The following is a 450,659-nucleotide window of genomic DNA, read 5'->3' on the forward strand; positions in this document are numbered from 1 at the left end:
CGTGTCTTTTGAGATACAATCCTAACAATACCTTTTTTTATATTTTGGTCTTAATCTTAACTTTTACAGCAAATCGAGATTAATATATATTTATAGAAAAGCTTTGTTTATTTATTTTGAAATATTCTTTTAGTCAACATGTCACATTCAATAAGAGTTAGATATGTACACAATAAAATGATCAAGTAATAAAGGAATATATAAAAGTAATAGGATGTCTGTGTGTGTTAGAAAAGATCTCACTAATGGTTTTCCTTTAGCATAAACCTACTTAAGGAGGAAATTATTTACCCTCTCAAGAGATCGCCCCTAGAAAGATATAACCCCCTTAAAATGACTTTTTATTCGGCTACTAAATCTGAACGAAATTATAGATTTTAAGTATTAAAAATAATGACAATAAAAAAGGAGAAATTACTTTTATTTTTAATAAGAATTAAACGCTTAAGTCTAGGCAAGCCTAGAGTTTTACTAAACACTATACGAATGATACAAAGTGAGTGAACCGAAGCATTTTAAAAACGCCAAATTTATTTTATTTTCCAGGGTACGACAACATTTGCTCTTTAGACTTTTTTAAAACTTGATAAACTCTACTGTTCTCCCTATGGGCATGTGATTGTTCAGGGAATAAATTTCCATCCATATCCGGCCAGCAAAAACGAACAAGATTTAAAATTCCAAAATTCTAAACTTTAAAATTCAATATTTATTTATCGCATCGCATTATAGTCAGCTTTCCACGGATATCAAAATGAAAAATTTTTACACCAATATCTAAAATAACTTGTGTTAATTTCATAACTTTTATTTCATTATTCGTGGGAAAAACGATGCTATACATGATTTTTCAGTATGGCTGAGAACTTGTTCTAATCCAGCGGATATTGATCAGCTTCGATGCCATACTGGAAAAAATTATTTTATCTTTTGTGTGTAGCAGTCTTGTTATCCATCATTTATTTGTTGTGTATACAATACAATAAGAAAATATTTTTAAACAAATATTTTTACCCATGCTCAAACTTGTCTATTAGTTAGATGCTTAAATTGATGATTGTGTATTTTGGGAGTAAATATCAAATTCTCTTTGTTATTAAATACTAGAGGCGGCGTTCAAAAATTATCCCACTATTGACTAGATTGAATATTAATCTTTTTCTTACATTGACCTATCCCTGAATATCAATCTTTTTCTTCCATTGTCCTATCCCTGAATATTAATCTTTTTCTTCCATTGTCCAATCCCTGAATATCAACCCAACTACAGAAAAGGTTACTACACATAAAGATTACTACGACTTTAGTTTCGTTTTTTCATAATTTTTTAAAGATTAAATGTCTCTCTCTCTCACTTCCCTTTCCCTAAGTCTTTTTAAAATTTCATTATTTTTATTTAAAGCAGAATTTATAATTTTGTCTTGCTTTCCTTAATTTTTTTTAAGATGCTAGTATTTTTTGTTTCATATTATTGTCCTGAAAGGGTTAAAATGTTTAGTTAAATGTTAAATTTTAGTTTAATATCTGAACACATTATGGACACGTCGCTAGTATCAAGTTATTTTAAAAGTAAGTTTTCTTTGATTTACTCTTTTATGAATTTAAATTCTTTATTTTATGAATAGAAATTTAATACTTTAATATAATTCAAATAGCAATATGAAATAAAAAAATGAATAAGAATTTATTCTTCATAGAGTAAAATAATTGGTCTTGTCGTTCTGGTCAATGAGAGTTTATTATGGATTATTGGAGCACTATGAGTATTAAACACTCTACTATTGGAAGACTTGAGCTCTTTTATAGACGTTTATTTCCTATATAGATCTGTCATGGATCTTGATGTAATAAAGCAAGCCGTTTTATAAAAAATCTGTCGAAAATAATTCATAAGGTAAAAAACAGGAAAGGTAGTCGCTCATATAGGTATAGAATGATTATTATTAGATAGTTTTGTTCTTCGAGAAATACACTTTTTTTTTAATGATATCCTAAAGTACATAATTTATGATTACAGATGAATATGAGAAAATAAAAATTAACTGTCCCATATCACAAACATCAATTCATGTGCCTAACTGTCTCTGGTATTTTTAAAAGTATTTACTAACGTCATCTTTTACTACACTTTTCTATTGATTCAATATTTTTTCCTTAAAAGGCGGAGTATTATGTTTCTTACATTCCACTTGAATTTGAGGCACGCCTCTTTTGTAGACATAACTGTTTTGTTAGTATATTTATCAATCTATAATACAAAGTAGAATAATGTCTGTCCGTCTGTCTGTCTGTCCTAACACCCCTTCCAAAAAAAAAAATCCCCTTGAATTTTTTTCTTTTAATCAGTTCGAAATTAGTGGTTGCACTTAAAAATTTTTTTTTTTTTTTAATTACCTCTTGGTTCAAAGCCCCTAGAGGCTAGGGGCGAAGCCGCTAGTAGATATAAAAAGTATAGATGTATAAAACAGAATGCTAACTGGCCCCTTTCTTGGGGACCTATTTCGTCTGCAAGCAAGTTGCTTTCTGCTCTTTTGTAGCGATATGGCTGTGTTGATATTTAAGACGGTATTGGTTGATATTCAAAGACCCACTTGAAAGTCAGCACAGGGTCTACAGGATAGGAACATACAGTTATTTAACCCCTTCCCCTCTACTATTTTCTTATTTACTCATTTATATAATCCTTATGTCTATCATATATATTTGCATAACTTCGGAACTAGTTAAGTCTGTAAGTATCTTGCTAAGCAGATGCCTAAAAACTATTGAGAATAAAAATAGATATGATTATAACACTGATATTTGTGAATGAGTTCTATGGGAGGAAAAAAGTATCCAGGAATTCAGATCCTCTCTCATAAAGAAAGGAAATTTGTATATTTTCTCTGTTGGGCCATTCACTAAAATAGTTCATTAACCAATTGAGCACTCCATATAAAAGAAGCTTCACATATGTACTGAGATGGTTTAAGGCTATTTCACTTGAAAATATAAGTCAGTTAAAAGTTTTAGGGTATTTTTCAGCCTCCAAAGATGCAATATAAGAAGCAACTAGTTTATAAGCCAAAGTAGAGCGATGTCTGTCCGTCCGTTTATTTTTAGAATATTGCTTTAAACACTTTTATATATTTGTAGATTATAATCAAGCCCTACATCTCTGCACAAATTTGCAATACAGTTTTTGCACTGATGCGCCTCCGCTTATGTCAAGTTTTAGTTGTAAAAAAGTGTCGGTAATATTCTTTAGAAATACAGTGGCAACTCACCTCTCCCCCTCCCCCTATTAAGATATTTTTTTAAAATTTATATTCTTTAAACATTGTTGACTTTAGCTTTTTAACAACAATTTATTATGTGATATAATTATCCTTTTTGTCTGATTTTTGGAATACTGATTCCTATTACAACATAAATAATATTATAAGCGAGGCTTATATAAAATCATGTCCTAAAAATGTAATTATGACCTTAAACAGTACTCTGTATTTAAGAAATATAGAAGAAAAAAATTGCAATTACAATTTTGTTTAAACTTATACAGAAAATTGTGCTTATTCAGTTCTACCACTCTGCGTGTGATAATGTTCGTTTGTCCTACCGTTTTCAGATCTTCGCTTTTATGAATGTTGTCATCCTTGTTAAAATAAAGTGAAATTGTTGATTATGGTTGATTCAAAGGGAAAATACGTAAATCCACTTAAATGTAAGGGCAGGTTTCATTTTACAAAATTAGCACCTTTGAACTTGGCTTTACTTTTTAATTCAAAAACATCAATTCACTCGTTTTACAGTGATTTAGCTATGCACAGAATTAAAGCTGCTAAAAAAATATGCTTTCAAAAATAAGTTTCGTATCGAGATCCCAATAGACAAGTAAAGAAAATTATTCTTGTTATTGAGGAAAAAAATGTCTGTTATATTACCTTTCTTATTCTATAATAAAAGAATGTTAAGTATATTTTAAAATACGTAGTTTATTTTTGTAGTAATTTTCCTACAAATATTTGGCTTTTTTGACTGATTGTATTTACTTTGTTTTAACATATTTGAAAGATATTCAAAACATACAAAAACTGTCCTGGGTTTCTTTTAATATAAATTCTTTATAATTAAGTTGTATCCTTTATAAAATTACCAGGATGTCTGTTTACGTCTGTAGCTGCATCTCGCCAACCGCTTGACCGATATGGTTCTTCTTTGCATTGAAGTTTCTTATAGGTTTGTAAATATATTGGGAAAGGGTATCTCCACCCTCCAAAGAGAAATCGAGCCTGAAAAAAATGTACCTCACAAAAAAGTTTACTTTTTTCTTTTTAAAACTAAAATTGATAGTGGGCTGCCCTAATCTACCTCTATAAGAGTAACCGCTAATGTATATAGTGTTCTTCAAGTAAAATTTGAACCATGATACATGGGATGAATTTAAGCTATTTATTAAGTGTTAAAATGAATAAATGTTTTGATTTCCTACACTATTATCCCTGGTGACCTTGGAAAATTGTCATATACATATTATACATTTGTACTAACTTTATTTCGATATATTGTGAATGGAAATAGTTGTCTACACTTCACTCTTAGAAAAATATATCCACATATATTCACATTTTATGAAATTTAGGTTTCAACAAGGATGATAACATCCATAAAAGCAAAGATAGCGGTCCAAAACACGCATTAACGTAAGCAACGGTTGTATGATGGACGTTAAATCAGATTATTTATTTGAAGTACATTTGAAATAATCAATAACTTTAAAAATTGCTAATAATAGTTTATCGCATCGTATTTTAGGCAGCTTTCCACGGATAATAAAATGAAATATTATAAGATTAAAAACAGTTTGTTAGTCCTGAGAGGCCAAAGGCCCGGGTTAAGAAAATCGGCATTAATTTTTTAATTTGATTTTTATTATTTTTCAGTATGACTGAGAACCGGTTCTAATCCAACGAATATTAATCAGTTTCGCAGCCATAATGGAAGCCACACTGCTTTTCAGAAGCTGCAACCGATTTGAAGAAAAAAAACACAATTGCAGTCGCAAAAAATCGCGCTTTATTCTGAAATAAATTTTAGAGTGCTTGCTAGTAAATACTGTAAGTGAATAAGAAATCTAGAAACTATGCATTTAACATTCTTTGTTACTGACATATAGTACCAAATATCATGGAGGGAGTGGACAATGGGTTGTTTTTTACACTAGAACCCAAATTTTTATATTAACGCTTTCTTATCCGTTGGCTTTACAACCTTGGAGACTTTTATTGAATTTTGAGTGGTTAGTTCACTAATTTGGGTGTCCAAACGTTTCAACTACTAATTGTAATTTACAAAAGGGGTAATTTAGTGTGTGTCATCAATTGTATTGTACATCAATTTATCGGCCATTGTCTTATCACTTTAGATCCCTGACCAAATATAATTCTTAGAAGCAGCTGGTCATAGATACACAGTAGTTTCAAAATATACAATCTATAATACAAAGTAGGACGATGTCTTACTGTCTGTCTGTCTGAAGCTTAAGATCTCAGTAACCACTGAACCGATTGGACTCTACTCTTCAGGGAATATACCTACTGGTCCAGTGATGGTTTTAAGCTATTTTCTTGGGGGGTGAGACACCCCCAACCCCCATAAAAAATGAAAAATACCTCCCCCCCCCCCCCAACCCAAATAAAAATTTCCTTTTAAAACTAAAATTTTAAAAAGGGGGTCGACTACCCCCCCCCCCATTTTTTTTATTTTTCTTTTTTAAAATTAGATAAAACAAAAATAGGTTGATCAAACCTCTTGAGGCTAACTCCGCTTTGTACCTTTTAGTATTCAATGCATTTTAAAATATTCATCAAACTAGAGAAAACCCTAAAAAATATGTACTTACAAAATCAAACCCTTCATTAGACTACCCCCCCCCCCCCCTCCACCCTATTCAATTGATTTTTTATAGAATTGTTATCTTACTTTAGAAGTCCTATATCTTATTTTTCTTTTTTTATAGAAAAGTTTACTTATCCTTTTTTGTGAGAAATTCTTATTGCTATTTGTTATTTGTTGTACCCTGTAACATGATTCATGAATTACTGATCGACCGACCCTAAACAATGGTGTGTCATCGACCCATTCAGAGTTTGTATGACTTATGACACTTAGAAATATTTAGTAACTATGTGCAATATTTAACAGACAAATTCGGGGCTTGGCAGCCGCAGCCATTCTCTTACCTAAACTGATGCCTTTCGTCAAAATTTGAATATACCGGGATCTAAAGGGATAAGACACTGACGATAAATGAATGTACATCATAAATCATATAAAAAAATCAATTATTGGTGGGAAAGAATGGACAATGTGAACTTTATACTTAGCAAACAAATATACTATCCCTTCCTTTGATAAACGATAGATACTTTCATCTGCTATATAATTAAAATCAGCAAATAATGATGAAAACAGAAGCCAGACACAATACCTGGTCGCTGTAATCCCTATTCTTAAAATTAAAACGACGTTGAGCATAGACGTCCAAGAGTAGAAGGAATGATTACCTCCCACAAACTTTAAAACTTTCATTTTACCTCCCTTAAAAAAAGTTTAAATCACATTAGATTACCCATCTCAATACTTTGAAACCCTTCTGACGCTGGGACTTTTACTTTACTAAATTTAAGTTTTGAAGCAGCTGTTTTGATTGTGTTCAAAACACAAGTTAGTTACGTAATACGCAGCCTGTACCATGCCGCCCGAATTTCAATATTTCATATAAGCCGCAATAAAAATTTGGCGTCTGCAGACACCTTTAGATATTCTTTGAAACTAATTTCACTATGCAGTGTTCAAATGTATGCATAACAATCGAAAAGCAAATGAACAAAGCAACATCTGTTTTAAGTAGCGAAGAATTTACGTTAATTGATACAAGGCTTCACTGTATGTTAAAATTTACAAATTGTCAAAGATTATTTAACTTTTGTCGCTGCCGCTAGCTGTCTTTGAAATGTTCGCAGTTAAACCTTCTTTCAAAAGCAGCCGCACTTTGCAAAAATCAGCATTGATTATAAACAGCTTAAAAATTAAAATAATGGGGTATAGTCCTTTCCACGACATCCCTCCATAAGGAGCGATTCTTCGTATTTTTCACAGTAGCTTTTCTCCTATTTCTAGCCCCTGCGGGGGGCTCTAACCCTGCGGGGCCAATTACCTAACCCTGTGGGGCAATCACCTAACACAATATAACCTAACCTAACCTAAAATAACCTATAAAAAGCCATTTTAAAAATACAAAGAATCGCTCCTTATGGAGGGATGTCGTGAAAAGGACTATACCCATTTTTTGAAATGTATAGTGTCGGAATTATTTGCAAAAATTAAAGCTGTTACATTAGAGTAAAACACTAGAGAGGAAAGGGGTTAAATGAGAGTATATCCCCGTCCCAATGACCTAGTGCCGACTCTCAATTGGGTCTTTGAAAATCAACCAATGGTGTCGAAAATATTAACACAGCCAAGCGTCAAAAAACAATTTTCTAGCATACGAAAAAGGTCATTGGAAAAGGGAGGGAGGTAGTTGTCTGTATATACATTTATACTGTAGATTTGTTGCTGTTACTATACTACAAAGAATATAATTGTGCTTGTTTACAATATTGGGATATATTTAGATACATTTTGAATTGTGTCTATGAAGCTTTTGTCAAATATGAAATGAAGAGGTGAAATGAAAACTCATAATTAATATAATTGCCTTTTTAAATTTTGATTCTTTTTAACATTGTAGTATCTCAGTAAGTCCATCAAGTAAACTTATACATTCAAGACTCTAGATGCATATTTTAGAAAAATAGAGTTTGATAAAATCGTTAGAATATTATTGAATGACAAAACTGGTTTGCCACAAAGTTAAAAAAAATGTTAAAAGCTTTTTAACAATTTAAGGTTGGTACGATAAGAACGGATAGCTCCTGTAGTTAATATTGTTGTACTTTACCATATCAGAAATCAAAATATAATATAACTGTTATATTTCCTTGATTTTTGGAAGCTTGAATTCTAGGACGATAAGGTACAATGGTGAATATATATCAGATTAATCGGTACTCTTTATTTGTGAATGTTCGTAAGTTTGACCATCTGGTTTGATAAGCCCCGCTTTTATGGATGTTCTCATCTTTATATTTAATGATCATGTATTTTGTTACTCGCCTATTGAAAGATTAATGAACAGAGATAATATAAAAATATAACAATAGTGTTTTTGTTCTTTCAAACTAAGAGTGTTCTTACCAAAAATAAAAAAATTATTTTAGACGATTTATAGAAGCGAAGCTACTCTATAATTAATGTCTGTTTGTAGATCATACTATTTAAGCTCTAACTGCGTTGATAGGAATATTTAAATAAATTTTCTTTCAAATTAAAAGTGCTTTTATTGAAGACTGATTTTAGAGGATATATAAGACCGCAGCTACTCTATAATTATATAAAGATTTACTCTTATGATTTAAAAATCAGGGATCTAAAGGGATAAGACAATGGCCGATAAGTTTAGTTACATCCCCAATTGTAATACACAAAATACCCCTTCCAAAGATTACAATTGGTGGTTAAAACGTTTGGACACTCAACTTAATGAACAAACCAACCAAAATTTGATAAAAAAAGTTGTAGAGCGAACAAATAAGAAAACGCTAATTAAATTTTGGGGACTAGAGTGGTAGACTACCCAATGTCCCCTTCCTCCCTCCTGTTTAAAAAAACAAATTTAATAAAAGTGAATCTTAATTATTTAATCGACAATACCTACCAAATATAACCTTTTTTATCCTGATATACTTTTTTGCATACTTGGGTAAAATCGTATACACACTTTTCTTTCATGAATAAGTCTAAAATAACAAATTTGATAAGAGCGCGCGTAAAACTGAACTTGACCGCTAAAAAAAAAGTTATAGAATTAAGAGGGACAAAGCTACAAATATGCCCAATGACCCAATTGAAAGTCAGCACAGGGTTCACAGTGTGGGGACATTTAGTTATTCAACTCCTCCCCCTCTATTGGTTTAATCTAATATTCTAATATGTCTTTCTTCGTTATTGGAAAGAATTCGAATCATGGTCAGACATCATGTCATAACTAACGACGCTAAAAATGGTGATTACCAATTTTGTCAGGTGCATGTCATACATAGTTAGAGTAAGGGAAATACCTTGGCACAATACAGAATCAACTCATTACCATGCATAGATAGGACATTCAGACAAAGGTCATTCAAATAACAGTTTGTTTGTCTGAAAGGTGTTTGACTATTTTATGCACTATTTCAGCAAGATTTTGTTAAGATATACACAAAAAAATTCTAGGAGTTATTTGTCATCTATACGATATCCAGGTTAATTTAAATGAAGTAAAGTATGCTGAGATTGCATATTGTTTTCCTAGGTTAAATAATCATTTGATAAAAGATAATAAAATTACTTTTATAGAAAAAGACCATTAATAGCCATAACAAGCAAAAATTATTTACAGATTAAATACAGAAATAAACATATAATTAACAAGGATGACAACATCCAAAAAAGCGAAGCTCTGAAACGGTATGACAGACAAACATTAACTTTTGTAGAGTGTTAGAACTGTATATACAAAATATAAGTTTTGATAAATAATACTTTAATTTGTTGCAAAACTCTTGAAAATCATAATACTGTTTAAGGACATACTAACATTTTTAGGACTTGATAATAGTGATGCTTCGCTTATAATATGGTACCTTATCGTAATAGGAATCAGTACACCAAAAAACAGATCAATCGGATGATTATATATACTGGTAACGATTATAGAGTTGTTACGCTTACAGGAATTATCATGCAAAGTTTGAAATCGATATCTGTTATTTACGGACGTACGGATTGACGCTAATTATAGAGAAGCTTCGTTTTTAACAACAAATTATTTCTATATCTATTCTCATATGTCTATAACGCCAAACAACACAAAATCTTTCCACAAGCTCTTTGTTTTACTATACAGTCTACCTTAACCCCCTTGAGATGAACCCAACCCCTTTAACCCCTATTCTCCTAACATTCCTTACAATTTTCCTTTCAAATCAATGCTTTCAAAAATATCTTTTACTATGAGACAAAGGCTGTAAAGGTAGAAAATACAATTCAAATATTTAAAACGACTTGCACTAAGTTTAAAAATAGACTTTCATTTGAGTTGATCATATTTTTACATCTAAACTCTTTTATGTATTTTTACTTATTAGTATCCTATATTATAAAATAGTAAGTTTTTTTGTCTGAAGCTTAAGATTCCTGGTCCGAATGCATTACAATTTTCAAAGAAGCTTGAGAAACATTTGGTTTTATGCTATTTTCCTTTTTATCTGCCCTCTACTAGATACTAGGTCAATACAACTGGTTTATAATAAAATTGTTACCAAAGTATTAGGAGGTCCATAGTTGTTTTAAGAGGGGAATTAAGAAGTTTGCATTGCGAAAATTGATACCAAAAATTAAGACGTATAATTATTTAATTAAAATGTGTTTGTTATGTGAGAAAATACAGGGAATACGACAGTGTTCTACCAATTAATTTACATACTCTCTTCCCCCAACGTTTCATCAACTTCCAAAGATATATTATAATAAAAAGATAGGGAGATTTTAATTTATTTTGCATTGTCCTATCCTTGTATGCTAGGCGAAGACAAGATTATTGCATCACACAACTGAGTTGCATTCTTGTTACTATGGATATACAGGGACATAAAGGGATAACACAATGGCCGATAAATTGATTACATCCCATATGATTATTAACAAAACGAATCCTTCTGTAGATTACAATTAGTGGTTGAAATTTTTGGACACTCAACCAAATAAATAAATTCAATAGAAGTGTCCAAAGTTGTTAATAAAACGACTTAGGAAACGTTATTATAAAACTTTAGGGACTAGTGTAATAAACAGCCCAACGTCCCCTCCCTCCATGATGGATAAATATATCAGGGATAAGGATACCCAATTAGAAAAAAAATATTCAAGGAACATCATTTATTTTAAAGTAAGTGGGAAGTATGTTCAGTAAGATTTATAAAACAGCTGAAAAGGTATGGCTGAAGAAAAATAAGTATTGCAAACATTATAGTAAAGTATGCATCTTTACATAGACGTCCAAGGGGGGGGGGATAATGGGGCGATTACCCCCCCAAACGATTTTGGGGGTACCCCCAAAAATTTTTTTATTTTACCCCCCCCCCCCCACATTTAAAATTTACCCCTACCCTGGGGTAAAAAATCTCTGATAAAAAAAATTTTTGCGCGCTAAACTAAATTTACCTCCCCCCCCCCCCCCAACAGACTTCAGGGGGGGTAATTACCCCCCCCCCCAATCAAATTTTACCCCCGGGGTTAAAATTTTGGGGGGGGGTGAAAAAAATTTCGGCGCGCTTCGCGGGCCATTTAACCCCCCTCCCAAATAAGAATTACCCCCCCCCCCCTTAAATTTCTTTACCCCCCCCAAAAAAAAGCTTGGACGTCTATGCATCTTTATCCGTTCAAAAACTAATACTTTTAGTATTTTTAACATTACAAATAATGTATATGCCACTCTACCTGGTCGATGTCTATTACGATCGAAAATATCGAAGCAGGACAAATGATTCCAATAAAAAATCTGTCTCGCTTTGATTAAATATAGTATTTTGTAAAATATCTTTCAGCAATTTTTATCAAATCTTTTAAAATGTAAATACAAAATCAATTTCGACAGACAGATCCATGTGTTAAAATAGCTTTGTCACTCATAACAACAAACAAACAAAACCAGGCACAATTAGGACTTCAAGACAAAGTTTTGCAATCAAAGGGGTTGTTACTTAACCTAATACTCTTGGATGTTAGAGTACCGCAGCCCATTACACGCGGTTGATGCTCTGGCTTTTCTAGATGATCATTTAAATTCAAAGGAGAATCCTGCCCTAACAGGGTTTTTACCTAGGTAAATAAACCATTAATTAAATGCTATGTATAAGTCAAGCTGTATAAAATTGCATTTCCTTAATTACATCATTATCCTGTATATAAGGAAAATTCTTCTTAAAAAATAAAACTTAATGCCTAAGCGTAGCTTTTCTACATTTAGGATGTCTCCGTTAAAGTCCGTAAATTAAAATTATAACTGTGCAGTAAAATTCGTAACACAACATTCAAGGACGTCCAAGCTTTTCATATGGGTTGGTGGTAAATTGATGGGTTTCGAAGGTTTTTAATAGTGGGGGGTGGGTTGAATCTTATGTGCAACCATATTTTTGTGGGGTCTAAACACCCCTTTACAACCCCTTACTTCTCTTTGAAGTCCCTGACAAAGCTAACATTGTATATACTTAATACTTTTGCATTGTTGGACACTAAATTTTGGCTTGATTTGTAATAAGTAGATCCTGGGACGACTAGGTATACTTGTATGTATCGGCAAACCATTTCTTTAATAGCGTATCAAAATATTTGTAATTTCGTTTTTGCTGTCACCCTTGTTTTTCTCTTCTAAAATTTCCCTATGGAAACATGAAAAAAGAATGTAATGGCTTTATTATAAAGCTTTTACACATAAGTGCACAACAATTACAATATAAATTAGATAAATTTCCCCTTTGTTTTCAGCTTATGTTTAAAGTGTAGCTGTATTTAGTGCCCTATGAAAATGGAGATAGATGTCATCACTTTTGGTCTACCTACTCTAATGACGGCATAGAAGAGGGAAAAAATGGAAGGGGGAAAGAAACCACCTAGAAAAGGGATGGGGTATGAGGTATTTCCTAACGTCAAAAGAATAGGTAGGCAAAAATCAGTGACATCTATCCCCTTTTTGCAAGGGCACTATAGACAGCTACAAAGTTCCTTTAAAACATTGTAATTGCTATCATAATGATAATATTTGCAAGTATGTCTATTAAAGTTAATTTTGCACTAAAGCTTTTTAGCTTATATGAAAGCTTAATATTAACCAGTAATTATAATTATAATTATTTGTTGGAATGATTGCGTCTTGCGAGAGATGTTAACTGCCGTTAGGTATGGCGCGTGGTACTAATTGTAGAGTTGAACTAATTACTTTTTTACGACTTACAGACAAAGATACTGCTATTAAGGCGTTAACTGTCATTTGAGTGTAATTAATATCTAATATTGATAATTCCCTAGGTTGATACTTATGTAATTTTAACTGTGATTATTTAAATTTTTAAATCAAAACTAAAAAAAAAATTTTGATTCTGCTTGAATGTTTATTAAAAGAAAAACTATTCTTTTTTGTATTTTCAAGCAGTAATTAACGTCAACATCATCCCATAATTTTGTATTATGTTCAAATTAAATCTCAATGTATTTATGACAAAATGTTTCAAGAAAAAAAAACCTAAAAATTGTTGCCACACGAATCTGTAAACACGCAGTTAACATTTTTATCATTTTTATCTGTACTTAAATTGAAAATCTTGATTTTCAACAATTACAAAAATGTTGGAATTTTTTACTTCCGTTTTCATAGTAGCATAACTTGTAAATAATCTATAATACAAAGTAGAAGGATGCCTGTCTGTACCTTCCGTTTGTTCGTCTGTAATTCTAACTTTTCATGAAATATTCCACCTTCTAACCACACCAAGTTTTTGGGCTCTCCCGAAAAACAGGCCTTAAACCTTCCACACTCCATAAAATGCGGAATTGCTCTCGTTAAAAATTAGAATTTTCATATTGCAATTTTAGAAATATTTAAGAATAAGCCACTCGTAGCAAGGGACGAAGCAAAGGAACGTTTTTACAGAAAAAAAACCTCTAAAATAAGCCTCATTATTTTCATTTTAGCACATAAAAAATAACTTTTTAAAATTCTATCAACATAAAATTATTCAGGAAATTGTTTTTTGTGCCGTTTTAGACATTTTAATCCTGCTTGGATTAGTTTAAATTGTCATGTAACAAGTAAATATCATCAAGCTTAACTCCTTCACGTTCAGGGATTAAGGGAAAGGTAACTTATATGTTGTTAAGACTTTAACAATGTTAATTTTACTTTAATACATTCATTGTTATTGCCATATAAAATACCCTACAGCTGGGCCCATATCATCTAGGAGAGGGATAGTAGTATACTAGCATCAAACCATCAAAGCCCTTAAATTTAAAAATAAAATAGCCTAAAACCATCCAATGCAGTGTCTAAACAGTTCAAACCCCGAGGTTGAAATTTTTTGTTTGTTATCATCATTGGGGATGTAAATCAATTTTTCGTCCACTGCACTGCTTATCCAATAAAAATCCCTACCCAAATAATTTTAATGGCTTTCTGAAATTTCTGTCTTTTTACCTATTTCTTGATCTTTAGCTGACATTGCAGTAAGAAACTGCATTGATGTTGCGTAAGGATGCATTATTGAAAACATTAAACCCTGCTAAACTATTGTGCGACCATTGACTTAAGACATAAGCCGTAATAACATTATCACAGAAAATCGTTATGGTTTATTCAGGAAGAGAGAAGACAATGGGATATTTATTACTCTAGTCCCCAAAGTCTTAAATTAAAGTTTTCTTATTCGTTTGCCTAAAACTTTGGGGACATTAATTTAATCTTGATTGGTTGGTTAATTAAGTTGAGTGTTCAAACGTTTCAACCACTAATAGTAATTTACAAACGGGGTAATTTGTGTATCATCATAGGGGACTTACATCAATTTAACGGCCATTGTCTTATCCCTTTAGATCACTGAGTATATTATGCAATGGCTTCTAACCATAATAAGGTAAAATAAGTCTATGTAAATTCCAAATTAGATTTTATAGTGGTATGTGTTTTTTCTTTCATACCAAAATAACGACATAAAAAATGTGTATCAACACAGTGACTACAGTTCAACAGGGATGATTCTATCTTACATTATTTTTCATTCTTTCCGCATTAACATTTTATCATACTCATAATAACACAACATGTAATAATTTATAGTGAAAGGTGTATTTTTCCTCTAATTTTAGTTATGATCTTTGCACAGTAGTGGTTTGAAAGTACTTTTCCAGTATGGCTTCAAAACTGATTAATGTCCGCTGGATTAGAACCGGTTCTCAGCCATACTAAAAAATCATGTATAGCATCGTATAACAGACAATTTTCCACGAATATTAAATTAAAAATTACAATATTAATAGCAGTTTTGTTAGGCAGGGCCTTCGACCCCTCGGGAAAATGCTTTACATCTAATAATTTTTCACTTAAATATCCGCGGAAAGCTGGCTTTAATACGATGCGATAAATAATCATTATTGTTGAATCTTGGTATTTAACTGCCACGGGAGTGAGGGCTTTTAAACTAATTCCCATCAAAGGTTTAGTTTTAAAAAGAAAAAGATTTTATTTTGAGGTGTTTATAATTTGTCAAATGTGAATTTTCTAGGTGGAATTGAGTACCACTCGACTTGTAAATTTAAAACTTTCGTGGGACCTATAAGATACTTCACTGTAAAGGAAGCAACTTTTGCAAGCATCTTTTTATACAAATATATGTACAAACATATATATGTATATATATGTACAAATTGCTTTTCAGTAAAGCTTTCTATTTAGAGCAAAATGAATATCAAACATTCTAAGAAATAAAACAAAATTTATAAATTAAGCCAATAAGTAATTTCTAAAACAATCGTTGCACAAAAATTTCAAACTTTTACTTTTTTCAAATTTGTTTTTGATCATCTAGCGCATTTTTTGTCAAACACAATTTTCGCATGTCTCAAATTCTTTGCAAAAACAGACACAAATTATATAATTTTAAAAGTTAAACAAGGATAACAAAATCCATTAGAAGTGAAGATTAAAAATTCAAACGGGCAAAGTGTTATACATAAGATGTTCAATGGTCATAAAAAAGAGAGAATATGTGATTCTCTGACAATAGAAAATCACTAAACTTTTCAAAAAGAATTACATACGTTCGACAGACCGACGGACAAATCAGGTTGTGTGCTGGATGCTCTTTTATAAAAAATATCCTCACACACACAAAAATCAGCAATCAACCTTAAATAGCTGCTGAGAAAATCTCATTTCCTCCATAGCATAACGAACTTACGGACTGACGACTAAAAGTAAATTATAGAGTAGCCCCTACTATAGATTTTAACCAGATTTAAAATCACTTAACGTTTTTTAGGAACTTGTAGTATTATTTGAATAATGAAAACATACAATTTTACAAGCTTAAAACGATTTTTGGCATTTTATGCATATGGTCTTGGCTGATATAGTATCGACATGCCTCTAAATAGCAACTAAAATATAATTACCATTAAATGCTTTTGTTTTAATTCAATCCCATTTTCTAAAGAAGGGAGTGTTTTTTGTCTGAAACTTAAGATCTCAATAGCTACTGAACTGATTTGATTCTCTATTTTGAATAGGTTCCGTGATGGATTTAGGCTATTTAATTTTTAGATTTAAGTCTTGGGTTGTGTTTAAGCTATTTTTCTAGCCTCTCTCTGTTCATTAAATAGTTTGAAATAAAATCATAAAAAAATGTTCTCAACATGTAGTTTATTTAAATCAATAATATAATTATGAAACAAAAACATGTGAACAGCTATTGTGCAAAAAAAATCCGCCAACTGCGTTGCAAAATATGCAGTTTTTTGCAGTCTTTGCGCTGATGCATACAAACAACTTACATACTTTGAGAAAATTTTCTCTTAATTGTACACTTACAGGGAGTAAGAGGGCATAGACGTCCAAGCTTTTTTTTTGGGGGGGGGTAAAAAATTTGAAGTGGGGGAAGGTAAAATGGCGCGCGAAGCTCGCGAAAATTTTTTGATTGGGGGGGTAATTACCCCCTCTGAAATCTGTTGGCAGGGGGTAAATTTAGTTTATCCCCCCAAAATTTACCCACAGGGTAAAATTTTTTTGGGGGGTAATTCAAATTTTATTAAATATTTAGTATTAAAAATGCGCGCGAAGCGCGCAAAAAACGTTTGGGGGGGGGGTAATCGCCCCATTACCCCCCCCCCCCCCTTGGACGTCTATGTAAGAGGGCATGCATTTAATCTACAAACTTTAAAATAGTATTTACAAGCTACAAAATGCAAGCTTTCGCCTATAAAAGAAGATGAAAATATTGACTTTTCGTCTATTGTCTTATCCCTTCATTCAAGACACTTAAAGTCTGCACTATTACGCAAAATTTCACTTTCCTTACATTTTATAGAAAAAGAAAGTTTTAGCAAAACATCACGTTTTTTAGGGAGCTTAGCACTTTCTAAGAATTGACAAAATAGCTACATCACAAGGAATAAGAAATTTGTTATATGTTTTCTTGCTAAACATTAAGATCTTAAAAAACATTATTATGCTACCTATGATCTTATTTTTGTTTGATTATTTTTTTCAGTATGTCCAAAAATGAGGGGTAAATCTGTAGATATGGTTTTCTTGTTCTTGCTGTTCTTCCTGGAGGCTAGCACAGCTGCACCTCAGCACAGAAGTGGCACAGGTAGTTTTAGTGTTCCAGTGTTCTTCCTGGAGGCTAGCACAGTTGCACTTCAGTACAGAAGTAGCACAGGTAGTTTTCATGTTCCAGATGTTATTCCTGGAGGCCAGCACAGCTGCACCTCAGCATAGAAATGACAAAGATAGTTTTAAGTTCTAGATGTTATTCCAGTAGGCTAGCACATCTTCACAGAAGTGGCACAGGTAATTTTCGTGTTCCAGATCTTCTTCCTAGAGGCTAGCACAACTGAACTTCAGCACAGTAGTGGCAGAGGTAGTTTTTTACCTTCTAGATGTTCTTCAAAGAGGCCAGCACAGCTGCACCTCAGCACAGAAGTCGCACAGGTAGTTTTCATGTTCAAAATGTTCTTCCTGGAGGCTAGGACAGCTGCACCTCAGCACAGAGGTGGCACATGAAGTTTTCTTGTTCTTGCTATTCTTCCTGGCGGCTAGCACAGCTGCACCTCAGCACAAAAGTTGCACAGGTAGTTTTCTTTTTATTGCTGTTCTTCCTGGAGGCTAGCACAGCTACACCTTAGCACAGAAGTGGCACAGGTAGTTTTCATATTCCAGTGTTTTTCCTGGCGGCTAGCACAGTTGCACCTTAGCACAGAAGTGGCAAAGGTAGTTTTCATGTTTCAGTGTTCTTCCTGGAGGCTAGCACAGCTGCACCTCAGCATAGAAATGGTAAAGGTGTTTTCATGTTTTAGATGTTCTTCCTGGAGACTATCACAGCTGCACAGAAGTGGCACAGGTAGTTTCAAGTTCTTCCTGGAGGCTGCACCTCAACACAGAAGTGACACAGGTAGTTTTCATGTTCCAGTGTTCTTTCTGGAGGCTAGCACAGCTTCACCTCAGCACAGAAGTGGCACAGGTATTTTCAATGTTCCAGGCGTTCTTCCTGGAGGCTAGCACAGCTGCACCTCAGTACAGAAGAAGCACAGGTAGTTTTCATGTTCCAGATGTTCTTCCTGGAGGCCAGCACAACTGGCTGCACCTCAGCACAGATGTGGCACAGGTAGTTTTCAGGTTTCAGTGTTCTCCTGGAGGCTAGCACAGCTGCACCTCAGCACAGAAGTGGCACACATGTTGTTTTCATGTTCCAGCTGTTTTTCATAAAATACATAACAGCTGTGGTTAGCACTACAGTTTTTATAAGGCTGATGATTGTTGTAAGGTATAAACATATGTGCACACTTTTTCATATCTAAATATGCCTATCTTGACAATTTTTAGAAGATTATTAGATTTATAAATGGAAGATACTGCGTGTTTATTTCAAAGCAAATATTGTATATACACAATTTTATTTAAACTCTGTGTGCATTTTAAAAAATACACCAATTATCTTAGAGCTTCTCTTCAACTTATAAACCTTATTTTATAGTATAGGTAAGGTAGATGTTTTAAAATGGTTTCCTATGGTGCATAAGCAAAAACATTATTATATAAAATCAAAGGAACAATAGTCAAAAAATTGTCTAAACCTCATAGAAGATCCGTGTTTATGGTGTCTTTTGAATTTCTTATTTTCCACAAGAATAAATGAATCACATTCAACCTCGCCAAAATATGTATATCCAATACTATGTTCGCATTTTGAACAGAAGACATGTGATTGGTTCATTTTAGCGGCGAACTCAGCTATTTAAAATTTTTGTATGTACATATTATGTAACCATACTGAATGAACATCCTTGTTAAATAGATTAGTACAAAGACAATTCTTTTAATGTAAGGATATTGTTGAATATAATAGCCATATTTGGCAAGCATTGTTTAGAAAGAATTTAATTGTTTACTGTCAATCTTTGTTTACAAAATCCGGATAGTGATTATGTAAATAGAATAATAGATGAAATTTCATAACAATTTATATTTTTATGAAAAAGAATGAAAATAATTTAAAAAATCAATGCCCTTATTGAGAAGAAAAATTATTTGTACTTTTTTGTCAGTATTTTTTTAGAAGGATCAATAAAAATAATGTATTTTTTATGTATATGTGAAATAAGATTAAATAAAATAATTTGAAAAGCTCTTTTATCATCATTTACAGCAAGTTCATATTCTCTATATATCAACTAATACACTTAAACATAATCCCAAATCAATTATAAGAAGTGTTGATCTTTTCAATCTAGGATGCATGACCCTCTAAAAAGTCTACAATTAAATAAGAATTAGATATATACTATTATAAATGAAAACCTAACATTTTACAAGTTTAAAGATTGTTGCTGATAACCTGTTTTATGGATAAATTTAATTTTAATGTAGGAAGAAATTATTTGATGAACACAGAGACAACCACTGCCCAGGGTACCTTCAAGGGTTATGCTGTTCCCCAGGTATATTTCTAGTAGCATAGTTACACTGTAATTAGTTTCTGTATGTATGGACTTCACTGCCCAGGGTATGCTGTTCCCAAGGTATTACATGTCTAGCTACTCTATAATTAGTGTCTGTATGTATTTACACAACTACCCAGGTAACTTTCAAGGGTTATGCTATCCCCAGGTATACTTATTGCTACTCTATAATTAATGTCTGTATTTACGTACACCACTGCCAGGGAACCATTAATGGGTTTGCTGTTCCCAGGTATAATTAGCTTAGCTACTCTATAATTAGTGTATGTATGTATGTACACAACTACACAGGTAACCTTCAAGGGGTACGCTGTTCCATCTTGTAACTACTCTATAAATAGTGTTTGTATGTTTGTTCACATCTTTACAAGGAGTATGTTTTTACCCAGTACACTTCAAGTGGCATAACTAATACTCTACAATTAGTGGCTGTCTACAAATTTTCAAGAACCCATTTGTGTAGCCTTTCTGTCAACATGTTTCCTATGGCAAACTATTACAGATTCAGAACCTTTCTTAAGGAATCCTTTGTGCATAGTGAAGGATTAAGTGGACCTGTTAATTAATAAAAACATTTGAATAATAATAGATTTATGATTATTCAGAGCACCACTCCACCTCCTCCTCCGACACCACCTCCTTGTCCTGGATATGATATTGGACCAGGTACAGTTTAAAGGAACAGCAAACTTAAAACAGAGGTGCCAGAATTTGTATATATATATTGTATTTGTAACATATTTTTTACAGTAAATGGCTAAATTTTTTCGGTGTAAAGCCTATTTTCGTCCTTTTTTATTATATCAGAGTTGTAGTCGAAGAAAATTGAAGTAAAGAAACGGGATTAATGCAATATAGTTTTCCTTCAGTTGTAATATCCCTAAAGGAATATCTTAATTAGTGATAGTTTAGGTGCATTAAGTGCCCCACCCGGAATGGCCACTCCACCTCCCCATCAGAAGGGATACCAACCTCCCAGGTAATTAATTAGTATAAACACAAACTTAACTTTTTTAAATTTCTTACTTAGGTTAGGTTAGGTTGAGTAAGATACCAAATATGAAAAGGGAAAAAATATGTTTTTCACAAATTTAAAATTCGGGAAAATGATTTTTTTTCAAACAGATAGACAGAAACTAAACTATTTATTTAAAATGTTTCTCATTTAACAATTTATCTATTATCACAGTTCCAAGTAAAGATAATCATTATTTTTAATTTGCTCTTTAAAAAGATTAAAAACTAAGAAAATCAAAATCTATATTATTTAGAATTTGATTATGTAATTGTTCATAAATTTCTTTTAATGATGCACTATTGGAGACAATTTAGATAACAATTACATAACATATTTTATATAATAAGGATATGATTAGCCATCCTATTTCTTCTTTAGTTAGATGTTGAAAAAAAATATTTTTTACATTACTTGACGAATTAGTCCTTTTAACTTTAAATTGAATAAATAAGCCTAGAAATAAAACATGTTTGATTTTTCGTATTTACTGAATATTTGTAAAATTGTGTGTTATGGATGTTTCAAGTCTTAGTGATATTTGTTAAAACTTAAAACTACAATGTCAGGTGTCCTCCTCCCCCAACCACAACTACAACTACTACCACAACTACAACAACAACCACTACAACTACAACACCAAGACCACCACCCTGCAGGATTGACAAAACTCTTTCTTCTTTCTTAGATTTTTATTGATCCATTTTAACAGAAAAAACTAACTTTTTATATTCTATGTGATTCTGCTCGTTTTAAATATGCAACTTATTCCCCCTCCCCTCTTGAAAGCTCCATATTAAAGAAGTAGCAGGAGTAGTTTACTTTAATTTGTTTAAATATGTTTTAAATGAATAGTTTTGTTATTTATAGTTTTTTGCCCTGCATGTTCTGCTGGAACAATTTATATTTTGTATTGTAACCAGATTTTAAACAAATAGAGGAACTGACAAAAGAAAAAAACAATTGACAACATGTAAAAAAAAATTATATTACTTTCTTCTTGTATTTGAGTTTTAAAAATATTGATCAGACCCTTAACAACGACCCTGCCCCCTTGTCCCACAACTCCCCGACCCCCCTGCCCTCATACAACAACAACCCCTCCGCCTTGCATGCCAACAACATTACCTCCATGCCCCTTGCAGACAACCACCACAGAAGCTCCTATCAAAGGTAAAGCATTAAACTAAGGTATAAACAAACAAGGATCTAAAGAGATAAGACAATGGCCAATAAATTAATGTAAATCCACAATGATACGTAAAATTTCCTCTTCTGTAGATTACAATTATTGATTGAAACGTTGTTACACTCAACCTTATATTTCATCAATCAAAATTCATTTAAAGTCCCCATAGTTGTTATGCCAACGATTAAGAAAACGTTATTAATACTTTGGGGTCTAGTGTAATAAACAGCCCATTGTCCCATTCCTTCCTGATAAACAAATATGTCAATTGATATTTTAGTAATATAGAAAGTCTTTTTTGATAACACTCATTAGGCTGCATGCAGTCGCGGGTTGCTTATAAGAATGGTTATTTATCCCATTGTATTATAGACAGCTTTCCGCGAATAGTAAAATGAAAATTATAAGACTAACAAAAGTCATATCAATATTTTAATATTTATTGAAAATTGTCTGTAGTACAATGTTATACACAATTATTGAGGATCGGTTCTAATCCAGCGGATATTAATCGGTTTCGAGGTTATATTAGAATAAACATTTTCTTTGTTTTAATACAAAATTAATGATAGGATATCAGAGACCTGTTAGCGTCCAGAGACAAGCCAGGGACAGGTAACTTTAAAAAGTTTATTTAGAAAAAATACCCCATACAATATTTCTTTTATTCAAAGTAGGAAAAATACTCAATAACAAGATTTTTTAAGTATGTATTTAGATCTTTTGAAGTACATTGGCTGGTATAGCCTGGTCATAAAAACTGTCTAAATTGCTGAAAACCGGTTTTAATCCGTACCACGGATATAAATCGGGTTTGGATCCGCACAGGAATGGTTTTTAGTAAAATAAAAAATATTAATTCAAGTTCTCTTCTTACTTTTCAGTGGGGAAGATGGACCAGTTCCACCCCCTTCCTACGCCAATGGATACCAAGGGGATGCTCCCCATAATGGTAAGAATTATTATTAAGCAACAAAGATTGAAATTGATCACGTGATTTTCAGCTGTCGTTGGGGAGCAACACATAGTAGAATTGCCGACCTTTCCATCTACCAAGCTTCCAAAGACTAATGTAAATCTTCCCTTTAACTTGTGTAATAATCCATTGAGTCGTTGCTTGATCTTAGTTGACACACAAACATAAAAACTTCCTATTACCTTTATAAAACAGTTAGAATTAAAATGATTTTGTAAAAAGTTGAATTATAGAGAGGCTTCCCATTAAAAATTAAACCAAATTTAATATTAAAATAATTTAGATTTGTTGAATATAAATTCTGACGTCCATGGACCATCTCTAGGAAAATATTCATTAATACTTAACCCGGAATAAAATTAAGATTATTTAATATGAGATATAAGTTTTCCGGAATTGTAATGTAGGGAGTAGATTTGAAATCTGCATCAAATTTTAAGGATTTTTTATAAAATTCGTTTTTTGTATAATTCTTAATCTAAAAGCGGAAATACAAATTAAGTTAATTAATTTTGGCATCTGTGATTGGTGGATTTAAAAAATCTGCGCTCAGATTGGATGTCGTACATCATTCAACCAATTAGAGCGCAGGTAGTTTAAAATCCACCTATCCTATTGGTCAAAATTAATTAACTTAAAATGTATTTTCGCTTTTAGATAAAGAATTTTACAAAAAACGAATTTTATAAAAAATCCTTAAAATTTGATGCAGAATTCAAATCTACTCCCTACATTAAAATTCCGGAAAACTTATATCTCTTATTATTTAATACAACATAATAAGAAGATATTCCAGTATGGCTACGAAACCAAGTAATATCCGGTAGATTAGACCGGTTTTCAGCAATACTGAAAACTCATGTATAGTCTCGTTTTCCACGAATATTAAAATAAAAATTATAAAAATAGTATCAGTTTTGTTAGCCCTGACCTTAGGCCTTTCGGGATTTACAAATCTTAAAATTTGTCATTTTAATATCCACAGAAAGCTGTCAATAATATAATGCGATAAAATAAATAACTATTCGCAAATTTAACACCAAAGGAGTAAAATATTTAGTTAATAAATAAAGTATATTAAACTGGTTTCGAAAATTCTGAAAACTCGTTCATTGATTCGCTGGCTTTCTCACAGTACATTATTGAGCGCTGATGACTTACCCCCCCCCCTTTTCGAAATTTGAAAATAATTGGGCTGTAGTTTTTCTTTAGGTTGTTTATTACTTTAGGTCAGATTAGGTTTTGGGTACTGAGCACCCTGGCAGTTTTTTGGCACCAACAGTACAGGCTCCAAAAGGTTAATGTCCCTTGAGGGGGTAAGGCATACAGAAAAACTACCCCCCCCCCCTTTGGGGCACTTTGGGAATAAGCAACATATTTAACGTAAATTACCCTTTCCCTGCATCCCTAAGTTGACAAACCAATTTTTCTTTAAAACTTTAATTTAACTTCTTTGATGAATATGAAAATTAGAAGCTATTAATCGCCTCAGGTAAATATTAAAAAGCGAAGCTACTCTATATACAATAAGCTGGGTTGTCTGTTGGTCTGTAAAGCAAATTCTGAGAGTTTGTTTACTTGATATTTTTAAATCTTCTGTTATCTTATTTTTCAATATAACTCTATAAAATTTTTGCCTAACTTTTTAAATTGATCAAATTTAGCTCTCTAAGCTTTAGACCAATAAGACTAAAAAGGACTAATTAAACAAACAAAAAACTTCGCTATCATTAAAGTTAATCTGCCTTGTAATAAATACTTAATTAAATATTATTTTTAGACAAAAAATCTAGAATTGTTTTCATTGATCATAAGAGAAGGAAAATACTTTTATTTTTATCAAAAATATTTCAGAATAAAAAGCGATTTTTCTATTTTTCTTTTATTCTGGCATAGGAAAAATTTAGTTTTATGCATTCTTTTAAAAATGTACAATTATAAACCAAATTTATTGTAATTCAATTTTCGGTTTGAAAATTGAATTATCCAGACATTAATATTTTCTGACTTAATTGTTTAAAACTTTTGACAAGATCCCATAATTCGCAAGGGGCTATTAATACAACCCCCTTCCCCTTAAAACACATATTAGTAATACTTTTTTAGGTAATTTTAAAGAGAACCCTTCAGCTATAGCCCCTCACCTTTTGACAGAGTAATAAACAAGAACAAAACTATGAGAAAGTCTATTGATGTTTGTCCGCTGGGGATATAAGTGACCCTACCATCTTGTAATATATTAATTTTGTCCTATATATCCTGAGAACAAAGGTTTTAATTATAATTCTTAATAATAAATTGTTTTAAACAGTTTAAGTAGAATCAGTTTTATAAGCCGTGGACATACCCCTCCCTCCACCCCTTAATCTTTTTAACACTAGCTGCGACGCCCTTTGCATCTAAAGGCTCTGTACTTTATGGGACAAAGAGTGACTAAAAGATAGCTTAAAACCATCCCAAGATTTAAATATGTAAATAAAAAAGGCTAAGGCCATCACAGGACCTGTGTGAAGCATACATAAAATAGAAAACTCAATCGGTTTAGTAGTATCTGAGATCTTAAGCTTTAGACAAAAAAAACTTACTACTTTATAGAACAGTATATTTCTACCCTAGGAATGGAACACAGTAGGTATCCTAAAAAATATATTAGCCTAAAAGGAGTAACACAATAAAAACCCTTTCAAACTTTAATAAAGGTAATTGTGTTTATTGGTTTAGACTCAACAATTGATATTTCCAGGCGCGAAAAGAGTAGTCATTTTGCGAGAGATTTGGACAGGGATATGAAGATAGGTTTATAGAAGCTGCACTATTAAAAACTTTGCTGGAGAGGGGAGTTATTATTATTCCAGTAGTAATATGAAATAATCTATTTCCAAACATTTTAGATCCAACCGACGAAATTCTTTATCCTTGTATAATTCTCTGCAACGAGGTAAGATTTTTATCCGGGATCTAGAGAGATAAGACAATGAATGATAGATTTATGTACACCCGTATGCAGAGGTAAATCATCTGTATACCAAGCTTATTATCATTTTTTTCAACCCGCGACCGTGCCTCAACACGTAGTGCATCCGCTCGTCGTCGGGAAGGTGATAGGTTCGAATCTCGGTCCGACACCGCGTCATAACTAAAGACGTTAAAAATGGTTGCCACTGCTACTATGTCAGATGCGCAACGTAAATAGTTAGAGTGGGGGGAATGCCTTGGCCCAAAACAGGCGCAGCTCGTTACCATGCACAGTTTGGACTTCTCAGACAAAGGTCGTGGATCTCAGAGAGTTGGTTGTCTGGTGGGTGAATGGACGCTTTACACTGCAATCATAAGCGGAGTGTGTTTCAAGGTGCGTGGAGAAGAGATCTAGTACACGAAGCGACATCTAGCCCCCTAGAGTCTTATCTTAATCTTATACCAAGCTCATCGGTGGAAAAGTCTAGACACTACTATTTTTACAAACCAAGCAATATTTAATGAAAGTACCAAAAGTTAACGTGTTTATAAAATTTTGGGGACACGTGTAATTTACAATTCAATATACGTTTTTGTACGATACTATACTGTAAATGTAATTTAAAAAAAATAAGTAATTTTGGCATCAGACAAACTTTAAACCATTTATATTGGTGGACACAAAAAATTAAATTTAACCCTTAATGATAAAGATAAATATTTATTATTATCATTATATATTTAAATCATTGAATTTAATAATAAAATTTTATAATAGATTTTTATAAAACTAGAACAAAAAGATAATTGCATTTTACATGAATAGTCTATAAAACGCTAATAATTTATAATTAATTTCTTCCGTAAATCTGTCTTTTAGATTTATAATATTTATAATAACTTTCTTTTTTATTGTCAGATATAAAAAATTCTAAAATGCTCAAATTATAATTTACATTTTAACAAGTAGAATTACAATATTTTTAAAATAGCACTGCGATTGATGGTACTTGCTTACATGTGGTAGACTGGAGCACCGAAACCCCCCCCCCCCCCCCCGCTTAGTTTTGACAAAAATCAAAAATAAGTGGGGGGTAGTTTTTTAATGTCTGGAAAACGGCAAGGAGGAAAAGTGCTCAGCAAGGCAAAGACTTAACCCCCCCCCCCCTTAATTTTGAAGAAAATCAAAAATAAGGGGGGGGTAGTTTTTTCACTTTACAACACGCCAGAAAGTTGAGTGAGGTAAATCAAGAAAATCCGGTATACCAGAGGGGAAACCTTATTACAGGGATATTCATGTTTTGGGGCATAATTTCCTTATTTATTGACTTTGGCCAGTAAAAGGTTTTAATTTTGCGCAAAACTAAGCGGGGGGGGGGGGTTTCGGTGCTCCGGTCTTCACATGTAAGCAAGCACCCGATTGATTGCTATAAATCTGGTTTTCACGATATTTTAGCTAGAAGTCATTGTCTCTCCAATTCATATATCCATAGGTGGTTAGTGACAAATCGTTAATAAAATATTTGTCCTTGTTTTAAAAATTCATAAAATTTACTTAACCGCCAATTTTATAATTGTTTCTTCCAAAATCATTAATTTATAAATTGAATATAATCAATTATAATAATTTGAATTGATAAGATCCATTCAATTAAAATAGATCACTAATAATAAGCTTTTTAGCAAAATTATATCCTTTTCCAATTTAATTTATTATTTAATTATATAAAGACTGAAATCAGGAGGAATATTTCACATGAATAAAACATTTTATCTTCAATTTTTCAGCCAGTTTAACTAATCTAAAATTTTCGAGGAGGAGTGATAATAGTTGCCCAACTAAGATCAGGATACAGTCTACGGTCTACAACAAGCAGATTTGACACAGCACAGAGCATACGATGCCCAGATTGTAAACTTAATGCTCACACAACTGAGCATCTTTTTAATTGCACAGCTAAGATCACTACACTCACCCCCTCTGACCTCTGGACGCAGCCCAAAAAGTGCTCAGAATTCCTTGGGATATGAAGTGACAACATCTGACCTCCAGATGGTTAACAACAACAACAATAGTGTTCGGACCACCTAGCATGAAACTAAAGACGTTGAAAATTGCTCATAATATGCTTTGAAAGTCGCGTGACGTCAGTAATCAAACATTTTTCTAATTATTTTTCTAGGGGATTTGCCGTCAGACAATTTGAACAGTTATTCTGAACAAGAGCCAACATCAAGGTAAAAATTTGAGAGGCCAAAAAAATCGAAAACCGCATTTTTTAAATCACCCTGTTAGTTGGTACAATTTAGGAAAAATATAAACCTCTGTTTATTGGGATTTCATTGGAATTAATTATCAGATTTAACCGAAGATCGCCCAATCACGTGGCAGCAGCTGCAGCCAATGAAAACCCCCAATTTGCCCCACTGGATCAAAACCAACCAATCAGAAACCAGAACAGACGATTGGATGCAAGAAGGCTAGAAGGACACCATATTTCCAGGTAATTATAACTGTAATATTTGCATCTGATAAAAAGTATCAAAATTTTTTTGCTATGTTTATGTTTTTGATAAATCTATAAATGTTTATTTTAATGAAAATAATATCAATATCATCCCAGGAATAAACATCTATATAAGTAATTCTATCAATTTCATAACCCATTTGTTTACAGGAATTTTCATGCAGGCATAGGACAATTCTATTTAACATATTCAAATTATCATTTGAGCTATCTAACCATCAAAGACTGACACAAAGACTAATTGAGTTAACGTATTGATTGGCTATTTGTGTTTTAGACAAGGTGCTCCAGGACCAAGATATGCACAGAATCGCCATCAACAAACAGGTAAAAATAATATTTTTATCAAAAAGATTTTTATCTAAGTAAAAACTTGTAAAACTTTAGAAGATACAAAAAGTATATTGTTCAAAATATCTATGTAAATTAAATAATGACAAAAATAGTTTTGATCAAAATTTTATCTTATAATGTTACATCAGCTGCCGCGCCCCTGGCATCAATGGGTTCAATATGCATAGGGAAATGGGTGGGGTTTGTGTTCTTCCTTAAATGATTCATCTCCACCCAGTTGTAACCAACAACTGAATTATTTCTAAACAATATTTGGTAATTTCAGCAGATTTCTTCATCATTTTGGAGGGCAACGTTTTTGTAGTAAAAACGACCTTTTTATCTGCCCCCGAAATAATAATTTAGATTTATTTTACTTTAATAAATGTGACTGATTTTGTTTCTTATAATTCAGGGAAGATTAGTTCATTGCCAATGTCCTGTCTCTGTTATGATTCATTTTTTTCATTAAGGAGTAAACAAGAGAATGTTGACACTAGCCCTGGACCAAATGTTGGGTGTTTCTTCTCATGGTGGTAATAATGATAGGCATATACAATTCACAGTTCAGGATTCAAATCAAGATAGACACCATAACAGGAACAGAAAATTGAAATGAAAGAATTGGCAATCAAAATATTAAGAATGGCTGTATTAGAAGGCATTTTGTAGATTTTCAATTTTATTGGTTTATGTAGACTATATATTATTTCACAAAAGTGACTTTTTGTTAATATTCTGTTTAACCAGACATGGAATGAATGGGGCTGCGACCGCAGATGAAAACTCGCATACAAGGTAAGTTAATTCAAATTTAACCTAACAAATATTTTTCATTCTCAAAACAAATAATATTAGAAGCTACTCTATAATTTACTTTATCTATACGTTTACCCGTCCTCCAGGACTAAGGGAAAATGTGTCTTGTTGTTTGGTATTTCAGATAGACTGCTGATTTCTTAAAAGATAACTCTTACCAAAGGGCATTCAGTAAACAACTTATTATTTCTTGTTAAAAGCAGTAGCGTGCACAGGGTTTTGCAAGAGGGGCGCGCAAAACGTAACCATAATGGTTGACAAACCCTTACGTTTTGGAGTCAATTGGTAAATCTTCAAAGTAACATTAAAAATTCTAGATATTCTGAGATACAAAATGATTCTCCTGTCCCCTCGTATCAGCCAGAGGAGGTGGTTCTAGGTGGCAGGTAAAATTTTCATTTTCAATTATTTTATAAAATCATCTAAAGGTTGATAACCCTACTTTTTTGGTCAGGTGGGGTATGGGATGTTGAAAAAAAGTATCTGATTTTTATATTCCATTCTGCCATTTTTCAAACTCGCATCATCACTTATTCTTTAACAATATTTTTGAAATTAGGGGGGCAGGATAATTTGCAGCAAACGCCCTAGCAAACCTGAGAGTATTTTTGTGGTTTGTTAACCAACATGACAAAAACTTAGAGTATAATATTACCATATTTTTCATATTTTTTTCAGGCCGTCCTACAGTGGAGCTGCTTAAGAAATATCAATCAGCTAAAAATATTAAAATTTATTTTGTAAAAAAAAAATTGCATTTTAAATTTTTTCAGTGAAAATTTGTATTCTACTCTTCATGTTTTTATTATTCTCCCTGATATTATCGAAATATTTTACTTAATATAAAATCATATTAATAACAATCAATATATATTAAAAATAATCATTTCTGCCATAATTTTGTTGTACATACATAAATAAATGTTTTATTTTCTTTTTTTTTGCTTTGTAAAGTTTTCATAAGTAGATTTAAACAAAATTACAACTTATTATCATTTTTAGAGTTTATTGAAATCTTTCTGAATATTCTATTGGACGAAAAATTTTAATGGATTTGTGCTTTCTTGTTATAAGAGAGCATTTTTGTGTGTAATTATGTAGGGTTAGAAAAAATTCAGTAATTTCTGAAGAATTTTCTACTAGGTAGTTATGGGATCATTAGCATTCAGGGAAAAATATTTGAATAAAAGTAACCGGATGTACTCAGAGTTCTTTTCAATCGATGAACCAATAAGGTTCTCCTTTACAGTGAAGCAAGGAATGTTTATAACCATTTTGAGGTAGGTTACCATTATCCTTTCATGGTAAATGACCCATTAAAAAAATAACCCCCCAATCTATTTCTTTTTTTAATCTTTTATTTTTTTGTAAGAAAATATTTTCCCTTACTTTTTTACTAAAAAGTATTTTTTTGTATAGATAGTATATACTGTCTAGTATGATTATGTTAGGATGTCAATCAGTGACCTGTCCATACTTTAGGAATTTCATTGTAACTCCGCCTTTTTAAACATTTTTAAAGCCAAGCTTTCCTATAATTAGGGTCTATCGGTCCGTACGTCCGTCCGTCCGTCCGTAACGAATATTTTTTTTCGTTAATTTAGGCATGTTAAAATTTCCCTATCAATTTCAAACTTTGCATGGTGATTCCTTTAGTAGTTAGGTACGATTTAGAAAGCGTAGCAACTCTATAATCATTACCAAAATGTCCGTACGTCCATTTTTTTACTTTTTCAACAACAAATTTTCATGTGATCTAATCATCCGATTGATCTGATTTTTGGTATATTGATTCCTGGGACAACAAAGTATAATGTTATAAGCGAAGCAACTCAATAATCAAGTCCTAGAAATATAAGTATGTCCATAAACATTATCCTGTATCAAGCAGTTTTTCAACAAATTTACTTACAATTTTGCTTTGACTCTAATACATTTAATTTATATTCTGATTATTCAGTTCTGACACTATACAAGTGTTAATGTCCGTTTATCCTACCATTTCAGTGCTTTGCTTTTATGGATGTTGTCATCCTTGTTTATTCTACTCTTTCCAGATAGGTAGCTTTTATATTCCATGGTACGTCTGTGCTTCACTAAATGTTCGTCAAAAAGTACTTATGAATTTACATAATATTTATTTAGAGAATTTTGTATATTTTATTTTACTTCGTTTAACTTTGTTTTTGACAATATTTTCTAATATACCAACAGATTTTCTATTTTTTTATTTTTGTGAAGTAATAAGTTTTTCTTTTGTATATAGCTTGTTAATATTAGTTATTGCAGAGCTACAAATGGACATTAATGTCCTATTTGTGTGTATGTTTAGAACATACGTCATACACTTAAATATAATAGTTTATTCTTTTTAATTAAGATTTATTTGCAGGATTAAACAATTAAATATCAATAAATATCATAATAAATATATAAAAACAATAATGGGAAGAAATGAATAAATTTAATTATTATTAAAAGGTACTTTAGCTATTAAGTATTTTTTAGTATTTTTATTTGCAGCTTATTCAATTTCATTTTATTTTCTTACTTTTACCTACATTCAGATTTTTTTTTAAATTAACAGTTCATTTTTATCCAATACTTGGAGACTCATAGAAGGTATTTTTTTCGATATTTCTTAATCACAATGCTAATTTTGATAATACGAATAATACTAAAATGACTATTTAATATTTATTGAACCAGACATGGGATGAATGGGGCTGCGGCCGCAGAAGAAAACTCGCAAACAAGGTGAGTTAATTTAAATTTGTTTAATGCTAATAACAAACAAATAATATTAGAATCGTAGCTACTCTATAATTTACTATATCTATACGTTTACCCGTCCTCCAGGACTATGGGAAAATGTGTCTTGTTGTTTGCTATTTCAGATAGACTGCTGATTTCTTAAAAGAAACTCTTACCAAAGGGCATTCAGTAAACAACTTATCATTTCTTGTTTAAAGCAGTAGCGTGCACAGGGTTTTGCAAGAGGGGTGAGCATAATTGTTGACAACCCCTTACTTTTTGGAGTCAATTGGTAAATCTTCAAAGTTATATTAAAAGTCCTAGATATTCTGAGATACAAAATGATTCTCCTGTCCCCTTGTATCAGCCAGAGGAGGTGGTTCTTGGTGGCAGGTAAAATTTTCATTTTAAATAATTTTATAACATCATCTACAGTTTGATAACCCTACTAATTTTGGTCATGTGGGGTATGGGAGGTTGAAAAAAAGTATCAGATTTTTATATTCCCTCCTGTCATTATTCAAACTCAGCTCCTGTCCTCTTATTCTTTAAAAATATTTTTGAAATTTTGGTGGAAGAATGATTTGCAGCAAACGCCCTTGCAAACCTGATAGTTTTAGAGTTTAAACATAAAAAAATATTTTTGTGGTTTATTGTCCATCATATTATAGAGTATAATATTATCATATTTTTCATATTTTTTCAGACCGTCCTACAGTAGAGCTAAAAATATAAAAAAATTTTTTGTAAAAAAAAAAATTGCATTTTAAATTTTTTCAGTGAAAATTTGTATTCTACTCTTCACATATTTATTATTCTGCCAGATACTATCAAAATATTTAACTTAATATAAAATAATACTAATAACAATCAATATATATTAAAAGTAATCATTTCTGCCATAAAGCCACATGACTTTTTATTGTTTGTACTTAAATAAATGTTTTATTTTCTTTTTTTTGCTTTGTAAAGTTTTCATAAATAGATTTAAACAAAATTACAAATTATTTTAATTTTTAGAGTATATTGAAATCTTTCTGAATATTCTATTGGACGAAAAATTTTAATGGATTTGTGCTTTCTTGTAATAAGAGAGCATTTTTGTGTGTAATTATGTAGGGTTAGAAAAAATTCAGTAATTTCTGAAGAATTTTCTACTAGGTAGTTATGGGATCATTAGCATTCAGGGATAAATATTTGAATAAAAGTAACAGGATGTACTCAGAGTTCTCTTTAATCGATGAACCAATAAGGTTCTCCTTTACAGTGAAGCTTCCCATAGGACCAAGGAATGTTTATAACCATTTTAAGGTAGGTTACCATTATCCTTTCATGGTAAATGGCCCATTAAAAAAATAACCCCACACTCTATTTCTTTTTTTAATCTTTTATTTTTTAAGAAAATATTTTCCCTTACTTTTTTACTAAAAAGTATTTTTTTTGTATAGATAGTATATACTGTATAGTATGATTATGTTAGGATGTCAATCAGTGACCTGTCCATACTGTAGGAATACATTGTAACTCCGCCTTTTTAAACATTTTTAAAGCCAAGCTTTCCTATAATTAGGGTCGGTCGGTCCGTACGTCCGTCCGTCCGTAACGAATATTTTTTTTCGTTAATTTAGGCATGTTAGAATTTCCCTATCAATTTCAAACTTTGCATGGTGATTCCTTTAGTAGTTAGATACGATTTAGAAAGCGTAGCAACTCTATAATCATTACCAAAATGTCCGTACGTCCATTTTTTTACTTTTTCAACAACAAATTTTCATGTGATCTAATCATCCGATTGATCTGATTTTTGGTATATTGATTCCTGGGACAACAAAGTATAATGTTATAAGCGAAGCAACTCAATAATCAAGTCCTAGAAATATAAGTATGTCCATAAACATTATCAAGCAGTTTTTCAACAAATTTACTTACAATTTTGCTTTGACTCTAATACAAATTTATTATTAATAATTAATTCATATTCTGCTTTTTCAGTTCTGACACTATACAAGTGTTAATGTCCGTTTATCCTACCATTTCAGTGCTTTGCTTTTATGGATGTTGTCATCCTTGTTTATTCTACTCTTTCCAGATAGGCAGCTGTTATAATACCATGGTACGTCTGTGCTTCACTAAATGTTCGTCAACAATTACTTATGAATTTACATAATATTTATTAAGAGAATTTTGTATATTTTATTTTACTTTGTTTTTGACAATATTTTCTAATAAACCAACAGATTTTCTATTTTTTTATTTTGTGGAGTAATAAGTTTTTCTTTTGTTTATAGCTTGTTATTAGTTATTACAGAGCTACAAATGGACATTAATGTCCTATCTGTGTCTATGTTTACGTCATACACTTAAATATAATAGTTTATTTTTTTTAATTAAGATTTATTTGCAGAATTAAACAATTAAATATCAATAAATATCATCATAATAAATATATAAATAACAATAATGAGAAGAAATGAATAAATTTACTTATTATTAAAAGGTACTTTAGCTATTAAGCATTTTTTAGTATTTTTGCAGCTTATTCAATTCCATTTTATTTTTTTACTTTTACCTACATGCTGATTTTTTTTTAACAGTTCATTTTTATCCAATACTTGGAGACTCAATTGTTAATTTTGAAAATGGTAACAATTTCTTTCTTATATTTTCATCAGATACATATGACAAGTAAAAATAGACAGTAAGTAATGGATCAAATGCCACAAAATTAATTAGAATTAAGATTTTTTAATCATTTTTAATTTTCTGTAATGTCTTCAGGAAAAATTATGCTGTTGATACTTTGTTGTGACGTGGGTCAATATCCAAAATCTCATCGTTTCCTCTAAAATAAGAGTAAACATATTGAACATTTTTAGAAACTAAACTAATCTGTATATACCTTTCTTTGTCCGTCCGCCTGTCCGTCAGTCTGTAATGTAATATTTTCTCTGCTACTAATCAAGATAGATGGCTGGTTGTTTTTTGTGAAGATTCCTTATAACAATTCAGTATGTAATTTACGTGATCCATTGAACTGTCGGTCAAGCAACAAAAATATAGATATTCATACATATGTAAAAGGTTCCGTGATTTTCAAATAAATCTAGAAATGTATTTTTGAGTTTAGCAAAGCGTTTAACAAACTATTTATTTCAACGTTATTAATAATTATTTTTTTCTAAAATATGTAAAAAAATAATTTTTTTAATATCAGTCATGAATTATATTTGATTTAACATGTTTGTAATATAAAAAAATATTATTACCCAATATTTTCAATTCTGCGGGTGTTATCAATGCATCTTATCCTAACAAAAATATAAAGAAAAATTGTTATGTTTTATAATGTTCAACAATTAAATGGTCCATCTTTATATAAAAGTAAGATGATTTATTGTATGTGCCTGTCTGAAGCAAAATATCGTGTCAATCGCTGAACTGATATAGTTTTCCATTATAATGAATTTTTTACAAGTTAAGGAACTCTACCCTCCCAAGATAAATCTCCCTAGAATAAAGGTGGGGACAGGCTAAGTAACCCAGGGAGAGGGGCAGGGTTAAAAATATAGTTAAATCATTAAATTGTACCTGAGTCTGCTAGGTGTGGCATCCACCCATTCGTTGATACACTTGGCATAATAACGATAATTAACAGCTCTCTAAATAGTTAATAATTTGTTGATACACTTGGCATAATAACGATAATTAACAGCTCTCTAAATAATCATTATAGTTAATAATTTGTTGATACACTTGGCATAATAACGATAATTTATAGCTCTCTAAATAGTTAATATAGTTAATAATTCTTTGATACACTTGGCATAATAACGATAATTAACAGCTCTCTAAATAATTATTATAGTTAATAATTCGTTGATACACTTGGCATTATAACTATAATTTATAGCTCTCTAAATAGTTAATATAGTTAATAATTCTTTGATACACTTGGCATAATAACGATAATTAACAGCCCTCTAAATGATTATTACAGTTAATAATTCGTTGATACACTTGGCATAATAACGATAATTTATAGCTCTCTAAATAGTTAATATAGTTAATAATTCTTTGATGCACTTGGCATAATAACGATAATTTATAGCTCTCTAAATAATTATTATAGTTAATAATTTGTTGATACACTTGGCATAATAACGATAATTAACAGCTCTCTAAATAATTATTACAGTTAATAATTCGTGGAAACAGTATACAATACACTTACACATACTTCATAAACTAAAGACGTCCATTTACTTGTTATGTCAGGTAGGCTACATTGATAGTCAGAGTAGGGGGGGGGGGATGCCTTAGCCCATTGCCATGCACCGTTAGGATTTCCAGACAAAGGTCGTGCAATTAAAAGTTTGGTTGACTACAATGTTAGGGCCTTAGGACCTACGTTGTTATCAACCTTCCCCAGAGGTATCAATCAGGTATTAGTAGATAATGCTAAAAAAAAAGTATTGTTCTGTTAAAATAAAATCCTTGCATTAAATAAACTATTACAGACAGACATTCCTAGATTATAATTTTACTACACTATTAACAATAAACTTAACATAGAAATGATTTTTTAATTTTAGAAATCACAAAACCTTTTTTTCTACATATATGTAAGTATTTAATTTGGGTAAATACAATTTAAAGATGTTTACCTTCATTAAATTTATATATTTATAATATTGTTTAAATTATCAAATGTATGTTGTTTAAATGACCAAAGTTTTATATTCCTGATTTATAGCTTTTCAAAACCCGAAAGCGTAATTTTATTAATAAAAATATAGAGAATTTTCGATCCTATTATTATTATTTAATAAATAAGTTCTTCATATTTTTTTAGTATTGTTACTCTTTAGCCAGGGTGTTTTAAATGGACACCAGTTCATCCGACTGTTCTACTGTAACTCAAAGATAATTAGAAAAACAAAACACACATACAAAGAGAAAAACATTAGAATCTGTCAAAGCTATTACAATTTGCCACAGCTAAGAATATAATTGATTTACCTCAACACAAATGACATCATTCGGAGTTGAAATAAATCCTGTGCACTCCCCAGCGTTTTCCTTGTGTCCTATGTGCCAGAAAGAACCTAAAGATAAAGGTTGTGTCATTAAATACAATTCTATATTGGACATTTTTTTGTATGTCGTTCATGTTGGTATGGACATCTATATCTTTCTATCATAATATACAAATTGCAATTTTAAAGACAATGGATGCCAAATCAATAAACATTCCAAATGATGATCAACAAATTTACCCCTTCTTCAGATTAGAATGATCAAAAAGTTTGGATACCACTAGGTTTGAACCAACTAATCAAGATTCAATATAAGTACAAAAAGTTTATCATGATTATAAATCTTTGGGTACTAGTGTAATTTACAGTCCAATGTCCACTCCTTTCCAGTAAAAAATACTCAAATACTTACCACACCAAGTAATAACAAGATCTGTATTTTGAATGCTGACCCATGTGTTGCGTCCTCCCACTAATGTGTTCGTTATTGTGTACACCCCGAGCTAAAATTAAATTATCTGTTATTGAAAGTTGCGTTATCCCACTAATGTATTCGTTAGTGTGTACACACAAGGCTGAGATTAAAGTATCTAATATTTAAAGTTGCGTCCTCCCACTAATGTGTTTGTTATTGTGTACATTCCAAGCTAAACTTGAATTATTTATTATTGAAAGTTGCGCCTTCCAATAAGCTGTATTTATTCCCTTAATGCAGTGGAATTTAGTACACTTTTGATAAAAGTTGCACCATTTTTTTTTATTATTTATTATTTTATCATTTTATGTAGTCCTTAAATATTTCGTATTATACTTCTCATTAAAACAAAAATGTATTTCATTTTAGTTGATTGATAGTGTGTGATAATTTCTTAAGAATTACTAGTTTTATCAGTATGAATTTTATTTAATTTTGAAGAAAATATTTAGATTTACAGTAACGAAAGTACTATATATAACGTGCATAGGTAGCATAAAAGCAACTATCTATAATACAAAGTAGCTTGATGTCTCTCTGTCCGTCTGTCCCTTAAGATCTTGGTAACCACTGATTCGATCGGATTCTACTCTTCAGTATATATAACTATTGGTCCTGTGGTGGTTTTAAGCTATTTTCTTGGGGGGTGGGACACACCCAACCCTTCCAAAAATGAAATCCCACCCCCCAAAAAAAAAAATTTTGGGGAAACTACTTCAAAATAAATGGCAGCACCAGAAATACTTTATTTTTTATTTTTTTTTTAATTACCTCTTGGGGCAAAGCCCCTAGATGCTAGGGGCGAAGCCGCTAGTTCAAACCTTAGAATGTCTGTCTGTCTATATATAGTTTAGGATCTCGCTAACCGCTGAAAACATTTTTGTGTGTTGGATGATTGAGTTAATTTAAAGAAAAACTATTGTAAAATATGTTTAGAATTAAGAAATATATGATTGCTGACAGAGAAACGTATGCAAGATGCCTAAGTATAGAGTTCTTCGCAACTAGAAGTTAACCTTATCATAATGAACATATCTGACTCCATGTTTGATTTCCATAGCTTCAACAATTATTCTGTGGCAGCATGGACTACCTAATTAATCATAGAGTTATGAAGCCGCGGCATTGGCGTTATTTGTAACATGTCAGCTTGTTGCCGGAGAGGTACTTAGTGCGAGTCTGGACCACACCATATCATGATAGAGACGTTAAAAATGATATCTTATATTATTATTTCTGTCTTGAGATCATGCACAGTTAGGACTTCCAGGAAAAGGTCGTGAATTTTCTATGACTTGGAGAATGATTTAAGAGATGACAAGAACCCAATGCGACAACTTAACATTTTTAGAATCATAATCAGTTATAAATATACTATTCAGTCAGTTCACATGCATACATGTTTAACTTTCTCTTTCAAAGCTCCTCTTTATACTATCCTTTATTTTGTTCCTTAGCTACACTTTTGTTTCTTTTTTAGACTGCTTTGCTACTTTTAAATTCAATCATCCTTATTTTCTATTGTAAAGTAATATTTACCTCTTCCTTTGGCAGAGTTTATATCTCTTCCACTATAAAACATTAATAGTTATTTCTCGCATCGTATTATAAACGGCTTTCCGCGGATATAGAATGTACAATTATAAGATTAAAACTGGTTTTAATCTTATGATTGTACATTTTTATATTCGTAGAAAGCTGGATATAAAATGATGCTAGACATAATTTTTTCGTATGGATGAGAACCGGTACCTATCCACCGGATTCGGATGAATACGAGAAATAAATATGATCCAATTAAGTTGTTCTTTTTCATGGATCCTTTGAACAAGTTTTGCGTTTAATATGCTTTAATAAAAATTTTAAGTATCTTATCAACTGCATTTCTAAAAACTACAATTCTTCAGAAAAATATTTTTAATCTAATATAAATACAACCTTAGTAGATTATCTTCCAAATTTTCAAAAATGCTCCAATCATAATCATCTACAAAATAATAGATTTGCATAAGTCTAAACATGTTGGTTATTGTGTAATTTATGTCTATTAAAAAAAAAAATTTGATAGAGTAAATATATTTTTTAAATATAAAATTGGGTGCTTTCTCTAAAGTAACTAGCAAGCTCAGAACACCTCCCCTCTAATAAAGATATAAATTAAAAATGTGAGTGGGAGAGTAGTTGATAACCCTTGTCCTTAACTCCTATTTTGTCCAATAAGGTGGGGAGTTCTCTACTCGACTTGACACTTTCTGGGAAATCGCCGAGACAATTTTACCTGAAGTTTGATTTGACCAAGGACCTGGAGCAGTTTCGTTTTCATGTGGAAGATCAAAGTCAAGGGAAAATCTTTCAACATCCTGGAGAATAGTTTCATCCTGGTTATTGTGGGTAAACACACGAGTAAAGTCGTCATCAGTGGCGGTGGTGTCATTCTTTACTTCAGCAAGATCATCATTGAGAGAGATGGATTCACCGATTTGGGCATCGTATTCAGTTTCCTGAAAATATTATCCTTATATAACAGTAACATGATGTCTGTCTGTCTGTCTGTGTTGCTATAATCGCTAGACCGATATGGTTCTCCTTTAATTTAGCTTCTTATAGGTTCTCGAAAGATTTACAACTATTATGGGGGAGGGTATTGATGCCCTAAGGAAAAAAATTTTCACCTCCAAAAAAATTTTATTAAAATTATTTTTTTCTTTTTCTTTATAAAAATAAATCTGATAATAGATGGGTCGGCTTTCCCCCACCCCACCCCACTTAAAGTGCACCTAGAGGCCTCTAGAGATGTAGCCTCTAGTATTAATCATTTCATTAAAAACTAGAGGGCGACTATATTCTAGAATGCCTCTAGACGCACTTTAGGTAAGGGTAAGGGGTAAGTCGACCTTTTACGTTCAATTTGAGTTATAAAAATAAAATAAAAATTTTTTGGGGTTGGGAGTTATTTTTTTCCAGGAACGATTTCTCGTGGGAGATTGAAGGTACCAAAAATGTTATAAAACTTCATGGACCTAAAAGAAGCTTGGCTAAACATCGTTACCAGTTACCAAGATCTTAAGTTTTAGACAAACAGATAGACATCTTGTTACTTTAATATAAGGATTATGTTGGCATATTGGTTGGATGATTAAAAGGATATAAATAGATATGATCTTTAGATATTTAATCTGACATAACTAGAAAAATAATAGAAAAATGAAAATAATTATTATTTTTAAGTAGCTTGGCATGACGCACGAACGTTCATTGTTAATGGTTATAGCTTCGATACTAAACATTTTACCTCAACAGTAAAGCTAGTCCTTAATTCGCTCTGTCTGTCCGTCCCGTCAGTCGATAAGTCAGTTTGTATATGCTATGCAGAAAATGTGCATACAGCAACGCAACTTAAAAAGTCTGTCAGTCCGCAGGTCATTAAACAAAAATGTCGATTTATAAAGGTTTCGTGATTTTCTATCCTTCTAATATCTTCTGTTTTTATGTCCTTCTTTCTTTGTATCTTTACATGACCGCTGAATAAGATTTTTTGCTTCGCTTCTCTTTTGGATATTGTCATCCTTTTTTTTACATGTGACTTGAAATATTTAACTTTCGATTTAAGTATCAAATTTTGATAATTTTACCTGTAAATCCAAGGGACTGCCAAATACACCAAGAAAAAGACAAACCAAAGGAAGACAAAGCTTCATTTTAGTTTATTTAGATATGTTTACAGTGACGTGGGTATATTTTTACTAAATTAAATTGAAGTGACCTCTAAATATTTATAGATAATTAAGTGTTGTAAAACAAGGAGAATTACGCGCAACACTAACGAAGTTACATAGAACTTTAATGTTTTTAAATTAGGAAAGGGAACAAAGATAAACTCTCTTAGGTTAATGGATGTAGAATATATGTAGATATTATGACAATAGAAAATATTTCGTCATTTCAGCCTGCTATCCTCCTTGTTGTTTATAAGTCAGTTCGTTTTCAAGTACGGGGGGGGATCAGGGAGATCGTCATTTTAGCCATTTAGAAGGTTCACTTTATTAGAGAACATGAAAGATTGAAGTAATAATAAATCCATCTTTAGGTTTAACTTTTTTTTATTTTCATAAATAATAATCATTCAATTGTTAAGTATACTGACGTCCAAATTAAAAAAAAAACATTCTCTAATTCTTAAGCTTAAAAACTTTAAGTTGATGGGTACATAAAAAGTAACATTGTTCAAACTTTTCCACAATTCTTACAAAAGTGGTAATTTTTGTATTCATAATTTGGTGCCCTTTAATTATTGTCCATAGTCCTATTTCTTAAGATCTAAGTAAAAAATACAGGACAAACCTACCAAAACGTTGTATGTATAAAGTAGCTTTGCTGATAATAAAAAAAAAGGCGGAAGGGTGGATTTTTCACTGCTTTATTCGACTATCAGAAATAGAAGGTATTTTGGATTTAGTTAAAAATTTGTTACGTTAAAAACGTAATTATGTAATGTTTGATATAAATTTGATTTCTTTCTGAGGTGTGATTATAGGCTATCTTATTTCATGCCCTCCCCCCCCCCCTCCTCTCCCAATAATGACCTGCAGAAAAATTATAATATTTGTTTAATGCGATACTAATTTTTTCGTTTATTGATAATCCCTTTTCTTTCAGACAAATAATTAAATTGGAATTTTTCCTAAAAGTGCATTGTAGATCAAAGAAACCCCCTTCTCCTGTTTTTGAAATAATTTAAAAATATTAAGGGTAGTTTTTCGTTCGTTTGTTTATTACTTTAGGTCAAGAATAGGCCCCACAGGGGTTAGACATAGAGAAAAATTACTCACCCCTTTGTTTTCAAATTATTTAAAATATAAGGGGAAGGAGTTCAGTGTTTGAAAAGCGCTTGTGGGAAGATACCATTAAATTTATGTATTTTATCTATAAATGTATTAAAATGTATACATGATAATAAAATAAAATTATATACAAAATGGTTTAGAATCACTAATAAGATAAAGTTTATTATTTTGCATTTCATTTTAAATCTAATTTAAGATATATCTTAAAATTATATTTTTTCCTAGAAATTAGATGATAGAAATTAAAGTAATGTTTTCCCCTAAAAAAGTAGCTCCAAATAATTATAAGGATGACTATTTTAAAATTTTCAATATAGAAACCTGAATTATTTCTTATAAATGATGCATACAAACAAAACAAAAAAGTAAATCTACCTACAAGTTAGGAATAACTTAAATATCAATCTTTTATAGTAGGAATTGTTGTACATGTACAATGTACATATAGGTATACTAACATTTATTCCACCTAGTATTTGTCATCGTAGGAAATATTTGTATCTCCATACAGGGAGGAAGGGAACAGTGGGCTGTTTCTAACACTAGTCCCCAAGGTGTTATAAAAATGTTTTATTATTCGTTGGTTAAACAACTTTATGCACTTTTGATTGGTTAGTTCTTTAGGTTGAGTGTCCAAACATTTCAACCACTAATTGTAATTCAGATGGGGTAATTTTTTTGTATAATCATTGGGGATGTGCATCAACTTATCTGACATTGTCTTTATAGTGCTAACCGTTATCACAGAATGACCTATTGTAGTAGTTCCATATGTAGAAAAGCGATGAATTTTCAAATATAAAATAGCGGAAAGATTACTTTAACGGAAATGTATTTAAAAGACCTTGATAGAAATAGATAGAAATATAACTTCTAGATGAACAATTCCTTTATTTGACCAATAGTATTAGAGTGTAAAAACAATCTGACACCATTATATGGTTTAGTTGTTGACACGCTTTTAAAACTGATTTTAATCTTATTTCTTTTTAATATCCACGGAAATCTGGCTATAATACGATACGATAAACAACTATTAGCATTTCATCGTTATGATAAGTCAGCTACTTACAAATAAATTTCTTATGATAAAGCTTTGCCGAAGAGATATTCTATCGTTCGAGAATTGCGTCGCTCGTATTATTTGATCATCTGTGACTAAATATAAATAAAAATCTTTGTCTGCTAAAAATTCCTTTTTTAGTTTGACGGATTGTAATGTCTAATTGTCTATCTAGAGTAATAAATTTAAATATTTTCCGGATTTATGTGTTTTACAAGGTATCATAAACGATTAACACAATTTTGAAATGCTAATAATTTAAATATATCAGCACATATATACACAGGGAGTAATAACCCCCCCCCCCCAAAAAAAAAAAAAGGGGTGGTCGAAAACACTTTTAGTTTGTATGAGTATGCACGAATCAAAAAGAAAAAAAGTCATTAACTATTTTAGTTATTAGCTCTACAAAAGAGAGAGCGCGTTTAGAGGGCTTTAATTAATACTTTACATAGATAGATGTAGATAATCTTTAGGGTATTTTTTAACTAAGATTTTACATATGGATGGATGTATATAAATTAAATCCACACAAGGCAATATGTATGCAAATATTAGCAGAACAGATCATGGATTACATACCATAATATTAATAAACTAGGATGATTACATGAAAGATTCACGGATAAGGGATAGGAAACCTGGCCATAAATTAGGTCCCGGCCTAGTTTCTAAAGGGATATTGCACCTTTTACTATTTCCTAATTAAATGACGCCACTGGAGGCAGCTCCTAATAGGCTATCGCTCTATACCAATAAGGATCGGCTTGTTTTGTATCAACAAATAGACAACTGGAGGCAGCCGATATAAAAACCGCGGCATGTAAACTTGAAGAAAATATTTGAAATGGTCTGTTAAGGGATTATCTTTTGGAAAGTGGGTAGCTACGAAATTTTCATTTGGTAGTTTGTAAATGAAATGTTGTATTTTAAATTTTAAAATTTTATACGGAATTGATTGAAACCCCTCAATGTACTATTATACGCTATAAAGTACAAAAAAACATTATTCTATTAACATGGAACAAGAAAAATTGTTATAATGTTACCCAAGTACTTATATAATTGTACTAAATTTATTTATTATGAAATTTATTAAGCAATGATAAAATAAAATTCTCAAATAAAATTTTTACTCATTACTAAAAATGCAAAAAGGCAAACCCAATGATAGCTTTCAAAAAAATTCAATTTACTATATAGAGTAAAAGATAAAATTTGCTTTGGGAGACATCATAAAAAACATCATAACGTGAGTTTAACAAAAGTTATTAATATATTTGTTTTAATAAGTTCTATTTTTACTTTAGACTAGCTATCTGAATTTTATTCTATACTTCATATTCTTAACGCTTATTTAGCTATTTCATTAGAGATAAACGAACTACTGCACCATCCCATAACTGTTTTTTAGGCCTAGGCTTGAAATGGGTTTGAAATAATATTATCTTACGTTTCCCATTCCTTATCCCTGGAAAGATTATGCAAGCTTTAATCTTCGAAGAGATATCTATAATTTAAAAAGGAAGGGTCAAGATATGACAACTCCCTAAAAGATTATCTCCAGTTTTGTTGGCTCTAAGGGGACAAAGGCCCGGGCTAACAAATTATTTATATTTAATTATTCGTGAATACTGTCTACAACATGATACAATACATGATTTTTCAGTTTAGCTCAGTTAACAGGTTTTAATCCAGCAGATATCAATCGGTTTGAAAGACATATAGGAAAACCTGGTGGATTAATTTAAATCAATCTTTGTCAAATTATCAACTCTCTTTAATCCTAAAACTCTACATTTCTGAAATTAATATTTATTTTATATTATCTTTTTAACCTTTAAGTAAAAATCTTTGGGAGAGATAAAGCATGATGGCGGAAAAAGGAAAAATGGAAAAGAATAAACTCTCAAAGGATCGAGATTCTAAAATATATTTGGTTCTACTATAAGAAGAAAGGGGACATAAAATTAGTACTTAAAATTGCATTGGGTTTTCAAGACCTACAGTGTTGAAACTTTTCCACCGACCGAAGGGGTAATTTTGTTTTTCCTAATCAAGGGTTTACATTAATTTATCTTTGACTATCTTATCTTTTATGTTCCCTATTTCTATAGTAGATTTAAAAAGTTCCTAAAACTGATCATTAAACAAATTCATTAAATTTATTGGAATTTTAAGTTGCATGATATGTTGCATTATATAAGCTGATTTTGCTTTTATATAAAAGTTTTTGAATACTTTCATGTCAGTCAAAACCAATGAACACTTTTGCCATTAATCTCTAATGTCTATTACCGGGATTTGAGTAATTAAACCCCACCAAAACAAGCGTATGGACTGGATCGCACCATGATTCAAGGGTGTAATTTAAATATGTGATTTTTAGGGGGGTGAGGGGTAAATATTTTAAAAATTAAATTAATACAAAAAAAAGGGAGACCTTGTCTCGATTTTGTAGTGGGTCTTTGGAATCAGCTAATAGCGTCGGAAATATAAACACAGCCGAGTCCCTACAAAGAACAAATAGTAAATCACTAGCAGACGAAAAGAATCTTCACCACTTGGGGTAGGTAGCTTTCTTAATTATACATATACATATATACGTATACATTTATTTTTAAAATAAAGGGAGTTTTTATATCCTTATAATAAAGTAACAGGATGTTTGTGTGTTTGTGTGTTTGTGTGTTTGTCTGTACCGAAGGATCTCGCTAACCGCTGAACCGATCGGGTTCTCCTTAACAGGGTAGCTTCTCATAGGTCCCGGGAAGGTTTATAACTATTTTGGGGGAGGGTACCACCACCCTCCCCCCTAGAGAAATTAAATTTTTTTTAAATTTCTCAATTTTAGAAAGAGAGTTCAACGAAAAACAAACATCAAACGTAAATTTTTTTACTTTTTCTTTTAAAATCTAAAATAAGAAATTGAATTATTAAATTCGACTCTCTCCTCCTCAAGTGCCCCTAGAGGCCTCTAGGGGCGTAGCCGCTAGTCTTTTTAGAAACCAACAATTGATGTTTAGAATATTAATCTGTGTCTCTGAGCTGATGTGAAAACAAAAGGCAGCCTTGATGTTTTAAATTGAATATTAAAGCTGTCCTGTCTTTGCGAGATATAAAGATAAATCTAATATTTAAACAAGAAACAAAATATGCAAAATGTATGTACATAATTCTGTTACTTGTTTTATTGAGATTTGGCTGCGGAAGCATTCTCGTTTACATGGTGGTCTGAAATGTTTTTTTTTCTATATTTATGGTAGGTCTATCGTTTTAACGCTTTCAATCCTTTTGCTAGGAACCCTGTTTAGCGTAGCAACTATGTATTGCTATCATATAGTCTTACCTAGAAGCAGTTGATAGTGCCTAATAAAAAATTACGTCATACAATAAAAATGAAGGAGAGGCCGGAATACATTTTACAATTGGTCAATTACAACGTATACTGGCCTATCATTGGTCATTTGTAATGTCATATTTTATTAGGCACTATTGACTGCTTCAACGATTGGCATATTGACTAGATTTTTTAGATGGCGCAATATTAGGAGCTTAAACCCTATTTAATAACAATGAAAAAGCGATCTCCACCAAATAAAAGGTTAACAAGGAGCTTTTGTCATATGCATTTTAAGAATCAAACTTAATTAAATTTTTTAAATAATGGCTTAAATGCAACCGCTAGAATTTACATATTATTAAAAAAAAGCGAATCTTTTCTATAATTAGAGTAGGTCCGAACGTCATAGTTAGCTCTTTTCGTTGATTTAAAAAGGTTAGAATTGTCCTATCGATTCCAAACTTTGCATGGTGGTTCCCATAATAGTTAGGTACGAATTAGAAAGCGTAGCAACTCTATAATCGTTACCAGAATATCCGTATGTCTTTTTTAAGCTTGTTGATTTTTAACTTTTATAACAACAATTTTTTAAGTGATATAATTATTCGATTAATCTAATTTTTTGAATACTGATTCCTAGGACAACAAAGTACAATTTTATAAGCGAATCATCTCTATAATCAAGACCTAAAAATGTAAGTATGTCCTTAAACAATATCCTGCATTTACGCAGTTTTTCAACAAATTTACTTACAATTTTGTTTCTACTTACATACATTTATATTTCGATTATTCAGTTCTGACACTTTACAAGTGTTAATGTTCGTTTGTTCTACCGTTTCAGAGCTTCGCTTTTATGGATGTTGTCATCCTTGTTTTATCAAGATTAGTTTATCAAAGCTGAACAGAACAATATTCTGACATTCTTACTGTAATAACCTGCAACCGTCTGACATAAAATAAAGAGAAGCGTGGCTAAGAATAAAAATAAGTAAATATCAATTAAGATTTATAAGTATGATTAATATAAAGCTTCCATGAAATTCACATACATATTAGTTCGATAACTTTCAGATTAACACGCTTGCTTTAAATATATAGTATGTATATACATACTTTTGCTAGAAATAAGAAGCAATGCAAAATAAATAGGAAATTGGGGTAGATGAAAGGTCGTCATTAGTTCTAAGACAAACCTGAAGAAAAAAAACAGCGAAAATCAAGAAGTATTTACATTTTTATAGTACACATTTTATTTTAATCCACCAAACATTTTTTCTGGATTTTTCAAATAGTGTAAAAAAGTGTAATAATAGGGCAATAAAAATGTAATGTTTATTCATGAAAAATAAATTGAAAATCTGTAAATATGAAAATTGGTTTGTTTTCAAATGCATAACAACCCATTTCCTTTAAATCGCATATGCATTATAAGTAGTTTATTAAGGGTCTAATTTTGTACAGTATATTATTGAATATATGAGTTTTCTCGAATTTCTAATAAAAAATATAAAGGTTTGATAGCAAAATGTATTTATACTTTTTAAACTTGAGTTTATTTTCGTTCTACTGATTAATTTTCAGATAATGAAAGTATTGTTTTAGTTAACGTAAATTCCCAAATTTTAGCGAAAAGCAGGTCTCGGTAGCCGCTCATCAGCCGCGACTAAACCTCAAATTCAAACTTTATTGGATGCTTTAAAATAGTTTTTTTAAAGGGTCTCGGTCAACGTTGAACCGATATGGTTCTCCTTAACAGTAAGCTTCTTATAAATCTTGAGATGGTTTTAAGATATTTTTTTTTATTAATATATGATGGTATGGTTTTAGGCTTTTTTTCTGACCTTCCATATTCCTTCGTATATAGACTCATAGAGCCCCTAGATGCTAGGGGCTTACCCGATAGTTTCTCATATCAAAAACACAGTTATTTTTTTCATTTATTTATTTTTAACATGAATTGATATAAGATATTGAAAAAATTGGACTAGCTAAATTATGTAAAAGAAGTTAAAGATTTTAATTATATATATTACATATAAGAACTATTTTATGGCATTATATATATAATTGTTGTTTTTTTTAAGCTGAACAATTTTTGTTAGCTTGAAATTACTATTAAAATAATTATAAATAAGAACAGACGCGGACATTTCATAAATTGGAAGCAATACCCCCTCTCCCCTCAAAAAAAAACACAAGAAGAGATTTATCCCATCTTAAACAGTTAAGGGAGTTGAATCCATTTTTATAGAAGCAGAAATATAATCTATGATTATGGTTTGGACCCTCTAAAACTGTATTCTAACCTTCCACTTTCCCCTCTCTTGGTGAAGATATCTTCAACGCCGATACGATTTTTGAAATATAAGATTCCACTTTTGTCTCTCTTGTTGAAGATATCTTCACCAAGAGAGGCAAAAGTGGAATCTTAAATTTCAAAAATCGTATCGGCGTTGAAGATATCTTCACCAAGAGAGGGGAAAGTGGAATCTTACATTTCAAAAATCGTATCGGCGTTGAAGATATCTTCACCAAGAGAAGGGAACGTAAAATCTTACATTTCAAAAATCGTATCGGCGTTGAAGATATCTTCACCAAGAGAGGGGAAAGTGGAAAGGTAGATTACAGTTTTAGAGGGTCCAAACCATAATCATAGATTATATTTCTGCTTCTATAAAAATGGATTCAACTCCCTAACTGTTAAACACTAACAAACAACTGAATTAATTTAGCTGGATTTACCAATATCTCATATTATGTAAATTTTATCCCGAGGACAAAATTTTGAATGGAAGAAAAGTAGAAATCTAGTGATATTAAACCAACAAAACGACGTGACAGTCTTGTATTGAAGCTTTGCTTTTACATAGAGGTAAGATAATAAAACAAATAAAAACAGTTTAAAAGATTAATTTCTCCAGAAAGTTATCATGGAAAAAAAGTTGAATGAAAAATTTCCCATAAATTACTTTTTGAATCAAATTTATGTTTCTTACTTGTAGGAAAACGTAATGAAATTTGTTTCCTTAAACTTTTTAATTTTTCTAGTTTTTCTGTAAAATTAAACATTTCCTTAAATCAAAATGAAAATAAATATAAAAGTTAACATGAAAAAAAATGTTTAAATTGAATTTGATTTTTTAAAACAAATTATATAAATCATAATTTTAAGAAAAGTTTAAGGATGTAAAATTTGATTATGAAGTGATTTCTTTCTATTCTGTATAATTTTCAAGATTTTATTAGGTGGTTTATTTATAAATTCATTCTGATAAGTAGGACTTCAAATTGAAGAACATTTACTTAAACTAAAATTATATGCGGATTACATTTAAAAGAATTAAAGCTAATAAAGATCAAAGGTTGAAGATAAAGGCGATTAACAGTTTTAATTTTATAACTAGCAGCTTTGCTCCTAACTAAACCAATTTAAACCAGAAATCTAAATTTAAATAAAATAAGAAAAACTTATGATCAGGTTTTGTTGGAAGTGGTTAAATTCGACCAGTCCACTTGTAAAACTTACCAAGGACCAGTGCAGAGCTTCATGGAAAATAATATCTCAATAGATTCTTTAGTTTGTGAGATATTTTGGCACAGACATACAGACATCCTACCACTTTGATATAAGGACATATGTACACAATTATAAGAATAAAAGTTACAATAATTACATTGAATTATGAAGGATATGATAGTTATTATTTTACATTGATATGGTAACTTTTCTCAGTGGCTTTGTACAGTATAATTCATTTTTACATCACACTATGGTCTTCTGGTTAAAAGAAAGTTAAAGTTTCCCCAACACAGGGTTAAAACCACATAGGACGTATTGAATTTTGGTTCAAAATCTTAACTGCTCCTTATTGCAAGGTATTTTTTTAACTTAATACCTACATTTTTAAAATAATTTACGTTCTTATCAGTACTGCTTTGTTGATTTTTGAAAAATATATTCATGAAATCAAAATATATGGATAAAAAACTTTATTTAGATAAAAGAATTCAGTTAGAATTTTTAGTAATTAATTCATTGCAAGAAGGAGCAGATAGGATTTTTGTTTCAGCAGATTATGATTTTCTTTTTACCAAAAATACAGTAGGAGTGTGGCTATTTCTCAAATGTGGCTACATTTAACTTTCTTCTTTATGGGCTCCATGCTGATTAGGTTATGTTTTTTAGTTCATATTTTTTTGTTGTTTAGCTTCCTTATCACTTTAACTTTTAATATTTTTCTTCATACATATTTGCTTCAGATTTGTCATTATTTTAAAAATATTTTTCCATATGACATACAATAACACTTTTCATTGGTTTCACTTTAAATGATAATTTAAATCTTTAAAAACAAAACAATACTGTTTAATCAATTACATAATTATATGGATAAGTTTAAGGCATTTCAATATTTATATTTAATTACATTTAAATTGTTATTAAAATAACACATACATTCTTTAAATTGAACTAAATTAGTTAAATTAGGATAGGTTTAGTGTTATTACATAGTAATGCATAAATAACAAATGAAGTGGTTGCTACTTTTTTACATTTTTAGGTTTTTTACATCTATTATCATAAATAACTTGTTTTAAAATTTGAATTTAAAAGATTCCAAACATGGTTTGTTTTCATCCAAGCTGGATTGATTTTTTAAATATTTGATATGGGTGTGTGTTTCATTTTTAAGGCCTGTGTTCATTTGATTTAAGGTTTAGCTACCTTCATCTATATACATACTTCGTATTATAGAGTAACTATTTCTATAATAGCAGTATTTTAGGTCTAATTTCCAAAAATGGATAAGTCATTAATGTTATGTTGCCAAAATATAACCATTATGGCATAAAATTGATGTTAAGTAGTGGAGCTACTCTATAACTATTTTACATATTGACCGCCAGAAGTTTGTTGTCCTGTGTTGGCATCAGTTCCATCTGTTCACATTCATCCTGTGGATCCACTGCTGGCTTTCTGAAAATAAGAAGACAGTTTTCCGTGGCTATAAAATGAAAAAACTATAAGATTAAAACCAATTTTGTTAGCCCTGAGGGGCCAAAAGCCCGGGCTAGCAAAACTGGTATTTATCTTTATTTTAATTTTAATATTATTGGAAAATTGTCTGGAATTCGATGCTTTATATATTAAATTGGAAATTGGGAAAGAAATTAACTCTTTTGAAAGGAGGCTGGGGAAATAAATTCAGCTTGCATACAAATATACACCTCCTCTGGTATATTGAAAATTATTTTTGCAAACAAAAGTATGATCTTGCCTTTGTGGACAGCTGAAGATTTTAAAATCAGATCCAAATAATTCTCCTTCCTCCAGAGTGTTGGGTAGATGTGTCCAGAGTGTCTCAGGTAGAAATAGAGCGGCCACGCCTCCAGCACAGCTAGTGCTACCCATGATTACCAGTGGTAAGATTCTGCTTATATAACCCTAAACAATGCATTGATAAAAGCAACATTTAAAAAAAATTTCATTCATATTTCTCTTTTAATTTATGATCATTAGCAGCTGTGCCCCTAACATCTAGGGGCTCTGTATTCAAAGATTGAAAAATTGTCTGAAACCTTTAAAAGACCCGAATATAATACTAAAACCATCCCAGTACCCATGGTAAGCGTCCCAAAATAAAGAACGTAATCAGTTCAGTATATATCGAAATCTTCAGACAAAAAACCTTACTACTTTAGAAGGATGGATTAAGATTGAAAAGAAACAGACCTCAATAGATTCAAGTTAGAATTTTTTTACTTCCAAAAACAATTCTTTCTAAGACAGTCCTTTGAAAAACAAATAATAAAAACCAAAGTACTTACCAAGCTGTTTATGTAAGGAAAGATAAGAAGTCCGATTCCAGCCACAAAAGATGAGATTCCCATTGCCTAGGTAGATAGATAGATAGATAGATAGATAGACAGATAAATAGATAGATAGATAGATGGATTGATAGACGGATAGACAGATAGATAGATAGATAGATAGATAGATAGATAGATAGATAGATAGATAGAAAGATAGAAAGATAGACAGATAGATAGATAGATAGATAGATAGATAGATAGATAGATAGATAGATAGATAGATAGATAGATAGATAGATAGATAGATAGATAGATAGATAGATAGATAGATAGATAGATAGATAGATAGATGGATAGATAGATAGATAGATAGATAGATAGATAGATAGATAGATAGATAGATAGATAGATAGATAGATAGATAGATAGATAGATAGATAGATAGATAGATAGATAGATAGATAGATAGATAGATAGATTGATAGATAGATAGATAGATAGATAGATAGATAGATAGATAGATAGATAGATAGATAGATAGATAGATAGATATAACTACCTGTGACCTAACGACTGTAGGCATAAGTTCGCCCGCGTAAACATAGATGACCGCAAAGCTAGCCGCAATCTGGAACTTTCCAACCATGGCCAGGGAAACGGTCCACCAGGGATCAGCATCTGTACAAATAGGTATAGATTATTTTGTTTATCAACACAAGCATACATGCAATGACATTATTAACACATATCTAAATAATTTTATGCATGGTTTGGTAGTTTCACCAGGTATAAGCTGAAAATACAAATTCATGAAAAACATATAGAACATGAAATGGGAAATTCATCTACAGCCTCAATTATGGTAAACAAAATTCTGTAGATCAAAATTATTAGTAGAAAAGTTACTAACAGAGCTATATAATACACATGTTATATAAACCTTTGATCCTACTAGGTATATAAAATATATGAAAAAAAAACAGTTTTTTTTCTGTCTATTAAGATCTTGCTAACCACTTAGCCGAATGAGTTCCTTGTTTTGAATACAGATCTTCAAGATGCTAGAACCGGAGCCATAAGTTTCTAATTCAAGTGAATAAGGAAAATGTTACATTAATAAGAATAGAGTACATACCCTAACAAATATATCTTTTTAAGAGGCACTTACTAAGTAATAAACTGACCATGTATTATTATTGTTGTATCAAATATGAATATACGTGTATATTATAACAGGGGAAAAATTGTCGCCAATTTAGGTTGCAAGCGTGGAACTTATTTATTTTTCAGTTCCTTCGTCCAGTAAGAGGGGAGAGGATGGGGTAAAGAGGTATAGTTATTTAGCCCGTTGCGAGTTTCACTTTATAGAGAACTTATAAATCTGTTATAACATCCAAGTAATAATAAATCCATTCGTATAATTTATATAAGTTGCATCAAGATAAGTATATTTAATAGATTATAAAATAAGGGAAAGTATAAAGGAAAATCTAACCCTGTTAAAGAATGATGTCGTTATTATGTCCACATATAATCTAACTAGACTCTCGATATTAAGTCAGTAATAACCACTTTTTTTAAAGCCATGCCGTCATTATTCAACCTAAATATGCCTTGGACAGAAAAATTTGAAAGCAAGTTGTAATATCAACTTATGTTTTGAGTTGACATTACACTTTTTATACGTATCATTTGAACTTTGTAAAACATATACTTAAAAATACTGGCAAATTCACAAAACCTCACTAAAAAAGACTTCTATTGAAATGAGATGCATGATAAAAAAGGATCAATTCTCAGCTATATATCGACTGCTTTCCCCAAACTCATTATCATGCAAAGTTTTGATTTACAGACAAAGATCAATTAATCAAGGACTTATTTTCGTTCCAAAAAATGATACAAGATAGTCTTCCAATCAGCATTGTTTAAAAAAAAAATAATAATACCAATATGAAAAAAAAACTTCTAAATATAACTATGATTAGCCTGTCCCAAAAATCAAACTTACCAAGAGGAACAAAAATACATGAGATACAAGATAGTCCTCCAATTAGCATGGTCTCAAAGACTAATTTTATCATTAGAATCAAGAAAACTAATTATTTCTAGGATTAGCCTGTCCCAAAAATCTAACTTACCAAGAGGAACAAAAATACATGAGATACAAGATAGTCCTCCAATTAGCATGGTTCCAAAAACCTAATATTATCAAAAGGAACAAAACTACTATATATAACTAAGATTAGCCTGTCCCAAAAATCTAACTTACCAAGAGGAACAAAAATACATGAGATACAAGATAGTCCTCCAATTAGCATGGTCTCAAAGACTAATTTTATCATTAGAATCAAGAAAACTAATTATTTCTAGGATTAGCCTGTCCCAAAAATCTAACTTACCAAGAGGAACAAAAATACATGAGATACAAGATAGTCCTCCAATTAGCATGGTTCCAAAAACCTAATATTATCAAAAGGAACAAAACTACTATATATAACTAAGATTAGCCTGTCCCAAAAATCTAACTTACCAAGAGGAACAAAAATACATGAGATACAAGATAGTCCTCCAATTAGCATGGTTCCAAAAACCTAATCTTATCAAAAGGAACAAAACTACTATATATAACTATGATTAGCCTGTCCCAAAAGTCAAACTTACCAAGAGGAACAAAAATACATGAGATACAAGATAGTCCTCCAATTAGCATGGTCTCAAACAGCACCCATCTTCTTCCCAGTCTATCCAAATACATTACTATTGATTAAGTGTCAGGCAGATTATCGTTTAAAAGTTTTTACACCAAATCAGATTCAATTCAAGTATTTCAAAGGCACATTTTACATATTTACATTTACATCCTAAAACAAAATAACCAGTATTACCCCATCTGTAGATTAAATTATTAGTCAAATGTTTGAAAACAAAAAAATTAAGATTCAATAGGAGTACCAAAAGTTTTAAGCCAACCAAAAAGATAACGTGGTTATAAAACTTTGGAAAACAGTAAAAATACAGCCAAATGTCCCCTCTCTTCCTATTCTTTTTTATATATTATGTATTAAATTGTAACTGTATATGATAAAATTTTATCTACTTTTTTCGCTTTAAAAATACCCTTTAAACACCTCCCCATTTTCATATCAAGATGCAACTCCCCCCCCCCCCCCAAGCCCTTATACTTCTTGCTTAGTTAGTCTTTTTAAAGGATTCAAAATACAAAGACATGTATTTTTTTAACTCTTATTTTATACATCTTAAATGAAACTGATGATCGATATTTAATAGTGAAACCATGTCTTCCATTAATAAAATGTTTAAAAAATAACTTGTGTTTATATGTATACAAATAATAAAAAGTTTGTATAGTAGTGTATTCCTGTCCATGAGTAACCAGGATAAGAAGTATGATGGTACCTCCACAGCAGCACTAAAATAAAAAGTTTATATAGTAGTGTATTCCTGTCCATAAGTAACCAGGATAAAAAGTATTATGGAACTTCCACAGCAGCACTAAAATAAAAAGTTTGTATAGTAGTGTATTCCTGTCCATAAGTAACCAGGATAAAAAGTATGATGGCACCTCCACAGCAGCACTAAAAATAAATTTATTTTATAATTATTTTTCTCGTATTTATTCGAATCCGGTGGATAGGAACCGGTTCTCATCCATACGAAAAAACTATGTCTATCATCCTATTATATCCAGTTTTCTACGAATATAGAAATGTACAATCACAAGATTAAAACAAGTTTTTTTAGCCGGTGCCTTCGGCATCTCGGGGCTAAAAAAACTAGTTTTAATCTTATAATTGTACATTCTATATCCGCGGAAAGCCGTTTATAATACGATGAAAGAAATAACTATTCCAGTATGCCTTCCAAACAGATTAATATCCGCTGGATTAGAACTGGTTCTCAGACATATTGAAAACTTATGTTTAGCATCGTATTACACACCCTGCCTTAGCTAAATATAGGATAAATAAAGATTACCATAAAAACGGACAATGTAGAGTTCAAATAGGACCTATAGTCAAGAAGAATCAATTGAGGGTGATATCCCAGCTGCTCCTTCTTGGCAGATATTTCATTTTTAGGATTTAAGGTGAAAAAAACAAATTCACCTAATATACAATATACATACAAGTCAATTATTTATTTGGCTAAGGCAGGGTGTGATTACACACAATTTTTTACGAATATTTAAATGAAAATCATGAAAGTAATATCAGTTTTTTTAGCCCGGGACTTGTTTTAATCTTACAATATCATATTTTAATATCCATGAAAGCTGTCAATTAGCCTAGGATGCAATTTAGTCATAAATCAGGCGGCTTTTCACACTGGAACTGAAATTAGCCTTTTATACAGTTGCAAAGCTTATATATCTTGTATGTACATAAAACCTCACTGTGGGCTACAATTGAATCAAGACAAAAGTAAGTGCCGAGCCCTGGGACCTATGTAGGGTGAAAATATTTTAGCGGGGTCTTTTGGTTTTTTTTCAATTTAAAGTTCTGAAAAAAAATTGAAAAAAATATGAAAATCTTTAATAAAAAACAAACAAAAAATATTTTTTAATATTTTTTTTTACTAAAAGATACAAACAACTTATATAAATACTTTAAGCTTTAAAAAAAATCACAATTTTCAAATTTAGACTTTCAATATAAAGATTTGTAGAAAAAACCTAACTTCAAATTCTAACATATTTCTGATCAACATAGCAATAAAACGTCTTTTGCAAAATTTTTATCATCAAAAATAAATAGCACTTACTAAAGACTTTTTTTCATTTGAACTTATACTTTTCACATTATTTAACTTTAAAGATTGATTTTCTCTAAAAGAAAGGTTGCGTGATTTTTTTATTCATAATTAATTGCCTAATTTTGAGATTCAGATAAAAAACCTTACTGCTTTATATCATTGGATACTCTACTAGCAGCGGCTACGCCTCTAGAGGGAATATAGGGACCCTTAGGTTGGGGGGGAAGACGAACCCCCCCTTACAATTACAGTTTTTTTTAATGAAAAAGTTAAAAACATTTATTTTGGAGAGTTAATTCTCTTGGGATAGTGATGGTACCCTTACTACTAGTAAGGGCAGGAGGTACTTCTTGAAGTACTGGGGGATATTGATGTCCCTCCCCTTACCAGTCACCCATCCTTCCAGGGATATGGAAGGTTTGCGTAGGACTAACTATCCTACCTATAAAACCAAAAAGTTCAAGAAAACACCCACAGAACCTCAAACACTAATGGCTTTCACACAGCCAGAGGTGTGCATGAAACAAGAACTGTTGGAACTGATGCTCAGTTTACTGAGGATATGAAAGATGATGGTGAAATCCGAAAGGAAGCTATCAACTTGATGACAGGACCAATAAGTTCTAAGCAAAGCTGTAAGATAGGAACCTGGAAAGATAGAACAATGTATGAGTCAACTAAAACAGCCCAAGTAGTTAAAGAAATGACAAGTTACAATATTGGAATACTTGGGATTGCAGAATGTAGATGGACAGGACAAGGACAAACTACAACCAAAGATGGCCACCTAATACTTTATTCTGGTCATGAAAGCCAACATATGTATGGTGTTGCTATAATTATTCAAAAACGACATGTCAATTCACTAATAGACTGGAAACCTATATCAGACAGAATAATTAAGGCTAGATTCCAATCAAGGCACTGCAAGTTGACCATTATCCAATGCTATGCCCCAACAAATGACAAAGATGGAGAAGTAAAACAAGAGTTTTATGATCAACTGCAATCACTCAGAAACTCAGTACCCAAACATGACATGTGCCTAGTTCTTGGAGATATGAATGCTAAAGTAGGAACTGACAGGACTGGAGTGGAGAATGCAATGGGACACTTTGGCATAGGTACAAGAAATGAAAATGGAGAACTTTTACTTGAATTCTGTTTAAATAATGATATGGTTGTAGGAGGTACATTATTCCAACACAAAAACATTCACAAATATACCTGGACAATACCTGATGGACAAACAAGAAACATGATTGACCACATTATGATCAATAGAAAATGGGTCAAATCAATGCAAGACTGTAGGAGCTATAGAGGAGCCGACATATTTAGTGACCATGAAATAGTTGTCAGTAAGATTAAATTAAAGCTGAAGCGTACTGGCCATGATAAAAAGAGTGAGATTGGTAGACAATATGATTCTTCAAGATTAAAGGACCCTGTGATAAAGAATGAATTTGTCTTAAAACTCAGAAATAGATTTCAAGTCTTAGAGGACCTAAATGACGAGACTGAGATCACATGGACTTCAATTAAAGAAAACTTTCAATCTACTGCTAAGGAAATCCTAGGACACAAGAAACCAGAGAAAAAGGACTGGATCTCTGAAGAAACATGGATCAAAACAGAAGAGAGAAAGAAGCTCAAAAACAAAATCCATAATGCTTAACATTTGGCTGACATGAGCAATTTAAAAGCTGAATATACTGCTAAAGACAAAGAAGTCAAAAAGTGCACAAGGAAAGACAAGAGAGATTACATTGACAATCTGGCTGAAAAGGCCCAGAGAGCAGCTGACTTTGGTAACATGAAAACAGTATACAACATAACCAAGCAATTAAGTGGCAAATATAGCAAAAAGAGTGGTGAAACTATCAAGGCTAAAGATGGTAAATTACTCACTACAGAAAAAGAAATTGCTGAAAGGTGGAAATCACATTTTGAAGAAGTGTTGAACAGACCTGAACCAGAAATTACTGCTGAACCAGAACCAGGACATGAAATAGACATAGATATAAGACCACCAACTATTCAAGAAGTTAAAGCTGCTATACATAGCCTAAAGAATGACAAAGCACCAGGACCTGACTTGATAACTGCCGAAATGCTTAAGGCAGACATAGATCTTTCTGCTAGGACTCTAACTGATCTTTTTGATAAAATTTGGAGGCAAGAAAAGATACCAACGGACTGGTCTAAAGGTATAATCATAAAACTACCTAAGAAGGGAGATTTGAACAATTGTGATAATTGGAGAGGAATTATGCTGCTTTCTATCCCAAGCAAGGTCCTATGTAAAGTTATTTTAAACAGAATTGATGAGAAAATTGACAATAAACTAAGAGAAGAACAAGCTGGATTCCGTGCTGGAAGGGGCTGTGTTGACCAAATTTTCACCCTTAGGACAGTTATTGAACAATGTGTTGAATTTAACAAGCCACTTAACGTAAATTTTGTTGATTTCTCTAAGGCCTTTGACTCCATACACAGACAAACACTCTGGAAAATACTAAGAAATTATGGTATACCAGAAAAGATGATAATTATGATAACTAAATTTTATGACAACTTCCAAGCCTGTGTTTCAGTTGGAAACAATAAGACATCTGATTTCTTTAAAATAAGCACTGGAGTTAGACAGGGATGCATTTTATCACCTATTCTATTTATATTGGTCATTGACTGGGTGATGAAGAAAACCACAGAGGACAAAAAACGTGGTCTCCAGCTGGGCATACTAGGACACCTAGAAGATCTGGACTTTGCTGATGACCTGGCACTGATTTCAGAAACAATTAAACATCTACAAGCTAAGACAGATAGACTAGTCAAATATGCAGGACAAGTCAGGCTCTTTGTTAATGTCAAGAAGACTGAAATTATGAATATACCTACAAACCCTGATCAAACTATAACAATAAATGGTGAACAATTGAAACAAAGCAACAAATTCACCTATCTGGGGAGTGTTATCAGCAGTGAAAATGGCTCAAAAGCTGATATTAAAACCAGGATTGATAAGGCTAGGGTTGCTTTCAACAGTCTACACAACGTTTGGAATTCAAAGAAACTTGCTCTGAAAACAAAAGTCAGACTTTACAACAGTAATGTGAAATCAGTTCTTCTCTATGGAGCGGAATGCTGGAGAACTGTGAAAACTGAAACAAATCAACTTAATGCATTTCACAATAGCTGCTTAAGAAGAATTTGCAAAATATTCTGGCCAAACAAAATATCAAACCTTGAGCTGTATGCTAAGACCAAGTGCAATAGTATTGAAGCAGAAGTGAAATATAAAAGACTAAGGTGGCTAGGACAATAGGTTTCCAAAAAAGTGCTTAAAATGGAACCCCACCACTGGTAAACGTAATCGGGGACAACCAAAAATGACCTGGAGGCGGAGCACTGAAAAGGACCTCTTTAATTTGGAATTAACATGGGGAGAAGCTGAGAAACTTGCCAAAGACAGCAGGAATTCATGGAGGAACAAGGTGTCCGTATTCTCAGGCCTTCACAGTCAAAAAGAGAGATGCGTCTGATGATGATGAGTGATGGTACCCTTCCCCAAAATAGTTATAAACCTTACCAGGACATATAAGAAGCTACCATGTAAAGGAGAACCATATTGGTTCAGTGGTTAGTGAGATCCCTTGGTGCACAAAGACTCACATAGAACGTGTTACTTTATTATAAAGATACATATATACACAGAAACTCTACAATCAGAGTATGTCTGTTTGTTCATCTGGATGTATAAAAACATTACAGAATATATTTATTTGGTACTAGCGGCTACGCCCCTAGAGGCCTTTAGGGGCACTTGAGAGGGGAAGAAGTGGTTGAATTCTACAACTATATTTTTATTTTAGACTTAAAAAGAAAAAGTTATTTTTTGTGTGTGAAATGGGGTCCATTTTTTGGGGTTGATTTCTCATAGGACGGTGGAGGTACCCTCCCAAAATAAGTTATAAACCTTCCAAGAACCAATGAGAAGCTACATAGAAAAAAAAGAAACATTGATCATTTTTAATTACTATTCAGGGATCTAAAGAGATAAGACAATGACCGCTAAATTGATTTACATTCCCAAATATGATACATGGATAACCCTTCTGTATGTTTCAGTTAATGGTTGAAATGTTGGGCACTTAATTTAAAAATCCAACCAAACAAAAATCGCAAAAGGTCCCCTAAGTAGTTAAGCCAACGAATAACAAATTCCTATATTAAACTATGGGGACTAGTCTAATAAACAGCCCATTGTCCCATCTCACTCTGATTAATATATTTTTGTATCTGCATGTTACACTTGCTATTTTCTTTATTTGTATTCTTTTAAACTTAAGAGCTTCACTAATTATGGATGTTGTCTTTTTCCCTTGTTAAATCCAATTACCTAATTCTGGATATTCTTTGAGGTTGATAATTACAATTATATTTTATCAAATGGAAAAAGAACAATTTAATTATAATTCAAGATAAAAATTATTTTATCACTAACGGTTTTGCCCCTAGAGGCATCTAGGGGCCCTTGACAAGTGGGGGGAAGTTGACCCCTTCCCTACTTTCAGTATTAGTATGTAAAAGAAAAAGTTTTTTTTAAATGTTGGATAGGAACTAATTTTTTCTAAACTCAAAACTTCTCAGGACCATGAAAAACTTGAACCAAGAAGAACTATATCAGTTAAGCGGTTACAAAGAATCTTCGGTACCGACAGACACCCTCACACACACAAACACACAAACAGGCAGACACAGAAACTGTTACTTTTATATAAGGATTAATAGACACTAAACTACTCCTTAATATGTTGATCCTATTATCAGTCTAAAAGATAGGTCAATAAAGAAGAACCAAATTGGTCCAGCGGTTAGCAAGAACTTTAAGCACAGACAGAAAAAACACACGGACATCCTATCTTTTTTATACAGGGATATAACTTTTAAACCATAGGAAAATTTTTTTTTCCAGATGATATTTCTCCCTGCTTTAAAGCACTATTTATGATACAAAATAGATTGATGTCTGTTTGTCCATCTTTCTGATGCTTAAGAACTGATATGGTTCTTTTTTATTTTACTATGTAGCTTCTCATTGGTCCTTGGAAGGTTTATAACTTCTTTTGAGAAAGAGAAGAGAAATCGCCCCTTAAAAAAGGACCACAACACACAAAAATAAACTTTTTCTTTTTAAGCCTAAAAAAAATATAGTTGTTGAATTCAACCCCTTCTTCACCTCTTAAGTGCCCCTAAAGGCCTCTAAGGGCGTAGCCGCTATAGCAAAATAAATATGTTCTGTATTGTTTTTATACAGACGGATGAACAAACAGACATACACTGATTGTAGAGTTTCTGTGTATATATTGTAAGGGGGGTTCGACTTCCCCCCCAACCCAAGGGCCTCATATGCCTCTAGAGGCGTAGCCGCTGCTATAAGATTATCCAGTAATATAAAGAAGTAAAGTTTTTTATCTGAATCTCAAAATTAGGCAATTAATTATAAATAAAAAAATCACGCAACCTTTCTTTTAGAAAAAATCAATCTTTAAAGTTAAATAATGTGAAAAGTATAAGTTTAAATGAAAAAAAGTCTTTAGTAAGTGCTATTTATTTTTGATTATAAAGATTTTGCAAAAGACGTTTTATTGCTATGTTGATCAGAAATATGTTAGAACTTGTTGTTAGGTTTTTTCTACAAATCTTTATATTGAAAGTCTAAATTTGAAAATTGTGATTTTTTTAAAGCTTATAGTATTTATATAAGTTGTTTGTATCTTTTAGTAAAAAAAAATATTGAAAATTATTTTTTGTTTGTTTTTTATTAAAGATTTTCATATTTTTTCAATTTTTTTTCAGAACTTTAAATTGAAAAAAAAACAAAAGACCCCGCTAAAATATTTTGTCTCCACCTGGAATCATCAAGGACTTATGTCTATTTTCACCCTACATAGGTCCCAGGGCTCGGCACTTACTTTTGTCTTGATTTAATTGTAGCCCACAGTGACCTATTTGAAATCAGACATTCCAACAAATTAGGCTTTTATAATTATAATCACAAATCTTTTTATTGCCTATAAAATACGTTTTACTAACATATCCCAAATTACGTCATATTGGAATAAAGGACTATTCTATATGACGTAATTTTAACAGCCACTATAAAGAGCTTCATGCTTACCTGATAAAAAATCCCAAATTACGGCATATTAGAATAATGGACTATTCTAATATGACGTAATACTTACAGGCACTATAAAGAGCTTCATGCTTACCTGATAAAAAATCCCAAATTACGGCATATTAGAATAATGGACTGTTCTAATATGACGTAATACTTACAGGCACTATAAAGAGCTTCATTCTTACCTGATAAAAAATCCCAGATGAGAGGAGACATCCAGATTAGCAGAGTAGTAAGAGAGACCATTGTACACCAGAGCATTCGCCAACCAGTTGAAGGTTATCAACAAAAAGTTCCTGTCAAACATTAAAATTATAGGTTAACTTATTCTAGTATACCAGACTTCATTTAGATAAAAATCTAAGAAAAAAACCTTGACTTTTCATTCTTTGTTCATTTTTTTTGCTCTTTTTCAGTTAGAATAACACAACCATCATCCTATTTCCAAAGTAGTAAGGGTTTTTTTGTTTGTTGCTTAAGACTACTCAAACAATTGAGTACTCTGTTTAAAGGGACTGTGAACGTAAATTTTTCTCATCTTAATATTAAATCTTAACATTATCTCATTCATAATATCTCACAGATAGAGCAAAACGCGCTTTTGTTTGCTTAAAAAACGGCTTTTTCCGACGATTTTTATAAGGTACGGGGAAAGGAAGAAATTTTCCGTATTATATAAAATGAGCATTAAATTGCTTTTTTCTCCCATTATAGCTAAAATTAAACTTTTTCACATAGTTCTAGATTTTTCCTAACAGTTAAGCTGACTTTTAACATAATCCTTGCTTTAATCCAATGTATAGTTACTTAGAAATTGATAAAATAAGCAATATTTTTTATTGAAAACCAAATACAATAACAAAGCCAGAAACAGGTTTTTTATTAGTATCCAATTAACTTTAAATGGCCCATCTCTCGCCCACCTTTAATTACAAATTTGTAAATAATAAAGACGCAATATTTCTTTATAAACAGTCTGATAAAAGTGTAAACAAATTCTCCAAAGTGGGTTATTTATTGTTCAACACAATAAAAAAGGATATTATTATTTTATATAACCTATGAGATTCAACCCTTTGTAGACAGTGAGGTATTTTTTTGTCAATAATACGAATTTAAAATATGTCTTTATTACCTAATTACTACGTTATAAAAAAACGAATTTGCAATTTTATGGCATAAAATAAATCCTTAACAGTAAGTAAATTGTTTCAACTATATATGACAAGTTAAATATCCCTACAAACATTATAAGAAACAAAAACGTTCAGATTTTCCCTGTTTTTTCCTTTTTCCCTCTCAAAATACCATGAAATCAAGGCATTATTTCTGGATATTTTTGTGAATAGGACATTTTTGGTTGATCAGTGTAGTGAAATGTGCTTAGTAAATGTTAAGATTTGATAATCAGATGAGAAATTTTTACGTTCACACTCCCTTTAAGATGAACTTTTGACTTTCCTTGCCTCTTTAATGTAGAGCTTCGCTTCTTTTACTTTTGGGAATGCCCAAAAGACAAAAATTCCTCCCCCATCATTAAAAAACTAAATTTAAAGTAACGACACCTTTGGAACTACTTTTTTACCACAAAACAAACATTATTAAAATCCAAATACTCTCTCCTAACATAAAAATCTTATCAAATAGACAGGCATTCTTTTACTTTCTATAATAGAAATAAACACTGAATATATTTAAAAAGTATTAAAGATGATACCTGCGAACTACAGGGTATCCTCTAACAGCATCAATCATAGATTTTTGTTGTTGTTTGCCAACAGAAACTACATTTGTGCTTCCAGCGTTTCCATCCTCCTCAAATATTACCTACAAATTATCATAATTTAGACAAAATGTTGCTTTACCTTTACAAGGACATTAAATGTCTATAAGAAGAGCTGTTAGGACAAGCTTTTATTGGATGATAAACGTAGTAGAGTCTGTTCCTAATTAAATTCATTTAAGATGGCTCATTCATTTCAAATGTTTTTTAATCTTACCAAGATATAGATGCTCTTAGAACGGAAATACCTTGGTTATGGAGTATCTGTGTAATTAACTAATAATTTTATAAATTGGTAGAAAAAAAAACCTTATGCCTCCAACTTTTTGGTTGGTCAAAACTATTATTTCTCTATAAGAAAAAATATTAACCAACCTTTGTTTCTTGTTTTTCCGGAGCTACAGAACTTTGTCGCCTGCTGCGGGGTACCTTCTTAGCTGCCTGTGCTGCCTGAAGTAAAAATGATAGGTTAGGTTAAGTTAGGGCCATGAGGCTCTATCAAAGTTTGGGCCTAGTAGATAGTAGATAGTACCTATTCATTCATTATATCAAAATTTTAATAATTTATTGGGCACAAGGACAAGGGACTAGGATGCTGACAAACAATTCCCACAACACACTTCCTACTCCCCCCCCCCCCCACTTCTAATCCACTTCCCTTTAATTACAGCAATTAATTACAGCATAAAACAAGTTTATTACCCTGAATAGAAATAAGAATTTGGCCATTTCTTTAGAAAAAAACATGAAATACCTAATGGAAAAAACAACAAGAATTTTAGTTGTTGTAAAATAAATACAAAAAAAAAGATATTGAATCTATCTATAATTCAAAGTAGCTTGATGTCTGTCCGTCCGTCCCTTAAGATCTCGGTAACCACTGAACCGATCGGATTCTACTCTTCAAAGAATATACCTACTGGTCCTGTTGTGGTTTTAGGCTCTTTTCTTGGAGGGTGGAACACCACTAATCCCCCCCCCCCCAAAAAAAAAAAAAATCCCCCCCATTTTTTTAAAAAGAATTTTTACAAGTTTGGCGAATTCGCCATTTATTCGCGAAAATTTGCGATTCATTTGTATTTTTTCCGCTGGGTAGGTAATAGAAGATATAATACTATATGTCATAGAGGCTAGGGGGGAAGCCGCTAGTGTTATATAAAACAAATAGTCAATCACTTGTCTTAACTTCTCGTAACAATGAATGGCATAATAAGAAACAAAAACTAATAATAAAAGAAATAAAAAAAATATTTATCTAATTAAAGCAAATAAACTTCTTACAAATATAATAATAATAATATATTTTTAGATAATCACAATAGTTCATAGAAAGCAAACATGCATTATTATTTTTTTTCTAATATTCTAATTAGAAATAAAATAAGCATAATTATGGCTAATAGTAATATTTTTGTAAGTGAAGCTTTTCTATGATTAGGGTCATACCCGCATACTATTTTAAGCGGCAAAAAAAGGCCTACAAATAATCTGGAATAGCCAAGATCCAATGATGCACAGGGAAAGCTTCGCTGAAGAATAAACGCGTAAATAGGTCTTTTTCGCGCATTTCTCTGCACTGCGAGATAATTATGCATTATTGATTTATAGCTATTCCAGATTATTTGTAGGCCTTCTTATGCCGCTTAAAACAGTGTGAAGGCATGATCTGTACGTTCAGCAGTTTGGCAGCTAGCAGCCTTTAAAATTCATAGATTTTTGGAAATATTCGTTACCAGGAATATTTTACCGTGAACTGCAGTTGATCCCAGACTTTTTCTAACAAACTTGTTAGTTACTTACAAACTTGTTTAGATTTGTAAATCACATATTTTGTTTCTGAAGTTCTGACACTCTGACACAATGTTGATATTTGTTTTATAGCTTTGCTATTATGAAAGTTGTCATTCTTGTTAAGTATTATTAATAACATGAAAAAACATGACTAACAATTAGATTTAATTATTAAAACTTTTTTCTCGTATTCATTCGAATCCGGTGGATAGGAACCGGTTCTCATCCATACGAAAAAACTATGTCTAGCATCGTATTATATCCAGCTTTCTACGAATATAGAAATGTACAATCATAAGATTAAAACTAGTTTTTTTAGCCGGTGACTTCGTCACCTCGGGGCTAAAAAAAACTAGTTTTAATCTCATAATTGTACATTCTATATCCGCGGAAAGCCGTTTATAATACGATGCGAGAAATAACTATTACATTTTTTATAATTAGTGTAGTTACAATAGAGTTATTACCCCTAGATGGACTGTCAGACAGAATAATCCGTTAAAAATAAAATATCTTACTGAAAGTTAGATTTATCCTGAATATTTAAATATTTATAGCTTACTTAATATATATGAATAAGATGAAAATGTAACTGCTCTTTCGTAAATAAGTGTGTACACGTTTTAACCAATACTATGGCAGGATTGTTCCTAAACTTTCTTCTTATTGGTCAAATTACTTAGTCGCAATCTATATTTGATATATTTATTGTATTTACTTACAGAAAGAGAGGGGACAATGGACTGTTTATTGCACTAGTCCCCACTATTTTTAACTACAGAAGGGATAATTTTGTGTATCATCATTTGGGATGTACATCAACTTATCGGCTATTGTCTTATCCCTTTATATCCCTGATATACATACCAGCTGATGGACAAAGTTAGCAGGAATATCCTTCTTGTTCCACCTGGCAATCTTCTGAACAACTGCCTCCGCCTCGTCGATCTTCCCGGTGGACAGCAGCCACCTGGGAGACTCCGGCACTACCCACCTGGAATAATAATAAGGTTTACAGCAGCCACCTGGGAGACTCCGGCACTACCCACCTGGAATAATAATAAGGTTTACAGCAGCCACCTGGGAGACTCCGGCACTACCCACCTGGAATAATAATAAGGTTTACAGCAGCCACCTGGGAGACTCCGGCACTACCCACCTGGAATAATAATAAGGTTTACAGCAGCCACCTGGGAGACTCCGGCACTACCCACCTGGAATAATAATAAGGTTTACAGCAGCCACCTGGGAGACTCCGGCACTACCCACCTGGAATAATAATAAGGTTTACAGCAGCCACCTGGGAGACTCCGGCACTACCCACCTGGAATAATAATAAGGTTTACAGCAGCCACCTGGGAGACTCCGGCACTACCCACCTGGCATCATAACAAGGATGACAACATCAATAAGAGCGTAGCTTGATAGATTATTCATCGATATCTAGATATCAATATCTTTTACAATATTGTCTTAGGAATATTAATCAAGTGAATAGGATAATTATATCAAATATGATTGTATTCAATAAAACATGTTTAAGATAAACATAGGGAACTTAGGGGTATAGTCTCTTTCGTGGCAACGCCTCTTAAGGGGCGTTTCTTCGTATTTTCACAGTAGCTTTTCTGCTATACCCGAACTAAGTAACTAGGTAATGATTATAAGTTGCTACACTGGTAAGTTTGAAATCGATAGGACAATTTTTAAAGGCCTAAATTAACGAGAAGAGCTATCCGTTTCCTATGGACGTTTTGGTCATAATTATAGAGTAGCTACAATACTAAAAACTTATAAAAAACTTACCAATATGTAAAGAGTGAAAGAAATGGAACCGAGATAACCAGAGCTAGGTTGAACCAAGTATTGAAGATGTAAGCCAGACCTAAAAAAAAGTATTGGATCATGAGAAAAAAAAAGAAGTAGCGGGTTTAATAAGGGAATAATACCTAAAATTACCTATCTAAAGCTTCCTTTACAGTGAAGTTTCTTATATGTCAAAGTAAAGATTATAACTATTATAGGTGAGAGTATTGTCAAGATAAAATTGCCCCCCCCCCCTCTCCTTTTTTTCTTTTTTTAGCTAAAATGCAATGCAGGGGCTAACAAAACTGGAGTTAAACTTGTTTTTTTTTCATTTCACTACCAGCGGAAAGATGTCTATAATACGATGCGATAAATAATGGGGAGGGTCGATTTTGGACATTTTTAACATTAAACAATTCTCAATAAACCCTGAAAAATGACTGTTTTTCAGTCATTCCAATGGCTTGAAACGGGCAAAAGTTCCTGATTCTACTCCTCATGGCCTTTCCTGGGAGCACCATGAAGGCATATATCTGATGCAATTTTTTTTACTCCTATTTACAAATAGCTATACAATTGTATGTCTGGTCGTCAGCAGTTTTAAGACTTAAGATAAATTTTGAATCATCCAGAGGTGTATTATACCTATAAAAATAATTTGCAGATTCCCCCTTTTGTCTCAGATAAAAATTTCCAAAATCGACCCACCCAAATAAATAACTGTTCTAACATGGCAATTCAAGTATGATTTTTATAATCAACAAATACATATGTATTTTTAAAAATAATATTAGTACTATTAAATCATGAATGGCTTATATTCATTTAAGTTTAAAAATATTATTTTATTATTTTTACATGAAGAAAAAAAAAAAAGATTAACATTAATTAATTTATATAACTTTTCATATTTTTTCAATATAACCGACTCCTAAAAATGACGTTTAAGAAGAATTGTTATGAAAGTAGCTGTAATTCTAATTAAAATTAGCCTAATTAATGATAATAAAAATTAAAATAATATTGGTGTACTATTTGTAATGATAATAATGATAAAAAGATTTATTCATTTTGTAAAAAACGTTGATTCTGGAAATTTAAAGTTATATATCGCATCCTATTATAGACAATTTTTCTCGGTACATGGTTTTTCAGTATGGCCCAGTACCATTTCTAATCCAGCGAAATCAATCATAAATAAAGCCATGAGAGAAAAATCAAAAAAAAAATCAAAGCAAATACGAGACACAGGGTCATGCCAGCCAATATAGGGTAACTGTAATACTTAGTACCTGCTAAGATCATCAAAGTAACATCAAATATGAGACATATGGCCATGACCTAGTTATAGAGTTACTGCACCACTAAGTACCTGCTAATATCATCTAATCACCAGCAAATACGAGACATAGGGTCATACCAGTCATTATAGAGTAACTGCACCACTAAGTACCTGCTAATATCATCAAACCAACAGCAAATACGAGATATAGGGTCATACCAATCATTATAGAGTAACTGGACTACTAAGTACCTGCTAATATCATCAAAGCAACAGCAAATACGAGACATAGGGTCATACCAATCATTATAGAGTAACTGGACTACTAAGTACCTGCTAATATCATCAAAGCAACAGCAAATACGAGACACATGGTCATACCAGTCTTTAAAGAGTAACGTAACTGGACTACTAAGTACCTGCTAATATCACCAAAGCAACAGCAAATACGAGACATAGGGTCATACCAATCATTATAGAGTAACTGGACTACTAAGTACCTGCTAATATCATCAAAGCAACAGCAAATACGAGACACATGGTCATACCAGTCTTTAAAGAGTAACGTAACTGGACTACTAAGTACCTGCTAATATCACCAAAGCAACAGCAAATACGAGACATAGGGTCATACCAGTCACAATAGAGTAACTGGACTACTAAGTACCTGCTAATATCATCAAAGCAACAGCAAATACGAGACACATGGTCATACCAGTCTTTAAAGAGTAACGTAACTGGACTACTAAGTACCTGCTAATATCACCAAAGCAACAGCAAATACGAGACAAAGGGTCATACCAGTCACAATAGAGTAACTGGACTACTAAGTACCTGCTAATATCATCAAAGCAACAGCAAATACGAGACACATGGTCATACCAGTCTTTAAAGAGTAACGTAACTGGACTACTAAGTACCTGCTAATATCACCAAAGCAACAGCAAATACGAGACATAGGGTCATACCAATCATTATAGAGTAACTGGACTACTAAGTACCTGCTAATATCATCAAAGCAACAGCAAATACGAGACACATGGTCATACCAGTCTTTAAAGAGTAACGTAACTGGACTACTAAGTACCTGCTAATATCACCAAAGCAACAGCAAATACGAGACATAGGGTCATACCAGTCACAATAGAGTAACTGGACTACTAAGTACCTGCTAATATCATCAAAGCAACAGCAAATACGAGACACATGGTCATACCAGTCTTTAAAGAGTAACGTAACTGGACTACTAAGTACCTGCTAATATCACCAAAGCAACAGCAAATACGAGACAAAGGGTCATACCAGTCACAATAGAGTAACTGGACTACTAAGTACCTGCTAATATCATCAAAGCAACAGCAAATACGAGACACATGGTCATACCAGTCTTTAAAGAGTAACGTAACTGGACTACTAATTACCTGCTAATATCATCAAAGCAACAGCAAATACGAGACAAAGGGTCATGCCAGCCATTGTACGATAGGCGGGTCCAAGAATCTCTAAACCTAAAATCATATTATATCAGCCGGCCGTTAAAACCGTTACAGTACATTTTACTCTAATAAAGTGAAACTTGTAGCTGGCTAAAATATCCTTTAAATATGGGAAAATTTGGCGTAATTACGATCAAGTCTCTTTTTATAATTTATCATTTTTAATTTGTAAAGGATTAGATTACTAATTTCCTCCAAGTATACTTAAATATTTCTATAAATCATATGTGGTAAAAGCTTAAAATTGTTAAAAAATTAATCAGACGTAAAAATAGTTGTAAAGACTAGACCAACTACCACTGGATTCATATACCTGATTAATACCTCTGAGGACGGTAATAACAACGTAGGCTCAGACTTTATTGTAGACACTGAGGCAGTAACGTCCCATCTATTGCAGACAACCAACCCTTTCATTGAACATTGAACAATGCCCAACCTTTATATGAAAGTCCTAAGTGTGTATGGTAGGGTAGCCTGTGTTGGGCGAAGGTATACCCCCTATTATTACTGGTAATGTCGCGCATCCCAATTTTTTCTTGTTAATCTTATAGGGACAACTGTTGAATTCCTGTCGCGGTTTCAATAGGATTCGAACCTATCACCTCCCTAACAACGAGAGGGTTTCAATCAATAAATACTTAACCTTCAAGTATTAGTATAAAGAATACTTACATAAAATGAATGGAATTTGGAAGAGTGCTGGAAACGTCAATCCATTTATTGTCCTACAAAAAAAAATTATACATTTATACAATAAACATATAAAAAATAAAAAATATAATATCCGACCACATTATTGGATAAAAAGTGTACACATTTGTTACGAAATAACAGATATTTTTCTATTCCATAAATAACAGATGGGTTTAACATGACAGAAGCTACCAGAAGACCTGTAGGTATATTCCCAGAAGAGTAGAGCCCAATTTGTTCAAAAGTTACTGAGATTTTACAAAAAAAAAATATAAAAAAAATTTTGGGGGTAGTTTTTTTTATTTAAGATTAAAGTTACCTTATAACAGTGTAGGCAATATAATTTGGAGAAAATGCCATGGCAATGCTCAAGATTACCTAAATAATACAAATAGTATGATAACAGTTTTCCGCAGAAAGTAAAATAAAAAAGCAAATAAATGTAAAGAAATGTAAAGCCAGCCTTTTCAAATTTCATTCATTTTTAAAACCCGCATATTCAGTATAATTTTCGGACAATCTGAAGCAACTAATTTGTGAACGTTTTTAAGAATTAAGAACAGCCGAAGCCGCCAATCATGTCAGCTTTCTTCGGTTGAAATTTGTTCAGCTGCAGCTGCCAGCAGTTAGATTACAACCTGCAGTTGCAGACAAACTGAATTTTCTTTATTTTTTACAATAGAATATCATCCTGTAATTTACATAGGGATCTAAATGGATAAGGCAATGGCCGATAAATTGTTGTACATTCCCAATGATGATAAACAAAATTACCCTTTCTGTAGATTACAATTAGTGGTTGAAATGCCTGAACACTCAACTTAATTCAAATAGTCCCCAAAGTTGTTAAGCCAACGAATAAGAAAACGGTAATATAAAACTTTGGGAACTAGTGTAATAAATATCCCAATGTGCCCTGCCTCCCTGATATTACCTCAATAGTTAACATGATGAAGAAACAGGGTCTACGTCCATATTTATCAGCCACAGCTCCAAACATCACGTTTCCTAAACATTTCCTGTATTATCCACCAGCCCCTACGCCCCCTAGAGACCTCTTAGAGCAATTGAAGAAGTTGGGATGGGTTGTAAGTTTACCTTACACTTTAATTTTTTTATAATCAAAAAAAAAATGGGCGATCTAGATTATTTAAGGGGCAATTGCTCTTGCGATTGAGGTTGTACCCTTATCCCAAATGGTTTAAAACCTTCCCTACACCTGGATTCGAGCGGTAAGCGAGATCCTACGATACACAGAGACATTCAGATAGACATCCTGTTTCTTTTGCATTGGAATGAAAAATAATTTTAAGTTACTATTCTCTGCAAGTAAGGTGTATTTATCTCCCAATTAAAGATACATAGCTAACAAATAGGTCTAATTATCTTATATATTATTATTTCTATTGGTTAAATAGTTTTTAAGAAGCGAATATTTTCTAAAATATTGCAATTCTATATTTGTCAATGTTCGTTTGTATTCTGTTATCCTTGTTATCATAAACCCTGATAACAAATGCAGAACAATTTAACAATGAATATGAAACGGGTAGATAACAAAATTGATTACCTATTAAACTCCCAACATAGAACATAGAAGTAGAAGTAGATACCAGCCATTGTTTGTCGCAAACTAACTCCAACTAAAATATAAAAAAATAAACCTTTTTTTTTGTTTTTGTAAGCATAGGCGTTTGTTTGAAAAGCGCCTCCCTCCCTATTTCCTCTTTTAATTAATCAAATAAAAAACCGAGTATAGTGCCAAACAAAGCAAAATTTGATATAATAGCTCATGGAGTAGCTTGTATTGTATTAATTTAACCTAATTGTTTCAGGAATCATCATCAGGTTACAACAACATAGCGACTTAATTAGGGGATAATTTCAGTTTAAAACCTTGTTTAGGCTTCTGTGTTTTCAAAAGTATTAATTCTGTATAATTTTAAATTTTTGTTGAATTTTGATAACTTTGATACGTAAACTTACATTACGTGAAAAGCATTTCTACATTATAGGGATATCTCTTATTGTAATTTAGACTTTTAGTATCGTCCTATCGAATTCAAACTTTGCATTATAATTCCTGTACAAACTGTGAAATTTAACCACTCTATAATCATTACCAGAAAGTCCGTATTTCCATATTTCACACATTTTTTTTTATTTGTGATATTATTTTCAAATTCAATTTTTTTGGCATTTTTGATTCTTAAGACTATTTGGCACAATGTTATAAGTGATGTTGAGTATTACTCTTTATTTGTTAATGTTCCTTTACTTAAATGTTATCTTTACTTTTTGGGGTGTTATCATCCTTGATTTAATAATATATGAGGAAAACTCTTAAAAAGGTAATATTCCAAGATTCTGTGTTTCTAAATGTGTGACAATTAATCTTTAAGTAAAAGATTTATTTTACAAGGGTGATCATGTCCACAAGTTGTATGACCTAAATACTTTCATTTTTAAAACCATGACAATAAAGAAAATTAAATGGAAGATATAGATATTAGCGCATGATATAAAATTATAAGACTATTATGAGCGAAAGAGTCTTATTTATCAGCGATCTAAAGAGATAAGACAACAGTCGATAAATTGCTGTATGTTCCTAATGATGATAAACAAAATAACCCTCGTATGTAGAATAAAATTAGTAGTTGGAAAGTTTGAACACTCAACTAAATAAATTAAGATATCAAAGTCCCAAAAGTTGTTAATCCAAAGTTGTTAAATTAAATGGAAGATATAGATATTAGCGCATGATATAAAGTTATGAGCGAAAGAGTCTTATTTATCAGCTATTTAAAGAGATAAGACAATGTTTAATAAATGGGTGTATATACCTAATGATGATAAACAAAATTACCCCAGATGTAGAATAAAATTAGTGGTTGGAAAGTTTGAACACTCAACTAAATGAATTAGGATATGAAAGTCCCAAAAGTTAAAAAGCCAACAAATAAGAAAACATTATTATAAAACTTTGGGGACCAGTGTAATAATGAGCCCATTCCCTGAACTATTTATACTATACAGAAGCTTCTTTACCTAAAATTCTAATTTTAGTTTTTCCGTTAATTTTTTTCCAACATCTGAACTAGTAGAATTTTTAATTTTATTGAAGCAGCACACTTAAATTCTTGGATAGTTTTTGGGATATTTCATTTTTGGAAGAAAGTTTTTGATGAAAGATTCAGATTACAGAGCCTTTAGATGCTAGGGTCGAAGCACCTTTAGAATATAATTTTGATATTATAGGATTATTAATATTTTTTATCTTCTTATATTCATTCAATTTCTGTACTTACATACAGGGAGGGTGGGGACAATGGCCTATTTATTACACTAGTCCCCAAAGTTTTATAATAACGCTTCCTTAACAACTTTGGGGACTTTTATTGAATTTTGATTGGTTAATTCATTCGGTTGAGTGTACAAAGGTTGCAACATTTAATTACGCTACATTTCCCTGACTTACATTTAAATATAACAAAATATATATTTAAAATAATTGTTAAGCATAAATTTTCTAATTTCAAATGAGTTTTATCTGATGTGTGCTCCGCTTATGGACACAACAGTACTTGTTTTGCTTATACGCAGTAAGATTAAATCTTGATCATAGAAATTTTCACTGAAAAAAAGTCTTTTCAGTGCCTTTCTCTGTTGTTTTTCTATATGCGTTTTATTTACAAATAAAATAATTCTATTTTGAAGACAAAAAAAAACTAAAAAAGTACAAAATAATAGTTTTTACCAAGTTTGTTTTAAATAATTTTCCTTTGAAATTTAAAATAGTTATATATCGCATAGTATTGTAGACAGCTTTCCGCAGATATCAAAATTAAAAATCATAAGATTAAAACCACTTTTGTAATTTTAATTTCAATATATGTGGAAAATTGTCTGTAATGCGATATTATATATGATTTTTCAGCATGGCTTAGAACTGGTTCTAATCCAGAGGATATTGATCGGTTTTGAAGCCAACCTATGATAATGTGCATAAAATTTCGGGGAAAAGATAGTTCTAATGAAAGCCGCTTGATCGCTAGTTTACGTCCGCCCGTCTTTTTGTTCATAGTAACCCTTATACAGCAGACACACAGATTACGATAAGACGAACTAACAAAATATTTTATAGAAATTTTCCTGGTGAGGAAAAGTGTACTACAGTCCTGGGATGCAGGGATACGACAATTTTGGATAAAATTATTTTCCCCAATCGTAGTATGTAATAGTCTTCCACTGGTAGCCTTTATACATGTTGATAGAGAAATGTAGATAAATTATTATCCATTGCACTTTGCCTCCCTGACAGTAGCCAGTCTATCCGCAAGCAGAAAAGGGGTAATTTGGAGAGCCAGAGATGGTAGTTAGAGGGGCAGTGAGTAAAGCGGGTTGGCGTTTTGCAAATATCTCATGCAAGCGAAGCAATACGAGCCAGCCTTGCTTTAAAAGCAGATTCAAATCAGCTGTGATCAATACAAACACTTATAAATGTAACTCTTTTAAGTTTTTTACATTTATTTTATTGTGATATATAACCAAAATGATGAAATGGCTTTTTGTCGTTTCATTGCTGGTGCTAGTGATCTCGATTAATTTAAATCATGTAGAGGGAGGACGGGGCTGGGGGTCAAGTAGCAGCCGCAGTAGTAGCAGCAGCAGCAGTCGAAGTAGTAGCAGCAGCAGTAGTCGTGGCTGGGGTGCAAGTAGCAGCAGCGGATCCTATCCCAAACAATCATGGGGAAGTAGTAGTAGCTCTAGCAGTAGAAGCAGCAGTGGCTCCTATCCAAAACAGCAGTGGGGCTCAAGCAGCGGCAGCAGCAGTCATAGTAGCAGTAGTGGTAACTATCCCAAACAACAGTGGGGATCAAGTAGTGGTAGCAGTCATAGTAGCAGCAGTGGTAACTATCCCAAACAGCAGTGGACTTCAAGCAGCAACAGAGGCAGTTATAGCAGCAGTAGTGGAGGTTACAGCAGCAACAGCTATCCAAAGCAGTCCTTGGCAAGTGCATCTAAACCGCTTGGTGGAGGATACGTTAGTCCAAACACTTATGGAGGCTATGGGCATAGATCATCATGGGGTAGCAGTGTTAGGCATAGTTACAGAAAACCTCGCTACAGCTACAGATCTAATGGATATGGAACAAATTTTGGAACCAGATTCAATGGTGGTGTGGGTGCTTATGGAAGTAAGGGATTTTCCAAGAAATTGCTCGGCCTGGGTGTAGGTGCTGGCTTTCTAGAAGGCCCTCTCACTGGTGTGGCTATGATGGGTGTTTATCACAGGTTACTTTGAATTTATAGTTATCCTATCATATAAAGAAGAAAGGTTTTTGTGTCTGAAGCTTAAGATTTAAATAACTACTTCACAAAGGTCCTGGGATTGTTTTAGTATTTAGACTTAAATCCTCTATAAATATAGAGCATCTAGATGATAGGGGTGCAGCTGCTGGTAACTAAACTGCAAACCAAAAAAATAGGCAAATCTGAATTTGTAGCATAGCAGCTTAAATATTCATTTAGGATGATTTTACTGTAAATATAAAATGTAGATGCAGCTTTTGGTTACAAGTTTCCACTGTTAATTTTTCATTAATCAGCACCAATGAAGCACAAGATCTCAAAAACAGCATTTTGTTAAAAACTGGTGAACCAAAAAGATATGCAAATCCAAAACAAATCAATGGAAAAAATGATTTTTTTTGCACTTTTCTCTTGTTTTAAAGATTGATTCTGATAAATTACATAGGTTGATAGACAAGTTGTTGTAATGGGCATGACATTTGGCTCACCATCATCACCAATAGGAGCATCTGAAAGGTCATCATCCTCAAAATCAAGAATTTGAATTTTTTTTAACACATTAAAAAGCATTTTTGTATACTTTTCAGGTTATTTTTTATCTTTAACATGTATTAGGCTACATCCATTAAACTGGAGGCCAGCAGCTGACCTCTAAAGTGATAGGGGTGGAATTTCTTTTTTTGTAATATTTCTTTTTTTAAAAATTATTAATTTCTACCTTATACTATATTTCATAATAATTAATGCATAAACCCATTAAAAAATGTTAATTTATCAGAATCAATCTTTAAAACAGGAGAAAAGTGCAAAAAAATCGTTTATCCATTGATTTGTTTTGGATTTGCAAATCTTTTTGGTTCACCAGTTTTGAACCATAAGGCTGTTTTTTGAGATCTTGTGCTTCATTGGTGCTGATTACTAAAAAATTAACGATGGAGACTTGTAACCAAAAGCTGCATCTACATTTTATATTTACAGTAAAATCATCCTAAATGAATATTAAAGCTGCTATTCTGCAAATTCAGATTTGCCATTTTTTTGGATCGCAGTTTAATAATGGTTCCTTTTTTGAGTTCACAATAAATAATTTGCAGAACAATGGTTCTTTGAGAAAAGTATTTGTCCTTTAACATTTCTGCTTTAGCTAGTCTAATTATGATATTTTATATATTTTTAACAAATTATGTATTTGTGCAAAAAAAAATACTCATCTGACTAAAAGAAAGGTAGAAAAAAAATATTTCTTCATGCAAAATTTGTTTTGTTTAAGTTAAAAGTATATTTCATTATTTTTTTAGATATCAGATGTATAAGCACATGATGTTGTTAAATCAGTATGGAGCTGGATATAATGATGACTACTACAATAACTTCTACCTCAATGGCAAATGTTTCCAAGGATGTCCATTTAATTCCCATTGTGAATATGGCTTTTGTGAATGTAATGCTGGATTCACCAAGTTCTCAGGTGGCTGCTACAGATCAGAACAGGAAGTTGTATCAAGACCACAAAATTTCCTGGACAATCCGTTTATAGCCTGCACTGAAGCTGTCAATGAATGCCAGAAAATTAACATCAACATGGTGTGTAGTACCAATAAAACCCAAGGGGGAAAGTGTGATTGTAGAACTGACTTTAAATGGAATCTAGAAAAGAAGGAATGTGAATTCTATCTAGGCGTTGATTGTAGCCAAATTACATATGAGACACCAGTATCACAAATTGTGGATGTAGCAGCTAACATAACTTTATCAGAACTAGAAGATGAAAATATGAATGTTACAGAAACTGATACAAACAGCACAGCACCTGAGGATGTTATGAAGCGAAGCATGTTGATAAATATTGATCCGCTCAATGTTATGGTAAAGGATATCAGAGAGGCTTTCTGCAGAGATGTTGACAGCTTCAGCTGGGAATTTGGTGGCTATGAAGAAGAAGAAGATGATGATAAAGATAGTTTATGGGGATTGCTTGTTCTTATTCTATTCATAGCTGGAGTTATTTTCATTTATAAAGCCTACAAGAAAAGAAAGAAGCTTCGTAATAGTAACAACCCTAATAGCCATTCTAGCAGCAGTTCTGAAGAGAATAAACAGCCAATGAATGTGATGCCTATGACAAATCAGCCTCCAGGAGATTATGTACCAGTTCCAGGTTTCCAGCCCCAGCCAGGTTTCCAGCCTCAGCCAGGTTTCCAGCCTCAGCCAGGTTTCCAGCCTCAGCCAGGTTTCCAGCCACAGCCAGGTTTCCAGTCACAGCCAGGTTTCCAGCCACAGCCAGGTTTTCAGCCACTAGTGCAATATCCTCCAGGTCCTCAACCCTATCCTACATCTGGAGCCCCCCAACCCTATCCACCTTCTGCTGCTCCCCAACCCTACCCTCCAGTTGTTCCCACTCAACCTTATACTCCAGCTCAGCCTTATGCTCCTATTCGGCCCTACCCCTCTGGACCCGCTGGACCACCAATGGATCCTGTCTACAACCAACCTCCTTATAATCCGTCCACATAATGAAGTACAAAGAAGAAGCTTTACAAAGTGTCTCAAAAAATCAGCAGTGTGACGTTATAAAAATAAGGGAAGAGAGAAGAAGTTGGAAATAAAAACCCTAAATAATATATGGATAATCCCTCATTTTTATTACGTCACATGGCTGATGTTTTTAGAAACTTTGTAAAGCTTCGCAGAAAAAATCTTATACGCTTTTAAACTTAAATTTGCCTTAACTTGCTAACAACAAATTTTCTCAAATATCCAAACTAAAAATTTATTTTATAAAATAGTATTCATTGAAGTGCTTTCCAATGTGAATCAGGTATCAACCAACAGCTTTGACATTTTTTAAATCAAAGAAATTTGAATTTTTTAAAAACTTTATCAAACACTCAATTTATGTACAATTAAAAAGAACAATAATTAGATCACCAATAACAACTTTAAGATAAAACTACTAATTAGATTTTTAAGCAATATATCAAGAAACTTCAATTTAGATGCACCCTTTAGTTTAATCTATGACTTCTAAACTTATAAAATCTGTTCATAAACAAAGAATTTGTTGCTAAAGTCATGTTTATAGAGTAGCTGTGCTTAAAATAAAATGGATAAGTTTTATTTTATGTATGGAGTTTACCAAAGGACACGGTGAGAGAACATAGATGAGATATTGACATCTTTCATTTTGTTTGTGTAATTTAAAATGAAAAAATGAAAAATTTTATATGTATGTTCTGTGGTGCTTAAATTTTTTCAGAGTACCAAAAAAATATTACTATGTTATTTTTTTTGTATATTTTCCATCTCAAGAATATCATTTTTTTAAGGCCGCAAATAGGAACAAATTTTTAAGATTATCAATTATACTTTGTATAAAATACAATAAAAAGTAAGATTTTTCTCTCTCTAGCTTAAGAGCTACTAGACCTATTAAGTTCTCTTTTTTAAGGAAGTTCCCGGGATGGTTTAAAGCTATTTTAATTTTTGATTTAAGTTTTGGGATAGTTAAGCTTTTTGTAATCTTAGATTTCATACCCCCTAGATGCTAGGAGCGCAGCCTCTATCAATGTATGTTATCTCATACTCATTTAGTAATAAACATAATAATTAATTATTTCTAAATGTGTTTATCAATAAAATTGTAAAGTGTTTTTGTTTTTAAATCTTTAAACTGTTAAAAATACTCTTTAATTAATCCTAAGTATCTCTAAGATGCCTCCAAATACGCCAAATTTGTTATCCACGGATGATGGATCCTTATGTTAAATACAAGGATGTCACCATTAACAAGTAAAGTGGCCCCCAAAAAATTATATCAAGACTAACAGACAAATCGTCTTTTGTAGCGTGACAGACAGAGAGAGACAAATAACCTCGTAAAAGTGTCGAACTATGACGTCAGAAAAAAAAAATTAACCAATGAGAAGCCAGTATTCACTGTAATTGACCAATGGTAAAATATATAGCGGTTTCTCATTGGTTAATTGTTAATTTTTTCTGACGTCATAGTTCGACACTTTTACTGGGTTCGAGACAAAACAAATAAATGATTAACTTTGCTAAAAGGTAGCTTTACCAAAAAAGAAACCAAGAAATCACATTATTTTTCCTATAGCGTTACGTACGGACAGGCAGACTTATGAATTATAGAGTAGCTTCCAAACCTAAAACTGTGAATGTTTTTATAAAACATATGTATGTAATTTTATTTTCTTTGCTTCAATTGATTAACAGTACTAGCCTATTCTTATTTAATCATTTATTAAATCGAAGCTTTTCTTATACAATTAGGGTACGTCCGAAACGGTTAGCTCTTTTCGTTAATTTAGACGTTTTTAGACAAATGATGAATATAAATTAACCCTTCTGTAGAACAAATCTATTGGTTCATTAGAATTTACTCTGCTAGTTTGGATCAACCAATCAACATTTAATGAAAACACTCAACGAATAAAAGGGTATAATCATAAAACTTTGGGTACCACAGCAATTTACATTCCTCCCTGTATTCATAAAAGACAAACAATAGAATTATTCCATAATAAATCTTAAGACAAATTCTTTTTAAAAAATTTTTATTTTTGTAATTGATAATTGGAAGAACTATACGTTTATTTTGTGTTCAAATAGATTTATTTTATAATCAGAATTAGTCATAGTAATAGAATTAAATAAATGAAATATTTAAGCTTCTCTGTCAGGGAGGGAGGGGACATTTGGCTGTGTATTACACTAGTCCCCAAAGTTTTATAATAACGTTTTCTTATTCGTTGGCTTAACAACTTTGGGGACTTTTATTGAATTGTTAATTAAGTTAAATGTCCGAACGTTTCAACAACTTATTATAATTTCAGAATGGGTATTTTTGTGTAATATTATTGGGGATGTACATCAATTATCGACCATTGTCTTATCCCTTTAGATCCCTGCTTTTCCGTGCTATTCAAGTGTACAGTCGTAATAAATAAATTAAAATACAATACAATAAAACTTGAATATTTAGACAATTACATTTCAAATTAACCACTTCATTCATAGCAACTTTAAAAATATGTGTTTTATAAGTTCCTTAGTCAATGAGCCACTCTATTTTTCAAATAGATTGAAAATTTGGAGGCTGGGTTTGTATATGCTTAAACCCTGCGGGCTAACCAAAACCTATGCCATGGACTACTCAACCGTAAGTAACACAAATCAGGACCAATATAAGCCTTGTGAACCTGTATCCTGTTTTACCAGAGATCTTATTGGACATTTATGACAACTATCTAAATGTTAAAGAAAGCAGGGATCTAAAGTAAACCAACTTAATAAACCAACCAATCAAAATTCACTGAAGTCCCCAAAGTTGTTGAGCCAACAAATAGGAAAACGTTATTATAATACTTTGGGACTAAAGTAATAAACAGCCCAATGTCCCCTCTCTTTCTCTGAAAAGCAAGTCAGGATAAAATAATAGAATAAAATTGTAGACAAGGAAATTTGTGTTACAAAATAAAAAGAGACGGACGATAAGCAGCTTCAATTAGTTCTAGAGTCATCTTTTATAATGCAATCACATTTCAAATCAGCTTTATACTATGCTGTTATAATAGATTTAAAAAGTGTCTTTAGAAAATCCATAGACATCCTTTTATTCGGCGTCACCCATTATTTGACGAGTGGACAAACCATAATAAACCCTTATTTTCCTATCTTTCATATTGTATTTCAATAACATGCTTCTCTAGTCCCTTTAAGACCCTAACCCTTATCTATTAAAAAATAAGAAATAAGGGGGGGGGGGGGTAATGGTCTTACTAGCAATTATAGGCCTCATATTCTCTTAAATAACTCCTCCCTTTATCTAATTCCCATCCCCTTATTACAAAAGGAATTGAGGTCTTTGGGTGAAAAAGAAAGCCCTTCGGAAAGCCTCAGACACACACACACACGCACACACACATACCAACACACACACAGATATCAAGGATCAATAATATTTACATTCAACTAGTAGTGTATACTTTACCCTACGACTGCCGTGTGTGTGTGTGTGTCTGGGTGTGTATGTGTGTGTGTGTGTATGTGTGTGTGTGTGTGTGTGTGTGTGTGTGTGTGTCTTTGTATACTGTACAGACAGTTTCTGCCCTACCCTTCAAGAACACGCAATACAACTTATCAAACATAGGACAGAGCAGAAATTAATCAGCTGTATATAAAACAAACAAAATATTTACATAAAATGTTAAATTAACTGTTTATTTTAGTTATTGTGATTGTTTTAAATCACAAGTTATATAAAAAATGGCTAAATTAATGCCATTAGTGACTTTGACATTTTTAGTTTTGTTAATTAATTTTAATCATGTAGAATCAAGGGGGCGAGGTGGGGGTGGTGGCAGAGGCGGCGGCGGTCGTAGCAGCGGCGGCTGGGGTAGCAGAAGTAGCAGCTCAAGAGGTGGTAGTAGTTGGTTTGGTGGCTCTAAATCTAAAGGAAGCTCTGGTAGCAGTCGTTCTTCAGGATGGGGTGCTAGCAGTAGTAAGACTAGTTATCCTAAGCAGCAATGGGCAACCATGCCACAGAACCGAGCATCTTCAACAAGGCCTTTGGGTGGAGGAGGTTTTGTTAATCCTAGAACTTATGGAGGATATGGGTCTAGATCATCCAGCTTTGGAAGTTCCTACACTGCTGGAAACTCCCCATACAGCTACAGGTCTCCAGGTAAAGATTTTTCTTATATATTTTTGGTAGCTGAATATAAGCAAAATGGGGAAAGGTGTCACTGCTTTTGGCCTACCTATTCTATTGACGTCCGGAAATACCCTATACTCCTTCTCTTTTCTATGGGGCTTCTTTCCCCCTTCTCTTTCTTTTTCCAAATAGACGCTAATAGAATAGGCCAAAAGCGGTGACACCTATCCCTATTTTCCTTGGGCACTAAACACAGCTACATGCTTTTACATACAGTTGAAATATAGGTCTATTCCTTTTGTTTACTAAACCAAGTATTTCCAATTTCAGTCTAGTACCTATAAATCTACACTAACGCATTTTTTAAGGTTATGGAACCAACTTCGGCACAAGATTTCCTGGTGGTATCGGCGCCTACGGAGGGCCAGGTTTCTCACAGAAACGACTTGGACTGGGAGTGGGGGCTGGATTCCTGGGCGGGGCTATGACCGGCATGGCTATGATGAGCATATATCACAGGTATGGATTTGTTCACAGCACTGAAAGAAAAACTTAAATCAGCTCTCTGTTACTTTGAGAGAAGATGAATTTATTTTACACCTATTACACCTTTTGAAATGATCTAAACATATCCGTTATACTAAAGCAATAAGAAGTGTGGCTGTATGTAAACACAATTATTCTTGTTTTAGATACCAGACGTACAAGCACATGATGTATATGCACCAGTATGGCTATGGGCACCATGATCCATATTACAACAACCACTACAGACAAGGTCAATGTTACCAAGGCTGCCCCTACAATGCCCACTGTGAGTATGGCTTCTGCGAGTGTAACAACGGCTTCGTCAAGAATTCCGGTGGTTGCTATAGGCCAGAAGCCATTCCGCCTCCAAGAAACCTGGAAATGCCATTCATTGCCTGCGCAGAGGTTGCAGAATGCCAGAATATTGACATCAACATGGTGTGCCAGAATCAAACCACAGGTGGCAACAACTGTGCCTGCAGGACTGACTTCAAATGGAATCCTGAAAAGTCTGAATGTGAGTTCTACCTGAATGTTGACTGTAGCAATATCACTTATGAAACTCCAGTCTCGCCAGTGGTGGATACTGCTGCTAATGCTACACTGACTGAACTAGAACAGCCAGATAAAAAAATTCTTGTTCAGGACCTTGAAAAGAAAACCACCATTACTGCTGATGAAGCTCTGGAGACAAGCATGCTTTCTAACATAGATCCTCAAGTAGCTTCAGAGAATGATATCAAGGAAGCTTTCTGTAGAGATGTGGACAGCTTCAGCTGGGAGTTGGGAAAATATGAAGACGTTGAAGAAACAAGTTATGAATTTTATTATGTTTTAGCGTTTATTGCTGTAGTTGTGGGCGGTTATGCTTTCTACAAATATTATTATAAGAAACGCAGACAAAACAATAAGAGAGAGGACAACTCAGATAACATTGATGAAAATAATTTGAATAACGTGAATGCTATGCCTTTGGCTGATCAACCTGGCGGAATAACTCCTAATCCAGGTTTTCAACCGCATCCTACCCCAAGTTACCAGCCGCCGCCAGCTGCTGCTGCTAATCTACCCTACCCGGTATATCCTCCATCAATTGATCCTACTGCAGCGCCAGAACCCATCCCGCCCACCCAGCCAGGCTATACAAATGTCTACCCACCGCTCAGTGTAAATTTACCTGCAGAGGGCGCAGTCAATTCTTCTTTGCCGCCCTACACCCCTCCAGCATCTGGAGGTGCCTTACCATACCCAGTAGCACCTAATAATCCAACCTTCCCACCCTACCCGACACAAAATCAGCCTCCTTATAATCCGTCTGCTTAAACATAAATATTAAACATGTATTATTTTTAAAATACTCAATTGTCCCATCTTCTGGTCAAGTCTTTAAAAATTTTGTAGCCATCCAAATGAGGTGGTTTTTCCACGATAATCATCTAATACATTTACAAATAATTTAAGTAGATTTAAATTTGTTAGAAAAGATCCAAACCTTATTAAATTAATTGTAACAAAGTAGCTAAAATTAAATTTTTTGCTTTTAAATAAAAAAGGATTGTTTTGTGCTATCTCAAAATGTGTGTATGCGACAAGTAAATGGGACGATATATTACAATTACTCATCTATAAATATTCACCTCTATTCAAGAGCTTAAACAAAGTAGCTGGACAAAGTGTCTCAAAAATCAGCCATGTGACGTCATAAAAATGAGAAAGATAAGAGGAGAAGTGGGAAAGAAACCCCTAAAAAAGAGATGGATAATCCCTCATTTTTATGACGTCACAAGGCTAAATTTTTTAAATACTTTGTCCAGCTGCTTAAACAAATCTCGTATGCCTAACTTGAAAAATTATATATTAATATTCTTTTTTAAAGTTCATATTTTTATAACATGAACAAGTTTTTGCTTGAAATAATTCATCTAATAAATTGTTCAAATTCATGACAAAAAGTTTTAAAATTTAATTTTGTATTTTAAAGTTTCTAAAGTTTTTTACTTGAAAAGATAAGGTAAATTTTTATTACCTTTTCTAGTTTATTTTTATAATAGGTACCTCATAATGAAACTATCAAAATAAAGTAGAACATTTGGCTTTCTGATTAATAGAATCCCAAAACTAGTTTATAAAGCTTTTAGTTAGTAACACAATTTATTAAATCCTAATTGAACTTTGCATATTCAGATTTTCAATTTTATGATCATAATTTAGCTGGTGAACCAAATTTTTATTTCTTTAAGCTTATTCTATATCACTTTTCTAATAATCAAATTTATTGAAACTTTTTTAAAAAAATTACTGGACTCCTAATTTCATGTATGTTTTTTTAATAATTAAAGACTCATTTTCTTTTCTATTAAAGCATATTTTTAAAGTTTACGTTTTAAGAGGTCTATATTTTGTTAACTTAATTAAAGATGAATCTCAAAAAAATGTCCAATTTGATAAATCTTTTATAATATTTCCTCAAAAAGAACCAATAATTATAACTTTTTTTATATTTATTCGCATTCATAATATTTTTTAAGAACTAGAATAGATTTTGATACAAAATACTTTTATTTCAGAAAAAAATCTTTTTATGATAATCCATTATAAATTTTGAATATTTTTTTTACAAATTATTTGCTTGTCCAAATATATTTTATTATTTATAAAAATCATTGGTTTTACAATGATTACTACGCATTATTTTTATCACAATTGTAACAAATGCCTGATTTATTTGGTTAATTAACGAAAAAAATCATATTTGCCAAAATTAATCAAAAATATTTTATTACTCGATTTCTGGAGTTAAAAAAGTTCCCCTAAAGTGCCTAGACGAGCACAAAATCACTGACCCCCCCCCCCCCCCCCCAACAAGCACGTTATGGTACAAAAATTTGTTGGAGTTGACAATGTAGTCATCTTGATCTTCTAAAGGCAAAAATATGTCATTTATAGTTATTCATCGCATCGTATTATAGACAGCTTTCCGTTGATATTAGAATGAAAAATTAAAAGATTTAAAACAGTTTTGTTAGACACAAGGGGCCGAAGGCTTAAGCTAACAAAATTGGTATTGATTTTATGATTTTTATTTGAAGATTCTTGGTAAATTATCTGTAATTCAATGCTATACATGATTTTTCAGTATTGCAGGGAACCGGTTATAATTCACTGAATATTAATCGGCTTTGAAGCCATACTTGAAAATACTTGATCTTGCGGTGCCATAACCAAAATACTGTTATCAATTTCTTATGAGTTTATAACTTGAAAGGATAAAAAAAAATTTCATTTGAACAGGGCTTGAGTTTTCACTACACTCCAAAATAATACAAAAAAATTGTAGTGTCTTTTTGTATCACGCAATTCAACTTCAAGTACATGTAAGTGTTTGTGATAATTGGTCAGTGTTCATAAATGTTTATTTATAAAATATTTTAAAGATATTTTTATGCTTTTCAAATATATTAAGTGTTTTCTATTAGTGATGTATTATTAGTCGATTTAGAAAAGCTTTTCTATAATTAGGGTCGGTCCGTCCGTGCGTCACTGATAGCTCATTATTTAGGCATGTTTGAATTGTCTTATCGATTTTAAATATTTTGTAATGAATATCGTAAGATTAGAAAGCGCAGGAAATCTATAATTGTTACCAGAAAGTCCGTACGTTCATTTAAAACAGTATTTTTATGATGTAATTATCCCAGTTATCTAATTTTTGAAACAAAGATTCCTATGACAACAAGGTACAATGTCTAAAGCAAATCATTTGTAAAGTCCAAAAATGTTATAATGTTCTTAAACAGTATTCTGCAATTATGCCTTTAGCAACAAAATATTAAAATTATTACTTTAACAATATATTCTACCTTTTAAGTTTTAAGACTCTACAAGTATAAATGTTCGTTTGTTTAACCGTCGGAATTTAGAGCTTCGACATCTTTTAAGTTTTTAGATGTTGTCATAGCAAACCCACATCAGATTTTGGTTAATCTTCATCATATCTATAATACAAAGTAGAATGATCAGGCAGTTAATTATTTAAAATCAATGGTTGCAGCACCAGAAGTACTTAATTTTGTTTTTAATTACCTCTTAGGGCAAAGCCCCTAGAGGCTAGAGGCGAAGCCGCTAGTAACAGTAAAAGTAATAATATACATGTGTGTAGTAGAGGATCTAACCACTGGACCGATATGGTTCTACTTTACAGTAAAACTTCTTATGGTTTTCCTATCAAAATTATAATTTAAAGTAAACGAATTATCTTTCTCAAGAGATGGTCCTTTTATACTAATAATGAAGTAAATTTTTTTCTCTTATAATTATTATCTTATTGGATAGTTGTGTCCAACAATTAGAATTAAATATAATTGATAGAATGAATAAAAATATTTTTTAGATTAAAATTCACGGAACCTTCCATTCAACCACAAAAAAAATTCTTAAAGAAGGTGTCCTAACTTTTGGAATATTTTTTAAAAATAACTAGTGTTGTAGATGTAAAATGATCCATAGAATTTAGATATGCAATCAGTCTTTTTTGTAGACCTCTTATTTTTTAAGTAATTTCAGTTTTTTTTAAAATCAAGTTGGTTTTAAGGTAATAAAGCACAACAAAAAAGAAGAAAATTATGCCATTATGAACAAAAATAGTAAGATCTTTAATTTGACACCTTACTTTTTAAATTCTGTTAAGTAATTATTTGTTGAAAATCTATTTTGTTGAACCCCGTTTAATCTAAACTTTGAACTTTGGGAGCTCGTCACGAACGGGTTACAAAAATAACAAAAGTTAGGACACGTTCTTTCAAAATATTTTCTTTCCATAGCTGATTTTAATTTGTAATGTATATTTTTGTATTGATATTCCTTGGTATATAAGATCAAAAAACCAAGTTAGGGGTTTTCGTGATTTTTTGGGGGGGGATTGGACACCCCCAACCCCCCAAAAAATAAAAATTCCCCCCCACCCCTCCAAAAAATATTTCTGGGGAAACTACTTCACATAAATTGGCAGCACCAGAAAATTTTAATTTTTTTTAAATTACCTCAGCGGGCAAAGCCCCTAGAGGCTAGGGGCGAAGCCGCAAGTATACTTTATAGAGTGGCTGTGCCTCCCTTAAGATGTAATGGAATATACTTTGCATGTCTCTAAATCTTATTATATACTGTGAATCGCATTACTTCAGTCCAAAAGAAAATGGAATAAATATTTGTTTTCATTTCTTTCATATTTCAACATCAATATATAGATGACGCAACTTTTAATTTCTTATTTTTTATTTTCAACTGAGATGAGCAAATAACTTGACTCCTCTTACAATGAGAAAAGTGACTTTTGGCCATAAATTCAAAAATTCAAGGTTAAGGCATAAACTTTTTAAAATGTGACTTCGAAACCTATTAATATCCGCTGGATAAGAATTGGTTCTCAGCCATACTGAAAAATCATGTTTAGCATCGTATTTCAGACAATTTTCCACGAATATTAAAAGAAAAATCCTGGAATTAATACACGTTTTGGTAGCCTGGAAATTCAGCCAATAAGTGCTTTAAAAATCTTTTTTTTTTATTTTGATATCCGCGGAAATTTTTATGCAGGAATAATAATCTCAGTGGAATCGAAACATATTATTTCAAAATTAGATTTAATTAAAGTTTATACTTTTGTAATCGAATGCATGCACAGAAATCAAACAAAAGGGGAAAGGTTGGCTTACCCTTTTTGAACACCACCTACAAGCATGTTATCTAATGGCGAAGCGAAGAAGATGTTCGTCCGTGTGTAAGATTATGTACATGTTATCTAATGGCGAAGCTTCTAAGTTTAAAATGTTCGTCCGTGAGTAAGAAACGGAAGGACATTTCTTAGCTGATTTTTGTTGTGTAGATTCTCTCTCTTTAATAAGCATTTATAAAACTAGCGGCTTCGCCCCTAGCCTCTAGGGGCTTTGCCCCAAGAGGTTTAATCAAACCAATTTTTCGTATTTTAGATTTAAAAGAAAATTTTGTTAAAAATATTTTTGGGGGGGATTTTTTGGGGGAGGGGGGGGGAGTCGACCCCACTATTTTAATTTTAGTTTTAAAGAAAATAGTTATAAACCTTCCCGGGACCTATGAGAAGCTACCCTGTAAAGGAGAACCCGATCGGTTCAGCAGTTAGCGAGATCCTTCGCTACAAACAAACAGACAGACAAACAAACAGACAAACAAACATCGTTCTACTTTGTATTATAGATAAATCAATGGGACCGTCTATCTGTCGGTCGTGCTACAAAAGATTAAACTACATCAATTACCAGACTCTAATACATTCGACTACTTCTTATTATTATTGGAAACGAAGAAGGGACAGATAATAGTTATTCATAGTAACGTATATAGACAGCTTTCCATGGATACCAAAATAAAAATTAAAGATGATTTTTCAGTATGGCTAAGAATCGGTTCTAATCCAGCAGATATTAATCAGATTCCAACCCACACTTTAAAAGTTTATATAGTGGTTAATAGTGAAAGTGAAACTTCGGCGGGGATTCCTAATCCCCTATCTCTGAGGAAATCAGGGATATAAAAGGATAAGACAATAGCCGATAAATTGATGTACATCCCCAATGATGATACATAAAATTGCCTCGTCTGTAGATTACAATTAGTGGTTGAAACGTTTGGACAATCAACTAAATAATAAAGCAACAAATAAAAATTCAAGAAAAGTCCCCAAAGTTTTTAAGCCAACGAATAAGAAAACATTGTTATAAATCTTTGGTGACCAGTGTAATAAACAGCCCAATGTCTCCTCCCTCTCTGCTGATAAATACTCTTTCGCATCAATCAAAAGTTTTTTTAGAACATAGTTAATATGTCTCAAATAGTATTTTTGTTGAAACTTTTTTCTCCCTATTGTTGTTAATAGCCCTTGCACAATGATAATATATAAATGACAGTTGGGAACCTGAATCAATTATCAAAGGAATGGAATTATAAAACTTGTATAACAGTAACAGGATGTATGTGTTAGTGTGTATGTGTAGCGAACAGCTCGACCGATATGGCTCTCCACAATTCTGAAGCTTCTTACAGAACTTGGGAGGGTTTCACGTATTTTGGTGGGTATCCCCAAGCTCCCATAAGAAATAGCCCCTAGAATATAAAGGTTGCATTCTACATTGCGATTAGGGGCATCGCTCTAAAATAGAATGTATGCGCCCCTTTCCCCCATATTTATGCCATATTTATTTGGGTGTTGCATTATTCTTTGCAAAAAAAAAGTCCAAATTCTGCTTTTTATAAAATATTGGATATTTATGAAGTATGATTCAAGTCTCCAATTGTAATATATAAATAATGAGTCAATAAAAAGGCTCTTGCAACACAGGATACAACATTTAATAAAGGAACCCTTACGTAAATAAAGATGTTGATAATGTCCAAAAGTAGCGTAGAAACATCAAGCAAAAAATGTTATGATAATGTCAATTTGCACCAGATTATGAACAATACTAATATTCAATTCATCAATTCATAGAAGTCTCAAAAATCTGTGGTGCGCAAAATAACTAATATAGACTACTAATCACAGTAACTAGAGTATTTGTAAGTTTATCAATTCATAGAAGTCTCATAAATCATGCTGCATCAACTAATTAGTAAAAAACAATAAAAATTATAGTGACTAGAGTATAGCCAATAAATTTATAGTATAGATGTATAACCTGACAGCTACCTGGATCCCTATCGTCTGCTAGCAAATTGTTTTCTGCTACTTGGCTGTGTTAATATTCCCGAATCTATTAGTTGATATTGAGGGTCAGCACAAGGTAATTGGGATGGGAACATACACTTATTTAACCCCTTCCCCCTCTAGTGTTTTACTCTAGTGTATAGTTATTTTCAATATTAAGATTTATCAACTCATAACAGTTCTGACAATTCATGCGACGCAAACTAATCAATATAGGCAGTACTAACCTCAGTAACCAGAGTGTTGTCATATTCAGATTTATCAAAGACCCATCCGTGTCTGCAGGGAACAGTTTCCCATTTGGGATCCGGCTGGTCAGGCCAATTATTTCCATTACTCTGAAAGTAAATCAAATATATTAAAAAAGGGACTTTCACTTAAAACACTTCCTTCTCCCTTGCAGGTCACAATCACAGAAAATATGTAACAGATCAGATGTGAAATAAAAACTCTGTCTATCTCCAGGGATCTAAAGGGATAAGACCATGGCTAATAAATTGATGTACATCCTTAATGATAAAACACAAAAGTACCCCTTCTGTAGAGTAAAATTAGTGGTTGAAACGTTTGAACAATCAACTTATGAACAAACCAATCAAAATCCACTGAAGCCCCCAAAGTGGTTAAGCCAACAAATAGGAAAATGTTATTATAAAACTTTGGGAACTAGTGTAATAAACAGCCCATTGTCTCCTCGCTCTCCGGTCTATCTCAATGGATAACTTTGTCATCTTGCCATCTAGTTGCAAGTTTAAGATTATTGCAAATGTGACATAAATGAAAGTCAACCAGCTAAAAGTGTAAATTACCTACCTATTATTCAGGGACAAGGGAAGGCTATTCTGGCAAACAATGCTTTAGAGCTGATTTCATAGATTTCCAGTTTAAACTAGATGATGAGATTAAGCAACTTTTGGCAATATTTGACAAGAATCTAAAGCATTATTTTGTCAGTTATTGCTTAATTTACTATAAGCCATTCAAAAATGATTTTCAGAGATTAGTACTATGTTTATTTTTGAGATAAATGAACAGAGAGTAAGCTTTTTACATTATTTAGATATTTTATCTAAATCATAGACTACTCGTAAATTATAGGTTAAATAGTGAATATAATTTATTGAAAATCCAAACAGTGGATAGCTGTAATACTTTGAAACATATTTCAGATTGTTTAAACATTTATCCCATCTAAAAATTAAAAAGAAAAAAAGTTTTTGCGACACCTAGCAATAAAGTTTTGAACTATATAACTATGCTTTTCCAAATCAAACATTTTATAATTTTTGTTGTGGTTTAATTTTGTATTTCTCGACAACATCTTGCCCCTAATTGCGAAACAAGTTGGAAGGAAGTTTACAGAATTTAAAATATGGGTAATTTCTCCCAAAGTGCCTAGTGGAGCACAGAATCCTCCTTTCCCTACCATTAATTTTAAAACAAACTGTAAACGATCAAAGGGGCGGGAGTGCTTTAGGTATAGCATTAAGGAAACCAGCAGATATAATTTAAATATGGGGGGGGGGGGGGGGGAATCAGTGCTTCATAGGCAACTTTGTTGTAAGGCACCAATATATGTTTTTTTATGTTTATTTTAAATTAAGTTGATCGTCAAATAGATTTAGTATTGTATGATTTATGGTTATTATTTTTGAAAAGCAAAGCTTTTCCATGATTAGGGTCGGTCCGTGCGTCCATCTGTACGTCCATCCGTTACAGTTAGCTTTGTTTGTTAATTTAAAAAGGTTAGAATTGTCCTATCGATTTCAAGCTTTACATGCTAATTCCCATAGCAGTTAGGTACGATTTAGAAAGAGCAGCAACTCTATAATCGTTACTAGAAAGTCCGTATGTTCATTTAAAACAAGCTGATTTTTTTACTTTTTTTACAACAAATTTTTGTATGTTAAAATTATCCTAGTCATCTAATTTTTTGAATTCTGATTCGTATTACAACAAAAAATATAAGCAAAGCATCTCTAAAATCAAGTCCTAAAAACGTCAGTATGTTCTAAAACCGTAACATGTATTTAATCAGTTTTGCAACAAATTTACTTACAATTTTGTAAAGACATATGCATTAATATTCAGTTTATTCAGTTCTGACACTGTTAATGTCCATTTGTCTTTCCATTTCAGAGCTTCGCTTTTATGAATGTTGTCATCCTTGTTTTAATAAGAAATGAACAATGAATTTTATTTTTAACTTTAAAGTAAGATGTTTTTAGTTATTGAATCAATTTGAAACTTATGCCTAAACTTGCTCTAAGGGGTTAATTGTGGTGTTTAAAAATGAGTCGAAGTAAAAATTTGTCAAAATATTTTGTTTTTTGTCTTTAAACAGTTACAAATTTTATGGATAAGAAAAAAATTTAAAGATTTTAATTTTAGGAAATATTTAAAAATATTTTTTTAATCTCCCTACATCTGACTTGTTTAGTAAGATGTTTTTATGAATCCGTCTGCTATTTTATTATTTAATAGTGTACACTATTCTCATGAGGTTTAGTGAATTACCCTTATGAATACCCTTATGTATTATACTAAGAGCCCTTTTTTGTAATAGTTGCACCATTCATAACATTACATACTTGGTGAGGTTTCGTGATAAATTGGCATGAATTTAATAGAATTGTTTGTCAGACAGACATTCCCTTGTCCCTGATTATTAAGTATTTATGAAATTTAACTTACCATATAGATTTCAGTCCAATTTTCAACATTGTACATAAGACAAGAATCAAATCCAAGATTTATGGCATCTTGACTCTTTGGTGGTGATCCCAATCGTAATCTAAAATAAACAAGAATGACAACATCCATAAAGCGAAGCTTTGAAACAGTAAGACAAACAAACATAAACACTTGTAGAGTGTCTGAACTGAATAATCAAAATATAAATGTTAAAGTGTAGACAAAATTGTCAGTAAATTTGTTGAAAAGCTGATTAAATACAGGATACTGTTTAAGGACATATTTTTAGGACTTGGTTATAGAGATGCTTCGCTTATAACATTATGCTTTGTTGTCCTAGGAATCAATATTCCAAAAATCAAATCAATCAAATGATTATATCACATAAAAATTAGCTGATAAAAAAAGTTAAAAATTAACATGCTTAAAATGGACGTGAAGATTAAAGACTTGCTACACTTTCTAAATCGTACAATAATCACCATGCAAAGTTTTAAATCGATAGGACAATTCTAACATGCCTAAATTAACGAATTGAGCTAACCGTTAAATACGGACTGACAGACGGACCGACCCTAATTATAGAAAAGTGTCGTTTTTAATAAACTCATCAAATGAGAAAACCAAGGTGACAACATACATAGGAAGCAAAGCACACAACAAATCAGAGATGAAAATACGAACATGAATATTTAATAGCAGATGTTTAAATCAAGAATCGATTTATTGGGGGGAAAACCGTTTTTACATGTATTTTTATAATTCTAATTTTGTAGAATTAGACGAACACAGTAATAGTGTCTGACTGATTATGACGTAACAAAAAAAAATTAGCCAATGAGAGGCCGTTATTGACCAATGGTAAAATTTATAGTGGCCTCTCATTGGCTATTTTTTTTTGTTACGTCATAATCAGTCAGACACTATTACTGTGTTCGAATTAGACAGACAGGCGTGCATCACATAATTATGCCGTCTATCTGGAATAGCAGCCAAAAAAATCCCACTTACCCCATAGAATTACAGACTGTCGGAAGGACAGACATACAAAGTGAATCATAGAGTAGCTTTGCTGATAAAAATAGAACAAGGATTAAACTTGTATGTTGAAGCATATAAGTAAGAGGTATCAGAGAGACAGAAGGACAGACATGTGCTAAAAATAACAGTAGACTTTTATACAGTAACTGAGAGAGGATAACAGTTTACCTGTGGGTAATATTTAGAAGAGGGTCTGCCATATCTAATTAGGACAAGAGTTTACCTGTGGGTAATATTTAGAGGAGGGTCTGCCATATCTAATTAGGACAAGAGTTTACCTGTGGGTAATATTTAGAGGAGGGACTGCCATATCTAATTAGGACAAGAGTTTACCTGTGGGTAATATTTAGAGGAGGGTCTGCCATATCTAATTAGGACAAGAGTTTACCTGTGGGTAATATTTAGAGGAGGGACTGCCATATCTAATTAGGACAAGAGTTTACCTGTGGGTAATATTTAGAGGAGGGACTGCCATATCTAATTAGGACAAGAGTTTACCTGTGGGTAATATTTAGAGGAGGGTCTGCCATATCTAATTAGGACAAGAGTTTACCTGTGGGTAATATTTAGAGGAGGGACTGCCATATCTAATTAGGACAAGAGTTTACCTGTGGGTAATATTTAGAGGAGGGACTGCCATATCTAATTAGGACAAGAGTTTACCTGTGGGTAATATTTAGAGGAGGGTCTGCCATATCTAATTAGGACAAGAGTTTACCTGTGGGTAATATTTAGAGGAGGGACTGCCATATCTAATTAGGACAAGAGTTTACCTGTGGGTAATATTTAGAGGAGGGACTGCCATATCTAATTAGGACAAGAGTTTACCTGTGGGTAATATTTAGAGGAGGGACTGCCATATCTAATTAGGACAAGAGTTTACCTGTGGGTAATATTTAGAGGAGGGACTGCCATATCTAATTAGGACAAGAGTTTACCTGTGGGTAATATTTAGAGGAGGGACTGCCATATCTAATTAGGACAAGAGTTTACCTGTGGGTAATATTTAGAGGAGGGTCTGCCATATCTAATTAGGACAAGAGTTTACCTGTGGGTAATATTTAGAGGAGGGTCTGCCATATCTAATTAGGACAAGAGTTTACCTGTGGGTAATATTTAGAGGAGGGTCTGCCATATCTAGTTCAGGATGAGAGTTTACCTGTGGGTAATATTTAGAGGAGGGTCTGCCATATCTAATTAGGACAAGAGTTTACCTGTGGGTAATATTTAGAGGAGGGTCTGCCATATCTAATTCAGGATGAGCACACCAATGACTTGGCTCCGCAGATAAAAACACCTAAAATAAATAAGAATTGATTTACATGCCAAATGATGATACACAATTACCCCATCAGTAGATTACAATTAGTGGTTGAAACGTTTGGACATTCAACATAAAGAACCAACAAATCAAAATTCAGTAAAGGTCCCCAAAGTTGTTAAAAACCATTATTATAATACTTTGGGGACTAGTGTAAAAACATCCCATTATCCCCTCCCTCCCTGGTTTCTCTACACATACTTAATTTTTTTTTAATCTTATTGTCAAAACCACATGTTTTCATATAACAAAAAAAATATATATTTCCCTAATGGTAACTATAAAGGTTACAGGCATAGGGCAATGAACAAATAAAAATGTATTTGAAAAGAAATATTGCTTGACAAGCAGGAAGGAAGGGGACAATAGGCTGTTTATTACACTTGTCCCCAAGATTTTATGAAAACGTATTCTTATATGTTGGCTTAGCAACTTTGGTTACATCAGTTAAATTTTGTTTTATTGTTTCATTAAACGTTTCAAATGCTAATAGTAATCTACTGAAGGGGTAATTTTATGTCTTATCATTGGGGATGTACATCAATTTATCGGACATAGTCTCATCCCTTTAGATCCCTTTGCTGGACAAGAATTTAAATTGACCCAAAAAAAAGTTTCTGAAAAAATTAGGATTTTTCAGTATGTTACAACTTTTAAAAGAAACCAATTTACACACATTTTAATGGCATTAATTGCTTGAAACGAGTTTAAACAATAAAGACTTCCTTTCTGCGTTTTTTTTCCCCAATAGTTGATTTAGTTTTGAACAACTTCTTTATCTATGTAATCCTGGGGGTAACTAGATAAATCTAACTCAAAACAAGGATGACAACATCCATATGTAGCGAAGAATAAATAAATCATAGATTGATTGAAATATGGTCAAAGTGATTAAAAAAGCAGTGGTCATAAACTAAGATAAAACTATAGAAGTCACTAAACCTTTCATATTTGTTTTTATATGTTTATTTTTTTGTAGCATCAGTGACAGACCGACGGACCACATAAATTATATACTAAAGTGAATTACAGAGTAGCATCGCTACTAAAAAGTATGTAATTATCAGGGAGGGAGGGGATATTTCACTGTAAATCAACTTTTCAGGTACCCAAGGTTATATGAACACATTCTCCCATTCCAGTAGGAATCTGTATTATATCTTTGTTTTATAAATTAGCAGTGTCAACACTTTTCAACCAATAATCTTAACCTACAAATGGTAGTTTTGTTTAGCATCATTGAGGTTGCACCTCAAATGATATCCATTGTCTTATCCCTTAAGATCCCTGGAAGTTATAGATTGCTTTTTAAGGGGAAATATAATAATTTTTTTCTTTACTGTTACTTACCAATTATGTTACTAATGTTAATCTGTTTAAATCTGTACTATATTTGCATGGAATTCATTTAGGAAAACCAGCTTTTAATTGGAAAATAAATGTTTTCGGTTTTACATTATGTAACGATAAGGATATAACATTCACATTAACATATACGAGGGAAATTAATTAATTATTGTTCTAAATATATCTAAAAAAATCATAATTGGATTAGTTTTACCGTTAAAAAGGCTTTTTTAGTTTATAGACCTAGGAATATTATTAAACTTAGTAAAAAGATCACTGTTTATCGCCTGAATGATGACAAGAATTACTATGTATGTATAAACGTGATTAGATTCGCAACATTAAAACCAGGAAACTCAGCATCAAAAAGAAACCATATTTAAGGTTAGGTTAAATTTAAGAGAGATCCCAAGTGTGTTACCTAGTTTGGTTGTAGATAGACCGTTAAAAACACATTATCAAAAAAAATACTTATATATTTTAGTTTAGGCTCAGTTACTTTTACTGGGGATCCCCACAGGATTACCTGAGCTTGATCTTTAAATCGTTTATAGGTGATTTAAACCGGGGCGATTCATTCAGCGCACCATCAAATTATTAAATACTAATCTTTAAATCGAATTTGCATGGGCGATTTGGATCGGGCAGTTGCGCTTTACCGGTGCGCCAATGCCACTCACCGAGTGGCATTGCCGGTTCAAATCAGGGTGAATCATATGTAATAAATGGATATTTTTTTAATTACTTTAATATTTTATTGCACAACTATCGAGAAAACATTTTTATAGTTATTTTTAAAATAAATTATATATTAATGTTTTGTATCAAATACCATACGGACATGGCATTTTATTTTGACATGGCGCGGATCGATATTTTAGTGAGTGCGCAAGCGATCTAAAAACACCGCGCCAAAAATCTTTTAAAAATCAATGTTTTATAGGTGCGCTGTGGCTCACCACCAGCGCACCTACGGTTCACCTCTGAATCGCCCCGATTCAGCGCACCATAAAAACGATTTAAAGATCCAGCTCTGGATAAAAATAATCAAAAATGATACTATAGTTTAGGTTAGGTTAAGTTGGGTTCTTAAGAACGCCACTGGATTACCTGGCTAAAGGCAAGGAACGCTGCAGGTAGACATGCTGGGATACACAGCATGGAAAATAAGGTTATCTGATATATTCCAATCTCCCCTACATGAGGCAGAACCTAAAAATAAATTTTAGTAATTACAAAATCAAAAGTTTAAAAATGTCAAATATGCTCTAGAATAAATAGGTTACAAAATAATCAAATATTTAAATAGGTACATTCTAATTAAGACTTGTTAAGTTCAATTAGTATATACAAATTTTAGGTTTTTTTGAAGTGGTAGCTACATCTTGTGTAACTTTGTTAACCCTATTACGAAAGCTCTTTATTATTTCTATAAAAAATGACGTCATACAATACAAATGACCTACGATAGGCCAATACACAGACTAAAAACAGACTTAGGCACTATAAAAAGCTTCCTATTACGAGATGGATGGGGGGGGGGGGGGGGGAAGCGGAATTACAGTTCCAAATTTTCCGACTTTTCAACCAGCAGAAATACGCAACTTTTAGTAAAGAGAAAATGTGAACCTTTGTCCTGGAGGCCGCAGGGGCCACCCAAAATCCAGGTACATTTCTGGAGGCATCGAAAAGTATTAAACTCATAATCAAACACAAAATATATTAATGGTTAGATTTTTGAAGCCACTATTCAAATGCCGTATACATGTATATTATATTGTACCTCGAATCAAAAGTTGAGGTGTATATTAATTAATCGTCCATTGTCTTATCCTTCAAGATTTCTAGGCTTAGGTGCATAAATATAATAATGTAGGCAAGTACTTAGATCAACTATGTCCTTGTAGGATACAAATCTTAAATAATTAAACCATGGCTCGGCAGCCGCGCGTCATCCGCGCATAAATCTAAAATTTAAAACTGCTTGAGTACAAAAAAATATATATCCTAAAAGATTGATTGTCTGTTTAGACATCCAGCTGATTTTTAAAGTTATAATATGACGATTTCACCGTGGCTTAAACGCGGCTGACGCGCGGCTGCCGAGCCCTGAATTGAAATCTTACCTCATCAAAATCTAGAGTACTCATTCTCGTCTCTTCTTGTAAGTAGCGAAGCTACTCTATAATTACAAATGTCTTTTTTAAACTTTATTTTCACTGAGATGATAATATCCTCATTACAACAATAGTTTTCTTGTTGTTAGGCTTTCATCGAATCTAATTTGAAACAAAGTAATTTTAACCTTACAAACCTTGGAGAATAATTTAGAATTTATTTTTCCTATAAATTTTTCTCAGGTTATGAATATATGGCTGCCAAAAAGAGTTTTTACTTTTTGGGAAAGCTTAATATTCTTATTTTTTCTGCAAATTGCTAATAGTAATAAAAAACTAACTATATTAATGTCATCTTAAAAACATAACAATATTAAACGTATTTAAATATTAATAGTACAAAAACTTTATAATGCTAATTAAGTAAAATTGGTTCTATCACTGCCATTAGGCAATTTGTGTATTTCAGCTGTAAAAGAAAAAGCAAAAAAAATATTTTCTTGTGAGGGGTCATTTTTTCTATGGAAGATTTGTCTATGGAGGGCGTTGGTATCCTCCCCATAAGTAAATATTAACCTCCCCACTACCAATAAGAAGTTGAAAAGGAGAACCACATCGGTTCAGCGGTCAGACAGATAGACAGATAGACAGATAGACAGACAGACAGATAGACAGATAGACAGATAGACAGATAGACAGATAGACATATAGACAGATAGACAGATAGACAGATAGACAGTTAGACAGATAGACAGATAGATAGATAGACAGATTTACAGATAGACAGATAGACAGATTTACAGATAGACAGATAGACAGATATACAGATAGACAGATAGACAGACAGATAGATAGAGAAACCTCTTTTTAGTTTCATATAATGATTCATATTTTAAAGATGTCATATGCTCTATTTTTGATATTTTTAGTTTTTTTCTGGTACTCTCAATAAAAAATGAATTACTTCATCAGAAAGTATAAAAAAAAATAATAAGTAGAATTTATATCAAAAAGGAGGTCGGATGGGGAAATTGAAGTTAAATTTAAATCTAGTAGGTATACTTAATATTTCTAAGTTTAAGTTTAAAGGTAATATGTTTGACTGATACGACTATCTTTATCCTAATCCTTGATTATTTTAGATTAATATAAAATTGAAAATAAAATATATGCTTTTAATACTTCTTATGAGAATATAAAAATATATTTTGAATATATTGTCTTTGATACCCAAATTTTTAAAAACACGTTCTTTCATTCGATGGTAAGCCCATTGAATTATGGAAACTTGTAGCTGTCTATAGAGCCCCAGAAAAATGGGGATAGATGTCACTGCTTTTGACCTACCTATTCTATTGACGTCAGAAAATACTCTATTCCCCATATCTTTTCTAGGGGGTTTATTTCCCCCTTCCCTTTCTCTTTCCCTTTACTATGACGTTAATAGAACAGGTAGGCGAAAAGCGGTGACATCTATCCCCATTTTGCTAGGGCACTGAACAGTAAACACAGCTACTCAAAAATTGGATACTATATTAAAGGGATAAATATGTACAATTTGATATTTATGGTTAAAATTACTTTGGTAAATGATTTCCAAACATGTTTAACATTGAATTAATTCAAGTATTAGAATGACTGTCTGTTACATCTCTGGATTTTACATTTTCCCATTACATTTTGGATCACTCATTTCAAGTGTTTTTATCTGAAAAAAAATATGTTATTGCTTATTTATATTTTATTAGAATTGGATTTTCTTGAAATTGTTAAAATATTTTCTCATTTCATTCGAAACCGATTAATATCTATTGGATTAAAACCGGTTCTCATTTATGCAAAAAAATTATTTACATATCTAGTTTACTACGAATATAAAAATGTACAATGATAAAATTAAGACCAGGTTTTTTAGCCCAAGATGCCAAAGGCACGCGGAAAGCTGTTTATAATACGATGCGAGAAATATCTATTTTGACAGGTACAAAACATGCATTGTAAGCCAAGTCAATTAAGTGAAAATAATAAATATAACTTGAACTAAAAAATGAAAAGCCTGGATAAGTATAACTCATTAATTTTACTCTTAAGACTAGATTACAAGAAATAGTTTTAAATAACCTTAAAGTTACACTAACGTGCTGAAAAAAAAAATTTGATTTTATTTAATTCAAACACGACCAAGCTTTTTTGGAGATGGATTTAAATCTTAAGGTTGTGTTAATTCATCATCTCTAAATGAGGTAAAATGGCGAATAATGTGCTCAAAATTTTTATCAAATGGATAAAACATTATTTGTATAAACTGAAAAAAGTTAAACTAAATTTTGGAGTGGGGGATACAGGTTTTATTGGTAATCTTTTATCTGAAGGGAAGGAAATTATTTTTATAGAAATTATACAATAAACTCCCCCCCCCCCCCTCTACCCCCAAATGTACGTCCTTGTTCTCAATGATTATTATTTTTTTTTCGATAGAAATGTCCTACCAATTAAATACTGTTGTCAATTACATTAATAACGTAACAGGTTATTTTTTCATATGATAGTTATTTCTCGCATCATATTGTAAACAGCTTTACGCGGATAAAATATATATTCGTAGAAAACTGGATATAATACGATGCTAGACATAGTTTTTTTTCGTATGTATGAGAACAGGTTTTAATCTACCGGACTAGAAAAAATAATTCTCTATTTATTTGCTCATGCCAAAAAAATTATTTCCTAGAAATTCGCTAAATTTTAATATTATTCCCAGGGAGTTTATTACATTAGTCCCCAATGTTTTATAATAACTTTTTCTTATTAGGTGACTAAACAACTTTGGGGACTTTTATTGAATTTTGATATTTTGGTTCATTAAGTTTAGTGTCCAAACGTATCAACCACTAATTGTAACCTACAGAAAGAACAATATTGTGTATCATCATCAAGGATATTCATCAATTTATCGGCCATTGTCTTATCCATTTAGCTTATTCCGCAATTCTTGGGAAACATTTCTATTTTTGTATTTAAGTAAAATTGGATATTACCAATACAAAATATGTATAATAGGATCTAATAGGATCATGTTTATACCGTATGAGCGGTAAAATTTAAACAATTGTGTTTTTAGTAAATAAAGTTGGATTTTTAAAATCTTATGTGCCTACAACGTAGCTGGACAAAGTGTCTCCAAAAGTCAGCATTGTACATCATAAAAATTAAGGGATTATCCATCTCTTTTTTTAGGGGTTTTCTTTCCCACTTCTCCTCTCATCTCCCACATTTTTGTGACGTTACATGGCTGATTTTTCAGACACTTTGATCAGCTACGCCTGCAACTAGTGTCATGCACAGGGTTTTGCACCCCGAAAATATCGTCATCCCCTTAAACCAAAATCTTACACCCCCTTTCCAAACGCCTCTTCCTACAGCTTTTCGGTAGACAAAAGTAAATTATTTTATTGCAAAAAGATCCTGTTTAATTATATTTTACAGAGTTATCGATATCCTAATCTTAGTCTTTATTTTTATTGGCGGAAAAGGTTTAGGGAATTAAGATTTATTCAAGTGAAATATTCCATTCAGTACGTGGACTAATGGTCTGTAATGCAAATTATGTAAATTCGTCGCATTACATAATTCTATCTGACCCATGATTTCAAACATCACTTGATGATTCCTGTAACAGTTAGATACAATTTTTAAAAAGCAACTCAATGATCATTACCAGAGAGTCTTTGTGTCCATTTAAAATATGTTGTTTTTTTACAGTCAGCCTATTACCATGATATTTGGGAAATTAATTTGTAGGACTATTTGGCAACTTGAAACAAGCGCTCCTTCACTATGATAAGTCTTGAAACAAAAATACATTAATATTAATTATCCTTACCTATACTAAAGTAACAGGATGTTTGTGTGTCTGTGTATCTGTGTGTCTGTCTGTGTGTCTGTACCGAAGGATCTCGCAAACCGTTGAACCGATCGGGTTCTCTTTAACAGGGTAGCTTATCAAAGGTCCTGGGAAGGTTTATAACTATTTTCTTGGGGGGTGGGACACCACCAACCCCCTCAAAAATGAAAATACCCCCCCCCATGAAAATTTTTTTTAAAAAATGTTTTAACTTAAATTAAAAATAATGGGGTGATGGGTTACCCCCCCCCCCAAAAAAAAAAGAGGCCTCTAGGGGCGTAGCCGCTAGTTCTTAATATATCATTCAAGCAATTTTCTTCAAAATTAAGAGAAAATTTGTATTAGCTAAAGTCCTTCTTATTTGTTACCATGTTCTTGTTTCAATAAAGTGCTGGTTTTGGTGTCATGTATGGGGATTCACTGATAATATCTGCCATAAGTTTACTTATTTTTATCTGGTTTTTTTTCAGAGACAGCTTATAGTGCCTGTAAAAAAATGACGTCATTCATTACAAATTACCAATGATAGGCCTAAGCTGGATCTTTAAATCATTTCAATGGTGCGCCAAATCGGGGTGAGCCAACTTTCCACCAATGAGAGCATAGCATTTTACGAAATGCCGCGCTGTGATTGGCTGGAATTCGGCGCACCCCGATTTGGCGCACCATTGAAATGATTTAAAGATCCAGCTCAGTATACATTTTACCATTGGTGAATTAAAATGCATTCTGGCAAATCACAGGTCATTTGTATTAAATGACGTCATTTTTTATAGGCTGCTTCGTTTTTCATAAAATTGTTGGCGTATTACCGTTCAGTATCTTATGTTCATAATTTCCGTATATAATAACTTTCTGTGGTTGGATATTTAGTTATTAATATTTTTGACAACATTTTATAAAGAAATGTGTTTTCTTAAGGTTTTTCCGCATATATAAAATTAACCTATATAGTAATTACTATTATCATTTTATATAAAGTAGAAAACAGTAAAAGTGTCGAACTATGACGTCAGAAAAAATTAACAATTAACCAATGAGAGGCTAGAGGTTAGAGATTTTCTATTTTGGGAGGATTATTTACCCCCCCAAAATGGTTTGGGGGGGGTAAATACCCCCCCCCAAAATCGTTGGGGGTGCCTACGGCACCCCCAAGGTAGGGGTAATTTTTTTTTGGGGGGGGTATTGTTCACAAAATTTTGGGGGTGACTACGGCACCCCCAAAATCGTTTGGGGGTGCCAAATGGCCCATTCCCCCCCCCCCTTGGACGCCTATGAGTGATCAACACAGTTTAATTAAACATGTTATTTTTATTTGATAAGTCCAATACACAGTGTTTCATGTTAAAAAAAAACAATCTTCAGTTGGTTATAAATAAATTAAATTGGTCCTTGGGTAGTTGGTTTTGGCTATTTCACTACACCCCATTCCCTAGATGCTAGAGGCTAATTAAAATATATTTTTTCTATTTATGTAATGTTAGGTTAGGTAAGAGTGGAGGAGGCCTCGCTTGTTTTAATTAATCAAATTCTTTGTTTACATCAAAGTGTCATAAATAAAAAAAATTAAAGCCTCAAAACTATCAAATGGTAAAATAGATAAAATTACAGGAATTAATTTTCAATAGGTATTTATCGCATCGTATTATCGACATAATTCCACGGAAATTAAATTGAAAAAAAATCTTTGTTTTCTTATTGAAGGAAAAATGTAAACTAAAAATTGGCTTCTTGTAAAACACATAATGATTAGGCCAGCAGTTTTTCACCTTTTTACATGCATAAGATCAGACGAACACTAAATTAAATTATCGTTTTAAACTTAACAGGTTTTCTATTGTTTATGTCTGCAAAGGGGTAAGAAGGTGGGCAGAAAATAGCCTAAAACCAACCCGGGACCTATCTAAAGCTTCCCTGAAAAGGATAACTCAATCAGCTCTGTAGTTATCGATATCTTAAGCTTCAGACTAATAATAAGTAAGCAATATTACTAGAATCCTATTCCTATAATGCATTCTTACTACGAACGCTATTCTAATAATCAAAATTTGAATTAAAATGTTGATAAAATAACAGCACAAAAGGGTGACGGGGTTTTGTGTTTTCTTCTTGAGATGAAACTATGAACTGCAGATTATATCTCCGCTTATAAATGTTGGATATAGTCATTATATTATTTCTCTCTATACTTATTTACACTTTAGAGTAGGACGTCTTTCTCTCTCTCTCTCTCTCTCTCTCTCTCTCTCTCTCTCTCTCTCTCTCTCTCTCTCTCTCTCTCTCTCTCTCTCTCTCTCTCGCTCCCTCGCTCTCTCTCTCTTTCTCTCTCCCTGTCTCTCTCTCTCTCTCTCGCTCTCTCGCTCTCTCTCTCCCCATCCCTCTTTTAACGAGTTCTTCATTTCTTTCTTTCTCTGATATTCTGTCTCTCTCTCTCTCTCTTTTTTTATTTGTTAGTTACTCGCTCATTATCTTTTCTCCTTTCATTTCTTTCCCTATCATATTTTCTTTTATAAAATCTTTTGTTGCTATATTTCTGTCTATCTTTCATTCTCGCTCTCCCTTTCATACTTTATCTTAGAAGTATACCTGAATAACTTATGTTATACATTGCTAAAAAAACAAGGATGACAACAGCGAAGCACTGGAACGGTAGGACAAACGGACATTAACACTGTCAGAACTGAATAATTAGAATATAAATGTATAAGAGCCGAAGCAAAATTGTAAGTAAATTTGTTGAAAAACTGCTTGATACAGGATAATGTTTATGGACATGCTTACATTTTTAGGACCTGATTATAGAGTTGCTTCGCTTATAATGTTGTTCTTTGTTGTCCCAGGAATCAATACACCAAAAATCAGATCAAAAGGATAATTAGATCACATAAAAATTTGTTGTTAAAAAAGTAGAAAAATCAACATGTTTAAAATGGACATACGGACATTCTGATAATGATTATAGAGTTGCTACGCTTTCTAAATCGTACCTAACTACTACAGGAATCATCGTGCAAAGTTTGAAATCGATGAACAATTCTAACATGCCTAAATTAATTAATAAAAGCTATCTATCTCGGACGGACGGACGTATGGACGGACCGACCCTAATTATAGAAAAGCTTCGCTTTTAATAAAGACATATAGCTTTAACTTCTTTCACCAATTCTAAAATTTTTATTTTTTTTGTCATTTGTAAGTTGTCTCATATTTTCCTTATTTTCATTTGGATTGTAATTTTTTTGCCCAGAAACTTTCGAAAATTTTTTTTCAGAAATCCTAAGCAGTAAATCGATATGTCTCTGAAAAAGTAGTAGCGTGTTTGATTGTCTGTCTTTTTGTAAATTTCCACCATATATTTAATTCTATATGTCAGCACACAAATAGACAATAATTTTTTTTTAAAAAGGCACCAGTTTTTATTATGAAAATTAATCTTTTAAATTTCATATTTTTGTCTCCTAATAAAGTATTTTTCTCTATTCTAAAAACTAAATGGTTTTCAATAGAATCCTTAATTTGGATTATTTTTAATTCAAACTTCTTTTTGGTAGAAAACTGTGATTGAACATAAAGTTTAAGACTACATAGGTGGATTCTTAAAAAAAATTTGCCCCACTAATCGCTTAGTGGGGCAAAATTGTTTTCGTGAAAAATCCTCCAAAATCACATAAAAAATCTACAAAAAAATAAAATCTTATGTTAATAACCCCTCTATGATTTTATTAAATTTATGTAGATGTTTAATGTGATTTTGGTGGATTTTTCACGAAAACAATTTTGCCCCACTAAGCGATTAGTGGGACAATTTTTTTTAAGAATCCACCTCAGTTCTAAAAAAAATAACATCTTATTAGCAAATTTTTCTGTTATTCTTTCCCAGCATGGCTATTCTTGTCTCTTTCTAATTCTTTGTACTATTTCTAGTTTTTAGTTAGTTGTTTGTGAAAAAACGTGTAAGCTAATCTGACCACAATTTTTTTTAATAAATTCGGCCATTTTCATCACCTTAAGTAATTCTCCCCCCAACCCCTCAGTATAAATTCAGCTCTTGAATGTCCTTTCGAACTCCTAACTATTGTTAGATATGTTTTTTAACATTTCATTTCATTAGGCTTTTGTTACGGTCCACGGATATTGCATGTTAAAAGTCGAAAATCAAAAGGGCATAAAAGATTTGCCTTAAAACGAATAAATAGCTATACTTCTCAAACAACAAAATTAATATTTTATTGATCATTAAGTTGGTTTGATGTACAAAAAATATTATTTAAGCACGTTCAGGAAGTTTATTTTTTCTCTAATCACTTTAAATAATAGATTTCAATATTAAACTAATAATGAAATACAAAATTAAACCTTGAAAAAAACTGTAATCAAAAATGGCCACGCTTTCAAAATTCGCAACCTTATTTAAAACTCTGTAGCACAAATATACAATGTGGGAGGATTATTAGCTTCCTGTGTTTTAAAAGTAAAGAATATAGGGATAGGTTTGAGAACAAAAGTTTTGATGAATAATCATTTTTAAAAGCGAAGCTTTTCTATAATTATTAAAAGCGAAGCTTTTCTATAATTAGGGTCGGTCCGTCCGTCCGTACGTCCGTCCGTCCGAGATTGATAGCTTTTATTCGTTAATTTAGGCATGTTAGAATTGTCCTATCGATTTCAAACTTTGCATGATGATTCCTGTAGTAGTTAGGTACGATTTAGAAAGCGTACTAACTCTATAATCATTACCAGAATGTCCGTATGTCTATTTAAAACATGTTGATTTTTCTACTTTTTTAACAACGAATTTTTATGTGATCTAATTATCCGTTTGATCTGATTTTTGGTATATTGATTCCTGGAACAACAAAGAACAATATTATAAGCAAAGCAACTCTATAATCAAGTCCTAAAAATGTAAGTATGTCCATAAACATAATCCTGTATTAATTAAGCAGTTTTTCAACAAATTTACTTACAATTTTGCTTCGACTCTTATACTTTTATATTCTAATTATTCAGTTTAGACACGATACAAGTGTTAATGTCCGTTTGTCCTACCGTTTCAGTACTTCGCTTTTATGGATGTTGTCATCCTTGTTCCAGTATGTCTTCGAAACCGATAATGTCCAAGGGATAAGAACCGGTTATCGGTCATACTAGAAAAAATTATGTATAGCATCGTAATACAGACAATTTTTCGCGGAAAGTTGTCAATAATCATTTCAGTGACTTAAAATTGTGCAAAATTATGTCAATTCAATAGCGTTTAATAAAAGTGTATTTGACTGTCATATATTGACATAGACATCTAGCGGGGGGGGGGGAGGAGGAATATTAAAGTAGAATTTACCCCTTAAAAATTTGAAATCTCTCATCTTAACCCTCCTCTAAATTAAAAGCTTGGACATCCTTGCTTGTTGGTATGATTGCAGTATTGCTCTAGAATCATATAGTTAAAACAAAAATTAACCTATTTCATTATCCCTTTATTTCTGTTTAAAAACATGATAGTGAAGTGGCCTAATTTCAAAATAATGGCTAGTTGCATGATGTAAGGATAAAATAACAAAACACATACTGTCAACTTTCAAAATAATTAAAAATGCAAATTCATCTTTAACAAGGGCGACAACATCCATAATTTGCGAGGCCCATTAATTTCAAGCAATTTACTAACTGATAAGAACATTCCAACAAACTTGAGTTATATAGTAGGATGTCAGTGGTCAAGAAAATATTCATCTTTTATAGCAACAGGGAAAAACATATTTTCCTAGCAAAAAATGTTTCCAAGAGCATTAAAAACAGCTCGAAGTATAAAAAGGAATAGATTAAATACTTTGTAGTCAGCCGACTATTAATAAAACAAGGATGACAACATCCATAAAAGCGAAGCTCTGAAACGGTTGGACAAAGGGACATTAACACTTGTAAAGTGTCAGAACTGAATAATCAGATTATAAATGAATAAGAGACAAAGCAAAATTGTGAGTAAATTTGTTTAAAAACTTCTTGATACAGGATAATGTTTATGGATATACTTATATTTTAGGACTTGATTATAGAGTTTCTTTGCTTATAATATTGTACTTTGTTGTCCCAGGAATCAGTATACCAAAAATCAGAACAATCGGATAATTAGATCACATAAAAATTTGTTGTTAAAAAAGTAAAAAATCAACATGTTTAAAATGGTCGTACGGATATTCTGGTAATGATTATAGAGTTGCTACGCTCTCTAAATCGTACCTAACTACTACAGGAATCACCATGTAAAAAAAAACTTTACTTTAGAAAAAGTACTTTAGAAGCCAAAATTATCAACAGAATAATTGCTCATTGGTCAGGCGAATCTTAATGAAAGATAGCTGTGTATCTTCTATAGCAGCTAAATCTATAGATTTTGAAACATTTTTTAGTTTCATTTTTTGATGCTCTTGTTTTAACCTTTTATATACCAATTTTTAAAATTTTCTATATTTTTTTTCAATCCATAGATACTTAGATCAAATCTATCTAGCACTCCATAAAAATAAATTTATTGTTATCCATGATAGGGTTCCTTTGGAATTACATCCGTATGAGATTCCACCTTCTAGTACATCCACTTACCCTTGGGGGGGGGGGGGCAAAACCACTACAAAGGATTAGTAAAACTTTATGAAAAACACACTTTAATCCAACTTAACCTAACCTAACCTATTTATCAGCTTTTTTTGCTAAATTGGCGCAATTTTGTGTGTGTCCTATTCTTTGTTCTCCCCATATAATTGTATCTGTCATATATCTAGAACATTTTTTATAAATTATCTCCAGGAAAAATCAGGGATCTAAAGGGATAAGACAATGGCCGATAAAATTATGTACATCCCCAATGAATATACAAATAATTACCACTTATGTAGATTACAATTAATGGTTGAAACGTTTGGACATTCAACTAAATGAACCAAACAATCAAAAATCACCTATGTTATTTAAACAACAAATAAGAAAACGTCATCTTCCTCAAAGGAAAAAATATGTATTTTTTTCCTTTTAAAAAGGAACTTCCTTGTAATCAATAATTAAAGACGCAGATTTCAATCTTTTTATTGAGAAATTAATAAAATGTTAGAAAATGAAATTATCTAATTTTTACGTGAAATAAATTTTTTTTTATAAAGTTGTATTTTATGTTTAATCAAAATTAGACAAAATTCGTTAATATATTAATCTAATTTTATTCAGCATACTAAAGTAAAGGTTTTTGGCTATTAGAAGGGGCTAACGATACTCACGTTGGTTTAATGACCCTTGAGACTAGCTGCGAATGCACGATGCCTTGATGTTTTAGGCCAATTTTATGTGAGATGGTATCACCAACCTGTGTAAGTGTCTTCCCTTTTGATTAGAGGAACTAGAATTCTTATATATACAAGGTAAACCATGAAGGCTAGGGACACAGCTCGCTATTATATTAATAATTGATAGTACATAACACTTTAAGTATATGAACGAAGGCAACATTGCGGTGAAACATCACCACCGCATGAAGTTCTTTTTTTCATATTGTTAAAACTGTTAAAAAAGTTTTCAGTGCTGCTACTTTTTACTAAATGGTTTTCATAGCCTTACATAGATAAAAAGGAATATGCAAGACTTAAAAAATCCCAACTCCTTGCCTAGCCTATAAAATATTTTTAGGATTTGTCCCATTAATTTTTTAGCTATTCTGAAACTTTGGCGGAGGCTATCGTCAAACATCTTTGCACATAGCATTTTTTACAGGCTATTTAGAGTAAAGAAAACAAAATTGGATAGTTTCAAAGCAGCGACTTATATCCTTTTAACATTTATGTAGAGAGAAAAAAAAGAGTTTTTTGCAGAAGCCTGTAATTTTGATGTTTTTATAGAGTAGAAAAACAAGATTATACTAAAGTAACAGGATGGCTGTTTGTTTGTTTGTATGTTTGTATGTCTGTACTGAATGATCTCGCTAACCACTGAACGGATCGGGTTCTACTTAACAAGGTAGCTTTTCATAGGTCCCAGGAAGGTTTATAGCTATTTTGGGAGAGGGTACCACCACACTACCAATAGAAATCGAAAAAAAACATAACTAACCCCAGGCACCGAAAAAATATTTTTTGGTAAACAAATGCTCTTAATATTGTAGATTACAAAGAAAAATTTTACGGGCCCCTGATGGTCTCTAGGGGCGTTGCCGCTAGTAATATATATAGTTATAGTTGCAAGGTAGATACAGATGAACTATGAATCCTTATTTAAAAGCAACAGGATGTCTATCTGTCCGTGTAATTATACTACAAAATTTCTCTAACCGCTGGACTAACAGCTTCTTGTACATAGGTCTGAGAAAGATTTGGGGGACATTTTAGTGATGATTATAGAGTTGCTAAGCTTTCTAAATCGTACCTAACTATTAAAGGAATCACTATGCAAAATTTGAAATCGATAGGTCAATTCTAACATGCCTAAATTAACGAAAAAAAGCTATTCGTTACGGACGGAAAATTATAGAATTATAGAAAAGCTTCGCTTTTAAAAAGGGGTTGTCAACTTTTATTTACTTAACATAAGGTGCGAGCACAGGATTCAGCCAGGGGGATGTAAACCATTTTCATATATAGATGTTCTATTCACCAATATTTTCTTAAATGTCTGAAATTTTCTTTTTTTGTCTCTTGTAAAAAATACTCAGGGAGGGAGGAAAAATTGGACAGTAAATTACACTGGTGCCCAAAGTGTTACAACCAAGTTCTGATTCGTTGACGTCACCGAAACTGTCCCAATTTTGTATAACTTTTGCGGAACAAGTTCCAATTACGTCATATTTTTCTTTCCCGAAAAAGGGAGGGGGGGAAGAAAATCTCTTCAAAAGAGATGGGGAAAACCCCCTTTTCTCCCATATCTTTTTTCTTCCCCCCTTCCCTTTTTTTTCTTTCCCCCTTCTCTTTTTCGGGAAAGAAAAATATGACGTAATTGGAACTTGTTCCGCAAAAGTTATACAAAATTGGGACAGTTTCGGTGACGTCTGATTCGTTGGCTCAAAAACTTTGTATATACTGTCCAAACTTTTCAACCAATAATTACAATTTTAATTTATCATCACTGGGGATGTATATCAATTTATCGCCCATTGTCTAATCTCTTTAAATCCCGGAGAAAAAAGGTGTGGATATCTATAAATGCAATCAGTTAAAAAGAATTATTAGTTTATATATCAACTAGCGTCTGCGCCCCTAGCATCTAGGGGCTATATATTCGAAGGGATATAGAAGGGCAGAAAAAATAGCTTATAACAATACCCAGGCTTATTTATAAAAATAAAATAGCCTAAAACCATCTCAGGGCCTATAAGAAGATTCCCTCTAAAGGAGAACCATGTCATTTCAGTGGTGAGCGAGATCCTTCGCTACAAACATAAAAAGCTTAGTACTTTATATTATAGGAATAGCGGCTTCGCCTCTAGGTGCCTTCACCTCAAGAGCTCCTATGTAGAATCGTTCTATATTATCAAAAATGTCTCTTTATAAAATTACTCTTTGGCAAAATTAAACCCAGAATACTCAACTTCGAACTTAACAAAAAAAATTAATCGTGATTTTTTTTCAATGGAGTTTGGCCCCATTGTGCGGTGGGGGTTCTCTGAAGAGCAGAGCCCAAACGGTCCAGCGGTTACTGATATATTAAGCTTCAGACAGACAAATGGTCAGACATAAAGCTACTATGTATTATAGCTAGTTATATGAGCAAAGGATTGTAAATTATTGAGCAACTTCACAACCTAATAAAGTAATGGTTCTTAACACTTGTGCACAACTAACACACACACACACACACACACACACACATACACACACACACACACGTACATGATAAAAGCTTGAGGAAATGTGATAATTTTCCACGGAAATGGGCACTCTTGTAATAATTTATCAATAATAATATATATATTTAATCATCCAGTCTTGAGATGAGAAACCTCCTCTCACTCTCTTCAACCTAACCATATGATATTATATTTTTTAAAGCGAAGCTTTTCTATAATACGGTCAGTCAGTCCGTCTGGGACGATTAGCTCTTTTCATTAATTTAGACACGTTAGAATTGACCTATCGATTTCAAATAATGCATGGTGATTTCTTTAACAGTTAGGTACGATTTAGGAAGCACAGCAACTCTATCATCATAACGTCCTAACGTCCATTTAAAACATGCTGTTTTTTAGTAACACGTAGCAATTAATGTTGAAACAGGAAGCTTTGTAATACTTATAGCGACTAATAACAATAATGACATTCTAACCGCTGAATCGATATGGTTCTCCTATAGAGTGAAGCTTATGCTAGGCACAGGGAAGGTTTATAACAATTTTTGGGGAGAGTACCACCTCCCTCCCTAGAAAATAAATGTTTTATCTTTCTTTTTGAAAACAAAATCAAGTTTTTCAATTTATTTGAAAAATAAGGAGGGAAGGTTATTATATTCAGCCCAGGGGCGTCAAAGCTTTTTTATTTGGGGAGGGGGGGGGTAAAATTTTGAAAATAAAAAGCTCATTTTTTTGGGGGGGGGGGGTAATCCTTATTTTATAGAAGCATTTTTTTTTTATTTGGGGGGTTAAAAATTGAAAATCCAAAATTTAATTTGGGGGGGGGGTAATAACCTTCCCCCCCCCCCCCCTTGGACGTCTATGATTCAGTCTACGCTTTGTAGGAAAGCACCAAGTTACTTTTGAGGGAAGATTTTAAAAGTCCCAGGGCAGGTTTTTACCCTTTTTTCTGTCTAATATGTAGGATATCCCTCTAGGCCAGGAGCGCAACCAGAAGTATTTCCAAAAGCGGCTTAAAATCAATGATTAATCAAATTTAGAAATTATTATATGCTAAAAGAACATGTTTTTCTTACTTTAAGAGATCATTTTTTATATTATTAAGATAAGTTTTTAACAGACATTCCACTTTTCTGAATTTCTTTTTTTTTGCAGGAAAATTATTTACTTTTGTAGACTTAATAATAAAAGGATAAAAAGATTAATTGACCGCTTTAGTTGATATATTAGGAAAAAATACAACCAGAACAAATTTGTACATTATTAGAGTAGCATTAATAAGCCTACAATATTCTTAAAAGAACTACAATCCAGTTTAAATCTAAAACAAGGATGACAACATCCATGAGTAGCAAAAATACATTAAATGTGCCTCCTTTCCTACAAATAAACAAGATTTAGAACAACCAGATAAATCTTTTAAATCAGACAAAATCGGCTAAATATATGTGAAAAATTGAATTGAAATGACAAAGTGAGTCATAGAGCTATCTTGCGACTAAAAGTCGGACCTACGCTGTATTGTAAATACTAGCTACTTTTTTTGGAAGGGCGGGGGGGATTTTTATTGAGCTGTAAAGGAGAACCAGTTCAGCAATTAGCGAGATCCTTCGCTACAGACATAAAAGCTTAATACTTTATATAATAGGATAAATTAGATGAAGCAATGCTCATTTGGAAGAAGTTTTTAAAACTCTAGCTAAAGAGTAGCTGCGTTACTTAATCGGCATTGACTGATACCCATTAGTTCAAGAATGTGCACAAAGTAGTCGGGCAAATAACCACTTAAATACTCCTTTAATTGGTTTGAAAAATCTTTGTTCTGTATATTTCAGAAAACTAACTTTTGAAAAAAAAATATTTGAAAAACTTGAGAAACCCCATATATATACAGAATAATTGTACAAAATCGGACCCTGAATTTCCCTGTCAACTGCTCTGCTTTGTTAGAATAATTGATTGATTTTATAATAACAAAGAACTTGTAAAATTTCTTTCTTCCTTAATTAATTTTTACATGTGGATAATATAAGGGAGTGAGGGGATAATAGGCAATTTATTATATAAGTCCCCAAAGTTTTATAGTAAAGTTTTCTTATTCGCTGGCTTAATAACTTTGGAGACTTATATTAAATTTATATTGTTTGCATCATTAAGTTGAGAGCCCAAACGTTTCAACCACTAATTGTAAATGACAAAAGGTGTAATTTTGGGTATCATCACTGGGGATGTACAAAAATTTATTGGCCATTGTCTTATCCCTTTAGATCCCTAGGATAATATTAAATATTGTCAGGAAAAGGGAACACTTTATAAAATTGCTATAAAAAATCTTTTAATATTTTCAAAGATTTTTAAGTTTGTTTATGTGTCGTTTCAACAAATGCTTTTAAAGTTTTGTTAAAATGTTAAGAATATAATTAAAATAACAAAATTCCGAGTCTTTAAAAATGTTTCAACAACTAATGCTGTTTATTTAAGGCTTGAGATAAACATTTAACTTGCCTTTAATAAGTAGATTTTAAAATAGATAAATAACAGAATACTTTTTAAATGCGAAGCTTTTATTATAATTATGGTCGGTTCGTACGTACGTAACAGATAACTCTTATCGTTAATTTGGGCATGCTAGAATTATCTGATCTATTTCAAACTTTGCATTAAATATTTCTGTAATAGTTAGCCATGATTTATAAAGCGAAGCATTTTTATAATCGTTACCAGAAAGTATGTATGTCCAATTAAAACCTTCTGATATTTGACAAAATTTTTTTTTGTAAAATATGATTATCTTATTCATTTGATCTCTGAAATAATGATTCCTATGACAACAAGGTATAGTTTTTACACTCTACATGTGTTGATATTTGTTTGAACTGCAGTTTTATTTTAGAGCTTGGCTAATTTTTAGGATCTAACACCAAAATAACGTACTAGTTTATATATAACTAGTTGCTTAGCCCCTAGCCTCTAGGGAAATGTGGGGAAGATCAGAAAATGGCCTAATACCACACCAAGACCCTGAAAAGTACAACATTCGGACCAGTAATTTCTGAGATTTTTAAGACTATAATAGAGGATGGGTTTAATTTACAAATCCTTATACTAAAGTAACAGGATGTTTGTGTGTCTGTGTGTTTGTGTGTTTGTTTGTACTGAAGGATCTCGCTAACCGCTGAACCGATTGGGTCCCGGGAAGGTTTATAACTATTTTCTTGGGGGGTGGGACACCCCTATCCCCCTCCCCCCCCCAAAAAAAAAAAAAAATTTGGGTTCCCTTGGTATACATATAAGTGTACTTATTATACTAAATGCAGATTTTTGCACTTCACTCGGCATAAAAATAGAAATTGGCTACGCATAAATACATAAGGGTTTAATTAAGATGTTATTGGGTTTGATGAACGTTAAGAATTAAAACATGAATTCTTTAACTAATTTAATTTTTCTAAAACTATTTTATAAAGAACAGCACTAAATTGGTTCCTCAGAAGCTAATAAAATAATTTGCACTTTTCTGTTAGAATGTTAAAAACATAAGTAATTTATGTTCAATCCTCATCACTTCTAGTAGGATGTTCTCCTTGAAGCTGGGATTCGAACCCACGTCACTAGTTTTCACTATTCAGATATGTTGCAACTTGCAAGCCTATCACATAATTCTGAATTAATTATTTATTCAAATAACTTTTTTTACAGCACTAGCAATTTAACTTTACTTTGTGTGTGCGTGTGTGTATGTGTATGTGTTAAGTGACAAAACATTTGAATATTCACTCACTTCTATATTGAGCATTGTGTATTTATTTACACAGATCATTTACACACATATGTGTGTGTGTGTGTGTGTGTGTGTGTGTACATATGAATAACATATCTGAGTTTGTAAGTGCACATAATATATAATTCACACTTTGATCATTCAGCTTCAACTGCCTATAAGCCCCCTTATTCCACCCCACCCCCCCTTACACACAATATCATTGACTTAATCCCCTCCAACCCCCTCTACCCATATTTTAACAATAATACTCAATACAAAAAAAGGCAGTATCCTATATATTTATATGTGACAAATGCCCCCATCCCCATTCCCCAACAAAATAGCTTGAAACCACTGCAGGATCAGAATCTATGTTCCCCCTGAAGAGTAGAGCCAATGGTTTAGCAATTACCAAAATTATATTTGTATTATAGACTATTGGCTACGCTCCTAGCATCTAGGAGCTATGTATTCGAAGGAGTAAGAAAAGTAGAAAAATAGTCTAAAACTAAACTTTTAGAACTTATTTTTTATGGGAGGGTAATATTTTCAGGAATAACCTAAAGATTCTATTTTGTGGGAGTGTATATGAGTAAAATACAGGGATGTAAAGGGATAAGACAATGGCTGGTAAATTGGTGTAAATCACATAATGATGATACACAAAATTACCACTTACGTAGTTTGTAGTTGAAACTTTTAGACACTGAACTTAATAGAGCAACCAATCAAAATACAATAAAAATCCCAAAATTTGTTAAGCAAACAAATAAGAAAAAGCGGCGTTATCCTCTTAGATCTTTAGAGTTCATAGTTCGCTGTCGGGGGGGGGGGGGGAGGGGGTGGTACTCAAATTTTCAATATTGAAAAAAAAAATTCTAATTGGGAGCTAGTATAATAAATAGGCCATTGTCCCCTCCCTCCCTGGTAAAACTACAGATGTATATATTGTATATGGGGTAGGAAATGGAGATTTTTTCTTCCCCAATTTTTGAACAAATTAATCACACTATCTACAAATAAATAGACTTATTAATATCTAGAGTTTAAAAAAATTGGGAAAAATGAAAACTTTACAATTTAATAGTCTAGGGATACAAAATATACGAAAAAAGTAAATTTAGGAGGTACAATTATAAGCTTAAAGATTACTTTAAATTTTAAAACAAAATTTATCAATAAATGAATATATAAGAATATGTGAATGTTACTTTATAATCTAACTAATTTTTTTTGAACCTAGTAAAAGTGTCTGACTCTGATTATGACGTAAAAAATTAGCCAATGAGAGGCCACTATAAATTTTACAATTGGTCAATTACAGTGTATACTGGCCTCTCATTGGCTATTTTTTTACGTTATAATCAGAGTCAGACACTTTTACTGGGTTCCTATTTTTTTATATAGAATTTAAATACATAATAAACTGTGAATGTTACTCTATACTATAACTAACTCTATTGTTGATATAGAATTGAAATACATTAGAATCTGTGAATATAACTCTATATTATAACTACCTCTATTGTTGATATAGAATTGAAATACATAAGAATCTGTGAATGTACCTCTATACTATAACTAACTCTATTGTTGATATAGAATTGAAATATATAAGAATCTGTGAATATAACTCTATATTATAACTACCTCTATTGTTGATATAGAATTGAAATACATATGAATCTGTGAATGTACCTCTATACTATAACTAACTCTATTGTTGATATAGAATTGAAATATATAAGAATCTGTGACAAATCGCTTTTTTACATTTCGATGGCTCTACAGCCGCATTTCCTAAGTCCATTTTTAATATCGATTTAAAAAAAAACACTATAAATTTATTCTTCAAGATTAAGCTTTTCTTTAAAGTAGAACTAGACAGACAAACATCCTGTTACTTTTATTTAAGGAAATTTGATTTTGCATGCGATTTTTTCATAATCCTATATGGCAATATAGCAACTACATCTCCCTGATTTATCTTTAATCCCGCCTTCTTTTTCAGATGTGCTGAAAATGGATTGCCTTTTTCTTCCCTAATTTCCAAAGTTGTACAGCAGATAACCAAATTATTGCAAACGCTATTTTCAGTCAAAGGAAAAAGCGATATAATGTATAAACGATTTATACAATATACATTCAAAATTTTAATGTTTAAAATTTAGACTTTTTTGGAAGTTTGAAGCTTTTTTTTAGCTAGTAGTAAATATTGAGGTAGGACGCGGAAGCTAGGTGGTACAATTTTGGAAACTAAACCTCAGTACATCCTGTTTCAAGCTCGCGTTTTCTTTCTCTTACTCGCTTTCTATCTTTTCATCTGTGTTCTATTGTAATGGATATAAAAGTCAATGTTTGTTTAAGAATTGGAGGGGGGAGGGGATCCCTGGGTGGAAGGGGATAATCAACTAAGATTTATGGATTTATTTTTATATCCAAGCATTGCACTGTAAATTTTTTTTTGGTGTAAAAATGTGTAATGTTTTTGATTTTTTTTCAAGGGAGAGAGGGGACATTTTACTGAAAGTTATATTAGACCGCAGAGTTTTAGCAATACATAATTCTAAAAAACGTTAAAGGCTTTTGTTAAATTTTGATTGGTTAGTACACACTAGCAGTGTCCAAATTTTTAATCTGCAGAAGGGTTAATTTGGATAGCAAAATTAAAGGTGACGCATATATCGTTGTATTATTACAAAAGCAATCTGTAATTAGTAACATTAATGAATATAGAATATATGTAGATATTACAATATGGGAAAAAATGTCATCAATTTAGGTTGGTAACATGGACATCACTTATTGGTCGGTTCGTTCATCCAGTAGGATGGGATAAAGGGGGATCTTTGTTTTAGCCATCCACAAATTTCACACTGTATTTGAGTAATAATAATCTGGTGTAAAGTCCAAATAATAATAAATCCATCCATTGTAACATTAGGGACGCTTTTTAAAAGCGAAGCTTTTCTATAATTAGGGTCGGTCCGTCCGTGCGTCTGTCCGAGACAGATAGCTATTTTTCGTTAATTTAGTCATGTTAGAATTGTCCTATCGATTTCAAACTTTGCATGGTGATTCCTGTAGTAGTAAGGTAAGATTTAGAAAGCGTAGCAACTCTATAATCATTACCAGAATGTCCGTACGTCCATTTTAAACATGTTGATTTTTCTACTTTTTTAACAACAAATTTTTATGTGATCTAATTTTCCGTTTGATCTGATTTTTGGTATATTGATTCCTAGGACAATAAAGTACAATATTATAAGCGAAGCAACTCTATAATCAAGTCCTAAAAATGTAAGTATGCCCATAACATCCCGTATCAAGCAGTTTTTCAACAAATTTACTTACAATTTTGCTTCGACTCTTATACTTTTATATTCTGACACTATACAAGTATTAATGTCCGTTTCAGTGCTTCGCTTTTATGGGTGTTGTCATCCTTGTTTATTTACGTTATGAACTATTAAAAATTGTGAATGTAATTCCCAATTTTTTTTTTACAGTGTTATTTTTCTATGTCGTACTTTTACAAAGAAAGAAAAAAATGTTTAGAAATTATAATTTTTTAGAAAAACTATTGTGATTCTCATGATTGATTAACGTGATTTTGGTGCTTTCCCTTAAAGCTCTTATCGAGCACATCCACCTCATTTTGAAATAAATTGAAAATGATGTAAGGGGTAAGTTTTAGCCATGCATTACCCCTGCGGAGCTACGCAATATAAATAACTTAACCTTACCTAAAGATATTAACAAACAAACGAAATACGCGCTCATCTCTTTATTTTCAACTAGCGGCTACGCCCCTAGAGGCCTCTAGGGGCACTTGAGGAGGAGAGAGTCAAATCTAATAACCCAATTTCTTATTTTAAATTTTTAAAGAAAAAGTAAAAATAAAATTGGGGGAGGCTAAATTTTTTTTTGGGGGGGGGGATGCCCACCCCCCCCCATTTTTAATTTTAGTTAAAAAAATTTTAAAAAAAAATTTTGGGGGGGGGTTGGGGGCGTCCCACCCCCCAAAAAAATAGTTATGAACCTTCCCGGGACCTATGAGAAGCTACCCTGTTAAGGAGAACCCGATCGGTTCAGCGGTTAGCGAGATCCTTCGGTACAGACACACAGATACACAGACACACAGACATCCTGTTACTTTAGTATAAGGATTTATTTCAAGATTAGTGGGGGGTTCTGTGCTCGACTAGGAGTCTTAAAGGGAAACCACCAAAATTTCAGTCATCTTGAAATTCAATCCTAGTATAGAAAGTAGTAAACTTTTTTGTCTGTTGCGAAGGATCTACCTAACCGCTGAACCGATATGGTTCTCCTTTACAATGAAGCTTCTTTTACCTTCACGGAAGGTATTTAACTATTTTGAGAAAGGGTATCTCCCACATTAATAGCCCTTAGAGGCTTCTAGGGGCGTAGCCGCTAGTATTCTTTAAAGTAATATAGCTTTATTAGTTTTATGCATCTAGCCAGGGCTCTTTGTTTCTTATTCGGTTGTATGGGCGCTTTTGGGGGGTGGGGGGACATTAATCTATCTACCATTGCCCTATCCATGAATATTTAGCTAATTGTGGTAAAATGGATAATTCTGCTCTTCGGTGACATGACGAAGCATTAAAAGCTGCGTTGCGGAGCCGTTTGATTTTGGTGCGGCTCCGACCTAAAATCAAGAAAAACTCGACATATTTTTTCCCCACGTCTATTTTTAACTTTTTAAGTTTTTAAAAGTCCAATTTTTGATAAAAATGGACTTGAAAAACTTAAAAAGGGCATTTGCACATGACAAAACAGAGTTACCAAATTATAATTTATAATAAATCTCTTTATTTATCTAGTCCGGAGCCGTTTTTTAACGAAAATTACGGCTAAGGCTTCAGCAAAATATGGCGGCTCCCGGCTCCAGCACACTGATTAAAAGCCAACAATAGCTTAGATGAAAGTAGAATAGTAGACTATTTTTTAAAACTGCAATTTTAAAAAAATCATCCTTATATAAAAGTAACAGAATCTCTGTGTGTGTGAACCATTAGGGATTCCATTAACTGCTGAACCAATACGGTTCTCCTTTACAATGTAGCTTCTCATAGGTTCCTGGAAGTGTTAAAGCTATTTTTGGGGAGAAAAACATCACTCCACCAAAATTTTATTTGAAACTATAATAAAAAATGACGGGTTTGATTTCAACCCCCCGCCATCTAATATGTCCCTAGAGGCCTCTTCTTACACATTGTGACGGAGTGACACACTGATGGGCATATACTAATTATAGTGCAGCTGCAGCTTATAAAGTTACTTGTTCATCTGTGTTTTTAGGCTATCAGCTTCAGGTAAACATACAGAGTTGCCAGTTATCTCTGACGGTCCTAAAAATGGCGGCTGTCCAACCCAGACAAAAATAAAACTGCCACTATCTAGAAGCCTGACGATGCTTTTTAATAACACTGATGGCCCATACAAATATCAATATTAGTTATTTATCGCACCGTATTATAAACAGCTTTCCGCGGATATTAAATAAAAATTATAATTTTGTTAACACCGAGGGGCCGAAGGCTCGGGCTAACATTACTGCTATTAATTTTATAATTTTCATTTTAATATTCGTTGAAAATTTTGGGTATAGTCCTTTCCACGACATCCCTCCACAAGGATCGATTCTTCGTATTTTTAAAATGGCTTTTTATAGGTTATTTTAGGTTAGGTTATATTGTGTTAGGTGATTGCCCCACAGGGTTAGGTAATTGGCCCCGCAGGGTTAGAGCCCCCCGCAGGGGCTAGAAATAGGAGAAAAGCTACTGTGAAAAATACGAAGAATCGCTCCTTATGGAGGGATGTCGTGGAAAGGACTATACCCAAAATTTTCTGTAACATGATGCTATACATGATTTTTCAGCAATGAGTAGACACCGGTACTAATCCACTGGATATTAATCGGTTTCGAAGCCATACTGGAAATATTTAGACCCACATCTAGACAATTACAATTTAATATTTATAACCACGACCCCATCAAGTCATACAAGAGGCGTTAAACTCAGGGAGGGATGGGACATTGGGCTGTTTATTACACTAGTCCCCAAAGTCTTATAATAATATTTTCTTATTCGTTGGCTTTACAACCTTGGGGACTTTTATTGAATTTGATCAGGGATAATTTGATAGGTTGGTTTATTTAGCTAGTTCAGTGTCCTAACGTTTCAATCACTAATTTACGGAAGGGGAAATTTTGTTTATGATCATTGGGTATTTACATAAATTTCTCGGCCATTGTCTTATCCCTTAAGATCTCTGCGTTAAACTGGGTCTTGCTAGTCGCTACATTAAAAGTACTTGTAGATGCAACTCAGTACCAAACACTATCAGGACTTCCACAAAGGATTAGACGTCTTTGAACCAAATTAATGTACGCTTTTCAGAGTGTGATTCAAGGCTACCTAATCGGATTAGAACTCGAGGCGACTTCTCGCCCAAGAGCCGTAATTGTAGGCAAAGAGCACGCAGCTCTAAGTACTATTTAATATTGTTGTACAATATATCAACATACATATTATGTTCGCCTTCTGTATTTAAGGAAAATATAAATATTTGATTTATTGCTTTTGTCTCACTCGTTTCGGTGACATATTTCAATGATTTTCTATTTTGTATAATGAATATAAGACTGTTAAGTTGAACAACATTTTCTGTTAAACAAAAATGATCACATCCACAAAAGCGAAACTCTAAAATGGTAGGACAAACGAACAATAACATATAAATTGCTTTAACACCTTTCAGTTATTACTTTTTTTGTTACTAGCGGCTTCGCCCATAGCCTCATGAGGTGATCAAAAAATTCGTAAAAGGACCAGGGAAATCTTTAGCAAATAAAAGGATCAAGGAAATCTTCAGCAAAAAAAAAGCACAAAGGAAATCTTCGTCAAAAAAAATGGAGGGGGATTTTTTTGTTTTTTGGGGGGTTGGGAGTGTCCCACCCCAAAGAAAATAGCCTAAAACCATCACAGGACCATTAGGTATATTCCCTAAAGAGTAGAATCCGATCGGTTTAGTGGTTACCGATATCTTAAGGGACAGACAGACGGACAGACATCAAGCTACTTTGTATTATAGATAAAATTAAATTGGAAAATCCTTCTCTATCCCTCTCCCCTTTATGCCTCGCTTTAATTGCTTTGGACAAAAATTAAAACGATATGCCATTTTACCCTGAAGACACAAAAATAACAAAATATTAAAAAAGCATATAAATTTATTTTCCTTAAAAGAAGTTGTATCAACTTTTTTGCTTTTTATTTAAGATAGCTAGCCGGTCCTTTCAGTAAGTAGTAGATGTAAAATTTTTCATAGAATTCAGATATGCAATCGGTTTTTTAGACCTCTTATTTTTTAAGTAATTTAAGTTTTTAAAAAAAATAATTAAGTCGGTTTTAAGGTACTAAAACGCAACAAAATAAAAGAAGAAAATGGCCAGTATGAACAAAAATAGTAAGATCTTTAATTTGACACCTTACTTTTAAAATTCTGTTGAGTAATTATTGAAAAAATCTATTTTTTTAACCTCGGTTTAATAAAAACTTTAGACCTAAATATTTTCTCAAACAGACATAAAAAACATGGGTTCATATATACCTTTAGAATCAGAAAAATATTACGAATCTATTCTAAGCAAAATTGAAAAAGTTATATAAAACTATAATAAAACAAGGATGACAACATCCATAAGTAGCGAAGCATAAACAATTAAATAAGAATTTAGATATTAGTTGACAAAAGCATGTATATAAGGAAAAAAATCACGAAACCTTTTCAAAATTTGTTTTTAATTTCTTAATATTTATTTATATTTCATTACTATGACTAACACACTGATGGTCAAAGTAAATTACTTACTGGATGCGGAACAACGGGAAATTTAATTTTGATATTTTTAACTACAAAAATTTAAAAAAAAAACGGATCATAAACACCAAAGATATGAGGAAAAGTGTGAAAAATATAAAAATAGCCAAAAACCTGCAAAAAGGCAGTCTGACCGCCATTGATATGTTCTTGAAACGACAGGAAATTTAATTTTGATATCTATAACTGACAAACTTTGGAAATTTAGCCATAAACACCAAAGGTATGGAGAAAAATGTGAAAAATACAAAAATAGCCTAAAACCTGCTTAAAGGCAGTCTGACCGTCATAGTTGTTTTCTTGAAACGACAGGAAATTTAATTTTGATTCTATAACTGAAAAAATTTTGGAAATCGGGCCATAAACACCAAAGGTATGGAGAAAAATGTGAAAAATCAAAAATAGCCTAAAACCTGCTTAAAGGCAGTCTGACCGTCATAGTTATTTTCTTGAAACGACAGGAAATTTAATTTTGATTCTATAACTGAAAAAAGTTTGGAAATCGGACCATAAACACCAAAGATATGGAGAAAAATGTGAAAAATACAAAAATAGCCTAAAACCTGCTAAAAAGCGGTCCTATCGCCATTGATGTTTTATAGTTAATTGGGCTCCTTGATAATGGGAATGTTGTCAAAAAATTTCAGCCTTTTATCTTTTATAGGAGCCGAGAAAATCACGTTTCCCCCAAACTAAGACGGACAGACGGACATACGGACAGACGGACAGACGGACAGACGGACATTTCAAATTATAGAGTAGCTTCGCTACTAAAAAAATAAGTTTAATTTAAGAATCATAATTTTCGGCTTTAAAGGGTTAGCTTGAACCAAACCTGAACCAAACCTAAACAAAAGACAATGCAATTTAGCAGATATTTTTTAAACACAAGAAACAATAATGTATTTTTAACTGCATTGTTTTGAAGTTTATAAACAGACTGATGCATATTTGTTCATAATTTTTCATTCTTTACATGTTCTTTAATATCACTATATTTATTGTAGTATCTATTGTATATATTGTATGAACGTTCTCCTTTTTTTCTGGCAATTCTATAGGTTAATTTTATAGATTAAGCTTCCCGATTCGTCATTTTTTGCGATTTGTGATTGGCTAGTTTAGTAGTTACAATTCTTAAAATAACTTTTTTATTTTTTCTATTTTTTATTACAATTTTTTTAAACTTTTTCAATTTTGCTTACAATGGATTCATATTATTTTTCTCATTCTAATGGTATATATGAACCCATATTTTTATGTCTGTATGAGAAAATATTTAGGTTTAATGTTTTGATTAAACCGAGGTTACAAAAATAGATTTTTTCAACAATTACTCAACAGAATTTTAAAAGTAAGGTGTCAAATTAAAGATCTTACTATTTTTGTTTATACTGGCTATTTTCTTCTTTTATTTTGTTGCGTTTTAGTACCTTAAAACCGACTTAATTATTTTTTAAAAAAACTTAAATTACTTAAAAAATAAGAGGTCTACAAAAAAACCGATTGCATATCTGAATTCTATGAAAAATTTTACATCTACTACTTACTGAAAGGACCGGCTAGCTATCTTAAATAAAAAGCAAAAAAGTTGATACAACTTCTTTAAATTTATTACAATGATCAACAAAATATATTTTATTTTTTTATATCCAGCACCGGTTTAAATCTTTTTTTTTATAATTTGTGATTGTTTTCTATATATTCATCTAAATCTATTTATATATTATACAAATAACTAATATCAAGACAAAAATAGAAAGTCATTCTTATTTTTTTTACAACTTGGTAGGCAACTAGCAGCCAATAAATTGAAAAGAATTGAATAAACAAACAAGAATAGTTTTCATGAAAACTGATGCCTTTTTGAACTAATAAAAAGGTTTTTGTCTTTTTAAGCATGGCCGGCAGATAGATGGAAAAAATGTAAAAACAGAGGTGGATTCTTTAAAAAAAATTTGCCCCACTAATCGCTTAGTGGGGCAAAATTGTTTCCGTGAAAAATCCACCTCAGATGAGCATAAATAATAGATTTCTTGACTATAAATTGCAGTGTTACGAAAATTTTTTAATTGGTGGAAAAACCGAACACTAAATGCCTTTTGAAAAAGGAACGTACAATGGGTTAAAAAGTGCGAAAAATATTAATCAGGTGATTTTTTTTATTTGGCCAAGACACACTCATTGTGCACATCAGCTTTAGGCCGGTCAAAAGTTTAGATACCGGCCGTTCAGTTTCTAGTTTTTATCAGCTATAAGAAAATCTAATGACTTTGTTATTTAGTCTTGATCCATAACAATCTATTTATAACAATATATGTCATAAAATCTCTGATTATTAGGGACTTTTTTTTAGATAGTTATCTATTAATCAAAATTAATTGCATTATTTCTTTGGGCATATTAGGCTTGGGGTAAATAAAATTGATAAATTCCTCATTTCGCCAGTTGACGACCAATAATCCAACCATCTATCCATTTTACAAAGCTAAGGGTCTCCACTCCGCGGGACTTCCAATAACCTCACAGGAGTCGAAGTCTAAGAAAGATCTAATATACATTTACAAACAAAAAGTGGCAAAACAATGCATGGAAGATTTAGTATTCTAATGGCGAAATACAGGCTTATATCGTAACAATTAAAAAGAGTAGGTAATACTTTTGCAATGAAAAAAATATGTAATTTGAAAGTGGCAGTTAAGCTTACAAAAATAATAAAGATCTTTTTTATAAAAGTTTTAATTGTCTGTTTTTTAGCCTAAACATAAAATAAAGGGAGTCATTTTTTGCTTATTTTCCGTATAAGTTGATGTTTCAATATCAAAAACATGTCCCAACATGTACCCAAAATTGTCAGGTAAAAATATAGGTGAAATTTTCTATAAAAAAAAGGATGTCTCATATGATTCAAAATTGCCTAATTTAGCGCTAAAAAGCGGGAGAAAAAGTTCGGCGGCTTCGGCAGTTTTTTCCACATATTCACGTTATACCTTATTAAAGCAGCTGCCATGCCAAATTTTAGAGTTTTTATCCTATTTTAACGGCTTAAAACACCCACCTTTACGGAAAATATGCGAAAGAAAATGATCCACTTTTTAAATACTGATTATAAACATTTAATTGCAGATTTTTAAATGAATTTTTTTTAAATTTTCCCTTTATTTAAAAAGAAAGTTGAGCTTAAATTATAATTGAAAGAATCAAGTAGAAAACTAATAAATCTAGTTACTTAAATCTAATTATAAATCTAATGATAATGATAATAGAGAATATAATTACAATTCTTAGGCCTATTCTATTATTTTTATTTGGACTTGAAAAATTTAAACTTAATTTTTAATCATGAGATTTTACATAAAAACTTTGACATGTAGCGCCTAATCAAAACATTTTTTTTTAACTACTGAAAAATAACTTATCACACTTAAATTGGCAATAATTCGAAAGTATCACTTTAATTACTGGAAAAATAGGACAACAATTTTAAATTATCCAAAACAAGACAGCATTAAATTTTTTTTGTATTCCAAATGAGCAGGGCTCGGCAGCTGCTAATGGTTTTCTTATGCCAACCAACGGATTAACAATTGACGGGTATCGCGCCAACAACTAAATCATGACTAAAACAAGGACATTGATAAACAAAGTTATGGCAAATAGGAATTAATATAGAACTAGCACATTTAAATACAAATTTTTTGTTTTTACAAATTCCGAATTAACTAATATTTCTAGTACGGCTTTGAAACCGATTAAAATCCGATGGATAAGAACAGGTTTTGAACAATACTGAAAAACCATGTATAGCATCGTATTACAGACAATTTTCTACGAATATTAATAACAGTTTTGTTGACATAGACCTTCGGCCCATCGCGACATCAAAACTGGTATTAATAATACCTACAATATTTAATTTTACTTTCCGCGGAAAGCTTTCTATAAATACGATGCTAATAATATAACAATTATGTGTTAAGATTGTCTCTTTATTTTACTTTCTTGGGTGTTGTTGAGACTAAAAGTAAGGGATAGTTCAATGAAGAAAAAACTTTACCTATATTCTTAAGAATTTCTTTTTCTTGCCATTTATTAGAGAAACTTCATATTTTCTACCACGAAGTTTAAAGTTAAATGAACTGATAATTACAATTGTATTAAACGTCATAAAACTCATGAAATTCATAGAACTATCCCATGTGTAGCTATAATAAAAAGATTGTGAGTTAAAAATCTATGAAATGGCGTGAATATGCTTTATGTACCTAAGTATTTAATATTTTAATTGATTAATTTATAGATTGTCATTATTAAGACTAGTGGCATAACGTGAATAAGGGAAAGAAAATATGACACAATTTAATTAGTGGTTAAAATCTTTAGGCGTATTTGGTAGATTAATAGTTATGGATATACTTTGTATTAATATTTTATGCTCATGTTTTACCTCCCGAGTCCTCATGTTTTCGAGTTGTTTTTATTATTGATATATTTAAAACTATTGATATCAAGGACGTCCAAGATTTGTTGATGTGGGTAAAATTAAGGATTTTAAAGGTTTGAGGGGGGGGGGGGGAAGTAATCAAATGTATTTACTATTTATTGTATTTTTTAAATTTTCAAGGGGGTTAAAGGTTTTAGGGCGGAGTTGGGGTGGGGTAAATACCCTTTTACCCAAATCTTTTGGAAGTCTATGATTTTTATATAGCATTTAATCATGTAAAAAGTTAGTTTTAAAACCTTCAAAGATGTATTTAATGAAATCTGATAAAAAATTATATCAATTGACGATTATAACGTATTTGACGTCACTTTTCAAAAGAAAACAATTAAATAATTTTAAATTAATATTTTCCTTTTCAAAAATTGAAAATTGCCAAATTTCTTCGAATAAAAAAAAACGTTCCTTTGTTCTTACGTTAAATGATTAATAATATTTTATTCTTTCAGTAGTTTCTTTTCGTTATTAGCGCAGCTTCTCTATAAGTAAAATATGTTTAAACGTCCGACATTCACTTAACGTTTAGTACGATTAGTCATCTAGGCATTCAAGAATATAGACAGGGGTTTATATTCTGCACGGGATATCCTGCTAAAGGGGGGGATAAAAAATATTTGAAATGGGGAAAAAATAAAAAAAAATTAGGTAAAGAGCTCTGAAAACATTTATTTTGGGGAAAAAACTAGAAAAATAATTTGGGATGGGTGAAAAGTGATCAAAATAAGGAGTATGGGAAACATTTTTTCATTTCCCCCCCTTTTTCTAGGGAAAAAACTAGGGGAGGGGGGGAATAAAATAATTTGCAGCAGGGGAAAAAATGAATCTTGTGCAGAATATACACCCCTAATATAGAACTTTTATTATATTTCTTTCATTAAGAATCTAAAATATTACTAATAAGCTACTTATAGACAAAATTATCAGAGTTTTGTATAATTAATTATTAATCCATCCCTACTAGCCTGTATCGTATTCGTCATTAACAATTTTTTTTGTAAAAATAATATTTTTTTTATTTGTGTTATGGTTTGTGACTGGTTTAGTTGATATTTCTGATCCGCTTTCTCATTTTGAAAACAAAGATCTTGCTACTCTCTCAAGGGCTAAGTTTCTACCTAAAATAAAAAATAACATTAAAAGAAACAAAGTTCGGTTTCTGGAACTTAGAGCCATCCCATAAAAATTAAGACTAACACTTGTAATAAGACAATTAAGCTTTGAATTGATATAATTTGATGTTAATATTAGGCCATATCTAGGGACGATTTAAAGAAAGTTTTATGTTACTTCACTTGCCACAACCCCCTCTCTTCAGTGGAGGGGCTAATTCATTAAATGAGAGAGGGCACCCTCAAAAAGAAGGAAACTGAAGAAAGGAACTGTAATGCATATGTGTCATGTGGTCATACAAATATTAATTTCGTTTAGCATGACAAGTGAATAAAAGCGTTGCTTCAACTCTACCTCAAGTAAATTAAATACCCAAAAAATTGTATTGATTTCATTAGTACTATTAATAATTAGAGCATACTATTTCACTTTCATATTAGGCATATCTAAAAAGTAATTTTTCTTAACTGTCAGAAAATTAAAAGTACCTAAAATAGACTTAAATTATAAAATAATTACAAAAAGGCTAAAATGTATACATTGAAAGAAAAAAAACGCGGCACCATTTGTTACTTTACTGAATTCGGGGTATTTCTCAAACAACAGGGTGTTGAACGAAATAAATTGATCATTAAAAATATATAGGTATAAACTCACCAATAAACGGAGCAGTTTTACAGGTTGGACATGGAAGATCAGATTGGCTCAGACCGCTTTCTTTACGTACTCTTTCCTAGGGGGAATATCATAGAAAATCAGAAAATAGTTATTTATCGCATCGTATTAAAAACAGCTTACCGCGGATATAAAAATTGTTAAAAGACTAAAATCAGTTTTGTTAGCCCCGATATTCCGTTGCCGAAGGCACAAGCTAACAAAACTGAGGGTTGTTACTCCAGAGGGTTTTACGCCACGACAACCATCCGAGGAGACCATCACCGCGGACAACATCTGCTACACCAAGCTCCAGAAGGAGCAGATGAATCACTCAACAACAACAACAAAATTTGTTTTACTATTATGATTGTACATTTCTATATTCGTAGAAAACTGAAAATAATACGATACGATACATGATTTTTCAGGATAACTTAAAACCGGTTTAATCCAGAAGATATTTATCGGTTTCGAAGAAATACTGGAAAATTGTTTTGTTACCTATGATAAAGAAGTAGGCGAAAGTTAAACTTTTTATTTATAAATCATCACAAAGGAATTGATTCTTGATTGAGTTACGGCAGGGACGAATGGGATATGATTACAACCCCCCCCCCCCCCCATCCTCCCTAATAAAAAGCTTAGACGTCTTTGCTTTCCTATATATAAAAAATAAGTTTACCTTACAGGGTTCACAGATGACATGTCCCATCTTACACTGCCAAATCCTACTGGGCGGTGCCATCACCTTAAAAATGGTGCAAATTAATTGTTTTAATATAAAAGCAGACAAAAAATTCGTTCTTTTGAGTACATTACCAAAATTTAAAAAATGTTAATTACTATAATTTGACTTCTACGTAATTTAACATTTTGATAACATTTAATTTCTCATAATTGTATTAAAAATAAAACTATTTATAGCTATAACTGGCATAAAAGTTAATCTACAACTAAAGCTTTCAACAAATAATATACACGTGGATTATTGATATTAGATAACCTAAATTTTTACAGTATTTACAAAAAGCATCAACAAAATTGGGAAATTCTATATAGAAAAATTAGTCTTAATAAAAAAAACAATGCTTTTTTTAATTGCAAAAAAATATTTTCATTTCATGTATTTGTACAGACAAACAAACCCAATAAAACGTCTAGAAATTATTTTCTGAAACCTACAAGCTTAAAAAAAAACCTGAGAAAAAAGGTGAATATACAAACAAACTGAGGAGGAGGGGGGGGGGGAATATGGTGACTCGTAACATCCCAGCAATTCTATTTTGGGTGCTACACCCTCAGTTTTACAGATAATTGGGTAAAATCTTTTTGGTTGTGTCAAAAATTACCTCAAGTTTTGGTATCTTTCATAAATAAACGACGGCATTTCTCGCCGAATTACCTAGGCAATTTGGAATCATTTGAGACCAATTCATTTTTTTTCAAAATTTTTTCCCTTATAGCTAACCCTGCGGTTGGACACAAACATTTTGACAATCATACAAACTACCTACGAAATATTAAAACAAAAATCTTCTTGGAGTGCAAATGAATCTTACCTCCATACAGATAGGACACTCCAGTTCTTTACAAGTGCTGTTAATGATGCTCGGTAGCTCCTGATCTTTACTTGTTAAATAGCCTGCACCACATTCATACCAGTCAAGTTTACTGTCGAGCCCCCCCCCCCCCCCCACTTATTTCAGGGGTGTATATTTTGACCCTGCTAAATTGGGGGGAGGATGGAAATATGTGGTTGGGGGGAAAAATGTAAAAATTAAGAGAACTGAAAATATTTTTTCCCTTTTTTCCCCCTCATTGCATTGGTGAAAAAAATAAAAGAATATGTGGGAGGGGGGTTAATATCAATAAAATAAAGAGTTCTGATAAATTTTTTTTTCACTTTTTCCTCTTCCTTGCTGTAAAAAACTAGAAGGTGAACAAAAATTTGCAGAAGAAAAAAAAATGAATCTTGTGCAGAATATACCTACACTCCTGTCTTATTTTGAAGCAAATTGAAAATAAGGAAGGGGGATTTCCTTTGTCTAACCCCTGTAGGGTGCCCTAACCCGTCGGGACTACCCCAGGGATGCGGGGAAGTAAAATTCTTTCACCCCCAATGCATAATGTATCATTTGACAAATCGCTTCTCCTAATGAGACTGAGTAAGAGTAAGGACGGTGTAAAATCGGCAGAATCATGTACATTAACCCAGCTTTAAAGACAAGTGGGAGGGGGGAGGGTGGACATAGTTCTGAAACTTTTGTGTAGACATGGAGTATAGGCTATGTCTTAGGAGTGAGAGGATAAGTTGTTTGGAAAAAAAGTTTCGTTTTTGGGAAGTAGTTTCCCTATATTTCAAAAATATGGATTTGGCCTCCAGCAAAGCCTATACTCCCTGTTTACGCAAAAGTGTCAGAATTTCCCTTCCCCCTAAGTTTGGGAAGATAATCTTATTTGATAAAATAAAGCCTTATAATATGTTCATCCACTGCAAACATGCATTTAGGTAATCAATTAATAAAGTTACAGTGCTCATTAAATATGCATAAAGTTACAGCAACTAAGTGAAATCAAACTTGAGTTTTATTAAATATTTTAAAGCAAATATTTGGTAAAATCTCTAACTTCGCTAGTTAATCGTCAATAATCAACCCTTTCTTATTTTTTTCGTATTAAAAAACTTTTTTTGATTTTTTCGGGGCTAATAGTCATGAGCAAGGGCTGGTAATAATCAAATACTAACAAATTGATGGCGAGGGTATTTGTGATTTACTAGAGAAATAAAGATTTTACCACATTTTTTAAAAATTTAAAAAGCAAATTTAGTATTTGATTGGTATCCTTTAGCTGGTACCTGCCTTCATCTGGAGTTCGGGCACCAGTCTCCCAGGGAGAGCTGGATCCTGTTGTGGCAGGTTGTCCGTCGCTGCCAGCACCAGAGTGAGCGCTGGAAGAGCCCCTCAGGACGCTCTCAAGCCCGGAATTTGGGAGACCTATCGCAGAACCAAGTGCTCCACTTACTAAATATAAAACATGTAGTTTGTCTTGACCGATGAAAAATTTTTCTTACTGTTTTTAACTGAAGTTTTACTTACGTTTTATTTTCTAGTTTTTCTATTATGTTTTACTTTATTTCTAATTTCTAAATTTAAAATACCTAAAAGTTAGGCAATGAGTCTAAAAATCAGGTTAATGGAAGTTCATTCTTAAAATGTCAATTAGTTTTTTAATAGATGCTATCCTATCATTAAAAAGAAAGGAAAAAGGTAAAATATTCTAGAACCTTACCAAGACTGATATCTATAAATTATACAGCTAAGAACCTATATGAAGCTTGTCTTGCACTAGACAACTACAACGGTTTAATGGTTAGTGAGATCGTAATGGACATACAAAAGTATCTAAGTACTTAGTTTAATATGATTGATTAATACTGAATTTTGATAAAAAAAATACCTAATAGTTGATGTTGTATTAAACCAGCCTGTAGAGCATCTTCATTTGGTATTAAGCCTAAAAAAATATCACATATTGATTACAGCAATTTTGAATCAGTGTATCAGGGTGTACAATTTTATATCAGTGATCTGAAGCAGGAAGGTAGGGGACATTGGGCTGTTTATTGAACTAGTCCCCAAAGTTATATAATAACGTTTCTCGTATTCATTCGAATCCGGTGGATAGGAACCGGTTCTCATCCATACGAAAAAACTATGTCTAGCATCGTATTATATCCAGCTTTCTACGAATATAGAAATGTACAATAATAAGATTAAAACCAGTTTTTTTAGCCGGTGCCTACGGCACATCGGGGCTAAAAAAACTAGTTTTAATCTCATAATTGTACTTTCTATATCCGCGGAAAGCCGTTTATAATACGATGCGAGAAATAACTATTTCTTATCAATGGCTTAGCATCTGGAGACTTATTAAATTTTAATTGAGTACCTATCCAAACGGTTCAACCACTAATTGTAATCAACAGAAGGTTTTTTTTTGTGTATCATCATTGTGAATGTACATAAAGGGGGAGGTAGGTTGTGTTAAAAATCCGTAAAAGCATGAGTAAGCTTCCAGTCAAAAGCGATTAATAAGTCTAAATGTTCTTAATATTGACAAAACGCATATTTAATAACAGTTAGACTTAATATTCGCTTTAGATTAAAAGCTTACTCACACTTTTACGGATTTTTAACACAACCTGCCTCCCCTGGATTTGAAGTCTTCTAGGGACAAGACTTTAAAAGCACATTTGCTATCAAAAGAAAAAAGTAAAATGAGATCTAAATTATTGAAGAAAAGTTAAAATATAAAATATTCATCTTACGTCAAAATAGTTGGAAATTAATTGAGGAGGAAAATGATTAATTTAATTCCAATAGATTTCCAGGGAGGGAGAGGACATTGGGCTGTTAATTCCACTTAACTGTTTTATAATCACGTTATTTTATTCGTTGGCTCATAAACTTTGGATACTTTTTACTGAATTATGATTAGTTATTTCAAAACTAGTAGTATCCAAACGTTCAAACCAATAGTTTTAATCTACAGAAGGGGTAATATTAGTTATTCTCCTTTGGAATATAACTCAATTTATCGTCCACTGTCTTATCCCTGACTTCCTACTCTCTGTTATTCAGAGAGGGAGAAGGGACAATGGGCTGTATATTACACTAGTCCCCAAAGTCCTGTAATAATGTTTTCTTATTCGTTGCCTTAACAACTTTAGGGACCTGAGGTAATTTTGATTGGTCGATTCATTAAGTTGAGTGTTCAAACGTAGAACAGCCTCTAATTTTAATCTACAGAAGAGGTAATTTTGTGTCTAATCATTGGGGATGTACATCAATTTATCGGCCATTATCTTAGATCCCTGAATCTAACTACCTGGAAGTGACAGGTGACTGCCCCCGTCTTCTCTAGTACTGACACCGTCAGATTGACCGCTGCTGCTTGCTGCAAGGTTACCCATTATTAGCTGAACACCTGAAAGTTAATTATTTAAGGTTACGAAAATTTTTACCACACTGCATTATAGTGTATACCTATAAAAAGATTAACATCCAATAAAGCTAACCCCTACTTCTATAAACTTCTAGTATGGAGTGATGTAAAGTAATCTTTATAGGCAAAAATTTAGCTTAACATAAGTCTCATTATTTCAAAGATGGTTTAAATCTACTTGTTGTTTGAGGAAAACAAAAGTTGTTACCTAGATTTCCGCCAGGCTGACCGACAAGATCAACCACACTGCCACTACTGGACTGTGGAGGCTGACAAAGAATAGATCCACTGCCAGCGGCCTGTGGCAGCACACCTCCAATATTAGTGTAGCCAACATCCATGCCATCAGTACTGGCAGCTGATGCGTAGGAGGCAGCGAATATTGGCTGGTCAGACTCCAGTTGGCCTGGTGGCTGGGAGCTGCTGTAGGTTGTACCCTCGGATATTGCTGAGTTTATTGAGAGACTACTAAAAATTTATAACTGTCAAAGATAATTATAACCATGAATTGCACCAACACCAACGGATAGACCAAAAGACCGATTAATAAACTTGTTTAGCAGACGCAGGGACATTTCAATTTGATTACGGCAAACAATCTAACAGAAAGTATTTTTTTCAAATTTGTACATTATGCACAAGATTAATGATTCTAAGAATGGATTAACGAACTGATTTTCAAATATTACCCCATATCTTTGTAGTTTTTGGTCCGATTTCCAAAATTTTTCTGGAAAATAGTATCAGCTGATTATAGAGTAAACTTTATTTTTTCGTACCCCCCCCCCCCCCCCCCACTAACACCCCTATAGGTATATTCTTCATACCTTCCCCCTTAGCAGGGAATCGCATGCAGATTATACACCCCGTGTTTTTCCCCCATTCATACAATACATACAAACCAACCTGGAATGAAAGTGCTGTTGTGAGGTTGGAAGCCCTAGCTGAGATACTGGATTGCTGTTGCTGGTCAACTGATGTTGGAAGAAGACATTTTCAATTGTGTTGTTGTTGTTGACTGCATCACTGGTGTTTGATAGGCTGTGGATACTGCTCATGGACAATCTAAAAATAAAATTTCATTTTGCAATACCTACCTACTAAAAATAAAATCAGTCTTTATTAAGTAGTAAGTAGAGTATGTATATAATAGTCTGCTTGCAGCTACGCCTAGAGGAGGCCTCTTGGGGCAATTGAAGGAAAGAGATGAGGGGCAATAAGTAAGTGTACCCTCAAGCTTTAATTTTAGTTTTAAACAAGAAAAGAATTTTTTTTTTGGGGGGGGGAGTATCATTCATGGTTGATTTTTTCATTCTTCCTCCAAATAGTTATAAAACTTTCATCGACGTATATAAGAAGCTTTACTATAAATGAAAACCATATTGGTTCAGCGGTTATCAGGATCCTTTACTTCACACAGACAGACAAACACAATGTCATCCAATTACTATTAAAGGATTTAATTTTGAAAATGGGGATACATCCTTCCATAGGTACCTATTCGTATTTGTGGGACTGGCAGTAAGTGGATGTGTGAACTGATTAACCGGACTGCCAACCAGAACACTTTGAGTCTGTACAGGGCTGCTCGCCTGGGTTGGCGCAGGACTGCTACGATCACCTGTCTCTCCATCACTTTTCCTTTGAAAAAGAAAACTATAAATCTGTTGTTGATCAGGGAGGGATGGGACATAGGGCTGTTATTAAACTAGTCCCCAAAGTTTTATAATAAAGATTTCTTATTCGTTCCCTGGTCAACTCTGGGGAATTTTATTGAATTTTGATTTGTTGGTTCATTAAGTTTGATGTTCAAACGTTTCAATCACAAAGAAATTGTAATCTACAGAAGGGGTAATTTTGTGTATCATCATTGGTAATGTATATCAATCTATCGGCCATTGTCTTATCCCTTTAGATCGTTAGATTGTTTATGGTGATAAATATTGTCCTTTGGGTTTTTAATTTAAAATAAATCTAGGCAGCTATACTAATTTTAACTCTACTTACTTTTGTAAAAATTGAGTGGCCTCATCTTGTTTTTTCATCAGTCTTTCTATTTCAACTTTGTGCCTAGGATTAATTTTAATTCAGATAAAAAATTTTGTTAAGTTGATAATAGTGTTCAGATAATGTAAAATGGGAAAGATACCTCTATGGTAATAATTGATGAGAAATTCGTCATCAGATGCCCTACATTACCAAATTGTTACCAAACTATCGCCTTAATATGGCAGGTGTTTTACTTTGAACCAGTTTGTAGGAATTCGTTTAACTTATTTTTAGTTGGAAAGTGGTTTCGGGCCGAGATGTAAACCTTTCCGACAACTAGCGGATGAAAAAGTACAAAAAGGGGTAGTTGCACGAAGTGCATTTAAACTTGAATTTAGTGAACTGCATATTTTTTCAATAGGTTAAACTACATTTATAGGACATGTATTTGAAAGAATTTCAATTTATATAGCTGGTTCATTTTCACAAAAACAGCATGACGACTAATTTAGTGGTTTCTAATTCAAAATTATATATGTTTAATGGCATAATTGCAACTTATGCTTGAAATCATATTTGTTAAATACACTTCATGCAACTATCCCTTTGTAAGAAACGTATGGACCCACCTTGTGTCCATATCTTCTTTTTCCTTCAGAAGTCTGTCCATCAAATCATTTCTTTCCTACAACAAAAATATCATGATTGCGCAATTAGGTACTTATTGAAATATTATATTTAACGATTATAAAGATAAGATGATAAATAATAAAGATATCTATATAGATAATAAATATGAAAGGTATCATAAAAAAATCTGTAATTTATTGTTTCTTTTCCTAATATATATTGCGTATAAGCATTGAACGATAATATTGCATTGATATTTTTTTTTTTTAAAGCGAAGCTTTTCTATAATTAGGGTCGGTCCGTCCGTACGTCCGAGATAGTTAGCTTTTATTCGTTAATTTAGGAATGTTAGAATTGTCCTAATGATTTCAAACTTTGCATGGTGATTCCTGTAGTAGTTAGGTACGATTTAGAAAGCGTAGCAACTCTATAATCGTTACCAGAATGTCCGTACGTCCATTTTAAACATGTTGATTTTTTTACTTTTTTAAATTTTTTATGTGATAAAAACATCTAATTGATCTGTTTTTTGATTACTGATTCCTATTACAATAAGGTACAATATTATGAGCAAAGCATCTCTATAATCAAATATTAAAAATGTCAGTATGTCCTTAAACAGAATTCTGTATTTAAGAAGTTTTGCAACAAATCTACGTATAATTTTGTCAAACCTTATATTTTCTTATTTTGTATATTAAGTTCTGACACTCAACAAAAGTTGATGTTCGTCTGTCATATCGTTTCAGAGCTTCGCTTTTATGAATGTTATCATCCTTGTTTATGTGTATATATATTATAATATCATATTGTAAAATATGGGCGAGCATGTAGGGGGGGGGGGGGTATCTTGACATGCCCCAAAGAGGGTGGGGGACAGTTACAACCCTCTTCCACGAGAGTTAATTTAAAAAGGTAGGGACATTATTTTATACTATTTTTAACACCCTACTTCCACAACAGAAAAATGTTGTGCACGCCCAAGTTCTAGAATAATTGCATGATAGTTAATAAATCTGATTATTGTAATGGTATCTAAAGTCAGGACTGTATCATACAAAATAAACAAGAACAATTTCAAACTAAGAAGCGAAGCAAGCAAGTATAATCTTTGTAATATGTTTGTCTGTCAGTATGTCTGTGCCTGTAATTTTCTCTCATAAAATAAAACGCACCTGAAAAAAATATTTCCCAATAACATTTTCTTACTTTTTCTTTTTAAAAATAAGATGAACATTAAATGTTCGACTAACTCTCCTTTCCTATAGTGCCCGTAAGATGTCTCTAGGGACATATCCACTAGTGATTGATAAATATTCTCCATAATACCTGTTCTTGGTTGGCTAGTAGCTGGTTGATTTCGTAATTAGCTTGACTCTGCATTTGTCTACTTTCATCCTCCTGTCTTAACTCAATCTAACAATGAAAGAATTGTCTGAGCATTTTAAAAGCACAGATTAATAAATGTTACTATACAAGAGGTTAACATACAAAAAATATGAATTTAACATATCTATTAAGACATTACAAATTATTTCGAGCATGTTTGCTCTCTTCACTGTCAAAATAAATATAAAACATTTTTCACCACATTTTATGAAGTTTGAAATATGAATAATCTTTTAAATAAATATTGCCTAAAATATCGCTTCTTTATCTTAGATTTCTTTTAACCATGTTATAAAGAAAGTGGGAGGGCGGGTGTGACACTTTTTGAAACCAAAACTAAAAGTGAAAGAAACTCATCTAAAAAAAAAGAGTTACAGCTCTAAAATTTGGCATGGTGGTAGCTATTAAGAGGTACAATGTGGAACTGTGAAAAAACGGCGGCGAATCCGCCGCTCTCCCCAAAAACCGCCAAAACAGACAATTTTAAATCATCGCCGCCGTTTTTTCACAATTCCCAATTATACCTATTTAAAGCAACTGTATGAAAAATTTCAGTGCTCTAACTCTTTTTCAGTTGAATTACTTTGACTTTTAGTTTTGATTTCAAAAAGTGTCGCACCCGCCTCCCCCTTTGAATTGTTAAATTTTTTTACCTTTACTAACTCATTTTGTTGAAGCTCTTTAAGTTCCTCTAAAAGCTCTTTCAACTTGCCAAAAACTCGTGTTCTAAATATAATACAAGTAGTAGAAACTAGAAAGTGCGTGTTAATTAAGATCTCCAAAACATAATTTACATTAAATATGGTCAAAGGACAAACGCAGGAGTGACAAATCACGGAGTGGACACTTAAATTTACCGAACCTATTTTTAACCAACTGCAGAAGGCACCTTCATATCTTAACCAAACTTAACTTGTATAGAGGTACTTGATTAACTTATTATTTTGACACTCCTGAGGTAGATTCTTTAAAAAAATAGGGTCACTGCTCGCTGGTGAGGCAAAATTATTTTTGTGAAAAATCCTCAAAACTCGCATAAAAAAAAAAAAAAAAAAATCATAAAAGTGTTATTAACATAAGATTTTGTTTAATTTTTGTAAATTTTCTATGTGATTTTGGACGATTTTTTACAAAAACAATTTTGCCTCATCAACGACCCTAATTTTTTTTTTAGGAATCCACCTCTGCATTTGTCAACTTCCGACGACGTTTGTCACTCCTGCGTTTGTCCTGGAATATTTAACATTGACATACCTATGATTGCTATCAATAACAAGCCCCTCTTCCTCCAAACTTAATCTTCGCCCCTTGCCTTCCTGACGGAATTGTCTCTCCTCCTATAAACAAAATATAATACCTAATCAAATCGTTGTTTTGAGAATTGAATAATTTCGGGGAAATTTTGTTAAAAATCCACGACAAATAAATCAAAGTAATAACTGTTTCTTTTCAGTTGACATACATAGACAAATCAATGAGAAAATAATTGGGGACAGAAAGTGCTGAAAATTAACATATTTATTAGTAAATTAATTAGGTTATCAGAGGTACGTATGTATCACCTGCAAAATGCTTAGAATTTCTTGCTTATCCTCCTTGTGAACCTTGTTGACAGCCACACCAATAGCATCCTCCAGTCTGCGCTGGTTGTTGTCAAGGATATCAAGATCAACTCTCTAAAATTCAAGGTTAATTAATTATAATAGTAGTGTAAGAGAAGAAAGATGAGGGAAATACTCAAGTGAGAGGAGTTTTGAGAGGATAATTCTTAAGAACATACTTATATTTTTAGGAATTTATAATAGAGATGCTTCGCTTATAACATTGTACTTCGTTTTCCTAGGCATCAGTGTTCCAAAAATCAGATCAATAGGATAATTATATACCTAACATAAAGATTTGTTAAAAAGGAAAAAAAACACTTGTTTGAAATGGACGTACGGACATTCTGGTAACAATTATAGAGTTTCTACGTTTTCTGAATCATACCTCACTACTACAGAAATTACCATGCCAAGTTTAAAATCGATAAAACAATACTAACCTTGTCTCTAATTAATATTTGTACATTATGTTTACTTGTTTACTTGACTATACTAACCTTGTCTCTAATTAATATTTGTACAGCTTGTTTACTTGTATACTTGACTATACTAACCTTGTCTCTAATTAATATTTGTACAGCTTGTTTACTTGCATACTTGACTATACTAACCTTGTCTCTAATTAATATTTGTACAGCTTGTTTACTTGTATACTTGACTATACTAACCTTGTCTCTAATTAATATTTGTACAGCTTGTTTACTTGCATACTTGACTATACTAACCTTGTCTCTAATTAATATTTGTACAGCTTGTTTACTTGCATACTTGACTATACTAACCTTGTCTCTAATTAATATTTGTACAGCTTGTTTACTTGTATACTTGACTATACTAACCTTGTCTCTAATTAATATTTGTACAGCTGGTTTACTTGTATACTTGACTATACTAACCTTGTCTCTAATTAATATTTGTACAGCTTGTTTACTTGCATACTTGACTATACTAACCTTGTCTCTAATTAATATTTGTACAGCTTGTTTACTTGTATACTTGACTATACTAACCTTGTCTCTAATTAATATTTGTACAGCTTGTTTACTTGTATACTTGACTATACTAACCTTGTCTCTAATTAATATTTGTACAGCTTGTTTACTTGCATACTTGACTATACTAACCTTGTCTCTAATTAATATTTGTACAGCTTGTTTACTTGTATACTTGACTATACTAACCTTGTCTCTAATTAATATTTGTACAGCTTGTTTGCTTGCATACTTGACTATACTAACCTTGTCTCTAATTAATATTTGTACAGCTTGTTTACTTGTATACTTGACTATACTAACCTTGTCTCTAATTAATATTTGTACAGCTTGTTTACTTGTATACTTGACTATACTAACCTTGTCTCTAATTAATATTTGTACAGCTTGTTTGCTTGCATACTTGACCGCTACCATTATTGGGGTACTTCCTATAAAATTACATAAAATAATTTAGAAAGAAGAACAATTTTCAAGAAGCAAAATTAAGAAGAAATTAAACAGTAAACTGCTGTTAAACTGTATCATACCTGGAAAGTCTACAGATGCTTAGCAAATTTAAGTTGAAAATCCAATTTGTAAGGTATTAAAAATCTAATTTATCTACTACTGACCCTACCCTGAAAATATATTTACCTAAGACAGTCTGATCGTTGACAGCTATGCCAGGGTGTCTCAACAAATCTGATACAGCACTTCCAATGTTAAACCTTAAACAAGATTTTTATTAAGATCTCTGGAATGTTTAGATCACATGCATTTTTTTTTTATGAAAGCTATTAACAGTACAGGTATAGAGGTGGTCAATGTCATCTATTTCTTGAAAGCAAAGTTCAAAGTCCTAATAGGCTTACTTAGAGTCTTCGGATCATGAGAAGGAATTTAAGTAGCTAGTTCCGTCGTATTTTCACAGTAGCTTTCTCTTCTATTTTTCTCCTATTTCAGGCCAACGGGGGGCTCTACTAACCCTGCGAGCCAATCCTTAACATTTTAAAAGCTACTGTGAAAATACGACGAAACCCGCTACTTCGTTTTCTTTCCATGATCCAATTCATCTGCTGTATTAGACACGTGACTTCGCATATGCACTGTAATTTTTGTCCAGGAAAATACAGTGGTTGATTCTTAAAAAAAAAAAATATGGTCGATGCATCACGCCTCACCAAATTGTCTGTGTAAAAATATCCTAAAATATCACCAAAAAAATCTACAAAAATTAAATAAAATCATAGAAGGGTTACCTAGGTATTAACATAAGATTTTATTTTATTTTTGTAGATTTTTTGTGATTTTGGAAAATTTAAAAATAAAAACTATTTTGGTGAGGCAGCGAAGCAGCGACCCTAATTTTTTTTTTTTAAATCCACCTCAGTTGTAGGGGTTGTAATCTTGCAAAAACAAAATCGATAGGTAATTAAAATTTGGAAAGGAAATGATATAAATTATCTAGCATGCAGCTTACCTACAGGCTGTGTGTAGAGCACTTAATCCATACTGGTTACACAGATTTACATTTATACACCTACAATAAATATCTACTTTATTATATTTTTAATAAAGACATTTTTTTTAATTGACTGTAGTGTATAATAATATCTAAGATTTTATCCGGTGAAAACTAGATATTATTATTTATGTGCTCGTGTGTAGAAATCAAAATGGAAAAAATAGAAACTTGAACTGAAGATTATTGCAGTACCCAAAGTTTTTTGAACAAGCTCTCTTATTCGTTAGTTTCAAACAAGCAATGTCCCAACTATTCAACCAATAATTGCACAAAAAAGCAAGTAGAGAGAGGACAGTCAACTGTAATTTTTTTTTAGTACCCAAAGTTTTATAAAAACGCTCTGTCATTCGTTGGTATCTAACTAGCATTGTCTAAAATATTCAACCAATAATTAAAATCTACCGAAAGAGAATCTTTTAACAACAACATCGAGGATATACTGCAAATAATAATGTTTATTCTTCCCTAGTTACTTAATTGCCAAGATTCTTTGTTCTTATAATCAAACATAAATTTAATTAAATAAATGGATGGTTATGTATATACATTCGGAAATTTTTAATTGACATCCTTTTAAAATAACTTGCACGTTTAAACTCACATTCTACATTAATATTTTCCTCAAATAGTGTTAATTTGCAGGGAGGGAGGGGACATTGGGCTGCTTATTACATTAGTACCCAAAGTTTTACAATAACGTTTCTTATTCGTTGGCTTAACATTTGGAGACTTTATTGAATTTTAATTGTAATCTGGAGAAGGAGTGAATTTATATATCATCATTTGTTAATAATCATCATTTTATTGGCCATTATTTTAGTTTTTTTTTCACCAAGGAGGGGAGAAAAATGGAAAAAATATTATATTTCCCTAAATTTTTATTTTTTGTCCCCCCCCCCCCCTCCCTTAGCAGGGTCAATTTTGCAGAATATACACCCCTGCACTTTTGATTAAAAGGGGGGGGGGGGTTAATGCAACCATCTCGTAATCAGTGAGCAAATGGCACTTAGAATTCGAATTTTCATCTAAAATTTTGCATGAGTAATCCTTGGTAAGTCCATTTTCCCTAAATTGAACAAAAAGTTGGAAAAGTAACAGCTAACGGCTGGCGGCTCAGCCATTTTACTATTTTTTGGATACAGGGGCGTCCAAGCTTTTAATTTTGGGGGGGGTAAAAATTTTTTAGGGGGGGGGTAATTCGTGTTTGGGGGGGGGGGGTAATTTTTTTTACCCCCCCCCCCAAAATTTTTACCCCGGGGGTTAAAATTTGCTTTAGGGGGAGTAATTACCCCCCCTGAAATCTGTTGGCAGGGGTAAATTTAAATTTTTTTTTGGGGGGGGGGGTAATGTAAATTTTATTAAATATATAGTATTAAAAATGCGCGCGAAGCGCGCAAAATTTTTTTTTATTAGAGATTTTTTATTTTGGGGGGGGTATATACCCCCCCAAAATTGTTTGGGGGGGGTAAATACCCCCTCCTTTAAAAAGTTGATTCCTACGTAATTGATGATGGATTTACCCTGAAAATAGGCAAAAAGCGGCTAAACGGCTGAGCCGCCAGCCGTTACTTTACCAACTCTTTGTTCAATTTAGGGAAAATAGACCTACCAAGGATTACTCATACAAAAGTTCAGATCGAAATTCGAATTCTAAGTGCCATTTGCTTACTGATTACGAGATGGTTGCATTTAACCCCCCCCCCCCCCCCCCTTAGTTTGAAATTTCTTCCAAAATTGGTCTGAATTGTCTTAATTTCTTGAATAAAGTTAGAAAGGAGAAAAGAATTGTAATGATGTGTATAATTAATTAGATGGGTTACATTAAACTCCCTCTTTCATCTATAGAAATGAAGAAAGAATCTTTGCTAATTATATCCGTAGGCTTTGTTAGATCTATAAGGGGGGGGTTTTTTAATGCAACCATCTCGTAATCAGTGAGCAAATGGCACTTAGAATTCGAATTTCCATCTATAATTTTGCATGAGTAATCCTTGGTAGGTCTATTTTCCCTAAATCGAACAAAAACTTGGAAAAGTAACGGATAAGGGCTGGCGGCTCAGCTATTTTGCCATTTTTTTTGATATTTATACTGCAAATTAGTCACGAAACCTCTCTCAACATAATACTATTTTCTACTCCAAAACGCTATCAAACGGTTCTAGACGGTAGCTGTTGGTAATAGAAGTTTTAAAATTGGTTATTGCTATCATTTAACATGAATTAAACCAAAAATATGTTTTAAAAGTCGATTCCTAGGTAATTGATGATGGATTTACCCTGAAAATAGGCAAAAACCGGCTGAACGGCTGAGCTGCTAGCCGTTACTTTTCCAACTTTTTGTTCGATTTAGGGAAAATAGACCTACCAAGGATTACTCATGCAAAGTTCAGATCGAAATTCGAATTCTAAGTGTCATTTGCTCACTGATTACGAGATGGTTGCATTAAACCCCCCCCCCCCCCCTTTCCTTCGGGTAAAAGATTATAATCTGTGGCGTGGACAGCAATTTACCAGGAGGGGGTGTGAAACAATCAAGGGTGTTAAAAATGCATGCCGTCCAAATTTTAAAAGAGGGTTCTTGACACCCCCCTACTGCATGTATGCCACTATATATGAAGAGTATATGTATTATGTAAACAAAAATTAAAATACTAGTTGCTTTGCCCCTATCCTCTACAAATTAATAGTGAACTGTTTTTTTTGGTATCAAATGCTTTATTTATTTCAAAAAGACATGAAATCATACCTATTCCTTTTTTAAAAGTATTAAACTACCAACTAAATGAAAATTAACATAAAATTTCTTATTTCTTGTTCATTGTCTAATTAAGAACTGACGAATGAAGTTAGTATTAGATTCTAATTTAATTGATCAAGAAAATTTCACAAGAAACTTAAGAATTCCATCTTACACAGCACCCAAGCTAATTTCTGAAAGGCTAGCTCATAAACTGTCGGAAAAATATAAGAGAAAAAATACATTAGGTCGTAAATTATACTGGTACTCAAAATTTTAATATGGACTTTGTTGGCTAAAAAAAACTAGAATTTTCATCAAATCTTGATAGATTAGTACAAACTAGCATTGACTAAAATTTTCAATCAATAATTTTAATAAAAAGTTGGGATAATGTTGGGGTGTACACCAATTAATCTTTCAATGTTTTACCTGTGTAAGAGCAAGCTATCCCAAATCTGAGGGTGGTTGTATCTAATTGATCTTCTGAGCCCCCAGCCCTGACTGCAGTTAACATCAACACGTAGGCTAGTGGCCAACCGAACTAAAATATAATAATTTTAAGAATGACACACTTCCATATATGATCTAAATCAGTCCTAGTAAGGCTAATGGCATTGATTGGTTTTACAAAAATATTTGATCATGGAATAAAAACGAAGTAAAAGGTTTCGTCGTTTATTCACAGTAGCTTTTCTCCAATTTCTAGCTCCTGCGGGACCAATTTTCAATCAATTTTAACATTTACCTAACCTAACCTAAAATAACCTATCAAAAGCTACTTTTAAAATACGACGAAACCCGCTACTTCGTTTTCTTTCCATGATCCAAAACATTTTGTCAAACTAGGTTTTTTTCTTGTATCGCTGACTTATTAACCAATAGAGTTTTTCATTTTAGGAAAGCTTCACATAGGTCCTAAGAATGGTTTCGCTTGTTTTATATGTTTATTCAAGTTTTGGAATGGAATTAGTATTTTTCAGCCCCGTTTTTCAAAGCCCCCTAAATGCTAGCGACTTTGCCCCAAAAGGTTTAATCAACCTAATGTTTCGTATTTTAGAATAATTTTATTCTTATCAGATAAAAAGGGGGTGTCCTACCTCCCCCCAAAAAATAGCTTAAAACCATCACAGGACCAGTAGGTATATTCCCTGACGAGTAGAGCCCAATCAGATCAGTGGTTACTGAGATCTTAAGCTTCAGACAGACAGACATCAGTCTTGTATTATAGATAGCAGATACGCCCCTACCATCCAGGAAGAGCCCCTCAAAGGGACAGAAAGAGGTCAGAAAAATAGCTGAAAACCATCCCAAGACTCAAATCTAAAATAAAAAGGCCTAATACCATAACGGAACCTATGTGAAGCTTCCCTAAAAAGGAGATCTTAATCAGTTCAGTAGTAATTAAAATCTTAGGTAAGCTTCAGACAAAAAAAACCTTACTACTTTATAATCCTTGCCCGGGATCGATCTTACAACCTTGTTGTAACCAACAAGCTGATTATATTAAGTAAATAAGTTTTAAATATTCAGATCTTTTAAATAAAAAGCAGGATTGCGTAGTCTGGAGGAGTTATATATTCTTTCAGAGAGTCATCAACCAGCAATCAGCATTTTCATGTAATCTGATCCTTTGCATGGATTTGAGACGTCCTTCCTTGACAGGGAAGTGAAACTAAGTACCAGAGCTACTGGGCCTGCTAGTTATTAAACCAAAAATAAAATGTATGTGTTTCCAATTGTATATGACTCATTGCGCAAGACTGGATTTGCAATTTTCGTCATTATATGTATATAGTGGAATTTGAAGGTTGAGGGGTAAGTATTGGTTTACAATAGTGATTTTTGAGTTCAAGTCCTCGTATGTGGTCTTTAAATTAAATAATAATTCTTAAAAAAAAAACAATTTTAAATTAAGTAACTTTTCTCATGAGAAGGTGTGAAATATTAAAAAAAATCTTTTTACCCGCTAAACATTACAATTAAGGTAGTATACTAAAATAAACTTTAGTTTCTTAATCTTTAACGCGTAAACATATTTTTGTTTTCTTATTGTGATTTTCCTTTTAAATTGAAGTATAATGCAATACATATATTTTTATTTTGAATCATTAAAGGTTTTGTGATGATATTTTATGTGTAATAAATATTGCATTAAATATTAATGTGAAGAAAGTAGGTTCAAATATCACACCAAGCACAATAAATTAAATCATTTAACAATAGTTGCCTCGCCACGAGCATCCAGTGGCTCTATATTCGAAGGGGGGGGGGGGAGCAGGAAAAGAAAAATAGAAAAATATAGAAAGCTGTATAAAGATTACCTAGAATAGAGAATCTGATCGGTTTGGTAGTAAGCGAGATCTTACCGGACAGACAAAAATCTCTTATTATTATATATTAAAGGATTGTTAGTTTCCTATTGACAGTTCTCCTGGCTCAAGGGAATTAAAGTGAATAGCCCTTTCTTAGCGGAGTCTAATATAAAGCTTCTCTTAAAAGGACTTTTGGTCCTTAATAGACAAACAGACGTCTTAATTATTAGGAATAAATAGTTTTTAATCAATAAAAGAATTTAATATTAGTATGATTGTCCAGCATTTTACATAAACTAAAACTTTTTTGCCTTAAACTTTTCCTTAAAGTTTAAAAATACAAGCATTTTTAAAATTTTTAGAGCTATAAAAACATAATTTATGAGAAAAATACAAATAGTTGGAGGTAAAACAGGTTTGCGCAGCCTGGATAATGGTGTCATACCAATCCACAAATCTACATCAAGATTTATTTGTTTGGAGACTGAATTTAATCTGTAATTCGAAGTACCAGAGCTACATGGCCTGCTAATATATACTTCAAAATTAAGGCCTAGTAGTAATCAATAGGCATTAATACGCATGCGTAAATGGTAACATACACGTAAACTGACACACAAGTATGAATTTATGAGTCATTTTATATGAATTATTCATTAAATGTTAAGGTTTGGTGATAAGGTTAATTTAGGCTTGCAGTGTTCGGGTTCAAATCCACCTAAGAAAAAATTTTCCTTTAAAATTGAAAATTATTTAATCAAATTAACTTGGCACAATATGGATAAGGAGACAGTGTACGAATATTTTTACTTGATGGGCCCTAACTCACCAAAAAACAAAATTATAGATGAATTCCAAAGGTTTTGTGATTGGAAAAAGTGATCACGGAGGTTTCGTGACTCAATAATTAGCGATCACAGGAGTTGCGTGATTTTAAAGTTTGAGGTTTTGTCGCTAAATTCCAGGGAAAAAAGAAAAATCACTTGAACAATAGCTAAAGTTTAAAAAATACAAATTACAACTATTGAATTGGATTCAAAGCATATTAATTTAGCCCTAAATAATTGTAAAAGTATCTACTTTTTAATAACTAAGTAAATTTTCATAGCTTTAAGTTAAGTGCCTTTTAAAATGACCTTATTATTAAAAAAAAATTAAAATCTAATTTCATACTTCCTTATCTATGGAAAGAAAGAGAGTTATTAAGTAGCTGATAAAAAATAAAAAGCAAACAAAACAAAATTTGCGTCATTTAAAAGTAAATCTATTAATTTATTGTTACCTTTGTATTATAAATTTTTAAATAGAAATTTATTTACTAAAATAAATAGGTACTATAATACCTGACACTTTTTTTAAAGGGGGGGGGGGTTGAGGCGTCTCATAACACGATATACCAGCGATTTATTTTAGATGCTACTCCCTTATTTGAATTTAAAATTACCTTGTTTACTACCTAGTAAATATTTTAATATCAATGATTAGGAAACTAGAGGCCAATATTAATAAACCAATTTATCAACTCATGATAAAAAGGATGGTCATTCATCGTCATTGGTCCCCTCCTTGTATACAACATGGTAAAAACTACAATTCACCCACCTGTCTCAATATCTCCAGATTTGCAGGCGGTCAAGAGCATCGTCTCCAAGGAGAACGCCATGGTCAGGCCTTAAAACAAGCCTACCCAACTTCAGCTTAAAATACCTTCAAATGAGAAAAAACGTCGTTGAGATTACAATTTAAAAATTCTGAAATTAAATATCTTTAACCTTTATAACAATTAAATATTATATTATAATTATAAGATAATAAAGGCATTTTTCAGCCATACATGACTAGGGTACCATACACACTTTAATAGCAGATGCGCAATACCTTATTCTAGCAAAATTTTAATTAACAGAAATAATTTCAATACTTTTAAAATAAAAAAAGATCATGAAGCGCGACAGTCAATATATATTAGGGTTGGCAATCCATCTAATTTAATTTTTGGACCGGATTCTGATTCTTACAAGAATCCGTCCAAAAATTCCGGACTCTTATTAATATTTTTTGGACGGATTCCGGATTCTAGCAATATTTTAAAAGGCTTTTTAAAAAATAAATTAAGGGATTAAATTTTACACGTTACTGGGAAGTATCTAATGCTGCGTTTTTTTCCGAATCCGCTATTAAAAAACGGATTCCGGATTCGAATTACAAAATTGGCCAAAAATTGGACGGATTCCGGATTCAGATACGGATTGCCAACCCTAATAAATACATTAGAATTTAGCTTATTATTACTCTACACTTGCATTTAAATACATAAAAACTTACCTAACAAATGATTAGGTGATAGAAGCTTTCGTCATAATAAAGTCTGCAATAATAATCTCAATAACTATGAGCTAGGTATAACTAAAGAGTAAGGCTAAGTTAAACCTTCTTGTATAATTAACCAAAAATGATTTCATAAGCAGTTGGAAAACGGAATAGTTATTTAGTCCATCGTATTATAGACAGTTTACTGCAGACATTAAAATGAAAGTTATATGATTAAAAAACCATCATTTTTAGCCCCGAGAAAATTTTTTATTTGGCTGCGCTATTTGCAAATCGAGTAGACGCTTATTGGAACGGTCATTTCCTTTATACCTTCCAGAATTTGGTCTCCTTAATTAAATCTATTGATTTGACCCCCTTAGAAGATATGGGCTTATTTGTTTTTGAGAAGAGTCGAAAGAAATATAACCTAAACCCATCCCAAGACCAACTTGCACAAACAAGACATAGCAAGTCTGCTCTTAATATTGATTCAAAGTTAGAGAAGATTGTATGTAAACTAGGATAACAACATCATAAGTGGCGCAAAAACATCAAACATTATAGACAAACGGACGAATTAATGAGTTGTGTACTGCGCTCAGATGTTCAGTAGCAATTAATAAGATAATCAAGGCGAATGCAGTATAGGATGATAAAATACTGTTAATCATAAAATAATTATAAAATAGGTAGACTTTTTTAACATGAACGTCAGACTAAAAGACCAATTATAAAATATTTGTATACTAAATGCTCTTTGGTAAGAGATATCTTAACAACAAAAATAATCAGAAAGCTAGATATCTTAAATAGCAACCGAGAAAATAACATTTCCCCCATAGAGCTATGTTCAGATTGACAAAGTTAATTGTAGAGTAGCTTTACATCAAATAAAATGTAATATTTATTTAGCAAAACAAAAAAGTTGACATTTGCGCAAAATATAAGAGAATGCCGCGGATAATTTTCCAATATCAGCGTAGATCCAAATAAGGGATGCCGACTCCATAAAATTTTAATATTCAACAAAAAGAATTTTTGAATAAATCAATATAAAGGCGAGATAAGACGTTCACATAATAAAATAATTATGATAAGGTTTTTCATGCAGAGACCAAGGAAACGATAGTAAATAAAGATTTACTATCCTATTATACAAAGAGTTTTTCCGTCTGTATCCTAAAGATTTTGATAACTACAGAACCAATGGAGTTCTCCATTTTATGAAAGTCCCTAGAAGTTTTAAGGCTATTTAGTTTTTATATCTAAGTTTAGTTTTAACCCATTTTCCTATTTTGAAAACAAAGCCCCTAGATGCCAGTATCACAGCCGATATTATATAATAAAAATGAAACAAGGATGACAACATCCATAAGTAGCGAAGCACAAAAAATCATGGATGGGAATACGTACAAGTAGATTTAAAGTGTATTTATTAATATCAAGAATAGATTTATTGGAGAAAATAAATAAACCACATATTTTGTATGATGTGAAGGTCAAAGAAAATTACATAAAAGATGCTCATAACAATGGGAAAAAGTATTTTGATACTGATATCCCAAAAAAGTTTTAAAATTGGACCAAAAACACCAAAGATATAGGGAAATATGTAAAACATATAAAATAGCCAAAAACCTGCTAAAAGTCAGTTTGACTGCCATGGTTATTTTTTAAAATGACAGGAAATTAAATTTTTATATCCTTGACCTAAAAAATTTGGAAAATCGGACTATATACATCAGAGATATGGAAAAATAAGGAAAAATTTAAAAATAGTCAAACCTGCAAAAAGGCAGTCTGAACGTCATGGTTGTTTTCTTTAAATGACAGGAAATTTAATTTTGATATCATAACTGAAAAAATTTTGGAAATCGGACCATAAACACCAAAGGTATGGAGAAAAATGTGAAAAATACAAAAATAGCCTAAACCTTGCTTAAAGGCAGTCTGACCGTCATAGTTGTTTTCTTTAAACGACAGGAAATTTAATTTTGATATCTAAAACTAAAAAAAAATTTGGAAATCGGACCATAAACACCATAGATATGAAGAAAAATGTGAAAAATACAAAAATAGCCTGAAACCTGCTAAAAAGCGGTCCAACCGCCATTGATGTTTTATCGTCAATTGTGCTCCTTAATAATGGTAATGTTGTCAAAAAATTTCAGCCTTTTATCTTTTAAAGGAGCCGAGAAAATCACGTTTCCCCCAAACTAAGACAGACGGACATACGGACATTTAAAATTATAGAGTAGCTTCGCTACTAAAAAAAATCTTTGTTTTATTGTTTAATTTGTCTATTTAAACCATACATACTCAAAGCAACATGGTGCGTTTTTTCAATCTGTTTACATTAAATAATTTAACAAAAAGTTGTAGCAAAATTATATTTGTTTAAGTTATTAATTCATTATAATGTTATTCCAACACAAAAGACGACATTTGACTTTACATTTATGTACGCACACCACATTTTTCCATCAGCTGATCTTTGTTTACATTGACATACGTTCAATTGACATCTGAGTTCCAATGTGAAAGGTCTATAGCTGAATTGTAATGAATATAAATATGTTGTTCTTATTGTGATTAATAGTTTTACTTTGTGATTTTTATGCTTTTAAGGATTGTTTGATTTAATTATGACTGACTTTTAATATTTTCAGACACCTTAAAGCATTCTTTTAGAACAAAGTTTAATGTTGAATTAGCTAAAGTTAATGTTAACAATCTTAATATTCTATTATTGTCTAATTTAAACATATAAAACGTATCTATATAATCAAAATCGTGGTCTCTTTATTTTCTATTCTAAAGGTAAGAATCCTTTTTCAGTTCTAAAAGATTTTATTAGCGATTTTCATTAAAAAACGTATGCGTGTTTTTTACGTTAATTCAATTCTTTCTTTCAAAGGCAAGGCATTTAATTTCAACTTAATTTTTTCAACAAGTGAATTAAAATGTACTGCTAATTGGTGTTGTTATACAGTGCACATATGGTGAGTTCTTATGTTACTTGTTACATAACATATCAGGTTAGTGTTAATAGTACATATATCCATTGTTAATAAAACCACCAAACTTTCAAAGCTCTAATCCCTACTACAGTTATTATAGTGTAGTAACTTAGGGATTAAAATTCAAAGAAAAGGGTTAGTCTAAATCCATTTCTCCTCTTCCCCCTCCTTCTCAGGGTGGAAGTTAAGTTCTTTTGGAAAGGGGTTTTATTACAACCCATTCCTGCTCCCTTTCATCCCCTTTTTGTGTCATAGAAAAGGAATAATCTATTGAAAGGTTTTGTACACTTCAAATATGTACTATTCATCTTTGTAAATCCCTCTCCCATAAAGTGTAGAATACAACCCTCTTCCTTTTACTTCTCAAAAGGTAGACCATTTGTGATTTCACTGTATATTATGGTTGAGTATTTATCAGGGCTTTTGTGTCCTAATTTATGAAGCTTTTATCTTCATAGATAAAAATTCTTTCTAGGGTACAAATATAAAATAAGAATATATTTAAGGAAAACTACATTCCTATTATTAATATACCTATTCTTGTTTAATTGTACATTCACATATTACTGTATGTTTTCTTTGATTCTGATAATATTAAAGGAAACATTACACTCGTAATATTCTAAACTTCTAAGAAGTTATCATTCACAATTATTTAGACCTCTTCTCTTGTATGTTCCTCCCTGTTCAATTGTTGATAACAGGTTAACAAGGAAAAGGAATAAAGAATGTTGCTATCTGGTTCTGTGTGCCCATTTTGTTACATCGTTACATAGTAACATACTCAAAGGGGTTTACTACTCCTCCACTTTGTTAAAAAAAGGTATTTCATTAGAAAGGGTTTGTAACCCCTTTTCACATTTTCCTACCCTCATCATAGGTGGAGCTAATTGTGGTAACACACTTCTCTGAATTTCCCCTCCCCTTTTCTTTTCACTTAAAGGTGGAGTCAAGGAAATATTATATTATAGTTTATAGTTAATGATTTATCTTAAACCTAGTGTTGAATATATAATAAGGGAAATATATCTTTCCCAATTATTATTCATAATTCTACCCTCTAAATGATTTAATGGTTTTTATGAACTAGTTTGAAATCATTTTTATTGTTCCCTTCTACTTATCAGAAGGAAAGACTTGGTTTAACATACCTCCCAAATTATTTATAATTTGCTTTGTTAGTCAAGGACAAAATAGTTTGGCTATATCATAAAATCTCCAACCCAATATAGATAAAAGGCATAGATAGCATTTCTTCTCCCTCTTTATTTATAAGTGTGGAGCTCTTCAAGTCTATTTACCTAATTTCTTGGGGCGGAGCCTTTATGTAAGGGGTAGTAACTCCCTATACAATTGTTGTGACCAAATCAAACGCTTAAATATTTTCTTAATTGAATGTTTAAGAGAATTAGCTATGTATAAATGATTGTAAGTTCACAGTTTAATTGATGTAATTAAAACTTAATGAAATATTATAATTGTTATCTTTAAACATTTACTTTCATACTACTTATGGATATTGTCATCCTTGTCATTGTAATTTCTGACATTAAGAAAATCTGAGAAAGGAAAAATCCATTCATACTCATTTTTCTTACCAAGTTATTACATATATTTCTAAAATCATACACTATCATGATTTAAATGTACACTACTGGTGTGTATAATTAACTATTTTGTATTGAGTTAAAGTTTTTGTGTATCAGATACAAAATTTTCTTTTCTTGTTTTCTTTGTTTTTTTTTAAGGAGAGTTCTGTTTTATCAGTACAGATTACAATTAACTTGCAAGAAATTTTGTGGCACAAAGTATTTTGATAAAGGAGTCTTGTACTACCTAATCAAATACTTCGTTCAGTTTTTGTTGAATATTTAATTCTGAATCTTCATTCTCAATAATTGCCTATTCAAGCATAATCATAACTGAATCATGTTGTCATATAAAAATTTGAGTTTTTTACCCTTAATACCTGAAGAATCTGAATCAGGTTATAGCAGCACATGTTCATTGAGTAATTCAGGTGCTTCAAGTTCTAACCTTTCACTTCCAGACTTGAATGATAATTGTTCTATTACTGAATTGGACTTGTTTCTTGCCAATGCTGAAAAACTGATTTCTAGACTAGAAGTATATGGCAGTGTATATTCAAATTCTTCTCATTTGAATAGCCATTTTCTATCCTATGAACATTTGAATGTAAGGTTACATTTTGCTCAAGCATTAGCATTTAATATGAAATCTATTACACATATTAAAAAATGTTGTGCTTTAATTCTTCAGATTGAGGAAAGTAAACTTGAGTGGCTAGTTAACTGTCCTAATCCTCTTTTTCTCTCTCTTACAAAGAAAACTCAGCTTGATGTTTCAGCTGACAGTGATAGCAGTAATGCAGTTGATTCCTTAGAGGAAAATGTCATTCCTACCAATATAATACAAAACTCACATGAGCTTCGTGATTATATTGCCAAGTTTGAAGGTTTGGATTCTGCAATTTCTTGCAGTAAAACTGTTTCCAATTCTATGCCTAAAGACCAGCATCAGTCTTTATTCTCTGAAGACAGTGGTTCTTGTTCTGGTCATATTGAAAACATTCCAACTGACAATCCAACTCTGGATAATGAAAGGAAGAAGGTTGATATTGTTGATAAAGTTCTGAATGATGAGATGCATTCTCTTTCCAAGATTTTAATTGCTACACCTAGTAAGGATTTGTCTCATTCTTATTTGGTCTATTTGCACAATAGCCATGTTCCTGTTGTAGATAGGCAAATATCTTCACTTCAGCATTCTCTTAGAGACTACATCACTTTCAAATTTCATGATGCTAAGTTAGCTTTATCTGTTGCTGAAGTAGTAAAGAATGCAATTAATTGGACTATTGATATTAGACATCTCTTCCTGTCTAAGGAACTCTTCAAGAAATCTCAAGGCCAAAAATTGTATGGAAATTTGAGTAAATTCTCTAAAGATCCTAATATTGACATTTATAGATTCTTTAAGGAATTTGAGGCTTTAACTTTTGACTTTGATTATTCTGCTGAAAAAGCTGACTTTTTGTATTCCAAGTATCTTGTTGAGATTCATCAGGACGAAGTTACAAGATACATGCATGATTATGAAGCTATCAAATCTTACATGATTCATAAATATGGGGATCCTAAACCTATTTTAATGAATCTTATCCAACCTTTAATTGATCTAACAATACCTGACAATCATTCCAATCCTGCTGTTTCAGTTCCATACTACAGAAAGTTTCAAGCTGTTCTTGAAACAATAAATTCTTACCTAGTTTCTAATTCTGAACATTCAAAGGAGTTTGAGGTGTGTATCTTTTCACAAGAGTTTCTTCTTAAACTCTTACAGCTCATGCCTCATGATGCTAAGAAAAAATTCTTTAAGCAGATGGATTCGATTAAAGAGGATACTATTCATGTTAAAGGTAAAATAGCATTTAATGTTCTATTGGATACAGTCAGATTTCAGTTCAAAATTCATGATAGAATCTTAAAGCATGATAGTTCTGCTTCAAAGTATTCCAATTGTGACAAGGAGTCATGTAATTCCTATCACAAAAGGATCAAGTCTGTTAACATATCAAAGCAGGCAATTGCTGGTGAGAAATCATTTCCTTGTGTGATTTCTGGACACAATCACAGTGTAAGTCAGTGTTCCGAATTCCTTAATCTTACAACTCAGGAAAGAGTTAAGCAAAGGAAGAACTTTATTTATAAACACTGTGCTGTTTGTCTCCAATCATCTCTCTCATGTCATGGTGGTCAATGCATAAATATTAAATCTGTTCCAAAGATTTTATTATGTAAAGGATGTAAGTCTATGCATAAGCTTAATCCTGAAAGACCATGTTATTCAGTATTGTTTTGTCTAACCAATTCACATGGAAAACCACTAGACTCTGAAATCCTAAAAGGCTTGGAAAAATACATTCCTGGGTTTAAGCCTAATGTAGGACAGAGAGTATGTATGGAAAGATTTCAAGGATCAAGATGATTAAAGTCTTGTTTGTCACTATCTGGTTGCATTCTGCAAGCCAAAATATCTACTTTATCTCAATACCAATCAATTTATGTTGTATCATTTTAATTTCATTGTAATAGTATTCAATCATTGTGTTAAAAGTGTCATTAAAGATCTTGTGATTGACTACCTTAATTTAAAAAGAAATTGTTTGTTTTAATAGGATGTTTCAATTTAATGAACTCCAGTTTTATTAATTCTAAGGATAGATACAGAGAATACAATATAACCATAAAAATGTATTTTTATCTATTTGTCAGTAGAGGTTTTATTATAAATCTAACTGCAAATGTGAGTTATTTAATGTTATTATAGTACAGGTTTTATTATAACCTAACTAAATAACATAATTATGATAAGTCTTATTTTCAGTAGAGGTTTTATGTTAACCTAACTGTAAAAGTATATATTTATAATTGGTGTTAATAACAGTATGGGTTTCATTAAATAACCTAACTGCTTAAAGGGAATGTACGCTATTGTGTTGAAATCTTTGTTGCGGGAGTGTAGCAAAATTATATTTGTTTAAGTTATTAATTCATTATAATGTTATTCCAACACAAAAGACGACATTTGACTTTACATTTATGTACGCACACCACATTTTTCCATCAGCTGATCTTTGTTTACATTGACATACGTTCAATTGACATCTGAGTTCCAATGTGAAAGGTCTATAGCTGAATTGTAATGAATATAAATATGTTGTTCTTATTGTGATTAATAGTTTTACTTTGTGATTTTTATGCTTTTAAGGATTGTTTGATTTAATTATGACTGACTTTTAATATTTTCAGACACCTTAAAGCATTCTTTTAGAACAAAGTTTAATGTTGAATTAGCTAAAGTTAATGTTAACAATCTTAATATTCTATTATTGTCTAATTTAAACATATAAAACGTATCTATATAATCAAAATCGTGGTCTCTTTATTTTCTATTCTAAAGGTAAGAATCCTTTTTCAAAAGTAGTTATTGAACATTTTAATGTTTTATAATTTGAACAAGATAATTCACCTATTTTGGTTTTACAATAAATTGTTTGGTATGACCACATGTTAACAATGTTTCCCTATCATTTTCACAACAATTAAATCATAAAAAAAACGAAAACTTAAAAATAAATAATATAATAAACCCTATCAAATGATTTAATAGTCTTAATAAATAACGTACTTTTAGAATAGGTTAAGTAAAGATATCACAAAATTTCTGAAAGGTTTAGACGGATTGTTAAGGGGACCACAAAAATCTCAATTGTTTGCTTTGCAATCAGATTTAGCACTTACCCCTTAAAAATAATATTAATGGATAGAAAGAAATATAATATTGAAGGACTGGAAAGTGTCATGTATGACGTCATAAAATACTCCTTAACAGGAGGGATAGGAGGAGAAGTGGGAAAGAAAACCCCTAAAAAGTATACAGAATGACGTCACACATTACATTTTCCAGCGCTTCTTTAATATTACCGATAAATATTATAAAAATAAGTAATTTCTACGCTAAAGTTTAAATTATTAAAATTATTTCAGAAGATCATTAATTTTGCCGAGGATTTTCTATTTCCCTGCTCTGCTGATAATTTCTTCTCTGCACTCTGCAACCTGTAACAAAAAAACAAGAATGATAACATTCATAAACACAAAAAACGGACCAAATAATATTTATTTCTCGCATGTATTATACACAGCTTATTACGGATATAATATATAATATAATATATTATAAGATTAAAACCAGTGTTTTTTAGCCTCGAGATGCCGAAGGCACGGGTTAAAAAAATGGTTTTAATCTTATGATTGTACATTTTTATATTCGAAAAAACTGAATATAATACGATGATAGACATATTTTTTTCGTATGGACGAGAACTGGTCCTAATCCACCGGACATTAATCGGTTTCGAATGAATACAAGAAATTTATTTCTCGTATTCATTCGAATCCGGTGGACAGGAACCGGTTCTCACGAATACGAAAAAACTATGTCTAGCATCGTATTATATCCAGTTTTCTACGAATATAGAAATGTACAATCATAAGATTAAAACCAGTTTTTTTTAGCCGGTGCCTCCGGCACCTCGGGGCTAAAAAAACTAGTTTTAATCTTATAATTGTACATTCTATATCCGCGGAAAGCCGTTTATAATACGATACGAGAAATAACTATTCTCAATGATACTAGAAATCTACACTAAATGTTTCAGCTGAGAAAATCACACTTTCTTCTTTCTTTTTTAGGCGGTAGGATGGACTTGGACATACGGAACAATATTTTGAATTTACAGAGTAACTTACAAGGTCAATTAGATCTAAAAGTAAAGCAGCTCCAAACAAATCAAGTTAAAAATATAAAGTTGAAAGCTATTTATCTTTATTATATAAATTACTAAGTAGTAAAGACATTTTCATGATAATTATTTACCTTAATAACTCTTGTTTCTTCTCAGTTAATTTAGATTTAATGGTAGCGGCAGTACGCGCATCTTTTCCTAAATGCCGCGTATATGATTCTTCCAATCTAAAATACATTTTATCAGTAGAATGTTTCTTTAAAAATGATAGAAATGTTGTTATTTTTGATTTTCTTAGGTTGCCCAAATTGGAAAAATTAATTTGGTTAATCTATATGGTTACTAGCAGCTACGCATTTAGTGAAGTGTGTAGTGCTATCCTCCCCCAAAATATTATATTGATCCAGCGGTTAGCCAAATTCTTCGGTACACACAGAGAGACAAACACACAGACACACATCCTGTTACTTTTGTATATGGATATACTTATTTAAATAACTTACTTTGATATCTCTTTACTGATGTATCTAATTTTTTCGCCAATTTTAAAATTTTCTATCTTTAGCTTTTCATTAGATGCAGCTTTTAATGTTGTCTTTCCACCTAGAAAAAAAAACTTGTTTTTGGGTAATACCATTAATTACTTGCAACGAACAAATAAGTTTGTCTCAAATGATTCAAAGTTGGCCAATTTGGTGAAATATAGCCCCAAAAGCCGAACTGAGATAACGGTTTTCGGTGGAAGCAGCGGTTCCAACGCCGTTTCTTTACAGATTGCACCTCATTAAAGCAAGTTCAATGCCTAATTTTTTTATTTGTTATACTGTTTAAAGTCTACGGACACATAACTGTACGGAAACTTACCATCTGTTACCCCCTCAACCCACTTTTTTCAGTTTTGCTTCTCTTTTATTGATTGTTTGTATACTTTTAACGTATGTAAGCGTATTAAATTTAGCGACTAATAACAAGCTGAACTGACCTTTAGGTGAGGCAGCCGTGTGCTGTTCTTTGCCACTTACGCCTTCACCGTCGCCAAACATTTCGGCGATGTTTGTCCGCCGGCCACCAAGCTTCTGATTAATCAGATCAAACAAAGACTTGGCACTTCAAATTCAGAATAATGTTGAATATGTATTGTTTATTCGTAAGGACATTTTTACAATGGATTTATTGTTACTTGGATCTTACATCAGATTTTCATGTTCTTTAATAAAGTTAAGCTTTTAGCAGGCTAGATAACTATCTCCCCACCCCCTTTTTGCCCCCATACCCTCCCCTCCTACTGTATAAACGAACTGACCAATAAATGACAGGAGAAATAGCAAGATTTACACAAAATTGTATTGAATTCATAAAGTTTAATTTGTGAAATTATTCAAATATTTGTTAAAATTTAGATCATCACCAAATATCAATTAGAAAGTTTACAAAATACGAACATAATTCCCCTGCCTGTTATCTCTCTCCTTCTCCTTTCTGGCCCTCAGCTCACTTTTCCTGGCCTCCTCCCTGGCCTTCTTCTTCAGCATCTTCTCCACGTCATTGATATCCTGTCCCTGCCCCGCCATTTCCCTTCGCTCCATGCACCAATCCAAAGATTTGCCCTGAAAAAAAAACAATCAAGATTAAATGCAGATGATTGTCGGATTTTCTCAATTTGTTCCCTCCTCCTCTCACAAAAGCATTAATGGTGGATTAACCCAACTCTTTTGTAAATTTTGCCCCCAGAGTAAAATTTTCTTCTTTTTTTTTTTTTTGGGGGGGGGGGCTGGAAGGGGGGGGATTGGAGAAAATTTTTTAGCGTGACATTTTAACCACATCATTGTAAATTACCTACCTCTTCTAATCAGATTTCGCCCCCTTCCTTCCAAATTAAAAGCTTGGACGTCCTTTATTTTGCCCCTAACTGTAATTTCAACAAGGATGACAACATCCATAAGTAGCGAAGCACAAAAAATTGTGGATGGGAATACGTAGGAGTAGATTTAAAGTTTATTTATTAAAATCAAGAATAGATTTATTGGAGAAAATAAACACAAAACCTTGTTTTATTTTGCATGATGAAAACGGTTAAGGTAAATTACATACTTGATGCACATAACAATGGGAAAAAATACTTTGAAACTGTTAATGCAAAAAAGTTTTAAAATTGAACCAAAAATACCAAAGATATGGGGAAATGTGTCAAACATATAAAAATAGCCAAAAACCTGCTAAAAGGCAGTTTGGCCGCCATTGTTTCTTTACTTAAAACGCCAGAAATTTAATTTTAATATCTTTAACTGAAATTTTTTTGAAAATTAGACCATAAACACCAAAGATATGGGGAAAAATGTGAAAAATATAAAAATAGCCAAAAACCTGCAAAAAGGAAGTCTGACTGTCATTGTTGTTTTCTTCAAATGACAGGAAATTTAATTTTGATATCTATAAGTGAAAAAATTTCGAAAATTAGACCATAAACACCAAAGATAAGGGGAAAAATGTAAAAAATATAAAAATAGCCAAAAACCTGCAAAAAGGAAGTCTGACCGTCATTGTTGTTTTCTTCAAATGACGGGAAATCTAATTTTGATATCTTTAACTGAAAAAATTTTGAAAATCGGACCACAAAAACCCAAGTTATGAGGAAAATTAGAAAAAATATAAAAATAGCCTAAAACCTGCTAAAAAGCGGTCCGACCGCCATTAATGTTTTATAGTTAATTGTGCTCCTTAATGATAGGAATGTTGTCAAAAAATTTCAGCTCTCTATCTTTTATAGGAGCCGAGAAAATCACGTTTCCCCCAATTCATTAATTACGGACGGACGGACGGACGGACGGACGGACGGACAGACGGACGGACGGACATTGTGAATTATAGAGTAGCTTCGCTACTAAAAAGGATAAATACAAAACTTTAAAACTGTTTCTTACCTCTGGATATACTCTGGCCGGTACAGGTTCCAGTCGGCCCTCGCCGTCCTTACCCAGCCCGCCGCCTGCCCATCCCATCTTGGCCATCAGCTTGCTAGCCACACCCCGTGTGTGGGACTCCCATTCTCCGAGTTTGGTGCTGGTGGGGTTAATGACTACATGAGCAAAAGTTTCCCCTTGCAAGTCTTGTCTTGGATTTATGTCGTTCTCATTATCTAAAAGGTTAAATCTAGTGTGTAGTTATTATAATTTATTAATTCAAACATCCAGTCTTCTAATGGTTTTATTATCATTGAAAAAGTTAAAGTTGTGTCATGTTTAGAATAAGGCATACAAGAGTCAATCTATTGATGTAAAAAAACAAACAATAACAAAAAAATTTTAAAGTGATTCCTAGCAAAATTTGGCAGAATGTAATAAAGAATCTCAAGTATGCTTGACTATGTTCATTAAGAGATATAAGTTTTCCGGAATTTTAATGTAGGGAGTAGATTTGAAATCTGCATCAAATTTTAAGGATTTTTTATAAAATTCGTTTTTTGTAAAATTCTTTATCTAAAAGCGGAAATACATTTTAAGTTAATTAATTTTGACCAATAGGATAGGTGGATTTTAAACTACCTGCGCTCTAATTGGTTGAATGATGTACGACATCCAATCAGAGCGCAGATTTTTTAAATCCACCAATCACGGATGCCAAAATTAATTAACTTAATTTGTATTTCCGCTTTTAGATAAAGAATTATACAAAAAACGAATTTTATAAAAAATCCTTAAAATTTGATGCAGATTTTAAATCTACTCCCTAGATTACAATTCCGGAAAACTTATATCTCTTAATGTTCATATCTTTAATTTTGAACAATTTGACAACATGGTCAAGAATATAGAATATGCTTCGTAAGCGAACTCCGATTCTTAATTAAAGCTTCTTTACTCTAAACAAATTTGTATGTGATATAATTATTTGATTGATATGATTTTTGGAATACTGATTACTAGAACAAACAAGTATAATGATATAACAAAGCATCTCTACAATCAAGTTCTAAAAAAGTCCTCAAACATTATCCTGTATTTAAATAGCTTTGCACCAAATTTACTTACAATTTTGTGTAGACTTATATATTTATTTAGTTGTGATACTCTGAAAGTGTAAATGTTCGTTTGTCATACCATTTCAGAACTTTGCTTTTATGGATGTTGTCATCTTTGTTTTAATATAGTTATTCTTGTTTGAATTATGGCCATTTACCTGATTCAATGTCGTCTTTGTTTATATCACTAGTATCTTCAGGTAAAGGTACAATTTCTTCAAGTTTACAGGTAACAGGTGGCAGGTTCGAGCCCTCCAACTTCAATACAAGATCATCTCCTTCAATGTCTAGATAAGAACATAAACGTCCACAACAGCTATAAAAAAGCATCACAGAATGTCAGAAATTTAGTCAGAAATTTCATGTAACGGCTAGAGGCTACAGACAATATTTTCGAGTATTTTTGCCAGAACAATATTTCCTTCTTAAGTTTTCAGATGCCAAAAACATCATAACTGAACATCATTCCTATTTACATTTTATCTTTATATTAAATCGCTTGCTGCCTACAGATGCTATGTATCTTCCTTTCTAACCAATCAATCGATCAATTTACTATACCTTGAACCCTGGCTCTAGACCATATACCATTTTCTTGTTTGATTAGAACCACGGTCTCTTTTTTTACAGTTGACCAATCCCCCTCTTCCCATTCTCTATACAAAATAAAATTCAAAGTTCCCTAGGTAATAATTATCAAATAAATAAATCCTAAAATAACGACAAAAAATCTAAAAGAATGCATTTTTTCCGATCTTCTCTAAAAAAAACACACATAAATAATCATAGTTTGCAAATTTTCTGTAAAGTTGTAGGTTACCGTTTATTTAAATGCACTTATTAAGTCAAATTTTAGGTTTTTAATGCAACCATCTCGTAATCAGTGATTAAATGGCACTTACAATTCGAATTTCGATCTGAAATTTTGCATAAATATTCCTTGGTAGGTCTATTTTCCCTAAATCGAACAAAAAGTTGGAAAAGTAACGGTTAACGGCTCAGCCGTTTTGCCAATTTTTGCCAATCTTAAGAGCATATTAGTCACAAAACATATCTCAACATAATACTTTTTGTCGCTCAAAAACCTTATCAAACGGTTCTAGCCGGTAGCTGTTGGTTTTAAAATATGTTTTAAAAAGTTGATTCCTTCGTAAATTAATGATGAATTTGCCCTGAAAATAGGCAAAAAACGGCTAAACGGCAGAGCCGCCAGCCGTTACTTTTCCAAATTTTTGTTCCATTTAGGGAAAATAGACCTACCATGGATTACTCATGAAAAATTTCAGATCGAAATTCGAATTCTAAGTGCCATTTAATCATTGATTACGAGATGGTTGCATTAAAAAAAAAAACCTTATGACCATTTCATTTATAAACATTTACTCATAAGGAGAGTTTGACTTAATAACCGCATTTGACTAAACGGTAACACACAACTTTAAAGAAAATTCAAAATACGCGAAAGAAATTACCCCCTTACTTAATTATATGTTAATGTTCAGAAAACTAAAAGCAGCGGACGCAAAAAACTATACAATACTATAAATCAATAATTAATTGTGAAGAATAATTTACCTTATTTCTGCCAGATTTACTTTTTGTCCGTGGCTCCACTTACACTCCTAAGAAGTTTAATTAAAAAGATTAAAGACTGAATATGATATTTTTTAAATAGGACATTAATTAAATTATCAAAACTTAAGCGAATTATAATCTAAAATTAACAACTTAATTTTCATATTAATAGTAAAATCTTTAAGCTAAACCCTGTCGTTGTTTTTAGTATGGAATTTGTACTCAATTAAGGACATATGTTACAATACCTATTGTGTCTTTAACAAGTTACATACAAGATGTAAATCAATTACACACACATCGTACTACTTGAAAACTCCAACTTTATCGAATTTTAGAATATCTGGTTCAAGTACATACATACCTTATCGTCTCTGTTACAAGTTCCATGAAGAAAATGCCTGCAGGGGACCATACCAGTCTCCGTGGGGTGACTAAACACTACACGTACTATAATATCCTCAAATTTCTAAATAATTATAACATTAGGTAGTGATCAATCAAATGACAAATCAAAAGGATTTTTTTTCACATAATTAAAAAATGAATTTGTGGAAGAAATCTCGGTACCGCAAAATTAATACTACAGAAGCCGCAACAGAGCTACCTCTCCTACCTTTACTTAAAATATGCTTTTTAAGGTAATTTGCTTATGAAAGCGTTATTGTATTCAGTTTTTAAAGTATCAGAAATTATAAAATCTATTTCATGAATACTCCACTAGTTTTTAGAATATCATATGGACTCACCTCATAATCTGATGATTCTACAGCAAATATGACTGCATTGTGATATGAGGTTCCCCTGAAAAGTTCACCATTAAAAGACTTTTTAGTATGTTTTTAAAATAGTGAAAAAAAAGTGATAAAAAAGTTATTTTTGATGTAACTTGAAATAAAAACTATATGGCAAAAAGTGTGGAATCATTTGAGATTTTAGAAAGGTTTTTTTTTATACCTATCAAAAGATTTAATCTAGGAGTAAAGAGACATTGGACTGTGCATTAAATCCTTAAAAAAAGTAACAGGATGTTTGTGTGTGTGAAGCATAAATTTTCGCTTCTTATAGTTATTATATAAACTAAAAATGAAAAGGCAGGTCCGATATACCCCTCCATCCTTAAGTGCCCCTATTGGACTCTAGGGGCGTAGCAGCTATAGTAAGAAAATATTTTGCATGGAGAAGAGTAAATAAAAACCTGTATTCTGTTCCATAAGGTGCAGATACTTTAACTCCTTCCAGGCTGCTTAGTTCATCCTCTAAAGATTTACCAACATCTTCCTACAAATATTCATTTCTCTTCATATCAAGTTTTGTGTCAATAAGGATGACAACGTCCATAAAAGCGAAGTTCTAAAATTAGCAAACGAAAATGAACTCTTGAAGAGTGTCAAAACATAAATGAAGCAGAGTATATAAATTATATAAACCTGTTTCATGACTTGATTTTAGAGATGCCTCGATTAAAATATTATACCTTGTAATTAGGGATGGGAATCCGTCGAATTTTTGGGCCGGATTCGGATTCCGGATTCTGAAGGAATCCGTCAAAAAAAGTGACGGATTCTTGCGGATTCCGGATTCTTATTTTTGGCGGATTCCGGATTCGGATTCCGGATTCTAGCAGTATTTTAAAAGGCCGTCCGTCACAGAGGGATAGCTTTTTTCGTTAATTTATCACTATGTTACTTGGTTGAAGCCTTGATTTGTTTAAAGTGTTGACTTCCAGCATAACTAAAACATTTACATCACATTAGTAAATTTAAAAATTTAAGTGCTACGTATGTCCTAAAAATGTGCTTGGTATTTTCTAACCTATTTAAATTAAATTTAGCCTACCAATTTAGAATCCGGAATCCGCTATAAAAAACGGATTCCGGATCCGGATTCGGATTCCAAAATTGGCCGGAAATTGGGCGGATTCCGGATTCCGGATTCGGATTCCGGATCCGGATTCCCATCACTACTTGTAATCCTAGGAATCATTATCCCAAAAATCTTTTGAGTAGGATAATTAAAACATACAAAAAATGGTTGTCAAAAAGGATTGAAACATACAACATGTTTTATATGGACTTACGGACTTTCTGGTAAAGATTATCGAGTTGCTTTGCTTTCTAAATTGTACCTAACTGTTAGAGGAATCATAACAAAAGAAGCTTTGGGTGGTTCATATGGACATGATACACCAAAATAGGAATAATGTACCTGTACAATTTGAATGTCATCATTGCTACTATTATTTCCATCGTCGTCACAAAATATTGGATCAGCCTTACTTCCCTGAAAAGTAAATACTATGCATTCTCCCAAACAAATAATATTGCTGGTTTGGAATGCAGAATAAGGGTCATTTTTTCGCGCATTTTCCGTAAAGTTGTGTGCTAAGTTCTAACGTTTAGTCAAATGCGCTTATTAAGTCAAACTGTTCTTAATTTAAACCATTTCATATAATGCATTTGGTCAAAATTAGAAGCAGTTTGATTTAAAAAGCGCATTTGACTTAATGCTAACACACAACTTTAATGACCTTATATGAGAAAAAATGACCCTCTTTAGTAATAAAACTTCAAAATAAAATATTCTGAAGCCATCATGAACAGATGTGAACATAACTCAATCGGTTCAGTAGGTAGACAGATTTTATTAACAAACCAAAAAAATACTATCTTATAAATAGAATTAAAGTCTATGAATTGTCAAAAATTAAGGCGAATAGCGCGCGATTTCTTTAAAATTATTAGACAAATCGACCAATATCGCTGAAGAAAAGGCTTCTGACAATAGCTGCAAAAAATTCAGGGATCTAAAGGGATAAGACAATGTCCGATAAATTAATGTGCATCCCCAATAATGATACACAAAATTACCCCTTCTGGAGAAACAATTAGCAGTTAAAACGTGTGGACACTCAACTTAATGAACCAACCAATCAAATTTCAATAATAGTCCCTAAAGTTGTTGTTAATATAACGAAAATGAAAGCTTTTTTAAACTCAGGAGACTTGTGTATTAAAAAGTCCAATGTCTCCTCCTTCCCTAAAAATTTTACTTAATATAAGTGTTTAATGCATTACCTTATCATTAGAAGAGAGTGTCCCCATACTTTGTTTTGTTAGGGTTATCAATGTATTAAGATCACTCTGCAACTGTAGAAGTTCTGTATTCGTGGGATCAGCTGTTAAAGCTGCTTCTATCATTCTGAAATAAAAATACAATCGCAAAATTTCCCTTTGCAACGGGTGGTTGCACGAAGTGCATTTAAATTTGAATTTAGTGAACTGCATATTTTTCTCTGTTTAATAGTTTAAACTACAACTATAGGACATATATTTGAAAGAATTTCAATTTTCTACCATATTTAAAAACTTAAAAATCATATTTTTAAATATATGTCTGTACTATTTCCCCAAAAACAGCATGATGACTATGTTGGTGGTGCCTAATTGATTGCTATTTATTGTAATACAAAATCAAATATGTTAGATCGTAATATTGAACCTTATGATTGCAATCAAACTTGTTAAATGCACTTTATGCAACTAGGTATACCTTTCTCAATAAGTTTATGTCAAGTTTACTACAACTTTTCTGGAGGGGACTACCAGGCATTTGGAAGATAAAGTTAGGTTTTAAAATATCATTTATGACTTTAAACAGAAAGAAAAAAATACCTCAATTGGTTCTCGGTTTCTGCTAGGTCCCCCATTTTGAAATACTGAAATTAAAAAAAATAACAAGATATTCTATAAATCTTTCAATTCTTCACTATCTTTTGTGTCTTCTTGATTTGTTTCTACAGTTTTCTCAGTTGAATCTTCTTTGACATTGTTAGTCAGTTCTGTTTGTTCATTTTCAATATTGAGAGATTTTTCAACCTCCTCATTTTTGGTGGATTTATTTTCTGATGCATCATCCGATTTCTTCTCCTTTTCCTCGTTTTTCTTTGCTTCTCTGGCAGCAGCGGCAGCAATATCAGCTGCTATTTCTTCTTCAGATTTGACCATCTCCTGAAGGTTGTACTTTCTATGCTTGAAGAATTCTCTGGCCACTCCGAGACAAAATATGTTTCTAAAATTTTTAACATTATAAAAACATAAAATTAAAGTAGGTATACATAATTTCTGGTTAAATATTGACATTGAAGATAAAATATGTAAAATTCAAATTTTGTTTGTGAGTTAACTTCTTCTAAAACTTGAGGGCTTTTATTCTTTTATCTTAGGTTAGGAGGTTTCATGTAATTTTTTCTTAATGGGAGTGTTTAGCCTTCATGGTAAATAGCTAAAACCCCAAAAAGGACCGTCCAGGAAGTATCAGACTCTTTAAAAAGCAAAAGTCTCCAAAATTATTATGCCAACGAATAAGAAAACGTTGTTATAAAACTTTGGGGACTTGTGCGATGTTCCCTCCCTTCTAGGTTGGATATATTTTTAGACAGGCTAGGATGTGTGTAATAAAATTTTCTAAACGTTTGATTTGAAAAGTTATACCTGATAATTTCCACATACAAACAGACTTGTGGAGTTTTCAGCTCTATCGTGGCTTTGGCGTTAAAATCTCTCACGGATTGATTTATCAAGTTTTGCATGTCTATCTGTTTTATCTAAAAAAAATCTTAAATAAGTAGAGAATTTTTTGTTCAAAGAAAAAATATTTCGAGTCAAACAAATCACTTTTAAGAAAATGTATATTTTTCGTTCCTTTTTTGAAGGGTCTGGGGTAACAAAACTGGTATTAATTTCAAGATTTTTATTTTAATATTCATGAAAAAATTTCTGTGATATGATGCTATACATGATTTTTCAGTATGGCCTAGAACCAGTTCCAATCCAATATATATCTAATATTAATCGGTTTGGAAGCCATGCTGAGAAACTTTCACCTGATTATTGTTTCTACACTTGAATATGATACAGTAGGAAATATCTTCCTCGGGTTTCATTATCAGACCAAGCTTAGATTCAAGTAAATCTAATCATACAATTCTTATCATTTATTAACTAACGGCTACGCCCCTGGAGGCCTCTAGGGATACTTGAACTTTTGGAGGTTGAATTCGACACTCCCTTTTTTATTTTTATTTTAGTTTTACAGAGAGAAAGTAAAAAAATAAATATTTTTATGGGGGTAGGGGGAGTACCCTCCCTTAAAATCGTAAGATATAAACCTTCCTTGTATTAAGAGCTAAATTGTAAAGGAGAACCTTATCTTTTTGGCCTTTCGCCTACCACGCCTCTTAGAAAAAAAGGCGGTTTCCATCAAAAAACTTTGTCGAGTACTTCTACCCCCATTTTTATTTTCATTTTACTTCAAAATAGAAAGGTTTTTCATTGCTAGCTGAAGATTTTGAAGGACGAAAACCTAGATACTTCGTCAATTTCAATAATATGAAATGTATTCCTGTAATATTTTTATTATGTGCCTTGCAAGTGCCTATCACCGGTATTAACCTAAAATTTTTTAATTATTTCTAAAAAATATTCTTTAAAAAATGTTGGAAGATAAATTGATGTACTGTACATCAACAAGGATGATAGACCATATTAAACATTTTCTTAAATTATTGATTGATAAGATTGGAAACTGATATTTTTAACCAGACAATCAAGATTTATTAACAGTGCCAACTTATGCGTTAACATATTTGTAAAACTTTGGGTACCAAATTAATTGAATTTTTGGTTTCAAAGAAATCAGTTCAAAGTTTAACTTTAGAGTAGCTTTACTACTAAAAATCCGCTTAATATAAACATAAACAAACCTCAGAATGTATCTTGATTTATGCTGTTTTTTCACTGAAACATCTTCGACAAGATTAGATACTATCTCACATGGATTCTAACATTTTAATTTTTTTTTGTTGTCAGTCAAATACATATGTAGTTGCTCCAGGATCTAGAGGAATAAGACAATGGCCGATAAATTAATGAACACCCAAATGATGATACTCAAAGTTACCCCTTCTGTAGACTGGTTGAAACATTCAACTCAGTAAATCAACCAACCAAAATTCAATAAGTTGTTAAGCCAACGAATCTGAAAACGTTACTATAAAACTTTGGGGACTAGTGTAATAAGATTAAGCAGTCCAACGGACCCTCCCGGAGTTGCTGACAAAAATTAAAAGAAAAAGAAACTATAATACAGTAAATCGCATTTCGGAAATAATCAAGTAATATCAACGGTTTTAAAAACAATTTACCTAACTACACTTTTATCTTATATACACATAAAAAGTATCGTTACCGAAAGCATATTCGACTTTTTTTTCTTAAGGGAAGGACTATAATAATTCCAAAACCAATCCTAATTGATTTTTAAAAACAAAAATTTGTAAAATGCCTGAAGAGTTGTTTTGATAAAAACACAATTTTTAGCACCACTGTCAACATTGTTAAATCTTCTTTCCTCTCTTTTTTTGCTGGAAACCTGCAAAATTTGCTTATGTCATTGTTTTGGATAAAAGGTTCCCTTGAACATGGGAGGGATACAATAATGGGGGACACAAGGACTGCTTTTGATTTGACATCTACATCCGGTTATAACTATAATATACTATGTTTGAGGGGGTAATTTCTCTTGGGAGAGTGATGGTATCCAAACTCGAAATAGTTATAAACCTTTCCTGAGCCTATCATAAGCTTAACTATAAAATCATATTAAATCGGTCAAAACTGTTACTGAGATCCTAAGCTACAGACAAGCACACAGATAGACAAATATCCTGTTACGTTTAAACAAAGATACTAGGTATATATCAGGCCAGTATGCTAGTAATCATTACCTAACCTTCTTCTGTGGTAAAAGACGCTAGATGTCAGAATATTATTGATAAATGAAAATATCTTTTACCTCTAGTATTTTCTTCTTTTCCTTTTCTAGCGCTGCGTCAATATCATCAAAATTACAATCTTCATCACTGTCAGCCCCGTCATCAACATTCTTGTTATCATTGTCATTCTTAAGAGTATCTGTGTCAACACTAACAGCTTTACCATTCGTAGCATCGCCATTTCCTTCTGTTTGGCCGTTTGCAACTTCTGGTTGGTCTTTTGGCTAAGGCAGAGTTAATGTTACTGATGTTCTAATGTGTAGGGATAAGAAATAACCAAAAGGAAGGGATGGAACATTGGGCTGTTTATTACGCTAGTCCCCAAAGCCTTACTATAAAGATAGTTCTCTTATTTGACAGGAATGAAAAATTGTTGCTATTTTTTTTATTCTTATCCCCTATTACCTACCATTTCTATCCACTCTGATAGATTTAGAATTTTAATTGAAATTTTTAAAATCTTCCCGTTATAATGCATGGAACTATCCCTTTTACCTTTTTAGCTTCAGGTCCATATAAATTGTCAGCGTATTCATTTAGCAGATTATATGCTTCTTGTACTGCTTCTCTCTCCCTAGAAAACAAAGATTATTTTTTATAAGATTTTAACTTTAGTTTACATTGGTATCATCTTGCTTTTATACAACTTTTTTTAGCATATTGTGCCTATAGATTATTTTCTTAATGGTCATAGCGGCCATTGTTAGGTATGTAATTATTGATCCATTAATTGCACTAGATTACTGACGACCTATCCTTTGATTTAACGACCTTTATCTTGAGAGCATTCCCTCATTTCCCATCTTTCATGTCATCTATAGAATTTGACATGACAGGAGTAATGGCCTATCTGTAGGTATGCTTTCAGTCATGTCGTTGTTTGACAACCTATTCGGCTAAAAGTTAATTATATATAATTAAAAAAGATACAAAAGGCAGAATTTTACACACATAAAAATTGTTACAAATATTAACTTATCGTCTATTGTCTTATTCCTGAATGCTAACCTGTTATTGCACGTGATTAAGAATCCCGCCATTCCATCACTGAGAATCCGATTGTTCTGGTACTTGCCTCGCTTGGCACCTACAAGAAAGGGAACTTTTCACGAAGGAGATTTTAAGAATTTTGCAGGTTATAACAATGATAAGGTACTTTGTTTGGGCTAGAATACGGTAAACGTTAAAATAAAACCATAAATGTTTTTTGAAGAGAATTATTCAATTTCAAAGTGAAAAATGTCTTTTATTGATTGGTTTTGACAATAAATATAGAAAGTCTAGGCGAACAATCCCCAAGTTACGCCAAAAGTAACAAAGTGTAGGAACAATCAAATAACATTATTGGCTATTGGAATCAAACTATTCTCCAATATCATCTTACAACTTCAATCATTAAATAAAGGAAGACATTTCAAATACATATATAACAAGAGCGTCACTTTTAAGTCTTTTTTACATCAGGCTAGGGAGAAAGGGAATATTGAACTAAAATTACACTGGTACCCAAAGTTTTAATGCTTAGTAAACATTACTTATAATTATAATCTAAAGAAGGGGTATATACATTTATCATCATTGGGGATGTTCATTGTCCATTGTATTATCATTTAAGATCCCCGATGATCACCATAACTAGCAGACGAGTAACACTTTACCTGCATAATATTGCTTCTTTCCTTTGCGTTTTCCCATTTTAGTTCTTTTTTAAATCTGAAATACTTTTATAAAACAACAAAAAATAATAACAAACAAAATCTTTATTCAAGATTAGAATACAAAAATATAAACTATAATTTTAAATCAAAATCTTAACCATAGGAAGACATAATTAATGGGAAGGTAACAGATATGGGGGATTTTTTCTAAAAAAAAAATTTTGCCTTCTTTTTTTATGTAAATACAAGTACCTAATCATTATCAGTACAATTTCATGGATTTTTTTTGAACCTAGTAAAAGTGTTTGACTCTGATTATGACGTAAAAAAAATTAGCCAATGAGAAGCCAGTATACACTGTAATTTACCAATGGTAAAATTTATAGTGGCCTCTCATTGGCTATTTTTTTTTACGTCATAATCAGAGTCAGACACTTTTACTAGGTTCTTTTTCTTAAGAATGTTAAAGCTGTTAATTCTTATACCTATGGGTTTTAATAGAAATTTAAATTACGACTTTTTTGAAGGCAATAAATAGTTTTTCTTCAGAAAAAAAACAATCTTCCCTGAATCTACAGATAGGAAAATACAATAAAATATTTAAATTTTAGTAGGTAGGTAACTTTCAATCAAAATAAAGCATTTTATGAGATTCTATAAAAAAATACTTAAATAGAGATTTACCATATGGAAACAACGTAAATGCTTTAAAAATACTGAATTAAAAAAGGAAAGGAGAGGCCTATGGTAGATCAAAGAAATTTCCACAAAAAAAAATACAAGAACAGAATTAAGTTTGTATTGGTAATAATTTATCTCCAATAGACCTATCCCTATACCATTGAAATGTTGAGCACTGGTGGTTAGGTAACTTTAAATCACATTCTAAGTAGATTACATATATTAAGTAATACAAATATTATAAAATATTCTACAAATACCTAAATATCAGTACTTGGATTAAAATTTTACATTATTATACCAAGGGAGGGATATTTTCACTGAAGAATAACTATTCTGTCCCCATCTTTTACGCCAATCACAAATAATCACAAGAGAAAATTTGATTTTTTTTCTGTGTACAAGATAAAATTTCAGACAAAATTAAGGTTGAATAGTTTTTCTTCAAATAAAATATTCCTAATATCCCTTAGTTAGTACCCATAGAATTTTCTTAAGTTTGAACATAACTCTAATTTATTTCTATATTGTGCTTTAACTTGTCATATAATATATTTTTGTTTATAGTTCAACGTTTTCTCTCTGGGCTGATGGATGAGGGGTTGATGGAGTAGCTTCGTCTCGAACTGTTTTACTGTTAGCTTTCTTTCTTCTACAATAAAAAGTTGTAAATATTATGCACTTAATTTCAAATTAATTAAGCCAATTCCATTCCATAATTGGAAAAGAACATTTAACTTAGATACAGAAAAAAATTAGAAATCTAGTGACTTCTAGTGACATCTAAGTAAAAATATATTTACTTTAACACTAACAGTTCGCTAGTTATCACTTATCTAAGCTAATTTTACGTGTGTTTATTATTGAGAATGCTCTTAAGAATAAAAGTAGACTGCGTAGAGACATTATCGTAAGTTAATTTAAATAAGATTAGACTAGACGTACCTTCGACTTTGCCTTACAAAAGAACACGTCAAGACAAAAAAAAGCGTAGCTGCGCTATAACACATCCCCTTCTGTATAATTTCAAAAGCGTTACCTATTTTTAATATTGCTAAGGTTCTCATAGGCCGCCTGTATCTCCAGGAACTTCTGCTGGGCCTCTTCCTTGCCCTCTCCACGCACCTTGTCAGGGTGCCATTGCTTAGACAGCTCACGATATCTGAATAATAAGTAAATGATAAACTTTTTTGCTGCTATTATATCGACTTTATAGTATTTTCAATTGAAATTTCCATTTTGTGATAAAACTTTTATGTGATATAAGGGAAGTGGGTAAAAGGGTAAAATATGAATGAAGTGGATTGAGGGAGAATTTTACACGATCCTTATTTATTGGCTTACAATCTTTGGACACAAGATATTTATAAAATCTTGATTGACTGGTACAAATAATTTTAATGTACAGAAGGGGTAATTTTGTTTATCTTGTTATTACTTGAGGTAGCTCCACCAATAAAAAAAAAATAGTTTTGAACATTTCGTCTTGTTACCTTGATTTAATTTGCTCTTGCGTGGCACCCGCCTCCAACCCCAGGACCTTGAGCGAGTTCTTCTCCCCGAAAGGATCCAAACTGTCGACCAGGTTGGTCCAGGCAGACATGAACCCGTGCTCCAGCATGTGATTCCAGTGCTCACGTACATTCCGTTGGAATTCCTGAACAAATAAGATATTTGAAAAATCAGTTTTATTATTGATCAAGAGGTACATTGTGAGGAAGCACTAAATTAATTCAGAATGGAGGATATTATTCAAAAGATATTACGATGTACAGCGTAGCAACTATATAATCGTTACTAGAAAGTCCGTATGTCCATTTTAAACGTGTTGATTTTTAACCTTATTAACAGCAATTTTTATGTGATATAATTATCCTATTCATATGATTTTTGGAATACTGATTCCTATTACAACAAGACTCAATATTATGAGCAAAGCATCTCTATAATCAAGTCCTAAAAATTTAAGTGTGTCCTTAAAAAGTATCCTGTAATTAATCAGTTTTACAACAAATTTACTTTAAATTTTATTTAGACTTAGATACATATCTATATTCTGATTTTTCAGTTCTGACACTCTAAAAGTGTTAATGTTCGTTTGTCATACCGTTTCAGGGCTTAGCTTTTAAGAATGTTTTCATCCTTGTTATTAAGTTAATTAAGCGGCATCTTTTGCTAAGCAATATATGTACCTGTACAAGAGGAGATTTCAAGAAGTTGCCGACAGCATCTCTCATCTTTATTCTATCTCCATTATGATTCACCTTAATTTAATACAATTAAAATCTTCAATTAAATCAGATTGATGAGCTAGCGGTTGGACATCTAGCATCTAGGGATTTTAATAAAGTGCTCTTTGAGGTCTCTGGGGGCACTTTACTAACAAAATACATCATCTTTCCTTTATAAAAGAATAAAAACTGCCAAAGGAAGCTTTCCACTTCAGCCATAAGAAAGTCTTTCAACTTTTGAAAAGTTTAGAGCAATTATGTAAAATTCAATAGCCATTTTCGAGATCTTAATTGACACATAGACATCCAACTACTTTTGTCCAGTCCAATCTAACGGCTGTCCATTTTTAGGTCGAGCCAGAACAAAAGGTTGCTTTCATTCTACTGCGGCAGATATTATAAATAATTGGTCTGTTCATTTCTTTTTTCTTTCATTCAAAAACAAAACTTTTTTCAGACCGTCTATCTATAATGTCAGCCGACTCTTAAGAGAAATCTAGGCTGGCACTATCCAATATACAGGTAGAGCAGCCATTTCTCTATAATAAAAATACTATATCTAACCCCTCCATGTACCTAATGTAAGGGGAGGGAAAACTATGGCTGGTAGCTAGGATAAAGATTTAGGCTTCTAATGCTGGTTCATTTATTAATATTATATTATTTTAGTAAACCAACATCAACCTGCCCCCCTCTACCACGACCCATTACAGAAATCTATGTCCGGACAGCCACAGTGGTAACCCCGAGACTGGAGGACTAGAGACTGGAGAGAACAGGACAAGCAGATTCGATCAGCACACTGTATAACCAGCAGGAACAAAATTTATTCCAGCAAAGTGCCTAGAAGTCTTTGTGTCTGTCTGTTAACAATATCTATCAAGCCAACAATTTGACTTTGACAACTTTAGTATGTATATACCTAGACCAATAAGATAATGTTTTTTTTGTTGAAATTTAAAGATGTTGTGTATTTCTATCCAAAACAGGTATAAAAAGAGGTGTAGATTATAATTTTCATTACCTCAGCATTAAAATAGAAGTAGCTGCCCCACATGGAAGTATAAAGCAGTCCCGCCAGTACCAAAACTGTCACTGATTTACACGTTGAGCTTCTGTCGTCTTCGATTTTACGCCACTTACGCCGGAAACAGTAGGCTCCTGGTGAGTACATAAAAGATGTCTAAATGTGTGTCTGTTTTTATTATAAAACTTTTTTGGGCCCTGGAAAAGTTTATGACTATTGGGTTAGTCAACCCTACCTTCACCTTCCCAAGAAAAATCCCCCCCCCCCCCCCAACAAAAAATAGGGTCGACTAAACCCCTTCAATAAAGAGGTCCCGGGTACCAAAAAAGCGGATGATTCCTATGATTTATATTTACATTTCAAAGGCAATTTTACAGAAGCATGGTAAAAATAATTTTTTTATCACGTTTCATATTAGGTAAAGTAGCTCAAGGAAACAAGAGAAGAATGTCAGTGTTGACAAATTTTTTTTGTATAGGTATTAAAAACATATTCTAAAAAGTTTACCTGCTAAGGTACACAAAGAACCAGCATTGATTCCAAAATAATACAGAGGTACAGTTAGGTAACAGCCTAGCAGGGGCCCTTTTATACTTCCTTCCCATCTAAACGTATACATACAGGAATAAATATATAATACAAGAGGGTTCCACGACAAACGTAAGAGTCCCAAACGTCAGAGTGGAAAAACATCAGAGTGGACAAACGCAAGAGTCCCAAACGTCAGAGTGGGACAAACGTCAGAGTGGGACAAACGTCAGAGTGGACAAACGCAGGATTTTTGGGACAAACGTCAGAGTGGACATTTTATAAGTAAAACGTATGAGTCTCGATTTTATAATCATTAAAGCGCTGCGGCTAGGTAGGCCAGGGTGCTGAGTGCTGCAGCCAGAGTCATTTTCTTTATGATTAGGTTAGGTTAGGTTATAGGCTAGGGGGCCGAGCGCCCGCGGCTAGGCAGGCTAGGGGGCCGAGCGCTGCGGCTAGGTAGGCCAGGGTGCTGAGTGCTGCAGCCAGAGTCATTTTCTTTATGATTAGGTTAGGTTAGGTTATAGGCTAGGGGGCCGAGCGCCCGCGGCTAGGCAGGCTAGGGGGCCTAACTGTCTATTTTTTGTCATATAATTAAAATAGCATAGACTCTGATGTTTTACTTAAGCAATGTCCACTCTGACGTTTGTCCCACTCTGACGTTTGTCCCACTCTGACGTTTGTCCCACTCTGACGTTTGGGACTCTTGCGTTTGGGACTCTTGCGTTTGTCCACTCTGACGTTTGGGACTCTTACGTTTGGGGTAGGACCTACAAGAGTATTCGGATTTCTGTTTGCAATTCTATTATCTATAATACAAAGTAGAACGATGTTTGTTTGTCTGTTTCGTTTGTCTTTTGTTTGTAGCGAAGGATCTTGCTAACCGCTGAACCGATCGGGTTCTCCTTTACAGGGTAGCTTCTCATAGGTCCCGGGAAGGTTTATAACTATTTTCATGGAGGGTGGAACACCCCCTCCCCCCCCAAAAATGAAAAATACCCCCCCAAATTTTTTTTTCTTTTTAAACTAAAATTAAAATAGTGTGGTCGACTACCCCCCCCCCCCCAAAAAAAATCCCCCCCCAAAGAAATTTTTTAAAATTTTTGTTTTAAATCTAAAATACGAAAAATTGGTTCGATCAAACCTCTTGGGGCAAAGCCCCTAGAGGCTAGGGGCGAAGCCACTAGTACTTAATAAAGGACTTAATATCTGCTGGGTATAAGTGCTGCTTTTCAGTGTATCTTTCTTTAGGTCAGTAATACCAACAAAGTATTTAACACTGTACCTTAATTACATATACATACATTTCTGAAAACAAATTATGTTTTACCTGCCAATGTTTCCGACCAGCCAGACACCAATGGCAGCTCCCAGCGGATTCAGTACGGGCTTGAGCCAATACAGATCATAGCCAATATCCTCCTTGTTAGGTATAGCCATACCAGGTAGCACTCCAAACATGTTACCAACAACTATAATAATAATAATAATAGTACAGATCATAATATCCTCCTAGTTAGGTATAGCCATACCAGGTAGCACTCCAAACATGTTACCAACAACTATGATAATAATAATAATAGTACAGATCATAATATCCTCCTTGTTAGGTATAGGTAGCACTCCAAACATGTTACCAACAACTATAATAATAATAATAATGGTACATATTATAATAATTTCCTCCTAGTTAGGTATAGCCATACCAGGTAGCACTCCAAACACTCCTTGTTAGGTAAAGCCATACCAGGTAGGTAGCACTCCAAACATGTTACCAACAACTATAATAATAATGGTAGACATCATAATATCCTCCTTGTGAGGTATAGCCATACCAGGTAGCACTCCAAACATGTTACCAACAACTATAATAATAATAATAATAGTACAGATCATAATATCCTCCTTGTTAGGTAAAGCCATACCAGGTAGGTAGCACTCCAAACATGTTACCAACAACTATAATAATAATGGTACAGATCATAATATTCTCCTTGATAGGTATAGCCATAAAGACTTATTGTTTACTAATGGCCCAAACAGAATAACAAATATCGAAAATATTGGAAATCTTGCTAATAGTGACCATTGTATACTGAGTATAGACATTTTATGTGATTCTTTTCCACTCGCAACCTATGATATGATACCAAATTATGAACACAAATTACCTTAAAAGCTTTACATAGACATTGTTTTTTATATCTTAATAACTTTAGATGGGTTTCAACTTACCAAGCATACCCATCCATCTTGCCATTTTCCAGGGAGGAACTTCGTTTGCTTTCATTTGCTCCTTCATTTTCCTTAACATAATGGATGTAAAATATACGTGGATATTATGACAGGGAAAAAAATGTCGTCAATATAGCTTGCTAACTTAGAACTCGTTTATTGGTAAGTTCGTTAATCCAGTAGGAGGGGAGGAGATGAGGTAAAGGGGAAATCGTTATTTTAGCCCGCTGCAAGCTTCACTTTATTAGAGAACATGAAAATGAAAAAATTGTAAGATCCAAGTTATAATATATTCATTTTTACAAAAAAAAATACAAGAATAGTACAATGGACGACAATATTATAGTTACACCAAAAACTAGATAGACACAGTATTAAGTTTTTCTAGGCGTTTGGAACTAATCGACTCAGTCATACACAAAACTATGAACACGACATATAAACATTAAGTTAATCAGCTAAGGAAATCTAATATAAATTTTTACCTAACATGAGCTGCTTCTTTGTTATAATCGGCAACATATTCTGGAATTCTCCATAAATCCCTGAAATTTTAATACATACATTCATTTCATAATTCATTAATACATTTCAATAAAGGAGGGATAATACAATATCCGATATATTGATGTACATCCCCAATGATAATAAACAGATTTACCCCTTCTGTAGATTGCAATTAATAGATGAAACGTTTGTACTCTTAACTTAAAAAACCAACTAATCAAAGGGGGAGGGGGGAAAGAGGGAGGATGTGCCACTTTTTAAAACCAAATATAAAACGCGCATGATCTCAGCCCATAAAAGAATTACAGATCTAAAATTTGGCACAGCAGTTGCTTTTGTGGAGAACAATATGGAACTGCGATGAAACGGCGGCGGAACTGCTGCTCCCGCCGAATTTTTTTTTGCCTTTTCTCGCCATATTAGACAATTTTTAATCATCTGAGATACCTAAACCTTTTTTTTTCATAAAAATTTTCCTTATATTTTCACTTGAAAATTGTAAGATTTTACACTTGCAATTTTTTTAATATTGACATATTTGAAATATTACAAGTATCACGTGAAAATATAAGGAAATTCTTATGATAAAAAAACGTTTATCTTAGATGATTGAGAACTGTAGGTATAATTTGGCGAAAAAAGGCAAAAAAAAATTCGGCGAGAAACGACGGTTTTTGGCGGGAGCGGCGGTTCCGCCACCGTTTCTTCACACTTCTCTATTATCCTCCACAAAAGCAACTGCTGTGCTGAATTTTAGAGCTGTAACTCTTTTATGGGCTGAGATCATACGCGTTTTAAGTGGCACATCCGCCCCCCCCCCCCCCTCCCTCTTTCAATAAAGGTCACAAGAGATTTTAAGCCAACGAATAAGAAAATATTGCCATAAAGATTTGAAGACTAGTGTAATATACAGCCCAGTGTCTCCTCCCTCCCTGAAGCTAAACTAGGCTAAAATTGAAATGCCTATTGTTTTTGTTATAAAAATTATGCTATGAAAATGGCGGAAAAAATAAATTATGATGTGTTACCTGAACCATCCAGCGCCAAAGTATCCTCCAGGTAGACACCACCAGACAAAGGCCTGCTTCCAGCGACGGAGGTATAGATGGTGCAGACCTAGTCCACCTTAACATATCATGATATTAAGATCGAGATTTTTTTGAACAAACATTTAGGCACTGGGTAAGGAAATATTTCTAAACCTTTTGTACCATCAACCAAATTTTTTTTTTCTTTAGGGTGGGGAAAAACAATCCTTTTTGAGGATTTAATTTTTTTTGTTGGGGGCGGTGTGTTGGTTGGGATTCCTCTTCGAGTCTACATGGCAATCTAAAATTTTGGGGTAATATCTAATATTTTCCCTCTTGTAAATCCTTGCCCTTAGGTATACATAAGCATAAAAACTTTAAAAATATCCTTGCTCCCAGGGATCTAAAGGGATAAATTGATGTACTTTCCCAATAATGATACAAAAAATACCCCTTTCAGTAGATTACAATCATTGGTTGAAACGTTTGGACACTCAACCAAAACCAACAAATCAAATAGGTGTTGATACAACGTTGAAAACGTATTATTTACTTCTGTAACTTTACAATATAAATTTTATTTATAGTCCTGCGTTAACAGAACTCAAGAAAATTCTACTTTTATTAGGGCGAAGCCGCTAGTATAATTAAATTAATTATATAAAGTAGTAGGTTTATTGTCTGAAGCTTAAGATCTCGTGTAACTCGAATGCCTGATTTTCATAAGTAACTTATAATTAAAAACAAACCTCTTTCTTTATTAGTAATATTGTAAATTTTGATAGTTTTTAATTAAATCTTATTGTTGTTTTATAAAGTTAGGTTGCATTTTTACAAAAATGCTTCTTTTAATACTAATTACAAACCGTACCCAACAAATAAAAAAATTATTTGAGACGCCTAGCGGCAAAATTACAAACTACATATCATATAATTTCTTGATCAAAGTGTAATTTACCACCACCAAATTAAACAGTAAAACAGTTTTGGAGGGTATCAACCTTCCCCCATAAAACATGTAGAAATGCAACATATTTCTTTTTATCTGAAGCTTAAGATCCGAATGGGCTGTACTTTTTGAGATAACGATGCTATAAAACTTCTGTAACATATACAGTATGAAATCATTAATTAAAGTTATAGATATATAATATATTTATAATCCTGCGTTAGAGGACTACTTTTATTAGGGCGAAGCCGCTAATATAATTAAATTAATTATATGAAGTAGTAGGATGTTTGTCTATAGCTTGTGATATCGTGTAACTGTAACGTGTAAAGTCTGATTTTCATGACCAACCTATAATTAAAAACAAACCTCTCTATTTTATAGCAATACTGCAAATTTTGATGATTTTTACTCCAAAGTTGTTAGCCGATGAATAAGAAAACGTTATTATACTTTTCCTACCTCCAATTAACCATAAAAAGTAGGCCACACAAACATTTGCCATTTTCTTCTCTGTCCCTTCTTCACTCCAAATTAATATATTTAACTTAACATTTGTGTAATCTTTATCTGAAATATCACAGTTTCAAAAATTTTCAACAAATATATTATTATTCAGGTACAAAATCACAAAAATAATGCATATATGGGATCTAAAGGGATAAGACATTAACTGATAAATTTATGTACGTCCTAAATGAAGATGCACAAAATTACCATTTTTAGATTACAATTGAAACGTTTGGAAACTCAACTTAAGAAGCCAACCAATTAAAATTCCTTAAAGTCCTAAAAGTTGTTCAGCCAAAACATTGGGGGCTTGTGTAATAAACAGCCAAATGTCCCCTCCCTCCCTGATTATATATCCTTATAAAACATCAAACTTCTTTGGATCCAAGGCTTTAGATCGCTCTAGTACACCAGGTTCAACTACCATTGTTATTTTGGATAAATCTAAAAAAAAACATATAATTCAGTGAAGAAATAAATCATACCTAATGGTAATTATTTTCTTGCAAATTATTGCTTAATTGCTTTTTACTAAAACAATAGTAGGTATTTAAATAAACTGTTATGTTAACTAGCAGAAAAAAAGTTAATTCTAATGGTGAAAACATGCACAACAAACCTACCTAACTTTTTATCCGTGCACAATTCAGGATGAATATTAAGAGGGTTCAGGCCTGGCAAGCTGCTCATCTTTTCTATAAAAAAAAACAAGGATGACAACATCCATAGTAAAATAGCATATAGATATAAAAGTAATCCCAGAAAGTAAGTACCTAATAAATATAATGAGTTGCTTAGTATAGATGCTCAGTGGTCAAATGAACCTCACCTCAAAATTTCAGATGTCTATCTTTGACAACAGCTGAGAAAAACAAATATTTTCCAAAAAATTATATATTTCAGAGCAGTACTGATAGACTTATGGTCATAGATATTTCTATAGAGTAAACCTATGTGTATTGGTCAACAAAGTTTTCACAATAAATCTGCCTTCTTTATTAAATAGAACTTTGATGTCCTAGAGCGAATTACTGGCAGACTAACGGAACAAGTGAGTCATAGAGTAGATACATATTAGTCAGACTCAGGAGAATCTTCACAAAATTATAATATCTAGCCTTCTATAAAGACTAGCAGCCCAGTAAAGATAATTTTCCACAAAAATAAAATGCAAAACATTACAGGCAAACAGTTTCGTTGTGGACTGGCTGACGTACAGACAGCCAAAGTGAATAATAGTGTAGCTTCACTTCTAAATAAATATTTACCAAACTGTGCAACACTACTAGATTTTTCATCAAAATCTTCTGTTGTAGTATATCTAAACAATCATCAATCATTTTCAAATTTTTCCAAAAAATATTTTTCTAAAGGATGTTCATAATGATTTCGTTTTATCTTAAGAAAAATTCCAATTGAACATAGGTACCATTATCCATTAGTAAGTAAAACTAAATGTATTTTTTTAGCAAGTAAAAAATGCAATGCTTTAAATATCCCCAGAAAGAAAATAATATTGTATGAAAGAAAATATCATTTCTAAGGCGTGAAAGTAAGAGGCAAAATAGTTTACTTCTTCTAAGGTGAATATACCCTATTTTCTGTCCGAAAATTAATATTACAAACCTGCTCAAAGGTCCTCTGTAATTCTCAAGGTAGTCACTTTCATTTGAATTCAAATTTCCAATTGCCAAATATGAAATATCTGATAACAGACGTGTCACTCTAAAACAATTAAAGTTTTTTTTCTTTTTAATCTTAGTTACAAGTCTTAAAATATATATTTTATTTATTTTTTCTTTAATAACAAAACTTTCCCTTAAAATTTTCCTTTTTGAGAAAGTAATTTAAAAATTCATACTCAATTTGTCGGTTTTTCTTTTCTTTTTCATAGGAAAATTTTGAGGTAAAAGTCACATTTGCTGCGCTCATTGAAGGGTAGGTTAAGTAAAGGTTAGATAGCCCCATTGAGTTGGGGTCCCTTGAAGCTAGGAATATGTCTTTTTAAAATAAGAAATGGGTGGGAGGGGTAACGAAGCACAAAAATCATGAATGGTTAAACGTACAATGTAAGTCCAGAAGTTTGGTGTACATCAGAGAAATAAGAAAAATTCAGTAGTCTATCTCAAATAGCAGCCCAGAAAAATACATTTTCTCCTCCCTATCGTTAAGGACGAACTTTCAAAGTGAATTATAGAGTAGCTTCGCTACTAAAAATAGTGTCTCACTCTGACCTGGCTGATGTAACTGGATTAAGAGAAGGGGGCACCTCTCCCTCAGATAGGCACGCGAAATATCTTTTTAAAATGAAAGATTAGTTTTTATTAAAACTGAAGCCTTATGTAAAATGAAAAAAGATTATGTCTTTAAGGTGCTTTCAAACTATTTATGTGTTCATCTGTAGCCGTGCTATTACTTAGTTTCTAGGTCAATAGTTGTGCAGTGCAGCCAATTATTTCATTATTCGATAGTTATTAATTTATATTATAATTATTTACCTATAGATGGAAGCATAGTCTATCCCGCCGCATTCATCAGGATCTGGATGATCCTCAAACTCAGCTATCCAGTTCAAGGAGTTAGAGATCATATTTTCACAATGAGGAGCTTTTGGTCGACCTAAATGATAAGTAAGTAAGTTGTTAGGGGGTGGGTTGGGGGAAGATTTTCAAAAAAAAAAAAATAATGGTATAAGGGTTTTACATTAGGTTAGGTTACATTGGGAACAGGGTTAGAGCAGCATAGGTTTAGGCCCCACAAGGGTTATATTAGTCATAAGAATTGACGTTTCTCCTTTTCCCTTGCTCCGTTAAGACTTGGTTCCACTGGATTTTTTTCTTCTCCAAGTGTAGAAATTTTAGGTTGGAGTGGTTAATTGTCAAGAATTGATTTAAGGGAAAGCATCGAACGCTTTGTTTAAATCAAAAGCATACAGTACTACGCTCTTATATACTACCAAATAAGATTCTCATTGAATTGCATGTTCTAATTAGCCGTCTTGGCAAAAAAATAACAATTATTATTTCTATGTGGTATCTCCTAAGCTAAGGGGTACCTGGCAGCACCTAAAAAAACATTATTACTATTTGTATTAGTTACCTGCTTTTTCTCTGGCAGCATCGTTTTTCTCTCGAATACTTTTAATATTTCCAATCCATTCATCAATGGCAGAATGAGTTTTGATTTTAACCACATTCTGTTCAATTCCAGTGAAATTCTAAAATATGAACATTAAACAATTTTATATGTTTTTCCCAAAAGTTCCTATCGAGCCAAAACTCAACCCTCCTTATTTGAAAAAATAATTTTTTGATAAATGTATCTGACCCTGCGAGGCTACCCAATACCCAAAATAACCTAACCTAAAAACCTCACCTAAAGTAATGAACAATTGAAAAACTACCCACCCACACTTATTTTCCATTTATTTCAATAGATGGGGGTGATTTCTGTGATTAACAACGCACTTGAGGAAAAACGCCTAATAAAGTAATAAAATAGTTTTCCATTTTTTAAAAATACGTAAGCATTTGCACTATATGGCGCATGTATGCTATATGTATTCTTAAGTGTGTTATTTTTTATATGATTCCTATACAAGCTTTTAATTGTGATAATTTTCTCTGTTAACTTTAAAAATGAAGATTAACAAGGATACCTCTCTCCAAAGATGCTCTGGTGTATCACTTCTAGAGGCCGGTTCTGAATCACTCTTTTTGGGCTAAAATAAAAAAAAATTAAAGATCTTTCCCTACAGACAGTGATAGACATCCTGTTACTTTTATATAAGCAATAAACATGTTAAACAACTAATTTCATATGAATTCTAATTTAAAATTAAGTTTTTGTATTGAAGACACTTGTAGTATCATCATATTAACAAAAATGACTAACATGACATTTTTAAATTGTCAAAAAATAACAAAAGATTTAATTAAATAAACAGGTGCAATATTATCCTCTCTATTATTTATAATCTCTCTTTTTTACCTCTTGTATTTTTCTTATAATGTTACCAACAACTTCATATGTTCCATCTTCCTAAAGTAATGAAAAATGTTAAATTTTGCCAAGCATTTCTATCATTTTACTATAAATAACATTATGTTGCAATCAATTTTGAGTATTTAATTTATTTTTTATAGTTCCAATTTAATAAGTAATAAGATTATTACTAGTTCAATAGGTCGTACAAAACTCAGGAAGACAGGGGGTATTAGACTGTAAATAACACTGGTACCCAAAGTTTTATCAACATATTTCCTTCATTCGCTAGCTTCAATACTTTGATAACTTAAAAAAAAAACTTTTTTGTTTATTTTGGTTGAAACAATACTTAATAAGCATTCAAATATTCCCACCAATAATTTTATTCTACGGAAGGGAATTTGTTTATCAATTTATCCCATTCCACAAGATCCCAGGAAAACCACCAGTTCTGGAGTAACTCTAATAATAAACTTACTCTGACAGCTCTTCTTTCTTCAGTGTAAGCTTGTTTTCTTTTTTCTTTATAAATTAAACTTTTAATAGAGTCATCTGTTCTGTCTGGCAACGCGGCCATCAATGACTCGAGATCCTAAAAAAAATAACGCAAATCAAATAATGTTATATAGAAAGCAGTGTGCCGGAGCCGTATAATTTTGATGCGGCTCCGGCTCCGGCTCCGGCTCCGCGGAGCCGTATTTGGAAATACGGCTCCCGGCTCCGGCTCCGGCTCCAGCTCCGGCTCCGGCTCCTACCTTAAAATTAATATATCAATTTTTTTTCATTATTGAATTTGATAAAATAAAATAAATAATATAAAATATTTTGCTTTTATTTGATTAAAGCTATATAAAAGTAGAAGGATGTGTGTCTATTTGTTAAGTAACAATAGTTTTTCAGTTTATTATATGAAAATAGACCGTTGCCAAATTATAATATTACTTTAAAAAATCATTTTTAGCTAGTCCGGAGCCGGAGCCGTTTTTAACGAAAAATACGGCTCCGGATCCGGCTCCGGCTCTACCAAAAATGTTGCTGCTCCCGGCTCCCGGCTCCGGCTCCGGCTCCAGAACACTGATAGAAAGTTTATATACGCAATTTTATAATATGGTTTAAAAACCTTTTAATTTAAATATTCACCAAGGTTGAAATAAGTTGTCGGGAAGTCAAGACAAGTTTCATGAAAAGTGATGCCTTTTTTAAATAAAAAAAGATTACTAGCCCGTCATGTAAATTTTAAAATAACAAAGATACGCAATTTAGATACAGACAAATACGCATACATTCTATTTCTGTTTAAAATATCTGCATACATATTTATAATATACAATCCAAAAGAGGGATCTTTTAAGAGTATCTTTGCTATCAATGTTTATTTTTGGTAAAAACTTAAGTAACATGAAAGTGAATTTTAAGTGCAAAATCCATAATGAAATCTGTTTTATTACCTTTGTACCATATTTTCTTATGGCATCATAGAACTCTTTCTTTTCATTCTCTGATTTAATTCTTTCAGGATCTCGGATGTGGTTTCTCTGTTTTAAACTATACTCCAATCTGTCTTTGCCCTAAAAACAAAATATGTAAATCTGACTTAATTGGGGGGGGGGGGGGGAGTTCTGACACTTTTGTGTAAACAGGAAGTATAGGCTTTGTCTGTGGATAGGTAAAAATTTATAAAATGAGTTAGATTCCCCACCCCCCCTAAACATAGGTTAATTGTGATCATAAATCAAGAAAGCAGGGACCAATGGACAAATGAGTTAGATTCCCCACCCCCCCTAAACATAGGTTAATTGTGATCATAAATCAAGAAAGCAGGGACCAATGGACAATTCGTCAAAAAACCTCAGCAGCAAAGACATTTTCCAAAATGTTACCCAGCAACTTGTTGATTAGGTTTTTTATAAAAAGAACGAAACTAAGTGAAACCTTCATTCATAACGATCTAGCAGTGATCGTATGAATGGACGAAGAAGTAACTCTAGTTAGAGAGCAGATGAACTATTAAAATAAAGATAAAAATAGTGACAAAAATCAAGAAAAATAGAAAAATATAACCTTTAGTCTGTCACTTTTTCTAACAGGAACATAATCAGGATCCCTGATTCATTGACTTTTAATGCAAGAATTTTTTATAGCTTTTCTAATCCTTATACTAAAGTAACAGGATGTCTGTGTGTCTGTACCGAAGGATCTCGCTAACCGCTGAACCGATCGGGTTCTCCTTAACAGGGTAGCTTCTCATAGGTCCCGGGAAGGTTTATAACTATTTTGGTGGAGGGTATCACCACCCTCCCAAGGGAAATCACAATAAAATCGGAAAAAATTGAAATATTTCCGCCGCATAGTGTCGCTAGCGTAGTCGCGCTGCGTAGAGACATGAATTTAACAGCTGATAACATAGACAAATTATTTCTCAAATTAGATAAATAAATTTAAAAATAAACATTTAAATTGCACCAGAGGCCTCTAGGGGCGTAGCGCTAGTATGATATATCATATTAAATTGAGAAGCTACTTTATAATCCTTTTAGGCTTTAGCCCGTATATAGGTTAAGTAGTATGCTAGATTGGATAATATATATATATATATGTGTACCTAGGTTCTTTTTTTCTTTTTTTGCTAATAATTTTCTAGAACTAATAAGTTTTAAGGGTAGGCAATTAGTAGATAAAGGGTTAGTTAGCTTTGTTGTTAATTGAAATTAACTTCCGAAATTTTTTAAGATGATTGACACTTTTAACAAGCATTTAATCAATAAGTTATTTTGCTTTTCTGTTTTTTTTCTATAATATATAACAGATTTTTAAATATATTTTTGCAACGCTACTTATAGTTGTTATCATTCTTGTTAGTTCTGCAGTAAAAGTTCCTGTCTCTTTCAACTTCATCTTCCACAGCTTCTTCAAACGCATGTAGCCTCTCTTCATCTGATAAGTTTCATGACTTTTATTCAGTATCTTTAAACAAGGATAAATTTGTCCATACATGACCCTTGCATATCTCCCTATTGGATAATATTGAAAACAAATATAATGATACACAACACTATAACAATTTAACAAGTATTGTCAGTCATTGACAACAAATTAAAGAATATCTAATTACCTTCAAGGTCGATTTATCTTCAAGCTACTTTCTCCTTAATTATTTAAATTAAAATCATTCCTATGGTAGTTGAGTTTTGTTGACTGTTGTTAAATGGATTTGTTTTTCTTTGGGTGTTTGGTGTTCTTGTCTTCTTTGGAAGCTGTAGACCCTGTTTTATGTTATAGATATAATTTCTTTATTCTGATTAGGTACTAAATAGTCCAACCAATAATAAAAAGATTACTCTCCAAGTAGATTTTCTAAATTAAAGTTTACTGTTCTTTTTCAAGCTAGAACATTAACTTGTTGCTGCTGTGCTACTCATGATATTGTGGTCCTTGAATAAATAAAATACACGAATTGAATATCTAACACTAACTAACTATCTATATATTCCTGATTGCGAGTACTACTAGATTTAGGAATTTCTGAATCTTGATTGTCACTAATATCATCGTGTGTATATATTCCGCTCGTGCCTGAAATATAAATATTACTTGAATATCAACATTATAATCAGCACAGCCATTAAGGACATGCAAGCTTTATATTTTGGGTGTGGGGGGTATACAAAACCTCACTAGAAGGTACATATAATTCAAGATTTTTTCTGATAAATCTAAACTTTTTAGGGAAAAAAAACGTAATTTTACAACATAGTTGTGGTGGATTCAAATCGGAAGGCCAACGTCGAAATAAAGCATATAAAATTGACAGGATGATTGAGAGCTGAACTGGTTTTTAGCCACTCTTCATACCGACCTGGTAAAATCTCTAACTCTTCTCCTTGATTAATCCTTGCTGCCTCTGCATCATCCATCTCAACATCACTAAATGATTTCTCTGTTTGTCTGACAAGATCATCCAGATCAATATGACTATCTGTGCCTTCAATTGATGGAGTAATAGACACTTCATTACTGCTGTCTAGTGGATGGACTAAATAAAAATTAAATATTGTCCATAATTGAAAAAAACATAAGTTCGTCCTATGGTTATATTTCATCCATATATATAAAAACGCTTTCAAGACAACACAACTGATGTATGTCTAATATACTATTAGCTTAAAGCATTTGAATTGGTAAAAGCTGTGGTTATTATGCAAAACTATTAACCATTCTGCTAACAAAGTAACATGCGCGCGTTGGCCGGACATAATAGACTTCTAATCTGAGCATAATTCGCGAGATATTACCTAAATTTTGACTATTTTCTTCTTCAATTTGTTTCTTAGCCGCTGTTTTTAATTTTCCTTTCAGTTTAGAAGCCGTGGCAGCACCCTTTCTGAGGGTTAATTTTCTACCTCGTCCTTTTCTCTTTCTTGACGGCATTTTTATCTGAAAATAAATAAAAAGATTTCAGTTATTTTGATATTATTTCGATAGTGTATTCTTTTCTGGCTGCTTACATTGTATTATATCTATTATAGTTTAATCCCTTCCGCTCGATTAGTTTGTCCTTGTTTATTTTACTTTGGTTGAACCACGTAATCTTAATCTTGCATTGAATATTTTCAAAATAATAATAAACCTGAAGAAGGCACCAACGTTTCTCCTCATTTTTTCTCCTTTCTATAAGAGAGTTTTTTTTCTGTATAAACTTTGTAAATATTATTAATAGTGCTTTGTCCTTAGCCTTTAGGGCTATATTCTTTCTTTTAGCTTCACAATCAAATTTACTTTGTTGGTTGGTTGGGAGTGGGGGGTGGTAGGCTAATATTGATATCTTCCAACCCCAAACCTTTGATAAACAAGTAAAATTGTAAATTCCCTGAAAAGCACACAAGGTCTATGAGATTCAAATTTATTATAACAGACGAACAAACCACGTTCTACTGTATGTAATAGTAAAAGTAAAGAGATCCATCGAATAGGGGAGAATAAATTAATAGAGATTTTGTCCAAAAGCCGAATTATTGAAAAAAAATTATGACGGCATTTTGCGCTTTATGTGGCCATGTAATTAAAATATAAGTTTTTATTATTATTTTACATTTATTTTCTTTATAATTAAACATATAATTTTAATTAATTGATCAGAAACCTGGATATTTTGAAATAAAAATTATATTTTTATTGATAATTGATCAATTGTAATATAGAAATTGTTTTCAAAAATATTTTGAATGGACACACTTTTTTATAAGTCGCCAAAATATTAAATTTCACAATTTAAATTTTTTTTTTATTTTATTTTTCTTAAATTTATTTTTAAAAATTGCTCGTTTGTATCTTTGAATAAATAATCATCTTTTAATTATAATATTGTTTGTTTTGTAAACTCAGAATTTGGCAACCCCGGTCAAAATCTGAATTTTCTTAACTTACGCTTGTTGCCAAACCATTTCGATTTTATTTTAATTATGGATTCAATTGGCAATGTGATTAGAATTATGAATTGTCAGTGGATGATTTATTGTATGAATATTGTAATACATCTTTTCTTTATTCTTGACAGTAATAAGTTAGTTTGCTTTAAGTGTTTAAATAATTCTATGTTCGACTTACGTACGTACGTTCTATTTCTCTATAAATAGAAAATTTCTCTTAGTGGTGTAAATACTCTATAACGATGTCGTGTGTATGTCCATTCGTCCGAGTAATTCTAATCAAGGGAAAATGAAGTAGTAACTGTCTTGTATATTGTCGGATTTTTAAAAATAAACTTTTTTATTTCATTAACTTTCTTCCTTTATTACCTATCGTATCAGCCGTAATGAAAACTAACGTCTGTGTCCCTAAAAGCGAGGACACTGTAATCGTAGAGGGTAAGCGAGAGGGCATTACATTAGTTTATATTCATGACAATTAGTAATAATCTTACAACATGTTCCCGTTATTTACATAAATGAAGCTTCTGTAAGAAGTGGAACTTTGTATGAGTTTAGTAGTAAGTGAGATAATAACGCGAAACACATAAATTCTTGGTATTCTATATAAATTTGTATTAATATTTCAGATAAAAATGTCAATAAGCAATAGAAAAGAGTCCAATTCAAATAGCAATCAAATGACAAATTCAACACAATTAAACGAATTAAGTTCTTCGGAATCAAATAATAATAATGAAGGTAATTATTTGTTTTTATTTAAATGGGTTTTATATTTCCTGTTAATTAACTGGCCTGGTAACTGTTAATATAGAATAGTTTATCGAAAAATGTCATCGGCAAGAATTAAATTAGGATAGCCTAAAAAAAACTCCTTTCGGATAAGTGGTTAGCGGAATCATGAGTGAAAAATCAAAAAAAACCTAAGGATGATAACATAACCACTATATATTATGCAAAATATTTAATTTTAGAATCTGAATCCTCCAACTTAGCTGAATTAGAAACAATTAACAAATATAAAGAATCTCTTGCAATAAAATCAATGCATCAGGGAGTTCCTGGCCTTGGTATTCTTTCTCCACAGGATGGACAAGGTTAGACTAATTAAAATATATTCTTTACTAAGACAGACTTTATACTTTGTTAGATATCTTGTTTTAAGATTACTTATATTTTTGACCTACCATTTTTTCACACATTTTTCTCTTACTTACCCTATAAATGTAGAAATTTGTAAAGGGAATATTTATTTTTAATTGACTGAAATACACTGTAACCAGCAACTAACAAATATTTTTTAATAACAACTATCATAATGAAGACTTTTTTTATCCGTCTCCTAAATTTTATTTCCAATTATTTTGTTCGTTATCTAGATACCTAAACCTCTTTCTTGACTAAATAACATTTGTATCCTTTTAAGGCCGAGCTACTCGTGTTATGCGACGATGTACAACAGATGAAAATTCTTTAGCACTTCATAATCACAATGGATTAGAAGGGAAAAAGAAACTTTCAGTAGGTAGGTTAAACTTTTTTACAAAAGATGAATGACTTATCCAAGACAACCCACAACCTGTAAGAAACTCATTAGTAAAGGAAACCCATTTAACCTTGCGGCTAAATAAGATTAACTTGGTACCTATATGGACAGTGACAAAACTTCTGTCTTAATTTAATGATTGTAAGTTTAAGAATTTATTTTTTTAGTTTTAATTGCTTTGGTGGATCAATTAGCAGCAGCTTATGAAGAGGATGAAGAAAGAAGAAAATTATTTTCACAAGGTTAATTTTAATCTTTTGTCAGAATTCTGAATTTTTTTTACAATGCCTTTCACAAAAATTGTAAAAAGCTTTTGGACGATGATTTGCCTCATTGTTTTTACTGCCTTTACTTTGCTGTTCTTCTTTCTTATATGATGCTGTTTGTTATTAATGCTTTTTTTATGAACATGATTGCTATTCATATTTAGAGATTTTATAATATGTCTTTAGTCTTAATATTTGTATTATTTAGAAATTTGCAAGTCCTTGATAAAACTTGATTTAATCCATCCAACTTTTCTACTTCAACAAATGGAAGGCCTAAGAGCGCAATACAGTGTGGCTTTTCAAAAGTAAGTTCATATTAAAGTTCAATATTATATAATAGATCATAACATATTTAAAATAGTATACTAATGCAAACAACTATTAATTGAATTGATATGTTCGTTTATCAGCCCGTAATTCCATTGCGCCGCAAACAACAATAATCGCCCTTAAATATTAAGTTTACTGAATGTACCTTAGAATTAAATAATGTTAGTATGTTGATCTGATACTTCGGTAATTTTTTTATCTAAGACATTGTATATGTATGATTTTCCTTTTTATTGCTGAACTGTTACTTTTGGATATAATCTTTCTCGTTTTAGATTAGTACACATAGCAAGAGATAAACTTCCTAGAAATCGAAATACACTGCCAGCCCTATTGGGTCCAGACCATAGACTAGGTCAGTTTTATCTTTAAAGTTTAAAATTAATTTTTTTTGTAGCTACTCTAAAAATAGAGTATAGGTAGTTGCCGAAAATTTAATGTTCAGTTAAACTGCCATAAATAATCGATTGGCGTTGTCTCTCCTTTTAAATTAGGCCTTACACTTTGTATATTATTTCATTTAAATTCACTGTTTTTTTTTCATCAAATTCTTTTTAGACTTTGTCCATTAACAAAAAAAAATCATCTTTTTGTCAAAAGTCCTAGAAGAAATATTTTGATTTGATTTGTATGTTATATTTCAGCCGTATCTGTGATAAAACTTCATAATCTGTACAAACTATCGAGGTAGGCAATATGTTTTATTCTAAATATTAAATATCTTAGTTTTAGATTATTATTTCTATTTTATTTGTAGTTTATGATTAAATAAAGGTTGTTATTTTGATAAAGGTATAAAGAGGAATTTATAGAAGAGGGGAAGCTAGGACACGGAGGCTTTGGAGTAGTTTACAGAGCTAAGAACAAGCTGGATAACGCAACCTATGCAGTTAAAAAAGTGTTTGTCAAAATTTCCAAAGAAGAGCTTGTCCTGAAAATTTTCAGAGAAGTCACCGTCTTTGCAAGGGTATTTATTTTTTTTTATAGTAAAGTTTTTAGTATTTTTTGAAGTTTAAGTAGCGCAGCTACAATATAATCAATGTTTAGGTTTCTCATAGCAACATAGTTGGTTACAAGAACGCCTGGTTAGAGCCCTGTGTTATGAATACAAGTGATGGGTTGGTTAACAGCAATTCTTCTAAAGCTTCAGGTTGGTGTTGATGATTTAAGGAGAACTACTATACAAAAAAAATATTACCTACATTTGCCTCAGCACTTAAATGTTTAACTGGCGTAAATGTCGGAGGCAAAATGTTTAATTTTTTTTATTCTAGTTTTCGCTTCACTATTTGTCATTCAAGACAAATCTTTCAAGTGTTACTTATGTAATGTTCATATTATTTATGTTTCAATGATAATTTATATTGTAAAGTAGTGTAAGATCTCGAAAATTGCTGCCGAATTAGTTTTACTTTTCTGGGAAGATTTATTAGTGTCTTGGGGTGTTTTTTATGCTATTTTCCCACCTTTCCCTAGAGCCTAGTTGATTAAATATCATATTTTAGTTTTACAATATAGGTTCAAGCCCGTCAAGTCCTGTGATAGAATCAGAATCTCCATCATCAGGACAGCAGGAAGATCCAGACAGCTTCTCCATACAATTTGCAGCAGAGGTCTCCAACAATAACAAGCAGAATCAATATCAGTTCCATTATATCCGGTCAGCCCATAATTCTTTGCAAAATGGAAAAGTTGTTTCTGAAATGTCAAATATTATAACGTCAGAAAATAGAAATATAGTATTCGATACTAATGAACCTAATGATGATTTGAATGTAGAAAAGGAGGATTCTCTTTTGCAAAGAGGTATTGGAGTTCCACACATTAATAAGCAAACAAAGAAAGCCAAAGTTCAGATTCTAGAAGAGTTAAATGGTAAGTTTTAAACCTTTCCAACAATTAGAATTATCCAGATTTTTAAAAAATGTTATTTAACAAAGTTTTTATTTGTATGTACATTGTACATGTATTTTTCTAGGCACCCCGCCTGAGTGGTCAGAAATGGAACGAGTTATTGGTCTTCCCAGACGTTTAAGCGATACTAACAACACATCATTTGATTTTCAAAATAGGAATGTTGTTTTTATTATCGTTCATTGATTTTGGAATTAGGTAGATATTTCTTTGCTGTAAAAAAATTGAGTTTTGATTAAGCTTTGTTGAAGACCCGCGACCGTGGCTCAACACGTAGCGCATCCGCTCGTCGTCGGGAAGGTGTTAGGTTCGAATCTCGGTCCGACACCGCGTCATAACTAAAGACATTAAAAATGGTTCCCACTGCTACTATGTCAGATGCGCGACGTAAATAGTTAGAGTGGGGGGAATGCCTTGGCCCAAAACAGGCGCAACTCGTTACCATGCACAGTTAGGACTTCTCAGACAAAGGTCGTGCATCACAGAGAGTTGGTTGTCTGTAATGTACTGTACCACGGGTATGAGGTGATGGACCAAGAGTCTGACCTTGAGTTGACAAGTTGACTGTTCAGTCCAGGTGCAACTCACCCATACGACATTAGCATTAGCAAGCTTTGTTGAAAAAATGAGGTAACGACGTTTTACACTGCAACAAAGTCTCACAAAAACAAAAGATTTTTAATATAAACAACATTACATGTTCAGTTTATTTCTTCAAGAAGCTGTCAACAGGTCGCGGGGTGGTAAAATAAGATTGGCGGCTGACACAACAAATTCTTCAATGAATAGAAAATCTAAATTCTGGCTGGGAGCTGGCGACACCAACTCGTCACAATTAATTTCTGAGCCTCCTTCGGATTCAAACTTTATTGACTCTGATTCGGATAATTGTAAGGTATGTCTCACACGTTTTTTTTTTTTTTTGCTGGGATCAGGGCTAAGGGACCAGGATTCTGACAGACAAATTGTTACCAAAATCCACTTCCCTTTAGTTACAGCTTTTATAAAGTTTTACGCCAACATCATGTCACTAAAATATCAAAAATTTCAAGTGGAATTAATTTGCTGAATCACAGCCCCTGGTTGTTATGAAAGTATATTTGGTAACTTTTCCCAGTGATGGTACTCGTTAGTTACGAATGCCGGTCTGACAGTTTTTGCTTTACAAAGATTAATGTAAAGCTTGAATTATGACGAACATAGATTTTATAGATTTAAGGGGGGGGGGGGATTAATGTAACCATCTCGTAATCAATGCTTAAATGGCACTTAGAATTCGAATTTCGATCTGAAATTTTGTATGAGTAATCCTTGGTAGGTCTATTTTCCCTAAATCGAACAAAAATTTGGAAAAGTAACGGCTAACGGCTGCCATTTTTTTTGGATATTTTCAATTCATATTAGTCACGAAACCTATCTCCACATAATACTCTTTTCCGCTCCAAAACGTTAGCAAACGGTTCGAGCCGGTAGCTGTTGGTACTAGAAATTTTAAAAAAGAGTTATTGCTATCATTCAACATGAATTAAACCAAAAATATGTTTTAAAAATTTGATTCTTACGTAAGTAATGATGAATTTGCCCTGAAAATAGGCAAAAAACGGCTGAGCCGCCAGCCGTTACTTTTCCAACTTTTTGTTCAATTTAGGGAAAATAGACCTACCAAGGATTACTCATGCAAAATTTCAGATCGATTTAATCATTGATTACGAGATGGTTGCATTAAAAAAAAAACCTTATTAGGGGAAAAGTGTGAACACTAAAGGTTTGTACAACTCAACTAAATCAGAAGATTATTTAACAAAAGTTTCCAAAATTTTAGTTGAGTACAATTTACGGTCAAATGTGTCCTCTTTCCCTGTTTAAATCAATAACACCGTAGCGTCCATACAATGTATATGTTTTAAGGCAGTGATTAGTTATAAAACCCGGGAAGCTCTGAAGCCCCAACTTCAACTGGAATGTGCTGTTCTATACATTCAAATGGATCTTTGCTCACAAACATTAAGGTAAAGAAAATTGAATTATTTTTAAACGTTTCTGTTCGGATTATTTCAATATTGGATAATTAAGCGAAGCTTTGATTGATAATTTTGGAATTATATAGTTTTTAGATCCAACTTTGCATGATGATTCCATAAAAACTATAAATTAGGTACAGTTTAGAAAATGTAACAACTCTATAATATTTAAAGTATTCAGTTCATTTAAATATGTTGATTTTAAGACATATTTTAATTTACATATACATGTGATACAGTTGTCTTATTATCATGATTTTTTAAATGGTGATACCTAGGACAATTGGGCGCTATAAAATAAGAGAAGCATCTCCATAATCAAGTATAAGAACCTCTAAAGATCTTCTTGGTATTGAAGCTATTTCTTCTTTTGCAGTCACTCTATGTTCGTCTGGTTTGTTGGACTTTGCTTTTGTGGATGTAGTCATCCTTGTTTAAATAAAGTTAAAATAATTTCCTTGTCCTTGTTCAGAGAATGGTTGGACGAAAGAAATGAATCTGAGAGGCAAATAGACGAAAACGAATGTTTTCCCATTTTTCAACAACTTCTGCAAGCTGTCGCTTACTTGCATGAAGAAAAGGGTAAGTTTTTCAGTAGCGTATCTACTATATTAATATTTTATGTCCTATAGTTTAAACCTAAAAAATAAATGAAATTTAAAGAATAAAAACTTCATGAAAGTAAAACTTGTGATATTTACTTAACATTTGAATGATACTATTATAAAATGTTGGCTAAATATTCTATCTGTTTTTAAGGTATTTTACATCGTGATATCAAACCAAGAAACATATTTATTAATCCCGGACTTCAAGTTAAACTCGGAGATTTTGGTCTAGCAAAAGTAAGTATCTGATCCTTTTCTATGATAATTTGTAAGATATACCTAGGTACATATTTTATTTGTAACGTTAATATTCTCCGATTTTATCATGAATCATTGTGTTATATGCGTTACTTGTGTTATGAATTGCCTTTTTCATTAAGGATGATTTATTACGAAGTGCAACACCACAATCCACAACTCCAGTAGATATTCTTCACCAAGCTGCTTTCAGTCCATCTACCGCACCCATGGATCATACCTTAGGTATTTTTAATTTGCCATTAACGTTCTTGAAAGTATGACATCGTGTATGCTGTATAGTGTTCGTTATTAGATTGTAAGCCTTTGAAAGAATTGCGGGTCGTATTTGTAATTGTCAGGTTTTGTTTTATGGTGTAGGGAATGATTGTTTAAGTATATTATATAATCCAGACATCTACTTTGATCCAGTGTTTGGAGACTTTTTTAGTCTGCTAGCAAATTGCTTATTACTCTTTTGTAGCGACTTGGCTGTGTTAATATTGTGATGCTATTGGCTGATGTCTAAAGACCCTATTTAAAGTCGGCACAGGGTCCTAGGGGTGGGAACATACAGTTATTTAACTCCTTACCCCCACTATTGTTTTACTTTAATGCGGAGGGTTAATGTGAAGTTACTTTTTGGGGTTAAATACTTTATGTTAAGGTGTTGGAACACAAGGATACGCTTCACCAGAACAGCTGACTTCCAGCAGAGTGACACAGTACAGTGATATGTACAGTCTCGGCATTGTACTCTTTGAACTCTACACAAAATTTGGCACTAATATGGAAAGAGTTGATGCACTGACACATTTAAGGTGAGGGTTATCAACAAAACATTGCTGACTAAAAAAAATAATTGATTTTGTTTGCCTGTTTGATCGCTTCCAGGAAAAAAACGTCGGTTTAATTATTGCGAAAATGGTCAAAATGGTTTTGCCGCCTTTTTTTTAGTAGACCATTAAGGTACCGAAAATTGGACGGTAATTATAGTGGCAACCTAAAGATTGTATAAACACGTACGTTAATTTGTTGGCTTAAAAACTTTGGGGACTTTTATTAATCTAAGCAATGGGATTAATTTTGACAGTGGATAAAAAATATTGCAAAAATACAGCAAAACACGAAATTGACAAAAACACACCAATTCTTTGTCAAAGACACAGTGGTTGTATTTTTGCTAGTGGTAAAAGCGGCTACACCCCCGGATTCGCTAAAGATCAAAAACCTAATGACATTGTATTTGTTTAGAGAGAAAGGCATTCCAAACATTGGTACAGAGACAAATGAACGGATTCTTTCATTGGTTAGCTCCTTGATGAATCCTGTTCCAGAACTTCGTCCTTCTGCCCGTCAACTTTTACAGGTAATAAGTACATTTTAAGCATTATTATTTCATTGCCTCCTTTGTGAATCAAAAGGATATCTTGATTACAAATATTCGTTATGTTCCTTTTTCATAAACCTTTTATATAAACCTGTCACCAAATACAGTTTTTAACAACTAGCCTTTTAAAACTTTGTTTATTATTCTAAAAGTAACTTTAAAAGAAAAAAATTATGCAAAACAGTATTTTATAACATTATATTTTTAGGGATATTTCAGTGATTGTCAGCTAGAAAAATTGGAACGTCAGCAGCTGACTGTAGAAATATCAGCTCTTAAACTTGAACGAGACAGCCTACAAAACAGTCTTGACATAATCACAAAAGCCAAAGATGCGGAATGTGCTTCACAAAAACTTACTTTAGAAAAGCAACTGCAACAAATGCGGGCATTACAAGATGATATGCTAGTGCGGGAAGCAGAAATTCAAAAAATGCGGGAACAGGTTACGCGGCAAGGCGCAGAGTTGGCGGATAAAACTAGTTTGCTCAACTTCAAGGAGACGGAAATTTTGTACCTGAGAAAACTATTAAAGGAATGCGGGGGACGGGATCCAAGAATTTAACATAGGGATAATCAACGGGAAGGAGAGGACAATGTTGAATGTTTTAATCCCATAATTTTCAAACCTAAAAAGGAAGAATTTGGCTCTAAAAGAATTGTTTATCTTGCATAGCCCTTTTTCTAGATATTAGGTATTTCAATGGCCGTGAAATGTATTCACATGAATTGTTATTTTTTCACATTAATTTCTGTAATAAGAAAGCATAGTCACAAATAGAAGAATAAAATCCTAAATACTTGATTCTCTAGTCCAAAACCTGGCATTATTGTTGAAATCTTAACTTACAACTATAGCTTTATCAAAAACGTTTACTTGTACTTGTATCTTAGAGACATATAAATATGTATGAAGGGGGCTGCTTTTGACGTCTGGTAATTTAAAGATTTGTAAATAATATTCACCAATTGTTACTTTAAATTCAGTTTTTTCAAATAGCGCCTTAAAAATTGCGATAGGTTTTCAAAAGCTACCCTCCTCAAATGTAAATGGTATAAACCTAAAATTAGTCAATTTTCTGTGATCTCAACTAAAAGTAAAATATTGAAAATGTATTGTTACAAAGGAAAAATATTTCACCAGAAGAACAATTAGGTCTCCAACTTTCCGGCAATTAAAGCCTTTTGTTATAGACTTATCTTATGAAAACATCATAATAGAATCGTTAGACAATTTTTTTTCCGGATGAAATATCCCTCCTTGATTGTTAAAAGTGCAATTTTACTATTTGCCATTTTTATAATAAATTTTTATATTTCAGATATTAAAAGATTAAGTATGTCTAGACTCAGATATTCATTAGGAAATCTATAGATAACCATCTTTCATTTTAAGTAGATCGGTTTTTTTTATAAATAGGATATGTCCGTCCGTCTGTTTTTCGGTCATATTGAGATTATAAGCAATAGGTAATGTATGTTCTATTGAAATTTCTCCAATCACGCAAGACATTTTATTGCCTTATTTTATACTATTCTTCCTATGCTTTTTTTAAAACACAAATGTCTTTTTGAGTAACTAGGTATGAGGAATTTTTTACTTGATGAGTTTATTTTAAAAATATTAGACTTGTTATCTTGATAGTAATTGCAAACTGTTACAGAACAGCCAACCTAAGCACAGTTCAACATCAAGCAAGAACCTTTAATACATCATTAAATACTTCTAAAGGTATTTATTTCATTCTATTTTTTCAAGTTGTAAAAATATTTTGGTTTCTTTCAACTTCTTTCAAAACTAACGACTGAATATTTTGTGTTCTTAATAGAGGGTAACTTTGATACTAAATCAGTATTCATTTACTTTAGGTCTGTGGTTTACCATTGGTGGATCATTTTTCAGCAGGATGGCATCTGGAGGCGGCAACGCTGCCAATGAGATGAATCCTGTAGATAGGGCTGATCCTAAGCTGCTAAAGAAGGCTAGGGAAACCCCAAAAGGTACAGTTACTACCTGGAAGGTATGATTTATATGAAGTAAAACTCTTTATATAATATTCATGATATAAATGTTATAAACAAAGAATATCATCAAGTATTAAACAGTAATTGTTGTTTTAAAGGCTTTATTTCCATCATTTATAGATAGGATAAAGTCTTTTTTTTCAGTATGGCTTCGAAACCGTTTAATATCCGCTGGATACGAACGTGTTTTCAGTCATATTGAAAAATCATGTATATCATCGTAATTTTCCACGAATATTAAAATAAAAATCATTTAGGTAATTAATACCTACTAGTTTTGTTAGCCAGGGCCTTTGGCCCCTCGGGATAAACAAAACTGGTTTTTAAGTACTATAACTTTTTATTTTAATCTACACGGAAAGCTGTTTATAATACGATAAATAACTATTACAAATATTTAAAAGAAAATTCATAAAATGTCATTTGTTATAGAAATGAGTGAAGATGAATGGGCAGAGCTGCTGACTGGCATGCAATATCAAGTCACCCGGGGTCATGGAACTGAGAGAGCTTGGACAGGACTTCATAATGAGACCAAAGATAAAGGTTGCGTGATTATTATTATTTTTGTATTGACTATGATGGTCATGTACTCCTGGTTGAAATAGGTATAATAATTCAGTCTTTTCCATTAAAGTGCTTAGTCGAGCACAGAACCATCCCTCTACCCCTGATTTTTATTTTTTTTTGTGGGGGGGGGGGGGTTCCTTTTTTTATTAATTTAGGTTATACTGGGTAGCCTCACAGGGGTTCTCCAATGGACACTATTTAAGTAACACCACACTCTACAGGTTTCCAGCCATTTTTAACTTTGAAATACAAAACAATTATATAGACAAAAGTATTAAAAACCCTAGATACTCAATACGAGCGAATGTTCTGTAATCATAAAAACATATGAATAAACCAATCAGCAATTAATAATCAAATTAAAGAACATCATCAAAACATTTAATATTAATTTTATTATAGATAAAATTCATATATAAATAATCTTCATAGACAAATGAACAGTTGCACATTTCCATGGATAAACAAACTGAAATATAAATAAATACATTTTAATAAATCAATAATATGATAAAACTAGACATTTAACATCAAATACAGTTTCTTTTGATGTTTTCTTTCTTCTTACTTTTTCTTAGAAGAACCTTGCTTGGCAGTCTGCTTGCGGCACCAATCCTCCCACACGGACATCTGCATTCCCTGGACTCGAACCTTGTCCTCTGCCTGCTCCAACTTACGCTCCAATTCCTTCTTTTCACTGCGCCACTCAGACTGAGCCTCGCGCCACTCAAGGAGCTCTTCATGATGCCTCTCTGCCTGGCGTGTGATATATCTCTCCGCCTCCCTACAACGAAATTCACACGCCTTCTCCGACCGCTCACTGATCTTGGCATCAGACCTCAGCTTGTCCTTCAGCACCTCAAGCTTAACCAGATGATTGTCCCTTTGACGCAACTTGTCCTCCGTCTCCTGGAGCTTCTTCACCGCCTGCCTCAGCTTCTCCTTGAGGTCTCCTATCTGACTCACCATACCTCTGAAGGTTTCGGTGTCGATGGACATCAGGGTGTAGTTGTAGGGACGGGTAACAGAACATTTTTCAGAGTCCCAGGAACGGGCACGCTTCCTACCTCGCTCCTGCTTGCGACCTCTCTGCTGAGCAACAGCCTTACCAACACCCTCACCATTCACAGGCTCCTGCTGCAACGCCTTCGCCGCCTCCACACGCTTAGCCAACTTCTTGGCCTTCTTCTTCTCCTTTACCGCCATCACCCTGGTCTTCAACTCGTACCCTAACGAGGTCAAAAGTTCACTGGCCACATCATCCTCTGTATACTGGTAAGTATACCACAATGGGAGTGGAGCTTGGTCCACCAGCGGCTTCACAACAGCCACGTTTTGGTCAAAATGACCGTGAAAGCTGATTATCCGTGACCGGTAACGGCAAACCCCCATCGCTGACAAAACAGATCCAAGCGCTGATTTCTCCACGAAATCCTGGTAACACAGCCCCGAGGTGACCCAGTCCGAACCCTGTCGTTGGAGGAACGATTTGTGGAGGTTCAACATCGGCAGCCCCTCTTCCTGCGACCTTCTAGCAATGTGGCGGTTGATGTTGTTGATGGTATCCCAAGTAACAAACGAGCTTGGTAAATACCTCATGGAACAAATGGAAATTATGTGGGCAGTCCCCTTGGCGGCCTCCAGCGCTTCATCTATCACCTTGATGATCTCCCTCTCCGGGTGCAAGCCAACAAAAAGTTGGAAGGCTGATATAGACAGCCGTTGCGGCTGTCCTTTCTCCATATAGGAAAAGATAAGCTCCAGCAGCCTCTCCGGACATAACGCGCCACAGTAGCGCCAGTTGAGTTGCGGTGGCACGCTGTCCGGTTCCTCGACGTCACTGAGATGGCAGTGAGACGTCCCCGGGCTGACCTCCAAGTCTCGCACAAACTTCAGGCTCGCTGCGTCGCAACTGAAAGAAAACACTGTATTTAACAGGTGTCAAACTTTACTTTATTTGTTTATTTATTGCAATCCTATTAACTGATACTTTTAATTCTCTTTTAAAGAATTTGTAAGAGTTTTGTTGCTAATATCCTTTTTAAAGAAATTTTTGCTGAAAGAATTGTCAATTTAAAAACACAAATTAAAATAAAGAAAATTATATTACTAGCTAGATTTATCAAGCTGTAACAAATTTCATCATAATAAAAATTTTTCTGTGTAAGAAAAATGAATAAAAACTTGCTTATTAGAACGACGCAAATAAACAAATAGTCTTATTTAAAAAAACAAGAAATAAAATAGTATTAGATGTCGCAGATTAATATCATTTAGATATAAGAATGAAACTAAAAAACTCGCAAATTTTTATATGCTATTAATTTGAAAAACCACACAATTATTTTATAAATTGTTTTGTAGTTTCCCTCAAAGCCTTCGTTGGGTTATTTAAACCCTAAATGCTTTATAAAATTAGAGTTTTGCCGAAAAATAGTATTTAACTAACAAAATATCGACATAATTGTGTTAAAATGATAAGTATTTAATTACCTCATGATAACAAACAGTAGCTAAAGCACAAAGAAGGATAAGTGATGGAAATAAACAGTTAAAACCGAATGATTTTTCTAAAAATATCTTGACAACAAGTAAACGTTCGAACGCCATCACCATATTTTCTATACTGAAACTCTTTCCGCGTTTGGTTTGGTGTTTTTCCGGGAATTATTTCCATACGCGCCAAATTTGAAAAATGATTTTTCCCCAAAATTTCACCATTGAAGTGAAAGTTGTCACCTTATGCTCGGCGGGTTTCTTTTTAAAACAGAATATTTAATGTTTACGAATTTATCGCCATTATTAAAATATTACAAGTAGTAAGTATGCAAAATAAAATTGTTATTATACAATAATTATTTACAGTTGTATGTAAAATGGTGTATGTAATCTTTTTAAGATCTCATAGCCATTACCACATCATTAGGAATTTTACCTTCCTGTAGAGTCTTGGTAAGCAATTCAGCATTGGCACCAAGCTTGGTTAAAGGATCTGCAATTTGATGAGGTCCTCTTACCCAAATCAGCTGATCTAGCTCTTTACTCTTGATCATTTGCTTTACTACTCCAATCTCCCTTCTCAGCTTTCTTTCTGCCACATCTGTCGTAGAGTGTACACTCTCATAAGTGTCCTTGTTATCTATAATGGCTCTAACAGACAGGTTACAATCTTCACCTAGCAGTTCTTGCATTGTCCATTTGAATGCAACCGCTGCATCTAATCCTCTTGTAAGACTGATAGCTTCTGCCGCCAGTGTTGACGTCACCACTCTATCAATCTTGTTCGCTCTCCAGTCAATTGGTGCACATTTGCCATTGTTTGGATTGACAAGAAACAGTACATATCCTTGTGTACTGTCAGTACCACCGTTCAAGTTCCCATAGGAAGCATCAGTGAATAGCCATATTTCTGCCTTTGATAGATCACCCAGGTTTGAGAATCTCAAAATAGCTTTACTTTCCTTCAAATTAACCAAGGTTTTCTTGGCATGTTTGAGATCAGCAACTGTGCCACCCTTGAAATGTGTTGAGCATGCAATCATGTCAAATGATAAATCTGCTCTTGTTGATCTCACTGTCCAGTTTAGCTGTCCAGTCATCTTCCTTAGCAGAGACAGCTCATCAAAGCTCATTTCAGACTTCAGCTGCCTTGGCCTTGCGGGCTCAATCTCAGGAATGTTAACGTTATCAACATATTCTGATTGGTCAAGTGTGATTCCATGTTTATCCTGTGTGATCTGGAATCCAGTGTACATAAAACTTCCTCTCTCTGACTTACCAACTTTGAAAGTGCTTAGTATTGCTGGCAAAACAACTTCATGGAAGTGCTTTCCTCCTGCATTCAGGAAGTCATCCACATGCAGACCAACTAGCGCTTCTAGCTGTCCATCAATAGTCAGGTAAAATAAACCAGAGTCATAGGTACATTTCTTGAATCCTAGCTTTGTCAGCACATCTTCAACTTTAGTGTACCATTGCCTGCTAGCATCTCTAAGACCATATAAGCATTTATGTAATAGCCAAAGTTTACTTAGTGCATTCGCTTCCTTTGGAGGTTTAACATACACTTTTCGGTTCAGCCTTGTGCCTTGTAGAAAAGCCGATTTTACATCGACAGTCTCTATCGCCCATCCTTTAGCTGAGGCGATTGCTAACAGGGTCCTTAGGGAGTACTTCTGCATAGTTGGAGACTCCTTAGGATACTCATCTTCCTCTTGAAACCCTCTTGCCGTCAATCTGGCTTTTACCTCTGAACCTTTTTGTGTCAGAACCCAAGTAGTGGTTATCCTTGTTTGTCCTACATCCTCAACTTCTTCATATGTGTCAAAATCCTTTAGTTTCTGTAACTCAGCAGCCTTTGCTGCATGACATTCTGGTGTATCTCTCTTCTCTTTTGGAAGCATTACAGCTAAGACTTCCTCTTGCAACCATGTTGCCAAGATTTGTTCTTCATCAAGTTCCATAATGTTGTTGGTATCTGCAGTTTTCACTGTCTTCCCATTGTCTAACCTAACCACATGTGTATCATCAACTTTTTCAGTTTCCTCTGTCACTAACATTGCTTCATCTTCATTTTCTGCTGATTTCACTTCTTGATGTGCAAAGTCAGCTGAGAATTGCTTGCCATTATCTAGCTTTACATTGTACCAGTGTTTGTACTTCCCAGCTTTCTTTCCAGCTTGACTAATGACAACTCCTCTCTCCCATTTTCCATTGTCTTTGTATTCAATTCTTTGGTTCGGTTTGAACCTATCTGGGCTTCCAATAATGTTTCTGTTATCATTAGGTGAAGCTGCAGCTTCATTTGGTGAAACTTCATCTGATGTCGTTTCATTAGACACTTCATTTTCAGTTGTGTCTCCTGCTGTATTTGCAACATCGGTTGATTGTTCTGCTTGCACCTCTTCTTGCTGCTCTCTAGCCTCTTCAAACTGCTCTTCCTCTTCTGATTCTTCTTCTGCCTTGATGATTTTCTTCTTCTTTGCCTTCTCAGCAGTTGCTTCAGCATCACTCTGTTTGCCCTTAATCAACCTGTTGAGCTGCTGCTCTTCATCTCGCAGCCTCTCAGAGAGTGTTTCTCCTGCTGGCCATAGGCGGTTGGCACTTACCCTTACATAACCCATGGATGTTCTGATTCCAATAACCTTGCCATCCTGAAAAATCACTTTCGCAGGACCTCTCCATTGATCATCTTTCTCACGCTTGTAGTACACAAGATCTCCTGGGTTATAATCATGATTAGCTGATCTCATCTTGCGGTTGAGAGCCAATTTCAGCTTCTCGCACTTCTCAGCTTTAGCAAAAGCTTCCCTGCAATTCTGGATTGCTCTGATGCTTTCTAGCAAAGCCTCGCTCCTTGGCTTGACCTGAGAGACAGGGATTGGATCAGTCATGATGTTGGGTAACCTTGGAACTCTCCCAAAAGTCAACTCAAATGGTGAGTATCCATAGACATTTGTGAGTGAATTCTTCACAGCACATGCCCATGCTACTGCCTGTTCTAGCGTCATCTTTGGATAGTCCCTCCTTAGAATCATGACAACAGAATCAGTAGTATCATGATTCTTCTCACCTATGCCATTTTGCCACGGCGCATAAGCTGCCGTGGTGGCATGATAAATGTTGGTGCTTGCACAGGCCTCCATCACTGCTTCATTGATGAATTCGCCTCCATTGTCGGTAAGAATGATGTCTGGAGCTGTGAAATATCTTATCCATTCTGTGAATAGTTTGTTTACAATTGTTTCTGGTTTCTTATCAGTAATCACAGTTCCAACTGTATATCTTGTGAACATATCTACAAAGTAGAGTATGTAATGTTTATCATCCCATTTCTTTAGATCCATTGATACCATGTGATTGAAATCCTTTGCCATGGGCAACGCAACTGCTGGTCTGTCAGGATTCCGCTTGCGCATTATGCATCCCTCACAACCATCTATGATTGTGTCTATCATCTTGCTGAATTTCGGGTCCCATTGTTCAGCTGATTTCAATAACTCAACAAAGACTTTCTTTGGTCTGTGACCAAATTGCTTATGCAACTTTACCAACATCCTGTTTTGAACATCTTCATTCTCCTTTAGCATGTTAACAGCATGTATTTCTTGCATCAAATGGTTGTCTTTGTGTTCATTGTCACCAAACAGGTTTAGAATAAAGTGCCCTGCACTCGTGGTATCAACTCTTATTGGCTTTCCATTTATTGTAGCAGTGTCATTTCCCATATCAAGTGTAATGCCTAGCTGTTTCATGTGTGTCTTGGACATCAGCAATGGAATATCACTACTGATTGTATCAACTTCAATGCGATGTTGTTTTCCCGCTACTATAATTGGGATTGTGTAAGCATTTCTTGTAGGTAATATTCCTTCATTACCAAATTGGAATGTCTTCTTGCTATCATAAGGCCCTTCGATCAAATTTGTAAGCTCATCAGGAACTGATGACAGAAATATCTCCATCCATTTTTCCCCAGCCACAGAGGATGTGCAACACGAATCAAGTGCAGCACAGTTTATTGCCTCTGAAGTAAATTTGCTTAGCTCTTCCTTGTTCGTGGTAAAGAAAACTCTTTCAGACTGGTCTTCATCTGTATCTCCCTTCTCTTCATCTTCCCCTTCACTCACAACCTTATCAAATTGTGACAAAAGTGCCTCTTCTTCTTCAGCCGTTTCAACATTTATCAGGAAAACTTTACCCTTTTTACGGTTAAAATTGTTTCCTGAATTGAAGGTATTGCCATTAAATCTATTATATGGACAATCTCTGTTGAAATGTCTAAAGGAACCACAAGTTTTACACTTTAAAGGTTTCCCCGAAATGGGGTTGGGTGGATTTACAGAGTTGGCTTCCCTGCTCTCTTTAGGAACAGAACGGTAGCCATTCGAAGCATTATTATTAGACTTTTTATGATTATTATTATTGTAATTCTTTGTATAATTGTTTTTATACGAATTTTTCTTTTGCCACGCTGCATAAGCTTCTTGGTGCTCCGCAACAAAGGCTTCTAGCCCTGTTTTGGATGACCCTGACGATACGACATTACCCAGGCTATCGGATAACATGTCTTTCATCTTTTGCTTTACAGCCGTGTACATAGTATTAGTCTTAGCTTCTTTTTGTATATCTACCACTCCCTTTACTAATTCGTATTGTACCGCACTAAGCTTCGCCCCTAACATAACGATAAAAGCGCTGCATGTGTCAGTAAACGTAATTCCTAGAGTTTTGCATTTATTGTAAAAACGCTCATGCTCTTTTAGGTATTCAAGGATTGTTTGATCATTAGACCTTCTATAGGACCATATGTTGTTAAAAGCTTCGATTTCGCTCTCTCTTGTAGCCTTACCAATGTGTTTGTCCAAAAAATCAATCACAACTTTAGCCCCTTCCGCGTTTCCTATCAATGTTTCTACAGGGTGTGCGCAAAAGAAATCTTTCTGGATATTATCTCCAAAGGAGATGCTCTTATTCGGCAACGCATATGCTAACATAGGCCCCATCTTCTCTTTCTTTATATCGCAAAAACCCTGCCAAAGAAGTACGTTGTTTTTGTAATCTTCATAATGTTCAAATTTGTTTAAATCCGGCGGATCCGCCCCTATCTTCATTCCTTCCGACATTTTTGCTCTTTACCTAGGGTTTTGTACACACCTTTAAGGTTTAATAACTTTGTCTTTCAACTCTTGTTTCAACACCACTATTTAAATGGTTGTTATTGCTACGCTACTTATTTAAAATTAATTCACCAGAAATGAACTATCTACTTTAGAGATTGTTATTCTAGTTGTTATTGTTGCGCTACTTAACTGTGTTAAAATCAAGCTTTCACTTTAGGAAAACTATTTCTTTAACTTTGTTCTTGTTGCCCAACAAATTTGTATTATTCACCTGTATGCTGCCATTTTATTAAAAAAAAAAAAAATGCTTATATACGGTTGTGTTGTAGCCACACCTCTTTGGAGGTTAAACAAGGTCTTTTTGTATTTTTAAACACTATTGCTTTTAGAATAGCTAAGTTTTCTCTGGAATTGTAGATTTGTGGTTATTGGATTATCTTAGATCTTATATGCAGAGTGCCGTAGATCTTTTTAATTTAATTCGATTATTTAAATCTAATTAAATTAACTAAAGCTCTGTTACTACTGATATATACCTAAGATTCTCCAATGGACACTATTTAAGTAACACCACACTCTACAGGTTTCCAGCCATTTTTAACTTTGAAATACAAAACAATTATATAGACAAAAGTATTAAAAACCCTAGATACTCAATACGAGCGAATGTTCTGTAATCATAAAAACATATGAATAAACCAATCAGCAATTAATAATCAAATTAAAGAACATCATCAAAACATTTAATATTAATTTTATTATAGATAAAATTCATATATAAATAATCTTCATAGACAAATGAACAGTTGCACATTTCCATGGATAAACAAACTGAAATATAAATAAATACATTTTAATAAATCAATAATATGATAAAACTAGACATTTAACAAGGCATGGGAAGAAGACAATCTTACCCCCACCCCCCTTATTTTCAATTATTTTTTTTACAAAAGGAGGGTATTTCATTGGTCGATAAGCATTTTGAAGGAAAGCAACATTATTCCTAACCAGAAACAACTCACAAAAAGGCGTTCAGATTTAATCAGAAAACTAAAGGAGCTTAAAAGGGATGGAAAGATAAACCATTTTACTTCTAATGAAAATGGTGTTATCAGTGTCACTTTGAGCAAAGGAGCGGCTCCTAAACGGCTTACTTTGGATTACAAAAATGACAACTCTAAAACTTACTATGTGGGTGAGTTACTCCAACTTGTCTCCTGTAAAATATGATAAACAATCCGAAAGTGAATCAAACTAGAATATAATGGTGTAAAAATGGGATGAATATTTTATTTTTGAAAAACCCGAATTTAAAACTAATCTCTATCTGTTATCACTTAATATTTATTTTACTATGTATATGTTCTGTGTAAATTATCATAGCATTAAAAATGGGTTGTTTAATGCTTTTTTTTCTTTGGTACATTTAAACAAAAATAATATAGGCATTCAAATTAAAAATGGATGATGAGTTAGTTAGTAATCTTGGACATAATTCTTTGCAATTAGATTCAAATTTAAATCATTCGTGTTCTTACTTTGAAAACCATGAATTTGTAAACTTTATTGGAAAGAGGGAGGGAAAGTTTTCAGTCTATAGTCAGAATATTAGAAGTATAAATAATAAAATCGACGATATACAAGAATTATTATCGGAGATAGAAACTGAAAAATTTTCTTTTAGTATTCTATTATTTCAAGAAATTTGGGCAGCAAATAACGCACAGACCACTAGATTAGAAAATTATCAAGATATTATCTTACAAACAAGGGAAGGAAAAAGGGGTGGGGGTTTAGGAATATATCTTAAGCAAAACTTAAGTTATGAAATTATTGATGAATTATCATATATTTTAGAGGGCGAATTTGAGACTCAATTCATAAAAGTATTTTTTGGTAAGAACAAATTTAATATTATAGGCAATATTTACAGAATTCCTGGTGGTAACTTAAATAACTTTATAGAATGGTTTGGAGAAAAATTAACATTTCTTAAAACTGACCCAGTTTTAAAAAAATCTGATGAAATTATATTTGGGGGTGATTTCAATGCAAATTTTCTAAACTTTGATTCCCACAACCAAACAAATGATCTTTTGAACCTATTAATATCCACTTCTTTTCTACCAATGATTACTCTACCTACTAGAATTTGTCAAAATTCAGCAACTCTCATTGATAACATATTTAGCAATAAAAAGCAAGAATTTTATGAAAGCGGCCTAATTATATCTTCTATTTCTGATCATCTCCCAATTTTTTACTTAAATGTAACTTGTGAAAAAAATACTTCAAACCAAAAACAATATTATTATGATATGAGTCCAAATAACATAGAAAACTTTAAAGAGAAACTCTCTTCACAAAATTGGGAAGGTGTTAATAATGATAATATTCCGAAAACTGCCTTTGAAAGTTTTGGTAACATATTAGAAAAGTGCTTTAAAGAGAGTTTCCCTTTAAAAGAAAAACGTGTAAACAAAGGAAAAGTTCCTATTAACCCGTGGATGTCACAGGAGTTATTAAAAATCAGAAAAGCCAAAAATAGGGCCTTTAAAAACAAACTTAAACATAGGACTGAATCTGCTGAAAATAAATTTAAATGCCTAAATAATAAATTCAAAAAACTTGCTAGAAAAGAGAAGAAAAAATATTACCATGAAAGATTTGAAGATTGTGTTACTGATATCAGAAAGACTTGGTCGCTAATTAACTTAATAGTCAAGAAAAAAAAGTGTAAAAATGACGTGCCTTGTGTTTTTACAGATGCACAAAAATCCTATAATACTTTCTCTGAGATAGCCAATGGCTTTAATGACTTTTTTGTTGATGTTGGGCCAAGACTTTCTGAATCAATACCTCAATCTTCTAAATCTTTCAGGGATTTCTTGGGGGATCAATATGATGAAGAATTTAACTTTCAGGAAGTAAACTCTTTTATTATCAATATAACTTTGTCCAAATTAAAATCAAAATCAAGTGTAGGTAATGATAATATCTCTATGAAACTTTTAAAAGAAATAATGCCAATAATTGTAAAGCCTATCATTCACCTGTTTAACCTCTCTTTAAACACTGGCTACATTCCTGATAACTATAAATGTGCAAAAATTATACCTATTTACAAAGCTGGTGAAAGAGATAGATTTGACAATTATCGTCCTATTTCCATACTTCCAGCCCTCTCTAAATTACTTGAGAAAATTGTTGCTTTTCAAATGATTAGATATCTTGAGGGAAACAAAATGTTATATCAACATCAATATGGCTTCAGAAGGTCAAGAGACACACAACAACCACTGATACATTTAATCAACAAAGTTTATGACGGACTGAATAAGCCCCAATCAGAATACAGTGCCTGTGTGTTTCTTGACCTTAAAAAGGCATTTGACACGTGTGATATACCAATTTTACTATCCAAACTAAAACACTATGGTTTTAAAGGTGTATCTGCAAAATGGTTTGAAAATTATCTAACTAATAGAAAACAGTATGTTGAAATAAATGGTGTAAAGTCCAAAGAAAAAGTATTAACCCATGGAGTACCACAGGGCTCTGTCATTGGACCAATTTTGTTCTTGTTGTATATAAACGACCTTCCAAATTCAACAACCTTATTTTGTAGCCTTTTTGCAGATGACACAATATTTTGTAAAACCTCAAGTAATTTAGAAACCATAAAAACATCATTAAATGAAGAATTAGATAAGGCATCAGTATGGTTTAGGGCAAATAAACTTTCTTTAAATGTATCTAAAACAAAATACATGGTCTTCAGACTTAGCAGTATGCAACCTGTCAATAATAACTTTAGAATCTTCATTAATGGGGAGGAAGTTGAGAGAATCAGCAATGAAAATGAAACAAAGTCTTTTAAATTTGTTGGGGTACATCTTGATGAATTTCTCAATTGGAATGAGCATACAAAAATGGTAAAAAACAAAGTTTCTAGTTCTCTATATGCATTAAATCAAATAAAAAATGTTCTCCCATCAAAAACTTTGAAAACGATTTATTCCTCAATGATTTTGCCTCACTTAAATTATTCTAATATCACATGGGGTCTCTCTAAAAGTAAAGATATTGATCAAATAAGAAAACACCAAAAAAGGGCAATAAGGATTATTGTAGGTGCTAATTATAATGCACACACCGAAATTTTGTTTGGACAATCTAAAATCTTAAAATTTGATGATTTGGTAAATTTAAACATTTTAAATTTTATAAGTAAATTTTTTCATAAGAAACTCCCAGAAAGCTTTGATAACATGTTTAAAGTTCTTTCTTCTCAGAGATCAAAAAAGTTACTGATAAGTATACCTAAAACAAAACATCTTGAATATTTTCCAGCAGTGTCATTTCCAAAACTTTGGAATAACTTGAGAAATGAAATAAGGCTTTCAGACTCTGTAAAGAAATCATTGTCCATGATTAAAAAAGATTATCTTTTAAATTATAAATCATTTCATTGCAACAAAAGAAAATGCTTTTCCTGTAAGAAATAAAATCTGTACCAACTTCTGTAACTGTAAATAGTTATTTAGTCAACCCACTTAATTATTGATCTATTAAATTCGTGTAAATATCTTTATATAATAAATAATTTTTGTAATTTCTGGCTATAAATAAAATGATAAATGAAATCAATTAAAGGGGTAAATTTACGGCCTACTCCAAGGCTTAATTACTCCTTGCTATGCAATTTTTAAAATATGATTTTATATGTATATTTAATAATTTAAATGTATTGCATTAGTTAATAAATTCTATTCTATTCTATTCTATTCTATTCCTTAAAATAGCTCACTTAGCCCTAAATATGACAGGAGGTGTCCTAAATTAATCCATCATAATGGAAGGAACCTATTTGCAAATTTAAGAAAAATTCAAATAATCCATTAAGGCCTGTGAAGTTGGACAGTTCTGTAGAAAATTATTTTTTTCTTTTTAGGAATGTTTAAATGTGTTTGTTGTAACGTGGATCTTTTTCCATCTGATTATAAGTTTGAATCCGGTTCTGGGTGGCCTTCTTTCTATGACACACAGAAATCGGTAAGTTTGTTTCACTTTAAAATCAAAATGTAATTAAAATTTTGTCTTAAAGAAGTGGAATGTGGTGGGGGATGTAATATCAAGGGTGCCCAAGTTGCCCATTTGAAATATTATTGTGGGATATCATAAAAACTAGCATAGAAATATCTCAGGCTTACATTTTAATTCTACCTCAATTTGTAACAAAATATTTTATACCGATACCGGTATACATAGGTACAATGTTCTATAAGAAATTCTTACATTCGTTTGCTCAAAATATAGAATTGGCTATGTTTTCCACCAATGATTTTGATCTAAAGCAGGGTAAGTTTTGTTTATCACATTTGGGAATGAACATAAACTTAGTTATTATTCATTGGACAAATGTATTGAAACATTGATGTATATTAATGAATGAACAACCTCCTCTTATGGTCCTTTTTCGACTTGTTCAGTTATTTATTTATAGGAGTTATTCTACTATAAACCATAGTAGGTGTTCTACCCCTCCTACTTCTGCTTTTTACATTTGTATTGTAATTACAGCAATACTTACTTAATACTTATGCAATAAGAAAATTAGAATCTTTGTTTTTAGGAAGGAAAAGCCGATAATATTGAACGAAAGAGCGATGGTACTTTTGGTATGAGAAGAACTGAAGTTTTGTGCAAGAGATGTAACTCACATTTAGGACATGTTTTCAATGTAAGTTTTTTATTAGTTTTGTAGCGCAGGTACTCTATATTTATGGTTTGTACGACTGTGTTTTGTGTCATAATTTTATACTGAATTTTCTGTCAGGCGTTAAGATAGTGTCGAATATCGATGTGGTGTTATTCCTCTGTATTGTTGAGCTTCGCTTTTCTGGATATGACACGAATTTGGGATATGATAATTTATTTTCTCGTATTCATTCGAATCCGGTGGATAGGAACCGGTTCTCATCCATACGAAAAAACTATGTCTAGCATCGTATTATATCCAGTTTTCTACGAATATAGAAATGTACAATCACAAGATTAAAACTAGTTTTTTTAGCCGGTGCCTTCGGCACCACGGGGCTAAAAAAACTAGTTTTAATCTTATAATTGTACATTCTATATCCGCGGAAAGCCGTTTATAATACGATACGAGAAATAACTATTCCATTGTACTATCCCTGTACCTATGACGTTTTTGGTAATAAGCAGGAATCCTGATAGTTAAAACAATGGACTATAAATGATGTAAAGGGGGGGGTGCGTAATGACATCTATTCTTAATCCGTGAGCAAAATGGTCTAAATATTGAGCTAGAACCTTCAAACTTGGTATATAAGCCTAGTCCTATAGGTATTACATCTAAATGGCAAAAAAATCCAAAATTTTTTAATTTTAGGTTAGGTTAGGTAAGAAAAACCCTGCGGAAATGGGGTTTTTAGGCTTTTTTTGGTCTATATTGATGTGGAAACTTACCTTAAATTGTGTTTTCTTAGGGTTTTAACTTAAATACACTGTATCTATTCATAAGGACATTATTTAAGATGATTCAGCAAGTTGAGGAACGACCCCAGGGGGCTAGGTGGGTGGCCCGCAAGGGTTAAGTGCATTTTTTCCAATATACATGTTGTGACACATCAAATTATAGGTTTTTTAGGTCAAGGAACTCAAATTCAGAGCTAAAATAAGCATTAGACTAATCTGAAGCTAGCCCCAGCAGGCTAGGTTGGTGGACCGCAGGGGTTAAGTGCATTTTTTCCAATATATATCTTGTTATATATCAAAATATAGGTTTTTTAGGTCAAGGAACTCAAATTCTGAGCGAAAATTAGCATTAGACTAACCTGAAGCTACCCCCCCCGGGCTAGGTTGGTTTTCTGCAGGGCTTAAGAGCATTTACCTAACCTAACCTAGAAACTTACTTATATTTTTACAGGTTTTTTTCTTGAATAAACTGTGTCTATTAATGAAGACTTTATTTAAGATGATCCAGCAAGTCGGGGACCGACCCCAGCGGGCTAGGTGGGTGGCCCGCAGGGGTTAAGTGCATTTTTTTCCAATATATATGTTGTGATACATCAAATTATAAGTTTTTTAGGTCAGTAACTCAAATTCAGAGCTAGAATTAGCATAAGACTAATCTGAAGCTAGCCCCAGCGGGCTAGTTCGGTGGCCCGCAGGTGTTAAATGCATTATTTTTAATATATATCTTGTTATACATCAAAATATAGGTTTTTAAGGTCAAGAAACTCAAATTCAGAGCTAAAATTAACATAAGACTTACCTGAAGCTAACCCCCGCGGGCTAGGTAGATTTTCCGCAGGGATTATGTACATTTTACCTTACCTAACCTAGAAACTTACTTATATTTTTACAGGTTTTTTTTAATAAACTGTGTATTAATGAGGACTTTATTTAAAACTATCGGCTACGCCCCTAGAAGCCTCTAGGGGCACTTGAGAAGGGGGGAGTCGAATTTGATAACCCAATTTTTTATATTAGATTTTAAAGAAAAAGTAAAAAAAAATTTTTTGGGGGGTGAACATTTTTTTTTTGGGGGGGTGCCCTTCCCCCTCCTTTTTTATTTTAGTTAAAAAAATAGAAAAATAAAAAAAATTTTGGGGGGGAGGATTTTTTTTTGGTGGAGGGGGAGTTGGGGGTGTCCCATCCCCCAAGAAATAGTTATAAACCTTCCCAGGACCTATGAGAAGCTACCCTGTTAAGGAGAACCCGATCGGTTCAGCGGTTAGCGAGTTCCTTCGGGGTACAAACACACAGACACACAGACATCCTGCTACTTTAGTATAAGGATGATATAATATAATCCGCAGGGGTTAGCCTTAGGTCAGTCTAATGCTTAAAATAGCACTGAATTTGAGTTTCTTGACCTAAAAAACCTATAATTGTATAATTGTATGACAACACATACTTTAGAAAAAATGCACTACACCTCTGGGCCACCCACCTAGCCCGCTGGGGGCGGTCCCCAACTTGCTGGATTATCTAAAATAATGTCCTCATTAATAGACACAGTTTATTCAAGGAAAAAAAACAAAAAGAATAAGTAAGTTTCTAGGTTAGGTTAGGTAAAATGTACATAATCCCTGCGGAAAATCTACCTAGCCCGCGGGGGTTAGCTTCAGGTAAGTCTTATGCCAATTTTAGCTCTGAATTTGAGTTTCTTGACCTTAAAAACCTATATTTTGATATATAACAAGATATATATTAAAAATAATGCATTTAATCCCTGCGGGCCACCGACCTAGCCCGCTGGGGCTAGCTTCAGATTAGTCTTATGCTAATTCTAGCTCTGAATTTGAGTTACTGACCTAAAAAACTTATAATTTGATGTATCACAACATATATATTGGAAAAAATGCCCTTAACCCCGGCAGGCCACCCACCTAGCCCGCTGGGGTCGATTCCAACTTGCTGGATCATCTTAAATAAAGTCTTCATTAATAGACACAGTTTATTCAAGAAAAAAAACCTGTAAAAATATAAGTAAGTTTCTAGGTTAGGTTAGGTAAATGCTCTTAAGCCCTGCAGAAAACCAACCTAGCCCGGGGGGGTTAGCTTCAGGTTAGTCTAATGCTAATTTTCGCTCAGAATTTGAGTTCCTTGACCTAAAAAACCTATATTTTGATATATAACAAGATATATATTGGAAAAAATGCACTTAACCCCTGCGGGCCACCAACCTAGCCCGCTGGGGCTAGCTTCAGATTAGTCTAATGCTTATTTTAGCTCTGAATTTGAGTTCCTTGACCTAAAAAACCTATAATTTGATGTGTCACAACATGTATATTGGAAAAAATGCACTTAACCCCTGCGGTCCACCCACCTAGCCCCCTGGGGTCGGTCCCCAACTTGCTGAATTATCTTAAATAATGTCCTTATGAATAGACACAGTGTATTTAAGTTAAAACCCTAAGAAAACACAATTTAAGGTAAGTTTCCACATCAATATAGACCAAAAAAAGCCTAAAAACCCCATTTCCGCAGGGTTTTTTCTTACCTAACCTAACCTAAAAATAAAAAAATTTGGATTTTTTTGCCATTTAGATGTAATACCTATAGGACTAGGCTTATATACCAAGTTTGAAGAGTCTAGCTCAATATTTAGACCATTTTGCTCACGGTTTAAGAATAGATGTCATTACGCACCCCCCCCCCCTTAATCATAATGTTATACAAAATTTCCCCTCTTTAGATTAAAATAATCGGTTGCAATATTTGAACACTAACATCCTATCAAGATTTGTTAAAAAAAAACTTTGAAGTTTTTTAACCAACAATATATTGGGTACCAGTATGATTTACAAATCAAATCTCCTCCCTCTCTGGTTAATAGTCAATATGTTATTGTATTTTAGGATGGTCCAGCACCAACCGGACTTAGATATTGCATCAACAGTGCATCCCTTAACTTTGAAAAGAAAGAATAATCTTCACCTTCAATTAAATTTTGAATGCAACATGCTTGAGGAAATCAGTTGTTCACAAAATTCAGAAGACTTTTCAGGGTACAATCACAATAATTTTACATCTATAAATTACCCAGTATGAGAAAAATAATAAATTGTGATTTAAACTATTTTGACAACCATTCCTATTCTTATACTTTTATTAGGTAAATGATTTTTCCAAGTGTACCCATTTAATCATAAATCAAATTTGTTTGCTCTGTTCTAAGTTTTTTCTCTGGAACAAATGATTGCAATGACCCAAAAACATATTTAATCCAAAAAATTTGCATATTTTATCATAGATCATTTTTTGCATTTTAATGACAAAATAAGAAATATATATTTATACAAAATTTCAGAAAATTTGGAAAAATGGGGGACAAGAAGTATAAAGAAATATTTCAAATAATGGAGACAAACTTGTCAAATTTCTTGTCTCAGGTTTCTATACCAGAAACTGAAGGAAAAGTTACAGGTAAACATTTTATTTATATGTCTGAAATCATGAAATCTTTACCTAAATGGATGCATTCTATCAAATCTGCTTATATTAAAAAAAACATTTTCTTCGTCTTCAAAATTATAATTTTGGGGTGGTATTGCACTCTTAAAGGTAGCTTAAAAACTCTATATTTATGACTGGCCGAAAAGTTCAATCCAAAAAGATTGTGTTAATAGTTTGATATATTTTCTAAGAAAACATTTTAACCATTGCAATTAATTTAGATTTTAATAACGAAGAATTTTGGCGAAATTTGTTGAAGATAGCTGATAAACTTGGATTCGAGTGTAACAAAGCCACAATTCTGTGGACAAATAAACCTTTACCTTCACCAGAAGATATGCATGCTGTGTGCGGAGCTGCAGGTTAAATATTATGTTTTTTTTTTATGGGCGCAGCTACATAGATAGAATTGGTGTTCACTGTTCATGATTTGATCTTATATTATTTTATGTTGGTTTAGCCGTGAACCTATTGAGTTCTCCATTTTTAGATAATCTTCACATAGGTCCAGGGATGGTTTTAGGCTATAAGATTTTATATTATTAATGGGTTATTGCTATTTTTGGGCTTCCCCTCTATCCCAGCGAATACAGGTTGCTAGGATGCAAAGGGAGGATATACTATTTTTTTCTATTTTATGCTCAAAATGGATAATAGGGTAGCTTTATTTTTCTAAACTTATGATGTTCTATTATTATTACAAATACCTTGTTTTAGAATTGGCTAGTGTTGCTTTGTTGAACAGTTTTCATAGTTTTCCTGGTTTTACCCAAGGACAAACCGTAAAGGAATACCTTAAAACAGGTTAATTATATTTATTTTTGCAACTTTAACATTAAACAATACATACCTACCTGTTATGCCATGAAAATTAATTTAGGCTTTTTTTAGGTATTACTACAGTTTTAGAGTCTATGGTCAGATTTGCTAATATTCTGTTGCAAAGTGTTGGCAAAAAATATTCTTCACCAGACGACCATCCACTAGGTAGGTACTGGTTGATTGTGAAAAAAATATTTTCAATGAAAGGATTAATAAAATACAACAAAAGATGGACGATTATTGATGTTAATTTAAGAAAAATGTTTTTTGTCTATGTCTAAGTCTAATTGCTTCCTGTTTGATAATAGCCTAGAACCTTCAAATGACAATTATAGATCTGCTATCGGAAGCAACCACTGAACAAGATTACATAGAAAGACATGGAAACGATATCTAAACCTTATTAGGATAATTCAAATATTATTTTTATTAGTCCAACAATGTGGAGTTGTGATGAAATATTGCGATAGCTTAAAAGTTCTACCTCAACAAAATTCAGCAGCTGTGGCGGCTAAGCTGCTTAGTCATGCTGAACTGATCAAGGATGCTCTTAGGTAACACATATTCGTATGTTTGTTATTTTCGCCAGTATTATGTTGTAATTATATCTAGCGTTGGCAATCCGGATCCGGAATCCGCCCAATTTTTGGCCAATTTTGGAATACGAATCCGGAATCCGTTTTTTAATAGCTGATTCCGGATTCTTATTTGGTAGGCTAAAATTAGCGTCTTTAGTTTTTTCTTTCAACTCCTCCTCTTTGAAGGCAAAGATTTTTATCATTATATGTAATATCTTTTTATATCTGGTTCGATTCTCGGAAGTGAATTATAGAGAACACCAAGAACATTGATTTTTAGGACATATGTAGCACTTAATTTAAAAAAAAAATAAAATCCTTTTAAAATATTGCTAGAATCCGGAATCCGAATCCGGAATCCGCCAAAAATAAGAATCCGGAATCCGCCACTTTTTTTGACGGATTCTTTAAGAATCCGGAATCCGAATCCGGTCCAAAAATTCGACTGATTGCCATCACTAATTATATCAATAAACAGGGACTCTTTGTTTTACTAGCGACAAAAATGTAGTATATTTTTTCTTCATATGAGTATTCATTTTTAATTTTTTTGGCTAGATTTCAGAAACTCGATGAAATTTTTGATCATTGGAATAAAGATTTTTGCATTGCTAAGTACCTGCTAAAAAATATGAACTTAAATTCCAAATTTTAGAGAACTAGAAGAAGCAAAGAGCAGTGAAACCTTTATGGAAGACTTTGAGTGTGATGAAAATTGGTCAGAAACAGATCAGATTATTCTTAGTCCTATGTTAGGTAGGATAACTTAAGATAAATATTTACTCATATATTTCATTTATTTCATGCCTTATTTTGAAATACGGCTCCAGCTCCGGCTCCTACCTTAAAAGGGAGAGGTCATTTTCTAGTAAATCCCGTAAAGGTGTGTGTTATAAGGCCTAAAAATAGTAGTAGAACGATAAGGTGCTCTATATATTTGTATTTCCTATTGAATAGAACAATAGGGAAGAAATTTTTTTTTTTTTTTTTGATAACCGTACCTGGAATATCTGAAATTTCTATCAAACGCTTTGTTTGGCTCAAACTGACACAAATAAAAAAAAATATAATTATAATAAATCAACCTGTAAAGAATGACTTCTTCCTTTGTTTAATGGTATAGATTGTTCTTAACCTTTACCTTGTACCTATAGAAAACATTATTATTATAATTATATTTTTTTTTAATTTTTGTCAGTTTGAGCCAAACAAAGCGTTTGATAGAAATTTCGTATTTTTTTTAGATAATCCAGGTACGGTTATAAAAAAAAAAAAAAATTTCCCTATTGTTCTATTCAATAGGGAATACATATATCTAGAGCACCTTATCGTTCTACTACTATTTTTAGGCCTTATAACACACACCTTTACGGGATTTACTAGAAAATGACCTCTCCCTTAATATATAAATTTTTTTTTCATTATTGAATTTGATAAAATAAAATAAATAATATAAAATATTTTGCTTTTATTTGATTAAAGCTATATAAAAGTAGAAGGATGTGTGTCTATTTGTTAAGTAACAATAGTTTTTCAGTTTATTATATGGAAATAGACCGTTGCCAAATAATAATATTACTTTAAAAAATCATTTTTAGCTAATCCGGAGCCGGAGCCGTTTTAAGGAAAATACGGCTCCGGATCCGGCTCCGGAACACTGGCAGCCTGTAGTACATTTATTGTGTTTTAATTGCTAGGATGAGTTTGTATGTGTGTACTGTGTATTGTGTACCTATTTGATGATTGTGTAAAGAAAACCAGTGCACGAGTACTCACCAATAATGAAATCTTTACAAGTACACAAAATATTGTAATTCCAGGTATGATTAAAACCTGTGGAGCTTTGACAAAGAAAACTTTGGATGCTGCTAAGAAATCAGATCCTTCAGACAGTTTAAAAATTGATTCTTTACCATCATTGTTTAAAAAGTAAGTTTTTTATATTTATTTTTTATTGTATTGATACTTTAATTTTAAACGATGAAAAGGTAAGAGTACCATTTTGTTTTTTTTTATATGGTAAATTTCTTAACCCTTACAGATCGGGGGGGGGGGGGTCATATTGACCCCCCCCCTTCTATTTTTTCAATGTCATTTTTTTTGTAGGTAAGATAGAGAGTTGTGACTTCATGACTTTTTAAGTTTAGTAATTATACGTCGGCAAGAGTTGATTTTATTAGGATATCTGGTCTGTGTCGGTCGTGGTGTCCGGTCAAAGTCGGTTGGGTAGCATCAAAATTAAAAAAAATTCTAAATAAATCTTAATTTCTACATTATGACTTTGTATATAAGGTAGAAACCTAAAATGTTTTTGGTGAATGAGAAAAGTGGTGTTATGACTGTTTGACCGCACCCTGACCGACTTTATGACCGATTTTTGTCCGGCTTTTTCTACAGACATATATCATGAATATCGTAGCTTCTATTACAGCTAGAGACCTATAAATTTTTTTGGTAAATCCTTGAGCAATAATTAACAGATAAAAATATTATTTGGCGCCGCCAACCGCCGTTTTACCGCCGTAACCGCCGAAAATGGCGGTTTCCGTTATTTGCCGTTTTTTGGCGATGATCAGAAAAAGTAAATTTTTTGTTATGAAAAATAAAATTTTTTGGTCATCCTAGCTGCAAAATTGGCCGCTCTACAGCTGTTTTAAAATTTAGCGGCTGGCCGCTAAAAAGCGGCTAAGGAGCGGCCTGATCGCTATGACTAGAAAAAGTAATTTTCTCTAAAAATACACATGAACCACCAGAAAAAAATTTTACGTCTTTTATTTTATCTGTAACAGAAGCAGAGATAGAGGGGGGGGGTCAATATGACCCCCCCCCCCCCCCCCGATCTATTAAGGTGGGAATAGGGGCCCGATCTGTAAGGGTTAATGAAGTTTTACATTTTTTTTTCAGTATTCCAGAATTAGTTGACAATCTGTCACTTTCCCTTTACCCCCCGTTGGACTGGGAGGTTTCCAAAAAGGAAGCATGGCTTTTGAAAGATTCTTTAGAGGTAAACATTTCTTTTTATATGTCGATTAAGCTTAAAATCATTTGAGTCACATTTAAACTGCATCATAACAAAAGACGTTAAAGATGCGTCAAGTTCAGACGCTTGAACTTGTAGTTCGAGTTTGAATACAGGGATATTAGGGGATAAGACAATGTTTGATAAATTGATTTACCTCCACAATTACTTTTTCTGTAATTTAAAATTATCTCTGGGTAGAAATAGATTATATAATAATTTTCAAAATCATGAAATCTTGCAAACTTATAAGTACTTTCATGTTGTGATGAAGTGACATATGGACAGAAGTACGATCAACCATCTTAGTTATAGAGTTGCTGCGCTACTCAAATTTTGTATCTTAGGCTATTCGACAATTTTAATTGCATAATTTTCAGAATATCATCGCAGAGCTGCACAATATACTTGGTGTCGGTCATTTAGGCTGGCTTGAATTTGTTCTGAAGGCAGTTAAACACAACACAGCCACGATTCAGGCAACGTTAAAGAAATAATACTACTAACCGATAAAAATTTCTTTTTCTAATATACTATTTCTTAAGACTTTAGATAAGATTTTTTTGATTCAATTTAGGAAAAGGGGCGTTTCGTTTTCTTTTTTTCTGGGAAGGTGAGAGCGGGGGATGTAACTTTTTCCTATAATGATGGATTAGTTGCTTATATACGACATTTACAAATTTATGAAGTTTTTTTTGTAAATCTAATAACATCCGCCAATGAAAATGTTTAAGTCTATTTAGCACCAAAGTTATGTTTTCTTCTTCAATTTATTCAAATTTGTCCTATTTCTTAAAAATTATTATGGCAGGCAATTCTGATACAGCATGGTATGGCCCAACTACAACTAACAGACACGGATAAGCCATCAGAAGAACAAAGCTAGGGAAAATCTTTTCAGATAAAAATGGATTGTTAATGGCTAATTTTTGTAAAACAACTATTAACTGGGGATTTTTGATCTGAAGACGGAATATTTTTATTAAACTTTTCAAGCAGTCAAACCTTTTTTTCAGTTAGAATATATCCATGGTTTTAGAAATAAGATAAAATAGTCAAAATGTGATCAAAATTATCCTACAAACTGTTACATTCATCCAGAAGAGAAATCATATATATTTTTTTATTTTCAGATTCAAATAATGTGACTTCTTCTTTGAATGACAATAAAGGTCGGTTTAGTCGGTATTAATCATGGCGTTGTCATCAGACAATGGTATTGAGGAGGGGCTCCAGAAGATTACAACCAATATATCCGACCTGGACTATAAGATTGACACCATCATGAAGACGGGGGATAAGAATGCCGCGCCTGCGCGCGATAATTCTCTAACCGCCATTTTGAAAAGTTTTCAAGATATTAAGAAAGAACATGCACAGCTCTCTGCAGAAATGGAGAAATTCAAGGTTGGAATTGATACTTAATATGGACCTTTTGTTTGCAGAAGGTTCAGGAATATCGAATAAAAGACATTGGAAGAAAAAATCAAGAAAAGAACTGTTTAGCTTAAGATTTTTAGAGTTAGTTAAACAAACTTTTAGGAATTTTCTTTTGGCATTATCACTTATTCAAACACTATGGGCTATTTCGTATTAGTGAGTGGGGGAAAGAATACATTCTAAAATGATGGTAGCTGAACCAAAAGCAGTAGGCATTTTAATGATTATTGTATGAAAGATTAACGTGTTATCAATTCCCATTCTAGGCTGAACACAATGCAAGTATGGAGGAAATTCTAAATGCCTTTCATGAGGTCTCTGTCCTAGAAGAGGAATGTAATAATATGGTCAAACATGATAAATAATTGAATAATCACAAGAGATATTCATCATCACATCACCCTTCTTGAACATTTGGTTTCTGTGATATAGAACGAAGAGTAAATATCATTGAGGACTCGAGCAATTGTACCTTTTTTCGCCTAAGAACGTCTAGTTATACCCGCAAAATGAAATATGTCACAAGAAAGGCCAAAAATATTAATAAACTTATAATTATGGGCGAAGGCCATTGTTCTGAAAGATTTTATTATTTCAAATTAGATCTAGGTAGCCTTTTTTTCATTTATTTGATTTTTTTTTAAGCCAAAAGTTTAAATAGTAATTTGAAATGTATATTTATTTACTTAGCTTATTTTTGTTACCAGATTATTTTATATTTTGAAGCTGCGTTAATTGTACCTGTGATTTAATCAGGGGTGTATATTCTACAAATTTGACCCGGCAGAGGGGGGGGGGGGTAAAAAAATAAAAAATATGTGGTTGGGGGGAAAAAATGTAGAAATTAAGAGAACTGAAAGCATTTTTTTTTTCATTTTTCTCTCCTCTTAGGTGAAAAAAAAACTATAAGAATATCTGGGAGGGCAGATAATATGAAAAAAATAAAGTGTTTTGAAAATATTTTTCCATTTTATCCCCTTCCTTGCTGGAAAAAACTAGGAGGGGAAAAAAAGTAAAAAAAAATTGCAGCAGGGGGAAAAAATGAATCTTGTGCAGAATATACACCCCTGGATTTAATTTAAGAAGAAATTATTATATTGTGATAAAGTTGTAATTATGAAGTTATCTCTTTATTTATTAGGGATCCTAAGGTATATGACAATGAACAAAATTACCCTTTTGTAGAGTTCTACATTCTTTAGGAAAGTAAAAAGAATCGGTGATTTTGTTTCCGTAAATTATGATATGAATTATAAGATAATAGATAAACTATTATTGTAGAAATAAAATGGCAGAACAGGCACAAAGCAGAGTACAGAATGCTATTAAGGTACCTATTACTTTTTTTTTATAGCGCAGCTGTTAATGTATGTGTGTATGTAGTCCTGATTCTCTGAAGTTTGTTATCAGATTCACAAGGAGATTGGAGGGGAGAATCCTTTGGCCAATCATAGATTAATAAGCTTCACACAAAGCTGATTGTATCCCTTACTACATTTTAAGTTGACCCTCAATTCTCGTGAAAGCTACCGCAAATGATCAAGTCTAAGGCCTGTTGTTCATGCATGTTCACTCTTTGGTAACCAAATCTAAAAGACATAGGAACCAAAAAGAATGCACTATATCAATGGGAATTAGTATGGTATTGGTTTTAATGGAATTTTATTACCTCTTAAGTTTTAATTTCTGAACCATTTACGTGATAAAATACCTATACTTGATAATGTTACACAGTGGGATCCAGTGGGACATCAAAAAAATTTAAAATTGACTTTTATCTATCCTAGGAATTAATAATGGCTGTAAGTAGACAGCTAGAAAAGAAATTTTTAAAAAATATTCATTTTTGGCGGATTTATGCCATTTTTAAAAGAGGTAGTGAAAAATTATTTTTCAGTTTTGATGATTTTCCAGATTTTTTTACACAATTTTTTCAAAGCAACAAAAAATACATTTATGTTCATCTTATGAAAATAATTTTTGATTGAGGTACTTTTCAGATACCTCTACCAATGTCTAATTAAAGAAAAATTTAAAAAAAAATTATTTTGGTGGTGTAAATTGACATTTTGTGAGAAAATTTCACCAAAAATATTAAGATTTTTAACCCCAAAAAATCAGTTTTCTCCATTTTACCCAAAAACGGCCAGGATGCCCCGGGTTTTGCAATAATAATATTAATATGCAACATGTATTGTGTTTAAAACAGTTTTCATAACCTGGGGCCTCCCGGCCGTTTTTGAGTAATTGAGCATTTTACATTGCATGGTTTGAACAATTTCGTTCTTGTTAATTTGAAATTTTCCCTCGTTAGAGGGGGAAAGAGTCATTTTAGAGCCCAAATTCATCTCTGCAATGTTTTCTAGCTTTTTGAGGCGGAACTTTCTTTACTTTTGCATTATTTGCCTCCGGCCAACCGTTTCGCCGGTATTTGCCGCCGTAGGTGTGATTTTTAACGATTTTTGCCGTTCTCGCGGTTTTAATGGACATTTAAGGGAACAAGGAGTCCTTAAAAAAAGATGACTTATTAATACTTCTATTTTAGCAATTAAATTTGCTAAATTTCATGTGTTCTGAAAAAAATTGTAATTCTAACTGGTTTTGGTTCAGCAGAAATTCAAATTCGGGGATTAATTATAATATTGCAAAAACATTATATATGCGTCTGAGAGAGAGAGAGAAATATACGTTTGAGAGAGAATATTATATGAGCAATTATGTTTATATTCTTATACAAACTTTAAATGAAGATAGCTAGACTTAGAATAAAGGTATTAACACAAAATCAAAAGTGTTTTGAAAATTATGTTATTGTTGTTTATATCTGTAAAAAAAAACATTAGAAAACATGCCTTATTAGTGTCTTTTTTTACTTATACTGGACCTACCTAAAAATGCCGGGACTCGAACTGGGTGCACCTGACGCTATATTCATGTTCACAAACATTGTTTGCATTGAAGAAATATTTACATAGACGTTTATTTTGTTAAAATATTCCTATCCTAACTAAAGTTATGAAGGTTTATAGATTTTTTAAAAATAGGGTAGCTTCGCTCCTCCAAAACCGCCAGACGTACTTACCAAATGCACATTAGAAGTTAACAGGAGCAAAATTTATGTTATTTTTGAGTTAAAGCAAAAGAAATTACATCATTTCGTCAAATACAAGCTTTTTTATTGATGTTTACTTTTGTCTACCCTTAATGTCCCGTTTTTTGGCAAAAGATCCCACTGTGTGTTATTTTTTAATAATGGTTTATTATTACAGATTTAAATATAAAGGCATACCTAGTCATTGAGTCAACCTCTTTTTAGGAAGTAATTTTAAAGTGCTTTCAATTCTGTTCTGTCTTTCCAGTATTGCTTCGAAACCGTTAAATATCCAGTGGAATAGAAACGGCTCTTAGCCACCCTGAATATTCATGTATAGCATCGTGGTAGTCAATTATCCACGAATAATAAAATAAAAATCATAAAACTAATATCAGTTTTCTTAACCCGGGCCTTTTAGATACGAGATATCAACAATATCTTCGTTTTCTAGGACTTTATCAACACAGTTGACCGTCAACATTTGCGTAAGCACGAGAGACAAATGCATCTGTGTGCAGCTGACTGCTGTAATGATATCGACATGACTGTCGATGATGTACATAGGTTAGTTATTAACATCTTTTGTATGTTAAGACTCAACTGTTAGTCATGGAAGATTTATAAGTTTTAGTTTCGGATTAGTCATAATTACCTAGAGAGATTCAAAAATTCCTTGGCCCTTTTATTTTAAAAAAAATATCTTAAATGAACAAAATTTAAGTAAGTCCTATGGCCACAGATTTTATATTAACTATTTATAGGTAAGTAAGTGACAGTGTTAGCAATATTAAGATTCTTTGTTCAACTATTTTATTTTTATTTAGGTGTGTAGAAAGATGTCAAGCTCCAACCCAAAGGGCCCAGCAATATGTTCAGAGTGAACTAGAAAGATTTCAAGATATGTTACAAAGGTAGGAAATGATAATATCATAGTAAAAAAAGATACAAAGAGTCTAACAGCATATTCAGAGTTAAGAGGACACACAAAGCTAAGCGGTATGTAACAGAAACTTGCGAAGGCTTTTTAAATAGACCTGTAAGTTATTTTTTCATAGAATCTTCGTTCAAACGAAGTTTTTTTTGCAAGAAATCTTTAGATACCTACCTATTAGATTTTGATAATTTCTATAAATCCATAGGTACTAAGTAGATTTTTTTTCAAAACCAGTTTGTTTCCAGCTGATATGAATATGATTTCGAGCTTAATAGGAATTGATTTTGTAGGTGTGTGCTGCAGTGCCAAGATGAGGTGAAGGATAAGGTTGGACCTAACACTTCAGAGGCTGACATCAGAAAATACAGAGGAGAATTTGAGACCTGTGCCATTGCCTGCTGTGATAAAAATGTTGCCAAGCTGCCAGGACTTCTTGATAAAATCAAGGCATCTTTTGATGCCGGAGCTTTGTAAATAGTTGCAACCAACCAATCATGTGTGAGAAGTAGAATTGTAATGAAAATTTTAGCCTTTCGAGGATGCTAACACAACTTTTGAAACTTGGTAGAAATTTAATTTGTATAAACTGATATGACCCCTTTATTATTTGGTCTGGTTTTTATTTTAAGGTTCCCCTGGTTGCCTCAAAGAATGATTAGAAATTGTTTATTTTTTCTGCTTTTTTTCATCTGTGTTCAAACTACTACAATATTTTTTTATTGTTGTTTGTAGCCATTAAAGAGATTGGTAAAAAAAAGTAAATATCATGGAGTCAAAATGTTACCTCTAAAATTTTATATTTTCTCTGTAAGAAGTGAATCAAGATTAGAAGAGTTTATAAAAGCATTTTTATATCATTTCCATCTTTATAAAAAAAAAACTTGCATTACTGAAAAACATATTAGCTAGTCGCTTTTACAATTTTTTTCTTATTACAGATCTCTTAACTTCTAACTAAAACTAAAATGGATGACCAGCAACAGTTTTGCCTGAGATGGAACGACTTCCAGACCAACATGGTCGCTAGCTTCAAGCATCTCAGGTAAATTAAGTAACCTGGGGAGGGTACCACCAACCTCCCAAGAGAAATAGCTCCAAGAATAAAATTACTTTTTGTTTATGCCATTTCTCTAGGGAGATTGGTTTTCATTGCAGGATTTTTTAAAAAATAAATTGTAAAATACCTACCTACTGAAAATCATCCAAAGATTTTCATAACCTGAAAACTTAATGTTATTTTTAAAAAATGTAAATAGTATCTACAATAATCCAAAAACATTAGGTACCTTATTTTGAAAATTGCAGAAACCTATACCTATCTCAAATGTTAAAAACAATTTCTAAATCTGCTTTTATGAGATTTGTTAATATTCAGGGATGAGAAATCTTTCACTGATGTGACCATCGCTTGTGACGGTCAGAGCACCAAAGCTCACAAAATGATCCTGTCCGCCTGTAGCCCCTACTTTAAGGTAAGCGGATTTCAAAAATGTACCAACACCATGTAAATATTTCACTCTATTCTAAATTCTAAGTTATCTTTAGATTATCTACATATGATATTGTAAATAATGAAAATTGAGGTCGAGATTTTTTTATCAGGTCTCTTGTAATCTTAGTGTAATAGGCTTTTTAAAGATCTTAAGATGTAAATAAACCCATTTTTTTTTAACACAACGTGTATTAAGATTAATTTTAAGCTTTTGAAATTACCTATGTTTTTAAATGCACTATCAACTCAAGCTAAAATATCAAAATCTCCCTCTTCCCTTCCATTTTATTTAACAATTTTGAACTTGTTTAGACTCTGCTTGAGGAGAATCCCGCCAAACATCCCATCATCATTCTGAAGGACGTCCCCTTCCATCATTTGACCGCCATCCTGGAGTTCATGTATGCTGGAGAGGTCAATGTTGCACAGGTAATTACATCCTGGAGTTCATGTATGATTAAGTTTTACTGAAATTTTGCAATTAAAATAAGATAGGTCACTTTATTTTATAATCCGCGGAAAGCTGTCTTTTATACAATGCTTATGGTTTACTATGATGTGTCCTTTGACCATATTATATCCCAACAGATTATAATATTTTCAACCTTCTAGGATCAGTTGCCCGCCTTCCTGAAGACTGCTGAGAAGCTGAAGGTGAAGGGTCTGGCCGAAGCGCCCCAGACTGTCAAGGGAGAGTAGGACACCCCACACCACGTGGTACAACTCACTAACATCACTGCATCAAATTCATCAAAAATAACATCAATTTGACATCTGGAATAACATAAAATATGTAGGTATTTCTATCTTGGCAGATAGTTGGACTTCACATTTATGTAATTTCATGCTTTTCTTGGGGTTAGATTTATATTTTTATCTAATTGTAATTTATCTGAAGTAATCAATTATTGTAAAAAGAAATAAAATAAAATTATTTTTCATAAATCTACCCAAAAAAAGAACAATCCAAGATCATACTTTTACAAATGGAAACAAAACTTATTTTTCGCGCCATTTTATTTGCCGCGTTTTTAATTTTGTCCTTCTTTCTAAAGCATTTTTTTTTAAACTGCAAATGGATCTGATCATAATTGCTAATGATGTACCTACACACCTATCTATATTGTATTCTATGCTTCACTGTAAAAATAATAATTTGTAATTTAAGAGAATTAAAAGAAGTGATTAATACCCCCGCAAAAACTTTAAAAATCAAATAATTTTTATTGAATGAACTTTTAAAATTCCATTTTTTTTACAGTGAATTACATTGATATCTGGAATAAAACCATGTCAGTCTTACCTACCTTTCATACAAATTTACCAAATTATGATTGAAAACATGAACATCTAACTACTTAATAAAAATCATAATTTGTAAAAAAAAATGTATGAAAATTCACCATTGTATTGTAATGTTTGTACCTATTTATCTATGTTTTTTTTGCTTTTTATATCTTTACAATAATTACCAATTTTCAAAACATAACAAAAAATTCTACTTTTTATTTATAAGCCAAATATTTCAATTTAATATTCCAAAAAATGCTTCTTTCTAATTATTTTGTTAATTTTGGTCACAAAGACATATACCTAGTAGTTTTTGCCTTTTATCATTTAGAAGATTTTTTGCTTCACACACACGAAAATCATCTTGAAATGATACCTAGATATTGCCTTTAATAATTTTTTTCATAACTTCAATTTTCAATTCTTACGCATTTTAACACTTCATGTACTCTTTTACATCAATATTAAAACTATTTTGTAAAATAGGAATTTTCAATATTTTACATATGAAATGGTAATATTATTGAGTTCAAGCTTGTAATTCAGTTTTCATTTTTGTACTATGACTTAAAAAAACTTGAAAGTAAATAAATAAATATTCCTTAGCTATCTGGGTTTTTTTTCTTAGTTTTATCTATATAATTTTTTTTCTAGAGTTTAAAAATGTAAAATGTCTAAAGATGGTTATTCTGTAATTAAATAGTGAGCCATGGTAACAAAATAAGGTTAAAATTAATAAAAGTTTCTTAATAACCAGGTTTTAAAGGTAGAAGGTGATTCCTTTGAATAGATTGCTTAGGTTATTAGCGTTAAGACTCTTTAAATGAAATTTTTAAATTTAATTGCTTAATCTTTTTCATCAAAGTACAGGGGTGTATATTCTGCACAAGATTTATTTTTTTTCCCCTGCTACAAAATTTTTTATTTTTCTTCCCCCCTAGTTTTTTCTCACCAAGTAGGGGGAAAATGGAAAAATATTTAATGAACTCTATATTTTATTTATTTTATCCCTCCTACCACACATTTTTAATAGTTTTTTTCACCAAGGAGGGGTGGGAAATGGAAAAAATGTTTTCAGTTTTCTTAATTTTTACATTCGCCCCCCCCCCCCTGAGCAGGAGATCCCATGTAGAATATACACCCCTGTCAAAGTAATACCTACCTACCGATTTTCGTCCACCATTTTCAGAAAAGCACCAAAAGATCTGTTGGTTTTGAGTTATCTCTTTTGACTGATTCGGAAGTATATAATACAGCTACAAACCAAATCTTCATTAGCTCTATTTTTATATGTCCAATGAAATATCTGAGTTCAGTGGATACAAATTAAAAATGTAAAGGGATAATACTATGGCCGATAAATTGATGCACATTCCTAATGACGATACACTAAATTACAACTTCTGTAGATTACAATATATGGTTGAAATGTTTCAAAATTTAACCTAATGAACCAACAAATTGAAAGTCCCCAAAGTTGTTAAGCCAACGAATAAGAAAACGTTGTTATATAACTCTGGGGACTAGTGTAATAAACAGCCCAATGTCTCCTCCCCCCCTGATAAAAATTCCTGTCGCATAATGTTAAAACTTTAGAAGATTAATCTTGTTGGTGAATGGCTGTACTTTGCACAATGGACCAAAATTGGATTTGTTTTCTGTGTGATCAAGTTATCGAGGTTTTCAACTATGCGGTAAGTATTTAAGTATATGAGAAAAAGGTTGTGTACCATGGTTTGGAACCATATATCGAATCTAGATTTTTTTATGTATTTAATTTTTTAATCTCTAGTCAAATATTTTTGAACCTTAGGTCTTATTTTGTGTTTCATAAAAGTATTTTGTGTTGGAGATGAAAATATTTTTAAAGTGAATAAATATTGATGATGAGTTTTAAAAAGGGTTATTTTATACTAGGATCACTTGTTGTTCATGCATAGTGTTAAGGAAGAGAATATTAAGAAGGTTATGATGGTAACAAATCAACACAATTTATCCCAACTGAACAATAGGTAATTATCAGAGGAGCCGGATTTTGGTCAACTAAAGGAAACATATTAGAGCCAGTAATTTTTTGTGTGCCCACTTGGGGTTTTAAACCTGATTTCTAAAATTAAAAAAAAATTGAATGGAAGGCTTAGTTATACATTTGTTTAATTATTACTTACATTAGGTCAAGGTTAGGTTATACTTGGTACTGACTACTGTTGTAACTTGTGGGATTAGAGTTTCCCACATGGTTTAGGCATAGGGAAGAAATAAATGTCACCCCCCCTTATTTTAAATTTATTTAAGAAATAAGTAGAGGGGGTATTAGTGCACTCTTCTTGATAAACATTAAAATAGACCTGTTAATACTTAAAACCTACTATTCTTTATTTTCCCCATTGTGCACAGTAATAAAAGGGGACTATCCACGAACAAGAGCAAGTGATTCTAAGCACCTTCCAGCATTTTTTCCATAGCATTTTTTAATGAATATACTAGGTTTATGTTTAATATTTGGTTTCTCGACTAAAAATTAGGTTTCACCATAGTATTTTTGGAAAAAAAACTTTGAAATGTTAAGCATTTTTAGTGCAATAACATCAAATGTTTTGATGTCAAACTGTTGTATAAAAGCTTTGACACAAAAGTATATTATTTTGATTAAAAATGGTTGGTAGCTTGTAATATTTTAAACAGTTTAATTAACGTACTTTTGCAATGTACAGCATTTGATGCTTTTCTTTTATTTTGCCCTTTGAACTCAACAAAGCATTTGATGATATTGCATCAAAAAATGGATTACATTTAAAATTTTTTAGTAGCGAAGCTACTCTAATTCACTTTGTCCGTCCGTCAGTCCGTAACGCTATGGGGGAAATGGGATTTACTCAGCTCCTATAAAAGATAGAAAGCTGAAATTTTTTGACAATATTCCCATCATTAAGGAGCACAATTAACTATAAAACATCAATGGCGGTCGGACGGCTTTTTAGCAGGTTTTAGGCTATTTTTTATTTTCCACATTTTTCCTCATATCTTTGGTGTTTATGGTCCGATTTTCAAAATTTTTTCAGTTAGATATATCAAAATTAAATTTTCCATCGTTTGAAGAAAACAACAATGACGGTCAGACTGCCTTTTTGCAGGTTTTTGGCTATTTTTATATTTTTTACATTTTCCCCCATATCTTTGGTGTTTATGGTCCGATTTTCAAACTTTTTTCAGTTAAAGATATCATAATTAAATTTCCCTTCGTTTGAAGAAAACAACAATGACGGTCAGACTGCCTTTTTGCAGGTTTTTGGCTATTTTTATATTTAATTACATTTTCCCCCTTAACTTTGGTGTTTATGGACCGATTTTCAAAATTTTTTCAGTTAAAGATATCAAAATTAAATTTCCGCTCAATTGAAGAAATCAACAATGACGGTCAGACTGCTTTTTTGCAGGTTTTTGGCTATTTTATTATTTTTTACATTTTCCCCCATATCTTTGGTGTTTATTAATCGACTTTCATAATTTTTTCAGTTAAAGATATCAAAATTAAATTTCCCGTCGTTTTTAGAAAACAACAATGGCCGTCAGTCCCATCCACGAAATTTTGTGCTTCGCTACTTATGGATGTTGTCATCCTTGTTTTATATAAAACCATAGCGAAGCACAACTTTTTAGTTGATAAACCAAATATTAAACATAAACCTAGTATATTCACTAAAAAAATACTATGAATCAATGCTGGAAGGTGCTTAGAATCACTTGCTTTTGTTCGTGGATAGTCCCCTTTTATTACTGTGCACAATGGGGTAAATAAAGAATAATAGATTTTGCTTAGAATCACTTGTTCGTGGGTAGTCCCCTTTGATAACCCATGTACTATGCAAATGGTTAATAAGATTTTAAAATGTTAAGGACAACCATAACATCACACTGTCAACAAAATGATGAATATTTCAATGATAAATCAAACGCCGGCATTAACCTTGAAACATCATTTGAATCCATAGAAAGGATAACTGAAGAAGTTAGGAAATTTCAAAATTTAGCAAATGAAGTTGATAGACAACTTGAAATCACACAAACGTCAGAATGTCCATCAGCACCCAAAGTTGACTTGGATCAAGTTCATCTGAAAAACTCTGACAACATTCAAGAAACTGGAAACATTGTCGAAATCGTTGATTTAGAGGTATGTTTGATAGTTTCTTTCCTATCTCGTTTCTGTCTGGAATATATCAAACTTTATAAGAAATTTTTGGCAGTTATCTAATATAGACCTCTGAAATTTTTGTAAAGATGTATGTAAACACTTAGCATCTATATGTTATTCTCACTTTTCCCTACCTCCTAATTGCTGTTATATTTATGGACTTAATGATGTTGTCATCCTTGTGTAAAAAAATATTCTAAAATGGAGAAAGACTTTAGTTCTAATAAAACATTTGACTGTTTGAATCAGAGTTGTGGATCCGGATCCGCAAGGATCCGCACTTTCAAAAAAATGCGGAAAAAATGGAAAAATCTACCTAAATTTATATAAAATAGTCACTTATAAAGACATTCTCGTGATGAGAGCCTATCTTTAAGGTTTAGGTTCAGACTTAAAAATTAAAAGTATTTTTGACTTCGAGATTAAGGATAAGGAACAAATATTTTTTTAAAAATTTGGTGATTTTATTTATATTGTCAAGGATCCGGATCCGGATCTGCACTGACCAAATTTGGAGGATCCGGATCCGCATACAATCAATGCGGATCCACAACTCTGGTTTGAAAATCATGTTATTGCTTAGGACTAAGGGGGACGTAACTGAAGACTTTTTGATGCAGGGGGGGGGGGGGGTTTTCTCCGGAACCACTTGATGAACTGTGCAGATTTTTTGGACTTAAAGGGCGAATATAGGTTCGATATGATATGAGCTTATATGAAAGGTGCCATTTCATACTTTTAGAATATCTATGCCAAAGAGGACTATCCACGAACAAGAGCACGTGGTTCTAAGTACCTTCCAGCATTGATCCTAAGTATTTTCTTTCAAAATATTATAGGTCACTATTAATAATTAATATATTGACGAGAAAATTTATGTTTCACCACTTCAAGTTGAAGAAAAGTAAAAAAATGTTCAGGTTTTTAAGTCAAAATTCTATCAAACGTTTTGTTGAGTTCGGGGTGTCTTTAATTGTCAAATGATAAAAATTTTAAAAAAGTTAAAAGCACAGTTACTATATCTCATATGTATGTTTAAATTAATGCTAGTATGGATTAAATTACAATCTATATAACACGAGTATTCGCATATGTATCATCAAATATCCATTTTATTAAAAGAATTAGCTTTATAAAAGTTTTCAAAATCAATTAAATACCTAAAAAAACATGGTGAAACATAAATTTTCTCGTCAATACATTAATGATATATGGTGACCTAATATATTCTGAAAGAAAATACTTAGGATCAATGCTGGAAGGTACTTAGAATTATGTGCTCTCGTTCGTGGATAGTTTATGTTTCACCACTTCAAGTTGAAGAAAAGTAAAAAAATGTTCAGGTTTTTAAGTCAAAATTCTATCAAACGTTTTGTTGAGTTCAGGGTGTCTTTAATTGTCTATGTGTCAAATGATAAAAATTTTTAAAAAGTTAAAAGCACAGTTACTATATCTCATATGTATGTTTAAATTAATGCTAGTATTGATTAAATTACAATCTATATAACACGAGTATTCGCATATGTATCATCAAATATCCATTTTATTAAAAGAATTAGCTTTATAAAAGTTTTCAAAATCAATTAAATACCTAAAAAAACATGGTGAAACATAAATTTTCTCGTCAATACATTAATGATATATGGTGACCTAATATATTCTGAAAGAAAATACGTAGGATCAATGCTGGAAGGTACTTAGAATTATGTGCTCTCGTTCATGGATAGTCCCCTTTAAAAATTCAAAAAAATCCTTAAGTAGATTTTGCAATTTTCTGTTTCAATTGAACATATGATAAATGAGATTAACGACAAATGGTTTATTTTAGCCCTTTACAAGACTTTTTTTTGACTATTTGCTTAAGTTTGATTGACTATTACAATGGCACGCATCTTAAATGATAATTTAAATGTTTATTATTTTAGATTATAAACTCTTTAATTCAATTTTTAAAAAGCGTAAAAATAATTTGCGTAAAAGTGTGCCAATAGTTTTGACTAGGGTAAATAATACGTCTTAAAGTTTATTTTCTGTACAAAGATCATTGGTTAATTCTGGAAAATATTAAAACCCTCAAGTACGCAATTTTAACACACACACACACGAACCTTAAAAAAACAGGGATTTGAAATCATTCTTCCTCCAAGAAAATTTTATCGATTATTTTTTTTTTACTTTTTACATTATTTAATGTTTTTTAAACTTTTAAATATTTTACTTTATATAATTTGTATGAAGGTAGAAGATGGGTATATTTACCCCTGATTAATTGGTTTCCACGTTATTACGACTATCCTTTAACGAAAGCTTTTTAATTCAACCTTGCTACGAAGCCTTGTGTGATGCTAGGGTGTTCAATTTCTTAGGGAACCACACTAATTACATAATATTATCTTGAGTTAGACAGGTTTTAAGCTATAAACAGACTTATACAATTAGATATTTCAATAACTTTAAGTTATTTATAATCTATATAATGGCACCTTTGAAATAAGCTCATATTATATCAAACCTATATTCGCCCTTTAAGCTTTTATGGGTATGAACATCTTATGGTTTCAATATCAACCCCTTACCCCCAGCCCATCCCCTAGCCCCCCGCGGCTCTAAACCCCCCTAAAAATGAACCTAACCTTAATTTTCTCAGAAACCATTTGACCAATAAAGATGATTTCTTATATTTAAGCTTTTATGCTTATAAACTAACATTTAGATTAGAAGTCACTTCCCTGCCAACAACCCCTAGCCCTCCGGGGCTCAAAAAAAACCTAGAAATGAACCTAACCTAAATTATCTCTTAACCATTTCATCAATAGAGATGATTCCTTGAACTTAAGTTTTTATGTTTATAAACTGACTTTTAGTTTAGAAGTTACCCTCCTGCTGCCAACTCTTAGCCCTCCAGGGCTCAAATTAACCCCAAAAATGAACCTAACCTTAATTTTCTCAGAAACAATTTGACCAAAAGAGATGATTTCTTAAACTTAAGCTTTTATACTTATAAACTAACATTTAGTTTAGAAGTCACCCCTTGCCGCCAACCCCTAGCCCCCCGGGGCTAAAAAAACCCTAAAAATGAACCTAACCTTAATTTTCTAAGAAATAATTTGATTAATAGAGATGATTTCTAAAACTTGGGCTTTTATGCATATAAACTAACTTCTAATTTAGAAGTCACCCCCCTATCACCAACCGCTAGCCCTCTGGGGCTTTAATCAACCCCAAAAATGAACTTAACCTTTATTTTCTCAGAAACCATTTGATCAATAGAGATGATTTCTTAAACTTAAGCTATCATGCTTATAAACTAATTTTTAGTTTAGAAGTCACCCACCTGCTGCCAACCCCCAGCCCTCCGGGGTTCAAAAAAACCCTAAAAATGAACCTAACCTTAATTTTCTCAGAAACCATTTGATCAATAGAGATGATTTCTTAGACTTGAGCTTTTATGCATATAAACTAACTTCTAGTTTAGAAGTCATCCCCCCCCCCCCTATCACCAATTGCTAGCCCTTCAGGGCTCAAATCAACCCCAAAAATTAACCTAACCTTAATTTTCTCAGAAACCATTCGATCAATAGAGATGATTTCTTAAACTTAAGCTATCATGCTTATAAACTAATTTTTAGTTTAGAAGTCTACCCCCTGCTGCTAACACCTAGCTCGGGGCTCAAATTAACCCCAAAAATTAAACTAACCTTAATTTTCTCAGAAATGATTTGATCAATAGAGATGATTTCTTAAACTTATGGTTTTATGCTTATAAAATAACTTTTAGTTCAGAAGTCACTCCCCTGCCCCCAACCCCTAGCCCTCCGGGGCTCAAAAAAAGACTAAAAATGAACCTAACCTTAATTTTCTCAGAAACCATTTAATTAACAGAGATGATTTTTCAAACTTAAGCTTTTATGCTTATAAACTAACTTTTATTTTATAAGTTACCACATTATTAAAAGTTCAGATATTTTGGACTAAAACTTTTATGTGTATAAACTATTTTTTTGTTTGTCAGATATATGGTTATAAACTAACTTTTAGTTCATAGGACGCCAACCCCATAGCCCCCCTAGGCTCAAACCCCCCCAAAAAAATGTACCTACTTAAACTCAAATTTTTAGTAAATTTTTTTAAATATGCAGATATGGTCTGTGAGGGTTAGCCTTTTTTTCGGTAGTTATGATTTCTATAGCATTTAGGTACGATTTTCAAAGTGTAGCTACTCTATAAACATGAACAAAAAGTCCAAATGTCCATTTAAAACATGCTGACTTTTAACTTAATGTCACTTTTTGTTGATCCTTTCTTATCATTTAAAAGCTTTTCTGGACGTTGTCATCCGTTATTTAATATTTATTTTACAACCATAGAAGCTATAGTCAAATAAATCTGCACTATTGATCAAATTGTTTCTATGAAGGTTAGGCTAATTTTTAGGGGGCTTTTGAGCCACGGGGAGCTAGGGGTTTGGGGCAGGGGGGGTGACTCCTAAACCATTAAAGTCTAAGTCCTAGAAATCATCTCTATTGATCAAATGGTTTCTGAGAAAATTAAGGTTAGGTTCATTTTTAGGGTTTTTTGAGCCCCGGAGGACTAGGGGTTGGCGGCAAATGGGTGACTTCTAAACTAAACAAGGATGTCAACATCCATAAAAGCGAAGCACTGAAACGGTAGGACAAACAGTCATTTACACTTGTATAGTGTCAGAACTTAATAATCATAATATATATTTGTAAGATTCAAAGCAAAATTGTAAGTAAATTTGTTGAAAAACTGCTTGATTCAGGATAATGTTTATGGACATACTTACATTTTTAGGACTTGATTATAGAGTTGCTTCGTTTATACTTTGTTGTCCCAGGAATCAATATACCAAAAATCAGATCAATCGGATGATTAGATCACATAAAAATTTGTTGTTATTAAAGTAAAAAAAATTAACATGTTTAAAATGGACGTACGGACATTTTGGTGATGATTATAGAGTTGCTACGCTTTTTAAATCGTACCTAACTATTAAAGGAGTCACCATGCAAAAATCGATAGGACAATTCTAACATGCCTAAATTAATGAAAAAAGCTATCCGTTACGGACGTACGGACGGACGGACGTACGGACGGACCGACCCTAATTATAGAAAAGCTTCGCTTTTAAAAATAGTTTATACATATAATAGCTTAATTTTAAAAATCATCTCTATTGATTAAATGGTTTCTGAGATAATCAAGGTTAGGTTCATTTCTAGGGTTTTTTTCAGTCCCGGGGGGCTAGGGGTTGTTGACAGGGGGGTGACTTCTAAACTAAAAGTTAGTTTATAAGCATAAAAGCTTAAGTTTAAGAAATCATCTCTATTGATCAAATGGTTTATGAGATAATTAAAGTTAGGTTCATTTTTGGGGTTAATATGAGCTCCAGAGGGCTAGGGGTTAGGGGCAAGGGGGTAACTTCTAAACTAAAAGTCATTATATAAGCATATAAACTTAAGTTTAAGAAATCATCTCTGTTGATCCAAAGGTTTCTGAGAAAATTAAGGTTAGGTTCATTTTTGGGGTTAATTTGAGCCCCAGAGGGCTAGGGGTTGGTGGCAAGGAGGTAACTTCTAAACTAAATGTCAGTTTATGTTATATAAGCATATAAAGTTAAACTTAAGTTTAAGAAATCACCTCTATTGATTAAATGGTTTCTGAGATAAATAAGGTTAGGTTCATTTCTAGGATTTTTGAGCCCCAGAGGGCTAGGGGTTGGCGGCAGGGGGTGACTTTTAAATTAAAAGTCAGTTTATCAGCATAAAAGCTTAAGTTTAAGAAATTATCTCTATTGATCAAATGGTTTCTGACAAAATTAAGGTTAGGTTTATTTTTATGGTTAATTTGAGCCCCGGAGGGCTAGGGGTTGGGGGCAGGAGGGTAACTTCTAAACTAAAAGTCAGTTTATAAGCATAAAAGCTTAAGTTTAAGAAATCATCATTATTGATCAAATAGTTTAAGAGATAATTAAGGTTAGGTTCATTTCTAGGTTTTTTTTTGAGAGGGTTTTGAGCCCCGGGGGGAGGGGGTAGGGGGTTGGGGTAGGGGGTTGAGATTGAATCCATAAGATGTTCATACCCATAAAAGCTTAAGTCCAAAAAATCTGCACGGTTCATCAAGTGGTTCCGGAGAAACCCCCCCCCCCCCCCTGCATCAAAAAGTCTTCAGTTACGTCCCTCTTTTAAATGTATAGGTATATATAATACAAAGTAGAACGATGTCTGTCCGTCTGTCTGAAGCTTACGATCTCATTAACCACTGAACCGATTGGGCTCTACTCTTCAGGGAATATACATACCTACTGGTCCTGTTGGTGGTTTTGAGCTATTTTCTTTGGGGGTGGGACACAAAGAATAAATAAGAGATTTGGCTTGATTTCAAATTGGTCGGAATATGGTTTAGGAGGTGAATATTTTTTATAATTCCCACGCTCAAAAAAAAATTTGGAAAGTTATTAACTCCTTTGAAAGGGGAGGGAGAAGGAAATCAAACTTGGTCTTAGAAGAAGGAATTTCATTTGTGTATTTTTTTTCTTCAGAATTTGCCGTCTCCAAAGGGTGCTATGAGTTTGCTCAAGACTGAATCCATTTTTTCCTGTGCAATGTGCTCTAAGAACTTTTCTTCAACATCACGTGGAAAACATCTGCGAAGGGTCAGTATTTATTATGTAGATCACTAGCTTAAAAAATTAACTTAAATTCATTCATTTTTTTTAAAATAAGGGAAAAGTTTCAAGCTATACCTACCTAAATTTTTTTTATAATTTTGAAATGCAGGAATTTAAGAAAAAAGACTTAGACGATAATTTGATTTACATCCCCATAAGATAAACAAAATTTCCCCTTCTGTAGATAAAATGATAATTATTGGTTGAAAAGTTTGGACACTAGTACTACTAGTTTGAACCAATCAATCAGTAAATAATAAAGTAAACAAAGTTATTGATTCAATTAAAAGGATTTTGTGATTATAAAAACTTTGGATACCAGTGTAATTTACAGTCCAATGTCCCCTCTGTGTCAAAATGTGTACTTTAGACTTAAATAAAGTGTTTGCTGTGTTGCATTAATTCATTTAATGTATTATATATAAAAAATTGTTTTAATTCTATTTAGGTTCACAAAATTAAGTTTAGTGATTATTTGAAGCTTCATGGACAGACAACTAGGTAATACTTTTTACCCGCGGCATTTGCGTAAATGATTGCTCTTGGGGGAAGTGTAGGGTTCGAGTCTAGACCACACTGCGCCATTCTAGTGCCTACTGCTGATATTTCTGGCTATCAGTTTCCTACACTGACACTAATAGCTTGAGTAGTAATGCCTTCACCTTGAACTCATTACAATAAACAGTTAGGACTTCCACACAAATGTGGTGCAATCAAAGGGTAGGTTAACTGGTTGTCTGATGGATGTTACTTTACTGATTACGGGAGTATGCTACCCTTGGGTTATTTAGATGTCTTGAAAATAGTTATATTCAGAGAAATCTGCATAAATGGGGTTTTTAACTAATTATATGATACTTTACTTACACTTAATTGATTTAGTTAAATTTTTTGGAGGTGTGGTTTTTTGTTGATAATCAACTTTTGAAGTATAAATCTTAAAATCATTACCGGACCTATATTAATATAACCTGAAAAAATTAACATTTCTGAGATAGTTTACTTCAGATAATTAGCCATCACATAGGTTTTGAATTCTAAATAAAAATAAACGTCTTTCAGGTATAAAAACTACAGCTGTTTGATATGTGGCGAGCATGTTGACTGGACAATTCCAACAATTTCAAAACATCTCAAAAACAAGCATAATACCAATCTACTTCAGGCAGTTCTGAAATTAAATTATAAAAGCTACTCTTTAAGTCAATTTGTTAATCTGTCCGCATGGCTATAATAGTAATGAAATCTTCTGAGGGCTATTTGAAATATAATTTTGATATTTCTACTCTAACTGTCTTTGCTCATCGGTCTGTCTGTTGGTAACTTAATGAATATGTAGTGCAATTTTTAATCTTTTATCAATGGTTTTCATTTTTCAATTAGAAATGCATGATTCTACAAGAAAGGACCGGTTGAGTAATGATACCCCCCCCCCCCCCTTATTTTAGAAATAAATTGGAAATAATAGGGGTAATTTTTTTCTATTCTTACCAACATTGAGTTGCTATTGTACCTATCCAGTACTCACTTCAATTATTGTAATAAACAGCAACAAAAAACTACCACCCCTCTCCCTAAAATAACTTTAAATAAGCATATATACAAGTGATTTTAATTGTAATTAAATTTTACACAAAAAACAGTACGAGCTTCAATACAAAGATGCAATATTGGAGCAGAAGAAAAAGATGAATACAGTATTTTTATGTCACCTGTGTCCGAGATCATTTGAAACTATTGATTTGATGGATGATCACAAAACTCGGGTCCATCATTTGCAAAAGTCTTTAGAAAATTGTCAGGTAACTTTTAATTTTAAAAATTTGGGTTCAGCATTAGAGTTAAAAACTAGAGGGGGAAGGGGTTAAATGACCTTGTGCCGGCTCTCAATTGGGTCTTTGAAAATCAACCAATGCTGTCGGGAATATTAACACAGCCAAGTAGCAGAAAACAATTTGCCAGCAGACGGAAAAGGTAGGGAGGTTCTGCCATATCAAAATCTATTTTTATCTGACTCGTTAGCATAGACTTGCATGAGGAGAGAGGAGGAAGGGCGAATTTTACATTTTAGTGCTTTAGTTTTAATCTCCCCCTCCCCTGCTTAAATCATGAGCACGCTCTCTCACTTTTAAAATATTTTGCCTGACCTTTTTGCTTAACATTCAGTAATAATTTTATTTACATAATGTGGGTCAATTGCAGTTTATTGTTTGAAATATTGCTGGTGACGATTGCTTCCTGGATCCTGGGATTATTGCAAGGTTCCTAGATCTAGCAGCATATTTTGATATTCCTATTAATTCTGGGATCCTGGTAGCTGGCAACCTAGACTTTTTTCATCAATGATAATTTATAATAATTTTAAAATTTCCTGATTTTAGAAGGCTTCTGAAAGCAGCACCTCAAAGAAGAAGCAAAAGTTTATTTGGCAGAAACGGAGACCAAATTGCACAAGGATAAAGCAATCTGACGGTGGTAACAGTCGGATGTCTGAAACACTAGAGAAATTCAGTTGTACCAAAAAAGTTGAGGTGGCCCTGAATTTGTTGGAACCTGCCTATGTCGTTGAAAAAGTACAGGTTAACAATATTGATGATTTAGCTTTTTTATAATTTTGAGGCAGTTCTACTCTTTTCTGTTCATCTGACGTTTTGATGTATTATTAAGAGATTTTTGTAATTTGTGTACTTTCGACTGTAACAAAGCATTTGACTCACTTGGGGGAAAGTTTAATGTTAGGGTTATTTTTTCCTGTATGGCTTCAAAACCGATTAATATCCGCTGGATTAGAACTGGTTCTGAGCCATGCTAAAAAAATCATGTATCATATTAGTACTCGGGATTTTCATTTTACTATCCGTGGAAAGCTGTCTATAATACAATGCGATCAATAACTATTCTTACACAACACTCATAGATGTTTAAACATTGATAATATACTAACTAATCTTCATCTCATATTTATGAAAAGTTCCTTTTTAATAAATATCATTTAAGAATGGATGTACATAGAAAGTTATTAGTCTGTTCGTTCATCCAGTAGAAAGGGATGGGGTAATGGGGGAGGAAGAAGGAATTCGTTATTTCACCTCACTAGAGAGAAAGAAAATCTGATGATGTAAGATCCAAGTAATAATATATCCATTATTTTAAGGAGTTACATGAAGCTAATGACCAATTTATTGACGAACTGTTGGATAGTCCGGATGAAAATTCTAATGATAGTCACGGTGGTGGTGCTGATAAAACAAGGGATATTGAGATAGAATAATAATTTTAAATTTCTATTAATAATTTAGTTTGAATTACTTAACCATACTTAACTCTATCTTAGATTTTTAAATATTTTTTATAAAACTAAAGATGCAGAAACTAGGATAAATAACCATTTGATTTTTTTGTATGTGGTAGGTATCATTTTAACCGGATCTTAATGTAGCTCTTCCAAATATTTTAATAAACTTTAATATCTCTAATTAATGCTTTCGTCCAGTGATATTGTTGATAGATCCCACACCAACAGTGAAAGCAATGAAGCCTGGGATTATTCTGGATTGTCCAAGCTGGACTTGGGCAAGCTCATCAACAATGCCATAAACGAAAACTTCTCGGAGCTTAAAGGTTAAAAAAAATTTAATTAGTTTGGTGAACTAATAAAAGGATATAAAAGGATAAGACAATGGCCGATAAATTGATGTACATCCCAAATGATGATACACACATAATGATTAGCGGTTTAAAAGTTTGAACATTAACTTAATGAAACAACCAATTCAGTAAAGTGCCCAAAGTTGTTAAGCCAACAAATTATAAAACATGGATATAGTCCCTTTCGTGACAACGCACCTTAAGGGGCCATCATTTTATTATTACTTTGGGGACTATTATAATAAACAGCCCAATATTAGAGATATTTTATTAATCTATTTTTTTTGTTTAGATAATGTTAGCTGTGAAGAAGACTATACATACAATTTTTCTCTAAAATGTTGGATTTGCTCATTTATTTCAGAAGATAAAACTGTTTTGAAATCCCATATTCAGGAAATTACAGATATCATATAACCCTATAAAGTAAGAAGCCTCTAGAGGCGTAGCCGCTAGGTATTTAATAAAATATTGAAACAGAATAAAACTTTAGTAGGCTTTTAAGTTTTCTACTATGGTCACATCATCTAATAACAGGCTGATGTTGGGAGTTTGTGAATATCTCGTAAATTTCTCAGGATATGCACACAAAAATTTTGCCAATAACCTGCTGTGATAACATATTTCTAACCAAATATGACGAACAACTACACATTCAAAAGCATCACCCTAATGATTATATAAATTATAATGATAGTATAATTAACACTGAAAACAAAAATCAATACTCAAAAGTGAAGACATCAAAGCACAAGGGGCAAGAAAATCACAAAAGATCTGGTAGCAGTAGCTGCTGCAAAGAAATTGAGATTTACACAACTCCAGCCAAAATAATCAGAAATGAGACCTGGATTGTTTCTCCTAAGTTTGTCCAAAAACAAGTTGTCAATGATGAATATCCAAAGCAGACAACAAATTATGAAACAATTGAAATTGATGATGATACTCCTCCTCGCCAACAATCAGGCGGGGACACGTCAACTGATGAGATGACAAGTGGTTCCAGCAATGAGTGGTTGAGTAGTGAGTTGGAGACATCTGTGGATGATATTGATGCTGAGAGTGGAGAGATGGATGTCACAGAGTATAAATCTTGGGCTAATAAATGTTGGATTAGGTAAGGATATAATTGCATACTTGTTTATTTAAGGGGGGGGGGGGGGTTAATGCAACCATCTCGTAATCAGTGAGCAAATGGCACTTAGAATTCGAATTTCCATCTGAAATTTTGCATGAGTAATCCTTGGTAGGTCTATTTTCCCTAAATCGAATAAAAACGTTGGAAAAGTAACGGCTAACGGCTGGCAGCTTAGCTGCTTTGCCATTTTTTGGATATCTATAGTACAAATTAGTCACGAAACCTATCTCCACATAATACTTGTTTCCATTCCAAAACTCATTCCAGACGGTAGCTGTTGGTACTAGAAGTTTCAAAAATGGTTATTGCTAATCTATCATTTAACATGAATTAAACCAAAAATATGTTTTTAAAAGTTGATTCCTACGTAATTGATGATGGATTTACTCTGAAAATAGGCAAAAAACGGCTGAGCCGCCAGCCATTACTTTTCCAACTTTTTGTTCGATTTAGGGAAAATAGACCTATCAAGGATTACTCATGCAAAAGTTTAGATCGAAATTCGAATTCTAAGTGCCATTTGCTCACTGATTACGAGATGGTTGCATTAACCCCCCCCCCCCCCTTAGAAACTATTTTTTAGATTTTTTTTAGATTTTATTCAATTAAATATTCTTTTTTGTAAATTATGTAAACTTTATAATAGACTTTATTAAATGCACTTTTTAATTTAAAGCATTTAATTGATTTATAGCAGAAAACAAAAAAACAAGGATGACAACATCCATAAGTAGCGAAGCACAAAAAATCGTCGATGGGAATATACATGTAGATTTAAAAGGGTTTTACTAAAATCAAGAATAGATTTATTGGATAAAATAAACATGAAACCTTGTTTTATTTTGCATGATGACGATGGTCAAAGTAAATTATATTAAAGATGCTCATAACAATGGGAAAAATTATTTTGATACTGAAATACCATAAAAGTTTGAAAATTGCATCAAAATAAACAAAGATATGGGGAAATATGTAAAACATATAAAAATAGCCAAAAACCTGATAAAAGGTAGTCTGGCCGTCATGGCTGTTTTATTAAAACGACAAAAAATTAAATTTTTAAATCCTTAACTTAAAAAATTTGGAAAATCAGACCATATACACTGAAGATATGGAAAAAAGTGTTAAATATATAAAAATAGCCTAAAACCTGCCAAAAAGGCAGTCTGGCCGTCATGGTTATTTTGTTTAAAAGACGGGAAATTTAATTTTGATATCTATAACTGAAAAATTTTGAAAATCGGACTATAAACACTGAAGATATGGAGAAAAATGTTAAATATATAAAAAAAAACAGCCTAAAACCTGCTAAAAAGGCAGTCTGGCCGTCATGATTGTTTTCTTTAAAAGACGGGAAATTTAATTTTGATATCTATAACTGAAAAAATTTTGAAAATCGGACCATAAACACTGAAATTATGGAGAAAAATGTGAAAAATATAAAAATAGCCTAAAACCTGCTAAAAAGGCAGTCTGGCCTTCATGGTTGTTCCTTTAAACGATGGGAAATTTGATTTTGATATCTGTAACTGAAAAAATTTTGAAAATCGGACCATAAACACTGAAGATATGGAGAAAAATGTGAAAAATATAAAAATAGCCTAAAACCTGCTAAAAATCGGTCCGAACGCCAATGATGTTTTATAGTCAATTGTGCTCCTTAATGATGGGAATGTTGTCAAAAAATTTCAGCATTCTATCTTTTATAGGAGCTGAGTAAATCCCATTTCCCCCATAGCGTTACGGACGGACTGACTGACGGACTGACTGACGGACGGACGGACGGACGGACAAAGTGAATTATAGAGTAGCTTCGCTACTAAAAACTTTACCTTTTACAAGATATTAGGTAAAATCAGGGTGTATTTTTATCCTGAGAGAGAGGGGACATTAGACTGTAATTAAACTTTACCCAAAGCTATATGAACGGTTTCTCAAATCTTAATTGGTTGGTTCAAGCTAGCAGTGTCCTAACATTTTAACCAATATTTCTAATCTACAGAAGGGTAAACTATATCATGATAATTATCCTTGGGGCTGTACACCAATTTATTGTCCATTGCATTAACCCTTAAAATCTTTTATTTTTTCTCACTTATCAAATACAAATGAGTCCATGTTATACAGATAAAATAAACTGTTTTTTTCTTTTTCTAAAATGTCAAACTCTTCCTTTCTTCTCTATCAACCAACAACAATGACCTTTAAGGAGCTTTAGCATCTATAAATAATGATTAATATATCCATTTGCTTAGTTGTGAGTATGAACTGTGTAGCTACAAGACCCAGAACCTGATAAACTTCAGATTGCACACTCTTTCCTCTCATGATATACTCATTGAGGAGTACATGAAAAAAATTAAAAGGTAATTTAAAAAAAAATATAATGCAAAAGAGCTAAAATTATGATATATTTTTCGATTTAATTCAGTTATTTGCTCCAACTCTGTCGAAGTCAAGCAAAATGAGAAGTTAAAGCAAAAATAATCACTGCCTTCCATAATGTAAATGGATTCAAAATTTTAGCACTTTTTCTATGTGTTACCATCATTGGAGAATTTAATAAAAAGACATGAGCCACAGTAGAAATGCTTTCTTTCTCTTTTTAAGACCACCCTTTTATTACAAGGAAATCCAGGAGGAGGATATAACCTACGTGAAATATTGAAATCCTATATCCCCCCCCCCCCCCAAAAAAAAAAAATTACTTGGACGTATATGCTGATCCCTCTGATTTTGTAAAGAAAAAATATATTTTACCCTAGTGAATGCTCGCTTTGGAGTGAATCTGTCTACACAAAATGTTGTCTGTGTGGCCAACAAGTACTTCATACCCAGGTATAATTTTTAAGAGTGCTGCTTGCTTCTAAGTAATTCTTTACAATACAAGATGCCCAATCATTAAGCCCAATAAGGGAGTAGCTGTACTAGTACTTTAGTATTATTACACAGAAAAAGAAGATGGAAACATTGGGCTGTTTATTACACTAGTCCCCAAAGTTTTATAATGACGTTTTCTTATTCATAATCTTAACAACTTTAGGAACTTTTTAAAAATTTGTTTTGGCTGTTTTACTAAGTTCAGTGGTCAAACGTTTCAACCACTATTTGTATTCTACAGAAGATGTCTTTTTTTTGTATCATCATTGGGGATTTGCATCAATTTATCGGCCATTTTCTTATCCCTGATTATTACCTATCTATTTATTTACTAAGTATATTTGCGATTACTTTTATTTAATGAAATCTTCCAATTTTTAACATGTACAAAACGGCCTGCTTAATTGCTTCAAGATCCATGTCAGATCTATATAGGAAATAAATGTCTATAAACGAGCTCAAGTTTTCCAAGGAATATATGATTAAAACTCATAGTGCTCCAATAATCCATAATAAACTCTCATTGCCCAGAACGATAAGACCCATTATTTTACTTTATTAAAAATAAATTCATTTTTTTCATTTCATGTTGCTATTTCCCTTATATTGATGTATTTAATTTCTAATCATAAAAAAGAAAATTTAAATTTATAATATGATAAATTTAAGAAAACTATGTTTTAAAACAATTCGATTGTGGCGACATTTTGTGTGTTCAAATATTAAACTAAAATTGTAATCATCATCATTAACCCTTTGGTGATGGTAATGTAAAGAAAAAAATATAATTTTAAAAAATCTTTTAAAACTCATTTAAATTATTAAATATTTACTTTCTTTTAGATAGTAATGCCGGGTGAGGAAAATAGATTTATTGAGAAATAGATATGCATATAGAAAACTAGCCAATAGGGAGATAATTATATCGAGCCAACTCTAGTACATCTATAACGGGCATATGAAAGCCAACAAATAATCTGGAAAAACAAAGACTCTATAATGCACTTGTAGCACATGGCTTGAGAAATGCGTGTAAAATAGATATTTTGTGTGTGCTTTAATGCTATAATGTTTGTTCTGAGGTGTGCTTTTAAAAGTGTTGGTCATTCCAGATTATTTGTAGGTCTCCTTTCGCCGGATATAATAATCCTTAAATAAAAAAAAGGTAACAGAATCTTTGCCTGTGCTTGTGTGGGTGTCTTGTCAGTTAAGTCCGCTAGTACGAAAAATATCGTGTTTAGTCGTTTGGCCGCTAAATCTATAGAGTTAATAAGGGGGGGGGGGGGGGTTTTAATGCAACCATCTCGTAATCAGTGAGCAAATGGCACTTAGAATTCGAATTTTAATCTAAACTTTTGCATGAGTAATCCTTGGTAGGTCTATTTTCCCTAAATTGAACAAAAAGTTGGAAAAGTAACGGCTGGCGGCTCAGCCGTTTAGCCGTTTTTTGCCTATTTTCAGGGTAAATTCATCATCAATTACGTAGGAATCAACTATTTAAAACATATTTTTGGTTTAATTCATGTTAAATAATAGCAATAACCATTTTTGAAACTTCTAGTACCAACAGCTACCGTCTAGAACCGTTTGATAGCATTTTGGAGTGGCAACGAGAATAAGGTGGAGATAGGTTTTGTGAATAATTTGTACTATAGACATCCAAAAAATGGCAAAACTGCTGAGCCGCCAGCGGTTAGCCATTACTTTTCCAACTTTTTGTTCGATTTAGGGAAAATAGACCTACCAAGGATTACTCATGCAAAATTTTAGATGGAAGTTCGAATTCTAAGTGCCATTTGCTCACTGATTACGAGATGGTTGCATTAAACCCCCCCCCCCCTTAAGGAAATACTCTCTACTATAAATCCCTGTAACTTCTTAAGGAGAAGTTGGATGAACACATGTTTAGTAGTCATGACATCTCTGGGTTCAAGTACTTCAAGTTGTACATTAAACCTACGTTAGACATACAGGTTACACTTATTATCCTTATATAAAATTCGTTTTTTTTAAATGGCTTTTAATAGGTTATATTAGGTTAGGTTAGTTTATATTGGGTTAGGTGATTGCCCCGCAGGGTTAGGCAATGGCCCCTTAGGGTTAGAGCCTCCCGCAGGGGCTAGAAATAAGAAAAAGCTACTGTGAAAATACGAAGAATCGCCCCTTAAGGATCGTTGTTACGAAAGGGACAGAATAGAAAGTACAGGGTCGAATTTTGTCTAGGATTCTGATGAAACAATAAGATACAAGAAAGCCATCCCATCTTTGAGATCAACAAGAAGTCCTTCCATGTAACTAAAATGCATCAACCAATAACAACTTTTTTTTTTAAATCAAAGCCATATTTTTGTGATTTTTTTCTTCAAATTAATAATAATAAAACCCAATAATATATTGTATCATTAAAAATATTTACAAAAAGTGGCAGATAACAAACATTCAATCAAAATACCTATTTAAATGTCTAAGTGTAATTTGTTAAAGCCCAAGTCAAATATGTGATACCCATAAGTATTTTTTAAAGAAAAAACATGCATTATGTAACAGAAAGATTTACTGTGTCGAAAAGGAAAAAGTTTCAATAATATCAGATTTATTTCAATTATTTTTTTTTAGTAATTCTTTTCATTTATTAAACACGAAAATTAAAAGGACACTCATTCAAATTTTTTCTATCTATTAGGCAGAAAAGTCATTTTTTTAATGATAGTCAATATTTTTTACTCGATCGGGGAGAAAGGAGCTTTACACATGTTAGTATAAAAATGTAGGAAAGATAGTTTTTCTTTAGGTGAAATATTCCTCCCTGGTTAAAAATTTTTTTTTTTAGCTGTGTCTTAAACTTAACACTGCCCAATATTGTTCTCTAATTTATCGTTTATTAATTTTTTTTACTTCATGGTCTTTTACCTAGATATCAATCAGAGTTTTTATGTAAAGTGATATAACATAATCTAAACCTAACCTAAAACTACCTTTATCACAAAAAAAAAATTTTAAAATTTTTAATCATATATGTTAATTGTAAAACTTTATTTTTAAACTTTTTCGTATTATAGGAAAGAAAGATAAAAATTTATGTTTTGATATTCCAAATTCTATATTTGTTAAGTATTTTTTGTGTTGTTTTTGTAAACTTTGTTTCAGGTTTAAAATGTAGTGGTTATCTTTTTATATTTGCTCAATTAGTTGAACTGACAGGTAAATAGAATAAGACATATAACAAATATTATAAAGCAAAGCTTCTCTGTTTTTAGGCTCTGCACATTTGTATGTAAATTACCAAGTGTGGATACTTAGTTTTAGAAACACTATTTACTTAAATATTATTTTAAAACAAATACACAATAGTTTTTTAGCTGCGCTTTTTGTAAACATTCATGAATGCAAAGAACATTAAATTATAACTTTTAATATACACCAAGAAAAATATTGATTGACTTATTAAGTCGCTGAATTCTTCCCTTCAATCACATTTGGTCGTAGTTTAAATAGTTTGAACACTTGTTTATTATAAGCGCTGCTACTCTTGAACGAGGTTTTTTTTTTGTCTCATGTCAATATTGCTTAATGAATGTTAACTTATATCATTACATTTACTCAATATATCGTAAAGTTAATTTGTTGCTAATATAATCAAGTTAATGGTTTTATTCTATATTTTAATTTGTTGTTTATGGAAATCATTGTCTTTGTTTTTAACATAAACATTATATTTAGTCTGTTACTAAACATAATTGAGTTTAACACTTGTTTATTTATTATAATGCGTAGTGTTTGTTTACATTTTAAGTTCTCATTTTATATTTTGAGTTAAATAAAAATCAAAGCTTATTCATATTTGTATCTTAATTACTATGCTTATGTAAAAGTATTTTTTTTATCAGAATGTTATTCCAAGAAAGATGGACTTGCATTGTTGTGACTTGTCCTTATGAACATTGGTGTCAACCCTTGCAGTCACAGTTAGGTTTGTATTACTTGTAGGTATTTTTGTAACAATTTATTTAGTAACACTACTCTAGAATAAGGGATACTTCTAGTGTTTGTATTTTAAAAGTTTAGCACATTAGCTCTTGTATAAGGAATAATTTCAGTGTAGATATTTCAACAGTTAAGCAAATTTACTATAGTAGAAGGGATACTACAAGTATGGGCATTTATCATTTTAGCAAATGTATACTATAATAAGGGAAACTTTCAGTTTGGGTATTTTAATAGTTTAGAAAATCTTCTCTATACTTCCAGTGTTGGTATTGTGACATTTAGGCAAATATACTCTAGAATATTGGATACTACCATTGCATTGTGGGTATTTTAACAGTTTAGCAAATAAGGGGTACTACCATTTTGGGTATTTTATCAGTTTAGCACATTAACTCTTGAATAAAGGATACTTCCAGTTTGGGTACTTTAAGAGTTCAGCAAATCTGCTCTAGAATAAGGGATACTACCATATTGGGTATTTAAACAGTTTAGCCTATTAACATAAAAAATATATCTTTCCAGGTTACCTTCCAACTGATTTACTGCTGATTGTTCCAGATCCTTATGATGGAATTAAAACAGGTTGTTAGTTACATCTAAAAAAATAAAAATCTAATTTGCCTCCACATTTTTTTGTTAAGAACATAAACAATTACATACTTTATTTGTTCACAACTTTGTATCATTCATTATTTTTAATTCTGATGTAACATTCCTAGGTGGGAATACAGGGGTGGGGAGTGGGGGAGCAACTTTAAATGCGCTACTGGTGGCTGTGGAGCACCTTTCCGCAAGGTAGAAATATTATTATAATTGAGGTGTACTTAGGAAGGGTTGGGACACAAGACTGTTCATTACACTGATACTCAAAGATTTATAAAAACGTTATATTAACTGTTATCTAAAAACATTTAGCTAGCTACTTTTATAGAATTTTAATTAGTTGGATTTAATTTTATTCTTCCGGAGGGGATAATTCAGTTTATCATCAATGGGACTAAATGTACATTGTCTGCAAATATTTTAAATTTCATTAAAAAACTTGTATGTTGTATTTCAATTTTCAGGGAAGGGCACACAACAATTGTGTCTAATGTTCTGCAGAATTCCAAGATTCTTATAATTCACCTAGGACCATCCTTACTCCCCCTGCCCATGGGAATTATACCTATTTCTCAGGATTCCTTGAGGTATGCCTTCAAATGTTTTGCTGATGTCAATAAACAATGCTTGTAACTGTGTCTTAATTTAATTGTCTTGTAATTGAGCCAATAAATGTAATAGTATAGATCTAAAACCAGACAACTACCTGGATTCAGTGTTAGGGACCTTTTTCGTCCGCTAGCATATAAATTGCTTTCTGCCCTTTTGTAGCGACAGGCTATTGGAATATTGCTGACGCTATTTACTAATATTCAAAGACCCAATTGATAGTCTGGGGTCCACGGGTTGTATACATACAGTTATTCAATCCTTCCCCCTCTTTTGTTTTATTTCTATTGCGATTTTAAAAGTTTTCTATCTGCCGCTACCATTTTTGTTAAATAATCTTGCTTATATCATAGATTAGAACTTTTTCAGCATGAATTATGTTTCAGAACCAATGTTGACAAAGTAGTAGAGTTGGCCTCTATGCTTTTGAAAAAATCCTCGAAATCTGGAATATTTGTAGTTGGCACTGATATTCTTATTAAAGGTAATACATCAAGTAATGCTAGAGGCGACTCCTCAAGCCTCTAAGGAATAGTTTAGAAATCTTCAAAAAAAGAAAGTAATAATTCCCCTCATAGACGTCCAAGCTTTTTTTTTGGGGGGGGGGGTAAAAAATTTTAAGGGGGGGTAATTCGTATTTGGGGGGGGGGGGTAAAATGAAAAAAAATTTGGGGGTGCCTACGGTACCCCCAAAATCGTTTGGGGGGGGATAATCGCCCCATTACCCCCCCCCCCTCCTTGGATGTCTATGATTCCCCTAATAGATGATAGAAAGAAGGGGAGTTAATTTCGTCGCAAGTTGGTTCTAATATCATGGCACTAAACCATCAGGATTACCTGGAGTGTTTCTTGGCCAATTGAAATTTTAGTTAGCCTCTATCCAGTAATGTTATATCATGTATTTATTCTTTATTAGGATCTGGAAGTTGTTTACCTGAAATGTCATGTACCCTACCAGAGGATACAGATATCTGTATTCTGACAGTTCCAGCTGATAAAGGTTACGCCTCCAGGTACAATTCTTACCATTTCAGAATGTAATTTTTTTTGTAGGAAAGAAGCTACCTTACAAGTAAAAGTATTTTCGACTGTCTGCAGTAATAATTCCTCTCTCCCTCACGGCGAAAATTGGCAGTCAAATTCAATTTAAAGAATTTTTGTGATTATGGAAGCTTATGTATAGAAGGAGATCTGAACACTTTTTGTTTAAAGAAGGCTTTTCTTAAAAATCAGTTCCTTCTATCTACTAATTCGATAGTAATCTCTCCCACCCCCTACACCTTCCATGCTTATTGAAAATATTGAAGAGCACATCTCCCTTTCTTTTTTTAGACTTACCATCATTGTTAAATAATTTATTTAGGCATGGAGTTTGCAAATCTGAAAATAATCATGTCACAAACATTTATTACCAGCCTGATATGTAAGTTTTCTTTAATTTCAAATTTTAAAAAAATATTTGCTATGGAACTGCATAAATCTTATGCTTGAAATCAGTGGTGTGTACACTGATTCACCAGGGGGGGGGGGGTGAAACTAAAAAGGGAAGACAAAAGGGAAAGGCAATTTTAATTTTAGGTTGCTGTGAACAGTGACACACTCCTACAGCACGCCACACCTTGAACTAAAAATATGTGTTTTCAGAGAAACTCTAGATTCATTATTTGGTGATGATCTCAAAGTTTGGATCCTAAGTGGACTTGTCTGGTTGTCTTCAGGTTAATATTTTTGAAATATTCATTTTGATTTCTATTCATGATAGAGTCGTTATACTGATTTAAGAACCTTTAAAGAATTTTATCTTGTAGATAATAAGTATTGTATACCTAATGATAAGATTTTTGAAATCTGTAATTTTATTTGTGTTTAAATTAAATTTGTATTCTTCATAAACATTTCTTAAAAAGTAAAAAGGTGCCATTATAAATGATAACCTCCCCTCGAAATTATTTTTGAAATAAATTGAAAATAAGGGTTTGTTTGAGTTTTTCATTTTTTTGTTCATTACTGTTAGGTAAGGTTAGGTTAAGTTTGATAACGGTTAGCCCAGCAGGGATAGGGCATCATGAGTATAGACAGTCCCAGCAGGATTAAAAAACCCCGCACTAAATTTTTAAATTATTGTAAAGGGAGTTTTAAGTGCTTAAAAGAATCTTTTTGTGAAAGCACATGAAGTAAAAATAAATTATTTTATACGAAATGGTAATTATGATTTATTGACTACAGAGGTTGGAGAATCCTTGGTTGGTTTACATTGTATGTCACCCTTGGATGCCTGTACTTACATGGGGGTGGACTCGGGAGAAAATATTTTACAGGTAATAACATAGCTGCTTAATCCTTAGGTGATGTCCCTCAAAGTAATATTTAACACTGAACAACTCTCCTTCCACTTATTTTGAAAATAAATTAAAAACACACATCATAAAGTAGAAGTAAATAGATATTATTTAGAAAATTAGTTTAGGGTTCCTATATTTGGTTCCTTTTACTTAGCTGTTTCAAGATTAATGTAGCATAAGGTCAAAGTTAAACCAGAGGCGCTTTCACAACAAATTACTCTTTTGAGCTCTGATTTTGGGTTAGGTTAAATTACATCCCCTTCTAATTATTTTCCAAGACTTAAGGTTACTAGGTATATTTTATTTAGATATCGTTCTACTACGACATCCTAACCTCTGCTTGTTCTCAAGTTACTCAACAGGTAAAATATTTGAAAATAATATTTATAAGTAACACAAAATCACTGAAGGACAAACGGACAAAGTAAGTTATAGGTCAGATGTTTATATAAAAGAGAGAGAATAAGTAATTGTTGAGTAATAAATCACGAAACCTTTCCCCAAAAAATATCTATTGATAGCAGCCAAGAAAATTACTGTTCTTCTAAAGCTTAAATATAGCTAACAAATTTGGGGGAAAGTTGGGTTGTGTCCCTGGATTTCTTTTTATGAGAGAGGGTATTTTTTTGCGTAAATCCATAAATTAAGTGCAAGCTTCCAGTCAAATGAATAGTATGCGTTTGGTTATAATTATGATCAGTTTGACCTAATATGCGCATTTTACTGAAATCTTGCACCCAACTTTACGAAATTACGCGAAAAAATAACCCTTTTTATTTGTGCTTTTAATTTAGGATTTCATAGAGGGTAAATGTGGGAAGACTTTGTCTCGAGGTAGGTCAGCCTCACCTGCCATGATGAAGGCGAGAAAACTGGTCTGGCAAAGCTTGAATAAATACAAGTAGGGCATTAGAGTTATTTATATATAAAAGATATTTTGACCAATTTAATAATCTTGTGATATATGCAACAATATTTTTTACACCAAATTATCTGGTTTTTTTAGAAAGGCCAACTAAAAATGTTTTTTTTCCTATTATGCTTGTCAATAGTATTCATTGCACATTGAGAAATTACTTTGAATTTATGTTTCATACAGATTATCTAGCAGAAAATTAGATATGCAATAGTTTTTACTTAGTTTGATTTTACATGCCATTTTTTATAGCATAATTTCCATCTTTTTTTAGAGTGCAAGAGCTAAAACTGAAAGAGTATGAAGGAAGTTGTTATCTACCTATCACAACCCCTCTTAAAGAATCTGAATTTTTACATCACATTAAAAGTTGTCAGCCGGAGGTGAAACATGATAATAATGTTGTTTGTGAATATGATATAAATACTGATTGTGTAGCATTATTCTCAAATGGGAAATCTGCCTTAAATAAACAGGAATATATTGAGCTTTTTTTACACTAGTCCCCAAAGTTTCATATAATGTTTTCTTATTACAGCTTTAGGGACTTTTATTGAATTTTTATTGGTTATTCATTAAGTTGAGTGTCCAAACGTTTAAATTTATGGCAATTACAGAAAGGATAATTTTGTGTATAATTATTGGGTACATACATCAACAAACAGGCCATTGTCTTGTCCCTTTTGGTCCCTGGTTTTAATCCTTTTAAAGTTAAAATTAAAAAAAAAAATTACAAAAACAAATGCTCAATTATGATCAATCTTCTATTTTTATTACAACTGAAACAGAATTAAAAAAAACTCAATAATTTTTAGATTAAATTCAACTTTTTCTGTGATACAATTACAAGACCTCTGACGGAGGTTGAACACAAAATTCTGGAGAATTGCAAAGAACCTGTCATCATTTCTTACAAACTTTTACACATTGACACCATTTGTTATGCAATCTTCAGCGCGGCTGATCCATTATTTTGTCATTATAAAGATTGCGCGGCAACTTGCTTTGGTTTGGTTTGGCCAGAAGCAATGGAAATTTTAGAGTTGACAGCTGATCAAGTTTGGAGAGATATAACAGGAAAAGGCTTTTTTAGATAAAATCAATTTATAGCCCAGGCTTTAAAAAAGAATCTGTAGCACTATTTGTTGCATCTCTAATAGACAACTAATTCTCTGATTTAGCACATTTTCTTTAATTATCACTGTATGTTTAAGGTTGAATGCATGCCTAATACTATTTTATGACTGTCGCCAAAGTTGGCAGTAAAATAGTTTTCTTCGGGTTATAATATCTTTCTTTGATGTGTTATATTAATCATGCATAAAAAAAACATTTGTTGTAAATAAATTCCTCTAACTTCAGAGTCACAGAGAAACTTGTACAATGCCGCGATATTTTGTATAAACGACAAATACTACAGTTTAGCTCAACTAGCTAGAAGCAGTGATTTGGATTTCTACTTTCAACAAGCAAAAGACATCAGAAAACATGTGTTTTCAACAACATTAGAGTTAAAGGGTAATTTCGGTGATACTCTCAAACATTCTGATGTTTACAAATTAGCTGCTAGAGAAAACTGGGCTGAAGAATTGCTAAAATCATGGGATAAACGAGCATTAAATTGTCTGGAAGCTTACAATTCATCTGAGACAACAGGAGAACTTGCCTATATCCTCGCTATGATTGGTGAGGTGCTGGGCTGTATGGCTGGAGGCAGAGGAGGACTCAGGAGTGGCCCAGCAAGTAACAGAGATTTTGCAACTGCTCTTAAATTTATCCAACAGGAGAACTACAAGGAAGGATTGGAAGAGTTGAAGAATGTAAGATCCAGATGGTTAAATCAGCCTGATAGAATTGTCCGAGCAGCTAGACACTATGAAGGGGCAGTTCAGATATTAATCAGAAAAACTGTTATGAGTGCACAAAACCAGGTTTCCATAAACTTTGAAGTCAAAGGAAATAAACCTGATGTGGATAAATGGGTTGAAGTGAAATGTCCGGCCAGGTTGGATCTTTCTGGAGGGTGGACAGACACACCTCCCATCTGTTATGAACTTGGAGGCATGGTTGTAGATGTGGCTATTATGCTTAATGGAGAGAAGCCCATAGGATGCAAGGAAAATTCAAACACATTTTTAGAGCTTACAATTTGATATGGGATGAAATTTGACATAATTTTATCTAGCTTATGAGCAAAAATTGAATATTTTTGATTCTATTTGTATTCAATATACCTATGTCTTTAACGAAAATCACCGATTTTCTTAAGATAATGTTCAAAGGTAACTTGAATTTAAAAAATTTAAATGTATTTCACCATTTTTAGTGTAAATGACACATTGAATTCAATCTCCCTTCGACCTAGAAAGGTCTTGTCATATGAAATGAATGAAGACTTTTAAAAAGGTGTAGGACTTCAAATTATACTTTAAAATAAAAGTTTGAATTTTATGTTAAAAGGCTAAAAGAGTTGATGATCTTAATATAACAATAGTAGTATCTGATGACATTGATGAGTTAGTAGTTGTTGCAGAGCTATCAGACATGCTCAATTATTGTAACCCAACAGCCAAGGGTGCCTTGATCAAGTGCTGTTTGTTAGCCGCAGGTTATTAGATTCTATTCATAATCACTTTGACCCAGGGATCTAAAGGGATCAGACAATGGCGGATAAATTGATGTACATCCCCAATGAATATACACAAAATTACTCCTTGAATTAAATTACAATTAGTGGTTGAAACGTTTGGACACTCAAATTAATGAACCAACCTACAAAAATTCAATAATAGTCCACAAAGTTGTTGAGCAAAAGAATAAGAAAACATTATTTTAAGACTTTGGAGACTAAGGTAATAAATAGCCAAATGTCCCCTTCCTCCCTGACTTTTACTCATTCATCAGTTATTTCATGTCGTGAAAATTATTATATCTCCTAATTATTTATTGATTATTTAGAACATATAAATTAGTGTATACCATTTGGGAAGGCTACCCCCCTTCTGCACGATTTTGCCCCAAATTATTAAAATAAAATTACTTTTTTAAAGATTTAAATTAATGGGGAGGGGGGAAGGTTAGTACACTGCTAGTTTATACAACTAATCTAGATTTAATAAAGCACCCAAATATGTCCTCTTCCTCTCTGTCAGGTTTTTAAGAAATATTCATAAACATATGTATTAGGTGTTGTGACTCTAGAGCTATCAGCAGGTGGCCTAAGTGACCAGCTAAGGAACACACTGGGTTCTGGATTACATCTTGTCACCTGGGCTAATCTTCCTCAAGTAGGATTTCTTCAAATAGCATTCAAAGTATAAACAGTAGCTCCAGTTTCAATCCACATTTAAAATAACTATGGTTAATGAATTTTATAATCTTACAGTTTTCTTTTAAATATTTGGATGTACCAATATATAGAATTATTACTGAATCTTAGGTAATGTTTTATCATTGAAGTCAAGTTCAGTATTAAAGCTTGTATTCTTATAGGATTACTTCAGAAGTTTTCATAAATATGAAGGGGTGGTTGCTTATTTTGAGCAGTGAAGAAAAAGGGATTTCTCTTAAACTAAGGGGTCTATTTGTGTGAAAAAAAATTTATTTACTATATTCAATGTTAGGTATATGTTTATGTATTATGTTTTAAGGGAAGTGGATTGGGCACGTCAAGTATCCTGGCAGCTAGTGTTCTGGCGGCCATCTGGAGGTGCATGGGAGTACAATATACAAATACAGATATTATACACAGTGTCCTTGTGGTGGAACAGTTATTGTCAACAGGTTTCAATTTCTAAAATATAATAAGGATAATGTTATCATAAAAAAGGGGAGCAATTACAAAAAATGATTTGATTTAAAAACTTAATTGGTATAAAAATATTAGTTATTGAAATAGATTAGAATCAAGGCTTGGCTCCTGCGCGTCAGTCGCGTTTAGGCCTCAGTGAAATTATCATATTATAACTTTAAAATACAGCTGGATGTCTAAACCTGTTCCTAAACAGACAAACCATCTTTTTAGAAGTACTTTTCACTTAAGTAGGTTTAAATTTCAGGCTTATGCGCGTCTGTCGAGCCCTGAATAAAAAATCATACTTTCAAAACTCAGACAAGGTCTGAGAAAAAAGTTTTAAGTTTTTAAGGAAGATGTTGAATAATAGTACTACATAAATTAAGTTTTATTGTTGTACTTCAGAATATAATCATAGGTCAATACAACAAAATATTTGATTAGGTGGTGGGTGGCAGGATCAGGTTGGTGGCGTGTGTCCAGGTTTTAATGTTGGAACTTCTCCACAAGATCCATTTGTAAGTAAACAACTTCTTATATCTAATTTATCCATGATATGATAATACTTCAGTCATTTATATGTTATTGGACCAAAATGTATAGCTAAAGACTAAGGATTATCTTCACATAAAGTTCTTTTATGCTTTTCCTCAAAATGCCTAGCATGCACTGAAACTCTCGACGCTTGTTTTTTTAAGAAAATTGAAAATTATGGGTGGGGGTATAGTTATTCTTCCACTTTATGTCTAACCTTTGCGGGGAGACATACCCCTGCGGGGCTAACATGTACCCAATATAACTAAAGTAAAACATTTTACCCCCCTTATTTTCTTTTTTCTCAAATGGGGTGGGGAGTTTTGGGCTCGCCATTCATTTTGAAGGAAACCACCATATATTTAAACTATTTAAACAATTCCAACAAAAATCTATTAAATAAATATTCCAAGGTGAAAGTAAATGTGGAGCATCTAGAAGTGGATGCAGACTTCCTGGCAGAGTTCGAGTCCCGGCTGTTGGTTGTGTACACTGGCAAGCCTAGGCTGGCAAAGAATTTGCTCCAGAACGTGATCAGAAATTGGTACTGCAAGGATCAGAGTATTACCCAAGCATTTAAGGTTAGTATACCCGCCTTAAACAATGAATGGATGTTTTTTCTTTCATAGTTTTTGGTGTTTGGCCAAAAATGTCATAAAAAATAAACTAATTTTTTTGGCTTTTTCAAGGCACAACTAATAACCAAGCAAAAAGAATAGGTAAATAGAATTTGAAGAAAAAATCGTGTATTCAAGAGGTTTTTTAAAGATATTGTTTTGAGGTATTGTGACTGTTTTTACTTTTTATTTTAACTTAGCCGTTATCGAAGCCTTGTATAATTCCGTAAAGTTGGGTATTTGGTTGTAGTCAAATGTTCTTATTAAGTCAAACTGTTCTTTATTATGAACCATTTCATATGTATACATTTGGCTATATTTAAGAACACTGACTTAATAAGAGTATTTGACTACAACCCAACATTACGGAATTACGCGAATAAAATGACCCTCTAACTCTTTAAATCGTTTGATATAAATAAATGGAAGAACACCAAACAATGATAAAGTTTGTAGTTAAGAAGAAAGAAGAAATATTTATCTCATTTGGGCTTTATAAAACCGATTTATTCTAGTAATCTAGGATTTCTAGATGTTTAATGTTTGTACTACAAGGCTCCTACAATAATTTTAATTCTGTCTTCATGTTTATTGTTAATATTTTCAGGATAATTATAGTATAGCAGAGAAGTGTAGGGAAGCTGTGATAAACAAAGATTTGAAAGGAATTGGAGAGTGCTTAAATCAATACTTTATTATTAAGAAGATTTTAGCCCCAGGTATTTATGGGATTTCATATAAGGTTGGGACACTAAGCAATTAATATTAGACAATGCTTATTTCTTTTTTATGGTATGAAGGAGATCTGTTTTCAAAGGGGTAGTCAAGGACAGAAAAAACCCTAAAACCCTCCTGGTTACAATATAAAGATTTCCTAAAATTAAGGACACAATATGTTCAGTAGTTATTCAAATCTTAATCTACAGACAAAAAAAAAACATTACCAAAAGCTGTTACTTATTTAACTTAACTCAAATTTCAGGAAGTGAGCCGGCCTTGGTAAAAGAAATATTCCAAGAAATATCCAAAGATATACTGGGGGGCACTTTGTGCGGTGCGGGGGGAGGAGGATTTCTGGTGGCACTTGTAAAAGTAAGATTTAAAAAACCCGTTTTATTTTTTTTTTAAAGTTAAACGTGTTATTGTCCACTCGTTGGCGGATTTATTGGTTCATGCCTATTTTATGGAAGATTTGTTAAAGAACCCCTTGGATCATTGAAGCAATGGTTGGTCTTCCATACAAAATGCCAATTATATAGTTGGTTGTTGTTGATACTTGTAAACTAATAATAATATTGAATTTATTATCCTATTCCCGAAATATTAATCAGTTTGAGAGGGGGGGGGGGGGCATTTTGCTGTAAGTTACTGGTACCCAAAGTTTTATAACCACGTTATCTTGTTCTTTTGCGCAAAAACTTTGTTAACTTTTTTTGAATTTTTATTGGTTGATTCTAAAGCTTTCAACCAATAATTTTTGATCTAAAAAGAAATAATTTTGTTTACCATCATCGTGTGGCGATTTATATCAAATTTTTCGTCCATTGTCTTATCCCCTAAGATTCGTGGGTATAATAATGATGAGATAGCTTTATCACATATTTCTTTTTATAAATCCCATGTTTGAAAATTTTAAAATTATACCTGCTGAATTAACCGATATTTAACCCCTGTATTGCTAAATTTTTATTTATTTGCAGGATCCAGATTCCAAGGCCGGGCTCCAGAAAAGGATGCAGTCTTTACCTGGAGGCGAATTTATACATTTCTATACACCTCAAATAGACACACAAGGATTAGTTGTTGAGGATTGACACAAAAATTTTACAATGTTGAATTTAATTAAAACTTTTAAAAGTTAATTGCGAAATTATATGGCAAGATATTAAAATACCTTTTATATAAGTATGTGATTTTGATGTTACTCTTTTATGTATTTTATTCTTGTACATTTTATTATGTTATTTTAGAAATTTTTACGTACTATATAAATGCATTTCTTTAAAATAACTGACTTAAACAAGTTAAAATGTTTGATTGTGATTGTTTGTTATTGTTGATATGTTTTCAGAAATTTTGCACTATTTTTGTATTTTTTTTTTTCATGTAGCACACTTGTTTTAATAAATTTCTCTCTATTTTAAATCCTTTATTAAAATTTTCACATTTTTCAAATCTAGATATTAATAATTTGTAAGTCTAATAAGTACACAGGTCTTTTGTCTGGTGGTCAATTAACACTGTTTTAATTAAGCAGGATTTTAAAGACATATTTTCATCTAAAACAAGTATGACAACATCCATAAAAGCGAAGATAAAATATGAGTATAAACAAAATTGTAAGTAAATTTGTTGCAAAACTGTGTAAATAAAAATATAGTTTTGAAGGACATCCTTACATTTTTAGAACTTGATTATAGATATGCTTTGCTTATAACATTGTACTTTGTTGTCCTAGAAATAAGTATTCCAAAAATCGGATAATTATATCACATTAATAATAATAAAAATCTTTTATGTAATAAAGGAGTCCAGTGAATGCCTAGCCTATATCAACGCAGGGATCACAAGGGAAAAGACAATTGACGATAAATTTAATTAAATCTCTTATGATTGTTACCAAATTAATTTCTTCTGTAAATTAAAAATTTTAGTTAAAATGTACATATTGCTAGTTTGAACCAACCAATCAGGATTTAACAAAAAGACCCAAAGTTTTATGACAACAAAAACTTTACATACCGGTATAATTTCCCCCATCTCAATAATTTAAACAAATTTATTCAATTCAAACTTAAAGTCTTAGTCTTAATTTTACCATTCTAATGACTTTTTTATGAAAAATGTTAATTTCAAATTCAAGAGGTTATAAGATATTTTCATCTCAAGTATGAAAACATTTTAATGAGCGAATTTTAATTTTGCAAGATGGATGAATTGAGAATTTTATTACATGTGCTGTATCTCTTCAAGTATCAACGTTTTTTTTATACGAGGTAATAACTGAAGAATAGTAATTATCTACAGGGAGTAAGGGAGGGGACAATGGATCGAATATTCAATTTTTAGGTGTCTCAGACTTTGGGTACTGGCTTAAAGAGAATGTACAAGAATTTAGCAGTTTCTGACTGACTTTGGGTACTAGCGCAACAAATGCCGCAACTCGTGTCTTAGTTTTGAATATTACAGACAAGTATCAATAAACTTAATTTGTTATGATGTGGCTGGTTTAAACAATTTTTTTTCTCTCCAGGAAATACAATTTCATAGATAAAAACTTTATTGTGATATTTGTTTAATAACCATTCGAAGAACCTATTTAAATTTTGGGCTATGGGTTTCAGGGAGATTTTTCTAGTTAAATTACAGAATGATTATGTCAGTCTGATGTGCTTCTAATCTAATTTTCAAATGAATGTTTTTTTCTTTTCTTATTTTATAGTTTTCTGTATTGTATTAACACCTCTTTATAATTTCCTTCATATTGTCTGGATTAATCTGGATTTCATAGTTTTTCAGCGATAACTCTTAAATTGAATTAATTTCCCATTGTCCCCTCCCTTACTCCCTGAATTATCTATCCCAGTTAAAGCGTCCTACTCCTCAAGTGGGGAGTTTATTTTTTTATAACTTTTGAAAAAAATGTCAATCTTTTTAATATTTTTCTTTTTTGAAAATGTATAAGTTTTTATTTTACATTTTGTTTTTAGAACTAACCCGTTCTGCAGAACAGCTTAGAAAAATTGTTATTAAACTATGATAAAAAATATGAATATGTTTTTTTAGGTCTTTACCCTACCTGCCTTTTTTTTAAAAGAACGTAAGAAAAATCCTCTGTTCTGTTCCTTCCAATATGTAGAACATTAAAAAAATATGTTCAAATCAAACAGTAACACCTAATACCTATCAATTCTTAATTTAAAGTATTAAACATGATGCTTGTAACTTTTAAAAAGTTGGCTGTTAGCGGCATTTATCTGGAAGCTCTAAAATATTGTGCGTTTTGGCAAAGGAATAATTTGTGTAATTTTGCAGAGATGTAGACTAGAAGGATAAGACAATGGCCGATAAATTGATGTTCATTCCCATTGATAATACACAAAATTACCCCTTCTACAGATTACAATAAGAGGATGAAATATTTGGACACTCAACTTAATGAAGCAACCAATCAAAATTTAATAATAGTCCCTAAAGTTGTTAAGCTAATGGAAAAGAAAACGTTAATATAAATCTTTTTGGACTAGTATAATAAACAGCTCAAGGTCCCCTCATTCCCTGGTAATTTTTGTCCTTTCAAACAATAATTTTAATCTACATAAAAGGCTTATTTATTTTTGATCATTGTCTATATCACTTTAGATCCCTAGCTAAAAACCATTGGTTTGATATAGTTAGTTTCGCTGGGACATCCATTGATAAAAACAACCTCGATTATTCAAAAAAGTTTTTAATAAGACAAATTGAGATGTGAGAATAGAAAGTTTTGGTCGTTTTTCATATTCACATACATAGCCCCTCTAAAAAACTTTGTTTCACAATTTTAAAATCATTAAGACGATATCGTCCAGAAGCATTGGAATTTCCCTGAAATTGTTAAGGAAGCACATAACCCCCTACTTCTTAAAATAAATTGAAAATATGGGAGTTGGTAGTTTTTCTTCTCCGCGTGTCTAGTTAGATTACTCATCAAGCAGGGAGATCTTGGACGTGTTTTAAGCATGGGGGACAATTCTTTCATTCAAAAAACATTCTCATTGTCAAACACCTTCACCGTGCGCAATCAAAATAAATACAGAGAGAGTGTACACTACGCGCTTGGCTTCTATTCTCAAGGGAATGCCGCACAACCCCTGTGGTAATGACCCAGCGTGCACTAACCCTTGCAGGGATACACATCATAACCTGACCTGTAAAAACAACAAGTAGGAGGGTGACTTATGTGCTCTACTAGGCACTCTAAGGGAAACAGCAACGCATTGTGTCAAGTTATTTTGGGTTTGAACTTGAAACTGAAAGCAAAATTTGGCCCGAGCATCTATTCGAATTCTAATCCATTTGGCCCACTTGATGAAAAAGGGAGATAATTCTTCCTTACACTTTTAACTGGAGGGAGGGAATTAATCTATATTTTATTGTCATTCCTGTGTTTTGTTTAAAATTTGTTTGAGTTTTCTAAATAATTGTTTAAAGTCTGTAAGTTTTTTATATGTTCGATCATGTATATAGCCATAATTAACTCTGTGAAAAAAAACTTACAAAACAGACCCTTTTCGACCTAAAGTACTAAAACAGCTTATTTACAAGTGTTCAGTTTAGAAATATATTTTTATTTCATGGAAAGTTATTGAAAATACTAAAAATTTGAAAATTTGGGTGTAAGTTTTTATATGTATGGTTACCATAAAATCATTGAAAAAATCTATTTTTTATTCATTTCCCTTGTTTTTAAAGTTTGATTCTGTTCAATTAACCTTTTTAATAGTCTTTAGAATAGTTAAATTCAACTAACCCAAACCACTAAAAGAAAAATAATTTTATTTTCTGAAATTTAAGTTTCTATATAAAATATAAATTTTGTAAAGAAAATTTAAAAGAAATCCACAATCACCATAAAGAAAATCCAATTCCCATTTGCTTTTATACTTATTTTAAAATTTTGATCATAATATAATTCAGTGCTCGTCAGCCGCGACTTAGCCTTAAATTTGAACCAAATTGAATGCTTTGAAATAATTTGAAAAGAGGGATTGTCGTATTTAATTACGGATTAAACTTTCAGTTGATTATTAGAATGTTAACATGTTGATTTCCCTAAGGCTTAAATGCGGCTGGCGAGGCCTGATAATATTGGACATAAGGTGCTAGGAGGTATATTTCATCTGAAGAAATCTTTTTTCTTCTAATTTTTTGCCAGGGAAAAACATTCGACCCCTCTTTCCAATTTTAGTTTTAAAAAGGAAAAAGTAGAAAAAATTGGGAGGGGGGGGGGTGCTCGTTCATTATAGTCGACCCAATCCCTCTTTCTATTTATTTTAAAAATAAAGAGCTGTATTGCAAAGGAGAGTCATATCGGTTCAGCCGTCAGCAAATTCTTTGGGTATAAACAGACAGACATCCTGTTACGTATGCATAAGGTTTGTTTTAACAGGTTCCTCATAGTAAAGATTGATTTTATGCTGTAATTGGGGATCAAATTATAAAAATAATACATCATTTGAAACAGCTGTTTTTTAACACAGACATATGACAATTGTAAAATAATTGGTGCTTGCTTACATGTGAAGACCGGAGCACCGAAAACCCCCCCCCCCCCGCTTAGTTTTGACAAAAATCAAAAATAAGGGGGGGGTAGTTTTTTAACCCCCCGCTTAGTTTTGACAAAAATCAAAAATAAGGGGGGGGTAGTTTTTAACCCCCCCCTTAATTTTGAAGAAAATCAAAAATAAGGGGGGGGGTAGTTTTTTCACTGTACAACACGCCAGAAAGTTGAGTGAGGTAAATCAAGTAAATCCAGTATACCAGAGGGGAAACCTTATTACAGGGATATTCATGTTTTGGGGCATAATTTCCTTATTTATTGACTGATTTTAGTAATTGATGTATCCCTGAACAGAAAATGAAAATAAGGAGGAGGGGGGCCAGTAATCAGTCAATAAATAAGGACATTATGCCCCAAAACATGAATGTCCCTGTAATAAGGTTTCCCCTCTGGTATACTGGATTTTCTTGATTTACCTCACTCAACTTTCTGGCGTGTTGTACAGTGAAAAAACTACCCCCCCCTTATTTTTGATTTTCTTCAAAGTTAAGGGGGGGGGGTTAAGTCTTTGCCTTGCTGAGCTTTTTTCCTCCTTGCCGTTTTCCAGACATTAAAAAACTACCCCCCCCTTATTTTTGATTTTTGTCAAAACTAAGCGGGGGGGGGGGGGGTTTCGGTGCTCCAGTCTACCACATGTAAGCAAGTACCAAATAATTATTAGCCTATTGGCCAATAAAATGCATTTGTAGAATGCATACGCAATGTCTATTCTGGTGGGCGTCACTGTATCTCAGGGTGTTTAAACAGTACTACAAATTTCCTAAAATATGACAATAGACAAGTATGAGAATTATCGTAAAAAATAGTGTAAGTGAGAATATTTATTTTATTGCGAATTTATAGAATTAAATACTGTTTAGTTGGCCCCAAGGGTCTGAAGGCCCGTGCCAACGAAAAAAAACTCCTATAATTCAGCAGTAAATAGATAGGTTTCGGAGCCAAACTGAAAATCAAATTATTAAATTTTTTAATGATAAGATCAAATAGTATCAAAAAAGTTATTTTAACATGATAAAGAATTGTAAGAGGGTGTAATTTCCCTATGAATTCGTCTTTGGTAGATAAAAATTTTACACTGCTGCAAGAGTATTTGTGCTGTTGAAAGTTCATTGTTCCGTCAAGACACACTGCTATGCGTCATATAAATATTCGGTCAACAGTATTAAGGACTGACGTACAAACGTCTAAATTCCAGTTGTAGATTGGCTGTGCTTTGCATGTTAAGATTTTCTATGAACACTAATTTTGTTCTGGCCCCAAATAAGTTACAAATTCTGCTTAGTCCATTTACATCAAGGGATACAGGGATAGGACAATGGATGAGAAATTAATCCAACCCAAATATATTGATTCATACTCTGAAACAATAATTATTGAGGTAAGATATGAGTGTAAATTTCGTTTTAGACCCCATTGTTCCCTTACGCCTTGAATCCAGTGATCTAAAAAAGGATGAAACAATGGCCGATAAATTTATGTACGTCCCCAATGATGATACACAAAATTACCCCTTCCGAAACGTTTGTACGCTCAACTTAATGAATCAGAAAACTTTGGGGACTAATAAACAGTCTAATGTCCCCTTCCAATTCCTGCTTTGAATTACACATACGCGCAATTTTTCTGTTTCTCTTTATTTTATTCTCCGTGTCTCTCTCTCTCTCTCTTTTTCATGACTCCGTGAGGCATAACGAGAGAGAGAGAGAGTAAGAGGGATTGAGTTCGCAAACTAGCCTTTAAATGTGTTTGAGATGCAATACTTTATACGGAGAATATTTGTGTGTGTGTGTATTTGTCAGTGTAGTATTGTGTGTGTGTGTTTGTCTGTGTAGTATTGTGTGTGTGTGTTTGTCTGTGTAGTATTGTGTGTGTGTTTGTCTGTGCAGTATTGTGTGTGTGTGTATATGTGTGACAATTTGTGTGTGTGTGTGTTTGATCGGAGTCAAGAAAAGTGAACTTATGGGTCTCTCTCTCTCCCTCTTACATATATACATATATGAAGAGCGTCGCTCAACTTTTTAGTTTTTAGTTGAATGAATACTTAGTTAGTAACAAGAAACAAGATATGTATACTAAGTTGAAATATCAGTGAATTATAGATAACTAGTAGTGAAGTGTTGAAATCAGCTGAGCATACTAGAGTACCTAGTACTTTATATAAAAACACAAGCTTAGTTTTATATTAAATAGTTTTGAAAACAGTAAAAAAGGCCACTTTTTGTAATAGAAAGAGGCAACCTTAAACAATAACTTTGTGTTTAGTGATTTTAAAAAATGCTATTAATATCTTTAAAAATATTAAACTACTTTTTATGTAACTTATATATAATTGATATAATTTAGTTTGTCCTTGAAGTAATTTTAAGTTGCATATGATTTTCTTATTAAAATCGTTATTTAATGCATATGTATCTATTAGATTAATTTTTATTAACAATTTTAAATTTTTTTTTAAACTAAGGGAAAAAATAAAAGATAAGTAACAGCTTTAATATTTTTTCCCAAGGATTATAAATTTACCTAAAGAAAAACAAGTTTGCCAGCAAGATTTTCATTTGTAAATTATAATCTTTTATAGGACAAATGTTTTGTTTAATCGATTTTACATTAATAAAATATTCAACATTATTTAGAAGCATCTAAATTTATCCAAAATATCACAAAAATTAAGGATGCTTAACAACATTGTGTGCCTGATCGTTCTAGTAATCATTATTCAATGAATCCAATGAATGGAGCAATAAATAATTATGTATCATACATAGTAATTATAAAAAAAACCCAGCATATTTAAAATTGACATATTGACTTTTTAGGAATGATCGTAGAGTTGCTACACTTTCTATGTTGTACCAAACTAATTCAGAAATCATCATACTAAGTTTGAAAATTCTAACTTGCCTAAATTATTGATTAAATCTCTTCATTAAGGACGGACTTTTTTGTAGAAAAAATCGTGCTTTAAAAAATGTTTATAGCCTTAAGCAAAAAACAGACAAAAGTCCTGTTTATTTTGTATTATTATACAACAAAAAGTACTTTTTGTATATATAAATTATTAGACAATTGAAAATAAAAAGTTACACTTTTGCCTCCTTTCATTCGGGCTTATCTATATACTTTAACATTAGATCTGTTACTTCAACTTTTACGCAAGTTTTACGCACAGCTTCTCTAGAATTGCATCTTTACTTTTTTAGTATTTTAAAATAATGCAATTTTAAATAAGAATGAATAAATAAACAATCCTATCCTATTATATAAAGTAGTAAGGTTTTTTGAAAATTTGAGTACCCCTTCTAGATTACAATTAGGGGTAAAAACGTTTGGACTTTCAAAAATGAACCAACCAATCAAAATTAATAAAAGACCCGAAGGTTGTTAAGCCAACGAGTAAGAAAACGTTTTTATAAGACGTTGGGACTAATGAAATAAACAGCCCAAGGTCCCCTCCCTCCCTGAATGAGTTTTCAGAAATAAAGGTATTATTAGTATCGGTGATAAAACAGATTTCGTTTGATATACACATATTTTCACTATTGTAAACTATTTTTTTATAAGGAAGGCCAGGGCCAATAAAAACTGCATTAATTCTAAGATTTTTTTTCTATTTTTACTGAACTTCTCTATAACACGATGTAATACATGATTTAACCGGTTTTAATTCAGCGGCAATGACTTTAAATCTGGAAAAATTATTAAATTTAATTTGTATCAAAAATTGAATAATTTTGAATTCATTAAAAAATCTGGTTAATAAACAAGCCAAGGCAGATTTTAATAATACAAAATAGTAGGATGTAAGTTTGTCTGTCTCTACGAAGCTTAAGATCTCTGTAACCGCTGAACCGATACTGTGGTGGTTTCAAGCTTTTTTAGGGCGGGACAACTTTGTCTCTTTAAAAAAATGTTTTTCCAACAAGACCCATTTTTAGAATGTGCTAATATCCAAAAATTAAAAATTATATGAAAGAGCGTGTTAGATATCATTTAATCACCTTTTACCTTCCTGAGTGCGTATGTACATATTCCTTAATCCAAGTATGAATGTCGAGGTCACACAATCCGATTCTGGAAATATTTTAGGATAAGAGGATGGGTTACAGAAATAGATTTAAAATCTGCAAAGATATTATGAAAGGGGAAAATTTGTAGTCATGGACTTAATTTGTTGGATAGTTCGTTCATCCGGTAGGAGGAGAGGGGTTTGTGTAAAAGGGGAGGATTGGGGGTATCGATATTTTAGCAAGCTGCGAGTACCGCTTTTTTATAGTATTTGATACCCTGGTGTAATATCCAAGTAATAATATATTGATTGTTACAGATTACTTAATATATCTAAGAATATTCTCTTTATAAATTGCTGGCGGCTGTGCCCCTAGAAGACACTTAACTGGGAGAGATGAGCCTGTACCTTTAGGGACAAAGCGTTAGTTCAGCTGGAGGAAAAATTGGGGTATTCCTGTCCAGTTTTTTGTTTATTAATGAATATTTCTTACCCGAGGGAATAAATGATAGACCGATAGGTCATCAATAGACCGATAGGTCATCATTTATTCACGAGGGTAAGAAATATTCATTCCTAAACAAAAACTGGACAAGAATATCATTCTCATTTAAACAAAAACTCATTTTTATGCTAGTAAAATGTGGTTTAATTTTGGTTTTTAAATTTCATTTATTTCCCTGGTATAATTTTTCTTTTTTTTAGTAATTAATAAAAATTCCAAAATCTTCCAAAAAAAATAAAAATCTTTTAAAAATGATACCCGGGATATAAATGATCATACCTGGGAAATAAATGAATATTTACATCCACTATTTAAGGGGTCGTTTATATGGGAATGACAGTTTCTTTAGAATTTTGCATTTATATTCTTTATCCTATTATATAAAGTAGTAAGGTTTTTTGTCTGAAGCTTAAGATTTCAATAACCACTGAACTGATTGAGTTCTCCTTTTAAGGAAACAGTCATAATCATTAAACACACATAGATATCTTACTCCTTTTATACAAGAATAGATATAATAAGAAAGGGTATTGATGTTCCTACTCGCAATTTTAAGAATTTCGCTTCAGAATTTTATTTGCATTAATTCTTTTGAGGTCAATAGCTTTTGTCAAAATTCACAAACAGATATATTTTCAATTTCTTCTTTAAACATTAATCACTAGGGTGAATGGTAGGATTTCTGAGTACTTAAGTGGCTACTTGTTCTCTACTTTTTAATTGATGAATGTACATCCCATTCCCAAATGATGGTAAAAAAATAACCCCTATTGTAGACTTAGTGGTTGAAACGTTTAGACACTTAACCAACCATCAATAAAAGTCCTAAAGTTGATAAGCAAATGAAAAATGTTTTGGGACTAGTATGATAAACAGTCCAATGTCCCCTCCCTCCCTGCAAAATTCACAACCAGATATGTATTTTGAATCTTTTCTTCAAACATATATCAGTAGGGAGTATGATAGGATTTCTGAGTACCAAAGCGGCTACTATCGAACTTTTGTTCTTTTAGATTTTTACCTGAGATCTAAAGGCACAACATATTGGACAATAAATTGATGTACATCCCCTATAATGGTACACAATGACATGTAGATTACAATTAGTGGTCGAAACGTATAAAACTTTTGGGAGCATTATAGAATTTGTGATTACTAAAGCGGTTACTTTTATTACATTATCGTACTTTTGTTCTTTTATATTTGAACCAAGGATCAAAGGTCACTGTACGATAAATTAATGTACACCCCCAACTTTGACAAACATATTTACCTCTTTACCGTAGATTAGAATTGTTGGTGGGGAAATTTGAACACTATTATTTTTAAATACATTTTCTTATTCGTTGGCTTAAATACATTGAGGTCTTGTATTAAATCTTGATTGGAAGGGTTGAGGCAAAACAGTTTTCTTTCAGATGAAATATCCCTTCCATATCTGAAAGCAATTAAGCTGGTGACATAATCTTAAATGTCAAAAGAAAACAAAAGCACAGGACATTTTGTTCTAAGCAAAACTTTTACAATTTAGAGCAGTTTCACGTCCGTCAGTCCGTCCGTACATGACCAGGAATCATCCTATTGATTTCAAACATTTCCTATGTTGTGATAATGCTTTGAAACATTATTTTTATTATCAAGGATATCATTCTTTTCAAATACGTTTAATGTACATTTTAAGAATATCTGAGGGTAGGGGTTGGGGACTTAAAAAATCAACCTACCCTGGACAAATGATAAACTTACCCTACAAATAGTTAAACGATCGCTCAAGCCATTTACGAGATTTTACAGAACATATACAACAACACACATAAATACATTGTACATATAGATTATATAATATATATGAAAATGGAAATAGCCTGAAACTATCTTGATACTTCTACTTGTTCTATAGTTATCGAAATCTTAAGCTTCTTGCAAAAAATTCTTTATTTAATATTCTCCAAACTGTTTGTAAAAAAAGGTTGCACTAAAGCCCATTTGGCTTTATTTCGCTCTTGTTATTTCCTCTTAAAGCTTCTCTGCTCTTGTACATAACAGACCTTGTTCTCGTAAAAATATTTTGCTCAACAATGAGGCGCCGGAAAAATTTGCAAAAATAAAATGTTGTGCGCAAATAAAATTCATGAGTGTTGAAATTCACTACAGAGATACAGGAATACGACATTAGAGGATAGAATTAATCTGCTCTTCTGGTGTAGGAAATTGATTATAAGTGATCTACTCATCATATTAGGTCAATTTGGAATTGAACTTATATAACTTAGATATCAAACTGAACCTTTTTACTTTTCAAGGGGCTCTGTTTTTCAAAGACAAAAAGATAACTTAAAATCAGTACAAGACTTAAATTTGAAAATAAAATTGCAAAATCCCATTTCCTGAGACCTATGTGAAGCTTTCTTGAAATTGGTTCAGTGGTTAGTAAGATTTTAATGGGCAAACAAAATCTTACTACTTTATATTTTAGGATAAATATATTCAATTTAGAAGATTTTTGTAATTCTACTTTTTCCACTAACCATGAAGAAACCTGTATCAATGCTTTATTTGTCAAAATATGTATTATTTTACATTGTTGTTAACTGAATAAGTGTTATCAACTATATAATCACAGGGATCTAAAGGGATAGGGCAATGGCCGATAAATTAATGTTTATCGCCAAAAATGATACACATAATTACCCAGTCCGTAGATTTATATTAAAGTTTGAAACGTCTAATAAACCAACAAAAAAATACAATATAAGTCCCACATTTTATTTCATCATTTTTTTTGTTTTCAAAATGCTGACTTAGTTTAATTACTACGCTTATAATTTCTAAAATTTGATTATACTGCTAAAAATAATTCGTACAAGATTCACTTGATAAAATTTTTTTTATGAATGATGCATTGCGAAAAAAGTGACTGAATAAATTTATCGTCAATTGTCATTTCCCTTAAGAACCTTGACTATACCTGGCGGGGCTAAACAGTACTCAATATAATCTAACCTAACCAAACCTAAAGAAATAAACAAATGAACGAAAACTATTTCCTCCTCCTTCCCTTATTTCAATTAAAAGTAGGAGAGGGGTCTAGGCTCGACTAGGCCCTTTGAGAGAAACTGCCAAAATTTTACATAATAGAGCTGAAAAAAAATTGAAACGTAGATTTCTATGCTATTAGCGAAGCAACTCTATAATTCGGCCCTTAAATAAAGGTACCTCCATATTTTAATAATCTAACATTTTAATCAAGTTAATTAAAAAAACAGAAGGTGATTTTTAAAACTATTTTTTCCTTTGCTTTTAAAGGCACTGTCACTTTTCATTATTAATGTACGTTTGGCCCTTTTTCCTGCTAAGTTGTGCTTTACTTTTATAGATTTTGACAAGAAATTCATTAAAACTGATATAATCGTTATTGATTACATTAAATGAAAATTGTGCACCTAATAAATTTCATAGCGTAAATTTCTTGTTAATTATTAAAAGAACAAAAGAACCATAATTAGTTAGGAAATTGTTTTATTTGTTTGATAAATTGACGAGCCTATTAGGTGGTTCTTTACCTAAACATGCCTGTGAAGCACTAAATCCCCACACCTTATTTTTTGGAAATAAGGGGGTGTTAGTTTCCCCATGTCTAACTTCGGCAGGGATTCCTATCCTTGCGGGGCCTGAGTTTCCCTTACCCTATGTGCTGCTCGGTACCCGTAACCCAAATTAAGGTTACATGGGGGGGGGGGGGGGGGAAATAAAAGTCACGAAGTTTGAGATTTGTACTTTGACGACAAAAAAAAGTAAATAAAAAAAAATAAAAGTTGGGGAATAGTCCCTTTTGTGGTAACGCCCCTTAAGGGGCGATTCGTCGTATTTTTAAAATGGCTTTTGATAGGTTATTTTAGGTTAGGTTAGGTTATATTGGGTTAGGTAATTGGTCCCGCAGGGTTAGATCCCCCCACAGGGGCTAGAATTAGGAGAAAAGCTACTGTGAAAAAAAAACGAGGAATCGCCCCTTAAGGAGCGTTGCCACGAAAGGGACTATACCCAAAAGTTGTTCTGCAAACTTACAGTTATAGGACTAATTATCTTTTAGATATTACATTTATCAAATATGTCATATGATTATATATTACCTACTCTCTCAAAAATAGTAATAAACCTTTCCTGGACCCCAGAGACTAGATAAACTGTAAAGGAGAACCATAGCAGTTAGAGAGATCCTTCGGTACACACAGACAGAAAGACAACCTGTTACTTTCACCAATAAATGACGTGACCAATGAGAGGCCAGTATAGATTTTATCATCGGTCAATTATAATTTATTCTGGCTTATCATTGGTACTTTGTATTTTCCAATGCTGCGCTGGGTATGTTATTTTGAAGGAGTTAGGGCATTGTACTTTACATTGTACACGTTCCCTCATTCGCTTCCTTTTATCAAATCTTGATTGGTTGGGACAAACTGGCAGTGTTTCCATAAATAAATATCCATAAATTGAATCATAATTTGAGGTATATATTTTTTCGTCCATTGTATTATTCCTCAGGATATCTGGATATTTTAGTATCCAATATTACCATGAAATTGTGTGATCAAAGGACAAAGTTTATCAAGTACGTTTAGGAATAATTTGATTGATACAGTGTGAGTTTAAGGGACATAGTACGTTTTATTATACTGGTACTGTGGCATCCTGCTTCTATCATTCAAGTTTATACATATCTATCCCTGTCCACATTCCTCTACTTCTCCAACCGAGCCAGACCTACACTGATAACCGCCACCATGTCCCATCCTGTTGTATCCAGAAGTTAGTTGATATATGTAGGCCTTTGTGTGAACATCTCACCACTTGCTTATATTCGGTAGACTGTAAGCCTATACGCCTAGGTTGTCGACAGTCTTAACTCCCTATCCTTTGTGCACGTGGTTTCTGTCCTGTACAGAAACGAGACGCCAAAGCTTTTCATTAATATAATACTGATCCATATTCTATAAATAAATATCCTATTGATTTGCCAATTCTGCCAGTTATATGTATAATAAATGTTGTATTTTTTTATGAAAATACCTGTGTTAAATTACTGATATATTATTGCGTCGAAGCTACTCTATACTCGTATTCCGGTCTGTCCGTACATCCCCTCATACGTCAGTACCAAATGTTTTTTTTTACATGTTCTTTCCTTTGTTGGCTAATAAACTTTGGGGACTTTTATGAATTCTTAAACATCAGTGTTTCAAACTTTTCCAACAAGAATCCTCATTTACAGAAGGGGTATTTTTGTTTATCAAAATGTAAACCAAATACATCATAATATCGTCCATTGTCTTATCCTTTAAAATCCCTGGATTTAGTATTATGGAATATGGATTAAATTCTACTATTCATATCAAGGCCATTGGACCATTAGGTATATGGTATAGAAGTGAAGCATCTCTATAATCAAGTCTTTAAAAATGAGTATGTTCAGATTACGCAATCTGTATTTAAGTAGGAGTATATATTCTAAATAAAATTGAATGTTAAACTCTATATTTGTAAATGTTCGTTTGTCTGACTTGTTAAGCTTTGCCCCAGTGCGTTCGACGATGCTTTGACTTTTGTGTCAGAACCTAAATTGGGACATTGCATGCATATTATTACCCTAGGTTAGGTAACTTTAATTCACTTTTCAATAAAATCTAAAATGTAGCTGTTTTTGAGAAAATTAGATTTTAAAATTTCAAGTTCAGTTTTCATCCCCTAGGAGTTACCGCATAATCATGACAAGAAAAGTAAAGATTATTTATTTAAAATTTTGAACAACTTTGCTTTTATAAAGTTCTTTATAAAACCACTCCTGAGGTGAGTTGATTCATGGCCATTTTTATCAGTTGCTTTGCTAAGTTCACGGAAATTCAGCCTTAAATAAATCATATATAGAGCGGTTAAAGATTAAAAGATTAAATAATCTTTGCTTTTCTTGTCATGATTATGCGGTAACTCCTAGTGGATGAAAATTGAACTTGAAATTTTCAAATCTAATTTTCTCTAAAACGGCTGCATTTTAGATTTTATTGAAAAGTGAAATAAAGTTACCTAACCTAGGGTAATGAAATGCACTATTTCCCAATTTAGGTTCTGACACAAAAGTCAAAGCACTTTCGAACGCACTGTGTTGCTTGTATGTATATTGGTATGCTTGTTTATGATGATATGACAGGCATGCAGAACCCTTTTTATTTGCATTAGTATATTATGCAGCTAGAAATTAATTTGATTAATATAATTTATTATATAATTTGGTTTGTTCAGTGAGGGAGGGGATAATACTTATTATAAATGTTTCCTCATTAGTTGACTTAAAAACTTGGGATACTTTTTAAAATCTTGTTTGGTTGAGTTAAAACTAGTAGTGTCAAAACTCTTCCAACTTTTAATCTAAAGTTGTAGTAATTTTGTTTATCACTATTGGGAATGTACATCAAATTACTGTCTGTCGGCTTAACCCTTTAGATCCCTGGTTTTATGGGGTGTGTCTTATGAATGGACTACAGTAGACTTAAAAGCTTTTTTTCTAGTCGGAAGTAAGTTTGAAATAATGGGGTATAGTCCCTTTCGTGGCAACGCCTCTTAACGGGCCTTTCGTCGTATTTTCACAAAAGGTTTCCCATTATTTCTAGCCCCTGCGGGTGGCTCTAACCCTGAGGGGCCAAATGCATAACCTTGCGGGGCAATCACCTAACCCAACTTAACCTAACCTAACCAAAAATAACCTAACAAAAGCTACTGTGAAAATACGACGAAACTCCCCTTTAGTGACAACTCCGTTTAAGGGGCGATTCGTCGTATTTTTAAAATGGCTAAACTCAGCTAAAAATCAGCACATCTAAACCAATGAGCAACTTTTGATATCATGGAATTTTAATGCTACAGGCAAAATATATGTAATTATTTCACCAATATTATTATTCAACAGTTATTATTTAAATTTTAAAAAATAAGAGACTTTTGAAATGAAAATATATTTCCTGTTTGCCTTTCTCTTTATAACGAAACTAGCGGCTATGCCCCTAGAAGCCTCTATGGGCCCTTAAGGTAGGAGGGGAAATATCCGACCTCATCCCATTTTAAATTTGAGTTTCAAAAGAGTAAAAATAAATTTTGGGGGAGGGGGGTGAAGACACCCTCCCCAAAAATAGTTTAAAACCTTCCCAGGACCTATAAGAAGCTTCACTGTAAAGGAGAACAATATCGGTTCAGCGGTTAGCGAGATCCTTCGGGACAGACAATAAACGCTTACTACTTTATATTAAAGGATATAATTTTTTCTATCGATTTGTTTGCTTGTTTTTTTGTTGTATGCTATTCGCTATATCGACCATAGTCGCTCCATTTTCAATGAAGCTTCTTATATGACACAGATTTTTTTTGTATTTTGGTAAGGTTACTTTAAACCACCCAAGAGAAATTGCTACAAAAAAAACTTTGTTTGCTTTAAAGGACGCCTGCAAGAAATAACACGCTTTAACTGCTGAAAGACTGCCACAAGAAGACCCAATACCCCAAATTATAAGCCTTCAGCTTCAATAACAAAAAAGTTCTAGGCATTTCAAAATAGCATTTTATGTACAATGGAATTTTTGAAAGATTATCAATGCTCATAAAAGAAAAAACAATATTAAATTACGTTGCCTAGACATAAAATTATAACCTTATCTTTGTCAGAAATTTAGATTGCCTGTAACTGATTACATTTTTACAATAAAAACACCACATTTCATAGTCAAAATCTATGAAAAAATTCGATTTAAATTGCATTTTTAAACGAAAATCATAGCGGAAACAAAGGGGTAAACTAATACAAGCTTAGCTGTGATTGGTTGTTAAGCTGATTCAGCCTTCTGATTGGCTACAGTACATTCGGTACAATGCAAGTATTACTTAATTTTTTTTAATGATTTTGACTATAAAAATGGGTATTTTTATTGTAAAAATATAATTAGTTACTGGAAACCTAAATTTATGACAAAAATAAGCTTATAATTTTGTTTCTAGGCCACGTAGTTTAATTTTAAAGTTTTCAACATGAGCATTGCAATTCTTTCAAAATTTCTATTGTACATAAAATGTCTTTTTAAAATGCCTAGAACTTTTTTGTTATAGAAGCTGAAGGCTTCAAATTTGGGGTATTTGGTCTACCTGTGGCAGTCTTTCAGCAGTTAAAGCGTGGTATTTCTTGCAGGCTTCCTTTAAGTATGTTAAAATTCCCTTCCATCCTCAAAGAGCCCGTATAGGCCTCTAGGGGCGTAGCCTATGGAACAAGTAAAAGAAAATAATCTTAGAATAACCACTAAAGTGAACACTAGTCTTCAGATATTCCCAACTATTATTTGTATTGGTGCAATAATTTCCTTTTCATAAGTAATATAAATGTATATGATTCATTGCAAATATATCAAATGGAAATCATGAAGGGAAATATCAATTGAAGAAAAAACTGTCTACAGTTCTTTATTTGGGTTAATAACAATTACAGCATACTGTAATAAAAAAACATCAAATTATATTTTTGAAATAAACCAATATAGTAATGTTGTTAATGAAATATCATTTACTTTTGACACAAGCCTTTGTAGCAGTTTAGCTCATATGTAAATGTTCAGTCAAAGGTATTTGCAGCTTCTATAATAGAACAGAATGATATTTGAGACTGTAAAAAGTGTTCTTTTTTTTGCAGTTATCTTTGCCCCTAGCATCTAGGGTTCTCTTTTTGAAGGGGTAAAAACAATCCCAATCCTTAAACCTAAAATCAAATAGCTTAAAAACCACCACTGGACCTATGTGAAGTCTTGTAGATGGTTTTGACAATTTTTTCCCCTTTCGCGAACTCTACGAATACAAAGCCCGTAGATGCTAGGGGCACAGCTGCTAGTACTATACATAATAGGATAAAATATGTATGTTTAATTGACCACGCTACTCATTAACATGACTATACGTGCTGTACTTAAAAAGTACTTAACTCTATACCGTAATAAAAACATTTTATATGACATAGGACAAGCAAACATTAGAAAATATGATGTTTATTTGATATATACCAATATTACCACTGCATAACCCTTTTCTAAAATCTATTCATACATGCTTTGATTGTTTACTTTTTGTATACAATTTATTTATTTTAACAATTATAGCATACTATTTTAGAAAATAAAGCTTAGGTTGTGTTTTTAATTAAGCCTAAAACCATATCAAGATAATTATGAGTCTTCCCTAAAAGTAGCAACAAATTTGTACAACAGAGAGACAGACCAGGGATATAAAGGGATAAGACAATGGCTGATAAATTGATGTACGTTCCCAATAATGATGCACAAAATTACACCTTCTGTAGATTAAAATTAGGGGTTGAAACGTTTGAACACTCAACTTAATTAACCAACCTATCAAATTAAAAAAAGGCGCCAAAGTTGTTATACCAACGAATAAGAAAACGTTATTATAAAACTTTGGGGATAAGTGTAATGAATAGCTCATTGTCACCTCTCTTTCTGCAGATAGACAGACTGACATCCTATTACTTTGTTTTTTATTATATATCTAATATGTACTTAATATAAAAGTACAAAGTTAGTTTTTCCAATTAATGCCGGAGAACAAATAAACAACCATTATTACTAAAACTCCACTATCAAAATAAAAGAATAGAGTGACAATATGTATTAGTCCAGTGCTTAAACATAAAGTACCCTGTTGAGCATTGTTATCCCCCTTATTTTTAATAAAAATGTAAATAAGAGAAGAGGGAGTTTTTTGTTTTCATAATTATTTCTTTATGTAAGGTTAAGTATATTGGATAATAGGTAGCCCCGCAGGATTAGGGAAATAGGTCATGCAGGGTATAGGTCCCCCTCAAGGGGAAGGAATACTGTCCTTTAACAATAATACTAAATATAAATTTAATATATAAATTTGCTTCCAAATTACAAAATAAATTTTTGACTTAAAAATTGAATTTTTAAAACAAATCCACTAAAAAAAAATGAAAGGCTAAGACCAAAAAATGATGAATTCTAAAACATATAAAAAGCTTAGATCTTTTCATATTAAATTGTTTCTAATCTTTTTTACCCAAAATATTTACTTGTCTGCTACAAAGGAGGTCTTCGAGTTGTCTATTCTTATACGTCTATTATTGAGCTATCAAAATATCATTACATTTAATTAGTCTATATTAGGAATCAAGTAAAATACATCTGGACATAGCCAATCAAGGAGAAGTAGTAGGAAAAATTGGAATCCATATATAAAAGTAACAGTATATGTGTTTGTTTGTACTGAAAGATCTCGCTAACTGCTGAACCGGTATGGTTTTCCTTTAACGATTCTCATAGGTTCAATGAAGGTTTATAGCTATTTTGAGAAGAGAATTTGTCCATAGAAATAATTTACCCATAGAAGCTAGTACTATATAAATAAACTAGTGGCTACGCCCCTAGAGGCCTCTAGGGGGAATGTAAAATGTTTTCGTTTCAATCTATGGTAAAATAAGCTGTTTACCAAAAATATTTTTTTTTCGCTGCTAGATGGTGCAGGTTATGTTTCTTTTGGTTTTTAGCTGTTTCCAAGAATATCCGAGGGGCGGCGTTTAATTATTATTTTTTTTGCGATTTCTCTTTGGAGAATGGTGATACCCTCCTCCAAAATAGCTATGAACCTTTCCAGGACCTATGAGATGCTACACTGTAAAGGAAAACGTTTCAGCGGTTAGCGAGATCCTTCGATTCAAACAGACAGACATCCTGTTACTTTATTTAAATTATAACCAATCAAAATACCAGAGCTATAATATTATTTTTAAGGTGGTCTTTTAATTAACTCGAAAATTTTAGATTCTTTTTGTTAAATATTGATTGGTTTGTTAAAACTTGGTTCAAAGAAGTATTGTTTTTTTTAGTAGCGAAGCTACTCTATAATTCGCTTTGTCCGTCCGTCCGTCAGTCCGTCCGTCCGTCAGTCCGTCCGTCCGTCAGTCCGTAACGCTATGGGGGAAATGGGATTTACTCAGCCCCTATAAAAGATAGAAAGCTGAAATTTTTTGACAACATTCCCATCATTAAGGAGCACAATTAACTATAAAACATCAATGGCGGTCGGACGGCTTTTTAGCAGGTTTTAGGCTATTTTTTTATTTTTCACATTTTTCCTCATATCTTTGGTGTTTATGGTCCGATTTTCAAAATTTTTTCAGTTAGATATATCAAAATTAAATTTTCCGTCGTTTAGAGACCCAACAATGACGGTCAGACTGCCTTTTTGCAGGTTTTTGGCTATTTTTATATTTTTTACATTTTCCCCCATATCTTTGGTGTTTATGGTCCGATTTTCAAACTTTTTTCAGTTAAAGATATCAAAATTAAATTTCCCATCGTTTGAAGAAAACAACAATGACGGTCAGACTGCCTTTTTGCAGGTTTTTGGCTATTTTTATATTTTTTACATTTTCCCCCATATCTTTGGTGTTTATGGACCGATTTTCAAATTTTTTTCAGTTAAAGATATAAAAATTAAATTTCCGGTCATTTGAAGAAATCAACAATGACGGTCAGACTGCCTTTTTGCAGGTTTTTGGCTATTTTTATATTTTTTACATTTTCCCCCATATCTTTGGTGTTTATTAATCGATTTTCAAAAAATTTTCAGTTAAAGATATCAAAATTAAATATCCCGTCATTTGAAAAAAACAACAATGACCGTCAGTCCCATTCACGAAAGTTTGTGCTTCGCTACTTATGGATGTTGTCATCCTTGTTTCATTATTGCCCATTTATCGCTCATTGATAATGGGATTTTTCAGAAAAATGAAAGGAAAAATGGAGCAATTTTTACCTACTTAAAACTATCAGATATCTTAATCAAGGTAAAATTAAAATTTTTAGCTTCCGCAGGACCCATATGGCTCTTAAAGGTACTGAAAAGGATATATATTTATAAAAAGAGTACCTTTACCTTTCCCAGAAAAATGAACCCAAGAAAATTACCCCTTCCAAACATTTTAATATTTTTTTTGAACACAGTTATAGTGTCTGACTGATTATGACGTAACAAAAAAAATTAGCCAATGAGAGGACACTATAAATTTTACCATTGGTCAATAACGGCCTCTCATTGGCTAATTTTTTTTGTTACGTCATAATCAGTCAGACACTATTACTGTGTTCATTTTTTTAAAAATCTTAATTAAAGGTTGGCTCCCCCGCACCCACAACTCTTTAATATATCCCTTGAGTTTTCTAGGGGCGTTGCCGTTTTTTTAATACTTAAATTTTAGGTTTTTTTTGAATATCATCGAAAAGGCAAGGGACGAAGCCTCTACCTCAAAAGAACATTTATGTAATCATTATTACAGAGGCTAAAGTTTTTTTTGTGTCATATTAGCAAAAAAACTAAAAACAACTTTAAACAACTAAATGACAACTTTTCACGAGTGTCAAACTTTTTTTGTTTATCTTTTTCTGAGTGATGATTTAATCTATGTAACATATTTTCGGCTAGTAACCTCACCAAAATGTATCAAACACTTACCGAGGCCTATAAATGATCTGTTGTAAAGGAGAGCCATATCGTTCAAGCGGTTAGCAAGATCTTATAGTACAAAATTACAGACATCCTGTTATTTTTACATATAATGATGTTATCTATTAAGTAGTAAGGTTTTTGTTGGAACAACTTAAATGACGATTAATTCATTTTAGGTAAGCTTCAATAGGTCCCAGGATGGTTTTAGGCTATTGTTGAATATTTTTCAATCTTCGAAAACAAATCCTTTAAATGCAAAGTTCTCAGTTACTAGTATCTAATTAAAATATTTGTAACTAGATGTAGCTGATACTACGATGGTTGTTATCATTAGATTTTAATTAAAATATTTATTACTAGATGGAGCTGATAACACAATGATTGTTATCAGTGGCTGGAGTCACTAGTATCTAATTAAAATATTTGTAACTAGATGGAGCTGATACTACAATAGTTGTTATCAGTGGCTGGAGTCACTAGTATCTAATTAAAATATTTGTTACTAGATGGAGCTGATACTACAATGGTTGTTATCAGTGGCTAGAGTCACTAGTATCTAATTAAAATATTTGTTACTAGATGGAGCTGATACTACAATGGTTGTTATCAGTGGCTGGAGTCACTAGTATCTAATTAAAATATTTGTTACTAGATGAAGCTGATACTACAATAGTTGTTATCAGTGGCTGGAGTCACTAGTATCTAATTAAAATATTTGTTACTAGATGGAGCTGATACTACAATGGTTGTTATCAGTGGCTAGAGTCACTAGTATCTAATTAAAATATTTGTTACTAGATGGAGCTGATACTACAATGGTTGTTATCAGTGGCTGGAGTCACTAGTATCTAATTAAAATATTTGTTACTAGATGAAGCTGATACTACAATAGTTGTTATCAGTGGCTGGAGTCACTAGTATCTAATTAAAATATTTGTTACTAGATGAAGCTGATACTACAATGGTTGTTATCAGTATCTGGAGTCCTACTTTTTCTTCCTTCTCTCTCATTACACAAAGCTTCAGGTAAGTCTTATTAGATGGACTTGCCGTTTCTCTCAAAGTGCACATTTGACAATAGAAATCCTCCCCCCACCTTATTTTAAAATAAATTTTAAAAAGTGAAAAGTTGGTGATGAGGAAAAAAAATTCCCCCTTTTTTCAATTTATTAAAATGGAGGGAAGGGATTCTGTGCTGAGTCGTTAGGCATTTTTAGGAAAAGCATCAACGGATTCCTGCATCGGTTGAAAGGACGTACGGATCGCTCAAGTCATAGATAAGCTACGCTTCTATAAATCTAAATAAAACTTTCTGTCTAGACAAAATTACATGACACGATGACTTGTATTTTTATTTAATTCCTGTACATCGTATAATGTACAATAACACATGGAGCTTCAGGGATAAGACAATGGCCGATAAATTGATGCACATCTCGAATGATTATACACAAAATTACCCCTTTTGTTGATTTCAATTAGTGGTTAAAACGTTTGGACACTAAACTTAAACCTGTAGTTGTTGATCCAACTAATAAGTAAATGTTATTATTAAACTTTAAGTACTAGTGTAATAAACAGCCCCATTTCCCCTTCCTCCCTGCAACAACACAGAGATCTTAATGGATGGGGCAATGGTCGGTAAAGTAATGTACCCCTTATGTAGATTAAAATGGCTGATGGATATTATTACTTTGTATGGTTCATTTACAAGTTAACCTAGAATCCCAAAATTAAACCTAGTAAAAGTGGCTAACTCTGATTATGACATTAAAAAAAATATCCAATGAGAGGCCACTATAAATTTTACCATTAGTCAATTACAGTGTATACTGGCCTCTCATTGGTTAATTATTTTTGACGTCATAATCTGAGTCAGCCACTTTTACTAGGTTGTCAAATTTTAAAGCCAAGTAAATAGAACACGAGTTATTCAACTTTGGGGTTTGTATTATTCCAATGTCCCCTCCCTCCATGACAAAAATAAACTATTTGTTTTGTTTAAATCTTCGGAAGGATTATAGAAATTGAATAGCAAACATTCTTGAGATTTTTCGCGTTTTTATGAAGAAATTAAGAAAATGAATGTTCTGACAGGAACTTCCAAAGGTAGAGGTACAATATAAAGATTTCTAGCGGCTACGCCCCTAGAGACCTTAGGGGCACTTGAAGGAAGGGGTGGTGGGGTATGGTAGGGAACCTCCATTTTTATTTATTTTTTGAAAATAGTTATAAACCTTACCTGGAGAAGCTTAACTGTAAAGTAAAACACATTTGGTTAGCAGGTAGCGAGATCCTCCGATTCACACATCCTGTTACTTTTATGTAAGAATTAACAATTTTTAATACATAAGACAGTAAACTGTAACATACTAACTCTATTTTTTATGTTTAGCCTCAAAATGTTTGGACCTGAATGATACGGAAGTGAAACACTTTTTTGTCAGCAACGATCTCAGGTGAGAATATTTATTTTAGTTTCATGGGGGAGGGTGGAAATTTATACCACCCCTAAGGCTTAGATAATTTTAATTCTCAAAATCACAGAAATCCACCAAAAATTTTTGGGAGGGGGGATTGAGAAAAAAAATTATGAATGGGGGTTAATACATGGTTTTGGTGGAGGTTGCTTGGGTAAAAAATTTTTTTTAGGGTGGGGGGGGGAGGTTTTTTTAAAAAAAGATTGTAGTGAAGGGAGGGGTTTAAAATATCATGTTGGTAATGAAGACTTCAAGAGACGCAGCCGCTTCTTCTAAATAATTTTAAAAGAAATAGGATGCAAAATGTATCAGTAATTTCTTAACAATTTTTCCATAGTTTGAAATGTTCAAAACATGTTATTTACAAACAAATCCTTTATTCAGAAGAACGCAATATTTAATAATATATCTTCTGTACAATTTCTACATTTAAATTACGACAAGCAGGGAGGGAATGACAGCCGTTGTCATAATTTGTTGTACAAATTTTTATAACTCTAGCCTATCCTCGGGGTTGAGGGGTTAAGTTGACCCTTCTTTTTCAATTTTAGTTTTAAAAATTAGCTATAAAAACATTTTTTTCTTGGGGGGGGGGGGAGGGGGTAGTATGGATTTTTCAAGGGCGATTTTGCTTGTGAGGGCGAATGTACCTTTCCCCAAAAGTCCTAAACCTTCCCTGGACCTATAAGAAGTTCCACTATCAAGAAGAATCATATTGGTTCAGCGGTTACGCGATCTTAGACTATAGATATACAGATTCACAGAAAGAAATCTTGTTCCTTTTTAAAAGCGAAGCTTTTCTATAATTAGGGTCGGTCCGTCCGTACGTCCGTAACGGATAGATTTTTTCGTTAATTTAGGCATGTTAGAATTGTCCTATCGATTTAGATTTAGAAAGCGTAGCAACTCTATAATCATCACCGAAATGTCTGTACGTCCATTTTAAACATGTTGATTTTTTTACTTTTTTAACAACAAATTTTTGATTGATCTGATTTTTGGTATATGGATTCCTGGGACAACAAAGTACAATGTTATAAGCGAAGCAACTCTATAATCAAGTCCTGGTAACAAAATTGTCATTTTACCCCCCACAAAAAAAAAATTACCCCCCCTTAAAAAAATGTTACCCCCCCCCCCAAATAAAAAAGCTTAGACGCCCCTGAACTGGCGGCTTTAACATTCTTATCATTTTTTTTAAATATTAAAATCTAGGGCTAGTCATAATATTTGTGTACGATGCGCAGCCGTAGCCAGCTTAGTTTTGCGGCAGACACTAATTTTATTTTTAAATGAGTTGATCTCGAGGTGTATTACTACTCGTATGGGAGGTATCCCGTTTGGGAGGAATCCCGTGGGAGAAATTCAGTGGGAGGAATCCCGTGGGAGAAATTCAGTGGGAGGAATCCCGTGTGGGAGGAATCCTGATGGAACCCTAATTTCTATTATAGGATTGCTATAGAATACAAAAAAAATTCCAGTATGGCTTCGAAACCGATTTATATCCGCTGGATTAGATCGGGTTCTCAACCATAATTAAAAATCATGTATAGCATCGTATTACAGACAATTATTATATAAATACCATAACAAAGCTGGTTTGAATCTTAAAATTTTTTGTTTCAATATCTGCAAAAAGCTTTCTATAATACGCTACAATAAATAACTATTATGTGATTTAATCTTTGTTTAGGAATATAACCGTCCTAACAAGCTCATCTGTGGGTCACAGGTATTATAAACATTTTCTATTTATATTTTTAAAAGCTAAACTTTTCTATAATTAGGGTCGGTCTGTCCGTCCGTACGTCCGTAACGGTTAGCTCTTTTCGTTAATTTAAACAGGTTAGAATTGTCCTATCGATTTCGAACTTTGCATGATGATTCCTAAAACAGTTAAGTAACACAACTCTATAATCGTTATCAGAAAGTCCGTACGTTAATTTAAAACAAGTAGATTTTTTACTTTTTTTGACAACAAATTTTTGTATGTTAAAATTATCCTATTCATCTGATTTTTTGAATACTGATTCCTATTACAACAAGATAATAAGTTATAAGTGAACCATCTCTATAATAATTGATCAAGTCCTAAAAACCTCAGTATGTCCTTAAACAGTATTACATATTTAATCAGTTTTGTTACAAATTTACTTACAATTTTGTATAGACTTAATATTAAGTTTATTAAGTTCTGACACTCTACAAGTGTTCGTTGTTTCTTCCATTTCAGAGCTTAGCTTTTATGGATGTTGTCATCCTTGTTATATTTATGTGTCACGCCTTAATAAGAATTATGCCGTACATTCCATATATCACTTTTATATGAAATACATAAAGTTGTTTTAAAGGGAGATCTCCATAGCTTTTTTTGCAGCCATAATAAATTTTAAACACTCAAAAATATTCTATGCAGCTTAGTTTCCCTCGTATACATATATAAAAGGTTCTTTATTTTCATATCTACTTTTTATTTAATGATGTACTTACTTTAAAAGATTGAAACCAAACAATAAATAATTGATGATAAAAAGTCTTTTATCCAACAAATGAGAAAACGAGTTAATAAAAATGGTTTTACCTGAACATTTACAGTCCAATGTCCGCTCCCTCCCTAACTATAATTGTCGGAAATAATTGCCAAAGTAAGGTAACTTGTAGATATGTATGTGTGAAAATTGTCGTACTTTCTGTAAAATATATATTATGCATAATATAAATGAATAGTATTTACATAATTAAGTTGTATTTTCTTTATATAACTTTTTGTAAGTCAGGGAGGAAAGGGACATTGGAATGTAAAATATATACTTGATTCCTTAAAGACTTTTGGTTCTTTTTATTTAATCTTGATTGAGGTTGGTTCTAAATTTTGTGTTCAAACTTTTCCACCATTATCTTCAGAAAGGTTAATTGGTTATCATCATTGGAAACATATATGTCTTATACCTTATGATCCCTTGTGTAAGGTAAACTTGCCCCTGTAGCTTGCTAAGCAGGGATATAAGGTATTAGGTTTATTTGAACAATAAAGAAAGCTAAAAAACACAAAATTTCTATTTTTAGGTCGTATCAAGGATCTAAAGGAATAAGGCAATGCACAATAAATTGATGTACGTACACCCCCGATTGTTATAAACAAAATTACCCCTTCTATAGATTGAATTATTGGTGGCAGGGAAAAATTTGTAGATTGTACAAATAAGATTTAAAAGTTTCAAAACATGTTTGTAAACTTTGGGTACCTGTCTAATTTTGAGTACAAGGATCCCTTTCCCTCGGGGTTGTACCTTTACTTTACTGAAAATAATTACATTAGCGTCTACACAACATACAATTAGCCACAAATTTTCTAAGAAAAAAAACATGAAAAAGAATAAAAAAGCAAACTATTTTTTTTCTTTGACTTTTGATCAATCCATGTCTACAAGGAAAACTAAACAATGTTCTTTTTTATAAAAAAAATTGAAGTTATCGTTTGTCTATTTGTCAGAGTTTTGTCAATTTTGATTTCAATCATTATTCAATGGATTGAGTTCTCCAATTTAGGTAAGCTTCACATAGGACAAGGAGTGGTTTTAGGCTATTTTATTTTAAGATTTAATTCTTAGGATGGCTTTAGGCTTTTTTATTCTCGAATACAGAGCCCCTAGATGCTGAGGGCTCAGTCATTTGTAAATTATAAATCAAGAAAATTTTACTTCAAAATCATGGCTCTAAAACAGGAAACCACCCAAATAAGAATAATAAATATAGTGTTTTAATTACATTAGGTATCATTCATTTATATTTATTATTTACTTGTACTTTAAGATTTTTAGTTTTCCTAATGTATGAAAAACTCGCATTTGAAGCCTTTTATAGTGCCTAAAAATTACCAATGGCAGGCCAGTATACACTTTAATTAACCAATGGTAGGCCAGTATAACGTCATTTTTATAGAACTATAAAAAGCTTCGTCGTATTTGTGTACTTGACCTAGGTCAGGTTAGGAGAGCTCAACTGGGACAGTAACCCCCCCCCGTAGGAAAAAAATGTGGGTACGGATATTTTGGGTTGTCCACTTATTGATTTGCATTAAAACACCGGATTATATTTTCCCTAAATGCTTTTGCTATTCATTGTTATGGTTTACATTTAAAAAAGGTTACGGGTTCGAATCAAACCCATATATCTACTGTTTTTATGTCAAACAAACAAACGTTAATCATTACGATTTCGATATCGAAATTATGTCAATTATTACAACTATTCATTAATGCCATTTGATCAACGTAAATATTGTCCAAAAATCATAATTTTATAATTGTCTTAGCCTATACCAATTTTTTATTAAGACCATATTTCGATATATACAAGCATATTAAGATTCAATCTGATTTGAATTCTTTTAACAAATATGTTTTTTCGCCTAAAAGCTGTATATAAAATTTAAAAAATAACTGAAAGGTTTAATTTATAATCCTAATGCAAACTAATTAATTCTGGCTAATGTTTATACTTCTAACACTGAAAGTTCATAATGTTCATTGTTCATATCCTACAATAATATAGGGTTCTTTCCCATCTAGTGCCTATCAAGCACTGAAACCTTCCACCTATAATATATCATTGAAAAATAGAGTGGTAGGGCACTTTTCCCCCTATGCTCATCCTCTGCGGAGACCCTTAACCTGTAGGGCATATATGTGCCCTAATCCCGCGGGGCTACCGAGCACATATTATAACCTAACCTATCTAATAATCCTCTCTGGTAACTTGGAAAGGCCTTAATATAGTAAAATTGTTAATTGTATAAATAAATTATCTTAAATAAGTTTTATAAGAAGCAAGGATGATTACATCCTCTAAAACGAAGCTCAGACATTATGACTTTTGGTATGATAGCTTATATAGTTAAAAAGAAAAAGTATATTGCTTATTTATAAACAACGATTATATCATGAGAAACTGCTTAAAATAATCAAATGGACGTACAGACTTACTGACATTTAATAGAGAGTTACAACACTTTCAAGATCATTCTATATTGTTATGGGAATCTTTACCTACCATAATGACGTATTGACCCTAAATATATAAAGGAATTATATAAGTTTATTAAGTAACATTACTTAATAAACTCCTGCTGACTAAGGCCTAACATCAGGAAAACTTTTTCCCTGACATTTTTAATTTATAAATTAATTGTCTGTAAGGAAAAAATATTTCCTTTTAAACTTTTTTTCTACATTTACGGTTAGACATTTTAAAATTGTTCCATCGACATTAAACTTGTCATAAATACTACTGTAAAATTTAGGTACCAATAAGAAAGCGTAGCAACTCTATGATCATAACTATTAATTCCTATGTCCGTTTTAAACAGGGTGATGTTTGGCTTTTTAGAAACGATATTTCAAAATGATATAATCATCCTATTATCTTGATTATTAGAATTTTGATTCCTAGGACCACAAGGTATAAATGTTACATGCGAGGCATTTTTATTATCAAGTCATAAAATGTAAGTAGGTTCATATCAAGCATATTTAAGTAATTTGGGGATAAAATTAAATGAAATATTTGTTAAAATTTCTAAATATTTACTGCTTTTTACTCGTTAGGTGTTAATGTTCGTTTGTCTGACATTCTGATTTGTGATACGAGTGACATTTATTTAATTTTAATATATTCTTAGTATTTATAATTTTCTTACAAAAACTAATAAAATTTAGGCAAGGCTAACAAGGATCTTCAGGGAGGGGCGATAAATTTATGTACCCCCCATTATGATAAACAATATTACCTCTTTTTGTAGATTAAAATGATCGGTGGAAAAGTTTAGACACAAATACATTGTACAACCCAATCATGACTTAAAGTTAACCCCCAAATTTTTTAAAAGCGAAACTTTTCTATAATTAGGGTCGGTCCGTCCGTAACAGATATTTTTTTTGTTAATTTTTATTATGAATAGTATCCCGTCCTCTACAGGTTATATCGAGTTTTCCATTTACAATTGTAATTCCACTATTCCCTTACTCCCTGAGTGCTAACAAGTATTATCAAGGATCAATCATAGCAACACAAATACAGGGATAGTCAACTCAATTAAAAAAAGATCGTCGCTGTCGTCGAGTCGATTAATCCACAATTAACAGAATTTTGATAACAAGTAATGTTTTTAAAAGCGAAGCTTTTCTATAATTATTTAAAGCGAAGCTATAATTAGGGTCGGTCCGTCCGTAAGTCCGTTTGTCCGTCCGTAACGGATAGCTTTTTCCGCTAATTTAGGCATGTTAGAATTGTTTTATTGATTTTAAACTTTGCATGGTGATTCCTGTAGTAGTTAGGTACGATTTAGAAAGCGTAGCAACTCTATAATCATTACCAGAATGTCCGTACTTCCATTTTAAACATGTTGATTTTTTTTACTTTTTTAACAACAAATTTTATGTGATCTAATAATCCGATTTATCTGATTTTTGGTATACTGATTCCTGGGATAACAAAGTACAATATTATAAGCGAAGCAACTCTATAATCAAGTCCTGAAAATGTAAGTATGTCCATAAACATAATTCTGTATCAAGCAGTTTTTCAACAATTGTACTTACAATTTTGCTTCGACTTTTATACATTTATATTCTGATTATTCAGTTCTGACACTATACAAGTGTTAGTGTCCGTTTGTCCTACCGTTTAAGTGCTTCGCTTTATGGATGTTGTCATATAATATCCATAATCCAATAAAACTAATTTTATATTTGGATACCTAACTAAAGATTTAATCAGTTTTCTCGTATTCATTCGAATCCGGTGGGTAGGAACCGGTTCTCATCCATACGAAAAAACTATGTCTAGCATCGTATTATATCCAGTTTTCTACGAATATAGAAATGTACAATAATAAGATTAAAACCAGTTTTTTAGCCCCGAGGTGCCGGAGGCACATAATTGTACATTCTATATCCGCGGAAAGCCGTTAATAATACGGTGAAAGAAATAACTATTATATGCTGTTTTTTCTTATTTTTCTGTCCTTAAATCCCTGAAAAAAGGCACTCTTCTTACGCAAGAAAAAAACATATGATTTTGTTTACATATTTTAAACACTAGCATAAGACATGTTTCATTTAAATTATAGCTTTAATTTTTAGGAGCGTAGCAACTCTGTGATATAGTTTGTATGTACACATCCGTCTGCCAAACCGCCCATCAAATGACATTATTAATTTTAAGTGCTCTTCTTTACAGGAGTAGGGAAGGAGTAAGTAGTAAAATAGCCTAAAAACCACCTTTACACTTCAATACAAAAAAGCCTCCCATAAAATTAAGAATTCCAACAAAAAAACCCTTACTACTTTAAGAATTGGAATATCTGTAATTATTTACTAATTATAAACGTTTTTATCCTTGTTTATATAATATTTATTCCAACAACTTAATTTAGTTAATTTAAATTTTCCTAATTTTTTTTCTTTACATATCTGTACTATTAATGTACATATATTAGAGAGGTAGAGGTCTCTTGTGAGGTAGAGGACATTGCACAGTTAATTCTCCTCTTAACAAACAAATATTTAAAAACTTTGGGTACTTTTATCAAATCTTGATTTGTTGATTCCTAACTTTTCATTTTTTTTCATTTTAATTTACAGAAGTGTAACTTTGTTTATCATCATTGGAGATGTATATCAATTTATCGGACATTGTCTTATCCCTTAAGATCCATGCTCTTCTCCTATGATTTATGAGCTATGGTTTGATAAGAATTGATGAAAAGATTATTTGATCTCCTTTTGACTTATACTTTAATCCCCTAGGTTAATTTTTGACGTAAAAGTAACAGGATGTATGTCTGTATAAAGGATCTTGTGGTTCTCCTTTACAGTGTAGATTCTCAAAACCTTGGAAGGTTTATAACTTATTTTTGGGGGATGGTCAACCCTTCGAAAAGAAATCGCTTCTAGCAAAAATTACTCTTCTCCATAAAACTTTTTATTTCTTCTTTATAAACTAAAATTGAAAGTAAAGGGTCGATTTTCCACCCCGTTCACCTTTTCTTAAGTGCCTTCAAGTTATGATGGTTTACCTAAATTCCATAATTTTGTTTAGACTAGTGAGTGAAATCTTCGTGATCTTTGGAAGTCAGGTTCTAGGTTATCCTTTAGAGGTAAGATTATGTTTAGTAGCGTAGCTACTCTATAAACTATACGTCCGTCCGTTTGATAGGACATACCGACCAAAAAAATAACCCTATCTTTAAAAGAAATAAATTAAAGGATGGGAGGGGGAGGGGGGATAGTAACCTTATCGCCGCAGGAGGGGTCTATACCTGATGTGACCTAACCCTGTATGCTAGTCAATAAACTAGTTCCTGCTTAAAATATATGCTTTGTATATTATTTTGGTGTAAAAACTTTTTCTTTTAAAAGTCATATCCGACCAAAAATAAAAAAATAATATTATGAAGTGATTCCACTCATACATATAAATGGTGCACTGCCCCTCATCCATATGAGACTCTTTTAGCCCTTACATAACCTAACCATAACTAAAATAAGCATTTTCAAAAAGATTTATCTGTCTGTTTTAGAGTTATGCTCTAATAAAACACAATCAAAAAATCATTGCAAATAGTTTTGATTGAAAATGTTTTGGTGGTTCATATGCAATTTAAGGTAAACCACCAGTTGTCTGGTTGTCAGATTAGGTAAAGACTGGATTAGGCCTAAGCCTTCCTGTCTCATATCAAAATCAGAATATAGACGGCACAAATGGATAAAAAATATGTAGATATTGTTAGAGATTCTCCTATACACTGATAAATGTTTATACCAGCTGGCTAATACAACGCTATCCCTTCCCTTTCTACTGAATGAACGAAGTGAACAATTAATTATTACTATAGTAGCAACATAAAATGACGACAAATCTCCCCTTTCAAATATACACGTATTCTTTATCCTTTAATGTACATTTGTCACAAAGCAAGCAAAATCTTTATCTTTTTATATCAAACTTGCGACTGCGCCCCTCAAGGGACACTTTAATGAGTTGAGAGGGAATTAATTTAGGATTAATTTTTCTCTTAAAGGTGAAGGAAGGTAAATATCCTCCCAATCAATAATGAAAGAACATTTAAGAAGCTTCAAAAGAGAGCATTATCGGTTCAGCGGTTAATGTGTATTAAATATTTCCTTTCTCCAATATTTTAACATATTTATGAATATGTCTGAATAAATTTATCTTTCTGTCTTTCTGAAGCTTAAGATCTCGGTAGCCTCTGAACTGATCAGGCTCTAACTTTTAGGGAACTTTTCTACACGACCTGTTTAGGATTTAGATATTTTTTTCAGTTAGTGGGACACAACCTCCCCCCCCCCACAAACAAAATAAATAAATAATTACCTACTCTTATTTTTTATGCAAAAAAGTATATAGTTTACTGTACATAATACATAAATAAAAATAAAAAAAAAATATCTGTGTTTTGAACACTTACTTTGTCAACAATAATAAGTGCAGGATATTCACAACAAGAACAATTATATTCATAAATACTGCAATTACAATTTTAAATGGATTATAATGTATTTTGTAAATAATGAAAATAATAGTTATTTATGGCATCATATTATAGACACGTTTGCGCGGATATTAAAATAAAAATTTATTATTTACAGCAGTTTTGCTAGACCAGAGGTGAAAAATTGTTTGTAATACGACGATATTTTCACTAAGGCTGAGATCCGGTTCAAATCCTGCGGATTTTGATCGGTTAAAAAGGCTATACTGGAAATTAAGATTTAAAAAAAAGAATAATTACCGGAAAGTTTTAGAGTAGCTGTGATTCTAAAAAACACATTATGCTTGGTAAACAATAATGGAGAGATACAGAATTAAATAGATTATAGGCCATTAAAAATATGTTCATACAAGGATAATAATATTTATAGAAGTATAAACAATACTAGAGAGATATAGAATTATATAGATTATAGGCCACTAAAAATATGTTCATACAAGGATAATAATATTTATAGAAGTATAAACAATACTAGATATATAGAATTATATAGATTATAGGCAACTATAAATATGTCCTTTGTCTGCAGCAAAGGATTTTGCTAACCTCGGAACCGACCGATATAGTTTTCCTTTTTAGTTAAGCTTCTTATACGTCAGGGGAAGGTTTTTGACTATTTCTATGACCCCTCTAAAGAGAAATATCGCCCTGAAAAAAGATTAACCAACTCCTTAAATTTCTTAAAACATTTTTTTACAACTAAAATTAAATGTTAGGGGATCGACTTTTCACCCAACGCGAGTGTCCCTAATGGCCTCTATGGGCTTAGCCGCTAGTACACTATAATGTTGAAAAAAAGTACATTTTGTTTTAATAATAATAATTTTGGACTACCATGGAAAATTTAGAGTAGCAACTCTCCCATTATGTCTATATATAGTTACACCTTTCAATATATATATTAAACAAGTTGATAACAGAGATAGCTTACTTCAAAATATTCTGCATTAATATCCGCTTAGTTGTACAATCTGGAATCACCAGAGTAGGAAGCTAAACTTTTAAACAGATATGTTTATCTACCACAAAAGTTAGTCCGATAAAGACGATGGGAATGGTACCTATTGCTTCTACATCGGGCACATGACACTAATAGTAAAAGTAAGGAGAATGTTTTGGCCCATTAACAGGCAGAGCTCAGTACCAACCACAGTTAGGACTTCCAGACAAAAGTCGAACAATCAAAGGATTGGTTGTCTGTTGGATGTTACCTAATCTTAAAGTGTTGCATTCCATTACAATCGAATGGTGCTCTTTTGTTCTTCTGATGATCAATAAAAATCGTAGAAGAATCTGATTATCTGACCTGAATGAGAATTTAAGTTCACCTATCTTAGTACTAAAAGGTATAAGAAGTATTATAGTTTGTGGAATAAATATAAAATATTTTTGTTAACAAACATGTGAAAAAGAAATTGCATAACCTAACATAACATTTATACCAATTTAGAATGGCTATAGTGTTCAGTACTTTTTAGTTCTCTTTAGCCTACTAGTTACTACGCCCGTAGATTCTACGAAAGGGCTAAGGAAGTCAGGAAAATGACCTAAAAACCACCCAGAAACAATTTAAAAGCTTCCCTGAAAAGTATAGTTAATTCAGACAAACAATTTCCGAGATCTTTAGTTTCAGACAAAAAAAAATACTTCACATAATAGGATACCATATATTTACGACTTATAAATGATCTTCGCGAAAAAATAATCTATTTTGAGTGTAGATGTAAGTAAAGTTTCACAGAAAGTATACCTTTATCAGAAATAACATAGCAACATTGAAGGATATTTTACACATATGTATAAACAGCAATTTTTATGATGGCTACACCCCTAGCCTCTTGTAAATATGCATTTTCTGATTAAAACAAACTGTAGCCTAATAACAAAATGAAATTTGGCCGTTTCCCTCAAATTGCCTTGTGGGGGGGGGGGGGGAGGAAGGAGGGGGGGGGGGGTAATAGCCTTGTGTTTGTGTATTACTTTAGTTCAGTCAGGTAATATTGGGTACAGGGTAGCCCTGCAGGTAATATTGGGTACAGGGTAGCCCTGCAGGTCAGTTAGGAAATATTGGGTACAGGGTAGCCCTGCAGGTCAGTCAGGTAATATTGGGTGCAGGGTAGCCCTGCAGGTCAGTCAGGTAATATTGGGTACAGGGTAGCCCTGCAGGTCAGTCAGGTAATATTGGGTACAGGGTAGCCCTGCAGTCAGGAAATATTGGGTACAGGGTAGCCCTGCAGTCAGGAAATATTGGGTACAGGGTAGCCCTGCAGGTCAGTTAGGAAATATTGGGTACAGGGTAGCCCTGCAGGTCAGTCAGGTAATATTGGGTGCAGGGTAGCCCTGCAGGTCAGTCAGGTAATATTGGGTACAGGGTAGCCTTGCAGGTCAGTCAGGTAATATTGGGTACAGGGTAGCCCTGCAGTCAGGAAATATTGGGTACAGGGTAGCCCTGCAGGTCAGTTAGGTAATATTGGGTACAGGGTAGCCCTGCAGGTCAGTCAGGTAATATTGGGTACAGGGTAGCCCTGCAGGGCATCCCCGAAGTTATTATGTTTTTAGAAAAATTAGGGTTAAGAAGCTAGTTAATTTTTAAAAATGATGCAATATACAATGCACATTGGGGCAAATCAAGCAAAAAGGGGATTTAATTATCTAGTACCCTTAAAATTCATCCCACAAAAATTTCACTTTATACTCTTTTGTAGGCAACTTAACAACGAACAAATTTGCTTTTATGTTTTTTTCTGTCATTTGAAAGGAACATGGAGATAAAGGTCATTTAATGAAGGTAGATAGAAAATTACCGGAATAACACCCCACGAAAATAGCCCCCCTTTACCCTATCCATCTATCTATTAATCTCTCTATCCATCCATCTATCTATCCATCTATATATCCATCTATCTATCCATCTGTCTATCCATCTATCTATCCATCTATCTATCCATCTATCTATCCATCTATCTATCCTTCTATCTATCCATCTTTCTATCCATCTGTCTATCTATCTATCTATCCATCTATCGATCCATCTATCTTTCCATCAACTATTTATCTATCTATCCATCAATTATCCATCTATCCATCCATCTATCTATCCATCTATCTATCCATCTATCTATCCATCTATCTATCCATCTATCTATCCATCTGTCTATCCATTTACTCATCATCTATCTATCCATCTATCTATCCATCTGTCTATCCATCTATCTATCCATCTATATATCCATCTATCTATCCATCTATCTATCCATCTATCTATCTATCCATCTTTCTATCCATCTGTCTATCTATCTATCTATCCATCTATCGATCCATCTATCTATCTATCAACTATTTATCTATCTATCCATCAACTATCCATCTATCCATCCATCTATCTATCCATCTATCTATCCATCTATATATCCATCTGTCTATCCATCTATCTATCCATCTGTCTATCCATTTACTCATCCATCTATCTATCCATCTATCTATCCATCTGTCTATCCATCTATCTATCCATCTATCTATCCATTTATCTATCCATCTATCTATCCATCTATCTATCCATCTATCTATCTATCCATCTTTCAATCCATCTGTCTATCTATCTATCTATTCATCTATCGATCCATCTATCTATCCATCAACTATTTATCTATCTATCCATCAACTATCCATCTATCCATCCATCTATCTATCCATCTATCTATCCATCTATCTATCCATCTATCTATCCATCTGTCTATCCATCTATCTATCCATCTGTCTATCCATTTACTCATCCATCTATCTATCGATATATCTATTCATCTACCTATCCATCTAAATATCCATTAAAGTGTTCAAAGTGTCAAATTGGGGGTCATAGAATTCATTTCAGTAGAAGGGGAGAGGATGGTGTAAAGGGGGTGGATGGGGATTCTTATTTTAACAAGCTACAAGTTTCACTTAATAATTAATCCATTATAAATGTGGGCATTATTGACATAGATTTTTATTAGCTAATATCTATATATATAATGATATTATGATTCTTGTTTACTGTTTATATGTATACTAGCGGCTTCACCCCTAGCCTCTATGGGCTTTGCTCCAAGAGGTAATTAAACAAGGATGACAACATCCATAGAAGCGAATCTCTGAAATGGAAGGACAAACGAACATTAACACTTGTGACGTGTAAGAACTGAATATTAATGCATGTCTATAAAAGATTGTAATTAAAACTGATTAAATACATGTTACTGTTTAAGGACATACTGACGTTTTTAGGGCTTGATTATAGAGATGCTTCGCTTATGACACTATACCTTAATGTACTAAGAATAAGTACTGAGTATTCAGTAAATCAGATGAATAGGATATTTTTAACATTCAAAACCATTATTTGTTGTCATAAAAGTAAAAAATCAGCTTGTTATAAAGGACCAGTAGATATATTCCCTGAAGAGTATAATCTAATCGGTTTTGTGGTTACCGAGATCTATTGGTACGGACGGACAGACAAACATACATCAAGCTACTTTGTATTATAGATTAACATCCAGGGATCTAAGGAACAAAACAATAACCGATTAATGTATGTATGTACTTGTACATCCCCAATATAGATACAATAAATAATAAATTATTTTACAAAATTGATTGTCTGTAGATGACAATTAGTGGTTGAAAAGTTTTTATACTCATCTTAATGAACCAACCAATAAAAAATCAATCAAATTTCCTAAAGTTGTTATGCCAACGAATACAAAAACGTTATTATAAAACTTTGAAGTTTGGGGACTAGTGTAATGTCCCCTCCCTTTCTAAATAAAACTGAAGACGCTAAACATGAAGACCATGTAACTACAAAACTTAAAAACAAAGCATTACCAATAGACAGACAGATAGACTACTTGGTAATTCATATTTAAAATGATTATAAGAACACTACGTTATTTGAATGTTAGCTTTACCTTTCCGCAGTGAGGGAGGGGACATTGGGCTGTTTATAACACTAGTCCCAAAAGTTTTACAGTTGTGTGTTCAAACATTTTAACTACTAACTTTGATCTACACAAGGGGTAATTTTGTGAATTATCATTGGGGATGTACATCAATTTATTGACCTTTGTCTTCTCCCTTTAGATCCCTGATATTCGTAATAATCCATAGAAACGCTTATTTAGTTACATTAAAACATCAAACATAAAGAGGTTTAGATTTAGGTTTAGCACCCCCCCTTCCCTCCCCTCCCCATCATTTAGTCAATAGAACTTGAAAATATTCATTATCAACTTATATTCAAAGTCTGATCAAATAAATATTTCTCATAACTATGTTTTTGCGTCTTTTATTTATATGTATTACATCTTACATTTGACTTTAAAAGCGCATTTAAAAGCTTTTTCTTACAATCTTTTCTTGCACCCACCTTTAGAAAACGGGCTAAAAACCCCTACGGGGGCGCGGGGGGGTAAATGAAACCAGTACAGGCGATTATAATATGTCTTTGGGCAATCAAATATCGTTTTTTTAGTCGGTGGCAACCAGTGAAAACATGTTTCCTGATACTGTCTACTTAAATGTTGATTTTAAAACAAACAAAAATAAACTAAAATCTTGACTTCAACTAGAATTATTTAGGACTAATTTCTTCAATTTGTGTTTTTTTCTTTTATACTGTCAAAATATATGTAATGCATGACTCATCAAAAGTTATTTTGTCTAATTACGTTAATTCTAAGAGATTTTATAATACTTTTAAAATTGTTGGTGAAACACAAAAAGTATGCCTTTTTCTGTAAGAAAATTTTTGCATTTCTTGACTTCCATGCATTAGAATGCTTACTTGAAAAGCGTATTTTTACGATTCCTTTGAAATCTGATGTACATTGGGTATGATAATACTCATAGAATGTTTAAAACTTGATTTGGGGGTGGTGAATTGATGCCCCTTGTTGCCCCTATGTGCAATGTATATAATTGCATGACTAGAAATAAGTACTTTTTTCCATTAAATCTATATTTCTTAATATCTGTCAATGATTACTTAAAAGAAGAAAAGAGAGGGCGAAAAACCAAATAAAATATACCTTTTCTTTGTATTAACTTCAAGTAGTAGAAAAAAATGCATTCAGATTTTTCTTTATTTTTGGCAAATTACTGCAATTCTTGAAGATTGTGGTAATTCTACCAGGGTGGGAGGGTGCAGTGAGCTGTTTATTTCACTAGGCTCCAAAGTTTTATAATAATGTTTTCTTATTTGTTGGTTTAATAACTTGGGACATTAAGTTGAGCGTCAAAGCGTTTCAACCAATACTTTTAATCTACAGAAGGGGTAATTTTGTGTATCATTATTGGGTATGTAAATCAATTTATCGGCCTTTTCCCCTATTGTCTTTTCCCCTACATCCATGTAATGCTAGAGTTTTACAAGGTTTATATAAGATTCTTATCAAGTATTTTTTTAAGGAATATTTGGACTGTTAAGTTAGTTTAATTTTTTTTCTCGAAAATTGATATTACTCGGTTTCAAAGACATACTGGAATAGTTATTTCTCGCATCGTATTATAAACAGTTTTCCGTGGATGTAAAAATGTACAATTATATGATTTAAAAAATGATTTTGATATTATGATTGTACATTTTCATATTCCTAGAAAATTGGATATAATACGATGCTAGACATAATTTTTGCGTATGGCTAAGAACCGGTTCTAATCCACCGTTTATTAATCGGTTTCGAATGAAGACGGGAAAGAGTATACCGATATTTCCAATCTTGCATCATATTTGTTTATAAATCTATCATTGCAGCAATGCAGATGTGGGGTTACAGAAACCCAGTAGGCCGAGAATGTACGTAAGTTTAAAAAGTACAAAGACAAATAACATCTAAAATACTGCTTTCCAAATATGAATTAATACTTTGTTTAAGAAATCTTTTTTTTTATATGCTATAAAATAATATTTGTAATACACCTAAATCAAATAAATTTTACTGTACAAAAAAGGGCCATAAATAAGCCTATCCTCATATGTGCGTCTAAATAATTATTTTTGTGTTTATTTATGTCTTTTTCATGTAACTTACTTTTATTTTTTTTTAAGCAATTAAATATTTTTTTGAATCTTTAAAATTTAACGATAGTTTTATTTGAACAAAACCTATGTCATTTTCGGATAAAATTTTGCATTCTTCTATTTTCTGAGAAAAAAGACATAAAATTAAGCTTTTTTTTTATAAAAATGCAAATACTTCAAACTTAAACAAATTTAAAAGGAGTTATGTTAAATTTAATTTTGATTGATATTAATTTTATTTCTCGTATTTATTCGAATCCGGTGGATAGGAACCGGTTCTCATCAATACGAAAAAACTATGTCTAGCATCGTATTATATCCAGTTTTCTACGAATATAGAAATGTACAATCATAAGATTAAAACTAGTTTTTTTTTAGCCCCGGTGTGCATTCTATATCCGCGGAAAGCCGTTTATAATACGATACGAGAAATTATATTTTTTTTAGGTAGTTGTGAATGACAATATTAACAACACGCTAGAACATGGTAAGAATAGTTTTTTTTAACAAGTTTAAACTGGTTTTAATCTTATGATTTTACGCTTTTATATCTGCGGAAAGCTGTTTATAATGCGATGCGATAGATAACTTTTCCAGTATTGCTGCAAAATAAGCCTTGCTGAAAAATCATGTATCGTATTATATAAAAGCCAGTTTTCTTCTAATACTTTCAGTTTCGCAAGCCCGACTGGGCCTTTGGTCCTTGTTGCTAATAAAACTTGTTTTTAATCTTATAATTTTCATTTAAGTATCCATGGAAAGCTGTCTATAATACGATGCGATAAATAACTATTTTAAAACACATCAACAGACAACTGTACAACAAATTGCACGACTTCTTTATGTAAGTTTTACACACATCTACCTTATTCTCACGCGCCTGACACAGCAGCAGTTTTGTAAAGTAGCGTTTTGAATGAAGACTTGAACCTATCCCATATATTACTGAGAACTAAAAGACATATTTGAAAATATGTAGATAGGATTTATTAGTAGCGAAGCTACTCTATAAAATTCACTTTGTCCAAGCGTCCGTCTTTCCGTAACGATATGGATGAAATGTGATTTGCTCGAAGGCTATTCAGAAAAGATGGCTGTAATTTTTTATGTAAAGAGTCCTTATACTACTGAGCATCAAGTATATAATTTACTTAGTCGGTCATGATAAAAACATATAGTGAACATTCGTTATTTATCCTACAAACATCTGCACTTTAAATCACTTATATTCTTAAATTAATCCTTATTTTAATCTGTTTATTTTTCTTCATATTTCTAAGACTCGAAATGTAGTTTTTTTCATAGAAATAAATAAACTTTATTGAAGAAGGTACTTAAAAAAGACTATGTTTCTAGGACATATAAAACTCAAAAAGATAAATTTTTTTCTTTTAAAATATTTAATCTTTAAAAATACTAAGAGAGTTTGTGTGAATAAAAGGACACTTACGTCAAATAGCAGCGATGTCCGTAAAAGTACCACTGCTTAAATTTTGATTTATCATGAAAAAAATTATTATTTTGGCTCTAATGTATTTGCAAGCCAAAGAAATATAATTTTATAACAATTTAGGGATCTACTGCAGTTCACGGTAAAATATTGCTGGTAAGCAATATTTCCAAAAATCTATGAATTTTAAAGGCTGCTAGCTGCCAAACGGCTGAACGTACAGATCATACCCGCACACCATTTTAAGCGGCATAAAAAGGCCTAAAAATAATCTGGAATAGCCATATATCAATAATGCATAATTATCTCGCAGTGCAGAGAAATGCGCGAAAAAGACCTATTTTACGCGTTTTTTCTTCAGTGAAGCTTTCCCTGTGCATTATTGGATCTTGGCTATTCCAGATTATTTGTAGGCCTTCATATGCCGCTTAAAATGGTGTGCGGGTATGATCTGATAGAGGGTTGTATCAACCCTCTAAATTTTGCCATGATAACTTTTTGTCGGCGGAAATGTAAAAGGCATAACAATTTTCCTTCAGATAACTTAAACCGCTCTCGTGTTGCCATCCAAATTTTATTTTTAGAATCTAATTTTCGTCTTGGCTTTGAATAAAATCTATAAAAATTTTCCATTAAGATAATATACTATGTTATTTTGTTAAGTATTGAAAAACATATTCTTCAATAACATAACATATACAAAATCACATAGCTCTTAAATGTGAAACATAAAATTAAATCATAAAAAAACTTAAAAGCGTATTTAAATAACTTATTACCAAAGTCAATTTAAAAGCGAAGCTACTCTACAATAATTATAGTAGTTTGCCGTTTGTGTTCTGCTGTAATTTTTAGGTTTGACTAATTTTTAATTTTTTCATACTTGCCTTTTTATTTAGACAAACATAATTATCATAATTCCCAATACTAACCATCTTTTTAGTACAAGCGAAGCTACTCTATTATTCAAAATATCTGTCTGTCCGTCCGTAAGACACGTTTTCGGGGAAATCTTGATTTTTTCGGTCCAATTCAAGATGGACGGCTTTATAAAAAAAAACATCTATGGCAGTCAGACCGCTTTTGGCAAGTTTTGGGGTAGTTTTGCTTCGCTACTCGTGGATGTTGTCATTCTTTTTTTTTTTATCTCAATAGAAATACAACAAATTTGTAAACAAATGGTTTTACTTGCAGTTTGTTAAATTTTTTTTTGTTTGTTTTAGAATCCCAATTTGCGAACATTTCCAGCTGTTCCAAGCAAAAGTAAGTACAAAATACTTATAATTTAAGTTTTATTATGTTAAAAGTTTATTTATAAGAAAATAGCCAACTTCTTATTTTTAAAAGTAAGATTAACTATAACATACTACAAAAAATGAAACAAGCAAAAAAAAGTTTCATCGCCATAATAAAATAAAAAAATGATAGTTTTTCCCAAGGAGAATAGCCGATCACAGAATCTCGCCCTTCCTTATTTTAAAATGACTGAAAATTGGGGGGTGGGGTAAGTTAGGTTAAATTGGATATAGTGTAGCCATCGAAGCATAATAGCCCCCAACAGGGGTTTAAACATAGGAAAAAAACAACCCTGCCCCTTATTTTCAATTAAATTAAAAATAAGGGGGTCTGGTGGTTATGGCTAGCTAGACACTCAAAGGGAAAATAAAAAAAAGCAAAGATTTAATCATCCTTTTTTTTATTATAGTTGCAAAGACTTGGACGATAGAATGTCATCTTCAGATCTTAATGTTCCCAGAGGTAACATTTTACATTTTATTTCTCATTATTATTATTTTATTACACAAGACAGGTAGGAAGGAGACACTGGCCTGATTATTACATTAGTCCCCAAAGTTTTATAATATCGCTTTCTTATTCGTTTGCTAAACAACTTTAGGGACTTTTCTCGTATTCATTCGAATCCGGTGGATAGGAACCGGTTCTCATCCATACGAAAAAACTATGTCTAGCATCGTATTATATCCAGCTTTCTACGAATATAAAAATGTACAATCATAAGATTAAAACTATTTTTTTAGCCGGTGCCTTCGGCACTTCGGGGCTAAAAAAACTAGTTTTAATCTCATAATTGTACATTCTATATCCGCGGAAAGCCGTTTATAATACGATGCGAGAAATAACTATTATTGAATCTGATTGGTTGGTTCATTTAGTTGAGTGTCCAAACGTTTCAACCAAAATTGTAATCTAAAGAATGGGTAATTTCGTGTATTATCATTGGGTATATACTAGGGTTGGGCCGGATATCCGGTGTGGCCGGATATCCGGCCTGATACCGGATATTGAAACTATCCGGCCGGATATCCGGCCACACCGGATATCCGGATACCGGATATTGAAACTATCCGGCCGGATATCCGACCACACCGGATATCTGGATACCGGATATTGAAACTATCCGGCCGGATATCCGGCCACACCGGATATCCGGCCCAACCCTAGTATATACTAGGGTTGGGCCGGATACTTTTTTGGCCGGATACCGGATATCCGGCTGATTTCAAATGCCGGATATCCGGTATCCGGCAAATATCCGGTTATCCGGCCAAATTACCGGATATCCGGCCAGATAACCGGCTAAATTACCAGATATTAAAGTAGCAAAAAAAATTTATTAATAAACTTTTGAGATTTCATATATAAAATTTACATAAAGATAAACATATTCAAAAAATGTTCTTCTAGCTTCAATAATAAGAAAATTATAGCCATTTAAAATTTTAAAAAGCAGAGATTTTTGGTGTAAAATATAAAAAAGTTATAGCCGGATATCCGGCCGGATAGTTTCAATATCCGGTATCCGGCCGGATATTGAAAATGGCCGGATATCCGGCCGGATATCCGGCCACACCGGATATCCGGCCCAACCCTAGTATATACACTAATTCATCGGCCATCGTCACATACCTGTAGATCCATGATCAACAACGGCACTCCCATTAGTACAACCTGCAAAAGTACTAAATCTATTTTGTCAGTGCATTTTTATATTTTTAACAAATAAATTTTGGCTGTATAATTGACAAAAATAATGAAATTGACAAATTTACTATTAAAAGAATATTTACTACAAATAATACGTTATTAGTGACAAAAGAAACATCTGTCTAATTCAAACATTGTTAAATATGATTCCAATGATGGGATTTTGACATGTTAAACATTCATAGACAAAAAAACATTTGATTGCACAACCTTTGTCGAGAAAACACACAGAAAAAAGTTGCTAGAGCCTGTTCATATTGCAGGACCATGGAGGGAGGGGCATTGGATGGTAAATTATACTGACAGCTAAAGTATACAATTGGTTCTGCAAAACGTTCGTTTGCCAAAAACTTTAGGGATTTATTTACTCTTGATTGCTTTGTAAAAACTAACAGTGTCAATTCTTTATAGGGGTAATTTTGTAATATATCATAAATTGATTTATCATCAATTGTCTTATCCTTAAGGTCCCTGTATTTTACTCTTTAAATTAGTAAAAAAGGAGCTGATATCAATATCAAGAAGTTTTAATTTGATTTTGATATAATTTAGTTAATAATATATTCTTTTGGATAAAAATGGAAATCTTTTTATAAACTACTAAAAATCCCTCTATTGTTTTGTGTGTATTGTGAGCTGCGTAAAAATGAAAATTTTTTAAAAGCATTTTCTACGTTATGAAACCAAATTAATGAATAGTAATATTATCTGATGGTTTCCCTAAAATCGCATATGGACCACTTTTTAGAGAAACTTGATTTTGTTGCTTGTTTTCGATTGGATAAGGTTGGAAATGGTTAGGGATGATCGACCCCCAAAGAAAAGCTTGAGAAAAATAATTTCGCCAAAATATTACAAATAATACAAAATGTTATATACACAGTTCGTTCGAAGGTGCTTTGACTATTTTGTCAGAACCTAAATTGGCACATAGTGCATTTCATTACCCTAGGTTAGGTAAATTCATTTCATTTTTTAATAAAATCTAAAATGCAGCCGTTGTTGAGAAAATTAGATTTGAAAATTTGAAGTTAAATTTTCATCCCCTAGGAGTTACCGCATAATCATGACAAGAAAAGCAAAGATTATTTATTTAAAATTTGAACAAGTTTAAACTTGAAATTTTCAAATATAATTTTCTTAACAACGGCTGCATTTTAAATTTTATTAAAAAGTGAAATGAAGTTACCCAACCTAAGGTAATGAAATGCACTATGTCCCAATTTAGGTTCTGACACAAAAGTCAAAGCACCTTCAAACGCACTGTGTATAACGCTATACAACTAAAGAATGTTTAACAATTTGAAAATATGAAATTCTGAATACTGTTGGTTATATATTTTATTTAAAGCTAATCCTCCCACTTTTATACATTTTATATTGAATTTATTTTTTAGGAGCGAAGCTTCTTTACTTGTTACACGTGTATGTATGAACATCTTAGTACCAATGTTGACCGTTTTCGTTGGTAAATCCCATCTACTCTCCCCCACCTTCTAATAATTATCAAATTTATGAATCTTAAGGGATTAGTCAATGGACAATAAATTGATGCACATCCCCTATGATTACAAACAAATAAACACCTGTATTAGTCTACTATTGGTTGATAAATTCAACAAAAGTTTTTAATCCAACAAATAAGATAACATGTCCACATAACTATGGGTACCAGTGTATTTTACAGTTCAATGTTCTCTCCTTACCTGCTAACTAAAAACTTTTTTGATTTATTTAGAACTTTAGTCAAATTTTCTTTTTTTATACAGCTTCGTTGCTACAGAACACAATCTTACTAGTTCTGCTCATTGTATATTTTAGTTTAGAAAGTTTCATTTGTTGATTAAATTGGGAATTGTTATGAATTCATAAAAATAAAATTACTTTTGTTTAGTGTTTACCTATAAGTTTCATAATGTTATCCTATATGCATGTATTGAAGGAGATAGAATAGAACGACGTTTTATTTGAATTAGTTTCTAGTCCTGCTATATCAAGCGCATTAATCAATATAAAATCCAAAGTAAATGCAATCTAGTCCTACACTACAGGGATATCATGTGATAAGATAATGGATGATAAATTAGAATAAAATTATTGCTAGAAAGTTTTAACACTCCAAGCTTGAACATACCAAAAATTATATCAATTAAGTTCCTAAAGTTTTTTAGCCATCAAATGATAGAACGTGTTGAGGACCAGTCCATTGTCCCCTCTTACCCATTAATCTGTGAAACTTTTCTAAAATAATCATTGAAAAAATGAATTATCCTTTCAGGAATGCTAACTCTTGGTGTTCTGTTGCCACCGTCCTACCACGTGGAAACCTGGGGACTTCTGGATGTTGGACAGCTAGGTCCTGCACCAAGGTAAAACATTTTGACAAAATAGTGCTAATTTTAGGTTTGACTTTTTGAACGTAAAGTGATTTGGAAGTATTTTCTAATTTTCTACCTGATTGCCAAAAATATTCATTTTAAGTTTGATTTATACACTTTTTCTCATTTATAATATCTTAAAGATAAAGAGAAAAGGTCTTCTGTTACCAAAAAAATTGTCTGCAAGTTTTTACTTCTTATATCTTAAATAGATTTAATTAAAGTGAATGGGTAACAAAACTAGATACATATTTATATTTAAAGGGAATAGGAAGCAAATTTTATACTTAAATGGAATTTCTAATAAGAAATTTAACTTAATTTGTCTTATTTTTTTTAATTAGACTACTAGACTTGTAAATAGTTCCCATCATGTTTTGGAACACTGGAGTTCTTTACACTCTATATTATTCTATAATTCTAGATATAGTTGGTATGTTCCTACTAGACTGGTTAATAGTTCCCATCATGTTCTAGAACACTGGAGTTCTTTACACTCTATATTATTCTATAATTCTAGATATGGTTGGTATGTTCCTACTAGACTGGTTAATAGTTCCCATCATGTTCTAGAACACTGGAGATCTTTACACTCTATATTATTCTATAATTCTAGATATAGTTGGTATGTTCCTACTAGACTGGTTAATAGTTCCCATCATGTTCTAGAACACTGGAGATCTTTACACTCTATATTATTCTATAATTCTAGATATAGTTGGTATGTTCCTACTAGACTGGTTAATAGTTCCCATCATGTTCTAGAACACTGGAGTTCTTTACACTCTATATTATTCTATAATTCTAGATATGGTTGGTATGTTCCTACTAGACTGGTTAATAGTTCCCACCATGTTCTAGAACACTGGAGATCTTTACACTCACCAAGCAAGGTAATTTCATTGTATTGGTGATATAGGGTTGGAACATTGGATTTCAAATTCAGTGTTGGTTTTCTTAGATTTTGGGTGATACAGCTAACGCAACTTTCATTATTGGCTGAGTTTAGGACTGCTGGAGACAAGGAGGATGCCGTTGTCTGTTTATTCTTCAGCAGACCAAGCTCACTTAAAATAAACAATACATAAACCAGCATACATTATAGTGTAAAATAAACAAATTTAAAAACAAGTACTTTCATCCCATTCCTATATTCCTGGATTTTTCATTTTGCTTTCCTGTTAAACTAAATAGAATTCTGTTGACAACAATTTTAATAAAAGTTTATATGGTTGACACAAAAATAGATATTTTAAAATTATTTTAGCATTTTTGAGGGCTACTATTCTGCCAATTTATTCCATTTCAAATTGCCGAAAATGAAATATTTTGTTGTTGTAGAGTTGGCATAAAACTTGTATTTTATGTAACTGAAGAGAAGCGGGTAAGAAGGGTAAAAAAGGGAAGGGGGTTGTGGGGAAATTTTCACTTAGAATTGTTTGTCAGAATCGCATTCCCTTTTCTCTGAGTATTTTAAAGTAGGTTCAAATCCAATAGAACTTATTTAGAAGAAATATTGGATCCAACTTTCTAAAATTCATTACAATTTTAACAAAAAGGAAAAAACAGGAAAAATTTTATAACTACATTATTTTACTTTTTTCTTTAAAATGAATTGATGAGAAAAAATGAACATCACGTTTTTTCTATAATTGATTAAAGAAAAAAGATGAATATGATTTATTTTTTGCTTCATTTATTTTAATGAATAATTATCATTTTTTTGTTTTGTTACAGGTTGAATCGTTAGTACCTATATCTAGTCATATGAATATAATTCTTCAAAACTTACAACATCAAAATGGAAGGTAAAAAGTTATGTTATAAACTATAGATTTCTTTTTCTAAAATTTTTTTTTCAGGAAAAAAAGAACATAAGCATTCATTATCTAAACTGAGTTATATTCCCAATGTAGTCGTCCTACATATTTTTTTATATTTAGCTACATTTGTACCTCTCTGCACTGCAACAATGGAGTGTTTGAGCCACCAGTTTGCGCGCGAAAACGCCATGATGTTGATCCTCCAGAGTGCGCGGCATTGCTCGCAGACTTTCCAGGTTACTATTTAATGAATTGATTAATTGATTTTTCAAAAAATGTTAAACAGGTTGTTTCTATTATTGCTTCGAGACCGTTTAATATCCACCAGATCAGAACTGTTTTTTTGGCATACTACAAAGTCATGTATCTCATCATATTATAGACATAAATTATATTATAAATGCAATGATCTTATCATTTTTCATTTTACTATCCGCTGAAACTTGTCTATAATAATATATAAATAACTAACACCATATAGCCACAGTAGAGGGAGGGGATATGGGTTGTTTATTACACTAGTCCCCAAAGTTTATAAACTTTTTCTTACTCGATGGCTTAATAACTTGATTTTTTGAATTTTTATTTGTTTGTTGCATTATGTTATGTGTCCCAACGTTTAAACCACTAATTGTAATATACAGAAGGGGTAATTTTGTGCATAATTAATGGTGATGTACATCAATTTATAGGTCATTGTCTTATCCCTTTAGATCCCTGCACAATATTACACTGTAAATCAATTAAAATTACAATGTTTTAGTGAGTACCAGTTTCTTTGATACAATAAAGATAATGGACCAAATAAGGTAATATGCAACTTTTAATATTGATGCAAAGCTTTTGATACCAAAAAAGAATAGATAAGGATAGACAGTCACATAGATGGAAGATATGGAATAAAGTAGTAAGTTGTTCAGGAATAATAATGTGTTTAATTATATAGGAATAGGATTAAAAGAAGTAGAAAATATAGTAAATTAGATAAAAGGAGATTTATAAAGTAAATCAAGTAAATTGGCTGCTATAAATATTAGAATTTAAAGCGCGGCTGCTCTACTTATATCTGTAATATAATTAAGGGACTTGAACCTCTTGGTGAAAATTTACTTTCTTGGCAACAAGCTAGAGGCTGTGATAGATCAATTAGAAAATCACCAACAAGGGTAAGATAGATAGATAAATAGATAGATAGATTGACAGATAGATAGATAGATAGATAGATAGATAGATTGACAGATAGATAGACAGACACACAGAAATATGTTCATATAGATATATAGACAGACACTGACAGATTTTTCTTTGTATGCTGTGTAAAGAACTAAGGCGTATAGTCCCTTTCGTGGCCTCTTAAGGAGCGTTTCTTCGTTTTTTTCACCGTAGCTTTTCTCCAATTTCTAGCCACTGCGGGGGGCTATAACCCTGTGGGGCAATCACCTAACCCAACACAACTTAAAATAACCTATCAAAAGCCATTTTAAAAATACCACGAATCGATCCTTAAGGGGCGTGGCCACGAAAGGGACTATTCCCGAAATAAGAACTAAGTTAGAAAAAAATGATATAGTAGATCTCGATGTCTACTCATTAAATTGAACAATTAAGAACAGATTGAAGGAACAACCCGGCCATAATATTGGTTAGAACGTATAAACATTTTAGTACAAAAGTGCAGTTAGTATTTAGTTTCATTCATATATGATAAAATTGTAGCGAATCATATTATATAAACGAATATTTCGTCAGCTAGAAATTCTATTTATTATTTGGCTTACAGCCCATCTAGGGTTAAAATTCTAATATAGAAAAACAGGTAGAATATATGTAAATATTTTAGAAATGCTTCCTACATGGTAATTGGATTTTACCCGTCCGCCCTCACAACAAGATACAATTACACACAGGTAAATCAATTATAAATAGTAACAGGGCTACTCTATAAGTCCGCCCTCACAACAAGATACAATTACACACAGGTAAATCAATTATAAATAGTAGCAGAGCTGCTCTATAAGTCTGCCCTCACAACAAGATACAATTACACACAGGTAAATCAATTATAAATAGTAGCAGAGCTACTCTATAAGTCTGGCCTCACAACAAGATACAATTACACACAGGTAAATTAATTATAAATAGTAACAGAGCTACTCTATAAGTCTGCCCTCACAACAAGATACAATTACACACAGGTAAATTAATTATAAATAGTAACAGAGCTACTCTATAAGTCTGCCCTCACAACAAGATACAATTACACACAGGCAAATCAATTATAAATAGTAGCAGAGCTACTCTATAAGTCTGGCCTCACAACAAGATACAATTACACACAGGTAAATTAATTATAAATAGTAACAGAGCTACTCTATAAGTCCGCTCTCACAACAAGATACAATTACACACAGGTAAATTAATTATAAATAGTAACAGAGCTACTCTATAAGTCTGCCCTCACAACAAGATACAATTACACACAGGCAAATCAATTATAAATAGTAACAGAGCTACTCTATAAGTCCGCTCTCACAACAAGATACAATTACACACAGGTAAATTAATTATAAATAGTAACAGGGCTACTCTATAAGTCCGCCCTCACAACAAGATACAATTACACACAGGTAAATTAATTATAAATAGTAACAGGGCTACTCTATAAGTCCGCCCTCACAACAAGATACAATTACACACAGGTAAATAAATTATAAATAGTAACAGAGCTACTCTATAAGTCCGCTCTCACAACAAGATACAATTACACACAGGTAAATCAATTATAAATAGTAACAGAGCTACTCTATAAGTCCGCCCTCACAACAAGATACAATTACACACAGGTAAATCAATTATAAATAGAAACAGAGCTATTCTAAAAGTCTGCCCTTTTTTGTTACTAGAGTCTAGAAGTATAAGCTTTTTTGGGGGGGTGTTTTTGGGGAGAAAATCCGTTATTATGACATATGGAATATGAAAAACTCACCTGATTTGTAAAAACCAAGGGTTTTCATAGTATGACCTCTACTACTCCCCTTGAATGTACTAATTAAGAATAAAGTAACTTAGCATATTTTGCAATTCATATAAGAATAATCAAAAAAAAATTTCTAGATAAAATTTCCCGCGTGTCCTGACCCGCTATACATGAGAGATGACAAGGCTGAATGTATGTACTATCCTAAAAGGTAAAACTTTGTTGAGGAGTAGCTTTGCTCTTCGTCTTACTTGTTAAAAGTCGCATTTCTGGCTAAAGAGATGAAAAGGTGAAATTTGACTGTATATTATACCCTAAATTTTATAATAATGTTCGCCAGATTAAAAACTGGATTAATTGTCGAATCTTGGGTTTAAATTTTTTTAACCAATAATTTTTATACACAGAAGAAGGGATAATTTTGTTTATCATCATTATGGTCGTAAATAAATTTATCGTTTATTGTCTGAGAATAGCAATTTCAAAGGGTTAAATCGAATAATCGGCATAAAATGATTTTTTTGGGGGATATATTGTCTATATGCTGTAAAAAAGTAAATTATTTAACATCGACATTATGTTAAAAAAAAAACAGTTCTAAGTTTAACAGGGAATGTTGTTTCAAATCTATTTGTTTATGTTGATTTAAAAGTGTATCTATGGTGTATTGTTGTTTTGTTAGGATGAGAGAATATATGTTTTTATTTTTCCTCATTTCACTATCAAAACAGTTGCAAGCTAATGTGATGTATAGTCCCTTTCTTCCTGACTTGAGAGCAATGCATGTATTTTGTATATTAGCTTTTAGTTCTTGTGTCAACCGTTTCGGAGCAAGACATTGCTCTGCAACACGACACGAACATAAAAGTGAATAGTTGCCATAATATTTAATATTATTATTGTATGATTAACTTGTCTTGAATTAATACACTTTATTAGAATATTTAGCTGTTTGTTCTTGCTATTACTACACGTCATTTTGGCGCAGTAGTGTAGTACGAATCTATAGCTCAGATTTTCTTTTAATTGTGTTATTTCTTTTCTTTTTAGTTTGTTCAGGTATTTTTTGTGTGGAACAATGGGCTTGACCATTGATGAGTGGAGGAAGTTGTCTCAGGATGAGAAGGACTTGTATTTGATTAATGAGGTTCATGCTCTTGGGACTAGAATTGATAATGTGGCGGCGGAGCTGGGTGGGCGTATGGCGCCGTTGGAGACGAAAATTCAGGAGTTGACGGATAATGTTGATACTAATAGTGCTGCGGTTACTGGACTGGCTACTCGGTTGGACGATTTGGAAGATCGTCTTGATAAGGTGGTGGTGCCTAGTGTTGATAATGATGTCAAAACCGAGAATGTGACAGTTGTGGATGAGTTTATGACTGGCCAGCAGCGAATTCTAGAAAAGATTGCCCAGCAGAATAGTATGAATGACCAGCAGAATGGTTCGAATAACCGGCAGAATGGTTCGAATAACCAGCAGAATGGTTCGAATAACCAGCAGAATGGTTTGAATAACTCTATGCCGTGGCAGCGGACGGCTGGAGGATCTGGAGGTTCAGAGGAGAAGCCTAACTTGTTTGCTAGTGGTTCTCGAACTATTTTTGGTGGTATGCAAGATCATGAGGATAAGATCATAAAACTTTGGGAGTTGTCTAGGGTTGATGCTGTGGATAATATCTACAATGGAGTTCTCATGTGGTGGCCAGCCCTTTCTGAAGTTAAAGCGGAGGATTTTAATACGCTCAATTTTTTTGAAGCTGGACTGAGTGAATCGCAGGTTAGTTGGTGTAAATCTCTTGTTTATGTACCAGATAGATCTCTGTATGTTTCGCTGGGGGAGGAGAATGTTCATAGGTACAATGAAACGTGTGCTAAACTTGATGATCAGTTCAGAAAAAATGCGCCTGAATTTGCGGTGGACGATGATGTGATTTTCTTTGATGATTATTTGGAGAGATTTTGGATGACTACTAGACGTTATCATATGACTAATCATCAAGTGTGTAAGGAAATTTTGTTTGATAAGTGTGTGGGTGTAAGAACCGCTTGTGGTTATACACTAAAACCTGCTGATATGGAGAATAGACGATTAACATTAAAGGGGTACTTGTGTAAGATGCGAGAGACATTTTTACCACCCGACATGAAAAATGTGTGTAAAGATGCGTATTTGAGTGTTAAGCAACATGAGAATGATAAGATTGATGCATTTTTTGATAAGATACTATCTTTCTGGAAACGTGCGTATCCGAAACCAACTGATGATATGTTTATGGATTTCTATTCTCAAGTGTGTAATGTGATCTTATCTCCACTTTTGGCTAATCAGATGCGTCAATTTGCGTTGGATTTGGAGCGTGACGGACAAGTGCGAATGATACCGAAGTTTCGGACAGAGTTAATAGTTAAAGCACAACTGATTGTTAAAGGGCTACAATTTAACCAAATTTCAGGGTCAATGGCTAGAGGATGTACAACAAACCAGATGGCTTTGGCTAAAACGATGGTTGGTGGCGTTGGTTCCAAGTCAAATCCTGTAACTATTGATCAGGTTAGTGATGAAGATAATTTGTCATATGAAATAAATCAATGTGAAATTGATTTAGCTGATGAATTTGGTGGACCGGCTGAACTTATTCCTTTAATTGGCGCAATTCAAGGTGGTTTTATTTGTTATTATTGCAACAGAAAAGGTCACATGATGAGGGATTGTTTTGATATTAGAGATAAAAAGTTGCCTAATCCTAAAGGAAAATACTTTTTGCGGTGGGGAAACAAGCCTTTTGTTCCTTATAAGACGGGGCAAAAGAGTTTTAAAAAGAATGAAAATAGTATTGATAAAAAGAAATTGGTTGGTGAAATTGAAGGAGAGGTGAAAGAAGGGGAGGATACGAAGGAAGTGGCGTATGTTGATGGTTTAGGGGCAAGCGATTATGAAGACGATCTTGTAGCGGAAGTTGAGGCATGGAATAATGCTATTATAGATGACATTTTATGGTATTAATGTTTTGTATGTATTATGATCATTAAAACCTTATTCCATTTTCTACTTGTTACGCGGCATTGTTTTGATTTATGCGCATTGTAAATAAACAACAACAAAACAAAATTAATGATAAAGAGTGAACGAAGCAACTCTAATTTTGTGATAATTTATTTTGATGGTTTATTTTGAATTATGAAAAGATAACATATTGTTTATAAACGTATATGAAATTATGAGATTATGTTATAATGGAAATCAAAATAATTAATTTAGTTTTTGATTATGTTTTGTTGAAATTAGGAAAAATCATTTTTGTTTCAGACTGTTGTGGAGTCTAACAGAGATAAGAATAATAAAAAGTGAAAATGAAAAACGAATTAGGAATACAATTTTGTAAAATTGCTATTGAAAAATATTAAATTGAATTTTAAATTGAATCAAATTTGATAAAAATGTGAAATTAGATATTTGAAAAATATTAAATTTTGATGAAATGTGGAAAATTGTTTTAAAAGTTGAGTCAGTTATTGTAGTTTAAAGTATTTGATTTTAAAACAATTATATTGCGATTTAGTAATGTTGATTCAGCAAAATTTTTTATTAAGTTTAGAATTTCATGAAGCAAAATTGTTATAATGCATTAGATATAATCGTGAAGTAGTCTCTCTCTATGAAGGAAGGGAGGGGTTGTCTCTCGGAGTTGGTATGCGCAAATATGGTGGAGCTGTCTCTTTTGTTGGAGGAGAAAGGGGAAGTGAACATATTTGCAAAGAAGTTTGCATTATCTCTCAGAGTTGGTATGCGCAAATATGGTGGAGCTGTCTCTCTTGTTTGAGAAAAAGGGGGAGTGAACATATTTGCAAAGAAGTTTGCATTATCTCTCAGAGTGGTATGCGCAAATATGGTGGAGCTGTCTCTCTTGTTTGAGAAAAAGGGGGAGTGAACATATTTGCAAAGAAATTTGCACTATCTCTCAGAGCTGGTATGCGCAAAATGGGGTGGTGTAAAGAGGTAGCTGCAATGATTATCAGGCGTGGGGCGTGCCATGCGCAGAAAGTTGAGCTGCGCAGAGAAGCAGAGCTGCGCAAGAAGGTGCTCTCAGGTATTGAGATATATAGTTAGTTGAATTTCGACTTTTAAACCTTTTATACATCTCAGTTTTAATCTGACAATAATAGTTTTGTTAGGTAATATTTTATTGAATTACAAAAGAATTGAATTTATGGTATTTGGAAAGATTAATTTGCTTGGTGATTGATAATATTTGATCATGTCATATTTCTTAATACAATTTCTTTTATTGAATGTGTTGCAAGTTTATTTGTTCAGTGAAAACATTTAAATATGGCATCTAAAATAATTGTATTTTATTTTAGATTGGCCGAGAAGAGTATTTGTGGTGATTGAGAGATACTGTCATCATTATTTATTTGATGGTGAGTTGTTAAGATTTTGTTTTATGCTGTTAATATTTGATTACCATTATATATATATTGCTGTTCGAAAAGTAGTCTTGTAAACAATTTGTTATATATATATATATTAATATCGATATTAATTCTTATTTAAAGTGATTTATCCATCAATTGGCATCTAAAAGTTTGTAATATTTTAGATTGGCCGGAGAGAAGTTTTACTGATTGTGGATTAAGAGATATTTTGGGATGTTTCTGTTGGCCGGAGAGAAGTTTTGTTGATTGTGGATTAAGAGATATTTTGGACGTTTCTGTTGGTGGATGGAATATTGTCGGTGAGTGATTTGTTTTATTCCGTTATTTTGTTATTTGTTGTAGACAGATAGATAGTTATTTGATAGACAATTGGATAGTTACAACCTCATAACTGCTGGTGTTGGTTAGATAGCTGTTTATAAGTTTCATGAAGATTCTGAGATGGCGGCTGGAGCGGCTGAAGTCTACGTTCCAACGAAGATTGGTGGCATGGAAATCCTGACCTTAATTGACAGCGGCAATGCACGAGGCTGCCTGATATCTCAAGTGTTGGCTAGAAAGCTTGATTGTATGATTGAAGAAACGGATTCGAAAGCAACAGGCGTGCAGGGTTCCAGCATCAAGATTGATGGTGTTGTTCGGAATGTTGAATTTCAGATTGGAGGTCACAGTTTTCAAGAAGATTGTTTTGTTATTTCCGGCATGACTGTACCTATGAATCTAGGCAGTCATTGGCTGAACAAAAATCACGTGAAGACGATATTTGCCAAGGATGGCAAAAGGATTGAGATGCATGGAATCAGTGTGAATTTGGTAGCTAAACGAAAAATTGTAGTGAAGAATTTGGTTCATACGGTTTTGGAGAAACTGGAGAAAGCAAGAACTAAGAAACCTGAGATTAATGTAGCTGAGTTACAAGACCAAAAATGGATTTGTTCATTGAAAAATCGAATAGAAATTCCAGCATTAAGTACAGTGGTGGTAGAAGTTTCAACTAAGGGAAATATGCCTGAAGGACAGTTGTGTTATATAGCTCCTAGACAAGGTTACTGTAGCCGAAATAACTTGTTGATAAATGAAGGAATTACTGAGGTGGGAAAAAACGGTAAAATTATGACTAAAATTACGAATTTTGAAACTGTTAAGAAATCTGTTCCTGCTGGTACTTTGGTTGGAAATTTGTTTTTGGCGGAGAAGATAGCGATGTTGCAAGAGAACAGAGTTAAAGAAGATGTGTCAACAACATTAAAGAAGATTCGTTTTATTAAAGATAAATTGAAGTTGGATAAAGTTCCGTTTTTAAAAGATAATGTCTCTTTGAAAGGAAGAATAGTTGGTTTGTTTTTAAAGAATTTCAAGGCGTTATCGATTGACCCTACGGATATTGGATCTTGTACTTTGGAGGAGTATGACATTCAGTTGGTTCCTGGAGCTCAACCTTTCAAAAATAGGATGATTAGACTCAATCCTCATCATGCAGAGAAACTAAAAGAACAGATTGATTTATGGTTGGAAACAGATGTGATAGAAGAATGTAATTCACCGTTTAATTCTGGAATCTTTGCTGTTAAGAAGAAGGTGGGAAATACTAACGAGGTGAAAGTCAGGTTTGTCCTGGACTACCGCTCGTTAAATGAGATAACTGAGAAGATCTGTTACCCTTTGCCTAACATTGGTGAGCTATTTGACAAACTTGGAGGAAAGAAGATTTTTACGTCTATTGACCTTACTTCGGCGTATAATTCAATGCACTTGAAGGAATCTGTCAGGAAATATACAGCATTTTGTTCTAATGGACGGCAGTATTGCTTCAAGAGGCTACCGTTCGGATTGACCAATGCTCCAAGTGCATTTGTAAAGTTGATGGATAGAGTAATGGATTTGAGTCCTGAATTAAGGGCATTTTGCCTAGTTTATTTGGACGATGTTCTTGTATATAGTATGAATGTGGAGGAACATCTGGAGCATCTGAATACCCTACTACGAACATTCTGTGAAGCAGGCCTCAAGATTAATCTTGGAAAATGTACATTGTTTGCAGAGGAAGTGAAATTTCTGGGCCATATTATAAATGCAGAAGGCATATTTATGGACCAAGCATATATTGAAAAGATTAAGAATTGGCCAGTACCTGAAACAGGTAAAGATATTCAAAGATTTACTGGTTTCATAAATTATTATGGTTCATATTTCAAGAATTTTTCTGATATTACGGCACCATTGAACAAATTCAGAAACAGTAGTAAAATAGAATGGGATGAAAAAAGTATGGAAGCCTTTACAAAGACTAGAGAACTGTTCTGTGAAGAAATAAGTAAATCATTCCCGGATTGGAGGATGGAGGCTGAACCATTTGTGTTGGATACAGATTGGTCATCTACAGCTATGTCTGCGGTGTTAAGTCAAAAACAAAATGGGCAAGAGAAGATGATATCGTGTTGGTCACGTGTTTGTTCAACTCATGAAGCCAATTATGCAGCGCATAAAGGAGAATTATGTGCATTAGTAAATGCTGTTGAAAGATTTGAATGTTATTTGAGACACAAGAAGTTTATCGTGAGAACTGATTCAGCTGCACTGAAACATCTATCTACTTGGAGGCAGAACGGATATTTTGTTGGTCTCACCATAAGGTGGATAAACTTTTTATCCACCTTCAGTTATGAGGTTGTACATAGGCAGGGCAAGATGCATACTAATGTTGATATATTGTCACGTACTGCATTAGAGGATAGTAAAGATAGGATATCTAAATTATCGACGGACGAACAAGGAGAGTTAATATTGGATACTGTATATCAATTAGAAGATCCTAAATTGTGTCTTATTGCAGGAATTGGAGCAGAGACGGCCAGTCAAATAGCGTCCAGATTGAAGGCGAGAGAATTCAGTCGTAGCCTGGAGAAGGATCCTGTTCTAGTTGAGGTGAGGAAATTTATTGTAAATAATGTCAAACCTACGTCCAGAGAATTGTCTCAAATGCCTTATCGTGGTAAACAAATATTAAGATTTTTTGAACATTTGAGTTATAAAGATGGTTTAATTATCTTGACTTCACCTATGCGACTCCAGAAAGAATTTCAATTTATAGAACGGGTAGTGGTACCTATTGGAATGTACAATAAAGTTTTTTTGTTAGCTCATGCAGATGTTACAGCGGGGCATAGGGGTTATTTGGAAACTTTGAGCAGGATTAATCGTCACTTCATTTTTCCCTATGTGTCTAAATATGTAGCGGCGGCAGTTGCAAATTGTGTCATTTGTTTGAATAGACGTAAAAAACCAAAACATAATCATAATATAGAATTTTCTCCTTTGGCTGGGGAAGCTATGGCAGAGTTGGCCATAGATGCTTTAGGTCCTTTGAATGAGTGTGAATATAATGGAATCATTTGTAAGCATATTTTAATAGTAGTTGACAGTTGTACTAGATATGTGTGGTTGTTTGCTATTGAGGATGTTAAAGCTGAAACAATTATTGAATGTTTGAAGTTTAATTTATTTTCTGTTTGGGGATTGTGCGAGAGAATCAGGACTGACAATGCACAAAGTTTCAAATCAAAAGTTTTTAGGGAAGTTTGTTTAAGGTTGGGAATTGAACAAATTTTTATCCCTCCCAGATCAGCAAATTCGAATTTTAGTGAAAGATACAACCAATCGGTGTATTCGTTTCTTAAGACTGATTTACGTTTTCAAGATGGAGATTGGGCTCATAAACTTAAAGCTACACAATTTTGTATGAACACTTCTTTTAATCGGAGGTTAGGATGTTCCCCGTTTTTCAAGATGTTTCTACGAAACCCTAAGCTTCCGCTTGACTCATTTGATCCTTTAACCCGCACGAAAATTAAACATATGAATTTTTCAGAGTTATTGGAGTGCCTTGACAGAAATTGGAGAACTGGACAAGAGAGAACTGAGAAGTATTTACAGGTAGAAAATACAGAAAGGATAGGTCGGCTGATAGCTATAAATTCCTATTGTTATATTTATTATGACGTCACAACGATTGGTGTAGCTCGTAAACTCTGCTCGCTATGGGTGGGTCCGTGTCTAGTGACAAAAGTAATTTCTGACAGTTTGTTCGAGGTTCAACCCCTAGAAAAGTGTAGATTGAAAGACAAAGGGGTAAGAATTGTACCAAGGGATAAAATATATGTTATTGAGAGTACTTTAGACTTGACTCCAGATGAAAAGATTGACTTAGTGATTACAGATGAGTTTTTCTCTGTGGATAATACCTTGAAAGTAAACTATGACTTTCCCAATACTTTAAGAAATTTAACTTGTTCAGGCGTTTCTGAAGAGGAGAATAGTTGTGGCGCTAGTCCAGAGGTGGTTGGAAGGCGGAAGGATGGACAGGTAACACCAGATTTTTTGGAGAAATCTTTTTTGGGTGTTGGGTTGTCACAGCAAAGGTCAAATGTATCTCAGGATAATGAAAATTTAGATGATTTAGTTGAGGATCTTAGTGATACTTTGGAAAGTACTCATATTTCTGACAGTGTAGATACGAATGATACGACTGACAAAACTAAGTTAGACTCTACATATTCTACTATTAGTAAGGATAGTGTTTTTCATGGAGATTATGCCTCTGATAATAGTTTAATAGACAACAGTTTGGGTGTAGAGGATGTTAACATGGAATCTGCTAGAGAGTTAGAGTCTCGGATGAGTATTTTAGAGGACACTTTCCCAAAACTTCAAAGTAAAATTGTAAACTTGGAACAACGAAGGGGAAGTGTTAAACGAGGTAGGGATGTTGAGGAGGATGAATTAGATAGATCGTTAGATAATGCAAAACTGCAAAAAATGTCTGAGACTATTCCTGTTAAAGGTCGTCCTAAAGGTTCTACAAATGAAGTACAATTACAAAAATTGGAAGAGGATAGACAGAACAGAGATAAAGACAGATTAGAACGTTATTCAGTAGCAGATGTAGTAACTAGGAACCTCGCAAAATTGATTAAAAAATAATATTTGTAATAATTTGTATAATATTTGCAGGAGAAGAGATTACCATGAAAACCGTCGGGAGCGTGATGACAAGAGAGGAAGCGGCGGTGGTGACAGACATGACCGGAATAGACGAGATGGAGATCGTGGTATGCGAAAGAGGTCGCCTGACGCTTGTAGTTCAAAGAGTGGACGTGCTGGACCAATACCTGTGAATAAATCCAAGGATGATAGAGGAGTCAGGTACTTGGATATTTTGTTATTTGTTGTTGTGATGCAGACTTATTGTTTGATTATTGTTGGTGGTATGTATACGTCACAGGATCCACGGTTAGCAGCTTATGATTGTTCTCAAATAAGTGATGTTGAACTTAGATCAGCTGCCTGTTTGCATGATAGGATGGAACCGGTCAGATCTGTGGAATTACTGGGGTTAGCAGAAACCGATTTTATACTGTCGGAGGCCATTAGTTGTGAGGTTAGGCTAAAATTGGAGCGCTGGTTTTGCGGCACTGCGAGTCATGTGCACGTATTAGACGTGCCACATGAAAAACAGGTAGAGTTGAGTATGGATGAATGTAGAAGGATTTTTCATTCTGGCAAGTATCAGCATGATGGTATTAGTTTTAAAGTAAACATAGACTTGCCAACTGTTCACAGTTTCACGGTTAATGGAACATTGTCACCTTTCTGGGATGTTGGTGGTGAAAATATTCAATGCAAGACACTGGGAATATACGCGCACAATATGTGGTTCAATTTAGGTTTTGCTATTGGGACTTTGCATATTTTAGTAAAAAATACACCAGTTTTGATCAAGGGAAATGTTGTTATGGATTATGATAAAAAGACGATTGTGGCGAATTTTGAAGAAAATCATTTGTGGGCAACATCAACTTCACCATATTTTCCGTATGTAGTACGAAAACCGGCCAGTAATTTTAAGGTAGTTTTTCAAGATACATTTAATTTAACTACGTGGAATGAACAACTTTTTGTTTCTAACTCGGAAAGGAATATTTTAGTTAAAGTTATGGGAACAGAGAAACTTACTTTGCAGCATCTGGATTTCAACATTTTTGTAACAGAATTGGAGGGTATCAAGTTTTTAGAGGAACCGAAGGCGGCTGTTAGAAGTTATTTTGGGGATTTGTTAAAACAGGAAGCTAGATTTGATTTGAATGCTATGTTTTTGGCTAGTAGAGAAAGGAATGAGAGGATGATGGAACTTTTTAGTATTTCTAGATGTGCTCAAACAGAAGTTAGATCAAATGTACAGTTGCATCATGGGTTCAGAATTATATACCTGGGAGAAATTGCTAAGTATGAAAAGTGTACAGCGGTTGAAATTCCAGTAAAGTTAGGTGTGGATTATGGATGTGCAGTAGGACATTTGCTGGTGCAATATAAAGGTGAGACAGTTGGAATACAAGAATATAGTAGAATGATTGTTGCAGTAGAGGACATAAAATTGTTAAATTGCTCGCAAAGTCCGGTATTTTTGAAGTTGACAGCCAATTTGTTCCTTGGGAATCAGGGGCAGGGACTCGAAATTCTGCACATTGCCAATGAAAAATCTGAGCATGTGGGACAAAAGATTTTTCTGAACGATGAAAAGGTGTTTATTGCTGATTTTAATAAGACTATTAAATATCAGGGATTAGAGGATTTTGAGGATTTTAATGGACAAGCTTCTAAGTTGGATTTTGTTGATCATAAGTTGTCATTTTTCGAACAGGTTACAGGTTCTTGGTTTGGTTTAGAACATTTGTTCAAAGATATACTACCATTGTTTGCTAAGTTTGTTTTGATTGTGTTAATGTTGTTGTTAGGTATAATTCCCATGTTGGTAGTTTTGTATTGTTGTTGTTCATGGTGTTATAAAAAAAGATTTACTGAGGAAGAATTTAATGCTAGATTTTAAATTCTGATGCTGAAATTTAATTATATTGTATTTTGCAGGTTGGTTACGGCGGCAACAATGAATCAAAAGTTATTGAGCAACGAAGAAGATGGCCGCCACAAACAATCTGTCAATGAAGGAAATCAAGTCAAACCTGGTCTACCGGTGTCTGCGTTGGTCAGCAACTCTGCATCTCGGCTGGTGTTGGTAATGAAGCGCGTCGAGCTGCCGACGTTGAGTGTGGGCAGGTCGACGAGGAATATATTTTTGAGCAGTGAGGACATGCCACTTGCAGATTTAGCTCGTCTTATTGATAATGAACCGAGGTTTAAGTTGAATTTAATAAACATGCTTTCGGTGCAGTTAGAGATGGGGAGATGCATCAACTCCATAGACTGGCCTGTGGACAGGATCCCTATCTTTACCAGCCAGAACTCAAGACACCTCAACCTGATGGCGGCTGGTGAGCATTCTAAAGCTATAAACAGAAAGTTGTCATGGAATGAGACAACTAGTTTGAATAAATTGAGTGCAACCATATTTCTCTCTAAGCTTGTTTGCGAAATTTTACCAAGTTTGGTGTTGCTTGCTAAGATTGAATACCTGGATGGAGATGAGAGAAAGAGCTGTCAAACGTTGGGTGAATTGTTACCCATAATCAAACATATGGGGGAACTTGATGATTGGCATCAACTTTCAAAAATTGACGTCATACCTGCAGATGGTCGAATGAGCCTTCAGACGGTGTTGAGAACGGTGGGTAATAGCGTTGATGCGCGGTTGAAGACGCAGGTTGTGTCAGCTATCCGGCTCCTGGCACATTGGAAAGACGTCGTGAATAAAGTATCCTTTATTCTGAAGCAGATGCCATCCACAACTTTGTTCGAGTTACAAAAAGATTGGCTTGAAGGAAAGTCTGAACAGGATTTGAGTGCTAAAGTGTTTATTGACTCTATTCAGGTGAATGAATACATGAACTTATCGGTTTACATTCCACGCATTGTAAACGTGAATTCGGTGAGTTTAATCACCAGTGGAGAGATGCCAGCTGAGATACGTTATGTTAGATTGGATGGACAAAGAGAAATAATTGATAACCTGGTGAGTGCCACATACGCAGGTAGTCTGGTGAATGATAAAGTAGACGCAAGAGTTTTGACCTGGGAAATGCAGATGCGCTGCAAGCGTCTCCGTCCGAATCTAGCCAAGCAGATATTGTTGTGTGATCCAGATACTACTTTAGAGAATGTAGTAAAGGAACTTAGATTGGAGTTGGATGGAAAAGTTTATACAAGTTTGTTGACAACCAATATTGAGTGGAAGTTTAATCCTGAACACAAAGTAAATGAGTGGTTTGAGGGTGATTTCAAATTGGTTACTCGGTTTGGGGATCCTGTTTGTGTTCAGCTGGATCAGCCCTTAAATCCGAACATTCCTGTTTGTCTGGACCTTGAATTGTCAGGCCAGCAATGGCGTGTTGATGAACAAGCGAGGGAGGAAATGAGGATGGAGCACACGCCTGGAATATTGATGATGCTTGATAAATTTGGGGAGGAGGTTAGTCGTAAGCATCAAAAGATTTTGGATAATCAGGAGGAGATTGATAACGTTGCAACCTCGATTTCGGTTGCGGTTACTAATGGATTTGAAAGATGTTTCCATATGCTTGGAGATACTGAGGCAAGGATGTCTCAAGACGGTTTGTGTGATGAGACCGCAAAACTTGGAGTGAATGATGATGAAGCTATCATGCCTATGGATATTGAAGAATCTGGCAAGAAGGGCAGAGCGTCTGGAAAAAGAAAGTAATAATTATAGTTTATGTGTATTAATTCATATTTTATTTTATTTTATGTATTTAATGTTTGTTGAGGCAGTAGTAGTCTCGAAAAGGTTTAAAATTAATGTTTCATATTAATGCTCTATAATGCCATGTTTAAATCTGATGGTTATATGTTAACCAGTGTTATTTTTATATCATGCATTTATGATAACTATGTAATTAATGCGTTATGTGTTAATCAATGCATTTTAAATGATTATATGTTAATCAATGTTTTTTTAAAAAAAATATTAAAAAGAAAAAAAAAAAAAACACATAAAGAAAAAAGGAATATAAAAAAAAACACAAAAGAGTTCTAAGGAACCAAAATAAAAAAAAATGTGTATATGAAGTGTTTAAAGATCTGGAAATAAAATATATATAAAAAAAAAAAAAAAAAAAAAAAATATGGCAGGTGTCATACCAGATCAATTATTATCTATTTAATAAGCGTTCAATGCTACTCATAATATATATATGATAATTAACATGTAAAAACATATTGTTATATTCAATCTGAAATATTACAATTTGAAATCCAGGTTCATGTTAAAGCCAGGGAGAAATGTGATGTATAGTCCCTTTCTTCCTGACTTGAGAGCAATGCATGTATTTTGTATATTAGCTTTTAGTTCTTGTGTCAACCGTTTCGGAGCAAGACATTGCTCTGCAACACGACACGAACATAAAAGTGAATAGTTGCCATAATATTTAATATTATTATTGTATGATTAACTTGTCTTGAATTAATACACTTTATTAGAATATTTAGCTGTTTGTTCTTGCTATTACTACACGTCACTAACAGATACTCTTTAAAACATTTTTAAAGCAAAATTAATACATAACTATCTACGATTTTAACTTAAATAATAACAAAAGTTGGCATGCTTTTCCTATTAATTGTAGTTTTGATTTTGTAGTTATGATCAATACCCTTTACCCAAAATAACGTAACAAAATCTAGCCTAAAATACACACGAATATCTACCTGCACCCCCCCCCCCCCCTAGTTGTTTCTCTCAAATAACTGGGCCGAGGGGGCGTTGTTTTCTGTGGTCGATTACGCACTTTGAGGGAAGCCACCAATATTTTTTTTGACATTAGAATCTATATGTAACCGAAGCATAGAGCAAAGAAAAATATTAAGTTTGTTCTTTGATTTTATTGGTTCTTGTTTTAAAGATGCATTATTGGATTGGGATTTTAGGCTTATGGAGCAAATGCATACCAAGAAACTAAACAAATATTCCAGAAAATCTAAATGTTGCTGGAATCGATTATTTCCTAAGAACTAAGAGCTTTAAAGACTGACAGTGAAAAAACGGCTAAACGTACATTATATGTTGAATGTTGATACATCATTGTAACTGGCAAAAGAATGCCTACACAAAAATTTAAGATGGCTAATACTCATTATTTTTTCTATATCTTGCAGCACACACAAATTATTTCGCGTGTTTTCTTTAGCCTGACAATCGATTTGCATGATTGGGTCTTGGTTACTTTAGATTATTTGTAGGCCTTCTAATGTCGATTATAACATAAAATTAACGTTCAGCTGTTTGATCGCTAGCAGCATGTTATGTTTTTAGATTTAAAAATGATCGATCCCATTTTACCTTAGATTTGTTGACAATAATTGATACTAGAAACATTCTACCTAAGATTTTTGGACAATAATTGATACCAGCAACATTTTATCTAAGATTTGTTGACAAATATTGATCCCAGCAACATTTTAACTAAGATTAGTTGACAATAATAGATTCCAGCAACATTTTATCTAAGATTTGTTGACAAATATTGATCCAAGCAACATTCTACCTAAGATTTGATGACAATAATCGATCCCAGCAACATTCTACCTTAGATCTGTTGCCAATAATCGATCCCAGCAACATTCTACCATAGATCTGTTGCCAATAATCGATCCCAGCAACATTCTACCTTAGATCTGTTGACAATAATAGATTCCAGTAACATTCTACCTTAGATCTGTTGCCAATAATCGATCCCAGCAACATTCTACCGATTTCACTTTGTAGTTGCGCGCCTACTGTATAATTATACCTGTTTAGAATGGCTAAAGTTGTGTGGAAGCCGGTGATAAATAGTGCACCTGAAGTTTACAATTTCCTGGAGGCTTTCAGCCTCTCCTACACGGAGTACGTCAATCTTCTTACTCTTTATAACAAGGTATTATTCATATTTTATGTTTAATTTCATGGGCTTTTAATGAGAGGGAGGGGGGATTAAAGTGTAATTTATAAATTGCAATGCATTCTGTTATTTGTTAACTTAAACTTTGAGGATCAGGTTGCTTTTATTGCTATAAACAAAGACTTGCAAATGAGTCTGATATCTATTTCCATATTTTTAAAAAAATTTTAATATAAACTTCAAGGACTTATAGCTAATGAAAAGATTCTTATTTATAACCCATCTAGTTTTGATTCCATAGGACGATTCAATAATGCTACTTTTGATGACAATTAACTTTGTATTGTATAGGCGTATAAAGAGAATAACGGAGTGGTGAACCTGAATGAAGTTGCCTGCGCATTCATGAAGAGACCCTTCGAAGGATATAGACAGGTACAGTCTTGGAGGGAGGGGACATTGGACTGTAAATTGCAATAGTACCCAAAGTTTGATAGAAACTGTCTCTAATTGGGTGACTAAAAAACTTAAAACAAAAGATAAAAGTTCCTGCGTTTCTATAAAGCTTTTTATAGTGCCTATGAAAAAAACGTCATATCATTGGTTAATTAAAATTTATACTGACCTGTCATTGGTAACTAGGTCTGTGCATTGGCCTATAATTGGTAATTTGTATAAACTATAAAAAGATTCGTTACTATCAATGAGTAAATATACCATATAATTCGCAATCTGCACGTAATCAAACACTTTGACATTTAAAGGACATTAATTATAAAGGACATTAATTATAATTATAATGAAAAACTAACTCAAATTACAATTATATTGATATTATGTATGTGATAGTTACATATTAATGAAAATCAAGAATCTCCAATATTACAAATCAAATTTCTCTTTTCATGTGTAATGTCGTTTTAATTTATAGTTATAGTAGAATATTGTCCACTTTCATGGAAAAGAAAGAGCGGTGCTTTCATAAAAGTATTCATTAAGCACTAATACATCCCCCCAAATATTTTTTATCCTGTGGTATAAATTAGTGAGATTAATAACCAATGGTAGGCCATTGTACATTGTAATTGGGGTAGTTTTAGAAACAGAGTGCCTCAAAAAAATGACGTAATACAATAAAATGACCAAATGATTACCAAGTTACTTTTGGTGTATGCAACGGAACTGCTAATCAATAATTTTTATCGGTCGAAAATTACAAAGCTTAGAGATAACATTAAAAAGTTAATTTTCAGGGAAGCAAAGAAACATTTCCTTGGTATGAAAAATGGATTAGCAACCGACAGGAAATTATTTCAATAAATCAAAAGACTATTTAAATTTTTAATACTTAAAGTTTAAAGATAGTTTACATATATTGTTTAATAGTTTGATTCACGACTAAAACGTTGCGGAGCTGAAAGGCTGAAATCTCGACCCATACCACGTCATAACTATCGACATTAAAATGTGTACCTTCTGCTGACATTAATAGTAGGGGGAATGCCTTGGCCCAAAACAGGTGCAACTCAATGTCATGCACAGTTAGGACTTTCAGACTTTCAGGGTCGGGCAATCAAAGGATTATAACATCATTTATGTAATTAAGAAAAAAAAATAAGAGAAAGAATTGGACTCAAAGTTCATTATAAATATTCAATTAGCTAGCTATCAAAGTCAAGACAAGAGTTACTAGGATTTTATAACATTCTTCTTAAATATTTTATAACTAAATACATGTAATCTTATTTATTACATAACTACACACAAATTGGTGTATATTATCCTATCAAGTAGTAGTTTTTTAATGTAGCTTAAGATTTAGATAACCACTGAACCGATTAATTTCTCCATTTTAGAGAAGCTTTGCATAGGTCCTCTGGATGTTTAAGTCTATTTATATTTCAATTTAAGTTTTAGATTTAAGCTAATTTCTGCGTTTTTCGAAAACAAAATTTAATGAAATAAATAAAACAGAGAAAAACAATAATTCACATTGGTGGAATATTTCCTAATACTGGAAAGAAGTATGTAGCTCCAGAATTGGCCCCAGGTATTTAACACCTTTTTTATAGTAGCACAGTTTCCATAAAAGCTTTTTTCATGTCTTTTTGAAAAAAAGGCCACTAAAGGGTGTGCAAAAAAATGCGGACATTTTTTAAATTTGGATTGCGCGGCTTGTGTTAATAGTAGAAAAATGTTACGCATATTGTTAGAACCGTTAGGAAGTCTACTTTTGGGAAATATAAAAACGATTCCTCTGCTACGTATAGTTTAGGAGCGGTGTGGTAAAATGTCCCAACTGCCTTAAAACTTGACTTGCGAGTAAATCATTAAAGATTAAAGTATATAAAAAAATATGTACCTTTTTAAAATTAAAATTGCGCGGCTTGTGTTAATAGTAGAACGTTATGCATACCATTAGAACTGCTATGAAGTCTATTTTATGGAAATATAAGAACCATTACTGTGCTACTTTTAGTTTAGGAGCTACGTAGTAGAATGACCCAACTGACTTAAAACTTGACTTGCGAGTAAATCATTAAAGATAAAAAAGGGTGTGCAAAAATGCGGACATTTTTAAAATTCAAACTGCTCGGCTTGTGTGAATAGTAGAAAAATGCTATGTATATTGTTAGAACCGTCATAAGCTCTATATTTTGGAAATATAATTACGATTTTTGTGCTATTTTTAGTTTGGGAGCTGTATTGATAAATGTGAGAAAAGTGGAATTTTTTTTTTGAGTTTTAAGTAAGTTGTGATAAGTTGGGAAATTCTACCACATAGCTCATAAATTATACGCAGCATATGAATGGTTCTTATATTTCAATAAAATAGAGTTTATAGCGATGCCATAGGTATGCATAACATTTTTCTACCATTAACATAAGCCGAGCAATTAGAATTTAAAAAATATACGTATTTTCATTTGCATACCCTTTAATTTAATCTTTAATGATTTACTTGCAAGTCAAGTTTTAAGCCAGTTGGGACATTTTACCACATAGCTCCTAAACTATACATAGCAGAGGAATCGTTCTTATATTTCCAAAAAATAAACTTCCAAGCGGTTCTAAAGATATGCGTAACATTTTTCTACTATTAACACAAGCCGCGCAATTTCAATTTAAAAAATGTCCGCATTTTTTTTGCACACCCTTTAGTTATCATTTCTTAATAATTATTTTTTTTAATGGTTTCTCGACATTTTTATAGCTTTTGGGACATCGAAAAAGATGGTATAAAAAATGCCTGTCCTTTTGTGTGTTAGTTATTTATGCTTTGAAGTATTCTTAAGTTTGGAAGCAGTAATCATTTTTTTATTTCAAAAGGCATCAGTTTTCATGTAAACTATTCTTGTTTTGTTCTGTTTCTTTTACATTTTACTCTCGATCTTTTTACCTCCGCAAATTTCTTTTGACAAATTGAAAAAAAATATCAATAATAATCACTTTTACTTAATCTAGTTGCTTTGATGGCAATAGCTCATATAAACAGAAATGACAGCATATTAAGAAAACATCAACTAATGCTGAATGTACAGGTACGTGCCGTTTTCCTTTTTTTAGAATAGCCGAAAGTTTGGATAATTTGTGTGGGTTAAATTTGTGGTGAACATTGTTTTTTTTATGTAACTAAGGAAAAGTGAGTTAAACTGGAACAAATCAAGGTTGTGGGTTTAAAATTATTTGTCAGAATCATGGTCAATTGTCCCTGGTTTTCAGGCATTTAATTAAATGAATCCTTCAGAGGACTTTTTCGAGGTGTAAAAATTCTAACTAACTAAAATTTGATGTATTTCAAGAGATGCAGTAAATGATCAATGAATTATTTATCCCTAATACTATTCTATGTGAGTAGCTGATTGATATTTGTTTGAAAAAGGGTTGCAGAAAATTTTTTTGACATTGTTCTTTGATTTGCCTTAAATAATCTCCACGGCCAGTTAGGAGTATTAATTCATTTACAGCCCAAAAAACATCGAATGCAATAAATATCTATTAAATATACAATTGTTAAGGATGGCCAGTGCGAGGCAGACGTGGTAATGAAAAGATTTATTGATATTCTCAAAACTAAAAATCAACAAATATTCAGATCTACTGTTGGAATGCTTGGTGAGTCTTAAATTTGAAATACCTGGTTCTTTTCCACTGAATGCATGTTGAGCATCAAAACTTCCCTCTTATTCTTAATAAATAAATTTAAAACAAGTGGTGGGGTTGTTATTTTCCTATACCTAACCCTTGTAGGGGGCCCTATCGAGTACCCAATATAACCTTACCTAACCTTACCTAACGTAACCTAAAGTAAGAAACAAACAACCCCCATTCCTTCTTTTCAATACAGTGAGAAAAAAATCAATTATCTTTAAAATCAAGTACTTGATAAATCTAAAACGTTTTTTTTAAAGTTTTATGTTAATTCCTTTTCAGAATTTATTTTCTGTAAGACTTTATTTTGAATTACATTAATTTTCAAGAAATATACTCTTTTAAGGTACAATGTGATAAAAGATACACAAATGATATAAATTCAAATATTAAAATAACTTAAAATAATTTAAATTAAATTAAATATGATAAATATAGATTATAAATTATAAAATTTATTCATTTTAACTAGCTAAAGATGATTTTTCAAAGCTTGTAATATGTAGGACCTGTTCTGATACTGTGGAGCCTAAAGCTGGAAATTCTAGACTTATAGTGTAATATTTACTATAGGACCTGCATGTTCTGATACTGTGGAGCCTATAGCTGGAGTTTCTAAACTTATAGTATAACATTTACCATAGGACTTGTTCTGATACTGTGGAGCCTATAGCTGGAGTTTCTAAACTTATATTATAATATTTACTATAGGACCTGCTTGTTCTGATACTGTGGAGCCTATAGCTGGAGTTTCTAAACTTATAGTATAATATTTACTGTAGGACCTGTTCTGATACTGTGGAGCCTATAGCTGGAGTTTCTAAACTTATATTATAATATTTACTATAGGACCTGTTCTGATACTGTGGAGCCTATAGCTGGAGTTTCTAAACTTATATTATAATATTTACTATAGGACCTGTTCTGATACTGTGGAGCCTATAGCTGGAGTTTCTAAACTTATAGTATAATATTTACTATAGGACCTATTCTGATACTGTGGAGCCTATAGCTGGAGTTTCTAAACTTATATTATAATATTTACTATAGGATCTGTTCTGATACTGTGGAGCCTATAGCTGGAGTTTCTAAACTTATAGTATAATATTTACTATAGGACCTGTTCTGATACTCTGGAGCCTATAGCTGGAGTTTCTAACTTATAGTATTAAATTTACTGTAGGACCTGCATGTTCTAAACTTCTAGTAAAATATTTACTGTAGGACCTGTTCTGATACTGTGGAGCCTATAGCTGGAGTTTCTAACTTATAGTATTAAATTTACTGTAGGACCTGCATGTTCTGATACTGTGGAGCCAATTGCTGGAGTTTCTAAACTTATAGTAAAATATTTACTGTAGGACCTGCATGTTCTGATACTGTGGAACCTATAGCTGGAGTTTCTAAACTTATAGTATAATATTTACTGTAGGACCTGTTCTGATACTGTGGAGACTATAGCTGGAGTTTCTAAACTTATAGAATAATATTTACTATAGGACCTGCATGTTCTGATACTGTGGAGCCTATAGCTGGAGTTTCTAAACTTATAGTATAATATTTACTATAGGACCTATTCTGATACTGTGGAGCCTATAGCTGGAGTTTCTAAACTTATATTATAATATTTACTATAGGATCTGTTCTGATACTGTGGAGCCTATAGCTGGAGTTTCTAAACTTAAAGTATAATATTTACTATAGGACCTGTTCTGATACTCTGGAGCCTATAGCTGGAGTTTCTAACTTATAGTATTAAATTTACTGTAGGACCTGCATGTTCTGATACTGTGGAGCCAATTGCTGGAGTTTCTAAACTTATAGTAAAATATTTACTGTAGGACCTGTTCTGATACTGTGGAGCCTATAGCTGGAGTTTCTAACTTATAGTATTAAATTTACTGTAGGACCTGCATGTTCTGATACTGTGGAGCCAATTGCTGGAGTTTCTAAACTTATAGTAAAATATTTACTGTAGGACCTGCATGTTCTGATACTGTGGAACCTATAGCTGGAGTTTCTAAACTTATAGTATAATATTTACTGTAGGACCTGTTCTGATACTGTGGAGACTATAGCTGGAGTTTCTAAACTTATAGTATAATATTTACTGTAGGACCTGCATGTTCTGATACTGTGGAGCCAATTGCTGGAGTTTCCAAACACTTTAGAACAGTTGTCATCTCTTATAGTGCTGAAGGTAGAGTATTTTACATAACACAATATAGAACGGTGTCTGTCTGTTAGTCCCTCTTTATATTATCGAAGTCATTCAATAATTCAACTTGTCTGTACCTCAGTCCTTAACGCTTTGGAGGAAATATGATTTTCTCGGCTGCTATTACTGATAGAAAGCTGAAATTTTCAGGAAAGATTTATATTACATATGCACATCTAGTCTTTACATTGTTTTGTCCATTTGTCTGTCGGTCATGCTTCAAAAGATATAAACTTAACTCTATAAAGATTTTGTGGTTTTCTTTAAGTTTTGCATATTCTCTTTTAATATATGAAAACTTAACATCTGCTTCTTATTCAACTTTGTCCGTTAGTCCATTTAATGTTTTTTGTTCTTCGCTACTTATAGATATTGTTATCCTTGTTGATGCTAAACAAACTCTACAGCCACTGTAATTAATAGGTTTTGAGTATTTTTTTCGCCATTAACAGAAAGAAGGATAACATATATTTTCCTGTCTTATTTTATAAATCTTGCATTTGATATTTTCTTCATTGTATTAAAACGTATATTGATATTAAGGTTCAATATCCAAAGACAACAGTAAAGAGTATCCGTATTTCTTCAGAACTATAGCAGAAAATAACCAGTACAAGTAAGTTCTAATTCTATCCTTTAGGTCATTTCTTATGCTTCTTTTGTTATGAGATTCAAAGAATTATAATTTACGTTTTTATTAGTATAGCATCTACTCTCCCAATAGTAATGGATGAATGTAGGACGTACGTGAATTTCATGACCGGGGAAAACATGTCGTCAATTTAGGTTGCTATTTCCTCTGTCATTTATTGGTCAATTCGTTCATCCACTAGGAGGGGAGGGGATGGGGTAAAGGGGGAGATCTTTATTTTGTAACTGGACAAAGTGTCTCAAAAATCAGCCATGTGACATTATAAAAATGAAAAATTATCCATTTCTTTTTCAGTGGTTTTCTTTCCCACTTCTCCTCTCATCTCCCTCATGTTTATGACGTCAATTGGCTGATTTTTGAGACACTTTGTCCAGTTACCATTCAATGGTACATACGTTTTATGAACAATATTACCCTTGTTAAGATATGTATACCTGGAGATAATGAAACAGCTGGAATGGAACAAGGTTGGAGCTCTCACAGAGGACGGGGAGAAATACACCAACTACATGTCAGATATGCAGGTCAGCAAGTATATTTGCAGGGTAGTTACTGTAAAAGTTGGTCCGTCGGTTATTTTTCACTAAATTGAAGATTATTCTAATATATATTTCTTTAGGTGGAAAATTAAAAGTCAGTGTGTCCTATTAAACTGTATTGTTTTTATTATATTATCAACATGAAATATATGTACATAATTATTCTATCCATTGGCGATTAGATAAAATGCCTTTAGCGAAGTATAAAATACAGCAATAACTGAAACATTGGCTGTATTTTTGCTAGTGGTAGAAATGACAGCACCTCTTTTATTCATGTTGTGATACTTGTCATAAATACAACTAAATTTTGAATGTTCAATATTAGCCAATTTCAAAATAAAGGTTTCATAGGACGTGCTATGAGCAAGAAATATAATTCATCTAGCATCTAACATCGTACTTTCATATCCTAAATAAGTTTAATTAAGTTTATAAACTAGATTTTATATTTATTATCTCATTAAAGTTTAAACTTTTCAAAGTAAACAAATTTTAATTTGTTCTATTTTGATTTAATTATATTAAACTTTTATTTTAACACTTCATTCTTATTAAAGCGCAGCTTTTCTACATTAGGGTCGATCCGTTGGTCAGTATGTCCGAACGTACATTTACTAATGTTTATAAAATTTTGTTTGTCTGTCTGATTTGTTTTTATTTTGAAAAGTTGTCATCCTTTTTTAGGAATCAGCGCAGCCACTCAATAAATAAGTAGGTTTATCTGTACGTCAGAATATCCAAACGGCTTAACAATCGTTTAATATTAATAAAAAGTCGTCACTATACAGGGTTAATGAGAAATATATGCTGCAATATCAGACACGCATGCTTGAATAAGATTGAACATATTTCAAAGATTCTCATAGCAGTGATAGAAATATAGAAGTAACAGATTGTAGTTTAAAACTAACATGGAAAGTTAAGAATCCTCTCCTTGTCTCAAGAGCCCTTAGAAGCCTCTAGGAGCGTAGCCGTTTTCAATAGTTGTCAATAAAGTATATTGTTATTCAGGATGAGTTTCAACAGAAAGGGATTGATTTTGTCATCAACAGAAAATTTCCTTCCAGAACTACGGATATGAGACTGGTAAGTAGATATTTCTATGCTGTACATCCTATTGGGGCCAGGAATTTCTATAGCTTCAGACAAAGAAACTTACTACTTTATGATATCTATAAAAAATGAAAAATACCTCCCCCCGAAATTTTTTTTTCTTTTTAAAACTAAAATTCAAAAAAAGGCTAGGGGCGAAGCCGCTAGTAAGATATATATAGTCTAAATAAGTCATGGGTTCTAAGAGATAAATCAATAGACGATGAATTCATGATACACTCCAATAGATTATTATTATTGGTTGAAAAGCTTGGACACTACTAGTTTGGAATCAACTAATCAAAATTCACTAAAAGTACCCAGAGTAATTAACGAATAAGATCATTATAAAACTTTGGGTATCAGTGTAATTTACAGTCTAATTTCCTAGAAGGTGCAGAATACGGAAGAGATAGATACTGCTATTCAAAAGAAATGTTTATTGACGCAAACTATTTTAGATGTAATTCAATATTATTTTGATACTTTTATTTTTACTAGCGGCTTCGCCCCTAGCCTCTAGGGGCTTCGCCCTATATAGTTATGGGAAGTCAACCCTCCTTAATAGAAATATTCAAAAAAAATATTCTTTGTTTAATTACTCTGTGGTAAAATTAAACCCAGGTTGTGCGCTTTATGCACAAAAATTTTAATTTGTACAAATTAAACCCAGGTTGTTTGCCGTATACACAAAAATTTCAATTTGTAAAAATTAAACCTAGGTTGTTCACATACACAAAAATTAAAATTGAAAAAAAAATATTTTTTTTTTTTTTGTCGGGGGGGGGGTGGATTCATGGGGGCTTCGCCCCATGTTGCAGTGGGGTTCCCCCACCCCAATTACTGGTTTTTGTTTACAAAAATTTTAAAAAATTAAAAATTTTGGAAGTGGGGATTTTTCTTATTTTGGGGGGGTTGGGGTGTCCCACCCCCCAAGAAAATAGCTCAAAACCACCAAAGGACCAGTAGGTATATTCCCAGAAGGGTAGAGCCCAATTTGATCAGCAGTTACTGAGATTTTACAAAAAATGTAAAAAAAAAATTTGGGGGGTTGGTTTTATTTTATTTTTTGGGGGGTTAGGGGTGTCCCACCCCCAAAGAAAATAGCCTAAAACCATCACAGGACCAGTAGGTATATTCCCTGAAGAGTAGAATCCAATCGGTTCAGTGGTTACCGAGATCTTAAGGGACAGACAGACAGACGGACAGACAGACGGTCAGACGGACAGACGGACAGACATCAAGCTACTTTGTATTATAGATTACTGCGCTTTTTAAAACATATTTCATAGCTTGTTTTAAAATTTATAATTAGATATTTTTATGTTTTTAATTTTTGTGTATTAGAATTATTATGAACTTTGATCTTGTTATGTGATTAAATCATCGGATTAGATATTTTATCAACAAAGCTGCTATATAAGTCACTTCTGCTCATATGACATTCATCATTTACATTATAATAATAAAATCAGAAAATATCGGCTGTGGTCAGCGATCTTATGAGATTAGAAAATAGACGATAAATTAACCCCAGTGTAGATTAAAACAATCGGTTGAAAAGTTTCGACACTACTTGTTTTTACCATTTAATCCGTTTTTAATTTTATCTTAGCTTCACTTTATTAGAAAGTAACAGTAGACATTGGTCTTTAAATTACACTGGTACCCAAAGTTTCATAACCACATTTTAATTCGTTGGCTCAAATTCGTTGGGTATTTTTATTGGATTTTCATTATTTTTCAAACTCTTAGTGTAATAAATTTTCGAACCTAGTAATAGTGTCTAACTTTTAATCTTTGTGACGTAAACAAAAATCCATCTCTTTTTTAGGGGTTTCCTTTCCCACCTCCCCTCTCATCCTTCGATTTTTGTTACGTCACAAAGATAAAAAGTTAGACACTATTACTAGGTTCTAAATTTTCAACCATTAATTTCATTCTACAGATTGGGAAATTTATCTTTCATTCATTATTCTCAATTTTCTCTAGTTCTTTTATTTGTTTGAATATATGTATTATGTACGCTGATTATTGCAATGCAACTAATGCACACAATTGTCCTCGTTTATAAAATAAAAAATCTTGAAGTCTTGATAATATTAAATTATATAATTTAAAGATTTTATTTTAGTGTTAAATTCAATGAAAAATATATTAAATGGAAAAAAGAAAAAATATGGAAAAATACCAAAATTTTGTCTTTGCCTTTTAATTTCTTTTGCAGATTTTGATCTTTTAAAAAGGATGTACAGCAATAGAGTTTTAGTAGCGCAGCTTCTCTACATTTAATCAAAGATATCAAAACGTCTGTCCGTGAAAGTTAGCTAAATATAAGCTAGTTCAATTGAAAAATACTCCAGAAGATATTCAACATTTGCTGAATAATAGTTTATATGCGACCCTAGCATCTAGGGGCTATATATTGGAAAGGGGCATACAATAGCCTAAAACCACCATACGACTAAAATTGAATTGTTTAAAACCACCCGGGACCTATATGAAGCTTCCCGTATTTGTAGAAACGAATCTATCTAGTACTTGAGACAAAACAAAAACCTACTTTGTATCCTATAATATAAAGTAATAAGTTCTTTTTTCGTCTCAAGCTAAATCTGATTAGGTTGTACTAGAGGCTTGTTAAATTAAACATCTATTTTTAAATTAAACATCCCAATTTATTTTTAGTATTTGAGAAATTTGAAAGTACATGGAGCTAAGATTATTATTCGATTGGGTTGTCCTTGTTATTGAGAGGTTCTATGTTATTTTTATGACCTCCCCCAACCTGCCCTAAAGGCTAGGTGCGAGGCATCTTGTAATAGAATGTTATTGGTGGGCTACAGTTATTATTAAACTTAACATCTCAATTTATTTTTAGTATTTAAGAAATTTGAAAGAACATGGAGCTAAGATTATTATTGGAGACTTTTACGTTGCCTCAGGTATACAATTTTATCATAAATACGAGATTATTTTTATGAAGGCTAGATTAGGTTAAGTTAGGTTTTATTGGGTTCAGGATAAAACTACATTGGTTAGGCAAAAAGAAGAAAAACTAACCTCCATCTATTTGGTAAGAAGCTCTGTATAGTGCCTATACAAATGACACCATACAATACAAGTGACCAATGATATGCCAATACACAGACTAAATTACCAATAGCAGGCCAGTATCTGTTTAAATTGACCAATGATAGGCCAGTTTGACGTCATTTTTTTACAGGCACTGTAAAAATCTTCATTTGGTAACTGTCATTGTGACTGGTAGGTAAGTTAGAACCTAAATAGTTTTCCATGCCATGAAATATCATTCGCTAAAATAATTTTTCTTGCAGCCCGTCACGTAATGTGCACAGCCCTGCGGATGGGTATGACACAGAAGGAGGGATATGTCTGGTTCCTGCCAGGATGGTTCAAGGAAAAGTGGTTTGATATTGATCTTCTAAAGTAAGTATGTAGATACCAGGGAGGGAGGGGACATTGGGCTATAAATTATTTTAAAGTTAGTATGTTTTTCAACCTATTTTTAAAAAAATTACACTATTCTAAGACATGAAGATATATTTCGATTTTAGCAATCATTTTCAATTCATTTTGTCTAAAAAATATAGGTATGAGACATTAGATAACAGCAAATATGATCAAAGATATTAAACATACATTTATATAGAACAATGTCACAAATTATTTTGAATCTTAGGTTTCACCATAAAATACAGATGACAACTGAAAAAGTTTGAAAAAAAAGATTAAAACATTAGTTTTTTGAAGAGGAGGAGTAGGGAATAATTCTTGGCCTTGTTTGAGTTATGGGGCGGGGCATGGTTTTTATTGAAGGAGTTTTTGGATGGTTAGGAAATAGGCGGAGTTTTGGATGGGTAAGTTTGGTTGAAGGCGGAGAAAGAAAAAAACTGGGAGGAGACAAAAAAGTGGGAGGAGTGGGGTGAGGGGGGGTTTGGGTGGAAAAAAGGTTGTGGATTTATTTTTGTCCTTGGTTGTTCATGGGTGGAGATGTGGATTTTGAAATGTGTTAAAAAAAATGGGTGGAGTTATTCTTGGGATGGGAAAAATTTTGATCTTTATGGTTTCCTGCTTTGTTTAGATTTTAGGATGGAGGAAGATTTGATGTTCTTTTGAAATAACCAAAAAAGTGAAAAAATGTGTACATTTTTTTGATGAAACATGAAATGAAAACTACATGGTGAAAAATGTTGACTCATTGAACAATTGATTTGTGTTTAAGGATAACTTAAATATCAAAGAAGCTTAATCCTATGAAATGTTAACTGTGTTTTATATAGGTTTTTTTTATACCGGTTGGTTAATTCTATAAACACCTTCTCTCTTTCGATGGCTAAAAACTCTGGAGACTTGATTGGGTGGTACAAACAATCAGTGTCTTTGATCTGCATAAGGGGAATTTTATTTTTCAAAATTATAAGCTATGTAGAATTAAGCTTAACTTTATATTAATCAACATAATGGTTCCTTTAAAGCTTTGCTCATTTAATTTAGAATTTTTTGAGATCTTAGAGAACAAACAGACATCCCGTGAATAAAAAATAGTTTGTGGAATTTATATATGTTTACTATTTAGGGATTTAAGAAATAAAGAAGTGGAAGATAAAGAGAAGGTAAATTAATAGTTATTTCTCGCATCGTATTGTAAACAGCTTTCCGCGGATATAAAATGTACACTTAAGATTAAACACATTTTTTTAGACCCGAGCTGCCGAAGGCACTGGCTAAAAAACTGGTTTTAATCTTATGATTGTACATTTTTATATTCGTAGAAAACGAGATATAATACGATGCTAGACATATTTTTTTCGTATGGATGAGAACCGGTTCTTATCCATCGGATATTAATCGGTTTTGAATGAATACGAGAAAAATGCTACAAACATTCTCTTTGTAAGTTTGGCTCCGAACTGATTAATTTCCTCTAGATTAAAACCATGTGCCAAAGAAAAAGCAATTGTTCATGAAAATGAAAAAAATCACAGGATTAATCCTTATTTTACTATATGCGGAAAACTGTCTACATTAAGATGGGATAAATATCCGTAACTAAAAGTTCTTTAAAGAAACATATTCTATACTTTACATATTCTACAGCATTTAAAAAGATTGAGCTCTACAGTATTCATGCAGTTTTGTGTCTACTCAGTCTCTCTCTCTCTCTCTTTTCAACATTATTAAAATATTTTAGTTTACTGTTATTTCTTAATCTTGATATGACAAGCTACTCATGTTCAAAATTGTTACCGCATTTCTAAAAGTTTTCTAATAAAATTGAGCAATATCTGTTTTAGATAGCTAAAGCAGGAATAAGGTATAATTAAAATATTAAAATATAAAAAGACAAACCTAAAAAATCAGCTACAATAACGGAGTATTTTTGATAGATTCAATTGTTGGTATAAGTAATATATGATGTAATTTTTATGTTTAGAAGAACGACAGTCGTGAATTTGGAGAGAAATATATAAGTTGGAATGAAGATATTACCGTCGGAGATTTACCTAATTGTACTACTAAAGGTGAATATAGCCAATTGTATTATAGTTTTGCTCTTTATACCTTGACAGAGGAAAATTGTGTTTATCTATATCTGTCTGTCTTACTGTCGTTCAATCTAACTGTCTATTTGTCTGTCAGTCTGTTTATCTCTCCATCTGTCTGTCAGTCTGTTTATCTGTCTATTTGTCCATCTGTCTGTCTATCTGTTTGTTTGCCTGTTTATCTGTTTGTCTGTCTGTTTATCTGTCTGTCTAGCTGTATGTATATCTATATGTATATTTGTCTATTTGTCTGTCTATTTATCTATCTGTCTATTTGTCTATCTATCTGTCTACCCATCTGTCCAATTGTGTATCTGTCTGTCTGTGTGCCTGTCTTTCTGTGTGGCTGTCTGTTTGTACGTCTATCTGTCTGTCTGACGGTCCGTCCGTTCACATGTCTGCCTATCTGTCCGCCTAAAGCTTGACATCTCGGTAACCGCTGGACCAATTTGGCTTCAGAGAATTTACCTACTGGCTTGGGATAATTTGAGCTATTTGAACACACATTCTCTATCTGATAGTGTAGCTGTTTGATGTTTTACATTTAATACATTTTTTAGAAATGATCGATGCTCTAAATGGACATTTTCTGTTAGAACATTCTAATTTTGCAAATGATAATGAAACTATGCAGACAGAACAGTAAGTTTAATTTTTAAAAACTTATATGCATATAGTTTTCACTTCTTCCACCAATTCAAATTCTTAAAATGCTTTCTCGTCACTTGTATGGCCCTTGGGACCTCCAAAATATTGGTCTCCGAAAGTGTATCTGTTCACTGAAAGAGAGGAGACAATGGGCTTGTTTAATCTTTAATCTTGTATATAGTATAATTTTATAAAAAAAAAATGGATAAAAAGATGCAGGGGATATTTACTTAAATGCGTATAGCACCCTATGAGGGATTTAATTTCAATGGAACCTATTGAAACCACTTATGTATACACTGTGTGTTGATATGGTATGAAAAGAAACATCCTATTTGTGTGTGATAATATGCAAAGGGTGTTGTAAATATACAAATATGCAATCCGCACCAGATATTTAATATTCAGGAATATAGGGATCGGTTATTAAAATATTCAGATGGATTAAATGGTGCTTTCCCTGAAAGTGCCTATAGAGTTCTTAAACCCCCATTATTTAAAAATAAATTCAAATTATTTGAAAATAATGGAAAGAGGTTTATTTGTTCGATAGGGCACGTTTAGATTAAAATTTAGTGAAAAAGCAACCCCTCTGTTCCTTCATTCAAAAGACGATATTTTATCCCAAGATAAATATTTAGCCTCAAACAAATTTACCTATAAAAATTTTTGTTTTCTTTGAGCAGAGCAGGTGTTCATACATAAGAATCTTTAAGTTTTAGCTTGCGGAAAAGTTGGAGAAAGATTAGGTTTTAAATAACGACTAACTAACCCTTTATACCTGAAAAATTCTTTATATAAGAAAATTACAGTATATTCTCGCCTTTTTTTATTCCATACACGTTTTCAAGGTTTTTTATATAGCACATTTCCTTTTTTTCAAGTAGAAAATAGTTGATTTAATTTCTTAAGAGGTCTGTTAGGAAAGGTGATAAGGTTTTGCTTTATCTGACAACAATTTCATTAAAATAAAGGAGTAGGGAGGGGTTTACATTCCAAAAATGATAAAGAAATTTTAAAAAGTCTTTGCAAAACTGTAATTCTGCTATTCATTTCTGATTATTTGATCTACATATATTTTAAGGCTTTAAAATTAAACAAACAAATTGAAGTAAAATGTTTTTCTGAATATTTTAATTTGTGCAAAATATACAAAACAAGGATGACAACACCTAAAAAAGCGAAGCTTTGAAACGGTTGGACATACGAACATTATAACTTGTAGAGTGTCTGAAGTGAATAAGCAGAATATAAAATGTATAAATATAAACAAAATTGCAAGTAAATTTGTTGCAAAACTGTTCAAAAGGATACTACTGCAGTAATCACCATGCTAAGTTTAAAAACTATAGAATAACTCTAACATAAGAGCTATCCGTTACTTGCGGACGGAAGGACCAACCCTAATTATAGGAAAGCTTTGCCTTTTTAAAAGTTTTTTTTAATAATTTCATATGTGTGCAGTTGATTGTTTTTTTTTAGTTCTGTTGGTCAATGGAAAAAAGACGTGAAATTTTTTCTCAAGAACACCTTCAGTGCCAAGAAAAAATTGCAGTAAGTTGAATTTAGTATCATAGCTTAGCTACTCTACGAGTAAGTTAATTTTATTATCATAGCTTAGCTACTCTACAAGTAAGTTAATTTTATTATCATAGCTTAGCTACTCTACAAGTAAGTTAATTTTATTATCATAGCTTAGCTACTCTACAAGTAAGTTAATTTTATTATCATAGCTTAGCTTCTCTACAAGTAAGTTAATTTTATTATCATAGCTTAGCTACTCTACAAGTAAGTTAATTTTATTATCATAGCTTAGCTACTCTACGAGTAAGTTAATTTTATTATCATAGCTTAGCTACTCTACAAGTAAGTTAATTTTATTATCATAGCTTAGCTACTCTACAAGTAAGTTAATTTTATTATCATAGCTTAGCTACTCTACAAGTAAGTTAATTTTATTATCATAGCTTAGCTACTCTACAAGTAAGTTAATTTTATTATCATAGCTTAGCTACTCTACAAGTAAGTTAATTTTAGTATTATAGCTTAGCTACTCTACAAGTCTTAAGTACCAGTCTTTATTTTTCTAATATCTCTGTTTTACGAAACTTATACGTGATTTTCAGCTGTCGTTGGGGGGCAACACATCGTAAAATTGACGACCTCTCATTTGCCCCCCAAATATTATTTTAGATTTATTTCACTTGTTGGTTATACCTTATACCTGCATTCTATGATAGATTCTTTATTTATTCAAATATTTAGTTTTTGCACACAGTTATGAAATCTTTAAAATTTACATGAATGGTTTGGAAACAAAATTAATATAAAATAAAACCATAATTCCTTATTACATTTATGATTTATTGCTTTTCAATATGTACAGATAGAGAATATCATACAGAGAGGAACATTTCCTAGGAAGAAAAACTAACTTGCATCATTTCTCTTTGGAGGGGTGGTATAACTTTTCCCCAAAATAGTAATAAACCTCCCTTGGACCTTTGGGAGAATTCTCTGTAAAGGAAAATAATATCGGTTCAGCGGTTAGTGGGATCCTTCAGTCCACACACACAGACAGACAGACTCACTAAAGTCCTATTACTTTTATATCAGGAATGTTATTTATTTAGTAATACCTCAACAAATCTAACAGATGAAGAACAAGAATTGAATAAGTACAGCGGGTATGTGTATGATGCTGTATGGTTGTATGCTTATGCACTAGATGCTCTTATCAAGTAAGTATGGTAATCTACCGAAGGGGTTGTTTTGAATTTAATCATTGTGCAGTGCAATACGCATGTACATCAATTTATCGTCCATTGTCTTCTGTACTTGTTACATTTTTTTGTGTTTTCTTGCCAACCTAACTAAGCATAATTGACATAATTTGACAAAAGAGATAAAATCAACCTTATTCAACGTTCACTCAAAGCCCCAAAAATAATGGACTTAAAAGTGTATTAAACTGTATATAAGACATTTGGGAATATATTGATACCATTAATTTGCCTCTTAAATCAAAAAAAGTATGTTTTTTTAATATTTTTCTCTTGCTACAAATCAAATTTCAAATTTGAGTCACCAAAAATCCTAAACTAATTTTTGCTCTAGAAGAATCAATTTTTGGAGTTAGAAAGTGCTTAATACCTCATTTTAATCGCCTGGCATTGCTTTATAATATATAGGAAATAACTTGGTTGTTTATAGAACAGCTGACTAAAAAATCGAGGTTTTGTGATAAACCCACTTTAGTTGTTGCTCCATAAATGATATTTTTTTTCCCAATTTTTTTGGCTGTAAAGAAGCTTTATATATTCATATAACATCCATCTAAATTTGACTTTTGGTATTTTATTTATAACATCACATTATATTTTACACTGCTATGCATTGTTCTTGTTCTTGTTTCTAAAAAATATTTATATTATTAAAAAGAGAATTATTTAACGCTTCTATAGGTATGTTTATCATTTTTCTAGGCTAAATATAACTATAATTACACCATTTTAAAGTTAGACATCATAACATATTAGCACAATTATTGAATCGGTCTGTATTATTAAGCTGGCAACCCTTAAAACAGCTGCATTTCATTATCCTATTATATAAAGTAGTAAGCTTTCTTGTCTTCAGCTTAAGATTTCGACAATTACAGTACCTATTGAGTTCTCTGTTTTATGGAAGCTTCTTATAGGTCCCTGGATAGTTTTGGAATTTTGAAAAAAATATCAATTTATATTTTACACTGCTATGCATTGTTCTCGTTCTTGTTTCTAAAAAATATTTTATAATTAAAAAGAAAATTATTTACTGCTTCTATAGGTATGTTTATCATTTTTCTAGTCTAAATATAACTATAATTTCAGTATTTTTTAAACATCATTATATTCAAGTTATTGTAATTTTAAATAAAATATCAATATCAAGAACTATTGGAACAATTTTTACCTTGCAAAACAAGGTGTTATAAAGTGTAGGATCCCTCACAATACCTATCTGTCTGTCTATAATGCATTACACATGCTATAAGAGTGCTATTATAATGTGAACTTCTCATAATTGAATGGGCTTCCTGAAACCAGAGACCATGAAGTTGGCCTAGTCACTACAAGGGGGAGTGCAGGCATATCCAGGGGGAGGTGCTTGTAAAAGGGTAATTTTTTTAGGGATGGGGGTAATCACCCCCTATAATATATTATGGGGGGTATAAACCCAGCCTTTTAAATTTTTTTTAATAGAAGTAGAAAATCCTGAAAACTTAAAAATCTAGGAATCAAACTAGCACCCCAACCAATAATCGGTGGTCGGCGGGAAAACGGCGGCGGATCTTTTTGAAATTTAAAAACATTATGTATACATGTAAGAAAAGCTTAAAGGGACTGTGAACGTAAATTTTTCTCATCTTAATATCAAATCTTAACATTATCTCATTCATAATATCTCACAGATAGAGCAAAACGCGCTTTTGTTTGCTTAAAAAACGGCTTTTTCCGACGATTTTTATAAGGTACGGGGAAAGGAAGAAATTTTCTGTATTATATAAAATGTGCATTAAATTGCTTTTTTCTCCCATTATAGCTAAAATTAAACTTTTTCACATAGTTCTAGATTTTTCCTAACAGTTAAGCTGACTTTTTACGTAATCCTTGCTTTAATCCAATGTATAGTTACTTAGAAATTGATAAAATAAGCAATATTTTTTTATTGAAAACCAAATACAATAACAAAGCCAGAAAAAGGTTTTTTATTAGTATCCAATTAACTTTAAATGGCCCATCTCTCGCCCACCTTTAATTACAAATTTGTAAATAATAAAGACGCAATATTTCTTTATTAACAGTCTGATAAAAGTGTAAGCTAATTCTCCAAAGTGGGTTATTTATTGTTCAACACAATAAAAAAGGATATTATTATTTTATATAACCTATGAGATTCAACCCTTTGTAGACAGTTAGGTATTTTTTTGTCAATAATACAAATTTAAAATATGTCTTTATTACCTAATTACTACGTTATAAAAAAACGAATTGGCAATTTTATAGCATAAAATAAATCCTTAACAGTAAGTAAATTGTTTCAACTATATATGACAAGTTAAATATCCCTACAAACATTATAAGAAACAAAAACGTTCAGATTTTTCCTGTTTTTTCCTTTTTCCCTCTCAAAATACCATAAAATCAAGGCATTATTTCTGGATATTTTTGTGAATAGGACATTTTTGGTTGATCGAAATGTTAAGATTGATAATCAGATGAGAAATTTTTACGTTCACACTCCCTTTAAGTTTAAAATTTGAAGCCTCTAAGTCAAAAATTGCGGCCACAGGAGCCTTTTAAAGAGCCTGGAGACCTGGAGGATCAGGACCTGCAGGATCATACCTGGAACCTGAAATTGACTTGAACACCTGTATTTAATATGAGGATGTACTACTAGAGGATATTTTAGTATTTTTGTAAGATAAAATGCTTTGTTTAAGTCGAAAAAATATTTTTGTTCTTTACCTGGATGACCCTGCCAGGTTTGCTGGCATCCTGTGCCCGCCAGGATGGAGATATTCAAAAAATTCCAACTCTCAGTTATGTGTCATACCCATACTTAAAAAGTCAAGCAGTTTGGGCTATTTATCTTTCACACACAGAAAATGAGATAGAAAAAACCGGATGGGGGGGCGTTCAACGCCCCCCCCCCCCCCCCCCCCCGACCGTTAAGGGTTAATAATATTACAATTTTGAAATTTTTTATACCTCTGTCTACAAAATAATGACTATGGCTGCAGCGCTCGGCTGGGTTTATACCCCCCATAATATATTATAGGGGGTGATTACCCCCATCCCTAAAAAAATTACCCTTTTGCAAGCACCTCCCCCTGGATATTCCTGCACTCCCCCTTGTAGTGACTAGGCCAACTTCATGGTCTCTGGTTTCAGGAAGCCCATTCAATTATGAGAAGTTCACATTATAATAGCACTCTTATAGCATCCTCTTTATTAGCATTACATGTGTAATGCATTATAGACAGACAGATAGGTATTGTGAGGGATCCTACACTTTATAACACCTTGTTTTGCAAGGTAAAAATTGTTCCAATAGTTCTTGATATTGATATTTTATTTAAAATTACAATAACTTGAATATAATGATGTTTAAAAAATACTGAAATTATAGTTATATTTAGACTAGAAAAATGATAAACATACCTATAGAAGCATTAACCCTTACAGCTCGGGCTCCAATTCCCACCTTAATAGATTGGGGGGGGAGGGGGCTCCAAGAGCCCCCCCCCTCTATCTCGGCTCCTGTTACAGATAAAGACGTAAAAATTTTTTCTGGTGGTTCATGTGTATTTTTAGAGAAAATTACTTTTTCTAGTCATAGCAGCCAGGCCGCTCCTTAGCCGCTTTTTAGCGGCCAGCCGCTAAATTTTAAAACAGCTGTAGAGCAGCCAATTTTGCAGCTAGGATGACCAAATTTTAGGATGAACTTTTATTTTTCTTATCAAAAAAATTACTTTTTCTGATCATTGCCAAAAAACGGCAAATAACGGAAACCGCCAATTTCCGCGGTTACGGCGGTAAAACAGTGGTAAAACGGCGGTTGGCGGCGCCGATTAATATTTTTATCTGTTTGATGTTGCTCAAGAATTTACCAAAAATAATTATAGGACTCTAGCTGTAATAGAAGCCACGATATTCATGATATATGTCTGTAGTAAAAGCCGGACAAAAATCGGTCATAAAGTCGGTCAGGGAGCGGTCAAACGGTCATAACACATTTTTTCTCAGAAGGTCATTGATATCTAAGTATTCACCAAAAAAATTTTAGGTTTCTCCTTATACACAAAAGTCATAATGTAGAATTTAAGATTTTTTTAGAATTTATTTCTAATTTTGGTGCTACCCAACCGACTTTGACCGGACACCATGACCGACACAGACCAGATATCCTAATAAAATCAACTTTTGCTGACGTATAATTACTAAACTTAAAAAGTCATAAAGTCACAGCACTCCATCTTACCTACAAAAAAAATGAGATCGGAAAAACTAGAGGGGGGGGCTCTTGGAGCCCCCCCCCCAATCTGTAAGGGTTAAATAATTCTCTTTTTAATTATAAAATATTTTTTAGAAACAAGAACAAGAACAATGCATAGCAGTGTAAAATATAAATTGATATTTTTTTCAAAATTCCAAAACTATCCAGGGACCTATAAGAAGCTTCCATAAAACAGAGAACTCAATAGGTACTGTAATTGTCGAAATCTTAAGCTGAAGACAAGAAAGCTTACTACTTTATATATAATAGGATAATGAAATGCAGCTGTTTTAAGGGTTGCCAGCTTAATAATACAGACCGATTCAATGATTGTGTTAATATGTTATGATGTCTAACTTTAAAATGGTGTAATTATAGTTATATTTAGCCTAGAAAAATGATAAACATACCTATAGAAGCGTTAAATAATTCTCTTTTTAATAATATAAATATTTTTTAGAAACAAGAACAAGAACAATGCATAGCAGTGTAAAATATAAATTGATATTTTTTTCCAAAATTCAATTCCCTCTGGTGATGTTATAAATAAAATACCAAAAGTCAAATTTAGATGGATGTTATATGAATATATAAAGCTTCTTTACAGCCAAAAAAATTGGGAAAAAAATATCATTTATGGAGCAACAACTAAAGTGGGTTTATCACAAAACCTCGATTTTTTAGTCAGCTGTTCTATAAACAACCAAGTTATTTCCTATATATTATAAAGCAATGCCAGGCGATTAAAATGAGGTATTAAGCACTTTCTAACTCCAAAAATTGATTCTTCTAGAGCAAAAATTAGTTTAGGATTTTTGGTGACTCAAATTTGAAATTTGATTTGTAGCAAGAGAAAAATATTAAAAAAACATACTTTTTTTGATTTAAGAGGCAAATTAATGGTATCAATATATTCGCAAATGTCTTATATACAGTTTAATACACTTTTAAGTCCATTATTTTTGGGGCTTTGAGTGAACGTTGAATAAGGTTGATTTTATCTCAAAATATTATTTACACTTTTATCTAAGGTTCCTGTTTATTTGGTAAAAAATGTTTTATGAAAATTAAATTTGTACAAAGTAGTAAGGTTTTTTGTTTGTACGTTAAGATCACTAAACCACTAAACCGATTTTAGTGAAATTTTACTTAGTATGATTTTAAATTCTTAGTCTTGGTATGGTTTTAGGCCATTTTACTATTCAAGTTGCACACTTTTAGAAAATCTTCACATAATAATGTCAATTATTATTACACAAGTTTGTGTTATATAAACGAACATAATAATTTATGATGATATAATTTATTTCTACTTACCAATATAAAAAGTAACACCTCTTGATCTACTAAACTAAACAGAGCGGCTATATTAAAATGAAAGAAGAGGAAATTGGTACCCAAAGTTTTATAAATGCATTGTCTTATTAGTTACCTAAATAAAATTTGGATACTTTGTTTTAAAAATGGAAATGACGTTGAAATCAATAATTAAAATCCCTGAAGGGGTAACTTTGTATATCATAGTTAGGAATATATATCAATCTATCGTCCATTGTCTTATCCCTTATAATCCCTGTTATAATGTATGATGTATCTACTCTACACCCCATCTCAAGAAATAAATATATTTAGTATATATAAATATTCTAGTTTGGCTTCGAAACCGATTGATATCCGCTGAATTGAATCGGTTCTCAGACATACTATAAAATCATGTATAGCATCATATTACATACAACTTTCCACGAATATTAAAATAAAAATCATAATATTAAAAAAAGTTTTGTTAGCCCAGGCCTTCGGTCCCTCGAGCTAACAAAACCGGTTTAAATATTATAATTTTTCATTTTGATATCCACGGAAAGCTGTCTATAATACGATGCGATAAATTATTTTTTTTAGAGAGAATAATTCCTACACCCAAAATCTTCATTCTGAGAGGTCTGTCAGCAAGTTTGTGGAAATAATAAGAAAATTGGATTTTAATGGTAAGCACAATTTTATGTAAGATTGTCGGAGGTTTCCCTCAAACTGCCTAGTCGAGCACAGAAACTCCCCTCCCTTTTTAAAAGTTTAATTGGAAACTTAAAGAGTGGGGGCTTTTTTCGTGCGCCCTTTTTACTTAGGTTATGTTAGATTATATTGATTACAAGCTAGCCCCGCTAGATTATGGCACCCCGAAGTGTTCAGGCATATATAGAAAAAAAGTATTACCCCAGTATTTACAATTTTAAGATTTAAACTTCAACCCCCTCCCCTTTAAATGTCTGACTGAATAACTTTTCTGATGATCAAGTTTCGTATTTGCGGATGTTTACATGCTTGTTTTTATGTATGCAATGTTTTTAGGCGTTAGCGGACGAATAAACTTTTTTGGCCGACAATCCAGGCTTTCCAACATCAAGATAATGCAATGGCACATTGTCAATGTTACTACGGCACAGGGGAATACAACTAAATATTTACATCAGGTAATAATGGCACATAGTCAATATTACTACGGCACAGGGGAATACAACCAAATATTTACATCAGGTAATAATGGCACATAGTAAATGTTACTATGGTACAGGGGAATACAACTAAATATTTACATCAGGTAATAATGGCTCAAAGTCAATATAACTATAGCATAGGGGAATACAAGTAAATATTTACATCAGGTAATAATGGCACATAGTCAATGTTGCTATGGTTCAGGGGAATACAACCAAATATTTACATCAGGTAAAGATGGCACATAGTCAATATTACTATGGCACAGGGGAATACAACTCAATACTTACATCAGGTAATAATGGCACAAAGTAAATATTTCTATGGCACAGGGGAATTAAACTAAATATTTACATCAGGTGATAATGGCACAAAGTAAATATTACTGTGGTACAGGGGAATATAATTAAATATTTACATCAGGTAATAATGGTACAAAGTCAATATTACTGTGGCACAGGTGAATATAACTAAATATTTACATCAGGTAATAATGGTACAAAGTCAATATTACTATGGCACAGGGGAATATAATTAAATATTTACATCAGGTAATAATGGTACAAAGTCAATATTACTATGGCACAGGGGAATACAACTAAATATTTACATCAGGTAATAATGGCACATTTTCAATATTACTATGGCACAGGGGAATACAACTAAATATTTACATCAGGTAATAATGGTACAAAGTCAATATTACTATGGCACAGGGGAATACAACTAAATATTTACATCAGGTAACAATGGCACATTTTCAATTTTACTATGGCACAGGGGAATACAACTAAATATTTACATCAGGTAATAATGGTACAAAGTCAATATTACTATGGCACAGGGGAATACAATTAAATATTTACATCAGGTAATAATGGTACAAAGTCAATATTACTATGGCACAGGGGAATATAACTAAATATTTACATCAGGTAATAATGGCACATTTTCAATATTACTATGGCACAGGGGAATACAATTAAATATTTACATCAGGTAATAATGGTACAAAGTCAATATTACTATGGCACAGGTGAATATAACTAAATATTTACATCAGGTAATAATGGTACAAAGTCAATATTACTATGGCACAGGGGAATATATCTAAATATTTACATCAGGTAATAATGGTACAAAGTCAATATTACTATGGCACATGGGAATATAACTAAATATTTACATCGGGTAATAATGGTACAAAGTCAATATTACTGTGGCACAGGGAAAAACAACTGTAAAAAAATTGTTTTGAGGTTTTTTTTCTGCTAGAACATATATCTTATGGAGAGTAACAGACACCCCACTCCCCCTAAGCCAAATAGCCAGAAACCTGCCTTAAAATTGTTTTAAACTTCCACTATTATTGGAAAATCATCGAATCAACTGTTTTTGAGATCTTTGAGGACTTACATATAAAATTTTACAACTTTATAATATTCTTTATACATGTACATATTTGTACAGTTACAAGTAGAAAAAAATGCCTTATTTAATAATACATGCACACATTCATTAATCAATAATTATTAGTATGAGATGGAAAATAATTAATGAAACGTGTCTTAATTCATGTACGACCTTCTGTCATTTTCATTTATCTTGTTTTTACACAATTATTACATAATAATTACAAGGGAAATACTAATCAAATGTAGCGTAGCAAGAATATAACTAAAATATCTTAAAAGCAATCAATATTATTATTATGTTGATTTTATTTTTATCCACTTAAAACTGTGAATAAAAATGTGGGGTGAACAAATTTTTTTTGAACTTTGTACCTTAATTTCTTCAAAATAATTGGAAATATTTAAATTTCACTATTTAAATTTTTATTATTTATTTAACATAATTACTGAAGAAACAAAATACATATTTAATAACTATTATAGATAATATTAGGCTGCAAATTTACTCTTTATGTTTCTTTCTTTTTCTTGATATATTTAGAAATACTGAAAACTTTTTGCAGTTCTTTCACAATAATTTCCCATTGAAAAATGCGGTGCCCTATATCTGTACACGTACTCAGTGGCTAATATCAACTATCCTAAACAACTATACCCATCCCCCCCCCCTTACTTAAATTCATTTAAGAATAAGTAGAGGGTGGAGAGGGGGTGTTTCAGTGCTCATCCAGGTACCATACCTGAAAGAAATCCGTTTTTTCTTATTCCTTTTTTATGTTTTATTAGATTGGAGAATATGAACCAAATTACAATAACATTGATAACAACACAATGGGAGGACTTCTTTATTTCAACAAAAAAGTTATAAGGTAAAAATATTTTTTGCTTTGGTGCATCAATTCTTTGATGATGAGGTAATTGGTTCGAATCTCAATCCAACACATTGACATAAACAGAGACATACATGATGTACATCCATTTATCGGCCATTTTCAAACCATTTAGATCCCTGGATACAGCTACTCTTTTAATAAGCCAAATTACGTAATCTATTTCAAATCAAATTAAATATGCCTCATCTTTGAGTTTGCGGTTATTAAGATTTTAACAAAATATTGTTTTCAGATGGCAAACATTTGATGGAAATAAGCCAGAAATAAATTCCAAGGAGTGTGGACCTTTCTCAAGTCTAGCCACTAGGCTAGGGGTGGAGTGTACTATAGCAATGACTATAGTGCTAAGTGGAATATTTATCCTGCTTCTTGTATTTTTGGCGGCCCTCAGTTTCAGCTTCAAGCATAGGTAAGTTGTTAAAACAGATCTATATTGTTTTTTTTTACTACCTGGCTGTGTAAATATTCACGACCCAATTGGTTGATTTTAATTGACACAATTGAGATTCGGCATAAGGTCACTGTGATATATAAAAATACAGTTATTTAACCCTCTAGTGTTTTACTCTAATGTTGTTAAGACTTTTTTTTACTGTTGCGTGCACAGGGTTGTGCTTGGTACTTGCTAAGAGATAATAACATTTTAGGAACACAGTAATAGTGTCTGACTGATTATGACGTAACAAAAAAAATTAGCCAATGAGAGGCCACTGTAAATTTTGCCATTGGTCAATAACGGCCTCTCATTGGTTAATTTTTTTGGTTACGTCATAATCAGTCCTACACTATTACTGTGTTCACATTTTAGTTAAGTGATTCAAACAGATAGACAACCAGATAGGCAGAAACTTGGTGTAAAATTTGTTATTCCCCCCTTCCCTCTAAAATTTCATGAAGGGGAGGGGGGCTTTTAAACTTAAAATTTCTCTTTTTGAGGGTTTGTATCAGAAGGTTATAGACCTCTTTCAAGTAAGCATAATTTTGGTGAAAAGGGATGAACCTCGGGGGGTGGGGGGGGGGGGCGTATCAACTCCTTACGCTTTTATTGAACATTTGGTGTTTTTAACAAGGGCATAAAAGTCTAGTTACAAAAGTTCTACAAAATCTCCACAGTTTATATTTTAAAATATTACTGTATAATAGTTTAGTGTTTCTGTTTAAAGATCTAATAACATTGTCGGTTAGCTTGGATATAACTGAACTTGTTATTTTTATTGAAAATTTAATTTTTTGTAATTTATTCATAAATTACTTCTTTATTAATAGTTTAATATTTTTTATGAGATAAAAAGATGAATTTTTTTCTCAAGGTACGATCGGAAAGTACGGGCAGCCGAGGAGCGGATGAAAGCTTTGGGGTTGTTGACACCCATGTCTGTCATAGCTCTGGATGAGTGGGAAATACCCAGAGATAGAGTGGTTACTAACAGGTAGGTGTTGACACCCATGTCTGTCATAGCTCTGGATAAATGGGAAATACCCAGGTATAGAGTGGCTACTAACAGGTAGGTGTTGACACCCATGTCTGTCATAGCTCTGGATGAATGGGAGATACCCAGAGATAGAGTGGTTACTAACAGGTAGGTGTTGACACCCATGTCTGTCATAGCTCTGGATGAATGGGAGATACCCAGAGATAGAGTGGTTACTAACAGGTAGGTGTTGACACCCATGTCTGTCATAGCTCTGGATGAATGGGAGATACCCAGAGATAGAGTGGTTACTAACAGGTAGGTGTTGACACCCATGTCTGTCATAGCTCTGGATGAATGGGAAATACCCAGAGATAGAGTGGTTACTAACAGGTATGTGTTGTCACCCATGTCTGTCATAGCTTTGGATGAATGGGAAATACCCAGGTATAGAGTGGTTACTAACAGGTAGGTGTTGACACCCATGTCTATCATAGATCTGGATGAGTGGGAGATACCCAGAGATAGAGTGGTTACTAACAGGTAGGTGTTGACACCCATGTCTGTCATAGCTCTGGATGAGTGGGAAATACCCAGGTATAGAGTGGCTACTAACAGGTAGGTGTTGACACCCATCGTTTCTATAGTACTTTGTCCATCCGTCTGTCAGTCCTTTACTCCGTAACACTATGGGGGAAATGTAAATTATTATCGGATGCTATTTAAGATACACAGCTGAATTTTTGGTGGTGATTCCCTTTACGAATCATCATCCAGTATATAATTTAATTGGTCCGTCAGCCTGTCAGTCACGCTACAAAAGTAGAAGTATTAAAACCTTATAAAAATCAATTACAAAGGTTTCTTTTCAAAACGTATTCTTCTTGCTTCACGACTACTAGATATTTGTTTTTTTTGCTTTGCAACTTATGGATGTTGTCATCCTTGTTTTACTATTCAGGAAACTTGGAGAAGGAGCTTTCGGGACTGTTTATGGTGGAGAGGCGTACTTTGATGATAAAGAATGGGTAAGCTACAAACATTTGTCTTAGTATTGCCAAAAATGTTCCAAAAAACTTTGTAATATTTGTGATTGGTGTAGCTGTGTTTAGTGCCCTAGGAAAATGGGGATGGATGTCACAGCTTTTGGCCTACCTATTCTATTGACGTCAGAGTAGAGGGAAGGCGGAAAGAAACCCCCTAGAAGAGATGGGTATTTCCAGAAGTCAATGGAATAAGCAGGCCAAAAGTTGTGACATCTATCCCCATTTTGCTCGGGCACTATAATCAGCTACGTGATTGGTCTAAAAATGTAAGGCAAAATAAAATTTCCAATTCTAGTTAAAGATTTTGGAACATATTTTGGCAAAAAAGATTGTTTTTGGGAAGTGTGTGTGTGTTTTTATGATAAATTTTGGGCTTTTTAGTTGATTTATATATTGTTGATCATGAAAATAACTAAAACTATATATTTCATTAAAATTAATATCTAAATTTCATGCTTATAAATAGATTTAAATGCATTTTTAATCTTATAAAAAAGCATTGGGATTTGATAAAATTTAAAAGTTTTCTTATTTTTAATTGTAGCTGAAGTGACTTTTTTGGTTGATATATAACTTTCAGTAATGATTTTCTGTGTTTAATTCATATTTTGGTATTATAAAATAGTTTGCACATATTGAAATATTTATTTTATAAAGGATTTAATAATTATGGAAGTTCTTATTTAAATTAAAGTATATAGTTTGTCCATTAAGCAGGGATATAGGGATGGGATAATCGATCTGAAATTTTAGTAAAAATTATAGAATTATATGGCAATAGAAAGAATTTACATAATGAAAACAGAACATTTCCTCAACTCAACAAGATTTCAAATATTGATAAAAGGAACTGAAATAAATTATTGTGTCCTGATTTAATATGTATATTCAAATGTACTGATTTTGGCCTTTCTTCAGCTAAATTTGATGAATTGAATAAAATACATATATATTTTATTATGTAAAGAAAATCATTTAATACTTTTTTTTACCATTGCTGTTGTTCTCTCCCTTAATCCCTGCCTTTTAAGATCAAACTGTCCGGCCTGTGGTCCCTAGCCTCACTAAAGGATATTGCCATGCGCAGTGATCAACTTGATTCAAACTATCTTCGCAAAGACAATCTTTTGAGAGTAAGAATAGATATACATCGCATCGTATTATAGACAGCTTTCCGCGGTTATTAAAATGAAAAACTATACGATTAAACTAGTTTTGTTAGCCCAGAGATGCTATAGGCACTGTCTAATAAAACTGGTATCAGTGTTAGGATTTTCATTTTAATATTCGTGGAAACTTTTCTGTAATTCGATGCTATACCTGATTTGCAGTATTTCTGAGGACCGGTTCTAATCCAGCGGAAATTAATCGGTTTCGAAGCCATACTGGAATATACATACATCTACCAGTTAGAGATGGATAAATGGACTAATAATTTGGGTCTAAATCTGTAAACAATCTGCTTTCAAATTAAAAGTATGATATTTAAATTTGGTTGAAGATATAAAAGAAGAAAAAAGAAAGAATATTTTATTTACCAAAAAGATAGAAAAGGAAAATATTTGAAAGGTCAAACAATTGACTATAACATATAATAAGCTTATTATTCCACGATATAATTATAATGGATTTATAATTGCTTGGATCTTACACCCGAATTTCATGCTCTCTGATAAAGTGAAACAAGCAGCTTGCTAAAATAACAATCCCCACCCCTCCCATTTACCCAACTGGGTGACGACTGACCTGCACGGAAGTTTAATGTTAGCAACCTTAATCCACGTAAATTCTATATCCATTGTAATTATAAGATCATATGATAAATATATTTTACCCCCTGTGGTTTTTATATTTTAATACAAAATTCAAAATATTAAAAATTATTGTTTTTGGTCCATTTACCTATCCCTATATATACCTGGATTAAATAAATAATTTAGAATCAAAATAAATCAATAGAAGTTCTACAATTATATTCATAGATTTATATATTTTGATGAAATGTAATATTTAAGATAATAAAAAACAAGAAAAATTATGGCCATCATTAGCGCAGCAATATTAAGCTTAAAACACTGTTTAGGGGAAAAGAATATTCATTTGCTGTAAAGTGAGAAGAAAGACATTTATGGCACTAAAAGCAATAAATATATTTAAACTCCACCAAATAACGTAACTGACAGTTTTTAAAGAGAGACGGTTGTGCTGTGTGCTTGCATACTAACTGGTGGACATGGACATACAGACCCTAATTATATAGTAACTGCGCTTATTTAAGAAACTTAAAAACAATAAAATTAATAACTTTTATTGCATTGTTTTGATAATCCTAAACTAGTTGTTGTTCATTTTATTGATTCTTCAGTTATTATTCTTTTAATTTTCCCTGCTTATTTATTTTTATTTAAATTTGCACTAGTATCGTACATTTTTGCTTATAATTTAGAAACAGCTGGCATAAGTTATAGGAAAAAAAACACAGTTGTACCCTTAAATTTAATTGCCCTTATTTAATGCATGTTAATTATTTACAATGCCTAGTCAAATAGTTTTTTTTTATTTTTCATCAATTTCAATTTGCTGTTAATACTTTTTCGTCATTAGTTTTGCCACAAAGCCAACTAAAATAATGGCCTCCACAAAGTTTGTCTGTAATTTTTACGATTTTCAAGAGACCTATGTTTTTATGAAAACTAATCTTGTGGTTTTTAATTTCACTGATAATCTAGAATGTTGTCCCACTAAGTTGGCTTTAACTTTTACTTGTATATACTACTTCATACTTTTTGTCCAATATAGATGACATTTGTTTATATAAACATTTTCTTTCATGTTGAAAAGGTCGGCAACATCCATTCTTACGTATGCAATACAACCAGTGGAGGAAACTAGCCATTCCTGTTCCCTTTCTAAAACTTTATTTATTCATGAATCTTTTAGAAAAGACAATGGATGCTAAACTGATGTTTACTCATAATTATAATAACCCCTTCATTAAAGATTTTGTGCTTCCAAGTGAGAAAACATATCTATAAAATATTTCCAATATAATTTAAAGATCAATGTCCCCTCCCTTCCTTTATTAGGTTTGGTTAAGTAAGGTTAAAGTAACTTATAGAAATAGGCTAAAACATACCTGTCACCTAGAACTCAGTGGTAAGTGAGATATTAACCTACAAGCAAAAAAACTTTCCTACTTTAAATAATAATTATATGTATAAACACAGTTTATTTTTTTAACTTTTTTTATTGATGGAATACATATGTTTCTCTATAAAAATAGATCATCAGTTCCAATTAAGATGTATAAAATAAGAATTAAAAAAATATATGTCCTTACATTTTGAATCCTTTTAAAAGACTAAATAAGAAAGAAGTGTTAGAAAATTATACCCCCTGCGGGGTTTTTTACTGCTTATATTCTCTTGGGGTTTTGGGGAATTAGCATCTTTATATAATAGGATTTTCAAAAATTAGAAAATATTATGTTTCAACAGAACCTAGTAATAGTGTCCAACTTTTTATCTTTGTGACGTAACAAAAATCCATCTCTTTTTTAGGGGTTTCCTTTCCCACCTCCCCTCTCATCCTTCGATTTTTGTTACATCACAAAGATAAGGTTCGTTTCAACACAAATAAGTAGAAATGTCGATATTTTGCAAATATGGACACCTTAACGTATGCCTTATAGTCGACATAAACCATTGAAATTCCCTATCGGCAGTCTGCAACATTATTCTACAGAATTCATTGGTCCACTGGAGATTTAAAGATCAGGATTTTCCAAAGGTTAAGAAATGTATCGCTGACAGATACCTAGTAGTCCAAGAATTTACGCAAGTTTAAAAAGAACTTAAATACTGCTCTTAAAAGTACAATTTTAGATTTATAAGTGCCAGTCCCATATCAAAATTTGTTTGTTTGTATATTTTTGAAAAAAAACTATTTATAAATATTTATAAAACTAATATACTAATTATGCACTATACAAAATCAGAACCTTAATTTTCCTGTCATCGATGTATCAAGTTTATGGTAATACCTTTAATACAAGAGATGAAACTAATGCATTGGTGACACATAAATACATAAGATAATATTATTACAAAAGTTGCATTTGGAAATATAAGTTGAGAGGGTACAAATAAACCTTTTCTATAATAAAAAGGATAGTTGCATGAAGTGCATTTCAGAAAACTGATTTAAAGCATAAGTTACAAGTAATTTTTTCAAATATATGCCCAATAAATGTAGTTTAATATGCAGTTCACTAAATTAAAGTTTAAATGCATTTCGTGCAACTGGCATTCTGTCTGTAACAATATTGGGGAAATTTAATTGTCGTGACTGCTATTTAGAGGATAAACTTATGATTATTTTGGTGAAGATGCCCTCTACCAAAGAGCATCCAGTATACAACTTACTTCGTCCGTCAGTCACTGAACATCTGCTCTATAGATCAATTTGTTCGATTTATACCTATGAATGTTGTCATCATTGTTCTATCAATGAGCAAAGGAAAGCATAATTCATCTTGTATTGATTGATAGGGACCAAACAATCGACAACCTTGAATAATACAGGGATAAGGGATGGGAAACGTACAAAAATATTATTTCAGGCCTATTTCAAGCCTAGGCCTATAAAAACAGTTATGGGATGGTGCATTAGCTCGTTATCAACGCTAATGAAATAGCTGAGTATGTGTGTGTAGATAATAATAATAATGTATAATTATAGATCGTATAACCCAGACAACCTGGCCCAAGTGGTTGGGAACATTTTCGTCTGATAGCAAATTACTTTCTGCTCTTTTGTAGTGACTTGGATGTGTTAATATTTCCAACGTTATTGGATGATATTCAAAGACCCAATTAAAAATCAGCAAGGTGTCCCCAAACTGTGGATTAAGTAACATAAAGCTCGTGCCCCATCTAATATTTTACTTTAATTCTTGAATGGAGAGAAGGATTCATCTTTAGCATTATTGACAAGAACATTTCTTTTCTTTTTTATAATATCTTTTTTTGTATTACATAAAAAGCTCTGAAAAAATTATACAAAAATAGTATAATAAATAATATATAAATAAATAAAAGATTCACCATACATGAACCATGGAACCACATACATTTTTAATAAAGAGGCTACTCTTTAAATAACCATGACAATTTAAAAATGATACCTACAAACGAAAATTGACAATTAGGAGTGACAGCGCTTCTACTTATTTTATTTCAATTTTAAGCGAATATATATAGCCTAAAAACAGAAAGTTTGACGATAAAAGTGCTTATTTTATTGTCCCAATTATTCCCTGGAATCATCATTCCAAAAAAATCATGATAGTAGTATAGTTATATCATGTAAAAATTCTTGTCAAAATATTAAGCGCCTTTAGGTGTCATGTGTGACGTCATAAAAATACGTTTTTTAGGGATTTCCTTTTCCACTTCTCCTCTCATCCCTTCTTTTTAGGCGTATTTTATGACGTCACACATAACACTTTCCGGCGTTTCAAAAATATTTTTGAAACACATCTAAACGAACTTTTTATTAATGATATAAAAGTAAATTATGACTGACGGTTACAGTATCTTGCAAACATCTCTTAATTAATTATATGAGCTAGTCGTTACGGACTTAGCTGGACTCATCTTAATTGTAGAAAAGCTTTTATCTTAAAGATAATTGGACTTGGTTAATGGTTATTGCATGTAAGTATTGCATGTAAGTTTTGATATAATTTTATCAATATAACTTGTGGAGTTATTGATAGATCTGTCAAATAAATCATATTTTGATGCTTTATTGCTTTTATTTCTAGTGTATATTGTACATTAGATTCTTATCATATTATATAATAGAAAAAAAATAAAGTAAGAAATGCATCTATTGAACAAGGATTACAAAATCCATAAAAGCGAAGCCCTGAAACGGTAGGACAAACTAACATTAGCTCTGGTAAAGTATCAGAACTGAATAAGCAAAATATAAATGTGTAAGTTTTGACAAAATTTACGTAAACTTGATCCAAAACTTGACTTATATTTTTAGGACTTGAATATAGATATGCATCGCTTATAATATTGTAATTTGTTTTCTTAGAAATCAGTATTTCAAAAATCAGATATATTGTATAATTATATCACATAAAAAATGAACGTACGGACATTCTGGTAACGATTACAGAGTTGCTACGCTTTCTTTATCATACCAAACTGTTAAAAGAATTTTCATCAGTTTGAAATCGATAGTAACATAAATTCTAACATGTCTAAATTAACAAAAAAGATCTAACTGTCACATAACAGTTATGGTCGGACGGGCGGACCGACCGACCATTATCATAGAAAAACTTCGGTTTTAAAAATAAGATAATATAAAATGATCCTGCTAAACTTTGATGTGGTTATTGTATTACCTGAAGACTATATTGATACAGTACAATAAATTAGAATTCTTGGCCCGTCAACTATATCTATAAGACAGACGTATAGATAGACAGACTAGTTATAGAGTTGCTCTGCTTCAAATAAATATCTATGTTTGAAACATATGACACATTAATGTTCCCACAAATCAAAGCCCAATTCTCTCTCTTTCAAAAATAAATCCTTTTACTTTGAAAAGATGTGTTAATATTTCATATGGGGCTGGTAGGTCGACCCCCCCCCCCCTCAGAGGAGACTCAAAGCTCGCTATTATTTAAAGTTTCAAAAGGGTGATGTGATTGGTTGAAATAACGTGTAGGAGAGATCTTAACTAAAAAGAAAATGATCCCGTTTGGCTATTCATTTGATTTTTGGAATAATGATTTCTAAGAAAAAAGTTACTTAGGCAATTTGGAAACAAATTTATATACAACTTTTAAAACAATCAATTGATATAATGTTTTTATGACATTCTAAAAGTGTTAATGTTCGTTTGTACTACTGTTTTAAGAATGTTGTCATTCTTGCTAAAAAAGCAAATAGCAGGTCCAGAGAAAGAAGTTGGGTTAAGGATGGTCCAATAGTCATAGATAGGATTATTCCGAAGATTTAATGTCTGTCAAATAAAAGGAACATTAGTTTTCTCAATTTGCCAAGATCTTTATATTTATAACAAATATTTGTTCCAATTATTTTTACTTTTATACTTCCTCGATTCCATAACCCTTACTAGATTCCATACTTGCATTGTATGTATGTAATAGCCCTGATTCACTGAAGTTAGGATTTAGATAAAAACTGAGATTGAAAGTGTGAGAATCCTTTGGCCAATCTTAGATCAGTAAGGTTCGCTGAGTGTTACACTACAAGCTGACCCGCAATTCTAGTGGAAGCTACTCAACTATTACATCACTCTGGCCTAAATTTTTTGCAGGTGTTCCATAGTAAACCACCTATATAATCCTAACTTAGGGACATCTCAGGTTGAGTGGATATAATATGACAAATTGCAACAGTATTTGCCAACCAAGTGCAAAGTCTATAATGAAACTTGAATTCGCTTAGTGCGCTAACCACTACTCTTAGGACACCCCTTTACTTGCGCCATTAAAAGTTTTGTTATGAATTAGTTCCTAATAAAGTGTTACCTTTCATCGATTATTCATAAATAAAATAAAACATTAAGTAGATAAAGATTATTGATTTTTAGATCTAATTGAAGTCCCAAATTTTTTTAAGCTAACAAAAAAAAGAATGTGCTTTTTAAACAAATAATTTACTGTCTAATGTCCCTTCCCTCCCTGTGTATTTTCATTTATCATCAATGTGATATTCAAATACATGTTAATCTACTATTATTATTTCTAATTTTACTAGATCTATTAAATTTTGAAAATTAAGGGAATTGGGGTCCAGTGCTCGAGAGGCACTATGTAGGAAAGCACCGGTAGTTTATTTCCTACAAGTTTTGTATGATGACATTAAGAAATTTTATAATCTGAATAAAAACAAAGTACAAGCAAAGACCATGAACTATAATATATTTTAATGTTAGCTTGACTTTAACATGGTATTTGACAAATATTTTTTTTCTTATTTAAGTAACATAATGTTTGTTTGTAGGGCTGTGTGTCTTTACCAAAAGACCTCGCTAATTGTTGGTCCTTGGAATGTATTTAAAATATTTTGAGGGAGGGCATCTCAAACCCCCCCCCCCCCCAAGTTTTTGTTTCTTTAAAGTGTGTTGTCCACCTATTTTGATACTGATTTATAGTACTTGAAGTACTGAATAGAGTGTGAAATATAACCAGTAGTCTAAGAATGTACACAAATTCAAAGATTCAAAGGGCATATAACCACTTCATCACTACTTAAGTTGAAATAATATTAATTTAACCTTTTAAACTCTCTTTTTGTATCCATTATGGTAAATAAACCTTTTAAAAACCTATAGGACTCAAGTAATCACAATATTACGTACTGTATAAAATCGGACCCTGAATTTGCTTGTTATCCAAAATAGAGTTAATGTTTTGATGTACTTTGTATCTATTTTCTTTTTAGGGTAACTGTGTTTTTTTTCTCAGACATTGTTTTCCTAAAAACTTCGCAGTACTTTCATCCATAATCCCTTTTTCTTCGTTTTAACTCTTAGCTCTCTTTTTATGAAGAAAATCTAATTATTTCCAGTTCATAGTGACTTTTCAAGTAGAATTCTTTTTTATATTTTATATCAAATCGTCCGTGCCCCTTCCTGTCCCGGCATTTCTTTACATGGTTCTTTACATTACAAGGAAATAAAAGTACAAGATAGTTCAGCTGTTACAACTTACAAAATTTTAGGGAAAAAAACAATTAACTAGTATACAGTACTTCAATGTAACAGTAACATTTAGTGACAATGAAGAACGAATAGATCCAATAGAACAGTAGCTTCGCTGTTAAAAATTTATTTTATTGTTGTGAAAAATGGCAATTTGAAATTTTAATTGTAAGTTAGACGAAGCCCAATCTGCACCACTTTTGTACCACTTTGATTCTTGTGACTTAAAAAAATGAGGGATTCTTCATTTCTTTTTTAGGGGTTTTCTTTCCCACTTCTCCTCTCATCTCCCTCCTTTTTATGACGTCACAGGAATCAAAAGTGGTGCAGATTGGGCTTCGTCGTAAGATAAAAAATAAAAAGAACGCCCAATCCTTTTTTTGGGAAAGGAAAAATAACCCATTTAAACTCCCCCTTGGACGTCCCTGGAAAAGAATGTACATTAAATCCATCGTGTTACTATTAATTATATACAATTCGGTGGAAATTATTGCTTAGAACTGGTTTTATTCTAGCAGAATTAATTTATTTCTGGACAATACTGGAATAAGATACATGCATAGAGACTAAAAAGTATAAATATGTACTGAGCATGCATGTAGATTTATGAATGAAGTATTAGTAGTGCAACTGCTCTATTTCGTCTTTGTTCGTGACCAATCCTGCCTTTTTTATGTTCGAACAAACACACATCTGCAATACATAAAGTAGTAAGCTTTTTTTTTCTTCTGAATTTTAAGATTTCAATAACTACTGAACTTACAGAGTTCTCCATTTTAGGTAGCTTGACATAAGTCCTGGGATAGTTAAAGGGTATTTTTTAGTTGAAAATTTACGTATTGCTAAAATTTTACCACCTCCCAGCCCCTTTAAATAAAGATCTCCTCGTCGCTATTAGTACAACTGCTAGTCTTGTATATATTAGAGAATTTTTTAACAAGTATCAGTTTCTTCGCTACTTGTGGACATTCCCGTCCTTGTATAAGATAACATGGTGTATGCTTCGTATGAACCAAAATTGGGCTAATGATCTTTATTATACATTGGCATGCTCTAGGGGCCTCTAGGCTTACTTGAGGTAGAGGGGGAAGGGAAGTCGACCATTCCCCATTTTTTATATTAGTTTAAAAAAGAAAAGGTAAATTTCTTTTAGGGGTGATTTCTCATGAAGTGTGGTTATACCCTCCTCCAAAAGAGCTATAAATCTTCCAAGGACCTATGAGTAGCTATTTGTAAAGGAGAACCTAATCGGTTCAGCGGTTTGCGATATTCTTTGGTACAGACAAACAATCAGACACACAAAGACATCCTGTTAATTTTATGTTAGGATTCAAACCCTCTACTAGAAATGATCTTAATATGGCCTTGGTTTAATATGTATGTCTGGTAAGAAGAATATTATTTTCTATTTTCTTGGCCTTCTATGCTATATACAGAACACTAGCGGCTACGCCCCCTAGAAGCCTCTAGGGGCACTTAAGTGAGAAAAGTCGACCTAATCCCATAATAATTTGAGTTTTAAAAGAATAAAAAAAAAATTTTGGAGGAGGGGGGGGCTAAAGACACCCTCCCCAAAAATAGTTTAAAGCCTTCCCAGGACCTATAAGAAGCTTCACTGTAAAGGAGAACAATATCAGTTCAGCGGTTAGCGAGATCCTTCGGGACAGACAAAAAACGCTTACTACTTTATATAATACTAGCGGCTTCGCCCCTAGCCTCTAGGGGCTTTGCCCAAGAGGTGATAAAAAAAAATTATTGCGAGAGACCATAAAGGACCATGGAAACTCCTTCAAAAAAAAAAAAAAAAAAAAAAAAAAAAAATGGGGGGGGATTTTTTGGTTTTTGGGGGGGTTGGGGGTGTCCCACCCCCCGAGAAAATAGCTTAAAACCACCACAGGACCAATAGGTAGATACCCTGAAGAGTAGAATCCGATCGGTTCAGTGGTTACCGAGATCTTAAGGGACAGACAGACAGACGGACGGACAGACGGTCAGACGGACAGACGGACAGACAGACATCGTTCTGATAATAATAATATTGTAATACACTTGACAAACTTAACTATAAATACAGGGAGGTAAGAGAAATGAGACTGAAAATTACAGCGGTACCCAAAGTTTTCTTGCAACGCCATACTGTTTTATTTGTTAGCTCAAAAACTTTTGGTATTTTTATTGCAATTTGATTGGTTGATTAAAAACTACAATTGTCAAAACACTTTTCAATGAATAATATTGATCTACAAAGGGGGGGGGGGTAATAGAGTTAATCATTATTGGGGGTGTATATCAAATATATTTTCGCCAGTGTTATAAAATATTTTTTTTACAAAATATACTTCTAAAATTATTTATTTTATTTTGCATGTACCCGCATTATTTTATTGTTTATTGTAAAATTATTCAAAACTTAATAGTAAAATATATTAGGATAATTGAAAAAACTCTTATTTACATATTTTATGTAATGCCTTCAAAATTAAATGTTGCTCCCAGAAAAAGATATTTTATCTGAAGAAAAACTATTTTGTCTTATAATATAATTTAATCTAAAAATACACTTTCAGAAATCCATTTTCTTTTTTCCCAATAAAGTTTTCTTCAGATGACATATCACCCCCTGATTTTTAATGTTCCTGTAAATTTAAGATTAATTAAATTCATGTTGTAAATAAATAATAAATAAAATCAAAAAATTATATCTAATTTAAATATTTTGAATTTAGGTTGCTGTAGCTGTGAAAACACTAAAGGTTGGTAGTTCCTTTGAAGAGAAGTTGGACTTCTTGAGCGAGGCTGAGATGATGAAACGATTTGATCATAAGGTAATAAATGTATAAGTAAGATGTATAACCCAGACAACTATCTTTTTCCAGTGGTGGGGACCTTTTAGTCTGATAGCAAATTGTTTTCTGCACTTTTGTGGAGACTTAGCTGTTTTAATATTATCCGACACTATTGGCTGATATGCAAAGACCCAATTGAAAGTCGGCACAGGGTTCCCTTCCCGCGAAAATACTGTCCATTAAACCCTACCCTCTCTATTCTTTTAATCATAAGGTAAACAACTCAAAGGGTGCTTTCCTAAAATTAAAAATAAACGAATCTCTTTATAATTTACTATGTATGTCCGTCTGTGCGCCAGTCTGTAATGCTATGGGGAAATTATGATTTTCTTGGCTTCTATTTAAGATAGTATGCTAATTATTTTTGTGAAGAAGTCCCTAACCAAAGAGTAACAAGTATACGATTCACTTGGTCCATCGGTCTGTCAGTCAAGCTATAAAAGACATTATACCAAGGTTTCGAGATTTTCTATAAATTATCACACCTTCTTTTTTTTTTTTTTTTTTCTCTCCCTCTCTTTTATGACCACTAAAGATCTGTTATATAAATCTGCTTGTCCTCTTTTCATACTATAGGAAATAAGTGTAATAAATATTTGGTGAATACATAGGTGTTTTAATGTAAAAAACTTAAATGTGATTCAATCTATTAATAAATTCTAGAATATAGTAAAATTGTTGGGAGTGTGTACCCGTAACGAGCCAGTGTACACTGTGATGGAGTTCATGCTGTACGGAGACCTGAAGACATATCTGCTCGCCAGGAGGCATCTCGTCAACGAGAGGAACAGGGAGGAGATGGATGAAGTTTCTAACAGGTATACCCAATCTTCAGGGATATATAAATTAACGGTAAACGGATGTATATATCCAATAAAGCTCATCCCTTTTGTAGATTAGAATTATTGGTTGAAAAGAATTGGACATTGCTATTTTAATCAAACCTTTTCTTTATTCTAACTCAGCTTATGTTCTTTTAAAATAATGTTCAATTATTATCTTTAGGAGATTGACGTCAATGGCACATGATGTAGCGAAGGGTTTGGCTTATTTAGCCGACCTCAAGTACGTGCATAGAGATCTAGCATGCAGAAATTGTTTAGTCAACTCTAGCAGGTGAACAATCTTTTCTTAAAGAGTCATTTATGGAGGGAGGGGGGGGGGAGTGTTAGGTCAGCTCTAAGCATTCAATTTTAGTTTATAATAGATAAATTGTTAAAAAAATTGAGTGGAAGGTTTTTTTTAGAGGGAACATACCCTTATCCCATAGTTATAAATTTTCCCAGGACCTATGAGAAGCTACACTGTAAAGAAAACTAAATGGAGATATCCTAATCTTTATAGAACACTCTTTACATGTTAGATATATATTTGTTACTATTTAGAACTGTGAAATTGGCTGATTTTGGTATGACTCGAGCAATGTTTGAACATGATTACTACAAATTTAGTAGAAAAGGTAACCTCAAATCATATAATAATACGTACTAGGATATATTCCATGAAAAGCCTTTATTTCGATTCTATGTAAAAGGGGGTTCTCCATTGTGTATAGCTAAAGATTTTACCAATTCTAAAACTCCTTGACTGTAAGTTTTTCTTATGAATATATGTTTATTGTTTAATACACCCTAATTAGACGGTTGATTGGAATCGCACCCAAACGGGATTGAACGTACTCAAGTCCAACGCTTCTAGAGGCAGTCTAAGCCATGCAGTAGCCTACCCACTTCGTGGGTCTAACCTGAGTTATCTTCGAAAATCCAATTTAACCTCACCTAACTTATTTTTGAAATTTTTCCATTCCCGCGTGAGTGCAATTCTATATCCATAATTTTGATTTCAAGTAATAAAAAAGGCTAAAATGAGACATAACCAAAATAAATAACAATATGTATGAAATTTGAATAATAAAAATCATGATTTTGAGATATATACATCGTGGAACGACCTTTTTAAATGAACTTAAATAATGCAAACAAATTCTTTGAATATAAGATCGAATCTTGGTTATTCCTAAAATAAAACATCAAACACGAAATTTCCATTTTAATTTACAGAATAAAATGCATTTTTATATGTATAAGCTTGCTAAAATTTCTTTACCTTGTGTAAATTTGTAAACGTTTTATTTATAAAAAATATTTCTTAACCCTTTAAATATCCTTTATAAATTTGACAAGTTCTAAATACCATTAATCTAAATTCAATCATTACGAACATTGGAACTTTGTCTTTAATGGGTTAATTTGGGGGTTTAAGATTAGTTGTAAATCTAACCACTAGAATAATAATTTTAGAGTTTAATGCATTACTTTTAATGCAAATTCTTTTCTTTAAATCAATTATTTTTATTGTAGGACTAGCTATACAATAATAGAATTTTTTAAAATTTACCTTTTTAAAATTTCCTTAATAAGATTTTAGGAAACGATTTTTATTTAATTATGTATTTATAACAATATATTAATAGATTAAATTTATAACAACCAGCCTCTTGTTATTAAACTACATTAGTAATTATTATGAGGAGAATTATGTAAAATAACATTTAATCTCCATTAGAAGTAAATAAAGTTATTTCTCGTATTCATTTGAATCCGGTGGATAGGAACCGGTTCTCATGAATACGAAAAAACTATATCTAGCATCGTATTATATCCAGTTTTCTACATTCTATATCCGCGGAAAGCCGTTTATAATACGATACGAGAAATAACTATTCCCGTATCGCTTTCAAACCAATTAATATCGGCTATACTCAAAAAATGCCTATCTCAGAAAATGCATATCTCAAAAAACGCCAATCTCAGAAAACGCTTATCTCAAAAAAACGCCTTTTCATAAAATGCCGGTAATCTTCCATACGAAAAAAATATATATTTAGCACTGTATTATATCCAGTTTCCTACGAATATAAAAAATATACAATCATAAGATTTTATATCCGTGGAAAGCTGTTATAACACGACAAGAGAAATAACTATTATATAAACTTTGAATCCAGGAATGTTACCTGTCCGCTGGATGTCACCAGAGTCGCTGGTGGATGGTATGTTCACACCCATGTCTGATATCTGGAGCTACGGAGTTCTTCTCTATGAGATGATTACATTTGGATCTTTTCCTTTTCAGGTTTGGGTATTTTTTTAATAAGTTTTTAGGGAGGCCAGGTTTGGATTTCAGGGGCGATTTCTCTTTGGAGTTCAATGTACCCCCCCTTAGAATAGTTATGAATCTCCTCTGGAAAATCACGGTTGGAAAAGTGTTGACATTGTTACTTTGTACAACACAGTCCAAATTCAACCTGACAAATTAAAATACAACAATGAATTCTTATTAGACCTGTTTTCGTTCATTTTATTTATACAAATTGTAATAATTGTACTTTTCCATAAAAAAGAAATAATTTGCTTACAAAATTTACAAGTTGCATAAGATTTGAAAAAAATTAAGTTGAACAAAAAATCAAAGAAACTGTTAAATTCAATTTTGCTTTTGGAAATCAAATTATTTGCAAGTTAAACTTTGTTTTCAAATAGAATAAAAAGTAGTATTTTGTATTTTTGCATAGTGGGCGAAAATATAAGAAGGAAGAAAAGGTTAACAAACTATAATAGTTATATCGCATTGTATTAAAGAAAGCTTTCCGCGGATAATAAAATGAAAAATTATAAGATTGATATTGGTTTTGTCAGCCCTGAGAAGCCGAAGGCTGTGCTAACAAAACTGGTATTAATATTATGATATTGATTTAATAATATCAATATCATAAAATTTTAATATTGCCCAGAACCGATTATAACCATCGGATATTAATTGGTTGGTAGCCTTACTGATGTAGTTATATTGAAAAAGTTATTTTTGTCTAAAATTGATTTTGTTTTAATAGATGAAGTTAGTTTTTATTTCAAATTATTTCAGGGTTTATCAAACAACCAAGTGCTGGAGCACGTTAAAGCTGGACATACCCTCAATATTCCCTCTGGTATCAAATCACAGCTGTAAGTTACATTTTAAGTAGTGAAGCTACTCTGCAAGCTATCTTGTTGGCTGTCCGTCGATCTGTAACAGATGTAACAATAGGACACACTACTATTTAATGTTTAGTGGCTAAACTAAATTATTAGTCCTATGGTCGCACAGTTTATTTAGTTCTGAGAAATTCATCACAATACTCTTCAAGTTACACTAAAATAAAAAGAGTGTTGTTATGCTTTCAATTTATGGGTTAAGATTTGCTACAACACACAATATCCTCCTGTCTGTCTGTCATTCTGTATTTGAGACTAATATTCTTTCGGTGAAATGTTTTTGATTTGTTTTAAAGTTTTAAAAGAATAATAAGCCTTATTTTCCTCCCATCTGTTTAGCTGTTCCTTGACTTTTATATTCATGTGCTTCGTAACTTATGGATGTTATCATCCTTGTTTTGTTTGGAATCTAAGCTTTGGATTAGAAATAAATGCTTTGATTTTCTTTATGACATAATTAAGGGTATCATTTCATAAGCCTTGGTCTTAAGTATCATGTCAAAATTAAAGACAAAACCTTAAATAATATTTCTTAGGTTTTTATATATGTATGTATTTTAGACTTTTTTTTTATGTAATTTAAGGGCTACATTGTTACGAAGTTGTTGGAGCCAAACCCCTACGAAGCGGCCCTCTGCTGGTGAAATAGGTAATGGTATCCTTTTCTTAAATTAGTACTTGGATGGATGTGTGTGACGGGCTATATGTCTCTAACATACTGAACTAATAGGTTTACAGATTTAGGAGGAGCTTTTTATTATTATTAGACGGTATTGTCGTCCACAGATAAGTAAATAAAATAAAATATTTTGAATGACATCATCTTTTCTCAATTGCAGTCGTCTAAAATCGATAAAATACTTATGTTGAAAGCGAAACTTTTTAAAAATTAGGTTACTTTTGTCTATCTGTTCGTACGTCTGTAACGGATAGCTCTTATTGCTAATTTAGGCATGTCAAAATTGTCCAATTAGTTTCAAACTTGGTATGGTAATTCCTGAAACAAACGCAGAAACTCTATCAATTTAAATTCTTGACAATATATTAACGTAAATTCTTGACAATATAAGTGTCAATGTTCGTTTATCGCACAGTCTGATTGTAAAGCTTCACTTTTATGGAGGTTGTCATCCTTGTTATCTGTATATATTATTCTGTTACATAACGAGTAGGATGAATGTTTTATTTTCTTATTTGATAGCACACAAGTGAACAATTCAATTTTAACATTGTAAAACGCATTAAAAATATAATAAGAATGATCATAAAAAGCGAAGCTATATAAATCCGATAGATAAACTATAACAAAGAAACAACGTATTCAATATTTGAATAACTCTGAACAAAAATATCTTGTTAATTAATCTATTCTAAATTTACTTGACTACAAAATAATTAAATTTTAAGACCTGATTATAGAAATGCTTCGCTTGTAACATTATGTCTAATCGTCCTTTCAAAAGGACTTTAACATAATGATTGCTAAAATTGCTAAACTTTCTTTATTGTATCTAACTTTCATATGAATCATAATAATGGCAAGTTTGAAATCGAAAGGACAATTCTAGCATGCCTAAATAAACTATCTGAGCTATTCGTTACAGACGTACGGACAGGCCGATCATTATTACAAAAAAATTTTCTTAATGGATTATTTTTTTACGTAAAAACAACAATTCTAAACCTTAAAATCTTTAAATTATTTTAGTTGAGCTGCTATCGAACAATATTCGGTTGATCAGTCCCTGCATAGATGTGCCCCTGGCCTCTGTACAGATAGAGAGGACAGACTCCCTTGAGATGGTCCCTGGCATGGGGTAAGTAATAAATTAAGCCCGCGACTGTAGCGTAACACGGAGCGCATCAGTGATAGGGGGTGGTGATAGGTTCGAATTTAGACCTAACAGCATCATAACAAAATATGTGTGCACTTATATATAGCTGCTATGTCAAATTCGTGACATTTATGGCAAGAATAAGGAGTATGCTTTTATTGGAAAAGGCGCAACTCATTCTATGCACAACAGTTAAGACTTAAAGACAAAAGAATATGCAAATAAAGGGTTGGTTGTCTGCAATAGTTGGGATTTTGGTGCCCAGTGTACATGTTATGGATATTTCATCTGGATAAAGTAAAATGTATTGTGTCTCAATGTTGGTTTTAATGACTGGTCGAAAAGTTAAAGATACGCATGTTCTACCCGACATTTGACATATATTGCCCTTAAAACTATTATAATACCTTCAACAAAAAATGATTCTAAGTTAAATTTAAATTGCTGAATGGTATTTATAATCTTTAAAAATTTTAGGCGGATTTCCAAAGGAGATACTGGACCTCCACCTTACTCCAACATAGGCAGCAGTGAATACTCACCAATGAATGGAAGCTCAGGTAAGCTTTTCCTTACTCCAACATAGGTAGCAGTAAGTACCTACTCACCAATAAATGGATCTCAGGTAAGCTGTTCCTTACTCCAACATAGGTAGCAGTGAGTACTCACTAATGAATGGAAGCTCAGGTAAGCTGTTCCTTACTCCAACATATTTAGCAGTGAGTACTCACCAATGAATGGAAGCTCAGATAGGCTGTTTTCCCACTTTCCTTTAACTGATTTTTAGTATGAAGCCACATGGAATAAGCCTTGGCAAGGTGGTTTCTCTCAAAGTGCCTTTTAAACAATGAACCCCCCTGCTTATCTTTAAATAAATTTTATACAAGAAGTGGGGTTATTTTTTCTATGTCTAAACTCTACGGAGGCCTTGACCCTTTGGGGCTACCCAGTACCCATTATATTACCCCCTTAATATCAGTTTCTTTAAGAAAAACTTACTAGGGCCTTTATAGATATTCTTTGATAGGAGAAAACTCAAGCGAGGTTAACTAGATCTTGATGGACACACAAAACAACTAATTTATAATACACTAGTTGCTTAGCCTCTAGCCTAAGGGGAGGTAAAAAATATAGCTTATATGCACTCCCAAAATATTTAAATATTTATAACACGCACCTGAAAAATGCAATCAATTCGGACCAGCAATTTCCAAGATCTAAACGGATAGACAAAAGCCTTAATACTTTGTGTTGAAGATATTTATAACGCACCTATTTACCCACACAAGGTGTTTGAACTTCTATTTCACACGTCATTAGTACGTTTGATACATCTATTTACCATGAAAAAATAATATCAAATGTATCTTATATACGTCTGTGTTAAGAATGTCTCTCATGGATCCGCTTCTAACACTTTTAACAGCAAAGTTTTTCTAAAATTAAATTCGGTCCGTAACGGATATCTCTAATCGTTAATTTAAGCATGTTAGAATTGTCCAACTGACTTCAAACTTGGCATGATAATTCCTGTAAAATTTAGTTAATCAACATTTAATTAACACTATAATTAACAGAAAGTTCATTTTAAAATTGGTGACTTTTTTCCTTTTAACAACAATTTTTTTAATTTTTGAAAAATTGATTCCTTTAATGACCATGTGGCCAGGCCCAATCTAATGCAATGCATTAAGTCACTTAATATTTTTTTAATGTTCGTTTGTCAGGCTGTCTTATTTGTCGAGCTTCGCTTTTATGGATATTTCTTTCCCAATTATTGTTTATTGCGTACTTTTGTTATGATGTGTTTTTATATGGAAAGTTAAGTGATCTGAAAAGAAAAAATCATCAATCACCCACCTCTATAGTTTTCACTAAAGCAATAAAAAATTTCAGAGATATACAATACATATTTGTTTACTATATAATGTTTTTTTTTTTAAATGAAGCGTTTCTATAATTAGGATTGGTCCGTCCGTCCGTCCAAGACAATTAAACTTTTCATTAGTTTGAACAGGTTGAAATTGTCCTATTGATTTTATACATTGCATGATGATCCCTATAACAATTAGGTACGACTTAGGAAGCAACTCTATAATGAAAACAGTAAAAGTGTCTGACTATGACGTCAGAAAAAAATTAACGATTAACCAATGAGAAGCCAGTATCCACAATGGTAAAATATATAGCGGCCTCTCATTGGTTAATTGTTAATTTTTTCTGACGTCATAGTCAGACACTTTTACTGTTTTCCTCTATAATCATCACTTTACTTTTTTACTTTTTGACAATAAATTTCAGATCTTCGCTTTTATGGATGTTAACATAACTATTGTTAGAGGAAGAGGACAGTTTGTTTGGGGCCTTATCTTTGAGTACAAGATTTTTGATTCCTGCAGAATTGAAAATAGATTAAATCCAGCTGAGGAACGAAATTAAGCTGCTATTATAGCCACTTGATGAATTATTTCAATATTTAACTGCTAAAGGCTTTTTAATATTTTTTATGCCTTACGTTCGTCCGTCAGCCTGTTACACCCTAATTTTGGAGTGCCTCAGGGATCTTTATATGAACTATTGTTTAAGATGGGTTCTTTAACCCTTAACGGTCGAGGGGGGCGTTGAACGCCCCCCCCCCATCCGGTTTTTTCTATCTCATTTTCTATGTGTGATAGATAAAGAGCCCAAACTGCGTGACTTTTTAAGTGTGGGTATGAGACATAACTGAGAGTTGAAATTTTTTGAATATCTCCATCCTGGCGGGCACAGGATGCCAGCAAACCTGGCAGGGTCATCCAGGTAAAGAGCAAAAATATTTTTTTGACTTAAACAAAGCATTTTATCTTACCAAAATACTAAAATATCCTCTAGTAGTACATACTCATATTAAATACAGGTGTTCAAGGTTCCAGGTATGATTCTGCAGGTCCTGATCCTCCAGGTTTCCAGAAGTCTTTAAAAGGCTCCTGTGGCCGCAATTTTTGACTTAGAGACGTCAAATTTTAAACTTTTCTTACATGCCTACATGACGTATTAAAATTTCATAAAGATCCAGCGCCGTTTTACCGCCGACCGCCTGTTACACATTAGAGGGTACCGACTGCAGCGGCTGGCAGCTGCCAAGTACAGCTGCGGCCGCTGAAATTTATATTTTGATATTTCTAATATAAAATTTACATAAAGATTTTCTGTAAAGAAATTGTTCTTCTAGGTTCAAAAATAAGAAAAATACAGCCGTTTGAAATTTTTTAGTAAAAAGGACCTAAAAACAAAGGTTGTTATATAAAAGGGTGAAGGAAGCGAAAATTGACTTATAAAAGGTCGGAAATTCATTATTAAACAGGGGACTTGCACACAAAAGTTTAGCCCTCTAGCTCTAATAGGAACTGAGATAATAGTAATAATACCGATTAAGGTGTGGCAAGGGGACTGTTAAGGGTTAAAAAATACAACAATGCTGTATATTAGTATTAAAATTGTTAGCCTGTAGGTTTTTATTGCAATAATTTTTATATGTTTAAGGTTTGTATGTTTTTAAACGAAAATACAGCAAAGTTGGGAGGGGGGGGGGCCCGCATAGGCGTCCAAGGGGGGGGGTAATGGGCCATTTGGCACCCCCAAACGATTTTGGGGGTGCCGTAGGCACCCCCAAAATTTTGTGAACAATACCCCCCCCAAAAAAAAATTACCCCTACCTTGGGGGTGCCGTAGGCACCCCCTAACGATTTTGGGGGGGGTATTTACCCCACCCAAACCATTTTGGGGGGGGTAATTACCCCCCCCAAAATAAATGTTCTTTAAAAAAATTTTTTGGGGGGGGTATTTACCCCCCCCAAATTGAATGTTCTTAAAAAAAAATTTTACTGAAAATTTTTTTTTTGGAGGGGGGAGTAAATACCATCCCGGGGATCTATGATGTAATTGTAAAGCACTGAAGATTCCATAAAATAGATACCTAACTAAATTAAATATTTCATTAAATAATGAAAAAGAATTTCTATAGGCGATTTCTTTTGGGAGGATGTCAGGGTGTCTCAAAACTAGTTATAAAACTTACCAGGACCTATAAGACGCTCCACTTTAAAGTATAATCATATTGGTTCATTGGTTAGTGAGTTAATTATTGTATTTTTATGTTCTAAAGAATGAGATACTACTATATATTTGAATAGTAGTGGCGCCCTTAGCATCTAAGAACTCGTGTTTTCTAAAGGGTAAAAAGGGAGGAGAAAAATAGCCTAAAACCACTCAAAGGATTGACCTATAATAGTGTGGAACCATCATGGGATCTATGTGAAGCTTTCCTAAAAAGGAGAACTCAGTATTAAAAGTAATGAAATCTGAAGCTATAGTCAAATAAACCTTACTTACTACTTTATGTTATAGGATAGTACTTATTAACTTAATAGATTAGGTAGGTGCTTTTTTTACATAATTAAATTCCCCCCCCCCAAAAATTTTACCCCCGGGGTAAATTAGTTTGGGGGGGGTAATTACCCCCCCCAACAGATTTGGGGGGAGTATTTACCCCCCCCAACAGACTTTAGGGGGGGTAATTACCCCCCCCAATCAAATTTTACCCCCGGGGTAAAAATTTTGGGGGGGGTAAAAAAAAATTTCGGCGCGCTTCGCGCGCCATTTTACCCCCCCCAAACACGAATTACCCCCCCCCCTAAAATTTTTTACCCCCCCCAAAAAAAAAAGCTTGGACGCCCCTGGGGGGGGGGAACGTGGTGATTAACCCGCCCCCCTCCAAATGATTTTGGGGATGCCGTAGTCACCACCAAAAATTAAAATTTTTAATCTTTATCCCATCTTCCCCCTTCAAATGAAAAAAGCTTAGACGTCCTTGAAGGACAGTAATCTGTTTTTAATTAAAAATGCATCAGTTATCATGAAAGCTAGTCTTGTTATATTCTACATTTTTCCATGGTTTTGATGTTAGTATATACAGTATTAGATGGATTATATCATATCCTTTTTTTTATAGCTATATGTAGAGTACGAATAAGGATTTAATGGAAAAGTAAATTATTTTTAAAAATCTTCTAAAAATATTTTTCGTTCAGTAATTTATATGCTTTTTCTAGACTCATGAGTGTGTCTGTCTGTATTTTGTACTGAAGGATCTCGCTAACCGCTGAAATGATATAGTTCTTCTTTACATTGTAGCTTCTTATAGGTCCTGGAAAGATTTAAAACTATTTTTTTTAGAGGGTACCACCATCCTTCCAAGATAAGTTCCCCCTACAAAAAAATAACTTCCAACCCCCAAAATTTTAAAATTGAATATAAATGATCGAATTTCCCCCCCCCCTTCCCCTCATGTGCCCCTAAAGATCTCTAGGGACGTAGCCGCTGATATACAATATAGAATCTTTTGTATATTTTTGGCTGTACATAAATAACATACACCTAACACCTAATTGATTCTTTATACAAAAACCAATAATGCTCAATTCATGAATAGGTGTTTTTGTACTAAAATAAGTTTGAGTCAAAATATTTTTATGTGAAATCTAAACATAGAATTTGCCACAAAATATATGAAGATAAGTTTATCATTAAAAAAACTATAAAAACATTAAATACTTTATTCCTGTATATACCAACAAAAATGAACGTTCACACACAATCAAACACTGCAGAGTTTCAGTAAAGGAATAGGACAAATTTTCTTTAAATAATTTGCAGTAGTAGTTTTTTACGGTTAAGCATTTTTTTAGTCTTTTTAAATTTGTGTTCGATTTATATTATTTGTAAACAGGGTTTGATGTATTTTGAACTTTAGCATTGCACTTGAAAGAAGTCATGTTCAAAATATCTTAACTCAAAGAAATAAAAATCCGCAAAATTTTATTTTCTAGAATATCAGCCCTTATTCTTTTATACCCAGCACTATAGTTAATATATATATTTATTGCTTTAGGTTCAGGGCCAAAACACCAGATATTAATTCTATGATTTTCCTTTATTTTCCAGTTAAAATTGTTTATAATACGATACAATACATTGTTTTTCATTATGAAATCTAGAGGAAAATATTAATTTTAATGTTTTAAATGTGTAATGTTTTTCAGGGATGTTCAGTTCCCCCATTCGTGAGAAACCTGAGGGCCAACCTCTTATGGGATCCTCAAGTAAAGAAAAAGAAGAAGGTAAAAAATAATTTGATAATAATAAGCTTTCACTCATATCTTTTAATCGACATATAACCAATAAAAAAGATGTATAGCCTAGTTGAGTCCATATGCGATTCTAGGGAACTCAACAAAAAAAAACAAAGTGTTGAGCTATAGTAATCAAATTTTCAAAAATATTAAAAATCTGTAAAGAATTTAGCCTTACAGGAAACCCTTCCTAATAATATCGTTAATATTAAAAAGACTTGTAATCCAACTATGATTTAATAGCAAGATTTTAGCCTTTATTTTTTGTTTTGTTTTAATATTCTCAAAAAAAGAATCATTTATGCTTCTAAAATTAAAACATGAATTTAAAGCTTTCCCTCATATTGTTAATTAAGAAAGTAAATAGTTAAAGTAACTTTGAGTAAAAATATCAAGTTATATTACAAAGTTATGTGTATGTTCTTACATTTAGGTTCAGCTAATATTATACTCAGAACAACAAAATATTTTTAAAAGCGAAGCTTTTCTATAATTAGGGTCGGTCCGTCCGTCCGTCCGTAACGGATAGCTTTTTTCGTTAATTTAGACATGTTAGAATTGTCCTATCGATTTCAAATTTTGCATGGTGATTCCTTTAGTAGTTAGGTACGATTTAGAAAGCGTAGCAACTCTATAATCATTACCAAAATGTCCGTGCGTCCATTTTAAACATGTTGATTTTTTTACTTTTTTAAATAGCTTTTTTCGTTAATTTAGACATGTTAGAATTGTCCTATCGATTTCAAATTTTGCATGGTGATTCCTTTAGTAGTTAGGTACGATTTAGAAAGCGTAGCAACTCTATAATCATTACCAAAATGTCCGTGCGTCCATTTTAAACATGTTGATTTTTTTACTTTTTTAAATAGCTTTTTTCGTTAATTTAGGCATGTTATAATTGTCCTATCGATTTCAAATTTTGCATGGTGATTCCTGTAATAGTTAGGTACGATTTAGAAAGCGTAGCAATTCTATAATCATTACCAGAATGTCCGTACGTCCATTTTAAACATGTTGATTTTTTTTATGATTTTTAGTTGCCCAAGCTACTCTCTATTTAGTTTGATTAAATCTTTGACAGTGGATAACATTGGTTGAAAACTATCTTTCTTCCATTGTCATATATCTTCCTTTCTGAAAATAATAAACTTTGATGATACTTCATTTTATCAGAGGTTCTTTAGCTTTTTATCTTCTTATACATTTCGATAGTCACTTTCTCCTTGCATAAACTGCGTACTTCTACTCTAAGTTTGATAAAGTTAGATTTGCAACAATATAATAGTTCTAATAATTAGAGATATATAGATTTGATTCCTAATTTACTTTATGACTTAAACAAGTTGAAATAATGTAGCAAAAAGCGTCACAAAATTGTTATTTATCGCATCGTATTATAGACAGCTTTCGGCATCTCGGGGAAAAAAACTATTTTTAATCTTATAATTGTACATTTTTATATTCGTAGAAAACTGGATGTAAAACGATGCTATACATAATTTTTCAGTATTGCTGAGATCCGGCTTTAATTGATATTAAATGGTTTTTAAAGAGTAACAAAGTATTTTTTTTCAAATGCTTTGCCTACAAGAAGAATTCTATCTAAAAAAGTCTCTTATTTTTGAGTAACTTATATGATAGTTGATGTCAAGATAGCTTTCATATTAATGAATTAATCATTCCTTTACTTTCAAATCTTGATTTTTATTAGCTAACCAAGCCCAGGTAATAATTCGCAAGTTGAATGATCTAATAGATTAATCCATGAAATATTATGTCCAATGTTAAGTGTATTTATTGTTAATATGTAAATTAACTTGAGCTCTATTGAGTTGACAAACATATTAAAATAAATCTTAATATGTTTTTAGTAGCGAAGCTACTCTATAATTAACTCCGCCTGACTGTCCTTGTTTATCATCTCGGTCACTATATAAGATAGATGGCTAAAAAATTGAATATACCCTATATACAATGAGCAGCAAGTATATAGTTTACTTTCTCTGTCAGTCTGTGAGTCAGGCTAAAAAATATAAGTATTAAAACATATATGTGAAAGTTTCGTGATTTTTTTTACTTAATAAAGGGGTGAATTTCCCTTGTTATACTTTCTACACTTTTCTCTTTTATTTTTCATCGAAACAAGTCATAGTGTTGTGCTTTCTTCAAGTTAGGGAGTCGTGGAGAATGTTTTATCTACCATTGTCCTATTAACTCTAGATTGGCTTGTCCCAAATCTGTGTTAAGAAGAAAACTACATTTTACAGTCTAGACGTATTTTCATTTCACAAAAATAGAAAGTGATTCTTTGTGTAAAAAATTGGTCTCGTTTAAGCGAAAGATCATTTGTTAAAACACAAATATAAATTTTTCAATCCAGAACACCCTTTTCCTTTTAATTTTAATTACGCGTTTCTAGCTCTTCATTGCAGTGCTCTTTTTAGCATTGCCTTAAAAGTAATTATTTCAATTTAGTTTGATATAAAATAGCCTAAAACCCTATAAGACCAATATGCAGTTTCACAAAATTCGTTTATTAAATCTTGATTGGTTGGTGCAAACTAGCAGTATCAGAACATTTATTGCCCATTGTCTAGCATTGTATAGTATAATTAAGGATTATATGAATATACTATAATATTTTTATTACCATGAAATCCAACTTTTTTTCATCTTATACAACTAATTTAGTTTGCAACGCAATGTAAACTTTTACAAACAAAGTTTCAAGAGTAAGTATGCTTGCTCACTGCTTTTTAAGTAGAAATTGACAATGTCCTTAGCAAATAGAGCAATTTTTAGGTATCTCAAGGATATGAGTATGGACAATAATTTAATGTTAATAAAAATTGTTGTTGAAAAGCTTGGATACTGTTCCCAAAGTTTTTAAGCTAAATAATGAGAAAAGTCTAATTTTCAGTCCAATGTCCCCTCCTTCCCTGTGTATTTTAAAATTACACAGGCAGTCACAATACTAATTTGAAATATAACTAAAAACTAAAGATATAACTTTTTTTTTCAAAAACCGTTGGTTACAAAATCTATTAAAAATAATCTTACAAAACCCAATGGCATGATTTTTTAAAAATAAAATAAATGCATTGAAGTTTAATTATTTGGTACGTAAGCATACCTCATTAGTGCTAGATACAATAAGTTTTTATGAGTATATTTTTATTAGAGGAGATTGTTTTCTCTGGGTTTTTTAAAGTTCATGTTTTTATATGATATCATGTCCTTCAGTAAAAAATTCATTGAGTGAAACAGTGATCTTTTTTCACAAGGGTTTTTCACCCAAATGACGTAACTAATGCCAGTAAACAATTTAGGAAAACCTCCCTAAGTTTTATCCTTTTGTGTTTTTCCAACATTTTATTTTAGGTGGTTCTATTGGAGGACGGGGTGAGAGCTATGTTCCTCCTGGTTATATTGTCCTGGATCATAGAACAAATACTACAGAATACTCAGAGTTCTCTCCACAGAGTGCTACTTCTGTATGATAGAGAGCTGGTTATATTGTCCTGGATCATAGAACAAATACTACAGAACACTCATTACAGATTGCTACTTCTGTATGATAAATAAACACACAATGCTTCTTACTTGAACTTCTTACTTTGCTAAGCTGAAAATAAGTCTGTATCAAAGAACAAATTTAGTAGAACACTCCCACAGAATACTATTTATTAAGTAGGAAATGAGATAAATGGATTTCAAACCAGTTTTTTCTTTTGATTCTATGATCATTGAACAAACAATCTGGGATAAAAAAGTATAAGACAATGATCTATAAATATATAATAGTATCCAAAATATTTAACCATCCAATTATAAAACGTTGTTTTAAAACTTTGGGTATCAGTGGAATTTAGAATCCAATGTTCTCTCCCTCCCTGACAAATACTACAGATTTTATCATTCTATTTTATAAAGAATATAATATACCAATATGAATTAAATAACATTTTTTCAAAATAAATTTTTATAAACAATTAAAACAGTACAAATAATCCTTTCTTACATAGTAACAATTACAAAAGAAATATTTTCTCATAAAACAGTTGAATTCAAATTAATTTTTGGATGGTAAAATGGACAAAACATTTATGTACCACTACACTGGATTACGGGGCAAATACACAAAAAAATAGAAATAATTTTTTTGTAGACATATTTTAGGGTTCAATAACTGTTAATAACTTTTCTGGTGTACTGTATTATAGAAAGATTTCATTTAGAAAGCATATTTTTGATTGTTTTTACTTTTTAGCATATTTGACTAAAACAGAATTTTGGTTAATGTCAATGCAAAACAAAAAATAAAGGTTCATATTAAAACCTGGAAAACAATATTTAATCCTGTGTTTGCCCCGCTGTTCATTGAAAATTATTTCCTCCCAAAAAAATTGCGTTTCTTAAAGTTTATATTCACTTTAAGAAAAATAAATGATAAAAGTTTAATATGTAGAGAAATACTTCTTATGATATATGTATATACACTTAAAATTATCATTAAAGCATAGTTACTCTATACATAAATGAGGCCTGTCTGTCTGTCAATCAAATTGGAAACTTAATTATTGACGGATTTTCAACGGTTATAAATCTTAAGATAAATGTTTCTTGCAAAAATCTTTTTAAAAATTATTCAATTATTTTTGTGGAAATGTTGTTACGCTATAATTTTCCTATTATTGTTATAACTTTACTGTGATTTAATTTATAAACAAAAATGTAAATAGAATTGATTTGTATATTAATTAATATTGTACATTGAATGGTTTATTAAAGTCATTTATAAAAATATATATATTCATATATTAAATATAATACAATTTTTACCATTGAAATTTTACAAAAATAGATTTTCAAAAATATAAATACTTACGGGTCGAGCTTATGAATAGAATTTTTATCAAAAATAAATCTAAATAAAATAAAGATTATATATATTTTATGATTTATAGTTTCATATACTTAACAATATATTATGTAATATGCTATTTATAATCAAAACTTTATAAATTTGAGCTTAAATTATCTTAATAAATGTTGTCAACGTTAATTTTTTACTTCTTTGTACTTGTTTTTATTATAGAAAAAAAAATCGACGGTTTCCCTGAACACAGTAAAAGTGTCGGACTGATTATGACGTAATTAAAAAAATTAGCCAATGAGAGGCCACTATAAATTTTACCATTGGTTAATAATGGCCTCTCATTGGCTAATTTTTTTTGTTTCGTCATAATCAGTCCGACACTTTTACTGTGTTCGGTTTCCCTCAAAATGTCTTGTCGAGCACTGAAACCCTCGCCTTCTTTTGAATTAAATGGACAAATAAGGAGGGGGGGGGGGGGAGGTATTTTTTTCTCTGATAGGTCAGGTAAATTTATGTTGGGTACAAGGTATGCCCAGCAGGGTTAGGGCACCGCAGATTTTTATGTATAAGGAAAAAAAACTATTCTCCCCTATTTTCAATTTATTCTAAATATAAGGGGGAGGGATGGATTTTTGCTGTATTTGCATTTCGTCTTTTGCTCTGATTCGAACCTTTAACCCACTGATAACTAATATATGGAAATCGTAAAAAAGGAATTAAGCACAAACAAGGAAGAATGGTGTTAAAAGTGTATGCCTAACCAACAAACCAAAGTTAACAGAGAATCTTCGTTATGAAAGTGTATATTATATGTAAACACGAGTTTGCTAACAATTTATCAGATAAATGGATAGGTAAATTGTTAAATATATATTTTTCCTATGTAAGATGCGTAATCATTATAATATGATAAGTCCAGACAATTGACTGGGATTTATTAAGGTTTTCAACAAATAAATTTGGGTACTGGTTTAACTTACAATCCAATGTCCCATCCATAAAGCCCTTGGCATAAAATTTAGAAAGAGTGATGACACATCTCACTTTCGTATAAGGTCCTATTTAGGCTTTACCTTAAATTTCAGCGAGTTTCTAAATGATCAAATATTCCCTTCATATGTATCCCTATTTCACTGAGGGTAAATCCGCGCCTGCAGGGATTATGCCTATCAGATGACAAGAAAGAGTACAACAATTTCAAGACATATAAATGCTGACACAAGCGTCTTAATTACACTTTACCTAAATACTAACACAGGGTTATTAATATTCAGGGATAAATAGTTTCAAGAGGAAATAATAAGATTTTTAATTGAATAAAAAAAATTAAGGAATGAAGAATTCTTGGTAAATGGCTCAGTTCTAATGAAATCTTGTTCATTCAGGATTATTTTTTTAATGCCCTCTCCTTAAGATGTCCAAGATAATGGTAATATTTTTTTACTCTCTGCCCCAACAGATACAAAGCTTGCACGCCCCTAGCTCCCGCAGTAGGCATAAAGCATGCCAGGATCCTTGGAAATTATTGTTTCAAACATTTGTAATAAATGAACAAATATAACCTACCTATCCATTGTATGCAAGTTCGTAGGAACAAGCCCTAGCGGGTGTAATTATATGTTACATTTTGTATTATTATATATATATATGAGATACAAGCAGGTACGCCCCTAGAGGGCTCAAGGGGCTCTTGAGGTAAGGGAAGGATAAAGTCAACCAACCACTTAAAACTTTAGTTTTAAAAAAATAAGTAAAAATTATTTTTTCGAGTTGTGGGGGGGGGGGGGAGTATATGGGCGGTTTATCTTGGAAGGGTGGAGGAACCTTACCCCCAAATAGTTGTAAAGCTTCTCTGGACCTGAAAGAATCTTTACTGCAATGGAAAACCATATCGGTTCAGTGATAGCAAGACCATCCCTACAAATACAGAGGGATACACAAACTCCTGTTACTTTTATATAATGATTATCTTGTGAAAGTAACTATGCAACGCACGGAGCATCCCTTTAAACGCGTGGAAGAAGCAGCCATACATGAAGTGATAAAAGGTGGTGTCTACTCATGACACTTTGCACTGAGGTCCGACTAGTGATTCCTTCTACAAGTGTCGCAGTGTCCGCATTAGAGTAGGTAATTATAATAAGCTCTTCAACGTTAAGTTAAATTACATGTAAGCTGGTATTATTACATCATTTAAATTTTTAAATGTCTTACTTTTATTTTGAATCTGTAAATATCTAGATATATCTTTAGGATAGCTTTCAATAGATGAAAATTAAACAACTTTTTAAACGCTTATATATTTTGACTTTATTTGTAGCTCTTGTTTTCTAGATATTTCAATTAGAATTGATACAATTGGAGTTTTTTTTATCGCATGAAGTTGTGCACAAAGTATTTTCTTTCAAAAAGCTATAATTTTTCTATCAATTTTATGATTTAAAAGCAATTATTATTTTCTATTTCTATTTAGGGTCGATTCGTCCATCTGTATTGATTAAAAGACATTTATAGCTTTTTAGACGACAATTTAAACATGATTTTTTAGATATTGATTCCTAGTACTATGTTTTAAGCGAAGCATCTCTATAATCAAGTATTACAATGTAAGTATTTCCATAAGTAAGTTTTGATAGATTTACATAGAATTTTTTTTGAGGGACTTCTAATCAATATAAATTATAAAATAATTGCTGTCACTTATATTTATTAATTTTTTGCATGGTTTGCTGATTAGCTTCGCCTTTGTGGAAGTTTTCATTCTTGTTTCTTTAGAATAAGGTTAGGTACCCTCTGTATCTTTATCATAATATAGCGAAGCTACTCTATAATTCATTGTGTGTCAGTCCGCCCGTCTGTTCGTCACTCTATGGAGGAAATGCGATTTTCTCGACTGCTATTGAAGATAGACGGCTGAAGGTTTTGGCGAAGATTCCAAATATCAATGAGCATCAAGCGTTTAATTTACTTTGTCCGTCAGTCTGTCGGTAATGCATAAAAAGACATTTAAAATATTGCATATCATTTCATCAGAAAGGTTTCATGATTTCTATCATTCCATATTTATCAACTGAACTTCTTCTCTATAATTCATTTTGTCAATTTGTCAATTTTTTTTATTGCTTCATTACTTATGGATGTTGTCATCCTTGTTTGATTTTAATTTTACTTTTTAGACCTTATCACGGAGGTTATGACCTGGTGAGGTGGCCACAGCTGTGGTAATAGTTGGGATCAGGCAATCTATCTACATGTTATGAAACTCTATTATTTTAATATTTACACAATCTATCTACATGTTATGAAACTCTATTATTTACACAATCTATCTACATGTTATGAAACTCTATTATTTACACAATCTATCTACATGTTATGAAACTCTATTATTTACACAATCTATCCACATGTTATGAAACTCTATTATTTACACAATCTATCTACATGTTATGAAACTCTATTATTTACACAATCTATCTACATGTTATGAAACTCTATTATTTACACAATCTATCTACATGTTATGAAACTCTATTATTTTAATATTTACACAATCTATCTACATGTTATGAAACTCTATTATTTACACAATCTATCTACATGTTATGAAACTCTATTATTTACACAATCTATCTACATGTTATGAAACTCTTTTATTTACACAATCTATCTACATGTTATGAAACTCTTTTATTTACACAATCTATCTACATGTTATGAAACTCTTTTATTTACACAATCTATCTACATGTTATGAAACTCTTTTATTTACACAATCTATCTACATGTTATGAAACTCTTTTATTTACACAATCTATCTACATGTTATGAAACTCTTTTATTTACACAATCTATCTACATGTTATGAAACTCTTTTATTTACACAATCTATCTACATGTTATGAAACTCTATTATTTACACAATCTATCCACATGTTATGAAACTCTATTATTCACACAATCTATCTACATGTTATGAAACTCTTTTATTTACACAATCTATCTACATGTTATCAAACTCTATTATATTCATAATCATTAATGTAATAACATTCCATAAATTAGAATATGGTTAACACCTTTGGTAACAAAAAAATAGTTTTTGATCGCATCGAGACAGTTTTCTTCGCATAGAAAAATGAAAAACCCAAATTCGCCTTAAAATACAAGGGCAATTCCAAAAAAAATCTATTATTTTCATTTTTCGTAAAAAATTGTGTGTAATTCATGATTTTTTAGTATGGCTTAAAACCAGTACTAATAAGATTTTGATAGGTATTAAAAAATGTATGAAAGTGAAGTAAGTTTTAGACAAAATTTGTATCTTTTTTTACAAGGATTGGATATTATAAAAGTTTTGAAAATTGGTGTAAAGTTTCTGGCCAAACAAACTAGATAGTTTTTGCATTGAGAAAGCCTCATTGTTAAGAGACTGGTCCAAAGAGTTGAACAACAGGTATATATTTATTTATCGTGTCGTATTACAGACAGCTTTTCGTGGATAATAAAATGAAAATTATAAGATTAAAACCAAATAACCCCGATGGCCTGGACTAACAAAAATGTTATTAATCTTGTGATTTTTATTTCAATAGTCGAAGAAAATTGTCTGTAATCCAACGGATATATGTATATCGGTTTGAAAGCAATACTGGAAAATATGTTTTATTCATCACTCAGGATCTGTCAATCCATTTAATGATCTGTAGGGATTAGTAAAGCTTTAATAAATTATAAACCTTTGTTATTTCACTCAGAACTTATTACAAATAAATGAGGGAGGGAGGAGACATTGGACTGTAAATTACATTGTTACCCAAAGTTTTAAAAACTTTATCTTTTTGTTGGCTCATAAAGTTTGGATTCTTTTATTGAATTTTTATTGGTTGGTTCCAAACGTTTTGACCAATAATTTTGTTTATCATCATTTGGGATACATATAATGTTTTCTTCCTTGTAAAAAATGATTTATATATGCAATATACAATTTTGTATTACATATACCGCCTGATATATAGTCTTGACCCTATACGAAAAGTTTATTTTTAATTTTCCTTATGAAAAAGGTTGATATATTATACATTGATGTTATGCCATGGGAGTATATTGACATATTGGGAAAAATTGCTTTAATACTTTCTCAATTAATCATTTGTTGACATAGATTACACCCTTGATACAATGTTTGTACAAGCAATATCTTTAAAAGATAGTAGATAATTTATGTACAGTACAAAAACCACAGGTTTGTGTACTGCCTGTACCAAAACTTAACATAGCTTTTAAACAACTTAAAATTTTCGTCATTTTCAACAAAAAGCTATTTTTTTAAAATAAGGTGTTAGGATTAAATAAAATTTACCAAGCCAATTCTTTTATTTGAGTATTAGGAATATTTTTTTTATCTTGGTTTACAGATTAGGCTTAAATATTAGTTCAAGGATTGGACTTAATTTATGAGTGGTCATTCTGTTAATTTAATCTAAGACTCAACCCAAATAAACGGGCCATATCTTCAATTTTAGAATCGGACTTAAATAGAATAGAGATAAAATTCAGAGATGAATATTTTAGTTTAAGTATTGAACCTAAATAAATGGGCTATTAATTTAGTTTGAGGATTGGACCCGACCAAAACCAGTTAGAAGGATGAATCGTCGTGACGGTTCCAGGACCAGGAGCCTGCCAAGATTTGACTATGGAACCAGGTTAACAATGGTGTAAGTTAAAGCTACTGCAGACGTAGGCCCGGTTCTAAAGTTAATAATTAGTAATTTTATCACATATAAATATTTGAAACTTTATGTGCACAGAAATAGTAAAAAAATTGTAGAGGGGGGGGGGAGAGGGGATTAATTATTTTTGGAGAAGAGAAGGGGATGTAAAATCTAATATATTTCCAAAACTTTAAAAATTTAATTCGTTTGAAAGTGGAGGAAACACCCCTTTCTTAGAAGTCCTTTTACTTGTGAGTAGGGTAATTTGGAAAAGAGCTAAGAACTAAAAAACTCTTTATATTTAAGTTATTACCTCTGATATACAAATTATATGTTTTGTGATTATTTTCTAATTTATAACCTTTAGAACCCTGCAAAAGTCTAGTAAACTTACAGCAACAAACAAATAAAGTAAATAAAGAATAAACATTTATAAGGATATTTTCTTTCGTTGCAGTGATTTATTTACAGGCCTTATTTAAAGGGTAAAAGGATGTCTGTGCGTCTGTCAGTCTGTGTTTGTGGACAACAGATCTCGTTAACCACTTAACCGTTAAGGATCTCCTTTACAGTGAAGATTATCATAGGTACAGGAGAGGTTTATAACTATCATGGGGTAGGGTACCACCACCCTTTCAAGAAAAATTCCCTTTGAAAAAAATCCCTTTTTTTAAAACTTGTCTTTTGTTTTTGAAACTAAACTTAAAAGAGTAGGATCGAATTTCTTCCCCCTCCCTTCCTTCAATATAGTGCCCCTAGAGGCGATCCGCTAAAATATATGTTTTTTTTCTTCAGTTTTATGAATGCGCTCCGGATAGCGGCTGGAGGCGGGCTGGGTACTGGATCAGGCAATCCTATATGGATGATGGGTAATTTTTAATAGCAAAGATTTTCTAGTATTAGCGTTTGTCCGTCCATCCGTGACGGATAGCTCTTATAAGCAATTTCAAAGTTGACATGTACCAATTAGGTACAATTTAGAAACTATATGATGTTGCTTCTGTAATAATAGGGTGGACCGATTGTTACTATGAGTGTAGATAATTATTTTTCTCGTATTCATTCGAATCCGGTGGATAGGAACCGGTTCTCATCCATACGAAAAAACTATGTCTAGCATCGTATTATATCCAGCTTTCTACGAATATAAAAATGTACAATCATAAGATTAAAACCAGTTTTTTATCCCGTGTCTTCGGCATCTCGGGTCTAAAAAAAAATGGTTTTAATCTTATAATTGTACATTCTATATCCGCGGAAAGCTGTTTATAATACGATACGAGAAGTAACTATTTCCGTATTCCCTCCCCATCCCTTTCACTTCTCTTTATCTATCCTTCCCCTCACTAACCTTCAATGTTCTTTTAAAAAGATGAAACTGGGCCAGCGTAATTGAGTTGAGTGCAGATGCTACATATATTAGCGTTGAATGACAGTATTTTTCACCTAGAATGGATAGCTAAAACAATTTACAACCTCTTATTTTCTTTGATACCGTCTTCCTACATAATCGTTCTTGTTTTTAGTCTGGATGTCAACCTTGATGTTCGTAGCCTTCCCCATTTCTGGATTTAGTGCTGGCTGGTATATTCTTCTCAATCCTTTCACACTCATCTTTGATAGTCTTAATGTAAGTATTATCATTTAAATAAAAGTAACATGATATCTGTGTGTGTGTCTGTACCGAAGGATCTCTTAGGTACTGCGGTACCACCACCCTCCAAGAGAAATCGCTCCTTGAAAAAAAATGACCAAAAACTTTATTATTTTACTTTATCTCCTTAAAACTAAAATTGAAAATGGGGGGTGATACACTTCCCCTCCCCAACCTCAAGTGCCCCTAGAGATGACTAGGGGCGTCGACCCTAGTTCTTTAATAAAATAACAAAATCTCATTTTATCCAGCAGAAATTAAAGTAATGAAGATCGGTGTAGAGGGGTTTTCACCTATGGTGTTGTATCCCTACCCCTTTAATTTTTTCCAGGGGGGGGGACTACAAACCCTACACCCTCATTCTCCTTCTGCTTTAAATAATTATTATTTTCAGCCTGTGACTGATGCGCTATTAAGAGGAGTTCATTTCACCCATTTCTGTGCCAAGCATATGATGGAGGGAACCCCAGTCACCGAAGCTTTCAAATAAATACAATTCAAGGAAATTTGTTGTGCTTTAATAAAGTTTGATAAGAAGGTTTCACTCTATTTTATCTGGACAACAAACAAACTTTTGGAGAAAAAAACTTATATTTATGTTTGATTTAGGTTAGGTTAGGTAAAGGTTAAAAGAGCCCCACAGGGTTTGTACCAAGTAAAGGTACTAACCCTGTTAGCTAAATTCCTAGACTTCCTATCTCTTATATACAAAAATACTTGAATTGTTGCTTGGGATTATTATACTCTCTGAAACAGGCGAATCCCCCCCCCCCCCACCTTTCAAATAGCTCAAAAACGTTGGTGGTTAATGTTAATTCTGGATTAGATTTTACAAACTTTTCCAACAATAATTTTAATATTCATAATACTGTTTTTGACAATTTTGGGGTATATTATGCAATATACATTGCTCATTCCCTTAAGATCTATTGGCCTATTCTATTATTTTTTTTTTGATTCCTGTATTTGCAAAGCACAAATGATATTTATGAATCAGATGACATTATAATGGACAACCTCATCGACTCTCTGCTGCTATTCAGCCAACTGTTTTATCAGCTGTTTAATACCATTATACATGCTTTTTTAACAGCTGCTATGACAGCTTTTAAAATATCGTTTGAAATAGCTGCAATGTCAGCTGATTTAACCGTTGTTTTATTGCAAAATTGGCGGCTGTTTGTATAGCTGTCATGCCAGCTGATATTGCAGCTGTTTTATTAGCTGTTAGCTGTTGCCCCGGACCGGATATGGAATCTCCTTCCTGTATTATATGTTGGTGTCATATACTGGTGAAACATAAGTCTTCTTAGCTACATTAATATGGCTTAGTTTTTATCAACCTAACATAACTTCTAGTTCATTATCAAAGTTTAGAAATATAAGTAGCAAATGTTTTAAAATTTCGTTCTCTAATTCTAAAAATTGCCCCAAAAATATTTTTTATTTTTCATCAGTATAAAATGTAAATAACACTGCTTTTACTAGTTCAAAACATATTTTTTTTTTATTTATTACTTTTATTTTATATATAAAGTGTTTATTATTATAATTATAAAAATTTATATTTTAGTACTCACACAATTCAAGTTATGGTAGCTCTTTGTTGATAATATTGTATAATAAAATAATTTATTGATATAACTAATTATAGAGTAGCTTTACTACTCATTGTATAGTACCTAGGTTAAGAGGTAAAAACTGTCATCTGATTTAATATTATTTATAGATTTAAGGATTCTTAGTTTTAAGGTTTTCCTAGATTAGAGGATTTTGTATTTTTATATTATTTTTTTGTAATTTATGTTTTGAATGTTCTATAAAAATAAAGAACCATAAACTGCATATATTATTTTATATCTATATATTTTTGTCTGAGTCTAAAGGTCTTGGAAATTGCTGGTCTGAATTTATTTACCTTTTAACAGGGGATTTTTAAATAATCTTAAGTGGTTTTAAGCTATTTTCCTGATTTCCTTCACTCTCCCCTTAAGGCTTGGAGCGAAGAACCTTTTAAGCAGTTTTTTTTGCAACTAGGAGGTATGTAGGTCCTTTTGTTAGACACTAACTAAATGTTTGAGGGCCTTTTCTGGGTATAGTCCTTTTCACGACATCCCTCCATAAGGGGCGATTCTTCGTATTTTTCACAGTAAGTTTTCTCCTATTTCTACCCCCTGCGGGGGGCCCTAACCCTGCGGGGCCAATTACCTAACCCTGTGGGGCAATCACCTAACCCTATATAACCTAACCTAACCTAAAATAACCTATAAAAAGCCATTTTCAAAATACGACAAATCGCCTCTTATGGAGCGATGTCGTGGAAAGGACTATACCCCCTTTTCTTGACTTTATTGATGTTTAAATCATCCCCCCTCCCAAAAAAAAAAAGCTTAAAGCTTTTCTTGTACCAATTAACTCTTCTATAAGATTTTATAATTGAATGTTCAGTCGTTTAAGAGTTATTACCGTACACACAAACTTCTTTGTCATGGGTAGAAATAAAAATCAGTGGTGTGCTAAATTTATTGCACCCCTAACTATTCATTATCCAATTAATTTTACAGTTCCTGTAGTGTACAAATAGGTTTATCTCGAGTTTTACAAATATTTTTGAAAGAGATTATTTACTAAAATGTACAAAACAAAGAGAGTTGAAAACTGATTATCAATTAAACCTATAAAAGGAAAGTTTTGGTGGTTATTTACTTTGTTCTTTTAGAACTTCTGTACATTTTCGTAGTACTGGGTACTTGTCACAGGAAAATCGCATTTACTTTACGGTTTTCCCTCTTATTAACAAGTACAGTTATGTACATAACAGCGCAGCTATATTACAGTCAATAACAATGATACCTATTGTAAAAAATATTTTTGAAGATGCAGACCATGTTAACAATATAATTATAATATCATAATCCTTATACTAAAGTAACAGGATGTCTGTGTGTCTGTGTGTCTGTGTATCTGTGTATCTGTGTGTCTGTACCGAAGGATCTCGCTAACCGCTGAACCGATCGGGTTCTCCTTAACAGGGTAGCTTCTCATAGATCCCGGGAAGGTTTATAACTATTTTTTTGGGGGGTGGGACACCCCCAACCACCCCAAAAAAAAAAATCCCCCCCCCCAAAAAAAATTTTTATTTATTTTTTTAACTAAAATTAAAAATGAGGGGGGGGCACCCCCCCCAAAAAAAAAATTGTTTTCGCACCCCCCAAATTTTTTAAAACTTTTTCTTTAAAAATTTAAAATAAGAAATTGGGTTATTAAATTTGACTCTCTCCTCCTCAAGTGCCCCTAGAGGCCTCTAGGGGCGTAGCCGCTAGTTAATCAATAAATTAGGAAAGATAGTCATTAACTTAATCCGAATTACCTGGGCACGTTGCCTCATACAAGAAAGGCTGCTGTCCATGACACTCTAACGTCAGGTTTAAAAATCAAGAATAACTAAGGTGAGCCAAATCTTTCCTTTTCTGTTCAAACACCCGGCGTATAGGTTAAATAACAACCAACATACAACAATTACCTGGAAGTCCAAACTGTGCATGGTAATGAGTTGCGCCTGATATGGACCAAGGCATTTCCCCTACTGTCGTGCACCTAACATAGCGGCAGTATTAACGTCTATAGTTATGACGTGGTGTTTAGCCGAGATTTGAATCTATCATTTCCCCGACGACGAGCGGATGAGGTACGCGTTGGGCCACGGTTGCGGGTACGTACATGTTTTAGTTGTAAAGCATCTGCGCTACTAAAAAGAAATCATATACTGGATGTAGTTGTAATAACTTTAGGATCTCCTTCTTATTAATAAGAAGTCTTATATTTATACTGAATGGAAATTTTCAGGGCTCGGCACGTAAGCCGCGTGTTATACTTAGTGACATTGTCATTTTGCAAACATAAAATTTAGCTGGATGTCTTAACCTGTTCCCAAGCAGACTTGGATTTTTATATCCACAAATACCGGTTCAAATTTGAGGCTTATGCGCGGCTGTCGTACCCTGGAGATTATCATCACATTGTTTTATAGATTCTAATTATTAAATACATATGAAATATTCATATTAAAAAGATATGTTTTTTCTTAATTTTATGAAAAAAGTAGTCCTGGTATGGGTTTAGTTTTTGTTTAAGTTTTGGAAACCTTCGAGCAGTTTTGTTAGCCTGGGCCTTCAGCCCTAGGGTCTAACAAAACTGGATTTAATCTTAAAATTTTTATTTTAAAACCGCGGAAAGCTGTATATAAAACGATACGATAAAATAATTTTATTAGTATTGAAAAATAGTACAATAACAAAAGAAAAAACAATTTTGTACATTATCTTCACAGGCAAGAGAGGGGTTTTCTTAATTCACTGAATTCACTGAATTATTCTTTATCCAAAATTAGAAGTGAAAGGGTTGCGTGGTTATTAGCCTAAAACCACCACGAAGCATATTCTAAGCTTCCCTGAAAGTCACATAACAATCCATCAAATAATTTCCTACGGTTCAAACAAAAAACTTATATCTATTGAAGATTGTTTTATCTTTACTTTCAGGAATATAGAAAAAGGCCAATGTGGAATCCTTTAAACTGTACAAAGTTTAATATTTAAACATTTTAGATCTTTTTTTGTGGGGGGTAGGGGTAAATCAAAATTAAGGGGGGGCGGTATCTAATTTTTTAGGGTGGGGGGTTGTAATGGGAAATAAATCATTTATGTATGGAAGGATCATTTTCAGATTTTTTTGTGCATGCATAACTATCAATTCACTTTCCCTCCATCATTTGACTATCATTTGGAGATTATTGTGGGATTATTTTCACCCCCATTTACCCCTGTGGAGAACCTGCTATTTGGTAACTAAAGTACTTTTTTATTTACTTACTTTTCTAGATTATTCCAGGAATTACATATTATTGTTGCTTGGGTATTTTACAACTAAATGCTAAACAGCTAAAATCTAAATCATTCATTTTTTTTGTTATATTACTTCCAAACGACTTGGTATGAGTAAACATACAAGTTCAGAAACTTAATCAGAGTACCTTCTCTCAAACATTCTCTCATTCGTTGGCATAAAAACATTGGAATTTTTTTCATTCATTTATGTTATGAAAGTAACAAACCAAGCATAAAATTATTTGAATATGTCTAATCATATTATTAATTTACATGTGTTGAAATATGTATCTTTCTATTTTTGCGACAAATTTGTTGTTGTACGACTCCCCTACCCAAACCAATCAAGTTTATATTTCTCTGAGTGAACTCTGTAAAGAAAATATTATCTAGGATAGGTCATCAAAACAAGAGGTACACAGGGATCTTAAGGGATATGACAATTGTCGAAAAATTAATGTATATTCCCTATGCTAACACACAAAATTACCCCTTCTATAGATTACAATTAGTGGTTGAAACGTTTGTACACTGAACCAATCAATCAACATTCTATTAAAGTCCCCAAAGTTGTTAGGCCAATGAATAAGTAAATGTTATTTTAAAACTTTGGGGACTAGTGTAATAAACAGTCCAATGTCCCTTCTATCCCTGAGAGATAGATCTCTAGGGAGGAAAGTTCATCGAAAGAAAAACTATTTCATTTAATAACATAGTATCCTTTATGGCTTCTTATACACTTCAATTTGATTGGATGAAACTGATTTTGGCAATACTGAAAATTTTCAAATTTTAAAAAACCTACATTGTATCGTATTATAGACAAATGCCTAATTATAAAAAGAAAGAAATTTTCTTTTCAGATAAACATCCCTGTCTGATATTTTTAGCTAGACAAGAGATCAAACACAAAATTAATCAAACATAAGTAATAAACTAAAGATAAATATAATAAATTTACTGAGTGAAAATAATGAAAAGTTGATATTTTGACAGTGGAATTTTTGTCGTCAATTTAGCTTGCCAGATACTAGTTCATACATTCCTCCTTGGTAAGTGGAGGGTATGTGAAAAAGCCATATTTGGGGGGGGGGGGATGGGAATTATAATAGCCAGCTAGGAGAAACATTTCTTCCCAATATCCACGTATTCTTTGTGCATTATAATTAGTGTGTAATCTTAAACTGCATTGGCTTTGTCTAAAATCCCTAGTAAGATGTTTTAACCAAATGCAAAACAAATGCTGTTGCTCTCCTGCCATCAGATAACTTTTATTTTACTCTTTTGCTACTTTCTATATATGTCTTGGTGCTTTCCTTGAAAGTGCCAATCGTACATTGGACCTCCACCAACCCCCACCTCTTTTTTTAAAAATAACCCTCACATAGGAAGGGTTTTTCATATGTCTTAACCCTTATGGGCTTACCATTTACTAAGTATATTTGCGATAACTTTTATTTAATAGATTCTTCCAATTTTTAACATTTACAAAAGGGCCTGCTCTATTGCTTCAAGATCCATGACAGATCTATATAGGAAATAAATGTCTATATATGAGCTCAAATTTACCAAGGAAGAATCGTTTAAAACTCATAGTGCTTCCATAATCCATAATAAACTCTCATTGCCCAGAACGATAAGACCCATTATTTACTTTATTAGAAATAAATTCATTTTTTTCATTTCATGTTGCTATTTACATTATATTGATGTATTTAATTTATAATCATAAGAAAAGAAAATCAAAATTTATAATATAGTAAATTTAAGAAAACTCTGTTTTAAAAGAATTCGATTGTGGCGACACTTACTGTGTGTTCAAATATTAAAACTAAAATTTTAATAATATTAACCCTTCGGTGATGGTAAACTGAAAAAAATATAATTGAAGAAATCTTAAAATCATTTAAATTATCAAATATTCACTACTTTCTTTTAGATAGTAATTACGGGGGCGGAAAATTGATTTATTGAGAAATAGATAAATATATATATACTTATAGAACACTAGCCAATAGCGAGATATAGTTATATCGAGCCAACTCTAGTTACCCAATATAATCCAACTTAACCTGACCTAAAAAAAAATATTTAAACAAACAAAAATAGTTTCTTTGCTCAGGGAAACCACCGTTTACTTTGAATGTTTATTGTTTTACTGGGTATATTTTTGGTAAAGTAATTATTTAAGTATTTCTTAATATCTAGAGTATCTTTCTAAATAAGTTTAATTTCTAAAAAGTTATGGTTATGAAAATCATTATTTGTTTTTAAATAGGATTAGTTTTGTAATGAGTTCAATAAATGCTTTGCTCTTAATTATAACAGACTAAAAAATGTTTGGGACCTTTAAAATTCCCCGTAAACCCCCCCCTGCAGGGGGAAAAGAGATTTAAATACACTACAAGATTGAGACTAAATTTGCTCCGCTTTCAAAAAGTTAAAAATACATTGATTTAGTTATGATTTAGGTATGATTGTATCCTTGTACAGTTAGAATTCATTAGCGCAGGATTTTTTGCTTCTTAAGATATCTAAAACAGCTTTTAAATGAAACGATAGTCTTTTCTTCATAGACTAGTTTAGAAACATATTTCGGTGATCATAGCACCCTCTTCAGTCTAAAGTATGTTTAGTAGGATGTCATTTAAAAATAGCTCATCCTTGTCCTTGTGAGATGGAAAAGAAGTTTTACCCCTAAGCCGACCAATGGACCATTGTAAAACAACCCTAAAAATTTTTTACGAAATCTAAAAGGATAAACATAGACATCCTGTTACTTTATGAAAATAGGAAAGAGGTAGAATTCTTTAATGACAACTTTTAGTGTTAAAAAATACTTTTTAAAAAACCTTTTTAGAGAACGCTTTTATAGTGTATACAAAATTTTAATTCCTAAATTTATCTTTTTATCAGTCGGGGGTAACATTATGATAATCCCCTTTGAACTTATCTAACCCCTAAAGTCAACCCCCCCGGAAGAAGTATTGCATATTTCTTAGTGTAGGTAAATAACTCATTTATCAATTAAAATCTTTTGTCATTACACCTAATACTAATACTATTCAGTTTCAAGCTAGCCAAGTGTTAAGTACGTTTATACTTTTCCATTTATTATACATATATGCAAATTTTTAAAGTAAAAGTTTAGTGAACACAAATTGGCAAAAAAAGACTATTAAGTTTATGTGTGTATGCATATATGTAAAAGAAAAAAAGAGAGAGTGTGTCTGTGTGTATCTCTTTGTAAAGAGAGGAGGAAATATTGAAAATGTATAAGCTGACCCTCGCGGCACTGATAAACAGCTGACAGGGACACACTCAGAGCTCAGTCTATTAATAATTTTATTTTGTCAAAAAAATATATTGTTAAATTGAATTTAAACCATAATAATTAACTCAAATTGGACTTTTTATAAAAAGGATAAATAGTGATAATAATTAGTGAAAACTTTAAAAATTTCTGATAGACTGGCTTCCATGAGAAAAGGACATATTGTTCTGTACTAGCTGTAGCTACTCTAGCTAGGCTGGGCAGCGTATCCGGTCTGTTGTGAGACTGTGTAGTGTGTTGCTGTCTCCCCTCCAGCCACTCTGTGTAGTAATTCTGTGTGAAGACACACACACACCATACCCGGTGTATTACCAACCATCTAAAGGCATACCAACATACCAATTAAAAGTTATTAATTCTAAGTTATAAAAAGTTTATATGTAAAGGTGATCTAAAAAAGGTAAAACAATGGTAATAAAATGACAACATGGCCTAGATATTAACAAGGATGACAACATCCATAAGTAGCGAAGCACAAAACATCGTAGATGGGAATACGTACAGGTAGATTAAAAAGAGTTTTACTAAAATCAAGAATAGATTTATTGGATAAAATAGAAACCTTGTTTTATTTTGTATGATGACGATGGTCAAAGTAAATTATATTAAAGATGCTCATAACAATGGGAAAAATTATTTTGATACTGATATCCCACAAAAGTTTGAAAATTGTATCAAAATAGACAAAGATATTAGGAAATATATAAAACATATAAAAATAGCCAAAAACCTGATAAAAGGCAGTCTGGCCGCCATGGTTGTTTACTTAAAACGACAAAAAAAAATAATTTTTAAATCCTTAACTTAAAAAATTAGGAAAATCGGACCATAAATACTGAAGATATGGAAAAAAGTGTAAAATATATATAAAAAATAGCCTAAAACCTGCCAAAAAGGCAGTCTGGCCGTCATGGTTATTTTCTTTAAAAGACAGGAAATTAATTTTGATATCTATAACTGAAAATTTTTTGAAAATCGGACCATAAACACTGAAGATATGGAGAAAAATGTTAAAAATATAAAAAAAACAGCCTAAAACCTGCTAAAAAGACAGTCCGGCCATCATGGTTGTTTTCTTTAAGAGACGGGAAATTTAATTTTGATATCTATAACTGAAAAAATTTTGAAAATCGGACCATAAACACTGAAGATATGGAGAAAATGTGAAAAATATAAAAATAGCCTAAAACCTGCTTAAAGGGCAGTCTGGCCTTCAAGGTTGTGTCTTTAAACGACGGGAAATTTAATTTTGATATCTGTAACTGAAAAAATTTTGAAAATCGGACCATAAACACTGGAGATATGGAGAAAAATGTGAAAAATATAAAAATAGCCTAAAACCTGCTAAAAATCGGTCCGACTGCCAATGATGTTTTATAGTTAATTGTGCTCCTTAATGGTGGGAATGTTGTCAAAAAATTTCAGCATTCTATCTTTTATAGGAGCTGAGTAAATCCCATTTCCCCCATAGTGTTACGGACTGACGGACGGACGGACAAAGTGAATTATAGAGTAGCTTCGCTACTAAAAAGATACAATGTACATGCAAAAGCAGAATATAATAATAAATAGAAATATGTGATTACATCAATATAAAATAGATCAACTTGAAATATTGTGCTAAAAAGTATAAAAAATTTATTGTTTAAAGAAAAATACTTTTTTTATAATTTTAGTAATTACCTATCTAGTAAGGTATTAAATATTTTGAAGTTTATTGTTGTCGTTTCGTTTTTTTGGAAATAAGTATAAGCCAAGAATTTAATTTTTTTTATAGACATAAGCGTGCAGAAGGGGGTTGTAGTGGTGTCTCAACACCCATGTCAAAATTTGAAGGGCTGCCTTCTTCTTTTTACACCCCCTCAAGGCTTTACAACCCACTAATGCTGTGCACGCCAGTGATTAGCGACTCACTCTGTTTCTAAATAAACAATATTTTGTCTTATCCGTTAAAAAAAATGAATTTAGATTTATTTGAATCATATGTATTTTATTTAGCAAATAAGTAAAAATTTTTGCAAATATTTTCACAAGAATTTGCATTAACCTTAAATGCATTGCGAATTGTGTTTGTTTAAATAAATGACCCAATTTTTATCATTTTTTTAACAGTTGAAATCTGTTGGATCTGGATTTAGCTCATTTAATTTTTTCTACGATTAGAATAAATAATTGCAAACAATGTTCAGCTAGCTTTCTATTGCTTTAAATAAAACTAGTAGATGCTCCCTTACCCCCTACTGTCTTTTAATTCAAACAGCTAAAAACCTTTCCTGTACCAATAATAAACTTTCCTTAAAATTGTAGAACAATCAGTCCAGCTGTTAACGAGATCTTTTCGGACAGATATACATATAAAAAGACAGGCAGACAGCCTGTTACTATAGCATAGGTATACCTAAACAAAAATAAGAAGTCTCTAAAAACCCTGTTTTGTTAATTAGTAAGATGGACGCTATAAGAGTCAAATATCGACCCCCCCCCCCCCTCCCTCCAGTGCTTTTGCCTATTTTTTGTATTGTAGAAAAAAATATTTAGCCCCCCAGGAACATGTTAGCCTATTCTTAAGCTGACTTAACCTAAAATAATTATCAAAATATTTTTTTTCTTTACAAAGTTTGTTTGTAGTTTAGATGCAACATGAGGGAAACCGCCCCCCCCCCCCCTCCTTATGTTTAATTACTCAAATAATTTGAGACTCAATCTAGGGGCGCAAACGCTAGTTATAATAATTCTATTCATCTATTTTATGTAAGGAATTTGGAATATTGTGACTTGAATGAAAGACGTAGGATGCTGCATATGAACTTGAAATATGAAGTATGTTTCATTACATTTTCTGAAATTTTTGCTTTTTAAGCATTTTTTTTAACTACAGCGTGGACTAAGATTAAGTCATTTTATGCTTACCGCTTTCCTTTTAAAAGACACTCCACTAAAAAAAAATAATTGGAGTTGTAATAATTAGGGAAAATGTATATAAAATAAACTTGGATATTATACAGGGGAAAAATTGTCGTAAATTTAGATTGCTAACATGGACATAATTTATTGGTAAGTTCTTTCACCCAGTTGGAGATGAAGGAATGGGGTAGGGGAGGAATCGTCATTTTAGGCAGCTACCAGTTACACTTAATTAGTTTACATGATAATCCATTTAAGGGAACTATATTAAATACATTTAATCTTTTCAATTTGCTAGAAAAAGGGTGATTTCATTTAAAACTTTTTCATGACCATCTACCCATTAAATTTACTCGTTACTATTAACTTAACATAACCTATAAGATGCAACAAAAATACTTTTGCGAAATAAATGAAACTGTTCTTATTGAGTTTTAATAAGGTTGCTTTATACATAAATACATTTTCTTACTGAACAGAATTTTTTTTGTAAAAACTAAATTGCTAGAGTGTCCTTATAGTCTTAAAGATCATAGGAACTATAGCAAATAAAAGAATTTCTGTTTCGATAATTTTACACGAATATAAGGAAAGGGAATATGGTTAGCTATATACTTATTAAAAAATATTATATTAAATTAAGTACTGCATATAAATAATTGCCTAAATTTTTTTTTCATTTTTTTAATTTAAAACAAATTTCTAGTTCGATTTTCATTTAAATAAAAATACCAATGATATACTTAACTCCACATAGGTGTATGCATATCTTAGTAAAATAATTTGCAGTATGACTTGAATCAGATTAATTTTCGCTGGATTGAAACCGGTTATATGCCATACTGAAATACATGTATCGTATAATATTCCAGAAAAGAGAAGAAAACTCCCTGTTTTGTTGTCCCTATGGTCCAACAAGATAGGAAATAATCCTTTTATTTTCTATCCGTGGACAACTGTAATACGATGCACCATGTCCATCCATAATATATATTTTTACTTGTGATTATTTCCCATTTAATTTACTTTTCCCTTAGGATAGGTAGATTAGGGAATTTAAACTAAAAGTTAGGAGTGGTAGGGGGAATTTCATTATTGTCAATTATCATTTTGAAAATAAGACAACGAAAAAGGGGGGGGGGGGATTCTATCTAAGCATTTGTTGATTAACGTAATTAGAGAAATTAGATCCGCATTAAGCTTTCTTCGTACAAAGCTAACCCCCATCCTAGCTTTATTTTGATATTTATTTTCTGGGAAGAAAATCTTAATTGCAGAAAACTGTAATACAAGTTTTTAAATATTTTGATAACGAATATAGCATAATGTTATTCACTGACAGGGCAAACGAAAAGTATTTTGTCTTAATAATGATTATTTAGGACGAAGGAAATATTTATTTTGAAGCAGCTTATAGTGCCTCTTTAAAAATTGACGCAATACAATAATAATGTCCAATGATATGCTAGAATACATTTCAATTGACCAAATGTTGGTATTTTGCACCAGGCTAGCAGACAGTCAACCTCTGCACTACGTCACACACCGATAAAGAAAGTTTATAAAACAGCCACAAGATGCCGTTGATGGTCGAGCTTAAATATGAATATTTCATCAACACATGGCCCGGCAGAGTTAAACTCGCAGAATTGGTAAGTTTTGTTTTGATCCTCTTATGATAAAATAGTCGGATTTGTATAATGTATATGTGTCCAGTAGGATCTTTAAAAAACACACTCAAGGTTATGTTATTAAGGAGGGAGAAGACGTTAGATTGTAAATTATACCAGTCACTAACAATTTTAAAAACACGCTTTTTCACTCGTTTGCTGAAAACTTTTGGGACTTTTATTAAGCCTTGATTGGGTTATACTAACTCTTTTTGTTTCATTGGTCTTTTAATTATAATTATCGTCCTTTGTCTAATCCCTGAAAATATGCTATAATTTTAGTAGCGAAGCTACTCTATAATTCGAAGTGTCAGTCAGTCTGTCCGTCCGTCCATCTGAGACAGAAAGGGGGAAACGTGATTTTCTTGGCTCCTATAAAAGATAGAGAGCTGAAATTTTCAGGGATTAATTATGTTAACAGTTTTCCTATTTTCACCAAGTTTCATTAAGATTCGTCAGTTAATTGGGGTGCTAGATCGATTCCTGCATTTTTAAGTTATTATGATTTCCTATTCAACACAGATGGCTGAAATTTTCAGGGATTAAATACTTTCATATTCTGCATACTTTTATCAAGTTTTATCGAGATTTGCTTATTGGTTGGGGTGCTAGTTCGATTCCTAGATTTTTATGTTTTCATGATTTTCTTTACTCCTATTTGAGATAGGTGGCTGATATTTTCAAGGATTAAAAAAGTTCACAATTTACATATCCCCACAAAGTTTTATTAAGATTTGCTGAGGTGCTAGATCAATTCCTAGATTTTCACCGTTATAAATCTTATGGGGTTTTGTGATTTTTTAATTAAATTTTTTTATGAAACTGCAATAAAGTTAATTTTTCCAGATATCCGTCCATAATTTTTGAGCTTCGCTACTTATGGATGTTGTCATCCTTGTTTCTTCAATAACTTCTTGCTACCGCGTTTATAAGTTATAACCTACAATTTGTAAAATTATGCCCAAAACTAATACAAACCAACCCTGAAAGTCTAGATAGTTTTAAAGGTACACTATATTTATTTATAGTAGAGTAATCTATTTAAATTTTCACCAAAATTTTGCAATAATGCAACAAAAACAGTATTGTGTTTGTTTGTTTTAATCCAGACAAAATTAATTAGGTAAATATCAGGTGGATTTATTTCTGCATTCAGAGAATATAAAGAGTTATCCTTATAATAAAGTAACAGGATGTTTGTTTGTGTCTCACTAACCGCTGAACCGATCGGGTTCTCCTTAACAGGGTAGCTTCTCATAGGTCCCGTGAAGGTTTATAACTATTTCTTGGGGGGTAGGACACCCCCAACCCCAGAAAAAATGAAAAATCCCCCCCTAAAATAAGAAATTGGGTTATCAAATTCGACTCTTCACTCCTCAAGTAACCCCAGAGGCCTCTAGGGGCGTAGTCGCTAGTATAGTAGATAGTATCAAATTTTTTTTTAAAAGACAGATTTCTAATATTGGTAAATGTTCAAACTTCATAAGTATACAGAATATTGAATTTATTGTTAAAGGTTACCTCACAAACAAATTGACTAGTTGACTTATTTATACTTTCAAAGGCGGAATGCATTGCCCTTTACACTGCTGCGTCTCATACTATGCACAGTCAGAACTTCCAGCCAAAGGACTCAAAATCAAATGGTTGGATGTCTAATTTGTGTTAAATTATTGAATTACCTATGCGTTGACAGAAATCTAATATATATGTGATTGTTAACACATTACATTTAAACAATGAGAAAGCTTACTGTCAAAAAGTACATAATGCAAAAAGTTTTCTTTACAAATAGATATTAGGTTTAACAATAGCAGAGATATTTGAGATTGATGTTTTCAGTGTACATATATACCTATTACCTATACACATCTGTCGGCAGCTGCGCTTTAGGTTGTGGCTTTAGCTTTCAAATGCCGCGTAACTGATAGTAGCTTCGGCTGAGGGTGAGACTTATTAGGTGGCTTAAAAGCCGAGTGTCAGACAAGTGGCTATATTATTATCCGTGCGGCTGCCGAGCCATTTTTAGTAGCAAAGCTGTTCTATAATTTGAAATGTCTGTCCGACTGTCCTTTCGTACGTCTGTAGGAAACCGTTTATGGAAAACGTGAATTTCTCGGCTGCAATTCATGATAGACTGCTTATTTTTACATTTAAGAGAATTCGCAACCTCTGGATGTTGTCATCCTTTTTTTTATCATTTCCCGTCTGTTATTGTTATCTTTTTTGATATCGGCATTATCATAAAAAGTAACTTCCCTATATATATATATTCAAAATTTTTTTAATGATGTTTAGTATATTTATTAGTAGCAAAGCTACTATATAATTCACTTTGTCTGTCCGTCAGTCAGTTTTTTTCTTTTTCTGACTAAGCATTTGAGTGATAATTCAATTTTCGTCAATCCATGATGTGTTTGTGCTTCACTATTTATGAATGTTGTCATCCTTGTTTATATATTTGTACAGTACGTATATAATAAGCTATTTTTCTGTATCTTATTAGTAGCGAAGCTACTCTATAATTCACTTTGTCCGTCCGTCAGTCAGTCAGTCAGTCAGTCAGTCCGTCAGTCCGTAACGCTATGGGGGAAATGGGATTTACTCAGTTCCTATAAAAGATAGAATGCTGAAATTTTTTGACAACATTCCCATTATTAAGGAGCACAATTGACTATAAAACATCAGTTGCGGTCGGACCGATTTTTAGCAGGTTTTAGGCTATTTTTATATTTTTCACATTTTTCTCCATATCTTCAGTGTTTATGGTCCGATTTTCAAAATTTTTTCTGTTACAGATATCAAAATTAAATTTCCTGTCGTTTAAAGAAACAATCATGAAGGCCAGACTGCCTTTTTAGCAGGTTTTAGGCTATTTTTATATTTTTCACATTTTTCTCCATATCTTCAGTGTATGGTCCGATTTTCAAATTTTTTTCAGTTATAGATATCAAAATTAAATTTCCCGTCTTTTAAAGAAGACAACCATGACGGCCAGACTGCCTTTTCAGCAGGTTTTAGGCTGTTTTTTTATATTTTTAACATTTTTCTCCATATCTTCAGTGTTTATAGTCCGATTTTCAAAATTTTTTTCAGTTGTAGATATCAAAATTAATAACCCGTCTTTAAAGGAAATAACCATGACGGCCAGACTGCCTTTTTGGCAGGTTTTAGGCTATTTATAAATATATTTAACACTTTTTTCCATATCTTCAGTGTATATGGTCTGATTTTTCAAATTTTTAAAGTTTTTAAGGATTTAAAAATTAAATTTTTTGTCGTTTTAAGAAAACAACCATGGCGGCCAGACTGCCTTTTATCAGGTTTTTGGCTATTTTTATATGTTTTACATATTTCCCAAGATCTGTGTTTATTTTGATCCAATTTTCAAACTTTTATGGGATATCAGTATCAAAATAATTTTTCCCATTGTTATGAGCATCTTTAATATAATTTACTTTGACCATCGTCATCATACAAAATAAAACAAGGTTTCATATTTATTTTATCCAATAAATCTATTCTTGATTTTAGTAAAAACCTTTCAAATCTACCTGTACGTATTCCCATCTACGATTTTTTGTGCTTCGCTACTTATGGATGTTGTCATCCTTGTTTTGTTATATTTACACAAATCTTATATGTTTACTCCCCCCATAATTGTAAAAACTTATATTTCTTCAGAGTAATTCAAGAAAAGTCTCAACATTTAATTTGACTATTCTTTTTTTATGTTTTAATGTTTTAGATGAGTAAAATGTCTTAAAAGTTTCATTCATCCGATAGCTTAAAAACTTTGGGGACTCTTATTAAACCATCTATAGATTAAGTGAATTTAGTTTTTATAAGTAGGGATGTTCTTTATTATTTCATTCATTGTCTTGTCCCCCAAGATTCCTGCAGCTAACGTAGAACTCGTATTGATTAACTTTGAGAACAATGAATTATTTACTTTGCTGGGTTAATTATAGACATTATTAGATACGTTGACATACTTTTTTTTTGTCTATCTATATGTCCATCTATCTATCTATCAATCTATCCATCTATCTATCTATCAATTTATCTATCAATCCATCTATCTATCTATCCATCTATATATCCATTCATCTATCTATCCATTCATCTATCTATCTATCCATCTATCTATCTATCCATCTATCTATCTATCAATCTATCCATCCTTCTGTCCATATATCTATATATCCATCTATCTATCTATCAATTTATCTATCAATCCTTCTATCTATCAATCCATCTATCTATCTATCCATCTATCTATCCATTCATCTATCTATCCATTCAACTATCTATCTATCCATCTATCTATCTATCCATCTATCTATCCTTCTATCCATATATCTATATATCCATCTATCTATCTATCAATTTATCTATCAATCCATCTATCTATCCATCTATCTATCTATCCATCCATCCATCCATCCATCCATCCATCCATCCATCCATCCATCCATCCATCCATCCATCCATCCATCCATCCATCCATCCATCCATCCATCCATCCATCCATCCATCCATCCATCCATCCATCCATCCATCCATCCATCCATCCATCCATCCATCCATCCATCCATCCATCCATCCATCCATCCATCCATCCATCCATCCATCCATCCATCCATCCATCCATCCATCCATCCATCCATCCATCCATCCATCCATCCATCCTTCCATCCATCCATCTATCTATCTGACTGCCCTGCTATGTATGATGCGTGCTGCCCCTGCCTATTATGACACTCAACACTGCACTGGTTCATATCTATCTATCTATATTTAGGTGACTGCTCTGCTATGTATGATGTGTGCTGCCCCTGCCTATTATGACACCCAACACTGGTTCCTATCTATCTATCTATATTTAGGTGACTGCCCTGCTATGTATGATGTGTGCTGCCCCTGCCTATTATGACACCCAACACTGGTTACTATCTATCTATCTAAATTTAGGTGACTGCTCTGCTGTGTATGATGAGTGCTGCCCCTGCCTATTGTGACACCCAACACTGGTTCCTATCTATCTATCTATATTTAGGTGACTGCTCTGCTATGTATGATGTGTGCTGCCCCTGCCTATTATGACACCCAACACTGGTTCCTATCTATCTATCTCTATTTAGGTGACTGCTCTGCTATGTATGATGTGTGCTGCCCCTGCCTATTATGACACCCAACACTGGTTCCTATCTATCTATCTATATTTAGGTGACTGCTCTGCTATGTATGATGTGTGCTGCCCCTGCCTATTATGACACCCAACACTGGTTCCTTCTTGTGGTCGTACTAGCTTTCCTAGGAATACTCTCATTCTAGTGCAAAATATTGTTAATAGATGACGCCAAGGGTTGAAATAATTATTTTTTAATTAGAATAAAGGATTGAATAAAACAAGGATTTACATGTTAATTTCTAAAGTTATTTCTATAATAACTATGATGTTTATAATTTTTTTCGAAATAAAACAGGTTGAAAATAAAACAGGTTGAAAAATCTTCCTTTCTATACTTTAGCAGTTTCTAAACTTTTCAATAATAATTTGAATCTTTAGAAAGGTTCGAGTGTAATTATAAGGAATGTGCATCAATTTATCGTCCATCCATTATCGTCAATTTAAGTCCCTGGTAAAATGAGAGTATATTTGTCTAGGAACCACATTCTTTTCCCTGTACTACCTCTGTCTGGCTGAGCCCCTAAATAAATTCACAGTCAACTGGTTCATGGCGGTAAGTTTTTTTTTAATGGTGCAGTTATTGTAAGTGTTTGTCTGTACGTCCTTCTGCACTTTTTTTGCTCAGGATTTCAGTTTTAAAAAGTATATATTCATTTGAAACTTTTTTGAGATACTTTTTATTTAGCCATGTAAGATTTAAGGTAAAATGTAGTAGAAATATAGAAGTAAGACTTATTTTACGCGTGTTATCGCTAGCCAAGCGCTCCATGTGTATATTGGATCCCAGGTGCTGCTATTTCTAAAACTAGCTAATGTACAATCACTGTGTTTTCGATAATAAATTAGTTGTTTAAAATATCATTGAAGAATTAAGTGAAGTGCACAGTGATTCTTCAGTATTTACAGAATAGGGGGTGTGAAACCATTAGTGGATGAGAAAAAGGGAAGAAATACCTTCTCAATTTCAATTTTAAGCAGGGTGTTGACACCCCCCTACACCCCTCTACTACACGCCATTATTTTAGATTTTAAGCAAACTGCACTATTACGTACCTTCTTAAATATGTTTTTTTAAAATAAAGAAAGTAAAAATATCGAGCAAAAAAATATAGTTTTTTTCAGTATGCAGATTTTAAACACACCATCATGAAAGCAGAAACATTAATCTCTGAAACATTTTGTGCTCATTGTAAAACAGAAACATAATTTCTCTAAACAGGACATTCTCATACATATTTATGTCATTTTAGCATAAAAAGTTAATCATTTTTAACACAATATGTGTAATAATTCCAAATAAGTTCTAACTGTGGAGCTGTTCCAAAAACTTTTTAAAACTTTTATTCGGCTACATATTAATATTTTGTGCTAGAGAAAGTGTATTTAACCCCTTTCTGTATAGAAACTCAATAATTATAAACTTAGAAAGTTTACTTTGTTACTTTACCTCGGAAGGGTAGGATTCCTCTAGGATTTTGAAGTGATCATCTAGAGAATCTAGAGCATCATCCTCGTGTAATGGGATGCGATATTAGTTTAAGTAACAGACAACCAACTCTTTGATTGCACGACCGTTAGTCTAACCGTAGTCCTAACTGTGCATGGTAATGAGTTGTGCCAGTTTATGGGCCAAGGCATTCCCCCTACTCTAACTATTTATGTCGCTCACCTGTAGGAATTATTTTTGACGTCTTTATCAAAATATTAAAAAAGGTTTCATAATAAACAGAATAACAGTGATAAGCAACAAAGTGTCATAAACAAAACTGTTTCTTATGTTTATCGTTTTCACGCATTAGTGGTGTTATTGAAAATTATTATTGTAGAAAAGTTTCGCTTCCAAAAATCAAAATATAAAAGCGTCTGTCTTAATCCACATTTTGCCCTTTTGTCTGTTTAAGTAAAATGTACATATATTTGTCCTCGCAGTTTTAGAAAGGTGATGAAAAAAGTATTATATCCTTTTCTCTTTTTGCTAATATTTTGGTTCATTACATTTGATATTTTAAAGGAAAAAAATACAAAAATGTTTTTCCTTTTTAGTTAAACAGTTCTTCAAATAAAAAATAAAATTTCTTTATCGAAAACATTTATTAATACTGCTTATGAATTAGAATTGTAAAGAATGATCTTTGTATGAAAACACATTAATTTTTATTCTGTTACATACTCTAGTTGTAGAAAAGCTTTGGATAAAACTGATAAGCACAGGAATTAAAAGCACTGATTATTGAAATATTGATAATGAAAGACAAATTATTTGCTTGTTATTCTTTTACTCATAGCATACAAACGGAAAAAAGTAGGTCATACATCAAAAGTAACCTCTAAATAATCAGTGTTCTATCTCTAATAACAACTACGTAAATTTTATTCAAAGAGCATCACCGAGAGTTACACTGACGAAAGGAATTCTCATTAATATGGAGAATATTCAACAAATTTATCTGCAGTCTATTTAGAATAGTAGCTGAGAAAATCACGTTTTCATCAGAAAAATTTCTTACAAATAGACAGACAGACAACGAGAGACATTTTTTATTATATAGTAGCTTTGCTACTAAAAATATACATGTCCGATCTATGCATCGAAATGTAGAATTTATATTTTTATATTAGTTTGAAATGAAAGCAAGTCAAAATTTATGCCCATTTCTTTTAATTGAATTTTTATATTGCCCATAGATATACGGATTTGGAATTAGAATAAAAGATAATAAATGAGGATGTAGCAAAGCATTATATTTCTCGCATTCTCTTTGACTTATTTCTTTAGCCCCCACCTCAAATACTTTTTTTAGCAAAAAAAACTTGTTTTAACCTCTGCGGGGGTCCTATTCCTACATGCTACGACCTTGAATAGCTTTTCCAACCTATACTTAACCTAACCTAATTTAAAATAAGCATTTACATTTTAAGGAAACCGCTATAATTTTATCGGTACAATACTGACTGGTAAGAAAAATCTACAAATGAAATATCCCTCCCCGATTTTTTTGGTTGAGCACTCCGAAATTTTTAAGTGACACTTTCTGTATGTACATTTTTGTACTTACTTACACATTACACATACTACACACACACACACACACACACACACACACACACTAACACACACACACACACTAATACACACCCACACACACACACACACACACACACACACACACACACACACACACACACACACACACACACACACACACACACACACACACACACACACACACACACACACACACACACACACACACACACACACACACACACACATGAACATTCCATAATTGAAATAAATCAGAATTAGATAAATAAAAAGTCAACCTATTCAAAGTAAAGTAAAGGGAGTATCCTATTAGTTTTTAACAGGGAGGGCGAGTTCAATGAATTTGTAGATTCCTAATTTTTTGATAGCTCGTTCTCTCAATCGTTGGCGACATTTATTAAAACCTTATTCGTTGGTACAAACAACCAGTTTCAAAATTTTTTCTACGATAATTTTAATAAATGTAAGGATAATTTTGTTTATGATAAATCCCAGCTGTTGAATTAGAGTTGATAAACAGCGTGACTTCCTGACGGACGGACGGACAGACATACAAAGTAAATTATAGAGTAGCTTCTCTAGTGAAATTAGAATATTAAATGTTGATTATAACATTTGTTATATTTTATTGAATATTGGTATGCAGAATGCCTTGTTACTTTTTTTCATTAAAATTGCTAAACTTCAGAATGTTATTTTTTGCTGAATAAGAGAAACACTAGTATTAATATCAGGGAGGTAGGGGACATTGGGCTGTTAATTACACTAGTCCCCAAAGTTTAATTATAACGTTTTCTTTTTCGTTGGCTAAACAACTTTGGAGACTTTTATAAAATATTTATTGATTGGTTCCTTAAGTTGAATGTCCAAACTAATTGTAATCTAGAGAAGGGGTATCTTTGTGTATCATCCTTGGGGATACACAACAATTTATTGACCAATGTCTTATCCCTTTAGATCCCTGAGTAAAATAGAAAGGAATGCTTAGTTCCTATGTAATTTGACACCAGGAGCTTTAAAGAATCTAGTATCTATTTATTTTAACTTACAACAGAATGATATCTTATAATATAAAGTAAGAAGTTGTGTGTTTGTCTGTGTTGTGATGCACTCGCGATAGATGGATAAAAAATCAAAAAAAGTTGCGTATATATGCCATATAAAAAGAAGTCAGAAAATTTTTTTAACTCAAACTTTCACGCAATTAAGTTACTGTCAAAATCCTTAAAAATTGGGTTAATTAGCCACCTAAAGTTTACCTAGATTTTTTGCTTTTATTCTTGAACAGACAGATGAACATATAAAAAGTAAACCCTAGACCATGTATTACAGATGAGGGAAAAAACGAGGTTCATACCAATCTTTTTGGAGAAAAAATAATCTCGCACTTCCTTGCCCTACCAACTATTTTGCTCATAGTCGTTTGTTGATATAATAACAGCACAAAAGTTAACACATCTAAAGCTTAAGAGTATTGCTTTTTTTGCGTCATTTTTTTTTCAAATAATGTGGAAAATATCAGCAAAACTCATAACTGTCATATTAGTGGTAATAATCAGGGGACCTTATTCTAAAATTTTATTCAACTTGCAATTGTCAAAAATTTGGTCAATTTGACGGAGCGGAGTAAACTTAGGGTAAAACAGGGTTTTAGAATGTAACAAAAGGAAAATGGGTTGGACGAATGGATATTTGGAATGTTCTATAATAAAGTGAAACGTGCATCGGGCTAAAATAACAATTCTCCCATTCCACTCCCTCGACTCCTACGGAATTCACGTATATTCTACATCTATTGTTGGACAGTAATCTATTTATTAAGGATTGGCTTTGTATAAATATTTCACCTAGAATTTTTTGTCAGAATCCAGGTACCTAGTCCTGGGTTTAATAATCCATACATTCATAAATGAACAACAATAAACTTTAATGTTGTGGACTTTTTGTAAATGTAATCGCCTTTTCTCCCTTTTATATTTTTAATGGTTTTTTTATTAAATTAATGCAATTTAAAAGAAGTTTTATGGCATATTATCAATACGCTTTCTGAAGAGCTTATATGTCTGAGTGTCTGTCTGTGTTTGTATGTGTGTTTAGCGAAGGATCTCACTAACCGCTGAACTGATATGGTTCTTATATACAGTAAAGCCTTTCAAGTCCAGGGGAGGTTTTTAAATTTCCCCTGGAAAAAATGAACCATGAACATTTTTTTCGTTTTTGAAATAAGATTGAAAGTGGATTGTCCCTCTCCCCTTTCATGATTGGTTCCTAATGCAACATGCCTCTTGATGTTTTTTTTAAGCATAAGAAATGTTTTAATACAAAAGTACAAAATATTAGTACATAATGTTAATACTTCCTTTGTAATAACTGTTTCATATCGATATTTGCCACGGAAAAGAGAATTTAGTTCAGCAGCCCTTTTAAATTTTGTTAACGACTAAGCTATCAGGTACGGACGAACGGACGGATGTACTAACGAACTTTCCCTAAATGTAAAAAAGTTTCGTGAGGTAAAATAGTTATTTCTCGCATCGTATTATAAACAGCTTTCCGCGGATATAGAATGTACAATAATATGATTATAACCAGTTTTTTTTGCCCCGACTAAAAAAATCGTTTTAATCTTAGATTGTACATTTTATATTCGTAGAAAGTTGGATATAATACAATGCTAGACATAGTTTTATCGTATGGATGAGAACCGGTTCCTATCCACCGGATTCGAATGAATACGAGAAAACTTAATTTACTGTTTTCTGAATTTGTATTCCTTTCCATGTTAAGAATGGGTAGAAATATTAGTGCAAAATTTGCAAACTTGACACAGGTTTTTTTTGCATTTTTGCAAAGCATTGATGCATTGAGCCACAACTTTTATAATTTTCAGCCAAATGTCATAAAAGACATCTTATGTACACATCTCATATATAGTTCATATGCCAAAAATTACGGATCAACAATAACGCTGATCTTATAGAAGGCTTATCTATAATACCTTGTTGAAGCTAGAAACTTAGTGTTGACTTACAGTTTAAATAATAAATGTATAAGTATTGATGTATAATTCAGACTACTACCGGCTCCAAGTGACAGAGACCCCTTTCGTCTGTTAACAAATTGTGCTTTTATGTTTTTTAGTTGTGTTTATATTTCCAACGCTATTAGCTGATTTCAAAGCATTAAATGAAATATATCCTATTATATAAAGAGTAAGATTTTTTCGTCTGAAGATTTCAATAACTATTGAACTGATTGAGTCCTCCTTTTAAGGAAAGCTTTAAAGTAAGGCTATTAAGTTTTAGATTAAAACCGATTTCTTGTATTCATTCGAATCCGGTGGATAGGAACCGGTTCTCATCCATACGAATAAAAACTATGTCTAGCATCGTATTATATCCTGCTTTCTACGAATATAAAAATGTTCAATCATAAGATTAAAACCAGTGTTTTTAGCCCGTGCCTTCGGCACTTCGGGGCTAAAAAAATTGGTTTTAATCTTATAATTGTACTTTCTATATCCGCGGAAAGCTGTTTATAATACGATGCGAGAAATAACTATTTATAGGCTATTTTCTGCATCGTTTTTACCCTGATCCTATAAAATAGTAAAAATTCAAAGTATGTTATGATTTAGGAATTCTGGTTTACCGCTGGCACAACCTTTTTCTACTTCACCGCCTTCCTAGCTCAGCTGGTCGACTTTGGACCCTATGAAGATGAGGAGTGGCAATACTGGATCGACGCTCAGATCGCCGCTGGAGTAAGTATTAAATTAGGGTTCTTTCTATTAATTTGTCTAAAGATTTGTCATACAATTACAATTACTGTGTTATATTACATCATGATAAAAGCAAAAGGATAAATGAAGAAATTTTTAAAACTAATTGACAAAATACATTGAAACTATTGGCTGCGCCCCTAAAGGCTCTTCATTCATAGGAAAACAAATAATCATTAGGACATGTAGAGTAGCTTAAAAAGAAATCGTTGACCTAAATTTACAGAACAAATTTTCAATTTTAAACCTATTTTAGGTGTTTGGTTTGTTCAACGATGTGTTCTATGCCATTGGTAGCTACCTCTTGTACCTGGACTGGCAGGCTAACCCAACAGGAGAGATGGCCGCCCCTGCCCCACCCCCAGCATAAAAACCCCAACAGAATGAATGGCAGCATCTTACCCCCTAATTCCATCAAGCTTAAGGAAACATTCTTAGAATATTATTTCATCTGAGAAAAAGTCGGCATTTCAATCTTTAAACATTAAGAATTCATTAACTCTTTATCTATACTGCTAAACTGATTCCACAGCTTTTAAAAAAGGTTCTAGAAGACAGCATGGCAGCTTTTCAATATCAAAGTTTATTATTTAGTTGAATTCGAACCAACTCGAGTTTTTTCTAAAAGGTGTAGAAAAAAATATTTTTTGTCTTCATAATGCTAAACCCAACGTAGAATGTTTACCCCACTAGGTTCTTGTGATACAGCCACCACCAACCTTAAATAATCAAAACAATCTTAATCATAATGCAGCCATTGGGTTCTCCTGATGACAGATACCCAGTTGTCCGATAATGTACACATAATCAAAAAAACAAGAGCTACTGAACACCTGCTTCTAAAATTGGCTTTAAAACACTTTGTTTTGTACATTTTTAATATATATGCAAAACTAGAGAAAAATCTAAATGTACAAAAAATGTACAACATCGAACCCTGAATTGACCTGTCATCGTTCCTTTCCTTTTTTAATAATAATTGCATCTGTTTAAAGTTCTCTAGAATCAACAAACAAAGTGGGGTAGGTTTCTTTTTGCAACAAAATCAACATAATTAGACAAGGTTGTTGTCATATTGTTCATGCAAACTTTTAAAAATTCAAAGATGTATCATCTTTATTCTTTTCTTTATAAAAATTTTCATTTAGATGTTTTTTTTATAGAATGTATCCGATCTTGGTTTTGATTTAAAATTTTCCTTTTCATTTTCCCCAAAAAGTTTGTTTGTCCTTATTTACATTTTTTTTTAAATTCATCCAAAAGATAGTTTGCTGCGACTTAATATCATGAATTGTATTTTTTTAAATTTAAGTAAAGCATAGGAATTATTATAATTATCTCATTTTTTATTTCTTTTTTTAGAATTTTTGACTAAATACAAAAAATATCTTGGATAGTTAGTAAAATTAGTCAATTCATATTTTAATTTTATGTTAGCTGTTAGTCCTATGTTGTACTTGGATATTTTTGTAAATGAATAAATACACTGCCCGGCCTTAGTCAGTGAGCAACTTAAATAGATTATTATGTACTTAAGCTTAATTTCTATTCGATATTTTTAAAATGTTTTGAGTTGTTAAACCCCTTACTTTTTTAATGAAGATGAATATTTAGCTCATACTTTTCCATATCAGTCAACTTCAAATCCATTCATGAACAGCTACACAAGTACACAGTGGTCTACTTAAGTTCCTCACTGTTAATTTTGCATAACTTTTCTGAGAAATAATATTTATGGACTCGTGAAGTCCTACAATAAAAACTTTTATAAAGCCAAGTAATTGAATCATGGAATTTTTAAATTAAACAAATAGAAATAAAGATGCTCATTTTTTACTTTCCTCGAAGCAAAAATAGGTTTATTTTTTACTGAGAAAACAAATTTACAATCATTTTTGGTCACCCTTCCTTGGATATACATCTTTCATGTACCAAAAATCCCCTAAAAATTTTAAAAGCTTAGATTTTAAGCTTTATAATTTTCCCATTGTAAATTGTAAATTTGTTTGAATTGTTATTATTTGTATGATATTACTACTAGAATAAAATGGTTTAATTTTAGAATATATAATAGTTTTTAATTTAGTAGTGAAGCTACTCTATAATATGGATTCATTGTAGAATTCATGTAAAGTTAGTTAGTTCTGGGATAGTAGCCAGGGAACAAAAGTGTTAAGACAATTGCCGATAGATTGATGTACATCCTCAATGATTATACACAAAACTACCCCTTGTAAATTACAGTTAATGGCTAAAACGTTTAAACACTTAACTTAATATAACAAGCAATTAAAAATCAATAAAAGTCATCAAAGTTGTTGAGCCAACAAATAATAAGAGGTTGTTACTAGTGACTACTTTTGTAACAAATAGCCCAACCCTCCTTGAATAGTAGCAATTCTTAATGTTTGACAAACCATTCAGAACTATTGTCTTCTAAATTATGTTAGGTTAAAAATTATGTAAAGTTTAATATTTGATCAACTTTACATAATTTTAAAAATTTAACAATTAAATTTTGACAAGAATATTAACATCTATAAATAGCAAAGCAAAATAAACATTGATGGACAAGCGGACAAATTGAGTTATAGAGCAGATTATCAGTGCTCATAAATTATCTTTTAGAAATCATAAAATCTTACAGATGTTAAAAATATGTTTCAATGTTTATATTAGGGTTGGCAATCCGTATCCGAATCCGGGATCCGGAATCCGCCCAATTTTTGGTAAATTTTGAAATCCGAATCCGGAATCCGTTTTATAATAGCGGATTCGGATTCTTAATTTGTAGGCTAAAATTAGCGTCTTGAGTTTTTTCTTTCAACTCCCGCTTTTTGAAGGCAAAGATTATCATCATTATATATAAAGTCTTTTAAAATCTGGTTCGATTATCGGAAGTGAATTATAGAGAACACCAAGAACATTAATTTTTAGGACATATGTAGCACTTAATTTTTTAAATTTGAAAAAAAATCCGGAATCCGCCAAAAATAAGAATCCGGAATCCGCCATTTTTTTTGACGGATTCTTGTAAGAATCCGAATCAGGTCCAAAAATTTGACGGATTGCCATCCCTAGTTTATATTTTACAGCGTGAATGTTTGACCAACGGACCAGGTAAATTATATATTGGATAAAGGACAGACAGACAAAGGATATTATAGAGTAACCTTGCTGCTAAAAAATAAACTAACACAATTTTACTAGATAATGATTTTTTAGTAAATTTTAATCTAATATTGAATATTTTTTGGCTTCACGGTAAAAAAACAGGGATAAGGCTTATCAAAAATAAAGTCTGTAGTCAAAAGCTGAAAACTTGGGAGAGTGGGGGATGGTTGAAGGTTTAATCTTAGATAGCATTTAAACCCGATTCTCATTTTGTCAGCAATGACCAATTTTCATAATTTCCAATTAGTCGACAGGGTTAAACAGGGTCTATGAGTTGTTTACTATTATTATAGACGACCGTTTTGTAGATTTTAAGTAAAATACTAACGGGCACACGTAAAGTTGCTTTCTCATAAAACTAGCGGATTCGTCCTCAAGCAACCTATTAGACATTTCTATTTTGAAAACTAGCGACTTCGCCCTAGCCTCTAGGGGCTTTTCCCCAAGAGGTAAAAAAAAAATTTTATTAAAAAAAAGAAAATTGGAGCTGCCCCGGTATCAAATTAAAAAATTTTGGGAAAAAAATGGGGGGAGGTATTTTTTTGTGGTGGTTGTTGGTGTCCCACTCACCAAGAAAATAGCCTAAAACCACCACAGGACCAGTAGGTATATTCCCTGAAGAGTAGAATCCGATCGGTTCAGTGGTTACCGAGATCTTAAGGGACGGACGGACAGACATCAAGCCACTTTGTATTATAGATGATTTTGAAAATGAGAGCCTTAGCGTGGTCAAGCGGTTATCGTGATCTTTTGGTACAAACACATAGACAGACAGATCCATCCTATTACTTTTACATGAGGATCAATTGAAACATTTTTTTCAGAATATTTCTCTGTGCATAGGGGTCAGCTGCTCTGTAGCATGGGTGTGGGTATTGTGGTGCAAATCCTCCCACGATCTACACAACCCCAATCATATTCTTTGTGCGGGACACCACACGCAAATTTTTATCATCAGGCATCCTAGGGGATAAGACAATGGGTGATAAATTGATGTACATCCATAGACGACCACGGGGGGGGGGGAGTAAAGGGGTGATTACCCCCCCCCCTCCAAATGAAAAAAATGCCTCTATGAAATAAAGATTACCCCCCCAAAAAAAAATTTTATTTTCAAAATTCCCCCCCCCCAAAAAAAAATAATGAACAGAATTAAACCCCTTGTGTAGATTAAAACAAAATTTTGAAAATGTTGGGAATACTAGTTTGGAACCAACCAATCAAAATTTATCAAAAGGCCTTAAAGATTTGCCAAAGTAGTTATGAAATGCTGGGTACTAGTGTAAAATAAAGTCTAATGTTCCCTCCCTCCCTGCATTTTATACAGAAAAAAAGTTGTTGAATCTAAGAGTCTGTTTATTTTTAGGATAAAAGGCCAAATCCTAAAAAATATCTACGATTATTACTTACATCCTATTATATAAAGTAGTTAGCTTTTTTTGTCAGTAGCGAAGGATCTCGCTAACTACTGAACCGATACGGTTCTCCTTTACAGTGAAGTTTTTTGTAGGTATGTGGAAGGTTTTTAACTATATTGGGTAAGGCTATCTCCACCGTCTGAAGAGAAATAAACCCCCAACCCAAAAAAAATCAAAATATTTTTTCTTTTTAAACCTAAAAATGTAAGTGAAGGGTAAACTATTTCCACTCCACATTACCTAAGGTGTCCCTAGAGGCCTCTGGGGGCGTAGCCGCTAGTAGTTATATAAAAGAACTGTTGATAAATAGATATTTAAAGAATAAAAAGAAAAAGTCTTTTACACAGTAAGTGCTGAGAAAATGTTGAGCTTCGCTTGTATTTATGTTGCCACTCTTGTTTCTTTTGACTGCTGAGGAATATTGGCAATCCGTAGCCGCAGCTGCAGGTAAGCCATAAATCCATAGCCTCTTATTTTTAGTTGCCACTAACAACATGGCTGCTGATATCTGTAGTTACTAGATCTGGTTGTGCCTGTTACAAATGTTATTTAATCCTCAGCCAAGCCGCCCTTAATCTGCAAAAAAATTATTAAGTCTAGGATTTGTTAAATGTATGGTATGTCTCCTTTGGAATTTTTATAGCGTTTGTCGTATTGTTCTTTTATTCTAGGGTTAATAAAAAACATGGTAGTATTTCTTAGCATAAAGGGATTGGATGATGTAAATTACACGGTTATCCAAAGTTTTATAAATACGCTTTCTTTGTCATTGCATTAAAAAAAACTTGTGGTACTTTTATTAAAACTTGATTAGTTATGATTAAAATTTCGATGTCTAAGAAGGGGTAAATTTGTGATTATTGAGGCTTTCCATCAATTTATTGTCGATTGTCGTATATCTTTAGTTCACTGATTTCCTAGTAACAAAAGTAATTTAATTTACAAGATAAAAATGGAACTGGTCAAAGTTATTTTTAAGCCAAAACAAGATAAAAAGCTTCATGAGTATTAACTTCCACAAATTTTATAGAAAACAGCAAAAAAAAAACTTAGCATTGTGTACAATATACTTAATAAACAAATACCCAAAAATTTATAAATTAAAAGATCAAAGTGTTACTGAGAAATAATCTATAAGTTAAAATTGAAGGGTAGGTATGCAGGGAGTAAGGGAGGGGACAATGGGCAATTAATTCAATTTAAGAGGGTACGCTGAAAAGCAATAAAAACCAGATTTATCAAGAAAATTTTATCAAAATTGTAAAGGGATCATGGTAACCTAATTTAGAACAAAATTAGTTCTAAGAAAAAAAATCATTTACTTGAAAACTAAATTATCAACACATCACAATGTAGTAAACATTCTGTAATTAATCACTAGAAAAATCTTGTTTAGAACTACCTCAACCCTTCTGATATATTTATAAATTAACCCCTAAATTCAAGCGGTTCTTAGATTATTTAATACATAAATATCACAGTAGAGTTTCTATACATGAAAAGACATTTTCTTGGGAAAAAATATTTGTTAAAACCAGCGATAAATACCAAACTTTTCTGCCTGCATATTCAAAACTAGCTCAGCTAGTTAGCGGGGCATTGATGCGCAAGTCCCCAAAATCAGTAAGAATCTGCTGTATTCGCGCACATTCCCTTTAAGCCAGTCCCCAAAGTCTGAGACTCCTTAAAAATTGAATTTCGATCCATTGTCCCCTCCCTTACTCCCTGGTAGGTATGTCTCACGATTTTTGGACGTACTAACTTTAACTCTAGTTATCTGCGCTACTTTTTATTCTTACATAATTGAACGAACACTGTTGTTAAATTCACTTGTCGCGTCCTTGAACTTGCTCTCTCTCTCTCTCTCTCTCTCTCTCTCTCTCTCTCTCTCTCTCTCTCTCTCTCTCTCTCTCTCTCTCTCTCACTTCTCTCTCTCTCTCTCTCTCTCTCTCTCTCTCTCTCTCTCTCTCTCTCTCTCTCTCTCTCTCTCTCTTCCTCAATACCAAAATAAATTCCATAGAATTAGTAATTTGGGGACACTAGGATTTCAATCCTAACGTACTTTTCTTTTGAAGAAAAAACTTTTTCATCAAATCAAAACGATTTTTTGATTAACTTTTTAATCTATTTTTTTCTAGATGCAATTTCTCTTAGGAGGGTGGTGCTACCCTCCCAAAAAATAGGTATTGACTTTCCCAGCTTTTATGAAATCTATATTGTAAAGGAGAACCATATCAGACAAACATACACGCAGACAGATAGACGGAAAGACATCTTGTTAGTTTTGTATTTGGATGACAATTTCAGAATTGATTTACAATTTACTAGAATTTTTACAATTTTAGAGAGAGGTTGAGATATAAGTATAAGGGTTTTGTTGAATCTATTAAAGAAATTCTGGTATCTTCCTCATATAAGTGCCATAATAAATCATCATTCTGTATTTTAACACTTAATTGGATTTTAATGTTCTTTAATTTTTCCAATATGTCTAGAAAATATCTTTTCTTACAATAGCGGCTACGCCCCTAATGGCATCTGGGAAGGGGAAGGAAGTCAAACCTCAACTTTCAATTTCAATTTTAAAAAGAAAAAGTACATCCCTCCTAAAAAAAGAAAAATAATAATATAATGTGTTGACAAGAATAATCAAGGGTCTAGCTTTAATAGCAGCTGAGTAAATCACATTTCCCTTGAAAATTACGGAGTGACGGACAGACAAAGTGAATTATAGAGTAGTTTTGCAACTAAAAAAAATAAATTTAAAATCATCTAGACTTTAAATGCTCTGTTCGGTTTATCAAAATCCCATCGTGTCAATTCTTTGGTTGGTGTTTATTTTCAAAGATAAATCAGCGATTTTACTGTCTTTCAAATAAGCGAGTTTCTTTAAAGCCCAAAATAATCTCTTTAAATACAATATGATTTCTTTTTTCAGACTCTTCAAAAGTCTTTTAGGCTCAAATTTTGTTTAGGTATTTTAAAAGGGATTCTGCCCATCTTGCATGAATCTTACTGTGGTAATCAACACCCAAGTTTATGTATCCTTATCCCTGTTCACATTCCTATACTTCTCTGGCTGAGTCAGACCTCCACTTGTAACCGCCATCATACTCCATCCTGCTGTGTTGAGGGCTAGTTGATTGTTGCAGGCCAAAGAGTGAATACGCTTCCTCCCGTCTGCACTCGGTTAGATACAAGCCTATAAGTCTAGGCTGGCGGTATCTATATTTCCCACGTGTTCAAGTACGTCGTTTCTTACCTAACTAAGAAACAGGACGTCCAAGCCTTTAATATATATATCATAATAAATATATCCTATAATAATAATCCCATTAATCTGCCTATTTCTAACCAGTTTTATATGTTTAATAAATGTGTATTTTTTAGAAATACTTTGTTAGATTATTGATTATTAAATTGTATCGGAGCTACTCTATACTCGTATTCGCAGTCTGTCTGTACATCCCCTCATACGTCATTTTGGCGCAGTCTTGTCTACCACTCATTTTTTGAGGGGGGAAGGTTTAGATAATTAGCGTACAGACAAAATTAAATTGTAAAGTAGCTTCGATTGCAAAGTGAAATTAATATTTTCCTGATAACTAAGTTTATTCACGGAAACGGTTTACAGTAACAATTTGTTACAGAATATTTATAATAATTATTTCGTGGCAAACTGCCAAATAAAGATAAAAAGGAACCCGCCTTTTATTTTCACACTAGTATTTAATTTCACACATTTTCATATTTTCTCCTTAAAACAGGAAGAAAGGGATATTCCCAAGTTCTTAAAAAGTTTCGTGGTAGACAAATCAGTGTTAACGAACACTACACTCCAGCACCATGACCGATAAGAAAAATGATGATAAACAAAAACCGCCGCCTCCGCCGGCTCCGGCCGTCTCTGGCACCTCGCAGCAGCAGCAGCAGCAGCAGCAGCAGGCTGACCCGCTTTCCCCTGAAAAAATCAAAGATCTCATATCGGAAGCGTTAAATGATAAGTTAAACGAATATTCGGCACATTATAGAGATTTAATAAAACAAGAATCCGAGATTATGCAGCTCGAATTAGAAACAAAATGGGCAGGGTTTAAGGACACAGAATCACATCGCAGATTATTAGCCGATACCGACATTTTAGACCTAAAACGCAGAGTATCAAAACTCCCAGCGGACGGAAATCTTGGCCCATTGTTTGCGGAAAAAACGCTAAACGAAAGTCTTAACATGACTCATTTTAACACCATAGGTGACGATTCAATTAATGCCACTTTTTATGACCGTATATCGGTCCAGCAAAAGATAAACGTGGTTGAATGGGTCGCCAAGGATAGGATGACAGCCCCAGGTTGTATGGCCTATTCAATTGTAGGCTTTATAGGTCCGGCGGATAATGACAATTGGATGAATGTAAGAGAAACTTCTCTAACTGAATATGAAAAAACCTTGCTAGAAAGGATTCCCTTTATCCCTGATAGGATTAAGTCGTTAGAACCCCTCCGTAAAACTACAAGGTCTGCACCCAATGTAGCAAATAGACCCTCTACAAGAAATACGCCAAACACAGGCGCAGCCGCAACGGCAACAACTAGCGCCGCCGACGATGACTTTATTAAAGAATGCTTTATTAAGGGACAAAAATGGGATTCCGATTTTGCGAGGGATGCCCCTAGGTGGGACGGTAGGGCTGATTTTGATAACTTCTTTTCTAATATGTGGAGGGTTGCAAAGACATATAGAATCTGTGACCCAATCCTTTTTAAGGATATTTTATACCAGCGAATTTATGACTCTAGAGGGGAACGATTAGGAGACTTAATTACGCCTGAAAGAAATCAGGCCTTATCTGCTTTAAGTTATTACCTGATGATTAGGAGGCTGGTCACTCCTTTCTCGGATCCAGAAGTAGCCTCTCAGTACTTCTACAACCTAAAACAGGAGACTAATCAACCCCTTGACACCTATTTTGAAAACAAACTTAGGGTGTTCAAACTCATGAATCCTGGTCTCATACCTAAAAAGAAGTGGAAAGAATTCTATCTTAACGTTAGCAAAAATCTGCTGTATACCAACCTTGCCATAGACATGGCCAATTATGTTGAGAGCATGCAATTTTTGGACGATTACAACGCTTACTTAAATAAACTTATTAATCTCGGACAGAGATACGTTAACTGGGATGGGTCTGGCCATATTAGCAAGGAAAACCTTTCTGCTTGCTATTCTCAAGCTATGGAAATGTTCCTACCTAAAAATTCTGCGGAAACGAAAAAACAACCCATAATCAGTATTATCGAAGATAATATCCCCACTAACACGGCAATGTATAAAGAAAACTTAACCGAAGAACCTGACGAGGTTCCTTCTTGGGTAGACCATGAGGATGATCCTATTGCTTGGGATCAAATCGAGGGCGTTATAGGAGCCTTTAATGGGAGGAGTAAAAATATTAAATGCTGGCATTGTAATATCCCTGGCCATGTAGTGCAAAATTGCAACAAAAAGAAAGCTGGGGAGCCCCCAAATCCTGAGTCCCGCTTTGGTAAAACACGGAGTAAATTCACGCCCAGAAAAGCTCCAAGTAATAGTAATAAAATACCTGAGCAGTATGCGCGTAAAACTATCAACCAAATGGATCAGGAAGCCAGCGAAGAATCTGAAATAGATAAATATGTTCAAGCGATTGTTAAAAATCACGTCCTCTAAATATAAAAGTGGATTTATGCGATATTAATTGTCCCTATCCCAGAAAATAAAAATTTGCTGAATGAGTTTCATATTTTGATATGAAAGATAAACAAAATATCCCATGCCAAGCTAAGCTTGCAAATTCCTTAATATCAAATATCCCTTGCCAAGCAATGCTTTGGCGCGAAAAAATAAAACAAATTATTGTTATTAAGTCTGACTAAGCAACACAAAATAAACTCCTCCCCCTCCTTTCCCTATCCAAATGTAGCTGATACAGGAAATTGGGGGAAGTAGGGAAGTAACCTGAGGAGCATTTCACATGCACTTAATATTTCCATTTTTTAAAATCTAATAGTCTTTATCAAGAAGCTAATAAGTGAATACCTATTTTCTATTTAGTAGTATTTATTTTTAATATTGCACGACTTATCTAATATGTAAATATCGTATATTTTGAATGTATATATAGTAGAATCTAAAACATTCTAGTTTAATTTTTAACCGCTAGGGGAACTTAAGCGAATTATCTGTATATAAACAATGATTTTTGAGTTGAACCCTCAGTATCGACTTTATCTGAGAGTTGCTCACTCTTAGCCTCTGATTTTTGTAGCTGAAATATCTCAGCAATTATGTATATTAACTTATCCATATGGATACATATTATTGCATTTTGTACAGTGACAATAATAGAACTATATTTAATTTATTATGTATCCGAAAGATGTCGCCTAGAATGCTACCGCGGTCCGTATAAGTAAATGATAAGGTTAAGAAGGGGGGGGGTCTATGGAAAATCTGTATAAATACAAGCAAATTTTCAAATCTAAGTCAGTTGTCCTTCAGTTCTTTGTTGTTATCATTTACTCATTTTTGAGCTGCAATCAAGCAGCATTTAAAAATTAAAATCTTTAATCATTTAAGATGTAATTAATAAAATCTTAAAACATTTTGATTAAATTATTTTCCGCTAGGATTACTAGCAGAATGAAATAAAGTTAGTTCTATTAGCTTCCGCTAGGATTACCAGTGGAATAAAAAGTCTATATAAAAGTGAATGCACATTATTAATCGAGGCCAGTTACTACCAAAGCAGTTACTACAAACCACATCCTATTTTTTTAAGCTGATTTCAGCATTAATTATACTCTAGTAATTATATAAGCTTGTTCTACCCCATAGGTGGTAAAAATTAAGTATAAATACTAACAATATCAGAATAATAAACCAGTCATCATTGACCCTCTTTATTATATTAACCATATCTAATAATTTTTGAGCTATAATTTAGCGCTAACCTTAAATTATCTGTATCGTGAATCAGATACTGACTAATGACACTATATTTTGTATAAATACAGATGTAAGTCAAAAAATAAGTCAGTCTGTTTTTAATGTCTTGTTAGTTGCAAGCTGAACACTTATTTTTAAGCTACTTTGTAGCCCTTCAATCTTTTAAAACTTTTTAGTTCAGTTTTATTCCGATAGGTTTCTATCACATATCCAAGTATATAAATAAGGACCCGTATAAAAATTAAGTAGTTTCTTTAGAACTATTAACATTCTCATGCTTATTGAGACATTTCTGGAGCTGAAAAGCGCTTGATAAAAAACTTAATGAAACCCAGAAAGCTATACAAAATTATTTTAACAATTAACCATATTGTTAAAACATTTCATTATTTAAAAAATTTCGACAGACAACTATACCTGGAACACAGGAAGTCTCTGTGTGAGGATTACCATCGTCTAACCGCTGAGGTGGGAATCTTGGAAAATATGCATCTTAGGCTTCGACTAAAAATATAATTTATTTTATAATGCCTATCTGTGCAAAACTAAAAGTTCTTAATCCCGTGGGGGGGGAATTCCTGCAACACGCTTTAGTGGATACAGGAAATAACTTTAGGTCCCTTATTTCTAGAGAAATCTTAGATGATAATAAAATCACATTCACCCCCGCCAATCTTAGCGCTCTGTCTGTAGATTTAAAACCAGTAAATATCATAGGACATGTAAGTTTAAAATTCAGCTTTGATGGGTCAGATAAAATATTCGAAGAAACGTTTTACATCCCTGAAACGACGTCTAAAATTATAAATCTAGGATATGAATTTCTCAAAGTTAATCGAATTAATTTATTATTAGATAAGTTTTCCTTTGAGCTCCCCAATGGCGAGCAAATCCCCATAGAAAATTCAACAATTAATATAGTTGAAGAAAGTAAAAACGTACCCTTAATTCCTACAAATAATGTTCATACGGAACAAAACTCCCTTATCCCGGGAATAAATTGGAGTAACAAGGGGGGTACTGGGACATTGAAACAAAATAAAACATGCGTAAAATTAGCAAAGAAAACAACATTCTTGCCGGGGGGGAATACAACGGTGATAATAACTCCTATTCATCAGAAAAATAGGAAGCTGTATATATCCCCAAATAATTCTAAAATGACAAGCCATAACGGCTTAATGCTTATGGAGGGTATTTATAATGTAAATGAGAAAGGAGAATGTTGGGTAAATTTTGTTAATTTAGCAGGAAAAAATATTACCTTATTGGATAACGTTAAAGTTGGATACTGCTTTGAATTCGAATCAGATCCCCCAAATTCCTGCAATAAAAGTATTAATCAAATAAATGAATTATCAGGAACTACACTTCTTAAAAGAATTAAATTCATTAAAGAAAAATTAGATTTAGAAAATAGTGATCTTATCAAAAATAACCCAGGGATGAAGGAAAAGGTAATAAAATTATGCCTTGATCATTTTGATATATTTTCGGCTGACGATGCCGATATCGGTAACTGTGACCTCTTACAGTATAAAATAGACTTGATCCCCGGGGCTAAACCTATTAAGGCTAGAAACATTCAGTTAAACCCATTATACGAAGCCAAATTAAAAGAACAAATTGAAAATTGGCTAAGGGGGGGCGTCATTGAGGAGGGCTACAGCGAGTGGTCCTCCCCAATCTTTGCGGTAAAGAAAAAACCGACGGCTGGGGGGGAAGGCAAGCTTAGGTTCGTTATCGACTTTCGTGCGCTTAATAGTGTAACACGAAAAATTAATTGGCCCCTTCCCCTGATTTCTAGTAATTTAGAAAAATTAGGCACTGGTAATGTATTTACCACCCTCGATTTGACTAGCGCATTCCATGCGCTAGCCATTTCGAAGGAAAGTAAACACTTGACCGCGTTCACAGCCCTTAACAGGCAGTATCTTTTCAAGAAACTGCCGTTTGGACTGTGTAACGCGCCAAGTGTTTTCTGCCACTTGATGGACAAAGTCCTAACCCTTATCCCTGGCTTATATGAATTTATAATATCTTACCTTGATGATCTTATCATATTCTCAAAGAATGTTGAGGAACATCTGAGACATCTCAGAAAACTCTTCGGAGTCCTAAAAATAGCAAAACTTAAGTTAAATCTAGCCAAATGTAAATTTTTCACATCCGAATGTACATATTTAGGTCATATAGTCAGTTCCCAAGGGCTTAAAATGAACCCCGAATATTTAGAACAAATTAAAAATTGGAGCAGGCCCAGGACTGGCAAGGAACTCCAGCGTTTCCTGGGCTTCTCCAATTATTATAGGGCCTATTTCCCATCCTATGCGAAAAATTCTTGTACCCTAGATGAACACAGAAATGATAAAATTATCGATTGGACCGATTCCCTATCAAAAGATTGGGAAAATTTCATAAATATGTTCTCAAATTCTATAAGTAAAGGCTACCCCCAGTGGGATAATCCTAACCCCTTTATAGTAGACGTAGATTTTTCTACGAGTTATTTCGCTGGAATTCTCAGCCAAAATCAGGGGGGGGTAGAAAGAATTATTGGAATATGTTCCAAAAAATGTAACGGGGCAGAGAAAAATTATCCAAGTTATAAAGGTGAATTAGCATGTCTAGTATTTGTTCTTAAAACCTTTCTTCATTATTTAAGATTCAGAAACTTTATTGTGCGTACAGATTCGATTTCCTTAGTTCATTACAAAAAATGGCAAAAAGGAACAATAAATGGTGTAACTGTAAGATGGATTTACTTCATCCAAAGTTTTGACTTTACAGTAATTCATCGAAAGGGTAGGGACCATTGTAATGCCGACAATTTATCTAGAGGGCAATTTTTATGCAAAGAACATAAGGAAACCGATTGTGAAAAATGTACTAGCTCATTTACCTTGGATCCTTATGAACAGGATTGCCCATACCAAGACCAGATTTTTGAGTTACATTCGGCTTCGGAAGTCGGTGTGAACAATGTTTGGCAATCTGAAACACAAAAAGATCAAGTATTATCTGAAATTCGTAGGTGGATATTCGAAAAAAAGAAGTTGTCGAGCTTTGAGAAAGCTGAACTAACCGGCCGGAAAGAGGTCCTTTTTAAATTAATAGAACATTTATACGTTATGGAAGGACTTCTAATATTTAGACAACCTCTTAGCAATGGAACATTCATTGAAAGACCCGTCGTACCCATTGGATTATATAATAAAGTTTTTGAATTGGCACATAATAATAGTATAGGTCACAAGGGGGTTAACGAAACAACACGCAAGATAAATGAAAGATTCTTCCTTATAGGAATTAATAAGTTTGTCGAATCACGCATTAAAAATTGTATTACCTGCCTAAGAAAAATAGGACAGGTACCTAAACACAAGCAACCTATCACCCATTCAGCCATTAGTCACGAGATTTTTGGCCAGGTGTCAGTAGACCTTATCGGTCCTTTAACCCCTAACTATTTTCAAGGACAACATGTCCGTTACATATTTATACTAGTTGACCTATTCTCTAGGTATATTATCGCTCACCCCATCAAGGACGCCACCGTGGAAAGCACGGTGAAGGTCATCCTTGAACAGGTGGTACCCATCTACGGCTTATTTCGGTCATTGAGAAGTGACAGGGGAACAAATTTTACTGGGGAAGTTTTCAAAAAGGTTATGGATGAACTAGGTATCGAAACTAAACTTATTCCCCCAAGAAACCCTAATAGTAACCCATGTGAAAGGCATAATCAAAGCATTTATGCAGGTCTAAGATCCGATGACCGATTTGAAAGTAAAGACTGGGCAAGAAAATTAGCCTTGACCACTTTTGTAATTAACTCTAGTACGTCTAGAAGAACGGGGTATACGCCTTATTACCTCATGTTCGGCAGGCAACCAACTCTCAATCTCGATTTCTTTTCTCCAATCTTGCAGAAAAGGCAGGACATTGATTGCAGATCTTACTTGAACTACCTAAAAAATTTGGAAGAAATTATTGCACAGGTTTCCAAAAAATCTAAGATTTATTTAGAGTTTCAAAATAAATCTAGGAAGGCTTCATCTCCCCTTTTTGTTAACGACGTGGTCTTTGCATTTTTTAACCTAGTCAAAATAGGGGTCAGTAAAAAATTGCAATCTTTCTATGGGGGTCCTTTTATTGTAACAAAAAAATTCTCAGAGGCCCTTTTTGAGCTCAGTCCCTTTGGATCAAATCCAATAAAAACTAACCAAGTTGTTAGTAGAGATAAAATACGGAAAATTGATTCTAAAGTAGAATTATTGGGGGAAACACTTTCCTTTAACGTCTTTCCTATTGAGGAAATCGTCCCGTCTGAGGAAATAACCTTAGGAATAGATAATACCGGGCAAGCCGAAATAAACGATAATAAAGGTATGGAAAATGACGATTTTACCTACCTAGATAACGATGGTGACGATTTTATAGAAGGAAACCCTGAAACTAGTCAGGATTTACCCCAGGGGGAGGTGGATTGTGATGGGGGAGGGGATATAATGGAAAAAAACTCACCATTTGAGTCACAGCCCAAAGATCAAGAATCCCCTGGCGCAGATCGGTCATCCGGTCCTCAAATTCACGTCGAAAATAGTTTCTTGGAAGAAACCGTCCCGTCCGAGGCTTCTTTCTTTGCACAAAGACCCAAACAATCCAGCCCTGAAAAGGTTATTAACGTTAACAAACAAAGCATAGTACCCAAGTATATATTAGAAGAAGAAAGAAAAACTAGGTCACAAGGGGGGGATAACCGCATACATGTCCAAATCGGACTGCATAACCCAATTAAAAGGAAAAAATAAAATGTATATAATTATATAATATAAAACCAAGGTGGCAAATGTATATAGCTTAATCTACGTATGTATAATAACGAAAATAAACAAAAAAAATATATGTTAAAACTAACTAATTAACATATTTCAGAGAAAAACGAGAAGCATAAAAATAAAATGCAGCATCATTTGGCAAAGGCACCAGGAGCTCGAGGTAAATTTATTTTGGGATTCTTGGGGCTTTTTATTATTTTGGCAAAATCAAATGCGTCCGAAATAATACAAATAGATGCGACTCAATGTGTAGCAAACGAAAATCCGCGTTTGAAAATCTCTGAATGCGCTGCGTTTCTTAATATTACTAATATTGAACAAAAACAATTTCACCTGCTGCAAAAGGTTGAAAGAAAAATTATACCTGGAATTCGTTGCCACCTCCGAACCAGTACTCATTACTGGTATTGTGGCAGATATAGCCACATACACCTCGCTGCTCCAGCTCTTGTAGAGATACCGAACCTCGTAACTTATGAAGACTGTTACACCATGTCCAAAACTAAAATATTTAACTTTGAAGGAAAATCAGTCTCAGTGTATGAACACCAGATGTCATACACGCGTTTCCTGGTAAACGGGACACTTACTTACCCCAACAACATCCTTAACGGCATCGACCCCGCCTGCGAGGGGAACGGCGTAAACATTAACGGCATCTTTATCCCTGGGACATTTGAGGAAAAACAAATAGGGGTCCAGGCTGAGCCTGTTGAATTATTACAAACAAAAGCGGGCTGTTACCTGGGCAGTCACTGGGTGGGAAACAATTGTTTAGATCACAATCTGAGATTAGGCTACGATAGAATTATCTCAGATGATAAAACTGATAGCGCACAAAAATTCACTTCTCCTTGGCGAACGGTAGACATCTTTAATATTTCATTGTTTACATTTGAAGGAGAACAGGGTACCCAAAAATATCTAGTGATCGATCCCCAAATTACTCTAGCACTAGAACTTAAAGATAAAAAACATTTTGAAAGTCTAATTCCCGAATTATTTTATTACAAAACTAATATTGATAACTTAATGGTATGGTTCACAAATGCTATAAAACCATATTTCCCACTCTTAAACGCTAAGGAAAAAGATGATATGTTACCACTAGAGATTTTCTATTCCTACCAACAATATAACAAATTAATTGTCCCCGAAACTCGCTGTTTACAGAACCATTTTCTGTCTAAAAGCAGTATTCAGACTCATCGTAAAAAACTAGTTAGGGCGCTCGGTGAGCTGGATTTAGTAATACAGTGCGACAGTCTTAAAATCAATGTTTCTTTGGGAGAAAATTTACCCTGTTTTGTGGATCATTTTTCGGTTTCATTTAATAATAAGACTATGGGAATATCCCCATTTTCACGCAGATTGGTTAATACCACCCATTTAACCCCGACTAAATGTGCCGAAAATCCAATTTTCTTACATTTGTACCAAGGAAAATTCCTCGGTAATCAAGGGCAGGGTATGCAAATACTAAATGTAAATCAATATCTTATGGATAAACCGATTAGCTTATTTCTATATCATTCTTGGCAAAGCCTAGAAAAAACTAATTTCTCAGAAAGTGCCGAGGAATTATACCTCAGCCAACTTGCCGCAGACTCCAATAATTTTGAAGTAAAAATAACTGACTCCTGGTTTATTCAAACGTATCATAAGGTGGTTGATTTTCTATCCAGTACTTGGTATCATATAGTGCTTGTAGTAGCAGCCATCCTTACAGGAATAGGGTCGTTATTATGCGTCGCTTTTATTATCTACATATTAGCCTGCACCAAAATTCACGCGTACAAAGAAGGAGGTACGAGTGAAACGCACGAATTGCGGGATTTTGCAAATAATGGGGAAAACTAATCCCCTCAAAAACGGACGACCTGTATCAAGCATATATACCTATAAAATTGTCATCCCTAAAGGTCGTCTTTGTAAAAATATTTCCTTATTCGGTATAAGGAATTAATGACCCTTAATTTTAAGTTTATTATTTTTGTTTTAGGATTTCCCAGGCGGAATTTTTCAAGGGGTTTTCACCACTCCCATGGGGCCGGTCACTCTTCATACCGTCGAGAATATGAAGAGGCACCCTTTTACAATGAAGAGGACTATTACTATGACAGCAATCATGGCTATCCCCAGGGCGGCCCTGAGGAAGCCTACTATGAACCTGATGAAAACAGGTATCAGCCGCGTGTAAAACCGCCGCGCAACCCTGAAAACCTCAGTGAACTGCAATGTGTCTCAAAGTCAATCCACGTTTACCGCCAAGCGAGAAAAGATGTTCCAAAGGAACTCCTAGACTTGCAAGAAAAATTGCGGCAGGCTAAAAACTTAGAAGCCAACGAATATTCCGATAAAGCCAGGTCTAGAACCAGGCCTCTAATGGAACAAAATAGGGGAGGGGAACCGCAAAAAAATCGGGTGGAATCGCCGCCAAAACGTAGTGCCTCACCTGAATTGGAGGTAGTCGCCGTAAAATCTGCCCCAAAAGCGGTAGAAAAACGTCCGCCAACACCAACAGGCAGCGGCGGCCCAGTAGCCAAAAAGGCTAAGGTGGAAATTCAACCGCCTCCATTACCCCCTAAAAAGAAAGAAACATTAGCAGAAAACAAAAGTGAGCCTAAGGCTTTTTGGGTGACCGCTGAGGAATGGAAAAAAGTCCTATCCTCCACTGTAAAAGAAGCAATGGAGGAAGCTCTTCTCCCCTTCCAGAGAAGTCTGGAAACTAAAATTGCTAGCAATGCTTCATTTGTTGAGAAAGCATATATACAACATGGCAAGCGCCTTATTGAAATTTCCGCAGAATTACTGCGGAACCGCAGAACTTTGCGCGACAAAATTCGCACCGTCTCTGAGGACTCGACCGTTGAGTTAAAATCACGAATGACCACGGTTATTGAGGCCACTAGTCGACTGTTAGACCAAAACTCTGACAGGGTAATTAAATATATTAATACTCGTTGTAATGTAATGAATGTACCTGGGCAGAATGTGGCACCCATAGAGGCATCTCTTCCTGCTGGGGACGTGCCCCGGCCAGATGATGATGGAGTTGAGCTGATCTCCCATTATGGCGGTTCTGAATGCTCTGATGAGTACAGGCCCACCGATAGAGAAGGCAATCCAGAGGTCCTGGATCCTGCAGAGGAAAACAGTGACACAGAGCTCGATAATCAAATCAATGAGCTCTTTCCATCTGGAATTGATCTGCCTGTTAATCCGCAGGCTAGCGCTGCCTCTGAAGATCCAGTAGCCACGGCTCCCTGTGAGGGCATGTTAGCTCTCCAGAATGCTGTTGCTCCAGAGCCTCCAGCAGCTCCAGAAAATCCTACTCCCGCTGAACCCAATCCTGTGGATATCGTAGAGAGGGCCATGGCCGCAATCGAAGAACCTGCGAGTACCACATCAACCCGCAGAAGCCGGCGTGCAGGTCAACTGTGAGGGAATATTTCATATTCCCTCAGAGGGGGCAAGTGTGGTAATCAACACCCAAGTTTATGTATCCTTATCCCTGTTCACATTCCTATACTTCTCTGGCTGAGTCAGACCTCCACTTGTAACCGCCATCATACTCCATCCTGCTGTGTTGAGGGCTAGTTGATTGTTGCAGGCCAAAGAGTGAATACGCTTCCTCCCGTCTGCACTCGGTTAGATACAAGCCTATAAGTCTAGGCTGGCGGTATCTATATTTCCCACGTGTTCAAGTACGTCGTTTCTTACCTAACTAAGAAACAGGACGTCCAAGCCTTTAATATATATATCATAATAAATATATCCTATAATAATAATCCCATTAATCTGCCTATTTCTAACCAGTTTTATATGTTTAATAAATGTGTATTTTTTAGAAATACTTTGTTAGATTATTGATTATTAAATTGTATCGGAGCTACTCTATACTCGTATTCGCAGTCTGTCTGTACATCCCCTCATACGTCATTACATACAATGTACATTGTACATTGTAAACAAAAACATTTACAAATACATTTGCTTCGCATAAAGTACACTTAAAACATCCTTAAAATCTTATAAACTCTTCACAAAAAATAACTTATATTTTAAGAAGAAAAAAAACTCTTGATATCATTAAGACATTATTTTTTCATACTTTTCTGTAATCATTTATATAAATAAATGAAACCCTTTTCTTCCTTTTTTATTTCTTTTTTCTGTCCCTATTAACTTCCTTTCATGTGGGTTTACCCCCCCCCCCCCCCATAAGGATTGCCTTTATTTCCTCCTTTCCTAGACTCAAATTGAAGATGTTCACCAAAATATCTATCTATCTATCTATTTGTTTATTTGTCTGAATTGCAGTTGGTTGCTCATCCCTTTCTAGGCATCTCTTTATCTCTCTCTCTTTCTCTATTTCTTCTTTTCTAGCGCGCAAGACATTACACACACTAACGCACACACACGCGCCTTTCACACAAACACACACACATATACACTAAAATCCTTAGCAGTAAAGTCTGGTTGTGTTCAAATTTTATATTCAAATCTAAGAACACAAACAATTTTATCATTCTAATTTTATAAAATGCCTATTTCCTAATGAAAATGGATAAAAGTATAGAAAAATCTCTGAAAACATACTAAGGAATGAATATTGATTTGGTTCAGGTTAATATTGTTTACAAATTACTTATTCGTGATTTGCTAAAGGTTTTAAATACAATAGCAAGCCTAGAAACCACAAAGACAAGTTTGAAAGTTACAGGACCATTTTATAATGTTTAAATTAAGTATCAATATGAGACAAAGATTTAGAGTTGTGGACTAAAAACAGGTCTTACTATTGAGACTTCTAGATTAATAATAAATTGTAAATCTACCTAGATCACCTAAACTTTTTAAGCCAATGAATAACAGAATAAGATCACAAATGGAAATAAAACAGAGAAAATGGAGATGGTTGGGGCACACTCTAAGCAAAGGACATGGTGATCTAACCAATCAAGCCTTGGCAATGGCATGGAATTCCCAATTAGATCAAAAACCAGGTAGACCAAAAACAACTTGTAGGAGGCAACTCGTACGTGAACTCCTATCGTAGCAACCTTGTCTGCAATTAACAGTAATGTTTTAAAACTGCCTAGAGGAAAAAGGTCGGATCTGACACATAAATCCATATATTTTGACACAAATTCTTTGTTAGTAGTCTTTTTTTACTCCTTTTTATCATTGCTTTCATGGATGTTTTCATCCTTGTTTTTGAGCAGAAACTGCCTGGAGAAAAAATGTCGGTTCTGACACATAAATCCATATATGTTGGAACTCTATGTAATATAAATACTGGCCAGGGTCCCAATAGTTCAACTAAATTCTTTATTATTAACAAAGTTTTATTAAATATGGTATATCTAAATAATATTTAACAATATTATTTTTTTTTTAAAAGACTTCCTTCAAAATA

General features: G+C 32.4%; 21 protein-coding genes across 46 annotated transcripts; 13 read left to right on the top strand and 8 right to left on the bottom strand.

The window, feature by feature from the left end:
* The first annotated feature begins 17,425 nt into the window (after positions 1-17,425).
* LOC145322547 (uncharacterized) lies at positions 17,426-30,559 on the top strand. Its single transcript, XM_080164645.1, has 18 exons — positions 17,426-17,543; positions 19,820-19,890; positions 20,517-20,577; positions 20,824-20,890; positions 21,496-21,582; positions 21,954-22,099; positions 22,688-22,730; positions 23,000-23,067; positions 23,375-23,413; positions 24,562-24,583; positions 25,983-26,029; positions 28,230-28,284; positions 28,407-28,550; positions 28,852-28,901; positions 29,381-29,504; positions 29,655-29,705; positions 30,044-30,112; positions 30,405-30,559. Exons 1-18 carry the CDS (start codon positions 17,453-17,455, stop codon positions 30,427-30,429), a joined length of 1,260 nt encoding a protein of 419 aa, XP_080020771.1. The 5' UTR covers positions 17,426-17,452; the 3' UTR covers positions 30,430-30,559.
* Positions 30,560-34,853: 4,294 nt separating this feature from the next.
* LOC145322550 (uncharacterized) lies at positions 34,854-41,736 on the bottom strand. Its single transcript, XM_080164649.1, has 10 exons — positions 41,624-41,736; positions 40,270-40,492; positions 39,930-39,978; positions 39,531-39,562; positions 39,008-39,084; positions 37,929-38,019; positions 37,500-37,585; positions 36,069-36,139; positions 35,747-35,788; positions 34,854-35,322 (listed from the first exon to the last, which is right to left on the bottom strand). The coding sequence occupies exons 1-10, from the start codon at positions 41,687-41,689 to the stop codon at positions 35,265-35,267; spliced, it is 795 nt and encodes a 264-aa protein (XP_080020775.1). The 5' UTR covers positions 41,690-41,736; the 3' UTR covers positions 34,854-35,264.
* An 8,763-nt stretch (positions 41,737-50,499) lies between these two features.
* On the bottom strand, positions 50,500-103,360 carry LOC145322554 (organic cation transporter 1-like). Of its 4 annotated transcripts, none has more exons than XM_080164656.1 (22): positions 103,232-103,360; positions 101,660-101,812; positions 100,644-100,745; positions 98,080-98,162; positions 95,825-95,924; positions 93,358-93,468; positions 74,449-74,521; positions 73,813-73,886; positions 73,198-73,256; positions 72,858-72,910; positions 72,108-72,194; positions 69,405-69,483; positions 68,466-68,592; positions 66,183-66,257; positions 65,742-65,851; positions 64,210-64,320; positions 56,441-56,491; positions 55,723-55,802; positions 53,618-53,736; positions 53,074-53,139; positions 52,524-52,690; positions 50,500-52,222 (listed from the first exon to the last, which is right to left on the bottom strand). In XM_080164656.1, exons 2-22 carry the CDS (start codon positions 101,681-101,683, stop codon positions 52,135-52,137), a joined length of 1,839 nt encoding a protein of 612 aa, XP_080020782.1. In that variant the 5' UTR covers positions 101,684-101,812; positions 103,232-103,360; the 3' UTR covers positions 50,500-52,134. The 4 variants fall into 4 exon arrangements, with proteins under 4 accessions (XP_080020782.1, XP_080020783.1, XP_080020785.1 ...); XM_080164657.1 differs by lacking the exon at positions 56,441-56,491 and adding an exon at positions 56,607-56,657; XM_080164659.1 differs by lacking the exons at positions 98,080-98,162; positions 100,644-100,745; positions 101,660-101,812; positions 103,232-103,360 and adding an exon at positions 97,969-98,012.
* LOC145323362 (uncharacterized) lies at positions 77,334-81,755 on the top strand. The gene is made up of 2 exons (XM_080165791.1): positions 77,334-78,176; positions 79,493-81,755. The coding sequence occupies exons 1-2, from the start codon at positions 77,434-77,436 to the stop codon at positions 80,706-80,708; spliced, it is 1,959 nt and encodes a 652-aa protein (XP_080021917.1). The 5' UTR covers positions 77,334-77,433; the 3' UTR covers positions 80,709-81,755.
* Positions 84,315-88,867, top strand: LOC145322556 (uncharacterized). The gene is made up of 3 exons (XM_080164660.1): positions 84,315-84,897; positions 85,236-85,386; positions 85,560-88,867. Exons 1-3 carry the CDS (start codon positions 84,480-84,482, stop codon positions 86,716-86,718), a joined length of 1,728 nt encoding a protein of 575 aa, XP_080020786.1. The 5' UTR covers positions 84,315-84,479; the 3' UTR covers positions 86,719-88,867.
* A 27,023-nt stretch (positions 103,361-130,383) lies between the features above and the next one.
* LOC145322553 (uncharacterized) lies at positions 130,384-153,909 on the bottom strand. 2 transcript variants are annotated; one of them, XM_080164654.1, is made up of 23 exons: positions 153,818-153,909; positions 153,095-153,199; positions 149,610-149,721; positions 146,396-146,455; positions 145,570-145,643; positions 145,294-145,364; positions 143,900-144,013; positions 143,592-143,674; positions 142,991-143,063; positions 142,278-142,364; positions 140,948-141,003; positions 140,337-140,399; positions 139,827-139,970; positions 139,236-139,394; positions 138,538-138,797; positions 138,213-138,311; positions 136,782-136,838; positions 136,184-136,345; positions 134,882-134,964; positions 134,005-134,070; positions 133,323-133,398; positions 132,518-132,670; positions 130,384-130,674 (listed from the first exon to the last, which is right to left on the bottom strand). In XM_080164654.1, the coding sequence occupies exons 2-22, from the start codon at positions 153,153-153,155 to the stop codon at positions 132,621-132,623; spliced, it is 2,010 nt and encodes a 669-aa protein (XP_080020780.1). In that variant the 5' UTR covers positions 153,156-153,199; positions 153,818-153,909; the 3' UTR covers positions 130,384-130,674; positions 132,518-132,620. The 2 variants fall into 2 exon arrangements, with proteins under 2 accessions (XP_080020780.1, XP_080020781.1); XM_080164655.1 differs by having other exon boundaries at positions 136,180-136,345.
* Positions 153,910-161,834: 7,925 nt separating this feature from the next.
* LOC145322558 (zinc finger CCCH-type with G patch domain-containing protein) lies at positions 161,835-172,490 on the bottom strand. 3 transcript variants are annotated; one of them, XR_013880756.1, is made up of 16 exons: positions 172,427-172,490; positions 171,830-171,953; positions 170,961-171,035; positions 169,951-170,033; positions 169,502-169,556; positions 169,117-169,221; positions 168,753-168,799; positions 167,739-167,833; positions 167,336-167,464; positions 166,081-166,295; positions 164,615-164,766; positions 164,142-164,266; positions 163,663-163,762; positions 163,291-163,386; positions 162,336-162,470; positions 161,835-162,154 (listed from the first exon to the last, which is right to left on the bottom strand). XR_013880756.1 is itself a non-coding variant. In XM_080164663.1 (15 exons), exons 1-15 carry the CDS (start codon positions 172,459-172,461, stop codon positions 162,395-162,397), a joined length of 1,512 nt encoding a protein of 503 aa, XP_080020789.1. In that variant the 5' UTR covers positions 172,462-172,490; the 3' UTR covers positions 161,835-162,394. The 3 variants fall into 3 exon arrangements, 1 of the variants encoding a protein (XP_080020789.1); XR_013880755.1 differs by having other exon boundaries at positions 161,835-162,200; positions 162,310-162,470; XM_080164663.1 differs by having other exon boundaries at positions 161,835-162,470.
* LOC145322561 (THUMP domain-containing protein 1) lies at positions 172,471-177,338 on the bottom strand. Its single transcript, XM_080164667.1, has 10 exons — positions 177,246-177,338; positions 176,596-176,674; positions 176,083-176,161; positions 175,608-175,811; positions 175,098-175,184; positions 174,517-174,593; positions 174,156-174,205; positions 173,638-173,726; positions 173,246-173,358; positions 172,471-172,823 (listed from the first exon to the last, which is right to left on the bottom strand). The coding sequence occupies exons 1-10, from the start codon at positions 177,280-177,282 to the stop codon at positions 172,499-172,501; spliced, it is 1,140 nt and encodes a 379-aa protein (XP_080020793.1). The 5' UTR covers positions 177,283-177,338; the 3' UTR covers positions 172,471-172,498.
* An 855-nt stretch (positions 177,339-178,193) lies between these two features.
* wus (TM2 and DnaJ domain-containing protein wurst) lies at positions 178,194-187,026 on the bottom strand. Its single transcript, XM_080164668.1, has 11 exons — positions 186,894-187,026; positions 185,483-185,579; positions 184,433-184,492; positions 183,948-184,018; positions 183,043-183,184; positions 181,692-181,789; positions 181,182-181,318; positions 180,119-180,190; positions 179,420-179,583; positions 178,966-179,088; positions 178,194-178,578 (listed from the first exon to the last, which is right to left on the bottom strand). Exons 1-11 carry the CDS (start codon positions 186,934-186,936, stop codon positions 178,488-178,490), a joined length of 1,098 nt encoding a protein of 365 aa, XP_080020794.1. The 5' UTR covers positions 186,937-187,026; the 3' UTR covers positions 178,194-178,487.
* Positions 187,027-187,166: 140 nt separating this feature from the next.
* On the bottom strand, positions 187,167-195,398 carry LOC145322557 (uncharacterized). Its single transcript, XM_080164662.1, has 17 exons — positions 195,221-195,398; positions 194,785-194,961; positions 194,418-194,501; positions 194,101-194,190; positions 193,804-193,862; positions 192,990-193,031; positions 192,377-192,496; positions 191,407-191,520; positions 190,932-190,982; positions 190,600-190,662; positions 190,041-190,158; positions 189,440-189,560; positions 189,176-189,238; positions 188,568-188,666; positions 188,210-188,262; positions 187,565-187,636; positions 187,167-187,385 (listed from the first exon to the last, which is right to left on the bottom strand). The coding sequence occupies exons 1-17, from the start codon at positions 195,354-195,356 to the stop codon at positions 187,300-187,302; spliced, it is 1,548 nt and encodes a 515-aa protein (XP_080020788.1). The 5' UTR covers positions 195,357-195,398; the 3' UTR covers positions 187,167-187,299.
* Positions 195,399-196,979: 1,581 nt separating this feature from the next.
* Positions 196,980-205,992, top strand: LOC145322551 (eukaryotic translation initiation factor 2-alpha kinase 1-like). 2 transcript variants are annotated; one of them, XR_013880754.1, is made up of 20 exons: positions 196,980-197,095; positions 197,329-197,451; positions 197,781-197,879; positions 198,068-198,142; positions 198,375-198,474; positions 198,775-198,854; positions 199,144-199,186; positions 199,292-199,466; positions 199,547-199,649; positions 200,018-200,374; positions 200,478-200,569; positions 201,117-201,308; positions 202,322-202,422; positions 202,907-203,016; positions 203,194-203,279; positions 203,423-203,525; positions 203,947-204,100; positions 204,534-204,648; positions 204,878-205,577; positions 205,690-205,992. XR_013880754.1 is itself a non-coding variant. In XM_080164650.1 (19 exons), the coding sequence occupies exons 1-19, from the start codon at positions 196,990-196,992 to the stop codon at positions 205,232-205,234; spliced, it is 2,571 nt and encodes an 856-aa protein (XP_080020776.1). In that variant the 5' UTR covers positions 196,980-196,989; the 3' UTR covers positions 205,235-205,992. The 2 variants fall into 2 exon arrangements, 1 of the variants encoding a protein (XP_080020776.1); XM_080164650.1 differs by having other exon boundaries at positions 204,878-205,992.
* LOC145322566 (peptide methionine sulfoxide reductase MsrB-like) lies at positions 205,916-224,737 on the top strand. 2 transcript variants are annotated; one of them, XM_080164673.1, is made up of 7 exons: positions 205,916-206,030; positions 206,312-206,401; positions 206,539-206,670; positions 207,127-207,240; positions 219,844-219,944; positions 220,525-220,632; positions 224,282-224,737. In XM_080164673.1, exons 1-7 carry the CDS (start codon positions 205,916-205,918, stop codon positions 224,351-224,353), a joined length of 732 nt encoding a protein of 243 aa, XP_080020799.1. In that variant the 3' UTR covers positions 224,354-224,737. The 2 variants fall into 2 exon arrangements, with proteins under 2 accessions (XP_080020799.1, XP_080020800.1); XM_080164674.1 differs by having other exon boundaries at positions 205,981-206,031; positions 206,332-206,401.
* Positions 209,067-210,907, bottom strand: LOC145322565 (uncharacterized). The gene is made up of 2 exons (XM_080164671.1): positions 209,758-210,907; positions 209,067-209,176 (listed from the first exon to the last, which is right to left on the bottom strand). Exon 1 carries the CDS (start codon positions 210,894-210,896, stop codon positions 210,159-210,161), a length of 738 nt encoding a protein of 245 aa, XP_080020797.1. The 5' UTR covers positions 210,897-210,907; the 3' UTR covers positions 209,067-209,176; positions 209,758-210,158.
* Positions 224,737-235,705, top strand: LOC145322564 (protein FAM136A-like). Of its 2 annotated transcripts, XM_080164669.1 has the most exons (11): positions 224,737-224,849; positions 225,101-225,241; positions 225,597-225,683; positions 225,771-225,866; positions 226,135-226,255; positions 226,935-227,035; positions 228,100-228,208; positions 229,184-229,283; positions 229,679-229,777; positions 230,110-230,705; positions 231,005-232,027. In XM_080164669.1, the coding sequence occupies exons 1-10, from the start codon at positions 224,747-224,749 to the stop codon at positions 230,182-230,184; spliced, it is 1,032 nt and encodes a 343-aa protein (XP_080020795.1). In that variant the 5' UTR covers positions 224,737-224,746; the 3' UTR covers positions 230,185-230,705; positions 231,005-232,027. The 2 variants fall into 2 exon arrangements, with proteins under 2 accessions (XP_080020795.1, XP_080020796.1); XM_080164670.1 differs by lacking the exons at positions 224,737-224,849; positions 225,101-225,241; positions 225,597-225,683; ... (4 more) ...; positions 229,184-229,283; positions 229,679-229,777 and adding exons at positions 234,284-234,396; positions 234,657-234,743; positions 235,057-235,705 and having other exon boundaries at positions 230,407-230,705; positions 231,005-232,068.
* Positions 235,673-238,157, top strand: LOC145322567 (longitudinals lacking protein-like). 6 transcript variants are annotated; one of them, XR_013880757.1, is made up of 5 exons: positions 235,673-235,808; positions 236,142-236,238; positions 236,571-236,687; positions 236,871-237,416; positions 237,520-238,157. XR_013880757.1 is itself a non-coding variant. In XM_080164675.1 (4 exons), the coding sequence occupies exons 1-4, from the start codon at positions 235,732-235,734 to the stop codon at positions 236,955-236,957; spliced, it is 378 nt and encodes a 125-aa protein (XP_080020801.1). In that variant the 5' UTR covers positions 235,673-235,731; the 3' UTR covers positions 236,958-238,157. The 6 variants fall into 6 exon arrangements, 1 of the variants encoding a protein (XP_080020801.1); XR_013880759.1 differs by having other exon boundaries at positions 236,871-237,400; XR_013880758.1 differs by having other exon boundaries at positions 236,871-237,116; positions 237,219-238,157.
* Positions 238,158-238,200: 43 nt separating this feature from the next.
* On the top strand, positions 238,201-259,247 carry LOC145322552 (uncharacterized). 3 transcript variants are annotated; one of them, XM_080164651.1, is made up of 17 exons: positions 238,201-238,273; positions 239,145-239,242; positions 239,466-239,560; positions 241,446-241,722; positions 248,306-248,419; positions 248,883-248,935; positions 249,497-249,599; positions 250,078-250,236; positions 250,816-251,013; positions 251,589-251,684; positions 251,926-252,055; positions 252,375-252,474; positions 252,657-253,199; positions 255,476-255,586; positions 255,986-256,058; positions 257,984-258,073; positions 258,324-259,247. In XM_080164651.1, exons 2-17 carry the CDS (start codon positions 239,165-239,167, stop codon positions 258,393-258,395), a joined length of 2,292 nt encoding a protein of 763 aa, XP_080020777.1. In that variant the 5' UTR covers positions 238,201-238,273; positions 239,145-239,164; the 3' UTR covers positions 258,396-259,247. The 3 variants fall into 3 exon arrangements, with proteins under 3 accessions (XP_080020777.1, XP_080020778.1, XP_080020779.1); XM_080164652.1 differs by having other exon boundaries at positions 238,201-238,240; positions 239,142-239,242; XM_080164653.1 differs by having other exon boundaries at positions 238,239-238,260.
* LOC145322559 (L-fucose kinase-like) lies at positions 259,215-265,669 on the top strand. 2 transcript variants are annotated; one of them, XM_080164664.1, is made up of 14 exons: positions 259,215-259,301; positions 259,988-260,070; positions 260,610-260,669; positions 260,807-260,882; positions 261,155-261,277; positions 261,686-261,783; positions 262,216-262,312; positions 262,663-262,722; positions 262,944-263,017; positions 263,526-263,617; positions 263,950-264,003; positions 264,436-264,542; positions 264,832-265,031; positions 265,371-265,669. In XM_080164664.1, the coding sequence occupies exons 2-14, from the start codon at positions 259,989-259,991 to the stop codon at positions 265,652-265,654; spliced, it is 1,407 nt and encodes a 468-aa protein (XP_080020790.1). In that variant the 5' UTR covers positions 259,215-259,301; position 259,988; the 3' UTR covers positions 265,655-265,669. The 2 variants fall into 2 exon arrangements, with proteins under 2 accessions (XP_080020790.1, XP_080020791.1); XM_080164665.1 differs by having other exon boundaries at positions 264,832-264,940; positions 265,373-265,669.
* Positions 265,670-265,898: 229 nt separating this feature from the next.
* Positions 265,899-271,646, top strand: LOC145322560 (L-fucose kinase-like). Its single transcript, XM_080164666.1, has 9 exons — positions 265,899-266,671; positions 267,015-267,165; positions 267,744-267,844; positions 268,208-268,340; positions 268,795-268,868; positions 269,298-269,465; positions 270,109-270,220; positions 270,484-270,593; positions 271,202-271,646. The coding sequence occupies exons 1-9, from the start codon at positions 266,237-266,239 to the stop codon at positions 271,313-271,315; spliced, it is 1,398 nt and encodes a 465-aa protein (XP_080020792.1). The 5' UTR covers positions 265,899-266,236; the 3' UTR covers positions 271,316-271,646.
* Positions 271,647-292,183: 20,537 nt separating this feature from the next.
* LOC145322571 (uncharacterized) lies at positions 292,184-396,817 on the top strand. Its single transcript, XM_080164685.1, has 51 exons — positions 292,184-292,242; positions 293,846-293,927; positions 295,297-295,360; positions 297,075-297,113; positions 303,482-303,539; positions 312,463-312,502; positions 314,689-314,728; positions 315,171-315,223; positions 318,750-318,840; positions 319,658-319,742; positions 320,587-320,657; positions 320,793-320,908; positions 321,436-321,481; positions 321,755-321,838; positions 322,513-322,579; positions 323,787-323,860; positions 338,855-338,972; positions 339,288-339,371; positions 340,190-340,236; positions 340,907-340,986; positions 342,402-342,478; positions 342,956-343,052; positions 345,205-345,288; positions 345,850-345,922; positions 346,383-346,482; positions 347,512-347,586; positions 350,474-350,537; positions 350,931-351,042; positions 352,193-352,229; positions 353,051-353,138; positions 353,720-353,801; positions 355,290-355,361; positions 356,441-356,548; positions 362,751-362,836; positions 363,198-363,319; positions 365,546-365,628; positions 365,885-366,061; positions 366,963-367,082; positions 368,026-368,092; positions 369,142-369,243; positions 379,594-379,692; positions 380,377-380,531; positions 380,719-380,829; positions 381,099-381,172; positions 382,721-382,848; positions 383,638-383,717; positions 384,332-384,396; positions 385,456-385,564; positions 386,060-386,142; positions 391,663-391,740; positions 395,134-396,817. Exons 2-51 carry the CDS (start codon positions 293,846-293,848, stop codon positions 395,250-395,252), a joined length of 4,266 nt encoding a protein of 1,421 aa, XP_080020811.1. The 5' UTR covers positions 292,184-292,242; the 3' UTR covers positions 395,253-396,817.
* Positions 396,818-398,651: 1,834 nt separating this feature from the next.
* LOC145322572 (uncharacterized) lies at positions 398,652-404,504 on the top strand. 9 transcript variants are annotated; one of them, XM_080164690.1, is made up of 8 exons: positions 398,703-398,761; positions 399,180-399,237; positions 399,808-399,869; positions 401,044-401,087; positions 402,245-402,351; positions 403,144-403,217; positions 403,875-403,978; positions 404,397-404,504. In XM_080164690.1, exons 5-8 carry the CDS (start codon positions 402,281-402,283, stop codon positions 404,490-404,492), a joined length of 345 nt encoding a protein of 114 aa, XP_080020816.1. In that variant the 5' UTR covers positions 398,703-398,761; positions 399,180-399,237; positions 399,808-399,869; positions 401,044-401,087; positions 402,245-402,280; the 3' UTR covers positions 404,493-404,504. The 9 variants fall into 9 exon arrangements, with proteins under 9 accessions (XP_080020814.1, XP_080020812.1, XP_080020818.1 ...); XM_080164694.1 differs by having other exon boundaries at positions 402,245-402,339; XM_080164687.1 differs by having other exon boundaries at positions 401,048-401,087.
* Positions 404,505-412,095: 7,591 nt separating this feature from the next.
* LOC145323092 (uncharacterized) lies at positions 412,096-430,881 on the top strand. Its single transcript, XM_080165474.1, has 7 exons — positions 412,096-412,547; positions 416,636-416,778; positions 422,026-422,112; positions 422,454-422,543; positions 428,674-428,799; positions 429,074-429,240; positions 429,509-430,881. Exons 2-6 carry the CDS (start codon positions 416,704-416,706, stop codon positions 429,185-429,187), a joined length of 492 nt encoding a protein of 163 aa, XP_080021600.1. The 5' UTR covers positions 412,096-412,547; positions 416,636-416,703; the 3' UTR covers positions 429,188-429,240; positions 429,509-430,881.
* The last annotated feature ends 19,778 nt before the right edge of the window (positions 430,882-450,659 follow it).

Source organism: Acartia tonsa, chromosome 6 (assembly GCF_053477335.1).
Source record: "Acartia tonsa isolate MP-2025a chromosome 6, ASM5347733v1, whole genome shotgun sequence".
In the NCBI taxonomy this organism is placed as follows: Eukaryota; Metazoa; Arthropoda; class Copepoda; order Calanoida; family Acartiidae; genus Acartia; species Acartia tonsa.

Excerpts from the sequence above, each read along its gene's own strand:
- LOC145322556 (XM_080164660.1), top strand. The coding sequence starts at position 84,480 with ATGGCTAAATTAATGCCATTAGTGACTTTGACATTTTTAGTTTTGTTA. Across the intron at positions 84,898-85,235 it reads ATACAGCTACAGGTCTCCAG|GTTATGGAACCAACTTCGGC; the intron begins GTAAAGATTTTT and ends GCATTTTTTAAG. Across the intron at positions 85,387-85,559 it reads ATGATGAGCATATATCACAG|ATACCAGACGTACAAGCACA; the intron begins GTATGGATTTGT and ends TTCTTGTTTTAG.
- LOC145323362 (XM_080165791.1), top strand. The coding sequence starts at position 77,434 with ATGATGAAATGGCTTTTTGTCGTTTCATTGCTGGTGCTAGTGATCTCG. Across the intron at positions 78,177-79,492 it reads ATGATGGGTGTTTATCACAG|ATATCAGATGTATAAGCACA; the intron begins GTTACTTTGAAT and ends TTATTTTTTTAG.
- LOC145322564 (XM_080164669.1), top strand. The coding sequence starts at position 224,747 with ATGGGGGACAAGAAGTATAAAGAAATATTTCAAATAATGGAGACAAAC. Across the intron at positions 228,209-229,183 it reads TTACCATCATTGTTTAAAAA|TATTCCAGAATTAGTTGACA; the intron begins GTAAGTTTTTTA and ends TTTTTTTTTCAG. Across the intron at positions 229,284-229,678 it reads TTTTGAAAGATTCTTTAGAG|AATATCATCGCAGAGCTGCA; the intron begins GTAAACATTTCT and ends CATAATTTTCAG.
- LOC145322571 (XM_080164685.1), top strand. The coding sequence starts at position 293,846 with ATGAAGCTGATACTACAATGGTTGTTATCAGTATCTGGAGTCCTACTT. Across the intron at positions 322,580-323,786 it reads CAAGATACAATTACACACAG|ATAAAATTTCCCGCGTGTCC; the intron begins GTAAATCAATTA and ends AAAAATTTCTAG. Across the intron at positions 340,237-340,906 it reads GAAAAATGGATTAGCAACCG|ACAGAGAAAAACAATAATTC; the intron begins ACAGGAAATTAT and ends GAAATAAATAAA.
- LOC145323092 (XM_080165474.1), top strand. The coding sequence starts at position 416,704 with ATGCCGTTGATGGTCGAGCTTAAATATGAATATTTCATCAACACATGG. Across the intron at positions 422,113-422,453 it reads TTGTGGTCGTACTAGCTTTC|TATATTTGTCTAGGAACCAC; the intron begins CTAGGAATACTC and ends GTAAAATGAGAG. Across the intron at positions 428,800-429,073 it reads ACGCTCAGATCGCCGCTGGA|GTGTTTGGTTTGTTCAACGA; the intron begins GTAAGTATTAAA and ends AACCTATTTTAG.
- LOC145322566 (XM_080164673.1), top strand. The coding sequence starts at position 205,916 with ATGAAATATCCCTCCTTGATTGTTAAAAGTGCAATTTTACTATTTGCC. Across the intron at positions 206,671-207,126 it reads GGCTAGGGAAACCCCAAAAG|AAATGAGTGAAGATGAATGG; the intron begins GTACAGTTACTA and ends CATTTGTTATAG. Across the intron at positions 220,633-224,281 it reads ATTTAGGACATGTTTTCAAT|GATGGTCCAGCACCAACCGG; the intron begins GTAAGTTTTTTA and ends ATTGTATTTTAG.
- LOC145322560 (XM_080164666.1), top strand. The coding sequence starts at position 266,237 with ATGATTGGTGAGGTGCTGGGCTGTATGGCTGGAGGCAGAGGAGGACTC. Across the intron at positions 269,466-270,108 it reads GTATTACCCAAGCATTTAAG|GATAATTATAGTATAGCAGA; the intron begins GTTAGTATACCC and ends TAATATTTTCAG. Across the intron at positions 270,594-271,201 it reads TTCTGGTGGCACTTGTAAAA|GATCCAGATTCCAAGGCCGG; the intron begins GTAAGATTTAAA and ends ATTTATTTGCAG.
- LOC145322561 (XM_080164667.1), bottom strand. The coding sequence starts at position 177,282 with ATGGGAAAACGCAAAGGAAAGAAGCAATATTATGCAG. Across the intron at positions 175,185-175,607 it reads AAAAGAAGAAAATACTAGAG|GTTTCCAGCAAAAAAAGAGA; the intron begins GTAAAAGATATT and ends CAAATTTTGCAG. Across the intron at positions 174,594-175,097 it reads TTATCAAAACAACTCTTCAG|AATCCATGTGAGATAGTATC; the intron begins GCATTTTACAAA and ends TTAAAATGTTAG.
- LOC145322550 (XM_080164649.1), bottom strand. The coding sequence starts at position 41,689 with ATGAAGCTTTGTCTTCCTTTGGTTTGTCTTTTTCTTGGTGTATTTGGC. Across the intron at positions 36,140-37,499 it reads ATGATGTCATTTGTGTTGAG|AGAGCTGTTAATTATCGTTA; the intron begins GTAAATCAATTA and ends TTAACTATTTAG. Across the intron at positions 35,789-36,068 it reads GCCACACCTAGCAGACTCAG|GATAAGATGCATTGATAACA; the intron begins GTACAATTTAAT and ends TATTTTTGTTAG.
- LOC145322552 (XM_080164651.1), top strand. The coding sequence starts at position 239,165 with ATGGCTGTACTTTGCACAATGGACCAAAATTGGATTTGTTTTCTGTGT. Across the intron at positions 239,243-239,465 it reads TCGAGGTTTTCAACTATGCG|GATCACTTGTTGTTCATGCA; the intron begins GTAAGTATTTAA and ends ATTTTATACTAG. Across the intron at positions 239,561-241,445 it reads TTATCCCAACTGAACAATAG|GACAACCATAACATCACACT; the intron begins GTAATTATCAGA and ends TAAAATGTTAAG.
- LOC145322567 (XM_080164675.1), top strand. The coding sequence starts at position 235,732 with ATGGATGACCAGCAACAGTTTTGCCTGAGATGGAACGACTTCCAGACC. Across the intron at positions 235,809-236,141 it reads GCTAGCTTCAAGCATCTCAG|GGATGAGAAATCTTTCACTG; the intron begins GTAAATTAAGTA and ends GTTAATATTCAG. Across the intron at positions 236,239-236,570 it reads CCTGTAGCCCCTACTTTAAG|ACTCTGCTTGAGGAGAATCC; the intron begins GTAAGCGGATTT and ends GAACTTGTTTAG.
- LOC145322559 (XM_080164664.1), top strand. The coding sequence starts at position 259,989 with ATGTTATTCCAAGAAAGATGGACTTGCATTGTTGTGACTTGTCCTTAT. Across the intron at positions 260,071-260,609 it reads ACCCTTGCAGTCACAGTTAG|GTTACCTTCCAACTGATTTA; the intron begins GTTTGTATTACT and ends ATATCTTTCCAG. Across the intron at positions 260,883-261,154 it reads GTGGAGCACCTTTCCGCAAG|GGAAGGGCACACAACAATTG; the intron begins GTAGAAATATTA and ends TTCAATTTTCAG.
- LOC145322547 (XM_080164645.1), top strand. The coding sequence starts at position 17,453 with ATGAGGGGTAAATCTGTAGATATGGTTTTCTTGTTCTTGCTGTTCTTC. Across the intron at positions 21,583-21,953 it reads ACACCAAGACCACCACCCTG|CAGACCCTTAACAACGACCC; the intron begins CAGGATTGACAA and ends AAAAATATTGAT. Across the intron at positions 24,584-25,982 it reads GAAGCTATTAATCGCCTCAG|ATCCAACCGACGAAATTCTT; the intron begins GTAAATATTAAA and ends CAAACATTTTAG.
- LOC145322557 (XM_080164662.1), bottom strand. The coding sequence starts at position 195,356 with ATGCCGTCAAGAAAGAGAAAAGGACGAGGTAGAAAATTAACCCTCAGA. Across the intron at positions 194,191-194,417 it reads TAGTAGTACTCGCAATCAGG|GTCTACAGCTTCCAAAGAAG; the intron begins AATATATAGATA and ends ACATAAAACAGG. Across the intron at positions 187,637-188,209 it reads TAGTAGTGTTGCACAGTTTG|AAAAGATGAGCAGCTTGCCA; the intron begins GTAAATATTTAT and ends TTTTTTTTATAG.
- wus (XM_080164668.1), bottom strand. The coding sequence starts at position 186,936 with ATGGCAAATGTTTGTGTGGCCTACTTTTTATGGTTAATTGGAG. Across the intron at positions 185,580-186,893 it reads CTTTTTATGGTTAATTGGAG|GTGGACTAGGTCTGCACCAT; the intron begins GTAGGAAAAGTA and ends TGATATGTTAAG. Across the intron at positions 181,319-181,691 it reads TTCTTTGTGTACCTTAGCAG|GAGCCTACTGTTTCCGGCGT; the intron begins GTAAACTTTTTA and ends TGTACTCACCAG.
- LOC145322572 (XM_080164688.1), top strand. The coding sequence starts at position 402,281 with ATGAATCGTCGTGACGGTTCCAGGACCAGGAGCCTGCCAAGATTTGAC. Across the intron at positions 402,352-403,143 it reads GGAACCAGGTTAACAATGGT|TTTTATGAATGCGCTCCGGA; the intron begins GTAAGTTAAAGC and ends TTTTTTCTTCAG. Across the intron at positions 403,979-404,396 it reads TCATCTTTGATAGTCTTAAT|CCTGTGACTGATGCGCTATT; the intron begins GTAAGTATTATC and ends TATTATTTTCAG.
- LOC145322554 (XM_080164656.1), bottom strand. The coding sequence starts at position 101,683 with ATGAGTACTCTAGATTTTGATGAG. Across the intron at positions 72,195-72,857 it reads CCAAATTCCATTCATTTTAT|GTTTAGAGATTCTTGGACCC; the intron begins GTAAGTATTCTT and ends ATATGATTTTAG. Across the intron at positions 68,593-69,404 it reads CTTTCACTCTTTACATATTG|GTGGGTAGTGCCGGAGTCTC; the intron begins GTAAGTTTTTTA and ends TTATTATTCCAG.
- LOC145322551 (XM_080164650.1), top strand. The coding sequence starts at position 196,990 with ATGTCAATAAGCAATAGAAAAGAGTCCAATTCAAATAGCAATCAAATG. Across the intron at positions 199,650-200,017 it reads CAATTCTTCTAAAGCTTCAG|GTTCAAGCCCGTCAAGTCCT; the intron begins GTTGGTGTTGAT and ends TTTACAATATAG. Across the intron at positions 200,570-201,116 it reads CATCATTTGATTTTCAAAAT|AGTTTATTTCTTCAAGAAGC; the intron begins AGGAATGTTGTT and ends CATTACATGTTC.
- LOC145322565 (XM_080164671.1), bottom strand. The coding sequence starts at position 210,896 with ATGAGCTTTGATGAGCTGTCTCTGCTAAGGAAGATGACTGGACAGCTA.
- LOC145322558 (XM_080164663.1), bottom strand. The coding sequence starts at position 172,461 with ATGGGGGACCTAGCAGAAACCGAGAACCAATTGAG. Across the intron at positions 171,954-172,426 it reads GAAACCGAGAACCAATTGAG|AATGATAGAAGCAGCTTTAA; the intron begins GTATTTTTTTCT and ends TTTTTATTTCAG. Across the intron at positions 166,296-167,335 it reads CAAAGACGACATTGAATCAG|ATAATGAGAACGACATAAAT; the intron begins GTAAATGGCCAT and ends TTAACCTTTTAG.
- LOC145322553 (XM_080164654.1), bottom strand. The coding sequence starts at position 153,155 with ATGGCGTTCTCCTTGGAGACGATGCTCTTGACCGCCTGCAAATCTGGA. Across the intron at positions 143,064-143,591 it reads GTTATTGATAGCAATCATAG|AACACGAGTTTTTGGCAAGT; the intron begins GTATGTCAATGT and ends TATTATATTTAG. Across the intron at positions 138,312-138,537 it reads TCAGCCTGGCGGAAATCTAG|GTGTTCAGCTAATAATGGGT; the intron begins GTAACAACTTTT and ends ATTAACTTTCAG.